Source organism: Dama dama, chromosome 1 (genome assembly GCF_033118175.1).
Source record: "Dama dama isolate Ldn47 chromosome 1, ASM3311817v1, whole genome shotgun sequence".
Taxonomy (NCBI): Eukaryota; Metazoa; Chordata; class Mammalia; order Artiodactyla; family Cervidae; genus Dama; species Dama dama.
The window spans coordinates 17,692,672-18,225,690 of NC_083681.1; the positions used below are offsets into that span (position 1 = coordinate 17,692,672).

Consider the following 533,019-nt stretch of genomic DNA (forward strand, 5'->3'; position numbering starts at 1 on the left):
CACTCAGCTTTCTTAATGGTGCATCTCTCATATTCATACATGACTACTGGAAAAACCATAGGTTTGATTATACAGACCTTTATCGGTAAAGTAATGTTTCTGCTTTTTAATATGCTGTCTAAGTTTTTCATAGCTTTTCTTCCAAAGAGCAAGTGTCTTTTAATTTCATGGCTGCAGTCGCCATCTGCAGTGATTTTGGAGCCCAAAACAATAAAGTTTCTCACTGTTTCCATTGTTTCCCCATCTATTTGCCACGAAGTGATGGGACCAGATGTCATGATCTTAGTTTTTTGAATGCTGAGTTTTAAGCCAACTTTTCCACTCTCCTCTTTCACTTTCATCAAGAGGCTCTTTGGTTCCACTTTGCTGCCTCTTTGCTTTCTGCCATAAGGGTGGTATCATCTGCATATATGAGGTTGTTGATATTTCTCTTGGCAATCTTGATTCCAGCTTGTGCTTCATCTAGTCTGGCATTTCACATGATGTACTCTGAATATAAGTTAAATAAGTAAGGTGACAACATACAGCATTGCCATACTCCTTTCCCAATTTGGAACCAATCCATTGTTCCATGTCCAGTTCTAACTGTTGCCTCTTGATCTGCATACAGATTTCTCAGGAGGCAGGTAACGTGGTCTGGAATACCAATCTCTTTAAGAATTTTCCACATTTTTTTTGTGATCCACACAGTCAAAGGCTTTAGCATAGTCAATGAAGCAGAAGTAGATATTTTTCTGGAATTCTCTTGCTTTTTGGTGATCCAACAGATATTGGCAATTTGATCTCTGGTTCCTCTGCGTTTTCTAAATCCAGCTTGAACATCTGGAAATTCTTGGTTCGTGTACTATTGAAGAACTAGCTTGGAGAATTTTGAGCACTACTTTGCTATCATGTGAGGTGAGTGCAATTGTGCAGTAGTTTGAACAGAAATTCCCAAAGGTCAGGAGAAATTACACTACCCTAAGAAAAGTTTTTGGTTTGTTATTGGCTTTTGGTTGATAGAAAATAATTGACTATATTAATATTAGTGTTAGTTGCTCAGCTGTGTCTGACTCTTTGTGACCCAATGAACTGTAACCCATCAAGCTCCTTTGTCCTTGGGGTTCTCCAGGCGAGAATACTGGAGTGGGTTGCCATTTCCTCTTCCAGGGGATCTTCCCAACCCAGGGATCAGACCTGTGTTTCTTGAGTCTCTTGCATCACCAGGCAGGTTCTTTACCACTTGGGCCATCTGGAAAGCCCTAACTGACTATATATCACACTATAATATTGAGACCTTAAGTGCCAATCATGTGGTGGTGCCAAGTTTGTCTGGTACAAAGTACCAGACAGTGGTACGAAGTACCATTGGGTACCATCCTTGTACCACAGGATTGGGCAAGTCGAAGTGTCCATCATAATAAAATGGAAATGGTATATTCAGGGCTGAACCAAACCTGGACCACATGGAGTCACTGCCTTACCTGAAAAGGTTTCTGAAATTCCAATAGAAGGCTTTGAGCAAGAGGCTATGATTAGGCCTAAGATAACTGAGTCACCTGTAAAATGGAGAAAGCCCTTTGACTCTTAAACCACACAAGAAAAACAGCATGCATGGTTCACTGATGGGTCAGCTAAATATATAGAATCCACTCGCTATTGGAAAATGGTGGCATATTGTTGCAGTCCTTTAATGGACCGGAACCTGGTGGTCTGGAGTCGATGATAAGGAAGTGAGAGAGCTGTAGGGAGAGAGAGAGAAAGAAAGAAAGAAAGACAGACACGGGGACCCAAGCTCTGATGGAGCAAGGGTATTTTATTAGCAGAAATGCAGGCTTATATATCTTTAGTAAGATGATTACTCAGCTATTACACAGGATGAAATTTTATCAATAGTCACAATATGGATAGTCTAATACATACAAGGTCGCTGATGCTGAAAAGAGTCACTGAAGGGGATTCATACATGTCTCATCCTATAATCTTAATCCTGGGAACAGCATGCTGTTTCACTTGTTCCCGGAATAAGAACTGATAAGGAACAGAGAATCCTTGAGAAATGGCAACATAATGGATTTCTTAAAGTCAAACGTCCCCTGAGAGAATATAATTCAGTCACTACTAAATTGCTAACAACTACTGGGGAAAGTAAAAACTAGCCAGTTTTCTAAGTTATATGGTGTTCATAGGTACTAAAGCAAGAAAATTTAACTGAATGTCATAAATACACAGATTCATGGTCACTAGCCAATTGATTGGCCACTTGGTTCCCCCTATGGGTAAAAAATAATGGAAAATTCACTCCAAAGGGCTATGGGAAAAGGAATTTTGGTCTGATATTTGGGAAACTGTTCAAACTACTAAAGTTTCATTGTTTCATGTATATGCTCACAGTGTTCCAAATTCTACAGAACCCTGGTATAACTCTATTACAGATGAACAAACCTAAATCCAAGCTGTAGAAGTTGATCCAGACTCCAATAACTTAAAAGGCTTGACTTTGTGAGCATACCAAAAATGTGGCCATCTGGGAGAAAAAGCAACATGCAGGTGGGCTCAGGATTGAGGTATTTCTTTAACTATGAGTCTAATTAACTCTGTTATTTTACAATGCCCATTTTGTCAATATGTTAAGCATAGCAGCTTGCCAGAGCTTGTCAAAGGACAGTTGGTATGTGGCAAGTTGCCTAGGCAAATATGGTGAATTGATTACATTGGCCCAGTAATTCAAGATAAAGGATGCCAATAAGTGTGGACACGTATTCTTGATATTTGAGAACACCTATTTTGGATGTTTGGTGGCCATTCCCTTTGGGAAAGCCAATCAGACTAATACTATTAAAACTTTGGAGACAATTAATTTATATTATGTGTTCCACTTAAAATTCAAAGTGAAAATTGGTCACATTTTAAATGTAAGCTAATATAAAACTTTGTCCAAGAACATAACATACAGTGGAATTTTTATATTCCTAATTATCCTCAAGCTGTTGATTTGAGTGAAATGAAGGGTTTGCTTAAACAGCAATTAATTAAACTTGGAGAGGGCTTGTATAAAAATTGCAAGACCTGAATTCTGCCCTCAATATTTTAAATAATGAACCTATAAGAAAATCAGAAATTCTTTTGATGAAAGTGACTCTTCCAAATGTACAGATTCATAAAATAGACTTCCATTCTGAAACAATTAAGAAATTAGCCCTTTCCAAGCTACTCCTGAGGCCACCAGACTGGATTTTTACTCTATATCTGAACATAAGCTTACTGAAAGATTGATATGTGCTATTTCAACTAGTATTGGAATCAAATGCCTCCTGGACACTTTGAATTCATCAAAGAATGCTACAGTTTAGTGTTAAAAAGGATGTGTCCATGGGAGTTATGGACCCAGAATACCGAGGAGAAATCAGAGTAACTCTACAAAATGAGGGAAAGGATGCTCTATCTATTAATAAACTTGATCAAATTGCCCAACTGCTGATTCTTCCATGTGTAATTGGCAAAGTACAAAAAAGGAGAACCTCTCACCTTACTAACATTTAGAAGCGAGAGAGTGTCTGGATCCACAAATGAAATAACTGCAATTGGAACTAAACTCTGGGTGAAGCAGCCTAACAGTACTCCTATAGCCGCTGATGTGACTGTGCATGGGAAAGACAATATCATGTCAGTAACGATCCCCAGACAGGAAAAATGTGCCATTAACCCACTGTTATTCTCATGAATTGATTATTCTTGGAAGCCTGACTGTAATATGTATTGTCATTTATGCCTCCATCTTTGATGCTGCAAATAAGAAGAAAAGACATAGGAGACCACTATAGTATTTTCTGCTGGAGAAATGCAAGCCAGGTTCAAACTCAAGATAATTTCACCTTCCTGGGAAAGCAGCACTGTCCACTCCTAATGGTAACTTACTATGGACAAAATTTATCTGTCTAGTCAGGGATAAATCCTGACAGCATATGTGACTGAGTCACTGTATGATCTCCACACACCTCCTTTTTGGTAGCTGAATTAACTCCTTGTGCATTAATAATGTGCTGTAATGTCTTAAAAATTCCTTCTGATGATCCTGCTGCTCACCATATGCACAGAAGTATAAATTCCTATAAAAACATTACTGCTTTGCAGCTATACAATGGCGATACTGCACAAAATGTATCTGTAACACAGGCTTTTCTGTCTTTGTATGATTGAATAATTCACAAATTTGTGGAAGAAGTCTCTGAGCAATCTCATTATCATCGTAATGATATTACGATGCCCATCCCCCTAAAGTTATGCCCCACTTATTAGTCAAGATTCCTCACCATGTACTCAAGTAGCTCAACATTATCAAAAGTTTGCATTATATTTGTAACATTTTTAAAAATTATGAATGTATGATAACACATTTATAGGAGATTTGGAAAATAATGGAACAAGTTTACATATAGTTCCACTATATATTCAGAGAAGACAATGGCAACCCACTCCAGTACTCCTTACTCCAGTACTCCTTAGGGTAAGGACTGGACCTGAATTCCCTGAGGACAATCTGAAGGAACTAATGTGACATAGCAACCCAAACCACGGGATCTCCAGAGAGACAAAAAGAAAAAAAAAGACCTTTCCTTGAAAGACTAATGCCACAAGGAGAATACCAAAGGAGAGCAAGCTGGCCGCCATTTAGGGCCCTCCCTCCTCCTCCAGGAGGTATCATCTCATGCCAGTCTACAAACAGTAAATGCTGGAGAGGGTGTGGAGAAAATGGGACCCTCTTACACTGTTAGTGGGAATGAAAACTGGTATAGCCACTGTGGAGAACAGTGTGGAGATTCCTTAAAAAACTGCAAATAGAACTGCCAAGTGACCCAGCAATCCCACTGCTTGGCATACACACCGAGAATGAAAGAGACCCATGTACCCCAATGTTCACTGCAGCACTATTTACAATAGCTCGGACATGGAAGCAACCTAGATGTCCTTCGGCAGATGAATGGATAAGGAAGTTGTGGTACATATACACAATGGGATATTACTCAGATATAAGAAAGAGTGAAGTAAGTCAGAAAGAGAAACACCAATACAGAATATTAACACATATATATGGAATTTAGAAAGACGGTAGTGACAGTCCTATAAGTAAGGCAGCAAAAGAGACACAAATGTAAAGAACAGATTATTGGACCCTGTGGGAGAAGGTGAGGGTGGGTGATGTGAGAGAATAGCATTGAAACATGTATATTACCATATGTAAAATAGATGACCAGTGCAAGTTCAATGCATGAAGCAGGGTACTCAAAGGCAGTGCTCTGGACAACCCAGACGGGTGGGATGGGGACAGAGGTGGGAGGGGGGTTCAGGACGGAAGGGTACATGTACACCCGTGGCTGATTCATGTCAATGTATGGCCAAAACCACCACAATATTGTAAAGTAATTATCCTCCAATTAAAAGAAGTAAATCGATTAAAAAAAAGAACCTTGACTGGACCTTTAGAGAAAAATAACAATACTTGGGCATTTGTATTTTCCAAAAAATTCCAAAATGATTCTCTTATGCCTCTGGATTTTAAAAAGCAATTCCAAATTTTTCTAGCCAGGACATGGAAGCAACCCAGATGTCCATCGGCAGATGAATGGATAAGAAAGCTGTGGTACATATACACAATTGAATATTACTCAACCATTAAAATTACACATTTGAATCAGTTCTAATGAGGTGGATGAAACTGGAGCCTATTATACCGAGTGAAGTAAGCCAGAAAGAAAAACACCAATACAGTATACTAACGCATATATATGGAATTTAGAAAGATGGTAACGATAACCCTGTATGCGAGACAGCAAAAGAGACACAGATGCATAGAACAGTCTTTTGGACTCAGTGGGAGAGGGCAAGGGTGGGATGATTTGGAAGAATGGCATTGAAATATGTATATTATCATATGTGAAACGAATCACCAGGTTTGATGCATGAGACAGGGTGCTCGGGGCTGGTGCACTGGGATGACCCAGAGGGATGGGATGGGGAGGGAGGTGGGAGAGGGGGTCAGGATGGGGAACACATGTACACCCATGGCGGATTCATGTCAATGTATGGCAAAACCACTACAATATTGTAAAGTAATTAGCCTCCAATTAAAATAAATAAATTTATATTTAAAATTTTTTTAAAAAGCAATTACAAATTTTTCTTTTAGATGGTAGTTTTAGTGACACAGGATTCTATTATTTTCTGTTGACCAATCATGATACAATGGTATTAAGTGAATAATAGTTACATAATCACAATAGTGAAAGAAAATGAGAACTAAGAAAATAATAGTTACATAATTGCAATAATAAAATAAAATATCAGTTTTCACAATCAATAGCCAGACCAAAAAAGATAATTACAATTGCAAGCCATAATGGAAATGTAATTAACCAAACAATATGAAAAATTACATACAATATGAGGGGTTAAGTAGAGTGATGTGGTAAGTGGAAGTGCATATACACTCAATGTTCTCATTCCCTGATAGCTCAGTTGGTAAAGAACCCACCTGCAATGCAGGAGACCCTGGTTTGATTCCTAGGTCAGGAAGATACACTAGAGAAGAGATAGGCTGCCCACTCCAGTATTCTGGCCTGGAGAACTCCATGGGCTGTATAGTCCATGGGGTCACAAAGAGTCAGACACGACTGAGTGACTTTCCCTGTCTTTCACTCATTCTCCCAGCCAGTCTATGTCTTTTGGTTGATTCATTTAATCCATTTACAGATAAGGTAATTATAGAAAGCAAAGAGGATCTAAAGAGCCTCTTGATGAAGGTGAAAGAGGAGAGTGAAAAAGCCGGCTAAAAACTCAACATTCAAAAGACTAAGATCATGGCATCCAGTCCCATCACTTCATGACAAATAGTTGGAGAAACAATGGAAACAGTGAGAGACTTTATTTTCTTGGGCTCCAGATGGTGACTGCAGCCATGAAATTAAAAGATGCTTGCTCCTTGGAAGAAAAGCTTTGACCAACCTAGACAGCATATTAAAAAGCAGAGACATTACTTTGCCAACAAAATTCTGTATCATCACAGGTATGGTTTTTCTAGTTGTGTATGGATGTGAGAGTTGGACCATATGGTAGGCTGAGCACCAAAGAATTGATGCTTTTGAACTGTGGTGTTGGAGAAGACTTGAGAGTCCCTTGGACTGCAAGGAAATCAAGCTAGTCAATCCTAAAGGAAATCAACACTAAATATTCTTTGGAAGTACCTATGCTGAAGCTGAGGCTCCAATACCTTGCCCACTTGATGTGAAGAGCTGACTTATTAGAAAAGACCTTGATGCTGGGAAAGATTGAAGGCAGGAGAAGGGGATGACAGAGGATGAAAAGGTTGGATGGGATCACCTACTCAATGTACATGAGTTTGAGCAAGCTCTGGTAGATAATGAAGGACAAGGAAGCCTGGTATGCTGCAGTCCATGGGGTCGCAAAGAGTTGGATATGACTGAGCGACTGAACAACAATAATAAAATAAACCATTTTCTTAATTGTTTTGGATTTGTTTTGTATAGGTCTTTTCTTTCACTTGTGTGTCTGCCTAAAGAAGTTCCTTTAGTATTTGCTGTAAAATTGGTTTTGTGATGCTTAATTCTCTTAATTTTTGCTTGTCTGGAAAGCTTTTTATTTCTCCAATAAATCTGAATGAGTCTTGCTGGGTAGAGTCGTCTCTGTTGTAGGATCTTCCCTTTCATCATTTTAAATAATCATGCCACTCCTTTCTGATTTGTAGAGTTTCTGTTGAGAAATCAGCTGATAACCCTATAAGGATGCTCTAGTATGCTGTTTGTCATATTTCCCTTGCTTTTAATATTTTATTTTTATCTTTAATTTTCATCATTTTGGTTACTATGTGTCTCGATGTGATCCCCTTTGGGTTTATCATAACTGCTTAGAACTCTCTGCGCTTTCTGAACTTGGTTGAATACATTCTTTACCATGTTGTGGGAAATTTTTGGCTATTATTTCTTCAAATATTTTCTTGGGTCTTTTTCTCCCATTTCTTCTTTTGAGACCTTATAAAGCAAATGTCGGTGGTTTACAGTTGTCCCAGAGGCCTCTTAGGCTGTCTTTATTTTTTTCATTCTTTTTTCTATTTTCTGTTCTGCAACAGTGATTACCACCATTCTGTCCTCCAGGTTACTTTTCCATTTTTCCACATCAGATATTTTGCTATTGATTCCTTCTAGTGTATTGTTCATCTCTGTTTTTCTTTAGTTGGTCTAAGTTTTCGGTAAACTTTTTTTGTATCTTCTCAATCTTTGCCTCCATTATTTTTTCTGAGTTCCTGGATCATTATTCTGAATTCTTTTTCTAGAAGGCTGCCTATCTCCACTTCATTTGGTTGTTTTTCTGAGATTATGTCTTGTCCCTTCATCTGGGACAAAGCCCTCGGCTTTTTCATTCTGGTTAACTTTTTGTGATGTGATTTTGGTTCTAGCTGTGTGGGATTGTGGTTCTTCTTGCTTCTTCTGTCTATCCTCTGGTGAATGAGACTGAGAGGCTTGTTAAAGTTTCCTGATGGGAGGGACTGATGGTGGGGGAAATTGGGTCTTGCTCTGGTAGATGGGGCTGTGCTCAATAAAACTTGAATACAATTGTCTGCTGATAGGTGCGGCTGCTCTCCCTCTCTGTTATCTTTTTGGCCTGAGGCAATCCAGCCCTGAAGTCTATGGGCTCTGCGGTAGGGTTAATGGTGACCTCCAAGAGGACTTAAGCCAAGGGACCCCTCCAGAATGGTTGCTACCAGTGCTCCCATCCCCACAGTGAGCCACTGCTGACCCACACCTCCACAAGAGACCCTCCAACACTCACAGGCAGGTCTGGTTCAGTCTTCTGTGGACTCACTGCTCCTTTCCCCAGGTCTTGGCATGCACAAGATTTTATTTGAGCCCTTTCCAAAAACTGAATCTCTGTTTCCCCCAGTCCTGTGAAAGTCCTTAATCAAATCTCACTGGTCTTCAAAGTCAGATTCCCTGGGATTCCCAGTCCCTTTGCCAGATCCCTAGACTAGGAAGCCTGACATGAGGCTCAGAACCTTCAAAAAAGTGGGAGAACTTCCTTGGTATTATTGTTCTCCAGATTGTAGGTCACCCACATGGTGGGTATGGGATTTGATTTTTATTGTGCTTGCATTCCTCCTACCATCTGGTTGTAGCTTCTTCTTTGTCTTTGGACGTGGGGTATTTTTTTTTTTTTTTTTTTGATGGATTCCAGCATCCTCCTGTCGACAGTTGTTCAACAGCTAGCTGTGATTTTGTGCCCTTGCAGGAGATGAGTGCATGTCCTTCTACTCCACCATCTTGAACAGGACTGTATCATATTTTAATGTTAGTTTTCCTGCCTGCCCTGAATGTAGGCCAAACAAGCATGGTATGACATTCTGTTAGGACTGGTTGGTACTGGTAAGGGTATGAATGGTGCTGTCAACAGAGAAACCTTGGCCACTAGATTACATATTGCTGGCAAGGACATAGCCCAGGCCTTAACCCTTAATGCTAAATGGAAACATGCCACATTAAAGCCACATGAACTCAGCTTAAGGTATGATAAAGACTTTTTATAGTTGCTTAATGATTCAATAATAATTCAACTAAATCAAGCTAATCCTTAATTATATGTTTGATTGGACTGTTTGTTCTATACAGCTACTATATTACCTAGCTCAAAGAGATAAAGCCCGAGGGATTTTGGTGGCTACTACTGCCTATGCTTGGTCTTCCCTGGTGGTTCAGATGGTAAAGAATCCACCTGCATTTCAGGAGGCCTGAATTTTATCCCTGGGTTGGAAAGATCCCCTGGAGAAGGGAACAGCTACCCACTCCAGTATTCTGGCCTGGAGAATTCCATGGACAGAGGAGCCTGGCAAACTATAGTCCATGGGGTCACAAAGAGTTGGATATGACTGAGAAACTTTCACTTTCAATTCCTATGCATGAAAGGACTTATTTAAAGAATGGATTACTGACAATCATGGGGTTCTCATTCCTGAAACTGAAAATCATTCATTCTTGTCCAACTCTTTGTGACCCCAGGGAATTCTCCAGGCCAGAATACTGGAGTCAGTAGCCTTTCCATTCTCCAGGCTTCTTATTCCCAAAGGCATTACTAAGTGCACTGAACCATGTGCCAGGGAACCATTTATTATTATAATATAGCTAACACAAGCATCATGGGCCAATTTCATGCATTCCTTGTTATATTTAAGAAAGAATATTGGTTACATTAGGGCTTTCCCAGTAGCTCAGCTGATAAAGAACCCATCTGCAATGCAGGAGACCCTGGTTCAATTCCTGGGTGGGGAAGATCCTTTGGAGAAGGGATAAGCTGTCCACTCCAGTATTCTTGGGTTTCCCTGGTGGCTCCGACAGTAAAGAATCTGCCTGCAGTGGGGGAGATCTGGGTTCGATCCCTGGGTTGGAAAGATTCCCAGGTGAAGGGCATGGCAACCCACTCCAGTATTCCTGCCTGGAGAATCCCCATGGGCAGAGGAGCCTGGCGGGCTACAGTCTGTGGGTCGCAAAGAGCTGGGCATGACTAAGTGACTAAGCACACCACACAGCATTGGTTACAATTTACTGGGAATTATTTACAGTTTGATAATAACATGCACTTATGGACTGACTGTGATAAAACTACTGAAGGACTTCTATGTGGAGCAAATTTTCACACCTGGGAGACCTACTTATTGGAACATTCCATCAAGCATTGTGAATGGGCTGTTTTTCCTAAATCCTATGTTTTTTTTTTAAAATAGCTCCTCAATTAGTGTGTATTGTGACTGATAATCTAAACACAATTTCTGTCTATCACTTAGGATCTCATTTTTCCAGATGTCTAACACATATTGATCATTTATATTGGGAAAGGACCACTTACTACTTTCTCCCTATAAAAACTCAGGTCTTGTGGACCCAAATGTTATTCCTCTATGTTGTCTGTTTCTAATATTAGTTTCTCCTTAGAATCTTTATGCAGCATTTTGTAGGGAACTAAAGAGTTCACAGATAGATGTACTTGTACCTTGATAGAACATTCTATTATTACTATGACAGCCAATAAGTTAATGGATATAGGACTTAATGTTCAAAAACATACTTCTCATTGATGGTGGGACTTTTTATTCAACATGTTCCCTACTGTTCACATATGGTTTTATACTTTGTTTAACCCCTTACTTGTTTATTTGATTATGTTTCTTCTATTTGGAATTGTTATTTGACTTATGAAAACTGCTCATGTTATTTTGCCTTATTCTTATGCTCTTTAGCCTAAACAATCCTGAGGCCAACTGTTAAGTAAATTAAAATCAGATAGTCTTGTTCAGGCTTCAGGAACAGCACAGCAGACCTCTAACCTGGTTCTGACCTGCCTGAACACTGCCTGGGTGAGCACACTGTTGTTACCAGCAAGTCAACCAGCACTTCAGATAAGAGAAGGAATGGGTCCTGGAATTTTCTTAAGCCTCTGGAGGCCTGGCCAGCCCCCCAGGCTCTGGAAAATCTAGTGAGTCACATGAAGAAATAAACAGCTGTAAAAGAGTTAAAGTAAAACCAGAGCTGCATTTTTGTTCGGAAACTGATTATGATATTAATTTGTGGCCTGAGATTATAAGTTGGAGTCCCCCAAACTGCAATTTGAAGTTTCACCAATGGAATGAAAGCACACCCCGGGTCTGTTCCCCAGTTGGAGCTCCAAATTGCTGTGAACAAGGGACTTCCCAGTGAGTACTGTTTAAGTCTGGGTGTTTGTCGGCCTAGTTTGGTGATGTACGTGCTGTTACTTTTTTCTATTGTTTCTATTTCTCTTCTTTTAGTAACCATGTATTGAAATCAAGTCCAATAATCCTCTATTAAATATTGAACTTGTTTATTGTGTATGTGATGAGTGGTTTCTTTTGTTAATAAATCCTTTGAACCTAAAACAAAAGCAAAACTTTCCACAAAACACCACATTGACACAGTCCAAATAAAAGCCTTTCTGTGTGAATTACTAAGTATCTAATTCAATTGAGTTCAGTTATGTATCCAAGTAATTTTCATTTACATAATTATATATGAATAATCATGATATTCAGAATGATATTATGGTTAACTGTCTAAATTAGATAGAAATTATATTGTGAATTGCATAGAGTAAGTTTTATTTAGCACTGAAGGTCAGGCGACAGACATTTCTAAATGGCACTTCCAAAAACTGCAGTGCTTTTATTGCCAAAAGACAGATAAAAATTATATTTTTCACATAATTTTGAAGGGAATAAAATGGAAACAAAAGAAGTAAATTCCAGCTTCATCTTTTAGCTGAATGTCACTGATCTGTATGAATCTTTGCTAAAATATATTCCTTAATAGCTTTGTATATTATCTTTTGCTTCAAAATTATAATGACTATAGAGATGGTAGAACAGCATCATGCTGTCCTTTTTTGAATGGCTCTCAAAATGTCTTTTGAGGTTTTTGTTTTTTTGTTTTTTTTTGCTTCTGGTTTTCTGACCTAGTATTTACATGAAGATTTTCTTTATTTAGCACAGGTCTTCTATGAAAACAATTATATTGAAAGAAGTGGTTCTTTTTTTTTTCAAGCAATCCAGAATAGTTCACAAACACTTTTGAGTGTTTTATTGATATAACTAAGAAGTAGGAAACCATTGACTCACTGACCACTTATTTACCTTAGCCCAGTTTTGTTTGCCCTAACCATTACTAAGGATAGTATCATTTATGCTTAAAGTTTCAAAAACACAATGGGACAATGAGTGCTTTTATTTCCTTATTTTTAAATTTACTTTTTAAATGAATTTTTATTGGAGTATAGTTGCTTTACAATACTGTGTTAGTTTCCACTGTACACCAAGGTGAACCAGTTAAACACGTACATATATCCCATCTTTTCTCCTTCCCATTTAGGTCATCACAGAGCCCTGAGTAGACTTTCCTGAACTAGACAGTAAGTTCTCCCTATGTATTTTGTATATCGTATCAGTCGTGTATATACCAATCCCAACCACCTATTTATTGCTCCCTCCAGTTCCCCTCTTTAGTGTCCATGCATTTTCTCTCTATGTCTGTGCCTCTGTTTTTGTTTTGCAAGATCATTTATACCATTGTTTTATAGATTTCATATATATGTGTTAATATACAATATTCATTTTTTCTCTTTCTGACTTCACTCCATATGACAGGTTCTAGGTCCATCCACTTCTCTACAAATGATCCAATTTCATTCTTTTCTATGGCTGAGTAATGCTACATTATATATAGGTACATATATATATACCATACCTTCTTTATCCATTCCTCTCTTGATGGACATTTAGGTTGCTTCCATGTCCTAGCTATTGTAAATTACTGCTGCAGTGAATATTGGGGTGCATGTGTCTTTTTTGATACTGACAAACAGAAATCAAAGAGGCCACAAACAAATGGAGACATATACTGAATTCTTGGAGTAGAAGAATCAATATTGTGAAAATGACTACACTACTCAAAGCAATCTACAGATTCAAGCAATCCCTATCAAATTACTAATGGCATTTTTCACAGAACTAGAACAAAAATGTTTATAATTTGTATGGAAGCACCAAAGATCCCAAATAAACAATGCAATCTTGATAAAGACGAATGGAGCTGGAGGAATCAGACTCCTCGACTTCAGACTATACTATAAAACCACAGTAATCAAGATAGTATGATCCTGGCACAAAAACAGAAATATAGACCAATGGTACAGGATAGAAAGCCAAGAGATAAACCCATACACATATAGTCACCTAATCTATGACATAAAAGGCAAGAATATTCAATGGAGGAAAAACAGTCCCTTCAACCAATGGTGCTGGGAATACTGAACAGCTACATGTAAAAGAGTGAAGTTAGAACACTTCCTAACACCATACAAAAACTAAATTCAAAATGGATTAATGATATGAATATAAGTCCACACAGTATAAAATTCTTTGAGGAAAATGGAGGCATAACACTCTGACATAAATTACAGCAGGATCTTTTTTTACCCACCTCCTTAAATAGTGGAAAAAAAAATGGCAAATGGAACCTAATTAAACTTAAAAGCTTTTACACAGCAAAGGAAACCATATACAAGACAAAAAGACTACCCTCAGAATGGCATAAAATATTTGCAAACGAAGCACTGACAAAGGATTAATCTCCAAAATACAGGAACCATTTATGCAACTCAATATAGAAAGACCCAATCAAAATGTGTAAAAGACCTAAATAGACATTTATCCAAAGAAGACATACAGATGTACAGCAAATATATGAGAAATACTCAATAATACTAATTATTAAAGAATTGCAAATCAAAATACAGTGAGGTGTAACCTCACACCTGTCTGAATAAGTTCAGTTTCCAGTTCAGCCACTCAGTCGTGTCCTGCTCTTTGTGACCTCATGGACTGCAGCACTCCAGGCTTCCCTGTCCATCACCAACTCCTGGAGCTTGCTCAAACTCATGTCCATCGAGTCAGTGATGCCATCCAACCATCTTGTCCTCTGTCATCCCCTTCTCCTCCTGCCTTCAATCTTTCCCAGCATCAGGGTCTTTTCCAATGGCCACTTCTTCACATTAGGTGGCCAAAGTATTGGAGTTACAGCTTCAGCATCAGTCCTTCCAATGAATATTCAGGGCTGATTTCCTTTAGGATGGGCTAGTTGGATCTCCTTGCTGTCCAAGGGACTCTCAAGAGTCTTCTCCAACACCAAAGTTCAAAAGCATCAATTCTTCAGCGCTCAGCTTTCTTTACCGTCCAACTCTCACATTCATAGATGACTACTGGAAAAACCATAGCTTTGACTAGATGGACGTTTGTTGGCAAAGTAATGTCTTTGCTTTTTAATGTGCTATCTAGGTTGGTCATAGCTTTTCTTCCAAGGAGAAAGCGTCTTTTAGTTTCATGGCTGCAGTCACCATCCTGTCAGAATGGCTGTTATCAAAAAAGTTACAAACAATAAATGCTGGAGAGGGTGTAGAGAAAAGGGAATCTTCTCGCATTCTTGGCTGGAATGCAAACAGGTACAGTCACTATGGAGAACAGTATGGAGATTTATTTTAAAACTAGAAATAATGCTACCATAGGACCCAGCAATCCCACTGCTGGGCATATTCTCAGAGCAAACCATAATTCCAAAAGAAAATGAGAGTTTAGTCACAGTTTCCTAGACTACCACAAGATGGGGCTAAAGTGGACGGCTAACTCTTGCCTATCAGAGTAAGTAGTTACCTAATTTTATTTTTACTGTTGTTCCTGTTATGAGAGGGAAAATTAGCTTGTAGCAATATAAAATTTATAAACTTAGCTAGCAATTAAAGTGCTTATAAAATGACTGTGGAAGAAATTTTTATTTCCAGATAGTCTTTATTTTAATGGATGTATATGCTTTTTGCTTGCCAAATAGTGAATCTAAGTTTTTGCATTTACTATATAGGAAGAATTAATGCTTTTGAACTGTGGTGTTGGAGAAAACTCTTGAGAGTCCCTTGGACTGCAAAAAGATCAAACCAGTAAATCCTAAAAGGAAATCAATGCTGAATATTCATTGGAAGGACTGATGCTGAAGCTGAAGCTCCAATACTTTGGCTACCTGATGTGAAGAGCTGACTCATTACAAAAGACCCTAATTCTGGGAAAGATTGAAGGCAGGAGGAGGAGGGGATGACAGAAGACAAGATGGTTGGTTGGGATCACCAACTCAATGGACATGAATTTGAGCAAGCTCTGGAAGATGGTGATGGACAGGGAAGTCTGGCGTGCTACAATCCATGGGGTTGCAAAGAGTTTGACATAGCTGAGTGACTAATGACATACAGGTATTCTGAATTATTGTACTGTTTCACTATATATCTGTGTATATAACATACAATGATACTTTTAAAGAAATTTTTATAGCATTTCTTAGGATAAAATACCTCTTCCTAGTTTTTGTGTCTTTCTCTATCCCTTCTTTTCCTTCCCCCTCCTCCTTCTTTTTCTGTCTCCTTTTTTCCATATGTCTCCCATTTTAACCAGATGACTAACATGCTAAGTATGTTTTTACACTTCCTATACCTCTTCCCAACACTGTGAATGGCAAGGCTGGGCTAGAAATAAGATAGAACTAGTTTCAGATGGAACAAGAAATTTGCTGGGTTGAAGGAGTAATCCAGAGGATTTGGATTCTGATCTTATGCACCAGATATTGATGAAAATCAAAATATATGGGCAATGATTTATTAATTAATTGATTCTGGGCTAAGTATTATACTATATATTAAAATATTATTTAATAAGTATTAAGTATAAGTTGCTTAGTTTATACTTACCTACCTATAAATTGCAGGTATTAAGCCTATATACCAACACGGTGGAGTAGAAGGATGTGTGCTGATCTTCTCCTGTGGAAACACCAAAATTTCAACTAGATGCTGACCAAACATCAACAAGAGGATGTTGGAACTCACCAAAAAAGATACCCCACACCCGAGGACAAAGGAGAAGCTGCAACAAGATGGTAGGAGGGGTGCAATCACGTGTAAAATCAAACCTCATCCCCACCAGTGACACTTGGAGGGCACAAACAAAACCTTGTGGCATCAGGACCCAGGGAAAGGAGCAGTGACCACCCCCCAAGAGAATGAGCCAGCCCTCTCTGTGAGTGTTTGAGCTTTCAGCCAACTTTTTCACTCTCCTCTTTCACTTTCATCAAGAGGCTCTTTAGTTCTTCTTTGCTTTCTGCCATAAGGGTGGTGTCATCTGCATATCTGAGGTTATTGATATTTCTCCTGGCATTCTTGATTCCATCTTGTGTTTCATCCAGCCCAGCGTTTCTCATGATATACTCTGCCATGGAAGTTAAATAAGCGGGATGACAATATACAGCCTTAATATGCTCCTTTTCTGATTTGGAACCAATCTGTTGTTCCATGTCCAGTTCTAACAACTGTTGCTTCCTGACCTGCATACAGATCTCTCAAGAGGCAGATCAGGTGGTCTGGTATTCCAGTCTCTTTAAGAAGTGAGGAAACGGTTCATAGAGGAGACACCTTTCAAACGCTTCTCTCCAAACTCCATGCAGAGAAGCCCAGCAAGACGGTAGGCGCTGGAGTGGTGGCTGCGTGGCAGCTGTGCGGCGTGGGAACGGCCCTAAGGGGATGCCTCACGTCCAAGACAGAGAAGCCCCAACAAGATGGTAGGCTCTGGAACAGCGGCTGTGCTGCACTCGAGCGACTGTGAGGAGATACCCCACGTCCGAGAACAGAGGAGAAGCTGCAGCAAGATGGCAGGAGGGGCAAAATTGCGTTTAGAATTAAACCCCATACCCGCCTGTAATGTTCAGAGGGTTCAAACAAGTCTTGTGTACACCAGGACCCAGAGACCCCACAGAGACTGAGACAGAACTCTGTTTGAGTGTCTCCTGAGGAGGTACAGGTCAGCAGTGGCCTGCTGCAGGGGCAGGGGCTCTGGGGCAGCAGACCTGGGTATGGCATAAGCCCTCTTGGAGGAGGTCGCCATTAACCCCACCACAGAGCGGCCAGAACTTACAGAGGTCTTAGGAAACAGACTCTGGGAGGGCACAAACAGAACCTTGTGTGCACCAGGACCCAGGAGAGATGAGCAGTGACCCCACAAGAGACTGACCCAGACTTGCCTGTGAGTGTCCAGGAGTCTCCAGTGGAGGCGTGGGTCAGCAGTGGCCTGCTGCAGGGCTGGGAGCACTGAAGGTAACAGTGCATGCATGGGACTTTATGAAGGAGGTCTCTATTATCTTCATTACCTCCACAATAGTTTGGCCCCAGATAAATAACAGGGAGGGAACACAGCCCCACCCATCACCAGAAAATTGGATTAAATATTTACTGAGCATGGCCCTGCCCATCAGAACAAGACCCAATTTCCTGCTCAGTCAGTCTCTCCCATCAGGAAGCTTCCATAAGCCTCTTACCCTTCTCCATCAGAAGACAGACAGACTGAAAACCACAATCACAGGAAAGTAACCAATCTAATCGCATGGACCACAGCCTTGTCTAACTCAGTGAAACTATGAGCCATGCCATGTAGGGTCACCAAAGACGGACAGGTCATGGTGGAGATTTCTGACAAAATGTGGTCCACTGGAGAAGGAATGGCAAACCACTTCAGTATTCATGCCTTGAGAACCCCATGAACAGAATGAAAAGGCAAAAAGATAGGACACTGAAAGATGAACTCCCCAGGTTGGTAGGTGCCCAATATGCTACTGGAAATCAGTGGAGAAATAACTCCAGAAAGAATGAAGAGAGAAAACAAAAACAACACCCAGTTGTGGATGTGACTAGTGATAGAAGTAAAGTCCGATGCTGTAAAGAGCAATATTGCAGAGGAACCTGGAATATTAGGTCCATGAATCAAGGCAAATTGCAAGTGGTCAAACAGGAGATGTCAATACTGAAATCAGATTGATTATATTCTTTGCAGCCAAAGTGGAGAAGCTATACAATCAGCATAAACAAGACCAGGAGTTGACTGTGGCACAGACCATGAACTCCTTATTGCCAAATTCAGACTTAAAGTGAAGAAAGCAGGGAAAACCACTAGATCATTCAGGTATGACCTAAATAAAATCCCTTATGATTATACAGTGGAAGTAACAAATAGATTCAAGGGATTAGATCTGATAGTGTGCCTGAAGAACTATGGACAGAAGTTCGTGACATCGTATAGGAGGCACTGACCAAGACCATCCCCAAGGAAAAGAAATGCAAAAAAGCAAAATGGTTGTCTGAGGAGGCCTTACAAATAGCTGTGAATAGTAGAGAAGCAAAAGGAAAAGGAGAAAAGGAAAGATATTCCCGTTTGAATGTAGAGTTCCAAAGAATAGCAAGGAGAGATAAGAAAGCCTTCCTCAGTGATCAACGCAAAGAAATAGAGGAAAACAACAGAATAGTAAAGACTAGAGATCTCTTCAAGAAAATGAGAGATACCAAGGGAACATTTCATGCAAAGATGGGCTCAATAAAGGACAGAAATTCTATGGACCTAACAGAAGCAGAAGATATTAAGAAGTGGTGGCAAGAATACACAGAAGAACTGTACAAAAAAGATCTTCATGACCCAGATAATCACAATAGTGTGATCACCAACCTAGAGCCAGACATCCTGGAATGCGAAGTCAAGTGGGCCTTAGGAAGCATCACTATGAACAAAGCTAGTGGAGGTGATGGAATTCCAGTTGAGTTATTTCAAATCCTCAAAGATGATGTGAAAGTGCTGCACTCAATATGGCAGCAAATCTGGAAAATTCAGCAGTGACCACAGGACTGGAAAAGGTCAATTTTCATTCCAATCCCAAAGAAAGGCAATGCCAAATAATTCTCAAACTACCACATAATTGCAATCATCTCACACACTAGTAAAGTAATGCTCAAAATTCTCCAAGCCAGGCTTTAACAGCATATGAACCATGAACTTCCAGATGTTCAAGCTGGATTTAGAAAAGGCAGAGGAATCAGAGATCAAATTGCCAACATCTGTTGAATCATTGAAAAAGCAAGGGAGTTCCAGAAAAACATCTACTTCGGCTTTATTGACTATGCCAAAGCATTCGTGTGAACCACAACAAAGACTGTTCAAACTACCACACAATTGTGCTCATTTCACATGCTAGCAATGTAATGCTCAAAATCCTTCAAGCTAAACTTTAACTGTATATGAACCAGGAACTTCCATGTATACAACCTGGATTTAGAAAAGGCAGAAGAACCAGAGATCAAATTGCCAACATCCATTGGATCATAGAAAAAGCAAGGGAATTCCAAAAAAAATCTACTTCTGCTTCATTGACTATCTAAAGCCTTTAACTGTGTGGATCACAAAAAATAGTGGAAAATTCTTAAAGAGATTTTTATTCCAAACCACGTTACCTGCGTCCTGAGAAACCTGTATGCAGGTGATGAAGTAACAGTGAGAACTGGATATGGAACAATGGGCTGGCTCAAAATTGGGCAAGGAGTATGTCAAGGCTGTATATTTTTGCCCTGCTTATTTAACTTCTATGCAGAATACATCATGTGAAATGCCAGGGTAGATTAAGTCCAAGCTGAAATCAAGACTCCTGGGAGAAATATCAATAGCCTCTTATATGTAGATGACACCTCCTTAATGGCAGAAAGTTAAGAGAAAGTAAAGAGCCTATTGATGAATATGCAAGTGGAGAGTTGAAAAAGCTGGCTTAAAACTCAGCATTCAAAAAATGAAGATCATCTCATCCAGTCCCATCACTTCATGCAAATAGATGGGGAAACAATGGAAATAGTGACAGACTTTGCTTTCTTGCACTCCAAAATAACCGCAGACAGTGACTGCAGTCATGAAATTAAAAGACACTTGCTCCTTGGTAGAAAACTATGACAAACCTAGACTGCATATTAAAAAGCAGAGGCATCGCTTTGACAGCAAAGTCCATATAGTCAAAACAATGGTTTTTCCAATAGTCATGTACAGATGTGAGATTAGGACCATAAAGAAGGCAGAGTGCCAAAGAACTGATGCTTTTGAACTGTAGTGCAGAAAGCTCTTGAGAGTCCCTTAAGGAGATCAAACCTGTCAATCCTAAAGGAAATTAACCCTCATATTCTTTGGAAGGATTGATGCTGAAGCTGAGGCTCCAATACTTTAGCCACTTGGTGCAAAGAGCCAACTCATTGGAAAAGGCTCTGTTGCTGTGAAAGATTGAGTGCAGCAGGAGAAAGGGGTGACAGAGGATGGTTGGATGGCATCATCAACTGAATGGACATAAGTTTGGGAGATAGTGAAGGACATGGAATCCTGGTGGGCTGCAGTCCATAGCGTCACAAAGAGTGACATGACTCAGCAACTGAACAAAAGCAACAACAAGCATGTATTAATAAAACAGATGTGAGTTCTTTCCTAATCAGCTTTTGTAAATGCACAGATCTGTTTTTACTTTGACAAGTTTTGACAAAAATAATTAACTATGTATCTGATATCTAAGTCAAGATATGACATTTTAATCACTTTAGGGAGTCCTCTCATGCCTCTTTAGTTCAATTTCCCTGAGTACCCCCTGTCTCCATCAACCATTTTCATTTTTATCATTATAGATTAATTTGGCCTCTTCTTCAACTTTCTATAAATGGAATGTGCTTTTATCCATATCTTGTTTCACTCAGCATGCCATTTTTAAAAATTTATCCATGTTGTTGGATGTACTAATACTAATATTTTATTGTGAATAACATTTTATTATATAAGTATAACACAAATTGCTGATCCATTCTACTCTTGATGATCACTTCAGTTACTAACAATATTTTATTATCATGAATAGAGATGCTATGAACTTTCTTGTATACACTTTTTGTAGACATATGCCTTCATTTCTTTTGGATATATATCTAAAAATGAAATTGTTGAGTTCTAGTGTAGGTACATTTTTAACTTTACAAGAAGCTGCCAAATAGTTTTCCAAAGTAGTTATATCATTTTATAGTCTCAGCAATAATATAAGAAATTTCCAGCACTCCACATACTGGACAACATTTGGTATGACCAGCCTTAATTTAGCCATGCTACTGGATATAAATGCTAGTATTTCATTGTGAATATGTGCACCTAACTCAATTATTAACAATACTACAAAAACCTTAGAGAGTATGGTGGAAAATTTTGTGAGGTAAAGAGTAAAAAGAGAGATCTTGGAGAAGAAAAAAAATAAGTAGCATATACATGAGACTATATTGGGAGAATGAAAGTAACCAAGACCTTTCATTTTAAGTAGTTAAGAAAAAGGGGTAAGAGTCATTAAAAGTGCAATTAGAAGCAGGTATGTGGTGCATACTTTGCACTCTTTACCCAGAATCACTTATAAGATTTTGCCCTTTTTACCCAGAATCATTTATGAGATGAGATATTGAAGTCTGAAACCTCTTTTTTAAGTATAACTGGAAAAGGAGGCTTCCTTTGATCTTCTCATCATAGTATGGACAAAATGCCTACTATAAGGAGAACATATATTTTATTGTTACTACAGATCATCAAAACATTTCAGTGGACACACGCTGGTCATAGATATGATGGATATTTAGATCTTGGCATTTAAAAAATCGCTCATCACTGTGGTTGCATTTAATGATCTCAAATGCTAGATTCTGGATTTTAAAATTTGTCAACCAAGTTTATTAAAAATATTTTATTTTGGAATAATTTTAGATTTATAGAAAAGTTATGAAGATAATACAAGGATCCCATATACCCATCACCCAAATTCTCCTAATGTTAACAAGTTAATAATCATGATGTATTTGTTAAAACAGAAATTAACACTGGTATGTTACTACCAACTAAACTTCAGACTTTATTTTGCTTTTACCTGCTTCTCCACTAATATGCTTTGTCTTTTTCAGGAGTCAACCTAGGATACCACATTGAAGTTAATTGTCATGTATCCTTGGATTTCCCAGGTCTGTGTCAGTATATTAGTCTTTTTTAGCTTTTTATGGTCTTAATAGTTTTGAAGATCCTTGGTTACATATTTTGTATAACATGCCTCAATTTGGGTTATTTGATGCTTTTCAAATGATTAAACTGGAGTTACAGATTTGGGGAATAAAGATCACATGGGTGGAATATCCATCTCATCACATGATGTCAGAGATACATGATCCCTCCATGACTTATTACTAGTGATATTTGTATCTGTCAGATTTCTCTATTTTGAGGTTACTATTTTCCCCTTTTCACATTCCATTCTTTGAAAACGTGTCATTAAGTGCAGTCCATACTAAACACATGTCTGCCTGTGGTGAGGGTAAAGAAAGGATGGAGGTAAAGGATGGAGGAAGGAGTATCTACATATATTACTTGGAATTTTTTGTAAGAAAGATATATATCTTCTCTCCATTTGTTTGTTTATTCAGTAATTTAATTATATCAGTATGAACTGCTGCTGCTGCTGCTGTTAAGTCGCTTCAGTCGTGTCCGACTCTGTGTGATCCCATAGACGGCAGCCCACAGGCTCCACCGTCCCTGGGATTCTCCAGGCAAGAACACTGGATTGGGTTGCCATCTCCTTCTCCAATGCATGAAAGTGAAAAGTGAAAGTGAAGTCGCTCAGTCGTGTCTGACTCTTAGCGACCACATGGACTGCAGCCCACCAGGCTCCTCCGTCCACAGGATTTTCCAGGCAAGAGTACTGGAGTGGGGTGCCATTGCCTTCTCCAATCAGTATGAACTAGTGGATATTTATTTTATACTTTGGGTTATATCTAATAATACATTACTTAATCTTCAAATTCTTCCACCTTTGACCATTGGAAGCTCTTTTAGGCTGGCTCCAGTGTTCTTTTGACACACATACCTTTGACAAACATACATTTGTTTACTTTTCTTGTTAGCAGTTCTTTATTTTCTGGCACTAGAAGATGTATGTTTGACACACATACCTTACACAAGTGCTTCACTTTCTGGCACTAGAAGATCCTATAAGCTCATCTTGCATTTTTTCCCTAAACTAGTTCTAGAATCAGCCATTTCTCTAAAGATCCCTAGTTTCTTTATTGAAAACGTATATTTAGAGTATCAGGATCTGAGTACTGGGTGTGCTTATTGCTGCTGGGATGTCATTGCCTCTAGGCTTTCTCTGAGGACTGAGCTAAGGCATGTGCATATACACTAAAAATATATAAATATCTGTCTATCTATCTTTATCATGTCCATCTTTGCATGAATGCTCCCTTGGTATCTCTAATTTTTTTGAGAAAATCTCTAGTCTTTCCCATTCTATTGTTTTCCTCTATTTCATTGCATTGTTCATTACTAAGACTTTCTTGTCTCTCCTTGGTATTCTTGGAACTCTTCATTCATCAGGGTCTTTTCCAATGAGTCAGTTCTTCAAATCAGGGGGCCAAAGTACTGGAGCTTCAGCTTCAGCATCAGTCCTTCCAATAAATATTCAGCACTGATTTCCTTTAGGATGGACTGGTTTGATCTCCTTGCTGTCCAAGGGACTCTCAAGAGCCTTCTCCAACACCGCAGTTCAAAAGCATCAATTCATCACTCTCAATTTCCTTTATGGTCCAACTTTCACATCCATACATGACTACTGGAAAAACCATAGCTTTGACTATATGGACCTTTGTTGGTAAAGTGTTGCAGTCCTTTAATGGACCGGAATCTGGTGGTCCGGAGTCGATGATAAGAAAGTGAAAGAGAGAAAGAAGCTAATATTTCTTGGTTTATGCAGAGAACCAATAAAACCCTAGAACAGGGCTTGCACCACTCACAAAGGCACAGGGCGCCCTCTCAGGAGGTCTTGAAAGCCCAGGCAGAAGAGTGAGGTCAGTGGGTTTCTACACTCCAGAGAATTAGCCAGAGGGAGGGAGAGAGAGAGAGGGAGAGAGCGAGAGAAAGAAAGACACGGGGACCCAAGCCTCTGATGGAGCAAGGGTGCTTTAATGATCTTTTTGTGAGTTTATATAGGCTGTTGGACAAGGAATTTCTTTCGACAATGATAAAGACCAGAAAACCAAACGTACAGCAACCGTTACCAAGGGAACAAAGGATTAACAATGGTTATAAGGTCAGGAGACAATCCATATCTCAAGAAAGAGAATCTAGACTAAGCAGTTTTGTCCTAAGGAGAATGTTTACTGAAGGAGATTCATGCATGTGTTTCACCCTATGACCTCAGTCCTGGGAGTGGTGTGCCATTCCACTCGTTCCTGTTGCCAGGAACTGATAAGGAACAGAGGATTTATGAGAAACAGGACATAGGAATCCTGCTGTTAAACATTCCCTGACAGTAAAGTAATAGGTTGGTCATACCTTTTCTTCCAAGGAGCAAGCATCTTTTAATTTCATGGCTACAGTCACCATCTGCAGTGATTTTTTGAGCCCAAGAAAATAGTCTCTGTTTCCATTGTTTCCCCATCTATTTGTCATGAAGTGATAGGACCAGATGCCATGTTCTTCATTTTTTGAATGCTGAGTTTTAAACAGGCTTTTTCCACTCTCCTCTCTCACTTTAATCAAGAGGCTTTTTAGTTCCTCTTCACTTTCTGCCATAAGGGTGGTGTCATCTGCATATATGAGGTTATTGATATTTCTCCTGGCAACCTTGATTCTAGCTTGTGCTTCATCCAGCCTGGCATTTCATAAGATGTACTCTGCATATAAATGAAATAAGCAAGATGACAATACAGAGCCTTGACATACGCCTTTCCCAATTTGGAATCGCTCTGTTCTTCCATGTCTGGTTCTAACTGTTGCTTCTTGACCTGCATACAGAATTTTCAAGAGGCAAGTTAGGTGATCTGGTGTTCCCAACTCTTCAAGAATTTTCCAAAGTTTGTTGTGATCCACACAATCAAAGGCTTTGGTATAGTCAACAAAGCAGAAGTAGATGTTTTTTTCTGGAATTCTCTTTTACTATGATCCAGCACATGTTGGCAATTTGATCTTTGGTTCCTCTGCCATTTCTAAATTCAGCTTGAACATCTAGAAGACATATGCCTTATACGGTAGCATATAAATTTCAGGGATTCGGATGTGGAGATCTCTGGGTGGTTTTGTTCAGTCCCATTGTACTCTTCTTCATTTCCTTCATTCTTACGGTTTTGATGAATACCTAAATGCTAATGATGCTAAGAACTGACTCATTGGAAAAGACCCTGATGAGGGGAAAGATTGAAAGCTGGAGGAGAAGGGGACGACAGAGGATGAGATGGTTGGATGGCATCACCAAATCAATGGACATGAGTTTGAGCAAACTATGAGAGGTAGTAAAGGACAGGAAAGCCTGGTGTGCTGCAGTCCATGGGGTCACAAAGAGTCACATATGACTGAGCAATTGAAAAATAACAACAACAATGATTTCCACATCTTCATCTCCTACCTAGCTTTCTCTCTTGTATTCAACATCTATGTATCTAACTGCTTGCTAGATATTTTCATCTGGATCTATTTCAAATTCAATTATAAGAAATAAACCTTATCATTTTCACCATTTCCTCCTCCTCTGTTCTCAATATCAGTTGATAGTCTCCAAAACTGAAACATGGTGGCATTCTTAAATCTCATTCCTCTCTCAGTTCCTATATTAAATCCGTTACCATGTCCTGCTCAGTTAACTTCCATATACTTGTCTGAAATTGTCTGAACTCTAATCCTTATTTCAGCTATCAGTTTGCTCATTTGCAAAATGGGACGATAGTGTATAATTCTTGTAGCCCTTTTTACGCCAACTTTACAGATAAGAAATTGAAGCATAGTGGTATCAGGTTCTTGTGCAAAGTTACATAGAAGTGAGTTGGGATTTAAACACAGCATCGAGCTGCTTCTGCAGCTCTATTTAAATTCCTCATATCTTTTTTTAGTTTTGTCTCTTCAAGTGTATTCTTCACATAGTTACATGATTTTTCTAATATGCAAAATGACTCTTCCATGAGGTATCTCTGCAATCTGGGACCTGTCTTACATTATTCTGTTGAGCCTTAACTCCACACTGTAGCAATTCTGAACTCCTTGTGTTTTTTGGTGTACATCTGTTGTTTCTCAATTTTATGCTTTTTCTCTGCATGTCTGTATAACTTTTTATTTCTCCATCAACTTTAAATGAGATCTTTGCTGGATATAGTAATCTTAGTTGTAGATTTTTCTCTTTCAATACTTTAAATATATCCCGCCATTCCCTTCTGGCCTGCAGAATTTTTGCTGAAAGACCCCCTGTTAATAATATCGGTTTTTCCCTTGTATGTTACTTGTTGCTTTTCCCTTGCTGCTTTTAATATTTTTTCTTTGTGCTTAATCTCTGTTAACTTCATTAATATGTGTCTTGATGTGTTCTCCTTGGGTTTATCCAGTAAGGGACTCTCTGTGCTTCTTGAACTTGATTGACTATTTCTTTTCCCATGTTGGGGAAGTTTTCAACTATAATTTCTCCAAACGTTTTCTCAGTGCCTTTCTTTTTTTCTTCTTCATCTGGGACTCCTATAACTTGGATGTTGGTGTGTTTAATATTGTCCCAAAGGTCTTTGAGGCTATCCACGACTCTTCATTATTTTCCCTTTATTCTCCTCTTCTTCACCATTCTATCTTTCAGTGCACTTATCCGTTTCTCTGCCTCAGTTATTCTGCTATTGTTTCCTTCTAGAGTATTTTTAATTTCAGTAATTGTTTGCCTCTGAATGCTTATTCTTTAGTCTTAAAAAGACTCTTATAGGTCTTTTTAATTGCTTCTTGCATTTTCTCCATTTTGTTTTCAAGGTTCTTGATCATTTTTACTATCACTATTCTAAATTCTTTTTCAGGTAGTTTGCCTAATTTGCTCCACTTGAGGTCTCCATGTCCAAGGCTTTAGGGTTTTATTCCTTTCTCCTTTTGGTTTTTGCCCTTGAGGGAAAGGTTTGCTAAGTGGTTTGTGTTGATTTCTTGTTAGGCATGATGTGCCTGTGTTCTAACACAGGGAGGAGATCAAGCATATCAAGCAGGTAATTGCAGAAATAATGGGATATATACACATACGTCCACACATACAGTCATAACCAAAGTATTCTAAAGAAAAGAGTATAGGAGATTGACTTGGGGAACAAGGGAAATCAAAATTTATATTGACCAATTACAAGCAGAGCTAGCTAATGCCGAGTCTGGAACACTGAGCATGAGCAGAGTGCCAACTGGTGGATATAGCAAAGAGGGCACATCAATTTAACTCACTTGGTGACAAAGGAAAGAGCGCAGGAAAAAAGGGAGAAAGAAAACGAGAGGAAAAGAAGAGGAGGAGGCAGGGAAAAGTGAGAAGGAGGTGGTGGGGAAGATGGTTAGAAAAGGAGAGAGAAAAGAAATAATAGAAAACAAAGATAAATAGATGTATGCGAAATTTTTTTCTATATATTCAGAAATAGCTACAGACCATAAAGAACTATAGGATAAGCAGTTGAATATATTAAAAAAACAAAATAAAAAAACATTTAAAAAAGGGGTGAAAAATATTTTAAAAATCTTAAAATGAAAAAAAATTTTAACAAGAAAAGCAAAGAGGAAAACTCCACAGCATCACAAAAGGCTTAAGTTCAGGTGGGACTGTGTAGGGGAGAGAAACAGTGTGACTTATAAAGAAAAAAAGAAAAAGTATAGTTCTCAAGGTTATGGTTCTTCTTGATTGTGGGGTCTGCCCCCTTGGATGGTGCTGGGTTAGTGTCCCGTGAGGTTTTCCTGGTTGGGGGAGCTTGTGCCTGTGTTCTGGTTGATGGAGCTGGTTCTTCTCTCTCTGAAGAGCAGCGCAGTGTCCAGTAGTAGGTTTGGGGCTATCAAAGGGTTCAGTATGTCTTCGGGCAGCCCTTCTGGCTTTGGCAGTGTTAGACACGTCTGTCTCCACAGCTGCTTCAAAGTGGCTCTCTCAGCTTGTCTTACTGCCGCCAGCCCCCTACTGGTCCCTGGCATCATTGCGGATGCTTCTGTTCCCTTGTCCTATCCTGCCCTGGTGGCTGAAGCTTGCTGGGTAGGGGCGTGTGCGCAGATTTTCTCAGCTCCCTGGCCAAGCCCTCTGCATTGTGGTGTCTTGTGTGGGGCTTCCCTTTGCCCGCTGAGCCCTCCCTCTGCGTTGTGGGGTTTGCGTGCTCTTCTTTCAGCTCCCCGGGCCTGCCCTCTGCGCTGCAGAGCCGGTCTGCACTGGTTTTGGGTCCCTGGACCCTCTCTCTCTGTCTCAGGGCTTGCGTGTTCTCCATTTCACTCCCCAGGCCCACCCTCTGTGCAGCGAGAGTTTGGGGCCTCCAAAACTCTGTCTCTCTCTCTCTCTTTTTTTTTTTTTTTGGAAGCGTGGAGTCCTAACCCCTGGACCACCAGGAATTCTTCAGGGTTAGTTTTTAAAAGAAAAAAAAAAAATTTAAACTCTTTAAAAGTTTTGTGTGAGATAATAGTTTTTCTATGCTCTTGGCAAATACAACCCTTGGTAAAAAGATTATATGTATAAGAAATATCAAAAGCAAATATTTTATTGTCTTTTCAAATTGTTTTGTTTCTTATGTATTCAAAGCTTAACTGAAAGACGAGTAACGAGGGCACCGCCCGAGGTTTGTCCGCCTCCCATCTCGGCACCCTGGCCTGCCCTTGGCGCCACAAGGCTTGTGTGCGCTGGCGAGGTTTGTAGCCGCCACACTTGGCTACCCCGGCTTGCCCTCTGTGCTGCGGGGTTTCTTTGGGCTTCTCTCGGTTCCCTGAGCCCAACGTCTGGTTGGGGCCACAGTCCCCGAATTTTTCAAGGGCCGAGAAGTCAGGGGCTGAGAAGTGCAAGTTTTTCTGTTTTCTGCCGTCTAAGTCCCTGCTCTGCATGAACTGAACTGAAGTCCCTGCTCTGCCCGGGTTTTCTGAGACTCCACAGCTCCCCCTTGGACCTACCTGCGAGAGAGCTTCCCAGTGCACGGACACTTCTGCTCCAGGACTCCCTCCCTTCGTCAGGCACAAGCTCCTGTCCAGAAGTTCTCTGTCTTTTCCTATTTTTATGTCTCCATCCTCTCTCCTACCTCCTTTCAGGGAACTTAGCCCGGTGCCCTGGAGGCCTGAGGTCTTCAGCTGTCGTCTAGAGGTTGCTTTGTAGGAGTTGTTACCTATCTTGATGAGTTTTTTATGTATTTGTGGGAAGGTTGGTGATCTCCCTGTCTTACTCCTCTGCCATCCTCTTCCTGACCTCTTCAAAATTCTATTTATTTTTAAAACTCAGCTTAGACATCTTGACCTCCCAAGAAGACATTTTAAAACTTATCTAAGTTTGTATTTGTTGTCTTTCTGTATCCCATGTATATCTCCATTATTAAACTTACCATTTTAAAATCTATATCAGTTTGTGTTTGTTTCTCCAAAGTATTTCTTTTTTAACTCTATTACTGGATCTTCGAGGAAAATGACTGTTTTATGCTCCTTTCCTTCACAACACCTATTACAGTACCTGACACAAAATATTACTGAATAAATGCTTGTTGTTTGAAGGAATGAATTAATGTATATTTGTTGGTTTTATTGTTTTTCTCAGTAAAATCAGAAACACTTTTTGTGTTTTTGGTGTGAAGCCATTATTGCTAAGTCTTTAGATAATAATCATAGTAGAGGCAACTATCATACTGAAGAAAAGAAAACTGATTCCATCTGTGATATGGTTCCTTGTTTTAATAAGAAATTGCTTTACACAGAATAGCAAAAATAAGTCATTATATGGTGATTAATAGAAAGAAGAATTCTTATATTACCTCTAAGAAAAGGTTTTCTATTTTTTCCTATTCAATATAAATAAGTGAAGGGATAATGAAGATAAAGAATATTTATTTATGCAATTTAAACTCATAAATAATGATAAGCATGAAATCTTTCTTTGTTTGTATTTGTATTCATTCAAATATGAAAGTACCAATAACATTTCAAATTGTCAGTTTACTCAACAGAAATATGTCTATTTTTTTAATCTTAGGAACCAGGTATCAGTAACTTGGGGGAAAATATTCTTTTTCTTTGTGAAAAGAATGTATGTCTTTGCTTTAAAACACTGGGATTTGCCACAAGTTGGTAGAGTATCAATTTGGTATTGATTGCTGAATTTCAACAAATTTGAGTGACAGTCAAGTTTTGGCAATGCTCATGTTTATTTAATTCCCAAGTATATGAAAAAGATTATAAACTATTTTATGTATTGATAGTATTTTTCGTGATTAGTATCTGTTTTTAAAAAATCTGGTCAGACTGCCCAGAAATTATATTATACCACTTGAATAATAATAATAAGGAATTGATTTTCTTACTGATGGAAAACTACCAACAAAAGGCAAACAGCAAAAAGCAAAAGTGTTCATTTTATAAATATGACATCAAATAAACCAGGGAACAACGGAGAAAGGAATTCTGCTAAAGTAATTAGAAATCAAGAACACTGAGAATCCATGACTTCATCAGTCTGGGGACAATTAATTTTATTACAGTTTGTTAAATAACCTCCTGAAAATACAAGCGTCATTTAAACTAAGAGACACAGAGGAGCAATGAGAAGAGCAATAGGAAGCAAATTGAACATTTCTCTTGGTGACTTCTATGCTACTTTGATTTCAAAATACATTAGTTATCTTTTAAAAATATTAGAAGTATTTAATTGTGATGTTAAAATGAGGCATTTGCATTAACACTGTAATCAAGATATTCGAAGTAATTTTTGAATTTTTTGTACTTCAAAAGTACAAAGTTGAAAATGGAGGCCATTGCCTTATAAAAATGGAGAAAAAATATGGGAAATTTTGGAGATGACTTAATTTTGAAACCATTTTTCATCTGTTTTCTCATACACAATTAGTAATTACTCTCAGTTGTGCTATCTCTAAACAAAGACCTCATTCATCAAAATTTTCATTCTTCATCTTGTGTTCAGTTGGCAAACTTGCATGCTTCAGTATCGTTCCAATGTGTTCATTTCAAATATTGCATCCTCAGTTCTGTTGACCAGTTTGTTCTAGTGTTTTATTTATCATTAACCACATGATAGCACCCCTGAATATTCTATAGCTATCTCTCTATCCTTTTCTAATCTCCCCTCTGGCTCTATATCTCCTGGACCTGGTCGACAATGCTTTTAAAGTGTGTATTTGGTCTGGTCCATTAACTGACAAGAAATTGCTGAAAGCCAGTCTTCTCAGTTTGTATGGATGAACATTCTCTTTCAATTGTTGGAAACAAAGGTAGTAAATTGAAAATCTTTCTCTGATAGAGAAAGAAAATGTATTAGATTGAATTTAAGAGCACAATATATTTTGTATGAATCAAGGTGGGATGATTTTTCTTGATCAATCCATTTTAGACTCTTCTTCATTGAATCAACCAAGTGACGGTCTTAGGACATCAAATAAAGGATTTGGGGATTAAGTACAAGACACGCCACTAACCCAAACACAGAGGTAGTGCTTATTGGATATTTTGGGAGTTCAAATAAAACCTGTTTCTATAGAGAATATCTCTCCTACTATCGATTTAATTACTGATATGCTTTGAAAATTGGCCATTTTAGAAAATCATAAGTAGAAATAGGGAAGTGACATATTTATCTTACTGATTTGGATTATATTCTAGGACAGCATCATAAGCACATAATATGTAGCAAATATGCCTCAAGTTTGAAAGATACAGAAAATGACTCTGTGTATGTGTGTGTATGTGGAGAGCAAGAATCATGAAAAGGCCATATACCTTAGTTTTAATGGTATGGACAGATTTCTTGAACAAGTGAAGCAGTCTGCCTGCTGCTTTATGTTCTTGGGAATAATCAACTGTATGGAAGAATTTTATGTATATAGGTAGATTTTCTTGACCCATAAAACACTCTCTTTATGTCACTTGCCAGGTCAACAAGTTAATTTTTCACTGCCTACAAGAGAAAGTCCATAGTAAAGGCCTTGTCTAATCTGGTCTTTATTTTCTTATTCAGCTTCTCATGATTCCTTAGTATTTATTCTCTGATCCAGTTTGAATGCCATACACAGTATTTCCAAACACAACATTCTCTCTCTTCTCCATGTCCAATTCATTCATTTTCATCTATTCAAATTTTGCCCATTCTTCAAAGATCAATTCAAGTCCCATTCCCTTCAAAAGAAAATAGAGTTCACATTTCTTTTTCTTTTAAAATATTATAACTGATTTTCCATGTCACATCTAATCTGGTTCTATTTTGTATGGCCATTTGTTTTTGATGTTATATAACTTTTCCTTAGGTTTATTAGTGTAAATTTTCCCAAACTGGGGATGATATCTCTATAAACTCTACTGTGCTTGGTTTAATACTAAATTTTAGTTACTCAAATATGTGTTGAGATGAATGAATATGGATGAATTTACTTAGCCAATTGTTGTTGTTCAGTTGCTAAGTTGTGTCTGATTCTTTGTGACTCCATGGACTACAGCATGCCATGCTTCCCTGTCCCTCACTATCTTCTGGAGTTTGCTCAGATTTACGCCCATTGAGTTGGTGATGCTATACAACCATCTCATCCTCTATCTCCCCCTTCTCCTCCAAGGTGGTTATGTGTAATTGGTATTCTTACTATTTGAGAATACAACTCAAATGATATTCTTTACAAATAATGAACCAGACTTTTTCTTTTCCTTCTCAAGGGATAGTCATTGTTAGGTACAGTCTTCTACAACAGAAATATGGAATGAGATTTTGCCATGCTAAGAGCTCTGAAAGTGAAAGTCACTCAGTCGTGTCCGACTCTTTGTGATCTCATGGACTATACGGTCCATGGGATTCTCCAGGTCAGAATACTGAAGTGGGTAGCCATTCCCTTCTCCAGGGTATCTTCCCAATCCAGGGATCAAAATCAGATCTCCCGCATTGCAGGCGGATTCTTTACCAGCTGAGTCAGAGGGGAAGCCAGCTGAGAGCTCTACCTGGGATTAACTGTGTACCATTGGGCCATGGACAGGTCCCTCAGTCTTTGGATGTCTCTGTTTCTCTGTTAACAAAATGCAATGAAGGACCTTCTTTCCCTTTCTTGACAACAGAAGCTATAGGGAATAAAGAACCTTACCCTTGTCTTTCTTGTTCTTTTCAAACAAAGAATAGTCATCAACATTTCAGGGTCAGTTTTGTTTGTTTATATTTTTGTTTTCTTTGGCCATCCTGTGTGGCTTGTGGGATCTTAGTTCCCCCAGAGATCGAACTTGTGGCTCCTGTAATGGAAGCGTGGAGTCCTAACCACTGGACCACCAGGAATTCCTCAGGGTTGGTTTTTAAAAGTAAAAATAGTTTAAACTCTTTAAAAGTTTTGTGTGGGATAATATTGTTTTGCTATACTCTTGGCAAATACAACCCTTGGTAAAAAGATTATATGTATAAGAAATATCAAAAGCAAATATTTTATTGTCTTTTCAAATTATTTTGTTTCTTATTATGTATTCAAAGCTTAATTGACAGATGAGTAATAAGTTAAGACATAAAACAGATTTAAAGTACAGAATAATGCACTATACACAAGTTATACTTTAGGTAGTATCCTGTATACAAACTTATTATAACAGAAAATAACTTTAAAATGTATAATTTCCATTTTACATTTTCAAGCTCTTATTGTCTATTTACTCAGACTCTGTAATTAAGATAAAAGACTTGAGAACTTTGGAATGGCTGAACAACCAAAGTCACAGTTTCCAAACTGTACACTGAGAGGGCCTGGGATAATGTAATGAATACATAGGAGTGCAGAAGGATAAATTAAAATTTTGAGGGAAACACAATAAAATTTGACATCTGTTGAAAATTTAGAAAATATTAGCTTGAGATAATTTCTAGTTTAACAGCGAATTGTGCTACATTGTTTTGATCAATTCATACATTTGCAAGCTAGGTTTATTGAAGTGGCTGCCACAGGAAAAAGTGTGGAGCAGGAAATTAAGTGGCAATGTTCAACCTCATCTCAAGTTTTGAGAAACTGTGCAAGGCCCAGCTACAAAATAACTAACTAAATAACTACACTTGTTTAAGAATGAAATAAAAATTTCCACTTTATATATTTATATATATATATTTTTTTATACACTGTATTTTATAAAATTAATTTTTATTGAAGTATCAGTTCAGTTCAGTTCAGTATTTCTGTCATGTCCAACTCTTTGCGACCCCATGGACTGCAGCACGCCAGGCTTCCGTGTCCTTCACCAACACCCGGAGCTTGCTCAAACTCCTGTCCATCTAGTAGGTGATGCTATCCAAACATCTCATCCTCTGTCATCCCCTTCTCCTCTTGTCTTCAATCTTTCCCAGCATCAGGGTCTTTTCCAATGAGTCTGTTCTTCACATCAGGTGGCCTGAGTGTTGAAGCTTCAGCTTCAGCCTCAGTCCTTCCAATGAATATTCAGAAATGATGTCCTTTAGGATTGACTGGTTTGATCTCCTTGCAGTCCAAGGGACTCTCAAGAGTCTTCTCCAACACCACAGTTCAAAAGCATCAGTTCTTCAGCCTCAGCCTTCTTCATGTTCAAGCTCTCACATCCATACATGACTACTGGAAAAACCATAGCTTTGACTGGATAGACCTTTGTTGGCAAAGTAATATCTCTGCTTTTTAATATGCTAAGTTTGTCATAGCTTTTCTTCCAAGGAGCAAGTGTCTTTGAATTTCATGGCTGCAGTCACCATCTCCAGTGATTTTGGGGCCTAAAACAATAAAGTCTCTCACTGTTTCCATTGTTTCCCCATCAATTTGCCATGAAGTGATGGGACCAGATGCCATGATCTTAGTTTTCTGAATGCTGAGTTTTAAGCCAACTTTTCCACTCTCCTCTTTCACTGTCATCAAGAGGCTCTTTAGTTCTTCTTTGCTTTCTGCCATAAGGGTGGTGTCATCTGCATATCTGAAATTATTGGTATTTCTCCCAGCAATCTTGATTCCAGTTTGTGCTTCATCCAGCCCAGGGTTTCTCATGATGTACACTGCATATAAGTTAAATAAGCAGGGTGATAATATACAACCTTGACGTACTCCTTTCCAGTTTGGAATCAGTCTGTCGTTCCATGTCTTGTTCTAACTGTTGCTTCCTGACCTGCAGACAGGTTTCACAGGAGACAGGTAAGGTGGTCTGGTATTCTCATCTCTTGAAGAATTTTCCACAGTTAATTGTGATCCACACAGTCAAGGGCTTTGGCATAGTCAATAAAGCAGAAGTAGACATTTTTCTGGAACTCTCTTGCTTTTTCTATGATCCAATGGATGTTGGCAATTGGATCTCTGGTTCCTCTGCCTTTTCCAAATCCAGCTTGAACATCTGGAGGTTTATGCTTCACATACTGTTAAAGCCTGGCTTAGAGAATTTTGAGCATTACTTTGCTAGCATGTGAGATGAGTACAATTGTGTAGTAGTTTGGCCATTCCTTGGCATTGCCTTTCTTTGGGATTGGAATGAAACTGACCTTTTCCAGTCCTGTGGTCACTGCTGAGTTTTCCAAATTTGCTGGCATATTGAGTGCAGCACTTTCACAGCATCATCTTTTTGGATCTGAAATAGCTCAGCTGGAATCCCATCACCTCCCCTAGCTTTGTTCATAGTGATGCTTCCTGAGGTCCACCTGACTCTGCATTCCAGGATGTCTGGCTCTAGGTGAGTGATCACACCATCGTGATTATCTAGGTCATGAAGATCTTTTTTGTATAGTTCTTCTGTGTCTTCTTGCCACCACTTCTTAATATCTTCTGCTTCTGTTAGGTCCCTACTATTTCTGTCCTTTATTGTGCCCATCTTTGCATAACATGTTCCCTTGGTGTCTCTAATTTTCTTGAAGAGATCTCTAGTCTTTCCTGTTCTACTGTTTTCCTCTATTTCTTTGCATTGATCACTGAGGAAGGCTTTCTTATCTCTCCTTGCTCTTCTTTGGAACTCTGCATTGAGATGGGTATATCATTTCTTTTCTCCTTTGCCTTTAGCTTCTCCTTTCACTATTGAGGTATAGTTGCTTTGCAATGCTGGGTTAGTTTCTAGTATACAGAAAAATGGATCAGCTGTAATCCTTCCCATTAGTTCACCACAGAGCACTGAGCAGAGTTTCCTGAGCTATACAGTAGGTTCTCACTGGTTATCTGTTTTATAAATAGTATCAGTAGTACATATATATATATATATATATACATCAATTCCAGTCTCCTAACTCATCTAGCCCCTCTTTCCCCCCTTGATATCCATACACTTGTTCTCTACATCCATGTCTCTATTTCTATTCTGTAAATAAGATCATCTATATCATTAAAGTTTTTTTTTAATTTTTTAAACATTCTATTATTGGAGTATAATTGCTTTACAAAGTTGTGTTCATTTCTGCTGTAGAACAAAGTGAATCAGCTCTCCCCTCCCTCCTGAGCCTCCCTGACACTGACCCCTTGTCCCACCCTTCCAGGTCATCACAGAGCACAGAACTGAGCTTCCTGTGAGGTACAGCAGCTAGCTCTCTATTATGCATATGGTTTTGTATATGTTCCAGTGCCACTCTCTCAGTTCTTCCTACCCTCTCCTGCTCCTGCTGTGTCCACATGTCCATTCTGTCTGCCTCTGGATTCCGGTCCTGCAAATAGATTCATCTGTGCCCTGTTTCTAGATATGTGTTAATATATGACATTTGTTTTTCTCTTTCTGACTTACTCCCCTCTGTACGACATTCTCTGTATCTATCCATGTCTCTGCGAATGGCACTATTTCATTGCATTCAATGACTGTGTAAGATTACTGTGTAATATAATGTGTAATGTGTAATGTAATATAATGTATAATGTGTAATAACATTGTATATAGGTACCACATCTTATTCATCTGTTGATGTATAGTTAGGTTGCTTCCATGTCCTGCCTATTGTGAAGAGTGCTGCAATGAACATTGGGGTACATGTGTCTTTTTAAATTATGATTTTCTCTGGGTATATGCCTAGTAGTATGACAATTCTATTTTTAGATTTTTAAGGAAGCTCCATTTTGTTCTCCAAAGTGGATGTATCAATTTACATTCCCACCAACAGAGAAAATTTTACAGTTTGTATGGAAATACAAAAGACCCTAAATAGTCAAAGCAATCCTGAGAAAGAAAAATGGAGCTAGAGGAATCATGCTATCTTGTCTTCAGGCCATACTACACAGCTATAGCAATCAAGATAGTATATTTGCTATCTTGCATAGCAAAGATGGCAAAAATATAAAAAGTACTTATATTAAATGCTACTAAGTTGCTAGGACATAAATCCTAATAAAATTGTTTTGGTACAACTGCCTTATACACTGAATTGTTAAGTATTTCTTTTGGTTTAGGGTATATTAAAAATTATTTGAAAACCTAAAACCAAGAAAATTTGAGTCTTCTCTGAGAAAGAGGTGGAAAGACCTTATGGAACTGGGCAAAGATAGACTCAGCTTATGTCTACATAACCTGCAGGGAGACACAGAATCACTTCTGTGGTCTTGGTGCACAGGCTTTGGAATGACTATTAGTGCAATCACATGCTACTTATCTGGAAACAAGGATAACTCTACTTACGTGACCATAATAAGTCCCTGTATGAATTCGAGAAAAGAACACTTTAATTGTAGTTCACAGTGGTGGTATAAATGCTTGTCCATTTTAGTATGCCAATAGAGGAATTAACACTTACAGTGCTTATTAAAAGGAGAACTGTTAGAAATGAGTAAACATATGTTTTACTTTAAAATTTCATGTCTTTTGGTGGATAAAAAATTTAGAATTATTTTAACTAATATTTTTAGACTTGAACTGATCTATTAATTATTGAGATCAGTTATTTCAATATCACCCTGAAATGCTTTCCAAAGATTATCATGCAAATGAGTATAAATTGTGACTTTTTCCTTAATTTTAAACAAATATTTTTCTATTAATTACTTTAAGGAATCTAAGTACACTGCCATTTAATCAATATTAGTAACTCTTTACTAATGTTTATTTTATATCTAGTGACAACAGCATAATATTTCATTCTGAATGCTAAAACTTTTAAGGATTCTAGTATTTATATTAAAATTGGATTAAAAATAGATTATTAATTTAAAATAATGATTACATGGCAGAGTGCATCAGTTCAGTTCAGTTCAGTTGCTCGGTCACGTCTGACTCTTTGTGACCCCATGGACTCAGTGAATATGCACGACAAATTGAATATATTTAAGTAAATGTCTACTAACATTAACAAGGTTATATAAAGACACACATTGATAATTCATACTAATTCTTGTTAGCTGTCAAGCTTAATAAGTTGCAGACAGGAAAATATGATTCCTTTCTATAATATAATAAAGCAGACAGAAGAATTAAGTTATGAAAAGACAGAGAGATGGTGAACATCTAACCAAATACAATTGAGTTGAAATTTTTCCTTTTTTATCCATTTAATTCTGTGGACCATGTTCATAGCAGCTTCATTTAAGAAGCTCTCAGGCAATTAAAGAAGGGATTTGAGGAGAAATTGCATTCTCAGAAAGGATGTGATAGGGAGGAAAAAAAGGAACTGACCCTATAATACGTGAGGTGAAATTTTTCTAGGCACAAGACATACCTGGAAATAAAATTAATGACTCCACAAATAGAAAACAAGATTATTAAATCTTGGGGACTGATGATACTCTGAAGATTTTACTCAACCCTTTTAATTTATAGATGTGGGGTCTGTGACCCAGAGAGGTTAAGCAACTTGCTTTTGGGTCACACGGCCAGTCGTTAGCCGAGTGGTTACTGTTAAGTAAAGCTTCTGCACAGATCAGTGCTTTTTCATGACATTGTGTTCCAAGGAATAATTCCAATGTATAATATGTACTTGTAATGCAACAGACCACTCACATTGTGATTTTAATTCATCAGATTTTTCTTTGTATTTTTCAAACATTTGAGGTCAATTACAAAATGAAGGCACGAAACAGGTTTCAATAGAAATATATGGGCTTAGGAGTAGGACTGGAATTCTGACTAATACTTATCAGCTCCATGATCTTGAGGAAAGTATTTAAAACCTCTGTGCAAAATTTTCATATTTGTAAAACTGGGTAAATACATCCAATGGTGTCATTGTAAAGATTAAATGAAGCAAAAAGTAAAAACACCCTAGTGCATAGTAGATTCTCAACAAATGTTAATTCATCTTTACTTAGATTTAGAAGGCAAGCCTTTGGAAATAATTTGAAAGGCAAAAGGTTTGGGTACAATGTGGGAAGAAATATTTAGGGAAATGATTAAAGGCTATAGTGGACCACAGTTGAATCACTTAGTACAAAGTATTGCTCTTATTAGATATATAAGGACAAAACTGTGATTTATAAAAATATGTAAAAACACAATAATCTTCCAATATAATCTGTACTTAGTACATGAAAAAGAATCTCAAATAAAGGGTGTAGAGAGCTAATACTTCTGAAGACAAAAAGGCTGGAAATTGTAGGAGTCATTGACTTACAGATTCTCTCCTCAGAGGAGGATAGATTTTTGCAGTGCATAATTGAGAGTGCAAAGCCATTTACAGTCACTTGAGGAAGAGAGAGTTACCTGTCTGAGGCACCAAAAGACAATGATTACTTTTCCTCTTTCTTGCTTTCTTGGATATGGCAGCATAAAGAAAAGATGCAATTGTCCCACTTACAAGGGTCTTTTGGGTACAAATCTACCAAGTGTTGCATTGGCTTTATTTCTTCCCCTCCAACGTCCTTCTTATTTTGAGCAAGAAGTACTTCTTGAAGGTATTATGATAAAATTTGATCATAGAATGATTGTTTGCACTGTCTTCCAGGTATCCCTTTACATGTAAACAAAGCAGATAGTTGATCTCATTTTGATACTTAATGTTGTTGTTATTTAGTAGCTCAGTCCTGTCCGACACTTTGTGACCCCATGGACTGTAGCCTGCCAAGCTCCTCTGTCTATGAGATTTCCCAGGCAAGAATACTGGAGTGGGTTGCCATTTTCTTCTCCAGGGGATCGTCCTGACCCAGGGATCAAATCCACGTCTTCTGCGTCTCCTGAACTGGCAGGTGGATTCTTTAACACTGAGCCACCAGGGAAGTCCTTAGTTATAAACTTATGCATGAATATGAAGCATGATATCTTTGCTCTTATTTGTTCAGTCTTTCACTGAGAAAGTATGTTTTCCTTCTTATAAAAAGGATTATGAGAAAGTGGGAGAGGTAGACAGATCTCATTTAGGAAACGCGTACATAGGGTTAACCTGCAAATATGGAATATGTGTGTGTGTGTGTGTGTGGTAATTTTTCTGAGTCAGGGATACAGAAAAACTTGTCCTACTTAAGAATTCACCCGCTGCTATATTTCTTTGAAGAACTTGCTTTACTATTATATGCACAGTTCCTGTAAATTGCCAAATTTATGTAAAGATTGACTACAAGGAGTGATTTCCTCAGTCTTCTGATATCAAGCAAGAACTCTGTTTCACAGAACACATATGTAGTTAGATGTTGCAGGTTTTCTTTCTGAAGACTTGGATGGACAAAAAGAAATTAGGAAAGAGTCTGAAGTTCTGAATTGCAAAGAATTTGGAGACTGAGGACCGAGGTAAGTTGTTTTTTTTTTGTTTGTCTTTTGTTTTTAACTCGACAGAGGTAATTTTTCTTTACTTTTCTGGACAGAATGAAAATCAAATCAAATGAGGCAATGTAAGTGAAAGGACTTTATAAACAGCAATGTTGTACATGAAGGTAAGACATACACAACAATTTATTTCTATGTTTAAAGGGGAATTAGTCACCATTTTAATTAAGATGAGGAATCTACTCTCTTAAGGAATCCTTCCCAATGCTTGATCATTCTGAGTTGAGTCCTCAACTGCCCTCACTGACTTCACAAACAAACCAAGTACATTCCTGCATTTTCTTTTTCCAGTAGGATACTATACTTTGAGGAATTTATCGAAATACAATATATTTAGCAGGACTGAATTTGTGGGAATGAGTCTGCGCAAGTTTTCCTCCTAAAATCAGAGCACAAATCTTTCATTTTTCAGTGGACTACTCTTTCCTAAAATATATGGATTCCTTTTAATAGTTCTAAGGCTTTAAATTTTTGTTTTATGGAGAAGAGGTTATGCTACCTTTTAAAGATGTTAATTCAAGTATAGCACATGGCATTGTTCATACAGAGAAGTTTTGAACTCTCCTCCTGAGCAGAAATATGAAGGAAACCCTTGAAAGTAAAATAGATTGATATACTGTTTATATCTAGGCCTCCATTTATTTATAGTTTAAAAATCAGTGGGGAAATCGTGATCATCAATTCATACAGAAAACTGTAAGATCCACTTCTTCTGGCTAGATACTATGAAGAGTCTGATTCAAATGGTTCACACAAAGCAAAAATGTCCCATAGGTGCAGAATTCTTTCTGGCAACAAACCTTCAGTGTAAACAAGACTCTTGGGCTGCCTGTAAATTTTGGAAATGAATGATACTTATTGCCTTGACCTCAGGCATTTGACTTTGAGACAAGAGTATGAATGATTAGTAAAAGTTTTAAGTTCAATGTAAAGGTTATTTGCCATTACTAAAAAAGAACATTTGTGTGAGTGTGTGAGCCACAGTAGTTATTAAAAGAATATAAAAGGCATATGTTGTTTAGTATCCAGAATAGAAGATCTAAAATTATATGACTGTAAAGAACTTGACAGTTATATCATTATTACTGAAAAAGAGAACTAAAAATTCCAGCATTATGCTATGATTGATACTGCACAACGAGAATATTAAACAGCTTTCCCAATGTTGTAATAATGTAGTTTACTCCCCCAAAATAAGGAAGAAAGGCCAGTGAAAGTTTTCAGCAGAACTGATGAATAAACTTTATGATAAAAATTTAATGTGTATCTAATTTCCAGTGGAAACAAATGTATGTAGAATTAAGTGAAGTAGTAGGAAAATCAACAGTAGATACACCATAAAATCAAAATCTTAGTAATTACAAATAATAACTATTATTATCATTTTTAAAAAGAGGCCTGATTTCCTCTGCTAAGAGGAGAAACTATGCAGTTAGCAATTAGCAAACTGAGAAAGAATATATATATATATATATATACACACACATATACACATATAGGAGGACGACAGAGGATGCGATGGTGGGATGGCATCACCGACTCAATGGTCATGAGTTTGAGTAACCTCCACGAGCTGGTGATGGACAAGGAAGCCTGGCATGCTGCAGTCCGTGGGACTGCAAAGAGTTGGACACTACTGAGCACCCTTATGGCAGAAAGTGAAGAGGAACTAAAAAACCTTTTGATGAAAGTGAAGGAGGAGAGTGAAAAAGTTGGCTTAAACTCAACATTCAGAAAATTAAGATCATGGCATCTGGTCCCATCACTTCATGGGAAATAGATGGGGAAATAGTGGAAACAGTGTCAGACTTTATTTTTTTGGGCTCCAAAATCACTGCAGATGGTGATTGCAGCCATGAAATTAAAAAGACACTTACTCCTTGGAAGGAAATTTATGACCAACCTAGATAGTATATTAAAAAGCAGAGACATTACTTTGCCAACAAAGGTCAATCTAGTCAAGGCTATGGTTTTTCCAGTGGTCATGTATGGATGTGAGAGCTGGACTGTGAAGAAAGCTGAGTGCCGAAAAATTGATATTTTTGAACTGTGGTGTTGGAGAAGACTCTTGAGAGTCCCTTGGACTGCAAGGAGATCCAACCAGTCCATCCTGAAGGAGATCAGTCCTGGGAGTTCATTGGAAGGACTGATGATGAAGCTGAAACTCCAATACTTTGGCCACCTGATGTGAAGAGTTGACTCATTGGAAAAGACCCTGATGCTGGGAGGGATTGGGGGCAGGAGGAGAAGGGGGCAACAGAGGATGAGATGGCTGGATGGCATCACTGACTTGATGGATATGAGTTTGAGTAAACTCCGGGAGTTGGTGATGAACGGGGAGGCCTGGCATGCTGCGATTCATGGGGTCACAAAGAGTCGGACACGACTGAGCGACTGAACTGAACTGAGCAACTGAACTGAACCGAACTGATATATGTATATATATACATATATATGTATGTATGTATTTGAAGGGGAGTATGTGTGTGGTAATGTGCAAGTTCATATCTTTAACATCTATTTAAAACCTGATTAAGGCATATCTCTGAATCAACTTGAGGGCATTTTCCCCAAATGTAAAAGGAATCTTCAGACAGCATTTATATTTATTTGGGTTCTCATAAACAAACTGAAAGATTTAGAATTAAAAGCAAATTGAGGTTGTGTTGTAGCAAGGGGTTTTTGTTTTATCTGTTAGTTTTAAAATAGACACAATCCAGAAACCTATCTGCCTTTACCTTGGAAGAACCTTTGAAAGAAAAACTGCTTTTGCTTTTGTGTCTCTACAGAGCAAAAGCCAGAACCTGTCAACTTTTCTTTCCAGGGAAGGGGAATGGTGGGGAGCGTGCTCAGGTGCTTTGCTGCAGAAGGAAGCACAGCCAGGGACCCTTATTTGCCCATCTCAGTGTTAGAACAAGTCCCAGGCTTTCCTGGAGCTAAAGCAAGCACAATGGGGAGGCGCACTAAGCGCCACTGTTCTTTTGCCAAGAGGCAGGCTTTGGAATGGGGCTTCCCTGGTAGCTCAGTCGGTACAGAATCCCCCTGCAACGAGGGAAACCTCCGTTCGCCCCCTGGGTTGGGAAGATCCCCCGGAGGAGGGCATAGCAACCCACTCCAGTATTCTTGTCTGGAGAATCCCCATGGACAGAGGAGCCTGGCAGGCTACACAGTCCATGGGGTCGCAAAGAGTCGGACACGACCGAGAGACTAAGCATAGCGCAGCCCAAGCTTTGGAGTGAAGCAGCTCCACAGCAAACCTGGGAGGCTGTTCTTGGGCTTTGAAAAGTCTTTCTCTCACTCCCCTTGGCTTTCCCGAGCAGCATTTGCAGCCTAGCCCGAATAGATCGCATATTTGGAGCAAAGCGCCAGGAGAATGAAGGGTAGTGTCATTCCCCGGCTCCTAGGTGGTGGAGTCCGTGGAGGGACTGCGCCTGCAACCGCGGCTCCAGGTGGCCAGCGGAGCTGTCCAGCACCAGCACAGAGGCGGGGGGCCAGCGGCCCGGGCTCGCCCAGCCAGGTCGATGCTCGGCAACAGGGCTCTTGCCCAAGCAGACGCTGTCCTCATTCACTGCCTCTCGGCTCTGGGCTATCTACAAGCCCACGCAGCCTCGGCCGAGGAGGAGAACACCCGTCCTCACCAGCTGCTGCTCCAGCAGGGTGGGTGGGCCCTCCCCTTCCCTCGTAAGCGACTCCTTGGGCATGGGCGGGCTGGACCCCTCGGCTTTCCCCCTTGGCCTCAGGACTTCCCAAATGAACTCGGAGGGAAAGATCGATGATGGGCTCTAAATGATGGACCCCAGTTCCACGCCCTCAGGCTTCCCCGAGGCGGCTGCAGAGGCAGGTGTTCCGTCCCGGCCGGGTGCCCCCCTGTCTCAGGGCCTCCGGGGCCCCGTCTGCTGCTCAGCTGCCTCTTCCGCGAGGAGGTGGGGACGGCGGGAGCCGGGGTGGCGCTCAGAGGACGGCGCCGAAGTGTCCCCGTTGCTCCCGAAACGTGGCGACAGCACAGAGGCAGAGACTTCCAGTGGGTGCGAAGGCGACACGTGACGGCTGCGGAGAGACGGCGCGGAGGAGGGGGCGCGCGGAGGCAGGAGGCGGGCGGCGAGGCGAGGGGAGGCGGGAGGGAAGGCGGGCGGAGCGGGGGCACCAGGGGCGAGCTGGGCGCGCGGGCGGCGCGAGCCTCTGCCTCCGCGGCCGCGCGGCCGCCGCCTCCCCGCCCGGCCGCCCCCGGGCTCACAGCCTCCCCACGAGCCGGAGAGCGACCGCGGAGACGCGTCCAGGCGCGCGCCGAGGCGGCAGCGGCCGGCGAACGCGGGCCCAGAGCAGCGCGGCGCTGCAAGTTCCCGCCATGAGCAGTCGGCTCCCGAGGCTCCGCGGCTCCGGGGCCGCCCTCCCGGCCGAGCAGCCCTGCCCCGTCGCCCCGCGGCCGCAGCGCCCCTAACGCCGCCGGTGCAACCGCCGCCGCCGCCCGTATCCCCGCCGCCGCCGTCGCCGCCGCCGCCTCGGCCGCCGCAGCGCCGACAGCATGTCTCGGAGGAAGATTTCGTCCGAGTCCTTCAGCTCCCTGGGCTCCGACTATCTGGAGACCAGCCCCGAGGATGAGGTGGAGTGCCCGTTGTCCAGGCTCTGCTGGAACGGCGGCCGCAGCGCGCCCGGGCCGCTCGAGCCCAGCGCGGCGCTCGTCTCCGCCCGAGCCCCGGCGGCCGGCGCAGCAGCAGCCGCCGCAGTCAGCGCCGCCACGGCCGGGGCCAGGCGAGCGCAGCGCCGGAGGCGGGTCAACCTGGACTCGCTGGGCGAGAGCATCAGCCGTCTGACGGCGCCCTCGGTGAGTAGAGACGCGGGCAGGGCCGAGCCTCGGGAGGAAGGACGCGGACCGGGCGGGTGGGCGCCAGGCTGGTCCCGCCGCGTGCCAAGAGCCCCGCCGCCGGGGGGTGGAGGGGCCTAGCCCGGCCTAGTTCCCGATGACCCCCGGGAGAGACCTGGACTTCGGGCCCTGGTGGAAGGGGTCACTGGGATACGGGCATGGAATGAGACTTCACTCCTCCGGGGGAGCTCCTGATTCAAAGGTCTGTCTGCCCACCTCCAGCATTTGCAACCTCCTTCGTCGCAGTCACCCTGACGACTCGACGGCTCCTTCTCACCCACCTGTTTTCTTTCCCCCAAACTTTCCCAGTTACTGTGTCTCCTCTCTTCTCCAGCATCCCACAGGAACCCCTACTCTCAGGAAACTCTTCCCCTCTCCCTGCCCACCCCCCCGCCACTCTCTTGCTCTTAGCATGACCTTCTCTGACATCTTTGAATTCTGCAAGCTAACTGCCTTCATATATTGCATTCCTTTTCTCAGTCTTTAGGGACCGGTTGTCATATAATTTTTTGAGTTGCCTTTTGATGAAGAGCCCTCTCATCTCTTGTTTTCTCACCACCGAATGTGTTTTTTCTTGGTCACTGGTCATTTATTGGCTCTATCTTCTTCTGTGGGTAACCCGGGTATTTGGTTTTCTAAACTCTCTCTTCTGTTTCTCGCACCCCTACCTCATCCTTCACTCTCTGCCCCCTGGATTCTTTAGTGCATTCTCCCTCAGTTTTTCAGTTTCCTTATGTTAGGCCCCGAGCAACTATCTGTTGAATGAATAAATGCCTGCCTAGCTCTAACTTGTGCTCATTCGGGATGGCTGTGTCATCAGTTCCAGGTGTACTCCAGACTCCCTATGATTCTTGGCATCTTTCCAGAGCACTCCGCCTCCTTCCTGGTCAAGCATTTCAGCTTCTCTTGACTTTTAATCTTTGCAGTAATGCCAGAGTTCTGTTTCAGTCTTTCTCAGACTGTGTGAGCTCTGTTTTGAAGGAACTCCATTGCAGACAGAATGCTAAAGAGATGCACTGTTAAACCAAAGCTGCTTTTTATTTGCACCTTGACTGGTTACACGGATTTCAACTTCGGAAAGCACTTTTAGCTACCCGTCTCTGAGACTTTTACTTCTTTAAAGTTTCCAAAGTGAATCTGAACAGTGATTTTGTTTGCCTACTCTTGAGTCTCCCTCTTGAAAGTGCTCTTGCAGTTGATGGTAGGAGGGCCTTGAGAAAGAATCGGATCCAGAGAGACTGGGGACTTGTACCAGGCAGTCCTACAAATAGCCTGGGGCTGTTGCCTTGATGGAGTATGGCCTTTTCCTGTAGCAATGAGACTGCTGTTTCAGTCATCTTCCTTTTTTGTGCATTTTCCCTTCAAATACCTTTTTGCCACTTCTTCCATTGATAACCTAGGCACAAAACTCAAAATAGGTTAGCTACTGTTTGCTATTATTAATGCAGATATTTCCCAGGAAGCACACTTTTAGGAACTATTTGATGTTGCAAATTGTTGAACTTAAGCCTTTATAAAAGGAGTCCAGTAATCCTATGCATGTGTAGTTTTGTGTCAGTGCCCAAAGCAACATTTGTGCAGTATACTAATTCTTCATTGTAACAGATTCATATCTAATATGATAATTTTACTAAAGATAAGTATTAGATTTTTGTGGGAATTGTTTTTATAATTCTGGAAGGTTTTTTTTCTTCCCCTAAAAATCAAAATTTACAAATTTTTCAAAAGTTGTGGCAGTGCCTTTGGCAATGCCAGTTTAACATAAGACTACTCTCGGCGACTTATATTAGAAATAGATAAAAGAAATTGAATGCTACTATTTATTGCCAAAATAAGAGGGAAGAAACAGTCTCTGACTTTTACCTTTTATAAACGTAAAATTTGAATGACTTTGGCTCTTTGCCAGATTAAAAAAAAACATGTAATCAGGTGTTTAGATAAGAAATTTGAAAATAATTGTGATAATCAGAAATAAGCAACAGCTGTATGTACTTTCCATCCTGTAATTCTTTTCTATTTTGAAAAAGCTTTTTCACCTGTAATGCTGAAAACATATAGGTGAATATTGTGTAACAATTCCAACTTCCTAAGACATGTATAAATCAGTTCTCATTGACTCACCATATCAACAGTGGACTTGGTAACACAAAACAGTATATTTCAAAGCAGTGACTATTCTGTGTTCTCTACCCCCATTTTCTTTTGTTTGGCAAACTAGAACACTACTTCAAAAAATTACTGTAAATTTGTTCTCCTACGTTGTCAGCATTCTAAACTCCTCTGGAAACACTTATGTCCTATCCAGTGTCCTTTCATTAGAGCTGAACAACTTAAAAACGAATGAACAAGCAAAAGAACCCAAACCCAAAAAACTCTGAGAACAGCCATTATCAGAGCATTCTTAGATGGAAATTTCTAATTGTTTTGAGTTTTGCAAACCTTCTTGCATTGCTATGGAAGCTCTTGTCTTCATAGTGGTCTCATTGTGGAATGTTGTCTTGATCACTGGAGATTTCCTTCTTTTTTATGCAGAATAATTTGCAAGTAGGGAAATGGAAATACATTTAATAAATACTATGATATTGCCAAGTAATTCAGCTAGTAATTTGGTCAATGGAATATTCAAACTCAGGTTTTCGATATTTTAAGAGATACTAATAGCTGCATTGATGTTAGCTATACAGGTTATAATACTTCATAACATTTTAATAATAAAAGTAAATTGAACTGATGAAATTGAAAAAAAATCCAGAATTCAGGAGACCTGGTTCTCATTCACTGTGCCTTGGATAACTAAATACATGTATATCACTGTGTATATCACTTTTACTATCTAGGATCATTCTTTTCTGTAAATTATTACATTTAAAGCCTCTCCCTGTTCTGGCATTCTATGAAGACAGGTATCGTCATGCTATCAGTGTTGTTCACTCACTCAGTCAGTCACTCAGTCATGTCTGACACTTTGTAACCTCATGGACTGCAGCACACCAGGCTTCCCTGTCCTTCATTATCTCCCAGAGCTTGTCAAACTCATGTCCATTGAATCAGAGATGCCATCCAACAATTTCATCCTCTGTCGTCCCCTTCTCCTGCCTTCAATCTTTCCCAGCATCCAGGTCTTTACCAATGAGTTGGCTCTTTCCCATCAGGTGGCCAAAGTATTGGAGCTTCAGCTTCAGCATCAGTCCTTCCAATGAATATTCAGGGTTGATTTCCTTTAGGATTGACTGGTTTGATCTCCTTGCAGTTCAATGGACTCTCGAGAGTTTTCTCCAACACCAGTTAGAGAACATCAATTCTTTGGGGTTCAGCCCTCTTTATGGTCCAACTTTCACATCCATACATGACTCCAACCATAGCTTTGACTATATGGACCTTTGTTGGCAAAGTGATGTCTCTGCTTTTTTTAATATGCTGTCTACATTTTTCATAGCTTTTCTTAAGGAGTAAGGAGTAAGGAGTCTCCTTAGCTTTTTCATAGCTTTTCTTAAGGAGTAAGCAGTCTCCATCTGCAGTGATTTTGGAGCCCACGAAAATAAAGTCTGTCACTGTTTCCATTTTTTGCCCATCTATTAGCCATGAAGTGATGGGACTGGATGCCATGATCTTTGTTTTTTGAATGTTAAGTTTTAAGCCAGCTTTTTCACTCTCTTCTTTCACCTTCATCAAGAGGCCCTTTAGTTCCTCTTCACTCTCTGCCGTTAGGGTGGTGTCATCTGCATATCTGAGGTTATTGGTATTTCTCTTGGCAATCTTGATTCTAGCTTGAGTTTCATCTAGCCCAGCATTTTGGGTGTAAGTTAAATAAGTTTTAAGTTAAATAAGCATGTAAGTTAAATAAGTTTTCAATAAACTCTCACAGTGGCATATGAAATAAAAAGAAAGGACATATGAGTTTTAAAACTGAGGAAAATAGATTATTTTCTCAAATAGGGGCATCAAAGTACTATTTTTTTCCAATTAGTTGTTAAAAAATATTTGAGGGTCTGCCATGTGGCAAGTATTGTGCAAAGCATTGGTGATACAATTGCCAAATAAAGCTTTCCCATTCTTCAACCTCATGAAACTTTAATTATAGCTTTTATTCTAAGTAAACTGTATTGAGGGAAAATATAAGAACTCCAGTTGCTGTGGAGATATTTAGGGGACGTTTTATCCTCCACTTTGGTTGGTTTTGTTCACTGCAGATCTCTGGGGTGCAGCCATAAAGAGAAAAATAATCCTAAAGATCTGGTATAAATCACTTATTATGTTATTTATTTTGCAATAATTTACCTGGGAACACATACGAAGAAACAGCTGGGACTTTTTGCATCAAGGGTAAATTTGGGATCTCATTTTATTTTCATTTTATTTTTATGAATGATGATTGCTTAGACCCCTATCACTTTGACCTCAGTTTTGGGTTTGCTAATATCAGCCTATCAGTGAAGATACTCTCAGAAATCACCTGGGGGCAAGGCTTTCTTAGGTCTCTTGTCTGAGCACTACTAGCTGTTAAAACATTTGTTTGCATGCTCAGTTGCTCAGTCATGTCCAACTTTTTGTAACCCCAAGGACTGTAGCCCTCCAGGCACATTATAGGTGACTTTGAAGACTTCCGAAGCTATAGATAGCAGAATGACAGGAAGAAAAGTAACAGAATTGCACGGATGGCATTACTTACATAAGGATTAGTCCAAGAAGTAAAGAACAGCCAGGAAAGAAAAAGGAAGGGAAGCTTGAATTTAAGTAGCAAAAAAGCAAAATTGTTTTTGGAAAGGAAATTTTATTGATACATGCCAATGAAAAATTGAAAGAGCATAAAAAATACATATTTAGTCTCTCACTAAATAAAATGAACTCTGTGATATATAAGGCCTTAAATAAAACCTTAGAAATTGTAAGTGTAACTAACATGTAAATCATGAAAAGTATATAAAATATATTTGTGAGGTAAGATATTTGACACATTTATGTGTTTTAATTGGAATTTTAAGATTTTGAAGCTATGGGTTGTAAACTTCTGAGCAATAAATTCATTAAAATTAAAAATTAAACCAAATGTATTCTAGCAGTTTAATGATTTCACTTTTGTATAAATTAGACACTACAATCTGAAATCAGAATTTAATGGCCTTTTCTGTTTCTATAGAAATATTTCAATATTCTATTTTCTATTTCTATTACTTTTCTCTACTTCATCCCTAGTCATCAGAAATAACGTGGCAGAGTTGAAAGTACAAGCATATGTTTTTTGACAGACAATCTGAATAACTCCTTTCTGAGCCCTTTACTATATCTAAGACCCTGGGAGAGCCAACTCCTACCTTCTCAGAGCCTTAGTTTTCTATTTTGTGCAGTAGGAATCATGACTACCTTATAGCTGTGTTGTGAAAGAGGAGGAATATTTCTTGTAAAATTTCCTGAACTTGATAAATGATAGTTACAAGCTGCGATTCATTAACTTCAGTCAAATTTAAATGCCTCCAAGTGATCTATAATTGTTTGTTTTTTCTCAATAACTTACTTATGAGTGTATGAGTGCTATGGCTATAGCCTGTAAAGGCTCCTCTCTCCGTGGGATTCTCCAGGCAAGAATACTGGATTGGGTTGCCATGCTCTCCTCCAGGGGATCTTCCTGACATAGGGATTGAACCCACATCTCTTTTGCCTCCTGCATTGGCAGGCAGATTCTTCACTACTAGTGCTGCCTGGGAAGACCTTACTTATTAATAACCTTATTAAAAAAGGCTTCCCTGGTGGCTCAGTAGTAAGAAATGGCAAACCACTCCAGTATTCTTGTCTGAGAAATCCCATGATTTCTCAGAGGAGCCTGGCAGCCTGGGGTCCCAAAGTCAGACATGACTTAGTGACTAAACAACAATAACAACCTTATTTAAAGAGTTCATAGGTCAACTGATGACATGTACCTAAAAAAATTGATAAGGTGTAAATTTTATTGGCATTGCCCAGTCTATCCATTAAAAAATTAAAAGTGGAGCCCATTTTTGTCTATGACTCACGTGAGTACATAAAATGTGTCATCATTGCAGATTTAAAACTTTCTGTCAAACTGTTGAATGTTATGTGGCAGTATGAGTACCATTACTATAAATTCCATAAAAATACTACAACATATGTATTTGGTAGAATATGGGTATTTCAATGCAAATTATTTTTAACTTAGGAAAAATCATTAGCTGAAAGAAAAATGTTTATGTCACTTTCCTGAGAATTTCAAGAGTTCCCCATCCACTACATTCAAAATAATTTGTATGTTCAAAGGCTTAGGCTGTGAGATACAACAGTGACCCAACTAATAACTTTTATGTTTTGTGTAAGGCACTTTATTCTACCAGCTCAGTTGTTGGACCTTCATTTTAAAGATAAATTTTGACTATGGGAAATGACATCAGTGATTATTAGTTTGTGAGTAGAGGTAACGTAATTATATAATCATTTTTACTATATAGTTTATATAGTTTTTTTATAGTTTATATAGTTTATCTTGAAGTACTCTGAGGTGTGTGAGAGGGGTTGCTATTGTTGTTCAGTTGCTGAGCTGTGTCCAACTCTTTACAACTCCTGTGGAGTGCAGCTTGTCAGGCTTTCCTGTCCTTCTTTTTCACACTCATCAAGAGGCTCTTTAGTTCCTCTTCACTTTCTGCCATTAGGTGGTGTCATCTGCATATGTGAGGTTGTAGATATTCCTCCTGGCAATCTTGATTCCACTTGTGCTTCATATAGCCCAGCATTTTGCACGAGGTATTTTGCTTTTTCTATGATCCAATGGATGTTGGCAATTAGGTCTCTGGTTCTCTGCCTTTTCTAAATCCAGCTTGTACATCTGGAAGTTCTTTGTTCACATACCGTTGAAGGATTTTGAGCATTACCTTGCTAGCATGTGAAATGAGTGCAATTGTGTGGTAGTTTGAACATTCTTTGGCATTGCCCTTCTTTGGGATTGGAATGAAAACTGACTTTTTCCAGTACTCTGGCAATTGCTGAGTTTTTCAGATTTGCTGGCATATGAGTGTAACACTTTGAAGTAAAGTGAAGTGAAGTCGCTCAATCATGTCTGATTCTTTGCGACCCCATGGACTGTAGCCTACCATGCTCCTCCATCCATGGGATTTTCCAGGCAAGAGGACTGGAGTGGGGTGCCATTTCCTTCTCCAGAGGATCTTCCCAACGCAGGGATTGCATTGTGGGCAGACGCTTTACCATCTGAGCCACCAGGGCACTTTAACAGCATCATATTTTAGATTTATAAATAGCTTTATAAATAGATTTATAAATAGCTCAGCTGGAATTCCATCACCTCCACTAGCTTTGTTTTTAGTAATGCTTCCTAAGGCCTACTTGGCTTCACATTCCAGGATGTCAGGTAAGTGACCAAACCATTGTGATTATCTGAGTCATTAAGACCTTTTTTGTACAGTTCTTCTGTGTATTCTTGCCACTCATCTTAATCTCTTCTGCTTGTGTTAGATCCTTGCTGTTCCTGTCCTTTAGTGTGTCCTTCTTTGCATGATCTGTTCCTTTAGAATTGCTAATTTTCTTGAAGAGATCTCTAGTTTTTCCCATTCTATTGTATTCCTCTATTTCTTTGCGTTGTTCACCTAAGAAGGCTTTCTTATCTCTCCTTGCTGTTCTTTGGAACTCTGCATTCAATTGGGTATATCTTTCCCTTTCTCCTTTGCCTTTTGCTTCTCTTCTTTTCTAAGCTATTTGTAAGGCTTCCTTAGATAAGCATTTTGCCTTGTTTCATTTCTTTCTTGGGGATGGTTTTGGTCACCGCTTCCCGTACACTGCAGTGAACCTCTGTCCACAGTTCTTCAGACACTCTGTCTGTCAAATCTAATCTGTTGAATCTATTTGTCACTTCCACTGTATAATCATAAGGGATTGGATTTGGGTTGTAACTGAATGGCCCAGGGGTTTTACCTACTTTCTTCAACTTAAATCTGAATTTTGAAATGAGCTCATGATCTGAGTGGCAGTCAGCTCCAAATCTTGTGTTTGCTAACTATATAGAGTTTCTCCATCTTTGGTTGCAAAGAATGTAATCAGTCTGCTTTTGGTATTGACCATCTGTTGATGTCTATGTGTAGAGTCAACTCTTGTTGTTGGAAGAGGGTGTTTGCTATGCCCAGTGTATTCTCTTGGCCAAACTCTGTTAGCTTTTTCCTTGCTTCGTTTTGTACTCCAAGGTCAAACTTGCCTGTTACTCCAGGTATCTCTTAACTTTTTACTTTTGCATTCTAATCCTCTATGATGAAAATGGCATCTTGGGTGTTAGTTCTAGAAGATCTTATAGGTCTTCATACAACTGTTCAGCTTCAGCTACTTTGGCATCAGTGGTTGGGGCATAGACTTGGGTTGCTATGATATTGAATGGTTTGCCTTGGAATCGAACAGAGATCATTCTGTCATTTTTGAGACTGCAACCAACTACTCCATTTCGGACTCTTGTTGACTATGAGGGCTACTCCATTTCTTCTAAAGGATTCTTGCCCATGTTAGTAGGTAAGATGATAATGATATTCAGATGATAGTGGTCATCTGAATTAAATTTACCTATTCCAGTCCATTTTAGTTCACTGATGCCTAAAATGCCGATGTTTACTCTTGCCATCTGCTGTTTGACCACGTCCAATTTACCTTGATTCATGGACCTAGCATTCCAGGTTCCTGTGCAATATTGTTCTCTACAGCATCAGACTTTATTGTACCACCAGACACACCCACAACTGGGCAGAGTTAACTCTAGTTGCAGCTTCTTGTGGCAGTGGCAAAGCCCTCAGTAGTTGCAATGCATGGGCTCTAGAACGTGTAGGCTTTAGTAGTTGTTGAGTATGGACCTAATTGCCCGACAGTACATGTAATGTTCCTGGACTGGGGATCAAACCTATTTCCCTGCATTGACAGACAGATTCTCTACCACTGGACAACCAGGAAAGTCCTTTTTTTTTTAAGTCCATATGCCTCTGTCATATGGAGCTGAAGGTAAAATTTTTTTAAAAAAACCTACATGTTTTTTTTTAATATGGTAGTAAAATTAGTGGGTTATCTCTAGATATAAACACTGTTTACTGTGAATTTCACATACATCTAGGAAGAAAAAAATTATGTGGCATAAGTAGGGAAAATATTTACAAGAGCTGGCTAGGCCTTTAAGAACTACACCTTCTTTGCAGGCCTGTATTTGATGCTTAAACCAATGATTAGGTCAAAAGTCAAAGTTCTGCTATTTAAATTCTGACTCATTTCAATGCTCTTATTTTTATCTTGCATTTAGTATGGTATGTAATACTTAATGGATTTTCAATTAAATGTTCAGAATAAGTGAAAGATGTTCTTGTTTAAGAATTATTATTATATTAATAATTTATTAATATAATTGTTGTTTATCCAATTATTGTTATTTCTCTTTTGTTTAATTTTTTCCTGTGTTATGTTTGGTTCAATCAAACAAAATAGATTTCATACCTGGTCTCTGAGAGATACTTTCATGTATGCAAACCTGTTTGAATTTTACTTACTTTTGCCTTTTAAAGCGAAACTTCAGAATGAAGTTGTGCTAAAAAGAAAGAAAATGGAAAAGTATCCCTCTGCTGTAACTTCTTGAGAGGCCCATTTATATTTTAAGAAATTAGGTAAATGTAACAACTCTCCCAGTCTCCTGTAGAAGTCTGCTTATATTTTCTGTACAGCTCTCTTTCTGGTGGGGAATGTTTGTCAGTAAGTGGGCTGCTGTCACCAAAAATGCATTATTAGACAGAGTGAAAAACCCTTATTCCTTAAATATCACTTCAGGACAGGATCTGAAGATCTAGACTTATGTGCTGTAAGCTCGGAGCATCTCATAAAATTGAAAATTTCAGCGTACAGTGATTTAGGAAGTAGGGGAGCCGGAAATATCTTGGAAGACTGGAGATTTGTTATGGCTGTTTGGTGGAACTAAGAAAGAGTGAACATTCTTATAAATAGAACAGTGAGAAATAACTTCCTGCCTAGGCTTTATTTGGAGTTTATTAAACAGTTCTTCATTTGAGCTAGAGGTTATCAAACGTCAGTGAACAAAAGAAATACCTAAAAACAATGGTTGGAATGCAGATTACTGGGCTTCTTTCTCAGTGGGCCTGTTGTTTTTTTTCACCTGTTTTTTTTTGTTGTTGTTGTTGTTATCCAAATGTAGTTGATTTACAATCTTGTGCTGATTTTTGCTATACAGAAGAGTAATTCAGTTATATATACATGTCCTTTTTTCTATTCTTCCCCATTATGGTTTATCATAGGATATTGAATATAGTTCACTGTGCTATATACAGTAGGACCTTGTTTATCCATCCTGTATATACTAGTTTCCAATCCCAAAGAAAGGCAATGCCAAAGAATGTTCAAACTACCACACAATTGCACTCATTCACACACTAGCAGGGTAATGCTCAAAATTCTCCAAGCCAGGCTTCAACAGTGTGTGAACCGTGAATGTCCAGATGCTCAAGCTGGATTTAGAAAAGGCAGAGGAACCAGAGATCAAATTGCTAACATCTGCTGGACCATGGAAAAACAAGAAAGTTCCAGAAAAACATCTACTTCTGCTTTATTGACTATGCCAAAGCCTTTGACTGTGTGGATCACAACAAACTGTGGAAAATTCTTCAAGAGATGAGAATACCAGACCGCCTTAACTGCCTCCTGTGAAATCTGTATGCAAGTCAACAAGCAACAGTTAGCACAAGATATGGAACAACAGACTGGTTCCAAATTGTGAAAGGAGTATGTCAAGGTTGTATATTGTCACCCTGATTATTTAACTTAAATGCAGAGTACATCATGCAAAATGCTGGGCTGGATGAAGCACAAGCTGGAATCAAGACTGCTGGGAGAAATATAAATAACCTCAGATACGCAGATGACACCATCCTTCTGACAGAAAGTGGAGAGGAACTAAAGAGCCTCTTGATGAAAGTGAAAGAGGAGAATGAAAAAGCTGGCTTAAAACTCAACATTCAAAACGCTAAGATCATGGCATCCAGTCCCATCACTTCATGGCTAATAGATGGACAAAAAATGGAAACAGTGACAGACTTTATTTTCTTGGGCTCCAAAATCACTGCAGATGGTGACTACAGCCATGAAATTCAAAGATGCTTGCTCCTTGGAGAAAGTTATGAACAACCTAGACAGCATATTAAAAAGCAGAGACATTACTTTGCCAACAAAGGTCCGTCTAGTCAAAGCTATGGTTTTTCCAGTAGTCATGTATGGATGTGAGAGTTGGACTATAAAGAAAGTTGAGTGCCGAAGAACTGATGCTTTTGAACTGTGGTGTTGGAGAAGACTCTTGAGAGTCCCTTGGACTGTGAGGAGATTGAACCAGTCTATCCTAAAGAAAATCAGTCCTGAATATTCACTGGAAGGACAGATGCTGAAACTGAAATTCCAATACTTTGGCCACCTGATGTGAAGAACTGACTCACTAGAAAAGACCCTGATGCTGGGAAAGATTGAAGGTGGGAGGAGAAGGGGATGACAGAGGATGAGATGGTTGGATGGCATCACCAACTCGATGGACATGAGTTTGAGTAAATTCTGGGAGTTGGTGATGGACAGGGAAGCCTGGCGTGCTGCAGTCCATGGGGTTTCAAAGAGTCAGACACGACTGAGCAACTGAACTGAACTAAACTGGTGGACAGGGCTTTGCTTAGTAAAGCTTTAATTCAAATTTCTGCTGATGGGTGGGGTGCACTCCCTCCCTGGTAGTTGTTTGGCCTGAGGTGACCTGTGGTGAGCCCCTGGTGACCCTCACCTCTACAGGAGACCCTCCAACAGTAGCTGGTAGTTTTGGTTCAGTCCCCTGTGGGGTCCCTGCTCCTTTCCTCTGGATGTTGGTATGCACAAGATTTTGTTTGTGCCCTCCAAGACTGGAGTCTCTGTTTCCCCCAGTCCTGTGGAAGACCTATAATAAAATCATGCTGGCCTTCAAAGCCAGAGTCCCTGGAGTCAAAGGGACTGAACAAAGTCAGTTCCTTTGTCTGATACCCAGGCTGGGAAGCCTGATGTGGGGTTCAGAACCTTCATAGCAGTGGGAGAACTTCTTTGGTATTATTGTTCTCCAGTTTGTGGGTCACCCACCCAGCAGGTATGGGATTTGAGTTTATCATGATTGAGCCCCTCCTACCATCTTGCTGCAGCTTCTTCTTTGTCTTTGGACATGAAGTATGTTTTGTTGGTGGGTTCCCGGGTCCTCCTGTTGATGGTTGTTCAACAACTAGTTGCAATTTTGGTGTTCTTGAAGGAGGAGATGAATACACATCCTTCTACTCTGCCATCTTGAACTGGTGCTTGTATCTTTTTGAATTATAGTTTTTGTTTGGGTATGTGCCCTGGAGCGAGAATGTTGGATCATATGGCAACTCCAAATTTTAGTTTTCTGAGGAACCTCCATAGTGTTTTACATCCCCCCCCCCAAACAATGTAGGAGGATTCCATTTTCTCCACACCCTCTCTAGCATTTGTTTGTTTTAATGATGGCCATTCCCACTGCTTTGAGGTGGTATCTCACTGTAGTTTTTATTTGCATTTCCCTAATCATTGGGCTTCCCAGGTGGTGCTAGTGGAACCAACCTGCCAATGCAGGAGACATAAGAGACACAGGTTTGATCCCTGGGTTCAGGAAGATCTCCTGAAGAAGGGTGATGTTGAGCATTGTTTCATGTGCTAATTGGCCATCTGTATGTTATTTTTGGAGAGATGTCTGTAGGTCTTTTGCCCATTTTTTGACTGAGTTATTTGTTTTTTCAGTTGTTGAATTTTATGAGCTGTTTGTATATTTTGAAAATTAAGCCCTTGTCAGTAGCATCATAAATATTGTTTCTCATTCTGCAGGTTGTCTTTTTGCTTTGTTTATGGTTTCCTTTGCCGTGCGATCACTTGTATGTTTCATTAGGTGCCTCCCACCCCCTCCCTGCTTTTGGCTTTCATTTCTATTGCCTTGGGAGAGTGATCTAAGAAAACATTGATACTATTGATGTCAGAAAATGTTTTGCCTCTGTTTTCTTCTAGGAGTTGTATGGTGTCATGTCTTATATTTAAGTCTTTAAGCCATTTTGAGTCTATTTTTATGAATGGTGTGTGTGTGTTCTGACTTCATTTATTGATATGAAGGTGTCCAACTTTCCCAACACCACTTGCTAGAGAGACTGTCTTTTTTACATTGTATATTCTTGCCTCCTTTGTTGAAGATTAATTGACCATAAATGTGTTGGTTTATTTGGGGCTCTTTATTCCATTGTTCCATATGCCTGTTTTTGTGCAAATACCATGCTATTTTGACTCTTGTAGCTTTGTATTATTGTCTGAAGTCCGGGGAGGGCTATGCCTCCAGCTTTGGTTTTTCCTCACAATTGGTTTGGCAATGCTGGGTCTTTAATGGCTCCATATACATTTTAGGATTATTTGTTCCACTTATGCAAAAAATATCATGGGTAATGTGATAGGGACCATATTAACTCTGTAGATTGCTTTGGATAGTATGGCCATTTAAATAATATTAATTATTTCAATCCAAGAATATGAGATAGCTTTCTATTTCTTTCAATCATCCTCATTTTCCTTTGTTAATGTTTTATAGCTCTCAGCGAGTCTTTCACCTCCTTGGTCAGATTTATTCCTATGTATTTTATTTTTGGATTCAATTTTAAAAGTTTTTTGTTTTGTTTAAGATGGTGATAGAACAGAATTTAATTTCAAGTTTTTAAATTTAATTTCAAAAATTTTAATTTCAAGAATATTACATTTTAAAAATAATTCTGTAGCTCTTTTCTTAAGCTTAGGATAGCCAGAATGGCCTTTTATTTTTCATTCAGTTTTTTAAAAATTAAATTTGTTATTTTATTGAAGGATTACAGAATTTTGTTGTTTTCTGTCACACCTCAGTATGAACCAGCCATAGGTATACATATATCCCCTCCCTTTTGAACCTCCCTCCCGTCTCCCTCCCCATCCCCGCCTCTAGGTTGATACAGAGCCCCTGTTTGAGCTTCCTAAGCCATACAGCAAATTCCTGTTGGCTATCTATCTTACGTATGGTAATGTAAGTTTCCATGTTGCTCTTTCCATACATGTCACCCTCTCCTCCCCTCTCCCCATGTCCATAAGTCTATTCTCTGTCTGTTTCTTGATTGCTGCCCTGCAAAAACGTTCATCAGTAGCATTTTTCTAGATTCTGTATATATGCATTAGAATATGGTAATTTATCTTTCTCTTTCTGACTTACTTCACTCTGTATAATAGGTCCTAGGTTCATCCACCTCATCAGAACTGACTCAAATGCATTCCTTTTATGGCTAAATAATGTTCCACTGTGTATATGTACCAAAACTTATTTATCCATTCATCTCTTGATGGACATCTAGGTTGCTTCCATGTTCTAGCTACTCTAAACAGTGCTGCGATGAACAGTGGGATACATGTGTCTTTTTCAATTTTGGTTTCCTCAGGTATTTGCCTAGGAGTGTGATTGCTGGGTCATACGATGGTTTTTTCCCTAGTTTTTTAAGTAATCTCCATACCATCTTCCATAGTGGCTGTGTCAATTTACATTCCCACCAACAGTGCAAAAGTGTTCCCTTTTCTCCACACCCTCTCCATCATTTATTGTTTGTGTGGACTTTTTGATGATGGTCATTCTGACCTGTATGAGGTGATATCTCATTGTAGTTTTGAATGCATTTCTCTAATAATGAGTGATGTTGAGCATCTTTTCATATGTTTGTTAGCCATCTTTAGAGAAATGTCTGTTTAGGTCTTTTCCCCTCTTTTTGACTGGGTTCTTTGTTTTTCTGGTGTTCAGTTGTATGAGCTGCTTGTATATTTTAGACATTAATCCTTTGTCAGTTGTTTCATTTGCTATTATATTCTCCAATTTTAAGGTTGCTTATAGTTTCCTTTGCTGTGCAAAAGCTTTTAAGTTTAATCAGTTTTACTTTAGTAAAACTGTTTATTTTAGTTTTTATTTCCATTACTCTAGGAGGTGGGTCATAGAGGATTTTGCTTTGATTTATGTCATCGAGTGTTCTGCCTATGTGTTCCTCTAAGAGTTTTATAGTTTCTGGTCTTACATTTAGGTCTTTAATCCATTTTGAATTTATCTTTGTGTATGGCGTTAGGAAGTCTTGTGATTTCATTCTTTTACATGTATCGGTCTAACTTTTCCAAACACCATTTATTGAAGAGGCTGTCTTTGTCCCACTGTATATTCTTGCCTCCTTTGTCAAAAATAAGGAACCCATAGGTACATAGGTTTATTTCTGGGCCACTACCATACTCTCTTGATGACTGTAGCTTTGTAGTATTATCTGAAGTCAGGAAGGTTGATTCCTCCAGCTCCATTCTTCTTTCTCAAGACTGCTTTGGATATTTGGGGTCTTTTGTGTTTCCATATGAGTTGTGAAATTTTTTGTTCTAGTTCTGTGAAAACCACCAGGGCTTCCCTGGTGGCTCAGATGGTAAAGCTTCAGCCTACAATGTGGGAGACCTGAGTTCAATCCCTGGGACGGGAAGATCTCCTGGAGAAGGAAATGGGAACCCACTCCAGTATTCTTGCCTGGAAAATCCCATGGACAGAGGGGCCTGCTAGGCTACAGTCCATGGGGTTGCAAAGAGTCAGACACGACTGAGCTACTTCACTTCTGTGAAAAATGCCACTGGTAATTTGATAGGGATTGCTTTGAATCTGTTGGAGAAGGCAATGGCACCCCACTCCAGTACTCTTGCCTGGAAAATCCCATGGACGGAGGAGCCTGGTGGGCTGCAGTCCATGGGGTTGCTAAGTGTCAGACACGACTGAGCCTCTTCCCTTTCACTTTTCACTTTCCTTCATTGGAGAAGGAAATGGCAACCCACTCCAGTGTTCTTGCCTGGAGAATCCCAGGGATGGGGGAGCCTGGTGGGCTGCTGTCTATGGGGTCGCACAGAGTCGGACACGACTGAAGTGACTTAGCAGCAGCAGCAGCAGCTTTGAATCTGTAGATTGCATTTGGTAGTATAGTCATTTTCACAATATTGATTCTTCCTATTCAGGAACATGGAATATCTCTCCATCTGTTTATGTTGTCTTTGATTTCTTTCATCAGTGTCTTATAATTTTCTGTATACAGTTCTTTTGTCTCCTTAGGTAAGTTTATTCCTAGATATTTAATTCTTTTTGTTGCAATGGTGAATGGAATGAATCCCTTAATTTCTCTTTCTGATTTTTCATTGTTAGTGTATAGAAATGCAAGTGATTTCTATGTAGTGATTTTGTATCCTGCAACTTTGCTAAATTCACTGATTAGCTCTAGTAATTTTCTGATCCTATCTTTAGGATTTTCTATGTACAGTATCATGTCATTGCTACTTCTTCTTTTCCAGTCTGGATTCCTTGTATTTCTTTTTCTTCTCTGATTGCTGTAGCTAGGACTTCCAGAACTATGTTGAATTATAGCGGTGAAAGTGGACATCCTTGCCTTGTTCCTGATCTTAGGGGGAATGCTTTCAGTTTTTCACCTTGAGAATAATGTTTGCTGTAGGCTTGTCATATATGGCCTTTACTACGTTAACGAGGTAGGTTCCTTCTATGCCCATTTTTTGAAGAGTTTTAATCATAAATTGGTGCTGAATTTTGTCAAAGGCTTTTTCTGCATCCATTGATTTTATCATATGGTTTTTATCTTTCCATTTGTTAATATGGTGTATCACATTGATTGATTTGCATATATTGAAGTATCCTTACATTCCTGGAATAAACCCACTTGATCATGGTGTATGAGCTTTTTGACATGTTGCTGAGTCCTGTTTGCTAAACTTTGGTTGAAGATTTTTGCTCAGTGATATTGGCCTGGAGTTTTCTTTTTTTGTGTTGTCTTTGTCTGGTTTTGGCATCAGAGCGATGGTGGCCTCATAGAATGGGTTTGGAAGTGTTCCTTCCTCTGCAGTTTTTTGAAAGAGTTTTAGACGGATAGGCATTAGCTCTTCTGCAAATGTTTGACAGAATTCTCCGGTGAAGCCATGTGATCCTGGGCTTTTGATTTTTGGGAGATTTTTGATCACAGCTTCAATTTCAGTGCTTGTAATTGGGTTGTTCATAACTTCTATTTCTTCCTGGTTCAGTCTTGGAAGATTGAACTTTTTGAAGAATCTGTCCATTTCTTCCAGGTTATCCATTTTATTGCCATATAGTTGTTTGTAATAGTCTCTTATAATCCTTTGTATTTCTGCATTGTCTGTCGTAACCTCTCCTTTTTCATTTCTGATTTTGTTGATTTGATTCTTCTCTCTTTTATTCTTGATAAGTCTGGCTGAAGGTTTCTCAATTTTGCTTATCTTCTCAAAGAACTAGCTTTTAGTTTTATTAATCTGTACTATTATTTCTTTCATTTCTTTCTGCCTGGATCTTTATGATTTCCTTCCTTCTACTAATTTTTGGGGTTTTTTGTTCTTTTTTTCCCAATTGTTTTAGGTGTAAAGCTAGGTTGTCTATTTGATTATTTCCTTCTTTCTTCTGATTTTAGGTTTCAGTTCAGTTGCTCAGTCATGTCTGACTCTTTGAGACCCCATGGACTGCAGCATGCCAGGCTTCCCTGTCCATCTCCAACTCCTGGAGCTTGCTCAAACTCATGTCTGTTGAGTCAGTGATGCCATCCAAACATCTCATCTTCTGTCATCCCCTTCTACTCCTGCCTTCAATCTTTCCCACATCAGGGTCTTTCCCAGTGAGTCAATTCTTCTCATTAGATCACCAAAGTATTGGTGTTTCAACTTTAACTTCAGTCCTTCCAGTGAATATTCAGGACTGATTTCCTTTAGAATGGTCTAGTTTGGTCTCCTTGCAGTCCAAGGGACTCTCAAGAGTCTTCTCCAACACCACAGTTCAAAAGCATTACTTCTTCAGTGCTCAGCTTTCTTTATAGTCCAAGTCTCACATCCATGCATGATTACTGGGAAAACCATACCTTTGACTAGATGGACCTTTGTTAGTAAAGAATTGTCTCTGCTTTTAAATATGCTGTCTAGGTTGGTCATAGCTTTCCTTCCAAGGAGCAAGCGTCTTTGAATTTCATGGCTTCAGTCACCGTCTGCAATGATTTTGGAGCCCCCCAAAATAAGAACTCTCACTGCTTGCATTGTTTCCCCATCTATTTGCCATGAAGTGTTGAGACCAGATGCCATGATCTTAGTTTTGTTAAATGTTGAGTTTTAAGCCAACTTTTTCACTCTGCTCTTTCACTTTCATGAAGAGCTCTTTAGTTCTTCTTTGCTTTCTGCCATAAGGTTTAGTTTAGTTTGCCATAACAAACTAAACCTAAAGTCATATCTTTTTATAGTATGAAAAGGCAAAAAGATATGTCTTTAGGTTTAGTTTGTTGTTTTTTGAATTATTGTAGTTAGTGTGCTAGATTGTTTATTTGAGATTTTTCTTGTTTTTTGAGGAAGGCCTGTATTGCTATGAACTTTCCTCTAAGAATTTCTTTTGCTGTGTCCCATAGATTTCACATGGTTGTGTTCAGAGGATCTGGTTTAATAGCTCTAGGATGAGGCCTGAACTATGGATTTTTAACAAACTCCAGGTGATTACTAGGTCCAGCAAAGTTATGCTTAAAGGTTAATGAGTTACACACTTTCTGGGTCATTGGTATAGGCTCAGTGAGTTATGTAGATTCATTTATTTGGGAAAGAACAATCTGGGAAGTTGCTTCTTTGGAACAATGTATTCTAGGCAATTATTGCCCTAAGAGAGAGAGAATAGAGAAGGTGACTTTCAGCCTCATCCTATTCCCGTATCCTTCATGTTCAAAATAATTTTCTTGGCTCTTTGTTGGAAGCTATTTGAAGTTCAAGCATTTGTACTTTTTTTCACAGACTCTTCTCATTTTTCTTGAGGATTCTCCCCTAAAGTTTATATTTAATAGGTCACATGTCATTGGTGTACATGTCGTGTGGCCTCTTTATTCAAAATAAAGAAACAGCTATTCAGAAATATTAGGGCTGATAGAAAAGAAAGGACAAGGGTTGTTGTGATTGTCAATCTGATTTTATTATCAGTATCTGTGTTTTTTAAAGCAAGATCAACATAACATTTCACAAATGAGCCAACTGGATCATTTTGAAGTAATGTGGCACACAAGTTCACATGCCAATGAAAATTTCTTTTAAAGGTGAAGAGAGAAGAAACATCTAGATGAAAAAGATTTTTTTTTTGCCTAGAAAGGAAACAGTAGGAGGTTCAGATATCAGATTATAGAACCACCTCTAAAACTCTACCAAAATATGGCAGGTATAATGTGTGTCTTAGTTGCTCAGTCATGTCCGACTCTTTGTGACCCCACAGACTGTAGCCCACCAGGCTCCTCTGTCCATGGGATTCTCCAGGCAGGAATACTGGAATGGTTTGCCATTCTTTTCTCCAGGAGATCTTCCTGACCAAGGGATCAAACCTGGGTCTCCTGCATTTTGGGCAGATTCTTTACCATCTGAGTTACCAGAGAAGCTTCTGAATAATGGTCACTAAACTTTATATCCTTAGCTAATTAATCTTTCTTTCATTCAGTGGCTAAGGTGGGTAGGGGTCTAGTTGAAATCTCTAACTAAATCATGATCCAACATTTGCAGAGAAATCTGGAGCCAGCCTGTCATGGGAGGAGGCTGTCTGTGTGGAAGTCCTGATATCCCCTTGGTTGCAAGTCCTTGAAGTCCACTCGACTCCTTTACTATCCCGTTCTGTATCCATGATGTGCGGGTCTGTTGTGCCCAGCAGAGAAAATTAACATATGCTAACAAAGCAATTTTCTTTGCTGCTTTATACCTATGCTCCTTCATGCATGGCCCCTTCAATTTAATATTGGGACAGAATGTTTTTTCTGGTTAGTTTTGTGCCCACACATACCCATACACATCTATTTTGTTTTCTGTCACTGCATATCTTCCCTATAGAATACTAAGTTATTACTCAAATCTGTATAATAGGACTTATGGTATTGACTGGTGATTTTGGTTAATTCTGCCTTCTTAAGACAGAGAACTATGCATGGCCCATGCCTAGCAGAAAGTCTGGTTTACAAAGGCACTAAATAAATGTTAGGATGAATAAATAATTGCATCAATTCTTGTGTGGTGTGTGGTATATCTACTAATGCTCTGTAGGCTACAGTGATTTTGTGCTGTCATATTTTAGTTCATTATTTTAACTGCTGTGTTTGTAGTTTTTTTCAGCTACAAATAAGAGTTGAGATAGTTAAAGCATTTTTTAGAATGCTGTAAGATTTTTAAAAAACTCATTTATTTGGTATTTTATTGGAGCTTCAGGAGTCATTAGATTTTTTGCCAGTTATCTTTAACTTTGGTTAGTATGATTATCAGAAAATAGTAACTATTTGGGAGAGCATAATGTCTTGCTTCTGATAAATGTTCTTATACAATACAGAGACAATATCTCTATCATGCTCTTCTATTCATTATTATTTCAGTATAATAAGAAATCTTGTGTTATGAAACATTGTATTAAAAATCTCTACAAACCAGCACATCCACATATCTATCTCATAGATACCATTATAGACATAATAATGGTACCAGAGTGTTAGAGTCCTTGGGAAACATGGTAAGTCAGAAATCTTTGATTTAAAGAATGAGGCAGAAAACTGACCAAGAACAAGTTAATGTATTGTTGGGTATTTTTTGAAGACCCAACTGCAGGTGACAATAGTGGATTTGTAGTCTAAAGTGAGAGGATTAGTATGACTTGGAACTTATTATTGGGTATTTTTTGAGGGCACAGGTGAGGTTGGAAATGATGAATCTGTAGCCTACACTGAGAGGATGAGTATGACTTGGAGAAGTATAAAAAGGTGAAAGTATTTATTGTATATTAAAATTGTATAAGTCAGTTTGAAGTATTAAGGAGCAATTGGTAGAGGAAGGTTATATCTTGGAAATAGTGGGAGTGAATATCAAATGGGGCAGACCACAATGCTCAGAAGCATTTCTAGCCTTCTGGTATTGGACAGATACCTAACATTAAGCTTATTTAATATAAATCTAGGTCCTGTTCTTTCACTATTCATTCTCTTAGAACAGCTGCTTGGTTCCTCGGGTCTCCATCTACCAGACGGATGACTGCTAACTAGTTAGTCTTTGAGAAACTCAGTCCTAGCTTCCTGGTTACTATTTTCATTATGTTTTTTTTTTTTTTAAATATATTCATTATATTCATATGTATTTCATTATTTTTTTTGTTCAATTATAGTTGATTTACAATGTGTTAGTTTCTTCAGTCAGCAAAGTGACTCGGTATGTTTTGAAAGTTAGAACTAATACTTGGAAACTAAGGATTTTCTCTCTTAACAACTCATATGTAACATACAGAAGTGCTAATTATATTTAACCTGTTGTCCATTACATCCCTGCTGCTAAATCACTTCAGTCGTGTCCGACTCTGTGCAACCCCATAGACGGCAGCCCACCAGGCTCTCCCGTCCCTGGCATGAACACTGGAGTGGGTTGCCATTTCCTTCTCCAAATTACATCCCTAGTACTTGCTTTGTAACTCGAAGTTAGTTTGAACCTTTTGCCTATCTTTCTCCATCCCAACTCTCATAACTTGACTCTGGTAACCACAAATCTGATCTTTGTCTTTCAGAGTTTGTTTTTGAAATATAATTGATCCACAACACGGTTGGTTCCTTTTATACAATATAGTGATTTGATATTTCTATTACATTTAAAACTGAGCATCACAATAAGGCTAGTTACCATGTAAGTGGAATGTTTTAGATAACCAAATGCTTTGTAATATGAAATTTCCTCTACATAGAGGCACTAAAGAACTAGATGGTCCTGTGGTCTGAAAGAGTTAATATGCATGCGCAGTTTCTCCTCTTCCATCAGAGAGTCACAGGCAATGGGTGGCAAATTAGATGTGATTTGAAAATAGTTGGGGTTTTAAAAAAAATTTAGTGTTCTGTCTATATTTGGTTAATGTGCACGTCTTATTTTTCTTGAAAAATGCCTGTTAGTATATGTGTGTGTACATCATGGGTGGGGAGGTGGGATGCTGGTGGCAGAGGTTACAATGCAATTAATGCTGCATTCTGATTTTTGTTTTAATTTTACTCTGGGGAAATAACTTTTCTGTCTCTGTCTTACCTCTCTGAAATCATATATAATAATAATCTCACTCAAGGGTAAATATGTCATAAACTGTGAATAGTGAACTGAAGACAATGTGTTTAACTGTTAGTTCATCATGATGATATGCTGATTCCTTGAAGATGGCAGTGGTTCAGATTCCTTCATTCTCTACATTCAGGGAAAATAACAGGTTTGAGTCAGACATAATGCTTGTCATTATATTGTGCATTCTTGGATAAGCCTCTATAAAGCTTATTTTCTTATCTATAAGATGAAGATAATAATTTAAAATATTGCAAAGATTAAAAGTGTAGTGCCTATATAGTAATTGGAATACAGAAAATGATCAATTAATTTTGATGGCTTTCATTAATTGCTTCTTATCACCTGTTTTACTGATATGCATATTGTAAATCACATCTCCTGAGAACTTGAGTTACCTCCACTGTTGCTACTGCTGCTGCTGCTAAGTCGCTTCAGTCGAGTCCGACTCTGTGCGACCCCATAGACAGCAGCCCACTAGGCTCCCCTGTCGCTGGGATTCTCCAGGCAAGATCACTGGAGTGGGTTGCCATTTCCTTCTCCAGCCACATCTTTTCCAAAATCTGTAGAAATTTCTTCTTTATAGTTCTTGCTTAGATTTCCCTTGCTTTTTATAGGAAATATTTTTAACTATCTTGGGTACATAACATTTCAGAGTTATGAAATCTTCCGGAAATCTTAAAAATAAATGTGATCTTACTGGTCACTTGTTTATTCACTCATTCTCTGACCCCTCACATTCATTCTTTCAGACAGCATTTATTTAGCAAGTGAGCATTTATTGATTCATTTATCATGCAATCAATATGCATTAAATACACACGAGAAATGGGGCATTCAGACAGAATTAATAACAACTGCTGACTTATCTGTACTAAATGCTCTACACATTTTAATCTGTTTTCACACTCACAACAGTAATGTAGGAGTGATGCCTTACCATGGTCTACAAGATACCAAGAGACTACCTCTGACGTTACCTCATGAACTGTAATCCACACACATGGTTTGAACATTCCAGAAAAGTATTATCTTGCCTCAGAACTTTTCTTCTATATCCTCTATGTCAGAAATACCCCCTCACTCCAGTTCAGATTTTAGCTCAATGTCACCTCAACAGATGATAGCTCTCCCCCACCAAACATTCTCTTTAATGTCATTTATTTCCATCATAGCACTCACTATCAGAAGTTACCTTTTTATTTATTTGCTCCCTTATGCATTATTTGTCTTCCCTCATTGTAATTTAAGATGTTCAAGGGGAGGTACCTTGTCTGAGTTGCTCAGAGTGGTCTTTGTAGTGCCTCCAATAGCCCTGGCTAAAGGCAAGTTATCAGTACCTCTTTATTGACTGAATGAATATACATCATTTGAAGGAAGTCTTAATACCTGGAAGAGAAAGAGCATAGTTAAAAAAAACTTACAGCATAGAAGAAGGAGAATTAACATGTGTCAGGCAACTACTGTGGATCCAGCATTAAGTGTTTTTCATCATATGTATCATTGAATTTTCAAAATATTTTTATAAGAAATTGAGAGAATTTGAGTAGCTTGCCTGTGATCACAGTTAATTACTTAGTGATGGGGATAAGATTAGAATCTTGGTCTGTTTAGCTCAAAACTCTGTTTCTCCTGCCATGTTTATATACTTCACACTTCTGTGAGCATGGTAGGCATTGTGATGCACTGCCTACATACCCCTACTTGAGTAATGATGGACTTATGTCCCTAGATGCTAGGAGTGCTGCTAACAGTCACCCTCAACTATCAGTCTCTTATATGTATTGCTGGGACTGAAGAGAGGGCTTCCCAGGTGGTCCTTGGTAAAGAATCTTCCTGCCGCTGCTGAAGACATGGGTTCAATCCCTGGGTTGGGAAGATCCCTTAGAGAAGGAATTGTCAACCCACTTCAGTATTCTTGCCTGTGGAATCCCATGAACAGAGGAGCCTGGTGGGCTTCAGTCCTTGGGGTCAAGAAGAGTCAGACATGATTTAGGGACTGAGCACACACACAGGGACTGAAGAGAGATGCCTTGCCCAACGTACTTCCCCACTCCAGTGACTGATCAGCACATGGGTATGAAGACTTTCCCGCTTTGCCCCAGTTCAGCCAACTCTGAAGTTATAACTCCATGGCGGGTCAGCTGTGCCTCCATTGAGATGGCATGGCAGTCCAACTTCTTCTTTCTTGGATATTGATCCTTGGAGTATCCCTTAATAATCTTTCTGAATGTTAATCATCTCAGAGTCTGCTTTCCAGGGAACTCTGCCTGCAGTAGTGAGTTTGAGAATTGTGATGGCATTGATACAAGTGCAAAAGTAGTATGGGAAAGTGGTATTTGAAAGGAATATAATGATAACCTTGGATTTGTATTTTTTGAATTTATGTGGAAATGGTTGGCTCTGGACTGTGAGTTCTTTGTGAACTTGTTATTATTGGATCACCAGCCTCAAAGTAGTGCCTGTCACACTGTAGGCATTCAATAAACAGACCTTTAAAGACTTAGGATTGGAGTTTGGGTGACAGCTCATGGAGGTAATAGCAAATATCTTGAAAATTGAAATCTCTAATTGAAAGACAGGAAAAATAAGAATGATAGAGAATTGAGAAGCAGTATATAAAAGGGAATTCAAAAGATATAGGTGCTAGGATGCTTTTGCTTGTTTGTGTGGTGGGAGGTGGCTAGAGAGCAGGTGGGAGCAAGGATTGTAGTGGTTGATATTTGAAAAACAATGTGAATTTAAGAATGTACTTTCAAACCAAGTAGAATGAGGTTTCTGATTGTCTTCAGAAGTGATGTCAGTCCTGAAACTGAGATAGAACTCTGTTTAATAAGATGAGTAAACAAAGGATATGATGAGTGTACATTTGTCTTCCAAGACTTTTGGCAATGCAAGTAAAGTGAGGTAGTTGGCAAGGCCTGTGAGGCCAAATCAAACTTTATTAAAAGGAAATGGAAACACATGTTTTAAGGTAATAGAGTCATCAAAAAAAGCTATAGGTGAATGAGATACATAGGATTTGGGAAAGGGTGGAGTTGAGCAAGAGACATTTTGTGGCTCTTTTGCCAAAAATGAGGATGCTTGTTTCTCTTCTGTGCACCCAAGGGGGATGCAGTATTTAGTGCAAAGACAGCTATCAGATTTTGGTTTTATTTACACCTAATTTATTACAGCCTTATCTTGATTTTATCACTGTAACTCAGTGATCAGTCAGTAATCTTGTATATTTTATTGACTCTCAAATTTGAATTGCAGTTCTCTAGTTATACTTCTGTGAGTATGGTAGACATTGTGATGTACGCCCTAGGGGCTTCCCTGGTGGCTCAGATGGTAAAGAATCTGCCTGCAATGCGGGAGACCTGGGTTTGATCCCTGGGTTGGGAAGATCCCCTGGAGAAGGGAAAGGCCACCCACTCCAGTACTCTTGCCTGGAGAATCCCCATGGACAGAGGTGCCTGGGTTGCAAAGAGTCAGACAGGACTGAGTGACTAGGCGCAGCAACAGGCCTACCTTAGCTGTGGCAGCTACGCTGACCGTGGGATGTTAAATGAGGTCTGAAAGGTTAGTAATTCATTCTTTAGAAATTTTGCATTTAAACTGTGGAGTGTACCTTTTTGGGTATATTCCATTGTAGATCATTTTTTGAAAACTGCAGATTTTTTCTTATTCTTCTAAAGAGAAGTCTTTATAAATTGAACGTCATGTGGAGGAAATTTTTGATTTGTGCTCGTGCTAGCTTGTTCTTTTTTAGTTTTAAGGGTAATTTGATATGCACTTTATATATATAACCCATATTCCTACCATCTCTGTGTCTGATATGACTTTGTTTAGCACTAGAGGTTTTTTTGACATTGATGAAAAAGTCACTAAAGGAAGGAACTCCTGAGGTATTAGGAGCCGAGTGAATAGGAGTCTACTTTGTTGTTGTACTGAATATATTTCATGCAGTTGAAATATAGTGTGGAAGGCAAAATAAGGTCAAGCAAGATATACACAATTGACCGTAGCTTCTTGGCTTTCTCCTTTTTCATTTTTTGGGGTGATTTTGCTCAATATCAGCAACTATTTTTATCTGTTTTTATATACTGCCAAATCCCAAGTCTGCCAGTGCCTGACACATAGTAGCTAATCAGTAAGCATTTGTTAAATGATTAAATTTAGTTAACATAAAGATATTTATTCTAACAATACTATACAAATAAGAAGCAAGTAGGATAGTAAATACAAATGCATTTTAGAAAAATAAAATCACTATCAGTAACAAGAGCAAAATAGACAAAACATATTATAGAAATATAAATAATTATTATGTCCTATTATGCTTTATCATATATTTATCATTCACCTTCTATGCATGTTTGACTTTATTGTATCCTGAGCCAAAAACATAAGATCTATGGAACACAAAATGTCTGCATAACTCAGGGTTGAAAAATAAAATGTACTGGATTTTCCTTAAATACTGTTGTAATTTGCTACACTAGTCCACTTACTTATTAGAAAGAATAAATTTTTTCTACATAATCTAAATATATTAAGAAAAAAAATAACATTAGTTAGCAAGCAGATGGACTACCATGATGTCTCAGACGGTAGAGAATCCAACTGAAATGCAGGAGACATGGATTTGATCCCTGGGCCCAGAAGATCCCCTGGAGAAGGGAATGGCAACCTACTCCAGTATTCTTGCCTGGAGAAGCCTATGGACAGAGGAGCCTGGTGGGCTACAGTCCATTAGGTCACAAAGAGTCTGACACTACTGAGTGACCAAGCAGACACATACACACATTAAGCAAATATTTGTTGTTGGCCCTTTCTGTGTCAGGAGTTTGAGATATCTCATTTGTAGAAAATGCTTATAATCTACCCTCCCCACTGCTCCCCTCTCCCCTCCCCTTACCATTTTTTCTTGTAATTCTGTTGAAACATTTCAGGAATAATATTTCAGAAAGGTTTTATCTTTTTTTCAACCTCTTTATTATTATTATTATTTGTATAAAGTTTTTGCTTACCTTAACTTTTCCCAGGGAAGCAAGAACTTTTGAAAGAAAAATTCACATTAACTTAGCAGAAAATTTAGGGAGTACCTGTTGCTGCACTAGTAAGAAGCTTGTCATTGTTATTTAGTAAGTTTCTGTAGATCTCAGAAAAAGACAAATATATCTAGTTTCAATGCCTGTTGACCAGTTCTCTCAGTACAGGGTTACTCTGAGCCTGTCTTCCAATTTCATTTTTTCCCTCCTGTGATCAGTTTCATTTGCATATGGGAGATGACTTGATTTTTGAACACTGTCTTACAAATTTTTGCTTTCTAATCTAAGGAATTTATTTGTTTTCAGAAAGGAAAGAATACAGAGATTCTTACAAATTATATTTTTATCATATATTTGTGATGTAATTTTTGAAATCTATCATCAACCTATTATTGATTTTATAGGGAAAAGAAGAAATGACTCTGTTTGATTCTGAATTTAAAAATATAATTAAATAGAAATCTGAAGTAGAAAGCTTTTCTTTCATTTTGTCTTTTAAAGAATTTTCCACAGTAATGAAAATGTCTTTTACCACGTTAACAAAGAATCTGCCCTCCCAAGGCGTTTATTGTAAGCAGTGATAATGATGAGATTGTTTTGTAATGAAACAAAGACTGAGGAAAGAATACATTTGGCTACATATTATTGTAATCTGACTTGAAGCTTCAGACAGACATGAGGAAGTTTCTAGTGTGGATGCTGGAAGAAAGATTTGTTGTTTCCTCCTGACATAAAGGTCAGTAAACACTTGGTAGACAGGACAGCATTTAGAAGCTATAAATCCTCCCCCTTTTCCCCCTGTTGTGTTAACTCATTGCCATCATAAACACATTTCAAAGAAAACCAGTCTCTCCTTTTGTTCTGAATTATTTTTTCAAACGTGTGCTTGCAAAGTACAAAGCTAACTTTCCTGCCAAAGGAGAATGGGTGAAATACATCCACAGCTTGCCAGGGGCTACCTGTGAGAACTACGGTTTGTGAGACTGGTGCCTGCTGCTTCTTTAAGCACTTAGGCAGTTCTCTCCTTATTCAGCTGCAATCTTGGCATGGGAGCGGGGGACTGTGGAGGAAATCAAATAGTCCTTTAAGCTGTAATTTTTCACCATTAGCTTAGCAATCTTGACTATTGAGAAATATTTCAAACACATAGTTAACATAGATTCCCAATTATTTTGATTGTAGCAATGGGATATATCAGATTAATCAATGGCATTAATGATGACAAATGAAATTAACAATTCCATTGGATATATAGTTGGAAAAACATAGATACTCAATTATTTTGATTGGAAAAAGCATTTTACTACAAGTTATCATTGAAGAGGAACTAAAGAGCCTCTTGATGAAGGTGAAAGAGGACAGTGCAAATGCTGGCTTAAAACTCAACATTCAAAAAACTAGGATCATGGCATCTGGTCCCATCACATCATGGCAAATAGGTGGGAAAACAATGGAAACAGTGAGAGACTTTATTTTCTTGGACTCCAAAATCACTGCAGATGGTGAATGTAGCCATGAAGTTAAAAGATGCTTGCTCCTTGGAAGAAGAGCTATGACCAACCTAGACAGCATATTAAAAAGCAGAGACATCACCTTGCTGACAAAGGTCTGTATAGTCAAAACTATGGCTTTTCCTGTAGTCATGTATGGATGTGAGAGTTGGAGCATAAGAAAGCTGAGTGCTGAAGAACTGATGCTTTTGAACTGTTGTGCTGGACAAGAACCTTGAGAGCCCCTTGGACTGCAAGGAGATCCAACCAGTCCATCCTAAGGAGATCAGTCCTGGGTGTTCATTGGAAGGACTGATGCTGAAGCTGAAACTCCAATACTTTGGCCACCTGATGCGAATAACTGACTCACTGGAAAAAATCCTGATGCTGGGAAGGATTGAAGGCAGGAGGAGCAGGGGGCGACAGAAGATGAGATGGTTGGATGACATCACTGACTCAGTGGACATGAGTTTGAGCCAACTCCGGGAGATAGTGAAGGACAGGGAAGCCTGACTTGCTGGAGTCCATGGGGTCGCAAAGAATCAGACATGACTCAATGACCGAACAACAACAGCGATCCCAAGAGACATAATTTTTCAAAGGATACATATGAGTAAGTCACTTTCAAATGCAGGTCAATGAAATTGTTAAAATTATAAAACTATAAAATGTGAACCTATAAATATGAATCTAAAAATAAGATCAGACCAACAATTTTTGGCCATTAGTTATGGTATTCAGCCACTTTTTGTGATCTATAACTCATATCAAGATACGCCTGCCTAGTTATAGCTATTGTAAATAGTGCAGCAATGAACAATGGGATACATGTATCTCTTTCAATTTTGGTTCTCTCAGGGTTTATGCCTAGGAGTGGGATTGCTGGGTCATACGGTGGTTTTATTCCTAGCTTTTTAAGGAATCTCCATACTGTGTTCCATAGTGGCTGTGTCAGTTTCCATTCCCACGAGCAATCCAAGAGCATTCCCTTTTCTCCACACCCTCTCCAGCATGTATTGTCTGTAGACTTTTTGATGATGGCCATTCTGACTGCTGTGACGTGGTATCTCATTGTAGTTTTCATTTGCATTTCTCTAATAATGAGTGATGTTGAACATCTGTTCATATGCTTGGTTAGCCATCTGTATGTATTCTTTGGAGAAGTATCTTTTTAGATTTCTTCCCCACTTTTTGATTGCGTTGTTTGTTTTCCTGGTATTGAGTTGTATGAGCTGCTTATATATTTTGGAAATTAATCCTTTGTCAGTTGTTTCATTTGCTATTATTTTCTCCCATTCTGAGGGTTGTCTTTTCACCCTGTTTGTAGTTTCCTTTGTTGTGTAAAAAGTTTTAAGTTTAATTAGGTCCCACTTGTTTATTTTTGTTTTTATTTCTATTACTCTAGGAGGTGGGTCATAGAAGATCTTGCTTTGATTTATGGAACCAAGCGTCCTGCCTATGTTTTCCTCTAAGAGTTTTATAGTTTCTGGTCTTACATTTAGGTCTTTAATCCATTTTAAGCAACCTAAATGTTCATTGACAGATGATAAAGAAGCTATGGTACATATATACAAAGGAATACTGAAGTCTGAAGTGAAGTCGCTCAGTCATGTCCGACTCTTTGCGACCCTGTGGATTGTAGCCTACCAGGCTCCTCCTTCCATGGGATTCTCCAGGCAAAAATACTGGAGTGGGTTGCCATTTCCTTCTCCAGGGGATCTTCCCGACCCAGGGATCGAACCTGGGTCTCCCACATTGGAGGCAGACGCTTTAACCTCTGAGCCACCAGGGAAGTCCTTAGCCATAAAAAGGAATGTATCTGAGTCAGTTCTAATGAAGTGGACAAACCTAGAGCCTATTATACAGAGAGAAGTAAGTCAGAAAGAGAAATATAAATATCATATACTAATGCATATATGTGGAATCTGGAAGGATGGTATTGATCAATTTATTATCAGGGCAGCGACGGAGAAACAGACATAGAGAGCAGACCTATGGACATGGGCAAAGGGGAGGAGGGAGAGGGTGAGATGTATGGAGAGAGTAACACAGAAATTTACAATACCATGTGTAAAACAGATAGCCAACAGGAATTTGCTATGTGACTCAGGGAACTCAAACAGGGGCTCTGTGACAGGCTGAAGGGCGGGATGTGAAGGGAGATGGGAGGGAGGCTCAGAAGGGAGGGAACATGGGTGTACTTATGGCTGATTCTTGTTGATGAATGACAGAAAAATCACAAAATTCTGTAAAGCAGTTATCCTTCAATTAAAAAAAATTTTAAAAAGATATGCCTGCCTAGAAACTAAAAGCCTCAAATAACAAAGGTCATTATTGTGTTCTTCTAGAGCAGCTAATAGAAATGAAAGCAAAGTCATGTCAATATCAAGCATATTACAGTTTCTACCTTGGCATTTTATATTAGTGGAAACTCTGATATATTGTGGGTTAAGTTTGAGACAAAACTGCAAAGTAGAAGCATTTACTTTTGGTTATCCCTATCCTCAACCTCTCTCTCTCTTCCCCTTTTCCATCTCTATCTCTCGATTCCTACATCAAACTCTCATGCCACAAAAATCTGCTATGAGTCTCTCCACGAGACAATTTGGACTGCGTGCATTGTAATTATGCTAAATTATTAATTGAATTAAGTTGTCATTTTTACTCCTTTTTGCTAAATATTTTGTCAAGGATAATTATTGGATATTATTAAATATTTTAACTGCATTGAGATAATATGATAATGTTGTGAATTACATGGTCTTTTTTATATCAAACTAAACATGTTCTGATTATGTATAGATCATGAACTCCTTATTGAAAATGTAGACTTAAATTGAAGGAAGTAGGGAAAACCACTAGACCATGCAGCTATGACCTAAATCAAATCCCTTACCATTATACAGTGGAAGTGACAATAGATTCAAGGGATTAGAACTGATAGACTGCCTGAAGAACTATGGACAGAGGTTCGTGACACTGTACAGGAGGCAGTGATCAAGACCATCCCCAAGAAAAAGAAATGTAAAAAGGCAAATGGTTGTCAGAGGAGACCTTACAAATAGCTGAGAAAAGAAGAGAAGCCAAAGGCAAAGGGGAAAAGGAAAGATATACCCATTTGAATGCAGAGTTCCAAAGAATAGCAAGGAGAGATAAGAAAGCCTTCCTCAGTGATCAGTGCAAAGAGATAGAGGCAAACAATAGAATGGGAAAGACTAGTGATCTCTTTAGAAAAATTAGAGATACCAAGGGAACATTTCATGCAAAGATGGGCACAATAAAGGACAGAAACGGCATGGACCTAACAGAAGCAGAAGATATTAAGAAGTGGTGGCAAGAATACATAGAAGGACTATACAAAAAAGATCTTCATGACCCAGATAACCACAATGGTGTGATCACTCGCCTAGAGCCAGACATCCTGGAATGTGAAGTCAAGTGGGCCTTAGGAAGCATCACTATGAACAAAGCTAGTGTAGGTGATGGAATTCCAGTTAAGCTATTTTAAATCCTGAAAGATGATGCTGTGAAAGTGCTGCACTCAATATGCCAGCAAATTTGGAAAACTCAGCAGTGGCCACAGGATTGGAAAAGATCAGTTTTCATTCCAATCCCAAAGAAAGGCAAAGCCAAAGAATGTTCAAACTACCATACAATTGCACTCATCTCACACGCTAACAAAGTAATGCTAAAAATTCAACAAGCCAGGCTTCTACAGTATGTGAAGCATGAACTTCCAGATGTTCAAGCTGGATTTAGAAAAGGCAGAGGAACCAGAGATCCAATTGCAACATCCGTTGGATCATCGAAAAAGCAGGAGAGTTCCAGAAAAGCATCTGTTTCTGCTTTATTGACTATGCCAAAGCCTTTGACTGTGTGGATCACAACAAACTAGAAAATTCTTGAAGAGATGAGAATACCAGGCCACCCTACCTGCCTCCTGAGAAATCTGTATGCAGGTCAAGAAGCAACAGTTAGAACTGGACATGGAACAACAGACTGGTCCAAATAGGAAAAGGAGTACGTCAAGGCTGTATATTGTCACCCTGCTTATTTAACTTATATGCAGAGTACATCATGAGAGATGCTGGGCTGGAGGAAGCACAGGCTGGAATCAAGTTTGCTGGGAGAAATATCAATAACCTCAGATATGCAGATGACCCCACACTTATGGCAGAAAGCAAAGAAGAACTAAACGGTCTCTTGATGAAAGTGAAAGAAGAGAATGAAAAAGCTGGCTTAAAACTCAACATTCAGAAAACTAAGATTATGGCATCTGTTCCCATCACTTCATGGCAAATAGATGGGGGAATAATGGAAACAGTGAGAGACTTTATTTTTTGGGGCTCCAAAATCACTGCACATGGTGACTGCAGCCATGAAATTAAAAGACTCTTGCTCCTTGGTAGAAAAACTATGACAAACTTAGACAGCATACTAAAGAGCAGAGGCATTACTTTGCCAACAGAGTCCTTATAGTCAAAGCTATGGTTTTTCCAGTAGTCATGTATGGATGTGAGAGTTGGACTATAAAGAAAGCTGAGCACCAAAGAATTGATGCATTTGTACTGTGGTGTTGGAGAAGACTATTGAGAGTCCCTTGGATGGTAAGGAGATCCAACTAGTCAATCCTAAAGGAAATTGGTCCAGAATATTCATTGGAAAGACTGATGGTGAAGCTGAAACTCCTATACTTTGGTCACCTGATGTGAAGAACTGATTCCTTGAAAAAGACCCTGACTATGGGAAGGATTGAAGGTGGAAGGAGAAGGGGACTGACAGAGGATGAGATGGTTGGATGGCATCACTGACTTGATGGACATGAATTTTAGCAAGCTCTGGGAATTGGTGATGTACAGGGAAGCCTGGCATGCTGCAGTCCATGGGGTCTCACAGAGCCAGACACGACTGTGTGACTGAATTGAACTGTAGTAAATTCTTCTTTGTTAAAACGTAAAAAAATAATTATTAATTGAAAAGCACTTCTCTTTAAGTGCTTTTGCAGGAATGTAAAGTAAGTTTTGTGGGGCACATTGAGGGGCTGGTAAGAATGGAGATTTATCTCTTGGTGCTCCTAAAATTAAACTTGTTGCCTGGCTCCAAGGGTCTGACATATATCGATGATTAGATGACTATATGGAATTGTGCATGTCTGGGCAGTTCTTACACATCCATATAAAGATCTCTGTAGGCACAGTAATTTACTTAATATTCTTGGTCTGTGTGAATGATGTTGATATATTGCTGGATAAAACAAAGTAATAGTATATAGCACCTTTGATTTAGTGGCATTATACTTATGAATTTTATATCATAAACTATTTTCTGTTACTTTTAAGAAATGTTACTTCTGCTTCAGGATTCATTTAAAGCAAGGCCTGTAGGAATAAACAAGGCTGATGTTGTCCTTGTATTTTATAATGCCTGGAGATTCTGGAGATTTTGCTACTTAAAGGAATAACTTATGGATTAATATGTGTCAGTTAATTATATGTCAATTATGGAGGCACCTACATTAATTTGCCTTGAAAATTCCAATTAAAAGCCCTTATGCATACAAGAAAATTAAATTTTTTTTTTAAACTGAAAAAGTGAATAATATCACTTAGTACCTTATTCCTAAGTATCATATCATTAAACCTCTGTTGTTTAGTGTGAATGTGTGTACATGACTTGTATGGGTCAACATGTGATATTTGTAAAGCTGAATGCTTAAGCAAGATATTTAAAATTCTTATAGTCTACTAGAAAGAATTTGGAAAAAAATACTGTGCCAGAAATATCTTCCCTCTTCTGTAGCAACTGTTCTTACAGCCTCTTACTCTCATCCTTTTTTCCCAGTTACTAATTTTCTATTATGGTAATAAGACAAATGGGCTTCCTGGTTGACCCAGGAAGAAGAATCCACCTGCCAATGTAGGAAATGTGGGTTTGATCCCTGGGTTGGGAAGATTCCCTGGAGAAGGAAATGGCAACCCCCTCTAGCCGTCTTGCCTGGGAAATCCCATGGACAGAAGGAGCCTGTGGGCTACAGCCCATGGCATTGTAAAAAGAATCAGACGTGACTTAGTGACTAAACAACAACAAGACAAATAAATGTCTAACAAATACTGCATAGATAAAAATCTAGTTCTAATGTGAGCAAGTTTAATATTCTCTGCTGAGTCCTTCTACAGTGACCTCTATATCGTTTCACATCATCATACTCAATTTAGTGATACATGGCTTATTTTGATTATTAGGTTGGTGCAAATGTAACTGTAGTTTCAGACTCTCAGACCTAGGCTCAAACACATGTTTATTGATCAAAATAGAAACCTTTACAATCAACACATTTTTGCCAACAACAAACAAGTGAAAAGTTGCTGCTGCGAGCGGTGTGCTAAGGCAGGATTTGTGACCTCCGGAGGACAGGATTTCAATCTGGGGCCAGGGACCAGGCTCGGCCACTGGAACTTTTTGTGTAACAGAATTTTATTAAAGTATAAGAGAGAGAGAAAACTTCTGACAGAAACATCAGAAGGGTCCGAAAGAATGCTCCCTTGCTAGTTTTTAGCAAGGCATTTTATGTCTTTTAAGGAGCTTCTAATTAGATAAGAGAAAAAGCTCAAGGCTGAGGGACTTTCACCAGGCCCCTCTCCCACAATATGCATTTTTGAGATAGGATGGCAGAAAGGTGTGTCATCTCAAGCTGTAAAACAATTGAAATGAATAGTGGTTTGTTGAGCCCAAGGTTTGAGAAAAGAAAAAAAGGTTAATCTTAGGGGGAACCATTTTGAAGAAAGGCAGATTCCAAATCAGATACATAGTTTCATTAACATAGCTTAAGAAAAACATTTCCATAAGAAAAACGCATTGGTTAGCTTAAGGCAGAACCAGGTGTCTTTTAATTTTGTGTAGAGAAGGAAGAAAATATCTGCCACTTGCAGTTTTATTTCCTCCTGCCGCTTAGAGACCTCTGGCCTTCCTACCTGTTACCCTCTCATATGTTTGTTTATTCCTGTTGTGTAAAAATCCATGCTTTGGGAGTTGACAAACTCATGGGAAGCGTTTTCTGCATCTGGCTGGTTGTGGAAGCATTTTCCCTGCAAAAGTTGTCGAGATGTTTGAAGAAGTGGTCATCAGTTGGCGAGAGGTCAGGTGAATGTGGCAGGTGAGGCAAAACTCCGTAGCCCAATTCATTCAACATTTGATGCATTGGTTGTGCGATGTCTGGTTGGGTGTTTTCATGGAGAATTGGGCACTTTCTGTTGACCAATGCTAGCTGAAGGTGTTGCAGCTTTCAGTGCATCTCATTGATTTGCTGAGCATGCTTCTCAGAAGTAATGGTTTCACTGGATTCAGAAAGCTGTAGTGGATCAGACAGGCAGCAGGTCACCAAACATTGACCATAACCTTTTTTGTGCAAATCTGTGCTTTGGAGCTTCTTCTCAGTACAGTCCCTGAGCTGGTCATTATTGATTGTCACATAAAATCCACTTTTTGCTGCACGTCACAATCTAATCAAGAAATGCTTCATTGTTGTTATGTAGAATAAGAGAAGACACTTCAAAACAACAATTTCTTTAATGTTCGGTCAGATCGTGAGGCACCCACTTATTGAGTTTTTGCTTTCCTGTTTGCTTCAAATGCCAAATGACCATACGATGACTGACATTGAGTTCTTTGGCAACCTCTAATGTAGTGCTTTTGAACTGTGGTGTTGGAGAAGACTCTTGAGAGTCCCTTGGACTGCAAAGAGATCTAACCAGTCCATCCTGAAGGAGATCAGTCCTGGGTGTTCATTGGAAGGACTGATGCTGAAGCTGAAACTCCAATACTTTGGCCACTTCATGCGAAGAGTTGACTCATTGGAAAAGACCCTGATACTGGGAGGGATTGGGGGCAGGAGGAGAAGGGGACGACAGAGGATGAGATGGCTGGATGGCATCACCGACTCGATGGGCATGAGTTTGAGTAAACTCCGGGAGTTTGTCATGGACAGGGAGGCCTGGCGTGCTGCGATTCATGGGGTTGCAAAGAGTCGGACACGACTGAGCGACTGAACGAACTGAACTGAATGTAGTTGTAAGAGGATCAGCTTCTATGATCCTCTCAGCTGATTGTTATCAAGTTCCAATGGCCGGCCATTGCATTCTTCATCTTCAGGGATCTCACTCCTTGGCAAAACTTCTTGAACCACCACTGCACTGTACATTCATTAGCAGTTCCTGGGCCAAAGGCGTTGTTGATGTTGTGAGTTGTCTCCTCTGCTTTATGACCCATTTTGAACTCAAACAAGAAAATCACTCAAATTTGCTTTCTGTCTAACATCATTTCCCTAGTCTAAAATAAATTCAAAATGAACAGAAAATAATGTCATTAGCCAAAAAAAAAGTGAGAAATGCACATTAAAATGATGTATAGCATAACCACATTTATTTACAAATATATACCAGTATCAAGCAGAAAAATTCAACATTGTAAAACCTCAGTTACTTTTTGCACCAACCTAAATAGTTAACTTTTAGTGTAAGTTAAATTTTCCTGTTTCAGGTCCTAAGCCCTTTTCACCTTGATCTGTCTTGCAACATGTCCATGAATTATTCCATCTTCAATTTAGCAATATATAATATTGTTCAGAATAGACTCCTTATTTGCTATTTTATTCCCCTATTTTGTGACTTGTTAAGGAGTAGCTGATAGCAATTTCCTGTTGGTTTTCTTGAACCTTACCTCCTCTTACCAATTGTTTAGTTCCTGACTGTGCTATGAGCTCTTATAACATAGACTTACGTTAGAAATGACAACGGGTTCTTTCTTCGGCAGGGCTCTGCCTCTAGGCTGACCTAGTTTGCCTATCCACTGTCATGCTCCAGGCTCCCATGGGTGAGGCAGCTATGAACAGAGTGACAGAAGCCATCCTCACTGCCAGCAGCTTAACTTCTGCTGCAGAATCTGGGAACGGCGATTATATTACTTATCATTTGGTTTCTGAATATGAAGGAAGTCATGCTTATCATAGAAATGGTTATTCATAAGGGTATGTATTTTTCTTAATAGATTGTACATAATTATTCTGCAGAGAAGGAATGAGGAAGCAGTATAATAGACACTGTAAAATGGAGTGATACCTAGGTTAAAAAATGTGCTCAGATACTCAATGATATGTGATGACATAGAGAGATGGGATTGGAGGTGGGTAGGTGGGAAGCTCAAAAGGGAGGGGATAGATGTATACATACAGCTGATTCAATTTGTTGTATAGCAGGGGCTAACACAACACTGTAAAGCTATTTTCTTTCAGTAATAAAGAATAAAATGCTACAATAAAATAAAACCTGTACCACTAATGCCATAATCCAAGCCAGCCTTCACCTCTCCCCTTGAGAACTGCTTAGCTTCCTAACCCACTGGGTGTTTCCAATTTTCCCACCGCCAATCCCTGATAGTTGACCCCCCACAGCTGTCGATTGAATCTTCTAAAACTTAAACCTGATAGTGTTACTCCTTTACTCAATTTCCCGTTACTCCTAAAATAAAATACACATTTTGGATGATCTTACACATAAGGTGAGAGCATTCATTATTATTATTTTATTATATTTTAGCTTGCAGAGTGTTTAACTTGATAAATGTACGATAAAAATATATGTTCAAATACTTGATGTAGCAGAAATAACTTATGTTAAAAAATGTGCTTGGATCGATTTGAATAAAAATAAGACTTTTCATGTCATGAAGTATTAGTGTTCTTTGACTTGCGTATTTTTTTCCAGAAAGAAATGTGATTATTCTGTACCTCTAGTTAGAAATGTAGTTCATCATAAATACTGATGACATGGGAGTCACTATCTGCCAAGCATCTGCCTAATAAGCAGATTTTGTATCCATTTAGATAATCAGATTGTAGTAAATACTAGATCTGATTATCTTTATAACCTTGCTGAGTTTTATATTCCAAGAGAGACTGAAGCACTGGAGCTGAGCAAGACTGTCCCTGGGTAGTATTTTGATGGTTTCTGTATGTTTCAATGTCTGAAACTTTTAAACTCCAAGGACTTGGTCTGGTCAGAGTCCCGAAATAATCAGATTGTTAGCTACTGACTGGCTAAACAAAATGTCTCCAGCACTTTGGCTGGCGTCTGAATGACAGTTTACTAATTTACAGTAAGCAATAACTGTGAAATGAAGTTTATTACTCAAAGTCTGCATGGTCAGCACATTTCTTATCTGTTCGGGCTGCTTGAGGAACCAAGTCAGAACCTAAAGTTTGCTTTAGACCAGGTAGAGCCAAAGCAAAATGAATTTCATGCCAAATTCTTTAATCTAGTTTAGGGATCTATCTGGTTGTAAGGGACTCTTACAATGCCAATGGGATCTGATGCTCCATATTCATTCATAAGACTCTCATTTTAGTTAAGATGGTTGAAGAATTTTCCTTACCTTAGGAATAATTTTTCTCAATGTGATAGAGGACCAATATGCCCTTGAACAGTATTAGAGATAATGTTTCATAAACTATTCCCCCTCCATTCTCTTTCCTATGGATTGCTCTCTCTAATTTCACCTGCTTTCGTTACTCAGTGGCCCACTTTGCCTGGAGCTATACCTTGGCTGGTATTTGAAGGTAATTCTCAGCCACCCATTTACAAATTATTGCTTAAGCTGGTGCGTTTATGGTTGACAAAGCATTTCCCTGTTTTATGAGTTAATTTTATAACAACTGTCAGACAGAAATATCACTTCCCTTATTTCCAGGTCCTTTTTGGAAAACACCTCACTGTAACTCCCAAGTACTGAAAACAAGAGGGAATTCTTTGGAAATGCTCAGGTGGAGGCTACAAAGATGTTTTAAAAGCTAGAAATTGTTTTCTGACATGAAGACCATTGCTCTCCATGAGTTGAAGTGGCACTAATTAGCTTTGCAGCATATAATTGTAATCTTTGGGCTCTGAGGCATGCCTGGCAACAGTTCCAGGTGTTACACATGGTCAGTTTAGTTCAATTTAACAATTTTTTGACCAGCTTCTCATCAACAGATTTTTGCATGGAATTAACATATAACATTTGTGTGTATAGTAATTAATAGCTTTATTTCATTTTGCACTTACCAACCCTCAGAAACTGTTATGCTAGGAATTCCCCTATTTTATAGTAAAGGAAAAGGAGGTTCAGAAAAATAAATGCAGTATCCAAAATCATATAATCTAGCTAAGGCTTAATTACCCCTTTCAACTGTAACCTTTTCTACCTTGGTAAATATAGAACATTGTATTTCAGTTTAGAGGAGCAGATTAACAGTTTAACTTTTGGAGGTAGTCAGATATAGATCAGACATTAAATAGACAATACTAGCTACTACCTAAGTGACTTTGGGCACTTTTCTTATTTAATTTTTATGGGTTCAGTTTTCACATTTATATAATTGGGGAAAATTTTATTCCTCTCTTACAGAATTTTTGTGGGGATTAAATGAGTTGGGGCATGTAAATGTTGGGCCAAGTGTTTGACAGTTAGCATTCATCACATAGCATTTAACTGATATTATAGTGTTGAATCCAGAAGACTTACTCTTATTTCACTTGGGAGACTGAGTCAGCCCTGTGCCATCTGAGGGGTCTTGTCTGATTTAAGGGTTTAGGACTGAAATCATGTTTCTCCAAAGGTTTGCAGTAAAGCACTATCAATTTTCCTGAGATATCTAGAAGTGGTACCATTTTGTCTCAAAGTCAGAATTTTTATTCGGTTAGCCAAGATGGTAACCAGGAAAGCATGTTTTTCCTGAAGTTTCACTATTAATTAGTTAATGATCCCACCAGAACTTTTTAAATAACAATAACAACATTTACAAATTTGGGAAAACAGTTTTCAGCATTGTTTTCATGTCCATCACTAAAAGGAATAATAGGAAATGAGATTTTAGTTAGGTATGTGGAATAATTTACCAATGGTCAGTAAAGTGAGATAAATTAACAAAGCAGGCAGCAGCCTGTGGGAGAAAAAGCACAGGAGATCTAAGTTTTTGTCTAGTTAACATCTCTTTCCAGCATGTAACTTGAGCAAAACACCTTGATCTCTCTAAATCTCAGTATTTTCATCTGTAAAATGTGGATAGTTATATCTGAGACTTAAAAGGTTGTTGTGACTATATAATGACATGAAGGAAAAAAAAAAAGTGATTTGTAAACTGTGAAATGTTACACAAACTGAAGGTGGTGTTATTTTCTGTAGTTCACTGAAAACAGAAATTCTTAGATTACTTGAATGTGCTCTTCCTGAGTTGGAGGAGAACTAATAAATAGCCCTTTGGCTCTATTTTAGCTCAAGGAATATATGTTTTCAGATTAAATCAGTATTGATGGTGTTAGGTCTTGTCAAATTGAAATTCAGTGGCTCTTTTGGAAAGGCATTAAAAAAATAACAAAGGGGAAATTACTGGAAAACAAAGATATTTTGTATAGAAAGCCTTATCACATTGAGTATATGTTAGGTATTTTCAGTTTAAAGTCAGTAATTAAATGATGATGAACACTGTGCTTTGCTAATTAGAACATAATTCTAACAAGGCTGAGGTTATAAATTTGAACCCTTTTATGGGTCAATTAGCATAATGTCAGTCTCTACCGTAAGCGTCCATGAGGGCACTGAAATGTGCACCGTGTTCACAAGGAGAATAAAGTGGAGACTAGATGAAATCATGCAGAGTTTCAACCAGTATGTATAGAACTATATATTATAATGCATCTCCAGCTTTTATTTTTTCTTTTAGCATACTTACCATTTTTTATTTTTGTAATTGTCTGGTCTACCAATTTTTTATAGCAAACTACTGTTGTAGTTCGCAAATGGTATTCCAGGTTCCCTGAGAGGTGGTGTAATGACTGGTACATTCTGACCCTTTGTTTGCAAGTGCTTAATTTTACAGTTCTTTACTTCAGAATGACTGTGAGAACTATGAACTTCTTATATGTGTTTTTAGATGGGAAAAAGGCATTTTCCCCAAGTTTCCTTACTTCCAGATGAAGGGATTTTGGCCAATTTTATAAAAAAGGTCAGTAGCACAGCTGGGCTTGAAATACAGAGGTCTTGACTCAAAGTTTTATATTTAATTTGCAGTGGTTTTTTTTTTTTTTTTTTGGTTTATGCATAGCAAGCTTAGTAAGAAGCTAGGAAAATTCATATTATGCTGGGATCTTTAGCAAGACTGATGATTACCACAATTACATGCCTTTCAGAAGTACTTATACTGGTTATTTGAAATGACTTATAATTTTGGCTAGTTTTATTAAAAATACCAGTCATATATTTTGATCCATTGGTTTCCACAGACCAACCCATAAATGTAAGATATTATCATTTTGATCACTATAAGTGAAGGAATTTGACATATACAAATCCCTTATAAGCAAAGTGCTCTTTTGTTACAAAGAAAGTGATCTTTGGATTGTAATTTGGAAGGTGATGAAAAGATTCCTTGCTCTGCAATTTATCTCTCATTGACAAGCCTATTTACCACAATTCTACCTTCAGTAGTTCAGATCATCTTATATAAGGTAGGAGAGCTCATTTATACTATCATCTACCTTAGTAAGGATTGAGGATCAAGTTTTTCAAGATACTAAGGTAAGATTTCTCCTGAGTACCATCTGGGGTGAGAGTACTAAGGGGATTTCAAATTTTGATGAAGGAAGGAAAGAATATGCAATGATGATTTTTGGAGGCCTGTTTTAGGGAGTTTAGGTGATGATGGTGGGGATTTGTCCTATCAGAATGCAGCATATATAAACTGGACACTCAGAGGGTAGGGAAGAGGGTGAGGGAAAGCTAAGGAAGAGGAAGTGAAAGTGTACCACCGGGTTTCCCTAGTGGCTCAGTGGTAAAGAATCTACCTGCCAATGCAGGAGACACGGGCTTGATCCCTGGTCTGGGAAGATATCACATGCAGAGGAGCAACTAAGCCATGTTGAGCTTAGTTCACAGCTGTCGAGCCTGTGCTCTCGAGCCCAGGAACAGCAACAGTTGAGCCCCTGCCCCACAGCTGCTGAAGCCCATGCACCCCAGAGCCCCTGTCCCACAGCGAGAGAAGCTCCTGATCACTACAACTAGAGAAGGCCTTCTCGGAAGACTCAGCAAAGCCCAGAATAAAAAGGAGATGGCAAAAGTGAACATTGTTAGCATAGGAAACAGGAACTAAAATGGACAGGAATGAGTGAATCTACTTCAGATGACGAATATCTACTATGTGGGCAAGAATCATTTAGAAGAAATAGAGTAGCATTCATAGTCACAAAACAGTATGAAATGCAGTATTTGGGAACAATCTCAAAAACAGTAGAATGATCTTGGTTCGTTTCTAAGGCAGACCATTCAACATCACAGTAATCTAAGTTAAAGTCCTACACACAGTATGTCAGCAAATTTGGAAAACTCAGCAGTGGCCACAGGACTGGAAAGGGTTAGTTTTCATTCCAATCCCAAAGAAGGGCAATGCCACAGAATGTTCAAAGTACCATACAATTGTGCTCATTTCACATCCTGGCCAGGTAATGCTCAAAATCCTTCAGGCTAGGCTCCAATAATACATGAACTGAGAACTTCCAGATGTACAAGCTGGATTTAGAAAAGGGAGAGGAAATAGAGATCTAATTGCCAACATCCATTGGATCATAAAAAAAGAAGAGAATCCCGAAAAAACATCTACTTCTGCTTCATTGGCTATGCTAAAGCGTTTGACTATATGGATCGCAACAAACTTGGAAAATTCTTGAAGAGTTAGGAATACCAGACCACTTTACCTTCTTCCTGAGAAACTTGTATGCAGGTCAAGAAGCAACAGTTAGAATTGGACAAGGAACAACAGTCTGATTCCAAATTGGAAAAGGAGTACTACAAGGCTGTATATTATCATTTTGCCTATTTAATTTATATGCAGAGTGCGTGAGTGCGTGATAAGTCACTTAAGTCATGTCCCACTCTTTGCAACCCTAGAGACTGTAGCCCACCAGGCTCCTCTGTCCATGGGATTCTCCAGGCAACAATACTGAGGTGGGTTGCCATCTCCTCCTCCAGAGGATCTTCCCAACCCAGGGATCAAACCCAGGTCTCTCCTGCATTGAAGGAAGATTCTTTACCACCGAGTCTCCAGGGAAGCCATATGTGCAGGGTGTGAGTGGGTGATAGTTGCTCAGTCAAGTCTGACTCTTTTTGACCCCATGGACTGAAGCCTGCCAGGCTCCTCTATCCATGAGATTTCCCAGGCAAGATTAATGGAGAAGGTTGCCATTTCCTTCTCCAGGGGATCTTTCCGACCCAGGGATCGAACATGGGTCTCCTGTGTTGCAGGCGGATATGCAGAGTACATCGTGCAAAATGCTGGGCTGGATGAAGCACAAGCTGGAATCAAGATTGTCAGAAATCTTGAAATATCATCAACCTCAGATATGCAGATGATACCACTCTAATGGCAGAAATTGAAGAGGAACCAAAGAGCCTCTTGATGAGAGTGAAAGAGGAGAGTGAAAAAGTTGGCTTCAAACTCAGTGTTAAAAAAACTAAAGTCCTGGCATCTGGCTTCATCACTTCATGGTTAATAGAAGGAAGAAAAGTGGAAATATGACGAATTTTATTTTCTTGGGCTTCAAAAAAACTGTGGACAGTGACTGCAGCCATGAAATGGAAAGATGCTTGCTCCTTGGAAGGAACTCTATGACAAACCTAGGCAGCGTATTAAAAATCAGAGAGACATCATTTTGCCAACAAAGGTCAATATCGTCAAACTTATGGTTTTTCCAGTAGTCACGTACAGATGTGAGAGTTGGACCATAAAGGTTGAGCACTGAAGAATTGATGTTTTCTAACTGTGGTCCTGGAGAAGACTGTTGAGAGTACCTTGGACTGCAAGATCAAATCTGTCAGTCCTAAATTAATTAGTCACAAAATTAGTCACAACAACCCTGACTATTCATTGGAGGGACTGATGCTGAAGCTGACGTTCTAATAGGTTGGTCACCTGATGTGAAGAGCCTACTCATTGAAAAAGACCCTGTTCCTGGGAAAAACTGAAGGCAAAAAGAGAAGGGGATGACAGAGGGTGAGATGGTTAGCTAGCATCTCTGACTCAATGGACATGAATCTGATCAAACTCTGGGAGATAAAGGACAGGGAGGACTGGTGTTCTGCAGTCCATGGGGTCACAAAGAGTTGGACACGACTTAATGACTGAACAATCAGAAAAACAAAATTTAAAAAAATGCTTATATTAAAAAAAATAAAGTACATCTAAGATAAGACAGTCATGGTTTTTGTCTATGGTCTTCTTTGTGTACATAGATTTAAAGAACATTGTGTGTTGTCAAGAAGCAAACAATTAATTTGAATCTATATAAGTCTTCATTTTTATGTCAACTTTAAAATTTCTCTTTTTGTAAAGGAGGGCTTCTAATCTCTCTAGCTTTGATTCCTTTTTGGTCAAATGGTGATAATATCAGTCTATTTCCCTGGATTGGTACATTAAAAACATGAAATATAAAGTGCTCAATCAAATACAAGATGTTAAATATTATGTGACGTTCAGGTTGGAGATTAAGTGTTTGGATTCTGGAACAGACTCTCTGAGTTTCAACCCTGGCTTTGCCTGTTTTTACTTGTTTGACATAGGACAACATAAACTTTCTGTGTCTCAGATTTCTCATCTATAAAATAATAATCTCCCTCATAATGTTAATATGAAAATCAAATTATTTAATATTTGTAATGGGCTTAAAGCCCAGTGCCTTGCATAAATTAAGTGCAACAGTCAATAATACAATACAGTATTAGCTGTTGTTATGTGTATGCTGGCACAAAATCAAATGCTGACTTAAATCTGTGGGAGTTAGTTACTTGGAAAAATGTTCAAATCATATGTAAATGCTTCAAGCAATATAATTCTCTATGTTTACAAATCATATTAATTTTAAACTATTAGTGAAATTGTCTTGATTTAGCAGTTACATGTGAACATCTTTCAGAAGCTTGCTTCTTTTATATTTGAGAAATGAAACTACTGTCATTACTGCTGACTTAGGTAACTTTTATAGAGTATTGGTCTTGATCATCATGTTTTTATCTTAAATGTAAGATTTTCAACCCTGACTAACTTTAGAAGTAAATGGGTCCCCCTAGTTGTATTGGAAAATTTTGGGGTGGTACTCAGCATTGGTATTTTTTAAAAGCTCCCCAGGGGATTTTAATGTGTAGGCAAAGTTGAAAATTGTTGGCCTATTTCTTGTTGTTTAGTTGCTCAGTTGTGTCTAACTCTTTGTGACCCCAAGGACTGCAGCATGCCTGGCTTCCCTGTCCTTCACTAACTCCTGGAGTTTGCTCAAACTCATGCCCATTGAGTCGATGATGCCATCCAACCATCTCATCCTCTGTTGCCTCATTCTCCTCTTGCTCTCAATCTTTCCTAGTATCAGAGCCTTTTCCAGTGAAACAGCTCTTCGCATGTTGCCTTGGGCAATAGTAATTAAATATATATCCATATCATTTAGTTTCTGACATTAAAATATAATTTTTCTCATATTTAAGTAAATAAGATAACATGGCTATTTCTGGATATTTCTTTAAAGGAAGATCTATTGTTTCCATTAATTCTCTAGCTTGTGGATATGTATTATAAAGCAAAAATGAGAAGTTTATTTGCTTTTAAATTATCTGTGGTTTTTTGTTTTTGGCATGATAAATGCTATATATATTTAAACAATGTATATAGAATCACATAATATTAAAGGTGAGAGGGACATGCAAGGCATCTAGTAGAAAGATTGTACACTTTGAAGCAAATCCTGGCTTGCAGTGACTCATTCATTTTCAAGTTTTATGATCTTGGGGTACTTAATCGATTTGAGCCGTAACTTCATCTCTGTAGAGTTGAGATGAGTGTGGACTTTGTATGATGTTGACTCCTTTTCATGTGACACACACACTGTTCATTCCCTGCCTCCTGCCTGATCTGCATACTGTCTGGTGCGGATATGCAGAGCAGGGATTGTGTGGGAGCTTCTGCAGGGCTGTCTGAGCTTGCAGGGCCAGTTGCTGAGAACTTCTTTCTCCTGCTATTTGTGGATCATTTCTCTGGCTCTGTTTGGACTATTTCATGGCTGGCTGTTTGGATGCCATGACTTTTCCTGAGCATAACATTTAGTTTGTGGGGGTCTGTCACTGCTGACTGACTAGAGCGAAGCTGTTAATGAGACTGGAGATGAAGATGGCTTCCTGTTGCCACATGGCAGAAGCTTTTGTGTACTTCCTCTTTGAGCCCGACACAGTACGTGTGCCAGACACAGATGGCTGACTTCTCTTCCCAGCTATCTTCCCATGCAGTGTTTCTTTGTGTTGAGTAGGGACAGTAGGAAGTCGCTATCTCTATCTTAGTTTAGGGGAAGGAGAGAAAAATCACACACCTCTTTGATTTTCTTTTCTATGATAGGGACAGTGGATTTTGTCTCATTCCCAACCCTTGTCTCTCCAATCTTGTGGCATGCAGCTATAAACGTATTTAGACCATCTAACTCTCCTGTCATGCATTCTTTATGTCCTAGGAAGGAGGTTCATGGATTGCTTCTTATTCGTTATATACAGCATGATACGTGAGGTTCTGATCTTATCTGTGGTGCATCAGTGTCCTAAAGCCTACGCCTGGCTTTATGTCTATTTTCAATCTCACTTTTGAGAATTCTGCTTTTGTCACCATCTCTCTGCACTGATCTGAAGGTTTTGTTGGAAATATTTGTAAATTCAGCTTCCATTTTCCTATTTTGCTCTATTGTAGTAGGCACCATCTTCTCATTGTTAGTATCAGTGATAAATCTACTGCTTTTTTTGGTGATGAGGATCTTACATTATACTTGTGGGTGGGTGTTCTAAGATAAACTGTGTTCCTCCACTAGATTTTGAAACTCTGGAGGGTAGGAACCATGTTTTCAGCTGAACAGAGTCATAACTATCATTTATTTAGCACCTACTATGTACCCGAGACTTTGATTTATTTCAATTAATTACCATAAAAATAATATAAACATGAGAAACCATTTCAGACAGCCTAAGTAACTGTCCAAGGTCATCTAGTTTGTGAGTCAGAGTTGGATTTTTACTCAGTTTGATCTTAAATCCTCTTTTATAAAAATCATCTTTCCAAACTCCTTCTTAAAGGAAAGGAAAGTCACTCAGTTGTGTCCAACTCTTTGAGACCCCATGAACTATATAGTCCGTGGAATTCTCCAGGCCAGAATACCAGAGTGGGTAGCCGTTTCCTTGTCCAGGGGATCTTCCCAACCCAGAGATTGAACCCAGGTCTCCTGCATTGCATGCGGATTCTTTACCAGCTGAGCCACCCAGGAAGCCCGAAGGAAAGGATAGATACAGGCAACAGGAATGGGATTTTGGCCTGTAGATGGTTGATGAAACTGATGTGGAGCTGCATTCTTAAAGAAAAGGAAAGGTGATCCACACATCTTCAGAGCCCTTGCTTTTCTCACTAATCTCCACTGACTTGCATTACTGGCATACACGGACATGTAGCAAATGTCCTTCAACTTTCAAGGCAGGAGTCACCTCTCCCGTGTGCTTTTTATTCACGTCAGAGAGACTCAGATTATGTGTCTCTGAAGAAAATTGGAGTGAATCCATGCTTATAATCCATGGTGAGGAGTCAGGGCTGCTTTGAAGTCACCCTTGACTTACTGAAGATCCAAGGATCTTTGCTTGTAATTCAGACCACCAGAATGTGCCCACTGGATTTGGCAAGTGATAGAAAGTATATAAATCTTTATGAAGCTGAAGCTTTGTTGAATGTGCCCGGAGAACATTTTCCATTTAATGTATTTGGAAACTCTAAATAGAATTCCTTTTGGGGAGTAAAAGTAATTGCTTCAGAAAAGAAAAAAATAAAAAGTCAGTTCTTTAAAAGGCTTAACTCCTTTCATGAACATTTGCTTTTTAATGACTGGAAATTCCTGTATAGGAAAAAAGTTTCCTTTGGCAAAAATTAGGTCATTCTGGTCTTAACTGTCCCTATGCACTCTGGTTCTTGCTTTATGTTCCATGTTTTGTCACTAGAGGTTATTGGAAAGATAATCCCTCTGTGGATATTCACTGCTTTTAGAGCATGTTGCCAAAGTGAAAGTTATCTTAGCTCAGAAACTGCCAAACCAGTACAAGAGACTGAGATTACAGAAGTACTGAGCCAGTGACTGATAATGACTTGCTTTAGGTTGGCTATGAGTTGGATTTTTAAAACATACTTTTCATGTGCATTAGGATTGCCATGTCTGTTTCACTGTCTTCAGATTTTTCAAGAGCCTCATTGCTTGGGTCAGGAATAATATATCTTTTCTAGGTATGTTATTCTGCTTTGATTCTGTTCTGTTGAACAGAAACATCTATACGAGTTTGAGGCCTCGTGAACATCTTATCCCAGTATAAATGAAAAACAGATTGAGAGAAATCACCCTGTACCTCTTTCCCTGAACACTTGGAGGCTGATTCTTCCTCAAATTAATTTCTGAAATGGCTTGACTAAAGTGAAGAATGTGTCTGAACTCTTTTGTTTGCTCAATGAAGATGTTCTTCCAAATGGTAGTATGGAATAGTTCTCAGTGGTTGCTCTTGATTTAATTGAAACTCACTTTTCTCAAGCTTTTTAAAAAAAACTTCTCCATGTAACCTTATACAGGCTAAAATCCCATTCCTGTTTTCTGTATCTGTCCTTTCCTTTAAGAAGGAGCTTGGAAAGATGATTTTTATAAAAGAGGATTTAAGATCAAACTGAGTAAAAATCCAACTCTGACTCACAAACTAGATGACCTTGGACAGTTTACTTAGGATATCTGAAATGATTTCTCATGTATATATTATTTTTACAGTAATTAATTGAAATAAAGTCTCTGGAACATAGTAGGTGCTAAATAAATGATAGTTATGACTCTGTTCAGCTGAAAACATGGTTCCTACCCTCCAGAGTTTCAAAATCTAGTGGAGGAACACACAGTTTATCTTAGAACACCCACCCACAAGTATAATGTAAGATCCTCATCACCTAAAAAATTAGTAGACTTATCACTAATACTAATAATGAGAAGATGGTGCCTGTTACAATAGAGGAAAATAGGAAAGTGGAAGCTAAATTTACAAATATTTCCAACAAAACCTTCAGATCAGTGCAGAGAGATGGTGACAAAAGCAGAATACTCAAAAGTGAGATTGAAAATAGACATAAAGCCAGGCGTAGGCTTTAGGACACTGATGCACCACAGATAAGATCAGGACCTCAGGCAACATGCTGTATATAACAAATAAAAAGCAATCTATGAACCCCCTTCCTAGGACACAAAGAATGTGTGACAAGAGAGTTAGATGGTCTAAATACTTTTATATCTGCATGCCACAAGATTGGAGAGACAAGGGTTGGTAATGAGACAAAATCCACTGTCCCTATCATAGAAAAGAAAATCAAAGAGGTCTGTAAGTTCTTCTTTCCTTCCCCAAAACTAAGACAACCATTTTCTATAAAGGAGGTTATTGAAACTTTTGAGTATTAGGTAGGGAGATTCTTACATGTCTGCTGGACATTTTCATAGGGAGGTAGACATGGAAGAAGTTTCGGAAAACCCTGACAAAAAACTGTGTAGAGTCCTTTGAATCATAAATCCTTTATATCCTAAAGAAAATCAGTTTGAAGGATTAGGGATGGGAAATAAACTGATATTTATTAACTGTTTCTTAGTACCAGCATTGTGCTAGATCCTTCTGCAGATTACCTTTTTTAGATTTACCTTGGTTTGTGTAGTTAATTAGTGGCAGCCCACGAGATTACCAAACTACTATGCTGCCCTCATATCTTAAAGGATCTGGGTTAGAGTCATTTTGATGTGTTGTTCAGTCACTAAGTTGTGTCTGACTCTTTGCAACCCCATAGACTGCAGGATGCCGAGCTTCTGTGTCCTTCACTATCTCCCTGAGCTTGCTCAAACTCATGTCCATTGAGTCAGTGATGCCATCCAACCTTCTCATCCTCTGTCATTCCCTTCTCTTCCTGCCTTCAGTCTTTCCCAGCATCAGGGTCTTTTCCAGTGAGTCAGCTCTTCACATCAGGTGGCCAAAGTATTGGAGCTTCAGCTTCAGCATCAGCCCTTCCAATGAATATTAAGGGTTGATTTCCTTTAGGATTGACTGGTTTGATCTCCTTGCAGTTCAAGGGACTCTCAAGAGACTTCTCCAGGATCACAATTTAAAAACATCAATTCTTCAGTGCTTAGCCTTCTTTATAGTCCAACTCTCACATCCCTGCATGACTACTGGAAAAACCATAGCTTTGACTAGATTGACCTTTGTTGGCAAAGTGATGTCTCTGCTTTTTAATACACTGTCTAGGCTTGTCATAGCTTTTCTTCCAAGGAGCTAATTAGTGGCAGCCCATGAGATTACCAAACTATCATGCTGCCCTCATATCTTGAAGGATCTGTGTTAGAGTCATTTTGTTATGTTATTCAGTCACTGTTATTCAGTCTGACTCTTTGCAACCCCACGGACTGCAGGATGCAGAGCTTCCGTGTCCTTCACTATCTCCATTTTAATTTTCAATTCTTTTAAATTCTTTTAATTTCGTGGCTGCAGTCACCATCTGCCATGATTTTGGAGCCCAAGGAAATAAAATTCATCCATGGCTATAATGGCTCAGTGTTTTGATAAGCTTTTTTTCCTGCTTGATTGATTAGAGATTTTTATTATTTAAAAAATTCACTCTCTTGTCACTGAGAATTTGGTTCTAATAATTTGTTAATAAAATCTGTGCTTTAAGGTTTTTGTTTGACTCATGCCTCCCTAGCTCTGAGACTCCAAGTTGAGGCTTCATTGCCTAAATACATCTTGGAATAATTCTTAGTCTGAGTTTAGGAAACTGCGTTCAGCTGTTATGAAGAGGAGGGGATTATAAAATTCAGTTATGAGCTGCTTAGTTATTTTCTGCAGATCCTAGTTCTTGCCCCAAACACTGTGGCCCCCCCAGGAGGCTCTGGAACCATTGCTTGAGATCTCTTGAGAAAGTCAGGTTTGACCTGGGCATTACTCTTCTCTAGAATACCCTTCCTCCACTGCCCCCCTGACCAATGTCTAGGTTTATTGTAGGTAGTCAATGAGTATTTCTTTGAACTTATTAGCTGGTACAAAAGCTTTGGGGAAAATATGGCTAAGGAATGCTATCATACTTGAAATTGGGAAATTCGGAGTAATTACTGAGTGTCTCATATTCTTGTGGGGAAAATACATGGCAAAATTCACAATGAGTTGATATTGTAAAGCGAAAATTCTTATGAGATGACTCAGAAGCTACATATCTGCTTATGATACTCAGAATGGGAATGACACTGATTTGCTGATAATGTATTATTATTATTCTGTAGCCCCAGATGATACAGCAGACTCTCAAGAGGACACTGCAATATTATGAGCACCAAGTTACAGGGTAAGGAAAAATGGATTTTGGTTTTTATTGGGAACAAGTTAAAGATAATTCCTATGTAGAGAATAGAGTTGTGGTTGCTAAGGGAGAGAGGGTTGGGGGAGGGATGGAGTGGGTGGTTGGTGTTAGGAGATGTAAACTATTATATATAGAATGGATAAACAACAAGGTCCTAGTGTATTGAACAGGGAACTATATTTAATATCCTGTTATAAATCATGATCAAAATAATATATATATAAAGGATGTGTATATGTGTAACTGAATCACTTTTCTGTATAGTAGAAATTAACATAAATTACTATAATTAAATTAAAAAAGAACAATTACTCAAATGTAGTAGTGGAACATGTGGTTTTCTGCCACCCAAGTCAACCTTATTGCACAGTGGTTGTGCTTAGTGTGGAGTGGGGGCTCGTAGGGGCCCTGTGTTTATTGGAATTATTTCTGTCAAAGGATTATTTGTGTTAAATCCTTCTTAATAAAATCCCTTTTGCTATTGCTTTCCTTTTTTTTTCTTCTTATGCTCTTACCTTCTCATTCTCATTCATCGAATTTCATATTTTGTCTTCGTAATACGGTAAGGTTTTAAAGGAAATTTTAGGATCCTTCAGTCAAGTTTAATCAAAATCACTATAAACTTAATACAGTTGAGTTAGAAGTATTTGTTTTGTTTAGTTAGAGACCTGAGCTAGAGAGTTTCCTTTATTTATTCCCCTCTTTTTGAAGTGGTGTGGTCTGGTGTAAAGAAAGAAGACTTAAGGTCACGAGACAGGAATTCAAGGCCTCACTAGGACATAGAACTTAAAAGTAACTTTATCTGTTTTAAACAGTGATGATGATGGTTATAACTATATCAAGGATTATTTGCCATTATTAAATGAGGTAATTTTAATGTAAGTATTTTGTAAACAGAAACCTCCAAATAAGTGTAAGGTGTATCTTTGATTGGCTATGGCAGAAAGCATTTGGCAAATCCAAAAGCCTAAATTCACTTTCTGATGTAGTCTAGCTATTTAAATTAAATGTACAATATACCACAGCTATTTATCTTTGTAGGAGTTTAAGAACTTCTGAGGAGTCAAGATTCAAGTCCTGGTATCTCTTGAAAGGCTATAGGGAATCATATAACACTTATGGGTCATAGTCATTACCATAGCGATCAAGAATATATTTTTGGCTATTAGGATATACTGTAACTTTTTTTTTTCTACAAAATAGAAGGGAGGAAAGCATAGGAGAAAGATAATCTCAGTATCTAGTATAATACCATACACTCTAAGTGCTTGATTAGTATATTAAGTATCATTTCAAAGGAAATTGCCCTGAAACTTTGTCATATCAATCCTCAAGAGTACAGTACTAGGGAAAACATTACTTAAACTCATGAATGGCTTTTAATTTGAGGCTATCATCTAAATGCTTTATTTTAAGGGAGATAAAAAATGTAAATTAATCTCTTCCCATGTACTCTAAAATAAAGCAATCATTCTCCTTTGATTTGCTGCTTTCAAAGTGTGGTGTTTGGATTAAATTAGTCAATGTATTTAGAATAGTTTCTGGTACATGGTAAGCACCACATGCCTGTTTACTCTTTTATTTATTATCGTTATATTTTTAAGTATTTTAATGACAATATCAGCAGTGTAACTTGACATCTGGGATCTTAGTTTCCTGAACAGGGATTGAACTCATGCCACCTGCAGCAGAAATGCAGAGTCCTAACCACTGGAACACCAGGGACTTCCCCATATTTATTGTCATTAAAATTTTAATATGTTAATGACAATACACCAAAATGAATAACACCCCCAAAATGATGTCCTTTTCACCATAGGGAACTAGAATGCAAAAGTAGGGAGTCAAGGGATACCTAGAATAACAGGCATCTTTGGCCTTGGAGTACAAAATGAAGCAGGGCAACGGCTAACAGAGTTATGCCAAGAGAATGTGCTGGTCATAGCGAACACCCTCTTTGAACAGCACAAGAGATGACTCTGCACATGGACTTGGATGGTCAGTTCCAAAATCAGATTGATTATATTCTTTGCAGCTGAAGGTGAAGAACCTCTATGCAGCAAGCAAAAAAAAAAAAAAAAAAAAAAAGACCAGGAGCTGACTGTGGCTCAGATCATGAACTCCTTATTTCAAAATTCAGATTTAAATTGAAGAAAGTAGGGAAAACTACTAGGCTATTCAGGTATGACCTAAATCAAATTCCTTGGGATTATACAGTGGAAGTGACAAATAGATTCAAGGGATTAGATCTGATAGAGTGCCTGAAGAACTATGGACAGAGGTTTGTCACACCGTACAGAAGGTGATCAAAACCATTCCCAAGAAAAACAAATGCAACAAGGCAAAATGGTTGTGAGGTTGTGAGGAGACCTTACAAATAACAGAGAAAAGAAGAGAAGTGAGAGGCAAAGAAGAAAAGGAAAGATATACCCATCTGAATGCAGAGTTCCAAAGAATAGCAAGGAGAGATAAGAAAGTCTTCCTAGGTGAACAATGCCAAGAAATAGAGGAAAACAATAGAATGGGAAAGACTATAGATCTCTTCAAGAAAATTAGAGATACCAAGGGGACATTTCATGCAAATATGGGCACTGTAAAGGACGAAATGGTATGGACCTAATGGAAGCAGAAGATATTAAGAAGTGGCAAAAATACACAGAAGAAATATACAAAAAAGATCTTAATGACCCAGATAACCATGATGGTGTGGTAACATCCCTAAAGCCAGACATCTTGGAGTGCAAAGTGAAGTGGGCCTTAGGAAGCGTCACTACGAACAAAGCTAGTAGAGGTGATGGAATTCCAGCTGAGCTATTTCAAATCCTAAAAGGTGATGCTATTAAAGTCCTGTACTCGATGCCAGCAAATTTGGAAAACTCAGTAGTGGTCAAGGACTGGAAAAGGTCAGTTTTCATTCCAATCCCAAAGAACGGCAGTGTCAAAGAATGTTCAAGCTACTGCACAATTGCACTCATTTTGCATGTCAGCAAAATAATGCTCAAAATTTTCCAAGCCAGGCTTCCACAGTATGTGAACTGACTTCAGCAGTATGTGAACCAAGATCTCCCAGATGTTCAAACTGGATTTAGAAAAAGCAGAGGAACCAGAGATCAAATTTCCAACATGCATTGGATCATAGAATAAGCAAGAGAATTCTGGAAAAGTGTCTACTTCTGCTTCATTGACTATGAGAAAACTTTTGACTGTGTGGATCACAACAAACTGTAGAAAATTCTTCAGGAGATGGGAATACCAGACCACCTTACCTGCCTCCTGGGAAACTTGTATGCAGGTCAAGAAGCAACAGTTAGAACTGGACATGGAAGAACAAACTGGTTCCAAATTGGAAACTGGTTCCAATTTTGTTCAAGTGCAAAACATCAGGCTGGATGAAGCAGAAGGTGGAATCAAGACTGCCAGGAGAAATATCAGTAACTCAGATGTGCAGATGACATCACCCTTGTGGCAGATACAGAAAAGCCTCTTGAAGATGAAAGAGGAGAGTATAAAAGCTAGCTTAAAACTCAACATTCAAAAACTGAAGATTATGGCATCTAGTCCCATCTTTTGTTGGCAAATAGGAAAACAAGGGAACAGTGACAGACTGTTTTCTTGGGCTCCAAAATCACTGCAGATGGTGACTGCAGTCATGAAATTAAAAGTTGCTTGCTCCTTGGAAGAAAAGCTGTGACCAACCTAGACAGCATATTAAAAAGCAGAGACATTACTTTTCTGACAAAGGTCTGAATAGTCAAAGCTATGTTTTTTCCAGTAGTCATGTATGGATATGAGAGTTGGACCATAAAGAAGGTTGAGTGCGAAAGAACTGATGCTTTTGAACTGTGGTGTTAGAGAAGAATCTTGAGAGTCCCTTGGACAGCAAGGAGATCAAACCAGTCAGTCCCAAAGGAGATCAGTCCTGAATACTCATTGGAAGGGCTGATGCTGAAGTCGAAGCTCCAGTACTTTTTGGCTACCTGATGGGAAGAACTGACTCACTGGAAAAGACCCTGATGCTGCATGACTGCAAGAGGAGAAGGGGATGACAGAGTACAAGATGGTTGGATGGGATCACTGACCCAATGGGCATGAGTCTGAACAAACTCTGGGAGGTGGTGAAGGACAGGGAAGCCTGGCGTGCTGCAGTGCATGGGGTTCAAATAGTCGGACATGACTGAGCAACTGAACAACAGCAGCAGCAACCAGTAATGAAACGCGAGTTATGTTCTAAAATTATGACTGTCCTCTCCATTTTGAAATCAAATAATAACTGATGAAGTAGTCTTATTTGTGAACTAAACTATGTCTTTGTGGCAGGTTGGAGTGGGAATCCTAAGAATATGATCAAAATAAATAACTAAACTGTATTTCTATAATCAGCAAAAATATTTTTTCTGTTAGTAGGATGGAGTTCTCTTTTATCTAAATATCTCCCTCAACTCTCCCTTCAATCTGTGTATTGCCTAAATGGTCCTTCCCTAGTTCTGTTCCATGAAGCCACAGTATTTAAAAAACAGGCAGGGTATAGGACTTCCATATAAAGAGGTATATTAATGTCCTACTGGTTCTAAGACCTAGTAGCATATTTCTGCTTAAGCGTTGACTACCCTCTGAGAATTTGAAGTACCTTTACTCACTATCTGTTTTTTGTGCTCATGCTGCTGAAGACAAAAGGGTCATGATTTCCTTGTCTAGTACCCTCTTTGCCTTTTATTTATTTAATTTTTTTCTTTTATATTGGGTTATAGCTGAATAACAATATTGTGATAGTTTCAGGTGGATAGCAAAGGGACTCAGCCATAGATTTACACGTATCCATTCTCACCCAACTATCCCTCCTCCCATCCTGCCCCTGCTGGGAACCATACATTTGTTCTCAAAGTCTGTTTGTAAATAAGTTCATTTGTATTGTTTATTCTGAGGTTCCTCATACAAGAGATGTCATAGATATATTTCTCCTTCTCTATTTGACAGTCAGTATGATAATCAAGGTGCACCCATGTTGCGTTTATTTCATTCTTTTAATGGCTGAGTAATATTCCATTGTATACATGTACGACATCTTCTTTATCCATTCCTCTCTCAGTGGATTTCTAGGTTTTTTCCATGTAATCATTTGTCACCATTTGCTGACACCCTATTGTAAACAGTGCTGTGGTTAACATTGGAGTGTTTGTATCCTTTCAGACTGTGTTTATCCCAGGAGTGGGATTACAAGGTCATATGGTAGCTGTATTTTTAGTTTCTTAAGGAACCTCCATACTGTTCTCCATAGTGGCTGTACCAATTTACAGTCAGTGCGTAAGGGAGAGTTCCCTTCTTTCCGTACCCTCTCTGGCAATTATTGTTTGTAAATTTTTTTGATGACAGCCATTTTGACTGTGGAAAGGTGATATCTCATTGTAGTTTAATTAGTGATGTTGAGCATCTTTTCATGGGCCTCTTTGCCATCTGTATGTCTTCTTTGAGTTATGTCTCTTTAGGTCTTCCACCCATTTTTGATTGGATTTTTTTTGATATTGAGCTCCATCAGCTGTTTGTATATTTTGGAGATTAATCCTTTGTTGTTTCATTTGCAAATATTTTCTCCCATTCTAAGTGTTGTCTTTTTGTATTGTTCATGATTTTCTTTGCTGTGCCAAAGGTTTTAAGTTTAATTAGTTCCCAATTGTCTATTTTTGTTTTCATTTTCATTATTTCAGGAGGTGGATCAAAAAAAGATCTTGCTCTGGTTTATGTCAAAGAGTGTTTTCTCTGTGTTTACCTCTAAGAGTTTTATAGTGTCCAGTCTTAGTTTATGTCTTTAATCCATTTTGAGCTTATTTTTGTTCATGGTGTTAGGTAGTGTTCTAATTTCATCATTTTACATGCTGCTGTCCAGATTTCCCAGCACCACTTACTCCAGAGGCTGCCTTTTCTCCATTGTATATTCTTGTCACCTTTGTCGTAGATTAGCTGGCCATAGGTGAATGGGTTTATCTTTGGGCTTTCTATCCTGTACCTTTGGTTTATATTTCTGTTTCTGTGCCAGTATCATACAGCTTTGATTACTGTAGCTTTTCAGCATAGTTTGAAGACAGGGAGGCTGATGCGTTCAGCTCAATTTTTCTTTTTCAAGATACTTTGGCTATTCTGGGTCTTTTGTGTTTCCATATAAATTGTTAATTTTTTTGTTCTATTTCTGTGAAGAATGCCATTGGCAGTTTGATAGGAATTGCATTGATTCTGTAGATTGCTTTGGGTATTGTATTCATTCTTCCAATTCAGGAACACTGTATATTTTTCATCTGTTTGTGTTCTCTTTGGTTTCTTTCGTCTATGTTTTATAGTTCTCTGAGTATAGGTCTTTTGCTTCCTTTGGTAGATTTATCCCTGAAAGTGAAAAGTGAAGTGTTAGTACCTCAGTCATGTCCAACTCTTTGCAACCCCATGGACTGTGGTCTGCCAGGCTCCTTTCTCCATGAAATTCTCCAGGCAAGAATACTGGAGTGGATAGCCATTCCTTTTTTCAGGGGGTCTTCCTGACCTAGAGATCAAATCTGGGTCTCCTGCACTGACAGCAGATTCTTTATCATTTGAACCACCAGGGAAGCCCCAGCTTCATCCCATTGTAACAACAAAAAAGTAAGATTTATTCCTAGGTATTTGTTGTTGCTGTTGTTGTTGCAATGGGAAATAGATTTTTTTTTCTCTTTTGTTGTTAGTGTATAGGAATGCAAGAGATTTCTATGGATTAATTTTGTATAGTGCAACTTTATCAAATTCACTGGTTAGGGCCCATGGTTTTTTGGTAGAATCTTTGGGATTTTCTGTGTATAGTAATGTGTCATCTGCAAACTGGAGAAGGCAATGGCAACCCACTCCAGTACTCTTGTCTGGACAATCCCATGGACGGAGGAACCTGGTAGGCTGCAGTCCACAGGGTCACCAAGAGTTGGACACGACTGAGTGACTTCACTTTCACTTTTCACTTTCATGAATTGAAGAAGGAAATGGCAACCCAGTCCAGTGTTCTTGCCTGGAGAATCCCAGGGATGGCGGAGCCTGGTGGGCTGCCGTCTATGGGGTCACAAAGAGTCAGACACGACTGAAGTGGCTTAGCAGCAGCAGCAGCAGCATCTGCAAACAGTGATTGTTATACTTCTTCCTTTCGAATTTATATTCCTTTCATTTCTTTTACTACTCTGATTGCTGTGGTGAGGACTTCCAAAACTATATTGAATAAGAATAATAAGGTCCTTGTCTTCTTCCTAATCTTAGGGGAAATGATTTCTGTTTTCCACAATTGAGTATGATATTTACCGTGAGTTTGTTGTAGATGGCCTTTATTATGTTAAGGGATGTTCTCTCTATGCCCATTTTCTGGAGAGTTTTTATTATAAATGGGTGTTGAATTTTTTAAAGTTTTTTCTGCATCTATTGTGATTATCATATGATTTTTTTATTCTTTATTTGCTAATATGGTGCATCACATTGATTGATTTGTGTATATTGAAGAATTCTTGCATTCTGAGACAAATCCAACTTGACTGTAGTGTGTAATCCTTTTAATGTGTTGTTGGATTCTGTTTACTAGTATTTTGTTGAGGGTTTTTGGTCACCATTGATATTGGTCTATAATTTTCTTTTTTTCTAATATCCTCGTCTGATTTTGGTAACAGGGTGATGGTGGCCTTGTATAATGAATTTGGGAGTGTTCCTTCCTCTGCAATTTTCTGGAAAAGTTTTAGAAGGATCAGTGTTAACTCTCCTCTAAATGTTTGATAGAATTCACCTTTGAAGTCATCTGGTCCTGCACTTTTGTTTGTTGGAAGATTTTTTATTTACAGTTTCAATTTCATTACTTGTAATTAGTCTGCTTCCATTTTCTGATTCTTTCTGAGTCAGTCTTGGAAGGTTGTACTTTTCCAAGAATTTGTCTGTTTCTTTCAGGTTATCCATTTTATTGGCATATCATTGCTTATAGTAGTCTCTTATGAGCCTTTGTATTTCTACAGTGTCAGTTGTAATTTCTCCTTATTCATTTCTAATTTTATTAGTTTGTGTCCTCTCCCTTTTTTTTTTCTTGAGGATTCGGGCTAAAGTTCTATCATTTATCTTCTCAAAGAACCAACTTTTGCCTTTATTGGTCTCTGCTATTGTTTTCTTCTTTTCTATTTCATTTATTTCTGCTCTAATATTTATGCTTTAATTCTACTGACTTTGGATTTTCTTTGTTCTTTTTTCTCTAGTTGATAATTTAGGGGTAATGTTAGATTGTTTATTTCAGATTTTGTTTGTTTCTTGAAGTAACAATGAACGGCTATAAACTTTTCTCTTAGAATTGCTTTTGAGGCATCCAATAGGTTTTGATTCTTTGTGTTTTCATTACCATTTGTTTCTATATATTTACCATTTCTTTAATTTTTGTAGTGATCACTTGGTTATTTAGCAGCACACTTTTTAGTCTCCATGTGTTTCTTTTTAACAACCTTTTTTTCCAACCATAGCATTATGGTTGGAAAATATGCTTGATAAATTTCAATTTCCTTAATTTTTCCTAGGCTTGATATGTGACCCAAGATTTCTTCTATCCTGGAGCATGTTCCATGGGTACTTGAGAAGAAAGTGTATTTTGCCACTTTTGGGTGGAATATCTTATCAATTGAATCTATCTGGTCTATTGTGTCCTTCGATGCTTGTGTCTCCTTACTTATTTTCTGTCTGGATATCTGTTCATTGGTGTAAATGGGGTATTAAAGCCCTCCACTATTTTTGTGTTAAAGTTAATTTCTCCTTTGATGATTGTTACCACTTGCTTAAGTATTGAGGTGCTTTTATGTTAGTTGCATACATGCTTAGAATTGTTATATTCTTGAATTAATCCCTAGATTGTTGTGTAGTACCATTCTTTATCCATTGAAACTAATTTTTATTTTAAAGTATATTTTGGCTGGTATGAGCATTGCTACTCCAGTTTTCTTTTGATTTCCATTTTCATGGAATATCTTTCTCTATCACCTCACTTTCAGTCTGAATGTGTCCCTGGATCTTAAGTAGATCTCTAGTAGGCAGCATATCCCCTTCATGAATCTCAGCTTTGTTGCTATGCAGGGCTTTGTAGCTCAGTCAAATGAATCAAGGTAAATAGATGTGGTCAAGCAGGAGATGGTAAGATTGAACACAGACGTATTAGGAATCAGTGAACTAAAATGGATGGGAATGGTAGAATTTAAATCAGATGACCATTATATCTACTACTGCAGGCAGGAATCCCTTAGAAGAAACAGAGCAGCCTTCATCGTCAACAAAAGAGTCTGAAATACAGTACTTGTTTGTAATCTCAAAAATGAAATAGTAATCTTGGTTCAATTCCAAGGCAAATCATTCGACATGACAGTAATCCAAGTCTGTGCCCTAACTACTGATATCGAAGAAGCTGAAGTTGACCAGGTCTTTGAAGGCCGACAACACCTTCTAGAACTAATACCGAGAAACAGTGTCCTTTTCATCATAGGGCACTGGAATGCTAAAGTAGGAAGTCAAGAGATACTTGAAGTAACAGGCAAATTTGGCCTTGGAGTACAAAATTAAGCAGGACAAAGGCTAACAGAGTTTGGTCAAGAGAACATGCTGGTCATAGCAAATGTCTTTTCCAACAGCCCAACAGATGACTCTATACATGGACATCACCAGATGGTCAATACCAAAATCAGACTGATTATGTTCTTTGCAGACAAAGATGAAGAAGCTCTCTACAATCCGTAAAAACAAGACCCTGAGCTGACTAAGTCTTAGATCATGAGCTCCTTATTTCAAAATCCAGGCTTAAATTGAAGAATGTAGGAAAACCCACTAGGCCATTCAGGTATGACCTAAATCAAACCCCTTATGATTATACAGTGAAAGTGACAAATAGATTCAAGAGATTAGATCTGGTAGACAGAGTGCCTAAAGCACTGTGGGCAGAAGTTTATAACATTGTATAGGAAGCAGTGGCCAAAACCATCTGAAAGAAAAAAAAAAGTACAAGAAAGCAAAGTGGTTGTCTGAGGAGGTTTACAGATAGCTGAAGAAAGAAGAGAAGAGGAAGGCAAGGGAGAAAGGGAAAGATATATCCAGCTGAGTGCTGCGTTCCAGAGAATAGCAAGGGGAGATAAAAACACTTGCTTACATGAACAATGCAAAGAAATAGACAAAAACAATAGACTGGAAAATAACTAGAAATATTTTCAAGAAAATTGGAGAAGATACCAAGGGAATATTTCTTGCAAGGATGGGCATGATATAGGACAGAAACAGTAATGACCTAACAGAAGCAAAAGAGATTAAGACGAGGTGACAAGAATACACAGTAAAACTATACAAGGAAAGTCTTAATGTCCTGGATAACCACAATGATGTGGTCACTCACCTAGAGCCAGTCGTGCTGGATTGTGAAGTCAAGTGGGCCTTAGGAAGTGTTGCTATGAACAAAGCTAGTGGAGGTGATGGAATTCCAGCTAAGCTATTTAAAGTCCTAAAATATCATGTTATTAAAGTGCTGCACTCAGTATATCAGCAAGTTTGGAAAACTCAGCAGTGGCCTCAGAACTGGAGACAGTTTTCATTCCAGTCCCAAAGGAGGGCAGTGCCAAGAATGTTCAAACTGCCATACAGTTGCACTTATTTCACATGCTGGCAAGGTTATGCTCAAAATCCTTCAAGTTAAGCTTCAGCAGTACATGAACTGAGAACTTCCAGATGTACTAGCTGGATTTAGAAAAGGCAGAGGAACCAGAGATCAGATTGCCAACATTTGTTAGATCATGGGGAAAGCAAAGGAGTTCCAGAAAAACATCTACTGCTGTTTCATTGACTGTACACCAAAGTCTTTGTGTGGATCACAACAAATTGTGGAAAATTATTAAAGTGATGGGAATATCAGACCACCTTACCTCTCTCCCGAGAAACCTGTATGCAGTCAAGAAGCAACAGTTAAAACTGAACATAGAACAATTGACTGGCTCAACATTGGGAGAGGACTATGAAAAGGCCATGTATTGTCACCCTGCTTGTTTAACTTATATGCAGAGACCATCATGCAAAATTCTATGCTGGATGAATCGCAAGCTGGAATCAAGGTTGCTGGGAGAACAACCTCAGATATGCAGATGATACCACTCTAATGGCAGAAAATGAAGAGGAACTAAAGAGTCTCTTGATGAATGTGAAAGAGGAGAGTGAAAAGCTGCCTTGAAACTCAACATTAAAAATACTAAGATCATGGGCATCCAGTCCCATCACTTTATGGCAAATAGAAGGGGAAAAAGTGGAAGCAGTGAGAGATTTTATTTTGTTGGGCTCCAAAAGCACTGTTTATGGTGACTGCAGCCATGGAATTAAAAGATGCTTATTCCTTTGAAGGAAAGCTCTGACAAACCTAGACAGCATATTACAAAGCAGAGACATCACTTTGCCAACAAAGGTCTGTCTAGTCAAAGCTATGGTTTTTCTAGTAGTCATGTATGGATGTGAGAGTTGGACCTTAAAAAAGGTTGCATGCTGAAGGATTGATATGTTCAAATTGTGGTTCTGAGAAGACTCTTGAGAGTACCTTGGACTACAAGGAGATCAAACGAGTCAAAACTAAATTAAATCAACCCTGAATAGTCTTTGGAAGGGCTGATACTGAAGCTGAAGTTCCCAAACTTTTGCCACCTGATGCAAAGAGCAAACTAATTGGACAATACTGTGATGCTGGGAAAGACTAAAGGCAAAAGGAGAATGGGATGGCAAAGGATGAGAAGGTTAGTAAGCATCACTGACTCAATGCACATGGATTTGCACAAGTTCTGGGAGATATTGGAGGACAGGAAAGTCTGCTGTGCTGCTTTCCATGTGGTCACAAAGAGGTGGACATGACTTAATAATTGAACAAAACATCATTTTGCTGATGACTATTCATATAGTCACAGCTATGGTTTTTCTGATAGTCACATACAGTTGTGAGAACTGGTCCTTAAAGAAGGCTGAGTGCCAAAGAATTGATGCTTTCAAATTGTGGTGCTGGAAAAGACTCTTGAGAGTCACTTGGGGATACTGGCAAGCTACAGTCCATGGAATGGCAAAGAGCTGGACATGACTTAGCGGTTGAACAGCAACAAGAAGGCAGCATATACACGGGTCTTGCTTTTCTGTCTATTCAGCCAGTCTGGGTCTGTTGGTTGGGGCTTTTAATTCATTTACAGTTAAGGTAATTATGATGTGTATGTTCCTATTGCCATTTTCTTAATTGTTTGGGGTTTGTTTTTGTGGGCCTTTTGCTTCTGTTGTATTTCCTTCCTAGAGAAGTTTCTGTAGCATTTATTGTAAAGCTGGTTTGCTGCGCTGAATTCTCTTAACCTTTGCTTGTCTGTAAAGTTTTTTGATTTCTCCATCAAATCTGAATGAGATCATTGGTGGGTAGAACAATCTTGATTGTAGATTTTTCCCTCTTCTCACTTTAAATTTATCTTGCCACTCCCTTCTGGCCTACAGGGTTTTTTCTGAAAAGTCAGCTGATAGCCTTATGGGGATTCCCTTGTATTTGTTTTTTGCTTTTCCCTTGCTGCTTTTAATATTTTTCCTTTGTATTTGGTTTTTGTTAGTTTGATTAATATGTGTCTTGTTGTGTTTCTCCTAGTCTTTCTCCTGCATGGGACTCTATGTACTTCCTATTCTTTGGTGATATTTCCTTCCCCATATTAGTGAACTTTTTTTACTATAATCTCTTCAAATATTATCTCCAACCCTTTTTCTTCTTCTTCTGTACCTCTATAATTCAAATGTTTCTGTGTTTAGTATTGTTGCAGAATTCTCTGAGATTGTTCTCAACTCTTTACATTCTTTTTTCTTTTTCTTGCTCCTCGGCCATTATTCACATCATTGTATCTTCCAGCTCAGATATTGGTTCTTCTGCCTCAGTTATTCTGTCCTTGATTCCTTCTAGAGTGTTTTTAATTTCAGTAATTATGTTGTTTGTCGCTGTTAGTTTTTTCTTTAGTTCTTCTAAATCCTTGTTAAATGCTTCTTGCAGTTTATCCATTTTATTTTGAAGGTTTTTACCTGAACTTTATTTTGAACTTGTTTGCTATCATTACTCTAAATACTTTTTGAGATAGGTTGCCTATTTTCTATTCATTTATTTGGTATTGTAGGCTTTTACCTTGCTTTTCCATCTGTAACATTTTTTTGTTGCCTCTGTTTTTTGATGGGTGGGACTGTGTTCCCCAAGTGTTTGACATCAGGTTTCCAGCAATGGGATGTGCAGGCTGTTGGGTAGAGCTGGGTCTTGGTGTTGAGATATGGACCGATGGGATACTTCACTTTGATTCATATTTCCTGGGGCTTGACTTTATCTGTTACTCCAGTACTTCGGACTAATGTCTCCTGCAATAGGAGCTCAATCCTGATCTCTGGCCTGTGAGCTGGGATCCTGCTAGGTGCAGAGTGCAGCAACAATAACAACAACAAAAGAAACAGAACAATAATAAAGAAGAAAAAAATAAAATACATTTAGAAAACTAACAAATGTATTAGAAAAAATCAAGAAACTATATGAAACAAGCAGTGGAGGATAAAACTGAACTCCAATAGCAAAGAAGAAAGAGCATAATAGTATTTAAAAAATAAAAGGGAGCAGAACAATAACAAAGAATAAAAAATAAAATGCATTCAGAAAACTAGCAGGTAAATTAGAAAAAAGAAGACTACTTATGAAACAACCAGTGGAGGGCGAAAGTAAACTCCGCTAGCAGAAAACAAACCCCTCCCACCAAAAGAAAAGAAGGAAGGAAAAACCTTGTCTTTTGAGGGCTGGGGTTTAGGTGGGGAAGGGTTTAGGTGATGATTGGATTTAGGTGGTGTTAAGAGTCCTGGTTCTCATTCCATGCCCCAGAAAAGGCCCTGGGTGGAGATAGGTGGTGAACTCCTATCTAGGCTCAGCCTAGTCAGTGGGTCCTTCAGAATGCCTCTGGCTTCAGGGCATGGAGGGCCAGGCCTGGGGCCTCAGGAGGCTCCTCAGGGCCAAGTGGGTGGGGGAATACCACAAGGAGTTTCTCTGCTTCTTGAGCCCAGAGGGACCATCCCCCAGCTGACTTGGCTCCTCCACACGCTGACACCACGTAAACCTGGCCAGTTCCTCCACTCACACCCACAGGAGCTACATGGGTGGCGGGGGCCCTGAAGGATGGAGGGGGCCCAGGCGATCGAGAGGAGCCTGCGTGGCCGAGAGGGTCCTGGAGTGTGGAGGGGCCCTGGAAGGCCGAGGGGCCCTGTAGGGCAGGATCCCAGCCTGGAGCCTTAGGACGCTCCTTGGGATGAGTGGTGCCACAGAGGTCCCAAGGAGCCTCCTAAGGGTATTCTGGGGAGCCCTCCCCCAGCTGGTTTGGCTCTTTCTCCTTCCCTGCCCACTCTCATGCCCAGAAGACTTACTGGGGCAAAGAGTGCCCCAGAGGTTGGAGGACCAAGCTCGGGGCCTCAGAAGACTTCCCAGGGATGAGTGGGTGGGGGAATACCAAGAGTGTTCCCCCCAGTTCTCCTGCTCTGAGGGTCCCTCCTCCTCCCCACTGATCTGGAAGCAAGCATGCCTCTTCTGATGCTTGAACCACTGCCCCTGCTTCTTCAGCCTCCCCTCAGCTGTGCCAGGCCTGTTGAGCCTCCACTTCACCCCCTGCCCCTTGCTCCCCACTGCATCCTACCTGGTTGCTCAGGGGTCCCTCCCATCTGCCTGGTTGTTTGAGGTCCCCCACCAGAGTTTGCTGAGTATCCTAGATGTGAGGGGGCAGGAACTCCCTGTCTTCTGTCTCTGCCACCTTGGTTTTACCTCCAGGGGTTTTTAAATCTCAGTTTCAATTTCAGTTTTTGTGATTGGTCTGTTTATAGTTTCTATTTCTTCCTATTTCAGTTGGGAGACTACCTTTCTAAGAATTTGTCAGTTTCTTCCAGATTGTCCATTATATTGGCGTATAGTTGCTTGTAGTAGTCTCTTAGGATCCTTTGTATTTCTGTGGTATCAGTTGTAACTTTTTTTTTATTTTTAATTTCAGTGATTTGAATTCCTTTTCCTTTTGATAAGTCAGGCTGAAGGTTTATCAATTTTGCTTATGTTTTCAAGGGACCAGCTTTTAGTTTCATCCATCTTTGCTATTGTTTCCTTTATCTCTGTTTCACTTGCTTCTGTTCTGATCTTTATGTTTCCTTTCCTTCTATGAATTTTAGATTTTGTTTGTTCTTTCTCCAGTTGTTTTTGGGGTAAGTTTAGATTATTTACTTGAGATTTTCCTTGCTTCTTGAGGTAAGGTTTTATTGCTGTAAACTTCCCTTTAAAAGTGATTTTGCTGCATCCCATAGGCTTTGGAGTATTGTACTTTCATTTTTATTTATCTGTAGTAATTTTTTGATTTCCTGTTTGATTTCTTCAGTGATATATTGGTTATTTAGTAGCATATTTTCAGAGAAGGCAATGGCACCCCACTCCAGTACTCTTGCCTGGAAAATCCCATGGACGGAGGAGCCTGTCTCCCTTTGTGGTTATTAGTCTTTGTTTTATATATTGAGACTGAGGTGCTACTCTGATGGGTGCACAAGTATTCACAATTGTTATGTCTTCCTCCTGGATTAATCTTTTGATCATCATATAGTGTCCTTCCTTGCCTCTTGTTACATTCTTATTTTAAAGTCTATTTTGTCTAATATGAGAATTGCTACTCTAGTTTTCTTTTGATTTCCAGTTGCATGGAATATCCTTTTCCATCCCTCCACTTTCAGTCTGTATGTGTCCCTAAGTCTGAGGTGGGTCTTCTGACTAGAGGAATTCTTTTAACATTTGTTGTAAAGCTCATTTGGTGATGCTGAATTCTCTTAACTTTGCTTGTCTTTAAAGTTTTTGCTTTCTCCTCAAATCTGAATGACAGCCTCCCTGGGTAGATTATTTTTGGTTCTATGTTCTTTCCTTTCATCACTTTAAATATATTGTGCCATTTCCTTTCTGCCTTGTGGAGTTTCTGCTGAGAAATCAGCTGATAACCTTATGGGAATTTCCTTGTATGTTATCTATTGTTTTTCTTAATGTTTTATCTATTTTTACTCTTAATATTTTATGTGTAAATTTTGTCAGTTTGATTCTTGGCCTGTTCCTGCTTGTTTTTATTCTGCCTAGGACTCAGTGAGCTTCCTGGATTTTGTTGACTGTTTTTCCCCTGTGTTATGGACATTTTCACTATTATTTCCTGAAATATTATCTCAGGTCTTTTTCTCTTCTCCTTCTTGGACCCTTATAATTAGAAATTTGATGTGTTTAATGTCAGAGATCTCTAGGTTCTTTCCATTCTTTTTTTCTTTATTCTATATTGTGGCAGAGATTTACACCATTCTGTCTTCCAGGTCACTTGTCCATTCTTCTGCGTCATTAATTCTGCTATTGAATCCTTCTTGTTTATTTTTTTTTTTTCAGTTTGTATATTGTCCTTCCCTGTTTGTTTATAATTGTTCTAAATGCTTATTAAGCATTTCTTGCATTTTCTTTATCTTTCCCTCCATTGTTTTTCAGAGATGCTGGATCATCTTTACTGTCATTATTCTGAATTCTTTTTCTGGAAGGTTGCCTGTCTCCTCTTCATTTAGTTATTTTTCTGGTGTTTTACCTTATTCCTTCATCTGGGACATAATCTTTTGCCTTTTGATTTTGTTTAACTTTTCTTTTATTGTGGTTTTTGTTCTAGAGTCTGCAGGATTGTAGTTCTTATTGGTTCTTCTGTCTTACCTTTAGCGGATGAAATTATCTCAGAGGCTTGTGCAAGCTTCTTGATGAGAGGAACTGTCTCTTTGCCTTTTAGAGTCCATCTTTCTGCTTTCAAGTTCCTTTAGCCATATGAAAACGGAGAGCATCTGTGATCACTAACGCTTAAATTTAACATGTATTTACTCATATGTGTTCCTCTTTATGAAACATAGTTGTAACTCCATGAAAAGGAATGTGTTTCTTCCAGTTTAAGGGATATCAGGCAATTGAGAATAAATGCTGGCAAGTATATTTTACATGTTTCTTGGGAGGTGAAGGTGCTTTTCCTAATCTCTTTGTCCCAAGTTTTAAACTTTTATTTTGTATTGGGGTATAGCTGATTAACAATGTTGTGGTACTTTTAGGTGAACAGTGAAGGGACTCAATCATACACATACATGTATCCATTCTCCACCAAATGCCACTCCCATCCAGGCTGGCACATAACACTGAACAGAGTTCCATGTGCTATACATTAGGTCTCTGTTGGTTATCCATTTCAAAGATAGCAGTGTGTACTTGACCTTCCCAAAGCCCTTAACTATCCCTTTCCTCTGGCAACCATAAGTGTGTTTTCTAAGTCTATGAGTCTCTTTCTGTTTTGTAAGTTCATTTTGTATCATTTCTTTTAGATTCCACATATAAGGGATGTCATGTGATATTTCTCCTCTGTCTGACATACTTCACTCAGTGTTACACTGTAGGTACATCCATGTTGCTGCAAATGGAATTATTTCATTCTTTTTAATGACTGAGTAATATTCTGTCAAGTGTATATACCACTTCTTCTTTATCCATTACTCTGTTAGTGGACATTTAGGTTTATTCCATGTCTTCGATATTGTCAACAGTGGTGTAATGAACACTGGGGTGCATGTATCCTTTAGGATCGTGTTTTTCTCCAGATATACGCCCGGGAGTGGGATTGCAGGGTCATGTGTTTGTGCTACTTTTAGTTTTTTAAGGAACCTCCTTACTGTCCTCCATAGAGACTGTACCAATTTACATTCCCATCAACAGTGTAGGAGGGTTTCCTTCTCTGCACAGCCTATCCAGCATTTGTTTGTGAGTTTTTCTTTTTTTTTTGATGATAGCCATTCTAACTGGTGTGAGGTGATATCTCATTGTAGTTTTAATTTGCATTTCTCTAATAACTAGCGTGAAAACCACTCAGTTGCGTCTGACTCTTTGTGAACCTGTGGACTGTAGTCTGCCAGGGTCCCCTGTCCATGGAATTCTCCAGGCAAGTATACTGGAGTGGGTGGCCATTCAGTTCTATTGGTTGGGGATCTTCCCAACCCAGAAATTGAACCCAGGTCTCCCGCATTGCAGGCAGATTCTTTACCATCTGAGTCAACAGGGAAGCCCTAATAACAAATGATGTTGACTATCTTTTCGTGTGCCTATTGTCCATCTGTTTGTCCTCTGGAGAAATGTCTATTTAGGTCTTCTGCCCATTTTTTGAATGGGTTGTTTGCTTTGATGCTATTAAGCATCATAAGCTGTTTGTAAATTTTGGAGACCTATCCCTTATTGGTCAAATCATTTTCAAAGATTTTCTCCCAATCTGTGGGTTGTCTTTTTGCTTTGTTTATTGTTTCCTTTGCTGTGCAAGAGCTTTTGAGTTTAAGTAGGTCCCCTTTGTTTATTTTTGCTTTTATTTCCATTATTCTGGGAGGTGGATCGAAAAAGATAAAGTTGTGAGTTTTGTTAGGGAGTGTCCTACCTATGTTTTCCTCTAGGAGTTTTATAGTGTCTGGTCTCACATTTAGGTCTTTAATCCATTTTGGGCTTATTTTTGTGTATGGGGTTAAGGAATGATCTAATTTCATTTTTTTCACATGTGCTTGTCCAATTTTCCCAGCACCGTTTGCTGAAGAGACTGTCTTTGCAGCATTGTGTGGTCCTGCCTCCTTTGTCACGGTGTAATTGACCACGGGTGCCTGGCTTATTTCTGGGCTTTCTGTCCTGTCCCACTGATCTGTGTATCTATCTCTATGCTAGGGGCATACTGCTTTGATAACTGTAGTATAGTCTGAAGTCAGGGAACCTGATTCCTCCAGCTCTGTTTTTCTTTTTCAGGATTGCTTTGAATATTCTCGGTCTTTTGTGTCCCCATACAAATTTTGAGATTTTTTTGTTGTTGTTGTTCTGAAAGTGGAAGTGTTAGTTGCTAAGTTGTGTCTGACTCTTTGCGATCCCATAGACTGTAGCACACCAGGCTCCTCTGTCCATGAAATTCTCCAAGCAAGAATACTGGATGCTATTGGTAATTGGATCAGGATTGCACTGACTCTGTAGATTGCCTTGGGCAGTATAGGCATTTTGACAATATTGATTATTCCAATCCAAAAACATGGTATATCTTTCCATCTGTTTATGACTTCTTCAGTTTCTTTCATCAGCGTCTTATAGTTTTTGGAGTACAGGTCTTTTGTCTGATTAGGTCGATTTATTCCTAGGTATTTTATTCTTTTTGATGTAGTGGTAAATGGAATTGCTTATTGAATGCCTCTTTCTGATCTTTTGTTCTTAGTCTATAGAAATGCAACTGATTTCTGTGTGTTAATTTTGTAACCTACAGCTTTACCAAATTCATTGATGAGTTCTAGTAGTTTTCTGGTAGCATCTTTAGGGTCTTCTATGTATACTAAAATGTCATCTGCAAACAGTGACAGTTTAACTTCTTCTTTTCCAATTTGTATTCCCTTTACTTCTTTTTCTTCTCTCATTGCTGTAGCTAGGACTTCCAAATCTATGTTAAATAAAAGGGGTGAGATTGACATCCTTGTTCCTCATCTTAGAAGGATTGCTTTCACCTTTTCACCATTGAGTATGAATGGTGTAGGATAGCTGTAGGTTTGTCATATATAGCCTTTTTTGTGTTGAGGTTTATACCCTTAACCCAATTTCTGGAGAGTTTTCATAATGGGTGCTAAATTTCGTCAAAAGCTTTTTATGCATCTATTGAGATGATCATATGGTTTTTATTCTTCAGTTTGTTAATGGGTGTATTACATGGATTAACTTGTGGATGTTGAAATATTCTTGCATCCCTGGGTTGAATCCCACTTGATCTTGGTGTATGATCTTTTAAATGTACTGTTGAATATGAATTGCTAGTATTTTGTTGAGGATTTTTGCATCTATGTTCATCAGTGATATTGGCCTGTAAATTTTTTTGTGTGGTGTCTTTGTTTGGTTTTGGTATCAGCGTGATGGTGGCCTCATAAAATAAGTTGGCAAGCTTTCCTTCCTCTGTGCGTTTTTTGTATAACAATTTCAGAAGGGTCAGTGTTTCCTCTTATCTAAATTTTCAGTGTTCCCTATTATCTAAATACTTGATAAAATTTGCCTGTGAAGCTGTCAGATCCTGAAATTTTGTTTTGGGGGAGGTTTTTAATCACAGTTTCCATTTCAGTGCTTGTGATTGGTCTGTTCATATTTTCTATTTCTTCCTGGTTCAGTCTAGGGAGACTATACTTTCTAAGAATTGTCTATTTCTTCCAGATTGTCCATTTTATTGGCATACAGTTGTTCATAGTAGTTTCTGGTAATCTTTTGTATTGCTGTGGAGTCAATTGTAACCTCTCCTTTTTTCTTTCTAATTTTACTGATTTGTGTCCTCTCCCTTTTTTTCTTGATGAGTCTAACTAAAGGTTTATCAATTTTATTTTTTCGAAGAACCAGATTTTAGTTTCATTGATTTTGTTTTCTTTGTTTCTATTTCATTTATTTTCTCTGATCTTTATGATTTCCTTCCTTCTGCTGATTTTTAACTTTATTTTTGTTCTTCTTTTTCTAATTGTTTCAGATTTAAGGTTAGGTTGTTTATTTGAGATTTTTCTTGTTTCTTGCCATAAGATTGTATTTCTATAAATTTTCCTCTTAGTACTACTTTTGCTGCATCCTGTAAGTTTTCGACTGTTGGACTTTCATTTTCTTTTTTCTCTAGGGATTTTTAAATTCTTATTTGATTTCTTCAGTCATCCAATGGTTGTTTAGTAACATATTATTTAGCCAGCACATGTTTGTGTTTAATCTTAGAGTTTTTTTTTTTTCCTTTAGCTTATTTCTAATCTCATAGTATTGTGATCAGAAAAAATGCTTGATATGATTTCAGTTTTCTTAAAATTGCATAGGCTAGCCTTGTGGCCCAGCATGTGGTCAGCCCTGGAGAATGTTCCATGTGCACTTGAGAGGAATGTGTAGTCTGCTGCTTTTGGATGGAATGTTCTATACATATCAACTAAGTCCAACTTGTCTAAAGTGTCACTTAAGGCCTGTATTTCCTTATTGATTTCTGCCTGGATGATCTGTCCATTCATGAATGTGGGGGTATTAAAGTCATCCACTGGTACTGTGTTACTGTTGATTTCTACCTTTATGTTTGTATTTTCTTACATATTGAGGTGTTCCTATGTTGGGTGCATATATATTTATAATTGTTACATCTTCTTGAATTGAACCTTTGATTATTATGTAGTATCCTTCTTTGTCTCTTATAATAGTTTTGGTTTTAAAGTCTATTTTGTCTAATCTGAGTATTGCTACTTCAGCCTTCTTATGATTTCCATTTACATGAAATACCTTCTCCCATCCTGTTATTTTTAGTCTATAAGTGTGCATAGGTCTGAGGTGGGTCTCTTGTAGACAACATATATATGGGTCTTGTTTTTATATCCATCCAGCCAATCTATGTCTTTTGGTTGGTGCATTTAATCCATTTGTATTTAAGGAAATTATTGATATGTATAATCCTTTTAGAATTTTGTTAATTGTTTTGGGTTTACTTTTTGTAGAACCTTTTCTTCTTTTGTGTTTACTGCCTAGAGAAGTTCCTTTAGCATTTATTGTAAAACTGTTTTAGTGGTGCTGAATTAACTTTTGCATGTCTGCAAAGCTTTTATTTCTCCATCAAATCTTATTGAGAGTCTTGTTTGATAGAGTAGTCTTGGTTGTAGTTTCTTCCCTTTCATCACTTGGAGTATATCATGCCATTCCCTTCTGGCTTGTAGACTTTCCATTGAGAAATCAGCTTGAGATAACCTCCTGGGATTTCTCTTTTGTGTTATTTGTCTTTTTCTCTTGTTTTTTTTTTTTTAATATTCTAAATTTGTCTTTATTTAATTTTTGTCACTTTGATTACTATGTGTTTTGCTGTGTTCCTCGGATTTATCCTGCCTGGAACTCTCTGCCCTTCCTTGAATTGGTTAACTGTTTCTTCTCTTTTGGGGAAGTTTTAAACTATTATCTCTTCAATTATTTTCTCAGGTTCTTTCTCTCTATCTTCTCCTTCTGGGACCTTTATAATGTGAATGTTGGTGTGTTTAATGTCCCAGAATTCTCTTAGGCTGTCTTCATTTCTTTTCATTCTTTTTTCTATATTCTGTTTTGTAGCAGTGATTTCCACCATTCTCCAGGTCCATTATCCATTCTTCTGCTTCAGTTATTCTGCTTTTGATTCCTTCTAGTGTATTGTTTGGAGAAGGCAATGGCCACCCACTCCTGTACTCTTGCCTGGAAAATCCCATGGATGGAGGAGCCTGGTAGGCTGCAGTCCATGGGGTCGCGAAGAGTCGGACACAACTGAGTGACTTCCCTTTCACTTTTCACTTTCATGCATTGAAGAAGGAAATGGCAACCCACTCCAGTGTTCTTGCCTGGAGAATCCCAGGGACAGGGCAGCCTGGTGGGCTGCCGTCTATGGGGTTGCACAGAGTCGGACACGACTGAAGCGACTTTGCAGCAGCAGCAGCAGCAGTGTAATGTTTATCTGTTTCTTTGTTCTTTAGAAATGTTTGGTAAACATTTCTTGCATCTACTCCACTCTTTTCAGAGATCCTAGATCATCTTCACTATCATTAATCTAAATACTTTTTCTGGAAAGTTGCCTATCTCCACTTCATTTAGTTGTTTTTCTGGGGATTTATCTTTTTCCTTCATCTGGGACATATAATTCTATCATAATTCTATTTCTTTTCATTTTGGTTAGCTTTCTGTGATTGTGGCATTAGTTCCTTAGACTGTGGGTTTGTAGTTCTTCTTTTTTCTGTCTGCCCTCTGGTGGATGAGGATAAGAGGCTTGTGCAAGCTTCCTGATGGGAGGGTTGGCTGGGTGGAAGTCTGTGGGGGTCCTTCTCTGGTGGGCAGGACCTTGCTCAATAAAGCTTTAATCCTATTGTCTTCTGATAGGTGGGGCTGCACTCCCTCCCTGTTAGTTGTTTGACCTGAGGCCACCCAGTTCTGGATTCTGGAGGCTTTATGGTAGGGCTCATGGCAACCTCGGTGAGGACTTACGCCAGGATGCATCTCCCAGGGCTGCTGCTGCCAGTGCGCCTGTCCCCGTGGCAGGCCACTTCCGGCCCATGCCTCTGCCGGAGGTCCTCAGACACTCTCAGGTTGGTCTGGCTCAGTCTCCTGTTGTGTTCCTTTCCCCTGGGTCCTAGTGCACACAAGGTTTTGTTCGTGCCCTCCAAGAGTGGAGTCTCTATTTCCCCCAGCCCTTTGGAAGTCCTGTAATCAAATCCCACTTGTCTTCAAAGTCAAATTCCCTGAGGATTCCCAGTCTGTTTGCCAGATATCCCAGGCTGGGAATCCTGACAGGAGGCACAGAACCTTCACACCAGTGGGAGAACTTCCTCGGTATTATTGTTCTTGAGATTGTTGATCGCCTACTTGGCAAATATAGGGCTTGATTTTATTGTGTTTGCATTCCTCCTACCATCTGGTTGTAGCTTCTTCTTTGCTTTTGGATATGGAATATCTTTTTTGTGTGTGGGTTCCAGCATTCTCCTGTCAATGGTTGTTAAACAGCCATTTTGGTGCTCTTGCAGGAGAAGATGAGCACATGTCCTTCTATTCCATCGTCTTGAACCAATCTCCCTCCCTAATTTCTGAAATTGTGCTTTGCCTAAAGCTAGTCTAGGCAGCTGAAGTAATTCAGTTTTTAGGTGCCTTGGATTGGGATGAGGAATCACAGTGGATAACAGAGAGTAGGAGCTAACCATCTTCTTTTTAACGTTTAGTTCAGCCTCTAATTGCTAACCTTCCTAGCCTTCTGTTTCTCTGTTTTGGTATTCTGCCTTTGGATCTGTGCCATTTATCAGAGCTCTAGGATTGTATAATCTTGCTCCTTAACGAATTTTTAAAATACCAGTAGCCCATAGGAACTCTCTAAGGCTTTTTTAGCCTGTGAGACCTAGGCTTGAATGCAGTGAGCAGCTGTTCAAAGGATCAGACAGATGGAGGATTGGGAGGGAGTAGCTGATGGAGGCTCTTGTTAGGAAGTAAAATAACCTCTCAGTACTTCAGTGACTTTATCGTTAAACATTTATTCTATGCCTTAACTTATTCATTCATTTGTTCATTTATTTATTCATAGACATCATTCAAGTTGGGAGAATAAGTGCTTAAATAATTTATTCATGCAGTGTAATAAATCTTCACCTCTTGATCTACACTGTCACCATCATCTCTGAGAGAGAGGTTCCACTCTGTTAATAGTTTTCTGATTTCTACTCCTCTAGTTTCTGATTAAGCATGTCTGAAAGTGAAAATGTTAGTCAATCAGTCGTGTCTGTCTCCTTGTGACTTCATGGACTGCAGCCCGCCAGGGTCCCCTGTCCATGGAATTCTCCAAGTAAGAGTACTGGAGTGGGTTGCCATTTCCTTTTCTAGGGGATCTTTCTGATTCAGGGATCGAATCCAGTGTTCCCACATTGCCCTGGGGCTCAAGAATTGATATTTCTAAGGAGTTCCCAGATACTGCTGATGCAACTGGTTCAGGGATCATGTTTGAAATCCATTAAAAACCATACAGTAATGTACTGTGATAGAATAAAATCTGAGCTCTTCCTGTGATCTGGGCCTCTGCTTACCTCTGATTTCATAGTACTCTACTTCCCACGTTTCCATCTACTCCAGCCATTTCCAGCCTGCTGTTTGTTTCTCTATTATGCCAAGTTTGCTTAGCCTCAAGGCTTTTGCACATACAATTTCATATTCCTGGAATGCTCTATCCTCAAATGTTTGCATGGATTATTCTTTATACAGGTAAGTCTGTGTTTAAATCTCATATCCTGAGGAAGATATGACAATCAATCTGAAGTAGTCCTCAATCCCCTACCTCAATCTCTACCCCAAGGATTTTCTACTACATTATTCTGTATTAACTCTTTTTATAGTGCTTATCATTGACTTATATAATTATTTATTTATTTTGTTATTTATCTTGTTTATTTCTATTATATGTAATTGTATCTTTGTAAATGCTTGGTATGTAGGAAGAACTAACAGTTTTTGTTGGGGTCTGGGAGTGGAGAAGTGTGAATAAATTAATATGTTGTACCTTAATGGTATGTACACAGAGGTATGTATATAGTGGATTGTTTTTTTTCAGTCACTCATCATGTCTGACTCTTTATGACCCCAGGGACTGCAGCACACCAGACTTCCCTGTCCTCCACTATCTCCTGGAGTTTGCTCAAACTCATGTCCATTGAGTTGATGCTATCCAACCATCTCATCCTCTCTTGCCCCCTTTTCCTACCCTCAATCTTTCTCAGAATCAGGGTCTTTTCTAATGAGTCAACTCTTCTCTTCCCTTGAATAAAGATTAAGCTACAGTGATTTCTGTAGAATATTAGAAGTGAAAGTAAGGGTGAGTTAACCCTGATTATTTTGTTTAACAAACTTCAGTGATATTACTTAATATTATATCAATACCATAAGTTTGTCATGGTCAGATTTTGTGGCTGTAAATTATTTTATCTAAAAAGTCATCTAGCTTCTTTTTGATGTATTTACATAGACAATGTATCTTACTGAATAAAAACAATAAGTTAAATAAAAGATAATATTTATTGATTGCTGTCTGTTTTTGGAGTAACATACGGAGTGCTTTATTGGCTTCCCAGGTGGCTCAGTGGTAACAAATCCACCTGCCAATGCAGGAGGCATAGGTTCAATCCCCGGGTTGGGAAGATCCCTGGAGAAGGAAATGGCAACCCACTCCAGTATTCTTGCCTGGAAAATCCCATGGGCTAAGGAACCTGGTGGGCTACAGTCCATAGGATCACAAAGAGTTGGACATGACTAAGCACACACAAATGGGTGCTTTGTATTTTGTATTTTATTTAATACTAACAATCTAATTCATAGGATCATTGTATTAGGTTCATATATATATTTTTTTCCAGATGAGGAAATTGAGATTGTGAGAATAAATATTTTGTTTAAAGTCACTCATTAAAATGGTGGAGTTTGATTTAAAAATCAACCTGTTTTTGTCTGTACTTAATGACTATGCTCCCCATTCCACCTTTTAGTGAGTAATTCCTGCATTCTAGAAACTGTAGTAAGCATTTTGCTTAACTGGTTTTTTGGAGTCTAATCTTAGTGAGGTGTACAAACATTAAGCCCTTTTATCTTTTTCTCTCCAGTCATTTCAAACATGCTAGAATAAGCCCTCTTTGATACTAAATTGGGAGAAGATTGCTCTGTTTTCCAAGTAATTTCAGGGAATATAAAGTCCACTCCAGACCAAATCAAGTCTTCAGTCTCATATCCTATCTAATTCTCTGTCCCCCTCTGCCTGGGTCAGGCCTTGGCCTGAGAAACTTGGAATCCAATGTAGAGGTGATGTCATGTATTTTTGAATCCTCTGCTTTAGGCCAATCCTTTCTGATTCCTTTTCTCTTCTGATGTCTTATATCGTACTTAGTCACTCAGTCATGCCCGACTCTTTGTGTTTCTATGGACTGTAGCCTGCCAGGTTCCTTTGTCCATGGGATTTTCCAGGCAAGAATACTGGAGTGGGTTGCCAGATCCCCTCTAGGGGATCGTCCATATCCAGGGATCAAACATGTGTCTCCTGTATTCTTTACCACTGAGCCACCTGGAGAGGCATGAATAAAATGGAATATAGTAGAATCTTTGTTTATTTCACTGGTGGTTTTAATAATCCTCTCTTGGCTGTGATGCCCTCAGCGAGATACGTATACAGGCTCTGCCTTTACTGCTTCAGATTCCCTGGCTCTTGGCTCTGTGGATTTCATTCCACAGTCTTGCTAGTGGTATCCCTGCCCCTAGCTGCAGCTTCTAGATTGGGAAAGCAAAAGGATGGGACACCCCCAGCAAACCTCTCTCTAGTGGTATTTCCCTAACCCATGAGAAACTCATGTGTTTTTACCTTATCAAATGGTAGGACTGTAGGCCAATCCCAGTTTGGCCCTATTTTCCCTGCATAAGTCTCTTTGGAATCTCCTTCTTCTATTCAGATATAACAGGATGTTCAGAAATTCCACTACCTCAGCAGATATATAATGAGGTATGAGATACTTAACCCTCAGTCTCTATCAGAGTGGATCCCTCTTTCACCAACTGGGTTTCTGCAGGGAACATTCTCCTTCTCTCTTTTACTTGTGTTTGTATGGGGGTGTGATGGGGAGAATAGCTGTACTCTCCTAATTATTATAACTCACTCTTCTGATTATTTTCTTTCAAATTGTTCTATTCCTTTGCTTTTGTATGCTGGTGGTGAGGTAATAGTGACATTTAGTCACTTCTTAATTTCTGAAGGCGATGTCTGGTCTTGGCTACTCTTTTGGAACATTAGGGCATTTGACCCTGACCACTATTTTCTCCAGCTTTGGTGCCTTAGCTTTAATTGAAAGGAAATTGGAAAAGTTTCAGTCAATGCAGGCATTTTGTCTTTCAGTCCTCATAAGAAATCTAGGAGTTACCTCCCATTTTATAAGGAGGAAAGTTAGACTAACAGAGATTAGATAAATTGCCCAAAGTCTCACAGATAAAGGTAAGACTGTGATTCAAATTCTGTCAGATACCAAACACTTTGTTTGCTTGTTATCCATGCACCATACTTCTATCTTCTTGACTGTGATAGAAGTTAAGATGTGTTTACTTTCAATACAGTTATGCCAATGCAAATTATCATGGTTAGTTATTCTTTTTCCAGGAAAATTCATTGTAGAAACAAATTGCCAGTGGCTGCGGAGAACTCAATTAAAGAAACATTAGCTGTACAATCTGATATATTTTCTGGTTCTCACTATTTTTTTTACACGTTTGTTTTCTTATTAATAATTGCTTCCAGTTCCAGGTCCACATTCCTTATGCTGATATTAATGGTGAGTTATGTCAGTAATTATGTTTTAAAGCTTCAGTGATTTCCAAATATCATCAAGCCAAGAGTATAAACTACATATGCTTGTGTGTATGTATACGAATGCATTTTCAGAGGCTTTAAAAAATTTCTCCATATGCTAATTTTGTTTTCTTCTTAGTTATAGGGATACAGAAAAGAATTTCTACAATATCTCTAACAGATGCTCCTATGCAGACCATTCCAACAAAGAGGACATTGAAGAGGTCTCAGGAATTCTTCAGTGTACTGCTAATGTACTCGGTATAGTAACTATATATTTATAAGATTGAGAGAGAATGAGTGAGGGGAGAAGAGGAAAGGAAAAGAGTGTTTCAGTTTCACTAAAGGGAGGTTTGAAGACTATCGTGAACTGAGACCAGGACCTTGTCTTTAAGTGATTTAATTTCAATACTTCTGATGATGTTTAAATGAAAACTACCTGCATGCCATTTACTTGGAGATTGAAAAACATTATTTTAAAAACACATTCCAGGTAAACTTTTCTAGATACTCATATGTTAGTATTATTAGCCTCCTGTAATCCATATTTCTCTGGCTCTAGCTCAGTTGAAACTGGAGATCTTCCTCTTTTCTCAAAGCCTTTGCTTTATTATTATTATTATTTCATTATTTCTGGAAAGCCTGCTTGGTGCTGGAGGGTGGATCACATGTACTCATAGTAGGTTCTGCAACTCCAAGGCAGTGAAGCAGGCCATCCATGGAAGTCTCTGTGTCCTGCTTGTTGAGGAGTGTCTATCTTGAAAATACTAATATTTATGATAGAGGCCTGTTTTTAGATGCTCCCACCATGATAAGGATTACTCATACTGCACTGATTCATGAGGCCATAAGGTACCATAAGTGAGATGTACTATCTTGTGATCTGCAGTTCTTGGTGTGTGGGAGCTACATATTGTTATATGCAAAGTAGATAACATAGCAGGAGTACCTTTTGCTCTAATATCTTACAGAGTTTTTTTGGGGGGAAATATACCTCTTTCGATGTTTTTTGCATCTTCTTTTTGCCTTATGACTCAGACAGAAATCCTTGGCGTGGTGGGGAGTGGTAGTGGGGGACAGCAAATCTTAGTGACTGACTCCATACAAAACTCAGAATCACCTCTCTTTCAGAATCAGATTTTGTAGACTAGGGAAAACTTGCTTCCCTTTCTTTCCCTTTAGGGTAAATGCTTTCCCTGGAGACATCTGAGTCCCTCCTACAAACAGATTTCAGGTGACCTCAGCTCATGAGTTTACCAGAGTTTTCTAAACATGTGTGACTTCCAGAGGCACACCTAGCTTTAACAGGCAAATTGGGACTACAGCTACACATTGACTACATTTTCTTCCTAGGTAACTTTCTTAAACATAAAATATTATCATAAGAATATGAAAGTTTTGTGAGGGGAGCATATAGTTCTAAGTGGCTTGTCCAAGACAGTATTGGGCAGTGGAAAGGAAGGCCAAAGATTTACTTACGTCAATCTTAGTGCAACTACATGGGTGAAATGCTACCCAGACAAACATTATTATTGAAGATAAAGGTTGAGAGTGGGATGGGATTGGGTATCACCCAAGAACTATTTATAGTTTCCCGATTCTGTATTTCCCAGGACTCTCTCATAAGCAATATGAATTGCTTTTGATGCATTGTGATTTTTGAATGAACGGGGTGAGATGGTGTCCCACTATGAGGAATGCATCAGAATCTTGGCCAAGTGAAGTTTATTGTTTGAAAAAATGGTCTTTACTTGCCAGTTCTAAATGATTGACTGAACCTCACATCTCCTTTCCTTTCCTTATGCTCCCCACTTTGACAATTGATATTAGAGGGAGTAAAAGGTGTACAAGGTGAAGAATATGTAAGAATTACTAAAGACTCTTTCTAACTATAACTTGCATATAAGTGTGCATAATTCCTACAAGAAATTTTAGTTAGATAATTTGTTGCAATAACCACCAGTGTCACCGACACTGTTGGGGCTTCCTAGATGGCACTAGTGGTAAAGAATCTGCCCGCCAGTGCAGGAGGCATAAGAGATGCAGGCTTGATCCCTGGCCTGGAAGATCCCCTGGAGGAGGGCATGGCAACCCTCTCCAGTATTCTTGCCTGGAGAATCCCATGGACAGAAGAGCCTGGCGGGCTACAGTCCATAGCGTTGCAAAAAGCCAGACATGACTGAAGCGACTGAGTGCAACACACACAGGTGATACTGGAGGCCTGGCTCAGTTTAGTTGCCTTTCAGAATTTGCCATGAGGTAGATCAAGTTAGTGAGTGAAAACAGCATAGGCAGTATGCTGCCTGATGACATTAGGGAAGGGGTAGTTTTTAAATAAGTAAGTATAATTTAGAAGGGGACTGTGTAACAGGGTTTAGATTTTCATTACCATTAGATTTTTCTAAAACAGAGATATTAAATCTGATTTTTTTCCCTGTAAGCAATGATGGGTAGTTCTCAAAATGTATAAAACACAATCTTGTAAATGACTGTGACCTGTTCACTAGATGCTGGCATGTGCCTAAGCTGTAGCTGTTCTCTTGAATAATGTCCTTTCATAATTCTTGAAATAAAGACTAAAGACAAAGATAGCAGCTTTACTAGTTGTATTCAATGAAAGCTTTATTTTTAACAAGTCACTGAAGTATGGATTAATCTTGGTTTGCTTAGATCTTACCTTTTTAAGAAATTACATTTAAAATCTCTTGTGTGATGATTATGCAAAGGTAAGAACTGATTAACTCGTTGGAAAGAAAAGCACCATAAAGAAAAGGAACCTGTTTTGAGTTGAGGGTTTAGCATGGAGAAATAGAGTTTCAACTAAAGAAAAATGTTGTTTCCTGGTACTGTTCTCTGTGGATGCCAGAGGACAGTTTTACAAATCTATGATTTATATTTACCAGCTTTGGGTAGTCTGCTTAGAGTATTGGTGGGTTGAAATTGGGGAATATATATTTCTCTCACTGTCTTAACATGTTAGAGAGTATAGTAGAGACTGGGTCTTACTTTGTGACTCAAATGGTAAAGAATCTGCTTGCTAATTCAGGAGACCCAGGTTTGATCCCTGGGTCAGGAAGATCCCCTGGAGAAAGGCATGGCAACCCACTCCTGTATTCTTGCCTGGAGAATTCCATGGACAGCGGAGCCTGGCAGGCTGCAGTCCATGGGGTTGCAAAGAGTCAGACAAGACTGGGCAGCTAGTACACACACACGGTAGAGACTAGAATTGTTTGTTCACTCATATGAATGTGCTTATAGTTCACCTGTCATAAAAAACTTTTAAAGTCATAGGTCAGAAAATATGATCAGAGTAGCAATTTTTTTGTCCTTTCAAAATGACCATCTCTATTGCCTTGGTATAAACTCTAGTTTGACCATTTACTGGCTCTTCGGGTTAAAGTTTGAGACTGATGACTGGCATGGTATAAAAAGAGAAACCTGAAGAGACGGAGAAAGATTGTTGCAGAGGACCAGTTATGCCTCTGTCATCCATTTTTCCATTGCTTCTTCCCTAGGACTCCCTGGAAATGTGCGCATTCCAGAGTGGTTTATACCCTCAGTAATGGGAAAGAACTATTTGTAGACATCAACATTTTTGCTATTGATTTTCCTTTGTTGACTTAGAAGCTAGTTGTTGTTATATTGTCTCATTATTTATAAATTAGGGACAGACCCAAAGGGATGGGGAACACATGTAAATCCATGGCTGATTCATGTCAATGTATGGCAAAAACCACTACAATATTGTAAAGTAATTATTCTCCAACTAATAAAAATAAATGAAAAAAAAAAAAAAAGGTTGTCAATACCAAAGTAATATAGGAAAAAGTATGCTAAAAAAAAAGTACAGACTAGTCCTTATTTTGATACTCAGGAATTCACTGTGATATAGTAAAGTCATCTAAAGATGCTTTAAACTCTGTAAAAAGGATATTTAAAGAGAGATAGTTGTGAACAATGCCCTCCCTACTGGAGGCTTTTAGAAGTCTTAAATGTATGCTTTATTTAGTAAATAATTTGCATGCCAAGGTGTATGATTTTATTTACTTTTTACTAAATTTATTTTTGATTGAAGGATGCTTGCTTTATATTATTGTCTTGGTTTCTGCCACACATCAACGTGAATCAGCCATAGGCATACATGTTTTCTCCCTCTTCAGCCTCCCTCCCACCTCTCACGCCATGCCACCTCTCTAGGTTGTCAGAGACCCCAGTTTGAGTTCCTGAGTTGAAGAGCAAATTACCACTGGGTATCTATTTTACGTATGGTAGTGTATTTCCATGCTACTCTCCCCATCTGTCCCACCCTCTCCTTTCCCCCTACCCTGTCCACAAGTCTGTTTTCTATGTCTGTGTCTCCACTGCTGTCCTGCAAATAGATTCATCAGTACCATCTATCTAGATTTCATATATATGCATTAATATATGATGTTTGTTTTTCTGACTTAGTTCACTCTGTGTAATAGGTTCTGAGTTCGTCCACCTCACTAGAATGGACTCAAATGCATTCCTTTTTATGGCTGAGTAATATTCCATTGTGTTTATGTACTATAGCTTCTATATCCTTTCATCTGTCAGTGGACATCTAGGTTGCCTCCATGTCCTAGCTATTGTAAATAGTGCTGCAATGAACGTTGGGGTACATGTGTCTTTTTTGATTCTGCTTTTCTCAGGGTATATGCCCAGTAGTGGGATTGCTGGGTCATATGATAGTTTCTTTTTTTTTTTTTTTTCATATGATAGCTTTATTCCTAGTTTTTTAAGGAATCTCTGCACTGTCTTCCATAGTGGCTGTGCCAATTTACATTCCCACTAACAATGCAGGAGGGTTGCCTTCTCTTCATACCCTCTCCAGCATTTATTGTTTGTAGATTTTTTGATGATGGCCATTCTGACAGGTGTGAGGTGATATCTCATTATAGTTTTTATTTGAATTTCTCCAATAATGAACAATGTTGAGCATCTTTTGATGTGTTTATTAGCCATCTGTGTGTCTTCTTTGAAGAAATGTCTGTTTAGGTCTTCTGTGCCCTTTTTGATCGGGTTGTTTGTTTGTCTGGTATTGAGTTGTATGAGCTACTTGTATATTTTGGAGATTAATCCTTTGTCAGTTATTTCATTTGCTATTATTTTCTACCATTCTCATTGCCTTTTGCCTTTCTCCAATTGTCTTTTCACCTTGTTCATAGTTTCCATGGCTCTGCCAAAGCTTTTAAGTTTAATTAGGCCCCACATATTTATTTTTGTTTTTATTTCCATTACTGTAGGAGATGGGTCATACAGAATCTTGCCATGATTTATATCATAGAGTATTTTGCCCATATTTTCCTCTAAGAGTTTTTTTTAGTTTCCAGTCTTACATTTAGGTCTTTAATCCATTTTGAGTTTATTTTTCTGCTTGGTATTAAAAAGTGTTCTAATTTCATTCTTTTACCACATAGCTGTTCAGTTTTCCCAGCACCACTTATTGAAGAGACAATCTTTTCTTCATTGTATATTATTGCTTCTTTTGTTAAAGATAAGTTTCCCATAGGTGTGTGGATTTATCTGTAGGTTTTCTATCTGGTTTCATTGGTCTATATTTCTGTTTTTGTGCCAGTATCGTACTGTCTTGATGACTGTAGCTTTGTAGTATAGTCTGAAGTCAAAGAATTCCTCCATTTCCATCCTTCTTTCTCAAGATTGCTTTGGCTATTCATGGTCTTTTGTTTTTCCATACAAATTGTGAAATGTTTTGTTCTAATTCTGTGAAAAATGCCATTTGTAATTTGATAGGGATTGCATTGAATTTGTAGGTTGCATTGGGTAGTATCATCATTTTCATAATATTACTTCTTCCAACCCAGGAACATGGAATATCTTTCCATCTGTTTATGTCATCTTTGATTTCTTTCATCAGTGTCATAGTTTTCTGTGTACAGCTTTTGTCTCCTTAGGTAGGTTTATTCCTAGATATTTTATTCTTTTTGCACAATAGTAAATAGGATTGATTCCTTAATTTCTCTTTCTGATTTTTGTTGTTAGTGTATAGGAATGTAGGTGATTTCTGTGTGTTGATTTTGTATCCTGAGACTTTACTAAATTCACTGATTAGTGAAATGAGTAAAGTTGCTCAGTCGTGTCTGACTCTGCGACCATAGCCTACCACGCTCTTCTGTCTGTGGAATTCTCTAGGCAAGAACACTGGAGTAGGTAGTCATTCCCTTCTCCAGGGGATCTTCCCAAACCACGGATCGAATCCAGGTCTCCCACCTTGCAGGTAGATTCTTTACCGTCTGAGCCATCAGAGAAGCCCAAGAATACTGGAGTGGGGGGGGTGGGAATCTTCCCAACTGAGGGATCAAACTGGGGTCTCCTGCATTGCAGGTGAACTCTTCACCAGCTGAGCTACCAGGGAAGCCCCAAAATTAGCTCTAGTAATTTTCTGATAGTATCTTCACAGTTTTCTCTATATAGTATCATGTAGTCTGTAAGCAGTGAGACTTTTTCTCCTTTTCCAATTTGGATTCCTTTTATTTCTTTTTCTTCTCTGATTGCCATAGCTTGTAGTTCCAAAAATATGTTCAATAATAGTGGTGACCATAGGCACACTTGTCTTGTTCCTGATCTTAAAGGAAATGCTTTCAGGTTTTCACCATTGAGAATAACGTTTGCTGTGGATTTATCATATATGGCCTTTATTGTGTTGAGATAGTTTCCTTCTATGCCCAGTTTTCTTTGAGGAGTTTTTGTAATAAATAGGTGCTGAATTTTGTCAGAAGTGATTTCTGCATTTATTGAGATGATCATGTGTTTTTATCTTTTAATTTGTTAATATGATGTATCACAGTGATTCATTTGCATATGTTGAAGAATCCTTGCATTCCTGGGATAAACCCAACTTGATAATAGTGTAAGGTCTTTTTAAGGTGTTGTTGAGTTCTGTTTGCTGAGAGCTGTTTGTTGAGAGCTTTTGCATCTCTGTTCATCAGTAATATTGACCTTTAATTTTGTGTGTGTGTGTGTGTGTGTGTGTGTGTGTGTGTGTGAGATGTCTTTGTCTGTTTTTGGTATCAGGCTGATGGTGTCTTCATGGAATGAGTTTGGAAGTGTTCCTTTCTCTCCAATTCTCAGAAGAGTTTCAGAAGCATAGGCATTAACTCTTCTCAAAGTGTTTGATAGAATTTACATGTGAAGCCATCTGGGCTTTTTTTTTTTTTTTTTTTTGGTGGGAGGCAGATTTTTCATTATAGTTTTGACTTTAGTGCTTGTGACTGGCCTGTTCATAGTTTCTATTTCTTCCTGGTTCAATCTTGGAAGGTTGAACTTTTCTAAGAATCTGTCCATTTCTTCCAGATTGTCCATTTTGTTGGCATATAGTTGCTCGTAAGAGTCTTTTGATCCTTTATATTTCTGCATTTTCTGTTGTAACCTCACCTCTTTCATCTAATTTTGTTGATTTGTCTCCTCTCCCTTTTTTCTTGATGTCTGGCTAATGGTTTGTCAATTTTATTTATCTTCTTAAAGAGCCAGCTTTTAGTTTTATTAATCTTGTTTCCTTCATTGCTTTTTCATTTATTTCAGCTCTGATCTTTATGATTTATTTCCTTCTACTAACTTTGGGGATTTTTTGTTCTTCTTTTTCCAGTTGTTTTAGGTGTAAAGTTAGGTTCTCTATTTGATGTTTTTCTTATTTCCTGAGGTAAAATTGTATTTCCATAAGTTTCCCTCTTAGAACTTTTTTTTTTTTTGCATCCCATAGGTTTTGAGTCATCATGTTTTCTTTGTCATTTGTTTCTAATAATTTTTTTTTATTTTCCTTTTTATTTCTTCAGTAACCTGTTATTATTTTGAAGCATATTGTTTAATCTCCATGTGTTTTTGTTTTTTACAGTTTTTTTCTCCTGTAATTGATATCTAGTCTCATAATATTGTGGCCAGAATAGATGCTTGTAATGGTTTCAATTTTCTTAAATTGAATGAGGCTTGATTTGTGACCCAAGAAGTGGTCTATCCTGGAGAATGTTCCATTTTCACTTGATAAGAAAGTGTATTCTGCATTTGGATGGAATGTCCTGAAGTATCAATGAGGTCCATCTGTTATAGTGTGACGTTTAAGGCTTGTATGTCATTATTTTCTGTTTTGATGATCTGTCCATTGGTGCAAGTGGGGTGTTAAAGTCCCCTGCTATTGTTGTGTTACTGTCAGTTTCTCTTTTTGTGTCTGTTAGTGTTTGCCTTATATATTAAGGTGCTCCTATATTAAGTGTGTAAATATTTGCAATTGTTATATCTTTTTGGGTTCATCCCTTGATCAGTATGTAGTGTTCTTCCTTATCTTTTATAATATTCTTTACTTTAAGGTCTATTTTGTCCAATATGAGAATTACTACTCCAGCTTTCTTTTGATTTCCATTTGCATGGAGTATCTCTTTCCATCATCTCACCTTCAGTCTGTATGTGTCCCTAGGTCTGAAGTGAGTCTCTTTAGACAGCATATATATGGGTCTTGTTTTTGTATCAATTCAGCCTATCTGTGTCTTTTCATTGGAGTGTTTAATCAATTTGTTGTTACTGTTGTTCAGTCATGTCTAACTCTTTGCAACCCCATGTACTGTGGCATGCCAGGCCTCCCTGTCCCTCACCATCTCCTGGAGTTTGCCCAAGTTCATGTTCATTGCATTGGTGATGCTGTCAAGCCATCTAATCCTTTGATGCCCTCCTCTCCTTCTGCCCTCAATCTTTCCCTGCATCAGGGACTTTTCCAATGAGTCAGCTGTTCACATCAGGTGACCAAAATACCAGAGCTACAGCTTTAGCAGCAGTCCTTCCAGCAAATATCCAGGGTTGATCTCCCTTAAGATTGATTGGTTTGATCTCCTTCTATCCAAGGGACTTTCAGGAGTCTTCTCCAGCACTCGTTAGAAGACATCAATTCTTTGGTGATCTGCCTTCTTTGTGGTCCAGCTCTTAAAACCACATGTGACCACTGGGAAGACCATAGCCTTGACTATATGGACCTTTTTTGGCAGACTAATGTCTCTGCTTTTCAACACACTGTCTGGGTTTGTCATCGCTTTCCTTCAAAGAAGCAGTCGTCTTCTAATTTCGTGGCTGCAGTCACTGTCCACAGTGATTTTGGAGCCCAAGAAGAGGAAATCTGACACTACTTCCACCTTTTCCCTTCTATTTGCCATGCAGGAGTGGGACTTTATGCCATGATCTTAGTTTTTTTAATATTTAGTTTTAAGCTGGCTCTTTCACTCTCCTCCTTCACCCTCATCAAGATGCTCTTTCGTTCCTCTTCACTTTCTGCCATTACAGTAGTATCATCCACATATCTGAGGTTGTTGATGTTTCTTCCACCTATCTTGGTTCCAGCTTGTAGCTCATCCAGCCCAGCATTTCTTCTGATGTGCTCAGCGTATAGGTTAAACAAACAGGGTGACAGAAGACAGCTCTTTTGAACTCTTTTCTCAATCCTGAACCAGTCAGTTGTTCCATACAGGGTTCTGACTGTTGGTTCTTGACCCACATACAGGTCTCTTAGGAGACAAGTAAGATGGCCTGGTATTCCCATCTTGCTAAGAGCTTTCCACAGTTTGTCATGATCCACACAAAGGCTTTAGTGTAGTCAGTGAAACAGAGATATATGTTTTTCTGAAATTCCTTTGCTTTCTCTATAATCCAGTGAATGTTGGCAATTTGATCTCTAGTTCCTCTTCCTTTTCTAAACCAGTTTGGACATCTGGAAGTTCTTGGTTCACATTTGCTGAAGCCTAACATGCGAGATTTTAAGCATGACCTTACTAGCATGGGAGATGAGTGCAGTTGTCCAATGATTAGCACATTCTTTGGTACTACCCTTCTTGGGAACTGGGATAAGAATTGACCTTTTTCAATCCTATGGCCGCTGCTGGGTCTTTCAGATTTGCTGACATAATGATTGCAAAACTTTGATGGCATCATCTTTTAGGGATTTGAATAGTTTTGCTTGAATTTTATAGCGTACACTAGCTTTATTAACAGCAGTGCTTCTTAAGGCCGTCTTGAGTTTGCACTTCAGAATGTCTAGCTCTGGGTGACTAAATTAATCAATTTACATTTTAAGAAATTATAGATATATATGCCTCTGTTGGCATGTTCTTAGTAGTTTTGGGTTTATTTTTGTAGATCTTTTCCTTCTCTTGTGTTTCTTGACTATAGAATTCCTTTTAACATTTATTGTAAAGCTGGTTTGGTGGTGCTAAATTCTTTTAATATTTGCTTGTCTGTAAAGCTTTTGATTTCTCCATCAGTTTTGAATGGGATCCTTGCCAGTTAGAGTAATCTTGGCTGCAGATTTTTCCTTTTCAGTACTTTAAATATATCCTGCCATTCCCTTCTGGCCTTCAGAGTTTCTGCTGAAAGGTTAGCTGTTAATCACATGGACTTCCCCTTGTTTGTTGCTTTTCTCGTTGCTTTTAGTATTCTTTCTTTGTGTTTAATCTTAGTTTGGTTAGTATGTGCCTTGGCGTGTTTCTTTTTGGGTTTATCCTGTGTGGTACTCTCTGTGGTTCTTGGACTTGACTACTTCCTTTCCCGTGTTAGGGAAGTTTTTGACTATAATCTCTTCAAAAAAATTTTCATACCCTTTCTTTTTCTCTTCTTCTGAGACCCCTATAATTTGAATGCAGTTCAGTTTAATATTGTTCCAGAGGTTTCTGAGACTATCCTCTTTTCATTTTCTTTCATTTATTTTGCTCTTCAGCAGTTCTAGCCACCATTTTGTCTTCCAGTTCACTTTTTCTCTCTTCTGCCTCAGTTATTCTGCTATCGATTCCTTCTAGAGTATTTTTGATTTTAGTAATTTGGTTGTTCATGTGTTTATTCTTGATTTCTTTTCCTTTCTTGTTAAGTGTTAATTGATTCTTGCATTTTCTCCATTCTATTTTCAAAGTTTTGGATCATCTTTACTATCTCTGGGCTTCCCTGGTGGCTCAGAGGTTAAAGTGTCTGCCTGCAATGTGGGAGACCCGGGTTCGATCCCTGGGTCGGGAAGATCCCTGGAGAAGGAAATGGCAACCCACTCCAGTATTCTTGCCTGGAGAATCCCATGGACGGAGGAGCCTTGTAGGCTACAGTCCACGGGGTGGCAAAGAGTCAGACACGACTGAGTGACTTCACTTTCACTTTCTTTCACTTTGCTATCTTTACTCTGAATTCTTTATTGGATAGTTTGCCTTTTTCCTCTTTGTTTATTTGATCTTGTGAGTTTTTACCTTGTTCTTTCTTTTGCAAAATATTTCTCTGTCTTTTCATTTTTCTAAGTTACTGTGTTTGAGGTCTCCTTTTTCCAGTCTTTAGGGCCGCATTCCTTATTACTTTTGGTTTCCGCCTTCAATGGGTGAGGTTCGTCCAGTGGTTTGAGTAGATTTCGTGTTGGGAGAGTCTTGTGCCTGTGTTCTGGTGGGAGAAGTTGAGGTGGCCTTTTTTTTTGCGCCCCCCCGATGGTCAGGGGTGTGTGAGTCCCATGTTTTGATGTGTCTTTGGGAAGCCTTTCTGAGGATGATTGGCTTTGTGTTTTTGTGTTGTCTGTTGTTTGGGTGAAGGTCCTGCATTGCGTGTTGCCAGCAGGGGAGTGATCCTTGGTCTTGGATACATGTGGAGGCCTTTGTGGTAGTTCTCACTAATTAATACTCCCTGGGGTCAAGAGTTCTCTGGCAGTCTAGTGTCCTGGACTAAGCACTCCTACTCCTAAGGTTCAGGCATGTTATCTGATATCTTCCCAACAGCTATACAAGATGCAGATTAAATCCACATGATGAATTAGGCAGATTCTGTGTCTATGGAATATATAAAAGGACAATGAGAGTTCCCACAAAAGAAAACACACTAACTCTGGCAGCTGTGGACATTGGAGGCAAAAACATGCAGGAGTAGGGCCAGATTAGAGTCTGAGCTGTCTCTACAATAGGTCAAGAGACTAGGCCCATATTGGAAGACATCCTAGGGAGGCAGAGGTGGACTGTGACTCATAGTGAGGGAAAGGACGCTGACAGCTGAGATATGAGAAAAACATGTATTATTATTATAAATGCCATTTGTTATGGCATTAAAAGGAATTAAAACAAATATATAAAAAACAGAAAACAAAGCAAGAAACAAATGCAAACCAGGGCAAATAGGAAACGCAAAATCAGACAAATAAGAACAGAAACAAGGAGCATAAACACACACCCATACACATACACGAGCAAAACCAAAGCAGTTCAAAGAAAAGAATGTACATGACAGTAACCTGGTGAGCAAAGGAAACAAATGATGATATTGCCCAATTAAAAACAAAACTAACTAAAAAACAAACCATAAAATGAAACTAATGCAGAGAGCCAACTAGGGAATAAAGCAGAGAAAACAAAATAAGCTAACAAACATGGTGGGGAAAAAAAAAGAAAATCAAGAATAGAAAAATAATAGAAAAGCAAAGTTAAATAGAAGTACATAAAGAAGATTTATGTGTGTTAAAGAATAGCTTCAACAAGAAAAGAACAGTAAGAAAAACAGAAAACCAAAACCAACCAAAGACAGAACTGCTCCCCCCCAACAGGCCCTCAAAAAGACACACAGCAGTAAAAATATGTAAGGACATAAAAACTGTAATTAAAAAAGCTTTCAAAATTTTAAGTAGAGTTAATAGTAGTAATAAAATCAACAAGCACAGCATCAGAGAAAAAAAATTTCAGAACAAATCAAAATATAAGCATAATAACAAACGTTTTTCTCGTATCTCAGCTGTCAGCGTCCTTTCCCTCACTATGAGTCACAGTCCACCTCCGCCTCTCTAGGATGTCCTCCAACATGGACCTAGTCTCTTGACCTATTCTGGGGACAGCTTAGACTCTAATCTGGCCCCACTCTTGCATGTTTTTGCCTCCAGTGTCCACTGCTGCCAGAGTTAGTGTGTTTTCTTTTGTGGGAACTCTCATTGTCCTTTTGTATATTCCATAGACATGCTGCCTAAATTAATCATGTGGATTCAATCAACATCTTGTATAGGTTTTGGGAAGATTTTCAGCCCTCCTCCTCAGCCACACTGCTCCTGGGTTTCAGTTGTGGTTTTATCCCCACCTTGCATGTGGGTCATCCACAGGAGTTTGCTCCTGAGGCTTCCCTGGAGGACTTGGGTCTGCCCTAGTGAGGGCTGGGTGTGGAGGTGGGGCAGCTGCTTGGATCACAGAGACTCTGGCAGCGCCAGGTATGCAGGGGAGCCAGTGGCCAAGGGAGCATGAGATATGGTACTCTTAGGGTTTTTTCTAGCCTCTGGCAGCTCTGTCCCACTGAAGACTGAGTGTGGAGTTGTATTGCCACTTGGGTTGCAGGACGGACTCTGGCAGCGTCAGTGTGCAGGTATGCTGGCTGCCTCAGGTGCAGAAGTTATGGGACTGCTAGAATCTTTTTCTAGCTTCTGGCAGCTTGTGTTCAAATGACCTCTCTGGTGGGGGTCCTTCTCTATTGCTCAGTGCATCAGGCATTTAAAGGGCTACCCTCTCTGATGTCTTTCTCTCTTGGTCAGCTGCCAGTTCTGGAGTTACCTGGGGAGAGAGAGGCTACAGTGCTGGCTCCACCCCCTTGTGTGACTCAGCAGCATCACCTTGCCCCCATGGCTGCTTGGTTTTCCTCCAAAGGCATTCCCCCGCGCAGTCTCCTCCCTCATGTCCCTTTGGGCCATCTCTCCGCAGGCAACAGTAGACTTCGCCCTGGGATTGCTCTCCAATCCATATACTCCAGCTCCTAGCCATGTGCATTCCAGGGGCCTTGTGTTCCTGTCCAGAGTATGTAGGGCTGCACCAAGGATAGACTGTGTGGTTCTCCATTCTGACTGTCACAGATCAGCTGCTTTACTTTCCAGCAGCCTCAAATGCTTCTCCTCTGTCCCAAACAGTTGCCCCGATGTGGGAATCTGACCCCTGCTTCAGTTCCCTCACCCTCCGGGTGCGGGTCCAGTCCTGCTCACTCTCCTCTTTTTCCCTGCCTTCCTTTGTCCTTCTACATTTTGCACTGATCTGTATATTCCTAACCTGTGTTCAGGGACTCCTGCCCACTCTCGGTGGTGTTTTGAGAGATCTTCTGCATCTTAAGGTGTATTCCTGGTTGCATTTATGGAAAGAGATGTACTCCACATCCACCTACTCCTCTGCCATTCCCTGTCTTCTAATTTTAGTTGTCTGAAAAATGTAAACCTTTCCAGCCATAATGTGCGTTTTTTAGCTCAAATTAAGTATAAAATGTGCTTATAGTATTATGAGGTACAGCACTGAGTATTTTCTTGAAAATTGTAACAGTTGATTGGTATAATGAAGTGTCTGTGATGAAGCATTAAAGGATCTGTACTGTACTTTATGCTGAAATGTTGCCGCCTGGTCCTATATCTTGGATTTGGGTAATGTTGAGGAAAGGAAGGCAGAATTGAGTAGGGAGACTAAAGGGAGAAGGATGATTTAGCTCCCTTTGTGTAGTACAATTTAAAATAAATGAGGATTATGAGAATTTCAGAGAGGGAAATGGCAACCCACTCCAGTATTCTGGCTTGAAGAATCCATGGACAGAGGAACCTGGTGGGCTACAGTCCGTGGGGTCACAAAGAATTGTATAAAACTTGGAGATGAAGCAATAGCAACAACAACATGAAGTTTTTGTTTTTTTCAACATGAGGTTTTGATACTCAGTTTTAAAAGGTTTTGATACTATTATAAGGGTTCTGGGTGTTTCATTGTAGAATGTCAAGAGCCATAAAATATAGATGTTTAGATGGAGTAGGATAGCCATTCCTCAGTAGGATAGACATCAAATAGAAATGAGAGATCTAAGGTAATTTAATAAGCTTATTAAAATAGTAAAAGTTTGGCTTTATTCTGCCTTTGCTAAGTGTATTTTCTCTCAAAATAATTAATGAAGAACATGAATTGTGAAAGAATATTCATTGAATTTTTTTTTTTCTATTTCTATTTTCTGTTAGAGTGGGGATTTATTGTCTCTAAAACTTGGTGCCATTTAAAGTCAGTATTTGAGTAATGTTTTCTTGGGATTTCTTGGGAAAATGCTAATGAAGAGGATACAGAGGATGACTTTTGGTACATGTGCCTCACAATATTTTCATGGTATCAGGGACTCTGAAATACTCTGAAACCTGATTCCCTATAACGTGCCGCTGATTCCAGAGTCACTAGCTGACATGAAACTTTTTTTTCACTTGTTTTTATATAAGCAATAGTTTATTGCTTGTATGTTAACTTATATACACTTTTTTTTGGTTTTAATGTGATTGGACTGTGCAGTTAGCAGCCTTTTAGTTGGTCATAATACTTTAATGAGTTACTTAGCATTACTTTAGGATTAAGATTACCTGAGGGTTTTCTTAAAATAACTCTAAAATATATAGTTATTTAGTGAATTAGAATATAATTAACACATTTAGCAATTTGGAGAACTAGTTGATGTAATAAACACATATCTTTTTATTGATGAATTAAAATTGATAGCAATACATAACTTCTTCCAATATAGTTCTTTGGGGGGAGGCAATGTTGTTTTATTTAATTTATTTTTTATTGTAGGATAATTGATTTACAGTCTGGTGTTAATTCTGCTGTACAGCAGAGTGGTTCAGATTCTTTTTTATATTGTTTTATATGTATTTTTATGTGCTTTGTCATAGGATGTTGAATATAGTTCAGTATCGTTCTTATTACTGTAACTTGAACTGATCAGTTTTCTCTTTCATTAAAAGTAAATTAGAAGTAAATAGTGTCAGTATTTCAATGAGATCTGTTTTATTAACTGATTTAATAATGATATTATTATGTAGTAATTTTGAGCAAAGATTCGAGTCAGACTACATAGTTATGAAAACATACTCGTTGTGTGAACTGGAGTAAGTTCCTCAATTTTTTCATACTAAATATTTCTCATTTGTACAATGGGGATAATATAATTACATACCTCCAAGAATTGTTAGGAAGATTAAGTAAGTTAATTTATATGAAATACTTATAGCTACCTGATAAATAACAAATGCTAAAGTGTTTGCACTTAGTATTGAATATTCACAAAATAATGTTTGTATCAGAACTAGGAGATAAATATTATTCCCTTTTGTAGATAAGGGAACATATTTTGAGAGATTAACTTGTTATTAAGTTCCTTTGTCAATGCTGACAAGCCAGAAAAGCAGAATTTAAACCTAGGTCAGTCTGATTCCATAACTTTCCCTGCTTCATGCTGCCTTCAAGGGTCATTGGACTGAGACCATTTTACATCACACCTCCAATGCCAATTACATGGATTTTCTAGTTCTCTGAATTATGAAAATTGTCATGTTTTTTCATTTGCTTAGTTCATTACTAAGTAAAAAAAAATTTTTTTTCATAGTTCATGTGATGACAGTACAAATTAAGAGTGACGGTCTTTGGCTTATGACACAAATGTGGTTTCACAGTTATGCTGTAGCAAACCCTGTGCCAGTCCTGTAGGCCACAAGTTCAAAATCAAGCTGATCTTGGGAGGTTTAGTTTAATGTTAGACATAATTGGCCCAACTCAAAGGTTGAAAAAGGCTATATTTACAATGCTTTTGGTTTTTTTTAATGGTTAAGTTTAGTGATGTTCTTACTGTATCTCAAATAGTAATTCTTTTTTTTTTTATTGAAGCATAATTGCTTTAGAGAATTTTGTTGTTTTCTGTCAAACCTCAAAATGAATCAGCCATAGGTATGCATATATCCCCTCCCTTTTGAACCTCCCTCCCATCTCCCTCCCCACCCCACCCCTCTAGATTGATCCAGAGCCCCTGTTTGAGTTTCCTGAGCCATACAGCAAATTCCCTTTGGCTATCTATTTTACATATGCTAATGTAGGTTTCCATATTACTGTTTCCACACATCTCACCCTCTCCTCGCCTCTCCCCATGTCCATAAATCTATTCTCTATGTCTGTTTCTCCATCGCTGACCTGAAAATAGATCCTTCAGTACCATTTTCCTAGATTCCATATATATGTGTTACAATAAGATATTTATCTTTCTCTTTCTGACTTACTTCACTCTGTATAATAGGTTCTTGGTTCATCCACCTCATCAGAACTGACTTAAATGCATTCCTTTTTATGACTGAATAATATTCCATTGTGTATATGTACCACAACTTCTTTATCCATTCATCTGTCGATGGATATCTAGGTTGCTTCCATGTTCTAGCTATTGTAAATAGTGCTGCAATGAACAGTGGGATACATGTGTCTTTTTTAATATTTGTTTACTCAGAGCATATGCCTAGGAGTGAGATTGCTGGATCATATGGTGGTTTTATTCCTAGTTTTTAAAGAAATCTCTATACCGTCTTCCATAGTGGCTCTATCAATTTACATTCCCACCAACAGTGCAAGAGCATTCCCTTTTCACCACACCCTCCAGTATTTATTGTTTGTAGACTTCTTGATGATGCCCATTCTGACCAGTGTGAAGTGATATCTCATTGTGGTTTTGATTTGCATTTCTCTAATAATGAGCAATGTTGAGCATCTTTTCATGTGTTTGTTAGCCATCTTTAGTCTTCTTTATAGAAATGTCTGTTTAGGTCTTTTCCACAGTTCTTGATTGGGTTGTTTGTTTTTCTGGCAATAGTTGTATGAGCTGCTTGTATATTTTGGAAATTAATCCTTTGTCAGTTATTTCAGTTGTTATTATTTTCTCCCATTCTGAGGGTTGTCTTTTTGCCTTGCTTATAGTTTCCTTTGCTGTGCAAAAGCTTTTAAGTTTAATCAGGTTCCACTTGTTTACTTTGGCTTTTATTTACATTACTCTAGGAGGTGGGTCATAGAGGATCTTGCTTTGATTTATGTCAAGTGTTCTGCCTGTGTTTTCCTCTAAGAGATTTATAATTTCTGGTCTTACATTTAGGTCTTTAAACCATTTTGAGTTTACCTTTGTGTAAGGTGTTAGGAAGTGTTCTAATTTCATTCTTTAACATGCAGCTGTCCAGTTTTTCCAGCACCATTAATTGAAGAGGCTGTCTTTGCCTCATTGTATATTCTTGCCTCCTTTGTCACAAAAAAGGTACCCATAGGTGCATGGGCTTATTTCTGGACCTTCTATCTTGTTCCATTGGTCTACGTTTCTGTTTGTATGCCAGGTACTGTCTTGATGACTGTAGCTTTGTAGTATAGTCTGAAGTCAGGAAGGTTGATTCTTCCAGCTCCATTCTTCTTTCTCAAGACTGCTTTGCAGTCTATAGATTCAATGCAACCCCTATCAAGCTACCAATGGTATTTTTCACAGAACTAGACCAAATAATTTCACAATTTATATGGAAATACAAAAAACCTCGAATAGCTAAAGTAATCTTGAGAAAGAAGAATGGAACTGGAGGAATCAACCTGCCTGACTTCAGACTCTACTACAAAGCCACAGTCATCAAGACAGTATGGTACTGGCACAAAGACAGAAATATAGATCAATGGAACAGAATAGAAAGCCCAGAGATAAATCCACGAACCTATGGACACCTTATCTTTGACAAAGGAGGCAAGGATATACAATGGAAAAAAGACAACCTCTTTAACAAGTGGTGCTGGGAAAACTGGTCAACCACTTGTAAAAGAATGAAACTAGAACACTTTCTAACACCATACACAAAAATAAACTCAAAATGGATTAAAGATCTAAATGTAAGACCAGAAATTATAAAACTCCTAGAGGAGAACATAGGCAAAACACTCTCCGACATAAATCAAAGCAAGATCCTCTATGACCCACCTCCCAGAATATTGGAAATAAAAGCAAAACTAAACAACTGGGACCTAATGAAACTTAAAAGCTTTTGCACTACAAAGGAAACTATAAGTAAGGTGAAAAGACAGCCCTCAGATTGGGAGAAAATAATAGCAAATGAAGAAACAGACAAAGGATTAATCTCAAAAATATACAAGCAACTCCTGCAGCTCAATTCCAGAAAAATAAATGACCCAATCAAAAAATGGGCCAAAGAACTAAACAGACATTTCTCCAAAGAAGACATACAGATGGCTAACAAACACATGAAAAGATGCTCAACATCACTCATTATCAGAGAAATGCAAATCAAAACCACAATGAGGTACCATTACACGCCAGTCAGGATGGCTGCTATCCAAAAGTCTACAAGCAATAAATGCTGGAGAGGGTGTGGAGAAAAGGGAACCCTCTTACACTGTTGGTGGGAATGCAAACTAGTACAGCCGCTATGGAAAACAGTGTGGAGATTTCTTAAAAAACTGGAAATAGAACTGCCATATGACCCAGCAATCCCACTTCTGGGCATACACACTGAGGAAACCAGACCTGAAAGAGACACATGCACCCCAATGTTCATCGCAGCACTGTTTATAATAGCCAGGACATGGAAGCAACCTAGATGCCCATCAGCAGATGAATGGATAAGGAAGCTGTGGTACATATACACCATGGAATATTACTCAGCCATTAAAAAGAATTCATTTGAACCAGTCCTAATGAGATGGATGAAGCTGGAGCCCCTTATACAGAGTGAAGTAAGCCAGAAAGATAAAGAACATTACAGCATACTAACACATATATATGGAATTTAGAAAGATGGTAACGATAACCCTATATGCAAAACAGAAAAAGAGACACAGAAATACAGGACAGACTTTTGAACTCTGTGGGAGAAGGCAAGGGTGGGATGTTTCGAGAGAAATCGGGTGGAGAGGGAGGTGGGAGCGGGGATTGGGATGGGGAAGACGTGTAAATCCATGGCTGATTCATATCAATGTATGACAAAACCCACTGAAATGTTGTGAAGTAATTAGCCTCCAACTAATAAAAAAATTAAAAAAAAAAAAAAAAAGACTGCTTTGGCTACTCCGGGTCTTTTGTGTTTCCGTATGAATTGTGAAATTTTTTGTTCTAGTTCTGTGAAAAATGTCTTTGGTAATTTGATAGGGGTCACACTGAATCTGTAGATTGCCTTTGGTATTATAGTCATTTTCACAATATTGATTCTTCTTACCCAGGAACATGGACTATCTCTTCATCTGTTTATGTCATCTTTGATTTCTTTCACCAGTGTCTTATAATTTTCTGTGTACAGTTCTTTTGTCTCCTCAGGTAAGTTTATCCCTAGATATTTAATTCTTTTTGTTGCAATGGTGAGTGGGATTGATTCCTTAATTTCTCTTTCAGATATTTCATTGTTAGTATATAGAAATGCAAGTGTTTTCTCTGTCTTGATTTTGTATCCTGCAACTTTGCTAAATTCACTGATTAGCTCTAGTAATTTTCTGGTTCTATCTTTAGGGTCTTCTATGTACGGTATCATGTCATCTGCAAACAGTGAGAGCTTTACTTCTTTTCTCATCTGGATCCCTTTTATTTCTTTTTCATCTCTGATTTCTGTAGCTAGGACTTCCAGAACTATGTTGAATAATAGTGGTGAAAGTGTACACCCTTGTCTTGTTCCTGATCTTAGGGGGCATGCTTATAGGTTTTCACCATTGAGAATAATATTTGTTGTAGGCTTATCGTATACGGCCTTTACTATGTTGAGGAAGGTTCCTTCTGTGTTCCTAGTTTGTTCCTTCATTTGTGTAGTATTCTCTGCCTTTTCATTATTTTTTTTTTTTTTTAAACTTACTGTGTTTGAGGCCTCCTTTTCCCAGGCTTCAAGGTTGAATTTTTTCTTCCTTTTGGTTTCTGCCCTCCTAATGTTGGTTCAGTGGTTTCTGTAAGCTTCATATAAGGTGAGATTTTAGGGTTTTGTTTGTTTGCTTTTCCTCTGATGGGCAGGGCTGAGTGAGGTGGTAATCCTGTCTGCTGATGATTGGGTTTGCATTTTTGTTTTGTTTGTTGTTTAGATGAGGCATCCTGCACAGGGTGCTACTGGTGGTTGGGTGATGCTGGGTCTTGTATTCAAGTGGTTTCCTTTGTGTGAGTTCTCACTTTTTGATACTCCCTAGGGTTAGTTCTCTGGTAGTCTAGGGTTTTGGAGTCAGTGCTCCCACTCTAAAGGCTCAGGGATTGATCTCTTCTCAGATCGTATCCTGCCACTGATGCCTCCCTCTCAGATCTTTAATCTATCATACCCCCGGGACTCTTCAGAAACCCCTCCACTTCTGACCCTCTTGACCTGCCCAAGACCACCACCCTCAATTAATAATTATTAATAGAAATTTGAGTAGTGATTCTCTGTATATTAGCAATAACTTCTGTTTTCTGCTCTCTGCTTGCATACTTTTTTCTGAAATGAGACGCAGTAGGTAGGCCTGAAAAAGAATGAGACCACTGAATGTGAACATTTCCTCCAATATGTGTAAAATTATAGGACATTTTAATAAAAATTGATCCTTAAATTATACAGGCCAGTTTTAGAAGATATAAATGAGATGAAATGTAGATAGCTTTCTTTACTCCCCTAGATAATATTTTTTCTCTTGGGAGCATTTTCTTCTGAATCTTTTGATGAACCTTTTCCCATTTATCCTTCTAAATTTCCCACACTAAGCTTCCATTCCTTACTGGAAAAATATGACAGTCACCTTTCTTTTTTATTTGTTTATTTATTTTTTTACTCTTCTTTATCTCTAATGCATTATTTCCCTATCACTAGCAGCTTTCTATCCTGGACCTCTTCTTTGTATGGGAGGGCAACCACACACATCCTTAATTCTTCAGACCATCTCTTGCTCTTTTCAGAATATTTTTTGTAAGTAAATTTTTACTTTCTTTTCCCTTTATGTTTTTAAAAATTATAAACTTTTAATTTTAGTACAGATTCAAATTTACAGGAAAGGTATGACCAAAGTTTTCATACATTTGGCACCAATTTCCGCTATTATTGAGATCTTTCATGAATGTGATGCTTTGGTCCCAATTAATGAACCAGTATTGATACATTATTATTAAATAAATTTCATGCTTTATTTAGATATCCTTAGTTGTTACCCATATATGTGTATATATATATATATATTTTTTTTTTTTTTTCTTTTCCACCATCCCACTCAGGATATACTACATTTAGTTGTTAGGTCTCCTTAGTCATCTCTTGGCTGTGACAGTTTTTCAGACTTTCCTTGTTTTTGATGGTGTTGATGGTTTTAAAGAATACTAGTAAAAAAAAAAAAAAAATACTAGTCTGCTTGCTTTCATTTGCCTGCTGTGGTACTTTGACATATGTCCATCGTTATTTTGTGTGTGTGTGTGTATTTTGAGGACTTCCAATCTTGTATTATAAGATGCTCCAAACTCATCTTGTATACTTTCTGCCTCCGTCATTTTGTCATTCTATAGCTTTATTTTTCCAGAATGTTATATAAATGGAATCAAATAGCATGTAGCCTTTTCACCTTCTTTTCTTTTTCTTTTGCTTAGCAGTGTGTGTTTAGGATTAGTACATGCCTTTGTGTGGCTTGATAGCTCATTCCTTTTTTTCTGTCTGAATAGTATATCATCGTAATAATATACTACAGTTTACTTATCCATTCACTGGTTGAAAGACAGCTGGTTGCTTCCATCTTTGGTGATTATGAATAAGCCTGCTATCAACATTCACCTGCAGGTTTTATGTAGACATATTTTTGAATCAGTTAGGTAAGTACCTAAGAATGTGACTGTGGCACTTTGTTTAGCTATGTAAGAAACTACCAAAGTGTCTTCCAAAATGATTGTATCACTTGCTCCTTATCCTCTCCAGAAACTGGTATTGTCAGATTTCTTTGCTAATTTAGTCATTCTACTACATGTATACCCACTATCTCCTTATAATTTAAACATATACAAACTATAGATGAGAATTTTGTTTTTCTCTTTTTAATATGAGTGCTTTTCTGAGATTATATGAATGAATTTAGAATGAATTAAACTGTTTTAAAAATTATTGAAAATCATAGTATGATTAAAAGTCATACCAGAAATTATCCGTAGTTCTAATAGGCAGAATATTTCCCTCTGATTTGGTAAAAATAAGCCCTGGGAATGGAGTCAGCCACTCTTATATAGTGGAAAATGATTATTGAGGGATTTAGGTGGAACTTCAAAGTGATATGACTTGTAATACTATTTATTGAAGATGTTAAAAATATAAGATATTCATAAACAGTCTTTATAATTATGCTTATGCTCCCCTCATCCTCAGATTGCTACAGTTTGAATTCCTTTCAACACTATCAGTGGCTAGTGACTCGCACTCACTTAATGGAAACTTCTTTTACTCATTTCATTCTCATAAGCAGGTTTTGCAAGCCTCTTAAACAATCTCCTGTTGTTCTTTCCTCAGGAAATAGTATCACTTCCATTTAATATTGGAAAATTCCTAACCTAGAAAAAAATGATCTGTAACTTAGAATAAGTGGAAGCAGAGTTAAGTCAGGCTTTTTGCGTGGGCATGTGAAGAAGGTAGGAAGTCTGTGAGGCTGTCATGTAAGAGTGTGCTGCATCTCTTATTGACCTCTTTACTGCTTCTATTGTGAAAGAACAATTTTTGGTTTTTCTCTGAGTTAGAAAGAAGTTTATTCTTTTCTTAGTATGATGAAAGATGTGGGCCCATCTTTCAGATGGGTTGTGGGCCCATACCACTTCCTATGTCAAACTCATAGGTCATTTTTATTACCATCTGATGGAAAAAAATCACATTGATTTGGCACATTTACTTTTTAAATTTAAATAACATGTTTGTGTTCATTCCTTCTGAATATTTTAGTTCAAATGAACATACAGCCTTTTCTTCACCCCTTTTTTCCCCCCTTTTTATTTTATGTCTTTTATTCATTAAATTTTTACTTAGGTCTACCTTTTTTTTTTGTCCCCTTACGTTCTCTGTTCTTATTATTCCTTACTATAGATCTCTAACTTGGACTATACATTTTATTAATTTGTTACTTAAGTATTCTGAAAATTAATGAAAATTTTAAGTAAGATTAAATTCAAATACCCTACGTTCTATGCTAAGTTTTCATTCTTATTAACCTTGAGTTTAGATGTTCAGTCAATTTTAAGTGTTTTTGACAGCATTTCTATCACCATTTATTTAAATTAATTTGATGAATAGAATTTTATGAGTCAGAATAAAGATGTTACTCAAATTGAGGCTTGTTGTATATGGTGTATCCACCTTACTATCTCACTTCAGTCTTATCTTTCAAAAATAAAATATTAATCTTTTTCTTTGTTTTTTTAATGAGCCTGTTCAGTTAAAATTCTCATATGTTTATTTTCCATGTGGGGAGCTATGATTATGTATTGTGGATGATTTTTATAGGTGTTTTGGAGTTCTCTTTCCCTATTTCTGTTACCTGTAATGGTGGGTAGTTGAAGTGAAATGAGATTCCTTTCAAATGTAGTATGATGGAGCCCAAACTTCCAATTCCTTGCCTATCATGCTTTTCCACCAAGTCTGATCTTAACTTTATTATCAGTTCAGTTCAGTTGCTTAGTCGTGTCTGACTGTTTGTGACCCTGTGAACTGCAGCACACCAGGCTTCCCTGTCCATCACCAACTTGCAGAACTTGCTCAAACTCATGTCCATCAGTTGGTGATGCCATCCAACCATCTCATCCTCTGTTGACCCTTTCTACCCCTGCCTTCAATATTTCCCAGCATCGGGGTCTTTTCCAATGAGTCACTTCTTCGCATTAGGTAGCCAACGTATTGGAGTTTCAGCTTCAGCATCAGTCCTTCCAATGATAGTCAGGACTGAGTTCCTTTAGGATTGACTGGTTTAATCTCCTTGCAGTCCAAGGAACTCTCAAGGGTATTCTCCAACACCACAGTTCAAAAGCATCACTTCTTTAGCTCTCAGCTTTCTTTATAGTCCAACCCTTACAACCATACATGACTACTGGAAAAACCATAGCTTGACTAGATGGATCTTTGTTGGCAAAGTAATGTCTCTGCTTTTTAATATGCTGTCTAGGTTGGTCATAGCTTTTCTTCCAAGGAACAAGCATCTTTTAATTTTATGACTGCAGTCACTATCTGCAATGATTTTGGAGCCCGAAAAAATAAAGTCTGTCACTGTTTCCACTGTTTCCCCATCTATTTGCCATGACATGATGGGACCTGATGTCATGATCTTAGTTTTCTGAATGTAGAGCTTTAAGCCAACTTTTTCACTCTCCTCTTTCACTTTCATCAAGAGACTTTTTAGTTCTTCTTCACTTTCTGCCATAAGTGTCATCTGCATATCTGAGGTTATTGATATTTCTCCCAGAAATCTTGATTCCAGCTTGTGCTTCATCCAAACTGGCATTTTGCATGATATACTCTGCATATAAGTTAAATAAGCAGGATGACAGTATACAGCTTTAACATACTCCTTTCCCAATTTGGAACCAGCCCAGCATTCCATGTCCAGTTCTAGCTGTTGCTTCTTTACCTGCACACAGATATCTCAGGAGGCAGGTAAGGTGGTCTGGCATTCCTATTTCTTTTTTTTTCTCTGAGGGGAAGGTGAGATTAAGGGTGTTGCCTTTCCATTCAAGTTTGCATTAGCAAGTGACCCAGGGTAGCCAACATTAATATGTATGAGAGGAACTTACACATGTTAGAGGTGGGTAACTAAAGAAACAAGTGAAAGTGAAGTTACTCAGTCGTGTCCTTCGTGACCCCATGGATTGAGCCTCTCAGGTTCCTCCGTCCATGGGATTTTCCAGGCAAGAGTACTGGAGTGGGTTGCCATTGCCTTCTCCCACATTCCTGTTTCTTGAAGAATTTTCCACAGTTTATTGTGATCTACACAATTAAAGGCTTTGGCATAATCAATAAAGCAAATTATAGAAGCAAAAAAGTAGATGTTTTCCTGGAATTCTCCTATGAATTCTAGAATTCTCGTGTTTTTTTCTATGATCCAACAGATGTTGGCAATTTGATCTCTGGTTCCTCTGCCTTTTCTAAATCAATAAATAACTTTGTGACAAGAAATGGCAATTTTCCTGTGTGAAGAAAGATGATGTAGATGTGGAAATACTAGCTAGAATTTTTCCCTGTGATACATGTGAATTTTAATGTAGTGCTTGTGGGCAGCTTCTACACTCTTATTCCCCACTGTTGTTCTTGAGACTTAGTTGGAGTAGATTGTTGGGAGTTAGAGAATGGTTGGAGATAGGAAGAATTGGCTTCCCTTCCCGTGTAGAAAAAAGGAGTCAGAATAACTAGCTGTGAGTTCCCACAGGAGAGAAGAATCATTGGTGATATGAGATGGAATGTTTGATGTAAGCAGAGTACTGTTGGTAGATTTGAAAAGAAATCAATGAAGCATGTATATCAGCCAGTTGAAGGAAGCAAAGAAGTGTGATATTCATAAGCAAGAATGCTGACATAATTACTGGCTCATACATATTGGTCAGGACTGAACATTTTCCAGAGCTAGATGAAGAAAAAGAGAAGAAAAGCCAACTTTGAATATATGTATATTTATTTTAACATTTATGAATTTATGCTTTTGTCCTCCTGAGAGAGACTTTTTTTTTTTGGTATTATTGCTTTGAATTCTAATCCCAGAAGTAATTATCTCTATTCTAGACTCTAGAAGAGTAGATTCTTCTAGTGAATTGAAAAAAATATCATCTGGAAAAAAAGAGACTTGTACATACTATATCTAGATATTCTGATTCACTATATCTAAAACAGGGACTGCAGATTTGTATGCTCCTGAGCTCTCCTTCTCCCAAAGGCACACCAAAGTTACAGCTATTTACTGAACAACTGTTAATTAGAAAGACCAGAAGGCTAGCAAAAATGATCTTCTATAATTAAAGATAATGAAGGAACCATAACATGATGAGTAGGAGGGGCTGAGGTGCAGTGTAGACAAGACCCATACTTGTCGGTGACCCACAAGTGAAAGAATAATTATAGTTGTAAAAATTCTTCCCAAAAAGTGAGGAGTCCAAGCCCTGTATTGGACTCCCCATTCTTGTCCTTACCAGGAGGACAAGCCTCAGTATGTTTGTCTTTGAAGGCCAGCGGGGATTACTTTCAGGAAGCCCACAGGGCTGTGGGAAATAGAGACTCCACCCTTAAATGGTACACACAAAATCTCATACCTTCTAGGACCCAGGGCAGAAGCAGTTATTTGAAAGGAACCTGGGTCAGACACACCTGCTGATCTTGGAGACACTCCTGAAAAGGCAGGAGGAAATTGAAGCTTACCCTGGGAATATATTGTTGTCAGTCATTTTGGGGAGCTTATTCTACCATGAGGATGCTGGTGCTGTCATGTGGGATCCGTCCTCTGGATTATTAGCACTGGGAACTGGCCTCGCCTGCTAGGCTCTCAGTGCCAGTACTACCCTCAGACTAAGTAGCTACCTTGGCAGGAACACACCCCCACCCGCCAGCAGGCCAGCTGCCCTGAGGCCTCCTGAGCTCACTGCCACCCCAGGACCCAGCTCTGCCCACTAGACGGCCTAGGACCTGGCCCCGCACAGTAGTGCACTGGCCTGAACCCTAATCAGTAACAGTAGGCTGACCCCAGTTTAGGACCCTGTGAATCCCACGGTCAGCTGTGTCCGGTATCAGCCCCAGCCATCAGCAGACTGACACTATGTCTGGGAACCCTGTCCCTACAACCACCCATGCGAGATGTTGCTCAGCACAGGCACTGACCAATACCAGCCCTGGATCCACCAGGGACTCTGCGGCCAGTCGCCTGTGACTCAGCCCCACCCACCAGGGGCCAGCGCCTCTGTACAAGGCATGGCAAGAAACCCAACTGGGATCCAACCACGCCTGCCAGATTGCCCGTAGTAGTCAGCCTGCACCAACAGAAAGACCTACGCAGCCCACACAGGGGTACCTTAGAACCTACAACTCTGGTGACCAGGAAGGAGTGCTTCCTGCTGGAAACCACAAGACTTCCCCTACAAAAGGTCATTCTCCAAGGTCAGGAAATGTAACAACCTACCGAATACATAGAAGTCAGAACAACAAGTTAGGCAAAATGAGGCAGCAGGGGAATATGTTCCAAATGAAAGAACCAGATGAAGAATGAGGTGAAGTGAAGATAAGCAATCTACTTGATAAAGATTTCAAGGTAGTGACTGTAAAGTTATTTGAAGAATCCTGGAGAAGATTGGATAAATAGGGTGAAAAGTTAGAAATTTACAATAAAGAGTTAGAAAATATAAAGAACAAAACAGAGCTGCAGAATACAATAACTAAAACAAAAATTACACTAGGAGGAGTCAAGAGTAGATTAGATGATACAGAGGAACAGATCAGCAAGCTGGAAGACAGAGTAGTGGAAATCACTGAAGTTGAACAGAGAAAAGAAAAAAAAAAAGGAATAAAAAGTACTGAGAAAATTCAAGAGATTTCTACAACAACATCAATAGTACTAACATTTGCATTATAGGGGTCTGAGAAAGAGAAGAGACAGGTAAAGGATCAGGGAATGTATTTGAAGTCATAACTGCTGAAAACTTCCCTAACATGAGACAGGGTAGATCCAGGCCCAGGAAGCACAGAGCATCTCAAATATGATCAACTCAAAGAGGAAAATACCAAGACACGTTATAATTGAAATGGCAAAAATTGAAGATACAGAGAAAATATTAAAACTAGCAAGGGGAAAGCAACATTTTAGGTATAAGGGAACACTTGTAAGGCAATCAGGTGACTTTTCAACAGAAACTCTGAGTCAGAAAGGAGTGACTTGATATAGTCAAAGTGATGAAAGAGAAACACCTAAAACCAAGAATGCTTTATCTGGCAAGGTTTTCATTCAAATTCTATGGGAAGAACCAATGTTTTACAGACAAAAGCTAGAATAGTTCAGCACCATCAAATCAGCCTTATAAGAAATGTTATTGAGATTTCTCTACATAAAAAGAAAAGGCCAGGAGTAAACCTGCCTAAGGAGACAAAAGACCCGTATGCAGAGAACTATAAGCCACTGATGAAAGAAATCAAAGATGACACAAACATATGGAAAGATAGACCATGTTCTTGGACTGGAAGAATCAGTACTGAAAATGACTGTGCTACCCAAAGCAATCTACAGAGTCAATGCTATCCCTATCAAACTGCAAATAGAATTTCTCACATAACTTAGAGCAAAAAAAAAAAAAAAAAAAAAATCACAATAGGTATAGAAACACAAAAGATCCCAAATAACCAAAACAATCTTGAGAAAGGAAAACAGAGTTGGAGGAATCAGGCTTCTTGAATTCAGACTATACTGCAAAGCTACAGTCATCAAGATAGTGTGATACTGGCACAAAGACAGGAATATAGACCAATGGAACAAGATAGAAAGCCCAGAGATAAACCCACACACCTATGGCTACCTCATCTTTGACAAAGGAGGAAAGTATATACAGTGGAGAAAAATCTGCCTCTTCAATAGTGGTGCTGGGACAACTGAACAGCTACATATAAATAATGAAACCTCCTAACACCATACACAAAAATAAACTCAAAATAAGTTAAAGAATTAAATGCAACATCCAAAACTATAAAGCTCTTAGAGGAAAACATGGACAGCACATTCCTTGATATAAAACACAGCAATATCCTCTGTGACCCACCTCCTAGAATAATGGAAATAAAAACAAAAATAAACAAATGGGACCTAATTAAACTTGAAAGCTTTTTCACAGCAAAGGAAACTATAAGCAAGGTGAAAAGACAGCCCCCAGATTGATAAAAGATAGTGACAAATGAAACAACTGACAAAGGATTGCTGCTGCTTCTGCTAAGTCGATTCAGTCATGTCCAACTCTGTGCAACCCCATAGATGGCACCCCACCAGGCTCCTCCATCCCTGGGATTCTCCGGGCAAGAATACTGGAGTGGGTTGCCATTTCCTTCTCCAATGCATGCATGCATGCATGCTAAGTCGCTTCAGTCCTGTCCCTGTGACCCTGTGGACAGCAGCCCACCAGGCTCCTCTGTCCACGGGATTCTCTAGGCAAGAATACTAGAGTGTGTTGCCATTTCCTTCTCTGGACAAAGGATTAGTCTCCAAAATATACAAGCATCTCATGCAACTCAATATCAGATTAAAAAAAAAAATCCAATCAAAAGTGGGCAGAAAACCTAAACAGACATTTTTCTAAAGAAGACATACAAATGGCTAATAAGCACATGAAAAGATGCTCAATATCACTCATTATTAGAGAAATACAAATCAGAACCACAATGAAGTATCACCTTACACTGGTCAGAATGGCCATCTTCAAAAATTCTACAAGCAATGAATGCTGGAGAGGGTTTGGACAAAAGGGAACTCTCTTGCATTCTTGGTGGGAATGTAAATTGATACAGCCACTATGGAGAACTGTATGGAGAGTCCTTAAAAAACTAGGAATAAAACTACCATTATTATGATTTAGTCACTCCGTCATGCCTGACTCTTTGCGACCTCTTAGACTGCAGCATGCCAGGCTTCCCTGTCCTTCACTGTCTCCCAAAGTTTGCTCAAACTCATGTACATTGAGTTGATAATGCCATCCAACCATCTCATCCTCTGTCGTCCCCTTCCCCTCTTGCCCTCACTCTTTCCCAGCATCAGTGTCTTTTCCAATAAGTAGGTTTTTCACATCAGGTGGCCGAAATATTGGAGCTTCATCTTTAGCATCAGTCTTTATAATGAATATTCAGGGTTGATAAACCTTCTAGAAGAAATTATAGGCAGTATGTGCTTTGACATCAGTCTTAGTAATTTTTTTTTAGATATATCTACTCAGGGAGGGGAAACAAAATATACATAAATACATGAAGCTACGTCAAACTAAAAAGTATTTTCACAGTGAAGGAAACTATCAGAAAAACAAAAAGGCCACTTAATGAAATGGAAAGATCTTTGCAGATGATATATCTGATAAGGGGTTAATATCCAAAACATACAAAGAACACTTACAATTCAACAGCAAACAAACAAACAACTGATTAGAAAAATGTGCACAGGATCTGTTTAGACATTTTTCCAAAGAAGATATATAGATAGCCAACTGGAACATAATGTTCAGCATCACTATCACAGGTGAATGCAAATCAAAAGAGCATTGACATATTACCTCCCACCTGTCAGAATGGCTATTCTCAAATAGACAATAAGCAATTATTGTTGATGAGGATATGGAGGAAAGGGAACCTTCATTCTCTGTTGAAACTGTTTTGGCCACTATGGAAAACAGTATGGTGAGTACTCAAAAAAAATAAAAAATACAACCATATATGATCCAGCAATTCCACTCCTGGGTATTTATCCAAAGAAAACAATACCACTAGTTAAAAAATATATATGCACCCTTATGTTTATTGAATAGGTTCAAGAGATTAAATCTGGAAGACAGACTGCCTGAAGAACTAGGGATGGGCAGAACTTTGTAACATTGTATAGGAGGCAGTGACCAAACCCATTACGAAGAAAAGGAAACACAAGAAAGCAAAGTGGTTGTGTGAGGAGGCTTTACACATAGCTATGGAAAGAAGAGAAACAAAAAGCAAGGGAGAAAGGGAAAGACATACCCAACTAAATGCAGAGTTCCAGAGAATAGCAAGGAGAAATAAGAAGGCCTTCTTACATGAACAGTGGAAAGAAATAGAAGAAAACAACAGGATGGGAAAGACTAGAGACTCTTCAAGAAAATTGGAGATATGGAGGATGGGCACAACAAAGGACAGAAATGGTAAGGACCTAAAATAAGCAGAAGAAATTAAGAAGAGGTGACAGGAATACAAAGAGTAACTATGCAAGAAAAGTCTCAATGAACCAGATAACCATGATGTTGTGTTCATTCACTTAGAGCCAGACATTCTGGAGTATGAGGTCAAGTGGGCCTTGGGAAGCATTACTTCAAACAAAGCTAGTGGAAGTGATAGAATTCCAGCTGAGCTATTTCAAATCCTAAAAGATGATGCTGTGAAGTGCTGCACTCAATATGTCAGCAAATATGGAAAACTTAGCAGTGGTCACATGACTGGAAAAGGTCAGTTTTCATTCTCATCCCAAAAAAGGGCAGCGCCAACAAATGTTCAAACTACTGTACAACTGTGCTCATTTCATATGCGAGCAAGGTTATGCTCAAAATCCTTTAAGCTAGGCATCAGTTCATGAACTGAGAACTCCAGATGAACAAGTTGGATTTTGAAGAAGTAGAAGAACCTAAGATCAAATTCCCAGCATTCATTGGATCATGAAGAAAGCAAGGAAATTCCAGATAAAATATCTAATTCTGTTTCACTGACTACACTAAAACCTTTTACTGTGTGGATCCCAACAAACTGGAAAATTCTTAAAGAGATGGGAATACCAGACCTCCTTCCTTGTTTCCTGAGAAACCAATATGCACATCATGAAGCCACAGTTAAAACTGGACGTGGAACAATGAACTGGTTTAAAATTGGGAAAGGAGTGTGATAAAGCTATATATTGTCACCTGTTTATTTATTTTATATGCCGAGTACATCATGTGAAATTCCCAGTTGGATGAATCACAAGCTGGAATCAAGATTACCAGGGGAAATATCAACAGTTGCCCATGTGCAGATGATACCATTCTAATGGCAGGAAATGAGAGAAACTGAGGAATCTCTTGATGAGGGTAAAAGAGGAGATTAAGAAAAAACTGGCTTCAAGCTCAACATTAAAAAAAAACAACAACAACAACCCTAAGATGATGGCATCCATTCTCATCACTTTATGGCAAGTAGAAGAGGAAAAAGTGGAAGCAGTGAGAGATTTTATTTTCTTGGGCTCCAAAATAACTGTGATGGTTACTGCAGCCATGAAATTAAAAGACACTTTCTCTTTGGAAGGATAGCTATGACAAACCTAGACAGTGTACTAAAAAGCAGAGACATCACTTTGAACATCACATAGTTAAAGCTATGGTTTGTCCAGTGGTTATTTATGAATGTGAGAGTTGAACCGTAGAGAAGGCTGAGCTGAAGAATTGATGCTTTAGCGTAGTGGTGCTTCTAATAGAAGACTTAGAGTCCCTTGGACTGCAAGAGGATCAAACAAGTCAATACTAAAGGAAATTAACCCTGAACATTTATTGGAAGGACTGATGCTGAAGCTGAAGCTCAAAACTTTGGCCACCTGATGGGATAAGCCAACTTATTGGAAAAGACTTTATGCTGGGAAGGATTGAAGGCAAAAGGAGAATGGGTTGGCAGAGGATCAGATGGTTAGATAGCATCACTGCCTCAATTGACATGAATTTGAGAAAAGTCTGGGAGATGTTGGAGAACAGAGGAGCCTGGCATACTAGAATCCATGTTGTCACAAAGAGTAGGACACAACGTAGCTACTGAACAAGAACAAATTTTTATTGAGGTATTCTCTACAATGGTCAAGATGTGGAAGCAATCTTAGTATCCATCAATAAATGAATAGATTAAAATGTGAGACCCACAGACACATGCACACACAGGGGAATATCCCCTAGCCATTTAAAGAAGAGTGAAATCTTGCCACTTCCATCAGCATGGATGAACCTATAGTTATTTTGCTAAGTGAAATTAGTACAACAGAGAAAGACAAATAACGTATGATATCACTTTTATGTGGCATCTAAAAAGCAAAATAAACAAGCGTAAAATAAAAACAGAGTTGTAGATTCAGAGAACTAAGAGATATTTATCAGAGAGGGTGTGGGGAGGAAAGAAATAAATGAGAGATATTTAGAGGTACAAACTTCGTGTCATGAAATAGACATGTCACAAGTATGAAATATACAGTGTGGGCAGTATAGTTAATAACTACATAATACCTATATATGGTGACATATTTTAACTAGATTTATTATTGTGATCATTTGATATGTATAAAAAGATTAAATCAGTATCTTGTATAACAGGAACTAACATAGTATTGTAGGTCAATTATACTTCTAAAACAAACAGAAACTCGTAGGATGAAAGATCAGATTTGGTATGGCTTATTCCCTTTGCTGTCCCCCTGAAACTGTCACAACATTGTTAGTTGGCTATGTTGCTTTGTTGTTCAGTCCCCCAGATGTGTTCCACTCTTTGTGACCCCATGGACTGCAGCACGCCAGGCCTCTCTATCCCTCACCAGCTCCTGAAGTTTGCCCATGTTCATGTCCATTGCATCAGTGATGCCATCCAGTCATCTCATCCTCTGATGCTCTCTTCTCCTTCTGCCCTCAATCTTTCCCAGCATCAGGCACTTTTCCAATGAGTCCACTGTCCGCATCAGGTGACCAAAATACTGGAGTTTCAGCTTCAGCATCAGTCCTTCCAGTGAGTATTCAGGGTTGTTTTCCCCTAAGATGACTGGTTTGATCTCCTTGCTGTCCAAGGGGCCCTGAGTTGGCTATACTACAGTACAAAACACAAAGTTTAATTTAAAAAAGCTCATATTTGTGTATCAGACCAGAAGTTGCAGTTTGTGAGAGAGTGAGTTGGAGAAAGATGATCAAAAAATACAATTTTCCAGTTATGAGGTAAATAAATACTAGGGATGTAATGTACAACAGGATCAGTATAATTAACACTAATGCTTTAATTATATTCATATGATATGAAAGAATTCTCATCACAATGAAAAATTTCTTTTATCTTTAATTTTGTATCTATGTGAGATGGAGGTTCATTGAACTTAGTGATACTCATTTCATGATGTAGGTAAGTGACACTATTATGCTGCACATCTTAAGCTTATACAGTGCTCTGTGTTAATTATATCTCAAGAAAACTGGAAGAAAAAAAGCTCCCCTGATAGTTCTTGCATGCATCCATAACAACACCTGAACTCCAAAGCTAACCTTCTTCTTTGGCAAGGATGCCTTGTAAGCTTCAGTTTAATTCTTAGAGAATTTGGTACCAAGTTATACTTTCTGAAACTAGGGGTTCTAGAATCTAAGTTTCTGTCTCTGTCTTATTTATGATAGTGGGTTATTTCTTTGTACATCATTCAGTTCTTTTCACTTCTCTTTAAGACTTTTAATTTTGCTTCTGAACTCTAAACCGGAACTGGAGCCCTGCTTCCATGCACTGCCTTTTGTCTTCTGGCTGTAGGTTTAATACCTCCTGCTAGATCCCCTGTCTCTAGGCATGCTTTCTCCCTACCCTGGCCCTTTCTCTCTTTGCAAAGTTTCCTTAATGTTGAGGACTGCTGCCTTAGACTGTTATTATCTGTACCACACATTTATCTTTTTTTTTTTTTACCCCTCATTTGCTCCAGTGAGAAAAGTGAGCAAACTAGTTCTGGGTCATTCCCTTTGTTTCTTCATTCTGTGTCTTTAACTTTGCACAAATGTGTGGAAGGTTGTTGCTTAATGAGTATCAGAAAGACTGGGTCACTCATAGTTTTAGTAGAATGCTGGCTTTAATAACATTTTTCTCTCCACCACTACTCAGACCAGAAATCCTATTAATGACTAGAGGGCAGATTTAGCCTAGAAGAGGAATTCGAGTGGGCCATAGAGTGAGTTTGCAGCTACTGTGGGAAAGGGAAGTTTTTATTTGTCTGTGAGCTTTCATAAAGCAAAGTCATTTTAGGTTTTTTCAAAGGAGAGATCAAGAGGGATTTCAGCCAGAGAGCAAGCATAGCAGTGACAAATGATCCCAATTTGTGTGAGTTAATCTATTGAGTAATTAATGCACAGAAGATTTTTGACTGAAAATACCTGATTGCCATCATTTTTCTACTTTTTGTTCTGCTTTTCCTGTTTCTTTGTACTTCCTACAAAATTTGACACCTTACACCTCTTCATTCACATCTAGTATTTAGGACTGTTTTTCATTTATCTCTGTTTTTGTCTGTTTTCATGCTCTTTCTTTTTTCATTATTCATATACTCAATCCTTCATGTTAATAAAAAGGAAAATGCAAATCTGCCAAGCATTTAAAAATTTGCTTCCTATAATTTGTCATTACTTTTTTGCTTTCATGCCATATTTAAGCTTAAATTTTTAGATGGCAAAATTAGTAATCAAGAGACTCTTACTTGTTGCAAATCTATAAGATTTCCTCAGTTTAAGGTTATAAATGATATCCAGGGCTTAAGCTGAAAATTTATTATTAACTACAGGAAAAGATTTATTTTATTAATCCAGTGATATGTGTATATAATGTTATAGAAAATGTTTTGCTTATTAAAGAAACAACTTTCAAGTATTTTGCTCCATCGGCCCAAATATTTATTGAGTATCTACTTTTTCAGTTACTTTTGTAGGTACTTGTGACTAGCAGAGAGAAAAACAGAAAGTGGAGAGGTAGATAACAACAACAAAAAAACCCCACAAATAACACAAATGATTACATCAGAGTGATGCACTACGAAGAAAAATAAGACAATGGAATGTAAGAGAGTGAAGAAGGGCTTATGATTAATATGATAATGATAATCATTTTTAATTCATTTAAGCAGTTCTAATAGGATTTATACATGACTATAGTGTTTATGTTGATTCAAAGATCATTGGAAAGAATGGACTTTTTCTTTTTAAGCATCATTTATCTAATATGGAGGAGGTTGATGAAAGTTCTAGTTTCTTCACCATTGTCTGAGTAGGAACAAGCTCTAGAAGGAGCCAGTGATGCTGTGTCATAGTATTTTGAGCTGGGAGAAGTCCCAACTGGAGTCTGCCATTCCATAGATGTCATCTTCTGATTACCCAAGACTGTGCTGGTCCTCGAGATTTGACAGTGAGTAAGGCACAGAGGACTCAAACGAACCTTGTGTGCACCAGGACCCAGAGACCCACAGAGGCTGAGCCAGAACTGTGTTTGAGTGTTTCCTGCGGAGGTACAGGTCAGCAGTGGCCTGCTGCAGGGGCAGGGGCTCTGGGTGCAGCAGACCTGGGTATGACATAAGCTGACCTATGACTTATGTCACCTATGACATAAGGTGCTTTGGAGGAGGTCACCATTAACCCCACCACAGAGCCGCCAGAACTTATACAGGTCTGGGGAAACAGACTCTGGGAGGGCACAAACAGAACCTTGTGTGCACCAGGACCCAGGATAGAGGAGCAGGGACCCCACAAGAGACTGACCCAGACTTGCCGCGAGTGTCCAGGAGTCTCTGACGGAGGCGTGGGGTGGTGCTGGCCTGCTGTGGGACCAGAGGCCCGGAGCGTGGCAGCGCAGTGCACAGGACCTTTTGAGGAGGCCCCTGTGATCCTCACTACCTCCACCACAGCGTGGCCTCTGGCCAGACAACAGGGCGGGAACGCAGCCCCGCCCATCAACAGAAAATTGGACTAAAGATGTACTGAGCCACTCATCAGAACAAGACCATTTCCCCTCAGTCAGTCTCTCCCATTAGGAGGGTTCCATAAGCCTCTTATCCTTATCCATCAGAGGGCAGGCAAGAATGAAAACCACAATCACAGAAAACTGACTAAACTGATCACATGGACCACAGCCTTGTCTATGAGGAACTCAATGAAACTATGAGCCATGCTGTGTAAGGCCACACAAGCAATACGGGTCGTAGTGGAGAGTCCTGACAAAATGTGGTCCACTTGAGAAGGGAATAACAAACCACTTCAGGATTCTTGCCTTGACAACCCCACGAGCAGTATGAAAAGGCAAAAAGATAGGACACTGAAAGATGAACTCCCCAGGTTGGTAGGTGCCCAATATGCTACTGGAGATCAGTGGAGAAATAACTCCAGACAGAATGAAGAGACACAGCCAAAGCGAAAACAACACCCAGTGTGGATGTGACTGGTGATGGAAATAACAATGCTGTAAAGAGCAATATTGCATAGGAACCTGGAATGTTAGGTGCATGAATCAAGGCAAATTGGAAGTGGTCAAAAGGAGATGGCAAGAGTATACATTGAAATTTTAGGAATCAGTGAACTAAAATGAACTGGAATGGGTGAATTTAACTCAGATGACCATTATGTCTACTACTATAGGCAAGAATCCCTTAGAAGAAATGGAGTAGCCATTATAGTCAACGAAAGAGTCCAAAAATGCAGTACTTGGATGCAATCTCAAAAACAACAGAATGATCTCTGTTTGTTTCCAAGACAAACCATTCGATATCACAGTAATCCAAGTCTATGCCCTGACCAGTAATACTGAAGAAGCTGAAGTTGAATGGTTCTATGAAGACCTACAAGACATTCTAGAACTAACATCCCAAATAATGTCCTTTACATTACGGGGAACTGGAACACAAAAGTAGGAAATCAAGAGATACCTGAAGTAACAGGAAAATTTGGCCTTGGAGTACAAAATGAAGCAGGACAAAGGCTAACAGAGTTTTGCCAAGAGAAGGCACTGGTCATAGCAAACACCCTCTCCCAACAACACAAGAGATGACTCTACACGTGGACATCACCAGATGGTCAATACAGAAATCAGATTGATTATATTCTTTGCAGCCAAAGATGGAGAAGCTCTTTACAGTCAGCAAAAACAAGACCAGGAGTTGATTATGGCTCAGACCATGAACTGCTTATTGCCAAATTCAGACTTAAATTGAAGAAAGTAGGCAAAACCACAAGAGCACTCAGGTACGACTGAAATCAAATCCCTTACGATTATATAGTGGAAGTTACAAATAGATTCAAGGGATGAGATCTGATAGACAGAGTGCCTGAAGAACTATGGATGGAGGTTTGTAACATTGTACAGGAGACAGGGAGCAAGACCATCCCCAAGAAAAAGAAATATAAAAAGGCAACATGGTAATCTGAGGAGGCCTTACAAATAACTGAGAAAAGAAGAGAAGTGAAAGGCAAAGGAGAAAAAGGAAAGATATACCCATTTGAATGCAGAGTTCCAAAGAATAGCAAGGAGAGATAAGAAAGCCTTCCTCAGTGATCACTGCAAAGAAATAGAGGAAAACAATAGAATGGGAAAAACTAGAGATCTCTTCAAGAAAATTAGAGAAACCAATGGCACATTTCATGCAAAGATGGGCACAATAAAGGACAGAAATGGTATGGACCTAACAGAAGCAGAAGATATTAAGAAGGGGTGGCAAGAATACACAGAAGAACTATGTAAAAAAGATCTTCATGACCCAGATAACCAGGATGGTATGATCACTCACCTAGAGCCAGACATCCTGGAATGCAAAGTCAAGTGGGCCTTAGGAAGCATCACTACAAACAAAGCTAGTGTAGGTGTTGGAATTCCAGTTGAGCTATTTCAAATCCTGAAAGATGATGCTGTGGAAATGCTGCACTCAATACCCAGCAAATTCGGAAAACCAAGCACTGGCCACAGGACTGGAAAAGGTCAGTTATCATTCCAATCCCAAAGAAAGGCAATACCCAAAAATGTTCAAACACCACACAATTGCGCTCATCTCACTCACTAGCAAAATAATGCTCAAAATTCTCCAAGCTAGGCTTCAACAGTATGTGAATTGTGAACTTCAGATGTTCAACTGTGTTTAGAAAAGGTAGAGGAACCAGAGATCAGATTGCCAACACCTGTTGTATCATCAAAAGCAAGAGAGTTCCAGAAAAACATCTACTTCTGCTTCATTGACTCTGCTAAAGCCTTTGACTGTGTGGATCACAACAAACTGGAAAATTCTTAAAGAGATGGGAATACCAGACCACCTGACCTGCTTCCTGAGAAATCTGTATGCAGGTCAAGAAGGAACAGTTAGAACTGGACATGAAACAGTGGATTGGTTCCAAGTCAGGAAAGGAACATGTCAAGGCTGCATATTGTCACCCTGCTTATTTAACTTCTATGTAGAGTACATCATGCGAAATGCTGGACTGGATGAAGCACAAGCTGGAATCAAGATTGCCAGGAGAAAAATCTATAGCCTCAGATATGCAGATGACACCACCCTCATGGTAGAAAGTGAAGAAGTACTAAAGAGCTTCTTGATACAAGTGAAAGAGGAGAGTGAAAAAGTTTGCATAAAAGTCAGCATTCAGAAAACTAAGATCATGGCATCTGGTCTCATCACTTCATGGCAAATAGATTGGGAAACAATGGAAACAGTGTCAGAGTTTATTTTGGGGGGCTCCTAAATCACTGCAGATGGTGACTGCAGCCCTGAAATTAAAAGATGCTTGCTCCTTGGAAGGAAAGCTATGATCATTTCAGACAGCATATTCAAAAACAGAGACATACTTTGCCAAGAAAGATTCGTCTAGTCAAAGCCATGGTTTTCCAGTAGTCAGGTATGGATTTAAGAGTTGGAGTATAAAGAGAGCTGAGTGCCAAAGAATTGATGCTTTTAAACTGTGGTGTTGGAGAAGACTCTTGAGAGTCCCTTGGATTTCCAAGGAGATCCAACCAATCCATCCTATGGGAGATCAGTCCAGGGTGTTCATTGGTAGGACTGATGCTGAAGCTGAAGCTCCAGTACTTTGGCTACCTGATGCGAAGAACTGACTCACTAGCAAAGACCCTGATGCTGGGAAAGATTGAAGTCAGGAGGAGAAGGGGACGCCAAAGGATGAGATGGTTGGATGGCATCAAAGACTCAATGGACTTAAGTTTGAGTAAACTCCAGGAGTTGGTGATGGACAGGGAGGCCTGGCGTGCTGCAGTCCGTGGGGTCACAAAGTGTCAGACACGACTGAGCAACTGAACTGACTGAAGGCAGACATGATCTCTGCGCTTCTAGCACTGTCAGTTTAGAAGATCATGGAAAGGTCACATGACAGATGGAATAGAGCTTGTATACTTAGTGGACAGAATGAAATGATGCTTGTATGTGGCCACTGGAAGACAGTCATCCAAGAGAACTGGGAGCCCCACCTCCACATTAACTGAGAAAATTTGAGATTCAGTACTCTTCTATGTTGTGAGAATTTTTTCCTCTGTCAGGAAACTCAGAGCTCAAGATAAAAAACAAAAAAATTCTTATATGACTATGACAAAAGAAGATTAAAAGAAAAAAGTTTGTCTGTTTCTCCTCCTTGAGGGCCCCAGCCCCCTTTATCTTCTGTGAGGGCCCCAGACTCCTTATCAACCTTCCTAAGAATTAGCTCTGTTATTTCCACCCTCTCCCCTTTTTTTTTAGGAGAATATGACTCCCAGGGAAAGAGGCAGCACTCTCCTTATGTAGCTGCTTCCTGCTGGCCAGGTGAGCTTCCTAAATTGTTGAGGCAGCATAGTCTCCTTGCTCTCACATTGAGGGTCTCTGAGCCAGGGGCCCCAAGTAATAGTTGGAGGAGGTTGTGGCACCCCTAGGAGCTTGAACAACCATGTGTAACTTAAAAGCCTTCAGAGGGCTGAAACAAAACCAACTACAGGATTACAGATGTAGGGCAAAAAGGCAAAAAGAAAAAACATAATTACAATTAAATGTCACATTATGTCCATAGTTAAGGTACAAAGTGTTACACTGGTCTATTTTAGGATTCTTAGTTGTCATCAGATCAAGAAGCATCACATGTGATGTTGTTGGCAAAGGGAGTGGAAGACTTGGATAAAGTCCTTTCCCTGAAGTGGTGACACCCACCATGGGAGGCCTTCAACTTTCGAAGGGGAGCAGTCCGCAAACCCAGGAATTGGACCAGTTGTCGAATGCAGCTAGGAATAAGCCCCAGACAGGAGGGCATTTTCTTGAGGGTCAAAGGTCAGACTCAGGATTTTAGGAGTCAGCAGAAGCAAGCCCACATAGGTTATCAGGCCCACCTGAAAAGTAAAAAGTAAAAAAGCATAGAGAATAAAGACAAAAAAAGTGACATTACTTAGTTTGTGTCAGGGTGTCACCTTTTAACTCAAGTGCGATATACGAGAGTCAATTCCTGGCACCTTGATGGCTGTTGGAGAAGAAAGGATTACTTGGTAAGGGCCTTCCCAGAGCGGTTAGAGGGATTGCCTCCCAGATCCCAAAGTCTTTATCAGGTCCTTGGTTCCTGGCTAAAACAGTGACTTGTTTGGCTCAGAGGCTGGGTCAGGAGTCAGCTCCCAGAGTTCCTGTAATGTCTGTTGAAAAGCTGAAAGTTGAGTCACATAGTTAGTTAATTATAAGGCTTTAGGATCTATGACAATATCTGTGCATAAAAGCAGTCTGCCATAGGGACATTCAAAAGGAGACAGTCCCTTCTTTTTAGGGGCAGTCTGATCCCTCCTTAAAGCTATGGGTAAGCCTTTTAACCAACTGTCTTGTTTCCTGTGTTAGCTTGCACAGAGGTCTCTTAATGTCATTAGCGTTTTGAACCTTTCCTGAAGATTGGGGTCTCCAGGAATACTCAGAGTGATATTGTGTTCCTGGAGCTTTTGGCGCCCCTTGAGTTACAGCAACTTTAAAGGCGGAGCCATTGTCACTCTGGAGTCTCCACTGAAGCCCAAACCTGGGAATAATTTCATGGATTAAAACCCTTATAACCTCCTTAGCCTGTTCAGTACGGCAGGAAAAAGCCCCAATCCATCCAGTAAAGGTGTCTACCCAAACCTGTAAGCAAGAAAATCCATTTGCTTTTGGCATATGAGTAAAATCAATTTCCCGGTCCTCTCCAAGATATTTTCCACTTTGTTGTAACCCAGGTTTCGCTAGCTTTTCAGTCTTTGGGTTGTTTTTCTGACAAACCTCACATCTCTTGATAATGTTCTTTAAGGTTTTCATTACATTTTTTCCTTCAAATAAGAGAGAAGCTATCTGATAAGTATTCTCAATACCTAAGTGAAAACTCTGATGTGACCTTTAGAAATTTTCCATTGAGCATTTTCAGGAATCACCCATCATCCATCCTTGGACTATAGCCATCCTTTATCAGTAATCCTTGCCCCTCTTTTTTTCATACCTTTTTAATTCTTTGGTTTGATAAGCTACAAGTTTTTGATGAGGTCCTTGGGGTTGTGTCCTCGCTCTCAAGGCCATATCTTTCCTTTCAGTAACAAACATTAAACTCTGACCTTGTGGGCAGGCTTAAAGCAGGAGCCTGCAGGAGAACAGTTTGAAGAGTCTTAAAAACCTTTTGAGTCTCTGGAGACCAAACTAGCTTGTTGGTTGGGGCCTATTGAGTTTCACTTACAAGTTTATATAAAGGCTGGGCAAATTCCCGGTAACTTGGAATCCAAATGTGGCAATAGCCTGTAGCCGAAAAATTCTCTCAATTGTCTTAAAGTCATAGGTAGGGGGGAAATATTTGGCTAGTTCAGGAATTTTAGACAATAAAGTATAATGATTAGGCACCACAGAGTGTAAAGGAACCACAGCCTCATTTATTATTCATAAATCTTGAACCAGTCTCCATTTATCATTTGACTTTTTTTACTCCCCAAATAGGAGTGTTGTGTGGACTGTTACAGAGAATTAATAGCTCTTGTTCCTTTAAATGTTTAATGATGTGTTTTAACTTCAGCGTTAGTCGATACTGCTTTTGATGTGGAGTAGGTGAGGGTCTTTGAGCTTGATAATGACAGGAACAGCATTCTTGCTTGACCACAGTTTTTCCATCAGCCCACACTCTAGGATTTACATTTTGTTTGATTAATAGGAGAGAAGAAGAGGGCTCCATATTCAGGAAAACAGAGGCATGGACCTTGCTCAGTATACCGCTCTTCAAAAGGGGTGAGGGAGACTCTGGCATGATCAGAAACTCATGTGAAAACAGCACAGAGTCCCAGTTTTAGCTTAGAGGACAATTAGATAATACAATTTGGCTCATCCAGACAGTTGCATTATGGAATTGGATTGGGGAGAAAGTGGGCCAGGGGCTTTAGTAAGCACAGAGCATGTTGCCTGAGTGTCTAAAAGGAAATCGACTGTTTGGCCCCCCAGTTATTAATAACCAGGTTTCCTCAGGTGTGATTAGGATGGGAGCTTGTATGGAGACCACTGGATACTTTCAGTCCTGATTGTCTTGAGAGCATGACCCCTGGGGCCTATGCCTCTGAGGGTAGTCTCTTCTCCATTGTGGTCCTTTGCAGACCAGACATGGAGCCAGGGGTGGCTTAGACACCCAAGGGCAATCCTACTTGAGATGCTCCTCCTTAATAACAAGCCCATCCCTTTTTTACCTGCACCCCTCTGGGTGTTTTTCTCCAGGCTATTTCAGAGCCATCTGAAATATTTCTGACAGCCATCACTAAGGCTTCAGTCTTTCCCTAGTCTTTTTTGTTTTTGCTTTTCTTCCTATTCTCTGCCATAATAAACTGTCTGAACCAGTTGTAAAAGCTTATCTAAAGACTGATTTGGTCCATAAGCCTATTTTAGTAGCTTACAGAGAATATCTGAGTGAGAAATCTATCTTTTAAGATCACTCCTCCCTCTGAATGTTAGGGAATCAATCTTGGTGAATGTACAAAGGGCTTCTTGTAGTCCATCCAGGAATTTACCAGGAACTTCCTTCTCTCCCTGTTCTATGTCAGCCAACATAGCATAGTTTAAAGTCTTAGCATGCACCTGCTTGAGTCTTTCAAGAATAAATGTGGCAAAGTGGCTCTGATCCCACCTTCCTTTTACCCTGTTATCGTCCCAGTCTGGCTCTGTTGTGGGGATGGCCTGATTCCCAGTAGGAAGGGGCGCCTATCTCATCTTCCCTCTTTTTTGTTGATTTATTACCAAGCCACTCATCTCTATAGGCAACAACTTTCCCCCAAAACTGAAGTTTTTGTCCCAGGATATACCCAAGTAAGGTTAAGCTTTGGGTATCAAACTTATCCCAGTTTTTAAAGTACATTTCAAAGGGAGTTCTGGAACTGCTAGCTCCCATCTATAAGAGAGAAAAAAGTGATGTCCAGCACCCTTGTTTTTTTCCACTGGGGTGTCCCTCCCTGTTCTAGATGGGGGAGGTGGAGACAGACTTTCCACAGAAGCTTTCCTTCCCTGGTCAGACTCAGTCTGATCTTACCCGTGCAGGTGCTTTGCTCGTTCCCCTCAGCTCTCCTCATTCTGCCATTGAGGCGGGGCAGCGGTGGACCTGACACATCCCAAATCGGTTTCCAGTTCCTTACCATCAAGACCTCTGTTTGATTTGCCCTTTTTCCTCTGATGCCACCCGGAGTGTAACAGAGTAGTTTTCTGGAATGTTTCCCAAGCTAAGACCCCTAGGGGAAGCATCCATCTTCTGGGCATAGTCCTGACCGCAGTACAAGTGGTGAGTCATGAAGGGATGGACAACAAAAGCAACAACAAAGAACCAAGATGTCTCTTCTGAGTGTTGCCACACCAGTACATGTGATAGCAAAAGAGGTGGTGGATGATTGGCCAGTGAGGAAAAGGAGATTTGTACTTGTTTTTTTATGCCTCAGGCTCTGTATCAGTCACACACACAGGCATACCATATAGCTAGTAAAGTAAAGCAGAAAATGTGTATACTGAGAAAGCAGAGAGGCTAGAGCTCCGAGTGTCCTTGCCTTGTCTTGAAGATCCTGGGTGATCACCTAAGATGATAACATGGTAGATGGTGTTGGATTCATGATCTCCAAAGGAGGGAATTTCACTTCAGGACCAAAGACACAGCTTCAGTCACTCAGAGCTTTGTGTGGCAAAAGTTTTATTACAGAGAAAAAAGGAAAAAAGAAAGCTTCTGACATATAGAATAAAACACTTACTCTTTTCTCCTCCTTGAGGACCCCGGACTCCTTATCAACCTGCCTAAGAAGTAGCTCTCTCAAATGAATATGAGCTTGAGCAAACTCTGGGAGATAGTAAAGCACAGGGAAGCCTGGCCTGCTTCAGTTCATGGTGTTTCAAAGAGTTGGACAGGACTTAGCCACTGAACAACAGCAATGTTGAATTTGTTCATCTTTGTGATTTTACTGAGTTTATGTAAGGGAACATCCTTGTTCTAAGAAAACACACTTTGAAGTATTTAGTGGCATTAGGGGCATAATGTCTGCTACTTACTCTCAAATGCTGTGTGTCTTCATGTGTTTGAGAGGGAGTATAATAAAGCAAATGGGATAAATTTTTAACAAATCAGTAAATCTTGGTAAAAGAATATGAAAGCTCTTGTACTAATCTTGCAATTTTCCTCTAAATTTAAAATTGATCAAAATAAAAGATTTCTAAAAGCTATGTATAAAATTATGCTTAAAATAGATCACTGGTCCAAAGGGACCTTCTTGGGACTGGTCCAAAGGGACCAGTCTTAAAATAGATCACTGATCCAAAGGGACCTATTTCTACTTGGTTGTAACCCCAATTAAAAAAAAATCTGAAATTAAAATAACAAAAATTAATGAGTTTACAAGCTTTTGTAGTCTATTTTTATACTTGAGTATATTTTGCTATTCCTAATGTCATCTATGAAAGCATCAATTTTATTAATATGTAATCAATGTCCAAATTGATATCCAACTATAGATTTTATTTTCCTCAAGTTTTGTGGCCTTATGACCTGACTTAATGATAAAACTACTGACTACTTCTACTGCTCAAGTTACATATTTTTGGATACTACAGTGAGTGGCATCTATACTAGGACCTGTTCCTTTCTTCTTATAATCCTCTTACTATTACATTATGACATTTTTGTCATAACAGTGATGTTATGACTTCATTGACATAATCTTTTCTTTAGATTCTGATTTTTTATTGCTTCCCTGACATTTTAAATATCAAAGATATATATTTGTTCATGAGTCTGTCATGAGTCATTAGGTAATATTGCAGTGTGTTATAGAAGTGTTTCTATATTTAATAACAGTGCTTTCTGCATCTCTACATGGTAGTTTGTACAAAGTTAGCTAAGTAGAATCTTCATCTGAAGCAAGATATCACACTAAAGTAACTGTTTAGTTTTTTTTTAAATTGAGCTAATAGAAGTTAAAAGCAAACTATTTAGGAGATGATGGAAAGCCCAGTGACTATAGCTGTATATGGTTAAAATAATTACCACAGCTCATACTTTAAAATTAATATCAGGTCAGAGCATCCAGCATATACTATATATTCATTTCTTTTCTTGTTGTAATGGACAAAGTATTTTATGAAATGGTTTTATTTTAGATACATATATATATTTAATTCTTTAAAACTTTAATTAGGATTTAAGTGAATTATACTCAAATTTCAAACTTATTATGACCTTAAGCAAACATATGAGGCAGATGGATATCATCTCAGGTCTTACTTATGTCTAATGTCCCCTTAACTTTCTTCCCCCTCCCCTCAAGCACTACACTCAAATTTATGCTTTCATGCTGTCATGAATCACAATCTTGATTTTTGGGGGGACAAAAGTTTTAATTAAATGATGGGATGAATCTAATTGCTAATGGGGGGCAAACATCCAAGTAGCAGTACCATTCACAAACCAATGTCCCTGCTTTCACCTTAGTGTAAATGTTAAGCAAATAGGAGTGATTTGTGACATAGAGCAAATCTTGGTATTACCACATGGGAACTTGGCTTCGTGTGTCTTCAATTTTGGCTCATTTATATAAGTCTTTGTTTAGTTCTGATTTCTGAAACAGAGATGTTAGTAGTAAGTGTTACTGTAGTATAGATTTTGCAGACAGTAGAATTCACATTTGGCTCATTGATTAAAAAGAAGACTGCCTACTTCATGAGATTTGCACTTAGAGCAACGTTCACATGGTCACAAGGCTAAAAACATCTCAAATATCTATTTTCCTTCTAGCCCACCTGGCCAATCATTTCACTGTTAGTTGGACAGATGAACTGTATTGACCTTTGATATTCTTCTGGAAGTTAGAAAGGAAATAGCAGAAATATTCTGGCAAGGTGTGGGAATGGACTGAGAAAAGTCAGCACGTGTTTTGATGTTTAAGTATGACTCTCTTCTGCAGTGTAGTAAAGAAGTGCTTTGAAAAGAATAGGGCATTTTTCACTGTATGTGAATTCAATATCTTATTGCTTTGTACTGTATTTTTCCTGTCAAGTGCTGAATGTGGTTGTCCTTTTGGATAATGCTGTTTTTGTTTGCTTTGAGATATTATAAAAGATCTCCTATATAACCTTTTGGTTTCTTTAGGACTTAAAGAGGGTTGGAGAAGTGACAGAAGTTTGTGGGAAAAAGAAAAGACCCAAATTCAGACATTTTTGTTTTATATCTCTTCTAGGTAAGGCTCCAGGATTAGCTATTAGCAACTCTATTAGAATAAACTAAAAGCCTTTGGTACAGTTTACTTTCTCCTGCTTCTGTGTTTCCTATTGTCAGCCTCCTAGAAGATGTACTGTTTTCTCCCTCTCCTCCATGAGAAGTGGATTCCTCTCCTCTTTGTCCCCTTGTTTAAGCCTGTGCAGTGGGGGTGGCTCTCTTTTGAGGATACCAGGAGAGGCGCTGTGAGTGACAGGACAAATGTTGCAATGAGCAAGATGTGCTCATGAGTCATCGAAGAGACAGCCTGGTTTGAGAAATGATTCTTGTTGAGGCATTTTAAGAGAGAAAGGGGATAAATCTTGTGTTGTGTCTATAGTACTGCCAGTGCATCTCACTAGATATGCCAGACCCTCATTCCTCATCTACCCCAAGTTTAAAATTTGAATATTCATTAATATCTTTTAGTCTCTGAGATTTCTCTCTATGAGTTTGTGACATATGTCCTGGTGCAATAATAAACTTTACTTACTGTTTTCTTGGTTGACTCTGTGTGCTTTTATTAGTTACAACTTTATTTTATTCCTCTTTAACTCTTCCATCTTAGTCCCTCTACTGTCTTCTACATACCCACTTGTATTATTACTGCTACCACAACCATCAGTTTTGCTTGTGAATGGGAACAATTTAAGAACTTAAAGCTAAGTGCTTCTCAGTATGTAGTCCATATTTTCTACATTACCTACATTTTCTACATTTTTACATTAATGAGCTTTCCTGAATTTAAATTAAAATTTAAAGCAACCTGAATATTTATTTTTCATTCATACATACTTGTATTCAACAAATATTTACTATATACTGGGTGCTAGTCCTGTGTAAATTCTGATTTCTTCAGCCAAGTTTACAGGAGAATTAGTCGCAGAAGTTGATTATAGACCATTCTATCCACTGTTTCTCTTTGGACTTTTCAAGCATCCTATTCTGAGTCTTAGATTAAAGACACAATATATATAAAATAATATGTTTGAGTTCCTTAGAATTCTGGTGGTTTATCTTTCTATTGGATTTATGTTTGGAATGCTGTGATTTATAAATCCTGGAATATCAATGGGCTTCCCTTGTGTCTCAGCTGGTAAAGAATCCGCCTGTAATGCCGGAGACCTGGTTTTGATCCCTGGGTTGGGAAGATCCCCTGGAGAAGGGAAAGGCTACCCACTCCAGTATTCTGGCCTGGAGAATTCCGTGAACTGTATAGTCCATGGGGTCACAAAGAGTCATACATGACTGAGCGATTTTCACTTTAGTTTACTTCACTTTTCATATCAATAGAAAACCTTTTTATCATTATCTTAATAATGGCCCACACTTGACTTTTTAAAGAAATAGTTTAAAATAACAAGTTGTTATTCAGTCACTAAGTCATGTCTGACTCTTTGTGACTGTAGCATGCCAGGCTTCCCTGTCCTTCACCATCTCCTGGAGTTTGCTCAAACTCATGTCCATTGAGTCAACGATGCCATCCACCTATTTCATCCTCTGTTGCCCCCGTCTCCTTTTGTTTTCAATTTTTCCCAGCATCAGGGTCTTTTCGAGTGAGTTGGCTCTTAGCATCAGGTGGCTGAAGTATTGGAGCTTGAGCTTCAGCATCAGTCCTTCCAGTGAATATTCAGGGTTGATTTCCTTTAGGATTGACTGATTTGATCTTGCTGTCCGAGATAGTGAACATCAAAAATGTCTTGATCCTCTTCAGTTAATGCTATTTATTTCTGACAAAATATTGGCAACAACTAACCATCAAGCATTAAGGAAATGGTCAATTAAAATAAGATAAATGGCTTATAAGAGCATTAAACAACTGTTTCATTGAGAACTGTGTGGCAAGATTATTCTTCAGCATAGGAAAATGTTTATAATGTTATCATAGGTCTGTTTCCCTAGTAAACAGGCTCTGTGATGGAGACCTATGCTCAGAAAGGCTATTGGGTAGTGCTCTCAGGATCAATGACCCAACAAGACAAACCAAAGTAGGTTTCAATACCTGAGAATAGTCCTTTATGGTTCATAATGCTACCCTTTAGTCATCCTTTTTTAATGCAAGAAAGCATGTCTTTGCAGCTTAGCAGTTTTATGACTATTTCCCTGTGAAGAAAGTAGAATGGGGGAAGAGGGAAGTTAAACTGCTTTGCAAAGGCACAATCACAACAAATGTCTCAGCTAATCTCTTCAGAATTGTCCCCCACTGAGGCAAGGATGTCTTGCCTTTGTATTACACCTTGCCACCTCCCAAACTAACTTCTGGATTCAGGCTGACCTGGGGAAAGGATGGACATTGGGCCAGGCAGTTCTCTTCAGTTGAAAGCGGTTCCCAGACTCAAGACTCAGCCTGGAGCTGATAGCTTCATATGCTCCCAGCATCTACTACAGATGAAATATGACACAAAAGGAAAAAAACACACAAATGTTTCATGTACATTATTATATTATGAATTCCACTGTAATATATGTATGAGTGAGTGAGTGAGTGAAAGTCACTCAGTCGTGTCTGACTCTTTGCGACCCATGGACTGTAGCCCACCAGGCTCTCCTCTGTCCATGGGATTCTTCAGGCAAGAATACTGGAGTGGGTTGCCATTCCCTTCTCCAGGGACTAAATGTATGAGTACGTACAATAATTGGGAGAGGACACAGAAAAATGAACACAGCAGTATTACAAAACTGAAGTAGGTGATCCAGTAATTAGGACTCTGCATTTCCCCTGCAACAGGGCTCAGGTTGACCTCTGGTTGCGTGTTAGGCAGTGTGGCCAAAAACAAAAAAAAAAGTGAGAGAATTCCTAAGAACATACCTTTTTGTCAAATAAGCCATTAAGTGAAAAATAGTGTAGTTTCCATTACAGTATTAGAAGAACTCAGGTGTATGTTGTCTCCTTATCTCCCAATTTTAAAAGATTACCATTTTATTAATTATTGAATGTCTCAGGCTTTCTTCTGTGCTCTATTTGTGGAATATCTTCAGGTGTGGTATGACAAACATAGCTCAGTGTTCCTGTCAGATTCACTTTAAGATAGTAACACATATGAACAGTTGCTCTGCTTTGGCCAGTTTCAGCCATTCCTACCTAGGGTGGCCTCACCTATGAGGCAAAAGAGGCAATGGTTATGGGTTCAGTCCCTACGTTATTCCATTGATACTTTTCTCACAGCCTTAAATTACTTTCATACAGGCATAACATCTTACATGTATGTGATCAAAAGGAAATTAGGAATGAAAAATGTGAATGGAACAGGGTAAATAAATCAAATATGATACTGAAAAACAGTTTGAAATTGTAAAAAATTCAGATTTTTGTTAATTTTATTTATTTTCAACAACACAACTTTTATTCCAAAAGTTAATCCTCAAAAAAAAGAAAAAGAAAACAAAAAAAGTTAATCCTCTCTGCACAAATTGAATAGAAGCATAGCTCCTAAGACTGTTGGAGCAGTTGAGGAGGGTGAATCACAATTTAGTGTTTGTAAAAAGCCTAGTAAAAAGTCATTAACAGTGATGAACAGCTCTGAGTAAGCCCTCTTAGGATACATCCTTGTGAAAATTATGCTCTTCTGGGCTTTCCTGGTGACTCAGTGGTAAAGAATCCACCTATAATGCAGGAGACCTGAGTTTGATCCTTGGGTTGGGAAGATCTCCTTGAGAAGGCAATGGCTACCCATTCCAGTATTCTCGCCTAGAGAATTCCATGGACAGAGGAGCCTGGTGGGTTACAGACCATAGGGCCACAAAGAGTCTAAGACGACTGAGCATCTTAGCACACAGTCATGCATTCTGTCCTCCAATTTGAACTGGGCCAGTTTTCATTAGCAGAAATCATAATCCATGCATTTGCATGATAATTCTCTTCCTTAAATTCTTAGCCCCCAAGTAAAAGACTGGTGAAAAGTGCAGGCATGAGAAATGCCAAGAGTACATCTCTGGGGGAGATCTGAAAGCCTGTGAGACATTGACATACTTTCACAGTGTGGCTGGTGCATTTCAGAAGCAGGGAGCAGGTGTGGGTACCAGGCTGAGGCAGATGCTTCTGCCGCTCCTTTTAATGAGCTCATCTCTGGGCGTTCTCTGACTGTACCACACTGCTGTGTGGCTGTTGGCTTAGTGTCTCACACACAACGTGCCGGGCTGCTGAGGAAGGGACACTGCGAAGTGTGCTGACAGGTGGGCAGCTTCTGATGGTAGGCATAGCAGAGAGCCCCGATAAGGCCACGTGATCGTAGACGTGCTGCCCCGAGTCTGTCCATTTCTTCGTTCTCACATGTGACTGTTTGACAAAGGGACAAGAATTTGTCAAATGAGAAGCATTCACACCTATTAAATTAGTCATTTAGTATAACTTGCCCACACTTATGTAAAAACACCTGCCAGTGAACATTGGAGGCCATGAAAAATAGCAATGAAAAACTATGTGTATGCCCATGCACCCATACAAGCAGCTATATTCATTACAGATATTACATAATGTATATCTTATGTGATATGTATGTGTTATATAGAGAGATGTGGTCAGTCACACACAGCCATATTTGTTTATTTGTTTAAGTGACTGATACGTTCATCTATTCATTCAAAAAAGTTACTAGAAACAGGGGCTGCGCCAGGGATTAGGACCACCTTGTGGTCTTTGTTTAGTTTCTCCAAAGTGTCATCTTAGTTTTTCTTCCAAGATGCCTGTGTACATGCTCCTTTGGTCTGGAATGGCTTTTCTTTCCTCCTCCTTGGCTGCCTCATTGACTTTTATGTATCTTTCAGGTGTGTCCCCTTTTAAAGGATGTTTTCTTTGACCCAGTGATTATATTAGGTCCCAGTTATATGCTCTCATAGCATTCTGTACCTTATCATCCTAACACTTAACATAATGTGATTTCTACGTACAGTTGTTGGATTATGTGTATAATTACTGGGATATACTATCTTTCACATAGCTCAATAAGGATGAGATCCACATCTATTCTGAACACCATCATTTCTTCAGTGCTCACTGAGACTGATACAGAGCAGGTGTTATAAGTTTTTTTAAATAAATTAATGAATAGTCAAAAGGACATAATGTTTATTTTCAAAGAGATTCTCTGGTTGAGGGTGTGGACCTGCTAGTAGCTGTTGTGTGATAAATATTAGGAAGTGCTCTGGAAATTGAAGAATTGGAGGCATCCATCTCAGCTTACGAGTGTCAAAGAAAGTTTTCTGGAGGAATTCTGGAGGGTGTAAGTATTTGCAAGATCAGTTCAGTTCAGTTCACTCAGTCATGTCCAACTCTTTGTGACCTTATGGACTGCAGCATGCCAGGCTTCCCTGTCCATCATCAACTCCCGGAGCTTACTCAAACTCATGTCCATCGAGTCAGTGATGCCATCCAACCATCTCATCTTCTGTTGTCCCCTTCTCCTCCTGCCTTCATTTTTCCCAGCAACAGGGTCTTTTCCAATGAGTCAGTTCTTCCCATCAGGTGGCCAAAGCATAGGAGTTTCAGATTTAGCATCAGTCCTTACAGCAAATATTCAGGACTGATTTCCTTTAGGATTGACTGGCTTGATCTCCTTGCAGTCCAAGGGACACTCAAGAGTCTTCTCCAACACCACAGTTCAAAAGCATCAATTTTTTGGTGCTCGGCTTTCTTTACAGTCCAACTGTTACATCCATACATGACTACTGGAAAAACCATAGCTTTGACTAGACAGACCTTTGTTGGTAAAGTAATGTCTCTGCTTTTTAATATGCTGTCTTGGTTGGTCATAGCTTTTCTTCCAAAGAGCAAGCGTCTTTGAATTTCACGGCTGCAGTTGCCAACTGCAGTAATTTTGGAGCCCCAAAGAATAAAGTCTGTCACTGTTTCCATTGTTTCCCCATCTATTTGCCATGAACTGATGGGACTGGATGCCATGATCTTCGTTTTCTAAACGTTGACTTTTAAGCCAACTTTTTCACTCTTTCACTTTCATCAGGAGGCTTTTCAGTTCTTTTTCACTTTCTGCTGTAAGGGTGGTGTCATCTGCGTATCTGAGGTTATTGATATTTCTCCAGGCAATCTTGATTCCAGCCTGTGCTTCATCCAGCCTGGCATTTTGCATAATGTACTCTGCATGGAAGTTAAATAAGCAGGGTGACAATATACAGCCCTGACATACTCCTTTCCCAATTTGGAACCAGTCTGTTGTTCCATGTCCATTTCTAACTGTTGCTCTGTTGCTTCTTGACCTGCATACATATTTCTCAGGAGGCAGGTAAGGTGGTCTGGTATTCCCATCTCTTTAAGAATTTTCCACAGTTTGTTGTGATCTACACAGTCAAAGGCTTTGGAATAGTCAATAAAGCAGAGATAGATTTTTTTTTTGGGGGGGGGGGGACTCTCTTGCTCGTTCACATGAAACAACGAAGTGGTTCAAAATTTGGAAAGGAGTATGTCCAAAATCACTGCAGATGGTGACTGCAGCTCTGAAATTAAAAGACCCTTGCTCCTTTGAAGAAAAGCTATGACAAACCTGGGCAGCATATTAAAAAGCAGAGACGTTGTGTTACCAAAAAAGCTCCATATTGTCAAAGATATGGTGTTTTCAGTAGTCAAGTATGGACTTGAGAGTTGGACCATAAGAAATCTGAGTGCTAAAGTATTGATGCTTTTGAACTGTGGTGTTGGAGAAGACTCTTAAGTGTTCCTTGGACTGCCAGAAGATCAAACCAGTTAACCATAAAGGAAATTAATCCTGAATATTCATTGGAAGGATTGATGCTAAAGCTGAAGCTCCAATACTTTGGCCACCTGATGCAACGTTTTGACTCATTGGAAAAGACCCTGATTCCGGAAATGATTGAAGGCAGGAGGAGAAGGAGACAGATGTTGGATGGCATCACTGACTCCATGGACATGAGTCTGATCAAACTCAGGAGATGGTGAAGGACAGGGAAGACTGGTGTGCTGCAGTCCATGGAGTCGCAAAGGGTCAGACATGACTTGAGTGTCTGAACAACAACATGGAACTCAATATCAAAAAACAAACATCCCAATCCAAAAATGGTTTGAAGACCTAAAGTGGCAACTCTCCAAAGAATACAAACAGATAGCCAATACACACATGCAAAGATGCTCGACATCAGTAATTATTAGAGAAATTCAAGTCAAAACTACTGCACCTCTCAGAATGGTCATCATCAAAAAAAATCTGTAGAGAATAGTTGCTTGAGAGGGTCTGGAGAAAAGCGAACCCTCTTCCATTGTTAGTGGGAATGTAAATTGATACAGATACCATGTAGAGTAGCATGGAGGTTTCTCAAGAACTAAAAGTACAACTACTCTTTGATCCAGCAATCCCACTACCGGGCATATACCCTAAAATAACAATATTTCAGCATGACGCATGTACCCCACTCGTCATTGCAGCACTGCTTACAATAATAGACCGGACATGGAAACAACCCAAGTTGTTGCCAACAGATTAATGGATAAAGAAGAAGTGATACAAATATGCAATGGAATATTACTGAGCCATAAAAAGAATGAAGTTGGGCAATTAGTAGAGATGTGGATAGACTTAGCGTCTGTTATACATAGTAAAATATGTCAGAAATAGAAAAAATATCATATTTTAACTCATGTGTGGAAACTAGAGAAGCTGTACGGTTGAATCTATTTCTAAGATAGGAATAGAGATGCAGATATACAGAACAGACATATGGACACACGGTGGTAAGGGGATGGTGGGACAAATTAGGAGTGTAGGGTTGACATATATGCACTATAATGTGTAAAACAGATATCTAGTGGGACATGGCTCTAGAGAACAGAGAACTCAGCTGCATGCTTTTGTGGTGACCTGGATGGGTGGGATGAGGGTGTAGGAAGAAGGTCGAAAAGGGAGGGCATACATGTATACATATAGCTGATTCACTTCCTTGTACCACAGAAATTAATGCAGTGTTGTAAACCAATCATACTCCAACAACAACAATAAAAGAATGTCAGGGGAGAGACACCATACGTGCACACACTCATACACCCACACACACACAAGCACGTGCACACACATTTATATTTTTACTAAAATAAAATTGTGTTCTATACAGTATTCTGACAGTTTTAACAACTTTTTATCATGAAAAATCACATATATCTTTAGGGTCTTTTTTTGCCAGTATATGTATATACTTTGTGTATGTGTATGTATATATTTGCCAGTTTTGGTTAGGGCATATGTATTTCTTCCTAGATTTTCCTCTAAAATATTTATTGTCATTTAAAAAAAATTAGACTTTTAATTAGTCTCAAAATTTTATCTTTTTCAGTGTTGTGTGATGGTATTTAATTTTTAAAGTTTTTTAGAAGGCTAATGCCATTTAGTAAATTGACCATTCTTTCTCCATTGATTTAAAATACTAGTTTGTGATATATTAAAAATTACATACACAGATTTGCTTTTGAATTCTTCCTTTTGACCTAATAATCTTCATTTCTATAGAAATAAAAATTTTTATTATAGTCCATTTTATTTATTCCAATATCTGATTCTTCCTTGGTAGTCCTGTTCATGAATTTTTGGCTACTATAGGTATTTATTCTTTTATACAAATCAGTAATTTTAAGATTTACTGTATAAATAAGAAAACATGTTGAGACTATAATTAGAAATGCATTAAACTCATATATTTATTTTGAGAGGATTGATAATTTTGTAATGTTGAATCTTTGTATTATGAAATGTGGAATTTTTTTTATTTGTTCAGTTTCTGTTTTCTGTTAAGTTTTTTTTTTTAATCTTACAAAGTTATTTTTATTTTTTTTTATTAGTTGGAGGCTAATTACTTCACAGCATTTCAGTGGGTTTTGTCATACATTGACATGAATCAGCCATGGAGTTACATGTATTCCCCATCCCGATCCCCCCTCCCACCTCCCTCTCCACCCGATTCCTCTGGGTCTTCCCAGTGTCTGTTAAGTTTTAATAATTTTTGTAGGGTAACTTCTATGCCTTTCTTATTAAGTGTATTCTTATGATTTCTACAGCTTTCATTGCTACTTTGAATAGGCTGTTTCCACATTTCTACTTCTTGGTCTTTACTGCTAATATAAAAAAAGCTGTTGATTCTTTCTCTATTTATTTTATATTCAGTTACTTACAGTGTTTACTTAGTTCTAGTAGGTGTTTTTTCTTATAAAATTCTATTGTGTATTTTTGGACAAAAATGCAAGAAAGAGCATTGAAATTAAAAGACTTTCTAGGTTTTCTAAGTGTACATTCTTTGTTAGCAAAACCAGATTATTTTGTTTCTTCTATCTCATAGCATCTGCTAGAATCTCCAAGATGATATTGAAGAACACTTGTGGTAACAAGCTTATTTGCCCATTTCTGGTTTTATTTGGAATGTTCTTCTGATTTTTGAATAGCAACATTTATTATATTTGAGTGGTTTCTTTATATCCCTGTTTTGCTTAAAATTTTTATTAGAACTGTTCAGTTTCAGACTTTTCAGAATCTACTAATAAAACAGTATTATTTTCTCAGTTTTAAAGATACCATAGTTTATGCTTATTTACTATTAAACTACTTTTTCATTTGTGATATGAGTACTACTTGGTAATAATGTATCATTCTTTTATAGATTGTTAGACTGTATTTGCTACTATTTTATTAATAGCAAATATTCATAAGAGAATATGAACACTGTATAGTATACTGTATATGTATACTGAATAGTATACTATATCAAGTTTTAGCATTAAGGCTATGTGGGCTAAATAAAAAAGTATTGAGTAGTTTTAATTGTTTCCTATGGCCTGAAAATATTTAACTTTGGAATTATACATTTTTAAAGGCTATCCAAAATTCCGGTTGCCCATTTCTTCTTGGGTCAATTTTTGTCATTTATGTGCTCCTAGAAAATTATCCATTTATATTACATTTAAACATTTGTTGGCAGAACATTGTATAGTTCTTTTGTGATTCCTCTATTTGTCCCTGATAAGAACTATATCTTCTTTCTCACTCCTAATTTAGTTTTAATCTACTAATTTCAGTTTTTATCTTTTAATTTTTTTTGAATAACTAAATTTATTTATTTTTTCCTTTATTTTTTATTAGTTGGGAGAAGTATCTTTTAATTTTAAGCTAAATATTAGTTTTCTTAATTGAAAGTTTTAATTTACTTATTTTGTTGCTGAAAATATTTATGACACATATTTTTATTTGAGTACAGTGATTATTTTGCCTCATAGAATTTTGAATGAATTAGTTTCCTTTTCATTGATTTCTAGAAATTATAATTTCAGTTTTTTCTTTTAATTCGAGAAAGGGTGGTGTTTCACTTCTAAATAGATTTTTTATTACCTTTTTAATGTGTTTATTATTGTTATTGATATTATTATTAGCAATTGTGATCTGCAAATTGTACTTAAAATTATGTTATTGAAATTTTGTGGCTAAGTACTTCAGCAATTTTTGTAATTTCTTCAAACATTATAAATATGCATACCTGTGTACATAAATATACATATGTGTACATGTATTGGCTTTGTTACTAAATTTGATTTATGTTAATGTCATTTTTCTAATACTTTTTACAATTTTATAGTTCTTGATATTTATTTATCTATGACTGTTTTTTAATCTTTGATCCTTTTAGTTCTGTAAAAGGCTTGTTACAGTTTATTAATGACATTTGATTTTTATTAAATTTTTATTTTATTGAATATTTTGTTGTATTTATTTTTATTTAATTTCTCTATGATTTTGCTCTTTTTTTCTGAGATCAATTTCATTCTGAGAGTGATATATTAAAGTTTCTCACTGTAACCCAACTCAAATTTCCTCTATAGTTTTATAGATTTTTTCATTAGATTAAATTTAAATTTTAAAATGTATTGCACCTATATTGAAATATCATTCACATATAATAAAATTCACTCATTTAAAGTGGATTTTTAGATAAATGTGCAGCTGATATCACAATCAAGTTTAGAATCTTTTATTACTTCATAAATCCCATACTCATTAGCAATCAATTCCTAATTGCTAATGCTTAATATATTTAGCTATGATTTTCCAGGTTTATGTTTCTTAGGTCTTATTTGTAAATTGTGATTTTTGTTGTCTAATGGCTCTCTCCTGATTAGCACTTTTAATGTTAATTCCAGCTTGCTTGATATTAATACTACTTCTCTCTTGCTTTTTTTCTTCTTTTAGCTCTTTGAAATTTTTGTCTAACATCTATCTTCAATCTTTTTTTAAAATCATCTTATTTTCTCTAATTTAAAAGTTATTTTTTATATATGTAATTCTTTTTTTTATATATGTAATTCTTATATAATGGATTGAAAATTTCTACCACTTGATTGGCATATTCATTTTTTTTTACAGTTAATGAAATGCATAAATAATGGCTTCCTTTTTCAATCTTTATTTATGATAATCATTTATTAATGTTTTACTTTTTAAATTTTCCTTACTTTTGTGTTTTGATCATGTTGAATATATATTTTTTTCACCTTTGTAGTTTGAAAGTTCTGTCTGTTTTCCCATTTCATTACTAGTTAACTTTCCTTTCTTGTTACTAAAGTTAGACCTGTGTGTTTTCTTCATCTTTTAAAAACAAAATATCACTAATTTCCCTACTAAAAATGTATTATTTTTCCTAGTTGCCAGATCCCATTAAAAGAGGCCTTTAGCATTTTGTTAGTACTTTTTCTTTTTTCCCCTTCCCCATTGTTTCTTCCAGGCTTCCCTCATAGCTCAGTTGGTAAAGAATCTGCCTTCAGTGTGGGAGACCTGGGTTCGATCTCTGGGATGGGAAGATCCCCTGGAGAAGGGAAAGGCTACCCACTCCAGTATTCTGGCCTGGAGAATTCCATGGACTGTATAGTCCATGGAGTTGCAAAGAGTTGGACATAACTGAGCAACTTTTACTTTTGTTTCTTTGCGACCTCCCAAATCTTGGGTGTTGCTGAGGTTGTTTAGTTCCAGATTATCAATAAAATTTACCTTGTAGTTGTCAGTTGTTTCACTTTCTCCCTATTTCTGTAATCTATATTTACATTTTACATTACAAATTTGCAACAACGAAAAAAGCTGTCATTGACAGATTGTGTGTTGCAGGGTTCATTACTCCTTGATGTTTTTACTTTTTCCATCTTCTTTTACCAGAATACCTCTTCTGTATTTGTTGTTTGGTTAAAGTGTTTTCTCAATTATTTCTGAATCTCTGTCAGATATCTTGGATGTGTAATGAATCATTAGATTTAAATTCTGTCAGTATTCCACATATATTATTTCACTATCATCTAGCTTCAGGAATTGCAAATGAGAATAAAAACTGCTTGTTCTTTCCTGCAACTTAAAAGATTTTCTTATCTCTGTATTTCAGGAATTTAAGTAGATGTACAGTAAAATTTAGTTTAGTTTAGCTACACTTAAATATATGACATATGCTGTGTTCTTTGGAGAGGGAAAGAGATGCCACACATGCAATAAGGAAGAAATTCTCGTAAACTAATAGAAACTTTCTATTTAACTAACCCTTCATAACCTTATATTAACCCTTCATTGATAAGAATCTTTCTTTTTTACTATTATCCCAACAGTTTTACTTATTTAATATTAAGTACTCAAGCTAAAAGTTTTTATCCCATCTCACCAAGGTGCAAATGAGACTATATTGATAGCTCAGATTCTAAACAATTTTCTTTAAAATTGCACTTTAGGCAGTGAGATTTATTTTGTCTTTCTTTGTTATTTTTAGACATATATAGTCAGTTCAGTTCAGTTTAGTTGCTCAGTCGGGTCTGACTCTTTGAGACATCATGGACTGCAGCACACCAGGCTACCCTCTCCATCACCACTCCCAGAGCTTGCTCAAACTCATGTCCATCAAATCAGTGATGCCATCCAACCATCTCATCCTCTGTTGACCCCTTCTCCTCCTGCCTTCAGTCTGTCCCAGCATCAGGGTCTTTCCAATGAGTCAGTTCTTTGCATCTGATGGCCAAAGTATTGAAGTTTCAGCTTCAGCATCAGTCCTCACAGTGAATATTAAGGACCAATTTCCTTTAGGATTGACTGGTTTGATCTCCTTGCAGTCCAAGGGACTCACAAGAGTCTTCTCCAGCACCACAGTTCAAAAGCATCAATTCTTCAGTGCTCAGCTTTCTTTATAGTCCAACTCTCACAACCATACATGACCAGTGGAAAAACCATAGCTTTGACTAGATGGACCTTTGTTGCAAAGTAATGTCTCTGCTTTTTAATATGCTATTGAGATTTGTCATAGCTTTTCTTCCAAGGAGCAAGCATCAAGCGTCTTTAATTATAGGGCTTCCCTGGTGGCTCAGATAGTAAAGAATCTGCATGCAATACGGGAGACCTGGGTTTGATCTCTGGGCTCGGAAGATCCCCTGGAGAAGGGAAAGGCTACCCACTCCAGTATTCTTGTCTGGAGAATTCCGTGGACCGTATAGTCCATGGGGTTGCAAAGAGTTGGCCATGTCTGGGACATATATGATATTTCCTTTTAAACTCTGGGATGTAGAGACTTATTTATTTGTATATTGTCATGGCAATAGAATTATATTCTTAAAAAAGTGTCATCTGGGTCTCAAACATAGTTGACAAATGTCTTATCATCTTGCTAGGTAAAATGATTTTTCTTGATGAATACTATAAGCTGTCACTTATATGTGGAATCTAAAAAAGCCAAACTCATATAGACAGTAGAATGGTGGTTACTGGGGAACTAGGGGAAATGGGGAGCTATTCTAAGTCCCAGTTAGAAGATGACTAAGTTTTGGAGATCTAACGCATTGCATTTTGATTATAGTTAACAATTTTTCCTTATACATTGAAAGTTTAGAGCAGATTTTAAATATTCTCACCACAAAAAGAAGAAATTGTAGTTATATGAAATGACAAAGGTGCAAACTAATGGTACAGTGCTAATCATTTTGCAGTATTTAAGTGTATCAAATCAACACCTTGTAGACCTTAAACTTGCACCATGTTATATATCTAAGTAAAGCTGGAAAAATTGTTTAAGAAGATAGTTATTTCCTTAAAGTGTTGAAATCTCTTGGACTTGAAATACAGTTGTGGTATCATCTTCATAATGGCAGAAAGCAGAGAGGAACTAAAGAGCCTCTTGATGAGGGGTAAGAGAAGAGTGAAAAATCTGGCTTAAAAAAACTAAGATCATGGCATCCAGTCCATTGCTTCATGGCAAATAGATGTGGAAAAAGCAGAAACAGTGGCAGATATTATTTTCTTGGGCCCCAAAAATCATTTTGAGGCTTCCCGGGTGGCACTTGTGGTCAGAACCTGCCTGCCAATGCAGGAGACATAAAAGACATGGGTTTGATCCCTGGGTTGGGAAGATCCCCTGAAGGAAATGGCAAACCACTCCAGTATTCTTGCCTGGAGAAGCCCGTGGACAGAGGAGCCTGGTAGGCTATAGTCCATACGGTCACAAAGAGGCAGACACAACTGAGGTGACTGTTAAGTTGGATATGACTAAAATGACATACGCACATACACAGATCACTATGGATGGTGACTGCAGCCATGAAATTAAAAGATGCTTGCTCCTTGGAAGAAAAAGTATGACAAACCTAGACAGTGTATGAAAAAAACAGAGATGCTACTTTGCCAACAAAAGTCCATATAGTCACAGCTGTGGTTTTTCCAGTAGTTATGTATGGATGTGAGCGTTGGACCATAAATAAGGCTGAGCACTGAAGAATTGATGCTTTCAAATTGTGGTTCTGGAGAAGACTCTTGAGAGTCCCTTAGACTGCAAGAAGGTAAAATCAGTCAATCCTAAAGGAGGTCAACCCTGAATATTATTTGGAAGGACTGATGCTAATGCTGAAGCTCCAGTAATTTGGCTACCTGATGTGAAGAGCCAGCTCATTGGAAAAGACCTTGATGCTGAGAAAGGCTGAGGGCAGGAGGAGAAGCAGGTGACAGAGGATGAGATGGTTGGATGGCATCACTGACTTGATGGACATAAGTTTGAGCAAGCTCTGGGAGATGTTGAAGGACAGGGAAGCCTGGTGTGCTCCAATCCATGGGTTTGCAAAGAGTTGGACCCAACTTCGCGATTGAACAATAACAACAGAAGTCAGACAGAATGCTAGGCATTGATGATATATCAATGAGCAAGACCTGCATTTTTTTTCTTCCATGCAAATGTTTTACTCATTTAATACTGTGTACAACATCACAGTATATTATACATCATCTAGTATTAGACAGACTTCACTTTGAGACCTGGGTCTGTTACCTACAATTGTATGCACTTGGTCAAGTTTCTTAGCATTCCTCACTTTTAAAATGGGAGTCGTGTGGCTGATTCATATCAATGTATGACAAAACCCACTGAAATGTTCTGAAGTAATTAGCCTCCAACTAATAAAAAAAAATAAAATGGGAGTCATTAAAAATATCCACTTGATGGGAGTTTTTAAAAGTATTAACCTATAAAAATATTTGGCATGCCACTTGGCACTAATTTCTCCATTCTTACTGGAACTATCTAATTCAATGAATATAATCTTTTAAAGACTTTGCAGCATTTCTTTGGTATCTTTGACTCTGCTGTTTTCACTCTGAAGTCTAACTTCTACATTGCTAATTAATTAGCAACTCATTCCACTACCCCTTTCCCCGACCATTTCGCACTTACTACTTGCCCTCCCCTGACTATGTTGGACTCTTCCACCTACCTGTTTCATTCATATTTCATTACCGTCTGTCTTTTAGACTTCTTGTTCCCTCCTCGTTGGCCTTCTGAACACCTACTTTTTCTACAAATTGCCTGTCAAACTTTATCTACTTGAGGAGAAAGTCAGATGTTCATTTTTTCCATATTTCCATAGCAAAAAGAAATGCAAAAAAGCAAAATGGCTGTCTTAGGAGGCCTTACAAATAGCTGTGAAAAGAAGGGAAGCAAAAAGCAAAGGAGAAAAGGAAAGATATATGCATTTGAATGCAGAGTGAAAAGACAGCCTTCAGAATGGGAGAAAATAATAGCAAATGAAGAAACAGACAAAGGATTAATCTCAAAAATATACAAGCAACTCCTGCAGCTCAGTTCCAGAAAAATAAATGACCCAAACAAAAAATGGGCCAAAGATATAAAAGACATTTCTCCAAAGAAGACATACAGATGGCTGACAAACACATGAAAATATGCTCAACATCACTCATTATCAGAGAAATGCAAATTAAAACCTCAATGAGGTACCATTACACGCCAGTCAGAATGGCTGCTATCCTAAAGTCTACAAGCAATAAATGCTGGAGAGGGTGTGGAGAAAAGGGAACCCTCTTACACTGTTGGTGGGAATGCAAACTAGTACAGCCGCTATGGAGAACAGTGTGGAGATTCCTTAAAAACCTGGAAATAGAACTGCCATATGACCCAGCAATCCCACTTCTGGGCATAGACACCAAGGAAACCAGATCTGGAAGAGACACGTGCACCCCAATGTTCATCGCAGCACCGTTTATAATAGCCAGGACATGGAAGCAACGTAGATGCCCATCAGCAAATGAATGGATAAGGAAGCTGTGATACATATACACCATGGAATATTACTCAGCCATTAAAAAGAATTCATTTGAATCAGTTCTAATGAGATGGATGAAACTGGAGCCCATCATACAGAGTGAAGTAAGCCAGAAAGATAAACACCAATACAGTATACTAACACACGTATATAGAATTTAGAAAGATGGTAACTATAACACTATATGCAAAACAGAAAAAGAGACACAGATGTACAGAACAGACTTTTGGACTCCATGGGAGAAGGCGAGGGTGGGATGATCTGAGAGAACAGCATCGAAATATGTATATTATCAAGTGTGAAACAGATCGCCATTCCAGGTTGGATGCATGAGACAAGTGCTTGGGGCTGGTGTACTGGGATGACCCAGAGGGATGGGATGGGGAGGGAGGTGGGAGCGGGGTTCAGGATGGGGAACACATGTAAATCCATGGCTGATTCATGTCAATGTATGGCAAAAACCACTACAATATTGTAAAGTAATTAGCCTCCAACTAATAAAAAATAACTGGGAAAAGAAAAAATAAAAAGCAAATTATTAAAGCCAGTTAAAAACACTTTGCAATAAAAAATATATACAACAACAACAACAAAAAAAAAATGAATGCAGAGTTCCAAAGACTAGCAAGGAGAGATAAGAAAGCCTTCCTCAGCAATCAATGCAAAGAAATAGAAGAAAACAATAGAATGGGAAAGACTAGAGATCTCTTCAAGAAAACTGAGCAACCAAGGGAACATTTCATGCAAAGATGGGCTCAATAAAGGACAGAAATGGTATGGACCTAATGGAAGCAGTAGATATTAAGAAGAGGTGCAAGAATACACAGAAGAACTGTACAAAAGAGATCTTCATGACCCAGATAATCATGATGATGTGATCACTCACTTAGAGCCTGACATCCTGGAATGTGGAGTCAAGTGGTCCTTAGGAAGCATCACTACGAACAAAGCTAGTGGAGGTGATGGAATTCCAGTTGAGCTATTTCAAATCCTGAAAGATGATGCTGTGAAAGTGCTGTACTCAATATGCCAGCAAATTTGGAAAACTCAGCAGTGGCCATAGGACTGGAGTAAAGGTCAGTTTTCATTCGAATCCCAAGAAAGGCAGTGCCAAAGAATGCTCAAACTACCATACAATTGCACTCATCTCACATACTAGTAAAGTAATGCTCAAAATTCTCCAAGCCAGGCTTCAGCAATATGTGAACCGTGAACTTCCAGATGTTCAAGCTGGTTTTAGAAAAGGCAGAGGAACCAGAAATCAAATTGCCAACATCCCCTGGATCATCAAAAAAGCAAGAGAATTCCAGAAAAACATCTATTTCTGCTTATTGACTATGCCAAAGCTGTTGACTATGTGGATCACAATAAACTGTGGAAAATTCTGAAAGAGATGGGAATACCAGACCACCTGACCTGCCTCTTGAGAAACCTGTATGCAGGTGAGGAAGCAACAGTTAGAACTGGACATGGAACAACAGACTGGTTCCAAATAGGAGAAGGAGTATGTCAAGGCTGTATATTGTCACCCTGCTTATTTAACTTTTTATTTGCAGAGTCCATCATGAGAAATGCTTGCCTGGATGAAGCCGAAGCCAGAATCAAGATTGCCAGGAGAACGTATCAATAACCTCAGATATGCAGATGACACCAATGTTATGGCAGAAAGTGAAGAACTAAAGAGCCTCTTGATGAAAGTGAAAGAGGAGACTGAAAAAGTTGGCTTAAAGCTCAACATTCAGAAAACTAAGATCATGGCATCCAGTCCCATCACTTCTTGCCAAATAGATGGGGAAACAGTGGAAACAGTGGCTGACTGTTATTCTGGGCTCCAAAATCATTTCAGATGGTGATTGCAGCCATGAAATTAAAAGATGTTTACCCCTTGGAAGGAAAGTTATGACCAACCTCGACAGCATATTAAAAAGCAGAGACATTACTTTGTCAACAAAGGTCCATCTAGTCAAGGCTATGGTTTTTCCAGTGGTCACGTATGGATGTGAGAGTTGGACTATAAAGATAGCTGAGCACCAAAGAATTGCTGCTTTTGAACTGTGGTGTTGGAGAAGGCTCTTGGGAGTCCCTTGAACTGCAAGGAGATCCAGCCAGTCCATCGTAAAGGAGATCAGTCCTGGGTGTTCATTTGGAAGGACTCATGTTGAGGCTGAAATGCCAGTACTTTGGCCACCTGATTCGAAGAGTTGACTCATTTGAAAAGACCCTGATTCTGGGAAAGATTGAGGGCAGGAGGAGAAGGGGACGACAGAGGATGAGATGGTTTGATGGCATCACCGACTCGATAGACATGGGTTTGGGTGGACTCTGGGAGTTGGTGATGAACAGGGAGGCCTGGTGTGCTGCAGTTCACAGGGTCGCAAAGAGTCATACATGACTGAGCAACTGAGCTGAACTGAACTGATAGGTCCTGTCTGCCTCCGTTACAGTTCAATCATTTGTAACTTAATTATCTGTGGGGGCCCATGAGATAAAAGGCTATGTTTTGTTGTCTTCGTATCCTTTGATGTGGCACAACTGTAGCTTGATTCTAGATGAATGTTTAGTTTCTATGAATGAATGCTTAGTCTCCCTCTGTTTGGCATTATACTAGTGATAGTATGCAGTTATGTATGCCCCAAGAGGTACACAATGTGAAATTGGATGAGGAACAGAAAATTCATGCCATGAATGAACATACTATTTCATTTACTGTTAAAGGATGTCAGATTTAGCCTATTCATTGTTTCGAAGAAATGAGTTAACAGTAATTTAACATTCTTGGAACTTCCCTGATGGTCCAGTGGTTAAAAATCTGCCTTGCAATGCAGGGGGATGCGTGTTTGATCTCACATGCCATGGGGTAGGTAGCTAAACCCGCTGCAACTTCTGAGCCCACATGCTGCAATGAAAGCTCCTGTGTGCTGCAACTATGACCTGACACGGCCAAATAAATAAAATTTAAAAATATTCTTTCAACTTAGTTAGTGAAAACAGTTTCATTGAAGTTTTGCCTGTGTACTTTTATATAGCCAAATTTCAAACTGTTCTAGCTTCTTGTGATAGGAGTAGATGAGCATTATCTCTATGTTTCAAGTGATTTACTATAATTAGAGGGTTTGCATCAATCATGAGTGGAATCTTGCATGTGACACTGAGCTAAACTACTTGCTCTCTGCTTTCTAAATTTTGAGATGTTTAATGTGGACGTCTTGGGCATTGGATCATAGCATATTTGCAAAAGCTGAAGTGATCATTCCTTAGTTTTAATTCTTCAAATTGTAAGAATTTTTTTCTTATCTAAGCTTGCACAGTTCAACAAGTGTGAAACCACAAATATTTATTAGTTTATTTAATTTGGTGGTCTGTATAGAATTGCTATGTATAGATAGTATTTGCATATAGTATTCAAAATAATTTAATTTTTCTTTACTTATACAAGTCGCTTTAGCACAATGGTAGGTCTTAACATTATGATTTGAGTCTTAACCATTGTATCTTAGTTCAGAAGAGCTTTTTAGAGCAACAAGAATTTTAAGTTCATAGACTGCTGTACTTACAAAGTAGTTTTTTTTTTTTTTTTTTTTTTTAAACATGGAACGCTTCACGAATTTGCATGTCATCCTTGCGCAGAGGCCATGCTAATCTTCTCTGTATCGTTCCAATTTTAGTATATGTGCTGCCGAAGCGAGCACACAAAGTAGTTTTTTAATTTGTTGCCTCTGGTGAATTATACTTACTTGTTATTTTCTGGATGATTTTGGGTGACTATGGTGTTGGAAATAGGACATAAGCTTACTGTATTTTATCTGTGTTCTTAACAATTGTGAGAGTATTTTTAATATTATGAAAGATGCAAGTTAGAAGAAATTCTCATTTTCTCACCTGTGCATGAAGACCCTAAGTCCTTTTAAGATACAAATCTTCAAAATATAGAAGAAATCCTTCGGGTATTTTCAGTGGTGCATGGAGTTTTGTTGTTCAGCAATGTAGTCAGATTATAAGAATTTTATTTACTCTGAATTTCATATTTAATAAGAATTAAATACTAAATTAAGAAGATCAAACCAGTCAATCCTAAAGGAAATCAACCCTAAATACTCATTGGAAGGACTGATGCTGAAACTGAAGCTCCAGTACTTTGACCACCTAGTGAGAAGAGTTGACTTGCTAGAAAACATCCTGATGTTGGGAAAGATTGAAGGCGAGAGAAGGGGACGACAGAGGATGAGATGGTTTGATGGCATCGCCAACTCAATGGACATGAGTTTGAGCAAGCTCTGGGAGATGGTGAAGGACAGGGAAGCCTGGCGTGCTGCAGTCCATGGGGCTGCAAAGCGTCGGACACGACTGAGTGACTGAACAACAGGAAGAAATTAATAATTTAAAAAAATAATAGCAACACTGAATATTGTCATTGAAGGAACATAAGTTTAATTTGTGTTAGAATTTTTTAGTTACAGTATAGTGGTGATGATGTAAGGATTTTATATAGGAAGAAGTTTTAGGGAAGGGCGTTTCAGACAGCTAGTAACCAAACCAGGAGATAATGGCTTATAATCCAAGAGAGAAGAGAGATTTAGGAGGAAGAGAAGATGAACACTGTCAAACTAAAGGGGAAAAAAATCAACCAAAGTTGAGTAAGATAAGGACAAAATATGATATACTGGATTAACTAATTACAAAAGCAGTTTCAATGGAGCAGTTGGAGAAGGAGCCAAATTGCAGTGAATATCATCTATCTTGTTTTCTTTCTTTCACACTTGAGAACTAGACAGAAAATTGGTATTATTATCAATTCTGACTGGCATTATTGTTAGTGAATGCAGCATATGTTGAAGTTCAGTCTTGTAACATGACAGTATGAGATGAGTGGTGATGTTTTTATCCTAGTAGGTGACTTTCCCAGCTTCTGTCAAATCTATTAAACTAAAATATATGTGAAATACTAATATGCTGTTTTTAGCTTAAACTTTCTACTTCTCATTTTACATTGATTTTAAGAACTTCTTTGTCAAACCAACCTCCTAACTTGGCTCCCACAATATTTAGACTCTATAGTAAGCTCTCAAAAATATATAATGTATTTGGACTATGTTTTATAATGATATTACTGACTCTGTTTTATTCCCTCACTTCTGGATGGGGAGAACTTACAGGGAATAGCAAACTAAGCCATAGACAGCATAGACTGGTTTGCATTCTAAAGGACACTGGCAAAGGGACCTGTTTTTTCCTGTCAGATTTTTGGGCCCTCCTTATAAGATGAGATAGATAAGAAACAAAACATGAGTATATGTAAACAACACATAACTGATTTCAGCCAAAGTCAAAGGAGAAGCAAAAGGGTAACTCTACATAGAAGGTTTATTTATGACACAAACTCAGCTCCCATCTGTGCAGTGTTCTTCCTCAGTGTGGATCTTACTATTGATAGATCACGTATGATCCTACTTGAAATTACTGTATAATGCATTGTGTGTATTTATTTATCATTGTAATTCCATTATTAAAGGTAGATTTCCTTTTGCCATGGCATCTGGGAATGAGTATGAACTGAGAAAACTTAGCAAAGACTTTTAGCTCTATCTGGTCAGATTCCTATTCCAGTTTTGTCTGCTTTCATTTTTGTGAATGAAAGAATGAATGAAGATCATTCCACAGTTTTAATTCCTTGTTTTTTCTCTTCCTTCCTGGGGTCTAGCTGATCTGTTTGATTTTCTTTGAGATTACTATTGTAACTTAAGCAATTCTGTTTGTGCAAGATAACCTGATGCTTGTCTCTGCTTGTGTACCATAGATTCCCTCTCTGGTTATATTTCCCATTTAACAAATGAATTGTGATAATTAATAATAATTAAATAATAATATTAAATGGACATAACAGCCTCTTAAAAATTCTTCAATGGTGAGGGAAATTGCTAAGTAAAAGATAATATTCATGGAAATAACAGCAAATGGGGTATAATATCAAAAAGGAAAGTGAAAAGCTAGATTAGCAGCTTTAAAAAGATCATGCTCCAGGAATTGAGGGGACCCAGGAATGAATAGGTGGAGCACAACGGATTTTAGGGCAGCAAAACTACTCTGCATGATACTAAAATGGTGGGCACATATTATTACGCATTTGTCAAAACTCAAGGACAAATAACATTAAGAGTGAATCCTAATGTAAACTATGAACTTTGGATGATAATGTTATATAAATATAGGTTCATTGATTGTAACAAATGTACCACTGTAGTGTACAATATCAAGTTTCCAGGGGAGGAGGTTGTGTGTGGGAAGTGAACAGGGGGTACATGGACAATATGTTTATTTTCAGCTAAGTTTTCCTATGTATCTAAAACTACTCTAAAAATAGTATATTTAAAATCAAACAACAACAAAATGTTTATGCTCTTTAACATCTTAGAAGCATCCAGAAGATGAACAGAAATTTACTTTCTCTAAATCAAAATGAATGACATAACCTATTTGGGAAATTTGTGTACCCAAGGGGACTGCTTCTCTTGCTTTGGTCACTAGCTACCTCTTCTGATAAACATTTAAAAAGCTATAAATTCAATTACTTGTATTATATCTTATTAACATTTGCTTCCATTTACCTCTAGGTTTGAAGTTTGAGGAAATCCAAGAAAGATTTGGTGAGGAATTCTTTAATATATGCTTTGATGACAATGAGAGAGTCCTTCGAGCTGTAGGTGGCACATTGCAGGACTTTTTTAATGGCTTTGATGCTTTGTTGGAACATATTAGAACTTCTTTTGGAAAACAGGCCACTCTAGAGTCACCATCATTCCTATGCAAAGAACTCCCCGAAGGTACTCTTATACTCCACTACTTCCACCCTCACCACATTGTGGGGTTTGCAATGCTTGGAATGATTAAGGCTGCAGGAAAGAAGATCTATCGGCTGGATGTGGAAGTGAACCAGGTTGCTGAGAAGCTGTGCTCTGATGGTTCAAACCCAGGCAACTGTAATGGCCTTGCTTTCCTTATCAGACAATGTGAAAATGCTAATATCACGAAGAACCTTCCACAGGGAACATCCCAAGTTCCTGCGGACCTCAGAATTAGCATCAACACCTTCTGCAGAGCCTTCCCTTTTCACTTGATGTTTGACCCCCACATGTCAGTCCTTCAGCTGGGGGAAGGCCTAAGGAAGCAGCTCCGATGTGACACTCACAAAGTGCTCAAGTTTGAGGACTGCTTTGAGATCATTTCTCCGAAGGTTAATGCCACCTTCGAAAGGGTTCTGCTGCGCCTGTCCACCCCGTTTGTGATCAGGACCAAGCCTGAGGCTTCTGGCACTGAGAATAAAGACAAGGTAAGTAGCCATGGACTTGATATGGGTGATAGGAACTGGCAGATTTCATAATTCTTTTAGTATATTACGTGCAGGTGGTACTTATAATTATTTAGGCAAGAGAACCTAGAGTGCCATTTAGAAAATTACTGGTTTCTGGATATATGTAGAGAGACTTGACCCTATTCCCAGCTGTTTTGCATACTGTCTGCTTATTTCATTAATCTATTTCACCATATAAAAAGCTGACATTTATTATTACTAGCCATAGTAATTACAAAAATGATAGGATTTACTAAAGACCTGATACTATAAATCCACGAATATTTCCACTGATTGAGTGAAGCTCTGAGAGGAATAGTAAGACTCACTTCAACATTGTGGGAATTGCTTGCCTTATCCTTAAATAAATACAAGTAAAAGCTAGCTACACTTTGAATATGTTATGCTCTAAATTTCACAACCTAGGAACTCTGGTTTACATCCAATTTTTCTTAATATGCAGAATAATATATTAAGTGACTATCAAAATTTTTAATTAAATTTTAGTGTTGAAAAAGAGGCATTTCTTTAGAACATTTTCACTCCTTGAGAGAATACACTGGAGTTATTCTATTTTTTAAGTTTAGGGAATATTAAAGCTGCGGTTTTGTTTTCTAGAAGTACAATATTTGGCTAGGAGGGTTTGAAGTATTTTGGGCCTTAAAATTGAAGTTAATATTATTGAAAATGTGCTTGAAGTAAAATATATTATTGTCAATGTTGATTGCTTTATATATTTTATAGATTTTAGAACAGTCAATTCAATTAAAGTTACCACTTCAAGTCCCCCCCCCCCATATTTAATCTGGCTTGTATGTCTATTTAATTTGTATATCACAGTAAGAAATAGACACAATGAGATGATGACTCAAATGTCAAGGCCCCCTGCAAGTTCCAATAATAAGAAACTGCTCATTAAGAAGATCCAATTATAATTTAAATATGTTAGAGGCTGTTTAAAAATAAAGCAGCAATAGACAGTATTTTTGTTTAAAATAGGGATAGCAGTCCTCTTATTCTGTTTACATTTCTACTTATCCACCTGGGTTTGCTAGAATGAGACATTCAGGAGGCTACAGTTAGCCCAAACAAAATTATAGTCAATAAAGTTATGACATGGAATCTTAACCAGATGAGTAATATTTTTCAGTTATTTTAGTGCCAAAATTATAGTTTTCTAAAACATAAAAAGAAGAATATCAGAATTAAAAATTATGATCCTATTGATAAATTTGGCCTTGATTCATGATTTTTTCCATAATTGCTGGCCTCATTAATAGTTGTCTGAAGTTTCCAGTTTTATATTGGACTTTTATAAGAAAGTGCTATTTTTCAACAGTGTAAGATATTTATTCTTTAGTCTACAGTGAAGGCTTTCATTGGAATGTAGCTGTTTTGGCTATGCACATACTATCAGTTAGCTACCACCCCTCTCCATCAAAAAGAAAAGCAACGAAAAACAAGAGCTAATCATACAGCTGAATGATGGTAAATCATTTTCAGAGTGAACTGTGTTGCTTTCGCTAAACCATGATCTTTGTCATTTTGTGTTGTCAGTTAGGGTTAACTATTTAGCTAGAGGTAGAATACTCCTGTGAGCAATTTGGTGAGGTAGTCATCATCTTAGTTTCAGAGAATTTATATCTTTATTCTGCAGTAATAAGGTCTAAAGACATGTGTTGATTACCAGAAGCAAGAATGTCGCTGAGAGGGATCTAATAGTTTTCCAAAGAGAGGCAAAGGGGAATCTGATTTTCAACCAGGAAAAGCTCAATCTGTAATTAAGACTAAGTTAAATAATTCTCTGACAACTTAGGCTGCCTATCTTAGAGAGTTATTTGAAAAGATTAAGTGATATAATCCATGTAAAATTCTTATAGCCTTGGCTTCAGGGTTAAGTGTCGATTAAATGCTCATTATTATTAATTCTACCACTGTTATAATTATTGTTCCTTTCCTCTTTTAACATTCTTCCTATCCATTCTCCTCTCTTCTTGCCTTATGGAAGTAAGTACTGGAGATCAGTAGGTTGAATAATTTTGGAGAAGTACCAAGTCTGCCTAACAGCATCATGAAATATGATTTGGGTTTATTGTCTTAATAATGACTAGAAGACTGTCGCAAATTCTATAGGATTGTTGTTTGAATCTGCTTTTTTATTTACAGACTATCATTATTTTAAGTCCCTAGGTTTCTTTTTTTTTTAATTTATTTTTTTATTGAAGGATAATTGCTTCACAGAATTTTGTTTTCTGTCAAACCTCAACATGAATCAGCTATGGGTATACATATATCCCTCCCTTTTGAACCTCCTTCCCATTTTACTCCCCATCCCACCCCTGTAGGTTGATACAGACCCCCTGTTTGAGTTTCCTGAGCCAGACAGCAAATTCTTGTTGGCTATTTTACATATGGTAATGTAAGATTCCATGTTACTCTTTCCATACATCTCACCCTCTCCTCCCCTTTCCCCATGTCCATAAGTCTGTTATCTATGTCTCTTTCACCATTGCTGCCCTGTAAATAAATTCTTCAGTACCATTTTTCTAGATTCTGTATATATGCATTAGAATACAATATTTATCTTTCTCTTTCTGACTCACTTCACTTTGTATAATAGGTTCTAGGTTCATCCACTTCATTAGAACTGACTCATATGCATTCCTTTTTATGGCTGAGTAATATTCCATTGTGTTTATGTACCACAGTGTCTTTATCCATTCATGTCAATGGCCATCTAGGATACTTCCATGTTCTAGGTATTGTAAACAGTGCTGCAGTGAACAATGGGATACACATGTCTTTTTCAATTTTGGTTTCCTCAGAGTATTTGCCTAGGAGTGGGATTGCTGTGTCATATGGTGGTTTTATTCCTAGCTTTTTAAGGAATCTCCATACCATCTTCTGGGCTTCCCTCATAGCTCAGCTGGTAAAGAATCTACCTGCAATGCAGGAGACCTGGGTTTGATTCCTGGGTCAGGAAAATCCATGTTCTCCCATGGAAATGGCAACCCACTCCAGTATTCTTGCCTGGAAAATTCCATGGACAAAGGAGCCTGGCAGGCTACAGTCCATGCGGTCACAAGAGTTGGACCCGACTTAGCGACTAAACCACCACCACCATACCATCTTCCATAGTGGCTGTGTCAATTTACATTCCCGCCAGCAGTGCAAGAGTGTTCTCTTTTCTCCGCACCCTCTCCAGCATTTATTGTTTGTAGACTTTTTGAGATGGCCATTCTGACTGGTATGAGGTGATATCTCATTGTAGTTTTGATTTGCTTTCCTCTAGTAATGAGTGATGTTGAGCATCTTTTCATGAGTTTGTTAGCCATCTGTGTGTTTTCCTTGGTGAAATGTCTGTTTAGGTCTTCTGCTCCCTTTTTGATTGGGTTGTTTGTGTTTCTGGTATTGAGTTGTATGAGTTGCTTGTATATTTTGGACATTAATCCTTCGCCAGTTGTTTCAGTTGCTTTTATTTTCTCCCATTCTCAGGGTTGTCTTTTCATCTTGCTTATAGTTTCCTTTGCTGTGCAAAAGATTTTAAGTTTAATTGGGTCTCACTTGGTCTTTATTTATTTCCATTACTTTGGTCTTTGTTTTCATTACTCAAGGAGGTGGGTCATAGAGGATCTTGCTTTGATTTATGTCATCAAGTGTTCTGCCTATGTTTTCCTCTAAGAGTTTTATAGTCTCTGGTCTTACATTTAGGTCTTTAATTCATTTCATCTATGTGTTTGGTGTTAGGAAGTGTTCTAATTTCATTCTTTTGCATATAGTTGTTCAGTTTTCCCGGCACCATTAATTGAAGAGGTTGTCTTTGCCCTATTGTTTATTCTTGCCTCCTTTGTCAAAAATAAGGTACCCATAGGTGCATGGGTTTATTTTTGGACTTTCCATCTTGTTCCATTGGTCTATGTTTCTGTTTGTATGCCAGTACCATACTGTCTTAATGACTGTAGCTTTGTAGTATAGTCTGAAGTCAGGAAGGTTGATTCCTCCAGCTCCATTCTTCTTTCTCAAGACTGCTTTGGCTACTCCGGGTCTCTTCTGTTTCCATATGAATTGTGAAATTTTTTGTTCTTGTTCTGTGAAAAATGTCATTGGTAATTAGATAGGGGTTGCATTGAATCTGTAGATTGCCTTTGGTAGTATAGACATTTTCACAATATTGATTCTTCCTACCCAGGAACATGGAATATCTCTTCATCTGTTTATGTCGTCTTTGATTTCTTTCATCAGTGTCTTATAATTTTCTGTGCACAGTTCTTCTGTCTCCTTACATAAATTTATGCCTATATATTTAATTCTTTTTGTTGCAATGGTGAATGGGATTGATTCCCTAATTTCTCTTTCGGATTTTTCATTGTTAGTATATAGAAATGCAAGTGTTTTCTCTGTTTTGATTTTGTATCCTGAAACTTTGCTAAATTCACTGATTAGCTCTATAATTTTCTGATTCTATCTTTAGGGCCTTGTATGTACAGTATCATGTCATCTGCAAACAGTGAGAGCTTTACTTCTTTTCTGATCTGGATTTCTTTTATTTCCTTTTCTTCTCTGATTGCTGTAACTAGGACATCCAGAACTATGTTGAATAATAATGGTAAAAGTGGACACCCTTGTCTTGCTCCTGATCTTAGGGACAATGCTTTCAGCTTTTCACCATTGAGAATAATATTTGCTATAGGCTTATCATATATGGCCTTTACTATGTTGAGGAAGGTTCCTTCTATGTCCATTTTTTGAAGTTTTAATCACAAGTTGGTACTTAATAATGTCAAAGGCTTTTTCTGCATCTATTGAGATTATCATATAGTTTTTATCTTTCAATTTGTTAATATGGTGTATCACATTGATTGATTTACATATAATGAAGAATCTTTGCATTCCTGGAATAAATCCAACCTGATCATGGTATATGAGCTTTTTGATGTGTTGCTAAATTCTGTTTGCTAAAATTTTGTTGAGGATTTTTGCATCTATGTTCATCAGTGATATTGGCATGTAGGTTTCTTTTTTTGTGTTGTCTCTGAATTGGTTTTGGTATCAGGGTGATTGTGTTGTTGTAGAATGAGTTTGGAAGTGTTCCTTCCTCTGCAATTTTTTGAAAGAGTTTTAGAAGGATAGACATTAGCTCTTCTCTAAATGTTTGATAGAATTTTTCATAATAGTCTCTTACAATCCTTTGTGTTTCTACATTTTCTGTTATAACCTCTCCTTTTTCATTTCTGAGTTTGTTGATTTGTTATAACCTCTCTTTTTTTCTTGCTGAGTCTGGCTAAAGGTTTATCAATTTTTTTTTTTTTTATCTTCTCAAAGAATCAGTTTTTAGTCTTACTAATCTTTACTATTCTTTCATTTGTTTTTCATTTATTTCTGCTCTGATCTTTATGATTTCTTTCCTTATACTAATTTTGAGGGTTTTTTGGTTCTTTTTCCAGTTGTTTTAGGTGTAAAATTGGGTTTTTATTCAATGTTTTTCTTGTTTCTTGAGGTAGGATTGTATTGCTATAAACTTCCCTCTTAGGACTTCTTTTGCTGCATCCCATAGGATTTGAGTTCTCATATTTTCATTGTCATTTGTTTTTAGAATTTTTTTTATTTCCCTTTTGATTCTTTAGTAACCTGTTGGTTATTTACAAACGTGTTGTTTAATCTCCATCTGTTTCTGTTTCTTGCAGTTTTTTTCTTGTAATTGATATCTAGTCTTATAGCATTGTGGTTGGAGAAGATGCTTGATATGATTAAAATTTTCTTAAATTTACCAAGTATTGGTTTGTGATGCAAGATATTGTCTATCCTGGAGAATGTTCCATGTGCACTTGAGAAGAAGCTGTGTTCTGCATTTGAATGAAATGTCCTGAAGATATCAGTAAGATCCATCTCATCTAATGTATCATTGAAGACATGTGTTTCCTTATTAATTTTCTGTTTTGATGATCTGTCCATTGGTGTGAGTGGGGTGTTAAAGTCTCCTATTATTAATTTGTTACTGTCAGTTTCTCCTTTTATGTCTGTTAGTGTTTGTCTTATGTATTGAGGTGTCCCTGTGTTGGGTGCATAGATATTTACAATTGTTATGTCTTCCTCTTGGATTGATCCCTTGATCATTATGTAGTGTCCTTCCTTATCTCTTGAAATTTTCTTTATTTTAAGGTCTGTTTTGTCTTATATGAGGATTGCTACTCCAGCTTTCTTTTGCTTCCCATTTGCCTGGAATATATGTTTCTATCCTCTCATTTTCAGTCTATATGTGTCTTTAGGTCCAAAGTGAGTTTCTTATAGACAGCATATATATAGTCCTTATGATCTGTAAAATTTCTGTAGAGAAATTAGCTGGAAGCCTTATGAGGGTTTCATTTATATCTTTCATATAAATATATATATATTTATTTTAATATATATATTTCCTATGTATCTTTATTTTTATCTTGCTGTCTTTGGAATTCTCTCCTTAACTTTTGCCATTTCAATTATAATATATCTTGGTGCAGGTCTGTTTGGGTTCATCATGTTTGGAACTCTGTGATTCCTGTGCCTGAATATCTATTTCCTTCTATAGGTTTGGGAAGTTTTCGGTCATAATTTCTCCAAATACATTTTCAATCCCCTTCCCTCTCTTTTTCCTTTCTGGACACCTGTAGTGCAAATTTTGGAATGCTTAACATTGTTTTAAAAATCTCTTAATTTCTTCTTCTGAGATTTATTTTTCTCTCTGCTCTTCTGATTGGGTGATTTCCATCATTCCGTTTTCCATATCATCCAACCATCTCATCCTCTGTCATCCCCTTTTCCTCTTGCCTTCAATCGTTCCCAGCCTCAGGGACTTTTCTAATGAGTCAGTTCTTCACATCAGGTGGCCAAAGTATTGGAGCTTCAGTTTCAGCATCAGTCCTTCCAATGAATATTTAGGACTGATTTCCTTTAGGATGGACTGGTTGGATATCATTGCATTCCAAGGGCCTCTCAAGAGTCTTCAACACCACAGTTCAAAAGCATCAATTTTTCAGTGTGCAGCTTTCTTTATGTATCCCTTAGTCTGCTTTTAATTCCTTGTAGTATGTTTTTTATTTCAGCTATTGTATTCATTCATGATTGGGCCTTTTTATATTTTCTAGTTCCTTGTTGAAATGATCAGTGTTTAGATCATTTCTTCTCCCTAATGCAGTTAACATTTTTATTACCAATGTTTTAGATTCTTTGTCTTAATTGTTTGTTTCATTATTTTTTTCCAATGGTTTACTCTGGCCCTTTCAATTAAGAGTAGTTCCTCAGCCTTATAACTTTAATTGCCTTTCTCTACTTCTATGAATTTAGTTAAAACAGTTACCTATTGCAGTTTTGAAGGTATTTTCTTATATGGAAACATATCTCTGCAAAGTGTGCACCTTTGACTGGAGGACTGAACTTGACATGGATAACAATCACATCTTTCCTAGATGTGTGCTGGTGTCTATCACCTTGTTATTAATAACTGGTGGGGATCCAGATAGAATGGCTAGAGGCAGCACTGTGTGTGAGTGGGACTTCCTCTCTGCTCAGTGGCCATCACTGCCCTGCCAGAGGTAGAAGTTTTGTCTCAAGTTCCAGGAGCAGAAGCCTTGAGGGTTGGCCTTGTTGTGGCTCTGTTAGGTACGTATTTTCCCCTCTCTCTGCCCAGAGACTTTTGCATCAGAGGAGTTGCATAGTGCCCAGAGGTCTGATGCACTGCATGTGTAGGTGTCTTTAGCCTCTGGTGCAAGTCTCCTTTGTTACTCACAGAAAATCATTACCCTCTGCTTCCACCATCCCCACTCTCTTGTGAAGCTTCTTTCCTGGGCTGGTGGGGTCCTAGGTGGATTCTTGGTTTGTGTTGCATTTAGCTGTGGTCTAGTGCTCACCATCAGATATCTGGGCTGCTTCTGAGGTACTGCTTGAGTAAGCACCAACTTGCTTCTTGGGACTGGGTTGCCTCCGTGTCCCATGGTCAAACCTTTTCTCTGGTCCTTCTCACCCTAGATTCAGTGCCATGCTGTGACATGGAATAAGCAAGTGTAGGGTGTTCACTTTGCTCATTTTGGGGCATGTTGAGAGTCAGTTGCAGGATCCCCAGCAGAGCAGACCTATCTCTGTCCTGCCTCAAGGACTAGCTAGCATGTGTGCACACTTCAGGAACAGAGTCCAGTCTTTTCCCTAACTTTCTGTTTGTTGCAGTGGACCTCCACCTAGACTCAGGGGTGTATCTTCTCCATATAGGTCCAGGACTGGGATGCCCAGCCTGTGACTTCACATGCTTACTCCACAGGGTTTTCACCTGAGTGTTGGCTCATGTAATTGCCCTTTTTATCCGAGTCCCTGCCCTGGACACAAATCCCAACTCAATTGCTTCCCTTCCTGCTCAATTGCATATTTATTTTCCTTACACTTTTGTTTGAACAGAAGTCCTTCTGCTAGTCTAGAGTTAGTTTTCAGTGAGAATTTGTCAACATAAATATTTATTTTTGATGTGTTTTTTGGGGAAAGATGAATGCCACATCCACTTACTCTGTCGCCTTGATATTACTACTTCCAAATTGAAATTCTGTTGCAGATATTACTGAGGCTTATCCTGGTATTTTTTCTTGATTCAATGCCAGTAATGTTAAAATTACTATATAGTAGATGTTATATTACTATATAGTTACTTATTCTGTATGTTATATTACTGTATAGTTACTTATTCTGTTTATTTAAAGAACAAGGTAGGCGATTGCATGGTGAATAATATATTCCTTATAGTAATCCTCATGCTTAATATATGCATTTTGCTGTGTTTTTATTTTTGTTGGCAAGAAAGTCTACATGTTTGAACTTACAAAAGAAAGTGCTCTTACTTTCAGATATTATTTAGTTCTAGTGTAGGTTCTGATGAGTGGGAAATTAGCCCCTTTAGTTAAAAATTGTTCAGAATTTTTCTTTAATTGTTCCTTTTGTTTTTAACAGTATTATTTTATTTACCTGGTAGATTTCAGATTCAGTAAATTAAAATTTGAGCAGATGTTTTGAGTGTGTTGTCTACTTCCTGATTTTTAATGGTGCTCTCTAATCACACTAACACTATAAGTATATGGTACAATTATTTTTGGTAAATGTATTTAATTGTGTAACTATGATAAAGACTCCATTTTAGAGTACTTTATCACACCAAAAATCCTGTGCCCATTTGCAGTCAATCCCTGCTCTAACTCCCAACTCCAGGCAACTACTGGTCTACTTTCATCTCTAGAGATGCCTTTTCTACACATTTCTTATAAATGTTATCATAAAATGTAGTCTTTTTTTTTTTTTTTTTTGGTCTGGCATAATGTTTTTGAAGTTTATTCATGTTGTACCATATATGAGCAATTTTTTCCTTTTTAGGACTGAACAGTATTCCATTGTATGGATATACCACAGTTTGTTTAAGAGTTGATGGACACTGGATTGTTTTCACATTTTGACTACTATTACTAATGTTGCAATGAACATTTGAATACAAGAGTTTTGTTGTATATATTTCTATTCTCTTAGTTCAATTCCTAGGAGAGGAATTGCTATGTGATATGGTAAGTATATGTTTTAGTTTTTAAAGAAATCGCCACACTGTTTACCCAAGAGACCATGGCATTTCACATTTCACCAGTAATGTATGCAGATTTAAGTTTTCTTTATATTCTCACTGGATCTTGATATTATCACTCTTTTTGATCATAATCATCCTAGTGCGTTCTGAGTGATAGGAGATATAATGTACACTTCCCTGATGACTAATGATGTTCAGTCATTCCCCTGATGACTAATGATGTTAAACATCTTTTCTTGTGCTTGTTAGCTAGTGGTATATTTTTTCTGTTAAATGTATAATCAATATTTTTTCTATATTTAATTGTGTTTTTTATCTCCCTATTATTGAGTTATAGTTTCTTAAAAATAATATACATTCTGAGTATTGTGTTGACTTCAAACAGTGCTGTCTTTGAAATATAAAAGCTTAAATTTTGATGGTAACATTATTTCCTTTTATGGATCATGCTTTTAGTATGCTACCTAATAAAACTTTTGTATAACTCAGGATCAAAGATATTTTCTCCATCTAAATGTTTTACAATCTTAGCTCTTACATTTAGATTTTAGATCCATTTTGAGGTATATTTTGTGTATGTCATCAGTGCCCAAATTTTTGTTGTTTGTTTTTTTTTACACATAGACATCAAATTGTTTCACCAGTCTTTGAGAAAATTATCGTTTCATCAATGAATTGCCTCTGTAACTTTGTCAAAATTAATTGACTAAAATATTTCTAGGTTTCCTATTTTCTATTTTAAAATATCTGACTTCATGCTCACAGCAAGGTGTGTTGATTACTGTATCAAAATAAGTTTTGTAACTGGATATTTTAAGTCTTCCAAATTTATTCCTTTTTGAAATTGTTTTGACTATTCTAGATCCCTTGTGTTTCCACATAATTTTATGATCTGCCTTTAAATTCATAAAATACTTTCGGAATTTTGATAGGGATTGTACTGAATTTATAGATCAATTTGGAAAGTGTAGTTATCTTAACAATGTTGCCTTCCATTCCATGAGAATATTTCTCAACTCCTTTAGAGCTTTCACTTTGTCAAGAAATGTTTTATGGTTTTCAGTGTACAGTTCTTGCATGTTTTTGTTTATTTTTATTCTTTATCTTATCATGAATGGGATGTTTTGAAATTTTATTTTTCTTATAATAATGGAATATATATTATATTTGTATATTGATCTTAAGTCTTATGACCTTCCTAAACTCAGAATAGTTTGATATTGAATTGGATGGGTTGATTCATTAGGACTTTTTACATAGAGGGTAATATAATCCAAGAATTCAAATATTTTCTTTATTCATTTTCAGTCTATTTTTGAGTCTTTTTCTTCCCTCCAGTCTTTACTTCTTCTTGTGATGTCTATGGACTCAAAAAGTTAGTTAAGAAGTATTTGTTTTTAAAACCCTTTTTATAAAATACATTGGGTTAATACCATTTCTTCTTTTCAAATTTGATGTACAGTTAACGTATGGTTTGTCTTCTTCTGCCCCTTTGCTTTGGACCTCTATTTTTTAATCTAAAGTGTATCACCTCTTATTGACTCCTATAGTTGACTTTCACTTTTTTATACAGTCTGATAATCTCTGCCTTTTGATTGGATTGTAGCATATTCACATTTAATGTAATTGTTGATTTGGTTGGATTTTATCTAACATATTGCAATTTGTTTTCTTTATGTCTCATATCTTCTTTTTCCTATATTCCTTCTTTAATACCTTTTTGGATTAAACATTTTTAGAATGCCATTTTAGTTTCTTACTGTTTTTTTTTTTTTTTATTAGTGGTTGCTTTACAGATTACAGTATATAATATCTCACGTGTTCATGCATGCTAAATCACTTCAGTTGTGTCCAACTCTATGCAATCCTGTGGAATATAGCCTGCCAGGCCCCTCTGTCCATGGGATTCTCCAGGCAGGAATACTGGAGTAGGTTGCCATGCATTCCTCCAGGGCATCTTCTCAACACGGGAATCAAACCCTGGTCTCTTATGTCTCCTGCATTGGCTGCTGGGTTCTTTACCACTGGTGCCACCTGGAAAGCCCATATAATATCACATAGGTATCTATGCATGTGTGCTCGGTTGTGTCTGACTCTTTGCGACCCCATGGACTGTAGTCCACTGGGTTCCTCTGTTCATGGGATTCTCCAGGCAAGAATACTGGAATGGGTTGCCATTTCTTCCTATAGGGGATCTTCCTGACTCAGGGATCAAACCCACAGCTCCTGTGTCTCCTGTATTGGCAAGTGAATTCTTTATTCACTGAGCCATTGAGGAAGCCCATATAATATTGCAGTACCCTTCAAATTTGTGCTGACCTAGCACTTGTGGACTGTAAGTTTTAATCTTATGTTGTTCCCTACTGCCCCTCCCTCCACTTTGTCCTCTTTGTAGTAGTATTCTGCATGTTATAAATCCAATTACTTATAATAATTGATGTGACTGTTATATATAATATAATAATTATGTATATAATGATCATAATTACATATTATGTATATCAGTTCAGTCGCTCAGTCATGTCCAACTCTTTGCGACCACATGAACCGCAGCACACCAGGCCTCCCTGTCCATCACCAACTGCCAGAGTCTACCCAAACCCATGTCCATTGAGTTGGTGATGCCATCCAATCATCTCATCCTCTGTTGTCCCCTTCTCCTTCTGCCCTCAATCTTTCCCAGCACCAGGGTCTCTTCAAATGAGTCAGCTCTTCGCATGAGGTGGCCAAAGTATTGGAGTTTCAGCTTCAACATCAGTCCTTCCAATGAACACCTAGGACTGATCTCCTTTAGGATGGACTGGTTGGATCCCTTGCAATGTATGTACCTTAATTTATATTTAATTGGAGGATAAGCTTTACAGTGTTGTGCTGGTTTCTGCCATACATCAGCTTTACTCCACAATAGGTATGCGTGTCTCCCCACTTTGAACCTCCCTCCTACCTCCCACATAATCCAACACCTCTAGATTGTCACAGAGCACCAGGTCTGAGATTCATGGATCATACAGGGATGTCAGTTTCCCATTGGTTATCTTTTTATATACGGCAGTGTACATATTTCAATGCTGTTCTCTCAGTTTGTCTCACCCTCTCCCTCCCCCACTGTGTCTCCATTTCAGCTCTGCAAATAGTTCATCAGTACCATCTTTCTAGATTCCATATAGATGCATTAATATATGATATCTGTTTTTCTCTTTCAGTCTTACTTCACTCTGTGTGATAGACTCTAGGTTCATCCACCTCATTAGAACTGACTCAGATGTGTTCCTTTTTATGGCTGAGTAACATTCCATTGTACATATGTATCGCAGCATCTAAATCCACTTATCTGTCAGTGGACATCTAGGTTGCATCCATGTCTGAGCTATAATGGTGCTGCAATTAACCTTTGTGTGCATATGTCTTTTTCAGTCATGATTTCCTTGGGGTATATGCCCAGTAGTGGAGTTGTTGAATCATATGGTAGTTTTAGTTCTTGTTTTCTAAGGAAAACTGTGCTTCCTAGTGGTTGTATCAATTTACATTCCTACCAGCAATGCAAAAGAGTTCCATTTTTCTCCACACACTCTCCAGCATTTATTGTTTTGTAGATTTTTTTGATGGTGGGCATTCTGACTGGTATAAGGTCATACTTCAGTTAATTTTTATTTTCATTTCCCTAATAATTAGTGATATTGAGCATCTTTTCATGTGCTTTTGCCCATCTCTATGTCTTTTTTGGAGAATTATCTGTTTGGGGCTTTTGCCCTTTTTTCATTGGGCAGTTTGTTTTCCAAGTTGAGCCATATGACCTGCATATATATTCTGCAGATCAATCCTTTGTCAGTTTTATTTGCAATTGTTTACTCCCATCCTGAGGGTTATCTTTTAATCTTTTTATTGTTTCCTTTGTTGTGAAAAAGCTTTAAGTTTAATTTGGTCCTATATGTTTATTTTTATTTCCATTACCCTAGCAGATGGGTCATAGAGGATCATGTAGTCAAAAAGTATACTGCCTATGTTTTCCTTTAAGATCTTTATAGTTTCTGGGCTTTCACTTAAGTCTTTAATCCATTTTGAATTTATTTTCATGTATGGTGTTAGGAAGTGTTCTAGTTTCATTCTTTTACATATAGTTGTCCTATTTTTCCAGTAACATTGATGAAGAGGCTATCTTTCCACCATTTCATATTTTTGACTGCTTTGTCAAGATAAGGTGCCCATAGGTGCATGAGTTTATTTCTGGCCTTTGTTATCTTGTTCCATTGATCTATATTTCTGTTTTTGTGCCAGTACCATACTGTTTGATGAATATAGCTTTGTAGTAAATTCTGAAGTCCAGAAGGTTGATCCTCCCAGCTCCATTTTTCTTTCTCAAGATTGTTTTGGCTATTAGGGGTTTTGTGTTTTGTTTCCATACAAATTGTGAATTTTTTTGTTCAAATTCTCTGAACAGTACCACTAGCAATTTGATTCAGATTTTGTTGAGTCTATGGATTGCTTTGGGTAGTGTAGCTATATTGATTCTTCCAATTCAAGAACATCGTTTATATCTCCATCTGTTTGTGTTGTCTTTGATTTCTTTCATAAATGTCTTGTAGTTTTCTTAATACAGGGCTTCTGTCTCTTTAGATAGGTTTAGTCCTAGGTATTTTATTCTTTTTGTTGCAGTGCAGAATAGAATTGTTTCCTTCTCTTTTTCAGTTTTTATTGTTAGTGTATAAGAATGTAAGTGATTTTTTTTGTATTGCTTTTATATCATGCAACATTACTATATTAATTGATTTACTACAGTAATTTTCTGGTGGATTCTTTAGGTTTTCTATGTATAGTATCATGCCATCTGTAAACAGGGAGAGTTTTACTTCTTTTTCAGTCTGGGTTCTTTTATTTCTTTTTCTTCTTTGATTGCCATGACTAGGTCTTCCAAAATTATGTTGAATAATAATGGCGAGAATGGACACCCTCGTCTTTTTCCTGATCTTAGAGGAAATGCTTTCAGTTTTTCACCATAGAGAATATGTTTGCTATGGATTTGTTGGATATGGCCTTTATTATGTTGAGGTATATTCCTTCTGTGCCTACCTTCTGGAGAGTTTTTATTATAAATGAGTGTTGAATTTTGTCAAAAGATTTATCTGCATCTATTGAGATGATCATATTGTTTTCATCTTTCAGTTTGTTAATATGCTGTATCACAGTGATTGATTTACATATATTGAAGAATCATTGCATCCCTGGGATAAATCCCAGTTGATTATGGTATATGATGCATTTTATATGTAGTTGGATTATAGGATTTTGTTGAGGGTTTTTGTATCCATGTTCATCAGTGGTAATGGCCTATAATTTTCTTTTGGTGGTATCTTTGCCTTGTTTTGGTATCACAGTGATGGTGGCCTTTTAGAGTGAGTTTGGGAGTTTTCTTTCTTCTGCAAGCTTTCTTGAAAAGTTTGAGCTGGATAGGTGTTAGTTCTCTAAACTTTTGGTAGAATTCACCTGTGAAGGTATGCGGCCCTGAGCTCCTGTTTGATGGAAGATTTTTTTTTTTTTTATCATAGTTTTGGTGCATGTGAATGGTTGTTGATGTTTGCTATTTCTTCCTGGTTCAGTTTTGGAATGTTGTACTTTTCTAAGAACTTATCAATTTCTTTCAAGTTGTCCATTTTTTTGGCCTGTAGGAGCTCATAGTCTCTTATGATCCTTTGTATTTCTCCATTGCTTTTGTAATTTCTTCTTTTCATCTCTAATTTTACTAATTTGAATCTTCCTTTTTTTTTTTTTTTTTTTTCTTGTTGAGTCTGGCTAACGGTTTGTTTATTTTGTTTGTCTTCTAAAAGAACCAGCTTTTAGTTTTATTGATCTTTGCTGTTGTTTCCTTCATTTCATTTTTATTTATTGCTGCTCTGAGCTTTACAATTTCTTTTCTTCTACTAACTTTGGTATTTTTGTTTTTCTTTTTCTAGTTGCTTTAGGTGTAAAGTCAAGGTGTTTATTTGGCGTTTTTCTCATTTCCTGAGGTAGTTTTGTATTGCTGTAAGTGTCCCTCTTGTTGCATCTCATAGTTTTTGGGTCATCATATTTTTGTTTTCATTTGTTTCTAGGTAATTTTTGTTTATTTCCTTTTTTATAAATTCCATGCTCTTTGGTTTCTTAGAAATATATTGTTTAGCCTCCATGTGTTGTGGGGTTTTCTTTATATATATATTTTTCCTGTCATTGGTATCTAGTCTCAGAGTGTTGTGCTTAGAGAAGATGCTTTATATGATTTCAGGTTTTTATGATTTTACTAAGGCTTGATTTGTGACCCCAGATGTGATCTATCCTAGAAAATATTTCTTGTGCATTTGAGGAAAAAGTGTATTCCTCTGTTTTGGGATGGAATGTCCTGAAGATATCAATTAGGGCCATCTAGTCTAATGTGTGATTTACAGTTTCTGTTTCCTTATTAATTTTCTGTCCAGATGATCTATTCATTGGTGTATATGGGATGTTAAAGTCCCCTACTATTGTTGTATTACTCTTGATTTCCCCTTTTATGGTTGTTACCATTTGCTTTATGTGTTGAGGTACTCCTATGTTGGGTACATAAATACTGATAATTGTTATATCTTCTTCTTGGATTAACTCCCTGATTATTAAGTGGTACCCTCCTTATTTCTTGTAACAGTTTCTATTTTAAAATCTACTTTGTCTGAACATTGCTATTCCCAATATCTTTTGACTTCTGTTTGCATGGAGTATTTTTTTATCCATCCCCTGACTTTCAGTCTCTATGTGGCCATAGATCTGAAGTAGGTCTCTTGTAGGCAGCATGTGCATGGGTCTTGTTTCTGTATCCATTCAGTCAATCCGTGTCTTTTTGTTGAAGTATTTAAGACATTTGCATTTAAGACAGTTATCTATATGTATGTTCCTGTCACTGTTTTCTTAATTGTTTAGGGTTTTGTTTTTGTTTTTGTGGAGGAGGACTTTTTATTCTCTTGTGTTTCCTGCTAGAGGAGTTCCCTTTAACATTTCTTTTAAGACTGATTTGGTGGAGCCTAGCATTTTCTTGTCTGTAAAGCTACTGATTTCACCTTCAAATCTGAATGAGTTCCTTACTGGGTGAAGTAATCTTGGTTGTAGATTTTTCTCTTTTATCTCTTTAAGTATATCCTAATACTTCTGCTGAAAAATCAGCTGTTAGTCTTTTGGGGATTCCTTTTTATGTTATTTTTTGCTTTTCTCTTGCTGCCTTTAATATTTTTCTTTTTGTTTAATTTTTGTTAGTTTGATTAATATGTATCTTGGTGTATTTCTCTTTGGATTTATCCTGTATGAAACTCTCTGTGCTTCCTGCACATGGGCAGTTATTTACTTTCCCATGTTAAGCAACATATAATCTCCTCAAATATTTTCTCATACCCTTTCTTTTTCTCTTCTTCTTTTAGGACCCCTGTAAGTTGAATGTTGATGTACTCAGTACTGTCCAAGAGGTCTCTAAATCTGTCCTCAATTCATTTCATTCTTTTTTCTTTCTTCTCCTACTCAACAATTATTTCTATCATTTTATCTTTGAGTTCACTTATCCATTCTTCTGCCTGAGATATTCTACTTTTAATTATTTCTAGAGTATTTTTAATTTAAGTGATTGTGTTGTTCATCACTGTTTTTTCTTTATTTCTTCTAGATCTTTGTTAAATGTGTTAAATGCGTCTTGCATTTTCTCCAATCTATTTTAAATGTTTTGAAACTTCTTTAATATCATGACTCTAAATTCTTTTTCAGATAGGTTGCCTATTTTCTCTTCATTTCTTTGATCCTATAGTTTTTTTTATCTTACTCTTTCATCTGTAACGTGTTTTTTTCTTTTTCTGACAAGTGGGACTGTGCTCCTGCCTTACTAGTTTTTGGCCTGAGTTTTCCTGCAGTGGAGTTTTTGGGCAGTTGGCTACAATCAGGTAGTGCTGAGATGTGGACCTCACTTTGATTAATATTCTCTGGGAATATTACTCAGTCACTCTATCTGTTTGGACTTAGCACTCCTGCCTTGGGGTCTCAGGACTGATCTCTGACCCATGAATCAGGATCCCAAAAGCTGTGGGGCATGTGGAAAACAAATGAGACAGCGAAAAAGAGAAAACAGGAAAAAAAAAAAAAAAAAAGAATAAAAACAAAGGATAAAAAAATAACAACCCCCAAAGGATAATGCTGTATTCCAATAGCAAAGGTAGAGAAAAAAAGAGAAAAAATATATAAAGAAAAAAAGAAAAATTAGAGAAAGCAGAATAATAAAGAAGATTGACAAATAATAAAATAAGTTCAGAAAACAAGCAGAAGTAGTGGAAAAAATAAGAATATGCATGAAACCACCACTGGAGTGTAGTACAGAACTCCACTGGCAAAACAAAACAAAAAGGCAGAAGAAACGTTGGCTGTGAAGTCCAGGGCATAGGTGAGCAAGGGCTTAGGAGGTGGCAGTGTTTAGGTGGAGGTGGGATTTAGGCAGGAGTGGTTTCCTCATCAGGACCCAGGCCTTCAGAAAAGGTCTTGGGTGGGGTAACAGGTGTCCCAGGCTCTACCCAGCAGAAGGGGCCTGGGTCATGCCTCCACCTTTGGGTTGTACAGGATAAGGCCGGGAACCCCAGGAGGTTCCCCAGGTCAGAGTGGGTGAGGCAAGACTAGATGGATTCTTGTCTCCTCCACCACCAGAAGTAACCTCCCCCAGCTGACCATGGTCTGTCTCCCCTCCCTCCTGGTAGAGTGTGCTCTGGAGGGCAGAGGTAGCCCCAGAGCTCTGGGGCCCCAGAAGGCTCCCTGGGGCCAAATGAAATAGGAACCACAAGGCTTCCCCAATGGGTCCTCTGATCCCCTCAGGGATCACACCCTATCCCAGCCAAGCAGGCACACTGCTCCCAGTGCCCAAAGCACTCTCAGCGCTAAACCGTCTCTGGCACCTAAAGCACCCCACCTCGCCCAGCAGCCCCTCATTTGCTTGCCCCCCAGCCTCATCCTCTCCCCATTCTCCTGGCCCAATAGTTGGTTGCCTTGGGGGCTCCTCCTGTCAGCTTGTCCTCTGGAGGGCCCCCAGTGCTTGGTGAGTATCCTAAGAGTGGGGAGACACAGACTCCCTGTCTTTCCTCACTGCCATCTTGGCCCCGCCCCCATATTACATAGGAAAAGATAGAAAAACAGTGAATTGCATATTCAAATTGCTGGGGGGGAATATTATCAGCCCCCGTGTGGTCCATCCACTTCAAGCACTCCTCACACACAGCCACAGCATTTGTTTGCAGTGTCCCTCTCTGTTCACAGCATAGCTGAGCAAGTCAGCCAGAAAAAGCGGCTACTTTCAGCCCCTCGTGTCAGGGCAGAGATCAGATGCTGAAGGGAGACCTGCAAGCAGACGAGGCCAACCTAAGCGAAGAAAAGAAGGGGCAAGTGCCCAAGAAGCGGCAGGTGCAAGAGATTAAACTCCTGCAGTTACACTGAGACTGCATTTGAGGGGGCAACTGTAGGTTTTTAAGGATAATTACAAGCCCGAACAAGGGAATATCTGACTTTGAAATAACTTCACACTGTCCATAACAGCTCCAGAGACATTCCCAGATATATTGGAGGACTTTCTAAGTAGGCAACTCGACAGGAGTAGGAAAATGTAGGAATCACAGGAATATTCATCTCATACAACTGTATATATTCTCATGCCTCCTATTAAAAAAGAAAAATAATTTTTCTTATTATTGTTTGATTTTTAAAAATTATATTACTTTTAAATTTTCTTTTAATTTTTATTCTTAATTTTTCTCTTATTTTCCTTTCTTCTCCTCCTCTTTTTGTTTCTTCTCTTATACTGTCCTAATATGAGTCTTTATTACTCTTTTAATTTTATTTTTTATATCCTATTTTTACCTTTCTAAAACAAAAAACCTTAATTTTTAAATTCATAATTTTTATCTTCTGTGTTCTATTTTTTAATATTGTAATTTTGAGAGTCTAACTTTAATTCTAAGCTTTTAATTTTGGTTTTTTATCTTTTGCTATTAATTTTAAATCTTTAAAAATCTAATTTTTAGTATCCATTTTCAATTAGATATTTTATTGCTGGCTTGATTGCTCTCTTCCCTTTTGACTCTCCCTTTTCACTCCTGACCACCTCCTTTTCCTTCCTCCCTCTTCTCTTCTCTATATAACTCTGTGAATCTCTTTGGCTGTTCTTGGCTGAGGAGAGTTATTTCACCAATAACCTAACCTAGGTGTTTTATCTTCTGGGCTGTATGGACAGAGAAGTCTTGATGCTACTGTAAGAGATTGGTACTGAAACCCAGAAGCAGGAGGCTCAACTCCAATAGTTGCAACATCATAGAACTCGTGACCCCAAGGAATGTTAATAGACAAGATCCCACACAAAAGCCTCCATACCTACATGAGACCAAACTCCACCCAAGACCCTTCAAACTCCAGTGCAAAATACCCCCACTTTAATCCTATAGCCAAAGAGGAACACAACCCTGAACATTAGAGACAGGCTGTCCAAAGCCATCAAAACCCGTAAAAACCCCAAAACTCACTACCGGATATTGTACTGCCCTCTAGAGGAGAGACCCAGCTCCATCCACCTGAATACAGGCACAAGTCCCCTCAATGAGGAAACCCTCATAAGCCACTGGTCCAACCCCACCTACAGGGAGCAAACTCCTCAATTAAGAAACTACAAGCCTCTAGCCTGCAGAAAGGAGACCCCAAAGGCAGCAAACTAAACAAAATGAAAAAGGAGAGAAATATCCAGCTGGAGAAGCAGCATGATAAAAACCCACCAAACCAAACGAAAGAGGAGGAGGTAGGGAGTCTACCTGAAAAATAATTGAGAATTATGATAGGGTAGATGATCCAAAATCTTGAAAACAAACTGGAGATACAGTTAAGTAGACTAGAGATATGGATTGAGAAGATCTAAGAAATGCTTAACAAGGACTTAGAAGAAATAAAGAATAGTCAATCAGTAATGAACAATGCAATAACTAAAATTAAAAACACTCTGGAGGGAACCAACAGTAACTGAGGGAGAAGAAAGGAAAAGTGAGCTGGAAAATAGAACAGTGGAAATAAATGAAGCAGAGTGGAAAAGAAAAAAAAGAAAGAAATGAGAGCAGCCTCAGAGACCTTTGGAACAATGTTGAACACCCCAATATTTGGATCATAGGCATCCCCAGAAGAAAACAATAGGAAAGAATGTAAGAAAATATTTGAGGGGATAATAGTTGAAAATTTCCCTAAAATGGGGGAAGGAAAGAGCCACCCAGGTTCAAGAAACCCAGAGAGTCCCATATAGGATAAACACAAGGAGAAATATGCCAAGACACCCTTTAATCAAACTAACACAACTTAAACACAAAGAACAAACATTAAAAGCAGCAAGGGAAAAGCAGCAAGTAACATATAAGGGGATCCCCACAAGGATAATAGCTATCTTTCCACAGAAGCTCTTCAGGCCAGAAGGGAATGGCAGGATATACTTAAAGTGTTGAAAGGAAAAAACCTACAAACATGATTACTGTAGCCAGCAAGAATCTCATTCACACTTGAAGAAGAAATCAAAAGCTTTACAGATAAGCAAAAGTTAAGAGAATTCAGCAACACCAAACCATTCTTGAACAAATGTTAAAGGATCTTCTCTAGACAAGAAACAGAGAAAAGGTTTATAAAAATGAACCCAAACAATAAAGTAAATGGTAACCAGATCATATATATCAATAATTAAACATAAATAGGCTAAATGCTCCAAGCAAAAGACAAAGACTGGATGAATGGATAGAAAAACAAGACCCTTATATAGGCTATTTACAAGAGACCCACCTCAAACCCAGGGGAAAGAGAAAAAAGAATAAAAAGGAATGATAACAACATCAGAGGCCTCTGAGACAGTGTTGAACACCCCAACATTCAAATCATAGGCATCCTCAGAAGAAGATGAAAGAACATAAGAAAATATTTGAGGAGGTAATAGTTGAAAATTTCCCTAAAATGGGGGAGAAAAGAGACATATACAGACTGAAAGTGAGGAGCTGGAAAAAGATATGTCGTCCAGATGGAGACCAAAAGAAAGTGGGAGTAGCAGTGCCTATGGGGCTTCCCAGGTGGCGCTAGTGGTAAAGAACCTGCCTGCCAGAGCAGGAGAACTGAGAGATGATGGTTCAATCCCTGGGTTGGGAAGATTCCCTGGAGGAGGAAATGCCAACCCATTCCAGTATTCTTGCCTGGAAAACCCCATGGACATCGAAGCCTGGCAGGCTATAGTCCATGGGGTCACAAAGAGTTGGACACGACTAAAGTGACTTAGCACAGCACTGCAATACTTACATCAGATAAAATAAAGACCATCATAAGAGACAAAGGACACTACATAATGATCAAAGGATCAATCCAAGAAGAAGACATAAGAATTATAAATATATATATGCATCTAACATAGGAGCAACTCAATACATAAGGCAAATGCTAACTCCTATTGAAGGAAATTTGACAGTACCACTATAATAGTGGGGGAATTTAATACCCGACTCACTCCAATGAGTGAGTCATCTCCAATGGACAGATCATCCAAACAGAAAATCAACAAGGAAACAAAAGCTTTAAATAATACATTGGACCACTTGGACCTAATTGATATCTACAGGGCATTTCACCCCCAAATAATGCATTTCACCTTTTATTCAAGTGCACATGGAACATTCTCCTGGATAGATCACATCCTGGGCCATAAATCAAGCCTTGGTAAGTTTTTAAAAAATTGAGATCTTTTCAAGCATCTTTTCTAATCACAGTGCTGCAATATTAAATGTTAGGTATAAAGAAAAAAAACTATAAAAAGCAAACATAGGGAGGCTAAAAAACACACTTCTGAATAACCAATAGACCACTGAGGAAGTAAAAGAGAAAATCAAAATAATCATGGAAACAAGTGATAATGAGAAAAAAAAAAGGAAATGCAAAGCCTGTGGGATTCAGTAAAAGCAGTGTTAAAAGGAGGGAAGTTCATTGCAATACATGCCTGCCTCAGGAAACAAGAGAAACATCAAATAAGCAACCTAACCGTACACCTAAAGCATCTGGGAAAAGAAGAATTAAAAAAACCTCCAAAGTTAGTAGAACAACAACAAAAAAAAAAATCATAAAAATCAGAGCAGAAATAAGTGAAAAAGAAAATGAAGGAGACTGTAGCAAAGATCAGTAAAACTAAAAACTTGTTCTTTGAGAGGATAAAATAGACAAATCGTTACGCAGACTCATCAAGAATAAAAGGGAGAATGCTCAGTAAAGATAGAAATGAAAATGGAAAAACTGCAAAAGACAATACAGAAGTATTTCTTGGGGAAGGTCTTGATCACTGCCTCCTGTACAATGAATGAACTACATGCCAATTAAATGGAGAACCTGGAAGAAATGGACAAATTCATAAGAAAGTTAACTTTCCAAACTGAATCAGGAAGAAATAGAAAATTTGAACAGATCAGTCGCACACATTGATCCTGAGGAAGGCTTTCTTATCTCTCCCTGTTACTCTTTGGAACTCTTGCATTCAAATGGGTATATCTTTCCTTTCTCCTTTGCCTTTTGCTTCTCTTCTTTTCTCAATTATTTGTGAGACCTCCTCAGACAACGATTTTGCCCTTTTCCATTTTTATTTCTTGGGGATGGTCTTGATCACTGCCTCCTGTACAATGTCACGGACCTCCATCCATGGTTCTTCAGGCACTCTCTCTATCAGATCTAATCTATTGAATCTATTTGTCACTTCCACTGTATAATTGTAAGGGATTTTATTTCAGTCATAATTGAATGGTCTAGTGGTTTTCCCGACTTTCTTCAATTTAAGACTGAATTTTGCAATAAGGAGTTAATGATCTCAGTCACAATCAGGTCCCAGTCTTGTTTTTGCTGGCTGTATAGAGTTTCTCTGTCTTTGGCTACAAAGAATATAATCAATCTGATTTCTGTATTGACCGTCTGGTGATGTCCATGTGTAGAATCTTCTCTTGTACTGCTGGAAGAGTGTGTTTGCTATGACCAGTGCGTTCTCTTGGCACTCTGTTAGCCTTTACCCTGCTTCGTTCTGTACTCCGAGGCCTAATTTGCCTGTTACTCCAGGTGTTTCTTGACATCCTACTTTTGCATTCCAGTCCCTTATAATGAAAAGGACATCTTTTTTGGATGTTAGTTCTAGAAGGTCTTGTAGGTTTTCATAGAACTGTTCAACTTCAGCTTCTTCAGGATTACTGGTTGGGGCATAGACTTGGATTACTGTGATACTGAATGGTTTGCCTTCAAAACAGAGCATTCTGTTGTTTTTGAGATTGCTTCCAAGTACTGCATTTCAGATTCTTTTCTTGGCTATGATGGCTACTGCATTTCTTTTGAGGGATTCTTTCCCACAGTAGTAGATATAATGATCATCTGAGTTAAATTCACCCATTCCAGTCCATTTTAGTTTGCTGATTGCTAAAATGTTGATGTTCACTCTTGCTATCTCCTGTTGAACCATGTCCAATTTACCTTGATTCATGGACCTAATATTCCAGGTTCCTATGCAATATTTCTCTTTACAGCATTGGACTTTACTTCCATCACCAGTCATATCCACAAGTGGGTGGTGTTTTTGCTTTGGCTTCGTCTCTTTGTTCTTTCTGGAGTTATTTCTCCACTGATCTCCAGTAGCATATTGGGCACCTACCGTCCTGGGGAGTTCATCTTTCAATGTCCTATCTTTTTGCCTTTTCATACTGTTCATGGGGTTCCAAGGCATGAATATGGAAGTTGTTTGACATTCCAGTGGACCACATTTTGTCAGAAATAGAGGAAAACAATAAAATAGAGGAAACAAAAGAAATAGTGGAAAAAAATAGAATGGGAAAAACTAGAGATCTCTTTAAGAAAATGAGAGATACCAAGGGAACATTTCATGCAAAGATGGGGACAATAAAGGACAGAAATGGTATGAAACTAACAGAAGCAGAAGATATTAAAAAGAGGTGGCAAGAATACACTGAAGTACTATACAAAAAAGATTCATGTCAATGTATGACAAAAACTACTACAATATTGTAAAGTAATTAGCCTCCAACTAATAAAAATAAATGGAAATTAAAAAAAAAAAAGATCTTCACAAACCAGGTAACCACGATGGTATGATCACTCACCTAGAACCAGACATCCTGGAATGTGAAGTCAAGTGGTCCTTAGGAAACATCTCTGCAAACAAAGGTAGTGGAGGTGATGGAATTACAGTTGAGCTATTTCAAATCCTGAAAGATGATGCTGGGAAAGTGCTGCACTCAATATCCCAGCAAATTTGAAAAACTCAGCTCTGGTTATGGGACTGGAAAACGTCCATTTTCATTCCAATCCCAAGGAAAGGCAATGCAAAAGAATGCTCAAACTACCACGTAGTTACACTCATCTCACATTCTAGCAAGGTAATGCTCTTCTCCAGGTCAGGCTTTAACAGTAGGTGAACTGAGAACTTCCACATGTTGAAACTGGATTCAGAAAAGGCAGAGGAACCAGAGATCAATTTGCCAACATCCGTTGGATCATTGAAAAAGCAAGAGAGTTCCAGAAAAACATGTACTTCTGCTTTATTGACTATGCCAAAGCCTTTTACTATGTCAATCACAACAAATTGTGGAAAATTCTGAAAGATATGGGAATACCAGACCACCTGACCTACCTCCCAAGAAATCTGTGTGCAGGTCAAGAAGCAACAATTAGAAGCAGACATGGAACAACAGATTGGTTCCAAATCAGGAAAGGAGTATGTCAAGGCTGTATATTGTCACCCTGCTCATTTAACTTATGTGCACAGTACATCATGAGGAATGCTGTACTGGATGAAGCACAAGTTGGAATCATGATTGCAGAGAGAAATGCCAATAACCTGAGTTATGCAGATGACACCACACTCATGGCAGTAAGTGAAGAACTAACGAGCCTCTTGATGAAAGTGAAAGAGGAGAGTGAGAAAGTTTGCTTCAAGTTCAGCATTCAGAAAACTATGATCATGGCATCTGGTCCCACCAGTTCATGCCAAATAGATGGGGAAACAATGGAAACAATGAGAGACTTTCTTTTTTGGAGTCTCCAAAATCACTGCAGATGGTGACTACAGCTGTGAAATTAAAAGACGCTTGCTCCTTGGAAGAAAAATTATGACCCTCCTAGACAGCATGTTAAAAAGCAGAGACATTACTTTGTTAACAAAGGTCCATCTAGGCAAGACTATGGTTTTTCCAGTAGTCATGTATGGATGTGAGAGTTGGACTATAAAGAATGTTGAGCACCAAAGAATTGATGCTTTTGAACTCTGGTGTTGGGGAAGACTCTTGAGAATCCCTTGCACAGCAAGGAGATCCAACCAGTCCATCCTAAAGGAAATCAGTCCTGAATATTCATTGGAAAGACTGAACCTGAAGCTGAAACTCCAATACTTTGGCCACCTGATGTGAAGAGCTGACTCATTTGAAAAGACCCTGATGCTGGGAAAGATTAAAGGTGGGAGGAGAAGGGGATGACAGAGGATGAGATGGTTGGATGGCATCACTGACTCAATGGATATGAATCTGAGTTAGCTCCGGGATTTTTTGATGGACAGGGAAGGGTGGCGTGCTGCAGTCCATGGGGTCACAAGGAGTCAGACATGACTGAGCGACTGAACTGAACTGAACTGAATCACAAGAATGGAAATTGAAACTGTAATAAAAATCTTTCAACAAACCAACCAGATAGCTTCACAGGTCAATTCTACCAAAAATTTAGAGAAGAACTAACACCCATACTACTCAAACTGTTTCAGAAAATTGCAGAGAAAAGAAACTCCCAAACTCATTTTATAAGCCACCATAACCCTGATACCAAAACTAGACAAAAATAAAACAAAAAAAGAACACTATTGGCTGATATGACTGATGAACCTAGATGCAAAAATCCTCAACAATATTCTATCAAACAGAATCCAATGACATATTAAAAATATAATACATCATGATCAATCAGGCTTTATTCCAGATTTGCAAGGATTCTTCAATATTTGCAAATCAATACAATACACTGTATTAACAAATTGAAAGATAAAAAATACGATTATTTCAATAGATGTAGAGAAGCCTTTGACAAAATTCAGCACCTACTTATGACAAAAAAATCTCTAGAAAGTAAGAACAGAAGGAACACATCTCAGCAAATGAAATTCATATTTTTCCAAATCACAGGAAAAATTATCCTTAATGGGAAAATATTGAAAGTGTTCCTCTAAAATCAGGAACAAGACAAGGATGCCCGCTCTCACCACTAGTGTTCTACATAGTTGGAAGTTGTAGCCAGAGCAATCAGAGAAGAAAAAGAAATAAAAGGAATGCAGAGACATTACTTTGCCAACAAAGATCCATATGGTCAAAGCTATGCTTTTCCAGTAGTCTTGTATGGATGTGAGAGTTGGACCATAAAGAAGACTGAGCACTGAAGAATTGATTCTTTTGAACTGTGGTGTTATTGAAGACTTGAGAGTCCCTTGGACTGCAAGGAGATCACTCCAGTCAGTCATGGAGGAAATTAATCATGAATATTCATTGGAAGGACTGATGATGAAGCTCAAAGTCCAATACTTTGGCCATGTGATGTGAAGAGTTGACTCATTGGAAGAGACCCTGATTCTGGGAAAGATTGAAGGCAGGAGGAGAAGGGGATGACAGAGGCTGAGATAGTTGGATGGCATCATCGACTCAATGGAGATGAGTTTGAGCGAGCTCTGAAAGATGGTGAAGGACAGGGATGCCTGACATGCTGTAATCCATGGGGTGGCAAAGAATTGGACACAACTGAGTGACTGAGCTACAACAACAGCAACAACATAAATGGTGAAGTAAGTCAGTGAGAATGACAAATACTGTATATTAACACATATACATGGAATTTAGGATGATGATACTGATGATCCTACATGCAGGGCAGCAAATAAGACACAAATGTAAAGAACAGACTTTTGAACTCAGTGAGAGAAGAAAAGGGTGGAATGATTTAAGAGAATAGCATTGAAACATAAATATTGCCATATGTAAAACAATGACCAGTGTGAGATTGACGCATGAAGCATGGCATCCAAAGCTGCTGCTGTGGGACATCATTGAGAGATATGTTCGGGATGGAGGTGGGGGGGGGGCGGTTCAGGGTATGGAGGACACATGTATACCTATGGCCAGTTCATCTTTATGTATAGGAATAACCATCACAATATTTTAATTATCCTGTAATTAAAATAAATTAATTTAAATGATAAAAATTAATACATTAATACATTGGGAGAAAATATTCCCAATTTCAAATGCTGTCTCTGTCATTAATAAATGAATAGCTTCAAGCAGCTTGACTTTTAAAAATTTGCTCTTCATGCCAACTTCACTTTCTAATTACAACTATCACATACTTTTGACTTTCTCAAGTGCATTTACTATTTGTTTCATTTTTTACTACCAAACTTATTTAATTATTTTTGGTTGTTATCCTTATTTTTCATTCTTACTAGTTATTAACCCCTACTGCCTTTGTTACATTTAGTTATCATTGATTCTTAATGTTATTTAATGTTTTAAAAGAATGTACATCTATCTATCTATCTATGTATAATATACAGATAGATTTTTTTCATGCAAGGTACTTAGGGCAGTGCATGGAATATTAAAAAATATTAAGTCCTGTCATGAAAATATTCTTAAGAAGTGGAAACTCCTTTCACATATTTGAATTGCTACAAAACAGAAGAGGAATATTACTTATTCTATTTTGTTTCAGAAAAACCAGGATCAGGGAGTAGATTTATAAGGAAGTAAATTTGGTTTAGAATTTATTTTTAAATAATTTACTTTAATTGGAGGATAATTACATTATGTCAAATGCAGGGCTGGATGAAGTAGAAGTTGGAATGCAGATTGCAGAAATAAATATTAATAATATCAGATATGTAGATGACACCACCCTTATGGCAGAAAGTGAAGAGTAACTAAAGAGCCTCTTGAGGAAGGTGAAAGAGGAGAGTGAAAAAAGCTGGCTTTAAACTCAGTGTTCAAAAAATTCAGATCATGGTATCCAGTCTCATCACCTCATGGCAAATAGATGGGAAAACAAGGGAAACAGTGACAGGTTTTATTTTCTTGGGCTCAAATTCACTGCAGATGATGACTGAAGTCACAAAATTAAAAGATGCTTACTCCTTGGAAGAAAAGCTATAACAAACCTAGATAGTCTATTAAAAAGCAGAGACACTACTTTGCCAGAAAGGTCCATCTAGTCAAAAGTATGGTTTTTCCAGTCATAATGAATGAATGTGAGAGCTGGACCATAAGGAAGACTGAGCACTGAAGAGTTGATGCTTTTGAACTGTGGTGTTGGAGAAGATTCTTGAGAGTCCATTGGACTGCAAGGAAATCAAACCAGTCAATTCTAAAGGAAATCAGTCCTGAATATTCATCAGAAAGACTGATGCTGAAGCTGACACTCCAGTCCTTTGACCAGCTGGTGCGAAGAGCTGACTCATTAGAGAAGATCCTGATGCTTGGAAAGATTGAAGGCAGGAGGAGAAGGTTGGATGGCATCACTGACTCGATGGACGTAAGTTTGACCAAGCTCCAGGAGATGGTGAAGGACAAGGAAGCCTGCCATGTTGCAGTCCATGCGTTGCAAATAGTCAGATAGGACTAAGCAACTGAACAACAAAAACAATAACAACAGTATTACGATGGTTTATACCATACATCAACATGAACCAGCCACGAGTATACATATGTCCCCCCATCCTGATCCCCCTTCCAACTCCCTCCCCATTCTATCCCTCTAGGTTGTTTCAGAGCACTGGCTTTGGGTGCCTGCTTCATGCATCGAACTTGCACTGGTCATCTATTTTACATATGGTAATATACATTTTTCAATGCTATTTTCTCCAATCATCCCACCCTCACCTTCTCCCACAGAGTCCAAAAGTCTGTTCTTTACATGTGTGTCTCTTTTGCTGCCCTGCATGTAGGATTGTGGTAGCCATCTTTCTCAATTCCATATATATGCATTAATATACATTAATTCACTTTATGACTTACTTCACTCCATAAAGTAGGCTCCAGTTTCATCTGCCTCATAAGAACTAACCCAAATGTGTTCCTTTTTAAAGCTGAGTAATATTCCATTGTGTATAGGTACCACAACTTCCTTATCCATTCATCTGCCAATGGACATCTAGGTTGCCTACATGCCATAGCTATTGTAAATAATGCTGCAATGAAAATTGGGGTACAGGTGTGTCTTCCAGTGCTGGTTTCTTGGGGTGCATACCCGGCAGTGGGATTTCTTGGTCATATGGCAGTTCTATTCCCAGTTTTTTAAAGGAATCTCCACATTGTTCTCCATAGTGGCTGTACCAGTTTGCATTCCCACCAAACAGTGTAAGAGGATTCCTTTTTCTCCACACCCTCTCCAGCATTTATTGTTTCTAGAATTTTTGATGATGGCCATTCTGACCAGCATGAGATGGTACCTTATTATAGTTTTTATTGCAATTTTCTATTAATGAATGATGCTGACCATCTTTCATGTCTTTATTAGCCATCCATATGTCTTCTTTGGAGAAATGTCTATTTAGTTCTTTAGCCCACTTTGATTGGGTTGTTTGTTTTTCTGATATTGAGCTGCATGAGCTGCTTGTATGTTTTGGAGATTAATTCTTTGTCATTGCTTCATTTGCTATTTTCTCCCATTCTGAAGGCTGTCTTTTCACCTTATTTATAGTTTCCTTCATTGTGCAAAAGATTTTAAGTTTAATTAGGTCCCATTTGTTTAGTTATTTATTTATATTCCCCCAATACTCTGGGAGGTGGGTCATAAAGGAGCTTGCTGTGATTTATGTTGAAGAGTGTTCTACCTACCTTTTCCTCTTAAGAGTTTTATAGTTTCTGGTCTTACATCTAGATATTTAAGCCATTTTCAGTTTATCTTTGTGTATGGTGTTATAAAGTATTCTAGTTTCATTCTTTTACACATGGTTGACCAGTTTTTCCAGCACCACTTAGTTGAAGAGACTGTTTTTTCTCCATTGTATATTGTGCCTCCTTTGTCAAAGATAAGGTGTTTATAGGTGTGTGAATTTATCTCTGGACTTTCTACTATGTTCATTGATCTGTATTTCTGTCTATGTGTCAGTACCATACTGTCTTGATGACTAGTATAATCTGAAGTCAGGAAGGGTGTTTCCTCTAGTTCCACTCTTCTTTCTCAAGATTGCTTTGGCTATTCGAGGTTTATTGTGTTTCCATACAAATGGTGAAATTATTTGTTTTTGTTCTGTGAAAAATACTCTTGGTAGTTTGATGGGGATTGCACTATATCTATAGATTGCTTTGGGTAGTATACTCATTTTCACTATGTTTGTTTTTCCAATTCATGAACATGGTATATTTCTCCATCTATTCATGTCATCCTTGATTTCTTTCATCAGTGTTTTATAGTTTTCTATATACAGGCCTTTTTTTTTCCTTTAGGTAAATTTATTCCTAAGTATTTTATTCTTTTCATTGCAATGGTGAATGAGATTGTTTCCTTAGTCTCTCTTTCTGATTTTTCATTATTAGTAGATAGAAGTGCAAGGGATTTCTGTGTATTAATTTTATATCTTGTAACTTTACTGTATTCATTGATTAACTCTAGTAATTTTCTCGTGGCATCCGCTATTACTGTGTTACTGTTAATTTCCTCTTTCGTACTTGTTAGCATTTGCCTTATATGTAGTTTAGAATTAAGAGGAAATTTATGAAAATTAGTGATATTAAGAACAGAGTGAACTGCTTTGTGAGATAGTGAGCTATACAATACTTGGAAGTTCAAAATGATATTGAATATTTTATTGAAGATTCTTAAAGGAAACCTAGAAATCTTAAAATGTAAATAACATGATCACCTTGTTTTTATAATGCTATTTTCAGGTAGTAAGAATAGTACTTACTTTATAGACTTTCTGTGCTACAGTGTCAAAAATATTTCTGTATCTTTTTATTTTCATAGTAGATAAAGTTTAATCTGAAAAAAACTAAAAAAGACTTTATGTGATAGATTGTAAAAGCTGAAGTGCTATTCAGCAACCCCTGTTCTTTCATATACTTAATATGGTGCCATTCAAAATTCTACTCAATAGAGTATCTTTGAAATGCCACTTATATTTGGGTTTTGTGTTTTAAAATGTTCCATTTCTCAAAATGAAAAGAAAATTTGGTGTTTGTGACCAGTTGTGAATACTTAAATATTGTAAAGGCTGTTTTAGAAATATCTTCACCTTATAGGAGTGCTTTTTAAGAAAGCTATTTATTTATGCTTTTTAGCATCTATGAAATTGGACCTTTAGGGAATTTCTGAGATAGTAAACAAGTCTTTTTAGGAGATGAATCTTTGATGAGTTTACTTCAGGCTTATTGGAAAATATGAAGTCAGTTTTGACATTTCTAGTAGTTAAAGACTAATTTCCTATTAGATAGACCTGTTTCTATCATACTTGAAAATATAATCCAGAACCCTTGAGAACATTTAAGATAATTTCCTTATTTTGTAAGAGAATGAGGAGAGTTTGCACATTTTCTTCAGAGAAGAATCAGGGTATTTATGTTTGAATCACATGACAGTCTCTGTTTGTTTTCATTTTCCCCTCAAGACAGTGTGTGTGTGTGTGTGTGTGTGTGTGTGTTTCATGAAGATTCAGTGTAGTCAAAATAAAAAATCTGGTCTTATTGCAGGAAATAAGCAGAAGAAGAAAGTTGATCCCCAGACTATTTTCTTTTAAAGGAGAGGTCAAGAACTACATTTCTTGTGAAGACAGACTTATCTGTGATGTTAGCATTAAGAATGCTTATGATATTGTGTATAGCTCCATAAAGAGCTTGCCTGGTGGCTCAGATGGTAAAGAATCTGCCTGCAGTGCAGGAGACCTGGGATTGATCCCTGGGTTGGTAAGATCCCTTGGAGGAGGGCATGGCAACCCACTTCAGTATTCTCGCCTGGAGAATCCCCATGGACAGAGGAGCCTGGTGGTCTATAGTCTATGAGGTTGCAAAGAGTCAGACATGACTGAGCGACTAAGCTCAGCACAGCTCCATAAAAGGATTGAGATTTCAAGTCCATATGTCTCAAAATTATGAATGAATGAATATGAATGAATATTTTGATATTGTGAATATTATGGATATTATGAATTATGAATATTATGAATTCAATATTATGAATATGAATGAATAATTGTCTGTTGATCATTCAATGTCAGCTTCAGAAATCTTTCCCTTTTAGGAAAGGTGTGAGAAAATCTCTCTATCTCCATGAAAAAAAAAATATATATATATATATATATATAATTTTCAATTATGTTGTTAGAAATGTAATAAGTGTAGCTCTAATGTTAGAATTTTGGTAAACGAGGCCTATAAAGAAATTCTTACAGCATTTTACTTTAAAAAGTTTCTGTGCATTGCCAAAATAGCTTTTGATTTTTTCTAATCATAAGATCTTTAAGAGCAAATTGTGACAATTATTTTCAATGGTTTTGTTATGATTGGACTCTGTTTTGTGTCTTTAGAGACCAATTCCCTATCATGAATTTATTATTCTGTGAAATAATATACATGCTATTTTATACATATTTACATTCTTGTTGTTCAGTCGCTGAGTCGCGTCCGACTCTTTGTGACCCCATGGACTGCAGTACGCCAGGCTTCCCTGTCCTTCACTATCTCCCGGAGCTTGTTCTATTGAGTTGATGATGCCATCCAATCATTTTATCTTCTGTCACCCCCTTCTCCTACTGTCCTCGATCTTTCCCAGCATCAGGGTCTTTTCTAGTAAGTCAGCTCTTCACATCAGGTGGCCAAAGTATTGGAGCCTTAGCTACAGCATCAGTCTTCTAAATGAATATTCAGGGTTGACTTTCTTTAGGATTGACTGGTTTGATCTCCTTGCAGTCCAAGGGATTCCCAAGAGTCTTCTCCAGCACCACAGTTTGAAAGCATCAATTCTTTGGTGCTCAGCCTTTATGATCCAACTTTCATACCCATAAATGACTACTGGAAAAAAAAACATAGCTATTAATATATGAACCTTTGTTGGCAAAGTAATGTCTCTACTTTTTAATATGCTGTCTAGGTTTGTCATAGAGTTTCCTCCAAGGAGCAAGTGTCTTTTAATTTCATGGCTGCTGTCACCATTTGCAGTGATTTTGGAGCCTAAGCAAAGTCTGTCACTGTTTCCATTGTTTTTCCGCATGTATTTGCCATGAAATGATGGAACTGGATGCCACGATCTTAACTTTTGAATGTTGAGTTTTAAGCCAGCTTATTTACTCTACTCGTCCACGTTCATGAAGAGGCTCTTTAGTTCCTCTTTGCTTTCTGCCATCAGGGTGGTGTCATCCACATATCTGAGGTTATTGATATTTCTCCCAGCAATCTTGATTTTAGCTTGTGCTTCATCCAGCCCAGCATTTTGCCTGATGTACTCTGCATATACATTAAATAAGAAGGGTGACAGTATACAGCCTTGACGTGTGACTTTCCCAAGGTGTACTGATTCACTTTCGGAACCAATGCATTGTTCCATGTAATGTTCTAACTCTTGCTTCTTGACCTACATACAGGTGTCTTAGTAGGCAGGTAAAGTGGCCTGGTATCCCCATCTCTTTAAGAATTTTCCACAGTTTGTTGTGATCCATGCATTCAAAGGCTTTAGCAGTCAGTGAAAGAGAAGTAGACATTTTTCTGGAATTTCCTTGCTTTTTCTGTGATCCAACAGGTTTTCGCAACTCGATCTCTGGTTCCTCTGCCTTTTCTAAATCCAGCTTGTACATCTGGAAGTTCTCGGTGCATGTACTGCTGAAGCCTAGTTTAAAGGATTTTGAGCATTACCTTGTTAGCATGTGAAATGAGTTCAATTGTAGGTACTTTGAACATTCTTTGGCATTGTTTTTCTTTGAGATTAGAATGAAAACTGACTTTTTCCAGTCCTGTGACCACTGCTGAGTTTTCCAAATTTGCTGGCATATTGAGTGTGGCACTTTAACAGCATCATCTTTAAGATTTGAACTAGCTCAGCAGGAATTCTATCACCTCCAATAGCTTTGTTTATAGTAGTGCTTCCTAAGGCCCAAAGCTTCTGGAAGTGATGCTTCCTAAAGCCCACTTCTGGAAACACAAGACAAACTACAAGGATATATTGTAATGCACATATAATATAACAAATACTATATAATAGTTATAAATGGAATATAATGTATAAAATATTTTGAATCATTGTTTTATACATCTGAAACTAATATGGCATAGTAAATGAAGTATACCTCAATTAAAAAAAATGCATTCTATATCTTATCTACTTGTTCTTCTTAGGCACCCCATTCATTGGCTGGCATAAAATAGGCATTCAATCATTGATTAAATGAACAAACTGATGAAGATTTTTATCTTTTATTGCAAGGGCACATATAAATTCAAATTCTTTCACTATCACCTTTTAAAGAAGGAGAGCAGATATTTTATAGTTGAGGAAACAGGGAAGCAAACGACAGAGATGATTCACTATACACTGTGTTAGGTGGCGCTAGAGGTGAAGAATCTGCCTGCCAATGCAGAAGATGCAAAAGATACTGGTTTGATCCCTAGGTTGGGAAGATCCCCTGAAGGAGGAAATGGCAACCCACTCCAGTGTTCTTGCTTGGAAAATCCCATGGACAGTCTGAAGGGCTACAGTCCATAGGGTCATGAATAGTCAGATATGACTGAAGCAACTTAGCACACTTGAAGCCTGCAAGCAGCCTGTCTGCTGACAGCTGCCCCATATCATGTTTATGAGAAAGCAACCTATGCAAAAAGCTAATTGTAGGAATGTTAAGGGTTAATTTTTCAACTTTTATGGAATAAATGCTGCTGCTTCTTTTTTTTTTTTTTTTAGGGTTTAGTCAGTGTGTACCTGATGACAAGCTCCTACCTGGAATTGGAAACAACAATTTTCTTGTTAAATTCAATAGCTTCATTAATTCTTAAGAGTCTATTTTGTACTAGTGACTGTGTGGTGGTGGATGTTAAGGACTCAATAATAAATGAGTCATCTGTTGTTAGTGAGCTCCCACACTGGTGAAGGAGAACAAATTAATTGTGGTAAATATCTAATACATTGTAGCAACTGCTTAAATAGGTTTGTTTTTTACTTGTTAACTTAGTTACTGTTTATCAAGTGCTTACTATGATCAAGGTCTTAGACTAAACACTTTATATGCAAAGTCTCATTTAATAATTATATCAGTCCTATAAGGTCAAATTGCTATTCTCATTTTAGAAATGAAAAGCTAGAAATAAGACTATTGTGTCATGAGAGTATCTGATTGGTTCTTTATAGAAGAATCGGAGAAGGAATTTAGGAATAGAATGAACTGATCATATTGGTCAAGGAAGAGCCCTAACATATTTAAAGACTATTCTTAATAAAAGAGTGAGTGAATATTCTCAATAAAAACAGAATTTTTGTCTTCCAATCATCTTTGAAGCTTTTTTGGATCACATTTTGTCATGAAAATTTTATGTCTGGCATGGGTCCTTGGATATATGAGGAGAGGATATCAGGATGCTCCTCGTGGTTGGAAGTGTGGAAACATCTTCCAGATTTTTTGGTCAGGTCCAATAAGAGAAGAAATCATGATACAATTTCTAGTCTGGGAATATTTCAGGATAAAAGAAGTTGAGTTTACTGCACATGGACTGAATAAAGCAGACTGTATAACAATAGACCTCATAATCTAATACCTTTCACTGCATTTTGTTGTTAAGTAGCTCAATCATGTGCAACTCTTGGTGACCCCATGAACTGCAGCACACCCGGCTTCCCTTTCCTTCACTGTCTACTGGAGCTTGCTCAAACTAATGTCTGTTGAATCGGTGGTGACATCCAACCATCTCAGCCTCTGTCATCCCCTTCTCCTCCTGTCTTCAATCTTTCCCAGCATCAGGGTCTCTTCCAATGAGTCAGTTCTTCACATCAGGTGCCCAAAATATTGGAGCTTCACCTTCAGCATCAGTCCTTCCAGTGAATATGCAGGGTTGATTTCCTTTAGGATTGATTGAAGTGATCTCCTTGCAGTCCAAGGGACTCTCAAGAGTCTCCTCCAACACCACAGGTCAAAAGCATCAATTCTTTGGTGCTCAGCTTTTTTTATGGCCCAACTCTCACATCCATACATGACTACTGGTAAAACCATAGCTTTGACTAGATGGATCTTTGTCGGCAAAGTAATGTCTCTGCTCTTTAACATGCTGTCTAGGTTTATCATAGCTTTTCTTCCAAGAAGCAACTGTCTTTTAACTGTGTGGCTGCAGTCACCATCTGTAGTGATGTTAGAGCGCCACCCGCCCCCCCCCAAAATTCTGTCACTATTTCCATTGTTTCCCCATCTATTTGCCATGAAGTGATGGGATCAGATGATATGATCTTAGTATCTTGAATGATAAGTTTTAAACCAGCTTTTTTTCTCTCCTCTTTCACATTCATCAAAAGGCTCTTTAGTTCCTCTTAGCTTCCTGGCATAAGGGTGGTGTCATCTGCATTTCTGAGGTCATTAATATTTCTCCTGGCAATCTCAATTCCAGCTTGTACTTCATCCAGCCCAGCATTTTGCATGATGTACTCTGCATATGAATTAAATAATCAGGATGACAATATACCTTGGCATAGTCCCTTCCCAAACTGTAACCAATCCATTGTTTCATTTATGGCTTTCTTACTTCTTGACCTGCATATAGGTTTCTCAGGAGGCAGCTAAGGTGGTCTGGTTTTCCCATCTCTTTAAGAATTTTCCTCAGTTTGTTGTGATCCACACAGTTAAAGGCTTTAGTGTAGTCAATGAAGCAGAAGTAGATGTTTTTCTGAGGTTCTCTTCCTTTTTCTATGATCCAACCAGTGTTGGCAATTTGATCTCTGGTTCCTCTGCCTTTTCTAAATTCAGCTTGTACATCTGGAAGTTCTTGGTTCACATATTGTTGAAGCCTAGCTTGGAGGATTTTTGGCATTACCTTGCCAGTATGTGAAATGAGTACAATTGTGTGGTAGTTTGACATTTCTTGGCATTGCCCTTCTTTGTGACTGGAATGAAAACTGACCATTTCCAGTCCTGTGGCCACTGCTGAGTTTTCCAAATTTGCTGGCACATTGAGTGAACCACTTTAACAGCATCATCTTTTAAGATCTGAAATAGCTCAGCTGGAATTCCATCATCTCCAGTTAGTTTGTTCATCGTGGTGCTTCCTAAGGCCCATTTCACTGACTTTAGCAAGTGTTATGTTTATGACTTGATCATAAAATTTGAAAAGAAAAATTAAAATGAGGCTCATCATAGAATTCTGAATATGATAAAAATTATCCAAGAAAGCAGAGGCTCCTTTTGTTTTCATTATGATGATGTCATTGCTTTCAATGTTTCATAGTTATTGAAGCACTTAAGTACCATTTGCATGCATGCATACTAAGTCATTTCAGTTATGTCTGATTCTGATCAACCCTATGGGCTGCAGCCCTCCAGGCTTCTCTGCTCATGGGATTCTCCTGGCAAGAATACTGGAGTCAGTTGCCATGCTCTCCTCCTTAGTATCTTCCCAACCCAGATATCGAACCCACATCTCTTATGTCTTCTGTGTTGGCAGGGAGGTTCTTTACCATAAGCATCACCTGGGAAACCCTGAAGTACCATTATTTGAGAGTGAAAATAGTAAGGACTGTTTGAATAAGTGAAACTCATAAAATGCAGATTAAAAAAAGAATACTGCTTTATCAATATTGTGAAAGAGATCAATAATGTAATGTTCTACTCTTCACTTGCATTGCTAACAAACTGTTAACGAAAGCAATTTACCAGGCTTTGCTCAAATTGGTATATGAGTCATATGTAATTATGTGGTATAAATAGCAAACAGTTGGAAATATTTGAGCCATTAAATGTGGTACAGTTTCTTTTAATAGATTAAAATTGCTGTGAAATACAATCTTATTTATACTTTCAGTAAAATTTAATTAATTTATACTACTTCATCCACATTGATTTATTAAAATTTTTGAAGTTGTGAGATGTGATTTCATGATTTATTCATTTATTTCCAAAGGTAAAAGTAAAGTAATTATTCCACATTTCTACAAGCTGATTAGTTTAGTTCTAGACAAGTTCTGGGTCAGTCTGTCTGTCTTAAATTTCTCTGTGTATATGAATTAAACCTAGGTAACTGTGGACAGTCTGATCTATTCTTAAGTTATCTGTTGAAAGATCATGAAAGCAGCTGTTTATAACTCTAAAGCCTTTCTTTCTGAAAAGACTTGTTAGTTTCTAAAGCTCCTGCCCATGTGATATGTTTTTCCAAGATTGCTTCTTCCAGTTTGCCCTCTAACAGGTTTTCATTTGTCATTACATCATTAATCAAATACCATAATCTAGATATGATCTGGCCAAAAAGGATTGAGAGTGACTGATGTGGAAACCGGAATTCTGTTAATGTGACTGGTGAGCTTTTTTTTCTTCAGGAGCATATGCTTTCGGTTCATGTTGAATTAGTAGTCAATTACCATGCCTCGATCATTCTGAAGTCACTCAGTTGTGTCCGACTCTTTGCGACCCCATGGACTGCAGCACACCAGGCTTCCCTGTCCAGCATCAACTCGCGGAGCTTGCTTAAACTCATGTCCATTGAGTCGGTGATGCCATCCAACCATGTCATCCTCTGTGGTCCCCTTCTCCTCCTGCCTTCAGTCTTTCTGAGCATCAGGGGCTTTCTAATAAGTAAGTTCTTTGCATCAAGGGGCCAAAGTATCAGCTTTGCATCAGTCCTTCCAGTGTATATGCAGGGTTGATTTTCTTTAGGATTGACTGTTTGATCTCCTTGCAGTCCAAGGAACTCAAGAGTCTCCTCCAACACCACAGTTCAAAAGCATCAATTCTTTGGTGCTCACCTTTCTTTATAGTCCAACTCTCACATCCATACACGACTACCAGAAAAAAAATAGCTTTGCCTAGACGGACCTTTGTTGGCAAAGTAATGTCTCTGCTTTGTAATATGCTGCCTAGGTTTATCATAGCTTTTCTTCCAAGGAGCAAGTATCTTTTAATTTTATGACTGCAATCACCATCTGCAGTGATTTTGGAGCCTGAGAAAATAAAACCTGCCACTGTTTCCATTGTTTCCCCATCTATTTGCCATGAAGTGATGGAACTGGATGCCATGATCTTCATTTTTTGAATGTTGTTTTAAGCCAGCTCTTTCACTCTTCTCTTTCACTTTCATCAAGAGGCTCTTAAGTTCCTCTTAGCTTTCTGCCATAAGGGTGGTGTTATTTGCATATCTGAGGTTATTGATATTTCTCCCAGAAATGTTAATCCCAGCTTGTGCTTCATCCAGCCCAGCATTCTGCATGATGTACTCTGCCTAGAAGTTAAATAAGCAGAATAACAATATACAGCCTTGATGTACTCCTCTCCCAAATTGGAACCAGCCCATTGACCATGTCCGGTACTAACTGTTCCTTCTTGACCTGCGTACAGATTTCTCAGGAAGCATGTAAGGTGGTCTGGTATTCCAGTCTCTTTAAGAATTTTCCAGTTAGTGGTGATCCACACAATCAAAGGCTTTAGTGTAGTCAATGAAGCAGATGTAGATGTTTTTTCTGGAATTCTCTTCATTTTAAAGTAAGCTATTTCAAAACATTTCTTCCGCCTTTGAATTTCATCTTTGTAAATTATCACTGTTAAATCTTATCTCCTTAGTTTTAGCATATTGCTATAGTTATTAAAATATGTTTGAAGATTTATTCTGTTATTGTTGCATTATATATTCCTCTGGAATATGGATTTTAGGACATGTTTAGGAATATAAGGGAAATGGAGGAAATATAATAGGGAAATACTATGACAAACACATTATAAGAATACCTCAAAATGATGGAATAGAAGGATATAGATCTCATCTTCCCCAACAAATTCAAAAAATACATCTGTATGTGGAACAGTTCTCACAGATAAATAACTAAAAACTGGCAGAAGAATGTCTTTACAACTGAGACTCCAAGAAAGACCTCCATGTAACCGGATATGGTAGAATAAAAAGCATCATGTTCAGACCAGCACCCCTAAGAGGGATCTGTAGTAAAGAGAAGGTCTGTCCAGGCAGACCTTTGCCCTTAGGAGTAAGCAGGTAAAGTCACAGTCCACATCTCAGTCATGAGATCCTGAATGGAGAAAAGAAGCACCTTTGCCTGCTGGAAGACCCACTGAGATGGACAAAAGGGCTAAAGAAGCCTAGACTCTATTTGTGAGGGGTGCATTACTGCCTTGCCAATAGTCACTGTAGACAGTGCCATGCGTTGGCAGCTTCCACGCTGCTGATTCTCCAAACCAAATGGATGAATACTTTGGCCCAGCTCACTCCCCACACCAGCCTGTCACAAAACGTGAGCAGAATTGATCAAGCTACACAGAGACAGACTGTGGTGCCTGGGGTGTGGGGTGAATGGAGCCGCAAATGCCATTGGCAGTGTGCACATGGGGTGGCAGGCGAGGCTAGCAGCAGCCAATGTCAGTGCACACGTGGGCAGTGCCAGAAAAGCACACAGCACCCAAGAGCTGAATTCTGGGGAGAGGCCCTGGGAGATGACTCATCTGACTATGAAGAAACAGCCCAGATATCCTGGGTTTGGGTACAGGTGGGGCAGTGATGGCCATGTCAACGTGCTCAGGAGACTCCCACTGAGAGACTTTGCTCCACATCACAGCATAGTGCTAGATCTGGGGCAGACGGGTCCTGGGAGAAGACTATCACAAAAGCAAACCAGATCTCAATGGCAGCTGCAGCCTCAAAGCCCCAAACCTGAGGCCTAGCCTATCTACTTGGCAACCTTGCACTAGACCTGGGAGGAACACAACAGAGAGAAGGATGTGACCTCAGGCTCCTTCTGAGACGAATCACATAAGAAATGCCTGCACAGGTGATGTATTCCATGATCACATGGGACACACTTGCTTCAGCAATCATCTTCTTTGAACCAGGGAACACACTCCAGGGAAATGGAACTTGATCAAACCTTATTATCCTCAGGGCTTCTAATCCAACAACTAGGGAGTGCCAGTGCAGTGACAGCCAGGGAGCAAAGAGAAAGTACCACTTCACATCCTGCACAGGCTCTAGATTCTCCAGCATCAACCACATTCCCTTTCAAAGGAATAATGGCCAGCATACCCTGAGGGAAGATATGATTGGTGTCCACGTCAAAAGTAGCCATCATGCCAAAATCAGTGAACACTCACAGTCTACCCAGGGGCACTCTGATATAAAATATCATATTAGAACCACAACGGATAACTGGTTTTTCTAAATTCATATGGAGAGATAACATTAAGTAAAATGAAAATGCAGAGGAGCTACTTCCACTTAAAAAAGCAAAGAATATCCTCTGAAAGGACAGAAAATTAAACAACTCACCAGCCTACCAGAACCCAACTTCCAAAAGGTGGTAAGAAAAGTGCTAATTGAATTAAGATTATATAACCATGGAAATGTAAATCACTGTAACAGCAGAGTAGAAACTAAGAAGATAATTAAATTTCTGAGAATGAAAGGAATCTAGAAGCAATGAGTAGCAGATAAATGACACAGAAAAATGAACAGGTGATCTGGAAGATAGAGTGATGGAAATCACCCAATCAAAACAGCAGCCAGAAAGGCAAATGAAAAAAGAAGAAGAAGAAAGCAATGTATGACATCTATGAGATAAGATAAAACATGCCGAACATTCATAATACAGAAAGAAAACAGAGAGAGAAGGCAATCTAAACTGTATTTGAAAGAATTATGAGTGAAAACCTCCCAAACCTAAAAAAGGAAGCAGATTCCAGGTACTGGAAGCACAGAAGGTCCCAAACAAGACGAACCAAAGAGACCCACACCAAGACATAATGAAAATGGTAAAAGTTAAACAGAGAATTATAAAGGCAGCAAGAGAAAAACCAGTAGATGGTTACAAGGGAAGCCTCATAAGAATACCAGCAGATTTATCTGCAGAAACTTCACAATCTAGAAGGGATCGTCATGATATATTTAAAGTATTGAAAGGGAAAATCTTGTAAGCAAGGATTCTCTACCCAGCAAAATTAACATTTAGAATATAAGGAGAGAGAAAGAATTTCACAGACAAGCAAAAATTAAAAGAATTCAGCAATAATAAACCTACCTTCAAAGCAGTAGTGAAGGGTTCTTTCTATATAAAAAAGTGCTAGAATAAATAGGAAAAGGAAAATCACTATAGGAAAGAAAAACATATAAAATAATTGAAGGTCACTTAAATAAGCCAATACATAAATTAAAAAGCTATCAAATATTTTAAAAAACAATTATAACTACAATACAGAGTAAAAAAAGAATATATGAACATTTAAAACAATACATGAAAAAATAACAAAATGGGGAGGGGAGTATAAAAATGTATATCTTCTAGAATGTGTTTGAACTTGAATGACTATCAGCTTAAAGAAGCTATATAATATTGGGTGAAATTATTTGAACTTCATATTAACAACAAATGAAAAATATACAATGTATGCACAAAGACAGAACTCAAGAAAATTGGAAAAGAAAATCATTAAACAACAAAAGGAAAAAGAAAAAGAAGAAATGAACAAAGTAGTGCAAAAACAACTGGAAAACAAGGAATAAAATAGCAATATGTACATCCTATCAATAATTATTTAAATTTCAATGGAGTAGATGCTCAGATCAAAAGACATAGAGTGGCAGAGTGAATGAAAAGCAAGAACCTAAGTATGTTGCCTACAAGTGAGTCACTCGATGGCAATAACACACGTGGACTGAAGGAGATGGAGAAAGATATTTTATGAAAATGGAAATGATAAGAAATTAATGGTCACAATACTCATATCAGGTAAACTAGACTTTTAAGCAAAGGCCATAAAGAAAGACAAAGAAGGGCATTATATAAAGGATCAATACAAGAAGGGAAGGTTACATTCATTACCATGCAGGGACCCAGTATAGGAGCACCTAAATATATAAAACAAATATTAAAAATCATAAAGGGAGAAATTAACAATAAGAGTAAATAATAGTAAGAAGCTTAAATACCTCACTGACATTAATGGTCAGATTATTCATATAGAAAATCAGATCAGTATGGCAACAAAGGTATTTTTTTCTAATCACAACTATTTGAAACTAGCAATAAACCACTGGGGTGGGGAGAAGGAGAAAGAACAAATACATGAAAACCTACATGTTATTAAAAAATGGGCAAATAATGAAATAAAAATAAAAATTCAGTAAATATCTCAAAACAGAGGAAAATGAGAATGAAAACACAATCTTGCAAAAATCTATGGGTTGCAACAAAAGTAGTTTTAAGAAGGAAGTTCATAGTGATACACACCTTCCACAAAAAGGAAATTCCAAAAAAAATTGAAGAGAGGAGTACACTCTCAAATTTGTTCTATGAAGCCATAATCACACTGATATTAAAGCCAGACAGAGACAACAATAAAGAAAATGACAAAGCAATATCTTTGATGAATATAGATATAAAAATCCTTAAGGAAATAGTAACAAACTGAATCCAACAATATATGATAAAGATTATACACCATGATCAAGTTGGTCGTGAGACTGGTTTGACATATAGAAATCAATCAGTGTAATACACCAAATTAGCAAACAAAAGACATACCACATGATCATCTCAACAGACAGAAAAACATCTGATAAAATTCAATATGCATTCATGAAAAATCTCTTACTAAAGTGGGCATTGGGGGAACATATCTTAACATAGTAAAAGTCATTTATGACAAACCTACAGCCAATATTATACTCAATGCTAAAAAGCTGAATGCCTTCCTGCTAAATTCAGGAACAAGATAAGGATGCCCATTCTCACTGCTTCTATTCAACCTAGTATTGGAAACCTTAACCACAGCAATCTGACAAGGAAAAGGGATAAAATGTTTCCAAATTTGAAGGGAAGGTGTGAGACTTTATTTACAGCTGACATGATACTCCATATAAAGAATCCTAAAGACTCCACCTGAAGTCTATTTGAACTAACAGTGGATTCAGTGAGGTTTCAGGATACAATAAACCTAAATCAGTTGCATTTTTTACGCCAGTCTATTTCTGATAAGGAAATATCAGAAAGAGAAAAAAAAATCCCATTTAAAATTGCATCAACAAAATAAAATACCTAGTAGTAAACTTAACCAAGGACGTGAGAGACCTTTATGCTAAAAACTATAGAACATTGTTAATTAAAACAGGATGATTTAAAAAGATGGAAAGAAATCTCATAAATTAAAAGAATTAATATTGTTAAATGGCCATAGCAGGTAAAGCAATCTACAGATTTCATGCAATTTCTATACCCAGGACAAAACAAAACAAATAAAAGTCACAGAATTGCCAAAGATTAATGTAGGAAAGAAGAAAGCTGGATGTATTACCCTTCTAGACTTCAGACTATATTACAAACCTACAGTAATCAAAACAGTGGCATACTGATACAAACAATGGAACACAAAAGAGAGCCCAGAAATTAACCTACATTCCTATAATCAATCTATAAGGAAGGAACTAAGAATATTCATTGGAGAAATGCATTCTCTTTAATAAGTGGTATTGGGAAAACTGGACAGTTACATGTAAATCAGTGAAATTATAACACCCTCTTATACCATATACAAAAATAAATTCAGAATGGTTTAAAGATCTAAATATAAGGCATGGAACCATGAAACTCCATGAAACTTCATGGAACCATGAAACTATGCTAGAAGGTAGCATAGGCTAAACATTCTCTGACACAACATAGCAATAGTTGACTCAAGTGGAAAGAATCTCCTTGCCAATGGAGGAGTGTAGAAGATGCAGGTTCCATCCCTGGCTTTGGAGGATCCCGTGGAGAGGAAATAACAATCTATTCAGTATTTTTTGCCTGGAAAATCTCATGGGCAGTGGAGCAAAGTGGGCTACAGTCCATGTGGTCACAAAGACTTGGACATGACAGCATGCACGGATCAAGCCTCAAGATGCACCCATGGCAAAAGAAATGAAAACAAACAAACAAAATAAACCCTACATGGGACCTATTAAAACTTACAAGTTTTTGAACTGCAAAGACAACAATCAGCAAAATAAGACAGCCTGCAGAATGGGAGAAAATATTTGCAAATGATTTTGATAACAAGTAGTTAATACCCAAATAATTCATACAAACAGCTCATACAATTTAATATCAAAAAGCAAACAATTCAATCAAAAAATGGGCAGAAGACCTAAGTATTGTTCTTTAGTTGCTCAGCCATGTCCGAATGTTTGCAGCCCAATGGACTGAAGCACACCAGGCTTCCCTGTCCTTCTCCATCTCTCAGAGTTTGCTCAAACTCATGTCCATTGAGCCAGTGATGCCATCCAATCATCTCATCCTCTGTCATGACCTTCTCTAGCCCTCAATCTTTCCCAACATCAGGGACTTTTCCAATGAGTCCACTCTTCATGCCAGGTGGCCAAAGTATTGGAGCTTCACCGTCAGCATCAGTCCTTCCAGTGAATATGCAGGGTTGATTTCCTTTAGGATTGATTGGTTTGATCCTTGCAGTCCAAGGGACTCTCAAGAGTCTTCTCCAATACCATATTTTGAAAAGATCAATTCTTCAGTGCTAAGCCTTCTTTACAGAGAAGGCAATGGCACCCCACTCCAGTATTCTTGCCCGGAGAATCCCAGGGATGGAGGAGCCTGGTTGGCTGCAGTCCATGGGGTCGCTAGGAGTCGGACATGACTGAGTGAATTCACTTTTACTTTTCACTTTCATGCATTGGAGAAGGAAATGGCAACCCACTCCTGGTAGGCTGCCATCTATGGGGTCGCACAGAGTCGGACATGACTGAAGTGACTTAGCAGCAGCAACAGCAAGCCTTCTTTATGGTCCAAATCTCACATCCATATATGGCTAATGGAAAAACCATAGCTTTGATTATATAGACCTTTGTTGACAAAGTGATGTCTCTGCTTTTTAAATATGCTATCTAGGTTTGTCATAGCTTTTATTACAAGAAACAAGCATCTTTTAATTTTATGGCTGTAGTCACCATCCAGAGTGATTTTGGAGCCCAAGAAAATATATTCTGTCACTGTTTCCATTGTTTCCCCATCTATTTGCCATGAAGTGATGAGACTGGTTGCTATGATTTTTGTTTTTTGAATGAGTTTTTTTTTTTTTCATTTATCTTTATTAGTTGGAGGCTAATTACTTTACAATATTGTAGTGGGTTTTGTCATACATTGACATGAATCAGCCATGGATTTACATGTATTCCCCATCCCGATCCCCCCTCCCACCTCCCTCTCTACCCAATCCCTCTGGGTCTTCCCAGTGCACCAGCCCTGAGCACTTGTCTCATGCATCCAACCTGGGCTGGTGATCTGTTTCACCCTTGATAATATACATGTTTCAATGCTGTTCTCTCAACATATCCAATCCTCGCCTTCTCCCACAGAGTCCAAAAGTCTGTTCTGTACATCTGTGTCTCTTTTTCTGTTTTGCATATAGGGTTATCGTTACCATCTTTCTAAATTCCATATATATGCAACCATGGAATATTACTCAGCCATTAAAAAGAATTCATTTGAATCAGTTCTAATGAGATGGATGAAACTGGAGCCCATTATACAGAGTGAAGTAAGCCAGAAAGATAAAGACCAATACAGAATTTTTGAGTTTTAAGCTAGATTTTTCACTCTCCTCTTTCACCTTCATCAAGAGGCTCTTTAGTTCCTTTACACTTTTTGCCACAAGGGTGGTGTCATCTGCATATCTGATTTTATTGATATTTCTCCCAGTAATCTTGATTTCAGGTTGAGCTTCATCCAGCCTGGCATTTCACATGATAAGTTAAATAAGCAGGGTGACAATATACAGCCTTGACATACTCCTTTCCCAATTTTGAACCAGTCCGTTGTTCTATGTAAGGTTCTAACTCTTGCTTCTTGACCTGCATACAGGTTTCTCAGGAGGCAGGTAAAGTGCTTTGGTATTCCCATTTCTTAAAGAATTTTCCACAGTTTGTTGTGATCCACATGGGCTTCCCTCATAGCTCAGTCAGTGAAGAATCTGCCTGCAGTGCAGGAGACCCAGGTTCAATTCTTGGGTTGGGAAGATCCCCTGGAGAAGGAGATGGCAGTCTACTCCAGTATTCTTCCCTGGAAAATCCCATGGACAGAGGAGTCTGGTGGGCTACAGTCCATGGGGTCGCAAGAGTTGGACAGGGCTTAGTGACTAAACCACCACCACCACCACACAAAGACTTTAGCATAGTCAATAAAGCAGAAGTAGATGTTTTTCTGTAATTCCCTTGCATTTTCTATGATCCAACGTATGTTGGCAATTTGATCTCTGATTCCTCTGCGTTTTCAAAATTCACCTTGTACATCTTGAAGTTCTCAGTTCATGTACTGTTGAAGCCTAGCTTGAAGGATTTTGAGATCCAGATACCCACAATGATGTGATCACGCACCTAGAGCCAGACATCCTGGAGTGTGAAGTCAAGTGGGCCTTAGGAAGCATTACTACGAGCAAAGCTAGTGGAGTTGATGGGATTCCAGCTGAGCTATTTCAAATCTTAAAATATGATGCTATTAAAGTGCTGCACTCAAAAGTCTGTTCTGTACATCTGTTTCTCTTTTTCTGTTTTGCATATAGGGTTATAGTTACCATCTTTTTAAATTCCATGTATATGCATTAGTATACTGTATGGTGTTTATCTTTCTGGCTTACTTCGCTCTGTATAATGGGCTCCAGTTTCATCCATCTCATTAGAACTGATTCAGATGAATTCTTTTCTGAGAGAATAGCATTGAAACAAGTATACTATCAAGGGTGAAACAGATCACCAGCCCAGGTTGGATGCATGAGACAAGTGCTCAGGGCTGGTGCACTGGGAAGATGCAGAGGGATGGGATGGGGAGGGAGGTGAGACGGGGGATTGGGATGGGGAACACATATAAAATCCATGGCTGATTCATGTCAGTGTGTGGCAAAAATCACTACAATATTGTAAAGTAATTAGCCTCCAACTAATAAAAATAAATAAAAAATAATAATAAACAAATTTAAAAAACAAATAAATAAAGTGCTGCACTCAGTAAGCCAGCAAATTTGAAAAACTCAGCAGTGGCCACAGGAATGGAAAAGGTTAGTTTTCATTCCAATACAAGACAAGGACAGTGCCAAAGAATGTTCCAACTGCCACATAATTGCACTAATTTCTCATGCTAACAAGGGAATTCTCAAAATCCTTCCAGCTAGAGCTAAATGTACTTTTCTCCAAATAAGATATATTGATGGCCAACAGTCATGTGAAAGATGATCAACATTTTTAATTATTAGAGGAAGGCAAGTCAAAAGTATAATGAGGTATCACTTCACACCTATCAGAATGGCTACCATCAGGATGTTTACAAATAAATGCTGGAGAGGGTGTGGAGAAAGGGGGGAACCCTTCTGTACTGTTGGTGATAATATAAATTGGTGCAGCCACAATGGAGAACAATATAGTGGTTCCTTAAAAACAGACTAGAAATATAGCTTCCATGTGAATCAGCAATCCTATTTCTGGGTACATATCCAGAAAAAATAAAAACCATAATTCAAAAAAAAACCATAATTCAAAAGTATTCATGTACTCCAATGTACTTGTATGTGATGTCTAAATAATAAAATGAATGAATAATAAAGCAGATAGACTCATGTATATAGAGAACAAACTAGTGGTCACCAGCACAGAGAAGAAAGGGGGAGGAGATAGGCTAAGGGATTAAGAGATACAAACTACTGTGTAAAGTAAATAAGCACCAAGGAAAGTATAGCCATTATTTTATAATGATTTTAAATGGAGTATAACATATAAAAATACTGAATAACTATGTCATATATCTGAAACTAATGTTATATTGAGAATCAGCTATACTTCAATTTAAAAAAGATAAATGGCAACTTTTATTTATTTATTTATTTTTTGAACATTGCCATTAGCAATTTATTTTTTTTGCTTGCAACACTGGCTTCTTCTTTTTAAAAATGTGAATGCCATTGCAAGCTGTAACATAATTGGTACCCATGTCTTTTGAACAAATATATGTACCATTGATCCAGCAATTAGCTAGGACAGAGAGGCAGGTACACAGGCGAGGAAGTGAGACTTAAGTTTGGTTTCTAGGTCTAATTTCTAGGCTTGGGCAGTCATTTCACCTCTCTACATTGTACTTGTTCCGTTTGTAAAACGGGCATTAGAATATACAAATTGGTTGTAAAGGTTAAATATGTGGTATAAAGTGCTTGGAGTAGTAGCAGGAATGTGGTAAATATTCAATAAATTTAGCTAATTTTTGCCTTCAAAGACTCTCCATCGGAGGTGTGGTAGTACATTCCATCAAACCCCATGCCAGAGCCTAGAATACTATGTATCATCTGACTCTACCCACACTGTTTTCTATCTTCCCTCTTTGCTCTCTGTACTTCAGCCATGTCCAGCTTCCTTCCATCTCTGGATGTACCCAGTTGGTTCCTATCTCAGGACCTTTGCTGTCACTATTTCTTCTGTGTGGGAATTTAGGAGTCAACAGGGCAGGAGCCTAGCCAGTTGCCAGGACAGAGTGATGAATAACTTCGTGAGTGACTTTCTGAGAGATACATTTGCCTAAATAGGTTATACTTCTACTTGGTTAGGAGAAATGATTGCGGAGATGTAGCAGAATTTAGCATATGGGAGCTGTGGCCTTGATTTAAAGCTGGTGTTTGCAGAAGTTCAGCATTCTTGTGGTAAACAGGTGCAGCAAACAGACAGTTTTCAGGGAGCCACCTGACTGAATTCAGCCAAGGCACTGTGGGGATGGTCACTAAGGGAGGTTTCTGAGTGACCAAAGTGTAAGCCATTACTTCCTACACAAGACAGTTACCAGCCATGTGTTTGAATCAACTTTGTAACAAAAGTTAGGTAAGTGGAAGAATGTGGTATAAATTAAAAGGAGAGGGATGGAGGGAATGAGATCATTAAAGGATGGCCCCCTGCCAGGCCCTTAGTTCATTCAACATATACTGAGTATACCCTATGGGCCAGGAAATGGTAGCTACAGAAATTGTGACTAATTTAATTCTTGCCACATAAAACCGCAATGTTATGTGGTTTGAAATATTGTTTTTTTTTTTTCCTTGACAAATGTTGAAACTGGAGCTCAGTGAACTAATTTTCCCAGATAACCTGTAATATCATGTTTTTGGCCCTAATACTGGCTGCCCTCAGTTACAGAATTACAGAAGGCTATATGAGTACTAACATTTGTAAGATATCATTTTCCCAACTCTGGAAGGAAGAGGTACTAATAATGGTGTGTGGTTTCTTTCTGAGAGCCACGAGGCACTGAAATATAGCTTTGGCTTGGAATAGTACACAGTCCTAAGATTCATTGACTCTACTGATACTGATCATTTCTAATAATTCAAGGGAGTCAGATCATAGTTATAGAGGAAAAGACTGTAAATATGTTAAAATCTATTTTCATTCTTGCACCAGTCACGTGTCAGTGCCTGTAAAAGGAAAAGGAAGCGTTGTGAGAAGAGTCAGGTGTAAACAAAGGTGCTGAGGACCAGGACTGCGTTTTATACACTGCAGCTCCTGACATATGGAACTCTGCTTTAGAAAGAAATAGAGTACAGCTCACAGAGACTACAAGGATTGTGTTTAGTAGGCTATTCAGTGATCTAATCGTGAGGTCTTTTAAATGAAATTCAAGGTAGCAGTTAAAGTGAAGCTTCAGCAAGTTTGGACAACTAAATATCAAAAGACATAGAAAGAAAATGCCTTTGTACAGTAACTGACAGTAAAAAGCAGCAGGAAAGCATCGTCAAGAACAATTGCTGTGGTCTGTGATAGATATACATTGATACATATTTTATTAGTAATAAATTGAAATAAGAAGCTTAATACATTACAGTCCTGTGAATACTATCACTAATACTTAGCAGCATTGTGATGCAATGGAAGAGTAAACTATTTTCTTAGAAAATAGATGTAAGAGAAATAAAAGATTAGTTATGGAGATTTCTATGTAAACCAATCAATCAAAACATGAAAGCATTACAGGTAGAGTTTAAAAGATAGGTAGTTTTATGTCAACAAGTGTTTTTCTTATGTTTTCCTCTAAGAGTTTTATGAGGTAACACCTCACACTGGTCAGAATGGCCATCATCAAAAAATCTAAAATGATAAATGCTAGAGAGGGTATGGAGAAAAGGGAACCCTCGTGTACTGTTGGTGGGAATACAAACTGGTACAGACACTATGGAGAACAATATGGAGGTTCCTTAAAGAACTAAAAATAGAACTACCATATGACCCAGTGATTTCACTCCTGGGCATACACCCTGAGAGAAACCATACTTCAAAAAAACACATGTACTGCAATGCTCATTGCAGTGCTATTTACAATACCCAGGACATCAAAACAACCTAAGTTGTCAGCAGATGACTGTATAAAGAAGATGTGGTATATACATGCAATGGAATAATACTTTGCTCAGACATAAAAGGAATGGAATAGGGTCCTGTGTCGAGATGTGGATGGACGTACAGTCTGTCATACAGAGTGAAGTAAATCAGAAGTGAAAGTTAGTCATGTCCCACTCTTTGTGACCCCATGGACTATATAGTCCATGGAATTCTCCAGGCCAGAATTCCAGAGTGGGTAGCTGTTCCCTTCTCCAGAGGATCTTCCCAAACCAGGGATTGAACCCAGGTCTCCTGCACTGCAGGCAGATTCTTTACCAGCTGAACCATCAGGGAAGCCCAAGAATACTGGAGTCGGGTAGCCTATGCTTTCTTCAGCGGATCTTCCCAACCCAGGAATCAAACTGGGGTCTCCTGCATTGCAGGCAGATTCTTTACCTGCTGAGCTACTAGTGAAGGCCCAAGGGAAAAACAAATATTGTATATTAGCGCATTTATGAAGAATCTAGAGAAAATGATACAGATGAACCTATGTCCAGGGCAGGAATAGAAATGCAGTTGTAGAACATGGATGTGTAAACACATGGAGGAAGAGGCAGGTGGGTTGAACTGGGAGATTAGGTTTGACATAAATACACTACCATGTGTAAAATAGCTAGCTAGTTGGAACCTGCAGTATAGCACAGAGAACTCAGATCTGTGCTTTGTTCTGACTTAGATGGGTGAGATAGAGGGGTTGCAGTGGGAGGGAGGTCCTAGAATAAAGGGATATATGTATACATATAGCTGACTCACTTGGATGTACAGCAGAAACTAACATTGTAAATCAATTATACTCCAATAAAAATTTTTAAAAATGAAAGGTAAGACCAACCTAGACAGCATATTAAAAAGCAGAGACATTACTTTGCCAGCAAAGGTCCCTCTAGTCAAAGCTATTGGTTTCCCAGTAGTCATGTATGGATGTGAGAGTCGGACTATAAAGAATGCTGAGCACCAAAGAATGGATGCTTTTGAACTGTGGTGTTGGAGAAGACTCTTGAGAGTCCCTCGGACTGCAAGGAGATTGAACCAGTCCATCCTAAAGGAAATCAGTCCTGAATATTCACTGGAAGGACTGATGCTGAAGCTGAAACTCCAATATTTTGGCCACCTGATGCGAAGAACTGACTCATTTGAAAAGACCCTGATGCTGGGAAAGATTGAGGGCAGGAGGAGAAGGGGACAACAGAGGGTGAGATGGTTAGATGGCATCACCAACTCGATGGACATGGGAATGGGTGAACTCTGGGAGTTGGTGATGGACAGGGAGGCCTGGCCTGCTGTGGTCCATGGGGTCGCAAAGAGTTGGACACGACTGAGCAACTGAACTGAACTGAACTTCCTAACAGAAATTGTTAAATTAGCACAAAATGAAGATACATGTAGCATCTTAGTTTCCCAGATGTCAGTTGACAGTCTCTTGGCATTTTGCTGAGAGCAGAGGACTTGATATAATGTTTTTACTTGCTTTGATGACAATTCCATCTTCTAGAACACATCTAAAAAATTACGGAAATTGATTAATTCTCTGAATATATTTCTTTCTAGCAAGGATGGTTGGTTGTGAAAATGGAAATGATAGAAATCTCAGGAGAACATGATCACCTCATCCTACAGTTCATAATAGCCAAGAAAAGAAACAATGGGTAGAGTTAGACAAGCACCCTGAGCTTTAGAAAAGTAGAAACCAGAAGTTCTTGAAAAGATTAAAGTTTAATTTCATGAAATAAAATTCTAAAATACTACTAAATGGAAGACAGTATCTCTACACACACACACACACACACACACACACACACACACAGAGGGTTTTCACTCTCCATATATTTTTGCAGTAACAGTGATGTTAACCATGATATATAAAAATGTGCTCGGTATAGAAGCTCCTGTATTTTGGGTTAGGTTCCAAAAGTTTTTTTTTTTTTTCTTTTTCATTGTTAATAAGTCCAAAGTGTCTTAAGGGAATTCAGCTTGCAATGCCCAATTGAGTTTCCAACAAATAAATGTGAGATTTTAAATATACAATTAGTGTGGAATCTTAAATCAGGCATAACCCTTTTTCACTTGATTTACCTGGTTCATCTATATCAAAATTGGGTTGAAACAAGAAACCTCTTCTTTCAATGATCTCCAGAAATGACTTAGAAATGCTTCAGTAGCTACTGAATCTGGAGCAAGGCAGTCACTATGTTCACTTCATGTTCTTAAATAAGCATTTACCTTACCTAGGATTAAGACCAAGCCCACAGATATGCAGTGTTCTAGCCACACATTCAAAGGTTTTCTTTTTCCTCTCATTGACAAATTGTCAAGTGCATAAACATGGCACTTTTCACATGTGTTGTAAATTAACCTTAGTGGTTACCATAGATTTTGCAATATATAGTTACAACTAATTGGAGTCCACTTTCAAAGGACATACCACACTGCTTCATGACTGGTATAAAATATTATAATATATATGTAGTCTATAGCATAGTGAACACGGGCTTCCCAGGTGGCTCTAGTGGGAACAAGCCCACCTGCCAGTGCAGAAGACATGAGGCACGGGTTTGATCTCTGGGCCAGGAAGGAGACCATGGTAACCCACTCTAGTATTCTTGTTTGGAGAATCCCATGGACAGAGGATCCTGGTGGGTTACAGTCAATAGGGATGCAAAGATTAGGACACAACTGAAGTGACTTAGCATGCATACGTAGTGTATAAATATAATGTATATATGCATACATATATATAATAGTGTATATATATATATGTATCAGTGTATTATAAATAGTGTATATATATAAAATAGTATGTATGTGTATATATATATGTATATATTTAATAGTATTATAGCTGAATATGCCCCATTCTTCCCTCCTTCTTCCTTGTACCATTGCTGTCATTCACTTCTCTTATTTATGTGCTATTATCACACAAGACATTTCTATTATTACTTTGTCGAATAAAGATACCTAGTAGAAGAGATAAGGATAAGAAAAATAATGGATTTTATTTTATCTTTATTCTTTCCCCAGTGCTCTTCCTTCATATAGATGCAAGTTTATGACCTATGTCATTTTCTTTCTTCCAGAAGAACTTCTTCTAAGTTTTGTATAAGATTAAAGTTAAAAGCTTTTAATTTTCCTGAAGGGCAGATTTGCTGGTAGTGAATTCTCTGAGTTTTTGTTTGTCTGAGAAAGTTTATATTTCTTCTTTATTTTTCAAGTATTGCAACATAGAATTCTAGGTTGATTTTTAAAATATGTCAACACCAGTTTTTCATTCTGCTCTTCTTGTTTGCATAATTTGATCCAAGATTAGTTCAGGTCAGTTGCTCACTTGTGTCCAACTCCTTGTGACTGCAGCACACCAGGCCTCCCTGTCCATCGCCAACCCCCAGAGCTTACTCAAACTCATGTCCATTGAGTTGGTGATGCCATCCAACCATCTCACCCTCTGTTGTCCCCTTCTCCTCCTGCCTTCAGTCTTTCCCAGCATCAGGGTCTTTTCCAATGAGTCAGTTCTTCGCATCAGGTGGCCAAAGTATTGGAGTTTCAGTTCAACATCAGTCCTTCCAGTGAATATTCAGGACTGATTTCCTTTAGGATGGACTGGTTCAATCTCCTTGCAGTCCAAGGGACTCTCAAAAGTCTTCAACACCACAGTTCAAAAGCATCCGTTCTTTGGTGCTCAGCGTTCTTTATAGTCCAACTCCCACATCCGTACATGGCTACTGGAAAAACTATACCTTTGACTAGATGGAACTTTGTTGGCAAAGTAATGTGTCTGCTTTTTAATATGCTATCTAGTTTGGTCATAACTTTTCTTCCAAGGAGCAAGCATCTTTTAATTTCGTAGCTGCAGTCACCGTCTGCAGTGATTTTGGAGCCCTCAAAAATAAAGCCTGTCACTATTTCCACTGTTTTCCCATCTATTTTTCATGAAGTGATGGGACCAGATGCTATGATCTTAGTTTTCTGAATGTTGAGTTTTAAGCCAACTTTTTCACTCTCCTCTTTGGCTTTCATCAAGAGGCTCTTTAGTTCCTCTTCATTTTCTGCCATAAATGTGGTGTTATCTGCATATCTGAGGTTATTGATATTTCTCCCAGCAATCTTGATTCCAGTTTGTGCTTCTTCCAGCCCAGCATTTCTCGTGATGTGCTCTGCATAGAAGTTAAATAAGCAGGGTGACAATATACAGCCTTGACGTACTCCTTTTCCTATTTGGAACCAGTCTGTTGTTCCATGTCCAGTTCTAACTGTTGCTTCCTGACCTGCATACAGGTTTCTCAAGAGGCAGGTCAGGTGGTCTGGTATTCCCATCTCTTTCAGAATTTTCCACAGTTTATTGTGATCCACACAATCAAAGGCTTTGGCATAGTCAATAAAGCAGAAGTAGATGTTTTTCTGGAACTCTCTTGCTTTTTCAATGATGCCGCGGATGTTTGCAATTTGATCTCTGGTTCCTTTGCCTTTTCTACATCCAGCTTGAACATCTGGAAGTTCACGGTTCACATACTGTTGAAGCCTGGCTTGGAGAATTTTGAGCATTACTTTACTAGTGTGTGAGATGAGTACAATTGTGAGGTAGTTTGAACAATTGATTCAATCAGTTGAGCAATTGATCCGAGATAAGCCGTTGAGTTTCAGTTTGTCTAGCATTTTTCTTTCTGGAAGATGAAGCAGCAACTTCCAGACTCTACATTCAATGCTGAAACTGGAGGTCCCCATGTTGTTACTGAATCAAACTTGTTTCCACTAGCCTGCATGAAGTAAATCTGATGTATTGACACCAGGTTCTGATGAAGTAAAGTGAATCATTTCGTGCAAGGCACCAAGCAAGGAGTGTGGCCAGCTTTTCCTCAAAAGACTCAAACTTTCTGATGGATCTCAGGGAAAGGTTTTTAAAGACAGGGATGAGGGAGAGAGTTATGGGGTATGTGATCAGCTCAGGAGTACTCTTCTGATTGGTTGGTGGTGAGTCAGTATCATCAGTCTTCTGATTCTAACTGGTCTAGGTGCTGGTGGTCATGAACATGCAGTTAACTTCTTCCACTTGTTGGAGTGGGTTCAGTATCTGCTAAGTAGTTCAAGGGTATGGCTCAGAATATTATCTATATTATCTTTAATTCCTTAAGGATGAACTAAAGATCTCTTACTTAGACTGTTTTCCATTGTTTCTGCATTTTCTCACTTTGACTAAATTTATTCTTTGGAACATGGAAGGCTTAGGAGGCTGAAGTTTTCTATAAGCAACAGGCAAGTGGAGAACATGTGGGTCTGTCCTGGGAAGACCCTATAGGGTCCTGCTTATGTACATTGACTTATTCTTTGTCCTTCAAAATACAGTTGGAAAATTCCAAACACCTATACAACATTCTTAGTTTTATTAGATTTTTCATTTTTAAAATATTATTATCTTTCATTTCACTTGTACCTATAGTTCCCTACCCGAGGTTTGGCAAACATTTTCAGAGTGTGTCAGCCAAATGCAAATAGATTGTATCTTTATAATGTAAAAATATTTGTCTTTTATAACAAATTCAGTGGTATAAGTCGGTGTAAGTTGTTTGGAGGCAAGTAGATCAAACTGTTAGTTAATTTGAGTAACTGCTTAGCTGGTTATTCTAATGCTGTATAGATATAACTTTAGTCAAACAGAGAAACAGCAGTATCATTAAAGGACAGAGTCAGCAATTTCTTTTTCAGTAATGCTGTTTCTCTTCATAGTATGATATTTCATCTATGTTATAGCTGAGAAACGAAAAGAAAAGGGAAAAGAGAAAAGTAAAGATATCCCCATCTGAATGCAGAGTTCCAAAGAATAGCAAGGAGAGATAAGAAAGCCTTCCTAAGTGATCAACGAAAAGAAATAGAGGAAGGCAATAGAATGGAAAAGACTAGAGATCTCTTCAAGAAAGTTAGAGATACCAAGGGGACATTTCATGCAAAGATGGGCACAATAAAGGACAAAAATGGTATGGACCTAAAAGAAGCAGAAGATATTAAGAAGAGGTGGCAAGAATACACAGAACTATACAAAATATATCTTACTGACACACATAACCACAATGGTGTGATCACTCACATAGAGCCAGATACCCTGGAGTTGGATCATAGAAAAAGCAAGAGAATTCCAAAAGAACATCTACTTCTGCTTCATTGACTACGCCAAAGCCTTTGACTGTGTGGATCTCAACAAACTGTGAAAAATTCTTAAAGGATGGGACTACCAGACTACCTTGCCTGTCTCCTGAGAAATCTGTTTGCAGGTCAACAAGCAAGAGTTAGAGCCTTACATGGAACAATGGACTGGTTCCAACTGGGGAAAGAGTATGTCAAGGCTGTATATTGCTTGTTTATTTAACTTATATGCAGAGTACATCATGCGAAATGCCAGGCTGGATGGAGCAGTAGCTGGAATCAAGATTTCTGGGAGAAATATCAATAACTTCAAATAAGCAGATGACACCACCCTTATGGCAGAAAGTGAAGGGGAACTAAAGAGACTCTTGATGAAAATGAAAGAGGAGAGTGAAAATGTTGGCTTAAAACTCAACATTCAAAAACAAAGATAATGGCAACTGGTCCCATCACTTCATGGCAAATAGATGGGGAAACAATGGAAACAGTGGCAGAATTTATTTTCTTGAGCTTCAAAATCACTGCAGATGGTGACTGTTGCCATTCAGTTAAAAGACGCTTGCTCCTTGGATGAAAAGCTATTGCAAATCTAGACAGCAGAGACATTTTTTACTGACAAAGATTCATATAGTCAAAGGTATGGTTTTCTTTCAGTAATCATGTATGGATGTGAGAATTGGACCATAAAAAGTGCTGAGTGCCAAAGAATTGATACTTCTGAACTGTGGTGTTGGTGAAGAGTCTTGAGAGTCCATTGGACTGCAAGGAGGTCATTGATTTCCTGAAGGAAATCAGTCCTGAATATTCCTTGGAAGGACTGCTGCTAAAGCTGAAGTTAATGCTTTGGCCACCTAATGTGAAAAACCGACTCATTTGAAAAGACCCTGACTCTGGGAAAGATTGAAGGCAGGAGGAGAAAGAGACAACAGAGGATGAGATGCTTGGATGGAATCACTAACCTGATGGACATGAGTGTGAGTAAGCTTTGGGTGTTGGTGATGGACAGGGAAGCCTGGTGTGCTGCAGTCCATGGGGTTGCAGAGTCAGACACGACTGAGCATCTGAACTGAACTGAAGTGTTTTAGGGCCTAGAGAAATCATTTAATATATTACATTGAAAGATTTTACTGAGGTACATCCAAGCCTGCATTATGATTGAACATAAAGAATCACAGAATTAAGAACATAAAGATTCACCCCATTGCAGATATCTCAAATTTAAGAAGAAAACTTACTTTATGACTGGCTGTAGGTGGAGAAACATCCTAGAATAGAGGTTTACATTGCCCACTATCCTTTGTAGCTATTTATGTGGTTTAAAGGAGAAGGCAATGGCAACCCACTTCCAGTACTCTTGCCTGGAAAATCCCATGGACAGAGGAGCCTGGTGAGCTGCAGTCCACGGGGTTGCTAAGAGTCGGACACGACTGAGCAAATTCACTTTCATGCATTGGAGAAGGAAATGGCAACCCACTCCAGTGTTCTTGCCTGGAGCATCCCAGGGATGGGGAAGCCTGGTGGGCTGCTGTCTATGGGGTTGCACAGAGTCGGACACGACTGACACTACTTAGCAGCAGCATGTGGTTTAACAGAAAATATTTTTAAATACAGAGACTATCTGGGTCAGAGGGAAAGACTTGAGTTTAAATGGAATTTTGGCCTTCTCCCCACAGATGTAATTTCAGAATGGTTGGAAGGTTAGTGAACCAGTGTATGGCTCAAGTATTTTAAAATATTTTTTTAAGTAGGAGGCAGTATTCTAAGCTTGATGAGAACTGTTTTTGAGAAAATTAAATCAGTCTTTTTCAGGGTGGATTTACACTGAGAGCTGAATTTTTAAAAATGGATGTTGATGTGGAATTTAGGTATGAATTAATAAGAACCTATGAGTTAATATGAGGTATATGCTATGACTTGTATTCATTTTTATTTTTTTCAACAGCTAGCTTGCTGGAGCTTAAAGAGACAAGAATAGGCAGTGACTTTGGAAAACAAATTTCCTGCAGTTTTGGATTTCTGTTTAGGCTAATTCTTATCAGTAAACATATCAGTTCTTCTAAATACTCTATATGGATTTAAGAGTAACCAATTTGATGCAAATGATTAACTGAAGTACCAGAAATATTAGAATATTTGGTTATTTTGTCATCCAAAATATAATCTAAATGATTATATAGTGTAACAAAGTTTTATTTTAGAAACTTCTAAATTCTCAAGATGATTTTATGTATTATGTATGACTTTTCATACTTTGCTTTAAAGTGAACATTTAAAAATATTTTTGAAACAGTTCTTATTTGTACAAAAAAATAAGGTCTTTTCTTCTTGATGGTAAACAAATAGATTCTTGCAATTTGTTATCATTTTGTGAAACCCTTAAGCCTTATAACCCTTGGAATTTTCAAATTGTAATTTACATGCCAAACCAATGTTTGGGCATTGAAGGGATGATTATCAAATAGGAGGATTATCTAAATCCCATGCTTCAATTTCTGCTGCTTCTGTTTATCGTTTATTTCATTTTTAACTAGTGTCTTCGTAGAGGAGCAAAAGAGACAAATAAAAGGTACTTTTATGGTAGATGTTTGGAGAAAGAGTTTTTAAAAAGTGGATAAAATAGGGTTTAAGATGATCTCTGGCTGTCAGATAGCTTATGTTCCTCATTTTTCTGGATAATCAAGAATTTGTTTTTGCTTTGGGCTTAGTTTCCTGGTAGTCTTTAGTAGAAGTGGCCATTTCAAGACATAAAACATTTTGTAATGCATTTTTATCTCATGTAGAGGTTAGCTCTGGGTAAACACATTATTTAATTGCGCAGTTTGCATGCAGTACCATATTCACTTTCCCTGAGAGTTCTTTTTCTCCCTTTATTTCCTCTCTCCCTTCATTCCTTGCCCCTTCCCTCCCTCTGTTTATTTAAAAATACTTATCTTTGTGCCAGGGATATATGCCTTAACAGTGGGATGCCTTGGAAGAAGTTTTATTTTTTATGGCTAGCCAAGGGAATAATCAAATAATTTTGTTGGTATTAATACTTATATACTCAGATGACTGGCATTGTTGCAGTTGTTGTTCAGTTGTGTCTGTCTTTTTGTGATCCCATAGACTGCAGCATGCCAGGTTTCCCTGTCCTTCACCATCTCCCAGAGTTTGTTCAAACTCATGTCCATTGAGTCAATGATGCCATCCAACAATCTCTTCCTCTGTTGTCCACTTCTCCTTCTGTCTTCAATCTTTCCCAGCATTAGGATCTTTTCCAGTGAGTCAGTTCTTCAAAACAGGTGGCCAAATTATTGGAGCTTCAGCTTTAGCATCAGTTCTTCCAATGAATATTCAAGGTTGATTTCCTTTAGGATTGACTGATTTGAACTCCAAGGGACTCTCAAGAGTCTTCTCCAACACCACAGTTCAAAGGCATCCTTTCTTTGGTGCTCAGCCTTTTTAATTGTCCATCTCTCACGTCCATATATGACTACTGGAAAACCCATAGCTTTTGACTATGCAGACCACTGTCAGCAAAATAATATCTCTGCTTTTTAATATGCTGTCTAGATTTGTCATAGCTTTTCATCCAAGGAGGAAGTGTCTTTTATTTTCATGGCTGCTGTCACTGGCCGCAGTGATTTTTGAACCCAAGAAAATAATCTGTCACTGTTTCCATTGTTTCTCCATCTATTTGCCATGAAGTGATGGGAGCGGATGCCATTGTCTTCATTTTTTGGGTGTTCAGTTTTAAACCAGCTTTTTCACTCTCCTCTTTTACCTTCATCAAGGGACTCTTTAATTCCTCTTTGCTTTCTGCCATAAGGGTGGTGTCATCTGCATATCTGAAGTTATTGATATTTCTCTGGGTAGTCTTAATTCCAGCTTGTGATTCATCCAGTCCAGCATTTCGCATGATGTACTCTGTATATAAATTATGCAGGTATAAGTTATGCTGACTTTGGTGTAGATAAAATGTTCTTCCCTCAGAGTTATAATAGCTAGGGTAGTCTACATTGTATGGCCATCATGCAATAGCTCAAGCAAAGCAGAAGTCTTTCTCAAGGAACAATTTCTGGTAATAAATGTTGCAAATTAAGAGGATGGGTCCCTTCTCTACATAGTTTGTAAGGGACTCAATCTAATGTCTGGATTCTTGGGTCTTTGCCATTTCAGCCCATGTGAGGGGGAGAAAGCATGGAGTGTTGTGCAGGACAGGTTTATGAACCAGGACTGGGAACAGTACGTTTAAGTTCCATTCACATTTTGCAGTCACATATTTGTGCTAATTGAAAGGAAAACTGAGAAATGGAATCTAGTCCTGTGAGTGGAAAGAAGTGGGGAATAGATTTGATATACAATTAACGTTTATGGATCCATAGCCATGGGTGAACATCTTGAGCCAAAACTAACCAGTAGCTTTCACACAGATACATTCCATTATAACTAGTTTTCAATTTTAAAAACAAAAATAAGTTCTAGCAGGGAACACTTTTTCTAAACAGGAATAAATGTGCAGATGACCCAATATTTGCACCCTTGACTATTATCCCAGATAAACGAGGACTTATGTTCATACAAACACCTATACAGGAATTGTCATAAAAACTTTATTCATAGTGGCTAAAAGCTGGAAATAAGCCAGGTGTTCTTTAATGGGCAAAGGATTAAATTTTGGTCCACCTCAATTAAACTGACTCAAAGCCATTCCTTTTTAAGGCTAGGTAATATTCCCTTGTGCATGTGTACTACAACTTCTTTATCCATTCATCTGTCCATGGATATCTAGGCTGCTTCCATGTCTTGGCTTTTGTAAATAGTGTTGCTATGAACACTGGGGTACATGTGTCTTTTTGAATTATCCATATATCTCAGGATATATGCCTAGGAGTGGAGTTGCTGGGTCATGTGGTACTTCTGTTTTAAGTTTTTTAAGGAACCTCCATACTGTTATACTTAATGGCTGTACCAATTTACATTTCCACCAACAGTGAAAGAGGTTTCCTTTTTCTCCACATTGTCTCCAGCATTTATTGTTTGTAGATTTTTTGATGATGGCTCTTCTAACCAGTGTGAGGTAATACTTCATTGTAGCTTTGATTTGCATTTCTCTAATAATAAGTAATATAGAGCATCTTTTCATGTGTTTGTTGGCCTTCTGTATGTCTTCTTTGGAGAAATGTATGTTTAGGTCTCTTGCCCATTTCTTGAATGAGTTGTTATTTTTCTAGTATTGAGCTTCATGAGCTGCTTGTATATTAGGCAGCAATCCCACTACTGAGCTTAAAAAGGACACATGTACTCCAGTGTTCAAAGCAGCACTATTTACAATTGCCAGGACATGGAAGCAATCTAGATATCCATCAACAGATGAGTGAATAAAGAAATTGTGGTACACATAGATAATGGAATATTACTCAGCCATAAAAAAGGAAAAAATTAAGTCAGTTATAATGAGGTAGATGAACATAGAGCTCGTTATACATAGTGAAATAAGTCAAAAGAGAAAAACAAATATTATATATTAATGCATATATATGGAATCTGAAAGAATGGTACTGATGAATCTATCTGAAGGGCAAAAATAGAGACCCAGACATAGGGACTTGTGGACAAAACTGGAGAGGGAGATGGTGGGATGCACTGAGAGAGTAGCTTTGAAACATATGTATTATCATATGTAAAATAGATAGCTAGTGGAAAGTTGTTGTATAACACAGGGAACTCAACCCAGGTCTCTGTGACAGCCTATAGGGCTGTGTTTGGTAAAGTAGAACGGAAGTTCAAGAGGGAGGGGATATATGTATGTTGTTGTTGTTGTTGTTTAGTTGTTAAATTGTGTCCAACTGTTTGTGATCCCATGGGCTGTAGCTTGCCAAGTTCCTCTGTACATGGGATTTCCAAGCCAGAATGCTGGAATGGGTTGCCATTTTCTTCTCCAGGGGATCTTCCCAACCCAGGAATCAAACCTGCATCTCCTGCACTGGCATAAGGATATATTAATATGTATACTTTTTTGTCTGGTTCATTTTGTTGTACAGCAGAAACCAACAGAACATTGTAAGGCAATTACACTCCAATTTAAAAAAGTTCTCATCACAAGAAAAATAAAGTATAACTACCTGTGGTGATGAATGTTAACTAGATTTACTGTGATCATTTCAAAATATATACATATATCAAATCATTATGTTGTACAGCTAATATAATGAAACCAAGGTAATATATGTCAGTTATATGTCAATTTTAAAAAAGATACAGAGGAAATGGAAAAAAGAAACAACCTGTGGTCTATCTATATCACAGGATGAAAATATTGATAAGTGCAAAACTTGGATGAATCTCCAGAGAATTATGCTGAGTGAAAAAAACAACCCCCAAAATAAAATGCTGCATGATTCCATTTATATGAATTTTTGAAGTGAGAAAAAAAAGATAAATAGTTTAGTACTTGCCATGGATTAAGGATAAGGGATGTGCAGGGAGGGCCAAACGTTGGTATAAAGGGGCAACTCAAGGAATTCTTGTGAGGTTGGAACTATTCTGCATCCTGAGTGGTGGTAGATACATACATAGCTACGTACATACATACATACATGTATATATATATGATAGAATTGCATAGAACTAAATACACAAATAACTGAGTGCAAATGGGAAGAGTGTGAGTGGAAGACTGGTGGTGGATTTTGTCAATGTGGTACTGTACTTTTGCAAGATGTTATCATTGGGGAAGCTGTGTAAATGTTGTATGAGATCTCTATTATTTTTAACAAATGTATATTAACCTACAGTTACCTCAAGATACAACATTTTGTTAAGAGCAATACTGTATGAAACTTGCCATGTAGCTTTAGTACTTTCCATATAATAAACGTTCTGTTCTTTGATGACTTCTCTGTAATGTTATTAGGAAATTGTCCCTTTCTTTCTTTCTACTGTTCCTAGCAAACAGTTATATATTCAGCAAACAGTTGATAACTTTCCTTGTTTCCATGCCCTCATTTTCTGCTTTTCAGTTCAGTTCAGTTCAGTCACTCAGTCATGTCCGACCCTTTGAGACCCCATGGACTGCAGCATGCCAGGCCTCCCTATCTATTGCCAACTCCTGGAGTTTACCCAAACTCATGTCCATTGAGTTGGTGGTGCCATTGAGCCATCTCATCCTCTGTCATCCACTTCTTCTCCTGCCGTCAATCTTTCCCAGCATCAGGGTCTTTACTAATGACTCAGTTCTTCGCATCAGATAGCCAAAGTATTGGAGATTCAGCTTCAGCATCAGTCCTTCCAGTGAAAATTCAGGACTGGTTTCCTTTAGGATAGACTGGTTTGATCTCCTTGCAGTCCAAGGGACTCTCAAGAGTCATCTCCCACACCATATTTCAAAAGCATCAATTCTTTGGTGCACACCTTTCTTTATAGTCCAACTCTCATATCCATACATGACTACTGGAAAAACCACAGCTTTGATTAGACGGACGTTTTTTGGCAAAGTACTGTCTCTGCTTTTTAATATGCTGTCGAGGTTGGTCATAACTTTTCTTCCAAGGAGCAAGCATCGTTTAATTTCCTGGCTGCAGTCACCATCTGCAGTGACTTTGGAGCCCCCCAAAATAAAGTCTGTTACCGTTTCCACTATTTCCCCATCTATTTGCCATAAAGGGATGAAACCAAATGTCATGACCTTAATTTTCTGAATGTTGAGTTTTAAGCCAATTTTTTCACTCTCTTCTTTCACTTTCATCAAGAGGCTCTTTAGTTCTTTGCTTTCTGCCATTAGTGTCATGTTATTTGCATATCTGAGGTTGTTGATATTTCTCCGAACAATCTTGATTCTAACTTGTGCTTCATCCAGCCCAGCATTTCTCATGATGTACACTGCATATAAGTTAAATAAGCAGGGTGACAATATAGAGCCTTGATGTACTCCTTTCCCGATTTAGAACCAGTCTGTTGTTCCACGTCCAGTTCTAACTATTGCTTTATGAACTGCATAAAAATTTCTCAAGAGGCAGGTCAGGTGGTCTGGTATTCCCATCTCTTTCAGAATTTTCCAGAGTTTGCTTTGGTCCATGCAGTCAAAGGCTTTGGCATAGTCAGTAAAGCCAAAGTAGATTTTTTTCTGGAACTCTCTTGCTTTTTCGATGATCCAACAGGTGTTGGCAATTTGATCTCTGGTTCCTCTGCCTTTTCTAAAACCAGCTTGAACATCTGGAAGCTCATGGTTCATGTGCTGTTGAAGCCTAGCTTGAAGAATTTTGAGCATTGCTTTACTAGCTTGTGAGATGAGTGCAATTGTGTGGTCATTTGAGCATTCTTTGGCATTGCCTTTCTTTGGATTTGGAATGAAAACTGACCTTTTCCAGTCCTGTGGCCACTGTTGAGTTTTCCAAATTTGCTGGCATATTGAGTGCAACACTTTCATAGCATCATCTTTTAGGATTTGAAATAGCTCAACTGGAATTCCATCAGCTCCACTAGCTTTGTTCGTAGTGATGCTTCCTAAGGCCCACTTGACTTTGCATTCTAGGATGTCTGGCTCTAGGTTGGTGATCATATCATCGTGATTATCTGTTTCATGAAGATCTTTTTTGTATAGTTCTTCTGTGTATTCTTGCCACCTCTTCTTAAGATCTTTTGCTTCTGTTCGGTCTATACCTTTTTGTCCTTTATTGTGCCCATCTTTGCATGAAATGTTCCCGTGGTATCTCTAATTTTCTTGAAGAGGTCTCTAGACTTTCCAATTCTTTTGTTTTCCTCTATTTCTTTGCATTGATCACTGAGGAAGGCTTTCTTATCTCTCCTTGCTATTCTTTGGAACTCTGCATTCAAATGGGTATATCTTTCCTTTTCTCCTTTGCCTTTCACTTCTCTTCTATTCAAAGCTATTTTTGAGGCCTCCTCAGACTACCGTTTTGCCTTTTTGCATTTCTTTTCCTTGGGAATGGCCTTAATCCCTACCTCTTGTACAATGTCACAAACCTCTGTCTATATTTCTTCTGGCACTCTGTCTATAAGATCTAATCCCTTGAATCTATTTGTCACTTCCACTATATATTTGTAAGGTATTTGATTTAGCTTATACCTGAATGGTCTAGTGGTTTTCCCTACTTTCTTCAGTTTAAGTCTGAATTTGGCAATAGGGAGTTCATGGTCTGTTTCACAGTCAGCTCATGGTCTTATTTTTGCTCTCTGTATAGAACTTCTCCATCTTTGGCTGCAAAGAATATAATCAATCTGATTTCAGTATTGACCATCTGGAGATGTCCACATATAGAGTCTTCTCTTGTGCTGTTTGAAGAGGGCGTTTGCTATGACCAGTGCATTCTCTTTTACCTTTTAGTAATTTTTACAGCATAACATATATATAGCAATTGTGAAGAATATTTGTTTACCCTCTAACTTTTTTGTTTGGGTATATGATCACACATCTTTCACTGCTATATCTCGAGGGTAGCTCTTCAGTTCAGTTCAGTTCAGTCGCTCAGTCGTGTCTGACTCTTTGCTACCCCATGAGGGTAGCATGCCAGGCCTCCCTGTCCATCACCAACTCTGGGAGTTTACTCAGACTCATGCCCATCGAGTCGGTGATGCCATCCAGCCATCTCATCCTCTGTTGTCCTCTTCCCCTCCTGCCCCCAATCCCTCCCAGCATCAGGGTCTTTTCCAATGAGTCAACTCTTCGCATGAAGTAGCCAAAGTATTGGAGTTTCAGCTTCAGCATCAGTCCTTCCAATGAAAACCCACTTATCTAAGCCTAATTTTTAAATTTTTGTTTTCTCTAAATATAGTATAATTGCCAAAGGACTTCTGCTACTGCACTGATTGTCTTAATGCATAATGAATTGATTTATATGCTGGAAGTGTATAAAGTAATGCTGTTTAAACTGTCCTTTTATTTTATTCAAAAAGATACTGATTTTTTCTACTTTTTGTTTTGAAAAATTATGCTAGAGAATTGAGTTAATGACATTCCTTGCATCCTATGTTTGTAACACTTAAACATCATCACTCTGTGCCAGGATCTTCTTTTTATTCTTTTTTCACTTGGTTCTTTATCCCTGGCTCATATTCCCCTACTCTACATTCCATGCTTTGTTTCATGTTTTTATATATGGGTGTATCCTTGTGAAATGTGTAGCATTTGGGTGTTTCACATTTTCATAAATATCATTGTGCTATTTATGTCATATCTGTTTAAATAAAATAATCTGTGAATCCCTATCAACCCATATAAGTTTGAGTTTATAACATTTTTAAAAATACTTAGCTCAAATTTTGGTTAGAAGTACACTGAATTTTTAGATGAATTTGACAAAAAATTGAGCTCCTCACTGTTTAGTGCATGCCTTGTAAAAAAAGGTCCAAGTGATAGAGAATATTCTTGAGAGCATGTATTTCTTTCCTCTCCTGAGACTTTAACAAGGGAGCCCTGGTGTTGAAACGTGAATCCGAGTTCTTGTACGTAGAGCTGAAGAATGAACTTCATGAACATGGGATGTATAGCGGTTTATATCCTTACCAGTATTAATCTGTACATTTTTGGTTGGCTCCTGTCCTTAAAAATACATCATTCTTAACCAATCAATTGAAAGGTCAAAATGTTTAACTTAACATCTTTATGTCATCTCTTTATCCTCGGGTTAAGTTACTACCCTTTTTCATGCCCCCTGGGCCATTTTACAACCAGATATATGGGCTAAAGATTACTTTTCATCAGATGTTTTTCCCTCAGGTATATGGAACAGGAGTTAATTACTGCCCTTCCCTGGATCTGAGTGTTGATAACTTATCAGACTAAGGACACATTCCAGAAATTCTGGACAAGGGGTACAGTTTTAGGTTAATGGAGTGAGACGTTTATCAAAAACAAGACCGAGGTCTCAATCCTACACTGACTGCCTAGCAATTTCTACCTCAGTGTCATTTTATGTTCTTAGTATTCATACTTCATTTTTTTTTTTTTGTATTTTTGATGCATACTACTGTACATGAACTATGATACTAACACATAGGTTTCTCTTTTAATGCTTGTAAATGTTCCCTTATTATTGTAATTTTCAATTATAGAAATCTATCAGAAATGTTTTGAAACCCAATTTACACTTTCTTGAAATTGTGTGGATAAGCTTATTTGCATAAAGATAATTATTGGTGTGTCTTAGGTGTAGCTAGAACAGTCCCCAACAGATAGGTCTTGTCTTAGTGTGGACTTCGTATTGCAGTGATATGTGCTTGATTTCAGTTCTCCAAGTGCTATGAGCTGAATTGTGTCCCATCCCCTGAATTAATAGACTGAAGACCTAACCCCCCATATGACTGCATTGGAGATTGGAACTTTAAGGAGGTGATTAAAGTTTAATAAAGTCATGAGAGTGTTCAGTTCAGTTCACTTCATTCACTCAGTCGTGTCCGACTCTTTGCGACCCCATGAACCCCAGCACGCCAGGCCTCCCTGTCCATCACCAACTCCCGGAGTCCACCCAGACCCATGTGCATCGAGTCGATGATGCCATCCAACCATCTCATCCTCTGTCGTCCCCTTCTCCTCCTACCTTTAATCTTTCCCAGCATCAGGGTCTTTTCCAATGAGTCAGCTCTTCTCATCAGGTGGCCAAAGTATTGGAGTTTCAGTTCAACATCAGTCCTTCCAGTGAACACCCAGGACTGATTCCCTTTAGGATGGACTGGTTGGATCTCCTTGCAGTCCAAGGGACTCTCAAGAGTCTTCTCCAACACCACAGTCCAAAAGCATCAATTCTTTGGTGCTCAGCTTGCTTTATAGTCCAACTCTCACATACGTACATGACCACTGGAAAAACCATAGCCTTGACTAGACGGACCTTTTTTGGCAAAGTAATGTCTCTGCTTTTTAATATGCTATCTAGGTTGGTCATAACTTTCCTTCCAAGGAGTAAACGTCTTAATTTCATGGCTGCAATCACCACCTGCAGTGATTTTTGAGCCCAGAAAAGTAAAGTCAGCCACTGTTTCCATTGTTTCCCCATCTATCTGCCATGAAGTGATGGGGCTGGATGCCATGATCTTAATTTTCTGAATGTTGAGCTTTAAGCCACCTTTTTCAGTCTCCTCTTTCATTTTCATCAAGAGGCTCTTTAGTTTTTCTTCACTGTCTGCCATAAGGGTGGTGGCATCTGCATATCTGAGTTTATTGATATTTCTCCCAGCAATCTTGATTCCAGCTTATGCTTCTTCCAGCCCAGTGTTTCTCATGATGTACTCTGCATATAAGTTAAATAAGCATGAGAGTATAGTTTGGTTATATAACTAGTACACTTAAAGGAACTTACATAGTGAAAACAAAATTGTTCTGGCCTGCAGGCAGCAGACACCAGGGCTCTCTCTGCGATGTGAGTCAGATGGCAAGAATGCAGCTGTCTGCAAGAAAGAAAGAGCAGTTTAACCAACAGGTAGAAAATAAATTTCTATTATTTAAGTCATCTAGTCTAAGGTATTTTGTTATGGCAGCTTGAGCTGAGTAAGATGGCCTTATTAATTAATGCCCTGCTGGAGAGAGTTATGAGTCAGCTCTCCATTAGAAATCATTTTTCTTGTAGGATGTTTTGACATTATAGTAAATGAGCCATTGGGCATATGTTTCTGTGTTTTCTGACTCCTAATTGAAAGGTTGCTGCTGAGCTGTGAACAGCACTGGGATTCTTGGCCTCCAGAGGAGACGAATTCAATCTGGGGCCAGTGATGAGGCTTGATCGCTCAGAGCTTTTGTGTAATAAAGTTTTATTAAAGTATAAAAGAGATAGAGAAAGCTTCTGACATAGACATCAGAAGAGGGCAGAAAGAGTGCCCCCTTGCTAGTTTTTAGCAAGAAGTTATACACCTATTAGCAAGCTGCTAATTAGAGAAAGGAAATGTCTCAGAACTCAGAGAGTGGCACCTGGTCCCTCATCCACAACAGGCATTTTGAGGTAGTATTGGCACAACGTGAGTCATCCCATGCCATAAAACAACTGACATGAATCTTGAAGAAAGGCAGATTCTAAGGTAAATTCATAGTTCATTAACATAGCTTAAGAAAAACATTCCCATAGGAAAAATGCATTGGTTAGCTCAAGGTTTGAGAAAAGTTAAGTTCGGGGGAACCAGGTGTCATCATGGCAACACAGAATTTTAAAAGAAACCTCCTTTTAATTTTGTATAGAGAAGGATAAAAAAAAGTCTGACATTTGCAGTGTGTTTCCTCCACTTGGGGACCCGTAGCCTTCCTGCCTGTTGCTGCTGCTGCTGCCAAGTTGCTTCAGTCATGTCCGACTCTGTACAACCCCATAGATGGCAGCCCACCAGGCTCCACCGTCCCTGGGATTCTCCAGGCAAGAACACTGGAGTGGGTTGCCATTTCCTTCTCCAATGCATGAAAGTGAAAAGTGAAGTGAAGTCGCTCAGTCGTGTCCGACTCTTCACGATTCCATGGACTGCAGCCTACCAGGCTCCTCCGTCCGTGGGATTTTTCAGGCAAGAGTACTGGAGTGGGGTGCCATTGCCTTCTCCATAACTCTATCATAATGAACAACTTTATGAAATAATGGCAACTCTTTTTCTAGCCATCTCAGTGTCTTATATCATTGATAGGCTTTATGTATCATTTCTTATCTTTTCTGACATTAGGATATAAAATTATTTCACTATCTGATTCAGTGAGGACACCTGAGTCACTTAATAAGCTGGGCTTCTGGAATCCAAAATAGTATTGCTTATACATCTTAATTTTTTTGTGTCAGAGGGGCCATTTAAGGAGTCAAAGTCATCTTGAAAATTAGATAATTGCACCAATTTTCCATATCAGTTGGCATCATATACACTTTTTACTCAAGGCAGTATGTCATAGTAATCTGATGTGTTCTCAAATCTCTATTTGAGACTTCATTCTTACATTGAATGTAGTAGATTTTGGGCTTATATAAAAGATAGCTTTGGTCATAAGTATAGAAAAAAAATTATCTTTATTTAACTTTAATGCCTACCTCAAGCTTGAAACATATTATAACAATAGATAGGTAGATATTTATTACATAATATAAAACAATTTTTCAAAACACTTCATATCAAAATTAATTTATGTAAGAATTTAAACCATCTGAAATTGATTTTAAGGTGCTTCTCAAATAATAATTAAGACAAACTTTTCCAAAGGAATTCAATGATCACTTCTGAGTTACCAGGTAGACATGTTTATTAACAAAATAATCCATGATTATACATTCTAAACATGTATTTAGTCAACATGATGGAATATTAAGAGAACATTATAGAAATGTAAATGCTGTCATTGCCATTGGAGGTAAAGAAAGCAGTGAAAACTTGTGATAAACACTTTCAGGCTATTACTCATATCCATTTTGGATGAGATACAGGTAAAGTCCTGCAGAGTTCCACTCTATATTGTGAAAAAGTTACCACTGTTTTCCTCTGAGGATGGTATAGATGAAATGGGGGATAGTTTGTTTAGTGTTTTTAAAGTAGTTCTGACTCTGTGTTCACTGTCAGTTAAATTTGATTGCTTGGAAATAGTCTTAGGTTAAACTATAATAGCTATGAGTAACTTGATAGTTTCCTTTTATATTTTTATTCTATAAAATTCTATAATATTTTCTTGAAGAAGAAAATAATTCTGGTTACTTCAGCTTCCATTATTTAGCTAGAGTTTGTAATATAAAGAGCCTAATGCTGAATTAGAAAAATGCTTTTTATTCTCTAAGGAAAAATTTCACATTAACTATGTCATCTTTTTATTATTATCTGAAAATTACAGTGTACTATGTTCTAAGTGTCCTTACAAAAATGCTTATAAGAAATTAAAGACAGTTTTACCCAATTGTCTATAATTGTCCAACTAGTGACCAGACTCTAGTTTTATGGTAATGTGGAATAGAGATAATACATTTCACCTAAATCCCTTTGTCATTTTCCAGCACCTTCTCTACCCTTGGCAATTTCTTTGTCTCTTTTGCTATTTAGATAAAATATATAATCAGAATCTTTTTTTTTTTTTTTTGAGGATGACCATTTTTAAAGGTTTTATTGAATTTGTTACAATATTGTTTCAGTTTTGTGTTTTGGTTTTTTGGCCACAAGGTATATAAGATTTAGCTCCTCAACCAGGAATCCAACTCTCACCCGCTGCATTGGAAAGTGAAGTCTTAACCACTGGACTTCCAGGAAGTACCAATAAAAACTTTTATTTAAAAAATTCTGTTCTTACCTATTGCTAGTGGAATGAAAAATGGTACTATCTCTTTGGAAGACACTTTGGTGGTTTGTTACATAAACTAAACATAATCTTGACACACAGTGATCCTGCAATCACATTCCTTGGTGTTTACCCAAAGAAGTTGAAAACGTATGTTCACACATAAGCCTGCACATGGATGTTTATAGCAGCCTCTTTCATAATTGGCAAAATGTAGAAGCAACGAAGATGTCCTTTCCAGGTGAATGGACAACACACTGTAGTATTTTAATTCAGACAATTGAGAGTTAATAACAAAAAGATATGAATGTAAAGTCATGACAAGACATGTAGAAACCTTAAAGGCTTATTACTAACTGAAGGATGTCTATCTGAAAAGGCTACCTACTGAACAATTCCAACTGCATGACATTCTGGAAAAAGCAAACCTATGGGGACAATAAAAAGAGTAATAGTTGCCAACACTTGGTGGTGGGAGGGGCAGGGAGTGATAACTAGGTAGAGCACAAAGAGTATTTAGAGTGTTTGTGTGATATGATAATCAGTGCCTATGTAAGTATGCATTTATCAAAACCTATAGAATGCAAAATGCTAAGAGTGAATGGTAGTGGAAACTATGGACTTGAGTTATTATGATGTGTCAATATAGGTTCATCAGTTATAACAAATATGCCACTATGGTAGCGGATGCTAATAACAGGGGATGCTATGCATCGATGGGGCAGGAGACATGAATAAAATCTTTGTATCTTCCACCCAGTTTAACAGCGAACCTAAAACAACTCTGAAAATAAATCTGAAAAGTCCCAAATCTTCGTTTGAGTGGTATATAGCAATTTCCTGGTGGGTTAGACAGTAAAGAATCCACCTGCAATGCAGGAGACCTGGGTTCAATCCCTGGGTCGGGAAGATCCCCTGGAGGAGGGCATGGCAACTCACTCCAGTATTCTTGACTGGGGAATCCCCATGGACAGAGGAGCCTGGCGGGCTACAGTCCGTGAGATCGCAGAGTTGGACATGACTGAGCAATTCAGCGCACAGCATGACAATTTCAATCTAGCTACTCTAGGAATAGAAACCTTTATTGCATTCGGAGTTAGTTACAATTTCCACCAGGGCCTGAAAAATATGCTAGTTTAAAATGAACCCTGTTGAAAGATTCATGGTTTTGTCTGTAATGGGATTTTGGTTCTGATTAAATCCAAACCAACTTTCAGAAATTTACAAGAGAAATACTTTGGTGTAAATAGAAATGTACTGGCCTCCAAGGGAAATCCTATAGGGTTACTGGTGGCCTTGCTTTTATGTTCTGGTGCAATATACTGCCATAATAGATCATGTAAGCTGAAATGTAATACAAAGAAATTCTGTATTGTTTCTCTAGAGACAGTTCACTAAGGATCAAAGTTAGATTGAATTGAAATAGGGAGGAAGTACAACTGAACCAAGACAACCGGATATTGTGGTTAAGAACATACTTGCCATTACAGGAGATGTAAGAAACATGCATTCTATCCCGGTGTCAGGAAGTTCCCCTAAAGAAGGAAATGACAACCCACTCCAGTATTTTTGCCTGGAGAATCCCATGGACAGAGGAACCTGGAGGGCTATAGTCCATGGAGTTGCAAAGAGTCAGACACAACTGAAGCAACTTAGCAAACAGAATTAGAGAATAAATTGACTCTGGCTGTGAAAAGCTTCAGAAATTAGTAATGGAAATTTTTTATAATTTCAATGAATGTTCTAATTATTTATTTAGTACTCTCCTGTGCTTGGGACTTCTGTCACATCTGTTTAATATTATGCAAAAATATTGGAATTAATTTTTCTCCTTTGGAAGTTTACACTCTAAAGAATGAAATCAGTGTTTTAGGACAGAATATCATTGGACACATGTTGGAAGTTGGATTAATTTTTATATTTGAACACTCTCTGCCAGGCATAGATTCATAAGAAAAATATACGTGAATACTCTCATGATTATAATGGAAAATTGTAGTCCTAGACATCTGGTAGAGTTTGGAGTCACTCCCTTGATACATGTTAAGGTACCAGCAGTTTTATTCAATGTTAACTCAGTGAAAAACACAATTAATTCTTGATATTATTTTTGAAAACAATTTTGATGTTATTGATTCCCTGGCATGATTTCTAAAACTCCTGGACGTTTGAGGACATGTTTTAAGTATGAACGTTTTAGGCCTAGTTTATCCAAGGAAAAAAGAGAGTGTACTTTTTTTTACTTTAACTGTTCCTTCTGTTTGATCTAAACTATACATTTCTTATTTAAAAAGTCCCTAAATTCCATAGCAATAGGAATATTTATTTATTTTCTTTAATGTTAAAATTTCCAGTTTTGTCTTTTAGAAGGATTACAATACCTATTTGGAAAAATATTACTTACACAGTGTTTTGATTAAGGGTAAGAATAAATAAGGATTTCTTTCAATGTTGATGAAAATAAACTTCATACATTTTCTTAAAATGTGCTGTGTGAAAATACAGGAAAAAACTGGAGCTGTATAAAATGTTTTCAGAAATTATCCAAAAAACAAATTTTTTCTTGAAACACCACAGTCCTTTTGATTTATGAGAAATATCATATTTTTATTTGAATATAGATATTTTATTATTACTTTCTTTGCTAAATTGAACCTTGCAATTATGGCTAAGAGATTAATAGCTGGTTATGCTTGGTTTTTTGTCAAAACATTATATCAGTTACCAGATACCATACATTAATTGACTACATTTATCATAGATTCCTTTTTTTTTTTTTTAACTATTCCACATTTATTACAAAAGTCTCAACAACCTCTCCAAGAGTTGTAATGGGACCCTGATTGAATTCATTCATACCACTTTTATGAGCCTTTACTTTTTAAATTTATTTTAATTGGAGGATAATTGCTTTATAATACTGTGATGGTTTTTGCCATGAATCAATATTAATTGGCCATAGATACACATGTGTCTCCTTCATCCTGAACCCTCCTCCCCCCTCCCTCCCCACCCTATCCCTCCAGGTTGTCACACAGCTCCAGCTTTGGGTGCCCTGCTTCATTCATCAAACTTCCATTGGTCATCTATTTTACATATGGTAAAGTATACGTTTCAGTCCTACACTCTCAAATCATCCCACCTTCTCCTCCCACTGAGTCCAAAACTCTGTTCTTTATGTGTGTGTCTCCTTTGCTGCCCTGTATGTAACATCATTGGTACCATCTTTCTAGATTCTTTGTCTTTCTTTTTCTGACTTACTTCACTCTGTATAATAGGCTCTGTGTTCATCCACCTCACTAGAACTGACTCACATGTGTTCCTTTTTATAACTGGATAATATTGCATTGCATATATGTACCACAACTTCCTTATCCATTCCTCTGGCTATGGACATCTAGGTTGCTTCGATGTGCTAGCTATTGTAATAGTGCTGCAATGGACATTGGGATACATGTGTTTTCTTCACATGGGTTTCCATGGCATATATGTCCAACAGTGGGATTGTTGGGCCTTATGGTAGTTTTATTACTAGTATTTTTTAAGGAATCTCCATAGTGGTCTCCATAGTGTTTGTATCAGTTTGCATTCCCTTTTCTCAACTCCCTCTCCATGATTTGTAAACTTTTTGATGATGGTCTTTCTGAATGGTGTGAGATGATACTTCCTTGTGGTTTTGATTTGCACTTCTCTAATAATGAGCAATGCTAAGCATCTTTTCATGTGTTTATTTGACATCTGTATGTCTTCTTTGAAGAAATGTCTGCTTAGGTCTTCTGCCCACTTTTTGATTGAGTTGTTCATTTTTCTGGTATTGAGCTGCATGAGCTGCTTGTATATTTTGGAGATTAATTCTTTGTCAGTTGTTTTGCTTGCTATTATTTTCTCCCATTCTAAGGGCTGTCTTTTTACCATGCTTATAGTTTCCTTCATTGTGCAAAAACTTAAGTTTAATTAGGTCCCATTTGTTTATTTTGTTTTTATTTCCATTTCTCTGGGAAGTGGGTCATAGAGGATTTTGTGTGATTTATGTCAGAGAGTGTTTTGCCTATGTTTTCCCCTAAGAGTTTTATAGTTTCTGCTCTTACATTTAGGTATTTAATCCATTTCAAGTTTATTTTTGTGTATGGTGTTAGATAGTATTCTAATTTTGTTCTTTTACATGTAGTTAACCAGTTTTCCCAGAACCACTTATTGAAGACTGTCTTTTATCCATTGTATATTTTTGCCTCATTTGGCAAAGATAAGATGTCTACAGGAGCATGTATTTATCTCTTGGCTTTCTAATTTGTTCCATTGATCTATATTTCTCTCTTTGTGCCAGTACCACACTGTCCTGCTGACTGTAGCTTTGTAGTGTAGTCTGAAGTTGGGAAGATTTATTCCTCTAGTCTCACTCTTCTTCCTCAAGATTGCTTTAGATATTCATAGTCTTTAGTGTTTCCATATAAACTGTGAAATTATTTGTTCTAGTTCTGTGAAAAACACCATTGAGAGTTTGATAAGGATTGCATTGAGTCAATAGATTGCTTTGGGTAGTATACTCATTTTGACTATGTTGATTCTTCCAATCGAAAAACATGGTATATCTCTCCATCTATCTGTGTCATCTTTGATTTCTTTCATCAGCATTTTATAGTTTTCTGTATATTGGTCTTTTGCCTCTTTAGGTACATTTGTTCCTAAGTATTTTATTTTTTTGTTGTTGTCACAAAAGTGAATGGGACTGTTTCCTTAATTTCTCTTTCTGGTTATTCATTGTTAGTGCTTAGGAATGCCGGGGTTTTTGTATATTAATTTTATAACATTGAATTTACTGTATTCATTGGGGTGTCTATGGGTTTGGTATGACTTTGGGCAGTTTGTCTATTAATATTCCCAGTTGTATTCCTGTTTTATTGGAGGATTAATGTATAGTGTCTTGCACTTGAGCTTGCTGGCTCTTATGGGGAGGTTGATCTTAGTATATGTATGAAGGCTTTTGGGTGATCTTTCATCTATTAATGTTCCCTGGGGTCAGGAGTTCTCTGATGGTCCAAAGTCTTGCAGTTGAGCCTTCTGCCTCTGGGTTTCAGTACCAGTCTCTTACAGTAGCATCAAGACTTCTCAGTCCACACATCACAGAAGAAAAAATCCCTAGGTTAGTGGTTAAACAACTCTCCACATCCAGGAACACACACAGAGATTAGCAGTGTTATATACAGAAGAGAAGATGGAGGAAGGACAGAGAGGTGACAAGGGAAGAGAGCAATCAGATCAATAATCAAATCCCTAAGTGAAAATGGATACTAAAAATTAGACTCTTAAAGATACAAAATTAATAAGAAAACATCAACAAGTGAAAATTTAAAACCTAGAAGGAAAATTAGACTCTCAAAAGTACATGCCCAGTTGCTTCAGTTGTATCTGACTTCTTGAGACCCTGTGGACCATAGCCCACCAGGCTCCTCTGTCCATGGGATTCTCCAGGCAAGAATACTGGAGTGGATTGCCATGCCCATCTCAAGGGATCTTCCAAACCCAGGAATTAAAGTCATGTCTCTTACATCTGTTGCATTGGCAGGCAGATTCTTTACCATTAGCACCACCTGGGAAGCCCCTAAAAGTACAATATAAAACCACAGAATCAAACACAGAAATAGAAAAATATGGAATTTATTTTTAAAATAATGTGTTTTTTAAGAAAGGTAAAAGTAGGCTATATTTTAAAAAGTAGGCTATAAAAAATATAAAGAACCATACTAGGACAGTATGCGGGGGAAAAAGAAAAAAGGGGGAAGAAAGGAAAATAAAATTCTTAAAAACTAATAGAAATAAAAATAATAATAATAAAGAAAAAATTTTGTAGGAGGTGGAGAGTATGTAATTATATATGGTGATTGTGAGATGAATGCTCCTTCTTTTTCCTCCTCCAATCTAGTTGACTCCTCAGAAGGTCCTCCAATATATCCAGGAAGGTCTTTGGAGCTGTTGTGGGCAGCGTGGAGTCAGATCAGTCTCAGATATTCCCTTCTCTGGGTTGTACTTGTTTTCGAAGTCTCCCCTTGCCCCTAAAGTGCACAGTCTCAGTTTAACTGCAGGATTTGAATCTGTTGCACCTTGCATTTATGGGGCAGTTCTCCCTTCTTATCTTTGCTCATGTTGGCCACCTCCGGTTGCAAGTCTCTCTTCAGTGTCTGACCCCTGCCCTGACACAAGGGAGCAAAAGCAGCCACTTCTTCGGGCCCACTTGCTCACTTGTGCTGTGGAGAGGTGGGAACACCGCAAATGCCGCTGGCACGTGTGGGGAGCACTTGCAGTGGCAGGACCACATGGGAGTTGCCACAGCCAAGGGGGGAGGGGGGGTGAGGGGGGGTGCACCTTCCAACCTTCCAGGTTCAAGCTGCTCAGTCTCCTGAGTGCTCCACGGAGCACAGTTGCAGGTGGGCCTTGTGTCTCCTCAGGGGAGCTGATCTCAGGCTGTGACACTTCTGGAAGATCTGAGCCATCCAGGATCCCAGGAAAACATGGGTAGCGACTGGCAGTCCACTCACAGCTTGCCTCCAGATGCTGTCTCTGGGGCTGAGATTGCAGCGACTCCTTGCCTCCTGCCTCCGGCTGTCACACACCTGCCTCTCTGTTTCAGGGGCCATAAATGGCAGCTGGATGATTCCCCTTCAGTATTCACTAGTGTGCGATCCTTTGTTCTGTGAGCAGGCCAGGAGTCAGAGTGTAGTGTTAGGGCCTTTCCATGGGAATGCTCCTTTGTTTCTCTGTCAAGTCCATGGTTTCCCCCATCTGTCTGTGCTAAGTCACATTAGCTCCCTCAGAGTGTCCTCACGGCATTCGACCCCAGTCCTTCCCCTGAGGACTGAAGATGCAGCCCACACCTCCACATCCAGCCCCAACTTGCTTCCGGTGGGCGTGGACATGTAAGCAGCTTCTCAGCTGGTAATTGCCATTCAGCGTGATTTCTGTGGTGAATTTTCTCAGTTATGCTTCCTCTTGAGGTTCCTTAAGTCCCCACTGACCTCACCTGTGAGAAGGTTTCCTATTGTGTAGAAACTTCTCCTCCTTCATGACTCCCTCCCCAGGAGAGATTTTCCATCCCCCAAATCCTTTGTCTCCCTTTTCATCTTTATCCTTTGCCCTTCCTCATTCTGAGGAGATTGTTTTGCCTTTCTGTGCATCTGGGATCCTATGCCAGTGATCAGACGTTGTTCTGTGGGAGTTGCTCCAGAGGCAGATGATCTTTTGATGAATTTGCGGGGGAGAAAGTGGTCTCTTTTCCTATTCCTCCACCATCTTGGGACCATTCCCAACATAGGTTCTTAATTTAGATGTATTTCAGGAGCTCCCCGAACCCCCTGAATTACTAATATAAAAAGTTTGATACATGATTATTTTTATGGGGTGAAGATCTATTAGATTATCTAAAAGTTTTCCTAAAAATACTCCTAGTTATTCTGTATTTATGGAATTGCCTGCAAATACAGTATTTGAATTCTATGGGGAGGAAAATATAGTTTTTAATATAAGAGATTAAACATCTGGTTACTTGTATTAACTATAACTGTTAATTTGACATTATGTAGACAAAGCACAAATCCTTTAATTGTCTGAGTTAATTTACAATAAATGAAATTCACTCATGCTTCTTCTATTTATTGCTCCATGGAAACAGCATGCTTTAGGCTGCTACTAAATTTTCCACATGTAGGACACTTCCTCTTTCATATTTAACAATATATTCTTCTATATTATTTTGTTTCATTCGAACTCTTTTTGGAAATGTATTAAAGTTTAATTGTATTGAAAAATACATTTTGAATGAGTCAGGATTCCATTGTATAGATTAATTTCCTTGTCATGTAGTCACATTTTTTGTTGCTTGTGTATTTTCTAATGATATTTCCTGGTATCCTCTTCAAAAAAAGCCTCATTTTGAGGGCTTCATTACAAAGTGTTTATTACATACATATTGCATGATACATTTAAATTTGTTAACGTATAACATATAAAAAAGTGCTGATAATGTTAAATGCATGACTTGACATATTTCCTTATTAACACATTATTTTTTCAGAACATTTTTAAATTCACAGCAAAACCAAGCGAAGGTACCTTGATTTGCCATATACTCCCTACCTCAACACTTGCATAGCCTTCCCCCATTATCAGCATCCCTCATCAAAGAGGTGCATTTGTTATAACTGATGAACCTACCTTGACACATCATTAGCCCACTTTCACAGATTTAATTAGGGCTCACTGGATGTTACATGTTCTGTAAGTTTTAACAAATTCATAACAACATGCATCCACAAGTATAGGATGATAGAAAGTAGTTTCACTGCACTAAATGTCCTCTATGCTCTACTTATTCATCCCTCCCTCCAAACTCCCCCAAACCCTGGCAACCACTTCTCTTTTTACTATCTCCATACTTTTGCTTTTTCCAGAATGTCATGCAGTTGGAATTGTTCTGTATGTAGCCTTTTCAGATAGACATCCTTCAGTTAGTAATAAGCCTTTAAGGTTTCTCCATGTCTTGTCATGACTTTATAATTCATATCTTTTTGGTACTAACTCTCAATTGTCTGAATTAAATACTACAGTTTATTGTCCATTCACCTGCAGAAAGACATCTTGGTTGTTTCTACATTTTGCCAATTATGAAAGAGGCTGCTATAAACATCTGTGTGCAGGCTTATGTGTGAACATATGTTTTCAACTTCTTTGGATAGATACGAAGCAATGTGACTGCAGGATCAGTGTGTGTCAAGATTATATTTATTTATGTAACAAACCACCAAAGTGTCTTCCAAAGAGATAGTACCATTTTGCATTCCCACCAGCAATAAGTGAGAGTTCCTGTCATGCAACATCCTCACCAGCATTTTTAGTGTCAGTGTTCTGGATTTAGGTTAGTTGCAAAAGAGTCAAACACGATTTAGTGAATAAAAAACAACAAATGGGTGTATGGTGATCTCATTGTATCAATAGTTTCAATTTGCATTCCCTTGATATATGGTGTGGATCATCTTTTCATATACTTAGTTGCTACTTGTACATCTTCATTAAAGAAATGTCTCTTAAGGGCTTGGCCAATTTTCATATGGGTTATTTGTAGCCTTATGGTTGACTTTTTTTTTAACCCTCATATTTCTATGATGCTTTATTTTCTTTTTTTTTTTTTTTTTGACTTTTAAGTTGTTTGTATGTTTTGGATAACAGCCCTTTATCAGATATGTCTTTCATTACTGTTTGCTTCCAGGCTTGACAGTATCTTTTGTGGAGTAGAAATTTTTAATTATAATGAAGTCCAGCTTATTAACTTTTTGTTTCATGGGCCATACCTTTGGTGTAGTATCTAAAAAGTCATTGTCAAATCCATAGTCACTAGACTTTTTTCTTATCTTCTAGGAGTTTGATAGTTTTTCATTTTACATTTAGCTTTATGATCCACTTTGCATGAATTTCTGTGAAGGCTCTAAGAACTGTGTCTAGGCGTTTTTTTTTTTTTTTGTCCAAGTGTTCCAGCACCATTTGTTGAAAAGGCTATCTTTTCCCTATTGTATCGCCTTTGCACCTTTGTCAAAGACCAGTGACCATATTTATGGAGGTCTATTTACTTATGAGTGGTCTATTCTGTTTCATTGACCTGACTTATTTGGGTTTTTGGTTTGTTTATTATTGTTTTTTTCTTTTATACCTTATTATCTTGATTACTGTAGCTTTATAGTAAGTCTTAAAGTTGGGTAGTGTCAATCCTCCAAGGTTTTTTGTCTCCTTCAGTATTGTATTGGCTATTCTGGGCCTTTGCCTTCTCCATACAAACTTTAGAATCATTTTGTTGGTATTCAGCAATAACTTCCTGGGATTTTGATTGGGAATGCATTGAATCTGTAGATCAAGTTAGGAGGAACTGACATCTTGGCAATATTGATTCATCCTACTCATAAACATGGAATATCTCTCCATTTATTTAGTTCTATTTTGATGTATTTTATCATCATTCTTTAGTTTTCCTCACAAATCTAACTACATATGTATATATATACTTTGCATGTATATTCTTGTGTGTTTTAAAAATATTTATACATAAGTATTTCATTTTTTAGGTGCCAGTGTAAGTATGGTGTTTTTAATTTCAAATTCCATTTGTTTATTAATGGTAAATAGGGAAGGGTTTGGCTTTTGGGAGATAACCTTGTATCCTGCCACTTTGCTATAGTTGCTTATTGGATTCCAGGAGTTTTTTGGTCAGTTCTTTTATATTTTCTCCATCGACAGTTTTCTTGTCCATGGAAAAAGATAGATTTATTTCATTTCTAATCCATATACTTTTTATTTTTCCTCTCCTGTTTCATATAGCGAGAACTTCCAGTACAGTCTTGAAACAGAGGGTGGTAGGGGCTGTCATCCCTTGTTCCTGGTCTCAGTAAGAGAGAATCTTTTTTGCACCAGTACGATGTTAGTTGTAGGATTTATAGATATTATTTGTCAAGTTGAGGAAATTCCTCTCCATTTCTCATTTACTGAGAGTTTTATCAGGAATGATATTGGGTTTTGTCAATTATTTTTTTTTTGCATCTATTGATACAAACATGTAACTTTTTTTCCCTTTGTATGTAGCCTTTTAATTGATTTTGAAATGTTGAACATGCCTTACATACCTGTTTTAAATTTTACTTGGTTGGGGTGTGTAATTCTTGCCCTACATTCTTGCATTTAATTTGCTAATATTTTGTTGAGGATTTTTGCATGTGTGGACATGACAGATATTGGTCTACAGTTTTCTGGTAATGTCTTTGTATAGTTCTGGTATTGAGGTGTTAGTGAACTGCAGCTTCACAGAATGAATTAGATGGTATTCTCTCTACTTCTGTCTCCTGAAAGAGTGTAGAGAATTGGTATAATTTTTTTTTCCTTGAAATGTTTGGTGGCTATGCCAGTTACTTATCTGGGCTTGATGCTTTCTGTTTTCAAAGATTACTCATTATATCTTTAATACACATAGTTTGCATATTTCTTCTCATTGAAGTTTAAGGAACTGATCCATTATGAAATGAACCAGTTATCAAATGTGCACATATAGCAATTTTCATAGTATTTCTGTATTATCCTTTCAATGTCCATGGAATCTGTGTGATGCTTCCACTTTCATTTCTGATATAAATAATGTGTATGCTCTTTTTTTTCTTAGTTAGCCTGGATAGAGCCTTGTCTATTTTTTGATCACTTCAAAGAACCAGATTTTGGTTTTGTTGATTGTTCTCTATTGATTTCCTTCTTGCAATTTCATTTTTATTATTTATTTAGAAATTTTCTCTAATATTTATTTTTTGGTACTTACTCTGGATTTAATAAGCTCCTCATTTCATGGATTCCTAAAGTAAAGGCTTAGATTATTAAATTTAGATCTTTCTTCCTTTCTAATATATATATTGTATTCAATACTATGTATTTACTCTATGCTCTGCTTTATTTACATCCCACAAATTTGGATAAGTTGCATTTTCATATTCATTTAGTTTGAATATTTTAAAATTTCTCTTGAGTTTTCATTTGTCTCATGTGTTATTTAGAAGTGTTTTGTTGAATCTTCAAGCATTTGGAGATTTCCAAGTTGATTTGATTTGGAAATTGATTTCTAGTTTAATTCCATAGAGGTCTGAGAGCTGACATCATATGGTTTTCATTATTTTAAATTTGTTAAGGTGTATCTTATGGCTCGGAATGTGAATGTTCCATGTGAGCTTAAGAAAAACATGTATTCTGTTATTGGATGAAGAAATCAATTGATATCAATTATGTCTAGTTGATTGATAGTGTTATTGAGTTCAACTATGTCCTACTAAACCTGCTTGCTGAATTAATCCATTTCTAATAGGGGAATTTGAGATCTCCAACTATGATAGCGGATTCATTTATTTCTCTTTACTGTTCTATTAATTTTTGCCTCACATATTTTTGATAGGTGCACGCTTATTAAATATTGTATGTCTTCTTAGGGAATTGATCCCTTAATCACAATGCAATGCCCCTCTTTATCTCTGATAATTTTACTTGCTATGAAATTTTCTGTCTGAAATTGATAGAGCTATTCCTACTGTCTTTTGAATAATGTTAACTCAGTATGTTTCTCCTTCATTTACTTCAGTATGTTTCTATTTAAAGTGAGTTTCTTGTAGACAACACACAGTTAGACTTAGTTTTTGATCTATTATGACAAAGTTTGTGTTTTAATTAGTGAACTGATGTTCAAAATTACTGTTGATATGGTTAGACTGGGGCTTCCCCAGTAGCCCAGCTAGTAAAGAATCCACCTGCAATGCAGAAGACCCCAGTTCGATCCCTGGATTGGGAAATTCCCTGGAGGAGGGCATGGCAACCCACTCCAGTATTCTTGCCTGGAGAATCCCCAGAGACAGAGGAGCCTGGCTGGCTAGAGTCCATGGGGTCCCAAAGAGTCAGACACAACTGAGTGACTAAGCACAGCATGGTTAGATTAATACTTACTATAGCTATTACTGTTATTTATTTGTTGCCCTTGTTCTTCATATTTTTTTTCCAGTCTCTTTCTGCATTTTGTTGTTTTAATAGGGCATTTTGGGTGGTTCCATTTTACTATCTCTCTTAGTATAGCAGTTATTTTTGTTTTAAGAAAATGTTAGTGGCTGCTTTAGAGTCTACAGTATGCTTTTACAACAAACCCAAGTTCACTTTCAAATAACACTATATTGCTTCAAGGGTAATATGAATACTTTATAATAACAAAATATTCCTCATTCTTTCCTCTCTTTCCTTGTGTCACTGCTATTATTTGTTTCGCCTATACATAGTGAAGTCGCTCAGTCATGTCTGACTCTTTGCAACCCCATGGACAGTGGCCTGCACCAGGCTCCTCCGTCCATGGGCTTTTCTAGGCAAGAGTACTAGAGTGGGTTGCCATTTCCTTCTCCAGGGAATCTTCCTGACCCAGGGATCGAACCAAGACCTCCCGCATTGTAGACAGATGCTTTACCGTCTGAGCCACCAAACATGTTGCTGTTATTATTTTCCTTTCTTTATGTAGACCCTAGTTTGTAACATATATTTGTTGCCTTCTATCTAAAGGATTTCTTTTAACAGGGATGATTTACTGGCCACAAGTTTCCCGTTTTTGTCTGAAAGAAAGTCTTTATTTTTCCTTCACTTCTAAAAGATAATACTGCAGGGCACAGAATCCTTGGTTAGTGGATTTTTTTTTTCTCTCAGTGCTTTAAATATTTTATTCCACTTTCTTCTTTCTTGTATGGTTCCTGAGAGAATGTGTGTATATTAGTCACTCAATCATATCCAACTCGTTGGAATCCCATGGACAATAGCCTGCCAGGTTCCTCTGTCCATGGAATTCTCCAGGTGAAAGTACTGGAGTGGGTTGTCATTCCCTTCTCTGACCTAGAAATTTACCTAGGGAATCTTCCTGACCTAGGAATTGAACCCAGATATCATCTAAGCCATCTAAGTCACCTGGGAAACCCTTTCTTCTTTCTTGTGTGGCTTCTGAGAGAAGTCAAATCTTATTCTTATCTTTTCTTCTTTATAGGTAAAACTTTTCCCCCCCTCTGGCTTCTTTCAGGATTTTTTCTTTAACCTTTGTTTTTCTGTAGTTTGATATGACTAAGTGTCTTTTTTTGCATTTATCCTTTTGGTGTTGTCTAAGCTTCCTGGGGTCGCAAAGAGTCGGACACGACTGAGCAACTGAACTGAGCTGAACTGAAGCTTCCTGGATCTGTGGCTTGATATAAATCCTCAGTTATTATTGTTTCAATATTTCTTCTGTCCCTTTTTCTGTTTCTTCCCTTTCTGGTATTCCAATTACATGTATTTTATACTGTTTGTAGCTGTATCTCAGCTCTTGGATAAAGCTGAACAAAGCTATTGGTAAATCCATCAAAGACATTCTTCATTTATGTCACAGTTCTGTTGATCTAGCACTTCTTTTTCATACTTTCTTGAAATTTCTGTCTCTCTGCTTACATTTATTTCCATCTGTAATGGCCTTGCATGACATCTACTTTATCCATTAGCACTCAGCATATTTATCATAGTTTTTTTTTAAATCCCTTGCCTAATGATTCCAAAATCTCTGCCATATCTGAGTTTAGTTGTGATTTCTGCTTTGCATCTTCAAACAATGGTTTCTTTGCCTTTTAGTATGCCTTGTAATTTTCTTTGATATTCAGATATCATATACTGAATAAAAGGAACCGCTGTAAGTAGACTTTTAGTAATGTGATGGAAATGTATGAGAGAGGAAGCATTCTATCTTCCTATGATTATGTCTCAGTCTTTTAGTGAACCTGTGTCTCTGAACTGTGAAATTCACAATTCTTAGTTTCTGTCTCCCTGACTTTACCCTTAGCAGGGACAGGATGATTCAAGTACACCGGAGTTAAACATTCTCTTTTTTCCACAAGGAAGGTTACAGCTGTCTAGAGTTGGGTATTCCCCTTCTCCCCAGGTCATTTAGGCTCTGATAAAACCTCTTTTGGCTAAGCTCAGGTAAAACATCTTATCCTGTGGGTCAACCTTGTTAAAAAGAACAGAATGTTCTGGTGTGTTTCAAAATGGTTCCTTTTCATCTTACCAATTAAAAGCATCAGGGGATGCTTTTCAGCTGTGAGAAACTAGTAAAGCTTCAGAAGGTAAAACTCACAAAATGTTTCCCTTGCCCATGATTGAGTTGCATACCCCACCCCCATAGTTTTTAATCAGTCAGACTTGAACAGATTGAGTCTCCAGCAGTTTGTCAAGTACAGTTCAAATGTTCCTACTTTGGCACTTGTTCTTGTGGAGGTTTCAATTTATGAGTTTCTTCTCTGGTTTGTTATGATTTTCTGTATTTACCTGTCTCTTGAATTTTGATAGCAGCAATTTGCCATATGATGTCATGCTTCACGGATCTAAGAAGAGCTGTTGATTTTTCAGTTTGTTCAGCTTTTTTCATGTTGTCAGGGAAAAGTGACAACTTCCAAACATCTTATATTCTGCACCAGAAACCTGAAGTCACCTTAAAGTGGATATCTCATGTTGTAATTTACAATTTTGTATTTCAGTAGATGCCACATTTAGCTTAGAGCTTAGAGATATTATGTGATACAAATAATAAAACAAAGAGAATTTATTGGAAACTTTTCTTCCAGATATTGAAGAAGTTTAAAAAAGTACGCTACTTTGTATTTTATTGTGTGAGAGTTTGAATATATTGAGTTTAACTGAATGCTATGAAGCCAATGTACTTATGTCATATGTGTAATGCTAGTTCCCAACTCTACAGAGAATATCAGGAATGGTCTTTTAAAATTATGTATTTGGTTTTGGCTTGTATACTCAAAATGTCAAAAAGGACAAATCACCTTAAATCACCTCTTAAATATTGTTCCTGGTCTTTTCTGGAAAGAAGCACTTGATAAGTGAATATTCTTGGGAAAGCTGACTTATCTCAAGAAAGAAAAAAAAAAAACAACCGTAATTTCAGTATTCAGTTGGCAAGTCTGAAAGCAAGAAATGATTATAAAAGTTAAATTTAATATATCTAGTATGATATCTGTAAATATATTAACAGCCCAGAGAGATAGAATTAATATTAGTCAAATATCCTTAAATTTTTAGTTAATATTTACTGTATCACCATGGACAAGTCTATGTTACCAGCAAACCATTGAAACATGAAAATAAATAACAATAAATGAATAGGTGCTAGTCTCCTCGCATTGATCTATAGTATCCCAAACAAAATCCAGTTACTTTTTGTAGAAGATGATTCTAAATTTTATATGAAAATACAGAATGCCTAGAATAGCCAAGAGCATCCTGAAGCAAAAGAACAAAGTTGGAGAATATGCCGGACTCAATACCTTATAAAGTGACTGTAGTTAGTAAAGTGTGTTACAGCAATTTCCACAGATAAATAGGTCAATGAAACAGAACTGAGACATCAGAAATAGGCCCAAACATATATTATATTTTTAATAATGGCAACAGAGCAATTTAATGAGTATAAGAACTTTAAATAAAATAGTATTGCTGTGATTGGCTATTTATGTGTGGAGAAAATGAATCTTGACATTCATCTCAAATAAAAAAAGTTAATTCAAGGTGGATCATAAGCATAAATATAAATGCTAAAATTATAAAATTTGTGTGGATGGGTAAGGTCGTGAATATTAGTTATAGAATAAATTAGAATCTTGAATTTCCTAAAGAGTAGAGAAGAGGCAGACATGACTGAAGCAAGTTAGCACACACAAAGAATAGAAGCTTTAAGTGGAAAGAGTAAAGAAGAGTTAACCAAAGAGCTAAAACCAACATTCTTGAAGAGTATCAGCAGGAAAAAAAAAAAATTGTATTCTAGGGTCTTCTTAGTATTGTTATTAAGTAGAAAGATTGAGAAGCATGATAAAGGAGAAGTTATTTTGTTTAGCTAGGATAGATTGCTAATTATCCATTCACAAGTCCATTTATGACTAATGAAACATAAAATGGGGAGGTGAATTGTTATGAGGTAGATTTGGGGGTCACTTCAGTTAGGTCACTCACTCATGTCCAACTCTTTGCGACCCATGGACTGCAGCACCACAGGCCTCCCTGTCCATCACCAACTCCCGGACCTTGCTCAAACTCATGTCCATTGAGTCGGTGATGCCATCCAACCATTCCGTCCTGTTCCCCTGCCTTCAATCTTTCCCAGCATCAGGGTCTTTTCAAATGATTCAGTTCTTCACATCAGTTGGCCAAAGTATTGGGGTTTCAGCTTCAGCATCGGTACTTCCAATGAATATTCAGGACTGATTTCCCTTAGGATGGACTGGTTGGATCTCCTTGCTGTCCAAGGAGTCCAAGAGTCCTCCAACACAGTTCAAAAGCATCAATTCTTCAAGCACTCTGTCTATCAGATCTAATCCCTTTATAGTCCAACTCTAATATCCATACATGACTACTGGAAAAACCATAACTTTGACTAGATGGAACTTTGTTGGAAAAACAATGTCTCTGCTTTTTAATAAGCAGTCTAGGTTGGTAATAGCTTTTCTTCCAAGGAGCAAGGATCTTTTAATTTCATGGCTGCAGTTACCATCTGCAGTGATTTTGGAGATCCAAAAAATAAAGTCTGTCACTATTTACACTGTTTCCCCATCTATTTGCCATAAAGTGATGAGACCAGATGCCATGATCTTAGTTTTCTGAATGTTGAGCATTAAGCCAACTTTTTCACTCTCCTCTTTCACTTTCATGAAGAGGCTCTTTAGTTCTTCACCTTCTGCCATAAGGGTGGTGTATCATCTGCATATCAGAGGTTGTTAATATTTCTCTGAGCAGTCTTGATTCCAGATTGTGCTTCATCCAGTCCAGCATTTCTCATGATGTACTCTGCATATAAGTTAAATAAGCAGGGTGACAACATACAGCCATGACGTACTCCTTTCCCAATTTGGAACCAGTCTGTTGTTCCATGTCCGGTTCTAACTGTTGCTTCTTGACCTGCATATAGGTTTCTTAGGAGGCATGTAGGTGGTCTGGTATTCCCATCTCTTTCAGAATTTTCTAGTTTGTCGTAATCCACACAGTCAATGGTTTTAGCATAGTCAATAAAGCAGAAGTAGATGTTTTTCTGGAACTCTCTTGCTTTTTCAATGATCCAGCAGATGTTAGCAATTTGATCTTTGGTTCCTCTGCCTTTTCTAAATCCAGCTTGAGCATCTGGAAGTTCATGCTTCACATACTGTTGAAGCCTGGCTTGGAGAATTTTGAGCATTACTTTACTAGCGTGAGAGATAAGGGCAATTGTGTGGTAGTATGAGCATTCTTTGACATTACCTTTCTTTGGGATTGGAATGAAAACTGACCTTTTCCAGTCCTGTGGCCACTGCTGAGTTTTCCAAGTTTGCTGGGACATTGAATGCAGCACCTTCACAGCATCATCTTTTATGATTTGAAAGAGCTCAACTGGAATTCCATCACCTCCACTAACGTTGTTCATGGTGATGCTTCCTAAGGCCCACTTGACTTCACATTCCAGGATGTCTGGCTTCAGGTGAGTGATCATGCCATCGTGATTATCTAGATCATGAAGATCTTTTTTGTATAGTTCTTCTGTGTATTCTTGCCACCTCTTCTTAATATCTTCTGCTTCTGTTAGGTCCATATCATTTCTGTCCTTTACTGAGCCCATCTTTGCATGAAATGTTCCCTTGGTATCTCTAATTTTCTTGAAGAGATCTCTAGTCCCTCCCATTCTGTTGTTTTCCTCTATTTCCTTGCATTGATCGCTGAGGAAGGCTTTCTTCCCTCTCCTTGTTATTCTTTGGAACTCTGCATTTAAATGGGTATATCTTCTCTTCTTTTCATAGCTGTATATAAGGCCTTCTCAGACAACCGTTTTGCCTTTTTGCATTTCTTTTTCTTTGGGATGGTTTTGATCACTGCCTCCTGTAGATGTCATGAATCTCCATCCGTTGTTCTTCAAGCACTCTGTCTATCAGATCTAATCCCTTGAATCTATTTGTCCTTTCCACTGTAGAGTTGTAAGGGATTTTATTTAGGTCATACCTGAATGGGTCTAGTGGTTTTCCCTACTTTCTTCAATTTAAGTCTGACTTTTGCAATAAGGAGTTTATGATCTCTTTCTGTATAGAGCTTCTCCATCTTTGGCTGCAAAGAATGTAATCAATCTGATTTCTGTATTGACCATCTGGTGATGTCCATGTGTAGAGTCTTCTCTTGTGTTTTTGGAAAAGGGTGTTTGCTTGACCAGTGTGTTCTCTTGGGAAAACTCTATTAGCCTTTGGCTTGCTTCATTCTGTACTCCAAGGCCAAATTTGCCTGTTACTCCAGGTGTTTCTTGACTTCCTACTTTTGCATTCCAGTCCCCTATAATGAAAAGGACATCTTTTGTTGGTGTTAGTTCTAGAAGTTCTTATAGGTCTTCATAGAACCGTTCAGCTTCAGCTTCTTCAGCATTATTGGTTGGGGCATAGACTTAGATTACTGTGATATTGAATGGTTTGCTTTGGAAATGAACAGAAATCTTTCTGTTGTTTTTTTGAGATTGCATACAAGTACTGCATTTCAGACTCTTTTGTTGACTATGATGGCTACTCCATTTCTTCTAAGGGATTCTTGCCCACAGTAGTAGATATAATGGTCATCTGAGTTAAATTCACCCATTCCAGTCCATTTTAGTTTACTGATTCCTAAAATGTCAATGTTCACTCTTGCCATCTCCTGTTTGACCACTTCCAGCTGCTTGATTCATGGACCTAACATTCCAGTTTCCTATGCAATATTGCTCTTTACAGCATCGGACTTTACTTCCATCACCGGTCACATCCACAGCTGGGTGTTGTTTTTGCCTTGGCTCCGCCTCCTCTTTCTTTCTGAAGTTAGTTCTCCACCGATCTCCAGTAGCGTATCGGGCACCTACCCACCTGGGTAGGTGGGTGTCCTATCTTTTTGCCTTTTCATACTGTTCATGTGGTTCTCAAGGCAAGAATACTGAAATGGTTTGCCATTCCCTCTCCAGTGGACCACATTTTCTCAGAACTGTCCACCATGACCTGTCTGTCTTGGGTGGCCCTACAGGACAAGGCTCAAAGTTTCATTGAGTTAGACAAGGCTGTGGTCCATGTGATCAGATAGGTTAGTTTTCTCTGTGGTTTTCCTTCTGTCTGCCCTCTGATGGATAAGGATAAGAGGCTTATGGAAGCTTCCTGATGGGAGAGACTGACTGAGGGGGAAATCGGGTCTTGTTCTGATAGGCAGGGCCATGCTCAGTAAGTCTTTAATCCCTCCCTGTTATTTGACATGAGACCAAACTATGGTGCAGGTAATGAAGACCTTCAAAGGTCCCATGCATGCACTGCTACACTCAGTGTCCCCAACCCTGCAGTGGGCCACCACCAACTCACGCCTCCACCAGAGACTCCTGGGCACTCATGGGCAAGTCTGGGCCAGTCTCCTGTGGAGTCCCTACTTCCCTCTCCTGGGTCCTGGTGCACACAAGGTTCTGTTTGTACCCTCCCAGAGTCTGTTTCCCAAGACCTGTGTAAGTTCTGGTGGCTCTCTGGTGGGGTCAATGGTGACCTCCTCCAAGAGGGCTTATGCCATACCCAGGTCTGCTGCACCCAGAGCCTCTGCCCCTGCAGCAGTCCACTGCTGACCTATCTCTCCTCAGGAGATACCCAAACACAGGTCTGTCTCAGTCTCTGTGGGATCTCTGGGTCCTGGTGCACACAAGGTATGTTTGATCCCTCTGAGCGTCTCTGGTGGATATAGGGTTTGATTCTAAATATGATTTTGCCTCTCCTACCATTTTGCTGGGGCTTCTCTGCCCTTGGATGTGGAGTGGCTCCTCACAGTTGCTCCAGTGCTGCGCAGCCGCTGCTCCATGGGGTCACAGATAATTAATTAATAGATTGTGTCCTTAAGGACAGGACAAAATAAACAGTGGTAGAGTTAATGGCAATGGAGATCAAGTGACAATTTATTTTTATGTAATTGGGATGATTACAAATAGAAGAGGTAGTATGGGGCAGGTAAAATTAATGAATTTGGTGAGAATATATAGAGTATATAATACAAGGTAAGCAATTGTGGCACACAGTTGAAGATGTTTCCAATAGCATTGAGGGTCTAAGGAATTAAGAGATTTTTATTTATGTGACATGTGCTTTTAGTATAAAAGTTTATGCAAGCTAGTTTATTTGGTAACTTTTTCTGTTGTAAATTATAAAATCCTCATTAAAAGTCCTCTGAAGATAATAAGTTACACAATGCTCAGAATTAATATGCTTTGTCACATTAAAGGAACTTTAATACAGGCTTCTGTTTCTTTTGACACTTTTCAGCAAATATGTAAAATCACAGGTATAAGGTATCAGTTACTGATACTGCAAAATGACCAAATTTTATTGGATAGCAGCCGTGAAGAAGTACAGTAGTTTTGTAGACATGTGAAGAGATTTCAATTTAAAAAAAATGTTAGCACTTGAAATAAAGTAAAATGATGTTTTATCTTTGCTCTAAAATTTCTTCAGGTTTCAAAGGTCCTATAATAAATGTGTTAGTACTGGATTTTTCCTTGTTACAGAAGTGGGCTATGAAACAGTAGAAACAGATTTTGAGAGAGCTTGCCACATAGGTTGGATTTACACAGTTTCAAGACTAGGAAGCCAAGATTCTATGTATACTTCTTCAGAAGGTTATGAGAATCTGTTATGACCAAGTGATTTACTTTCTGTCTATGACTTGCCGACTGATTTGGCCTTCTTTCTGAGCCTTTTGTCTTTCTGGATCTTTTTGAACACATGGAAGCTCATCCTAGAGAAAAAAATAAAAATACTAAAAATACTATGTCTAACCTTCCATGAAATGCAATTATCTTCTGAGAGGCAGGAGTTAAAGCACATTTTATCCAAGAATATTGTTAAATGACTTTAAATGATCAAAAAGAATAAGAGATAGAAAATGCAAGCCAAGAAGTATGACAATAAAGAGACATTCATGGAATACAGCTTTCACTTAATTTATATGTATTATGTGAAGAAGAGGCACACTGCATTGCACATAATTTCTTTTTATCTAATGGAAAGTTTTGAATATTTTTTAATGAAGAGTAGTGGGTTAAAGTATAACCTTGTAAGTTGTGCTTTTGAAGAGAACTTTTGTTGCCATTGTGAGTAATCATTTTGTACTATCTACAGCTTACCTGGTCTTTGGTAAATCTTACAAGAATAGGTTGTTTTTAAAGTAGGGAATGGGCCAAAGTAGGAGTATATATCATGATGCCAAATTGGAAAGGAAATCAATTGCTTTTCCAACAAGCAAAGAGAATATAACACCAAGGAAATGAGTTTTTCTAACTATTCTTTGAGGAGAAGCAAGTAATTGCTTTAACCATTCTATCCAGCAACCAGAAATGATTAATTAAATATTTACTAAATCATTATACTGACGGTGGTAGAAAGACCTGTCAGCTATAAAACAAAAGCACAGCCCTTTAAAAAAAAGCAGAAGACAAGGGAAATAAAAGCAACTGTGCTACTTTTCTGACAGCATGTGTTGGTGAATTTATATTCAAAGCCTGTACAGTAAAAGTAGATTTCTCATTCAGAATTAGCTTTAATTTTCAGCATCTTTAAAAGACATTTTTAGACAACTTATACTCAGGACACACTAGCAAGGCACAGGCGATTATTTATTTGTTCATTTATCCCTTCAAAGAGAGCCTCCTCAGGCAACTTTTAAAGTGATTTATATACAGAATCACTGTGGTAATAACCTTCAGAGCCTGATGAAAAACAAAGTAGGACTCTGGCCCTACTGGCAAAAGATAAAAATGACATTATGAATTGCAGTAGTTGAAAATCTCTAGTGGAATAATAACAATATAAGGCTGGAATTACTTCTGTCTTGAAGGGTCTAATTCTATGGCTTTTACTCAGTGTAACTATCCTAGAATATCTTAGAATGGAGAGATGTCTTTTGCCACTTAATCTAAAAGTCCACATCTCTGTCACAGGCTTCCTTTTCTTCTCCTAGTAGCACCCAGCATTGTAAACAAATAATTAACTTGAACTCGTTGCAATGATTGGGTAGATGTGATGCAACATAAAGATGAGATAAATTGGGACTAAATAGTGAAAATAAAAGGAATTGAAAAGATTGGTATGAGGTCCAAGCTGGATAATAAAGGAAAAGAAGCAAGTGAGAATTTGGTGTCTGGGGAAAAGCATGAATTCAAGGGACTGTACAATTAAGTGGAGGTTTTGTAGTTGAGAGACAGCTGGAGGAGTTTTATGGATAGCTTTCAGATTTTGAGATTAAAGATATCTTTGTCTCTGGATAATACTGTCTAAATTGATGCCATTTAAGTAGAGAGAGGAAGGTCAATGAAATAAATGAAGTCAAGGAACTATGACAACAGGGTGCTGGATGTGTCATCTAGTTGAACTGTAGGTAAAGCTGACTTCCAATAATGAATTGGTTAGTCAATTGCTTAATATCTACATAGTGTGTTAAGGCTGAAAGAAATGGGAAAATATACTATCTATTCTCTTTAGCACCATGAGCAACCGATTTTTAAGCATCAATTACAGTGTATATAATGATTATACTAAAGATATACAGTGCTGGTTACTCAGCAGACATTTGTTGAAAGAGTAAATATATGCACAATATCCTAAGAGAGCATGAAGGAACTAACTCAGCAAGAGCAATGGAAGAATGCATGTGGAAGAGTATCAAGGAGAGACACCCAAAAGATACAAGATGCAAGCTGACCTTGACTTTTCATGAGTTTATTAGCATCTGTATGTCTTCTTTGGAGAAATGTCTGTTCAGGTCTCCTGCCACTTTGTGAGTTGGTTGTTTCCTTTTCTGGTATTGAGCTGCATGAGCTGCTTATACAACTTGGAGATGATTTCTTTGTCAGTTGTTTAATTTGCTATTAAAAGCTATTAAGTTTAATTAGGTCCCATTTGCTTATTGTTGTTTTTATTTCCATTCCTCTTAAGAGGTAGGTCATAGAGGATTTATGTCACAGAGTGTTCTGCCTGTGTTTTCCTCTAATAATTTTATATTTTCTGATCTTACTCTTAGGTTTATAATCCATTTTTAGTTTGCTTTTGTGTATGGTATTAAGAAGTAGTCTAATTTCATTCTTTTACATGTAGCTGCCCAGTTTTCCCAGCACTGTTTATTGGAGATACTGTCTTTTCTCCATTGTGTATTTTTACCTCCTTTTTAAAAGATAAGATCCTGATGGGTGTGTGAATGTATCCCTGTGCTTTCTATCTTATCCCTGTAATCCATATTTCTGGTTTTGTGACAGTATCATACTGTCTTAATGATTGTAGCTTTGTAGTATAGTCTGAAGTCAGGAAAGTTGATTCCTCCAGCTCCATCCCTCTTTCTCAAGATTGTTTGGCTTTTTTGGGGGTCTTTTGTGTTTCCATACAAATTGTGAAATTATATTTCTAGTTCTGTGAAAAACACCATTGATAGTTTCATAGGGATTGTATTGAATCTATAGATTGCTTCTTTTTTCTTTTTTTAAATTCATTTATTTTTTAATTGAAGGATAATTGCTTTAAGAATTTTGTTTTTTCCCTGTCAAACATCAACATGAATCAGCTGTATGCTTTGGGTAGTATAGTCATTATCACAATATTGATTCTTCCAATCCAAGAACATGGTATATCTCTCCATCTGTTTCTGTCATCTTTAATTTCTTTCATCAGCATCTTTTGGTTTTCTTGCATATAGGACTTTTGTCTCTTTAGATAAGTTTATTCCAAAGTATTTGATTCTTTCTGTGGCAGTGGTGAATGTGAGTGTTTCCTTAATTTCTCTTTCTGATTTTTCATTGTTAGTGTATAGGACAGCAAGGGATATCTGTGTATTAATTTTGTACCCTGTGACTTTATTATATTCATTGATTAGCACTAGTAATTTTCTGTGGTATCTTTAGGATTTTCTATGTAAATAATCATGTCATTTGCAAATAGAGAGAGATTTATTTCTTCTTCTCCAATCTAGATTCCTTTTATTTCTTTTTCTACTTTGATTGCTGTGGCTAGGACTTCTAAAACTGTTGAATAATACAGGCAAGAATCACCCATGTCTTGTTCCTGATTTTAGTGAAAATGCTTTCAGATTTTCACCATTGAGAATAATATTTGCTGTAGGTTTGTTATATATGGCTTTTATTATGTTGAGGTATGTTTCTTTTATGCCTACTTTCTGAAGTGTGTGCTGGTTTAAGTCACTCCAGTCATGTCTGGCTCTGTGATGCTATAGACTGTAGCCTACCAGGCTCCTCTCTCCATGGGATTTTCCAGGCAAGAATACTTTCTGGAGAATTTTTATCAAAAATTGGTGTTGAATATTTTTCTAAAACTTTCTCTGCATCTATTGAGATGATCATACTATTTTTATATTTCAATTTGTTAATATGGTGTATCACAGTGATTTATTTGTGTATATTGGCTATATCCCTGGGATAAAGCCCACTTGATTATTATGTATGATCTTTTTAATTTATTTATTTATTTTCCCATTTATTTTTATTAGTTGGAGGCTAATTACTTTACAATATTGTAGTGGTTTTTGCCAGACAGTGACATGTGTTGTTGGATTCTGTTTGCTAGAATTTTGTTGAGGATTTTGCCTCTATATTCATCAGTGATACTAGCCTATAGTTTTCTTTTTTGGTGTTATGTTTGTCTGGTTTTGTTACCAGGTTGATGGTAGCCTCTTAAAATGAATTTGGGAGTTTTCCCTCCTCTGAAATTTTCTGAAAGAGTTTAAGCTGGATAGGTATTAGCTCTTCTCTAAGTTTTTGGTAGAATTCACCTGTGAAGTCAACTGGCCTTGGGCTTTTGTTTATTGCAAGATTTTTGGTGACAGTTTCAATTTCCATCTTTGTGATTGTTTGTTCATATTTCCTATTTCTTCCTTGTACAGTTTTGGAAATTAACACTTTTCTAAGAATTTGTTCATTTCTTTCAGGTTGTCCATTTTATTGTGATATGGTTGCTCATAGTAGTCTCTTATGATCTTTTATAGTTCTGTGTTTTCTGTTGTAATTTAAACTTTTTCATTTCTAATTCTATTGATTTGAATTTTCTTTATGAGTCTGGCTAATGGTTTTTCTGTTTTATCTTCTCAAAGAAACAACTTTTAGTTTTATTGCTCTTTTCTATAGTCTCCTTCATTTATTTTTTATTTCTGCTCTAATCTTTATGATTTCTTTCCTTCTACTAACATTTTTTTTGTACTTCTTTTTCTAGTTGTTTTAGGTCTAAGTTTAGGTTGTTTGATGTGTCTCTTGTTTCTTGAGGTAGGCTTCTATTGCTGTAAACTTCCTTCTTAGCACTGCTTTTACTGTATCCCAACATTTTGAGTTGTGATTTCATTGTCATTTGTTTCTAGGTATATATTGATTTGCTTTTTGATTTCTTCAGTAGCATGTTGGTTAGGGTTAGCAGAAATGATTGCTCAGGTGACCAGATACTCACTGCTGACCCAGGTGGGCCCTGAGTCTTGTGCACTTCCCCGGCCCAAGCGGCTCAGTCTCCCGTGTGCCACAAGGGCATTGTCCCAGGTGGGCCCTGAGTCTTCTCAGGGGAGCTGGCCTCAGGCTGTGACACTCCTGGCCAATGGGAACTGTCCAGGATCCTGCGAAGACATGGTTAACGACTGGCAGTCTGCTCACAGCTTGGCGGGAGAGGCAGCCCCTTGCCTTCCACCTCTGGCTGTCACACCTGCCTCTTTGGCTCCATGTCTGGAGGTCTTAAAAGGCAGCAGGCTTACTTTCCTTTGGTATTCGATATGGTGTGATCCTTTGTTCTGTGAGGGTGCTGGGGGTCACTGTGGGGTGTTAGAGCCTTCCCGCAGGAAAGGTCCTTTGTTTTTCTTTGTTTCTCTGGTGTTTCAGTGGTTTGGGTTCCTATGTCACATGAGCCCCCTCAGATTGTCCTGAGGGCATTCAAGCCTGGTCCTTACACGGAGGACCGTGTATGTAGCCCATGCCTCCGTGCCCAGCCCCCACTTACAGCTGGTGGCCATGAGCATCTGAGCTGCTTCTCTGCTGGTAACTGCAGTTTGCACGAATTCTGTGGTAATTTTTTTTGTCTTTTGGTAATGTTGCCCTCTGAGATTTCCAAAGTTCCCCACTGACCCAACTTATGAGAGGATTTCCTATTGTGTGGACATTTCTCCTCCTTCATGACTCCCTCCCCAGGATGGGTCTCTGTCCGTAAATCCTTTATCTCTCCTCCTGTCTTTTATCTTTTGTCCTGCATCCTTTCAAAGGGACTGGGTTGCCTTTCTGGGTGTCTGGTGTCCTCTGCCAACATTCAGAAGTTGATTTGCAGAAGCTGCTCCACATTCAAATGATCTTTTGATGTTTTAGTGGGGGAGAAAGTGGTTTCCCCATCCTATTCCTCCACCATCTTCCCTCCAGTATATTTTTAATCTCAGTTATTGCATTGTTCATCAGTGTTTATTCTTTAATTCTTCTAGGTGCTTGTTAAACATTTCTTGCATCTTCTCAATCTGTGCCTCCAGTCTGTTTATCCATGCCTCCATTTTATCTTCAATATTTTGGGTAATCTTTATTGTCATTACTCTGGATTCTTTTTCAGTTAGACTGCTTATTTCCTCTTCATTTGTTTAATCTTTTTTTTTTTTTTTTTTTTTTTTACCATGTTCCTTTATCTGCTGCATACTTCTCTGTATTTTCATTTTGTTTAATTTACTGTGTTTGGAGTCTCCTTTCTTCATGCTGGAAGATAGTAGTTCCTCTTAATTGTGGAGTCTGCCTCTCATGGGTGGGGTTGAGCCAGTGCCTTGTGAAGGCTTCCTGGATGGGGGACTTGTTCCTGCATTCCGATGGATGGGCCTGGGTCTTGTCTTTCTGGAGGGCAGTGCCACATCCAGTGGTGTTTTGTGGGGTATCCATTGGCTTGGTATGGCTTTGAGCCGACTGTCTGCTAATCTGCAGAGTTGTGTCCCTGTTTGAAGGATTGATGTGGGGCTCTTGGCACTGGAACTTGCTGGCTATTGGGTGGATCTTGGTCTTAGTGTTGAGATGGAGGCCTTTGGGAGGGCCTTAGACTATTAATGTTCCATGGAGTTGGGAGTTCTCTGGTGGTCCAAAGTCCTTGGGTCACGTCTCCTGACTCTGGGGTTCAGGCCTGACCCCTTAACTGTACCATCAAGACTTTACAGACCACACAGCATAGGAGAGAAAACCCATAGACTAATTGTGAAACAATTCTCAACAGTCAGGAACACCCATAGAGATTCACACCCTTAGATAGGGGGAAAAAAGAGGGAAAGAAGACAAAAAGTGGGGAAAAGGATAAGAAGGGGAGTCAATAGGGAAAAGAGCAGTCAAGCCAATAATCAAACTCTCAAAAATACAAAATCAAAATCAAAACATCAAAAACAAAAATATAAAACATGGATTTTATTTTAAAATAGTTTTTTAAAGGAAAATATAGGTTATAAAATAATTGAAAGAGCAATAAAGAACCACATTAGGACAGTGAAATGGGGGAATAAAGAAGGGATATATATATATATATATATATATATATATATAGACTGGTAGAGAGGGGAATGCCAAAATTAATTTTCCATTTTCCTGCTCCAGTAGATGTACCTACTCAGAAAGTCCTCCAGTATATCCAAGAAGGTCTCTAAACCTGTTGTAGGCGGTGTGGGTTGGATCAGACTTAGATCTTCCCTTGCTCCAGCTTGTACTTGTTCTCAAAGTCTACAGTTTCCCCTGAATCACACAGTCTCAGGCTAACGGCAAGAAATTAAAGCTTTGCACCTGCTACTTCCTTGGCCATTCCCCCTTCTTTCGTTTGCTTACGCAGCCCCTGGAATTTCACTCTGGTTTTGGGCCTGCCTCTATTCATAAGTCTCTACAGTGTTCTGTTCTCTACCCAGACACAAGAGTGCAAAAGTGGCCGCTTCCTAGGGCTATCTTGCTCAGTTCTGCTGGGAAGGGGAGCAGTACAGCAGATGCCACAGGGTATGAGGGGAGTACTCACCACAGCTAGTTTCTGTGGGAGGTCGCCCCCAGACTGAGGTGAGTCCTGCACTTCCGCAGGAGAGCTGGTCCGGGTTGTGACACCCTTGGCAGAGCTGAGACACTCAGGACGCCAGGAAGACGTGAGTGGTGATCTGCAGGCACTCCCAGCTTGGCAGTAGTTGCGATCACTGGGACTGGGACCATAGCAGTCCCCTTCCTTTCACCTCTGGCCTTCACACCTGTTTCTCTGCCTTTGGGTCCATAGACTGCAGAAAGTTTGCCCCCTTTCAGCATTCATTAGGGCGGGGTCCTTTGTTCTGTGAGCATGTGAATTAGAGCAGAGCATTAGAGCCTTCCTGTGGGAATGATCTTTTTCTTCTCTGGAGCCCCCAGGGTTTTCCTTGGGCTGCTTCTGTAGTGTCACATTATCCCGCTCAGAGTACCTTCACGGTAGTCAGTTTTGGTCCTTTCCCTGAGGACTGACCCCAGAAGCCTTAGCCTCTGCAGCCAGCCCCATCTCGCTGTGGGTGGACATGAGCGTGTGAGCCTCTTCTTGGTTGGGAAGTGCTGTTTGGTGTGATCTCTGTGGTGAGTTTTCTCCATTTTGCTTTCAGAACATCTGTCTCACTGTGCTCCCCTCTGAGTTTCTGAAGCACTTCCACGGGCCCCACCTGTGAGGTTTTTCTAGTGTGCAGAAAGTATTCCTTCTTCAGGACTCCCTCGCCCCGGACGAGGGCCCGGTCCTGAGCTCCTTTGTCTTCCATTTTGTCTTTATCTTTTGCACTGCCTCATTGCAAGGAGGTTGGTTTGCCTTTCTGGAAATCTGGGATCCTTTGCCAGCATTCAGAAGATGTTCTGTGGGAATTGTACCCCATGCAGATGATTTTTATGATATATTTGTGGGGGAGAAGGCAGTCTCCCCATTCTATTCTTCTATCATCTTAAAGGTCTCCCCTGAAAATTAACTTTAAATGCATATTAACTGGAGGTTTTTATTGCTACTACTACTTTTACCTGGAAACAGTAAATAGTTAATTGGATAAGGAGTTAAAATTTCTGTGATTTTGGGGGAGTTGTGTCAAGGCTATAGAATTCTATTTTTTTTTTTGTTTATTCATGTATTTATTTATATTGATGTTAAGTTGATTTACAGTGTTTCAGATGTACAGCAAATTCATATATATATAAATTTTTGTGTATATATATATATATATATTTATAAAATTTGGATCTCCGTCACTTTGCCTATATCTGTGCAGTGTATGGTTATTCCAGAGTGAAGAGGAGGGTGAAAAAACTGGCTTAAAACTCAACATTAAAAAAACTAAGATCATAGTATCTGGTCCCATCACTTCACAGCAAATAGAAGAGGGAAAAGTGGAAGCAGTGACAGATTTTCTTTTATTGAACTCTAAAATCACTGTGGTTGGTGACTGCAGCCATAAAATTAGAAGTCACTTGCTTCTTTTGGGTCCATAGACTGGCAAACCTAGACAGCATATTAAAAAGCAGAGACATCACTTTGCCAACAAAGGTCCATATACACAAAGCTGTGGTTTGACAGTTGGACCATAAAGGAGGCTGGGTGCTGGAGGAGACTCTTGAGAGTCCCCTGGACTGCAAGGAAATCAAACCAGTCAGTCCTAAAGGAAATCAACCCTGAATATTCATTGGAAGGACTGATGCTAAAGCTGAAGCTACAGTATTTTGGCCACATGCTGCATAGAGCCAAATCATTGGAGAAGATCCTGATTCTGGGAAGTATTGAAGGCAACAGGAAAACAGAGCAGCAGAGGATGAGATGGTCAGATAGCATCACTGACTCAATAGACATGAACTTGAGTAAATGCCAGGAGACGGTGGTTTATAGGCAAGTCTGACATGCTGTAGTCCATGGGATCACAGAGTCAGACACAACTCAGGGACTCAACAACAACAACATGCAGTATATGACTACTCAAAACTACCCTGCTTTGAAGTATTTGACAATAATAGGGATAAGCAAAAGAAAGGAAGATTCAAACATTGTATTTTTTGATAAATAGACCACTTTTAAGTTAACATCAGGTATCTGAATGCATACTAATGTTATTCCTCAACACTTATACCTACTATTTCTGTATTAATAAATTCCTAGACTATTTGATTTCTGTATTCAATCCTACTGTATATGCAAAAGCTACATTCTACTGGATTTTAAAGATCACCTAAAGATTTTCAAACACAACATTCTATTCAGTAGGGGAATGCACTTGACACAATTTATTCAGCATATGTTTTTCACCTATTAATTAGCAAGCATTGTGTTGGACATCAGTGATAGATAAAATCAAGACATCTTTTCCCCATCAAAGCCCACAATCTAGTAGGAAAGAAGAATAAAGTGAACAGACTACTACAATACCCTGTAATAAAGAATAAAATAGATGTATATATTCAAGCTATAATAACACTGGAGTAGGATACTTGACACATGTGGTGAAAGCTGGAAAATTCATTCTGAGGAATAACATTTGAGACATGCCTTGAACAATAACAGTGAAGAGCATGCCAAGTAAAGTAGGTAATATTCAAAGACAGACAAGAAGAGAACACAGAAAATTTAAAGAATTATGAGTAGATTGACATGATATGAAATGATAAAGACTAAACTGCAAAAGGCTATTTTTATCTCTGCATGTGCCATTCTGAGGAGCTGAGACTTAAACATGTCATCCAGATACCATGATCACATCCAGAGTTCACAAAACAGCAATTATACTTTTGAATAGTGCTTATTGCCAGATATTTCTACCTATATATTTTGCTAAGATCTGCCTCTGATATTTATACACTGGTAATATTTTCAACTGCATTACTTTAACTTTAGTCTTACTCCTCATTTTGTATATCCATTTTCCAGATATTTAAAGGTGACTCTTCCTTACCTTTTAATTCTCCAAACTTAAAATTCCAGTCATTTTACCTATTAATCATGTTATTCTAGGAACATTTCAAGCTTAAGCTTTGGCTAATGCAACTAATATGCTGCCTAACTTGGGTGTAGCATGTTCTGACCTTTTTCTGGATTCTGTAAATAGGTCTATTAGTGCCACTCATGATTTTATTGTTGTTGTTGTTCAGTCACTAAGTTATGTTGGACATTTTACCACCCCCCTGGACTGGAGCATGCCAGGCTCCCTTGTCCTTCACTTTCTCCTGAAGTTTGCTCAAATCTGTGTCCAGTGAATTGGTGAGCCTATCTAACCATCTCATCCTCTACTGTCCCCATACCTTTTGCCTTCAATCTTTCCCAGAACCAAGGTCTTTTCCAATGATTCAGCTCTTTGCATGAGGTACCAAAGTATTCAAACTTCAGATTCAACATCAGGCCTTCCAATAAATATTCAGGATTTCTTTCATTTAGGAATGATGGGTTTGATCCCCTTGCTGTATAAAAGATTCTTCTCCAGCACAACAATTTGAAAGCATAAATTCTTCAGTGCGCAGCCTTCTTTATGGTCCAGTTCTCACATCTGTACATGACTACTGAAAAAACCATAGCTTTGACTATACGAACCTTTGTGGCAAAGTGATGTCTCTGCTTTTTCATATGCTGTCTAGGTTTGTCATAGCTTTTCTTCCAAGAAGCAAGCATCTTTTTATTTCATAACTGTAGTCACCATCCGCAGTGATTTTGGAGCTCAAGTAAATGCTGTCACTGATTCCACTTTTTCCCCATCTATTTGTCATGAAATGATGGGACCAGATGCCATGATCTTCATTTTTTGAATGTTGAATTTTAAGTCAGCTTTTTTACTCTCTGCTTTGACCCTCATCAAGAGGCTCTTTAGTTCCTCTTCACTTTCTGTCATTAGAGTGTTATCATCTGCATATCTGAAGTTGTTGATATTTCTCCCAGCAATCCTGATTCTAGCTTGTGATTCATCTAGACCAGCATTTTGCATGATGTGCTCTGCATATGAGTTAAATAAGCAGGGTGACAATGTATTTTCTTCCCAGTATTGAACCAGTCCATTGTTCCATGTCTGATTGTAACTGTTGCTTCTTGACCTGCTTACAAGTTTCTCAGGAGACAACTAAGGTGGTTTGATGTTCTCATCTCTTTAAGAATTTTCCACAGTTTATTGTAATCCACATCATCAAAGGCTTTAGCATACTTAATAAAGTAGAAGTATTTTCTGGAATTCTCTTGTTTTTCTCTATGATCCAACAAATGTAGGCAATTTGATCCCGGGTTCCTCTGCCTTATCCAGATTGAACATCTGCAAGTTCCTGATTCAAGTACTGCTGAAGTCTACCTTGAAGGTTTTAGAGCATAACCTTACTAGCACATGAATTGCACACAATTTTACTGTAATTGAACATTCTTTGGCATTGCCTTTCTTTGAGACTGGAATGAAAACTCACCTTTTCCAATCCCGTGGCCACTGCTGAGTTTTCTAAATTTGCTGACATATTGTGTGCAGCACTCTCGTGGCATTATCTTACAGTAATTTAAATTGTTTAGCAGGAATTCCATCACCTCCACTAATTTTGATCATAGTAATACTTCTTAAGGCCCACTTGACTTCACATCCCTGGATGTCTGACTCTAGGTGAGTCACAACACCACTGTATTTATCCTGGTTGTTAAGACATTAATTGTATAGTTCTTCTGTGTATTCATGCCACCTCTTCTTAATCTCTTCTGCTTCTGTTAGATCCTTTCCATTTCTGTCCTTGATCATGCCCATCCCTGCAAAAAATACTCTCTTGATACCTCCAATTTCCTTTAAGAGATCTCTAGTCTTTCCCATTTTATTGTTGTCCTCTGTTTCTTTGGATTGTTCATTTCTTAATTTTTGCTAGTTTTAATTACTTTGTATTACTGGTATATATGGGCCTCCTTGGTGGCTCAGGCAGTAAAGAATCTGCCTGCAATGTAGGAGACCTGGGTTCGATCCCTGGGTTGGGAAGATCCCCTGGAGGAGGGCATGGCAACCCACTCCAGTATTCTTGCCTGGAGAATCCCCATGGACAGAGGAGCCTAGCAGGCTACAGGCACGACTGAATGACTAAGCACAGCACACTGGTATAATATAAACTTTAGTTTGTCATGGAAAAAAAAAATAATTCAACAAGGTCCTTGTTGATTATCCATTTTAAATGTAGCAACATGTACATGTCCATCCCAGATTCCCTAACTATCCCTTCCCCCTATCCTTACCCTTGGCAACCATAAGTTCATTCTCTAAATCTGTGAGTCCCTTTATATTTTGTAAGTAAGTTTGTTTGTAACATTTCTTTTTTTGATTCCACATTTAGGGATGTCATAAAATATTTCTCCTCACTTTGAGTTACTTTCCTCTGTATGACATTCTCTAGACCCATCCATGTTGCTGCAAATGACGTTATTTCATTCTTTTGAATGGCTGAATAGTATTCCATCATATATATGTACCACATCTTCTTTACCCATTCTTCTGTTGATGAAAGTTTAGGTTGATTCCATGTCTTGGCTTTTACAAACAGTGCTGCAATGAATATTTGGGTGCATGTATCCTTTAGCATCATGTATTTCTCCAGATAAATGCCCAGGAGTGAGATTGCAGGGCAATATGTTAACTCTATTTTTAGATTTTTAAGGAACCTCCATACTGTTCTCCATAGTGTCTATACTAATTTACATTGTCATCAACAGTGTAGAATTCACCCTCTCCAGCATTTATGATTTGTGGATTTATTGTTGATAGCCATTCTGGGTGGTGTGAGGTGATATTTCTTTGTAGTTTTGATTTGCATTTCTCTAATACTTAGTGATGAAGAACATCTTTTAGTGTGCCTATTGGCCATCTGTATGTCTTCTTTGGAAAAATGTGTGTTTAGGTCTTCTGTCCATTTTTGAGTGGACTGGTTGCAGCCTACAGATATAATGCAATCCCTATCAAATTACCAATGGCATTTTTCACAGAACTAGAAAAAAAATCTCAAAATCTGTATGGAGACACAAAGTGAAAGTGTTACAGTCACTCAGTCATGTGCAACTCTTTGCAACCAACCCCATGGGCTGTAGCCCACCAGGCTTCTCTGTATATGAGTATATGAGCCAAGAACTTTCAGATGTACAAACTGGATTTAGAAAAGGCAGAGGAACCAGGGATCAAATTAACAATATCCACTGTGGAAAATTCTGAAAGATATGGGAATACCAGACCACCTGACCTGCCTCTTGAGAAACCTGTATGCAGGTGAGCAACAGTCAGAACTGGACATGGAACAACAGACTGGTTCCAAATAGGAAAAGGAGTACGTCAAGGCTGTATATTGTCACCCTGCTTATTTAACTTATATGCAGAGTACATCATGAGAAACGCTGGGCTGGAGGAAGCACAAGCTGGACTCAAGATTGCTGGGAGAAATATCAATAACCTCAGATATGCAGACGACACCACCTTTATGGCAGAAAGTGAAGAAAACCTAAAAAGCCTCTTGATGAAAGTGAAGGAGGAGAGTGAAAAAGTTGGCTTAAAGCTCAACATTTAGGAAATTAAGATCAGGTATCCCATCCCATCACTTCATGGCAAATAGATGGGGAAATAGTGGCTGACTTTATTTTTCTGGGCTCCAAAATCATTGCAGATGGTGACTGCAGCCATGAATTTAAAAGATGCCTACTCCTTGGAAGGAAAGTTATGACCAACCTAAACAGTGTATTAAAAAGCAGAGACATTACTTTGTCCACAAATGTCTGTCTATTCAAGGCTATGGTTTTTCCAGTGGTCATGTATGGATGTGAGAGTTGGATCATAAAGAAGGCTGAGCGCTGAAGAACTGATGCTTTTGAACTGTTGTGTTGGAGAAGACTCTTGAGACTCCCTTGGTCAGCAAGGAGGTCAAACCAGTCAACCCTAAGGTGACTCAGCCCTCAATATGCATTGGAAGTGCTTTTGCTGATGCTGAAGCTCCAGTACTTTGGAAGTTAAGAGCCGACTCATTAGAAAAGACCCTGATGTTGGGAAAGATAGATGGCAGAAGGAGAAGGAGATGACAAGAGAAGGTGGTTGAATGGCATCACCGACTCAATAGACATGAGTTTAAGCAAGCTCCTGTAGATGGGGAAGAACAGGGAAGCCTGGCGTTCTGCAATCCATGGGGTCACAAAGAGTCAGACATGACTGAGAGAGTGAACAACAACTTTGGTGTTGGCTTTCCCAGAGACCAGCGTTAGCCTCACCCTACAAGACTATAGGTTCTAGTGCTGGGATGCCTCAAGCCAAGCAACCAACAGTATGGGAACACAGTCCCACTCTTTAGCAGACAAGCAGCTAAAAGTCTTCCTGAGCTCAGCACTGCCAACCAGAGGGACAAGACCCAGCTTCACCCAACAGTAGGCAGGAACCAGTACCTTCCAGAGTACTGCACAAGCCTCTACGATAGCCTCTTTCACCAGAGAGTAGACCGAAGAAGAAGAACTACAGTTACAGTCCTGCAACCTGCAGAATATAAACTGCAATCACAGAAAGTCAAACAAAATGGGATCGCTCAGGAATATATCCCAGATGAATGAACAAGATGAAACCCCAGAAAAACCAAGAAGTGAAATAGAGATAGGCAACCCATAGAAAAAAAGAATTACTTTGCCAAAAAAATGTCCATCTAGTCAAAGCTATGGTTTTTCCGGTAGTCATGTATAGATGTGAGAGTTGGACTATAAAGCAAGTTGAGCACTGAAGAATTGATGCTTTTGAACTGTGGTGTTGGAGAAGACTCTTGAGAGTCCCTTGGACAGCAAGGAGATCCAACCAGTCAAATCCTAAAGGAAATCAGTTCTGAATATTCATTGGAAGGACTGACGCTAAAGCTGAAACTCCAATACTTTGGCTACCTGATGCAAAGAACTAACTCATTTGAAAAGACCTTGATGCTGGGAAAGATTGAAGGCGGGAAGAGAAAGGGACGATAGAGGATGAGATGGTTGGATAGTATCACCAACTCAATGGGCATGAGTTTGAGTAAACTTCAGAAGCTGGTGATGGACAGGAAGGCCTGGAGTGCTGCAGGCCTTATTTCAACCTCCATGAGGTCACAAAGAATCGGACATGACTGAGCAACTGAACTGAAGATGATTGAAGATCTCAGAAAGAGAATTTTGGCAAGAACTGAGAAGATACTAGGAATGTTTAACATAGACTTACAAGAACTAATGAACAGAGTTGAGCAATAAAATAACTGAAGTTAAAAGTACACTAGGAGGAATTAAATAGCAAAATAACTGAGGCAGATGGATAAGTGACGTGGAAGACAGAATGGTGGAAACCATGCTATGGAACAGAATAAAAAGAATATACTGAAGAGAAATAAAGACAGCTAAAAGACCATTGGGATAAATACTGAATACATCAACATTTGCATTATAGGTCTCCCAGAAGGAGAAGAGAGAGAGAAGAGACCTGAGAAAATATTCAAAGAGATAACATCTGAAAACTCCCCTAACATATAAAAGGAAACAGTCACTCAAGTCTAGGAAGCATAGAGAAACCCAGGCAGGATAAACTCAGTGAGGAACATGCCAGAACGATAATCAAAAAAAATTTTTTTAAAGATATTAAAAGCAACAAGGGAAATGCAACAAATAGCATACAGAAAGGAATTCCTCTAAGGTTATTAGCTGATTTCTCAGCAGGATCTCTGCAAACCAGAAGGGAATGAAATGATATATTTAAAGTGATGAAACAGAAGAACCTACATCCATGCCTCTTTAAACAAGCAAGGCACTCATTCAGACTTGATGGAGAAATCAAAGACTTTACCAACAAGCAAAAACTAAGAGACTTCAGGAACACCCAAACAGCTCTAGAGCAAATGCTAAAGGAACTTCTCTAAGCAGAAAAGATAAGGCCACAATTAAAAACAGAAAAAATTGCAAATGGAAAAGTGCATCAGTAAAAGAAAACATACAGTCAGGTAAGAAATCATCTACACACAAATACAATATCAAAACCAGCAACTGTAAGAGATACAAATGCTTGAAAATCAACACAGATACACACACAAAAAAGACAAAAGAATTCAGTTACAGCACTAAAGTTATTCATCAATTAACAGGAATAGAGAACAAAAGAGGAAGGGAAGAAACAGCCCTACAAAAGCAATTCCAAAACAATTAATGGTGATAAAAACATACATATCAATAATTAACTTAAACATAAACATATTAATGTTCCAACCAGCATACATAGACTGGCTGGTTGGGTACAAAAACAAAGTTTGTGTGTATTGTGTATAAAAGATATGTGTATAAAAAATATACACATATGATATGTGTATAAAAGACACAGATTAGATCTAGGAACAAATCCAGACTGAAAGTGAGGGGCTGAAAAGTGTATTTCTAGTTTCATTCTTTTACAAGTGGTTGACCTGATTCATGTCAATGTATGGCAAAAACCACTACAATATTGTAAAGTAATTAGCCTCCAACTAATAAAAATAAATGGAAAAGAAAAGGAAAGAAAAGTGTATTTAATGCAAATGGAAATCAAAAGAAAGCTAGATTAGCAACATTCATATCAGAAAGAATAGGCTTTAAAATAAAACCTATTATAAGAGACTAGGAAGGACAGAAGTCATCAAACCAAAAAGATTATATAACAATTGTAAATATATATTCAACCAAAATAGGAGCAGCTCAGTATAAAAGACAAATAATAAAAGCCATAAAGGAAAAACTCAACAGTAACACAGTAATACTGGGGAACTTTAATACTCCACTTCATCAATGGACAGGTCATCCAGACAGAATATCAACAGGGAAACAAAGGCCTTCAATGCCACATTAGACCAGATGAACTTTATTTGATATTTATAAGACATTCTATCCAAAAGCAGCAGCAGAATACACATTCTTCTGAAGTGTACATGAACCATTCTCCAGGACTGACTGCATGCTGGGCTACAAAGCAAGCCTCAATAAATTTGAGAAAATTGAAATCATATTAAGCATCTTTTCCAACCACAAAGCTATGAGCTTAGAAATGAACTACAAGAAAAAATAAAAAACAAACACATGTAGGCTAAACAATATGCTACTAAACAACACTGAAGAAATAAAAAATATAGAGAGACATATGACAATGAAAGCATGATGATCCAAAACCTGTGCAACACACCAAAAACAGATCTAAGAGAGAAGTTTATAGCAACACAGTCTTACATCAGGAAACAAGAAAAAGAAAAAATGCACCACCTAACCTCATACCTAAAGCAACTAGAGAAAGAATAAACAGAACTTAAAGTTAGCAGAAGGAACAAACTCATAAAGATCAAAGTAGAAATAAATGAAGTAGATGTGAAGAAAATAATAGAAAATTCAGTGAAACTAAAAGCTGGGGTTTTTTTGAAAAGATAAACAAAATTGATAAACCTTTATCCAGACTCATTAAGAAAAGAGGGGAGAGTGCTCAAATCAATAAAATTAGAAGTACAAAAGGGGAAATTAGTACTGACACCAGAGAAATACAAAGGATCATAAAAGACTGCTAAAGGTACCTGTATGCCAATAAAATGAACAACCTGGAAGAAATGGACAAGCCCTTAGAAAGGCACAATCTCCCAAAACTGAACCAGGAAGAAACAGAAAATATGAACAGACCAATAACAAATACTGAAATTGAAACTGATTTAAAAGTTTCCTTCCCAACAAGCAAAAGTCCAGGAACTGATGGCTTCACATGAGAATTCTATCAAACATTTAGAGAAGACTGTCCTTCTCAAGCTTTTCTAAAAACTTGCATTAAAAGGAATAATCCCAGACTTATTCTATGAGCTAACCATCACCCTGATACCAAAACCAGACAATGATACCCTGGGGAAAGAAAATTATAGACCAATAATAATGATGAACATAGACTCAAAAATCCTCAACAAAATACTAGCAATATAAATCCAACAATACATTAAAAGGATCATACATCATGACCAAGTGGGATTTATCCCCGTGATGGAAGGATTTATGATATTCACAAATAAATCAGTTTCATACACCAAATTGACAAATTGAAGAGTTGAAAGCCATATGATCATTTCAACATGATCATGTCAACAGTTTGCAGAACAAACTGTTGACAAAACTCAATGCCCTTTTATGACTAAAAACTCCAGAAAATGAGCATTCAGGAAACCTCCCTCAACATAATAAATGCTATACAAAGCCTACTTTCAGCTAACAGCATATTCAATGGTGAAAAGCTGAGAGCATTTCCTCTAAGATCAAGAAGAAGAAAAGTATATCCACTCTTGCCACTTTTATTCAACATAGTTTTGGAAGTCCTAGCCACAACAATCATAGAAGCAAAGACATAAAAGGAATCCAAATTGCAAAAGAAGTAAAACTGTTATTGTTTACAGGTGATATGATACAAGATTCTACCAGAAAACCAGAGCTCATCAATGAATTCAGTAAAGTTGCAAGATACAAAATTAATACACAGAAATCCTTTGCATTTCTATACACTAACAACAAAAGACGAGAAAGAGAAATTAAAGAAGTTAATCTCATTAACATTGCATTAAAATGAATAAAATATCTAGGAATGTAGCTCCCTAAGGGAACGAAAGACCTGTACTCTAAAACCCATAAAATGCTAATGAAAGGAATCAAAGGTGACACAAACAGATGGAAAGATATGCCATATTCTTGGATTGAAAGCTACCCAAGGCAGTATACAGATTCAAAATAATGGCATTTTTTGCGAGACGAGAAGAAAAAAAATCTTAAAATTTGTATGGAGACACAGAAGACCCAAATAGCCAAAGCAATCTTTAGAGAGAAAAATGGAGGTGCGGGAATCAGGCTCCTTGACTTCAGATTATACTGTGAAGCTACAGTGGTGGTCCAATGGTTGGGAGTCCACTTTGCAATGCAAGGGATGTGTGTTCAGTCCCTGGTGGAGGAACTGGAATCTCATGCTCCAAAGAGTAATTGTGCCTGTGCGCTGCAACTCCTGAGCCCACACACTGCAGCTAAAGATGCCACATGACCCAATCCCTCATGCTGTGACTGGGACCTGTCACAACCAAAGAATATAAATCTATGAATAAATGAATTTTTAAAAAATAAAAGCTACAGTCATCAAACAGTATTGTACTGGCACAGAAAGAGAAATGTAGATCAACGGGACAGGATCAATGGCCCACAAATAAACCCAGGCACCTATGATCAGTTAATCTATGACAAAGGAGAGGAGACTTAGAGATGGAGGAAAGATAGTCTCTTGAATAAATAGTGCTTGGAAAACTGGACAGCTGCATGTAAAAAAATTAAATTATAATGTTCCTTAATACCCCACACAAAAAAGACTCAACATGGATTAATGATGTAAATGTAAAACCAGATACTATCTCTTAAAGGAAAATATAGGCAGAACATTCTTTGACATAAATTACAGCAGTATCCATTTTGATCTGTCTCCGCAAATAATGGAAATAAAAACAAAACAAATGGGACCTAATTGAACTTGAAAGTTTTACACAGCAAAGGAAATCATAAGCAAAATGAAAAGACAATTCACAGAATTGGAGTAAATATTTGCCAATGATGCGACCAACAAAAAATTAGTCTCCATAATTTACAGATTGCTCATTTTGCTCTGTATCAAGAGAAACAAACCACACAATAAAAAATGAACAGAAGATTGAAAGAGACATTTCTTGAAAATAAGAAGACCTACAGATGGCCAAGAGACAAATGAAAAAATGCTCAGCACTGCTAATTATTAGAGGAATGTAAATCAAAACTATAAGATAATCACCCTATACCAGTCATCATGCCTACTATAAAAAAGTCTTCCAACAATAAATGCTGGGGAGTGTGTAGAGAAATGGGAATTCTTCTCCAGTGTTTGTAGGAATGAAAATCAATGCACCCACTATGGAAAACAGTATGGGGTTTCCTTTAAAGAAAAACTAAAAGATATACCATATGATCCATCGATCCTACTTTTGGACATGTATCCAGAGAAAACCATAATTAAAAAGATACATGCACCCCAGTGTTCACTGAAACACTGTTTACAATAGCCCAGACATGGAAATAGCATTAATGTCCATCCACAGATGAATGGATAAAAGTGTTTTCCATATAAACAATGGAATATTATTCATCTATTATAAAGAAAATAATGTTATTTGCAAAAACATAGGTGGAACAGATGAATGGATAAAGAAGGTGTGGTCTTTATATACAATGGAATATTATTTAGCCACTAAAAAGAATGGAATAATGCCATGTGCAGCAACATGGATGGAACTGCAGATTATCATACTAAGTGAAGTAGTTTAGACATAGAATAATATCATCATATTTGGAATCTAAAAACAGAAAAATAAAGATACAAATGAACTTATTTACTTATTTATTCCAGATGTGGATGCTTGGAGTGGGGCAAATCTAGGAACACTAATAAACACTAAGATGTATCAAGGGCTGACTTTGTTCCAGAAGGTCCCGTTTGGCCCTTATGGCAGTCTGTGTGGACTCACAGGCAAGTCTTAGGGCTTTGTCTGTTTGGAGATGGCCATAGGGATTGGGGGCTTCCCTGGTGGCTCAGTGGTAAGGAATCTGCCTGCCCTGCAGGACTCAGGTTCTACCCCTGGATTGGGAAGATGCCCTGGAGAAGGAAATGGCTACCCACTCCAGTTTTCTTGCCTGGGAAATCCCATGGACAGAAGAGCCTGGTGGGCTACAGGTCACAAAGAGTTGCAAATGACTTAGCAACTAAACAACAAATATTACAATAAGGTGGAATTTTCAGTAAAGGACCAAGCATTCAAATAAGCATCTTTCTTAGGAATTTCCTTGGCAGACGACACATTTTTTTTCCCCTAATGGTGCTATTATGAAAGCATTTCATAAGTTAGGAAAATTTTCAGCTATTATGTCTTCAAATATATTCTCTTCCCCTTTCTCTCTTCTTCTGGGACCCTTATAATGTTAGTACATTTGGCATTGTCTTAGAGATTTCTTAAACTGTCCTCATTTTTTAAATTCTATTTTTATTCTTTTCTATTTAACTTCAGTGATTTCCATTACTCTGTTTTCTAACTCACTGAGCTATTTCTCTTCTATTTATTTTTTTTTTATTTCAATTACTGTATTTTTCATCTTTGGTTTTTCCTTTATTTTCTAACTTTCTATTAAAAGTTTTCTCATTTTATTCAATCTTCTCCTGAGTTCTTTGAACATCTTGACGTTTATTACCTTAGACTCTTTATAGGGTAGATCACTATCTTCACTTCAGTTAGTTCGTCTTCTGGGGTTTTATCTTGTTCCTTCATTGGGAACCTATTTACCTGTTACCTTATTTTGACTAATTTGCTGTTTTATATTATATATTTGCTACATTGGTTATGTTTCTTACAACATCACTTCCTTGGAGATTGGGATGGGGAACACATGTAAATCCACAGCTGATTCATGTCAATGTATGGCAAAAACCACTACAATGTTGTAAAGTAACTAGCTTCCAATGAATAAAAATAAATGGGAAAAAAAAGTGGCTTGTTGCAGATTTTCTGTGCATCTTAGCAGCACGCTCTTCTCTGGTCATGAGGGCTGCATGCTTTAGGAGCACCCTATGGTTCCCATGTAGCCCATACGAGTCCTGCCACTGTGTGGGGCTCACCACCGTGGGTGGGAGGGTAGGTGTTGCTGATCTCTGCCCTGGTAGATTGCCAGCTCCTGCCTCGTGTGTAGCGAGCTGGACAGTGGTAGGAGGGGCAGCTCATAAGGTGGATGGCAGCATCTTCCTGAATGGTCCTGGGACTAGGGCTGGCCACTGCCGACTGGATCAATTCTGAGGTGGATGGTTGTGGCGCCTGGAGTCCTGGATCTACTGTCAGGCTGCTGGTGGGAATTTTGGCTCTTGACACAGATTGCTACAGTTTCTGGGTTGTCCCAAAGCTCGTGTCAGGTCACTGGTGAGTGGTGCTGAATCTTGGGGCCATTGGCTGAAAGGTCCAAGGTGTCTCAGATCTGGTATTGGCCTGCTGATGGGTTGGGCCATGGCCTGGAATGGGAGTCATATTCTAGGGCTGTTGTTGGCCTGGTTGTGATCAGGGATAAGTCCCAAGGGATCTTGGGCATAGTGCTGTATCACTGGTTTGTAGATCCATATCACTTGGTTTCTGTCTACAGGGCCCTGGAAGTTGCAGAGCTGATGTCAGCTCTCTTATATGTGGGGCTGGTTCCTGACACAGCTGGCTGTGGGTTCTGTGGTTTCCTGAAGTTTGTGCCAGTCCACTGGCATGTAAGACTGGATCCCTGTGTGGCTGCCTGAGGTTCTTTAGATGTCCCAGACTTGGTATTGATCTATTTGGTGGGGTCATAGCCCAAGTGGTCTCAAGGCTGGTGCCAGCCCACTGGTGGATGAGGCCATGTTCTTAGGCTAGTCCTGGCTCTCTGTTGCAGGTAACTAGGTCCTGGGGACCTCTGGTTGCAGGCCTCTGGGCATTCTGGAGTTGGTGTGTTGGACTGCTGCTGGGCAAGACCAGGGCCATTAGGGCTCTTGGGCTGGTGCCTACAGATGGGTGTGTGGAGTCTCTGCCTGCAGGGCCCTGGGGTCCTCAACCTATTCCTCGTGGCCTGGTGTGCAGGACTGTATCCTGGGCCCTCTGGGGAACAAGGCTGTGTCTCAAGGAAGCTGGAGGCTCAGGGGTCTTCACGTAGCTGACCTGCTATTGAGCAGTGCTGTTTCCCCATCAGCCAGCTGCTTGATCTGCAGTGTCCCAGTTACCAGGGCAGACACGTTGATGGGTAGGGGTAGGCTCCAGGGATAATAAGCTAGCGGGATGCTTACAAAATGATGGTTTCCAGCACCAGTGACTTTACGGTAAACAAGATCCCAAAACTAGCTGCCCCCAATGTCTATGTCCTTAGGGTATAAGGTACAGTCACCTCCTGACTCTCTGAGACACTCTCCAAGATCAGCAGGTGGATATGATCCTGGCTGTCATTAAATTACTGCTTCTACCCTAGGTCCCAGAGTGTGTGAGATTTTGTGTGTGTCCTTTAAGAGTGGAGCGTCTGTTTTCCATAGTCCTCTGGTGCTCCTGAAAGTAACTGACACTCACCTTCAAAGCCAAACTTGCTCAGGGCTCATCTTTCCAGTGTGAGACTCCTGGTCTGGGACTCAGAAACCTTGCTCCTTGGGGAGAACCTCTGCATTTGTAATTATTCTCCCATTTGTGGATTGCCTACCTCCCATTTGTGGGCCAGGAAGAAGTCAAGGATGCCCATTCTTGGCACTTCTATTTAACATATTTTTGGAATTCCTAGCCACAGCAATCAGACAGGAAGACAAAATATAAGGTATCCAAATGGAAAGGGAAGAGATAAAATTGTCACTATTCCAGATAATACAATACTTTACATGAAAGCCCTAAAATCTCCATCTCAAAATTATTAGAACTGATAAGTGAATTCTGCAAAGTTGCAGGATACAAGATTCTATACAGGAATCTGTTGCATTTCTATATACTAATAATGATCAGTCAGACAGAAAATAAAAAAAGAAATCCTGTTTAAAATCACATAAAGAAATTAACTTGACTAAGGAAGTGAAAGACCTATACTCTGAAAACTATGAAACACTGATGACAGAAACTGAAGATGATACACCAGATTGGAAAGTGGAGTGTTATAGCCCCCTACTATTGTCATGTTTCTCTCAGTTTTTTCTTTCTTGTCTGGTAATGTTTGCCTTATATATTTAGGTTCTGTATTTGGGTGCCTTTATATTGACAATTGTTATATCTTCTTCATGGATTGATTCCTGGATTGTTAGATAGTGTCCTTCATTGTCTCTTGTAATAGTCTTTATTTTAAAGTTTATTTTGTCTGGTATACATATTGCTGTCTTGGCTTTCATAGGTTTCCATTTGCATGGAATACCTTTCTCCATCCATCCCCTCACTTTCAGTTTGTATGTGCCTCTAAATCTGAAGTGACTCTCTTCAAGGCAGCATATATGTGGGTCATTTTTTTAATCCATTCAGCCATTCTCTGTCTTTTGGAGACATGGTTGGAGCATTTAGTTGGCTTACCTTTAAAGTAACTATCAATATGTATGTTCTTATTGTCATTTTATTAATAGTTTTGGATTTGTTTTTGTAGGTTTTTTTCCCCTTTTCTTCTTTTGTTCTGTTCTCTTCTGATTTGTTGACTATCTATACTGTCAGGTTTGGATTTTTTTTTTTTTTGAAGGTGTATCTATTATACAGTTTTGGTTTGCAGCTGAAATGAGGTCTCTGTATAACAATCTATATATAAACATGATTAAGTTACTGTTCTGTTAATTTCAAATGCATTTTAAAAACCTTGCATTAATGTTGTCCTCTCCTTACAATTGCTGTTTTTGATGACTTTGATAGTTTAGACAATTTAAAATTATATTTTGCACACAATTGTTTTGAATATGCCTTAACTACTTATTGTGGCTATAAATGATTTTACACTTTTGTCTTTTTTCATTTTCTACTCACTTTGTGTGTGGATGACTTCCTGTCTTTACTGTATGTTTTCCTTTACCAGTGAGCTTTTTCATCTCACATTTTCTTGTCTCTATTTACAGACTTTTTCATCTGGAAATTTTTGTTTTTAGTTTGTTATAAAGCTTGTTTGCTGGTGCTGAACTCTGGGACCCCTATAATGTGAATGTGGGTTAGATGTTGTCCTGCAGGTCTCTTAAACTGCTCTCCTTTCTTTTCATACTCTTTTTTCCTTTTTCTTTTCAGCAGCAGTGATTGTCACTACTTTTCTTCCACTCACTGTTCTGTTCCTCTGTATCATTTAGTCTAATTTTGATTCCTTCTTGTATTTTTCATTTTAGTTTCATCTGTTGTTTTTTTTTTTTTTCCTAACTCTGTTAAATCTAACTTCTCACTGTGTGCATCCATTCTTCTCCCAAGTTCTTTGATCATCTTTATGATCATTACTCTGAACACTTGCTCAGATAGGTTGTCTCTCTTGACTTCACTTACTTTTTCTCCTGGGGCTTGATCTTGTTCCTTCATCTGATACTCTCTCTTCTGCTTCTTTTTTGTTGTTGTTAATAAGTTGCCATTTGTATATTTATGTATGTGGTACATTGGTACCTTTCCCAACCTTGCAAACACAGCCTTCAGTAGGAGACGTCCTGTATTTCCCAACAGTGTACCCCCTTCTTGTCACCAAGTTATATGCTCTAGGGATTCCCCTTGAGAGGACTGTGTGTCCTTCTGTTGTGGCAGGCTGAATATTTGGAGTCTAGTAGTCTTCGGGCTCCTAGCCCAGTGAGTTGCCAGGTCCTGCCTTGTGTGGACGCTGCTGGACGTTGTTTAACGGGGCCTTGCCATGAGGTGCCTGGCTGTAGAACCCTGTGGAGCCCCAAGGCTGGTGCTAACTCCCTGTTGAGCTGAGTCAGGGTCTTGAAGATTCTGTGGTTGTTGCTCATCCACTGTCAGGCGAAACCAGGTCCTGGAACTAGTGTTGGACTACTGGCAGGCAGAACTGGTCTCTGGAGTCAGGGATCACAGAGCTCATTTTAGATTGGTGGTGGTGGTGAGTGATGGTTCCTGACAATTTGGTATTTGCTCCATGGTGTTCTGAAGTTTTCACTGGCCTGCTAGTGCACTGGGCCCTTGTCTAGCTGGTCCCAGGGTTGGGTCTGTCCTGCTGTGAGTGGGCTGGTTTCTCAGGTTGTGAGATCATAGTTTTGTTGCATCTTACATCTGCTCTTTGGTTAGTGAGACTGGTCTAGTGGCTAATACAAGATTCTAGGAGGGAAGTGCCAGTGCCTGCCGACTGGTGGGTGGGACTTGGTCTTGATCCTCTGGTGGTCAGGGTCATATCTAGGGGCATGTCTGTAGGTAGTTATAGGGTCAGGAAATCTTTAGGAACCTTTCTGCTGATGAGTGGGACTGTGTCCCTGACCAATTAGTTGTTTGACCTAAGGCATCCCAGCAGTTGCCTACAGGGCAGCTGGGTTTTCAGCATGGCCAGGTCGGGGCACTAATGAGTCACAATGGCAGCTACCGGTAGTAGTGTTCATATGGTAGAATGTTCACAAATATGTTTTCTACCAGTGTCTAATGTCCCCTGGATGAGCCACAGCCTCCCCCACCATTTCTCTGGGAGACATTCCAAGTCCAGAAGCTCTATCTGGTCCAAGTTCCTATTAAATTATTGCTTTTGCCCAAAGTCCCAGTGTGCATGAGATTTTGTATATATCTTTTAAGAGTGAAGTCTCTATTTCTCTCAGTCCTTTGGGACTCTCAAAATTAAGCTGCACTGAAATTCAAAGCCAAATGCTCTGGGAATCATCCCCCTGGTGCAGGACACATTGTCCAAGGGTGTCTAATGTGGGGCTCAGAATTTTCATTCATGTGAGAAAACCTGTGCAATATAATCATTCTCCAACTTGTGTGTCGCCCACCTTGGGGTATGGCCTTTGATTATATCTCAAGTCCACCCCTCCTATTCATCTCATTGTGGTTCTTTCTTTATGTCTTTAGTTTTAAAAGATTTTTTCTCACAGCTTCCAATCATTTTGACTGATGATTGTTTTGAAGATAATAGTGATTTTGGTGTGTTCATGAGAGGAGATGAACCAGGGTCTTTCTACTCTACCACCTTGGCCACTTTCTGACTAATGTCCTCATAAAATGTGAACATTTGTTCACAGAGACAGACATGTACATAGAGAGAGCACCATGTGAATGTTATGCTAATGCTGCCACAGCCAAAAGTTAGGAGAGGTAAGGCCCCGGCCCCACCAACTCTTTGATCTTGGGCTTCTAGTTTCCAGAACTAAGACAATAAACCTCTGTTGTTCAAACCACTCATTCTGTGTTAATTTATTACGTTAGCCCTAGAAAACTAATACAGTCTGTATTCATTGTCATTAAAGCTTAAATTTTCTGTAGGGCAATAGTAGATGATGAGTTATAGAGTTCTAAAACTACTTATAGCAACTGAAAGCCAGGCAATTTTAATTAAACTTATACTTGTTTATTATATATTGTTGACTGTTCTGAGTACTTTGTAAATGTTTATCAATGTGTATTTTAATAACAATATTATTAGGTAGATTTAATTACTATTTCCATTTTAAAAGTGTGGAGTCAGTTTGGTCATGCCATTTATTTCTGAAAGCACGAAAACATTTACGCAAACATTATATAACAGTGCAGAGATTCTTAGGTCTGATATAGAAGAATTTCCTGAAGGTTTCCCATAACACATGTACTCATTACAATTTTTAGAAGTCCCTTTTATGGTGAGAGTGAAATATGCAGGAAAATATGTAGGGTATACATACCTAAGGTGAGAACACCCATGTTATAGTCCCATCTCTATGTTTCCTTAGCTATAGACCTTGGACACATCACTTAACTTTTTTTCAATTTCCATTCTTACACTTAAACAAGCTGGGTTACTATATAATTAAATCAGGTATATTTAAATTTAAAAATAAACATCAAAAAGGAATAAATAACTTACACTGAAGATTTTCAGTTTTGGGAGGAATATCTCCTTAATATCTCCCCCTAAATAAATGTATTAACTTCTACAGTGTTTGTGAACATTTGTATCTAAGAAGCCGTTTAAATAATTTATAGTATACTTAAAAATGACTTATACTTTTTAAGTTTTGACATCATGTTACTGTAATATAAAATGTGCATGTAATTTTGCTTCAATAGGATAAAAAAACATATGAAGTTACAATTCATGCTGATTCAAGTTGGATAAGCATAAAACCAACCAGTCCTTTAAGCAAAGATTTGGATTCATACTTAAAAGATTCAACTATGTGTTGATCTCAGGACCAATCCTTAATTCACTGGTCTCATAGAATTGTAAATGGGAATGATGGTGACTGTAATTGGGTTGAATGGGAAAGAATCATGGTGGATTCTTTTCACCAAGATCCTAGCATGAAGTAGGTGTAAGCCTAGACCACATGGCAAATGTGTGACGGAGATGGCTGAAACTGATCTTTTACCAGGACCTGGTATATTAGTCAAGATTAATAATGCTAACTGCTATAAGAATCTTCAAATCCAAGTCCATTAACTATGTAAAAATTTATTTCTTACTCACATCATAGATCTGGGGCAGGTTAGGTGTCTTCTGAGCAGTCTTGCTGCAAAAGAGACTTTGGAACCCAGGGTCCTTCTTCCGCTTCCCCCATCTTTGACATGTGGCTCTCATGGTAATAGAGGAAAGAGTAGAGAGGACTGGAGAATTATAAGGAGTAGGTTCACATTCCAGTTATCACAATTCAGATGCATGGCCTTGACCTCACTAGACCCTGGTCATCCCCACTTTGCTCTCTTTTGTAATCATACTGGTCCTTCATAAATGCCCCAAATATGCTATGCTTTTCTTTCTCTCTGGGAATTTGAATTTTCCTTTACTCATCTTGGAATACTTCCCTTGTCATATTCCAAAAGCTATTACATTTTCCACTATTATAGGCAGCTTCCAGGGCATGTTTCTTCAGCTAAATGCTATTGTCTTGACAAGGAATGCACATTGTTCATGTGCATGGGGAAGTTTACAAGACAAATTCTGATAATGCATGTCTGAGACATTTTGTCAGTTCAAAGTCAACCTTCATTGTGTTATTTTAATTACTGTAGCATTATGTATGGTTTGTGAAACTTTTTTCTTACCTGACAGATCATAAACCATTTCAGTAGAAATGCATTTATAAGCATGAAAGTTGCTTATAGCTTTTCACTGTTACTGAAAATAATTTGAAAACCATGCCTATGTAATATAGCTTCATAAATTATAACTATGATTTCTCTAACATAATTGCATTATTATTATTTCCTATTTGTAATATCTCTCTGGCACCAACCAAATCATCATTATCTTATTTCATAATGATTAATAACAGTAACAATAATAACTGAGAGAAATTGAATGAATGCTTATGTGAGTATTAGGCTAATATTTTATATATATTATTTCATTTAAACTTTATCCTAATGCTGTTCTATAAAATTGCCTTTATTCCATCATTACATTCCATCATTGCAGATGATGTTACTAGATCTCTGAGAAGCCATGTGATCCACCTATGGTGACTCAGCCAGCGAGTGGTGAAACTAGGCTTTAAACTCTGAACATTTTTAGTTTCAAAAGCTCTCACTGCTTTCAGCTCTTTACACTGTGTATGAAAAGAACACTGGGTCAGGCAGTTCAAGGCTCTCTAACTTAACTGTGTGATCTCTGGCCACTCACTCAACCTTCCCTGGTCTTAGCTACTTCAATTATAGCAACTATGTGTGCAGCATACACTGTCAAGAAGACAAAATGCAGCAATGTCTATGGAAGCATTTTGAAAATGCTATGTGTTATAAAACTAAGGGACAATTAAGAGATATTATTGGGTTCCAAATAGGATTTGTCAAGCAGACCTTTGGCAAACATTTATGGGAGACTCAAATACCCAAATTGTATAACAAAATTACATAATTCCTCTCATAAAATGTAGTACCATGCCAATGAAAAAATGTAATTGATCCTTTTACATCTTTTTTTTTTTATCCCTTTTACATCTTAAATGTGTCCACAGATATGAAGGAAAGTGATTTATAAATTTGTTAAAACAAAACTGTCTATAACATTTGTTGAAACAGTTTTGTGATTTACCTTTGATTAATATATTCATAGGGAATTTGGTGGTCTTGTTCCTGTCCAAGCTTTAAGTCATCTCTGAACTTCGTATTTCACTCTTTGTTTTATCCAAAACATTCTTTCTGACAGTCTACACTGTGGCTGTGTATATCAAGAGGTCTGGTTCAAGTCCTTACCCTTTACCAACTTGGCTTGTTATTCCATACAATCTGTCTCTTATTTCCATCCCTTATTTTCTTTATTTATACTTCATTTACAATTAGATTGTGTAAGATGACATTTGAGACAATAATTCCTGTCTAGTGAAATTTCAGGATCATATGTACTTATTTTCAAAAAAAATCAGTTTCTGAGTTCAACAACAAGGGGTTCTGGTTTAGGAGGCTTGAGGTAGTTTCAAAATCCACCGTAAGGTCACCTAATACTTGTCAAAGGCTCATTTGTGCCAGATATCATACTCAACATGGTAAACAGGCCTGTATGTAATTATTTCATTACAATTATTTGAGGTAAATACTACTATCATTTACATTATGACCTGTTCTAAGTTTTTAACTGCCTACTCCTTGCTTACAGTCTCTTGGTGCTAATCTTTCTATGTTCAGTTCAGTCATTCAGTAGTGTCCAACTCTGCAGCCCCATGGACTACAGCTTGCCAGGCTTCCCAATCTATCGCCAACTCCCAGAGCTTGCTCAAACTCATGTGTATCCAGTCAGTGATGCCATTCAACCAGCTCATCTTCTGTTGCCCCCTTCTCCTCCTGCCTTCAATCTTTCTCAGCATCAGAGTCTTTTCTAATGAGTCAGCTCTTTACATCAGCTGGCCTAAGTATTGGAGCTTCAGCATCAGTCCTTCCAATGAATATTCAGGGCTGATTTCCTTTAGAATTGAGTGGTTTGATATCTTTCTTGTCCAAGGGACTCTCAGGAATCTTCTCAGCACCGCAGATTCAAAAGCATCAATTCTTTGGCACTCAGCCTTCTTTATGGTCCAACTCTCACATCCATACATGACTACTGGAAAAACCATAGCTTTGACTATATGGACCTTTCTCAACAAAGTAATGTCTCTGCTTTTTAATATGTTGTCTAGGTTTGTCATAGCTTTGCTTTTAATTTAAAAGGAGCAAGTGTCTTTTAATTTCATGGCTGCAGTCACAATCTGCAGTGATTTTGGAGTCCAGGAAAATAAAGTCTGTCACTGTTTCCATGGTTTCCCCATCTATTTGCCATGAAGTGATGGGACCAGATGCCATGATCTTTGTTTTTTGAATGTTGAGTTTTAAGTCAACTTTTTCACTCTCCTCTTTGGCTTTCATCAAGAGGCTCTTTAGTTCCTCTTCACTTTCTGCCATAACAGTGGTGTCATCTGCATATCTGAAGTTATTGATATTTCTCCCAGCAATCTTGATTTCAGCTTGTGCTTCACCAGCCCGGCATTTTGCATGATGTACTCCGCATAAGTTAAATAAGCAGGGTGACAATATACAGCCTTGATGTACTCCTTTCCCAATTTGGAATCAGTCCATTGTTCCATGACCAGTTCTAACTGTTGTCTCCTGCCCTGCATACAGATTTCTCAGGAGGCAGATAAGGTGGTCTGGTAGTACTATCTCTTGAAGAATTTTCCACAATTTGTTGTGATCCACACAGTCAAAGGCTTTAGCATAGTCAATAAAGCAGAAATAGATGTTCTTCTGGAACTCTCTTGCTTTTTTGATGATCCAACAGATGTTGGCAGTTGGATCTCTGGTTCCGCTGCCTCTTCTAAATCCAGTTTGAACATCTGGAAGTTCACAGTTCATGTACTGTTGAAGCCTGGCTTGGAGAATTTTGAGCATTATTTTACTAGCATGTGAGATGAGTGCAATTGTGCAGTAGTTTGAGCATTCTTTGGGATTGGAATGAAAACTGACCTTTTCCAATCCTGTGGCCACTGCTGAGTTTTCCAAATTTGCTGGTATATTTAGCGCAGCACTTTCACAGCATCATCTTTTATGATTTGAAATAGCTCACCTGGAATTCCGTCACCTCCGTCACCTCCACTACACCTTTGTTTGTATTGATGCTTCCGCAGGCCCACTTGACTTTGCATTCCAGGATGTCTGGCTCTAGGTGAGTGATCACACCATTGTTGTTATCTGGGTCATTAAGAATTTTTTGGATAGTTCTTCTGTGTATTCTTGCCACCTCTTCTTAATATCTTCTGCTTCTGTTAGGTCCATGCCATTTCTGCCCTTTGTCTTTCTCTGTAATTGTGTCTTTACTTGTAAATAAATAGCTGCTGTATATTCTGAAGCTGACATTCCTGTCACTCAGTTTTTTGTCATCTAAATCTTGTGTTCATTATTTGCTTTTGTTCATCACTTGAGCTTAATCATATCAAGAGTCTTGAGAGCCTAAGATGGGGAAATTTTAGGTGCCAGTTGACTGAAGACCTCTCTAATTCTCTCTGAGGATGGATCTTCAAGTCAAGAATCTCTGACTAGGCTCTCTAATCTTACAAATGTTCCAAGTCTCAGAATTCCAATAAAAGTGTCCTTTCCACATGACTCTCAGGACAACCTGGTTTCTCTCTGCTCCTGTTGGGGGTTCAAATCAAGGTTTTACTTTTTGTTTGTTTGCCTTGTTTTAATTTGTTTGTTCCTTTTGCTAGTGTGTATATATGGGATGTACTTGGAAACCTCTGCCTCTTAAGAAATGACTCATAAGTATTTTTTAAAATAAGTATCTAATTGTTCTACAGCAAGAGGGTCCCACAGCCCTCCATAACGTGTTATTTCTTTTTTTTTTAACATATATATATAATATATATATCTTCCCCTTTTTAATATATATATTATATATCTTATATATATACATATTATAATATATATACATCTTCCCCTTTGTTATATATATCTTCCCCTTTTATATATATATATATATTATATAATATATATATATATTTATCTCTTCCCCCCCTTTTTTTTTTTGAAAGATAAAATTTTATTCTTCATATATTGTGCTATCATCCAGCAGATGACAAGAAGACATAAAGCTTAAATTTATTCCACAACTGAGGGCTTTCCCCCTTAAAATCCATAACCCTCTCTTATTTTTTATTTATTTTTTCTTTTCATTTTCATTTCTTTTTTTTTTTTTTTTTCTTTTTTTTTATTAGTTGGAGGCTAATTACTTCACAACATTTCAGTGGGTTTTGTCATACATTGATATGAATCAGCCATGGATTTACACGTATTCCCCATCCCGATCCCCGCTCCCACCTCCCTCTCCACCCGATTCCTCTGGGTCTTCCCAGTGCACCAGGCCCGAGCACTTGTCTCATGCATCCCACCTGGGCTGGTGATCTGTTTCACCATAGATAATATACATGCTATTCTTTTGAAATATCCCACCCTCACATTCTCCCACAGGGTTCAAAAGTCTGTTCTGTATTTCTGTGTCTCTTTTTCTGTTTTGCATATAGGGTTATCGTTACCATCTTTCTAAATTCCATATACATGTGTTAGTATGCTGTAATGTTCTTTATCTTTCTGGCTTACTTCACTCTGTATAAGGGGCTCCAGCTTCATCCATCTCATTAGGACTGGTTCAAATGAATTCTTTTTAATGGCTGAGTAATATTCCATGGTGTATATGTACCACAGCTTCTATATCCATTCATCTGCTGATGGGCATCTAGGTTGCTTCCATGTCCTGGCTATTATAAACAGTGCTGCAATGAACATTGGGGTGCACGTGTCTCTTTCAGGTCTGGTTTCCTCAGTGTGTATGCCCAGAAGTGGGATTGCTGGGTCATATGGCAGTTCTATTTCCAGTTTTTTAAGAAATCTCCACACTGTTTTCCATAGCGGCTGTACTAGTTTGTATTCCCACCAACAGTGTAAGAGGGTTCCCTTTTCTCCACACCCTCTCCAGCATTTATTGCTTGTAGACTTTTGGATAGCAGCCATCCTGACTGGCATGTAATGGTACCTCATTGTGGTTTTGATTTGCATTTCTCTAATAATGAGTGATGTTGAGCATCTTTTCATGTGTTTGTTAGCCATCTGTATGTCTTCTTTGGAGAAATGTCTGTTTAGTTCTTTGGCCCATTTTTTGATTGGGTCATTTATTTTTCTGAAATTGAGCTGCAGGAGTTGCTTGTATATTTTTGAGATTAATCCTTTGTCTGTTTCTTCATTTGCTATTATTTTCTCCCAATCTGAGGGCTGTCTTTTCACCTTACTTATAGTTTCCTTTGTAGTGCAAAAGCTTTTAAGTTTCATTGGGTCCCATTTGTTTATTTTAGCTTTTATTTCCAATATTCTGGGAGGTGGGTCATAGAGGATCTTGCTGTGATTTATGTCGGAGAGTGTTTTGCCTATGTTCTCCTCTAGGAGTTTTATAGTTTCTGGTCTTACATTTAGATCTTTAATCCATTTTGAGTTTATTTTTGTGTATGGTGTTAGAAAGTGTTCTAGTTTCATTCTTTTACAAGTGGTTGACCAGTTTTCCCAGCACCACTTGTTAAAGAGGTTGTCTTTTTTCCATTGTATATCCTTGCCTCCTTTGTCAAAGATAAGGTGTCCATAGGTTCGTGGATTTATCTCTGGGCTTTCTATTCTGTTCCATTGATCTAGATTTCTGTCTTTGTGCCAGTACCATACTGTCTTGATGACTGTGGCTTTGTAGTAGAGTCTGAAGTCAGGCAGGTTGATTCCTCCAGTTCCATTCTTCTTTCTCAAGATTACTTTGGCTATTCGAGGTTTTTTGTATTTCCATACAAATTGTGAAATTCTTTGGTCTAGTTCTGTGAAAAATACCGTTGGTAGCTTGATAGGGATTGCATTGAATCTATAGACTGCTTTGGGTAGAATAGCCATTTTGACAATATTGATTCTTCCAATCCATGAACACGGTATGTTTCTCCATCTGTTTGTGTCCTCTTTGATTTCTTTCATCAGTGTTTTATAGTTTTCTATGTATAGGTCTTTTGTTTCTTTAGGTAGATATACTCCTAAGTATTTTATTCTTTTTGTTGCAATGGTGAATGGTATTGTTTCCTTAATTTCTCTGTCTGTTTTTTCATTATTAGTATATAGGAATGCAAGGGATTTCTGTGTGTTAATTTTATATCCTGCAACTTTACTATATTCATTGATTAGCTCTAGTAATTTTCTGGTAGAGTCTTTAGGGTTTTCTATGTAGAGGATCATGTCATCTGCAAACAGTGAGAGTTTCACTTCTTCTTTTCCTATCTGGATTCCTTTTACTTCTTTTTCTGCTCTGATTGCTGTGGCCAAAACTTCCAACACTACGTTGAATAGTAGTGGTGAGAGTGGGCACCCTTGTCTTGTTCCTGATTTCAGGGGAAATGCTTTCAATTTTTCACCATTGAGGGTGATGCTTGCTGTGGGTTTGTCATACATAATCTCTTCCCCTTTGTTAGAATATATGCTCCAAGAGGGCAGAGACCATAACTGTCTTAACCTCAACTCCATCTTTAGAACTGAGTAAAGTTCTTATACTTAATATTTTCTTAAACTTTCTATGGCATTGTTAAAAGAAAAAAACATGTGATCCAAGTATTAAATAGCTTCTTGCTCACAAACAAATGAGAGATAATACTTTTACCAAATGATGAATCAAATATTGGAGTCACAAATTTTATTTCAGAGCTATGCTGTTTAGTCCATTAGCCAGGTGTGGCTATAGGTATTTTAATTTAAATTAATGAAAATCAAATACAATTTAAAATGTCATTCTTTAATCCCACTAACCATATTTTCCATTGTTACAGATATATCTATTGGGAACAATCCTCTGTGTAAAATTTTCAATCCTCTATATAAAAACTAGATTCTGCAGCTCTTCATAGAAAGTTCCTTCTCTACTCTAATCTCCTTAATTCTGCTTATTCAACTGCCAGGATTCACAGCATTGAATAGGGTTTTACCAGCTTTACCATCCAAGCCACCAGTGAAGTCCTAATATATTTTTAAAACCATCATAATATTATAAAGTAATTATACTTCAATTAAAATAAATTAATTAATTTTAAAAAGAAATTATTTTATTCTGTCAGAAATTTCAAAAAAATGAATTATGCCATATAAATATCAGGAATATATTTATGGGTTTTTTGAGATGGAATATAACATATCCCATTTAGCTTCTTTGTAAGTTAAAGAAAAAAATATTTTTTACATATGGCAAATAATATATAATATTATTTATGCCTATATACATATACTGATTTATATTTTAAACAAAAAGAGGTGGAAGCAAAAGCAGAAAAGAAAAAGGTCAATTTATAATAGGAAATGTAAAGGTTAATACATAGGGAAAAAAAGAAACAAAAATGAAGAACCAACAAGGAAATGAAGTGACCAGTGATGACAAGGAAAGCCAGGCAAGCAGGAGAGATAAAGAGTAAATGAAGATAGGATGTTGAAAAAGAAAACAAAAGAGTAAGTCCAAAGAACAAAGGAAAGAGGGAGAAAAAAGCAAGATGTAGAAGAAAAAGAATTAGAAAGAAATGTGAGGAGAAAGAGACCAGATGGAGGTCTAACTATATGAGCATCAGAGGTTTGCTTTTACCTTAAATCTTAAGAAAAAAAAATGATTGTACTAATTTTCAAGCTATGAGGTTGTACATTTCATTTATCTTCTTTATTGGACTTCTATTAGTATAACAAATATGTATCATTAACAACCCCCCCCCCAAAAAGCATACCCAGCATATATGAAATAATCTGGAAATACTTTTCAGGACAATTGCTTTCCTTGTATTCAAACAATAGCCTGAAGTCTTTTGATAGCCCATCTTAAATAGGAAATTGAAGTGTTTCTTCATTTTATTCTATGGGCTATATTGTTGTGTCTCTCATTTCCATAGTGTGATATCTTTTAAAAGGGGAACCTTGTAATATCCTTTTATGGTTATCAGCCAGGGCAGTGCTGATAAATAGAAAACACTCAATAAACACTTCAATGAATAAATTATGTATAAAATGATGAAATACTAAACATTAGCAGACTTTGTATATAAAATGAACATTTTGTTTCATAAAATTTATGATATGAAGCAAGGATTCATTTTTTCCTTAGATAGACTCGATCTTGGTAAATGGTGCAGGGGGGAAAAAAGTAAAGTATTTTCAGGCTTAGAAGTCAAAATCTCTGTAGTTTTACCCCATGTTTGTTCTATGCCTCCAATTTCATCAACTAACCTAACTACTTCATGCTATGAAGATAAAAAAATAAATAAATTTATTGAGCACATTCCGTGTAGTTGTAGAAAGTGACATAAATAAAACTGATACACAATCTCAGTTGGTCAATTTGCAGGCAGTCTTCTTCAGGGCTTCCCAGGTGGCACTTGTGGTAAAGAACCTACCTGCCAGTGCAGGAGACATGAGACATCAGTTTGATCCCTGGGTCTGGAAGATCCCCTGGAGGAGGAAGTGGCAACCCACTCCAGGACAGAGGACAGAGGACAGAGGAGCCTGGCAGGCTACAGTCCATGGGGTCGCAAAGAGTCAGACAAGGACTGAAGCAATTTAGCACTTAGCACTCTCTTCAGGTAATTACAACTAGCTTCCTCTTGAGATGTGCTGAAATATCCTATCTTAACCCAAGTAAGTATATTTGGACAAATATAGCCTAAGGCCACCTTCCTTTCCTGCTGGCATTCATCTGCTCTGAGTGTTCCTCAGGGCGTTAAGCTAAGATAGCATGAGCCAGTGTTCATGAAGTTTTTCATTAAACATCAATTCTCCAAATTCTCCAAAAAGCACAGAAGGGAGGGATAGATTTAAATTACTATATATTCAAATTTTTTATCTTACTAACTGGGTTTCTTTAATACTATCCTGACTTGGGGGAGGGGGCTACTTTTAGCTTATATTGAATATGCTAGTTAATTGGTAGTCATTTTCTGCTAATACTTATTAATGAAATCTAGCTTAAATTTTTATTTTCAAGACCAAATGAATTGTCAACTAATCTAGTCAGTGCAAGAACCAATATACTTTAATAGGACTACAACAGTTGAAAAAAATGACTTATATAAGACTAAATTATTATTTGGATTCATCTAGTCTCTTGGACTTATTTTGAGTTTTATTTTAATGACAATTAAATCTAGTATTTTGACAGGTGGAATTATCCATTTTCTAATATTACTAAGCAGGTTGAAAGTTTTTGAACTGGTTGGTGAACCAGTTTTGTGATGCACCTGGGTACAGTTTCATTTTAAATGAAAACAGTCTTCTGTTTCAATTCTCATTGATCTCTTTTTCCATTTGATCATTGTCTTAAGAAAGTGGCCAAGTGGGAAACAATAACAAATATTTCTATTTAGAATCATAACTTACATTGGCTCCAAATCACATTTAGATTTGCCTTCATGGAGAAAGTCTGTAAGGCTGATTTTTTATTCTTCTTCTCCATCAGATAATAGATTAATTTTTGTGAACCTACTATGTGAAGCGTGCTGACTAAAATCCCATGTTAATTTTGCAGGTGATGGAAGTTAAAGGACAAATGATCCATGTCTCGGAATCAAATTCCATTTTGTTCTTGGGTTCTCCATGTGTGGACAAGTTGGATGAACTCATGGGACGAGGGCTACATCTCTCGGACATCCCCATCCATGATGCTACTCGAGATGTCATCTTGGTTGGCGAGCAGGCAAAGGCCCAGGATGGGCTGAAGAAGAGGATGGATAAACTAAAAGCAACTTTGGAAAGAACTCACCAGGCCCTGGAAGAAGAGAAAAAGAAAACAGTGGATCTTCTGTATTCCATTTTCCCTGGTGATGTAGCCCAGCAATTGTGGCAAGGGCAGCAAGTGCAGGCCAGAAAGTTTGATGATGTCACCATGCTGTTTTCAGACATCGTTGGCTTCACGGCCATATGTGCCCAGTGTACCCCCATGCAGGTCATCAGCATGCTGAATGAACTATACACAAGATTCGACCACCAGTGTGGATTTTTGGATATTTATAAGGTAATGGGGTTTGGTTATTTATATAAAATAATTTTTAGTGGTAAATTATGATCTTAATTAAATTACAAGCATACAATATTTTTTTCTATTTAAACAAGAATAAGTGATGGATAATTTTCATTTAGAAATATTCAGAATAGAAGTATTTCTGATCTTTGAGTGAATTTTTGCTATGAGTTGATTTATATATTTGTCAGAAAGGAAAAATTCTATGAAACTAGTCTTCTAAATTCATTATTATCAAAAAGATAAAATAAACTTGCCAAAATATAGGCAACTTTTAACCACATAATTCGTTTTCCTTAAAGAGTAGGATTACAATATAAACTAAAAATTTTATATTGGTAGTTAAAATGAAACAGCAATTTATGTTAAAACATGCATTGCATTATCATTATCAGTGCATTATCATTGCATTATCATTATTATTAACGAAATCAGTTAATCATTATTTTCTACTTCATTGAGAATTAATTGAGATCCTTTTCATTCTGAAAAAATGCATGTAAATGTTCTAGTTATTGTCCAAATAACCAATGATTTTTAGTAGAAACACCTTAATTTTCCAAGTTACTTGATGAAAGAGTTTTGAAAATGTGTACAGGTCACCGTCTGTTAGCCTGATTTGGTGAACTATTCATTAATTTCTTTTTCTTTATTTTTAAATGGTAGATAATTGCTCTACAATGTTATGTTGATTTCTGCCATATACCAGCATGAATCAGCCATAGTATGCATATGTTCCCTCCCTCTTTGGATCTCCCTCCCACTTCCCATTCCATCCCACCCCTCTAGGTTGTCCCAGAGCACTAGCTTCAGCTCCCTGTGTTAACAGCAACTTCTCACTAGCTCTCTATTTTTTATATAATGCAGGTATTTCAGTGCTGCTCTCTCAATGTGCCCCACCCTCTCCTTCCCGCTCTGTGTCCATGTGTTTGTTCTCTATGTTTATAGAGTCTCTATTTCTGCCCTGCAAATAGGTTCATCAGTACCATTTTTCTAGATTCCATATATATGTGTTAATATATGATATTTGTTTTTATTTTTCTGACTTACTTCACTCTGTATAAAAGGCTCTGGTTTCATCCACCTCACTAGAATTGACTCAAATTTGTTTCTTTTTATGACTAATATTCCATTGTGTGTGTGTGTGTGTATATATATATATATATATACATACTACAACTCCTTTTCCATTCATCTGTGGATGGACATCTAGGTTGCTCCCATGTTCTGGCTATTGTAAAGAGTGCTGCAGTGAACATTGGGTCATGTGTCATAATTTAAAACAATTATGGTTTTAATTTCTTATTAAAATTATAGCAGTATTTTGAGTGATTCAGCTTCTCATCCATCTAATGTATAACTGTGACTTTACATTGTGCATAGATTGCATAATGTATGATTTTTTTTTTAATATGGAGGACAGCCATTACTTTTAGTAAAAACAAACTAGTTGAACTAGTGATTTTATTTTCTTTTTTACATCAGCTAAACTTCTCTTCATAGTTTGATCTTCACATAAGCAGATTCAAAAAGAACTTGTTTTACATTTTAGTTTCATATTATGGTCTAGAGGGTGTTTTCATTAAGGTATATCTCCTTCAGGGAAAGATATTCACTAGTTTCATTAAACCTTTCTTCAAGAGGTCTTCCCAACCCACGGATTGAACCCTGATCTCCTGCATTGCAGGCAGATTCTTTACCACTTGAGCCACTAGAGGTGACTTATGCATGATACATAGCCAATGTTAAATATTTTAGAAAGCCTCTTCTGAGTAGTGAACATTCAGTGTAATGTATGTATGAGGGATTTGCTTTGTTATATACAATAAGAGTTTTTATAAATTATCTTTACTTTTCTTATATTTTATTTTTATGTACTTTATGGTAGAGGTAGCCAAATGTCTGATGCTAAATAGAGACATAATGAATCTATCACTGTCAATGCCAGAAAAGAAAACAGGTTGTCCTGAATTTCCAGCACTATTCCCCAACCAGGGATTGAACTTGTGAAGCAGTAGTAGCACACAGTATTAATCACTGGGTAGCCAGCGAATTCCCAGAATTGTGCATTACTGCACCAAGCACTGCAACCACAATCTCTCCCTTCTAAATCATTGACTTGCCATGCTAGTTTCCTTCAGCTGGAGAATTCCATGGACTGTATAGCCCATGGGGTCACAAAAGAGTCGGATGTGATGGAGCAACTTTCACTCACTTTCATTTTTCCTTCAGCTAAAGTAGTTATCTTTGTTGTGGCCCTAAGTCTGTAAAACTAAATGAGTGTGAAAAATATAGATATATTGTCTTATGGTAAAAAATAGAAATCTGTGATTTAAATATACATATAAGTTTGGTTTTGAGATAAGAAATGTGATAACTGCTGAGGGTACCAAAATAAATGAATAAATATAAAAGTAAAAAAAAAAAAGACAAACAATTTTGGTTCACAAATTATCTTAAACTGAACTTTCTTAAGAAATTTTAGTGATAAATTTTAAGGTAAAATGATATCAGAGCCAGTTTAAATTTTAAATTTTTTAAAAAATTGGATGTAAGATTCTTTAAATTCTATAGTGCTTTACAATTTTTCAAAATTTTCATACACATGATTTTATATAATACACGTGATTTTATATAATACCACAGGAAACCCTTTTTTACCCTCAACCCTATTTTGCCCCCTCCCCTTCACTCTTCCTATTGATAAACCACTAGTTCACTAGTTTATTCTTTATATCTATGAAAAGTCTCCTTTTTTTTGTTTTATTCACACATTTGTTGTATTTTTAAGATTCAGTATGTGATATCATACAGTATTTTTCTATTCTGCTTGACTTATTTCACTAGGAATAATGCCTGCTAAGCCCATTCATGTTATTACAAATGGGAAATTTTGATTGTTTTATGACTGAGTAGTCTTCTATTGTCTACATAAAACACATCTTTATCCATTCATCTGTTGTTGGACACTTAGGTTGCTTCCATTCCTTGGCAATTATAAATAATAAATAATGCTCCTAGGAACTTGGGGTTTAATGAATCTTTCTGTATTAGTCTTTTTGTTTCTTTCTGATATATACCCAGGAGTGAAATTCCTAGGTCATATGGTAATTCTATATTTAGTCTTTTGAAAAACCTCAAAATTGGCTACTGCTGTACCAATTTACCTGCAGAGTGGCTGCACCAATTTATCAATATTTTCCCACTAACAGTGTAGGAGGGATCCCTTTTCCCTGCATCCTCACCAACTTTTATATTTTGTTTTCTTTTTAATGATAGCTATTCTGACCTCTGTGAGGTGATATCTTCTTGTGGTTTTGACTTGCATTTCCCTATTGATTAGCAATACTGAGCATCTTTTCATGTGCTTGTTGATCATCCATTTTTATCAAGTTGCTAATATTTTTGATTGTTGAGCTTTATGAGATGTTTATATATGTTGGATATTAACCCTTTATTGGTCATATCACCTGAAAATATCTCTCCCTGTTCAGTATATTAGCAAGGAGGGGACATGCCTCAATATGATAAACGCCACATACGAAAACCCGAGATCTAACATCATACATCATCCTCAATGGTGAAAATATGGAAATATTTCCTTTAAGGTCAAGATAAGACAAAGATGTCCACTCTCACCACTTTTACATTTTTGGAAGTTCTGGCCACAACAGTCATATAAGAAAAAGAAATAAAAGGAATCCAAATTGAAAAAGAAGTAAAATTTTCACTGTCTGCAGATGATATGATATTATACATAGAAAATTCTAAAGAGGCCACTAGAAAACTACTAGAGTTCATCAATGAATTTTATAAAGTTATACAAAGTTAATATACATAAATCTGCTACATTTCTCTACACTAACAGTTAAATATCAGAAAGAGAAATTAAAGAAGTAATCATATTTATGATTGCATCAAAAAGAATAAAATACCTAGGAATAAATCTTCCTGAGGAGGTAAAAGGCCCACACTCAGAAAACTGATGAAAAACACTGATGAAAGAAACTGAAATAGAAAAATATATCATGTTCTTGAGTTGGGAGAATCAATATTGTCAAAATGGCTGTACTATGCCAGGCAATCTACAGATTTAAAGCTATCCCTGTCGAAATGCCAATGACATTTTTTACAAAACTGGAGCAAATGATTTTAAAATTCATGTCAAGAGATACAAAAGACTTCAGTGTGCCAAAATAATCTTGAGAAAGAAAAACAGAGCTGGGGGAATTGAGCTCCCTAACATCAGACTATACTCCAAAGCTACAGTCATCAAAAGAGTATGATAACTGGCACAGAAACAGACAGTCACTCAGTGGGACAGAATAGAGAGCCCATTTTCCAACAGTTTTGGTCAATGAATCTATGATAAGGGAGGCAAGGATATATGACAGAGAAAATGCAGTCTCTTTAATAAGTGGTGCTGGGAAAGCTGGACGGCTACTAGTAAGAGAATAAAATTAGAACATTCTCTAACACCATACACAAAAGTTAACTCAAAATGGATTAAGTTCTTAAATGTAAGGCAGGATACTCTAAACCTCCTACAGAAAAGCATCGAACACTGTTTGACATAAATTTCAGCAATATGTTTTTTTGAGATCCAGCAACTAGAGTAATGGAAACAACAGCAAAAAATAAGCAAATGATTAAACTTAAAATAGTTTGCACAGCAAAGGAATGTATCAACCAAGCCAGGTGTTTTTAGTTTATCTCTGATACTAGCATGTATCGGAGAAGGCAATGGCAACCCACTCCAGTACTCTTGCCTAGAAAATCCCATGCATGGAGGAGCCTGATGGGCTGCAGGCCATATGGTCGCGAAGAGTCGGACACAACTGAGCGACTTCCCTTTCACTTTTCACTTTCATGCATTGGAGAAGGAAATGGCAACCCACTCCAATGTTCTTGCCTTGAGAATCCCAGGGACGGGGGAGCCTGGTGGGCTGCCATCTATGGGGTCACACAGAGTCAGACACTACTGAAGCAACTTAGCAGCAGCAGCAGCAGCAGTATGTATATGTATGTGAGTCAATTTATGTTTTGTAAATAAGTTCATTTCTATTATTATTTTAGATTCCACATATAAGTGATATCATATATTATTTGTCTTTGACTCAACTCACTCAGTAAGACAATCTGTAGTTCCATCCATGTTGCTACAAATGGTAGTATTAATACTTCATTCTTTTGATGGCTGATAATATTCCATTGTGTATATAAGCCAAATTTTCTTTATCCACTCCTCTGTTGGTGGACAGTTGGGTAGCTTTCATTTCTTGAGTATTGGAGTCCATTGCTTTTTGAATTAGAGTTCTTATCTCTTCCAGATATATGTCCAGGAGTGAGATTGCTGAATCATATGGTAACTCTATTTTTAGTTTTTGAAGGAACCTCCAGACTGTTTTCCATAGTGGCTGCACTAATTTACATTCCCATCAGCAGTGTAGCAGGGTTTTCTTTTTTCTGCTCTCTCTCCAGCTGTTACTATTTGTATGATGATGTCCATTTTTACAGGTAAAGAAAAGGTGATAAAACCTCATTTTAGTTTTGATTTCATTTCTCTAATAAGTGTTTGCATTTCTCTAAGAAGTAGCAATGTTGAGGTTATCTGTATGTCTTCTTTGGAGAAATCAATTTAGGTCTTCCATGCGTTTATTGACTGGTTTGTTTATATGTGTATATATAGATATACTGCATGTATATTATATATATACAATATATATGTATTTAGTTCTATGAGCTATATATCTATTTGGAAATAAAGACCTTGTCAATCACATTGTTTGCAAATATTTTCTCCGAATCTGTAGACTCTCTTTTTGTTTTGTTTATGGTTTCCTCTATTATAAAAAACCTTTTAAGTTTGATTAGGCCTCATTTGTTTATTTTGTTTCTATTTATTTTGTCTTGGAAAAATGATCTAAGAAAATATTGCTATGATTTATCTCGAAGAGCATTTTTCCTATGTTCATTTCTAGGAGTTTTATGGTATCATGTCATATATACAATTTGAAACCGTTTTGAATTTATTTTTTATACAGTATGAGAGAATGTTCTAACCTCACTGATTTACATGTAGCTGCCCAGTTTTCTCAACACCACATGTTGAAGAGACTGTCTTTTCTCCATTGTATTTTCTAACCTCTGTTGAAGACTAATTGAGTGGGTTTATTTCTAGGTTCTCTAGCCTGTTCCATTGATCCATCTGTTTTTGTACCTATATTACATTGTTTTGATTACTGTGACTTTGTAGTATTGTCTGGAGTCTGGAAGGATTTTCATCCAGGTTTGTTCTTTTTCCTCAGTATTGTTTTGGCAATCTTGGTTCTTTTATGGTTGCATATACATTTTAGGATTATTTGATCTAGTTTTGTGAAAGTTTCATGGGTAATTTGATAAGGTTCACTTTAAATCTATAGATTTCTTTGGGTAGTATGCCATTTTAATAATCTTAAACCTTCCAATCCAGGAGTATTGGATATCTCTCCATTTCTTTGAGTCACCTTCAGTTCCCTTTGTATATGTTTTATAGTTCTCAGCATATCAGTTTCTCACCTCCTTGGCCAGGTTTACTCCCAGATATTCTATTTTATTTTTTATCTTATTTTAAGAATTTTTAAAAATTTTCTCTTTCTGATGTTCTTGTGAAAGTGAAAGCCGCCCAGTCATGTCTGAATCTTTGCGACCCCATGGACTATACAGTCCATGGAATTCTCCACACCAGAATGCTGCAGTGGGTAGCTGTTCCCTTCTCCAGGGGATCTTCCCAACCCAGGGATCGAACCCGTGTCTCTCACATTGCAGGCAGAGTCTTTACCAGCTGAGCCAACAGGGAAGCCCAAGAATACCGGAGTGGCTAGCCTATCCCTTCTCCAGCATATCTTCCCAAGGCAGGAATCCAAATGGGATCTTCTACATTTCAGGTGGATTCTTTACCAACCGAGCTATCAGAGAAGCCCAATATTTCATTGTAGTGCAAAGAAGTGCAAAATATTTCTGTATATTAACTTTTTATAATGCTACATTGATTATTTATCAGTTCTAATAAATTCTGTGTGGAGTCTTTCAGGTTTTCTATATAGAGTATCATGTCATCTACATATAATGACAATTTTACCTCTTCCCTTCACATTTGGTTATCTTTTATTTCTTTTCCCTGTCTGATTGCTCTGGCTAAGACATCCACCACTACATTGAATAGAAGTGGTGGGAATGGCATCCTCGTTTTGTTCCAGAATATAGCAGGAAGTCTTCTAGTTTTTCAATGTTGAGTATTATTTTGGTTGTGGGTTTGTCATAAATGACTTTTATTATGCTGAGATATGTTCCCTCATTACCCACTTTGGTGACAATTTTTGTCATGAATGGATACTGAATTTTATCAAATGCTTTTTCTGTATCTATTGAGATGATCTTGTGGTTTTTGTCTTTTCTTAATGCAATATACTACATTTATTGATTTTCATATGTTTAGCCATCCTTGTGATCTGAAGTGAATTGAGTTTGATCATGGTGTAAAATCTTTTTTGTGTGTTATTGTATTCGGTTTGCTAATGTTGTGTTGAGGATTTTTTTCATCTATATTCAAATGTTGAGCTATATTTTATTTTTTAGTAGTATGTTTGTCTGGTTTTGGTATATAGGTGATGGCCAACTTAGGGTCATTTTTTTTTTTTTTAACAGCTCAGCTTTTTATTGAATGTGTTACTAAAGAGGTTTAGTCAAAAAGACCAAAGCCCATGTCATCATCAGACTCTTCAGATTCTTCTTTCTTTGCTTCTACTTTCTTCTCCTCAGCTGGGCAGCAGTGGTGGCTGGGGCAGGACCTCCTGCTGGTGCAGCACCAGCTGCTGGGGCAGGTCCACCAGCCCCCACATTGCAGATGAGGCTCCGGAAGTTGACATTGGCCAAAGCCTTTGCAAACAAACCTGGCCAAAAAGGCTCAACATTTACACCGGCTGCTTTAATGAGGGCATTGATCTTATCCTCCGAGACCATCACCTCATTGTCGTGCAGAATGAAGGCAGAGTAGATGCAAGCGAGCTCCGAGACGGAGGCCATGATGCGGGCGAGTGCTAGGTCGGGGCTGCCAGGTGCGGTGCTAGTCGCCGGATGAAGTGAGGGCCTCACCCCAAAACGGCCTTAGCTTCCTCGGAAGAACCGAGCAACTTAGCGGCAGTGGAGGAAAGAGGGGTCATTTTTTGATTCCATTTTCTTTTTCTTTTTTCTGGGATTCCTACTAGGTGTAGATTCCATGCTTTATATTATCCCATAGGTCTCATGTGCTGCTTTCATTTTTTAAACTTTCTCTCTGCTTTCTGATTGGGTGATTTCTGTTATTCTATATATTTTTTAATTGATTTTTTGTGCTTTTTTCCCCCATTTTATTTGTTTCCTCACTGAACTTTATTATTTCTGCTGAATTAACATTGTTTGTTATTTTCCTAATCCTTTGGATTGTAGGTTAGGTTGTTTTTTGAGGAAGTCCTGTATTGCTATGAATTTGCCTCTTAGGACTGCTTTTGCTGAAGTCCATAGATTTTGTACAGTTGTGTTTTCATTGTCGTTTGTCTTGAAGTATTTTCTGACCTCCTCTTTGACCTCATTGTCGGCCCACTGATATTTTGTTTAGTTTCCATGCATATCCCACTGTATATTCCTCCCTAGGAGCTGTCCACTGGTACTGTTACATCACCTACATATGAATCTTCAAATTGTGAATTTTCAAAGATGGGAATTTGTGTTCACATGTCCAGTCATGTAAGTTAGTCCATGTGTCTGGCATACATTGTACCAGCATGTGCCTCTACAAGTGGTTGTGTTTTTGTGTACTGTATTGGACAGTAGTATATAGAGTACAGTAGGATAGTATCTTTACTTCAAGCCCAAGGTATCTGGAAGTGTAAAAGCAAATGTAGTAGCAGTGGTGATATAGCTGGTACTGCTAAGGAGAACCAAGCAATAGCAATGGAAACACAAGTGAAATAATTGAGTGAAGTGAGGCAAAAAGATGGTAGACATCACTCATTCTTATAACATGAATTGTTGAACCATTGGCATGATACTAAAGAACAAGATCATGGAACATGTGAAGGCTGCTGTGCCAGTGATGTTGGAAATGATGGAGCAGATGGAGAAAATTCTCAGTGCAGAGAAAATTCTCAGATGCAGAATAAGCATCGGCAATGAGTCCCACTCAGCTTAATGCTGATTCAAAAGAAAGCTAATAGTATTTATGAAGACTTGAAGAATAAACATGGCAAAGAATCAGAGGGAACATTTTTTAATGCCAGCAATGACTGGCTTTATTGGTTTAAGGCTTGAACCAAACTTCACAAATTAAAAGTAAGTAGCAAAGAAGAAAGTGCAGATATGGTGACTGCTCAGGAATTCCTGAAATGCTTTGAGAAATTATTGATTAAGGTGTGTATTTACCCAAGCAGGTTTTTAATGTGGATAAGACAAGATTGTACTGGAAGAAAATGCCAGACTAAAGTTATACCAGCATGGAGGAAAAATTAATGCCAGTCCAGAAAGCAGCAAAGGATATGCTGACTCTGTTGTTTGATGGCAATGCTTCTGTTGATATGAAGCTGAAGTCTCTTTTAGATTATTATTCAGAAAACCCCAAAGCCCTTAAACTCATAGCCAAGGGGTCTCTTCCTCTTGTGCGGAAGAGTAAGCCCAAAACCTGGGTTACAGATGTCATTGTCCAGGACTGATCTTTAAACCACATTATCCCAGAGATAAATATTGCTTGGAGAAGGGCATTCCATTCTGCATTCTTTTGTTGCTAAACAGTGTTCCTGGTCACCCACCATTCATGGACAAGTTTCATTTCACCATCAAAGTAGTGCATATGTCACTCAGTATTGCTTCACGTATCCAGCCAATGGACTATGTAGTTGTATAGTGACTTTAGAAATACCATTTATGTCACATTTTTTGCCAGACAGTAAGTGAATGATAAAACAATCTTGTGATAATTTTAGATGGACTATTACATCTTGTTGTTGGTGTTCAGTCAATGAATCGTGTGTGAATCTTTGTGACCCCATGGACTGCAGCACACCAGGCTCTTCTGTCCTGGAATTTTGCATGTCCACTGAGTTGATGATGCTATCTAAATATCTCATCCTCTGCTGCAGCCTTCTCCTTTTGCCTTCAGTCTTTTCCAGCATCAGGGTCTTTCCCAATGAGTCAATGCTTCACATGAGGTGGACAAAATATTGGAGCTTCGGCTTCAGTATCAGTCCTTATAATGAATATTCAAAGTTTATTTCCTTTAGGATTGGCTTGAAATCCTAGCTTTCCAAGGGACTCTCCAGAGTCTTCTCCAACACTACACTTCGAAAGCATCTATTATTTGTTGCTCAACCTTCCCTATTGTGCAACTCTCACATTTGTACATGATTGCTAGAAAAACCATAGTTGTGACCTTTGTCAACAAGTGATGTATCTGATTTTTAACATGCTGTCTAGGTTTATCATAGTTTTCTTTCCAAGGAGCAAGCTTCTTTTCATGGCTAAAGTTACTGTCCACAGTGATTTTGGAGACTAAGAAAATAATATCTGTCATTGCTTCCACTTTCTCCCCTTCGGTTTGCAATGAAGTGATGGGAATGGATGCCATGATCTTAGTTTTTTGAATGTTGAGTTTTAAGCCAGCTGTTTCACTCTCCTTTTTCACCTTCAGCAAGAGGCTCTTTAGCTCCTCCTCACTTTCTCCATTAGGATAATGTCATTTGCATATCTGAGGTTATTGATATTTCCTCAAGCAATCTTGACTCCAGCTTGAGCTTCATCCAGCCTGGCATTTCACATAATGTTCTCTGTATATAAGTTAAATAAGCAGGGTGACAATACACAGCTTTGATGTACTCCTTTCCCAATTTGGAACCAGTCTGTTGCTCCATGTCCAATTCTAACTGTTGCATCTTGACCTGCATACAGATCTCAGGAGGTAGATAAAGTAGTCTGGTATTCCCATCTCTTTAAGAGTTTTCCACAGTTTTTTTTGATCCACACAGTCAAAGACTTTCATTTACTCAGTGAAACAGGAGATTATTTTCTGAAATTCCCTTGCTTTTTCTGTGATCCAGTGGATCTTGGCAATTTGAGCTCTGGTTCCTTTGCTTTTTCTAAATCCAGCTTGTACATCTGGAAGTTCAATTCACATTCTGTTGATGCCCACCTTGAAGGATTTTGAGCATGACCTTGCTAGCATCTGAAATGAGTGCAGTTGTGCAGTAGCTTGAACATTCTTTGGTATTGCCCTTCTTCAGAATTGGGATGAAAAATGACCTTTTCCAGTCCTGTAGCCACTGCTGGATTTTCCAAATTTGCTTGGACATATTGATTGCAGCACCTTGACACCATCATCTTTTAGTATTTTAAATAGCTCAGCTGGAATTCCATCACTTCCACTGTCTTTATTGGTGGTAATGTTTCCGCAGGCCCACTTGATTTCACACTCCAGGATGTCTGGCTCTAGGTGAATGATCACACGATTGTGGCTATCTGGGTGATTAAGACCATTTTGTATAGTTCTTCTGTGTATTCTTGCCACCTCTTTTTAATCTCTCTGCTTCTGTTAGGCCCATACTGTTTTCTGTCATTTATTGAGCCCATCTTTTCAGGAAATGTTCCCTTGATCTCTACTTCTCTGCAGATATCTCTAGTCTTTCCCATTCTATTGTTTTCTTCTATTTCTTTGCATTGTTCACTTAAGAATGTTTTCTTACCTCTCCTTGCCATTGTTTGGAACTCTGCATTTAGATGGGTATTTGTTTCCTTTCTCCTTCTCTTCTCTTTTCACTTCTCTTCTTTTCTTGCTGCTATTTGTAAGATCTCCTCAGACAACCCTTTGCCTTGTTGCATTTCTTTTTCTTGGGGATGGTTTTGGTCACCATTTCCTGTACAATGTTACAAATCTCCGTCCATTGTTCTTCAGACACTCTGTCTATAAGATCTAATCCCTTGAATCTATTTGTCACTTGTACTGTATAATCATAAGGGAATTAATTTAGGTCATACCTGAATGGCCTAGTGGTTTTCCCCACTTTCTTTAGTTTAAGCCTGAATTTTGCCAAAAGGAGATGATGATCTGAGCCTCAGTCAGTTCCAGGTCTTGTTTTTGCTGACAGTAAAGAGTATCTTCAACTTGGCTGCAAAGAATATAATCAGTCTGATTTTGCTAGTGACCATCTGGTGATGTCCATGTGTAGAATCATCGCTTGTGTTGTTGGAAGAAGGTGCTTGCTATGACCAGTGTGTTCTCTTGGCAAAATTCTGTTAGCCTTTGTCTGCTTCATTAGTATTCCAAGTCCAAACTTGCCCCCTACTTTTGCATTCCAATCCTCTATGATGAAAAGGACTTTTTTTTTTTTTTTTTTTTTTTTTTTTGGTGTTAGTTCTAGAAAGTCCTAGTGGCTCAGTTGGTAAAGTATCTGTCTGCAGTGCAGGAGACCTGGCTTGGTTCCCTTTGTCAGGACGATCCCCTGGAGAAGAAAAGAAGAAAATGGTAACCCACTCCAGCCTGGAAAATCCAATGGACAGAAGAGCCTGGTGGGCTATAGTCCATAGAGTCACAAGAGTCAGACACGACTTGGTGACTAAACCACCACCACCACTAGAAGGTCTTGTAGGTCTCATAGAACAGGTTAAATTTAGCTTCTTCAGCATCACTTGTTGCTACATAGACTGGATTACTGTAATGTTGAATGATTTCCCTTAGAAATGAACTGAGATCATTCTGTCATTTTTAAGACTGCACCAAAATACTGGATTCAGACTCTTCTGTTGTCTGTGAGGGCTCCTCCATCTCTTCTAAGGGATTCTTGCCCATAGTAATAGATATATAATGGTCGTCTGAATTAAATTTGCCCCTTCCCATCCATTTTAGTCAGTGATTCCTAGGATCTGATGTTCACTCTTGCCGTTTTCTGCTTGATCACATTCATGGACCTAACATTCCAGGTTCCTATGCAGTATTGTTCTTTACAGCATCAGATTTTACTTTCACCACCAGACACATTGACAACTGAGCATCATTTCCACTTTGGTCCACCACTTCATTCTTTCTGGGGCTATTAGTAGTTGCATCTGCTCTTCCCCAGTAGAGTATTGGACACGTTCAAACCTGGAGGCTCATCTGTTGATGTCTTTTTTTATCTTTTTGTGTCTTTTATATCTTTGTATCTGCTGTATCTTTTTTATTTTTTGTACCATTCATGGGTTTCTGGTGGCAAGAATACTGGAGTGGCTTGCCATTTCCTCCTCCAGTGAACCACATTTTGTCAGAATTCTCCACTTGACCTGTCTGCCTTGGGTGGCCTTGCATGGCATTGCTCATAGCGTCATTGAGTTAAGAAAGTCCCTTCACTGTGAAAAGGCAGTGTTCCATGAAAAAGAGAGAACAGTAAGACAAGCTAAATGTATAGAAGTAGGTAGGAGGTAGGATGTATAGGTATCAGCTATTTCAGTGTCTATGTTCTTAGTCATAAAAGCAAGGTGAAGACATCGAAGAATTTTTAATACAAGAGTGACCCAAGTAGATTTGCTTTAAAAGAAATCATTTCAACAGTAGTATGGGAGGGGTGGGTGGGAAACAGTTGAACGTAAGGATAATGTCATAATTCAGTTGAAGGATGGTGATAGCATTACCTGGACTGATTAGACATGTACAAGAGTCAGTGCTGGAACCCTGAAGTAAGTGGTCAGTTTTGTCTACTTAATATTGGAAGTATTTCTCTTTCATCATTCATGCAAGTCACCTGGTCACCTCAATATATTCTTGTTTTGGAATTATGTAGGCCTTAACTGTACTGACTGAATGTTTTAGAGCCATGTAGCAATGACTATGATTTGTAAAGGTAATTCGCACATTGTCTATATTGACCTAGCTCTTCCTATAAGCATTTATAATGCAATTTGACTCAATCATAATTCTCTACATGTCTATGTTAGCAAGGTGCTAGGCCCTATTGGACTTAAAATGTAACTAATCTAGAAAAATGGTACAAATGAACTTATTTGCAAGGCAGGAATAGAGACACAGATATAGAGAACAGACATGTGAACACAGAGAGGGTTTGAAGGGTGGTGGGGCAATTTGGGAGATTGGGATGGACATATATATAGCACCATTCATAAAATAGCTAGCTAGTGAGAAGCTGCTGAGGGGGAAGCTGGGTCTTGTTCTGATGGACGGGGCCATGCTCAGTAAATCTTTAATCCAATTTTCTGTTGATGGGTGGAGCTACAGGAGACAAAGATCAAGACCATCCCCAAGAAAAAGAAATGCAAAAATGCAAAATGGCTATCTGAGGAGGCCTTACAAATAGCTGTGAAAAGAAGAGCAGTGAAAAGCAAAGAAGAAAAGGAAAGATATCAAATTCAGACTTAAATTGAAGAAAGTGGGGAAAATCACTAAGCCATTCAGATATGACCTAAATCAAATCCCTTGAAATTATACAGTGGAAGTGAGAAATAGATTTCAGGGACTAGATCTAATAGAGTGCCTGGTGAACTGTAGACAGAGGTTCCTGACATTTTACAGGTGACAGGGATCAAGACCATCCCAAAGCAAAAGAAATGAAAAAAAGCAAAATGGCTGTCTGAGGAGGCCTTACAAAAAGCTGTGAAAAGAAGGGAAGTGAAAAGGAAAGATATACTCATTTGAATGCAGAGTTCCAGAGAATAACAAGGAGAGATAAGAAAGCCTTCCTCAGTGATCGGTGCAAACAAACAGGAAAACAATAGAATGAGAAAGACTAGAGATCTCTTCAAGAAAATTAGAGATACCAAGAGAACATTTCATGCAAAGATGGGCTCAATAAAGGACAGAAATGGTATGGACCTAACAGAAGGAGAAGATATTAAGAGGTAGCAAGAATACACAGAAGAACTATGCAAAAAAGATCTTAATGGCCCAGATAATCACTATGGTGTGATCATTCACCTAGAGCCAGACATCCTGGAATGTGAAGTCAAGTGGGATTTAGGAAACATCACTAAGAACAAAACTAGTGGAGGTGATGAAATTCCAGTTGAGCTATTTCAAATCCTAAAAGATGATGCTGTGAAAGTGCTGCATTCAGTATGCCAGCAAATCTGGAAAACTCAGCAGTGGCCACAGGACTGGAAAAGGTCAGTTTTCATTCCAATCCCAAAGAAAGACAATGCCAAAGAATGCTCAAACTACCACACAGTTGCACTCATCTCACACGCTACTGAAGTAATGCTCAAAATTCTACAAGCCGGGCTTCAGCAATATGTGAACTGTTATCTTCCGGATCATCAAGCTGGTTTTAGAAAAGACAGAGGAACCAGAGCCCAAATTGCCAACATTCGCTGAATTGTGGAAAAACCAAGAGAGTTCCAGTAAAACATCTATTTCTGTTTTGTTGACTATTCCAAAGCCTTTGATTGTGTGGATCACCACAAACTGTGGAAAATTCTTCATGAGATGAGAATATCAGACCACCTGACCTGCCTCTTGAGAAATCTGTATGCAGGTTAGGAAGCAACAGTTACAACTGGACATGGAACAAGAGACTGGTTCCAAATGGGAAAAGGAGCACGTCAAAGCTGTATATTGTCATTCTGCTTATTTAACTTGTATGCAGAGTACATCATGAGAAACGCTGAGCTGGATGAAGCACAAGCTGGAATCAAGATTGTCGGGAGAAAAATCAATAACCTCAGATATGCAGATGATACCACCCTTATGGCAGAAAGTGAAGAAGAACTAAAGAGCCTCTTGATGAAAGTGAAAGAGGAGAGTGAAAAGTTGGCTTAAATCTCAACATTCAGAAAACTAAGATCAAGGCATTCAGTTCCATCACTTCCTGACAAATAGATTGGGAAACAGTAGAAACAGTGGCAGATTTTATTTTGGGGGGCTTCAAAATCACTGCAGATTGTGACTGCAGCCATGAGATTAAAAGACACTTACTCCTCGGACGGAAAGTTATGACCAACCTAGACAGCATATTAAAAAGCAGAGACGTTAACTTTGCCAACAAAAGTCCATCTAATCAAGGCTATGGTTTTTCCAGTAGTCATGTATGGATGTGAGAGTTGGACTATAAAGAAAGCTGAGCACTGAAGAATTGATGCTTTTGAACTGTGGTGTTGGAGAAGACTCTTGAGAGTCCTTTGGACTGCAAGAAGATCCAACCAGTCCATCTGAAAGGAGATCAGTCCTGAATATTCATTGGAAAGACTGATGTTGAAGCTGAAACTCAAAGACTTTGGCCACCTGATGTGAAGACCTGACTCATTTGAAAAGACCCTGATGCTGGGAAAGATTGAGGGCAGGAGGAGAAGGGGATGACTGAGAATGAGATGGTTGGATGGCCTCACCAACTCAATGGACATGAGTTTGAGTAAACTCCAGGAGTTAATGTAAACAGGGAGGCCTGGTGTGCTGCAGTCCATGGGGTCACGAAGAGTTGGACACGACTGAGCAACTGAGCTGAACTGAACTGGACTGACTGGGAAGCTGCTGTGTAGCATAGGGAGCCCAGCTCGTTGCCCTGTGAAGACCTAGAGGGGTGGTGTGGGCTGGACGGAGATTCAAGAAGAAGGGGACATGTGTATACATATGGCTGATTCACCCGTCGTACAGCAGAAACTAATACAACATTGTAAAGCAATTATGCTTCAATAAAAATAATGGTCTAAACAAGAAAACAGGGGTCTTGATAGTAAAAAATAAAATTAAAAAATATTTTAAAAATGAAAAGATAACTAAAGCATTGTTTCTGCCTTCAAAATTAGGCTTAACAGTCTAGACAGGATGATATTAGAGAAAGTATGAACACAAATGACCGCAGAGTAAGAGATGGAGAAACCAAGCTTTATTGGGGTTCTAAAAGAAGCAATGATGGCATCCTATTGAAAGATTGCAAATACTTTCAGAAAAAATATGGCATGAAAATGGATTTTAAAGACAGTGACAAGTTTGACTCATGAAAAATAGGTTGGGAAAAATCTATTTTTTAAAACCGTATTTAATTTGAGGGGATAAAAGCTAGGCTTTACATTGATAATCTGAGGATGGTAGGATTTACAAAAGTTTGATTATCTTTTAAAAAATCAAATTCTTAGTGGAGTATTTCCATTTGATTTGCTAATTTGTCTACACTAATCACTTAAAAAAAGGTTTTATTTTTTAGGGTAGTTTTAGCTTTACAGAGACTTCCCATTATACCTCTACCTTTACACATGCATAGCCTTCTACACTATCAACATTACTCACTAGAATGATGAGTGACCAAGGATGAACCCATTGACATGTCATAATCACCAAGTCGGGTATGGATTTGGGCAAATATATAATGATGTATATTCATCATTATAGTATTGTATAGAATCCTCTGTGCTTCATATATTCATCTCTCAACCTCCAGAAACCAAATTTTATTGTCTTCATAATTCTATTTTTCACAGAATGTTGTATAACTGAAATCATATAATGTGTAGACCTTTCAGATTGACTTGTTTCACTTAGTAGCATATATCTAAGATTCCTCTGTCTTGTCATGATTCAATAACATTTCTTTAATAATATTCCATGGTCTGAATGTACCAGTTTGTTTATTTATTCACCTACTGAAGGATATCTCACTTGCTTCCATGTGTAAATTTTTGCACAGATATGTATTTTCAACTCCTTTGGGTAAACACTGATTGCTGAAAAGATTGTGTCATAAGAATTTGTATAGTTGTGTAAGAACTGAACTGTCTTCCAAAGAGGCTGTTATTGTTGCTCAGTCACTCAGTCATGTCAGACTTTTTGCAGCCACATGGACTGCAGCACTCCAGACTTCCTGTCCTTCACCATCTCCCAGATTAGCTCAAACTCATGTCCATTGAGTCAGTGATGACATCCAACCATCTTGTTCTCTGTCATCCCCTTCTCCTCGTGCCTTCAATCTTTTCCAGTATCAGGGTCTTTTCCAATGAGTCAACTCTTTGCATCAGGTGGCCAAAGTATTGGAGCTTCAGCTTTAGCATCAGTCCTTCCAATGAATATTCAGGGTTGATTTCCTCCAGGATTGACTAGTTTGATCTCCTTGCAGTCCAAGAGTCTTCTCCAACACCATAGTTCAAAAGCACCAATTCTTCAGCGCTCAGGTCCCCTTTATGGTCCAACTCTCACATCTGTACATGACTACTGGAAAAATCATAGCTTTGACTAGACAGACTTTTATTGGCAAAGTAATGTCTCTGCTTTTTAATACACTGTCTAGGTTTGTCATAGCTTTTCTTCCAAGGAGCAAGTGTCTTTTAATTGCATGGCTGCAGTCACCGTCCACAGAGACTTTGGAGCCCAAGAAAATAAAATCTGTCACTGTTTCCATTATTATCCCATCTATTTGCCATGAAGTGATGGGACTGGATGTCATGATCTTAAGTTTTCTGAATGTTGAGTTTTAAGCCAGCTTTTTCCCTCTCCTCTTTCACCTTCATCAAAAGGCTGTTTAGTTCCTTTTCACTTTCTGCAATAAGGGTGCTGTCATCTGCATATCTGAGGTTATTGATATTTCTCCCAATGGAAAGAAGCTGTCCCGTTTTTTTTTTCGTTTTTGTTTTTTAGAATAACAAAAAATATTTTACTAAAACATACTGTTTTTAATTCTACTAGCAATGACTGAGTTCCTGTTGCTCCATATCCTTACCAGCAACACAGTCAGTGTTCGGGATTTTCATCATTCAAATAAGTTTATAGTGGTATCTCACTGTGTTTGAATTTGCATTTCCCTGATGATATATCCCTGGGTTGGGAAGATCTCCTGGAGAAAATAATGGCAACCCACTCCAGTATTCTTGCCTGGAAAATCCCATGGACAGTGGAGCCTGGCAGGCTACAGTTGATAGAGTTGTAAAGAGTTGGAATGACTGAGTGACTTCACTTTCACTTTGATGATATATAATATGGACCATCTTTTAATATGTTTATTTGCAATCTATATATCTTCTCTGTGAAGTGTGTATTACAGTCTTAGACTAATTTTTACACTGGATTTTTTTTCTTTATTGTTGAGCTATTTAAATATTTTAGATAATAATCCTTTATCAGATATGTTTTCCCAAATATTTTCTCCCTGTGATGTGTCTTCTAATTCTTTTGACATTATCTTTCTCAGGACAGAAATTTTTAGTTTTAATATAGTCCAGTTTATCAGTTCTTTCTTTCATAGATTGTATATTTTGTGGTGTTATCAAAAAAAAAAAGCATCACCATAGCCAAGGTCATCTAGTTTTTCTCTTATGTTATCTTCTAGGAGTTGCATAGCTTTTTATTTTGCATTTAGATCTACCCTCCACTGTGAGTTACTTTTTTTGATAGGTGTCTAGATTAATATTTTTGTTTGTGGATGTCCAGTTGTTAGAGCAAAATTTGTTAAAGACACTCTCTTTGCTCCATTGTGTTTCCTCTGCCCCTTTGTCAGAGTCAGTGGACTATATTTATGGGGTCTGCTTCTGGACTCTATTCTGTTCCACCTATCTATTTATGTATTCTTTTGCTGGTACCACATAGTCCAAATTACTGTACCTTTGTAGTGAGTCTTTTTTTTTTTTTTTCATTTATTTTTATTAGTTGGAGGCTAATTACTTTACAATATTGTAGTGGGTTTTGCCATACATTGACATGAATCAGCCATGTAGTAAGTCTTGAAGCTATTCACTTTTGTGACGTCAACTAACATGATTTAGCACTAATTATGTATTTACTGAAAATACGGCAGACATTCACTATTCTCTGGGGACACATTTAAAGTTCTGATAAATCAGGAATCTCTGGAAAACTTTTTCTAAAAAATCGTAGGCTCAATAATTATTTTATAAACAGTGAACGTGTGAATTCCAGGGAGAGAAATAACTGGGTGTAAATATAGGTGGTGGGAGTACAGAAAGTTTGCAAAGAACATTGAGTTATTCATATCAATTGAAGCTTGGAATAAATTAGGATGACAGTGATGGATAAGGGTAGGATATTAGAGCCATATTATTGAAGGTCTTACAGGAGAGTCTACTATGTAGCAGAAAGAAATTTTCAGTTGCCACATCTAACTTGATTTACAACAAAATTTTGACCAGAATAAAAGATTGTCAATCTATCTGTCTATCATCAATATCTATCATAGTTATTTAGTTGCTAAGTCATGGCTGACACTTTAGCAACCTCATAATCTATAGGCTGCCAGGCTTTTTCTCTGTCCATGGAATTTCCCAGGCAAGAATACTGGAGTGGGTTGCCATTTCCTTCTCCAAGGGATCTTCCCAACCCAGGGACCGAATCCATGTCTCCTGCATTGTAGGCAGATTCTTTATCACTGAGCCATCAGGGAAGCCCATCTATATCTATATATAATATCCTAGCATATCTTGATATTTAATAACCCTTGTGATAAATGGTCTAAGGCTTGGCAATAGTTTTCCACATGATTGTCATTCTTAGGCAGTAACTGGAATTTGCATTAATAGGTCTACTAAGAGTTTTATCAGAAGAGCTTTCTTTGTTAGGTAGGCATTTGGAACCCATTTCCCCTCATTTGGGAGTAGTTTCCAGGCTAAATCACTGTTCTATTTATGTCCATGACCTCTTTTTCAATGTGCTGTATCACTTGAGCACTATAGAGGCATTCTTGAAAGAAGTAGTATTTGGGTCACAAATACCAATCAAAATGAGTGTAATTAGATTTTTTAACAAATGAGGAGTTTTTTGAAGTAGTTTTATCAGTAAGTCCTTAGTTTAACTTGTCTTCATTTGAACTGTTAAACCATTATGCACAATGAATATACTTGGATGTATTTAATAACAAACTTTGGGTCATTGGATAGCTACTATGCCACATGACTTGAAGCATTTGGTGTGTGTGTGTGTAGGGTTGGGGAGAGGTCAACTGGGGTTTTAATCTAAAGTTCTGAAAAATAAGGAAATAGCTGGAGAAGATTTTATCCCCATGATTAGGGTGAAAGTCAGAGGAGGGTTATATGGGAATGGCTGGAGTTCAGAATAGAAATGCTTTCCTCCGTTCTGAAGGCTTATTGACACTTAAAAAAAAATCTGGGCAGATTTTGTCTATTTTTAACTCACATGACACATCAGAACTCTTCAGCATTGAGAATCATAAAATTTACCTGCTACCCCGTGAGAATGCAGAAGTTGTTGTTCAGTCACTCAGTCATGTCCGACTCTTTGTGAAACCATGAACTGAAGCGTGCCAGGCTTTGCTGTCCTTCACCATCTCCTGGAGCTTTCTAAAATTCATGTCCACTGAGTCAGTGATGCCATCCAATCTTCTCATCCTCTTTCATCCCCTTCTCCTACTGCCTTCAATCTCTCAGCATCGGGGTCTTTTCCAGTGAGTCAGCTCTTCACATCAGGTGGCCAAAGTATTGGACTTTCAGCTTTAGCATCAGTGCTTCCATTGAATATTCATGATTGATTTCCTCCAGGATTGACTGGTTTGATCTCCTTGCAGTCCAAGGGACTCTCAAGAGTCTTCTCCAGCACCATAGTTTAAAAGCATCAACTCTTTGTTGCTCAGCCGTTTTTATTGTCCAGCTCTCACACCCATATGTGACCACTGAAAAAACCATAGCTTTGGCTATACAGACCTTTGTAGGCAATGTAATGTCTCTGCTTTTTAATACGCTGTCTAGGTTTGCCATAGCTTTTCTTGCAGCTTGTGCTTCCTCCAACCCAGCATTTTGCATGATGTGCTCTGCATGTAAGTTAAATAAGCAGAGTGACAATATACAGCCTTGACTTACTCCTTTCCAAATTTGGAACCAGTCCATTGTGCCATGTCCGATTCTAACTGTTGCTTCTTGACCTGAATATAGGGTTCACAGGAGGCAGGTAAGGTGGTCTGGTATTTTCATCTCTTTAAGAATTTTCCAGTTTATTGTGATCTACACAGTCAAAGGCTTTAGCATAATCAATGAAGCAGAAGTAGATGTTTTTCTGGAACTCTCTTGCTTTTTCTATGATCCAGGAGATGTTGGCAATTTAATCTCTGGTCCTTCTGCCTTTTCTAAATCCAGCTTGTACATCTGGAAGTTCTTGGTTCACTGTTGAAGCCTAGCTTGAAGAATTTTGAGCATTGCTTTACTATGCAGATAGCTTCATCTTATACCTAGATTTTAACAGACCTAGATGGGGTCTAGAGATCTAATTTTTAATAAGTACTATTTAGGTGATTCTTATTCTGCTGATTCTGAAATTTTGTATTTGAAAGACTTGCTTAATGGACAGTTTCAACCTCAATGAAAAAAATGGATGAATTTAGGGCTTCAGCTAAGACATCCCTGTTGAAGATGGTAGAGTAGAAGGACATTCACTCATCTCCCCCTATAAGAGCACTGACATCACAGCTAGCTGTTGAAAGACCGTCAACAGGAGGACATGGAACCCCCCAAAAAGTGATACCCCATACCCAAAGACAAAAGAGAAGCTGCAGAAAGATGGTAGGGGGGTGCAATCATTATAAAATCAAACCACATACCCACTGGGGGCAGGGAGGACAAGCCACAAGCTAGACAGCAACAATACCAAAGAAGTTTTCTTAATATTGTGAAGCTTCTGAGCCCAATGTCAGGCTTCCCAGTGAGAGAATCTGGCAAAAAGACTAGGAATCTACAGAGAACCTGAAGATCAGGGCAGTTTGATTGCAGGACTTCCACAGGACTGGTGGAGAGACTCCACTCTTGTAGGACACAAGCAAAACATTGTGCATGCCAGGACCCAGAGGAAAGGAGCAGTGACCCTACAGGAGACTGTACCTGCTAGTGTTGGAGGATCTTCTGTGGAGGTGTCGGTTGGCAGTGGCTCTCCATGGGGATGGAGACCTTGAAAGCAGCAGTCCTGGGTGGTGCCCCTTGGATGAGCCCTCTTCCCTATGGACTCCAGGCCTGGGTTGCCTCAGGACAAGCAAATGACAAGGAGGGAGAGCAGTCCCATCTATCAGCAGACAATTGTATTAAAGTCTTATTGAGCATTACCCTGCCCACCAGAGCAGCACCCAGTTTTTGCCACTGCCAGTCCCACCCATCAGTAAGCTTGCACAAGCCTCTTAGCCTCATCCACCAGAGGGCAGACAGAAGAAGCAAGAAGAACTACAATCCCACAGCTTCCTGATGAAAACTACAATCACAGAAAGTTAATAAAATGAAAATGCAGAGGATTTCTCTCAGATTAAAGAACAAGGTAAAACCCCAGAAAAACAACTAAGTGAAGTGGAAATATATGACCTTCCAAAAAAAGAATTCAGAATAATGATAGTGAAGATGATCCATTATCTCAGAAAAAGAATGGCTAAAGTGCAGGAAAAGTTTACCAAAGACCTAGAAGAACTAAATAAGAAACAAACAGATGAACGAATAATAGAAGCGATCAATAGCAGAATTACTAGGCATAAGAACAGATTAGTGATCTGGAAGACAGAATGGTGGAAATTATTGCCACAAATCTGAATACAGAAAAAATAATGTAAAAAAGACAGCCTAAGAGACCTCTGAGACAACATTAAATACATCAGCATACACATTAAAGGGTTCCTAGAAGAAGAGAGAAAGGACCCAAGAAAATATTTGAAGAAATAATAGCTGAAAACTTTCCTAACATGGAAAAGGAGATAGTCAATTAAGTTCATGAAGTGCAGAGAGTCCCTGACACGATAAACCCAAGGAGGAAGATGCTAAAAACATAGTAATCAAGCTTGGGAGTTTCTTAGATTTTTTAATTTTGGGGGGAAAAAAGATAAAGGCAAAATATAATATTAAAAGCAAAAAGGAATAAATGGCAAATAACATACAGTGGGGTTCCCATACTGTTATCAGCACATTTCTCAACAGAAACTCTATAAACCAGAAGGTAATGGCACAATATATCTAAAGGGATGAAAGATAAGAACCTACACCAAGAATACTCTACCAAACAATCTTGTTCAGATATGATGGATAAATCAAAAGCATAACAGACAAGCAAAAATTAAGAGAATTCAGCACCACTAAACAAGCTTTACAACAAATACTAAAGGAAACAAAAGAGAAGGGAAAGACCTACAAAAAATAAACCCAACACAATTAAGAAATAATAATAGGATCATGCATATTGATGATTACCTTAAAGTACCTTAAAGGTAAATGGATTTCCTTAAATACAAATGGATTATATGCACCAACCAAAAGACATAGACTGGCTGGGTAGATACAGAAGCAAGATGTGTATATATGCTGTCTGCAAGAGACCCACCTCAGACGGAGGGACACTTGGATACTGAGAATAATGTAATGGGAGAAAGTATTTCATGCAAATGGAAATCAAAACAAAGCTGCAGTAGCAATACTCATATCAGACAAAATAGACTTTCACATAAAGATGGTTATACGAGACAAAGAAGGACACTACATAATGATCAAGGGTTCAATCCAAGCAGAAGATATAACAATAATAAATATATATATGTACCCAACCTAAGGGTACCTCAGTGTCTAACGCAAAGACTAAAAACTATAAAAGGAGAAATCAAAAGTAACACAATAATAGTAGGAGATCTTAACAACCCACTTTCATCAATGGACAGATCATCCAGAGGGAAAATTAATGAGGAAACACAGGCCTTAAATGACACTTTAGAACAATTGGACTTAATTGAAATTTTTAAAGTATTCCAATCAAAAACAACTGACTACATATTCTTCTCAAGTGCACATGGAACATTTTCCAGGACTGAACACATGCTGGGCCAAAAGGAAAGCCTTAACCAATTTAAAAAAATTGAAATCATATCAAGTATCTTTTCTAATCACAATGCTATGAAATTAGAAATAAACTAGAAGGAAAAAACTATAAAAAACAGAAACATATGATGGCTAAACCATATGCTACTAAACAACCAGTGAATCACTGAAGCAATCACAGAGGAAATAAAAAAAATACCTAGAGACAAATGAAAATGAGAACACAAAAGTCCAAATCCTATGGAATGCAGCAAAAGAAGTTTTAAGAGGGAAGTTTATAGCAATATGATCTTACCTCTGGAAACAAGAAAAATCTCAAATAGGTGACCTAAACTTATACCTAAAACAAATAGAGAAGAAAAAAAACAGAACTTAAAGTTAGTAAAAGGAAAGAAATCATAATGATCAGAGCAGAAATAAATGAAATAGAGACAGAGAAAGCAATCCCAAAGGTCAGTGAAACTAAAAGCTGGTTCTTTGGAAAGGTAAATACATTTTATAAACCTTTAGGCTGACTCATCAAGAACAAAGGGAAAGGACTCAAATAAATAAAATTAGAAATGAAAAAGAAGTTACAAGTGACTCCACATAAATACAAAGGATCATAAGAGACTACTAAGAGCAACTGTATACCAATAAAATGGACAAATGGAAGAAATGGAAAAATTTTTAGAAAGGTACAATCTCTGAAGACTGAACCATGAAAAAATAGAAAATATGAACAGACCAATCACAAGCACTGAAACTGTGATTTAAAAACTCCCAACAAACAAAAGTCCAGGACCTGATGGCTTCACAGGCAAATTCTATCAAACATTTAGAGAAGAGTTAATAACTATCCTTCTGAAATTGTTCCAAAAAATTCAGAGGAAAGAAAACTTCCAAATTCATTCTGTAGGGCCACCATCACCCTTATCCTAAAGCCAGACAATGATACTATATATATATTATATGTATATATATATATATATATATGGAAATCAAAACATGCATGCTGAGTTGCTTTAGTCGTGTCCGACTCTGTGTGACCCCATGGACTGTAGCCTGCCAGGATTCTCCAGGCATGAATGCTGGAGTGGGTTAGAGGGAACATAAGAAAATCTCCATATAAAACAGGCCTACAGCTAACATTATACTCAATGGTGAAAAGCTGAAAGCATCCCCTCTAGGTAAGAAGACAAGAATGTCCACTCTCACCACTGTCACTCAACATAGCTTTCAAAGTCCAAACTTCAGTAGTCAGAGAAGAAAAGAAGTAAAGGGAATCCAAATTGAAAAGAAGTAAACTGTTACTGTTTGCAGTTGATATACTATACATAAAAGATCTTAAAAATGCCACCAGGAATTTACTTGAACTCATCACTTATTTTGGTGAAGTTGAAGGCTGCACAATTAATACACAGAAATCTACTGCATTTATGTATGCAAATAATGAAAGATAAGAAAGAAAATTCAAGAAAAATCCCATTTATCATAACATAAAAAAGAATAAAATAGGAATAAACCTACCTGGGGCTTCTCCAGTGACTCAACAGTGAAGAATTTGCTGCAATGCAGTAGCCACAGGAGCCGTGGGTTCTATATCTGGGTCAGGAAGAACCCCTGGAGGAGGGCATGGAAACCCAGTATTCTTGCCTGGAGAGTCCCATGGACAGAGAAGCCTGGAAGGCTAAAGTCCACAGGGCCGCAAAGAGTCAGACATGACTGAAGTGACTTAGCACAGCACAGCAGAAATCTACCTGAGGGTATAAAGACCTGTACTCTGATAATTATAAGATGCTGATGAAGGAAAACACACAGATAGAAAGATACACCATGTTCATGGATTGGTAGAATCAATATTGTCAAAGTTACTATACTGCACAAGGCAATCTTCAGATTCAGTGCAATCCCTATCAAATTACCAATGACATTTTCTCCTCCCCACTGTGCCCAAATTTCCATGAAATTTCCCAGATATTACTTGAACATTCTCGGGGATGATATTCTAAAAGAAAGTCTAAAGAAATTATTTTAAATAATTAATCTAAAGCTAAAATAATGTAATATATTATCTAAAAAGTTTATTTATATCATCTTTATTTTTGGAATAATGTGGGGACTTTGATTATAAAGTGTTGAGAAGATATACTGAGATAGATGAATTTAAAGTTTGATAAAAGCAAATTTAATAATGTGTGGGAGAGCAGTTGTTATATAATATTTTTAGTATTTAAGCCTTCTCTTATGTTGAGAGAAGGATGTAAGATTTTTCTGACATTTGCATAAGTGCTATCTTTTCCATCTCCAAACTTAGTTTAGTCATCTTTATTTTTATTTAATGTCATTTAAGAACAGGTTAGGGATACTGAAAGTAAATGAGATGCACTATTTTAGATGTGTCTATTAAAGACTGGGATAATTATAAAGGAATACAGATCATAGTCATCTATTTGGACAGATTTTTGTTGTTGCTGCTATGATATGTTTATAATGTTTACTTGTTTAACTTTAACTCAAGAAAAGAGCCTAAAGTTAATTGGTATGTAATTCTTTCACTTTCCCTGCTCCTTGTGAAAGCAAACTTGACATTGTTTTGAAGAGAATCCACTAAAATTTTCACAAGTATCCAGTTCTGCTGAGCCTGTATGGATCTGACTAATGTGAAGGAAGAGGAGAAAGAATTGAGCTTTAATGGAAAGCTGCATTACTAAGGTGTTTCACTCAAGATTTTCAGGTGAAAATGTGAAACATATCTTCAAGGAAAGATATGTATGGTTTTTTCAAGGAAAGAAAAACATCACAAGGATGTATTACTTGCACTTTACATACATCTATTTATTTGAAAACTTTTGAAAGATTACATATTCATTCATTCTCTCATTAATACTAGTTACCAAGTATTCCTGACCCTTCTCCGGGCACAAGGTTGGTTGATTTCCCCATCTTCTTTGTGTTAAAAATGGTCATCATGTAACTTACTGTTGCAAGTTATTCATGAGAAAAGCTATATTTGTCACATTTGGGATGAAACTTTAAGAGCTAGTGTACAGTCAGAACCTCTTTTCTTCAGCCATGGCAACCAACTTCAGATGAAGAGGTTCTGTTAGCATTATCCCTGGAGAGAAGAAATGTGGCCCCAGATTTCTCTCCTCTACCCCAATTCTTTAACCCACATGAATATGTAACATCAATCAGAAGTAAACCTTTGTTATTTTAGTGCATTATGATTTGAAGGTTGTATTGACACTGAAGCATAATCTAGGTTGGCGTGATGAAAAAAACATCATTTAGATTTTTTTTTTCTTTATGATGGGTGTCTAAGAATGATTGTGGGACTTCCCTGGTGAATAAGAATCCACCTGCTAATGCAAAGGACATGAGTTTGAGCCCTGCTCCAGGAAGATCCCACATGAAACTAAGCCTGTGGACAGCAACTACTGAAGCCCCCACACATAGAGCCTGTGCTCCACAACAAGAGAAACCATTGCAGTGAGAAGCCTGAGTACCACAATGAAGCATAAACCCTACTTGTCAGAACTGGAGAAAGCCCATGCGCAGCAGTGAAGACCCAGCAAGGCCATAAATAAATAAATAATCTTTTTAGAGTAATTTTGAGAATTTCATATCTGAATGTATGGGTTTTTATGTCTATCTTAACCAAGTTCTTAATCCTATTATTTCTGATAGCCAGTGTGACTTTAAATATTTGGAAACTAAATATTATGAAATCTTACATGATCACATGTTGACTTTGATTTGAATTTCTTATGTTTATGTTGTGCACTTCATTGGATTTATTTATTATATCATTCGATAACATATTACTCTATCTCCTCCATACTATTACAAGATATATACCTCAGAAGAAAGTACAACATACACCTAACTAATCTTTATATATTCCTGTGTTACAAATTCTAGAAATACATATTTAGATGCTGATAAGTTTGCTGATGATAGAGACTCCAAGAAGAGATCACACTCCAGGAACATGCATGTTCAGAATGACTGGAGAGCATTTCAATTTATACAAATAATTTACTGCCTATATGTTCTAATATTAGAAAATCAGAAGTAAGTTTCTAATTATATAACTAACAGCATTCTAGGTTTTTTAATTGTATAGAAATACAAAGGTATGAGATAAAAGTAGTGGTTAGCAAAAGACATTGAGTTTTTAAGGGAAAATGGTAAATGGCCACTCTTCCCCAGTGAGAGTTCTTTGGTGGAAATATATTTTAGTGTTTAGGATAAAACTTTTGCTGACTCACACTGCATCATCTCTTTGTTCTTATCATACAGTCTTAATGTCCATTTTCTAGCATCAGAATATGGATCTTGAAGTGAAGATTCAGAAATTCATGATAGGCCCAAGGATATCTGAATCATTTTTTGATGCACATTTCCTGAATGACTCTGAAAATCAAGTGATAATTTTGCTATCCCTATTTCATGAGATTCATAAGTGTTTTCTTCATGTTCTTTTAAATGTAATAGAATTTAATGCAATAAAGCTTTTTAATGTTAAAGTGTTAGGATGCATTCATATGGAATCTATTTATTCCTAATAAGGGTCAAGAAGATTCCCTGGAGAAGGAAATGGCAACCCATTCCAATATTATTGCCTGGGAAATCCCATGAACAGAGGAGCCTGGCAGCTACAGTCTATGGGGTCACAAAGAATAGGACACAGTTAGTGACTAAACAATGGTAACAGCAAAATTAAATCTTACCCAATAGAACATATTGTAATTCTTCTTATAATAGAAGCATCTCCAATAATTTAGAGGTATTTTTTATCATACCCAGATCTCCATTGCACACAAGACTACATGGTATTTATAAAATAAATGAGGCAAATGAGCAAATGATTGGAATAACTTATTTTAATTATATTTTGTTTTTAAAATTTATAATTATAATTTTAAAATTATATTATGCATTATAGTTTATCATTTATAATTATGTGTTATTTTAATTATATTTAATAGTTCAGTATTCTTCCCTTGAGAACTCCATGAACAGTATGAAAAGGCAAAAAGATACAATACTGAAAGATGAACTCCCCAGAATTGTAAGTGCCCAATATGGTACTGGAGTGGTGAAATAGCTCCAGAAAGAATGAAGAGGCTGAACCAAAGCAAAAAAAATGCCCAGTTGTGGAAGTGACTGGTGATGGAAGTAAAGTACGATGCTGTAAAGAAAAACATTGCATAGGAAAGTGGAACATTAGGTCAATGAATCAAGGTAAATTGAAAGTGGTCAAACAGGAGATGGTAAGAGTGAACATTGACATTTAAGAATCAGTGAACTAGAATGGACTGAAATTAGTTCACTTCAGTTGCTTAATCATGTCCAACTCATTGCGACCCCATGAACTGCAGCGCGCCAGGCCTCCCTTCCATCACCAACCCCCAAAGCCTACGAAAAGTGATGTCCATTGAGTCAGTGATGCCATCCAACCATCTCATCCTCTGTCATCCCCTTCTCCTCCTGCCCTCAATCTTTCCCAGCATCAGGGTCTTTTCAAATGAGTCAGCTCTTCGCATGAGGTGGCCAAAGTATTGGAGTTTCAGCTTCAACATCAGTCCTTCCAGTGAACACCCAGGACTGATCTCCTTTAGGATGGACTGGTTGGATCTCCTTGCAGTCCAACAGACTCTCAAGAGTCTTCTCCAACACCACAGTTCAAAAGCATCAATTCTTTGGTGCTCAGGTTTCTTTATAGTCCACTCTCACATCCACACATGACTACTGGAAAAACCATAGCCTTGACGAGTCAGACCTTAGTTGGCAAAGTAATGTCTCTGCTTTTTAATATGCTGTCTAGGTTGGTCATAACTTTCCTTCCAAGGAGTAACCCTCTTTTAATTTCATGGCTGCAGTCACCATCTGCAGTGATTTTGGAGCCCCCCAAAATAAAGCCAGCCACTGTTTCCACTGTTTCCCCATCTACTTGACATGAAGTGATGGGACCAGATGCCAAGATCTTAGTTTTCTAAATGCTGAGCTTTAAGCCAACTTTTTCATTTTCCTCTTTCACTTTCATCAAGAAGCTCTTTAGTTCTTCTTCACTTTCTGGCATAAGGGCAGTGTCAACTGCATATCTGAGGTTATGGATATTTTTCCCTGCAACCTTGATTCCAGCTTGTGCTTCATCCAGCTCAGCATTTCTCATAATGTACTCTGCATATAAGTTGAATAATCAGGGTGACAGTATACAGCCTTGACGTACTCCTTTTCCTATTTGGAACCACTCTGTTGTTCCATGTCCAGTTCTAACTGTTGCTTCCTGACCTGCATACAGGTTTCTCAAGAGGCAGGTCAGGTGGTCTGGTATTCCCATCTCTTTCAGAATTTTCCAAGTTTATTGTGATCCACACAGTCAAAGGCTTTGGCATAGTCAATAAAGCAGAAGTAGATGTTTTTCTGGAACTCTCTTGCTTTTTTCATGATTCAGCGGATGTTGGCAATTTGGACTCTGTTTCCTCTGCCTTTTCTAAAACCAGCTTGAACATCTGGACATTCACAGTTCACGTATCACTGAAGCCTGGCTTGGAGAATTTTGAGCATTACTTTAGTAGCGTGTGAGATGAGTGCAATTGTGCAGTAGTCTGAGCATTCTTTGGGATTGCCTTTCTTTGGGATTGGAATGAAAACTCACCTTTTCCAGTCCCGTGGCCACTGCTGAGTTTTCCAAATTTGCTGGCATATTGAGTGCAGCACTGTCAGAACATCATCTTTTAGGATTTGAAATAGCTCAACTGGAATACCATCACCTCCACTAGGTTTCTTCATAGTGATGCTTTCTAAGGCCCACTTGACTTCGCATTCCAGGATGTCTGGCTCTAGGTGAGTGAACACACCATCATGATTAACTGGATTGTGAAGATCTTTTTTGTATAGTTCTTCTGTGTATTCTTGCCACCTCTTCTTAATATCTTCTGCTTCTATCAGGTCCATACAATTTCTGTCCTTTATTGAGCCCATCTTTGCATGAAATGTTCCCTTGGTATCTCTAATTTTCTTGAAGAGATCTCTAGTCTTTCCCATTCTATTGTTTTCCTCCATTTGTTTGCATTGATCGCTGAGGAAGGCTTTCTTATCTCTCCTTGCTCTTCTTTGAAACTCTGCATTCAGATGGGTATATCTTTCCTTTTCTCCTTTGCTTTTCACTTCTCTTCTTTTCACAGCTATTTGTAAGCCCTCCTCAGACAGCCATTTTGCTTTTTTGCATTTCTTTTTCTTGGGGATGGTCTTGTTCCCTGTCTCCTGTATGATGTCATGAACCTCTGTCCATAGTTCATCAGGCTCTCTTTCTGTCAGATCTAGTCCCTTAAATCTATTTCTCACTTCCACTGTATAATCATAAGGGATTTGATTTAGATCATGCCTGAATGGTTTAGTGGATTTCCCCCACTTTCTTCAGTTTAAGTCTACATTTGGCAGTATGGAGTTCATGATCTGAGCCACAGTCAGCTCCTGGTCTTGTTTTTGCTGACTGTTTAGTGCTTCTCTATCTTTGGCTGCAAAGAATATAATCAATCTGATTTCGGTGTTGACTATCTGGTGATGTCCATGTGTAGAGTCTTCTCTTGTGTTGTTGGAAAAGGGTCTTTGCTATGACCAGTGCATTCTTTTGACCAATCTCTATTAGCCTTTGCCCTGCTTCACTCTGTACTCCAAGGCCTAATTTGCCTGTTACTCCAGGTATTTCTTGACTTCCTACTTTTGCATTCCAGTTCCCTATAATGAAAAGGGCATCTTTTTTGGGTGTTAGTTTTATAAGGTCTTGTAGACCTTCAAATTCAGCTTCTTCAGCGTTACTGGTCGGGGCATAGGGTTGGATTATCATAATATTGAATGGTTTGCCTTGGACACGAACAGAGATCATTCTGTCGTTTTTGAGATTGCATCCAAGTACTGCATTTTGGACTCTTTTGTTGACTATTTGGGCTACTCCATTTCTTCTAAGGGATTCCTACCCACAGTAGTAGATATAATGGTCATCTGAGTTGAATTCACCCATTCCAGTCCATTTTAGTTCGCCAATTCCTAGAATGTCAACATTCACTCTTTCCATCTCCTGTTTGACCACATCCAGTTTACCTTGATTCATGGACCTAACATTCCTGGTTCCTATGCTATATTGCTCTTTTCAGCATCGGACCTTGCTTCTATCAATAGTCACATCCACAACTGGGTGTTTTTTTGTTTTTGCTTTTTTTGCTTTGGCTCCATCCCTTCATTCTTCCTGAAGTTATTTCTCCACTGATCTCCAGTTGCATATTGGGCACCTACTGACCTGGGGAGTTCATCTTTCAGTGTCCTATCTTTTTGCCTTTTCATACTGTTCATGGGGTTCTCAAGGCAAGAATACTGAAGTGGTTTGCCATTCCCTTCTCCAGTGGACCACATTCTGTCAGACCTCTCCACCATGACCTGTCTGTCTTGGGTGGCCCCATGTGGCATGGCCTAGTTTCATTGAGTTAAAGAAGGCTGTGTTCCATGTGATCAGATTGGCTAGTTTTCTGTGATTGGGGTTTCAGTCTGGCTGAGTCTGGCTGCCCACTGATGCCCTCTGTCAGCACCTACCATCTTACTTGGATTTCTCTTACCTTGGACGTGGGGTATCTCTTCACGTCTGCTTCAGAAAAGTGCAGCTGCTGCTCCTGACCTTGGACGTGACCTCTCTGCCACTCGCTGCTCCTGCACTGCCGATCCGCCCTAGCCAGTCCTGGACCACAGCTGCCGCTTGCCGGAATAGGAATGGAATAGGCAAATTTAATTCAGGTGACCATTATATTTACTACTATGGGAAAGAATCCCTCAGAAGAAATGGTGTAGCTCTCATAGTCAATAAAAGAGTCCTAAATGCAGTACTTCAGTGTAATCTCAAAAGCAACCAAATGATCTCTGTTCATTTCCAAGGCAAACCATTCAATATCACAGTAATCCTAGTCTATGCCCCCAACCACTAATGCTGAAGAAGCTGAAGTTGAACAGTTCTGTGAAGACCTACAAGACCTTCTAGAGCTAACACCAAAAAAAAAAAAAAAAGATGTCATTTTCATCATAGGGGACTGGTATGCAAATGAAGGAAGTCAAGGGATACCTGGAGTCACAGGCAAGTTTGGTCCTGGAGTACAAAATGAAGCAGGGCAAAAGCTAACAGAGTTTTGCCAAGACAATGCACTAGTGATAGTAAACACCCTTTTCCAACAACACAAGAGATGACTCTACACATAGACATCACTAGATGATCAATGCGGAAATCAGAATGATGATATTCTTTGTAGCTGAGGACAGAGAAGCTCGATACAGTCAGTAAACACAAGACCAGGAGCTGGGTGTGGCTCAGGTCATGAACTCCTTATTGGAAAATTCAGACTTAAATTGAAGAAAGTAGGGAAAACCATTAGACCATTCAGGTATGACCTAAATCAAATCCCTTGAGATTATACAGTGAGAGTGACAAATAGATTCAAGGGATTAGATCTCATAGTGTGCCTGAAGAACTATGGATGGAGGTTTATAACATTGTACAGGAGGCATCGATCAAAACCATGCCCAAGAAAAAGAAATGCAAAAACGCAAAATGGTTGTCTGAGGAGGTCTTACAAATAGCTGAGAAAAGAAGAGAAGTGAAAGGCAAAGGAGAAAGCTTTGCCATATGAATGCAGAGTTCAAAGAAATAGCAAGGAGAGATAAGAAAGCATTTCTTAGTGATCAATGCAGAGATATAGAGGAAAACAATAGAATGGGAAAGACTAGAGATCTCTTCAAGAAAATTTTAGCTACCAAGAGAACATTTCATTCAAAGATGGGCACAATAATGGACAGAAAGAGCATGGACCCAAAAGAAGCAGAAGATATTAAGAAGAGGTGGCAAGAATACACAGAGAACTATACAAAAAAGGTCTTAATGACCCAGGTAAGCATGATTGTGTGACCACTCACCTCGAGCCAGACATCCTGGAGTGTGGGAAGCATCACTACAAACAAAGTCAGTGGAGGTAATGGGATTCCAGCTGAGCTAGTTCAAATCCTAAAAGATGATGCTGTGAAAGTGCTGTACTCAATATGCCAGCAAATTTGGAAAACTCAGCAGTGGCCACAGGACTGGAAAATGTCAGTTGTCATCCCAATCTCAATGAAAGGCAATGTCAAAGAATGCTCAAATGACTGCACAATTTCACTCATCTCACACACTAGCAAAGTAATGCTCAAAATTCTCCAAGCTAGGTTTCAACAATATGTGAACTGAGAAATTCCAAATATTCAAGCTGCATTTAGAAAAGGCAGAGGAACCAGATATCAAATTGCCAACATCCACTGGATCATAGAAAAAGCAAGAGTCCCCCCAAAAAAGAGGCGGTCCCAAGATGATGGAGGAATAGACCACTTTGTCTCCCACAAATTCATCAAAAGATCAGTTGAATACTGAGCCCCTTCCACAAAATGACTTCTGAATGGTGGCAGAGAATACCCAGCACCCAGAAAGGCAGCCTGATCTCTTCAAAAGGAGGTAGGACAAAATATAAAAGACAAAAACAGAGACAAAAGATTTAGGGATGGAGACTCATCCTGGTGAGGGAGTTTGAAGGAGGAGTAAGTTTCCACACAGTAGGAAACCCTCTCACAGGCATGTCTGTGGGGAGCTTTGGAATCTCAGAGAGCAACAAAACCGGGGGGAAAAAAAAACCCACAGAACATGCACCTAACCTTAACTACTTGCATAAAAGTGGCTTAGATGCTTGCATCTGCCAACGGCAAGTGGGGTCTGAACAGGGAAGTGTGGGCTGCATCATTGATCCTTAGCATAAGGACCACCTTTGAATACCCTGAGGATAATCTGTAGGACTCCTGTGCCATAGCAACCCAAACCGTGGGATTGCCAGAGACACACACAAAAAAAGGACCTTTCCTGTGGAAGACTCTAACACAGCATGGTTACTCCTGGTGCATCCACAGGATAAAGGATTGTGCATGCCCTAGTGAATACCAAGGGAGAGCAAGCCAGCTGCCATTTAGGGCCCTCCTTCCCCAGAGGCAGAGAGGCAGATGCACAACAGCCAGAGACAGAAGGCAAGGGGCTCCTGCAAACTCAGCCCCAGAGACCGCATCTTCCACCAAACTATGAGCAGGCTGCGAGTTGATAATGACGTCTTCCTGGGATGGGATCCTCGATGGATCACATCTGCCAGGAGTGTCACAGCCTGAGATTAGCTCCCCAGAGGAGACACATGGGACACCTGGGACTGTGCCCTCATGGCGCACCCAGGAAACTGAGCCTCCAGGATCGGGGAAGTGCACAAGATGCAAGGCCCACCTGGGACAGTGCGCTTGCCAAGCACCTGGTTGCCTGAGCAGTTTGGACCTGGGAAGGGCACAAAACCCACAGCCCATCTGGGCCCGTGCCCTTGCAGAACACCCGAGAACCTGAGCAGCTTAGACCTGGGAAGTACATGAAACACAGGGTCCACATGGGACAGTGCCATTGCAGAGCACCCTGGGGCCTGAGCAGTGTGGACCCAGGAAATTCATGCTGCCTTGGGCAGTGGCAAACCCCGTGTGGTCCATCCAATGTGAGCACTCCCCACACATGCCAGTGGAATTTGTTTGTAGTGTACATCTCTCTCCACAGCACAACTGAACAAGTGAGCCTAAATGAGTGGCCACCTTCACCTCCTCGTGTCAGGGCAGAAATTAGACACTGAAGAGATTTGCAAACAGAAAAAGCCAAAATAAACAAAGAAGGGTGAACTTCTCTGTAAGTGACAGGTACAACAGATTAAAACTGCAGTTAATGTTGAGACTATGCATTTGAGGGGCAACTATAGACCTTGAGAACAAGTACAAGACTGAACAAGGGATTGATACTGAACTGAGACCACACAGCATATCCAAAGAAATTCCTAGATATATTTTTACTATCATAACTTTTCAATTTTTAAAAAATTTTAGTTCTTAGTACTCCTTTAACTTTCATTTTTATAGCCTACTATTTATTACCTTTCAAAAAAAAACCTATTTTTAAAAAAACAATTCCATATATATTTTTTAATTTGGGGGATCGATTTTGTTTTATATTTTCTTATATTGTATTTTTGAAACTCTAATGTCTATTCTAGGTTTTTAATCTCTGCTTTTTTATATTTGTTATCAATTTTGTACCTTTAAGAATCTAGTCTTCAGTATCAATTTTCAGTTAGGGATTTGATTACTCTCAAAGATCCAACAAGTCAAAGCTATGGTTTTTCCAGTAGTCATGTATGGATGTGCAAGTGGGACTATAAAGAAAGCTGAGTGCTGAAGAATTGATGCTTTTGAACTGTGGTGTTGGAGAAGACCCTTGAGGGTCCCTGCAAGGAGATCCAACCAGTCAAGCCTAAAGGAAATCAGTCCTGAATATTCACTGGAAGGACTGATATTGAAGCTGAAACTCTTAAGACTTTGGCCACCTGATGCGAAGAACTGACTCACTGGAAAAGACCCTGATACTGGGAAAGATTGAAGGCAGGAGGAGAAGGGGACAACAGAGGATGAGATGGCTGGATGGCATCACCAACTCGATGGACATGAGTTTGGGTAAACTCTGGGAGTTGGTGATGAACAGGGAGGCCTGACATGCTGCAGTACATAGGGTTGCAAAGAGTTGGACACGACTGAGTGACTGAACTGAGCTGAACTATTTTAATTATATTGATAGCTAGATATAATAAATTTATGTATTCATTTGTTATATATTTACTAAATAGTTATATTTAAGACACATTGATGATCACTATGAGTACAGACATTAAAAATACATGATCCTTTTCTTAAGGACCTTATGTTTAGGTCCTTAATCCATTTTGAGTTTATTTTGTAGCTGGGGATACATATTGATTATGCATTGATGCATGTTGATTAAAACTTATAATGAAAGCTCTAGTATAGAAGTGTGGAAAGTGTTGTTGAAAGTAAAAGAAAGGATTAATTTTGCTACTAAGAACTAATGGAAGAGCCATGGAGTGATTCACAGAAAAGTTGATATTGGAATTGGACATTTAATACAATATTTCATCACTTTGCTGTAATTAAAATATTAGATTTTTTTAGGATTTAGTCACCATATTTACCTTGATTATTAGAAAACTTTCCTCTAGAAATGAGTTATTCCTAATTTTTATACCATATTCTATTCTTTGAAATTTGGGGAGTTTTAACCATGAGTAAATACTTACAACATTTAAGAATCACAAAGGATGCTGAAATCAGAATTAAGCACACCAGTCAGAATGGCCATCATCAAATAATCTACCAACAATCATTGCTGGAGAGGAAGTGGAGAAAAGGGAACTTTTCTGCATTGTTTGTCAGAATGTAAACTGATAGAGTCATTATGGAGATTCCTTTAAAAACTGGGAATAATTATACCGTATGACCCAGCAATCCCACTACTGAACTTATACCCTGAAAGTCACAATTCTAAAAGACATATGTACCCCAATGTTCACTGCATCACTAGTTACAATAGCTAGGACATGGAAGCAACCCAGATGTCCATTGACAGATGAATGGATAGAGAAATTGTGGTATATGTATACAATGGAATATTACTAAGCCATAAAAATGAATAAATTTGTTATATGGAAACACAAAAGACCCTGAATAGCCAAAACAATCTTGAGAATGAAGAATGGAGCTTGAGGAATCAATTTTCCTGTCCTCAGACTGTACTACAAAGTTACAGTCATCAAGATGGTATGGTACTGACAAAAAAAAAAAAAAATAGAAATATATACCAATGGAACAAGGTAGAAAGCCCAAAGATAAACCTACACACATATGAGCACGTTGGCTTTGACAAAGGAGGCAAGAATATCCCATGGAGAAAAGACAGTCTCCTCCATAAATTGTGTTGGGAAAACTGGATAGCTATACATAAAAAAATAAAAGACAAAAACCACTACAATATTGTAAAGTAATTAGCCTCCAACTAATAAAAATAAATGGAAAAAAATAAAATAAAATTTAAAAAAAAGAAAAGAAAAGAAATTAGAACACTTCCTAACACAATACACAAAAATAAATTCACAATGGATTAGAAACCTAAATGTGATGCCATAAACTATAAAACTCTAGAGGAAAACTTAGACAGAACACTCTTTGACACAAGCCATAGAAAGATCTTCTTTGACCTACCTCCTGCTGCTGCTGCTGCTGCTGCCGCCTAGAGTAATGGAAATAAAAACAAAACTAAACAAACGGATCATGATTAAACTTAAATGCTTTTGCACAGCAAAGGAAACCATAAAGAAGATGAAAGATAATCCTCAGATTGGGAGAAAATAATTGTAAATGAGATAGCTGACAAAAATTTAATCTCTAAAATATACAAGAAGCTCATGCAACTCAATATCAGAAAAACAATCCGATCAAAAAGTGGGCAGAAGACTAAAACAGACATTTCTCCAAAGAAGACATACAGATGACTAATAAACACATGAAAAGATGCTCAACATCACTTATTATTAGAGAAATGCAAATCAAAGCTACACAAGGTATCACCTCACACCAGTCAGAATGACCATCATCGAAATATCTACAAACAATAAATGCTGGGAAGGATGTGGAGAAAAGAGAATCTCAACACACTGTTGAGAATGTAAATTAATACAGTCACCATGGAGAACAGTATGGAATTTTCTTTAAAAACTAGGAAAAAAGCTACCATATGACACAGTAATCCCACTATTGGGTACATACTTTGACAAACCATAACTGGAAAAGTCACATGTACTCTAGTGTTCATTGCAGTACTGTTTACGGTAGCCAGGACATGGAAGCAACCTAGATATACATTGACAAATGAATGGTAAAGAAGTTGTGATACATATATACAATGGAGCGTTATTCATCTATAAAAAAGGAACAAATTTGAGTCACTTTTAGTGAGGTGGATAAACCTAGAACCTATTATGCAGAGTGAAGTAAGTCAGAAAGAGAAAAATAAATATTGTATATTAATGCATATATACAGAATCTAGAAAACTGATACTGATGAACCTATTCCTAGGTCAGCAATAGAGAGGCAAACATAGAGAACACACTTGTGGACACAGAATGGGAAAAAGAGGGTGGGACAAATTGAGACAGTCGCATTGAAACATATACATTACCATATGTAAAATAGATAGCCAGTGGGAATTTGCTATATGATGCAGGGAGCTCAAACCGTTGCTCTATGACAACCAAGAGGGATGGAATGAGGTGGAAGATGGAAGGGAGAATCAAGAGGGAAGTGACATATGTATAGTACTAATAATGTTAGTCACTTAGTCATGCCCAACTCTTTGCAACCCTGTAGATTGTAACCCATCAGGCTTCTCTGTCCGTGGGATTCTTCAGGCAAGAATATTGGAGTGGGTTGCCATTTCCTTCTCCAGGGGATCGTCCCAACCCAGGGGTTGAATCCAGGTCTCCTGCCTTGCAGGCAAATTCTTTACCACCTGAGCTACAGGAAAGCCCATGTGTATACCTATGGCTGATTCCTATTGACGTATGACAGAAACCAATACAACATGACACAGCAAATTTCCTCCAATTAAAAAATAAATTTAAAAAAGAATTGCAACAGGATCTGGAAAGACTCTTGACAGTGTCTGCTAACTCTTTAATTGTAAGATTACGGAGGGGTTTCTGTGCATCAATTTGTAATCTCTCAAATATAAACAGTACTAATTCTTCCACTTAGGATATTTGTGAGGATTAAATGAAATAATGTGTGTTAAGCAGTTGATGGTAGAGAGTATGAATTCAAGAAGTGTGCAGTGTTAGAATTATTAAGAGTTAAGAATAGGCTAGACAATGAATTATAGATATATCAAACATAGTTATGCCTGAAATTAAGACAACATTGTAAATCAACTATACGTCAATTAAAAAAAATTTAATACTAAAATAGTGTGGAGTACTTTGGAAAAACTTCAGAGAATTACTTTCCAGTGAAGGTCTTCTTGAAGGTTTGAGGAAATAAGAATGTCTTTGTAAAATGTCATTATTTGGAAATTTTCCAGACAAAATAGTGACAATCCTACTTTTGTGGGGGATAATTATTTTATATTCTAGTTGTTTCTGGTTTTAATGATCATCTATGGTGATAATGTTGATGAACAAACATCTCTGGATGTTAGTATTTGACTCTGCTATGATTACACTCAAGTTTTCTAATTGTTTAATTATTGGTGCTTTGCTGATATATTTTCCAGCAACACTTGTGATCACAGATAATTAAATATTTCTATTTTGCATCATTATCATATATTTGCATTTACTTTGTCTGATTGCTGCAGGTGGAAACAATAGGTGATGCATACTGTGTTGCTGCAGGGCTCCACAGAAAAAGCCTTTGCCATGCTAAACCCATTGCTCTGATGGCCCTGAAGATGATGGAACTTTCAGAAGAGGTGTTGACACCTGATGGAAGACCAATTCAGGTAAGCCTCTCAACAATTTTGTTTGAATAGTAATGCACCTGTAACTGAAGAAGGCAAGAATTTCTTTCTGAATTATACTTACTATAGTTTACAGATCTAGATAAGACAGTTGCTTAAGGAGAAGGGATTACTAGTGATAACTTATAAATCCAGGAAAGGAACAAATTAAATATCACCTGCCCAGAATAGGAAAAAGTATGAGGAAGACAAATTACCATGGGGAAAAAAGTTAAATGATTAAACCAAGGAAGGAACCTGCTGTCAGTGACCAGTTCACCCCCACCAAGGAAGGGTGACGATAAAAATTGGTCCTGAGAGATAATCCATAGAGCAAGAAATAAGAAGCAAGAAGTTGGAGGACCTGGACAACTTGCTGTGGGTAGTGTACAGGTATTCTTATGAAGCTCAGGGCTCAGGGTTACTTTTGAATTGCTTTTTGTTTTAGAGCTTGAACATTGGAACCTGCAGACTTAAAAAAAAAATGCACAACGTGAAAGTTGTGAGTTTAGTTTTATTTGAGGCAAAATGAGGACTGCAGACTGGGATATAGCACCTCAAATAGATCTGAGGAACTGCTCTAAATAGGCAGGGGCAAAGGTCAGTATATATGTGATTTTGGTGAAGGGGGAATACATGCAATCAAGCACACATTTTTTGGCAGATGATTTCTGCTAGTCACAAGGAGCAATCATCACCATGAAGGAATTTAGTGCTTTTTTAGATATGAGGAGATACAAGAATTGGGATAATAAAATCAGCTCCTGAAAATATATAGCTATCTGAAGATCTGCCAGTCAGTTTTTTCCTGAGCACAGAGTGCTTCATTTCTCCTCTCCACCCTGAACTATTCAGGGAGTGTTGAAAATCAGCAGCTGCAGCAGCACATATTTCAATCCTCATAGAGGTAGATGGCAAGTGCCAATGGCAAGTGCAAATGTGTGCTTGACAAGCCCAAGATTGAAAATGTAGTTTCCAATGTATTGTACTCTTTTTGATGTTGATAGCTGTCGGCAATTTGGGATTTACATCTGAGAATGGATGAAGTCACCCAGCCATATTTCTGTAAGCACCTGATAGGTCCCAGAAATACTTTTACTATGAATATGTATAAACCAAAATTTGTATTTGGCAAAGTAACCTTGAATTCAAGGCATCTCTTTAATAACAGTTCATCAATGATGGGTTTAAAAATACAGAAAATGCCTCAGAATATGAATATATTTCTAGTTTGGCGCTATGGCAAAGTAAATATTCTGAGTGACCCTTCTGAATAAAATTATTAAAATGTAGTGTTAAATAGTTTACAAATAGTAGCTTTTTGGAAACTACTAAGCATATTACTGAACACAGATATATAGATATAGATAGTTATTTATATGTATATATAAACAAAATTTAAGTGGTGAATTAAAGTGCTCTATCATTAGAAGTGATAAAAGGATACTAGAAAACACTATCCCTCCATGAGGAAAATCAACCTCAATTCCCTCTTCAAAGAATTTCCATAGATAAAGTTCTCTAAAAAATGAGTGCCTAATATTAAATACAAAGAAAAATAAAACAAAGGGGAAAAAACACACACTCACATAGGAAAGCAAAGTACTAAGAGAAAGAACCAATAGAAACAGGAGATGAGAAAAACAGACCTGGACTGTTGTCAGATATCAAAATTATTGTACATAATCTAAATGACATTCCTTAGTATAATTAAAGAAATAAAGAGAAGCTTAAAAATCCAAGGCTGGAAAAGCTAGGTTTGAAAATGAACCAGAGAATTTCTAAGCAATCAACACTACACCCAAACAAACAAAAATAAAAAATCAAGCAAACCAAAACAAAATACTCTCAGTAGATGAGTTTAGAAGCAGATTGCTGCTGCTGCTAAGTCGCTTCAGTAGTGTCCGACTCTGTGCGACCCCATAGACGGCAGCCCACCAGGCTCCCCCATCCCTGGGATTCTCAAGGCAAGAACACTGGAGTGGGCTGCCATTTCCTTCTCCATAGAAGCAGATTAGATACAGCTAAAGAAAATATCCATAAATTTGTCCAGAGAATTAAAAATAAGGAAATATGAATAAAAGAATGTAAAATATGTAGGAGACATTATAAGTTCAGTTGGAATTACCTACACATGAAGATAATAGAGAAAATATTAAAAAAATTTTCTGGAATTATTGAAAGACACAAATCAGGTCTCAGACACAGTAATCTTAAAGAATTCTACAAAAGAGAAATCATAGGAATTCAAAACTATATCTTTTTTTTTACATTAATGTGTTATTTTTACATTTTAAATAAAATGTATTTTAGTTTACTTTTAATGTTTTACTTCATTTGTACTTAATTTCATGATACATCTGCAATGTGTATGATGGGATATATATATATATATTTTTTTTTTTTGAGATATAGTTGATTTGCAATATTTTATTACTTCAGGTGTATGACATGGTGATTCAAAATTTTTACAGAGTATACTCCACTTATAGTTATTATAAGATATTGGCTATATACCCTGTGCTGTACAATATATCCTTGCATGCTTGTGCATGCTAAGTTGCTTCAGCCGTGTCAGATTCTTTGCAGCCCTATTGACCACAGCCCTCCAGGCTCTTCTGTCTATGGGATTCTCCAGGCAAGAATACTGGAGTGGATTGCCACGCCTTCCTCCAGGGATCTTCCTGACCCAGGGTTGGAACCCACTTCTCTACATCTCCTGCGTTCGCAGGCAGGTTCTTTACCACTAGCACCATCTGGAAAGCCCACTTTATATTCTTACAGCTTATTTATTTAATACATAGTAATGTGTACTTCGTACTCCCCTATCCCTATTTTTCCCCTCCCTTCTTCCTTCTCCCCACAGGTAATTAGTAGTTTTTTGTTTTTTTTGTTTTTCTATATCTGTGAGTCTACTTCTTTTTTGTTATATTCACTAATTTGTTTTAATTTTTAGATTTCACATACAAGTGATAACATATGGTATCTGTCTGACTTATTTCACTAAGCATAATATCCTCTGGGTCCATCCATTTTGTAGCAAATGGCAAAATTTTATTCATTTTTTTATGTCTGAGTAGTATTCTGTAATATATATATATACCACAATCTGTTGATTAACCCTTAGAATATTCCCATATCTTCATAAGTGTAAATAATGCTGCCATGAACATTGAGGTGCACATATCCTTTCAAATAAGTATTTTGGTTTCCTTTAGCTATTCATACCCAGGAGTTGAAATGGTGGGTCATATGATACTTCTATAATTTTTTGAGGAAGTTCCAAACTGTCTTACACAGTTGCTACACAAATTCACATTTCCATCAACAGTGTACAAGAGCCCCTTTTCTCAACATCCTCACCATTTGTTATTGTGGTCTTTTTGATCAGAGCCATTCTGACAGGTATGAAGTGGTATTTTCTTGTGGTTCTAACTTGCATTTTTCTGATGACTAGGGATGTTGAGCATTTTTTTTCATGTGCCTGATGGAAGTATATCTGTTCAAGTTTTCTGCCCATTTTTAATTGAATTGTTTATTTTTTGACATTGAGTTGTATGAGCTGTTTATATATTTTGTTTATATATTTTATATATTAACTGCTTATCAGTCATATTATATGCAAATATTTTCTTTCATTCAGTAGATTGTCTTTTCATTTTGTCCAAGGTTTCCTTTGCTATGCAAAACCTTTTAACAAAACTAGACATATCTTAGTGAGACTGTTTGCTCCTTGGAAGAAAATCTATGAAAACCTAGACAGAGTATTAAAAGGCAGAGACATCACTTTGTTGACAAAGGTCAGTGTAATCAAAGCTATGGTTTTTCCATTAGTTATGTAGGGATGTGAGAGTTGGACCATAAAGAAGGCTGAGCACTGAATTGATGCTTTCAAACTGTGGTGCTGGAGAAGACTCTTGAGAGTACCTCAGACAGCAAGGAGATCAAGTCAGTCAATCCTAAAAGAGATCAACCCTGAATATCCATTGGAAGGACAGATGCTGAAACTGAAGCTCCAATACTTTGGCCACCTGATGCAAAGAGCCAACTCATCTGAAAAGACCCTGATGCTCAAAAAGACTGAGGGCAAGAGGAGAAGCAGGTGACAGAAGATGAGATGGTTGGATGGCATCACTGACTCAATGGACATGAGTTTGAGCAAACTCTGGGAGACGGTGAAGGACAGGAAAGCCCAGCGTGCTGTAGTTCATGGGGTCACAAAGAGTTGGACACAGCTGAGTGACTGAGCAACAATGAGACTGCAGTGCAAGAGAGAAAAAGAGGACATGATAAAAGACAATAGTGACATTCATCAGTAGGGAAAAGATGGGCTATTCAATAAATGTTTGGGGGCCAATTGGCTATCCATGTTTAATAAATATGTAATTGCATCCCTACTTCATGTGTCTGCACATAAATCAATTACAGGTGGATTAAATATTATAGACTGTAGTATACAATTATTAATTTATAATTAGGAATTTATAAACTCAGTGATTTATTTATTAAAGTATAACATACAGCATGTCAGTTACAGGTGTACTACATAATGATTTGACATTTGCATACAATATGATATAATCAGAAATTTGAATGAGAGTAGAGAACTTTTTGGAGACTAGGCAGTCCAAAACTTTCAAACCATAAAAGAAAATATGGATAAATTTTTCTATGTTAAAAGTAAAACCTTTCTGTTTGTCAGAGAACACCTAAAGAGAATGAAAAGTTAACCACAGCTAGGATATTTTGCAATACATATAAGCAATAAAATATCATTGGTTAACCTCATCAGCATTCACATTAGATATATTAATAACACTATAATGTAGCTTTCCTACATATGAGTTTGGCACAACTTTGAAGGTCTGACAGTGACTTAATTGCTGAGGAATTGAAGTAGCAGGAAGTCTCATACAGAGCTGGTGGGAGTATAAATGGTACAATTCGCTTGGCATTAACTAGTAAAATTTAACTTGTGCCTTTCTTACAACCCAGTAATCCCTCTCTCAAATGTTTGCTCCAAGAAAGTTGGTGTGCATATGCAGCAGAAGTCACACACAAGATTATTCACAGTGATAGTTTCATAAAGGCCCCAAAGTGTCTCGAGATAACTCAAATATCCATTTAAAAATAGAATGGATAAACTATGATATATTTATACCTAAGTGTACTATTACAGCAAGGAAAAAGAATGACTTCAGCTACTGAACATCAACATGGATGGATGTCAGAAACATAATATTGTTCAAAGGAAGTGACTAATGGAAGAATCGTCATTGTTCAGTCACTCTGTTGTGTCCGACTCTTTGCGACCTCATTGATTGCAGCACTCCAGGCTTCCCTGTCCTTCACCATCCCCCAGAGTTTGCTCAAACTCATGTCCATTGAGTCAGTGATGCCGTCCAACCTTCTCAGCCTCTGTCATCCCCTTCTTCTCCTGCCTTCAATCTTTCCCAGCATCAGGGTCTTTTCCAATGAGTCAATTCTTCGCATCAGGTGGCCAAAGTACTGGAGCTTCAGCTTTAGCATTAGTCCTTCCAATGAATATTCAGGGTTGATTTCCTCCAGGACTGACTGGTTTTGATCCCCTTGCTGGCCAAGGAATTCTGAAGAGTTTTCTCTAACACTACAGTTTAAAAGCATCAATTCTTTGGCACTCAGCTTTTTTGATCATCCAGCTCTCACATCCCTACATGACTACTGGGAAAATCATAGCTTTGACTATACAGATCTTTGTCAGCAAAGCAATGTCTGTTTTTTACTACACTGTCTAGGTTTGGCATAGCTTTTCTTCCAAGGAGCAACCATCTTTTTATTTCATGGCTGTAGTCACTGTCCACAGTGATTTTGGGGCCCAAGAAAATAAAGTCTCTCACTATTTCCATTGTTTCCCCATCTATTTGCCATGAAGTGATGGGATCTGATTCCATGATCTTCATTTTTTGAATGTTGAGTTTTTAACCAGCTTTTTCACTCTCACCTTCAAGAGACTGTTTAATTCCTCTTTGCTTTCTGCCATAAGGGTGGTGTCACCTTCGTATCTGAGGTTATTGATATTTCTCCCCACAATCTCGTGGCTTAGACGGTTGCAAGAATGCCCTGCAATATGGGAGACTTGGGTTCGATCCCTGGGTTGGGAAGATCCCCTGGAGGAGAGCATGGCAACCCATTCCGGTATTCTTGTCTTGAGAATCCCCATGAACAGAGGAGTCCATGGGGTTGCAAAGAGTCAGAAATGACTGAGCGACTAAGCACAGCACACAGCAATCTTGATTCCAGCTTATACTTCATCCAGCCCAACATTTCTCATGATGTACTCTACATAGAGGAGAAGGGGACAACAGAGGATGAGGTGGTTGGATGGCATCACCGACTCAATGAACATGAGTTTGAGTAAACTCCAGAAGTTGGTGATGGACAGGGATGCCTGACGTGCTGCAGTCCATGGGGTCGCAAGGAGTTGGACACGACTGAGTGACTGAACTGAACTGAACTGAACTGGTCTTACATTTAAGTCTTTAATCTATTTTGAATTTATCCTTGTGTTTGGTGTTAGGTAGTGATCTAATTTCATTCTTTTGCATGTAGCTGTCCAGTTTTCCTAGCACCATTTGTTGAAGACACTGTCTTTGCCCCACTGTATATTCTTGCCTCCTTTTTCAAAAATAAGGTACCCATTTCTGCGTGTGTTTATCTCTAGGTTCTCTAAAATTTTCCATTGGTCTATATTTTTGTTTTTGTGCCAATACAATACTGTCTTGATGACTGTAGCTTTGTAGTATAGTCTGAAGTCAGGAACGTTGATTCCTCCAGCTCCATTCTTCTTTATCAAGACTGCTTTGGCTATTCAGGGTCTTTCATGATTCCATATGAATTGTGAAATTTTTTGTTCTAGTTCTGTGAAAAATGCACTTGGTAATTTGATAGGGATCTCACTGAATCTGTAGATTGCATTTGGTAGAATAGTCATTTTCACAATATTGATTCTTCCTACCCAGGAACATGGAATATCTCTCCATCTGTTTACATCATCTTGGATTTCTTTCATCAGTGTCTTATAGCTTTCTGTATACAGGTCTTTTGTTTCCTTCAGTACAATTCAATTCAGCTGCTCAGTATGTCCGACTCTTTGTGACCCCATGAATCGCAGCACGCCAGGCCTCCCTGTCCATCACCATCTCCTGGAGTTTACTCAAACTCATGTCCATCGAGTCAGTGATGCCATCCAGCCATCTCCTCCTCTGTCGTCCCCTTCTCCTCCTGCCCCCAATCCCTCCCAGAATTTTAGGTAAGTTTATTCCTAGATATTTTATTCTTTTTGTTGCAATGGTGAATGATATTGATTCCTTAATTTCTCTTTCTGATTTTTCATTGTTAGTATATAGGAGTGCAAGTGATTTTTGGGTATTGACCTTGTATCCTGTGACTTTCCTGAATTCACTGATTAGCTCTAGTAACTTTCTGATAGTTTCTTCTGGGTTTTCTATGTATAGTGTCATGTCATCTGCAGTGAGGGTTTTACTTCTTGTTTTCTGATATGGATTTATTTCTTTTTCTTCTTTAATTGCTGTAGCTAGGACTTCCAAAACTATGTTTAATAGTGGTGAGAGTGGAGACCCTTGTCTCGTTCCTGATCCTAGGGGGAATGCTTTCAGTTTTTCACCATTGAGAATAATGTTTGCTGTAGGTTTATCATATATGGCCTTTACTATATTGAGGTAGGTTGCTTCTATGCCTGTTTTTTGAAGCACTTTTATCATAAATGGATGCTGAATTTTGTCAAAGGCCTTTTCTGCATCTGTTGAGATGATCATATGGTTTTTATCTTTCAATTTGTTTAAAGCAATCACATTGATTGCTTTGTATATATTGAAGAATCCTTGCATCCCTGGAATAAACCTGACTTGATCATGGTGTGTCAGTTTTTTAATGTGTTGAATTCTGTTTGCTAGAATTTTGTTAAGGATTTTTGCATTTATGTTCATCAGTGATATTGGCATGTAATGTTGTTTTTGCATATTGTCTTTTCCTGATTTTGGTATAAGGGTGATTGTGGCCTCGTAGAATGATTTTGGAAGTGTTTCTTCCTCTGCAATTTTTTGGAACAGTTTCAGAAAAATAGGCATTAGCTCTTCTCTAAATGTCTGATAGAATTCCCCTGTGAAGACATCGGGCCCTGGGCTTTTATTTGGGGGGAAAGTTTTTTTTTTTTTTTAATAATTTATTTATTTTAATTGGATGCTAATTACTTTATAATATTGTAGTGATTTTTGCCATACATTGACATGAATCAGCCATAGGTGTACATGTGTCCCCCATCCTGAAACCCCTCCCACCTCCCTCCCCATCCCATCCCTCTGGGTTGTCCCAGTGCACTGGCTTTGAGTGCCCTATTTCATGCATCAAACTTGAGCTGATCATCTATTTCATATAGGGTAATATACACGTTTCAATGCTATTCTCTCAAATCATCCCACTCTCACCTTCTCCCACAGAGTCCAAAAGTCTGTTCTTTATATCTATATCTCTTTTGCTGTTTCGCATATATGGTCATTGTAACCATTTTTCTAAATTCCATATATATGCGTTAATATACTATATTGGTGTTTTTCTTTCTGACTTACTTCACTCTGTAAAATAGGCTGCAGTTTCATCCGTCTCATCAGAACTGATTCAAATGCACTCTTTTTAATATCTGAGTAATATTAAATTGTGTATATGTACCACAGCTTTCTTATCCGTTCGTCTGCCGATGGACATCTAGGTTGCTTCCATGTCCTGGCTGTTATAAACAGTGCTGTGATGAATGTTGGGGTGCACATGTCTCTTTCAATTCTGGTTTCCTTGGTGTTTATGCCCAGCAGTGGGATTGCTGGGTTGTACGGCAGTTCTATTTCCAGTTTTTTAAGGAATCTCCACACTGTTCTCCATAATGGCTGTACTAGTTGGCATTCCCACCAACAGTGTAAGAGGATTCCTTTTTCTCTGCACAGTCTCCAGCACTTATTGTTCATAGACTTTTTGATAGCAGCCATTCTGACCAGTGTGAGATTGTACTTCATTGTGGTTTGCATATGCATTTCTCTGATAATGAGTGATGTTGAGCATCTTTTCATGTGTTTTTAGCCATCTTTATGTCTTCTCTGGAGAAATGTCTGTTTAGTTCTTTGACCCATTTTTTTTATTGGGTTTTTTATTTTTCTGGTATTGAGCTGCATGAGCTACTTGTATATTTTTGAGATGAATTCTTTGTCAGTTGTGTTGCTTGCTATTATTTTCTCCCATTCTGAAGGCTGTCTTTTCACCTTGCTTATAGTTTCCTTCATTGTGCAAAAGCTTTTAAGTTTAATTAGTCCCATTTGTTTATTTTTGCTTTTATTTCTATTACTCTGGGAGGCAGATCATAGAGGATCCTGCTGTGATTTATGTCAGAGGGTGTTTTGCCTATGTTTTCCTCTAGGAGTTTTATAGTTTCCGGTCTTACATTTAGATCTTTAATCCATTTTGAGATTTTTTGTGTATGGTGTTAGAAAGTATTCTAGTTTCATTCTTTTACAAGTGGTTGACCAGTTTTCCCAGCACTACTTGATAAAGAGATCATCTTTTCTACATTGTATATTCTTGAATCCTTTGTCAAAGATAAGGTGTCCATAGGTGTGTGGATTTATCTCTGGACTTTCTATTTTGTTCCATTGATCTATATTTCTGTCTTTGTGCCAATACCATACTGTCTTGATGACTGTAGCTTTGTAGTATATCTGAAGTCAGGAAGGTTGATTCCTGCAGTTCCGTTCTTCTTTCTCAAGATTACTTTGTCTATTCGAGGTTTTTTTGTATTTCCATACAACTTGTGAAATTCTTTGGTCTAGTTCTGTGAAAAATACCATTGGTAGCGTGAAAGGGATTGTGTTTAATCTATATATTGCTTTAGGTAGTATACTCATTTTCACTTTATTGATTCTTCTAATCCATGAACATGGTATATTTCTCCATCTTTTTGTGTCATCTTTGATTTCTTTCATCAGTGTTTTATAGTTTTCTATGTGTAGGTCTTTTGTTTCTTTAGGTAGATTTATTCCTGAGTGTTTTATTCTTTTCGTCACAAAGGTGAATGAAATTGTTTCCTTAATTTCTCTTTCTGTTATTTCATTGTTAGTGTATAGGAATGCAAGGTATTTCTGTGTGTTAATTTTATATCCTACAACTTTACTATATTCATTAATTAGCTCTAGTAATGTTCTGGTTGTGTCTTTTGGGTTTTCTGTGTAGAGGATCATGTCATCTGCAAACAGTGAGTGTTTTGTTTCTTCTTTTCCAATCTGGATTCCTTTTATTTCTTTTTCTTCTATGATTGTTGTGGCTAAAACTTCCAAAACTATGTTTTATAGTAGTAGTGAGAGTGGGCACCCTTGTCTTCTTCCTGACTTTAGGGGTGATGATTTCAGTTTTTCTCCATTGAGGATAATGTTTCCTGTGGGTTTATAATATATAGCTTTTATTATGTTGAGGTATGTTGCTTTTGAGCCTGCTTTCTGGAGGGTTTTTTTTTTATCATAAATGGGTGTTGAATTTTGCCAAAGACTTTTTTTGCATCTATTGAGATAATCATATGGTTTTGATATTTCAGTTTGTTAATGTGATATATCACATTGATTGATTGTTAGACCAAGACCCACTTGGTAATGATGTGTGATTACTTTAACATGTTGTTGGATTCTATTTGCTAGAATTTTGTTGAGAATTTTTGCATGTATATTTATCTATTTGTGTCATATTCATACAGTGATATTGGCCTGTAGTTTTTTCTTTTTTGTGGCATCTTTATATGGTTTCAGTATTAGAGTGATGGTGGCCTTATATAATGAGTATGGCAGTTTACCTTCCTCTGCAATTTTCTGGAAGACTTTGAGTAGGATAGGTGTTAGCTCTCTAAATTTTTGGTAGAATTCACCTGTGAAGCCATCTGGTCTTGGGCTTTTTTTTTTGTTGTTGGGAGATTTTTTTATTACAGTTTCAATTTCCGTGCTTGTGATGGGTCTGTTAAGATTTTTTATTTCTTCCTGGTTCAGTTTTGTAAGGTTATACTTTTCTAAGAATTCATCCATTTCTTCCAAGTTATCTATTTTATTGTCATATAGTTGCTGATAGTAGTCTTTTATGATCCTTTGTGTTTCTGTGCTGTCGTGATTTCTCCATTTTCATTTCTAATTTTGTTTATTTGACTCTTTTCCCTTTTTCTTATGATTCTGGCTAATGGTTTGTCTATTTTATTTGTCTTCCCAAAAAACTAGCTTTTAGTTTTATTGGTTTTTGCGATAGTCTCCTTTATTTCTTTTTCATTTATTTCTGCCCTAATTTTTATGATTTGTTTCCTTTTACTAACCCTGGGTTTCTTCATTTCTTCTTTTTCTAGTTGCTTTAGGTGTAAAGTTAGGTTATTTATGTGATTTTTCTCTTGTTTCTTGAGGTAAGCTTATATTGCTATGAACCTTCCCCTTAGCACTGCTTTTACTGAATCACATGGGTTTTTGGTTGTTTTGTTTTCATTTTCATTTGTTTCTATGCATATTTTGATTTCTTTTTTTTATTTCCTCTATGATTTTTTGTATATTCAGAAACGTGTTGGTTAGCCTCCATGTGTTTGTATTTTTAATAGTTTTTTCCCCTGTGTAGTTGATATCTAATCTTATTGCATTCTGAACAGAAAAGATGCTTGAAATAATTACAATTTTTTTGAATTTACCAAGGCTAGATTTATGGCCCAGGATGTGATCTATCCTGGAGAATGTTCCATGTGCACTTGAGAAAAAGGTGAAATTCATTGTTTTGGGGTAAAATGTCCTATAGATATCAATTAGGTCTAACTGGTCCATTGTATCATTTAAAGTTTGTATTTCCTTGCTAATTTTCTGTTTGGTTGATCTATCCATAGGTGTGAGTGGGGTATTAAAGTCTTTTGGGGAGATTTTTGATCAGTGTTTTGATTTCATTGTTTGTAATTGGGTTGTTCATAATTTCTATTTCTTCCTGGTTCAGTGTTGGGAGGTTGACCTTTTCTAACCACGTCGGTCATAACTGACCATTGGATGACCCCTCTTTCTAACTTTTAATTAGAACCCAGTCTCTTAGATTGATGTTAACAGTGTTTTAATGAATCTCTTTCTTATCTGACAATATACTTTCCTATTTTTTTTTAGAGCCCATTGTACTTGTTCTAGATTAATAGCATAATCTCTAAGTACAGTTGCTTTTTCATCTAACACAAAATCATTTGTTAAGAAAGTTCTCCCATACATTAACTCATGGGAACTGACCTTTAGTTATTCCTTGGGGGCTGCTCTTATTCTCATTAGAGAAACTGGTAATACTTGGACCATTTTTCTCCAGTCTCTTGGCATAATTCAACTATAGCTCACTTCAAGGTATCATTCATCTTTTCTACTTTCCCTGAGGATCGGGATCTCCATGCTGCTTGAAAGAAATACCTTACTTCCAAAGTTTTATATACTTGTTGAGTAATTTTAGAGATGAATACGGGCCCTTTGGGCTTCCCTGGTGGCTCAGTGGTAAAGAATTCACCTGCAACACAGGAGGCACAGGAGGCGCAGATTCGATCCCTGGGTCAGGAAGATCCCCTGGAGGACAGCATAGCGATCCACTCCAGTATTCTTGCCTAGAGAATCCTGTGGAAAGAGGAGCCTGGGGGTCTACAGTCCATAGGTTGCAAAGAGTCAGACATGACTGAAATGACTTCGTATCTAGGCACTCATGTGGGCTCATTATCACTTTGTATAGATTGAGGTAAACCAAACCAAGGGATTATTTCCTTAAATAAATTTTTTGTTACTTTTGAAGTGCACTCGGTTCGTGTAGGGAATGCCTCTGTGCAACTTGTAAATGTGTCTACCATCAATAAAAAATATTTATATCCTTGGGACATGGGCATTTGAATAGGCTCAGTCTGCCAATTCTCCCCTGGATAGCTTCATCTGTGTTGAACAGTTTTAACTAATGCAGGGGGAAGTGGCAATGTTTTAGGGTTATTTTGTAAGTAGGTGTCACATGATTTGGTAATCTGGGCCACCACAGTCTTCATTTCCCTTCCCATAAACAAATATATTAACAAATTCCAAAGAACTTCATATCCATAATGGGAGGTTTTGTGTAAAGCCTTAATTAGTTTTTACTGTTGGACTGTGGAATCATAATCCTTTTATTTAGCATGTCTCATCCTCTTTGATTTATTATTCCTCTTCTTTTAGACCAGTCCTCCTCTTCCTTGATATAGCAAGTTTGTAGCGTTTCTTCTACTAGGCTTGGGAAATTTAAAACTGCTTGAATGTTATCTTTTAATTTACAAGCTGCTCTTTTTGTTTCTCATCAGCTCAATGATTTCCCTTTCCATTTTCTAACCCAGAAGCTAGAGGTTGATGTCCCTTACAGTGCACCACAGCTATTTCTTTAGGATCCTCTACTGCCTTTAATAATTTAAGGATTTCTTTTTCATACTTAAGAGGGGACTTCTTAGCATTCGGCATATGCCTTTCCCTCCAAATAGTGACATGAGCATGGAGAATCAAAAAGCAATACTTAGAGTCTGTATGCTACTAGGAAAGACTGGAGAAATAGTTCCAGAAAGAATGAAGAGCCTGGGCCGAAATGCAAGTGACTCTTAGTTGTGGACCTATCTGGCGGTAAAAGTAAAGTCCGATACTGTAAAGAACAATATTGCGTAGGAACATGCAATCTTAGGTCCTATGTATGAATCAAGGTGACCTGACATGGTCAAGCAGGAGATGACAAGAGTAAACATTGACATTTTAGGAATCAGTGAACTAAAATGGAGGGGAATGGGAGAATTTAATTCATATTACCATTATATCTACTACTGTGGGAAAGAATCCCTTAAAAAATATGGAGTACCCTCATGGCGAAGAAAGTGAGAAATACAATACTTGGGTGCAATCTCAAAAATGACAGAATGATCTCTGTTCATTTCCAAGGCAAACCATTGACCATCACAGTAATCCTAGTCTGTGCCCCAACCCCTAATGCTGAAGAAGCTAAAGTTAAATGGTTATATGAAGACCTACAAGATCTTCTAGAACTAACTCCAAAAAAAGTTGTCCTTTTCATCATAGAGGATTGGAATGCAAAAGTAGGAAGTCAAGAAATAACTGGACTAACAGGCAAGTTTGACCTTGGAGTACAAAGTGAAGTAGGGTAAAGGCTAACAGAGTTTCCAAATAGCCACTTCTAACAACAGAAGAGATGATTCTACACATGGACATCACCAAATGGTCAACATTGAAATAAGATTGATTATATTATTTGCAATTGAGGATGGAGAAGCTCTATATGGTCAGCAAAAGCAAGAACTGGAGCTGACTGTGGCTCAGATCACGAGCTCCTAATTTGAAAATTAAGGCTTAAGTTGAAGAAAGTAGGGAAAGAAATTAAGCCATTCAAGTATGACCCAAATCAAATCTCTTATGATTATGCAGTGGAGGTGATAAATAGATTCAAGAGATTAAATCTGGTAGACAGACTGCTTGAAGAACTATGGGTTGAGATTCATAACATTGTATAGAAGGTGATGACCAAAACCATCCAAAAGAAAAAGAAATGCAAAAGGGCAAAGTGGTTGTCTGAGGAGGCCTTACAAATACTTGAGAAAAGAAGAGAAGCAAAAATCAAGGGAGAGAGGGAAAGATGTACCCTACTGAATGCAGAGTTCCAGAGAATAGCAAGGAGAGAAAAGAAAACCTTAAGTGAACAATGCAAATAAATAGAGGGAAAAAATAGACTGGAAAAGACTAGATAGAGGTCTTCTCAATAAAATTGGAGATTCCAAGGGAATATTTCATGCAAAGATGAGTACAATACTGGACAGAAATGGCAAGGACCAAACAAAAACAGAAGAGACTGAAGGTGGCAAGAATACACAGAAGAACTATACATAAAAAAGCCTTAACTAAGATAGCCATAATGATGTGGTCACTCACCTAGAGCCAGACATCATGGAATGTGAAGTTGAGTGGGCCCTAGGAAGCATTACTACAAACAAAGCTAGCGGAGGTTATGGAATTCCAGCTGAGCTATTTCAAACCCTAAAAGATGATGCTGTTATAGTGCTGAACTCTATATGTCAGCAAATTTGGAAAACTCAGTAGTCACAAAAGGACTGGAAAAGGTCAGTTTTCACTCCCATCTCAAAGAAATGCAATGCCAAAGAATGGTCAAACTACCATACAATTGTGCTCATTTCACATGCTGGCAAGGTAATGCTCAAAATCCTTCAAGCTAGGCTTCAACAGTCAGGGAACTGAGAAATTCCAGATATGCAAGCTGGATTTAAAAAAGACAAAGGACCAGAGATCCAATTGCCAACATTCGTTGGATCATAGAAAAAGCAAGGGAATTCCAAAAAAATACACTTCATTGACTATACTAAAGCCTTTCATTGACCAACTATTTGAGACCCCATGAATCACAGCATGCCAGGCCACCTTGTCCATGACCAACTCCAAGAGTTCTCCCAAATCCATGTCCATTGAGTCAGTGATGCCATCCAACCATCTAATCCTCGGTCGTCCCCTTCTCCTTCTGCCCTCAATCTTTCCCAGCATCAGGGTCTTTTCAAATGAGTCAGCTCTTTTCATCAGGTGGCCAAAGTATTGGAGTTTCAGCTTCAACATCAGTCCTTCCAATGAATACCCAGGACTGAACTCCTTTCGGATGGGCTGGTTGGATCTCCTTGCAGTCCAAGGGACTCTCAAGAGTCTTCTCCAACACCACAGTTCAAAAGCATCAATTCTTTGGCACTCAGCTTTCTTTATAGTCCAACTCTCACATCCTTACATGACTACTGGAAAACCCATAGCTTTTACTAGATGGACCTTTGTTGACAAAGTAATGTCTCTGCTTTTTAATATGCTATCTAGGTTGGTCATAACTTTCCTTCCAAGAAGTAAGCGTCTTTGAATTTCATGGCTGTGATCACCATCTGCAGTGATTTTGGAGCCCAGAAAAATAAACTCTGCCACTGTTTCCACTGTTTGCCCATCTATTTCCCATGAAGCAATGCGACCAGATGCCATGATCTTAGTTTTCTGAATGTTAAGCTTTAAGCCAACTTTTTCACTCTCCTCTTTCACTTCATCAAGAGGCTGTTTAGTTTTTCTTCACTTTCTGCCATATGCGTGGTGTAATCTGCATCTCTGAGGTTATTGATATTTCTCCCGGCAATCTTGATTCTAGCTTGTGCTTCTTCCAGCCCAACATTTCTCATGATGTACTCTGCATATAATTTAAATAAGCAGGGTGACAATATACAGCCTTGACATACTCCTTCTCCTATTTGGAACCAGTCTGTTGTTCCATGTCCAATTCCAACTGTTGTTTCCTGACCTGCATAGTTTTCTCAAGAGGCAGGTCAGGTGGTCTGGTATTCCCATTTCTTTCAGAATTTTCCACAGTTTATTGTGATCCACACAGTCAAAGGCTTTGGCGTAGTCAATAAAGCAGAAATAGATGTTTTTCTGGAACTCTCTTGCTTTTTTTGATGATCCAACGGATGTTGGCAATTTGGTCTCTGGTTCCTCTGCCTTTTCTAAAATCAGCTTGAACACGTTTTGAATCATGGTTGAATCATGGTTGAACAGCTTGAATCACGGTTCACGTATTGCTGAAGCCTGACTTGGAGAATTTTGAGCATTACTTTGCTAGTGTGTGAGATGAGTGCAATTGTGCAGTAGTTTGGGCCTTCTTTGGCATTGTCTTTCTTTGGGATTGGAATGAAAACTGACCTTTTCCAGTCTTGTGGCCACTGTTGAGTTTTTCAAATTTGCTGGCATATTGAGTGCAGCACTTTCACAGCATCGTCTTTTATGATTTGAAAGAGCTCAACTGGAATTCCATCAGCTCCACTAGCTTTGTTCATAGTGATGCTTCCTAAGGCCCACTTGACTTCACATTCCAGGATGTCTGGCTCTAGGTGAGTGATCACACCAGCGTCATTATCTGGGTGTGAAGATCTTTTTTGTACAGTTCTTCTGTGTATTCTTGCCACCTCTTCTTTATATCTTCTGCTTCTGTTAGGTCCATACCATTTCTTTCCTTTATTGAGCCCATCTTTGCATGAAATGTTCCCTTAGTATCTCTAATTTTCTTGAAGAAACCTCTAGTCTTTCCCATTCTATTGTTTTCCTCTATTTGTTTGCATTGATCGCTGAGGAAGGCTTTCTTATCTCTCCTTGCCATTCTTTGGAACTCTGCACTCGGATGCTTATATCTTTCCTTTTCTCCTTTGCTTTTTGCATCTCTTCTTTTCACAGCTATTTGTAAGCCCTCCTCAGACAGCCATTTTGCTTTTTTGCATTTCTTTTTCTTGGGGATGGTCTTGCTCCCTGTCTTCTGTACAATGTCATGAACTTCTCTCCATAGTTCATCTGGCACTCTTTCAGATCTAGTCCTTTAAATCTATTTCTCACTTCCACTGTAGAATCATAAGGAATTTGATTTAGGTCATACCTGAATTGTCTAGTGGTTTTCCCCTCTTTCTTCAATTTAATTCTGAAATTGGCAATAAGGAGTTCATGATCTGAGCCCCAGTCAGCTTCTGGTCTTGTTTTTGCTGACTGTATAGAGCTTCTCCATCTTTGGCTGCAAAGAATATAATCAATCTGCTTTCACTGTTGGCCATCTAGTAATGTCCATGTGTAGAGTTGTTTCTTGTGTTATTGGAAGAGGGTGTTTGTTAAGAGCAGTGTGTTCTTGTGGCAAAACTCTGTTAGCCTATGCCCTGCTTCATTCCGTACTCCAAGGCCAAATTTGCCTAAATACTCCAGGTGTTTCTTGACTTCCTACTTTTGCATTCCAGTCCCCTATAATGAAAAGGACACCTTTTTTGGGTGTTAGTTCTAAAGGGTCTTGTAGGACTTCATAGAACCTTTCAACTTCAGCTTCTTCAGCATTATTGGTTGGGGCATAGACTTGTATTACCACGATATTGAATGGCTTGCCTCTTAAATGAACAGAGATGATTCTGTCGTTTTTGAGATTGCATCCAAGTACTGCATTTCAGACTCTTTTGTTGACTATGATGGCTACTCCATTTCTTCTAAGGGATTCCTGCCCACAGTAGTAGATATAATGGTCATAACGAACTGTCCAAATTCTTAAAGAGACGGGAGTACCACACCGCCTTACCTATGTCCTATATGCAGGACAAGAAACAACAGTTAATACTGGACATGGAACAATGGACTGATTCAAAGTTGGGAAAGGAATACGTCACCCTTCTTATGGAACTTATATGCAGAGTACATCATGCAAAATACCAAGCTGGCTGAATCACAAGCTGGAATCAAGATTACTGGAAGAAATATCAATAACCTCAGATATGTAGATGATACCACTCTAATGGCAGAAAACAGAAAGGAACTAAAGAGCCTCTTGATGAAAGTGAAGGACGACAGTAAAAAAACTGGCTTAAAGCTCAGCATTCAAGAAACTAAGATCATGGCATCTGTTCCTATCAATTCATGGCAAATAGATAGGAAAAAAGTGGAAAGAGGGGCAAATTTTATTTTCTTCAGTTCTGAATCTATGGGCTTCCTTGGTGGCTTAGTGGTAAAGAATCTGCCTGCAGTGCAGGAACCTAAGGAGATGTGTGTTCAATCTCTGGGTCAGGAAGATCCCCTGGAGAAGGGAGTGGCAACCCACTGTAGTATTCTTGCCTGGAGAATCCCATGGACAGAGGAGCTTGGTGGTCTACAGTCCATAGGGTCACAAAGAGTCAAACACGACTGAAGCAACTTAGCACACAAAATCAATGCAGATGGTGACTGCAGCCATGAAATTAAAAGACGCTTGCTCCGTGGAAGAAAACTATGACCAACCTAGACAGCATATTAAAAAACAAAGACTTCACTTGGCTGACAAATCTATGGTTTTTCTGATAGTCATGTATGGATGTGAGAGTTGGACCATAAAGAAGGGTGAGCACTGAAAAATTGATGCTTTTGAATTATGGTGCTGGATAAGACTCTTGAGAGTCCCTTGGACCATAAGAACATCAAGCCAGTCAATCCTAAAGGAAATCAACTTTGAATATGCATTAGAGTGACTGATGCTAAAGGTAAAGCTCCAACACTCTGGCCTCCTGATGTGAAGAGCTGACTCATTGGAAAAGACCTTGATGCTGGGCAAGATTGAGGGCAGGAGGAAAAGGGGGAACAGAAGATGAGATTTGTTGGGTGGCATCACCAACTCAGTGGACATGAAGTTTGAGTAAACTCTGGGATATAGTGAAGGACAGGGAAGTCTGGCATGCTGCAGCCCGTGGGGTTGCAAAGAGTTGGACATGGGTTAGCTACTGAACAACACTGTCTGTATAAATTGTGAATTTCTTCCTTTTGCCAGTTTAAGTGCCCTGATTAATGTTGTAAATTCAGCCCTCTGGGAAGAGGAAAGAAAATCACTTGGGAAGAAGAAGTCCAGATTTCACAGTGTCATAAACACTCATTACAGGATATACTGCCTTTCTCTTTCCTTCATCAATAAAACTGCATTCATCTGTATACCATTCAACATCCGGATTATCAACTGGAGCTTTTTTAAATTCAGGTCTACTAGAACAAATTTGTTTCATAGGCTATATACAGTCATGAAGCAAAGGTTTTTCTTTCTCATCTCCTTCTATGTGTAAATTGGGGAGGAAAGTCACTGGGTTTAAAATTGGCATACCTTTAGATCTACTTCTGGCGTGTCCAAGAGAAGGGCATGATCAACGGCTTATTGATGTGTCCTCCAGTCATCCAGTGGTTTCCTTTTGCTTGTAAAACTGAAACTACTCAATGGGGTGTGAATACTATCATCCTCTTCCCTGTGTCAGTTCAATAGCATCAGTTGCTGGTAAGACTGTAACTGTTACAGTTGCTGCAACCACCTGTAAGCAAGGTGACCATCCGGTTGTTGTTTGGTCCAGACTCTTAGATGGATATGCAACAGGTTGATATGTAGGGCCTAAATCCAGGGGAGCTGCAACCCCACCTTCAGTTACAAACAGAAAAAAAAAAACTTTTTTTTTCTAAATTAGGCAACCCCAGAGCTGGAGGATAGTAATTTTTCCTTTAGAGTGCGAAAGACCTGTTCTATTTTCCCCCGATTTAATGGACCAGTTTCTGTGCTTTGTTTTAGCAATGGTTTGACATCTAACCCATAGCCAGGAATCCAAATCCAACACTATTCAGTCATCCCCCCCACCCCTGCCGAAAAGACTGTTTCACTGTTTTTGGCTTCAACTTTTGAATTAATATTATTCTATCAGCAGCCACAGATTTCTTTTCCTGTGATAAACATGCATCCTAAATAATGTACTTTTGTTTAGGAATTTGTGCTTTAGATTTTGATATACAATAGCCCTTTTCCCACAAATGAATTAGGGCCTTAACAGTAGTTTAATCTGATGTTTTTTAGAAGAACTTGCTATGAAAAAAGAACTTGCTATTTAAAAATTCTACATATTATTGTAAAATGACTCCATCTATTAAATTTATTCCTTTCAAATCTTGTGCTAAGGCATTTCCAGAAATATGTGGGCTGTTCCTGAATCCTTGAGGAAATCAGGTCCAGGTGTATTGTCAGGTTGCTTTTTGTTTTGGAGTCTGCCTGCTGAAAGACAAAAAGGAATTGATATTCCTATGCCAAGGGGATGCAGAAAAAGACATCCTTTAAATCTAACACAATAAACCAGTTTGCTTCCCATGGGATCTGAGTCAAGATAGTATAAAGCTTAGGCACAATAGGATAAATTGGTTCCACAGCTTCATTAATAGCCCTTGGGTCTAGTAAATCAATATTCTTCAGTAGGTTTAAGAATGGGTAATATCAGAGTATTACATGGTGACTGACAGGGTACCAATAATCCATACAAAACATACGTCTTCACTACAGGAGAAATTTCTGTCTAGGGCTTCTAGCTTTAAAGCATATTGTTTTTTACATGGGTATTCTCATCCAGGTCTTATCCTGATAACTATTGGCTGAATGTCTTTGGCTAAGCCTGGAACCTCAGTGTTTTAAATTTCAGGATTTGCTAAGGTTTCTATCTCAATTGTAGACTCAGTCTATTACTTTTTATTCTCTGTTTAAATCATTTGATGATGAATAAGTTTTCCTTGTCCCTTGAGGAACAGAGTGGCCCCTAACTTGGTTAATAAATCTCTTCCTTTTAAAGGGATTAGGGCATTCAGGCACAAACAAAAAGGAATGTAAAAGTTGTTGTCATTAATGTTACACACAAGGGTTTCCAGGAAAGTGTGCTCCTGTCTTTTTCTTGATACATTCATAACTTATGCCTTATTACCACTAAGATTTCCAATCATTTGGGTTAAGACTGGTAAGGTGGTTTCAGTGTCTATAAGAATCACTGCCACTTCAGTGATTACCCAAGGCTTGGTGTTAGTTATGTAGAAGGAATCTCTAGGCAGGGCCACTTCTGACCTTGGGTCCTGTCAGTCTTCTGATTGTGAAATTTTAAGTGGCCAGAGGGCCGCCATTGCTTACTGGCATCTGGGGCATTCCCTCTGCCAATGCTTTAGCTGTTTGCAAAGGGTGTATTGACCACAGTCTTTCCTCCAATGTCCCTTTTTACACACAGGGCTCACTGATTGCCTGGATATCCGTGGGCCTTGTGGTCCACCATGACCAGATTGGCCCACAACGCCTGGCCTTTTGGTGGTCCCTGAGTGGACTGAGTGGACAAAATCCATTGCATTTATTTGAGCCTTTTGTTTATGTCTCTGCATGCATTCAGCCGTTTTGGTCATATCCCTGTTATTGAAAACTGAATAAACCAATTACAGCAAATCATTCATAAGGGTCTGGGACTAGAAGTCTCCTTTTGAATTTTGTGCCTGGTATCTGGGGCAGATTGGGCTATGAAATATATAGCCAAAGGGGCCTGTCCCTTGGGGGAGGATGGATCCACGTATGTATACTTTCTAAAAGTTTCCATTAATCTCCTTTCAAAAACTGCCAGATTTTCATCTGGTCCCTGTTGGATTTCTTTTACTTTCTCACAGTTAACAGACTTTACTGTAAGTTTCATCATGCCTTCTTTCAAATAGTTAGTCATATGGTTCCATCTGTGCCTATCAATAGAATTTATCTGGTAATCCCACTGTGGATCAGCCTCAGGGATGGCATAATTCCCCACCTGAAAGCCTGCATGTCCCTGTTGGGCTCTAGTTGCCATCTGGTCAGCATGAGCTCTGGCTGCTCATATTATATGCTGTTTTCATCTGGGATGCAGCAGTAGGATACTAAAATTTGTAAATCTCCCCAAGTGAGATCAAAGGATCTCATTAACCTGGTAAACTGCTTAGTGAAGTTCAGGGTCCTCAGAGAAACTTCCCAATTTATCCTCTGCCAGACTTAGATCAGACACTGAAAAGGGCACATGGACTCTTATTGTTCCTTGATTCCTGTCTGGAACTTCCCTCAGAGGCAAGAGTGTAGGGGCAGTTGGCTAGTAACTTAGGCCATGAAGGGTGTAGCTGGGCTGAGATGGGGTCCCTTGGGTAACTCAGGATACAGAGAAGGAGTTCTGGAATGTGGTGGTGGCCTTTCCTCACTGTTAGGTACAGTTTCCTCTGGGATTTTCGCTTCAACAGGAGTAGCAGCTCTCAAAGATGTGGGAGACTCCATTGGCAGAATAGCTTCTCCCGGAGGGTGGGGAATGGCTCCTGCCAGGATAGCAGCTGCTGCAAAAGCAGCAGCTTCTTCCTGTGGGGGACCTGGACTATGCATGGCCCCATACGCTGCATCAGCTAAAATGTTCTCTGATTCCTTCCTCAAATTAGCTTTCTGGGTTACACATATATTAGATTCCCTTCCAGTTACATTTTCCAAATGCAAGGTCATAAAAATTTGAACAAATGGTATTTCACTCCATTTTCATTCCCTTCTACAGTGTAAATCTAATTACAATACAGTAGTACAATTTAGCGGCCCATTCAGTGATCACTTTTCTTGGCTTTCTAACTTACATTGCAGCCAAACCTGGTTATATATCCTGAAAAGCTTTTTCTTTTTCATATCTTATTCAAGTTTTTTTCCAATCTTGGAGTACGTGTCCCAGAGGGGTGTCAAGTGGGATTGATTCGGTTTGACCCATCTTAGACCCAAAGCTGGGGAGATATCTGTGATTCCTGAGCTATCCAAAAGTTTTATTCATGTGTAATTTGATCAAGACTTGCACTTATGATTTTAGATAGTATCCCTTCCAAAGTAGTCTCCCAACCAGATGTTATTGCTCTAGAAATTGCTGCAAATGAATACAGAAGTTGTCCCTAGTGGTGCCGACAGTGATCTGAAATTGTTCTGGCTTCAAGTCAGATATAAAAGAGTTAACATGAGCAAGAGCCAGAGGAAGGAAAAGACTGACATCGGGGACTGGTAGGTCCTCCTCAATTGGGCATTCCTAGTAATTATGGAAAAATATTTTAAGTCTTATAAGCTGGTTCCGTGACAAACTAAGAAGAATGAATTGTTACACTCTGGTGATCATACAGGTCTTGGAAATAAAAGAAAAGAAATGGAACAGAAACAGATGTAGAACTTACTGTAGAAGGAAAACCTCAGAGTGAAAGAGATTATAGATTGCTAAATCCTGCAACATCATATAGTGACTGGCTTTATTCCGGGCTAGCTGTTTGATATGCACAGACACAGCTGTTCCACTGCCTTTTTATGTTTTTTTGTGGCCATGACTCGAACCTGGTCAAAGCATCCCAGACAGTGAAATTTCTTCCTTTTCATATGCCATTTCCCTTCTGTACCAGCACTAAGATACCTCCCATATTTCCATACCACTTGCCTTACAGACTGCCATCGTTCCTCCAATTCCATATCTTTAAACATCCATATCTTCATTCCCCTGGCCTGTACCTAGGAACCCAATCAGAGCCCCAAAGCATTTGGGGTTGACTGGCTTGAGTGAAATGGGCTGTCATCAGTGGAGCATCCTCCCTAGGACTCCTGGCGAGAGGTGTCCCATGGCCCTACTAGGACCAGACCTCAGACCTTCTTATCTTACCACAATCCTGCCACAGTCACTAGCTGAAGCTGTTAGGTGTCACTTTCAGAACTCCAAAGAGCTCCAGCACCACAGTCCTTTGTGTCTTAACACAGAAACAAATTCAGCTTCAGGCAAAGTGATAGATAAGAAGGGATTTATTAGAATAGAATGCTTGTAAGGTTTACTAGCAGGCAGCAAGTGTTGCACTTCCCCAAATACTCAATGGGTTACAATTTTATAATCAAAGGAAGAGAGGGGAGGGGGGGAGGAACTTCTTTGTCTTTCTTGACTAGATGTCACATTTGCAACATCAGTTCCTCCCTCAGGGAGGGCAGGGAAGCTTACTTGTCCCTATGTGGTCAGGCCAGGACTATCATAGCACTTTGGAAAAAATATTTTCAGGTCTTTCATTTTGGAAAACTCGCCTTTACATAAATGATTGTCTTTTTGTGTGTGCACAGAGCTTGTTTTGGGGGTCATTAGCTTGATGATACTACTGGGCAGATCATAGGCCTTATTTTCTAGTATCGTTTTATTGCTTGGGGGGCACTGTGCTAAGAATATATTTTAGGGGCCAAAGAGTATGTTTGGGGGGTTATAAATTCACTGAGCTCACTGGGCAGAATGTAGGCCCCATGCCACCATTATTCTATGCTTTGGGGACATGCCTCATGCTTCTGTTGCGTGGTTTTGTTGCTAAGCAAGTTAGCTTGATTTTATTGTTAAGCAAGCCAATCTGACTTTGGTTTTACTTGACTTGTTTTACTTTATGAATCAAGCAAGCCCACATTGTTTCAGAATTTTCCCATCTTTTTTGAGTGATCATTAGTCTGAATGTGGTCTCCCAAAGCCCCAGAGAGTCCCTCTCTATCTACAATTCCCTAATGGGGTTTCTAAGTTAATTATTTTGTCATCCTATTCTATCCATGTTAGTGTTGCCGGTCACAATCTTATCCAAAAGTGTGGAGGCTCTTACTAAGGCCTCCCACTTGGCAATATCGAACTCTAATTTTTGTCCCTGTTTTAAAAGCACTGTTTACTTTCTCAGCTTCCCAGTCACTTCTGAGGTCAGAAGAAGTCATAATGGAAAAGCACTCTCAAATTTAGTGCTCGCCCTTGCCCAGGTTCATCTTCTCCCATTTGTTGCTGTTGCTGTTGTTCCTCGCCTTGTGAACTGACCTACAGAGGGTTTTGTTCAGATTATCCAATCTGCTCTCACTATTAACAAAATCAAACAGGAACTTATGTAATCAAACAGGAGCCTATCGGACCTTCCTGGGGTAGACCCATCCCCCATATCCTCTGCTTTAGTTCCTCTCTGAAGTATCTAGATAACAGTATCTGATGCGCATTTACTGAGTAGTTGCAGAGACACTGAAACCCCCACTACCTGGAAGACATTAAATACTTGATGACCATAAACACATTAGCACCCAGGCCCTACTTGAGCTTAAAACTTAATCATTTAAACCCTGTGGCACCACCCTGTTTCCTCACAGTCGAAACGAAGAGTTGTGCATGAACTGATCACATACTTTACGACACCTTTCCCTCCTTACTGTTGTCATCCAGTCTTAAAGTCCTGTGCAGTTCTTTGCACCCTATGAACTGCTGCATACCAGGCTTCTTTTCGTTGGATCATCGAAAAAGCAAAAAGTTCCAGAAAAACAACTACTTCTGCTTTATTGACTATGCCAAAGCCTTTGACTGCATGGATCACAACAAACTGTGGAAAATTCTTCAAGAGATGAGAATACCAGACCACCTGACCTGCCTCCTGAGAAATCTGTATGCAGGTCAAGAAGCAACAGTCAGAACTGGACATGGAACAACAGACTGGTTCCAAATCAGGAAAGGAGTACATCAAGGCTATATATTGTCACCCTGTTTATTTAACTTATATGCAGAGTACATCATGAGAAATGCCAGGCTGGATGAAGCACAAACTGAAATCAAGATTGCCAGGAGAAATATCAATAATTTCAGATATGCAGATGACACCACCCTCATGGCAGAAAGTGAAGAGAAACTTAGAGCCTATTAATGAAAGTGAGAGAGCAGAGTAAAAAGGCTGGTTTAAAACAACATTCATAAAATGAAAATCATGGCATCCAGTCTATCACTTCTTGGCAAATAGATGGGGAAACAATGGAAACAGTGACAGACTTATTTTCTTGGGTTCCAAAATCACTACAGATGATGACTACAGCCATGAAATTAAAAGACCCTTCCTCCTTGGAAGAAAAGCTATGACCAACCTAGACAGCATATTGAAAAACAGAGACATTACTTTTCCAACAACCGTCCATCTAGTCAAACCTATGATTTTTCCAGTAGTCACATATGGATGTGAGAGTTGAACTCTAAAGAAAGCTGAAAGCTGAAGAATTGGTGCTTTTGAACTGTGGTGTTGGAGAACACTCTTGAGAGTCCCTTGAACTGCAAGGAAATCAAACCAGTCAATCCTAAAGGAAATCACTCCTGAATATTCATTGGAAGGACTGATACTGAAGCTGAAAGTCTAATACTTTGGTCACCTTATGTGAAGAACTGACTCATTTAAAAAGACCCTGATGCTGGGAAGGATTAAAGGCAGGAGAAGGGGACGACAGAGGATGAGATGGTTGGATGGCATCACCGACTCTATGGACATGAGTTTGAGTAAGCTCCGGGAGTTGGTGATGGACAGGGAAGCCTGACGTGCTGTAGTCCATGGGGTCGCAGAGTCGGACACAACTGAGCAACTAAGCTGAACTGTGAGAAAATGTCATAAAAGTGTGATTTTTACAGTTAGCTAAGTAACTCTAAGTAATTGTTAAAGGACATTTTAAGATATATGAGAGCATTATATGTGGTTCAATTGCTTATTTTTTTTCTTCTTAATCAAACTTAAAATTAATCCTTGGATTTTATAATTTGCAGTCTTTGATTCTATGAAATGCAGTATTTTTCAACCAATAGTAAAAGAGAATGAATAATCAAAGGACAAAAAACTTACACAGGTTTATAGGATATTCTTAGTATGTTCTAAAGTTGTAGCAGGCCACGGGCAAAGCTATGAGGTAACCAAAATGTACCTTTAATTTTTGTTTGTTTGCTCTTAAATGGAAAAGCAGGTTAATGCAATCAAAGTAAAAGATTTGGAGTGCAAAGACTCAGATTTTAGTTTTGCTGCAGTAATTGCTAGGTTTGTGAACTTGTGTGATTCGTAATAAATCTGATTTTTATCTGGGGGTAATAATATACTGACTTTACGTTCTTCAGAAAGTGGTTATTTAAAAAGCACATTAGAGAAACACTCTGCAATATTACTTCCTATTAACTGATATTGGTCTTTTTTTTCTGTTGTTTTACAGATAAAAAGGGAACTCTGGTATATTTGTCTAGAGGAAATAATATGGAGGGAGATTAATATATTGTTATCTATCATTCCTAAAATTATTCACTGTGGCTGTACAGTTATAATCTACAGACTACTTGTAGCCAAACATTTCAGTATCCAGAAGTTAGAATATTCAAGTTTGGGCATCACACTGCCAAAGTCTTCCTTCTCCTGGCCCTGTATCCTTACTCTTTCCTTCTGGCTCTTAAGGGCCATATTTCCTGTCCAAGCTCCTCCTCCTTTCCCAGTTAGTGCCCATTGCTAGGCCCCATCACTCAACTTACTGGCTCTCTCGTTAGGAAGACATGGTATGTATGCCCTGTATCTCTTATCCCCTCAAAGCCAGTCTTTCTGTGGCTTCATTCTACTATTAATAAAATAGCCACTATCATAACTAGACTTAAAATTCATCTTATTTTGATAAAAATTATTTCTTTAAAATGATCTGAAGCAGTCTTTTTTATAATCTTTAAGAAGTATCAATGGAAATGAGCAGATATTGCACAAAGGGTAGAGACTTACAGTTATAAAATTAACATATGGAGATCTAATATATAGCATGGTGACTTTAGCTAATAATACTATATCATATACTTAAATGTTCCAAGACAGTAAAGTTATTCCTGGATATCTGTAGGGGATTATTTCCAAGACCCACTTTGTATATAAAATCTGTGGATGTTCAATTCCCTTATTAAAATTATGTACTATTTGCATATAACCTATGTACATCCTCCCATATACTTTAAATCATTACTGAATTATTTATTTTATATTATCTTTTTAATTAAATTTTTTATTTTGTACTGGAGTATAGCTAATGAACAATTTTGTGAAAGTCTCAGGTGGATAACAAAGGGACTCAGCCATAATTATACATGTATCCATTTTCCTGTAAATTCCTCTTTCACCCAGGCTGCCACATAACATTGAGCAGAGTTTCCTGGGCTATACAGCAGGTTCTGTTGGTTATCCATTTAAAATAGAGCAATGTGTACATGTCCATGCCAAACTCCCTAACTGTCCCTTCCTCCATCCTCCCCTCCTGGCAACCATACAATGTAAATGCGTTTTAAATTTTTGGTGATACATAGCAAATTCAAGTTTCACCATTTGAAACTTTCTGAAATTAGATTTTTCCAAATATTTTTCACCCATGGTTGATTGATCCATGAATATTGAAGGCAAATTTTTAGATCTGAAATGTGCTGATCACAAAAGAGAAATAGTAACTATGTGATGGGATGTCAATGGTAGCTAAAACTATGGTGGTAATGATTTTGCATTTAAAGATGTAGCAAGTCAACACATTGTACACCTTAAACATAAACAATATGTCAATTATAGCTCCATAAAACTGAAAAACACAAGTACTGATGATGAGACTTTAAGGAAAGAGTGTGGTGCTTTGGCCACTATTTGAGGAGTTAAATTCCTGAGGAAATATTGCTTATATTCCTCAGTCAACATGTTATAAGCATTCATTTAGTTCATTTATACCTTGAGTTAATCTTACCTCAGGGAATTCAAATGTTTCCATTAAACATAGTCGAATTACTGAGGCTCTTATGATAGCTTCCAATTTTTTTACTACACCAAAAAAATCAAATGCAGTTGACACAGAGCACACATTTGTGTTTATTTGCATATATAAAATATACAAAATTAAAATAAAATATTAATAAAGCAATGCTAAATCTTACAACTCACTAAAAGATTATGACCAACAACTTATTTGTATTTTTGGAGGATAATTGCTTTACAGTGTTGCAGTGGTCTCTGCCATGCACCAATGAAAATCAGTTATATATATATATCCCCTTCCTCATGAGCCTTCCTCCCAGTCCCTGCTCCCAGACCAGCAGTTTAAGAAACACTGATTTAGAAAAGAAATCCTTTTGACAAGCTTGATCACAAATATGTTTGGTAGCCTATAAGTTACTTTGCTAAAAAGTAAATGTTTCAGAAAGCATTACAGTGCTAAGAGAAAGTGTAGCATATAATCTTAGACTGTAATTGTCTGATTTTTCCAAATCTGAATTTTCCATTTCTGTTATTTATCTTTCAGGAACCAACTTTCTACACATGATTTTGTAGCAAATGAGTGAGGAAGGGAAAGTAAGGATATTTTTATTATAAAATCTAGTCCATATTTTCTTCCTATCCATTTTCTACTGTCTTTTTATCTTATCTTGGACTTCCTTATCACTTAGGTTTAGTTAAAAATTATTTCTGTATCCACTTACCTTGTTCACAAATAAGCCAGTTGTTTGCCATTTCTTACTTTCTGTAGTAAGACAAGTTGTTCGTCCTAAATATAGAGCTTAAAGAATTTCCTGCTCCCAATATGGTTTTTTGCTGTCAAATCCCATTAAGTATTTTATTGTTAGGGATAACATATTTGTTTTCCTTCAAGGAAATACTTCATCATCATTATCATCATTGCCTAAATATGTTGCTGTCAGTATGGAAAGGCAACTATAATATTTGATATTAAAATATTTTATGATACACTAAAATGTATTAAATATTCTATTTCATCATACTGAACAAATTTGATAAAGATAGATAAGTGCCTTATGGAGTTAATTTTACCCACATAAAATTGAAGAATAGAAATATAAAAATATATCACCTTAATTAAGCAATGTTATTTAGCCATTTTAAAAGTGACTTTTTAAAAAAAAATCACTTTAGAATAATATGCTTGCTTATGCAAATATAGACAATAGACTATAATTATTTATTCCATTCACTGCAGAAAGATAACTTCTGGAGATTTATGATATACATGGACTCATGAAGATTACAATCGAGGAGGAACATTTATAAAATATAATTAAAATGCAGTGTATTCTTTGAATTAGTGGAACTGTCTATAAAGTACATTAGTAACTGAGGAAAGAGTAAATGTTTTGAGAAAAGGGTTCAGAAAAGGAGTTCACAAAAGATGGGTTCCCTTAGCTGGATCTTGAAGGACATGTAGAGGGGAAATTATTCCAAGTGAGAGGGTAATTGTGAGAAACTGACACGATATTTTTAATCTTCCTAGCCTTCCATAATTAATTGTGACAACTCTGTCAGGTATGACATTTTCTGAATTTATAAAAAGAGGTTTTTTGTCATTGAAGGAATCATTTTTTTTTTTCCCTTGCTGATTTTTCAGTAGTAGGCTGACACATGTCATTGCAGAAAATGGTTTCTGATTAGATTTTACTGACTTCTAAAGAGCAGTTTTCACTCTAGGGCTGTATATTTTTCCCTTCAGTTTTCTCAGTTAGGACATGGTCTCTATTATAAGACTAAGACCTTTTAAAATATACCTCTCATCAGTTTCCTGGCAAAGTTGCTCATTTGCAAAGTCATACCTCCAGTCCACATAAATGAAAAATTATTTTAGGTATTCATTTGGCAGTGCTTTTTATACAAGTTAAGAAAACTGCAAGGATTTGAAAAATCTTCAAATTCTGAAATTGCAGAGCTTTAAGACTGTATTGTGTAGTGGCAGCAGTAGAGAGCAGGACACACCAGTTCTTCCTTGCTAACTTCAGCCCCCATATCTAAATCATTACCAAATTTAAGGAAGAACAAAGAGGCATTTAAAATAATATAAATTTGTGGTAGTGTGGGATTTTTATTTATTTGCTTATTTTGTGCCTCCATAAGAATGAAAGCACCATAAAAGCAGAGTCTTCATCTACTGTGTATATTCCTCTATCCTCAATACATAGAGCAATGTGTAGCATATATTAAGAAATTGACAAATATTTGGTGAGTGAATGAATAAATAAGTGAAATAACTCACTATTGAATGAAGTAAATCTTTTCCTCTAGCTAGATTTTTAAAATAGAAAGATGTTACAATGTCATTCTCAAAAGCATGGAAGATAGGAATGAACATTTTGTGGTTGTTTACATAGTGTAACTGAATTTCAGGTATATGATTCATTCTTTTAATATTTATTGAAAATCTATTTCTAACAGAAAAAAGAATAGACATAGTCTCTCCCCTCATGGGATGTAGATTTATAGGAGGCAAGAAATGCATAAACAAGAAAGTGCTATAATATTGGCCCTTGGTATTTTGTAAAATTTGCACTCACAGTATCAACAATTCACAAGTGAGCTCAGAGCTATGATACAGACTAAAAAAGTTTTTGCCAAGAGATGCATTTAAATCACCCATGCTGCAATGTAAGGATCTAGTCAGTGATCTTAGATTACTGTTTACCATCTGCACATCCACATGGGTTGCATTATTTCATTCTTAGATAAGCATTTTGAGAAAAACTTTTTTGATGCTGTGGCATTGTGAATTCAGAGTTTTTCAAAGATTTGTTTGGATTTCCAAAGGTATTTCCTCTTCACTTCATCTCTTCAGTAGAATTTAGAGTCTATTATTGCATGCTAAAATAAAGAAATGTACAAGATATCAAGATAGCAGAGAATATGCTATCACTGTGGCAGATGAAGTGTGGAAAACCAAAAGGCAATGTGTTGGGGAAGTTTATTAAGAGGGAATATGAAGTGAATATTGAAAGTTAATAGATTAAGTAGGAATTTGTCAGGTGATTTAGATAAGGAAGACAGTACAAACAGAAGAAATAGCATGTGCAAAAGCCCAGAAATGGGAAATTATTCCATGAATTTAGAAAGGAACAGTCATCTGGTGTTTTAAGAGCAAAAATTTATAAAGCTGGAAGTGTCAGATGAAATGGGACATTGACTAAGAGCCAGGCCGTTAAGGATCATGAAGTGCTTACAAAGAGATCTGGATATTATGCAGTAGGAAATTAAGAATCATTGAGAGATTCTAATTGGGGAAAAGCTTATTGAGGTGAATGTATTAAAATATTTTAGGAAGTACCATCTGCAACTACATATTGGAAGCCTGAAGAAGAACTAGACTAGAGACAGATAGACAAGTCAGGAGATTAGTGTGATGGTCCAAGGAGAGAATGAGATCCCCCAGCTAAGGTTGAAACAGTAGGAACGGAGATGAGAAGTTATTTAGAAAGATAAACAGGAGATAGGATTGCCAGGATTCTTCCTAAGTGATTCCAGTGTTCAGTTTCTGAATATGAGTTGTTTCTATTTTATGGGTTTCTTCTTTGTGTTGAATTATGTTGAAATGACCTGGGCAATGTAATACTACAAAAAGGTGACCTTAATACTATGTTCAGTAGATTGAAATTTTTTCAAACCCTTCCGATATTAAGAATGTCTGTGGTTTCCATCCAGAATCAGGAAATTAAGGCCATCAAACTGAGAAGCTTACATCATCCATTGCATATTCTCACCTTGTGCTGGGCTGTGCTTAGTCACTCAGTCATGTCTGACTCTTTGCGACCCCATGGACTGCAGCCCGCCAGGCTCCTCTGTCCATGGGGATTCTCCAGGCAAGAATACTGGAGTGGGTTGCCATGCCCTCCTCCAGGGGATCTTCCCAACCCAGAGACTGAACCCGTATCTCCCAGGGATTGAACTCAGGTCTCCCACATTGCAGGCAGATTCTTTACCATCTGAGCCACCAGGAAAGACCAAGAATACTGGAGTGGGTAGCCTATCCCTCCTCCAGGGGATCTTCTGACCCAGGAATCAAACCAGGGTCTCTTGCATTGCAAGCAGATTCTTTACCAGCTGAGCTACCAGGGAAGCTCACCTTGTTGATATGGGAAAATGCCAGTAGCTAGATCATTTTTCTCCTGCCTGCAATGCAGGAGACCTGGGTTCTATTTCTGGGTTGGGAAGATCCCCTGGAGAAGGAAATGGCAACCCACTCCAGTATTCCTGCCTGGAGAATCCCATGGACAGGGAAGCCTGGCACATTACAGTCTGTGGGGTAGCAAGAGTCAGACATGACTGAGCAACTAAACACACGGATTATTTTTGCCAGACTCAATGAGTCTGATTCAGAGGACTCTGAGCGGAGAAGCTCGCAAGATGGACTGTTCCTCTCAGGCCGTCTCTTGAATTTGGTATCTCCTTATTGGGCCAGGCCCCTGACTTCACTCACCATAACATGCATGTCCTTCTACCTGCTTTCTTCTTTCCCCAGATCCTTAGGTTCTGCTGAGGGGCTGACTATTGTCCTAACAGGTTTAGTTTACTACTGAGGTCTCTTTTTTCATTGTCTCAAACTTCGTAACTTCTTTATGCATCTCCTGATTCCTGGTTTGTGTCCTCTATTTTGCTCTCACCTACAAACTCTACTGTCTGCTTTAAAATTTCAGACTCTACTTATCTTCAGATCCTTTGTTTCAGATTGATTGTGAATCTTTTAAATATTTCTTTTCTTCAAACTTATTCACCCATCTCTTTTTTTCCCCATATTATACACACTGGTAAATCTGACACAGCCACGGTTTCTAGAACCAATTCAAAGCTGCTATCTCCCAAATCAAATTTAACTCATATTTAACTCTCCCATCCAAAATCATTCCAGTCATCTTTTCTGACCACAGTGCAGTAAGATTAGATCTCAATTACAGGGAAAAAATTGTTAAAACTTCAAACATATGGAGGCTAAATAACACGCTTCTGAATAACCAACAAATCATAGAAGAAATCAAAAAAGAAATCAAAATATGTATAGAAATGAATGAAAATGAAAACACAACAACCCAAAACCTATGGGACACTGTAAAAGCAGTGCTAAGGGGAAGGTTCATAGCATTACAGGCTTACATCAAGAAACAGGAAAAAAACCAATTAAATAACCTAACTCTACACCTAAAGCAATTAGAGAAGGAAGAAATGAAGAACCCCAGAGTTAGCAGAAGGAAAGAAATCTTAAAAATCAGGGCAGAAATAAATGCAAAAGAAACTAAAGAGACCATAGCAAAAATCAACAAAGCTAAAAGCTGGTTTTTTGAAAAAATAAACAAAATTGACAAACCATTAGCAAGACTCATTAAGAAACAAAGAGAGAAGAACCAAATTAGCAAAATTAGAAATGAAAATGGAGAGATCACAACAGACAACACTGAAATACAAAGGATCATAAGAGACTACTACCAGCAGCTCTATGCCAATAAAATGGACAACTTGGATGAAATGGACAAATTCTTAGAAAAGTATAACTTTCCAAAACTGAACCAGGAAGAAATAGAAGATCTTAACAGACCCATCACAAGCAAGGAAATCGAAACTGTCATCAAAAATCTTCCAGCAAACAAAAGCCCAGGACCAGATGGCTTCACAGCTGAATTCTACCAAAACTTTAGAGAAGAGCTAACACCTATCTTACTCAAACTCTTCCAGAAAATTGCAGAAGAAGGTAAGCTTCCAAACTCATTCTATGAGGCCACCATCACCCTAATTCCAAAACCAGACAAAGATGCCACAAAAAAAGAAAACTACAGGCCAATATCACTGATGAACATAGATGCAAAAATCCTTAACAAAATTCTAGCAAACAGAATCCAACAACATATTAAAAAAATCATACACCATGACCAAGTGGGCTTTATCCCAGGAATGCAAGGATTCTTTAATATCCGCAAATCAATCAATGTAATACACCACATTAACAAATTGAAAGATAAAAACCATATGATTATCTCAATAGATGCAGAGAAAGCCTTTGACAAAATTCAACACTCATTTATGATTAAAACTCTCCAAAAAGCAGGAATAGAAGGAACATACCTCAACATAATAAAAGCTATATATGACAAACCCACAGCAAACATCACCCTCAATGGTGAAAAATTGAAGGCATTTCCCCTGAAATCAGGAACAAGACAAGGGTGCCCACTCTCACCACTACTATTCAACATAGTGTTGGAAGTTCTGGCCACAGCAATCAGAGCAGAAAAAGAAGTAAAAGGAATCCAGATAGGAAAAGAAGAAGTAAAACTCTCACTGTTTGCAGATGACATGATCCTCTACATAGAAAACCCTAAAGACTCTACCAGAAAATTACTAGAGCTAATCAATGAATATAGTATAGTTGCAGGATATAAAATTAACACACAGAAATCCCTTGCATTCCTATATACTAACAATGAAAAAACAGAAAGAGAAACCAAGGAAACAATACCATTCACCATTGCAACAAAAAGAATAAAATATTTAGGAGTATATCTACCTAAAGAAACAAAGGACCTATACATAGAAAACTATAAAACACTGATGAAAGAAATCAAAGAGGACACAAACAGATGGAGAAACATACCGTGTTCATGGATTGGAAGAATTAATATTGTCAAAATGGCTATTCTACCCAAAGCAGTCTATAGATTCAATGCAATCCCTATCAAGCTACCAACAGTATTTTTCACAGAACTAGACCTAAGAATTTCACAATTTGTATGGAAATACAAAAAACCTCAAATAGCCAAAGGAATCTTGAGAAAGAAGAATGGAGCTGGAGGAATCAACCTGCCTGACTTCAGACTCTACTACAAAGCCACAGTCATCAAGACAGTATGGTACTGGCACAAAGACAGAAATCTAGATCAATGGAACAGAATAGAAAGCCCAGAGATAAATCCACGAACCTATGGACACCTTATCTTTGACAAAGGAGGCAAGGATATACAATGGAAAAAAGACAACCTCTTTAACAAGTGGTGCTGGGAAAACTGGTCAACCACTTGTAAAAGAATGAAACTAGAACACTTTCTAACACCATACACAAAAATAAACTCAAAATGGATTAAAGATCTGAATGTAAGACCAGAAACTATAAAACTCCTAGAGGAGAACATAGGCAAAACACTCTCCGACATAAATCAAAGCAAGATCCCCTATGACCCACCTCCCAGAATATTGGAAATAAAAGCAAAACTAAACAACTGGGACCTAATGAAACTTAAAAGCTTTTGCACTACAAAGGAAACTATAAGTAAGGTGAAAAGACAGCCCTCAGATTGGGAGAAAATAATAGCAAATGAAGAAACAGACAAAGGATTAATCTCAAAAATATACAAGCAACTCCTGCAGCTCAATTCCAGAAAAATAAATGACCCAATCAAAAAATGGGCCAAAGAACTAAACAGACATTTCTCCAAAGAAGACATACAGATGGCTAACAAACACATGAAAAGATGCTCAACATCACTCATTATCAGAGAAATGCAAATCAAAACCACAATGAGGTACCATTACACACCAGTCAGGATGGCTGCTATCCAAAAGTCTACAAGCAATAAATGCTGGAGAGGGTGTGGAGAAAAGGGAACCCTCTTACACTGTTGGTGGGAATGCAAACTAGTACAGCCGCTATGGAAAACAGTGTGGAGATTTCTTAAAAAACTGGAAATAGAACTGCGATATGACCCAGCAATCCCACTTCTGGGCATACACACTGAGGAAACCAGATCTGAAAGAGACACGTGCACCCCAATGTTCATCGCAGCACTGTTTATAATAGCCAGGACATGGAAGCAACCTAGATGCCCATCAGCAGATGAATGGATAAGGAAGCTGTGGTATATATACACCATGGAATATTACTCAGCCATGAAAAAGAATTCATTTGAACCAGTCCTAATGAGATGGATGAAGCTGGAGCCCATTATACAGAGTGAAGTAAGCCAGAAAGATAAAGAACATTACAGCATACTGACACATGTATATGGAATTTAGAAAGGTGATAACGATAACCCTATATATAGAACAGAAAAAGAGACACAGAAATACAGAACAGACTTTTGAACTTTGTGGGAGAATGTGAGGGTGGGATATTTCAAAAGAACAGCATGTATACTATCTATGGTGAAACAGATCACCAGCCCAGGTGGGATGCACGAGACAAGTGCTCCGGCCTGGTGCACTGGGAAGACCCAGAGGAATCGGGTGGAGAGGGAGGTGGGAGGGGGGATCGGGATTGGGAATACATGTAAATCCATGGCTGATTCATATCAATGTATGACAAAACCCACTGGAAAAAAAAAACAAAAAAAATTAACTACCATCTTAGTCCCACCAAAAGAGAACTTATACTTTCTCTTTTACCCCTTATTTCAATTCATGAACACAGCACACTAATCCAGCATTTTAAGCATCCTTCCTTGTAAGTCTCTTTTTCATTTTTTTTGCATCCAGTCACTGAATCTTGTCAACTTGCCACCCACATATCTCTCTAACAAGTTCCCTCCTTTCCATCAGCATTACCACTCAACTTCCACTAAGAACTTGTTTAGTATATAGTCTTTCTGGTCAGTCATAACTCTAAAGTAATCCATAACATTCCAACACAGAAATATGGCATGCCAATGGGCCAATGTGAGTTTTACTTTGTTGTTGCTATTCAGTCGCTAAGTCGTGGCTGATTCTTTGCAGCTCCATGGACTGCAGCATGCCATTCTACTCTGTCCTTCACTATCTCCCAGAGTTTCCTAGTATTCATGTTCATTGAGTCAGTGATGCTATCTAACCATCTCATCCTCTGCTGCACCCTTCTCCTTTTGCCTTCAATGCTTCCCACCATCAGGGTCTTTTCCATTGAGTTGGCTCTTTGCATCAGGTGGCCAGAGTATCAGAGCTTCAGCTTCAGGATCAGTCTTTCCAATGAATATTCAGGGTTGATTTCCTTTAAGACTGACCAGTTTGATCTTCTTGTGCTCAAAGGGACTCTCAAGAGTCTTCTCCAGCACTACAATTCCAAAGCATCAACTCTTCAGGGCAGAGCCTTCCTTATGGTCCATCTCTTACATTTGTACATGACTATAGAAGAAACCATAGCTTTGAATATATGGACCTTTGTTGGCAAAGTGAAGTCTCCTTTTAAATATGCTGACTAGGTTTGTTTGTCTTAGCTTTCTTTTCAAGAAGCAAGTGCATTTTAACTTCATGGCAACCATCACAATCCACAGTGATTTTAGAGCCCAAGAAGAGAAAACCTGCCACTTTTTCCATTTTTATCCGCTTCTATTTGCAAGTGATAGGCCTGGTGCCATGATCTTAGTTTCTTGAATGTTGAGGTTTCAGAAAGCTTTTTCACTTTATTCCTTCACTCGCATCAAGAGGTTCTTTAATTCCTCTTCACTTTCTACCTTTGGAGTAGTTTTACTGCATGTCTGATATCACTGATAATTCTCCCAGTAATATTGATTCCAGCTTGAGCTTCACCCAGCTTGTCTATATACTCTGCATATAGACAGACTGCCTGATGACTATGGACGGAGATTCATGACATCATACAGTAGACAGGAAGCAAGACCATCCACAAGAAAAAGAAATGCAAAAAAGCAAAATGGCCATCTGAGGAGGCCTTACATATAGCTGTGAAAAGAAGAGAAGCAAAAAGCAAAGGAGGAAAGGAAAGATATACACATTTGAATGCAGAGTTCCAAAGAATAGCCAGGAAAGATAAGAAGCCTTTTTCAGTGATCAATGCAAAGAAATAGAGGAAAACAATAGAATGGGAAAGACTAGAGGTCTCTTCAAGAAAATTAGAGATACCAAGGGAACATTTCATGCAAAGATGGGCTCAAAAAAGGACAGAAATGGTATGGACATAACAGAAGCAGAAGATATTAAGAAGAGGTACAAGAATACACAGAAGAACTGTACAAAAAAGATCTTCACACCCAGATAATCACGATGGTGTGATCACTCACCTAGAGCCAGACATCCTGGAATGTGAAGTCAAGTGGGCCTTATGAAACATCACTATGAACAAAGCTAGTGGAGCTGATGGAATTCCAGTTGAGCTATTTCAAATCCTGAAAGATGATGCTGTCAAAGTGCTGCACTCAATATGCCAGCAAATTTGGAAGATGCAGCAGTGGCCACAGGACTGGAAAAGGTCAGTTTTCATTCCAATCCCAAAGAAAGGCAATGCCAAAGAACACTCAGACTACCACACAATTGCAGTCATTTTACACGCTAGTAAAGTAATGCTCAAAATTCTCCAAGCCAGGATTCAGCAATACGTGAACTGTGAACTTCCAGATGTTCAAGCTGGTTTTAGAAAAGGCAGAGGAACCAGAGATCAAATTGCCAACATCTGCTGGATCATCGAAAAAGCAAGAGAGTTCCAGAAAAACATCTATTTCTGCTTTATTGACTATGCCAAAGCCTTTGACTGTGTGGATCACAATAAACTGTGGAAAATGCTGAAAGAGATAGGAATAGCAGACCACCTGACCTTCCTCTTGAGAAACCTGTATGCACGTCAGGAAGCAACAGTTAGAACTGGACATGGAACAGCAAACTGGTTCCAAATAGGAAAAGGAGTACATCAAGGCTGTATATTGTCACCCTGCTTATTTAACTTATATGCAGAGTACATCATGAGAAACGCTGGGCTGGAGGAAGCACAAGCTAGAATCAAGATTGCTGGGAGAAATATCAATTACCTCAGATGTGCAGATGACACCACCCTTATGGCAGAAAGTGAAGAAGAACTAAAGAGCCTCTTAATGAAAGTGAAAGAGGAGAGTGAAAAAGTTGGCCTAAAGCTCAACATTCAGAAAACTAAGATCATGGCATCCGGTCCCATCACTTCATGACAAATAGATGGGGAAACAGTGGAAACAGTGGCTGACTTTAATTTTTTTGGCTCTAAAATCACTGCAGATGGTGATTACAGCCATGAAATTAAAAGACGCTTACTCTTTGGAAGGAAAGTTATGACCAACCTAGACAGCATATTAAAAAACAGAGACATTACTTTGCCAACTAAGGTCCCTCTAGTCAAGGCTATGGTTTTTCCAGTGGTCATGTATGGATGTGAGAGTTGGACAATAAAGAAAGCTGATCACAGAAGAATTGATGCTTTTGAACTGTGGTGTTGGAGAAGACTCTTGAGAGTCCCTTGGACTGCAAGGAGACCCAATCAGTCCATCCTAAAGGAGATTAGTCCTGGGTGTTCATTGGAAGGACTGATGCTGAAGCTGAAACTCCAGTGCTTTGGCCACCTGATGTGAAGAGCTGACTCATTGGAAAAGACTCTGATGCTGGGAAAAATTGAGGGCAGGAAGAGAAGGGGATGACAGAGGATGAGATGGTTGGATGGCATCACTGACTCAATGGACATGAGTTTGGGTCAACTCCGAGCGTTGGTGATGGACAGGGAGGCCTGGCATGCTGCAGTTCATGGGGTCACAGAGTCAGACATGACTGAGCGACTGAACTGAATAATCAGAAATTCATCTTTCATTAAAGAGGTTTGTTTGGTTAAACTAAGACTTCTTGTTCTGAATTTCATGTGTCAGAGAGAATGTAGTCAAAACAAAACAAATAGTACACACTTGACTATTCTAGGTCATGTGTGAAGAGATTCCTTAAAATTGACCTTGTGTGCACAGGCAACATATACAGAATTAGTCTTTGATGCCTACTTTGTGTGGATTCTTTATTTACCAAGTTCACTTTTTGAAGGGGCAAATTTTCTGATCTCTCTTTTTTTGTTGCCTTGGATGAGATCAATGGTATACTAATTACAAATAAGTAATACAGAACTTTTCATTTCAAACTTCAACTTTTTTCTCAAAGTCCAGGTTAAAAGTAGAGCTAATTCAGATGACTTAGTCTATTCCATGGATTCATTGATTAGTGAGAATCTATTACTTTTTTTTTTGTACTAAAAGATACCATCAAAACAAAAAGTGGACAGATGGACTACAGCAGCACTAAAAAAAGTCTCGAGTTTTGAGTGATTTTAGCTAAAATCAGTTGCTAAACTTTTTATTTTATTCTTTCAGCATGTGAGACGATATGAAATGGTATAGATGAGACTGGGTTTCTACTCATCCAAAAACAGATGTGCTGAAATTTCAAGAAGTATTCACAATTCTATCATATTTCCTAATATTTTAGTTATACATTTAATTTTAAAAATGTCTTTAAGAAGGATCTAGGAATACTGTGTTTTCTGGGAACAGGGTGGAATACTGTGTTTCATTTCCCAAATTGTAAAGCAGTATATATCTGTGTATACATTGTGGAGGAATTTACACAGTGTTGGCTAAAACTATTTGCTAGGAAAGGGTAGAGCTATGTCAGCTACTTCGCTCCTGCAGTTGTGATAGTTTGTAAAAATATCTGTGAAACATACAAAAATGTTTCTAATGCTTGTGGTTCTCAACTTTGGGTGTGCATTAGAAACCCTAGAGAGGGTTACCAATGTCAAGCCTTATTCCAGACTTGTTAAATCAAAATCTCTTGAAGGGAGATCCAAAAAGCAATTTTATAGTTCCCCAGTTCATTAAACAGAAAAGGCAATGGCACCTCACTCCAGTACTCTCGCCTGGCAAATCCCATGGACTGAGGAGCCTGGTAGGCTGCAGTCCATGGGGTCGCTAAGAGTCGGACACCACTGAGTGACTTCCCTTTCACTTTTCACTTTTATGCATTGGAGAAGGAAATGGCAACCCACTCCAGTGTTCTTGCCTAGAGAACCCAGGGACAGGGGAGCCTGGTGGGCTGACATCTATGGGGTCGCACAGAGTCGGACATGACTGAAGTGACTTAGCAGCAGCAGCAGCAGTTCATTAAAATATGTAGCTAAGAGTTCTACATTGTAACTCAAAAGTAATGTGTCTATGCTATAGTCTTATAATATTGGCCCAAAAAAGGTATGGCTTACAAAAGATGATAACAATTTTTAATGTTTAATAATCAAACTCAATTTTTAAAATCTTTTTTTATACTTCTATCAAATGCATTACTTTTTGTCTGAGATATAGAACTTTTGAGACCTCAAATGAACTAAATTTTCCTTGAAGAAATTCAGTTATCAACGGCAAGCATGGACATCGTTATAATATATGCCACTTTCTCATATGGTATAGTTTTTTTATTAAGTAGTGTCTAAGTGGAAAGTCATATATTTGAAGGTTTTATTTTTAATTTTTATAAAATTGTAAAATAGAAATTTTAATATCTGAAATTTTGGATATTTGTTGAACACATATACCTTTTTTCTTAAGGAATAAGCTTTTCATCTTATCATTTTAAGATTTCAAATTCTTTGAAGGAAGAGAATAGTCCTTTTTTCTTTTTATCATTCACAGTGCCTAGCAAGTGTCTGAGATTGCATTGCCCTGTAATAATCTTGGGAAGAGAGACGGGGATATGAAAGCGAAGGAAGCAAAGGGAAAGTGTGGGTGAAAGGTGGACAAGGCCCCATGTTTTATGGTTCACATTTCCTTCATGGGATGACAGAGCAGAGATTATTTTACGTTCTTTAAATCTGTGCATCTCTCAGGTTACTACTAAAAATGACTCAAATAAGGGGTATTTTTTTTTTTAAGGAAAGTTATTCTGTTCGTTGAATGTAGTCCTTGGTCTTGAGAATAAAATTCAAATAAATGAATGAATGAATACATACATACATATATGTATGTTTGATAGCTTAGATGGTTTAGCTTATAATTGATAAATGCACACTTCATAATAATGGAGTGTACATAAGGAATCCATAATAATGGATTCTTTCTGAATCCCTTTATTCATTTCAAAGGATTATATTTCTACATATTTGAGCTTTTTAAATCATTTTTCTGAGTTCACAATATTGTACAATTTCTTTTGTACTGGAAATTTGTTCCAGATTGCTTATTACTAAGGTCTGCATTTTGACAAAAAAGAATTTCTGTCAATTAAAGGAGAAAATTAGGAAGTCAGTAGCAATATTTACTAGTGGTAGTTTCAAAATAGAAACTTCTAAGAGCTTTGAAGTTTTATCAGTTAACAGACTTTGTTTAAAATTAACAAAGGGATGCCTTTGTGAAATTAGTAAGAAATATATTTCAACTGTACAATTAAATAATGATGAAGTGTTTAATAGACTAAAAGATCATAGAATATTTTGATTAATATTTTAGATAAGATTAGTAGAATAAACATTTCCTTAGCATCACTGGTTAGATAATCAAAGACTGGTTGTCAGAAAAGGGTTTTTAATTCCCTTTTACATATCAGAATAAAAGTAAAATGCTGATAGAAAATAGTGTCAGTGACTTTCTTAAATTTCTTTAATATCTTTATCATCTTTTAATTTTGCTGGTAGTCTTTATTATAAAAAGCATTTCCATATGTGTTTAAAGTATGACACCATGTTGTTAGATGATCTATCAATGGTTGGTATTTCTAGCACAAAATAGTATGTTCTGTGAAATGATATACTAGTAATTTCTAAATACTTACATAATTAACTTAAGTATCTCAATTAGTTTGTCAGTTTCATACTTTGAAAAACATTTCCTTAAGCATTTTTTATACATGAAGAAAATTTCAGATTTAGCTTATTGGCCTTAATAAAAATACTCTTAAAAGTTGGGGCAAATTTAAATCTTTTATCAGGTATCACATGTACTTAAATAACCACATATGCATTATTTAATGTCTTGTAAGAAGGCAGTGATGAAGTTGAGCCATATTGCTGTATCCCGCAGCAGTCTCTTATATTGTTTTCAGTTCCATCCACCATAAATTCTAAGAATGCCCTCCTAGTCATTTTTCACATGGTAATATCCCCCCCCTATTAAAAATATAGAAATTGTATGTTGCCATAGCAGTGATAAGAATCACTTTTTGGTCAAGTACTTCCTATAAAGTGAAATTTATCTATGATTGGCACTTCTGTAATAATCAAAATGAACCCAGTAAGACATTTTGCCCTAAGTACTGTTTGTTGATACCACTAGACTGGAGACTGAGGCCACTGACAAAAGAAAAATTGTCACAAGGGAATATTTCTCCATTTTCTTGCACATAAGAGAAAAAGAGGAAATTGTGAAAGCTGCATAGATTATTCGAGTTGATAGCATTGTTCCTAAGAATTCTGAGCTTTTGAAATTAGAACTTAAAACATTAATTGATTGTTTCTTGTCAGAAATATACTCTTATGACTAACAGAGTAAGATAAAACTATGTAAAAGGAAGTTTTATCAATCTAATTTATTGGTAAAGGAAAATTTTATGATAAAACTTTATAATACATAAATGTTAAGCAAGTCTGGTATAAGGATGAAGTACTTGTTTTCCTCAATCTTGCCTAAAAATGTGAATAATCATTTTAATCTCCTTACTATTATAACAATTAAAAACTTTTCAATAGCTTGAAATCTTTTTTCCAAGTTTATTTGATATATAATTGACATACAACACTGATAAGTGTAAAGGATACAGCATAAGTCAAATCATTATGCTGTAATGATTTATTGAACATGTGAGTTTAGTGAACGTCTCATATACATATAAATATATATAAATTTTTAAAGCAGAGAAAAAAATCCTTGTGATGGGAACACTTAGAATTTAGTCTCTTAACAGCTTTTGTAACATAGAGCAATAGTAACAATATTGATCATATATTGATCATGCTGTACATTACACCTTCTAGTAGTTATTTGTCTTACAACTAGAAGTTTGTACTTTTTGGTTCTCTTCATCCAGTTCTCACTACTCCAATTCCTACCACTGGTAACCACAAAAAATTATCTGCTTCTGAGGGTTTTTGGTTTTTTTTAAAACTATAATTGACCTTCAACAGTATGCAAATTCCTGTCACACAACACAGTAATTTTGGCTGTTCAGAACCTTTGGTGTTTCCACAAATGCCATTGGTGTTTTGATAAGAATTGCATTGATCTGTATTTTCCAATTGCCTTGGATAATATGATCATTTTGACAATATTCAATCCTCCAATCCATGAATATGGTATATCTTTCCATCTGTTTGTGTCTTCCTCAGTTTCTTTGATCGGTGTCTCATACTTTCTGAGTACTTGATTAGGTTTGTTCCTAGGTATTTTATTCTTGACAGAAAAGCCTGGCTTTCTGCAGTCCATGGTGTTGCAAAGAGTCGGACATGACTGAGCGACTGAACTGAACTGAATGCAATTATATATAGGATTGTTTTCTTAATTTCACTGATACTGTGATTTAGAACATAGAAATGCAACAGGTTTTCATATATTAATTTTATCTTCTGTTACTTTTCTGAATTCATTGATGAGTGCTATAGAGGTTTTGGTGGCATCTTTAGAATTTTCTATGTAGAATATCATATCATCTGCAAACAATAATAGTTTCACATCTTCCTTTCCAATTTGGAATCCTTTTATTTCTTTATCTTAATGATTGTTATGGCTAGAACTTCTAATAGTATGTTGAATAAAAGTGGCAAGAATAGGCATCCTTGTCTTATTCCTAATCTTAGAGGCAATACTTTCTTCTTTTCACTGTTGAGTATAATGTTGGCTATGGGTTCGTCATGTGTGTACGCTCAGTCACTTCAGTAGTGTCTGACTCTTTGCAACCCTGTGAATTATAGCCTGCCAGGCTCAGTTCATCAGGTTCTCCAGGCAAGAATACTGGAATGGGTTGCCATACCCTCTTCCTGGGGATCTTCCCGACCCAGGGATCAAACCTGTGTCTCTTACATCTCCTGCATTGTCAGGAGGGTTCTTTACCACTAGTACCACCTGGGAAGCCCATGGGTTTGTCATATATGACCTTTATTATATTGAGGTATGGTCCCTCAATAACCACTCTTTTGAAAATTTTTATCATCATAAATGAATGTTGAATTATGTCAAAAAAATTTTCTGCAGCTACTGAGATGATTACATGATTTTATTCTTCAATTTGTTAATATGGTGTATCATATTGATTTATTTGCAGATATTGAGCCATCCATGCATCCCTGGGATAAATCCCACTTGATTTTGGTGTGTCATCTTCTTGAATTCTGTATGCTAACATTTTTTAATTTTTTTTATTTTTGCATCTATGATCATCAGTGATATTGGTCAGTAGATCCCTTTTTTATAAGGTAGATTGCATATCCAGCTTCTCTTAGTTCTAGGACTTTATCTTGTGCCTCTGTTTGGATCATAATCCTCTGCTGTCTCATTTTGCCTAATTGTTGTTTTTATTTCCATGTGTTAATATTGAGTAGGTTGATAACATTTTCCCACCTTGGGGAAGTGGCCTTGGTAGGAGACTTTCTATGTGTCTCAGCAGTGCACTCCCCTCTGGTCACCAGATCTCTGCACTCTAGGGGTGCCCCCTTTGTGGGCCATGTAGATTCTTCTCTTGTGACTGGCTGACTACTGCATGTGGTCCGGTAGGCATGATTGGCCTTGTTCTGCTCAGTTGCCAGACTCTGCTTTTGCAGTGGCTACCAGCCCATGGCAGGCAGGGTCAGGTCACAAAGTGGCTAGTGACAGGGTCCTGGGGGGCCCCAGGGTTAGTTCTGGCCCACTGGAGGGTGGAGCTTGGTTCCAAGATTGGTAGTTATGGAACTGGAAGTTCCGGATCTCGTGTCAGCCTGGTGTTGGGCAGGACCAATTCCTCACACAGCTGGCTTCAGCATAGGTGCCCCAAAGCTGGTGTAAGTCTGCTAATGGGTAGGGCTGGATCCTAGGGATTGTGGGGCCCAAGGTTGTCCCAGAGCTGGTTTTCTCCTGCTGGTGAATGAGACTGGGGCCCAAGGGGTCCTTGGGCTGATTCAGACTGCTAGTGGATCGGCTAGGTCCTGACACAGCAAGTTGTGCAATTGTGGTAGTCCTGATGCTGGTGTCTGTCCACTGGTGGGAAGAGGTATGGCTTGGTCCCAGGAGAATTTTGAGGCTGGTGTTAGCCCACCAGTGGGAAGAGCTTGGTCTAAGAGTCTCTAGGTGCAGGATCCTGGTGGTCTTGGAGTAGTTGTCTGCCAGCTGGTGGCGGGACTGGGTCCCACAATGGCTGGGGGCCAGGGGGTCTTAAGGCAGTGCCCTGCTGGTGGGAGGGCCTCTGCCCCTGGCCAGCTAGCTGCTTGTCCTGTGGTATCCGAGTCTTAGTGCAGACATGCTAGGGGCAGAGCTGGGTCCTAATGCTAAGAAGCTAGAGGGAGGGTCCCAAAATTGCGGTTACCAGCACCATCATTTTCCTCATAGAGAGAATCCCCCCAAATTGCTGCCACAGTGCTTGTTTATGTCCCTAAGGTGAGACCCAGTTGCCTCGTGCCTCTCTCCATAATCAGTAGGTGGATCTGAACCCGTCATTTTTCAAATTACTGATCCTGTTCTGGGTCCCAGGGTGTGCGAGATTTTGTGTGTGCCCTTTAAGAGTAGCATTTACATTTTCCATAGCCCTCTGGCTTTTGCAAAAGTAAGCCCTTTCCACCTTTGAAGCCACGTATTTTGGTGGCTTGTCATCCTGGTCTAAGACCCCCAGACTGGGGAGCCTGGAATGAGGCTCACACTTCTCACTCTTTGGGGAGAACCTGTGCCATGTAACAACCCTCTCATGTGTGGGTTGCCCACCTGGGGTATTGATCTTGACTATTCTGTGTGTCTGATCTTCCTACCTGTCTTGTTGTGGCTCCTTCTTGATACTTTAGTTGTACACGATCTTTTCCATTAATGGTCTTTCTCATCAATGGATAAGTCGCTCTGTAATTTTGGTGTGCCCATGAGAAAATGTGACCTCAGAGTCTTCCTACTCCACCATCTTGGCCACTCTTCAAAGCTTAAAATCTTAATCACATTAATCAAAGGACCATACTTAAATGCATACATCAGTAAACAGTTAACTGGCAATTTTCTGCTAGAAATTTTCCTTCTTTTTCTACTGCATATTTTCTATTTTGATTTGAGTATTTCATCTTGCTCAAATAGGACTATTTCAGGAGCATAATGTTAATCATGATTTTAATTTCACTTGGACGTTCCAGAATTAGTAAATCTATTTGTTGTTGAGTCGCTCAGTCATGTCCAACTCTTTGCGACCCCATGGACTGCAGCACACCAGGCTTCCCTGTCCTTCACATCTCCCAGAGTTTACCCAAATTCCTGTCCATTGATTCTGTGATGCCATCAACCATGTCGTCCTCTTCTCCACCTGCCTTCAATCTTTCCCAGCATTGATAGCTTCTGGTGAATGGTGCCGATATTCATGGTCTCCAAAGGAGAGGAATTCACTGAGATGCTGTCTCAGTCACTCAGAGCTTCGTGTAACAGTTTCATTAAGGAGAAAAAGGATAGAGCAGTCTTCCAGTAGAAGGCATAGGAAGGGGGTAGGAGAGGACCCACCTCACTAGTTTAAGCAGGGCATCATATAATTTTCCACTGGCTGCTGAGAATAGATACAAAGAAAGTCTCAAGGTCATAAAAGTTCCACCAGACCCTTTCCCAAGGCATACATCCTGAGACAACTTTAGTACAAGATTAACCAGAAGGAATGAGTTCTGGACAACATGTTTCTGGATGAGATATATTGTTGCTGAGAAACAGCTTCCCAGGCAAGATTTGTTACCATTATAATCATTAACACAGAGACTGAGTAAAGCATAATGAGGTGTAAGAAAAGCATTTTCCATGAGTAAAATGTTTGACTGCTGTGTATTCATTAGCTTCAGATCTAAAGAAAAGCCAGTTCTCTCAGGCAAGACACATTGTTGCATAAGACCTAGGGAAAGCCTGAGGGAGAATCTTCACCTCCTCCTTAAAGGACCCTGGACTGCCTGTCAACCTGCCTATGTTAGCTCTCTCAGCACCAGGGTCTTTTCCAACAAGTTGGCTCTTCGCATCAGGTGGCCGAAGTATTGGAGCTTCAGCTTCAGCATCCGTTCTTCCAGTGGATATTCAGGTTTGACTGGTCTCAAGAGTCTTCTCCACTACTATCTATTTACTAAATTATAAATAAGCATGTGACTTCATCCTTCACACCATAAGCATTGCAATGCCTACCATCAAGTGTGGAAAGGAAAAAATTTTTTTTCAGTGCCTACTGTTGTCCTATAGTTTACCCCATTTGATTTTGCCAGCAGCCCCTCTGAAAAGATACTATGATTATTATTTTACACATAACTTTTGATAGGCTAGTTAACTTGACTAAAACCTCATAGCTAGTGAACAGAAAGACTCGAGTCCTTGTTTTGCAAATGACAGAATAAAAAAGATGACACAAACAATGAAGGAATGCATTGACTCATAACTGAAAAGCTAAGAGGTAGGACTAACTTCACCTGAGGCTAGAGACAACTAAAAATTTGAGGTTACTATGACTTCAATTTCTCTTTTGTTGCCTTTGGTTTGCCTACTCAATGTTGACTTCCTCCTCAGGCTCCATAAGGTGGTCCCCTGAAGCTCCAAGCCTCGACATCATAGTTCCAAAATGGGACACCGTGTTTTGTTTAAAATGTGTAACACACTATCTTGGGGAAAACAGGTCTCTTCTTGGAGCTCTCACATAAATTTTTTCATGCTTCTCCACACTAAATCTTTCTGGCTGGCCTACTCACCACATACTCAAATTGCCTAGTATATCCATGTCTCTGTGTTTTTACTCATGTTAATAACCTCGCTTACAATGCCACTTTAAATTTTTAAATTAATTATTTAAATTAGTTAGATTATTTAAGTTAATTACTAACACTGGAAGGCTGACACACACTTGCCAGTTAGGGCCTACTCCCGGACCTGGAGTAGCAGAAAGAAAATGGCCCAAAGAAAATCATAGTGCTATTGGCTTGAGAATGCTTTCCACTATTAAGTAGATAATGAAAATGGGGATGCTAATAAAGTCTATACCTTTTAGGTTATTCAACAAAACTACCCAAACATAATCTCTGCTTTCAATCTACAGCTAGCGTTTAATGAATAGAGGCCAGGGACACTTAGCGTCCTACAATGTAGGACACAACTTCTCCCCTAAAGGAATTATCTGACACAAAATATCAATAGAACTAAGACTGAGAAATCTTATTCTGTATGATCTGCCAGGCATACTCCCTCAACTTTATTGCCTGTCTCTCTCTCTTACTTTTTCTTTAAGCAGGAGCCACATTGAATTGCCTTCCTTCAGTGCTGAAATGTACCAAAGCTCTTCAGGTGTTAGGATCTTTGCCTGTTATTTTCATTCTACCTGCCACTCCTCTAACTACAACTGTGCCACCCCTCTCCACCTAGCCAAAATCATTCCTTCTTCAGCACTAAGCTCAAAGATTATTTAAGGGCAATTTCATGTCCCTGACTTGGTCAACCCTACCCCTCTACTTCCTATATAATGCCTTCTTTTGAAAAAAAAAAAAAAAAACAACTTTTTTTTTTAAAGTGCTTTTAAAAAACACTTCAGTTGTTTAGCATTTACTATAATTTCAATTAGCTATCCTTTTACTTCAAATGAAAACTCCCAGAAGAAAGGGTACATACATTTTTGGTTCTTCTTTATACCCTAAGTATCTAGTAAGGCGTCTGGATGGCATTTCAGGTGAGGCTATTAACATGAGTAAAAACTCAGAGGAATGGGTACACTAGACATTTTGGGGATATGGTGAGTAGGCATAGATTTAGAAAGATTAGATTTAGATTTAGTTAGAAGATTTAGTTTAGATTTAGTTAGAAAGATTTAGTGTGGAGAAGCCAGGTGGCACTAGTGGTAAAGAACCCACCTGCAAATGCAGGAGACATGAGAGATGCAGGTTGATATTGGGTCAGAAAGATCCCCTGGAGGACGGCATGGCAACCCACTCCAGTATTCTTGACTGGAGAATTCCTATGGGTAGAGAAGCCTGGCAGGATACCGTCCATAGGGTCGCAAAGAGTCAGACATGACTGAAGTGACTGAGCACACACCCAAGCATGAACAAGGATGGAAGAGGGATGGAAGTCCTCTGATCCTGGACTTAATGAGTGTATAGCTTTTTTTTTTTAATTTCGATTGTAAAGTGCTAGCCCCTCTGTGTATATAAAGTAGGCAAACCAGTTTAAATTTTTTTTTTTTTTTTTACTGTATTCTTTGGTCTGATAGGCCTTGTAAAAACAGCCCAAGAAGATATATATATATATATATATATATATTTTTTTTTTTTAGTTTGGGTGTTTTTTATAGTGCACTAAACCCAGAGTCAACTAACCTGTGGTCCATAGCTAGCTCTAACACTAATTTGTTCTTTTCATTGTGCTTCTTTTGACTTTAGTTTATTTGTAAACTGAGGGAGCTAGACCAATGGATCTGTGCTGCCCTCCCAATCCAAACATTCCTACTTAACTAAATCAGAACAGTTTTGACTAGCTGAGGTTGAACTATGTAAGTCTTCTCTTTTTAAGAGTTTTCAAAGAAATATTATCTTAAAATGCAGTTGTTTATGTTCCTCGGCAAATAATCAGTAGAGTATAATGAAAATAGCTGGACCTTTTGATTATTGGAAATTTTGATATACCACTAAGTTTTGCATTATTTCATACATTTCATATAAGTATGGAAGATTGAGTAATAGATATCCTAACTTCAAGATAGATCTTAAAGTTATTGTGTTTTTCAATAAATCCCTAGGACAAGCACAATTTTTTTTACATAAACTTTCTCTAAAAAGTGACGTCTAATGTTATTCACCAAAGCATTGATCTTATTGAAGCATGTATTGTATATCTGTCTAATGCAGGGTTTCTCAACCTCAGCACTATTGCTATTTTGGACTGGAAAATTCTTTCACGTGAGGAAGGTATCTAAGGAATCTCTATGAATGTGAAAGTTGCTCAGTCATGTCTGATTCTTTTCTACCCCATGGACTACACAGTTCATGGAATTCTCCAGGCCCTAATACTTGACTGAGTAGCCTTTCCTTTTTCCAGGAGATCTTCCCAACCTAGGGATCAAACCCAGGTCTCCTACATGGCAGGCAATTCTTTACCAGCTGAGCCACAAGGGAAGCCCTAGCTCCACAGAAAAGATGCCAGTAGTAGTTCTCCATCCCAGTTGTGGGGAAAAAAAAAAAGACTCCAGACATTGTCAGATGTCTGCTGAGGGGCACAGACGGCCCCAGGTGACAACTGCTGCTTTAGCGCAGAGCAGTCCTCTTTAACTAGGGCGCACTGACCAGAGGGATGCACGTGTTACCCATGGTTAACCAATTAAAGTTTAATCTTGCCGAAGTGAATCTAAATCCCTCACTGACAGCTAAAAGTAGATCTCTCCTTTGCCTACCTGCTACATGCTTTTGGCAGATTCTGAATGTGGCGATCAGTGACTTCTTCATAAGGTGACAATTACTAGGAAATCTCAAAAAGTTGTTTAAAAAAAAAAGTAAAAATAAAATAATAAATAGAGTCTTATGATCAAGCTTGTAAGTTCTTAATGTATCTCATTACATCCAAGAGTAAATAATTTTCTGAGTCCTGTTCCATTATACAATAATGACAGAAACAGTGAATCTGGCAATTTTTTTGTTTGTTGATATTCTTGTGCATATTTTATAGTAGTCTTCTAAGAGATAAATGAGATGGCTGGATGGCATCACCGACTTGATGGACATGGGTTTGGCTAGACTCCGGGAGTTGGTGATGGACAGGGAGGCCTGGAGTGCTGCGATTCATGGGGTCACAAAGAGTCGGACACGACTGAGCGACTGAACTGAACTGAACTGACTGAAGAGATAAGGGTTTTCCAAAATGACCATTTCTCCATCAACCTTTCTTAAGAATACCAGGGTTTTTATCTTCAGTATTTTTTGTTGTTGTTATAATAATTATCATTATGATAATTTGGTTTTAAAACAAGAAACAGCCTCAGGTCTTTTGAAAGGAGGCAGAGGTGGTACCATATAACCCTTCAATATAGTCGGGTGTGAGGTACGGAGTCTTCTTCTGAGACTAAAAACACAGAATATAGAGGCTGTACAATGTATCTGTTTGATAATTTCTGCTGTCTTTCCACTTAAAAAGATCATAGGTCCCACCTGACATCTTTATTTGTCAGCCTTTAATTATCAATAACTTGACAATATTTAAGGTCTGGGTGTTTTTAGGCAGTCCTAAATCTAATATGATAAACCCTCTGAAAGCAAATAGAAGCCCAAAAATATATAATAATATTTTGTCAAAATGCTTTGCTAATTTTAGAAAACAGTGCTTTATGCTTGTTTATAAGGAGTACTACCTTTCATTATATAATAACTGAGCAGGACCCTATGGAGCTTTCCTGGGACAGGCCTTCCTGCATGTCCTCTCTGAGGTACCTAGATAATAATGTTTGATATGCATTTCCTGAGTTTTACAATTATGAACCCCTGCCCCTCACCAAATGGAAGTTGTTAACTACTTCATGACCATGAACACATAGCCCTGTGCCTCCTAGTGCCTAAGGACTGATAATGTTAACTGTTGCAACACCACCCTATTTCCTCACCATCAGCCAATCAGAGAACTGTGCATGAACTGATCAAATACATATAACTGGAAATGCCCCCCTTCACCTGACTTTTAAAAATACTTTGCTGAAATACTTTGTTGACCTTGAAGATTTTTTGGAGCATGAGCTACCTGTCTCCTTGCGTCACTCAGCAACAAAACTTTCTTTGCTCCAAACTCCAACATTTTGGTTTGTTTGGCCTCACTTTGTGTCAGGCATAGGAGCTTATGCTAAAAATTACCTTTTTTAACTCTTAAATCCAAATAAACAATCTCTCATCAGAAATAGGCCTAAATTTTTAAGGTAACTTGCATTCCTAAAATAAAATATGTCTCATCTCTGCATCCACCAAATGTGGAAAAACAGAGGCTGCATTTATACTCCCACCATCAACAGTTAAAAATATGAACAAAATATACAAAAAAACTAGTTTCAGGATGTTGGACATTAGGCAATGGAAGGCAGTGATGCCTGAGAGTCAAGAGAACAAGAGGAAATATACGATTTCCCTGGCATATTTTGGGGGGATATGTTCAAGTTGTTCAGGGAAAGACAAACCAGGAGGAACTTAACAAACTCCCCAAGTTGAAGAGTTGAAACTGAGAGTCTGTGAAGACCAAGAAAGCTAGAATGCATGGACAGAGTACCACTAAGAAGGAAGTTGCCGAGAGACTACCAGAGATCTTCCAACGGGCCTCCTGTATGTTCCTTAAATTACTGCTAATTGTTTGTATGTGACAAAACTACCTTAGCCCAGTGGGGGAAAAACACCTGAAAAGATTAGGAAAAAAATTCCCAGAACTCACACAGAACTTGGAAAAAATGTCTAATCCCACCAGGAAGACTGAAAAACCTCATAAATCATAGGCATTTGGTATAATACTCAGAAGGTTCTTCCCTCAGTAGTGGCGAATAATTAGTCCCACATGAAACACAGCTCATGACTTGCCTAACAAATTTTAAAAACCAAGATTTGGAAGAAAAAAGAAAAACTGTTTCCAAGTACCTTGACCCCATCCAAGGTCAAAGCTCAAGGATATATATAAGAATATAAAAATATCCAGCACTCAACAAAGTCAATTCATGATATCTAACCAAAAATTACTAAGCTGAAAAATATAACCCATAATAATGAGAAAAATTGGTCAATCAAAATTGACACAGAACTGGAGCCTATGTTAGAATTAGTAGGCAAAAGTATTAAAACAGTTATTTTACTAGTATTCTGTATGTTCATAAATTAATTTGATACCTGAAAGATTTTTTTAAATGTTCAAATTGAATGTTGAGAAATGAAAATCACAATATCTAAAAAGAAAAAGGCATTGGATGTGATTAGCAAAAGATAAGGTTTTACAAAGAGAAGATTAGTAAACTTAGAAATAGAAATATAAAATAGAGAGGAAAATATTTTAAATGAACAGATAAAAAGAAATATAAACATTTAATTTACAATTGTGTTTAATGCTATGAAGGAAAAAGGAAGGTTTTATGTGACAATAACTGGAGGGAGAACATTTAGAGCATATTAGGTACAAATAAAGCCTGATTTAACATAAAAGACAACTGGATTCATGTAGAAAATTAAATGTAGTGTTTTTTCTTATAATAAATCCATTCATTCATTTTTTTCCACAACATCTGTATTCACTGATAGTATGATAGTCCAGATATGGCTGATAAAAATGACAAAGACCCCCAGTTCCTGTCTTTGAGAAGCTAGGGGTTAAATAGTTCAGCAGTACCTAGACAAGTGTATTATAAAGCAGAGACACTACTTTGCTGACAAAGGTCTGCATGGTCAAAGCTATGGCTTTTCCAGTATTCATATATGGATGTGAGAGTTGGACCATAAAGAAGGCTGAGCACCAAAGAATTGATGCTTTCAAGTTGCAGTGCTTGTGAGCACTCTTGAGAGTCCCTTGGACAGGGAGGTCAAACCAGTCAACCCTAAAAGAAATCAGCCGTTTCAGATTCACTGGAAGGACTGGTGCTGAAGCTGAAGCTGAAGTTCTAATACTTTGGTCACCTGATGCAAAGGGTCAACTCACTGGAAAAGACCCTGATTCTGGGAAAGATTGAGGGGAAGGAGGAGGGGGTGAGATGGTTGGATGGCACCACTGACTCAATGGACATGAGTTTGAGCAAACTCTGGGAGATGTTGAAGGGCAGGAAAGACTGGCATGCTATAGTCCATGGGGTCACAAAGAGCTGGACAGGACATAGTGACTGAACAACAGTAACAACAACCTCTCATTAAAATAACTGCATACGAAATGAAAATATAAACATATCCGTTTTCTTTTTCCTTTTTAGATGAGGATAGGCATTCACTCAGGCTCTGTGCTGGCTGGAGTTGTTGGGGTAAGAATGCCACGATATTGCCTGTTTGGAAATAATGTCACTCTGGCAAGCAAATTTGAATCAGGAAGTCACCCGAGACGCATCAATGTCAGCCCAACCACTTACCAGTAAGTGTTCTTTGCCATTGCCTAATGCTAACAGCCTGTCACTTGTGACACTCTGTCTTTTCTTGATCCTGTTATTCTCTAAGATAATAATGAGTAGATCCATCCAGTCTGAAAGATAGCAATTATGACACAAAATTTAAATTGCACCCTCAGAAAGGACACAGAAAACTTGACTTGATTGAGAGATAAATCAGGTTTGTCATTTCCCACAGTCTCTGTCCTTCTTAGGTATTCCTGTTTAAAATACAGGAGAGAAAATATTAAGAGTCTGCATCACACTGGAAATTCTAATACTTTCAAAATGTTTCTCCATGTTTATAAAAGTCATTTGACTTTGGATAGCAAAGATATTTGTCTCTTTTTAAAATTTTTCTGGGTAATGAATATAAATAGGGACTTTCTAAATATATACTGGGTACAGAGTAAAACTTCAAACTTTATCTATCTTAAAGGTCATATCTGACAACTCCACACATTTTGACAACTGAAATCAACTTTATTTTGTGCCTGGTAGATGTCATCTCACCCACTAGATATTAAGCTCCATATGGGCAGAGACCAAGTCTCTTCATCATTATATCTCCAAAACTTACAAAAAATGTTTAGCACATAGTAAGCCCTCTATAAATATTTATCAAATTAGTGAATAAATGCATTGGTAAGATAAGCATCTCTATACTAAGAAAATGATATGAATATCTCCTGATTGCTTTTGGCTAAATGTTAAGTAATGTGTGTGTGTGTGTTTAAGTCACTCAGTCATGTCTGACTCTTTGCGACCCCGTGGACTATACAGTGCCAGAATACTGGAGTGGGTAGGCTTTTCCTTCTCCAGGGGATCTTCCCAACCCAGGGATCGAACCCAGGGCTCCCACATTGCAGGCGAATTCTTTACTAGCTGAGCCACAAGGGAGGACCAATGTTAAGTAAGCTTTGGTGTAAAAGCTATTTCACTGGTTCCATGATTTAAATGACTCAGATATCACATTCTTAAAACTGTAAAGTAGAAATAACGCCATTGATATTTTTTATTAACATGGCTACCACATTTACTCAGGCTAACAAAAACAACAGCAAAAACCCCAGGAGCAGAAAGTTTAAATATATAGATAATAAATGTTGATTTATAATAAGAAACAAAATGGTGATATTTTGAAGCTTTTGGTACCACATCTACATAAAAGAAAATTAAGTTTTTTTAGATGAAAGATAAATATTTCCTGATTCCTGAGGAGCACATGAGAAAGGGAAGAAATTATAAATATAAAAGCAAGAAAATGTTTCCTAAGAACTACATGTCATTTTAGGGTATTTATATAAGGGTATTGCCTCTTTTCAATTTCTCCCAATTTTTCTGACACAATTTTGGGCATAATGTAGATGATGTCACAAAGATTTCCATATTAAATCTCTTCAAAAGTTTCAACACTGATCTGAAGCTTCTCTAGTTAAGTGCACTTTGTGCTCTAGACCACAGGGTAAGGAAAATTCCTGAGGATCAATCCCCAAACATATATCCTTTTACCATGATTTTTCCCATCATGGAGCTAATGTTTATGTTTCCTGTTTGTATAAGTCAGTATAGATTTACAGAAAGTCCATTATTTAAAAAATGATGTGTTGAGAATGGATCAACCATGCAAGGAGCTCATCCCCTGAGCTTAACTGTCATTGCTGTAGCTGGCTTTGTTTACATGTAACCAATAAAGGAAACCCCACAAGTCACACAGAGTCTGAGCATTTTGGTGCTGTCTTTAAATTTTCATAATCTTTATCACATTGGTGGAAGTGTGTAATGATACTTGGTAATCTATAATATCTAAAAAGTTGAATCATTTCAAATATAGCAAGCATTGAAACATTTTGTTCTATTATGATCTGCCCCACCTCCAACCACTTCCTGCTGATAAAAACATAAATGGGGTATAGATGAACACATTGAGCTGCCATCTGTGTAGACTGTAAAAGATACTTTCTCCTACTGGTCCCAAATCTTGTAATTTCTACTAATGCTTTATAAAAATAGTTTTATGTTTATCCTCAAAATAACCCTTTTCCTCTTATCTTTTTGTATGTTCCTCCCTCCTTCCTTTTTTTCTTGTCTAGTACCTACTATATTCCAAGCACTATGATAGGCACTAATGTTACAATAAACAGCATAAATATGACTTCCAGGTTCATGGAGGAGACCACAAACCAAAAGTAAACACTTTATTACAATAGACTAGTCCTGAGGTCAAGAAACCCTGAACACAGTTTTAGAGTAAGAGAAGTAGACTAAAATCAGGATGAAGAGACAGACTGAAATCAGACCAACTGAAGCTATGTTACATGTTAAGAGGTTTCCACTTAACCCTAAGAGCAAAGAAAGACATTGAAGAGTTATAAGCATAGGAGTGACTTGGCCAGATTTGTACTTTGAAAAGATTTCCAAGGTTGTAGAAAAGAGAACAGATTATGAAGGGCACCAAGCCAGTGATTGAAAGGAAATAGTCATTCCCATTTCCTTGATGGGAACGGAGCTAACTCCTGAGATCCTAGAATCCAAACTATTTGATGTTTCAATTTGTCTTCCCATGTTTTAGAAGAGCAGCTGGACTCAATGACTGTTGACATCCATTTTTATCTGCCTGCTGCGTGCTAAGTCACTTCAGTCGTGTCTGACTCTTTGCGACCCTATAGACTGTAGCCTACCAGGCTCCTCTGTCCATGGGATTCTCCAGGCAAGAAGACTGGAGTGGGTCGTCATGCCCTCCTCCAGGGGATCTTCCCGACCCAGGGATCAAACTCATGTCTTTTACATCTCCTGCATTGGAAGATGGGTTCTTTACCACTAGGGCCACCTGAGAAGCCCATTTTCATCTGAAAGTGAAAGTGAAAGTCGTTCAGTCATGTCCGACTCATTGCAACCCCATGGACTATAGAGTCCATTCAATTCTTCAGGCCAGAATACTGGAGTGGGTAGCCTTTCCCTTCTCAGGGGATCTTCCCAACCCAGGGATTGAACCCCGGTCTCCCACATTGCAGACGGATTCCTTACCAGCTGAGCCTCACGGGAAGTCCAAGAATACTGGAGTGGGTAGCCTATCCCTTCAGCGGATCTTCCCAACCCAGGAATCGATCAGGGTCTCCTGCATTGCAGGCAGATTCTTTACTAACTGAACTATCAGGGAAGCCTTTTTTTTTTTTTTTTCTTTCCCTTGGGTACCATCAAAAATAATTTACTTTGGTTCTAGAACACTAAATTTAAGTATATGATCTCAGCTGACTGGGTTTTCAGATTATAGATGTATTTGTGACTAAGTGCTTTGTGTTGGTTTTATACATACCAATGTATACACTTTAGCTGTGTATAATTGTTCTATTTCACACAGTATAGGTGGTTTATGAATCCACAAGTATAGAGTATACTTCCCTTTCCATTTTACTCACAGTGAAATGCCTGATGGACTTTTCAGGGACATTCCCTATGAGGAAATATAAACATAAAACTGAAGTTAAAGCAAATAGGAATTTGTGAACTAAAACTAAGTACTAAGCTCCTAAGAGCTGGAAATTTCCAGATGTACTTCCTGAATTAAATGCTGTAAAGTGTCCAATATTGACTGGTTATTTTGAAATTTTCAGACAAGTTTTTTTAAAAAATTTTTAACATTTTAATTTTATTGGAGTATACTTGATTTACAGTGTTGTGCTAGTTTCAGATGTGCAGCAAAGTGATTCAGTTATATTTATAAATATATTCATTTTTTAGATTCTTTCTTATATAGGTTATCACAGAATATTGGATAGTTTCCTGTGTCTTGCTGGTTATCTATCTTATATATAGTAGAGTGTATGTGTTCATCCCAAGTTCCTGATTTATTCCCCCATGCCGCAGGTTTCCATTTGATAACTGTAAGTTTGTTTTCAGTGTCTTTAAGCCTGCTTCTGTTTTGTAAATAAGTTAATTTATATCTTTTTAGGAACTAGATTCCACATGTAAGTATACCATATGTACCACATTTTTATTCATTCCTCTGTTGATGAACTTTAGCTTGCTTCAGTGACATGGCTGTTTGTAAATATTGCTGCAGTGAACATTGGGGTACATGTATACTTTTGGATTATGATTTTCTGTGGATATTTTCCAAAGAATGGGATTGATGGGTCCATATGGTAGTTCTATTTTTAGCTTTTTAAGGAACCTCCATACTGTTCTCCATAGTGGTTGTACCAATTTACATTCTCACCAACAGTATAGGAAGGTTCCCTTTTTCCACACCCTCTCCAGCATTATTTGTATATTTTTTTGACAAATTCTTTTAATTGGAGTATAGTTGCTTTACAACACTGTGTTAGTTTCTGCTGTACAACAGAGTAAATGAGCTATAGGTATATATACCCCCTCCCTCTTGGACCCCCTGCCCACTCCCTCCCCATCCTACCCGTCTAGGTCATCACAGATCACCAAGCTAAGCACCCCCTGCCACAGAGCAGGTTCCCACTAGCTCTCTATTTTACACGTGATAAAGCACATGTGTCTCTTTTAATCTCCCAATTTATCTCACCATCTCCTTCTCCACCTATATCCACATGTCTGTTTTCTACATCTGCACCTCTATTCCTGCCCTGCAAATAGGTTCATCTGTACTAGTTTTCTAGATTCCAAATATATGCATTAATGTATGATATTTTTTCTCTCTGACTTATTTCTTCTGTATGACAGTTTCTAGGTATATCCACATCTCTGAAAATGGCACTATTTTGCTCCTTTGAACGGCTGAGTAATATTCCATTGTATATGTGTAACAAATCTTCTTTATCCAGTCTTCTGTTGATGGCCATTTAGGCTGCCACCATGTCCTAGCTGTTATAAATAGTGCTGCAACGAACATTGTTATCCACGTGTCTTTTTGCATTGTGGTTTTCTCAGGATATATGCCCAAGAATTGGATTTCTGGGTCATATGGGAGTTTTATTTTTAGTTTCCTGAGGAACTTCCATCTGTTCTCTGTAGTGGGTACATTAGTTTACATTTTCACTAAGAAGGCAAGAGGGTTCCCTTTTTCCCACACCTTCTCCAACATTTACTGTTTGTAGTTTTTTTTTTTCTTTTTTCTTTTAAACTAAGAGATTCCCTTCCAGAATATCTGAAAAATAATTTATTTTCAGCTGTGCTAGGCCTTAGCTGCTGTGCATGGACTTTCTCTAGTTGCGGTGTGTGGACTTCTCATTGAGGGGGCTTCTCTTGCTGTGGAGCAAGAGAAGGATGCACGGGCCCTCGGAAGTTGTGACACGTGGGCTTAGTAGTTGTGGCTCCTGAGCTGTAGGTCACAGACACAGTCATGTGGTACGTGGGCTTAGTTGCATGTGGGATCTTCCCATAACAGGGATCAAACCATGTCTCCTGCACTGGCAGGCGAATTCTTTACCACTGAACCACCAGGGAAGCACTACTGTTTGTAGATTTTTGGTGATGACTGTTCTAAATGGTGTGAGATAATACTTCCTTAGTTTTGATTTGCATTTCTCTAATAATTAGTGATATCGAACATCTTTTCACATGCTTCTGACCACCTGTATTTCATCTTTGTAGAAATGTCTACTTATGTCTTCTGTCCATTTTTTTGATTGGGTTTTCTGTTGTTTTGATATTGAGCTGCATGAGCTGTTTGTATATTTTGGAAATTAATCCTTTGTCAGTTATTTTGTTTGCAAAATAACTAAACTCTATCTTTTTATCTTATTTATGGTTTTCTTTGGTATGTAGAAGCTTTTAAGTTTAATTAGGTCCAATTTGTTTATTTTTGCATTTTTTTCCTTCATTACTCCAAGAGGTGGTCAAAAAGATCTTGCTGTGATTTATGTGAAAATTGTTTTTCCTTTCTTTACCTCTAGAGTTTGATAGTGTCCAGTCTTACATTTAGGTCTTTAACTTATTTTGAGTTTTTATTTGGGTATGGTGTTAGGGAGTGTTCCAATTTCATTCTTACTTGTTCAATTTTCTCAGCACTACTTATTGAAAAGACTGTCTTTTCTCCATTCTATAGTCTTGCCTCCTTTGTCATACATTAAGTGAGCATATGTATGTGGGTTTATTTCTGAGTTTTCTATCCTGTACCATTGATCTCTATTTCTGTTTTGTGACATACTGTACAATCTTGATTACTGTAACTTTGTAGTATAGTCTGAAGTCATGGAGCCTGATTCCTCCAGCTCCATTTTCTTTCTCAAGATTGCTTTGGCTATTTGGGGTCTCATGTTTCCATTCACATTACGAAATTTTTTGTTCTAATTCTGTGAAAAAAAAATGCCATTGGTAGTTTGATAGAGATTGCACTAAAATCTGTATACTGCTTTGAGTAGTAATATTTCTTTTAACAATGTTGATTCTTTCAGTCCAAGAGCATAGTTATCTCTTCATCTCTTTGTGTTGTCTTTGATTTCTTTCATCAGTGTCTTATAGTTTTCTCAGTAAAGGTCTTTTGACTCCTCTCATAGGTTTATTCCTCAGTATTTTATTTTTTTTGATGCAATAGTAAATAAGGTTGTTTCCTTAATTTCTTTTTCTAATCTTTTGTTGCTAATGTATAGCCATGCAAGAGATTTCTGTGCATTAATATTGTATCCTGCAACTTTAGCCAATTCACCAATTAGCTTTAGTAGTTTTCTGGTGGCATCTTTAGGATTTTCTGTGTATAGTTTCATGTCATCTGCAAACAAAACCAGTTTTACTTCTTTTACAATTTGCAATCTTTTTATTTCTTTTTTCTCCTCTGATTGCTGTGGCTAGGACTTCCAAAATTATGTCGAATACAAGTGGTAAGAGTGAACATCTTTCTCTTGTTCCTGATCTTAGAGGAAGTGCTTTCAGTTGTTCAACATTGAGCATGATGTTTGCTGTAGTTATCATATATGGCCTTTATTATGTTGAAGTAGGTTCCTTCTATTCCTGATTTCTGGAGAGTTTTTATCATAAACGTGTGTTGAATTTTGCCCAAAGCTTTTTTTGCATCTATTGAGATGACCAGATTGTCTTATTCTATAATTTATTAATGTGGTGTATCACATTATTGATTTTTATATATTAAAGAATCCCTGAATCACTGGATAAATCCCATTTGATCATGGTGTATGATGCTTTTAACGTGTTGTTGGATTCTATTTGCTAGGATTTTGTTGAGGATTTTTGTGTCTATGTTCATCAGTGTTATTGATCTGTAGTTTTCTCTTTTTTGTTATGTCTTTGTCTGACTTTCCTATCAGGATGATCATGGCCTCATAGAATGAGTTTGGGGGTGCTCCTTCCTCTGCAATTTTTTAGATGAGTTTGAGGATAGGTGATATCTCTTATCTAAATAGTTGATAGATTTTGCCTGTGAAGACATCTGGTCTTGGACTTTAGTTTGTTGGAAGACTCTTAATTAGAGTTTCAATCTCATTACTTGTGATTGGTCTATTTATATTTTCTATTTCTTCCTGGTTCAGTCTTAGAAGTTTGTACCTTCTAAGTTTGTACCTTTCTAAGAATTTTTCCATTTCTTCAAGTTTGTCCATTTTATTGGCTTGTATTAGCCAATAAATACAAATATAGGATATTTTTATTTCTGTGGTATCGGTTGTAACTTCTTTTTCATTTATAATTTAACTGACTTGAGTCTTCATTTTTCTTGACAAATTTGTCTACTGTTTGTCAATTTTCTTAATCTTCTTGAAAACCAACTTTTAGATATATTTAATTTACTATTTTAGGTCTTTGTTATCCTTTTATTCATTTCTATTTCATTTATTTCTACTCTGATCTTTATGATTTATTTATTTCTGCTAACTTTGGGGGTTGTTTTGCTTTTATTGTTATTGTTGATGCTGTTTTTGTTCTTTGTTTCTCTAGTTGCTTTAGTTGTAGAGTTAGGTTGTTAATTTGATATTTTTCTTTTTTTTTTTTTTTTTTTTTTTTGAGGTAGGATTGAATTGCTATAAATGTTCCTTTTAAAATTGCTTTTGCTTTGCCTCAAAAGTTTTGGGTCATCATGTTTTATTTGCCACTTTATTCTATTTTATTAATTTCTTCTTTGATATCCTCAGTGAATTTTTGGTTACTTAGTAACTTTTTTTTTTTTAGTAACATATTTTTTAGCCTCCATATATTTCTGTTTTTTAATAGTTTTGTTTCTTGTAATTGATTTCTAATCTCATAGTATTGTGGTCAGAAAATATGTTTGATATGGTCAAAATTTTATTAAATTTACCAACACTTGATTTTTGACCAAAGATGTGATATATCCTGGAGAATGTTCTTTGCACACCTAAGAAGAATGTGTATTCTGCCACTTTTGGGTGGATTGCCCTGTAAACATCCATTAAGTTTATTTGATCTATTGTATTATTTAAGGCTTGTGTTTCCTTATTTATTTTCTGTCTGAATGATCTGTCCATTGGTGTAAGTAGGATATGAAGCCCCCCACTATTATTGTGTTACTCTTGATTTCTCCTTTTATGGCTGTTAGTATGTTCCTTATGTATTGATATACTCCTCTGTTGTGTGTATAAATATTTGTAATTGTTATATCTTCTTCTTTGACTCTTATAGCAGCACTCTTTTCATAATCTATTTTGTCTGGTATGAGTATTGATATTCCAGCTTTCTTTTGATTTCCACTTGCATGGAATGCCTTCTTCCATCTCTTCACTTGCAGTCTGTTTGTGTCCCTAGATCTGAACTGGGTCTCATGTAGACAGCATATATACTGGTCTTATTTTTATGTTCATTTGGCCAGTGTATCTTTCAGTTAGAGCATTTAAACCATTTACATTCAAGCTAATTATCCATATGTATGTTTTTATTAACATTTTCTTAATTGTTTTAGATTTGTTTTGGGGGGTCTTGTGTTTCCTACCTAGAGAAGTTCCTTTAGCATTTGTTGTAAAGCTGATTTGATGGTGCTGAATTCTTTTAGATTTTGCTTGCCTATAAAACTTTTGCTTTCTCCATTGAATCTGAATGAGATCCTAGATGGATGGAGTAATCTTGGTTGTAGATTTTTCTTTTTCACCAATTTAGATATATCATGCTACTCCCTTCTGACCTGCAGAGTTGCTATAGAGAAATTGCTAACCTTTTGGAGATTCACTTTTATGTTGTTTGTTGCTTTCCCCTTGATGCTTTTAATATTATTTCTTTGAGCTTAATTTTTTATCAATTTGATTAATATATTTATTTGGTTATTTCTCCTTGGGTTCTGTGTGGGACTCTGCACTTACTGGACTTGGGTGAGGTTTTGCTTTCCCATCTTAGGGATGCTTTCATCTATAATCTCTTCAAATGTTTTCTCAGACCCAGTCTCTTCGTTCTCTTCTTCTGGGACCTCTGTAATTCAAACACTGGTGCATTTTGTGTTGTCCCAGTGGTCTCTGAGACTGTCCTCATTTCTTTTCATTCTTTTATCTGCTTAACTGCTCTGTGGCAGTTATTTCTGCCAGTTTATTTTCCAGCTCACTTATTTGTTCTTCTGCTTCAGTTAATCTTGTAGTTTATTTTTCATTTCAGTTACTGTATTATTCCTTACTGTTTGTTCTTTAGTTCTTCTAGGTTCTTATTAAATATTTCTTATATTTTCTCAATCTCCATTCTATTTCCAAGATTTAGGATCATCTTTACTATCATTACTCTGAATTATTTTTCAGGCAGGTTGCCTATTTCCTCTTCATTTATTTGGTCTTGTAAGTTTTTACTTTCTCCATTGTCTGTACCATATATATATTTAATTCAGTCCTTTTGATGACTGGGGCTATGTTCCTGTCTTGCTGGTGTTTTTCCTAAGACTTTCAACACTTTAGTTTGTAGGCAATTGTGTAGAGTCAGTCCCCGCACTGAGGTGAGGTCTTCAGGGAGTGCTCACACTAATTAATATTCCCTAGGATCTGAGGTTTTTTGTTAGTCCAGCCATTTGGACTCAGCACTCCCAGTACAGGAGCTCAGGCTCAACCCCCAGACTGGGAACCAAGATCCCACAAGCCACTCAATGTGACTAAAAAGAAAAGGAAACAAACAAAAAGGAGCAGAACTACAACAATGAAAAATAAAATAAAATTATAGAAATGGAAAAAATATTATAAAAAATAAAAAGGAAACAACACCAAAGCAAAACAGAAGTACAACAGCAATAAATAAATAAATAAATAAAAGCCAAAAAGAGCTTGGCAGTGAAGAGAGGTGAGGCTCAGACCTGGGGTCCTCTCAGCTGGAAGAGGCCCTGGGGGAGCAAATCTTAAGCTCAGGACCCACATGGCCATAAGGGGCCCCAGAAGGTAGAGATTCAGGCCCAGGTCCCTAGCAGACTCACTGGGGCCAAGTGGGCAGTGGAGACACTGGCCATGTTCCCCTCTAATCTCTGATCCCCTGAAGGGCTCTCACCATCCCCACTGATTCCCACTCTGTAGGGTGGCTCCTCTAACTGTGGGAAACACTCTCAGTCCCCTGCTGCCCTTCAGGGGTTCTGGGTCCTCTCCTGCCTCCATTTTTCCAGCTCCAAATCATTCCCAAGCCCCCAGGACCTGTATGGACAGAGGGCTGATATTCACACCCAGGACCCCAGTAGGGTTCCTGGGACCTGACCAGGCAGGGGAGACACTGACTGTGTTCCTCTCTGATTCCTCAGTCTTCTGAAGGTCTCTCCCTTTCCCTGTTGATCCCAGCACTGTGGGTGGACACCTCCCAGCGTGGCAAACCCTCACTGCCCCCATCCGCCCCTCAAGAGTGTTGGAACTTTCACATCTCAAATATTCATCCTCCTCATGTCATACCAGGTCAGGCAGAGATTCCTCCCATCCCCTTAGATATCTGAGGTCACCCACAGGTGACTTGTAGGTGCTTTAATTGTGAGGAGATATAAACTTCTCATCCTGCTACTCTACCAACTTGATTCTGCCCTTTATAGACTTTTTGATGATGGCCACTCTGACAGGTGTGAGATGACAACTCATTATAATTTTGATTTGTGTTCCTCTGATAATTAGGGGTGTTGAGCATCTCTTCATGTGCCCTTTTGTCATCTCTATGTCTTCTTCCAAAAGCTTTTTAGATTTTCTGCCTATTTTTCGTTTGGGTTGTTTGTTTTATTGACATAGAGTTGCATGAGCTGTTTGCATATTTTGGAGATTAATCCCTTCTTGGTCATATCATTTGCAAATATTTCCCCCTACTTTGTAGGTTGTATTTTTGTTTTGTTGACAGTTTCCTTTATGGTGCAAAAGCTTTTAAGCTCAATGAGGTACCGTTTATTTATTTATTTATTTTTCATTATTTTCATTACTCTCACAGTGAAAATCACTCAACAGTGTCCAACTTTTTCCAACCCGGTGGACTGTAGCCCCCTCAGGCTCCTCTGTCCATGGTATTCTCCACGAAAAACTACTGGAATGGATTGCCTTTCCCTTCTCCAGGGGATCTTCCCAACCCGGGAATCGAACCTGGGTTTCCCACACTGCAGGCAGATCCTTTACCATCTGAGCCACCAGGAAAGCCCATTGCTGTCAGAGATTAATCAGAAAAGATCTTGCTGCATTTTATGTCAAAGAGTCAAAGAGTGTTCCATCTATGTTTTTTCCTAAGAGTTTTATAGTATCTGCCTTTACATTTAAATTTTTAACCCATTTTAAGTATATTTTTCTGTACAGTATCAAGTGATACTCTAATTTCATACTTTTCTATGTTTTCAAAGACCCATTTACTGAAAGATTGTCTTATCCATTGTATATCCTAGCCTCCCTTGTTGTAGATTAACTACTATAGGTTTATGAGCTTATTTCTGGGATGTCTATCCTATTTCATCCATCCATATTTCCATTTTTGTGCTGTATCATACTGTTTTGATTTTTGTATCTTTGTAGTATAGTTTGAATTCAAGAAGTCTGATTCCTGCAACTTTGTTTTTCTTTTTCAGGGTTGATTTGACAATTTAGGGTCTCTTTTTCAACATTTTTTTAAAAATTCCTCTAGTTCTGGGAAAAACGACATTGGAGTTTGGGTAAGGATTTCATTAAGTTTATAGATTGCATCAGGTGCTATAGTCATTTTGAAAATATTGATTCTTCCAATCCAAGAAAATCTGCTTATGTCATCTCTGATTTATTTTATCAGCATCTTATACTTTTCAGAGTAGTGATTTTTGTTTGCTAACATAGCTTTATTCCTAGGTATCTTATTCTTTTTGAAGCAATGGTAAATGGGGTTATTTCCTTAATCTCTCTTTCTGATCTTTTGCTGATTCATGTCTGCAGTCACCCAATCCTATCTGATTCTTTGCAGCCCCATGGACTGTAGCCTGTCAGGCTCCTCTGCCCATGTGATTCTCCAGGCAAGAACACTGGAGGGGGTTGCCATTTCCTCTACCAGGGAATCCTTCTGACCCAGGGCTCAAGCACACGTCTCCTGCAGCTTCTGCACTGGCAGGCAGATTCTTTACCTCAGAGCCTCCTCGGGAGCCTAATCTTTTGTTGGTGTGCAGAAATGACAAAAATGTCTGTGTTTTAACTTTTTATCCTGCAACTTTACCAAATTCATTGATAAGCACTAGTAGTTTTCTGGTAACATCTTTAGATTTTTCTATATATAGTGTCATGTACAGGAGGCAGTGACCAAAACCATCCCTAAGAAAAATAAATGCAAAACTGGTTGTCTGAAGAGACCTAACAAATAGCAGAGAAAAGAAGAGAAGTGGAAGACAAAGGAGGAAAGGAAAAACAGACCCATCTGAATGCAGAGTTCCAAAGAAGAGCAAGGTGAGATAAGAAAGCCTTCCTAAGTGAACAACGTGAAGAAATAAAGGAAAACAATAGAATGGGAAGGACCAGGGATGTCTTCTCTATGCCAGAAGTGAAGAGGAACTAAAGAACCTCTTGATGAAGGTGAAAGAGGAGAGTGGAAAAATGGCTTAAAACTCAACTCAAAACATGAAGATCATGGCATCCAGTCCCATCAATTCATGGCAAATAGATGGGGGATAATGGTAACAGTGACTGACTTTATTTTATTGGACTTCAAAGCCACTGTGGATGGAGACTGCAGCCATGAAATTAGAAGAGGCTTTTGCCTGGGAAGAAAAGCAATGACAAACCTAGACAGCATATTAAAAGCAGAGGCATTACTTTGCCTACAAAGGTCCATATAGTCAAGCTGTGGTTTTTCTAGTACTTATGTACGGATGTGAGAGATGGACAATAAGAAAGGCTGAGCACTGAAGAACTGATGCCTTCAAACTGTGGTGCTGGAGAAGACTCTTGAGAGTCTCTTGGACAGCAAGGGGATCAAACCAGTCACTCCTAAAGGAAATCAACCCTGAACATTAATTGGAAGGAATGATGTGGAAGCTGAAGGTCCAATACTTTAGCCACCTGATGTGAAGAGCCGACTTATTGAAAGAGACTCTGATGCTGGGAAAGATTGAAGGCAGGAGGAGAAGGAGACAGCAGAGAGTCAGATGGTTGAATAGCATCACTGACTCCATGGACATAAGTTTGAACCAACTCCAGGAAATGGTGAAGGACAGGGAGGCCTGGCATGCAGCCATTCATGGGTCGCAAAGAGTCATACACGACTGATTAACTGAACAATAACAAGAGAGGTATTCAAGAAAATTAGAGATACCAAGGGAACATTTCATGCAAAGATGGACACAATAAAGGACAGAAATGGTATGAACCTTAACAAGCAGAAGATATTAAGAAATGGTGGCAAGAATACACAGAAGAACTATACAAAAAGACCTTACTGATCTAGATACCTTGATGGTGTGATCACCCATTTAGAGCCAGATTTAAAGTGGGCCTCAGGAAGCATCACTGCAAAGAAAACTAGTGGAGGTGATGGTATTCCAGGTGAACTCTTTCAATCCTAATAGGTGATACTGTTAAAGCACTGCTCTCAGTATGCCAGCAAATTTGGAAAACTCAACAGTGGCCATGGGACTAGAAAAGGTCAGTTTTCATTCCAATCCCAAAGAAGAGCAATGCCAAAGAATGCTCAACCTACCACCCAATTACCCTCATTTCACATGCTAGCAAGGTCATGCTTAAAATCCTTCAAATTAGGCTTCAACAATGTGTGAACCCCTGAGAACTTACAGATGTACAAACTAGATTTAGAAAAGACGAGGAACCAGAGATCCAATTGCCAACATACATTGGAACATAGAAAAAACAACAGAATTCCAGGAAATCATCAATTTCTGCTTCATCAACTATGTATGCTAAAGCCTTTTACTGTGTGGATCACAACAAACTGTGGGAAATTCTTAAAGAGATAGGAACACCAAACCACCTTACCTGCCTTGAGAAAACTATATGCAAGTCAAGAAGCAACAGCTAGTCAAGGAACAATAGACTAGCTCCAAATTGGGAAAGGAATATGTCGGGACCATATATATTGTCACCCTACTTATTTAACTTACATGCAGAGCACAGCATGTGAAGTGCTGGGCTGGATGAATCACAAACTGAAATCAAAACTGCCAAGGGAACTATCAATAATGTCAGATACGCAGATGGCACCACCCTTGTGGCAGAAATCAAAGAGGAACTAAAGGGTCTCTTGATGAAAGTGAAAGAGGAGAGTGAAAAAGCTGGCTTAAAACTCAGCATTCAAAAAAACGATGATTATGGCATGCAGTCTCATCAATTCATGGTAAACAGATAGGGAAACAGTGGAAACCATGACAGGTTTTATTTTCTTGGACTTCTAAATCACTGAGGACAGTGACTGCAGCCATGAAATTTTAAAACGCCTGCTCCTTGTAAGAAAAACTATGGCAAACCAAGACACCATATTAAAAAGCAGAGACTTACTTTGCTGACTAAGTTCCATATAGTCAAACCTATGGCTTTCCAACAGTCATGACGGATGTGAGAGCTGGGCCATAAAGAAGGCTGAGCACCAAAGAATTGCTGCTTTTGAACTGTGGTGAAGACTCTTGAGAATTCCTTGTACTGCAAGATCAAACCAGTCAATCCTAAAGGAAATCAACCCTTTGAAATTCACTGAAGGACTGATGCTAAAGCTGAATTTCCAATACTTTGCCCACCTGATGGGAAGAGCCAACTCATTGGAAAAGACCCTGATGCTGGGAAAGATTGAAGGCAGGCGGAGACAGGGACAACAGAGGATGAGATGGTTGGCTGGCATCACTGACTCGATGGACATGAGTTTAAGCAATCTCTGGGAGATGGTGAAGGACACAGAGGCCTGGCGTGCTGCAGTCCATGGTGTTGCCAAGAGTCCTGCACAACTAAGTGACTCAACAACAAAAATCTGCAAACTGTGACAGTTTTATGTCTTCTTTTTCAATTTGAATTTCTACTATTTCTTTTTCTTTTCTGATTGCTGTGTCTAAGACTTTCAAAACTATGTTAAATAAAAATCATGAAAATAGACATACTTGCCATGTTTTTAATCTTAGAGGGAATGCTTTCAGGATTTCACGATTGAGAAGGATGTTAGCAGTGGGCCTGTCTCAGTTCAGTCGCTCAGTTGTGTCTGACTCTTTGCAACCCCATGGACTGCAGCATGCCAGGCTTCCCTGTCCATCACCAACTCCCAGAGCTTGCTCAAACTCACGTCCATCGAGTCAGTGATGCCATCCAACCACCTTGTCCTCTGTAATCCGTTTCTCCTCCTACCTTCAATCTTTCCCAGCATCAGCATCTTTTCCAATGAGTCAGTTCTTCACATAGGTGCCAAAGTATTGGAGCTTCAGCTTCAGCATCAGTCCTTCCAATGAATATTCAGGACTGATTTCCTTTAGGATTGACTGGGTTTGATTTCCTTGCAGTCCAAGGGACTCTCAAGAGTCTTCTCCAACACCACAGTTCAAAAACATCAGTTCGGCGTTCAGCTGTCTTTATAGTCCAACTCTCACATCCATACATGACTACTGGAAAACAATAGTTTTGACTATACAGACCTTTGTTGACCAAGTAGTGTCTCTGCTTTTTAATATGCTGTCTAGGTTGGTAATAGCTCTTCGTCCAAGGAACAAGCATCTTTTGATTTCATGACTGCAGTCAGCATCTGTAGTGATTTTGGAGCCCAGAAATATAGTCTGTCACTGTATCCATTGTTTTCCCATCTATTTGCCATGAAGTGATGGGGCTAGATGCCATGATCTTCATTATTTGAACATTGAGTTTTAAGCCAACTTTTTGACTCTTCTCTTTCACTTTCATCAAGGAGCTCTTTAGTTCTTCTTTGCTTTCTGCCATAAGGGTGCGGTTATCTGCGTATCTGAGGTTATTGATATTTCTCCCAGCAATCTTGATTCCAGTTTGTGCTTCATTCAGCCCAGCATGTCACATGATGCACTCTGCATATAAGTTAAATAAGCAGGGTGACAATATACAGCCTTGACGTACTCCTTTCCCAGTTTGGAACCAGTCTGTTGGTCCATGTCCAGTTCTAACTGTTGCTTCTTGACCTGCATACAGATTTCCCAGGAGGCAGGTTAGGTGGTCTGGTATTTCCATCTCTTGTCTCATATGGCCTCTATTATGTTAAGTTCCCTTTATTCCCTCTATCTGGTGAACTTTTCCTTAAATAGTTGTAAAATATCTCGATAGCTTTTCTGCATCTATTGAGATGATAATATGTTTTTATTCTTGTTTGTTAATTTGGTGTATCACAGTGATTGATTTTTGAATATTGAAGATGTCTGAATCCCTGGGATAAGTCACACTTGGTCATTGTATATGATTCTTTTAATGCATTTTTGGATTCTGTTTGCTAGTATTTTGTTGAGGATTTTTGCATCTATGTTTATCATTGATACTGGCCTGTAACTTTCTTTTTTATGGCATCACTGGCTTTGGTATCAGGGTGGTGGTGGCCTGCTAGAATGAACCTGGGTGTGTTTCTCCCTCTGCAATTTTTTGGAAGAGTTTCATAAGGATGGATGTTAACTTTTCTCCAAATATTTGATAGAATTGACCTGAGATGCCTCTGGTCCTAGACTTATTTTTGGAAGATTTTTAATCATAATTTCAATTAATACGTTTGATCTGTTCTTATTTTCTCTTTCTTCTTGGCTCAGTGTTGGAAGGTTGTATCTTTCTAAAAATTTGTCCATTGTTTCTAGGTTGTCCATTTTATTGGTCTATTGTTGTTTGCCTTATTCTCTTATGATCCTATGTATGCCTGTGGTGTCAGTTGTAATTTCTCCTTTTTCATTTCTAATTTCATTGATTTGAATCTTCTCCCTCTTTTTCCTGATGAGTCTGAAATGTTGTGACTGTGAGCCATGTGCTATGCCAAGATTCGCGACCTCTGGAGGAGAGGATTTCGATCTGGGGCCAGAGACAAGACTTGACTGCTTGGAGCTTTTTGTGTAGCAAAGTTTTATTAAAGTATAATAGAGATAGGAAACCTGATAGACATCAGAAGGGGCAGAAATAGTGCCCTCTTGCAAGTTTTTAGCAAGGCATTTTATGTCTGTTATGAAGCTGCTAATCAGATAATAGAGACACCTCAAGACTGAGAGGAGTTTCACCAGGCCCCTCTCCCACAATATGCATTTTTGAGATAGGATGGCACAGGATCTGTCATCCCTGGCCATAAAATAATTGACATGAATACTGGTTCATTGAGCCATTATCAGCCCAAGGTTTAAGAAAAGAAAAAAAAAGGTAATCTTAGGCAGAACTGATTTGAAGAAAGACAGATTCCAAAGCAAATACATAGTTTCATTAACACAGTTTAAGAAAAACATTTCCATAAGAATAGCACATTGGTTAGCTCAAGGTTTGAGAAAACTTCAGTTCAGGTGGAACCAGGTGTTGTAAACAAAGAAGGGGAAAACATCTGCCACTTGCAGTTTATTTCCTCCTTCCCTTGGGTACCTCTGGCCTCCCTACTGAGACTGTTAACAGTCTCAAGTTTGGTGAAACTTTGATCAATTGTGTATATTTTCTCATATTATTAGCTTTTATTCTCATTGATCTTTGCTATCATTTTCTTCATGTCTGTTTCATTTATTTCTGCTCTGATCTTTATGATTTCTTTCCTTCTCCTACCTTTGGGTTTTGTTTGTTTCCTTTCTCTAGTTGCTCTCAATGTAAGCTTAGTTTCTTTACTTGCAATATTTCTTATTTCCTGAAGTAAGATTTTATTGCAGCAAGTTCCCTTTTAGAGCTGATTTGCTGTATCCCACACATTTTACTTTATTATGTTTTTGTTGTCATTTGTCTTGAAGTATGTTTTTTTTTTTTTCATTTTTCTTTTATTCCTTCAGAGATCCATTGGTTGTATGGTTTAGTTTTCTTAAATTTACCAAAGCTTGATTTATGGTCCCAGAGGTGATCTGTCTTGGATAATGTTCCAGTTTGCACTTGAGAAGAAAGCGTATTCAGCTACGTCCATATTGAATGTTCCGTAACATCTATTAAGTCTATCTGCTCTTATGTGTCATTTAAGTCCTGTGTTTCCTTATTGATTTTCTTTCTTGATGATCTGTCCCATGGTGTAAGTCGGGTATTAAAGCCCCCCACTATTACATTATTACTATTGATTTCTTCTTCTATGTCTGTTAGTATTTGCCTTATATATTGAGGTGTTCCTGTTTTGGGTGCATATATATTTACAATTCTTATATCTTCTTCCTAGATTCATCCCTGGATCATTATGAAGTATCCTTATTTTTCTTGTATAACATTCTTTATCTTAAAGTCTATTTTGTCTTATATGAATATTGCTACTCCAGCTTTCTTTTGATTTATATGTTCATGGAATACCCTTTCCATCTTCTCACTTTCAGTCTGTATGTGTCCCTAAGATCTGAAGTGTGTCTCTTTTAGATAGAATATACATGGTTCTTGTTTTTTGACCCATTCAGCCAGTCTGTCAATTGGTTGAAACATTTGATCCATTTATATATAATTGTCAATATGAATTTTCTTATTGCTATTTTGCTACTTATTTTGAATTGGTTTTCAAAGGCCTTTTTTCTTTTCCTTTTTTATTTTCTTGTGATTTAATGCCTAGCATTAGTGATGTGTTTGGATTGCTTTTTTTTCTTTTGTGTATGTTTGTCTATTATACATTGTTAGTCTGCAATTCCCATGAACTTTAGATACGGCAGTCTATATACACACACACACACACACCAGATTGTTTTAACTTACTAGTCTCTTAGTTTACACTGCATTTCCTGCATTTATACTCCCCTTCTCATTACTGCTGTTTTTGATATTATATTTGTCTATGAATGAATTCCTACCTATACTTTATGTTTGTCTTTCCCAAAAAGTTTCCCCATGCATAATTTTCTTAGTTCTATTTGTGGTTTTTTCTTTTCTGGCTAGAGAAATTCCTTTAGGATTTCTTGCAATGCTGGTTTGGTGGTGCTGAATTCTGATAGCTTTTATCTGAAGAAGTTTTGATTTCTCCTTTGAATCTGAATGAGAGCCTTACTCATGGTACCATGGTACTCTTACTTACCGGAGCCTTATTCTCTTATGATCCTATGTATGTCTGTGGCGTACTTATGGTACTCATGGTAGAGTATTCTTGAATATAGGCTTTCTTCTTTACAACTATATATATATATATATATATATAAAATGTCACTCTCTTCTGGCCTGCAGAGTTTCTGCTAAAAAATTCTGATTTTTTAGGCTTCCCTTGTATGTTTTTTTTTAATTCTCTTCACTTTCATGGGCATTTTTTATGGTGGGAAATTACACATAAAAATTACCATCTTAACAATTAAGTATACATTCCAGTGGTATTAAATACGTTCAAAATGTTGGGCAACCATTACCACCATCTGTCTCCAAGACTCTTTTCATTTTGTAAAACTGTATATCCATTAAACCAAAATGCCATTTTGCCCTCCACCTAGCCCCAGGCAACCACCATCTTTCTTTCTGTTGTTATGATTTTGATGATTATAAGTACTTTGTATAAGTGGAATTATTAAGTTTTTCTCTTTTTTGTGGCAGCCTTATTTTACTTAGCATGATGTCCTCAAGGTTTATCCATGTTGTAGCATCTTGCAGAATTTCCTTCTTTAAAGCTGAATAATAGTTCACTTTACACATATACCATATTTTGCTTATTCATTCACCTGTCAGTGGTATCTCTTCTAGACCCTACTTTTGATTCTTTTGGGCATATATCCAGAAGTTCAATTGATGGATCATATGGTAACTCTATTTTTAAATTTTTAGGAATCACTATACTGTCTTCCAGTGACTGTGCCACTTTAATTTCCCATCAATAGTGCACAAGGTTTCTAATTGCTCCACATTCTCACCAACACGTGTTTTCTGTTTTATTTTTTTTAATGTATTTATTTTAATTGGAGGCTAATTACTTTACAATATTGTGGTGGCTTTTGCCATGAATCAGCCACGGGTGTACATGTGTCCCCCTCATCCCAAACCCCCCTCTCACCTCCCTCCCCATCCTATCCCCCTGGATCATCCCAGTGCAACAGCTTTGAGTGCCATGTTGCATGCATCAAACTTGGACTGGTCATCTATTTCACATATGGTAATATACATGTTTCAATGCTATTCTCTCAAATCATCCCACCCTCGCCTTCTCCCACAGAGTCCAAAAGTTTGTCCTTTATATCTGTGTCATTTTGCTGTCTAGCACATAGAGTCATCGTTACCATCTTTCTAAATTCCATATGTATGTGTTAATATATTATATAGATGTTTTGCTTTCTGACTTACTTCACTCTATGTAATAGGCTCCGGTTTCATCCACCTCATTAGCACTAACTCAAATGCGTTCTTTTTAATAGCTGAGTAATATCCCATTGTGTATATGTACCACAGCTTTCTTATCCATTCATCTGCCAATAGACATCAACATTGCTTCCATGCCCTAGCCATTGTAAACAGTGCTGCAGTGAATATTGGGGTACACGTGTCTCTTTTAATTCTGGTTTCCTCAGTGTGTATGCCCAGCAGTGTGATTGCTGGGTCATATGGCAGGTCTATTTCCAGTTTTTAAAGGATTCTCCACACTGTCTCCATAGCCGCTGTACTAGTTTGCATTCCCACCAACAGTGTAAGAGGGTTCCCTTTTCTTCACACCCTCTCCAACACTTATTGTTTGTAGGCTTTTTGATGGCAACCATTCTGACCAGTGTGAGATAGTACCTCATTGTAGTTTTGATTTGAATTTCCCTGATAATGAGTGATGTTGAGCCTCGTTTCGTGTGTTTGTTAGCCATATGTATGTCTTCTTTGGAGAAATGTCTGTTTAGTTCTTTGACCCATTTTTTGATTGGGTCTCTTATTTATCCAGAATTGAGCTGCAGGAGTTGCTTATATACTTTTGAGATTAACTCTTTGTCAGTTGCTTCATTTGCTATTATTTTATCCCATTCTGAAGGCTGTCCTTTCACCTTGGTTGTAGTTTCCTTCGTTGTGCAAAAGCTTTTAAGTTTAATTAGGTCCCATTTGTTTATTTTTGCTTTTATTTCCAATATCTGGGAGGTGGGTCATAGAGGATCCTGCTATGATTTACATCAAGAGTGTTTTGCCTATGTTCTCCTCTAGGAGTTTTATAGTTTCTGGCCTTACATTTATATCTTTAATCCATTTTAAGTTTATTTTTGTGTATGGTGTTAGAAAGTGTTCTAGTTTCATTCTTTTACAAGTGGTTGACCAGTTTTCCCAGGACCACTTGTTAAAGAGATTGTCTTTTCTCCATTGTATATCCTTGCCTCCTTTGTCAAAGATAAGGTGTCCATAGGAGTGTGGGTTTATCTCTGGGCTTTCTATTCTGTTCCATTGATCCATGCTTCTGTCTTTATGCCAGTACCATACTGTCTTGATGACTGTAGCTTTGTAGTATAGCCCAAAGTCAGGCAGGTTGATTCCTCCAGTTCCATTCTTCTTTCTCAAGATTGCTTTGGCTATTCAGGGGTTCTTGTGTTTCCATACAAATTGTTAAATTATTTGTTCTAGTTCTGTGAAAAATACCGTCGGTAGCTTGATAGGGATTACATTGAATCTATAGATTCCTTTAGGTAGTATACTCATTTTCACTATATTGATCCTTCCAATCCATAAATATGGTATATTTCTCCATCTATTCGTGTCATCTTTGATTTCTTTCATCAGTGTTTTATAGCTTTCTATATATAGGTCTTTTGTTTCTTTAGGTAAATTTATTTCTAAGTATTTTGTTATTTTCACTGCAATGGTGAATTGGATTGTTTCCTTAATTTCTCTCTGTTTTCTCATCATTGGTATATTAGAATGCAATGGATTTCTGTGTATTAATTTTGTATCTTGAAATATTCATTGATTAGCTCTAATAATTTTCTGGTGGTGTCTTTAGGGTTTTCTATATAGAGGATCATGTCATCTGCAAACAGTAAGGGTTTTACTTCTTCTTTTCCAATCTGAATTCCTTTTATTTCTTTTTCTTCTCTGATTATTGTGACTAAAACTTCCAAAACTATGTTGAATAGTAGTGGTGAGATTGGACATCCTTGTCTTGTTCCTGACTTTAGAGGAAATGCTTTCAATTTTTCACCACTGAAGATAATACTTGCTGTGGGTTTATCATATATGGCTTTTATTATGTTGAGGTATGTTCCTTTTGTGCCTACTTTCTCAAGGGCTTTTATCATAAGTGGGTGTTGAATTTTGTCAAAGGCTTTCTCTGCATCTATTGAGATAATCATATGGTTTTTATCTTTCAATTTGTTAATCTGGTGTATCACATTGACTGACTTGTGAATATTGAAGAATCCTTGCATCCCTGGGATAAAGCCCACTTGGTCATGATGTATGATCTTTTTAATATGTTGCTGGATTCTGTTTGCTAGAATTTTGTTGAGGATTTTTGCATCTATGTTCATCAGTGTTATTGGCCTATAGTTTTCCTTTTTTGTGGCATCTTTGTCTGGTTTTGGTATTAAGGTGATGGTGGCCTCATAGAATGAGTTTGGCAATTTACCTTCCTCTGCAATTTTCTGGAAGAGTTTGAGTAGGATAGGTGTTAGCTCTTCTCCAAATTTTTGGTAGAATTCACCTGTGAAGCTATCTGGTCCTGGGGTTTATTTTGTTGGAAGATTTTTGACTACTCTTTCGATTTCCATGCTTGTGATGGGTCTGTTAAGATTTTCTATTTCTTCCTGGTTCAATTTTGGAAGGTTATAATTTTTTAAGAATTTATCCATTCTTTTCAAGTTATCCATTTTATTGGCATATAGTTCTGGGTTTGTTTGATAGTAGCCATCCTAATGTGTGTGGAATGTTATCTCATAGTTTTATTTTGCACTTCTCTCATGATTATTGATGTTGAGCATCTTTTTATGTGCTTATTGGCAATTTGTCTGTCTTCTTTGGAGAAATGTCTATTCAAGTTCTTTGCACATTTTTGAAGTGTTTTTTGTTGTTTTACTTTGTTGTCAACTTATCAGTGTTCTCTCTATTATCTGGATATTAATCCTTTATCAGATACATGGTTTGCAAATATTTTATCCCATTCTGTGGGTTGCCCTTTTATTTTGTTGATAGTGTCCTTTGATAGAAAAATTTTGAAAATTTTCATAAAGTTCACTGTGTATATATGTACACATATATATATTCAGATTATTTTCCATTAGGTTATTACAAGATATTGAATATAGTTCCCTATGCTGTATAGTATGTCCTTGTTTATCTATTTTATGTATAGTAGTTTGTATCTGCTAATCCCACACTCCTAATTTAGTCCTTCCTACCCTTTCTCCTTTGGCAGCCATAAGTTTTTTTTGCTATGTCTGTGATTTTATTTGTTTTGTATATAGATACATTTGTGTTATTTTTAGAATTCCACATATAAGTGATATATAATATTTGTCTTTCTCTGCATGACTTACTTCACCAAATATAATATTCTCTAGGTCCATCCATGTTGCTACAAATGGCAATATTTCATTCTTTTTCTGACTGAGTTCTCTTCCATCATATATATATATTCCATAAAATCTTAAGCCATTTATCTTTCAATGGATACAACTTAGGTTGTATCCATGTCTTCACTATTGTAAACAGTGCTGCTTGCTGAAAGATTTTTGACTACTGATTTAGTGTCCTTACTTGTTACAGGTCTATTCAAATTTTCTATTAGCTTGAGATTTCGTCTTACCAGGTTTGGTGTTTCTAAGAATTTATTCACTGCATCTAGATTATCCAGTTTTTTTGGTGTACAGTTTTTTACAGTACTGTCTTATCTGCTTTTCATTTCTGTGGAATATGCAGTAGTTCTTATTTTATTTCATTTTATTATTTTTTGCCACCCCCATAGTCTATAGGATCCTAGTTCCCCATCCAGGGATCAAACCTGTGCCCCCTGCAGTGAAAGCACAAAGTCCTAACCATTGGACTGGAGGGAACTCCCTCATTTCTGATTTTAGTAATTTGAGTCCTCTCTTTTTCTCTTAGTTCACCTAATTAAAGTTTTGTCAATATTCTTGGTCTTTTCTAAGAACCAACTTTTGGTTTCAATGATTTTCTCTATCATTTTCCTGTTATCTATTTTGTTTATCTTTGCCATAATCTGTATTATTTACTTCCTTCTGCTAGCTTTGGGTTTAGTTTGTTCTTTTTCTAGTTCCTGAAGTTGTAAAGGTAAGTTGTTGATTTGAAATTTTTTTAATGTATTAATAATCTGCTGTAACATTTTCTCTTAGTACTGCATTCACTGCATCCATAACATTTTGGTATGTTGTGTTTTCATTTGCACTTGTCTCTAGGTATTCTATAATCTCCCTTGTGGTTTCTTCTCTAATCTATTAGTTGTTTAAAAATGTGTTGTTCAATTTCTATAATATGGTGAATTTTATAATTTTCCTTTTGTTATTACTTTCTGACTTTATTCCATGGATCAGGAAAGATACTTCATATGATATCTATAGTTTTAAATCTATTTAGAGACTTATCTTGCAGTCCTGTGGTCAAGATGCCATGTTTCCACTGTAGTGGGAAAGGACCCAACTTCTGATCAGGGGACCAAGATCCCACATGGACAGCTGTAAAGTAAAAAAAAAAAAAATTATTGAGATTTAATGTTATGCCTAACATATAGTCCATCCTGGAAAATGATACATATATAGTTGAGAAGAATGTATATGCTGTTGTTGTAGGGTGGTGTTCCATATATGTCTGTTAACTCTAGCTGGTTTATTGTGTTGTTTCCTTATTTACCTTTTGTCTTGTTCTATCTTATTGTGAGTGGAGTATTGACATCTCCAGTTATGATTTTAGAACTGTTTATTTCTCCCTTTAATCCTGTCAGTGTTTGTTTTATACATATTAATAGTCTGTCATTAGGTACATGTATGTTATAATTATTATATCTTCTTGCTAAACCAAACTTTTTATTAATATTTAATGTCCTTTGTCTCTTGTAACCTTTTATGATTTAAAGTCTATTTTGTCTTATATTAGTGCAGTAACTCCTGATTTCTTTTGGTTACTTTCAACCTGGTTAGGGATTTCCCTGATGGCTCACAAAGTAAAGAAACTTTCTGCAATGAGAAGACATAGTTTCAGTCTCTGGGTTGGGAAGATCCCCTGGAGAAGGGAATGGCAACCCACTCCATTGTTCTTGCCTGCAACATTCCATGGACAGATGAGCATGGCAGGCTATATTCCAAGGGATCACAAAGAGTCATTATGTCTTTGGATTTCAAGTGGGTCTCTTGTAGACAGCTTATGGTGGGGTCATGTGTTTCTTTGTTTTCTTGTGTGTTTCTTGGGAGGATGGGTGGTTGTCATGTCAGCAGGATCCTAGCTTCCTGACCAGGGACCAAACCCACACCCTTGGCAGTGAAAGTGCAGAGTCCCAACCACTGAACTGGCAGGGAATTCTTTGTTTTTCTCCTGCTGTTTTTAAAGACTCTCCCTTTGCCTCTGCCTTTTGAAAACTTGATTATAATGTGTCTCAGTGTGGATCTCTTTGAGTTTATCTTACTTGGAATTCATTGAGATTCTTGAATGTGTATATTCGTGTCTTGACACCAAATTTGGAAAGCTTTCAGTCATTATTACTTCAGTCATATCCTCTCTGCCCCTTCTCCATCTCTTGGCCTTCAGGAACTCTTGTGATGTGTGTATTGGTCCTCTTACTAATTTCCTACAAGTCCTTTAGGCTCTGTTTGCTTTTCTTCAATCCTTTTTTTCTTGTTCTTCAAATTTGAAATTTTCCATTGCCCTATCTTCAAGTTCACTGACTCTCTTTGCCTGCTTAAATCTGTGCTTGAATCCCTCTAGTGAATTTTTCCTTTCAGTTATTGTAATTTTCAGTTCCAGAATTTCTTTTAAGTTATCTTTAGGTTTTCTCTTTTTTCATATTTCCACTTTGTTTATACATTGTTCTCTTGACTTTCTCCACATCTTTCCTATATTTCTTTGAGTATTTTTAAGACAGTTGTTTTATAGTCTTTGTCTAGTAGAGCTGCCATTAGGTCTTTTTCAGGGACAAAATTGATCTATTGTTGATTTATTTTTTCTTTAAATGGGCCGTACTTTTCTGTAACTTTGTGTGTGTTGTAATTTGTTGTTAATCACTAGATATTTGAGTCTCATAATACGTTAAACCTGGAAATCAGATTCTTAAACTTCCCCAAGGTTTTCTTTTTTCTCTTATTGTTTGTTGTTGTTGTTTTTTGGTTGTTGTAGAATCTCTGTGCTGAGAATCAGCTGAAGCATAAGCTTAAATCTCCTCAGGTCTTTCCTGAGCCATTCTCTGGGCATACATTGTCACTTTCTAATCTTCCCATATATGCAGCTGTTTTTTAATGTCCTAGACTTTCATGTCTGGCTCTGTGATTTATGTATATGGGGGGTTTGCTTTTTCTCTCATGCACACACACAAAAAAAGCCCAGAAGTAGGTGCTCACTGTTCAATGTGCACTGTTTAAGGTGCTCAGCTATTCAATGACACTTCACAAACCAGGTTTTTTTCTTCCAGAACTTCCATCCTCAGAGAATTGGCTTTTTGTTTCTGTGGCCTTTCATCATGATAGAAAGATGGCTGATAGAGCTCAGGCATCATGTCCTCACACAAACATCCCCCAAACAAGAAAGGACAAGGAAAGCCAAAAGCTCTCCTAATGATGCTTTTTATCCTGAGACAGAAAACATCCCTGTACCTGTCATTGGCCAGAAGGGATTCCATGCTTATCCCAAACTAATTCCCAGTTCCCAGCAAAAGGAAATAGGTTTGCTGGTCCCTAAAATTGGGGAAGGGCTTCCCTTCCTGATATCAAGGAATTCCTGCCCTAGTACAGAAGTAGGTTCTGTTCCTAGGAAAGGTGGAGTATTCTGTTGGGTGGGTAGCAGGAAAGGTCCACTCAGCTATCACTGTGAACCACTCCATGTTTTGAAAAGAGAAATTGTTACTTACCCGAGTATCAAAAAGCTCCACCTCTCCTACTGCAGTGCCCTATGCTTATTCCACATACCTCCCAAAGAACTGCAGCCATGGCCTTGCACTAGCGTCCTATACCCACAGTGACATTGACAGGACTCAGTTTTGGCTTTCTCCTCCATGTGGTATAGGAGTGCAGGTCTCTTAAATCATGCAAAGTGGCTGTGGCTGCTACTGTGGAGGTTGTGGAAGGCCTGAAGTAGGGGTGGGGGGGTCCCACAAAATCCTGGATGGGATCTGGGCTAGAAGCAATGGCACTCTGGGTGCTTCTTGGTCCCCTCCATGGCCATGCAGGTGCAGATCAGGGCAATTCACACTCCCATAACCTGCTCTACCACCCAGACAATGACCCAGGGAGTACTGAGGCTCCTGGAGCGCTTCATGCCTTCTCTGTGTGTTATCTGTCACTCTGGTTGTTTTTATTTATTATTGTTATTTTTTGTGTGTGTCTCCAGTTTTTACCAGTTTGATTAACATGTGTCTTGGCATGTTCCTCCTTGGATTTTCCTTGTATGGGATTCTCTGTACTTCTTGGACTTGAGTGATTTTTTTCCTTTTCCATATTAGGGAGGTTTTCAATTATAATCTCTTCAAATATTTTCTCTGATCCTTTATCACTTCTCCTTCTGAGAGCCTTATAATGTGAATATTGGTGTGTTTAATGTTGTCCTAGAGATCTCTGACACTGTCCTCATTTCTTTTCATTCTGTTTTCTTGACTCTGCTCCATGGCAGTGATTTCAACCATTCTGTCTTCCAGCTCACTGATTCATTTTTCTGCCTCAGTTATTCTAGTGTATTTAGTGTATTCTAGTGATTTCTTCTAGTGTATTTTTCATTTCAGTATTATATTGTTCATCTGTTTGTTTGTCCTTTAATCTTCTATCCTTTGTTAATTATCCCTTGTAATTTTTCAGTCTGTGCCTCAATTCATTTTCTAAGATCTTAGACCATTTTTGCTATCATTAGCCAAAATTCTTTCCCAGTAGATTTCCTATTTCCTCTTCATCTAGTTCTTAATGGGTTTTCATCTTGTCCCTTTGTCTGCAAATTATTTCTTTTCTATCTCATTTTCTCTAACCTTTTTTGTATTCTCCTTTTTCCTGGCTGGAGGGTCATAGTTCCTCTTGCTTCTGGTATCTGCCCTCTGGTGGGTGAGTTTGGTTCTGAGACTTGTTTTGACTTCATGTTGGTAGAGACTGGTGCCTGTTCACTCACTGGTTGATCTAGTGGGCAGGGTCACGTTAATGGACATGTTTAAAGGCTGCTGTGAACTCCATATGGCTTCAGGCACCCTGTCTGCTGATTAGGTCTATATTCCTATCCTGCTGGTTGTTTGCCCTGAGGTGTTCTAGTACTGGAGCCTGCAGGTTGTGGCTAGAGCTGGGTCTTGGTGCTAGCACAGTGATCACTATTCTCTGAGACTTCCTTCACTAGTGTCTTTGTCCCCTCATGCCCCCCACCCCCAGTTAGCCACAGCCAACCCCCACCTCTCCAGGATACCCTCCAATTTTCATATGAAGATATAGCCCTGGCCCCTATGGAGTTATTTTTTTTTTTTTTGCTGGATTCCAGTGTATGTGAAACTTTGTTTTTGCCCTCCAAGTGTTTCTCCAAGTCCTGTGGAGCTCCTGTCCTCTACTTCTACTGGCCTTCAAAGCCAAATGCTTTGGAGATTATTCCTCCTGCTGCCACACTCTGGGGAGCCTGATGTGGGGCTCAGAACTCTCATTTTTGTGGGAGAACCTCTGTGATATTTTTTTCCAGTTCATGGGTCACTCACCCAGTGCATATGAGATTTGATCATGTCATGAAAGTGTCCCTTTCATCTCATTGTGGCCTCTTAGTTTTTTAATGTAAAATATCTTTTTTGTTAGTTCCAGTTATTTTTATTGATGGCTATTCAGAAGTTTTGATCTTGGCATTTTTCTGAGAGGAGATGAGCTCAGATCCTTCTACTCTGTCCTCTTTTCCAGAGTCAAGGGGCTGCTGTTAGTTTGGCTGCTTGCCGCCTCTTTCCTCAGCATGTGCTGGCCACTATCCCCTTGATATTCAGTGTGCAGGTACAGCAACCCTTCCCTAGACAGTGGGGGCAAGTCCTGGCTCCTGCCCATGGATTTCCTAGTGGCAAGCACAATCTACATAATCCTGGGACTATGGGAGGAAGCTCTGATGCCTGTTTACAGATTTTTTTAGTTGCAGAAACTATCCATACCATCGACGGACAGCTGAGATAGGTCCTGACACCTGCACATGGATTTTCTAGTGGCAGAAGCTATGGACTGTCCTGGGACAATGAGGGCAGGACATGGCATCTACTCACAAGTCTGATAGAGGCAGCCAGTGCCTGTCTCTGGAGCCTAAGATGGCAGCAGTGACTTACACCTGCCCCTAGAGCTCCTATAGGTGGTGCTTTGTTGCCTGGGAGTGCTCACAGGGAAAACACTTGCAGTGGTCCTGCCAGTCTCTTCGTGAGCCTTTTTTTTTTTTTAAATAATGGTGACCCTGCCTGTCTCTTTGTGAGCCTTTTTTTAAATAATGGTGGCTTGCCCCTCTGGCAGGCCCAGGCTCCTTCAGACCATACCCTCAGTTTCCACAACCTGACCTCTTCAGACTGTTTCTGCACATCTAACCCTAGTCCTTCCCCTGGATCTGACCTCCAGATCCTCAGCTTCAGCATTTGGTCCCCACCTGTACTGACAGAGGCATGTCTCAGGTTGGGAACTGAAGGGCAGAAGTGCTGAATCTCTGTGCAGGGTACTCTCCATTTTACCTTCCATAATCCTGTTGCTGCTCTCTCCTGTTAGGCTGTGAAGCTCCCCCCTCCATTTGGCTGATATCCCTATTAGTGGGAAGACTTCCCAGGGTGTAGGGATCTTTCCTCCTTCACAGCCCCATCCTTGGGGCGCAGGCTCTGTTCTGATTCCTTTTGTCCTACCCAGTTGTGTGGAGGTATTCTTGTTTTCCTGGATGTGTGAAGTCTTCTGCTGACTATCAGTAGCTGTTCTGTGTGAATTATTCCACTATGGATGTATTTTCAATGTGTCTGAGAGAGAAGATGAACTCTATGTCTTACTCTTGAGTAAGACAAGATCAAGACTACCATCTTGATCCCCTTCCCTCGTTCAGAGAAGTTTATATTCATTTATTTTTAGAAAGATTACATACTTATCATAGACTTTGATAGGGTGTATAGTTTGCATATTATGATAAATGGAAATAATTTTCTGAGTAATTCACTCCAAATACATTTTGCCTGAAATGTCTAAATACTTGATGAAAATAACCCTTTTATAAATATTTTTAAAGTATTAAGTTTAAAATAAATAACATAATGCCATGATTTCACCACTGGTTTGAGACTTTATATTTGCTTCAAATCTTGTTTAATAAAAATAAAGACATTTCCTTTGAAATTTTTCCTTCCTTTCTTTGTGACAAATACCCTAATGAATTTGGTGTCTTTCAAAGTCTAGTGTTTTATACATTGACTTTCTCATGTGTATCCATAAACAACATAATTTTATTTATTTTAATTTGCATAAATGCTATGTCTGTATAAACCTTTATTTGACCTTTAAAAAATGTCATGTTTTAGCATCCATACTTGCTGAGACATGCATAGCTCTAGTTCATCATTTTAATCATGCTTCAACTTTCCTGGGTCTGACTGTGCTGTTTCAATTTTCAGTCATCTATTCCTATACTGATGAACACTTAGGTTCTTTTTAATTATTACAAAGTATGTTCCTATGAACATGACATGATCACTATGATCATTACATAAGTTTAAGCTATTTACATTTCATGATATAAGTAATTGAGTTTCCTCTAGGTTACTAGAATTGGAATGATTAGATGTTGTTTACTTCAATATTCATTTTGACGTAGGAATAAAGATTTTGAAATCAAGACTGTAACTTTTATATCATAGTATTTATTTTTTTAGACTTAGTGTGAGTCATCTTGTTGCCTGCATAATGCTCAAGGATAATTTCTTTTTCATCTAGAGCACTTTATTGCTAGTTTCATTTTTAGACAAAAAGAAATTTTTATTGAATTTTTCATGCTTGATGTTTTCATTTCTCTCTGAATGATGCTATGTTTGCCCTCATCTTTGTTCCCATTGATTCAAATTTTTAAACAATCCACATTTTGCAAGCAATTGCTCTTGAATCTGAAATAATTGCTTATATTAATGACATTTTCAGCAAATTTTTAAATGGCATGCATAGTCAAATTATTTGCCTGAGCAGAATCAATTGTATTTCCTTGCTAAGTGCAAACTAACAATGTAGAAAGACTGTTTAATTACTTATGTAAAATTTCCTTAACTTTTAAGCATTTTTCTTTTCTCATATTTTACAATTGATCTACTTATAGACTTTTCAAAATGCCTATTTTCAGTGACTGTAAGAGACCCCTTCTTCAGCTCAAACCAAATTACCTTCTAACCAGTGATGTATAAATAGCTCATCATATCAGGAGATGTACAATGGAGCAGGATACAGTAGTGGCATTATACAGAGTGAAGTAAGCCAGAAAGATAAACACCAATACAGTATACTAACGCATATATATGGAATTTAGAAAGATGGTAATGATAACCCTATATGCAAGACAGAAAAAGAGACACAGATGTATAAAACAGACTTTTGGACTCTGTGGGAGAAGGCAAGTGTGGGATGACCTGAGAGAATAGCATCGAAACATGTGTATTATCAAGTGTGAAACAGATCGCCAGTCCAGGTTGGATGCATGAGACAAGTGCTCGGGGCTGGTGCACTGGGATGACCCAGAGGGATGGGATGGGAGGGGGGTGGGAGGGGGGTTCAGGATGGGGAACACATGTAAATCCATGGCTGATTCATGTTAATGTATGGCAAAAAACCACTACAATATTGCAAAGTAATTAGCCTCCAACTAATAAAAATTTTAAAAAAAATTTTAAAAGGATACAGTAGTGGCTAAGTGAACCAGAATTAGAATGCCTTGGCCTTCATGTTAAACAGAAAACTATCTTTTGTGTTTGTAATGCTAAAACACTGTGTATTTAATGCATATAACAAAAATCACAGTGAATATAGGCATATATTCAGAATTTTACTTTACAATTTAGAGGAATGCATGTTTCTAGTATATTGAAATATGCATGGAAAAACTGAAGAAAGATTAACCTACTTGGTATATTTTTCTTTGCATGTGAAAGTTAATAATTACTCTGTGTGTGTGTGTGTGTGTGTACACTCAGTCTTGTCTGACTCTTTGGAACCTCATGGGCTGTAACCCTCCAGGCTACTCTGTCCATGGAATTTTCCAGGCAAGAATACTGGAGTTGTTTGCACCACTACACAGAAAATCTGCTTCCATTCCTTGTCAATATTATTATTACATAAGCATGAGATATTACATTGTAAATACTTATGTTTCTTAGTATGGATACTTAATAAGGGGGAAAACATTCAAAGGGCTTCAGAAAATTCTGTCTAGTATATATAGATTGTGGTTTTTAAAAAATCAAAATGCTCATCTACACTAGTGACTATTTTTGTGTGTGTGTGACTATTTTTTTTTTTTTAATATTTGGGCTGGTATTTTCTTGTCCTGTAAATCTTTTAAGTGACTTTATTGATCATCTTATTCTTCAAAGAAGCACCAAAGATAGTAAACACTGTATTTTACAAAATAAAAAATAATTAGTAAATACAAATGGCAATACTGTTTCCAAAATGACAAATTAAGCTGTGACTCAAGAATTATATTTCTGGATGGGGTTGGGGGGAGGTGGGGGCGTTCAGGACGGGGTGACACATATGCACCCATGGCTGATTCATGTTGGTGTATGCAAAAACTGCCACAGTATTGTAATTAGCTTCCAATTATAATTAATTAGTTAATTTATAAAGAAATAATTATATTTCTGGCTTACTTCACTCTGTATAATGGGCTCCAGTTTTATCCATCTCATTAGAACTGATTCAAATGTATTCTTTTTAATGGCTAAGTAATATTCCATTGTGTATATGTACCACAGCTTTCTTATCCATTCGTCTGCTGATGCTCGAGGCTGGTACACCGGGATGACCCAGAGGGATGGGATGGGGAGGAAGGTGGGAGGGGGGTTCTGGTTGGGGAACACATGTAAATCCATGGCTGATTCATGTCAATGTATGGCAAAAACCACTACAATAGTGTAAAGTAATTAGCCTCCAACTAATAAAAATAAATGGAAAAAAAAAAGAAAGAATTATATTTCTATTTTTTCAATTACAAAGACTAATATTGACATTATCTTTTTAAAAGTGTCAATAAAATCACATAGAGCAAAATTGATTGGGATATTCTACTTAAAGACATTTTTATTTTGCTCTGAGGATAAAAATATAATGTTATAGTTATTTGTATAGTAACAGTTGTATATATTTACCTATTCACTTCTGTAACTCTAATTGCTTACGGTTGTCAGAATCAATACAAAAATATATAAGTAAATATTATGTAATAATGGCTAACTAGTGCTTCCCTGGGGACTCAGTGGTAAAGAATCTGCCTGCAGTGCAGGATGCATGAGTTCAATTCCTGGATATGGAACATCTCCTGGAGAAGGAAATGGCAATCCACTCCAGTATTCTTCCCTGGGAAATCCCATGGACAGAGAAGCTTGGTGAGCTATAGTCCATTGGGTCGCAAAAGAGTAGGACACAACTTAGCAACTAAACAACAATTTTTTATAGATAGGAAATGAAAAGTGGGACTGGCAATTTTGACATTCTTATTATAGTTTGACTGACTGGCATAGGTTTGGTCTATATCATAAGGCTCTAGATTGAATGCAGAAATATTGCTATATTAGGACACATTCTTTACTCTGTATGAAGGGTGTTTCTCTTTTCCCATGACAGTAATGCTACAAAGTTAATTACCTAGTTAAGGGTGCAGAATTTAAAGACATGAGTCTGTTTTATGTCAATAGTTCTAATTTGGCAGATATCTATTAATTTCACACAAAAGAGGAATTTCAATGAAGTACAAAAAATAGCTATTTTATTGGCCATAAATATCTTTACAAATAATACCAAGATTAACTAAATTCTTCATATTATCTAGATCACTATGCAGTGAAAATTAGTTACTAAAATAATTGAGCATAATTCCCTCTAAAGCAAGAGGGAAATCAAATACACATCTTTCTCTTCTTCACTAAAAATGGCACCATTATAGGTGACTGGGTGGCAAATGTTTATTTTCAAATTAATAATGAATAAAGAACACTTTCTTTATTTAGAATTTTTTAGAAGTTCACATTTAAGCTAAAAAGTCTAAGCTAAATTTTTTTTTCCATCTATTTTTATTAGTTGGAGGCTAATTACTCTACAATATTGTTGTGGTTTTTGTCATACATTGACATGAATCAGCCATGGATTTACATGTATTCCCCATCCCGATCCCCCCTCCCACCTCCCTCTCCACCCGATTCCTCTGGGTCTTCCCAGTGCACCAGGCCGAGCACTTGTCTCATGTATCCAGCCTGGGCTGGTGATTAAACATTTGTTGACTATGAAGCCAATTAAGTGAAATTTGATTTAAATATCTAAAATTAGAACATAGATAAATACAGTATTGTTAAGGTATTGAACGATGGTATACTATTTAGGTAAATATTAAAGTTAGCATGTTTAGGAGTTCCCTGACATATTTTCTAAGCATACTTGTGGGGAAATTATCAGGATGGTGCCAGTCAGGCTCTCTCGCCCCATGCTCTCATGCCCTCTTGCCCCATGTTCTGTAACAATGACTTTGCATGGTTGTGTAACAGCTGAGATCCCTTATAACACTGCCCATGCATGTCATGTACTCACTTGGTCATGGGCTACTTTCTGTGGTATGCTTGTATGAGCTTCACCATGAAAGCCCTGGCTGTTGCTGCATTGGGACTACACTGCAGCAGCATCATGCGTATGGTTACATGAGGTTATGTTGCGGCTGCTGCTACGGCTGCTGGGTCAACCAGGAGAGAGGCTGTGTTATGGCTGCCAAGCCAGCCCTGAGAGGATAAAATGTATGCAGTTTCTATAGCTCCTCAAGTCTTCTTCCAGCCTCTCAGCTCACACCTTGCCAACCCTGCATTCGGTTAACAGTACACACAGTGAGATGCAAAAAGACAATCAGCGTCACGAACACAATCAGTGATACACACTATTGTGTGTACTTTTCTGGAAAAAAGTTTTTTTCTTATACATTAGATTTCCAAAGTGACCCATAGTTTGGAAGATTCCTTAATGATTTCTGACTGTTTAAATAAATGAATGGGTAAATTAAAAAATATCAATATCAGGAAATTCAAATTCACCTTAGTTTTCTGCCTCTAATTAGTTTATGACCCTAGGTAAGACATGTGAATAATCTTATCTTCTGTTTCCTCATGAGTTAGAAAAAAATCAGTAGCTCTATATTATTTCCAAAAATTGTGCACTAAATCATGGAAAAGAAAAAGGATATTAGTGGAAGAGCAGTGAAATCTAAATAAAGCCTTCAGTTTAGTTAATATTAACAGCCTACTATAATTGATTTCTTAGATGACATATAAATACCAGATTTATGTAGAATGTTAACACTAGGAAAACAGAGTAAATAGTATATGGGAACTCATTATACTATCCTTTCAATATTTCTCTAAATCTAAAATTAGTCCAATATAAAGTATATCTAGTGAGGCTGAGAATTTATTTTATTTTCAACTTATATATATGCTATTAGAGACCCATTGCATACTTTTGAGTCTGCAAGCAACATGATGAAAGAAAAATTTATTTAGAGCTAATGTTTCACATGGAGGGAATAGGGAAAACTAGAGGAAATATAACTATTAGAAGACAATATTACGGTTCCAGGCTTGAGCTAAGACTGAGGTTGTGGGAACAGAAGGAAATTTCTAACATATGAATATCTTTAAAGAAATAAGGAACAGAGCTAACCAGGCAAAATCACATAGCCATTCTATATATTGTAATGTCATTTTTACTAAAGTTTAAAAATAATAATGCCATGTGAACTTATTTTTTTCTTTCAAAATTCAAGATTTGGCAGGTAATAAAACTTTTCTAAGTCAATTTCTGTTTATCACTTTTTCTCATTTATCACATTGCTCTTTAAAGGAATTAGGAAAATTTTATATCGCAATATTAATATACTGGATTGCTATATTAAGTAAATAAGTATGTTTCAACTCCTCACAAAACAAAGAAGTTTAATTTCAAAAAAAGACCATAATTTTTATTATGAGAATACATTTTAAAAGGTAAGAAAATAGAATATATTGGGAGAGTCATCTTTAAACTTTGTTTTTGTTCAGTCACTAAGTCATATCTGACACTTTTTGACTCTGTGGACTCCAGCATGCAAGGGTTCCCTGTCCTTCTTTATATCCTGGACTTGGCTCAAATGCATTTCCATTGTCAGTGCTATCTAACCATCTCTTTCTCCATTGTCTCTTTTTTCCTTTTTCCTTCAATCTTTCCCAGCATCATGATCTTTTCCAATGAGTCAGCTGTTCACATCAGGAGGCCAAAGTATTGGAGCTTCAGGTTCAGCATCAGTCCTTCCAAAGAATATTCAGGGTTGATAGATGAATGGATAAAGAAGATATGATATATGCATACAATGGAATATTACTCAGCTATAAAAAAATAATGAAATTCTGTCATTTGGGACAACATGGATGGCTCTAGAAAGTATCATGTTATGTGAAATAAGTCAGATAGGAAAAGGAAAATACTGCATGATTTCACTTTTATGTGGAATCTAAAAAACAAAACAAGTGGCCAAACATAAACAAAAACATCATTATGGATACCATGAATAAACAGATAGCTACCAGAGAGGAAGATGTGGGGGCAGGAGAAATAGTTGAAGAAGATTAAGAGACCCAAAGTTCTCATTACACAATAAATGAGTTATGATTATCAAATGTACAGTGTGGGCAATATTTCAATAATTATGTAATATATTTATATGATGACATATGGTAACTAGGCTTATCATGGTGATTATTTTGAAATGTGTATAGAATATCAAATCACTACTGTGCATAGCAGAAGCCAAAATAGTATATTGTAGGTCTACTATACTTCAAAACTAGACAAACACCAGTCATCTTTTCTGACCACAGTGCAGTAAGATTAGATCTCAATTACAGGGAAAAAATTGTTAAAACTTCAAACATATGGAGGCTAAATAACACGCTTCTGAATAACCAACAAATCATAGAAGAAATCAAAAAAGAAATCAAAATATGTATAGAAATGAATGAAAATGAAAACACAACAACCCAAAACCTATGGGACACTGTAAAAGCAGTGCTAAGGGGAAGGTTCATAGCATTACAGGCTTACATCAAGAAACAGGAAAAAAACCAATTAAATAACCTAACTCTACACCTAAAGCAATTAGAGAAGGAAGAAATGAAGAACCCCAGAGTTAGCAGAAGGAAAGAAATCTTAAAAATCAGGGCAGAAATAAATGCAAAAGAAACTAAAGAGACCATAGCAAAAATCAACAAAGCTAAAAGCTGGTTTTTTGAAAAAATAAACAAAATTGACAAACCATTAACAAGACTCATTAAGAAACAAAGGGAGATGAACCAAATTAACAAAATTAGAAATGAAAATGGAGAGATCACAACAGACAACACTGAAATACAAAGGATCATAAGAGACTACTACCAGCAGCTCTATGCCAATAAAATGGACAACTTGGATGAAATGGACAAATTCTTAGAAAAGTATAACTTTCCAAAACTGAACCAGGAAGAAATAGAAGATCTTAACAGACCCATCACAAGCAAGGAAATCGAAACTGTCATCAAAAATCTTCCAGCAAACAAAAGCCCAGGACCAGATGGCTTCACAGCTGAATTCTACCAAAACTTTAGAGAAGAGCTAACACCTATCTTACTCAAACTCTTCCAGAAAATTGCAGAAGAAGGTAAGCTTCCAAACTCATTCTATGAGGCCACCATCACCCTAATTCCAAAACCAGACAAAGATGCCACAAAAAAAGAAAACTACAGGCCAATATCACTGATGAACATAGATGCAAAAATCCTTAACAAAATTCTAGCAAACAGAATCCAACAACATATTAAAAAAATCATACACCATGACCAAGTGGGCTTTATCCCAGGAATGCAAGGATTCTTTAATATCCGCAAATCAATCAATGTAATACACCACATTAACAAATTGAAAGATAAAAACCATATGATTATCTCAATAGATGCAGAGAAAGCCTTTGACAAAATTCAACACTCATTTATGATTAAAACTCTCCAAAAAGCAGGAATAGAAGGAACATACCTCAACATAATAAAAGCTATATATGACAAACCCACAGCAAGCATCACCCTCAATGGTGAAAAATTGAAGGCATTTCCCCTGAAATCAGGAACAAGACAAGGGTGCCCACTCTCACCACTACTATTCAACATAGTGTTGGAAGTTCTGGCCACAGCAATCAGAGCAGAAAAAGAAGTAAAAGGAATCCAGATAGGAAAAGAAGAAGTAAAACTCTCACTGTTTGCAGATGACATGATCCTCTACATAGAAAACCCTAAAGACTCTACCAGAAAATTACTAGAGCTAATCAATGAATATAGTATAGTTGCAGGATATAAAATTAACACACAGAAATCCCTTGCATTCCTATATACTAACAATGAAAAAACAGACAGAGAAATTAAGGAAACAATACCATTCACCATTGCAACAAAAAGAATAAAATACTTAGGAGTATATCTACCTAAAGAAACAAAGGACCTATACATAGAAAACTATAAAACACTGATGAAAGAAATCAAAGAGGACACAAACAGATGGAGAAACATACCGTGTTCATGGATTGGAAGAATTAATATTGTCAAAATGGCTATTCTACCCAAAGCAGTCTATAGATTCAATGCAATCCCTATCAAGCTACCAACGGTATTTTTCACAGAACTAGACCAAAGAATTTCACAATTTGTATGGAAATACAAAAAACCTCGAATAGCCAAAGGAATCTTGAGAAAGAAGAATGGAGCTGGAGGAATCAACCTGCCTGACTTCAGACTCTACTACAAAGCCACAGTCATCAAGACAGTATGGTACTGGCACAAAGACAGAAATCTAGATCAATGGAACAGAATAGAAAGCCCAGAGATAAATCCACGAACCTATGGACACCTTATCTTTGACAAAGGAGGCAAGGATATACAATGGAAAAAAGACAACCTCTTTAACAAGTGGTGCTGGGAAAACTGGTCAACCACTTGTAAAAGAATGAAACTAGAACACTTTCTAACACCATACACAAAAATAAACTCAAAATGGATTAAAGATCTAAATGTAAGACCAGAAATTATAAAACTCCTAGAGGAGAACATAGGCAAAACACTCTCCGACATAAATCAAAGCAAGATCCTCTATGACCCACCTCCCAGAATATTGGAAATAAAAGCAAAACTAAACAAATGGGACCTAATGAAACTTAAAAGCTTTTGCACTACAAAGGAAACTATAAGCAAGGTGAAAAGACAGCCCTCAGATTGGGAGAAAATAATAGCAAATGAAGAAACAGACAAAGGATTAATCTCAAAAATATACAAGCAACTCCTGCAGCTCAATTCCAGAAAAATAAATGACCCAATCAAAAAATGGGCCAAAGAACTAAACAGACATTTCTCCAAAGAAGACATACAGATGGCTAACAAACACATGAAAAGATGCTCAACATCACTCATTATCAGAGAAATGCAAATCAAAACCACAATGAGGTACCATTACACGCCAGTCAGGATGGCTGCTATCCAAAAGTCTACAAGCAATAAATGCTGGAGAGGGTGTGGAGAAAAGGGAACCCTCTTACACTGTTGGTGGGAATGCAAACTAGTACAGCCGCTATGGAAAACAGTGTGGAGATTTCTTAAAAAACTGGAAATAGAACTGCCATATGACCCAGCAATCCCACTTCTGGGCATACACACTGAGGAAACCAGATCTGAAAGAGACACGTGCACCCCAATGTTCATCGCAGCACTGTTTATAATAGCCAGGACATGGAAGCAACCTAGATGCCCATCAGCAGACGAATGGATAAGGAAGCTGTGGTACATATACACCATGGAATATTACTCAGCCATGAAAAAGAATTCATTTGAACCAGTCCTAATGAGATGGATGAAGCTGGAGCCCATTATACAGAGTGAAGTAAGCCAGAAAGATAAAGAACATTACAGCATACTGACACATGTATATGGAATTTAGAAAGGTGATAACGATAACCCTATATATAGAACAGAAAAAGAGACACAGAAATACAGAACAGACTTTTGAACTTTGTGGGAGAATGTGAGGGTGGGATATTTCAAAAGAACAGCATGTATACTATCTATGGTGAAACAGATCACCAGCCCAGGTGGGATGCACGAGACAAGTGCTCCAGCCTGGTGCACTGGGAAGACCCAGAGGAATCGGGTGGAGAGGGAGGTGGGAGGGGGGATCGGGATTGGGAATACATGTAAATCCATGGCTGATTCATATCAATGTATGACAAAACCCACTGGGAAAAAAAAAAATAATAATAATAATAAAAAACCTTGCTTATTTTACCCATCAGGTAAATGGCTAAAAGAGCATAATATATAAAAATTTAAATAAAAGTAAAATATTGATATATTAAAAAAAAAAAACTAGACAAACATAAAAAAAGAGGTCAGATTTGTGGTTACCAGAAGGGGTTGGAGGGAGCAGGAATGGGATGAATGTAGTCAAAATGTATAAACTAAGAGTTATAAGAAAAATAAGTACTGAGGATGTAAGATGCAATACAAAAAAAATTGTAATTAACAGGGCTGTATGTTATATTTGAAAGTTGTTAAGAGTAAACCCTCAGTTCTCATCAAAGGGATTTCTTTTTTTTCTTTAATTTTGTATGTTTATGATATGTTCACTGGACTTCCCCGGTGGCTCATGATAAAGAATCTTCTTGCAATGCAGGAGCTGCAGGTTTGATCCCTGGGTCCAGAAGATCCCCTGGAGGAGGGCAGGGGATTACTGTAGTATTCTTGCCTGGAGAATCCCATGGACAGAGAAGCCTGGTGGGCTACAATCCATAGGGCTACAAAGAGTCAGACACAACTGAAGCGACTGAGCATGTATGCATAAGATGTTCACTAAACTTAGATGGTCACTAAACTGTGGTAGCTATTTTATGCTGTAAGTAAGTTCAGCTGTTCACCTTAAAATTATACAGTGCTGTATGTCAGTTATACCTCAATAAGAAATCTAGGAAAACAATAGAATGGGAAAGACTAGAGTTCTCATCAAGAAAATTAGAGAGACCATGGGAACATTTCATGCAAAGATGGGCTCAATAAAGGACAGAAATGGTAGGGACCTAACAGAAGCAGAAGATATTAAGAAGAGGTGGCAAGAATACACAAAAGAACTGTACAAAAAAGATCTTCACAACCCAGATAATCACGATGGTGTGATCACTCACCTAGAGCCAGACATCCTAGAATGTGAAGTCAAGTGGGCCTTAGGAAGCATCACTACAAACAAAGTTAGTGGAAGTGATGGAATTCTTACTGAGCTATTTCAAATCCTAAAAGATGATGCTGTGAAAGTGCTGCACTCAATATGCCAGCAAATTGGGAAAACTCAGCAGTGGCCACAGGACTGGGAAAGGTCAGTTTTCATTCCAATCCCAAAGAAAGGCAATCCCAAAGAATGCTCAAACTACCTCACAGTTGCACTCATCTCACACGCTAGTAAAGTAATGCTTAAAATTCTCCAAGCCAGGCTCCAGCAATACGTGAACCATGAACTTCCAGATGTTCAAGCTGGTTTTAGAAAAGACAGAGGAACCAGAAATCAAATTGCCAACATCCACTGGATCATCAAAAAAGCAAGAGAGTTCTAAAAAACCACCTATGTCTGCTTTATTGACTATGCCAAAGCCTTTGACTGTGTGGATCACAATAAACTGGAAAATTCTTAAAGAGATGGGGATACCAGACCACCTGACCTGCCTCTTGAGAAATCTGTATACAGGTCAGGAAGCAACAGTTAGAACTGGACATGGAACAACAGACTGGTTCCAAATAGGAAAAGGAGTACAGTCAAGGCTGTATATTGTCACCCTGCTTATTTAACTTATATGCAGAGTACATCATGAGAAATGGTAGGCTGGAGGAAGCACAAGCTGGAATCAAGATTGCTGGGAGAAATATCAATAACCTCAGATATGCAGATGACACCACCCTTATGGCAGAAAGTGAAGAAGAACTAAAGAGCCTCTTGATGAAAGTGAAAGAGGAGAGTGAAAAAGTTGGCTTAAAGGTCAACATTCAGAAAACTAAGATCATGGCATCTGGTCCCATTACCTCATGGGAAATAGATGGGGAAACAGTGGCTGACTTTATTTTTCTGGGCTCCAAAATCACTGCAGATGGTGGTTGCAGCCATGAAATTAAAAGACGCTTACTTTTTGGAAGGAAAGTTATGACCAACCTAGACAGCATATTAAAAAGCAGACACATTACTTTTCCAACAAAGGTCCGTCTAGTCAAGGCTATGGTTTTTCCAGTAGTCATGTATGGATGTGAGAGTTGGACTATAAAGAAAGCTGAGTGCAGAAGAATTGATGCTTTTGAACTGTGGTGTTGGAGAAGACTCTTGAGAGTCCCTTGGACTGCAAGGAGATCCAACCAGTCCATCCTAAAGGAGATCAGTCCTGGGTGTTCATTGGAAGGACTGATGCTAAAGCTGAAACTCCAATACTTTGGCCACCTGATGCAAAGAGTTGACTCCTTTGAAAAGACCCTGATACTGGGAAAGATTGAGGGCAGGAGGAGAAGGGGATGACAGAAGATTGAGATGGTTGGATGTCATCACTGACTAGATGGACATGGGTTTGGGTGGACTTTGGGAGTTGGTGATGGACAGGGAGGGGTGTGCTGCTGTTTATGGGGTCGCAAAGAGTCGGACACGACTGAGTGACTGAACTGAACTGAAGCTTGATTAGGAATTAACAGGTCTGGATTCTACTTCCAGTGCCAACACTGCCTTACTTCTGGACATATATTTGGAGAAAACCATAATTCAAAAGATACAAGCACCACAATGTACACTGCAGCATGGTTTACAATAGCCATAACATGGAAACAACCTAAATATCCATTGACAGATGAATAGATAAAGAAAATGTGGTAAATATATGCAATGCAATGTTACTGAGCCATACAAAAGAATGAAATACTGCTAATTGATGCAAGAAGGGTGAACCTAGAGATGACCACAAAACGAAGTTGGCAGAGAAAGACAAATATCATATGCTATCACTTCTATGTGGACTCTAAAAAGATACAAATGAATTTATCTACAAAACAGAAACAGAATCAGAGACTTCAAAAACAATCTTACAGTTACCAAAGGAGAATAATGAGACAGAATGGTAAATTAGGAGTTTAAGATTAACATATATACACCACTTATATAAAATAGATAATCAACAAGGACCAACTTATAGCACAGGGAATTTTACTGAATAGTCTATGGTAACCTATGTGGGAAAAGAATCTGAAAAAGAGCCACTTTGTTATACACCTAAAATTAATGTATCATTGTAAATCAACTATACCCAATATGAAATAAAAATCAAATTAAATAAATAAATTGAACAAATAAGAATAAAATGTTTTAAAAATAACTTTTACAAGACAAAATATTTCAACTGCCATTCATAAAAGTGAATATAGATTGCTCACATTTTAAGAATTCTTAATACTGCCTACTATTATTTTCAAATAATATTTTTATCCATTAAGAATATTTGAGAAGACATGTTTTTTCCCTCTTTAATGTAAAGGTGATTATTATTGTTGTGTAATGATCTTACATTTTTCAAACATTGCTTGCACTAACTGCTTTTTTGACTTTGCCTTCTCTCTGTCACTTACCCTGCATAACTTCAATCTCCTGTTAACATTTACCTGTCTTAGGAAAATGAGTTGTTTCTAGGGAAAAGGTGATAGGTGTAGCTCTAGTGTGCCTCCAAATAGAGTCTAAAGTTTTAGTTTCAGACTTCAAAGTTTGTCTTAACCTACTGCTTCAGCTTTAACTCTCACTCTTATGTCATTCTAAAATAAAATCCAATGATTAGAACATGTTGATCCTGATCATAATTTTCTTGTATCTAAATTTTTGATTATGTTGCTCCCTACATTCATTTGTTGAAGTTCTGCCCATCTTTAAATACCATTTCATTCATGAAAGTTTAATAGCCCTCCCACTGTAAACGCTCTCTGAACTTCCACACCTTTGTGGATTCACCTTTTTTATGGCATCTAGCCTTTTGGTCATTTTTAGCTAATTAATTGATGTGTGTGTGTGTGTGTTAGTCACTCATTCATGTCTGACTCTTTATGACACCATGGACTGTAACCCACCAGCCTCCTCTGTCCATGGAATTCTCCAGGCAAGGATACTGGAGTGGGTAGCCATTCGCTTTTCCAGGTGCTCTTCCCAACCCAGGGATTGAACCAGAGTCTCCTGCACTGCAGGTAGATTCTTTACCACCCAAGCTACAAGGGAAGCCCATATGTGTGTGTATGTGTGTGTGTGTATATATATTATATATTTGTAGGCTGTGTTGAGTCTTAGCTGAGACACTCAGGATCTCCATGACATGCAGGCTCTTCATTGCAGCACATGGGCCTCTCTCTCACTGTGGTATGGGCTTCAGAGTCATGGGCTCAGCATTTGCAGTGAGCAGGCTCTCTACTTGAGGCATACAGGCTCAGAAGTTGTGGCGTGCAGGTTTAGTTTCCCCACGGCATGCAGAATCTTAGTTTCCCAAGCAGGGATCAAACCTGTGTCTTCTGCATTGGAAGTTGTATCTTTAACCACTGAACTATTGTGTTTTGTGTTATATCACTTTTATATTACTGTGACTTTTCTTTGCTTATTCAGTTTTTTACTTTCTGTTTCTTTTTTCTCTGTGTCTGTGTCTGTTGACAAAACTTTAAGCTTCTTAGATTGTTGTGTTCTGCCTATCAATATATTCACAACAGTATCTAGGATACTTTTCTAGGGCAATAATTAGCAACCTATAAGAGTTGTTCATCTCAGCACTGTTTATAATAGCCAGGACATGGAAGCAACCTAGATGCCCATCAGCAGACAAATGGATAAGGAAGCTGTGGTACATATACACCATGGAATACTACTCAGCCATTAAAAAGAATTCATTTGAATCAGTTCTAATGAGATGGATGAAACTGGAGCCCATTATACAGAGTGAAGTAAGCCAGAAAGATAAAGACCAATACAGTATACTAACACATATATATGAAATGTAAAAAGATGGTAATGATAACCCTTTATGCAAAACAGAAAAAAAGACACAGATGTACAGAACAGACTTTTGGACTCTGTGGGAGAAGGCGAGGGTGGGATGTTTCGAGAGAACAGCATCGAAACATGTATATTGTCTAGGGTGAAACAGATCACCAGCCCAGGTGGGATGCATGAGACAAGTGCTCAGGCCTGGTGCACTGGGAAGACCCAGAGGAATCGGATGGAGAGGGAGGTGGGAGGGGGGATCGGGATGGGGAATACGTGTAAATCCATGGCTGATTCATGTTAATGTATGGCAAAAACCACTACAATATTGTAATTAGCCTCCAACTAATAAAAATAAATGGGGGTAAAAAAAAGAGTTGTTGAATTAAATTGAATTGCTGGGGACTTCCCTGGTGGTCCAGTTGTTATGAATCTGCCTATGATGCAGGAGATGTAGATTTGATCCCTTGTTGAGGAACTAAGATCCCACATGCCCTGAAGCAAATGAGCCTGTGAGCTGCAACTATTGGGCCCATTTCCTTTGGAGTTCGAATGTCACAACTAGAGAGTCCACATACCACAAGGAAATATCCTGCATGACGCAGTGAAGATCCTGTGTGCTGCAACCAAGACCCACTAAATGCAACCAAATAAATAAATAAATAGTTTTAAAAATTGAAATGCTAGGACACTTTTCTATGTATGGTTATTAAACTGAACCTTTCCTAGAACTGGACAAGAATAAATCTCCAATATTAGTATACTAGAAAATTGTCTTTATGACTGGAAGAGTAAATCTGTTTGACAAATAAATGTAATAAGTTTACAAAATATGTATTGATAGAAAATAGTAACCAGATAGCACACATATATTGAGTTATGACTGTTCTACAAAGCTAAAAACTTAATTTATGTGAATGACACAGGATTTAAAGCTTACTCAGAGTCTATAAAACATTGAAGGAATGTTCCAGAATTTAGGCAGATTTTTAAAACAGAAGGGTAAATCTTGCATGTTTGCATAAAAACGTGTATTATGCAGTTTCTTTAGCCTTTTGTTTAGAAAAAAAATCAAATCAACTTTGAACAAATATTTTCAAGTAGTACCAGGAGCAACTTTGCTTTTTTAATTTATTACTATTGAGCTTCCCAGGTGGCTCAGTAGTACAGAATCTGCCTGCCAATGCAGGAGACACAGGTTCAATCCCTGGGTTGGGAAGACACCCTGGAGGAGGAAATGGCAACCCACTCCAGTATTCTTGCCTGGAAAATCCCATGGACAGAAGAGCCCGGGGGACTACAGTCCATGCAATCACAAAGAGTTAGACATTATTGAGCACACATGCACGCACAGTCTTTTATAGGCTTCCTGATTCTGTAAAGTTTGTGTCCATTTTTTCCCATCTCTTCTGCCTATATGATTCACATTATATATTTTCTTCTTAGATTATTAAAACGAGAAGAAAGTTTCACATTCATTCCTCGGTCCCGTGAAGAGCTTCCAGACAACTTTCCAAAAGAAATCCCTGGGATCTGCTATTTCCTGGAGGTAAGAACTGGTCCTAAGCAGCCAAAGCCTTCTCTTTCTTCATCGAAAATAAAAAAGGTTTCCTACAACATTGGCACTATGTTCCTCCGGGAGACAAGCCTCTGAGACCTGCTGCAGATCAAAGACTCCTCCAAAAGCACAAGCCCAGAACATGGGTCATGACAGGAGAATGAAGAGAGAGATTTCTCTTTCACTGCTTTGTTGAGAACAAACAGTGGAATTTCTGTTATGTCAGGCAATAATCCTGGAAAAAGATGGGTGATGACTGTCAATAAAAAACCTGGAGAGCAAGGGGGCAATGTATTTGTTCTTATGAGTGATTTTGGTCATATATATATTATATATGTATAATACATATATATGTATTTTAATTAATTATAAATGTGGGGCCCATTCAAAACTAATCAACAGTCCATGTTTTCTTGTTTGTCACACATATAGGTATCTTTATATATTTGTATTGCTTTTGAAAGCCAGTTTTGATTATATATTCCTACATTTAGTGAGTTGGTATGAGAGGAATATTTTCTAATTTTGTTTTTCTGAGCAAACATTTCATACATATATCTTGGCAGTGTGGTAAACTTCCCAGCAGGAAAAACTGTAACTGCAAAATATTTTAGGGATATTACCTATTTTTATACATACCTCTATATAATTTCATGCAGCACTATTAGATTTTTCAGAATATGCTATTGTATAGTTGATACATTATATAATTCTAACTTATAAGTTAAATATAGTTTCACTTAGACTTAGATATAACCTAGTATTTCAGATGCTGAGAAAGCATTGTATATCTACTTAGTAATTATATCTTTTAGATTTGATTAATGTAGCACAGAATCCAAAGGAAATGGAATTTCCTAATAGCAAACGTATGTATCTGTAACCAAGATTAAAGATCTTTTTCCTATTTTCTAAGAAATATCAGTGAAAATAAAATGCTTTGCTACACTGGACCCTTTCAACTTAGCACTTCTAAATATACATAGTTTTTACAATATATTAAATTATAATAAATAGCATCCTACTAAATGACATGTAAGTCTTTCCCCCTTGCCCTGTCACCTTCTTCAATGTATGCTTCCTAAAGGCTAACTGCCACACTTGGGGATAAATTACTAAACACTGGCATTAGTGAGAAAGAAGTGTAGGTTATTTTGCCAAGGATGTTGTTTATTCTTGCATAATAAAAACAAGGGAAAATGTGCTTTATGAATTTGAGATTTTTTAATGTTCTTGTGTACTTTATTTGATGTGACTTTTTAATTCCGTGAATCACCTTCATTAACACTGAAGTATGCCTAACCTTCATACTAAGTAGTCACAGTAGTTACAGATAGGCTTCCATTGCATGTTCTGATTAACAATGCATGAAGATATTATTACAGACTCACCCTGAAATTAGGAGCACAATGTATCCAGAATTTTCCTAATTTGGTTCATATATAAAAACTAAGTTTCTCTTCAGTCTAATTAGTTGGAAAGTATTGTTTCCTTGAAACCTTGTGGTGGCCAATTTCTTACTCCAGTGGGTATATTCACTGGTAGCTTCTGTCTACTGAATAAAACACATTTTTCTGTTTAGGTTTTGACTGCATTATGATTTGGTTCTTGCATAACTCAGTTAAGGAATATATTAACTAGTGTCCAATGTAGTTTGTGAGGATTAATTAGTGTTTTCAAGTTCCCTAAGTATACAGCTAGAAAATACTTTAAGATATGCAAAATATTTGTTATAATGCTTATCATTTTTATAATTATTGAACTCTGTCTCTCCTTGGAGCATAAGAGGACACTAGTGTAACACTTTTCATGTGGAGATAGGACCTAGATCCTGAGCTCTCTGAATCCATGCCTGTCCCTCCATTCCTTGGATCTAGATCTCTGTTTTTAACCACATCTGAGCAAGAAGGCCAGGGTGTTTATAGGAGCCTGTGGAGGCAGAGGGCAAGGTGCTCTCACACGAATAATTACTCAAAAGAATTTCTTTAGTGGGCTTGAAGATTAACTCACTTCTTCCATAGGGAATAGAGGGCAAGTTTACAGTCAGTGTGGAAAGAATAGGCTCTGGGAGCACTTTAATCCTCCTGCTGAGACTAGGAAATGCCTTAGCTATGCCAATGGTCTTCTTATAGCGCAGGAGCATGGGGAAGAACCAAACTCACTGAAGTCATTTATGCTTATTCTGCACAGTCACTTAAAGCATATTGTGAAATAGTAAATTTTAAGTATTTTAATCATAACCAATGTGTTTTGTGACCATAAGGCTGAAAGGGACTTCCAGGAATCATCCAATCTATTTCTCTGCTTTTTGTAAAGATTTGTCTAAGCAACTATTCTAAACATATGGTTATTTTCTCTATACTTAAAACTATCTGTGGGAAGCATATTTTAAAAGCATCCTTGACAACTATCATTATCTAGTAGTTGCTGATAGGGCTTGGGATAAGAATTGTATATATATTCAATTTGTCAGAAGAATAACAAGCCCTTTCTTAGTTTATATGATTTTACTTAGAGAAAAGTAGCTATTTACATTGTCACAAATGTCACAATGAAGAATATTCCAGAGATCGAATCAATATCACAAACAGGATGTAAACTACATTTTTCATACAATATGTATCTTTGAAGATATAGTCTGAGGCAATATTCTGATCTATTACCATTTTTCCAACCTAGTACAGCTGACTTATTATAGCTACACTCTTCCTATATGTATTTGCAAAATATGGTATAAAATAGCAATTCATTCTAGCTGCAATCATAGAATTTAGAGGCTGTGAAAAAGCATTATATTTTTATTTGTCCTATAGAGTACAATACATGTATCCTCCATTAGCAATTGTGATTGTAATAATGGGTGGCATTTGTTATTTCATTTGACAAATATCTATACAGTATTTGCATGGACAAACTATTACATCCATCACGTGTTTTAGTGTGGCAGATTGGAAGGGATTTAAATGAATATCCCTCTAGAAATCAAGTGGATTAAATTGGGGAAATGGCTTTACCCACTCTAAAGGGGATACCTTAAGGGAAAAAATGTCACTTATAGTCCTCTGTTTCAGTATTCTTTCAAGCAACTGATTTGAAGACGTTACTTTATGACTAGCCATCAGTACCAAACCTTCATGTTGGCATCAATATGATTTTAATGGCGAGAATGTCATTGTTTACAAATGAATGAGTTATATAACAAAGCTGGAAACCCCCCATAGGTACCCAAAACATACTGCACATTATGTGCTCTGTGAACCTTAATAAATAAGTAACAGCCATAATGAAAAGAATAATACTCAATGCCTGAAGAACACATATAGTTGGGACTCTTGACTGTGTAGTGTTGAGTAGAGATGGGAAGGAAGAAACAACTTCTAGATGACAGTTTAGTCCAACTGTCTAAAATCGGCCTTGAAATATTTTTTGATTTCCCTTTTAATGCCTGATTATGTGTGAAATCCAGCGGTCATACACTCTGAGATAGGCACTGATGGCCTAAGGCTTGAGAGGGGGTTTATGGGGGATCCAGTGCTTCAAGTATGTACTCTCAAGATCTCACACTTTTCTTATCTAGTAACAATAGTAGCAGGAGCATAGCGTTTTATTGTCAAAGTGCAAAGTTGTGTGTCTCTCCAGGAGCCAAATAGAACAACAACTTAAGCAAAATCTCATTCACAAGTCTTAATTTGGCAAATTTCTCCAAAGAGTTATAGCAATAAAGCAAAATTACATTGATGGATAGAGAACGCAAAATCACAGAGAATTTGGAAAGCCGCCAGGCTGTCTTTTTCTACAGAATCACACTGATATCAGCTGAAATGGCATATTTGATATCATGAGGTATAAAGAGGGAGCTCAAGATTATGAACATCCTTAAATATATTTATTGAAGATTCCTTGTATTCCTAACTCACTCAAGGCAAGTTTGTGGATTATTAGAGAAGACAGTAAAACTTCTATTTTTAGGTTTCTGTTTGTCTGCATTTTCAGAACAACTTAACCCATGCCCAGATCCTCTCTTACTTACTCCATGCTGTCATTGGAAACCATCGTACCAAGTCAAGTTTGGCTCCATCAAATCTCATTTTCTCTGTACCACTGAACCTAACATGGCCATAGAAAGAGTTGCAGATGCCTATTTTAGGCAGATTGGAAGATACACAAAACTCCAGGCCCAAGTAACAAAGTGCATCTCAAGTGAACTAACCATTCTTAGTTGAGCTGGAGCATTGCTTATACCTGTAGCTTCTTTCTCTGCTCTCTTCAAAATACAATCTGGCTCTAAGCACTTTGTGCAATTTCAATAAATGTTCCTGCAGAATGAATTACACATGGCTCTGAATAGGCTCTGGGTGGCATCAGATGTCTTTCAGCCAACAATACCTATAAATTCAAGTCTAAGACCTAAGCCCTATATTATAGTCTGGGTATTTCTCTTAGATTATACCCTGATGCTGGGAAAGATTGAGGACAAGAAGAGAAGGGGCAAGAGAGGATGAGATGGTTGGATGCATCACTAACTCAACAGACATGAGTTTGAGCAAACCCAGGGAGATAATGAAGGACAGGAAAGCCTGGCATGCCACAGTTCACGGGGGTAACAGAGAGTCGGACACAACTTGGTGACTGAAAAACAATAGCAAATATTCAGCGACAAAATTTATGTCATTTCAGAGGCTTCTATGAGCATATCTTATTAGATGTAACCTGAAGAACACAATGCGTGAGAGGCTTAATTATTAAAGTTTAACATACTACATTCTGGATGATGATTCTTTTAAGGGTTGCTCTTGATATGAATACACTTAATTTACAACCAGCTGACTTAACATGTACATAAATTGTGTTAACATGATTGAACAAATTTATTGTTAAATGGATAAACTGACTGCAGCTGTGGACTCAATTTCACACTCCTCATGGTATTGAATGAAGAACAGACACTGATATTATATACTGAATAACATAAATTTTGTCAGAGCATTTTGAGACAGTGTGCAAAATTCCTTACACTTGATTCAAAAAGTTGAAGCCTGAGTATTATGTTACCTTTTTGTTTACTTCCTTCTTTTGTTCCTTTTTTCCTTTCATGAAAGTTCCTTTTTCTTTTCATAAAAGTCATTGCTCTTTCTTTTCTTTCTTCTTCCTTTCATTAAAAAGTCATTGGTACATTTCTAAGCAGGAAGAATCACAGCTAATCTTATGTTATAGAATAGTTTTAGTTTTATACAGTAATAAACAATGTGCATTTGTGTGCCCTAAATGTAGATATTACTTGATTAAAAGGAATGGCATCTGGAAGGACTTGGGATGTAGAGAAGTAAAGTTTGTGTCTTTATTTCTATTGGTCTGTGACTCACAGACCACAGCTTTAGCCATGTTCCTCGTTGCCAGTTCCATCCTTATTAAGAAATGATCCTGTTCAATGTTTCAACTCATCAGCTTGGCAGTCTCTGACTGACTTAGGAAGCTTTTTAGCAGTAGTAGTAGTTTGGTCACTAAGTCATGTCCGACTCTTGTGACCCCATAGACTGTAGTCTGCCAGGCTCCTCTGTCCTTGGGATTCTCCAAGCAAGAATACTAGAGTGGGCTGCCATTTCCTTCTCCAGGGGATCTTCCCCACCCAGGAATCGAACCCAGGTCTCCTGCATTGTGGGCAGATTCTGTACCAACTGAGCGATGAAGGAAGACCTGAGGAAATTTTAGGGACACAAATTACTGGGCTTTACCTTTAAGATTTGGGTTCAGTAGGTTTCAGGTGAAGGCCTAGGAATCTGTATTTAGAAAATCACTCTAGGTTATGCTAATATACAGCCAGATTTGGGGATCATTGAAGAATATTCAAATAATCCCAATTACTAGGAATAAATACAAGCTGACTGAGATAGAAATATATTATTTTATTTGTAGTTATTTTGAAAAGCAAATGCTTCAGGCTTCATAGCATTATTTCTTTCACAAGTTTTAATTTTTCAGCTTTGGTTTCAAATTTATCATCCACTTTTTGAGCATAAGTCTTCAAATTTATTATAGACTTAAGTCAGTACTGATAAGCATGAGGGACGAATATTGCTCACTATTAGGCATTCTAGACACAGTAAGGTTTTCTTAGAAACTGCCAGAGCTGTGCAGAAAACATCACAATATTTGCTGACCCTTACCACCAAGATATGAACTATGAATGTTTGGACAGAGAAGTAAATGTCAAAGTAACAGCCTTACTTCTGAGTGCTTTGATTTTTATGTTTATCACCAACTTGATGCTTAGTCTCACTCTGCACTTTTCACATTGAATCATACATTCATCTAAAAGTTATTTCCTAGCAATATTTTATAACAACAACCTTTAAGCAATAATCTAAGCCATTATGATGATGATGTATGAAACTTGCACTCCTATGCAAGTTTAGGGAAATAGAGACATGTCTTACATAAGCAATAATATAAGTGGTGTGGACTTTTAAATGATATTCACCATTCTACTACAGCAAAATGAGCAGCAAGGGATAGATAAAAAATTATCTGAGCAGGTAACATGCTTAATCTCTCTCATAAGTCCTTCATTTGCACACATGTTATGAAGTAATTGAAATATTCTGATCAGATTATTTCTGATGTATAATTATTGATACCTATCATAATATGATTTCTATTCCTCTGAAAGCATTGTGAATGTTTTGTTGCCCAGATTTTCAGATCTTGGTAGTATATATTAAAGAGAAGTATTTAAGTATAAATAAATGAGCAAAAGTATAGAATGGGTTGGATGAATTGAGAGCGTAGGCTTGGCAAAAATATAGATACACCTTGGGATAAGCTAATTAATTCAACTGTTTGTTTTATAAGGTCTGTCTGATAAGATGAAAGATTAAAGAGTCATTTTCACTGTTTTCTGTGATACTGAATGTTTAGTAGGTACAATATTTTGGCTTTCAGAATGTGATTGATTGAAATTCATCTGTAGTATAATTTTTAAATATCTGAAAATTATTGTGTAATTATATTTAAAATATCCTCTGCTTTGCATTTGACGATTACACTAAAGCTCACAGGCTTCAAAATGATTAATTCATATTTCTATTTTCTTAAAATATAATTTTAATCAGATATAGCATGGTTAATAATAATCAGTCCTTTAGTAGTTAACTTGCTCCTCCCTCATTTAGAATCATGTATCAGGATTACAACTAAAAATAACAGGTAAATTTATGGTACACCGAGGTACTTCTAATCATCTGATTATTATTTAGCAAAATCATATAAGGTCAGAATCCATGTCTAAGCCTCTAAATAAGATTGTTGTTTAGTCGCTAAGTCATGTCTGACGCTTTATGACCCCATGGACTGTAGCCTGCCAGGCTCCTCTGTCCATGAGATTACAGCTTCTATTTTTGTCTAGATGGATAAACTCCCTTATAATCTTGAATTTGAACACAATTGGAATCATGAGTGAACTTGCTAGTATTTTACCTTTCAACTACCAACATCAAAGCTCAAATTAACATCCTCCTACACACAGTTTATAAAATTCCCCTATAAAAATTAAACAGGGTATGTTGAGTCACTGAGAAAGTTGTTTCTTTTTTCTTTTTTTTTCTTTTTTTCTACTAAGAAAGCATTTGATGATCATCTTTTTGTATATCATTGGAAGCTTACACCTTAATAAGCAAGCTTTTGATAATAAATAATAAAAATATTTGAGTCCACTAAAAATTACAGTGAATTTATTTCCTCAGTTAATTCATGTAGTTGCTGATCAGACCACTCTTAATGTTAGACTTAAGTACTATTGCTAATTATTTGAAAGCAGAAGAGACAAGAAAAACTAAATGATGAGCTTAAGTAGCAGCTTGTTTCTAATTCTTTTGATATACATTTTTTAAATAAAGGAATTGGTTTATATTTAATCTTCCTCTGTGGCCTTTTGGCTAGTTGGAGATAAAGAAGGGATTCTACTAAATGAATTTTTACTGTGGGCTATTAAGTGTAATTAATAAGTAGAACAGTAATGTATTAATTGGGATAAAATCAGAATTCTGCAAAATTGTTTCCTCACACCTCCTTGCTTTTTAAAGACAGTTCTTCCCATTTTGCTGCCTGGCATCAGACTCAGGACACGAGGACAGATGGAAGGGTGGGATGAGCAGGAGCTTTAGATGAGGTTGGTTAGAGATTGAACTTCTTTCTTTATGAAGGTGTACATACTCCTAAAGGGAGGCAGTTTTCATAATAGACACATGTGTTTTAGTGAAAGCCAAATGATTTGCTCATTTTTATTTTAAAAAGAAAATAGAAAAATATCCGTCATGAGCTATTTTCAGTTTTCTTCGGAGGTAGTGACAACCTCTTAGCAGGGGCACACATCTGTGAAGCTGGAATTAGAAACTCACAAAGCTATATATAGAGACTCTGAAGGTGGTAGATGGAGCTAGTTTTGGTTACAATGATTGAGATCAATGAAGTGTCAGAATGTCTGAATTTAAGGAGCACAGAACAAATACCAGATCAGATGTATATCACAGAAAGCCTGTGAAAATTAGCACAAAAGACTATCTGTGTTCAAGTAATACTAAAACAAAACATTTTTTTCCCTTTTATAACAAGCCTGGCTGAGCTAATAGTCAGAAATAAGAATACAATTTGATTTTGTACTTCATTTTTTTTTTTTTGTTTTTCTGACGTTATAGAGGGTATATCATTCCCTAGCTGGAAAATCTAATCACAAAGATTAGGAAATATTTATTCTGTGTAGTAATATCTATAAAATGGCTTGGGGGATCTATACTATATTCCATATTCTTCTTCACATTGCTTCTAAATTGGGCTTTAGCTGCAAGCAAAACAGGTGTTCAACTTTAGAGGAAATAAAAGACTTTATGACACCAGGCCTTTCCATCTTATTCTGGGATGCTCCAGAGACCTGGAACTGAGGAGACAATTACCTACAGCATTTGATGATGTTCTGAAGGAGAGATGAAGATGTACTCTGTCTTTTAAAATTAAATGGGTTAGATAGTCTATAAACATCATTCAAAGATGTTTCAATTTATATGTGGGTAGTTAATTCAAGCAGAGTTTCTTTAGAACTGAAATTTTAAAAGTAAGAAGCAAACCTGACCAATTTTTAATCAGAATTATTAGACTGTTTTTTAAATTTATGTTTAAGTGAAGAAAAATTATTTTACAATATTGTGTTGGTTTCTGCTGAACAACAACACAAATCAGCCATAAGTTCACATATATTCTCTCCTTTTTGAATCTCCCTCCCACCAAGCCCCCACCGCACCCCTCTAGGTTGTCACAGAGCACCAGGTTGAACTCCCTCTGTTAGAAAAATAATTTAGGACGAAAAGTTGCTGTCTTGAAAGCCAAGTTACTTATAGCAAAATTTCAGAATGCTAAAGATTTTTGAAAGCTTTCTAAAGGTATCAAGTGATTCAGCACTGAGAAAGAAAAAGAAAACAAAGAATTATAAATTACATTTCGATATTTTTCTCTATGTTTTCCATTTGTTGCAACAAAGATGTAGAAGATATAATAAATAAGACAAAGTTATTAATTTTGGCAATGAGCTATGGTTTGCAAATTTGGCAACATTATTTTACTTAAAATAATAAGCTGTTTTTAATAATATGAGGGTTGAGGATAACATTCAAGTATACTGTATTCCCATTCATCTATATATGGATCTAGAACAAAGTATCTCAACTTCTCAGGATAAAATCTAAATGAAAACTAATTTATGTTAAAAATTTTTGAACAATAAATATATTATTCTATATGTCTTCTGACTAACAAGAAGGTGTGCATTTCTATACTTAATAAAATCTCAATTCCTAGAACAATTCTGTTTTTGTTGACTCCCAAGAAGCTTTCCTTTATGGTCAATATCACTATCGTTTAAGGCTGGCCAGAGAGTATGGGATGATACATAATACCTGAGACTAGGATGATCTGCACCAATTATTTCTGTAAAATAATTTAAAATCTGCCCCCCCCCCAACTTTTTAAGCTTTTTTTTAGTTCAAATCTCCATAGTTAAATAAAATTCCATGTTGGAGTGGCCAGATGTTATCAACATGAAACCCCTCCCTCCAAATTTTATTGATATAAATTACCTGGTTAAAATGAGAGCCTAACCTGGACTTGAAGTCTCAGATAAATTGTTTTTGTATTATTTGACTAGAAAGTATTATCAAGAATAAGAAATTTGTTATTATGTTAGATCTCATTCTAGCAAAGCAGGTATAGATAAACTGGATGAGTATAATTATCTACAATAATTCAAGGAATTTTTTAAAAATTATTTTTGCTCTTTTTGTACAATGATAATTACTAGTGAATGGTGGCCAAAATTATTATCCTTATCCTTTTAATTTGTTTCAAGTATGTTACCAGACAATTATAAAATCCATCCCTTTCATTTGTTATGCAATTCAGTGACCTGAAATAGTTGGTACTCATTGCTTTTTCTTTTAATCCTTAAAATACTTTTTTTTCCTGTCTAAAGAAAAATTCTCCTACTAAAATGCAAATGAATATCTGACTATAGGAAGTATCCCATTTTACCTCAACTGGACTGCAACCAAAAAAAAAAGAGACACCTACACAGAAGATTACAAGAGACAAAAATCACTTTGCCTACATTAAATTGTCTAAATAGCTCAACCCTCTTAACTTAGAAGAAAGTTGAAAATAGATGGTAAGGCTAACTGATTGTAGTTTATTTTTAGCACACTATTAATACATAACAGAATATCATAAAATTCAGCATGTCAAAGTTTTGATCAAGAAACAGGAAATATGCTAAATGGAATAAAAAGACTTAAAGGAGCAAAAAATCTTGTTTTATATGTGCCCATCAGTGCAGAATTTGGGAATATTTGGTACTATGTCTTTAATCAATACTTGCATTATGATCTAATTTAATATTAGCATAGTCTTTATGTTAATAAGAAACCATGCAAGAGTCCAAATATCAAGTGTGGCTATAACTTGAATAAACAATAGAGTTTGATGTTACTTCTGAATAAGATTATTGGTGAGTGTAAAATGAATAGGCTACATCTATAGGTATTATGTGCAGAAAATATTTAGGCTCTTAGGTTTGTCAGCATCCTCAGCATCTCTTTTCTATCTCTCCCTCCCTCCTTTGCTCCCTTTTATCTCTCCCTCTCCCTCTCACCCCTTCCTTCCTTCCTTTTTTTCTTTTTCTTATAAAGTACGAGAAAAATAGTATTTTATTACTATGGTTGAGATTGCTTTTTCACTTTCACACAATTGAACACTTTGTGAATTCATGAGGTAGGGAAGAAAAGGTGACTATTCAGATATAGATCACTTAGGTATAGAAATGATTGAGACAAATGAGACCTTGGCTTCTATAGACATTTCATCAGTTAAGAGAAACATGAGTTTTTGTTTTCTTTTTAAAATGCTCTTCTTTTACTGAATTTAAACACGATTTCAAGAAATATCAGGGTCACCCTTTTTGGACAATCTCCTCCTACAAACATCTTAATTTGAAAATCCTCTTGTTTTCAAATGGTAAATCTTTCCTTGGGTACCACACTGCTAAAGATAAAAATAGAAAAGAAGCTTCTTCTATCTATAGGGAAATTTTTTTTTCAAAAACTAGTTCCCAGGTACTACTTGATTTTATTGGCTCTTTGTCTAGAGATGACTGATATACTCTGTTGCTCCCTGTATACCCTTCTGTAACTCACTTTGACATAGTGGTGTTTGGGTTCTTTTTTGAGGGTTTGAAAATGTTTGCTATCAATTTCATGTCTACTGTATTGAAAAAGTAACATAATATGTATTGCAAATTTCTTAGCTCTATTCCTTTAAATTTTGGCATATATTCAGATAGTTGTTTATAATCATAGTTTTGAGTTATTCACTAGAATTAACAAATTACCATAATCTTAGGTACAAAAACACAGGTTGGATCATTTTATGGTAGCTATATTGAGGGATCGATCGTTTACAAATCCCAATCTAAAACCACTTTTTCCCAGGGGAAATTCAATAATTTCTAGCAGATAATATGATTCATAAAGGAAAAGAAGTGAAATGTCTCATTTAAAGGAATAATGAGAAAGACAGAAGAGTATGCGCTTCTCTTTTAGATATCCCTAATACCACAATAATTTGAACAAGTCTTGAACAAGATTTAAAGAATATTTAATCTCTAAAACTGAACATTTTATTAATTTTTTGTTGTGTATTAATGTTACATTCAAGCTCTTTAATGAGTTTTTTATGTGACATACATTTGTTTGTGTTCATTAACAGCAAACTATGTAGAAATGATATAGCTATGTTTTCTCTCTGGAAAGATTTGCTTCAGTAAGTCAAATACCTTTGAATTTTGGTACTTATTTCACATTTGAACTTTGTTGAACACCTCAGGGATCTTCTACTATAACAAATCAGGTAGTCTGTCAAAGGAAAGGATATGAAAAATTCAGAAAATTTAAAACTTCAAAGGGAAGAATTTCTATGTCAATCAATTTTTATTTATTCCACATTGATATTCATTTGAAATTGTGAAAAAATAGGCAGCTTCCATATAAATTGACATCTATGAAAATGCCAAGTTCTTTCTTCCTATATTTTTCAGTGTTAAGAAAACCTTTGTCTTGAAATGATAGACCTTAATACTTACTTTTTTTTTCTTTTAAGAAATATGACCTTCAGTATCTTTGTCATTTTTATTTGTTGAGAGAAATGTTTTCAGTAATAAATGTAAAAATGGAAGAAATATGATTGAGGAAAACAGATGAAATATAAGATGACATTTGAACAGCTGTGAGCTGTTCATTTTCTCCCTCTATTTTGTTGCCTCCTACTAAATTTATATTGAAGGCCCAGACTGGCAAAAATAACAGCTACTAGTCATTGTCTCCTTTTATTATTTAGAGATAAGCAAAAATTATTCCAACTATGTGGAAATTGATTCACATAATAGTGGTAGCTTATTACTACTAGGAAAGTCAGGTTAAGTTCAAATAGAAAAACAGTTCATGGGCAAAACAACTTTCTGATTTTCTTAGAGTTGAATTAGCAGCTTTTTTTCTTTAAAAAAAAAAAAAAAAATTCCCGAAAAGTTTTTCTTGGACAAACTGTAATTTTATAACTGCCTTTAATCACATTATAATTTTGGTAGTCAAGTGACAAAACTGTCTCATTAAACTTTTAAAATTTAGCAATTAAGTGCATTTCAGAAGAGATTGGGCATGTTCAGGGTGGTATGGCCATAGACAATTAAGAGTATTTCAGAAATAATACATATCATTCTTCATTTTGCAATCAATCTACCTGAATTCTGACACTTCAACTGTGAATTCCCATTTTACCAAGCCAAAGGTTTTCATTTCCCTAACAGTATTTAGATAAAAACAAAAACAAACAAAAATCTGCCTGCTCATTTTAATGTGTAAGTAGCCAATGCATTTCTATCAAACATTCAAATGCTATATAAATATAAACAGGTTTCCCCAACCCACTTAATAAAATCACATGAGTATACTGTGCTAGGCCTTCATTCAGTTCCTTTGCATGGGGTAGGTTTTACTTAACCAGATAACAGAATTATTTTAATGTTTTGTCCAATTCATTTGCTATAATTTCATGTGTCTAAATTTTTGCTTTGACCTGTAATGTAAATAGTATTTTCCATTTGCTTTTTTTTATTATCAAATTATAATTTGTAAATCATTACTTTTAAAAATCTAGTTATCACAAACTTAAATTACAATGTCATAAAATAATACTAAGATATATACTAATATATTCATAGGGCATGGTTAAATTACATGTGTTTTGAAATGTCAAGCTATTTTTGATTTTTAAAGATGATTGCATCCCTTAAACATGTAGCATTAATTTTAAAAGTTTGTTTGGTGTTTCATATTATATTTTAAGATATTTTTCTTTACTCAATAGTATAAGTTTAGAGAAGCTTTCTGATTGAGAAGATAAAATATGTCTCATTTCATAGAAGTTTAAGAATACTAATGTGTGTAAAAGTATGTAAGCACTTATAGGATTATAAACGTCTTTGCTTTTGATGTAACACCACTTTTTATTCATTTGATTGTGCTCATTTATTGTTATTCTAAATTGTGCATGATGTAAATAGTATATTTCATTATGTAAAATGTCTTTGTATTTACAGACCGAAAAATAAGATAAATTTGTATATGAAAAATCAGTGATTAAAAACTTGGGATTCTTATAAAACAAAGTAGAATTAACAGTTGTGTGTTATATTTACATAATTCATTGCAAAACTCTGTTTAAACCAAACATTTATTTACCTTATAAGTCAAAACTGTCGCTTATAAAATATTTAAATCAATAAACAATACCAAAACAGACAAGTCTATAGATCATTCTTAGTGTATTTTTTCATACCATGACTGACAATGACTTAGAATATGAGTGAATAATAAATGAAAGAATGGGGAACCAGTAAATGAGTGAATGGAGTGTTCACAATGTGTTATCATTATGACTAAAGATGATGCTACTGACACAACATCAGGCAAGACCAATTTTTAATTATTTTATTTTATAATATGAAAACTCTCCTTAATTATTAAATATCTTCCAGAACTTCAATGTCCACAGTACTGGAGAGAAGGCTTGGGAGGGAAGGCTTGAGAGGGAAGGCAATACTCTTAATTTGATCTTTGCCACAGGACTTTGTAAACTGAGGAGTTTTATGGGTCTCCAATGCTTGTTTCAGTCTTGTCTTTTTCTTACTCTTTTCCAGTCTGTCTCCTTTTTTCTTTTTTCTATTTTTCTTTTCTTTTCTTTTTTTTTTTTTTTTTTTTGTTTTTGAGTGCAGAAGTCATTAGCCTCTCCAAATTTTGTGTGCAAACCACACAGTTCTGTCCTAAACTTGACTTCTTCTCTTGGTACTTTATTAAATGCAAGAAGAAGCCAATACACAGTATTCTGGCTCTCCACATTACCAAATTCTTATTTGGCTGCTTGCCACTCAAAATCCAATAATTCAAGGAGCAAGTGTCAGTAGAAAGGAAAGATGCTTTAATCAGAAAAGTCTGCAACTTGGGGAGATGGTGAACTCATTTCCAGAAATCAACTCCAAGGATTCTGCTCAACCATGACAGTCTTTAAAGAAAAAAAATGATGGAAGTGAAGAAGCTCAGTGATTCATTGAGGCAAGGTTTTGGGTTCTTTAGTATATAGAGAAGTAGAGACATCACTTTGCTGACAAAGGTTCCTATAGTCAAAGCTATGGTTTTTCCAGTAATCAAGTACAGATGTGAGAGTTGGTCCATAAAAAAGACTGAGTGCCAAAGAATTGACACTTTTGAATTGTGGTGCTGCAGAAGACTCTTGAGAGTCCCTAGGATTGCAAAGAGATAGAAGTAGTCCATCCTAAAGGAAATCAACCCTGAATATTCACTGGAAGGACTAATGCTGAAGCTGAAGCTCCGGTACTTTGGCCACTTAATGTGAAGAGCTGACTCACTGGAAAAAAAACCCTGATGCTGGGAAAGATTGAAGGCAAAATGAGAAGGGAGTGGCAGGGGATGAGATGGCTATATAGTATCAGTGACACAATGGACATTAATTTGAGCAAAGCCCTCTTGCTAGTTTTTAGCAGGGTGTTTTATGTCTGTTAGAAAGCTATTAATCAGATAAAAGAGGCACCTCAAGGCTGAGGAAGTTTCACTAGGCCCCCCTCCCACAATATGCATTTTTGAGATAGGATGGCAACAAGGTGTGTCGTTCCAGGCCATAAAACAATTGACCTGAACACTGGTTTGTTGAGCCATTATCAGCCCAAGGTTTGAGAAAAGAAAAAAGAAAAAAAAACTGTTAATTTTAGGCAGAACCGGTTTCATCAACAGAGAAGGAAAAAAAAAGTCTTCAAAAAACAAAAAAAGTCTTCCGCTTGCAGTTTACTTCCTCCTACTCCTTGGGGACCTCTGGCCTTCCTACCTGTTACCCTCTCATTCCACCCTTTTCTTTTACGAGAATTATGTTGCCTAGGGAAAGGGGCAGCTTTCTCATTCCATAACTGCCTCTGAGCTGGCAAGTGGTGTCATTCCTAAATTGGTGAGGCAACATATTCTCCTAACCCTCATATTGAGGGTCTCTGATCCAGAGGTCTTAATTAGTAGTTGGAAGAACTGTGTTGTTTGTTGGAGTTTGGACAACTTAAAAGCCTTCATGCAGATGGAAACAAACCCAGCTACACAGTTACAGATGCAGGGAGCAAACAGCAAAAACAGAAACATCAGAATTATTGCAATTAAGATAGTTTTCCACCATGTGGAACTAAAGTCTCCCAAAGTGAAGCAGCTGAGGCTTCAGGATCATCCGTGGCCTAAATCATTGTGTTAATGTGTTTAGTAAAGTGAGTAATGTTAGTGCTGCTATCTGGTATATATGTACAACATTGGGTATGAATAATGGCACAAGTTCCTCCTTGTGTGGCTGTTAGAATATCTAAGGCCAATCTGTTTTGTAAAACCACCTTTCTAATTTGTATTTGTTCAGCATTAAGGGCTGAAATAGCTTTTTGAGACTCTTGTACGGCTTGTTGAGTAGTTAGAGCATCAACTTAAATGTCTGTAGTTCCCAGGGAGGGAACAAATATTGCAGGCAAATAACTATACCAGTGAAATACAGACCTTATCCAATGAGATCTAAGGTGTGGCAAATTAGCAGGCTTCTCCGGAGGCTCTGAAAATGTGAAGCCATGAGTAAAAGCTAGACCTAGGGTGCATCTTCTATCCAGCCAGTGAGAAGCCACGCCCTTAGGTAAGAGCCCCACATATCCAGTAGGTCCCTTTTGGAGCAAGCCAATGTGACTGAAGGATCCAGTCCCAATCAGTGCCTGGCCAGGCAAAAAGAGGACCTGAACTGGGGTTAGAAAACACAGAAATGATTACATTGCATATTTCTTGAGGCAAAAACCCCAATTGTTTCCAGTCATTATAATTGAGTTGTCAGCTAACTTCTGAGGATGACTCTATTTGTTCCCAGCATGTGGCGTAGACATTAGGCGTCCCTTTTCAGGAGTTAGCCATATGACCTCATCCGATATTTGATAAACATCATGTAAAAAAACCATAGCTCTAGATCCATCTGTCTACTTATGTGTAGCAAAATAGTCATTAAACCAAGACAAAGTATAATCAAAGTTAAAAGTCGCATTATGTCCGTCGTTAAGGTAAAAACTGTGACACCAGTCCATTTTAGGATTGTTATATGTCATTCGATTAAGAAGAGGCATCACATATAATTGTTGGTGAAGGTAGTTGCAGACATGGAGAAAGTCCTGTCCCTGAAGTGGAAACGACCACGATGGGAAGCCTCCAACCAATAAGGAAGGGTGTGCTCCACAGACCCAGCAATTAGACTGATTATGGAATGCAGTGGAGGAATGAGCCCAGGACAGGAAGGCCTTAAGGATCAAACTCAAATGGCAGACTCAGGAATTTCGGAGACAAGAGAAGCAGGCCCATATAGACTATCAGGCCCCAGGCCCATCAATAACCTTAAGAGCTTACAGTACTAGTAAAGCAATAGCAAAAAATACTCTTAGATAGTGTGGCTAGCCATATACCACTAAGTCTAATTCTCTACTCAGGTATCCTATAGGTTGTTGGTGAGACCCTCAGGGTTGTGCCATAACTCCCCAGACCATAACTTTTCTTTCAGTGAAAAACAAACTCTGACCTTATGGGCAAGCCCAAAGTGGGAGCTTACAGAACAGTTTGAAGAGCCTTAAAAGCCTTTTGAGTATCTAGAGACCAAACCAGTTTGTTGGCCTGGGCTTGTTGAGTTTCAGTTGTAAGTTTATATGAAGGCTGGGCAAATTCCCCATAACCTGGAATCTGAATACAACAATAGCTTGTGATGCCCCCAAATCCTCTCAATTGTCTTAAAGTCATAGGTAGGGGATGTTTTAGTTTAGGCTTAATTCTCTCGAGGCCCGCACCCCTTCGAATGTGATTCAGTTCAGTTCAGTCACTCAGTAGTGTCTGACTCTCTGTGATCCCATGGACTGCAGCACACCACGCCTCCATGTCCATCAACTCTCAGAGCTTGCTCAAACTCATGTCCATTGAGTCAGTGATGCCAGCCAATCATCTCATCCTCTGTCATCCCCTTCTCCCCCCATCTTCAATCTTTCCCAGCATCAGGGTCTTTTCAAATGAGTCAGCTCTTCGCATCAGGTGGCCAAAGTATTGGAGTTTCAGCTTCAACATCAGTCCTTCCAAAGAACACTCAGGAATGATCTCCTTTAGGATGGACTGGTTGAATTTCCTTGCAGGCCAAGGGCTCTCAAGAGTCTTCTCTAACACCACAGTTCAAAAACATCAATTCTTCAGCTTTCAGCTTTCTTTATAGTCCAACTCTCACATCCATACATGACCACTGGAAAAACCATAGCCTTGACTAGATGGACTTTTGTTGGCAAAGTAATGTCTCTGCTTTTTAATATGCTGTCTAGGTTGGTCATAACTTTTCTTCCAAGGAGTAAGCATCTTTTAATTTCATGGCTGCAATCAACATATGCAGTCATTTTGGAGCCAAAAAAAAATAAAGAGTCACTGTTTTCACTGCTTCCCCATCTATTTGTTATGAAGTGATGGGACTGGATGCCGTGATCTTAGTTTTCTGAATGTTGAGCTTTAAGCCAATTTTTTCACTCTCCTCTTTCACTTTCATCAAGAGGCTCTTTAGTTCCTCTTCACTTTTTGCCATAAAGGTGGTATCATCTGCATATCTGAGGTTATTGATATTTCTCCCGGAAATCTTGGTTCCAGCTTGTGCTTCCTCCAGCCCAGCGTTTCTCATGATGTACTCTGCATATAAGTTAAATAAGCAGGGTGACAACATACAGCGTTGACGTACTCCTTTTCTTATTTGGAACCACTCTGTTGTTCCATGTCCAGTTCTAACTGTTGCTTCCTGACGTGCATACAGATTTCTCAAGATTCCCATTTCTTTCAGAATTTTCCACAGTTTATTGTGATCCACACAGTCAAAGTCTTTGGCATAGCCAATACGGCAGAAATAGATGTTTTTCTGGAACTCTCTAGCTTTTTTGATGATCCATTGGATGTTGGCAATTTGAGCTCTGGTTCCTCTGCCTTTTCTAAAACCAGCTTGAACATCTGGAAGTTCACAGTTCACATATTGCTGAAGCCTGGCTTGGTGAATTTTGAGTATTACTTTACTAGCGTGTGAGATGAGTGCAATTGTGTGGTAGTTTGAGCATTCTTTGGCATTGCCTTTCTTTGAGATTGGAACGAAAACTGACATTTTCCAGTCCTGTGGCCACTGCTGAGTTTTCCAAATTTGCTGGCATATTGAGTGCAGCACTTTCATAGCATTATCTTTTAGGATTTGAAATAGCTCAACTGGAATTCCATCACCTCTACTAGCTTTGTTCGTAGTGATGCTTCCTAAGGCCCACTTGACTTCGCATTCCAGGATGTCTGGCTAGGTGAGTGATCACACCATCATGATTATCTCATTGTGAAGATCTTTTTTGTATAGTTATTCTGTGTATTCTTGCCACCTCTTCTTAATTATCTTCTGCTTCTGTTAGGTCCATACCATTTCTGTCCTTTATTGAGCCCATCTTTGCATGAAATGTTCCTTTGGTATCTCTAATTTTCTTGAAGAGATCTCTATTCCTTCCCAGTCTATTGTTTTCCTCTATTTCTTTGCACTGAGCGCTGAGGAAGGCTTTCTTCTCTCTCCTTGCTATTCTTTGGAACTCTGCATTCAAATAGGTATATCTTTCCTTTTGTCCTTTGCTTTTCACTTCTCTTCTTTTCACAGCTATTTGTAAGCCCTCCTCACAGAGAATTAATAGCCCCTGTTACTTTGAAGTTTCAATGATAGGTTTTAACCCTTCCTTAACCTCAGGTTTTAGAAGATACTGCTTTTTATGTGGAAATATGTGTGGGTTTTTGAGCTTGACAACAACAGGAATAGCATTTTGTGCTCAACCCACAGTTTTTCCATCAACCCACACTCTAGGATTTACATTTTGTTCAATTCATGGGAGAGAAAGAGGAGCCTCTATATCATGAAAACAGAGGCAATGACTTGCTCAGTATATCCCTCCCTAAAAGGGGTGAGGGACACTCTGTCATGATCAGAAACTCATGTGAAAACAGCACAGAGTCCAGCTGCAGCTTACAGGACAACTGAAATGCTAACGTCTGGCTCATCCCCTTACAGTAGTGGATCTGTGAGAAAGTATACCAGGGGCTTCCCTAATCACAGAGTAAGTAGCACCAGTGTCCAAAAGGAAATCGACTGATTGGCCTCCCACAGTTATTAATACCTGGGGTTCCTCATGTATAATTAGGAACAGAAGCTTGTGTGGGGACCCCCAGGCACCTTCAGTCCTGATTGTCCTGAGAGTCCAATCCCTGGGGCCTACACCTCTAGGGGCAGTCTCTCCCTCAGTGTGGTCTTTGCAGACCAGACATGAACCCAGGGGTGGCTTAGAAGCCTGAGCATAATCCCACTTGAGGTGCCCCTCCTTTCAACAGTTATAGCAAATTCATCCCTTTCCACCTGGGTCCCTCTGGGCACTTTTCTCAGACTGTCTTAGAACAGTTCTGACCACCATTATTAGGATTTCAGTCTGTTCCTTGGTCTTCCTCTGCCTTTCCTTCCTCTCCTCATATTTCCTGCCATAATAAACTGAGCTAGTTGCAACAGACTATCTGAAGACTGATTTGGTTCATATACCTGTTTTAGTACCTTACAGCGGATATCTGGAGCTGGCTGAGTGAGAAATCTTATCCTTTAAGATCATTTTTCCCTCTTCACTTTGGGGATCAACCTCAGTGAATCTGTGAAGGGCTTCTCAAAGTCTATCTAGGAATTTACCAGGTGCTTCCCTCTCTTCCTGCTCTATGTTTGCCAATTTGGCATAGTGTAAAGTTTTAGCACATGCTTGCCTGAATCCTTCAAGAGTACATCTGACAAAAATGACTCATCCCATCTTCCTTTATGTTATGTCCTGGGACCTATGTGTTATGGTCCCAGTCTGGGCCATTGCACTTCCAATCTGACCAGATCCTGGGACTCCCAACCTGTGTCCTCAAAAACCTCATGGTCACCAGCAGTGCTCCTATCCACATAGATCAGAGGCACAGCCATGATAAAGACATATTCAGGTCACTAGCCCCTGAGGCAGGCAGCCAGGAGAGGAACTTCTAGCCTGAGAGATGTTCTTGGAGCTAGAGCTCCACATAACTACCTAACATGCTCTTGTCTGTAATGCATGATAAAACAACAGCATGGATCACAAGTCCCTTGAAAGTCTGTGATCCGACAGGTTTGGTTAGTAGTTCTAATTCCTCAGGCAGTTATGAAGTGGTCAATGAGACCAGGAAGAGGCGACTGAGAAAAGGAAATTTGGTCCACACACTTTGCCCATTTCTGGCCACTCCCCTTGCAGAGATATTGAGTACCTCTTGGCATTGGCAGGTCGGTCTAAACCCCTGACAAGTCTCCCCTTGGGGCTGCTTTCAGTCATTATGCTGCTGTTTCTGCTGCTGCTAAGTCACTTCAGTCATGTCCGACCCTGTGTGACCCCATAGATAGCAGCCCACCAGGCTCCGCCGTCCCTGGGATTCTCCAGGCAAGAACTCTGGAGTGGGTTGCCATTTCCTTCTCCAATGCATGAAAGTGAAATGTGAAAGTGTAGTCACTCCATCGTGTCGGACTCTTAGAGACCCCATGGACTGCAGCCTACCAGGCTCCTCCATCCATGGGATTTTCCAGGCAAGAGTACCGGAGGGTTGCCATTGCCTTCTCCATCAGTCATTATGAGGCACCACAAAACTGCAAAGCAGGGCTCAGTGCTCACTTCCTGGCCAATTCCATGTCTCGTTCATGCTGCATTTACACAGACAGGCACACTGTAGAGTTAGTAAAGTCCAACAGGAAACGTGTTTACTGGGAGAGCAAAGAACTAGAGCTTCAAGCGTCCTAACCTTGTGTTGAAGATCCCAGACGAGACCCCAAGATGAAAGGTCGCTGCTGCAAGCTGTGTGTTATGCCAGGATCCGTGACCTCTGGAGGAGAGGATTTCCATCTGAGGTCACAGACTAGGCTTGACTACTTGGAGCCTTTTGTGCAGCAAGGTTTTATTAAAGTATAATAGAGATAGGAAAAGCGTCTAACAGAGACATCAGAAGGGAACAGAAAGAGTGCCCCTTGCTAGTTTTTGGCAGGGTGTTTTATGTCTGTTAGAAGGTTATTGATCAGATAAGGGAGACACCTCAAGGCCCAGGGAGTTTCACCAGGCCCCTCTCCCACAACATGGGTTTTTGAGATAGGATGGCATGAGGTGTGTCATCCCCAGCAATAAAATAATTGACATGAATACTGGTTTGTTGAGCCATTATCAGCCCACGGTTGATCAGCATAATTGTGTATTGCATATATCAGTGTGAAGAGGTTCTAGGTCATAGTAAATCTGCTTCTTGCTGTTATTCAGGGACCCAGGTTGATGGTCGCTTTGCCTGGTAGGATTTTATAGGCTAGCCATTGTAACAGCATACATGACTTTCATTTACATTCCTGCCTATGAATTCAATTACACAGTTACACCTAACAGCAAGATAGGATGGGGAATGCACTCCAATTTGTATCTACAAATTTTGATGAGCAGTTATCTATTTCTGCCACAATAATTTTTTTAGATTGACATTGCTTATTACTTTATTTTGGGGAAAACTTAATCATCTCCAGGTTAAGACTGTGTTTCTCTATCTAAAACAGCTGAAATATTTTAGAAATCATGCTTTTGATATTAACTATGGGGTTGTCTTATTTCTCTAATTCACATAGAAAGAGATACTCTAAACAAATTAATGATTAATATCTTCAAGCAAACCCCCCAGTGACATCAACTGACCAGATCACAGATTCCCATAAGGCTCCCAGATTTCGGTTAAGTGGACTCTGATAATCAAGAAAGGATCCACTGCAAAATGTCATCATTTCTGTGATCTAATAAAAAGACAAAAATGACATAAATACCTCAGAAGGAATGCATATGTGCCAGGCATGTAAAAAGGGACTAATGATCTAGTTGAAAGGAAAACCTAGAATATGCAAAGTGCCAAAAGGGGGCTCCTACATTATTTTAAATAGAATTACAATGACAGGAAGAACAAGGGAGGTAAGAAATCCCTAATCTTCTCAGTACTGTTCAAGTTATACACACTTTTGTATTTTTAGTTTTGGACTTCAAGCTAAGCCCAGGACATTTTCCATTATGAAAAGACAATGCCCATAAGATTTCAATTTTCAAAATAGAGAAGTTATATAGAAGCACTTTACTAAATTTAGATCTAAATTTAAGCCTTTTATGTGAAGTTTATTATAGAAACATAACAGCTTTATTATTATTATTATTATTAATTATTATTATCACAGAAACGCTGGCTTCCCAGGTGGCCCTGAAGAGGGAATCTGAGTTCTTGTTCATGAAGCTGAAGAATGAACTTCATGAACATGCAAATACTCACAGTAGGAAGTGAATAGGATTTATTTTAGAGAAAAGAGAAGTACAGAGCTCTCAACCTACAGCAGTATGGACAGAGAAGTGTGGTGGGCTACAGTCCATGGGCTAACAGAGTCAGATATGACCGAGCAACTAAGCAAGGCACAGCACATACACTTACTAGTATTGATCTGTACATTTTTGGTTGACTCCTATCTTTAAAATATGTTATTTCTAACCAATCAGTTTAAAGGTCGCAGCGTTTAGCTTAACACCTTTATGGCTTCTCTTGATCCTCGGATTAAGTTGCTACCCTTTCATGCCCCTTGGCCATTTTACAATGGACCAGACTAAAGATTAATGCTCATAGTTGTTTTTCCACCAGGCATATGGAACAGAAGTTAATTACTGCCCTTTCTTGGATCTAAGTGCTGATAATTTATCAGACCAAGGACACATTCCAGGAATTTGGGACAAAGGATATAGTTTTAGGTTAATGGAGTGAGATGTTTTATTGAAAACAATATAGAAGTCTCAGAGTCCTACACTGACTACCTACAAATTTCTACCTCAGCACTTGTGGTAAAGAACCCATCTGCCAATGCAGGAGGCATAAGACATGGGTTGGAAGATACCCTGGAAGAGGGCATGGCAACCAACTCCAGTATTCTTGCCTGGCGAATCCGATGGACAGAGGAGACTGGCGGACTACAGTCCCTGGGATCACAAAGAGTTGGACACTACTGAAGTAAAACATATATGCAAAGAAGTAAGCACAAGTTATTTTTAGTATGTGATACTTGGAATTATGCCTGTTGCAGAAAGGAAACCAATTCTGACTCCATGTTGGAAACTGTTTTTTTGACTTGCTTTTCATTGCTTTTGTTATTATAATCATACTTAATAAATTGCCTCTTCCCCTCTGTCTGACTGTAAACTAAAGTGCCTTTTTCAGCTCATAGGGAGATAATCTGACGCGGTCCACCTTTGAAAAGAAGAGATTAGCACACCTCTTCCAAAGGCTGGCCATTCCCTTGGTTATATTTTGTAAGACTGAAGACCCTTTCAATTTACTTCCCCACTGTCTCTCTCTCTCTCTCTATTCTGCCTTTTGACTTTAGTTCCTCATTGCTTCTTTCCCTCTAACTCTACAAAAGAAGCTGGCATCCAGACCCTGACAGGATGGTTATTTTGAGGTGCCAACCTGCCATCTTCTCAGTCAGCTAGCTCCCCAAATAAAGTCCCTTCCTTGTCTTAAACCCTCATGTGGTGAGCAGAGCAAGTTTGGACTTGTTAACATACAGACCTGGGACCAATCCCAGCTGTGTGATTAGTGGAAACACTAAGAAAACATTCCTATTCAGTTTGACAATTTTGCTTCTCTCAGCCTAGATTTCCACTAAAGGAAAGAAAACTTTTTTCCCCATCCTTCTTGCTAAATCCCAACATGAGAAGAACAGTATGTCTCTTTGTTATAACAAGAAAAATCTGTTTTAGAAGTTACAAATTTCCTTATCTTAGCATGTAATTTATCTGATGTTTTCACCTTAAAGGAGGTATGGCTTACATTTCAAATGTTCTTTCAAAATGGGATTCTGGCTTCTTGTTTATGGAGCCAAAGAATGAACTTTATGAACACACAAACACTCACAGTAGCAAGAAAATAGGATTTATAAAGAAAAGTACAAAGTTCTCAGCATAGACACTGAGAGGGGGTAAAGTGCCCCCAAAAGGTGGAACTTATAGCAGTTTACATCCTTACTAGTATTGACCTGTACATTTTTGTTTGGCTCCTGTCCTTAACATATGTCATTTCTAACCTATCAGTTTAAAATGCTTAATTTGCCTTTTTATGGCTTCTTTTGACCCCCCGTTTCTAAGTCTCCTCAGGCTTTGAATCCCCATACCATGATCCTATCTTATTCAGATAGAAAATCATTAGGTAATCCATGTAGGGGTTAAAGCCTGGGTTTCTCCTCCTAAAAATTCAATTCCAATATCCACCTATTTTTTCATGCAAGTGTCTCACTCCAGTGCTCCAGTAAACTATAGCAGTGCTTACTGTTCCTCTTCCTTGACATTCAGAGGGATGCCTCCTTGGCCTGGAGGCCATAAAACACTTGAACCCATGACAGGACAATCAGTAACTGGTATCCAACTCATCAAGGGGAAAAACACCAGGTGGGCCATTAACTTTAAAAATATACATCTGGTTCTTGAACAGTGGCCTGAGATCATGAGAAAAGGTCAGGTGCTGGAAACTCAAAGTCTTAGGGAAATCCAAGGACTGGAAAATCAAAGAAAGCCACAAAATTTAAAAGCTGGACATGCTGATTTTTAAGCTCATTGGTCAGGGACTCCTGAGCCAACCCACAATGAATTGGTCAATATTGGTGAAGATATAAACTGTTGTGATTCCTGTGATTTCAGGACACTTTTCCTTCCTCTCAGTGTCTATGCTGGGAGCACTGTACTATTCTCTGAAGTCAGACTGTGCCTGTGTGAGTGTCTCCATGTTTGTGGAGTTCATTTTTCAGCTTCATGGATGGAGCTCATATTCCCATTTCATTATGACCCCTTTCACAAATGACCAGATATGGGACAAAAGTTGATGGTCTAACCATTGTTTTTCTTATAGATTAGAGGGCCTGGAGTTAATGGTTTCCAGTCCTGGATCTGAGCATTTTGTGACCTACCAGACCAGGGATACATTCCTCTGAAGGTCAGGAAACTGGAACAAAGGGTGTATCTTTAGGTTACTAGAATGAGATGTTTATTGAGCTAAAGACTGAGGTCTCAGAGTCCTACACTGACTGCCTAACAATTTCCACCTCACTCTGATGATATATTTATGATTAATAAGCCTTTGAGTCTCAAAGTAGCATTCTTGAGGGGCAATTTAAAATCACATGTTTTTAAATTACAAATGAATGCAAAGGACTCTGATGATTTTAAGTGAATTATGTGCAAATATCTTTTGAGAACAACAGAAATTCAGGTGATCACCATCTCAGGATTCCTCATGAAACTTATAGTTGATGTGAAAAGAGTGAACTATGCAGGACTAGACCAATTACATCTCCTTTCAAAGGCTTAGTTTACAATACTGGCTGTCTGTAAATTATAATCTCTAAGATTTATTCATATGATATATAACTAAATAAATGTTGGTTAGTAGTAAATAACTGGCAGTATATTCATCAGGATATAGGTGCAGCTCAGTCATCATCTCACTATAGTCTTGGTTCTAATATATTAATGCATTTCTGCTGTATAAATGTCTAGTACCCCAATTAGAGTAAATAGGCCACAGATTATTCCATATAAGCTTAAGAAGTCATTGTATAAATGAACCTATTTGCAAGAGTTGACTTATATGAAGAAATTTATTTATATACTAAAAATGGGTAAAGATATACTACATATACTAAAAATATACACTGTACATGAGTTCTGGCAACTAAAAAAATACACACAACCTGAAAGTAGAGAGTTATTTTATTGGTGGAAATGTTTAGGACTCTTGAGTCCAGGAGACAGTATCCCAGTAGCTCTGAGAAAACTGCTCCTAGGAGGCCAGAGTGGAAGTCAGGCTACATACAGATATGCAACCAAGGGAACCGACAATCTGAATATCAAAGGTCAGGTATCAAGTTAAGGAATTAACATTCTCTGTATGGAAAGATGCAAGCCTCTGGGCTCACTGAATTCATTCTTTTCATAAGGACCTCAGCTATCTGGGGCCAATCCTGTTTCTTTTTACACCTTAAAAAGTGGCAGATGGCTGCTTCCTGCATTCCCCAGCTTGTCATCAATCACCATGGGGGGCGGCAGCACCTGCTGGATCAGTTTGGGGAACCCTCATTCACATTTGGAGACCAGAAATCACTGATGGCTGTTAATAATTTTTTGTTTATTGACATGGCAAGAGATACTTTCACAGTTCTAAGAGAAAAGATTGATGAAAACTAGAAACTGAGAAAACAATGTGGTTTGTCCTCCCCAATCTGGCTCCAGAGCATAAGTATGAGCTCTTATAGGAAGAAATGCAAAAGGCCAAAGCTGAAAGAGCTGTTCTACTGAAGACCCATGTGATAGCTGGTCCTCCAAATCTTAGTTGATGAATTTTACACCCAATTGCAGGAAGGGATGCCCTCCCCCATTTTACCTATAAAGCCCTGTTAAAACTCTAGAAAGAGGACTTGAATTTTTTAAATGTTGCTCAGTTTGTAGAGATGAGGTTACATAAGATAAAATCAGTAACATAATTCAATATAACATATAACATGTGTTTTCTACTACCAAATCCTAAAGTAACTGGTTTAGATATTTCTTCAACCTCACCAAAAGTATCTTAGTTCTTGCCCTTATTGATATTGCCTGTGTAATTATCTCTTATGTAGACAAATGCTTCATAAACACTGGTCCTGGTATAACTCTTGTCTGTAAAAACTTTGTTCATAAAACATTTTAGAAAAAGAAAAGTTTTTCATGTATCTAAGTCAACTGTTTGAAAAACTTTTTAATTTGGAGATTAACAGATAATTTAGTTTAGCTATATTGAGAGGTAATGTTGGCAAGAGTTTTTTCCTTTTCTTATACATTTTATTTTGAGGAATAAATTTTTTACTTATTTTAGGGGAGGATAACTAATTTACAGTATTGTGATGGTTTCAGCCATACATCAGCCTGAATCAACCATAGGTATACATGTGCCTCCCTCATCCTGAAGCCCTCTCCCACCTCCCTCCCCACCCTATCCTTTTGAGTTGTCCCAGAGAACCGGTTTGGGTGCCCTGCTTCATGCATTGAACTTGCATCAGTCATCTATTTTACATATGTTAGTGAATATGTTTAATTCTATTCTATCAAATCATCCCACCTTTTCCTTCTCCCACTGAGTCCAAAAGTCTGTTCTTTATGTCTATGTCTTCTTTGCTGCCCTGCATGTAGAATCATTGGTACCATGAAGGATAGTTGTCCCTTGCCCCAAATACATTATTCTTTCCTTAGAGTGACCTCTTGAATTGGTTCCTTTATGAAATTTTCCCTATCTACTCCCCAGCACCTTTTCTGCCACTGTGGAGTATGACTGAAATAACAGTAATAACAGAGCAGATTTAATTAACCAATAATTAAAAAGCAAGCCTTGTCTCTTTAGATGGGCATACTGGCAAATAGAAAATTCAACTTCAGTGAGCTTTAAATGTAAAGAAACCAGACTTCCCTGGTGGTCCAGTGATTGAGAATATATCAGCCAATGCAGAGGACATGGGTTCGATCCTTGGTCTGGGAAGATTCCACATACTACAAGGCAACTAAGCCCATAAACCACAACTACTGAAGCCTGTATCTCCAGAGCTGTGCTCTGCAATAAGAGAAAGCCCACACACCACAGCTAGAGAGTAGCTCCACCTGCCACACCTAGAGAAAGCATGTGTGTAGCAATAAAGACCCAGCACAACCAAAAATAAAATTAATTAATTAATATTAAAAATTGTAAAGAAAACATTGATTCATAAAATTAAAAATTTTGGCATCAGGTGTGGTAAACACAGACTGTATTTATATGTGACTTTACCCTTCTTTGTGCATTGACTTGGTCCTTAGAATGGCTTCCCTTGTGGAAACTGTTGAGGTCCTTTAATGGACCAGAATCTGGGGGTCCGGAGTCGATGATAAGAAAGTAACAGAGAGAGAGAAAGAGGCTGATATTCCTTGGTTTATGCAGAAAACCAATAAAGCTCTTGACACAGAGCTTGCACAGCTTCACGTAGGCACCTGGCGCCCTCTTGAGGGGGTGAGGGTACAATGCGCCTTCTCGAGAGGGTCTTAGAAGCCTGGGCAAGAAAGTGAGTTCAGTGGGTTTCCGCGCGCCAAAGAATTAGCCTGAGAGAGAAAGAGAGAGAGAGAGAAGGAAAGAAAGACACAGGGACCCAACCTCTGATGGAGCAAAGGTGTTTTATTCAACATATTGTGGGTATATATACTGTCTTACAAGGTAGCTATTTTCAGCAAAGATAAAAATCAAAAGTCCAGACTTACAAATTATCAAGAAAACATAGAGCAATCCATATCAAAGAGAGAAAGTTGTAAATAATCTCTTTTACTGTATGGTTCATAAAAGGGAAGAGGGTCATAAATAGTTACTTATCACCATGTGGAGAAATTAATGAAGGAAATGCATGCATTTCTCAGCATAGAGATTAACACTTCAGTATGAAGGGATAATTTCTGATGGCCTCTATATCATGTCATGCAGGTATCTTTCTGCTCTGTGTATGCTTAAAATCAGTTCTGTGAGCAGACAAAATGTAATGAAAGGTTTAATATCATTGCTAAATCATACCTCTTTTAAAATATTAACCACATTGAGGGCAATGCCTTTAGGGTAGAAACTACCGTGTAAAGAGATAATAAAATCTTAAAATCTCTTTTCCTTCCACTCCTCATCTTTCACAAGGAATGATGCATTCTCCTTCTGGAAGTAGGTTTATATTCAATGAGAATTCTGAACTTGTGGGAACAGCTGTCCGCCTATAGAGCCAGAAGGCTTTTTCTTTTTCAGTGTTGCAGGTGAAGCACTTCATTATCAACATGCTTCATTATGATAATTAACTCTGAGCTTATTAATGCTAATGTGAGAGAGTAAGAAGTAGTTTAAATACCTGATACTGACTGGGTAACACTTTTAAATATAGAATAATCTTTTCAGCCAGTTAAGGGAGAAAGAAATCTTCAAAGAACCTTTGCTGTTCTCACTGGTTGTATGCAACTGATTGAGTTTCATAGGTAGGAAAGATTTAAGTGGTCACCTAATCCACCCCCTCTACCATGAGACAGGATGACTCAAGCCCACATAATCTCAGTGACCCCATATGGAAGTGTCCAGCAGAAACATACAAATCACCTTCAATCTTGCTGTCTAATTCTTGCACATCTTTATACTCGGGGTGGGGGGGGGGGACTTCTAAAGGATAAGCCTATTAATTTTTTTGCATATGAGAAAATTCTATTTTAAAGTTTCCAGGTGGAAAAGGGCTATGGTTATTAGTGAATCTGAACTGTGTGCTAGGTCCCATTCAAATATTTGCTGAACATAAATGCTATGCCTGGATTTGTGGTAGTTTCTGGGACCATGATGAGGAAACAAAATATTTAATCAACTTAATGGATTATAGGGGACACAAAGATTGGTTAGAGTTGCACAATATATAAATAGAAATTGTAAATAATATGAAGTGGAAAGCTTACAATGTACTGTGATAGCGTGTGATAGGGATGAAAACATACATCACTGAGGATGTAACTTATGAGCTGAGATCTGAAGGGTAAGTAGGAATTCGACAAAAAAATATTGGGAGAAAAACCTATATCTCTAGCACTGTGATAGAGGAGAAAACCTGAAAACACCCTTCTAAAAAAGAGCTGGAAGTGAAGGGCAAAATTGATAATTTGGTGAAAAAGCAAAAGGATGAACTAGAAAATAAAAGAAACATTTGAGTTGATTCTGCTACCCAAAAGCTGGGTTCACCTCTTAGTCATTTGACCAACAGATATAACCGAGCCAAAGATTGGGAGAAGAAATGATTGATTGTTAATTACATCAACTAAGAAGAACACCAGGGATCTCTCCCAAAGCAGTCTTCCCAAACAGCCAAATTGGAGAAGTTTTAATGTAAGGGTACATGCATATTTATGAAGAGACTTGAGCAGAGGAGAATTCAGTATAGAACTAAGACAAAGGTTGACCAAGCCCAAGTCTTAGTTGGTTGACATTAGGAAGGTCATCATTATTTCATCATGCAGGTGGATGGGGGCCTTACTTCCTGTCAAACTTAAAGATATATTATTAGGTATATCCCTTGAGGAGGAACTAAATTCTGCTTTGCTGTTTAGTCACTCAGTCATGTCTTGCGACCCCATGGAGTGTAGCCTGTCAGGTTCCTCTGTCAGGTCCATGGGATACTCCAGCAAGAATACTGGAGACCCAGAATACTGGGTTACCATTTCCTTCTGCAGGGGATCTTCGCAATCCAGGGATTGAACCTGGGTCTCCTGCATTGCAGGAGGCTTCTTTACCAACTGAACCACCAGGGACTCTGCTTTACCATTGCGCTATTGTTTGACTGCTTTTTCTCTGTTCTTACATTCCTGTGTTCCCTTAAGATCATTAGTTACCAAAACCTGTTCAAGAGCAGGCATTTGTAGTCAGGCTTAGGGCTTCCCTGGTGGCCCAGATAGTAAAGAATCTGCCTGCAGTGTGGGAGACCTGGGTTTGATCCTGGGTCAGGAAGATCCCCTACAGAAGGAAGTAGCTACCCACTCCAGTATTCCTGCCTGGAGAATTCCGTGGACAGAGGACCTGGCAGGCTACAGTCCATGGAGTCACAGAGAGTTAGACAAGACTGAGCAACTAACACTTTTTTTCATTTAGGTCACAAAGGGTTTAGACCAAAATGGCTTATTTTACATCAAAAAAGATGTTATGTCTGACTCTCTTCCTCTGGAGACCCACTACCCTGTCTGCCTACAAGGGTGCAGAAAGCCTATGGTGGTATGAGGAGGGGGAACAAGATTAAGCAAAGAGGTTCTCATTAAACAAGGGACTTTAGCTGTTTAACACCCAACAGGCATATAAGGATAGGCCACAGGGAATTGGATACTCTAAGGATAAAGCCAGCAATCACATGGGATTGCACTGTCAGTAAAAAAGTGAATTAAAAAAAAAAAAAACAAAACTCCACCTTCTGCTTTAAAGTTGAATGTTGGAAGTTTTTCTGTCTCAGTATTGTTCACATGGGACAAAATTTCCTCCTAAGAACTGATAAATACAAATCACAAGATTTTTTTAATGAAACCACTATAAAAAATGTTCCTGTACTGCTGCACTGATGAGACCCCTTGTATGCCTATCAAAAGAAAATGCAAAACATCTCTGCAGTTCCTGCAACCCAGAATAAATTAATCCTTATCAATAAAGCATTGCCAAACCTAAAATTTTATAACATAGAGGAAGGGGGGAAATTGTCACCAAGAAAAAGCAAATAAACAATGGGGGGGGGGAGGAAAAGGTGGGCATTATTGATCTCAGTTAATAGAATGGAACAATCTTACACAAGAGCATAATTTAAAAGCAACCTAAGGAAAAATATTTCCTACAGTGGAAAAAAATTAGACAGATACCACATTTCTCTACAGTCATAACATAAGTCATAAAAAAGCATATTTAATGTGAAGAAGACTGTGACTTTAGAATTCAAGAATTAGGGCATATGAATGTATCAAAAGAGGGACTTCAAAATATAATGTTAAATGTGAATATAGTAAAGTTGCAGGATATAAAATTAACACACAGAAATCACTTGCATTCCTATACACTAACAATGAGAAAACAGAAAGAGAAATTAAGGAAACAATACCATTCATCATTGCAACAAAAAGAATAAAATACTTAGGAGTATATCTACCTAAAGAAACAAAAGACCTATACATAGAGAACTATAAAACACTGATGAAAGAAATCAAAGAGGACACAAACAGATGGAGAAATATACCCTGTTCATGGGTTGGAAGAATCAATATTGTCAAAATGACTATACTACCCAAAGCAATCTATAGATTCAATGCAATCTCTATCAAGCTACCAACGGTATTTTTCACAGAACTAGAACAAATAATTCCACAATTTGTATGGAAATACAAAAAAACCTCAAATAGCCAAAGTAATCTTGAGAAAGAAGAATGGAACTGGAGGAATCAACCTGCCTGACTTCAGAGTATACTACAAAGCCACAGTCATCAAGACAGTATGGTACTGGCACAAAGACAGAAATATAGATCAATGGAACAGAATAGAAAGCCCAGAGAAAAATCCACGAACCTATGGACACCTTATCTTTGACAAAGGACGCAAGAATATACAATGGATAAAAGGCAACTTCTTTAACAAGTGGTGCTGGAAAATTGGTCAACCACTTGTAAAAGAATGAAACTAGAACACCTTCTAACACCATACACAAAAATAAACTCAAAATGGATTAAAGATCTAAATGTAAGACCAGAAGCTATAAAACTCCTAGAGGAGAACATAGGCAAAACACTCTCCAACATAAATCACAGCAGGATCCTCTATGATTCACCTCCCAGAATATTGGAAATAAAAGCAAAAATAAACAAATGGGACCTAATGAAACTTAAAAGCTTTTGCACTACAAAGGAAACTATAAGCAAGGTGAAAAGACAGCCCTCAGATTAGGAGAAAATAACAGCAAATGAAGCAACAGACAAAGGATTAATCTCAAAAATATACAAGCAACTCCTGCAGCTCAATTCCAGAAAAATAAATGACCCAATCAAAAAATGGGCCAAAGAACTAAACAGACATTTCTCCAAAGAAGACATACAGATGGCTAACAAACACAAGAAAAGATGCTCAACATCACTCATTATCAGAGAAATTCAAATCAAAACCACAATGAGGTACCATTACACGCCAGTCAGGATGGCTGCTATCCAAAAGTCTACAAGCAATAAATGCTGGAGAGGGTGTGGAGAAAAGGAAACCCTCTTACACTGTTGGTGGGAATGCAAACTAGTACAGCCACTATGGAGAACAGTGTGGAGATTTCTTAAAAAACTGGAAATAGAACTGCCATATGACCCAGCAATCCCACTTCTGGGCATACACACCGAGGAAACCAGATCTGAAAGAGACACATGCACCCCAATGTTCATCGCAGCACTGTTTATAATAGCCAGGACATGGAAGCAACCTAGATGCCCATCAGCAGATGAATGGATAAGGAAGCTGTGGTACATATACACCATGGAATATTACTCAGCCGTTAAAAAGAATTCATTTGAATCAGTTCTAATGAGATGGATGAAACGAGCCCATTATACAGAATGAAGTAAGCCAGAAAGATAAAGACCAATGCAGTATACTAACACATATATATGGAATTTAGAAAGATGGTAATGATAACCCTATATGCAAAACAGAAAAAGAGACACAGATGTACAGAACAGAATTTTGGACTCTGTGGGAGAAGGCGAGGGTGGGATGTTTCAAGAGAACAACATCGAAACATGTGTATTATCTAGGGTGAAACAGATCACCAGCCCAGATTAGATGCATGAGACAAGTGCTCGGGCCTGGTGCACCAGGAAGACCCAGAGGAATTGGGTGAAGAGGGAGGTGGGAGGGGGGATCAGGATGGGGAATACATGTAAATCCATGACTGATTCATGTCAATGTATGGCAAAAACCACTACAATATTGTAAAGTAATTAGCCTCCAACTAATAAAAACAAATGGAAAAATATATATATATATAAATGTTAAATGAAAGGATTTCAGAAATACTTTCTGAGATATAAAAAGAATAAGGAGCAAAGATAAAAATATATATGTTGACAAATCCAGACAAATATTGGCTGTATAAGTAGATATGAATTATAATGCTAATTCAAGACTTTTGAAAAATCAAGGTGAAAGAATATAAGAAGTAATGACATAAGATGGGAGTAAATGATGTTATATTGTTTGAGAGGAAGATGTGTGTTGCTTGACACTAATGTCTGTTCAAATTTAAAGGTAAATTCAATAGCAATGAAAATAAGTTGGAAAACTATCAAATATAAAAAGTAAAAAATAAAAGAGAGAAGAAGGACTAAAGAAACATAGATCAAACAAAGAAATAGGACATGATAATAAAAAGGCATAGTATAAAAGTACAGTGTAAAATGTACATAAATCCAAATATTGAAGTGATTAATGACAATGATGGAAATCAATATTACCAGTTCAGATAAAGAGAACTTTTACCCTAGATACTAAAGAAAAATGACTTGTTCACCTTCTGGAAATATGGCAGTTTATGTACCTGGGCCTTCTCCTGAAAAACTAAAAAATAGTGTTGTTTTATTTGTACTATATTTATATATTTTATATATAACAATATTCATACATGCATATGAAATAAATTATATTCTGAAATAGAGCCAACTTTCCTATTGAACACTTTGCTATGCCCAGTGAAACTGAACATTGGTGAGTTGAAGATTTGTATAATTAGAGAGCTTAAAACTCAACATTCAAAAAATTAAGATCCAGTCCCATCACTTCATGGCAAATAGGATGGGAAAAACTAGAAGCAGTGACAGATTTTATTTTCTTGGGCTCTAAAATAACTGTAGATGGTGACTGCAGCCACAAAATTAAAAGACACTTGCTCCTTGAAAGGAAACCTATGACAAACCTAGACAGCATATTAAAAGCAAAGGCATGACTTTGCTGACCAAGATCTCTATAGTCAAAGTTTTTGTTTTTCCAATAGTCATGTAATGATATGAGAGATGGACAATAAAGAAGGCAGAACACCAAATAATTGATGCTTTTGAATTGTGCTGCTGGAGAAAACTCTGGAGAGTTGCTTAGACTGCAAAGAGATCAAACCAATCAATCTTAAGGGAAATCAACCCTGAATATTCATTGGAAGAACTGATACAGAAGCTGAAACTCCAATACTTTGGCCACCCAATGCAAAGAGCTGACTCACTGGGAAAGACCCAATTCTGGGAAAGATTGAAGGCAAAAGGAGAATAGGGTGGCAGAGGATGAGATGTTTTGATAGCATCACCGACTCTATGGACATGAATTTGAACAAACCCTGGGAGGTAGTGAAGGGCAGGTAAGCCTGGCATGCTTCAGTCCATGGGGTCAGAAAAAGTCAGACACAATTTAGTAACTGAACAACAACAAATCATTCAGTTCAGTTCAGTCTCAGTCAGGTCTGACTCTTTGCGACCCCATGGACTGAAGCATGCCAGGCTTCCTCATCCATCACCAACTCCCAGAGCTTGCTCAAACTCATGTCCCTCAAATTGGTGATGCCATTCAACCATCTCATCCTCTGTCTTCCCCTTCTCCTCCTGCCTTTAGTCTTTCCCAGCATCATGGTCTTTTCTAATGAGTCAGCTCCTTGCATCACGTGGCCAAAGTACTGAAGCTTCAGTTTCAGCATCAGTCCTTCCAATGAATATTCAGGATTGATTTCCTTTAGGATTGACTGGTTTCATCTCCTTGCAGTCCAAGGGACTCTCAAGAGTCTTCTCCAACATCACAGTTCAAAAGCATCAATTCTTTGATGCTCAGCCTTCTTTATCGTCCAACTCTCACATCCATACATAACTACTGGAAAAACCATAGCTTTGACTATATGGACATTTGAGAGCAAAGTGATGTCTCTGCTTTTTAATACACTGTCTAGGTTTGGCATTGCTTTTCTTCCAAGGAGCAAGCATCTTTTAATTTCATGGCTGCAATCACCATCTGCAGTGATTTTGGAGCCCCCCAAAATAAAATCTGTCACTGTTTCCAGTGTTTCTCCATCTATTTACCAGGGAGTGATAGGACTGGATGCCATAATCTTCATTAGAGAGCAGAATTTGAATCCTTGCCTTTGCTCCATGAACTCCAACTGCAAAGAGTTATATATACCTTTTAATGTAAGGATAAACTAAAATGTGGTTTCTTCCCCCTGCTGGATCTTACTACCCAGAAAATAACAAAACCATCTGTTTCATTCATTTGTATTGATTGCAAGAGGAAATAAAAACCTCCTTTGAGCAATTATAACTACATTATGGTTATAATGCAGGTGTGCAAGCCAAACTGACACTACATGGATTAAATGAATAACCTTAAACGAAGAATTCTTTTTGTGTTATCTCAGACTGGCTGCATCCCAAGCACCTGATAAGCAAACAGAAGGCCCTTCTAGGGGAACTTATCTTTGCGTTTGCCATATGTAGGAAAAGAGTAAATTAGTCAAGATGGTTTGGTCAGGCTTCTTGCCCCACAGCCTCTCACTCTTGCTTCACGTTTTGTAAATAATGATTATGTAACAGATGAGATCACTTATAGTACTGTGCATGTGCATCATGAGATACTTGCTTGGCCACAGGCTACTGCAGTTCTCTAAGCATATACAAGCTTCACCTGGAAAGCCAAGAGGTTAGACTGCTTTGGGGCTATGTTATGATTAGGTTATGTTGTGGTTGCTCTTACAGCTGTTGTGTTAGCCAGGAGAGAAGTTTGTGTTATGGCTGCATTATGTTATATTATGCTATGCTATGTTATATTATGAGATGTGATATGATGTGATGTGATATGATGTGACATGATGTGACGTGACGTGATGTGACGTGACGTGACGTGACGTGATGGCTGCTACATCAGCCAGAAAAGAATGCTGTCATGGCTGCTGTGCCATCCAGGAGACAATAAAGTGTCTTCAGTTCCTATGGCTCCCCACAATTTCTTCCAGCCTCTTAGTTCACACCTTGCCTACCCTGGGTTCAACAAACAGTGTGCACAGTGAGATACAGCAAGACACCACAAAAACATTTGATCAGATAAGTTTCAAGAAAAGTAAATATTTAACAGATAAGAATAATTAAATATGCAAGGAAATAAGAAATTATGAGATAGAAACAAGCAAAAAAGCTACAACCAATATTGTAAAACCTTTCAGATGTAGGAAGAAATGTAACACAGAATATAAAATGAGTATATTTAATACATTTCAAGAAATTAAAAGAGGCTTTTCAATAAGAATAGAGACCAAGCACAATTTAAAGGTAAGAAAATTTTATGCAAATTCCTAATAAAATGATGTAAAATAAAACAATCTTTAGGCCTAACAGCAGAGAAAATACAATTTGAAAAAGAATAGTGAAAGAAAAGATAGAATAAAGAAATTAAGGGAAATTATGTTGTAGAGACAGATGAAAATATAAAATAAAAATAAAAGGGCATGGAAGATGGAGTTAGAAGAGCTCACGGGATTCCTGTGCTGAATAAAAGTAGTAAAAGTAGGCACCCTAGTCTTTCTGATTTTAGAAGAAAAGCATTTCAGCATTTAACCATTGAGTATGTTAGCTGTGGGTTTGTCATGTATAGCCTTTACTGTATTGAGATTGTTTCCTTCTATATGCATTTTGAGATTTTTTTTGTCATAAATTGATGTTGAATTTTGTCATAAGCTTTTTCTGCATCTATTGAAATGATCATATAATTTTATCCTTTGCTTTCTTGATGAGGCATATCATGATTGATTTGTTGATGTTAAAACATCCTTTCATTTGTGGAATGAATCCCAGTTGATCATGTTGTATGATACTTTTAATACTAATATATTGCTGAATTCAATTTGCTAATATGTTATTGAGGATTTTTGTATCTATTTTCATCAGGAATATTGGCCATTAATATTTTTATGATGTCTTTGGTTTTAGTATCAGGGTGATGCTGGCCTTATAAAATGAGTTTGGAATTTTTTTTTCCTTTAATTTTTGGTAATAATTTGAGAAGGATAGATTTTTAATTCTTCTTTCAATATATGGTAGAATTCACCTACGAAGCCTTTGGACCTGCACTTTTGGGGGGGGGAGGATGGAAGTTTAACTGATTCAGTTTTGTTACTAGTAATTGGTTTATTCCAATTTTCCATTTTTTAATGAATTTATGAATTTCCTCAAGGTTGTCTAATTTGTTGGCATACAATTGTTGATGGTACTCTCTTATGATCCCTTGTATTTCTCTGCCATCAGTTGTAATTTCTCTTCTTCTGTTTATGATTTTTACTCTTTGGGCTTTCTTTTTTTTTTTTTCCTGATAAGTCTGGCTAAAAATTTATCGATTTTATTTATCTTTTCAAAGAACCAACTCTTTGTTTTATTGATATTTTCCATTGTTTTTTAGTCTCTGTTTTTGTTTGTTTTTACTCTGATTTTTATTCCTTTTGCTAACTTCAGGTTTAACATTTTCCTATTTCTCTAGTTTCTTTACATTTCTTTAAATGTTTAGATTGTGTTTTTGTGATTTTTCTTGTTTCATGAAGTTAACCTTTATTGCTATAAACTTCATCCTTAGGATTTTGCTGTGTCCCATAGATTTTGGAATGTTGTGTTTCTATATTCATTTATCTCAGGGTATTTTTTATATCCTCTTTGATTTATTCATTGACACATGGATTATTTAATTACTTGTTGTTTAGTCTCCATGTGTCTTTTTCCCAATTTTCTCCTAGTAGTTTATTTGTGCTTTCATATTGTGTGATCAGAGAAAATGTTTGATATGATTTCAATCTTCATAAATTTGTTGAGTCTTGTTTTGTGACATAACATGTGACTTGTCCTGGAAAGGTTTCTTTTATACTTGAAAAGTATATGTATTCTGTTATTTATGTGTGTTCTATATATTCTGTTTCTATTAACTACATCTAGGCTAATGTATTGTTTGATATCACTGTTTCCTTATTCATTTTTCTGTTTGGATTATCTATCCATTGATGTGATTGGGGTATTAAAGTCCACCACTTCTGAAGGAGATGGGAATACCAGACAACCTGACCTGGCTCTGGAGAAACCTGTATGCAGGTCAGGAAGCAACAGTTAGAACTGGACATGGAACAACAGGCTGGTTCCAAATAGGAAATGGAGTACATCAAGGCTGTATATTGTCACCCTGCTTATTTAACTTATATGCAGAGTACATCATGAGAAATGGTAGGCTGGAGGAAGCACAAGCTGGAATTAAGATTGCCGGGAGAAATATCAATAACCTCAGATATGCAGATGACACCACCCTTATGGCAGAAAGTGAAGAGGAACTAAAAACCCTCTTGATGAAAGTGAAAGAGGAGAGTGAAAAAGTGGGCTTACAGCTCAACATTCAGAAAACTAAGATCATAGCATCTGGTCCCATCACCTCATGGGAAATAGATGGGGAGACAGTGGAAACAGTGTCAGACTTTATTTTTGGGGGCTCCAGAATCACTGCACATTGTGACTGCAGCCATGAAATTAAAAGATGCTTACTCCTTGGAAGGAAAGTTATGACCAACCTAGACAGCATATTATAAAGCAGAGACATTACGTTGCCAACAAAGGTCCATCTGGTCAAGGCTATGGCTTTTCCAGTGGTCATGTATGGATGTGAGAGTTGGACTGTGAAGAAAGCTGAGTGCCGAAAAATTGATGCTTTTGAACTGTGGTATTGGAGAAGACTCTTGAGAGTCCCTTGGACTGCAAGGAGTTCCAACCAGTCCATCCTGAAGGAGATCATTCCTGAGTGTTCATTGGAAGGACTGATGCTAAAGCTAAAACTCCAGTACTTTGGCCACCTCATGCAAAGAGTTGACTCATTGGAAAAGACCCTGATGCTGGGAGGGGTTGGGGGCAGGAGGAGAAGGGAACGACAGAGGATGAGATGGCTGGATGGCATCACCGACTCGATAGACATGGATTTGGGTGGACTCCGGGAGTTGGTGATGGATAGGGAGGCCTGGCATGCTGCGATTCATGGGGTTGCAAAGAGTCAGACATGACTGAGCGAGCGACTGAACTGAACTGAACTGAACACCCAGTGTTTGGCGCAAAGCAGATACCCAACAAACAATTGCTGCCGAAGTTGAAATTAATGAGGCTCTATTTCTGGATAATATAATGAAAAAAAAAAGAACTTTAAGACTGAGTTCACCTTAAGATCCTAGACCCATTTTCAAGTACGTAGAAAAATGGATTAATTTCTCTGGATTTATTTTTCAATTAGGAAATTTAATTAGTATATCAAAACTTACAGGTCATTTGATAAATTATACAAACATTTCATTCATTGGATGACATAGCTGTACATAGAACAAAGTACATTCTGATCTATAAAATGTCTTCAACTATCCTAAAGTGTTTTCACCAAAAATGTTTAAACATAGTGCCACTTAGTAATATATGTAGAGCCTAATATGAGTAACATGGTAAAGTAAAGGAGATGGCTTACTATTAAAGCTGAAGAATGTTAAAGGTCAAAGTTCCAGGAAGAAGTATAATGGAAACTGAGTGATGTGGTACTACCTGGTTTGTTATGAGTGATAAGAGTTGTTGCCTGTGTTCTACTGGTTGTTAAATATTTTAGCTACCACTGTTGTATTCACATCACATGATTTAATCAAACATTTTAGTTTACAATAAATTCCTATACACACCACTCAAAAATAGCCAGATTATATACAGGTCATATACAATATGCGTGAGTGCTTGGTTGCTTCAGTCATGTCAGACACTGGGCAACTCTATGGACTGCAGCCAGCCTGGCTCTTCTATCCACGGGATTCTCCAAAACAAGAACACTGGAGTGGGTTGCCATACCCCCCTGACAACCTGACATTCCTCCCAGGAATCTTCCTGACCCAGGGATTGAACCCACAATGTCTGCTGTATCTTCTGCATCATAGGCAGATTCTTTACTGCTGAGCCACCCAGGAAGCCCTCAATACAACATATTCAGTCCTAAAATGTTATCAAAATTAAAGCAGATTTTATTTTTAAAATTTTTTTGTGATTCCAATTATTTTTTCATTTCTTGAAGTGCTTCAAGGCTGTTTAACAAAGTTCATATAGCACAGTATAGTGATAGAACAGAAAGGTATGCTGACAGAATCTCAGTTAATCATAAGATTGTTGGATATATTTACATTTTTATTATCTAAAGCTTATCCTTTATGTATATGTAAACAAATGGAAATATTAATAAAATTTAACACACTAGTTTTGCTTGAACTCATAAATTTTTTTTCATAATTTTTTAATTAATATTTTCACAGCTTCTTGGTAAGTACATGTATTGATATGTGAAGGAAGGACAAAAGATCAGCTCTTCAATTATAGAAATTTGAGAAACTGAAGTGTAAGCTTTCCTCTGAAATCTAGAAAAATAATGAGATGTTAGTTTGAAACAAGAATCTGATATCCTAAAACCAGATTAAACTGTAGGGCTTCAAAGAGAACCAGAAGGATAAAGTGTTTCTAGAAACATACTAAAAGAAGAAGCTGGAAATGTCAAAAGTTTTGTATACAGAAGACTAGGAACATGTCTGCTAAGAGGTGTTTGGAAAATACTTTGTGACAAAAGGATCTCTGAGATTTTTTTGCTGTTCAAAGCAAATGTTCTGCACACTGGTATAAGTGACTCTCTTATAAATCCACATTTTAACACCCTGTCACCAGAACACTGTGTACAAAAAGAAATATGTTTCTAGAAAGCCTGGGTACAGTCTGTGATCATCATTTAAGCACAGAATTCTCTAGACTTTACTGACTTCAGTAAAATGCTGATATCAAAAGCAACAACTGGAATATATTTAATAACTTCTGTTGGCCAGAAAGAATGATTTCCTTTCACCACTTCCCTAATCCAGTGCTGGAATTGTTTGCATTTGAGTGGTGGTGTTTTATCTTCCATAGCATCTCTGGAACCTATATAGGAGAGGTTAGCATTCACAATCTGTAGGAAGGAATGACTAAGGAATTTGTTTTGAAGCAACATGTGTATGCAAGCACATTGCTTTTATGCATTCCTTTCTTATAGGTAAACACCTACATCTTAATCTTTTAACATTATTATCTTCATTATTACTATCAATATCATTATTTGAGGGAAACATGGGGCTGGTAAGTACAAAACATCTACTAACTTTACCATGATCAGATAATTTTAAAAGTTGAATCTAAGAGCTTAGTATGCTCAGAAAACATGTGAAGGAAAGTTAATTTTTCAGTAATTTAAATACAGGTTTTCCAGTTTCTCAGTGAAAATGAGGAATAACATGACATTTCATTTTGAAATCTTGATCCATAAGTGTTTCATAAATATATGAGATAGAAAGAGGTAGCACGAGATAAGGTATTTATGTACTTATACTGGCCAAAATTTTTTAAAGTATAGTTGATTTACAATATTGTGCCAACCACTGCTCTACAGCAAAGTGACTATGTTTACACATATATACATTCTTATTATAGATATTCTTTTCCACTATGGTTTATCTCAGAAGATTGGATAGTATTGCCATTTTAACAATTTTAAGCCTTCCAATTCAAATTCAAGAGCAAGGAATATCTTCCCATTTATTTGAATCCTCTTCGATTTTTTCACTAATGTTTCATAGTTCTCAGTGTATGTAAGTCTTTCACTTCCTTGGACAGGTTTATTCATAGGTATTATTTATTTTTGGTGCAATTTTAAAGGATTTTTTGCATCCTATTTCTGGTATCTAATTGGTAGTATAAATAAATTCAACTGATTTCTGAATGCTAATCTTATATCCTACTACACTGATGAATTTATTTATTAAATCTTGTAGTCTTGTGTGGAGTTCTTAAGGTTTTCTATATGTAGTATTATGTCATCAGCATGTAGTGACAATGTTGTTTCTTCCCTTCCAATTTGGATACCTCTTATTCCTTTTTCTTGTCTAATTGCTGTGACTAAGACTTCTAATACTACATTGAAGAGGTAAGAGTGGCATCCTTGTCTTGTTCCAGCTTTTAGAGATAATGTTTTCAGCTGAGTTTAGTATTATATTGGCTGTGGGTTTGTTATCAATAGCCTTCATTATGTTGAGGCATGTTCCTTGTATACTCTGTTAAGAGTTTATCATGAATGGATGTTGAATTTTGTCGAATGCTTTTTCTGCATCTATTGAAATGATCACGTGGGTTTTGTCTTTTGTTTATGTGGTGTATCACATTGACTGATTGGCATATGTTGAAACATCCTTATGATCTTGGGATAAATCTCACTTCATCATGATGTATAGTCTTTTTATGTGCTGTTGGATTCATATTTCTAATATGTTGTTGAGGATTTTTGCATCTATATTGACAAAGATATTGACCTCTTTTTTTTTTTTTTTTTTTTTTCTGGTGGTGGTCTTTGTCTGATTTTGGTATCAGGGTAATTGTGGCTACATAGAATGTCTTTGAGAGCGTTCCCTCCCCTTAACACTTTTTGAACAATTTGTTAAGGGTTGGCATGAGTTCTTTCTATGTTTGGTAGAATTTGCCTGTGATACTAAACACTCATTTTTAGGGAATGCTTTGTTTTCACAGTTCTATTTCACTTCTAGTGATCAGTAGTTCAAATTGTCTAATTCTTCTTGATTCAGTTTTGGTGGAATATATGTCCCTAGAAATTTTCCATTTTTTTCTAGGTTCTCAGATTTTTTGTTGTATAATGATAGTATTACCTCATCATTTTTTGCATTTCTGCAGTATCTGCTTTATGTCTCCTTTTTCATTTCTTATTTCATTTATTTGGGTTCTCTCACTTTTATTCTTGGTTATCCTGGCAGAAGTTTGTCAATTTTGTTCACCCTTTCAAAAAAACCTTGAAATTTCAAAAAAAAATCTTGGCTTTATTGATTGTTTTCCTACTGCATTTTAATCTCTATTTTATTTATTTCCTCTCTGATCTTTATTGCTTCCTTCCTTGTGCTGAATTTAGATATTTTTTTTTCCTAATTTTTCTAAGTGGTAGGTTATTCTTGCCTGGAGAGTCCCATGGAGCCTGGCAGGCTATGGTCCATAGGGTTGCAAAGAGTCAGACACAACTGAAGCAAACTTAGCACCACACAGATTATTTGAGACTTTCCTTGTTTTTTGAGGAAGATTTGTATTGCTGCGAACTTCCCTCTAAGAACTGCTTTTGCTGCATCCCATAGATTTTGTATGGCTGTGCCTTCATTGTTATTTGTCTCAAGGGATTTTTTTTTTTTTTTTTTACTGGCATCAATTTTAACATTTTTTATTTGTACTGAGATGTAACATTTAGTAAGTCCACAAATCTTAATATTTAAAGTTTTATCAATGTTTACATACATTTATACTTGTAAAACTTTCAAGAGGATCAAGATATAGAACACTGCCAGCACCCCAGAGGGCTCCTTGTGCCCCTTCCCAGGCAATACTCACCCTAAGATAAACACTTCTCTGACCACTATCACTGCACGTTAATTTAACCTGTTCTTAACCTTCATATAAATGAAATCAAATGATAGGAACACTGTTTGTGGCACCCTGTCTGCCTCTCATCTAGTCCTCCAGTCAGAAGACCACTTCTTCAGTTTTTTAGTAGAAATACCCTCAATATTTAAGTCAATTTTTAAAATATTCAAACCAAGAGACTGATGCCCAGAAAAACACAGGAGCTTCTTTCCTGAGGTTCCCCATCTTCTCTCTGGATGACTGGCAGAGAACATTTACCTCCTTGTAGCAGATTCTCACTTTTCCCCCAACTCCACATGACAACCATATCAGAATGCGGCAAAGTAAATTCAGCCTTAGCATACTTGAAGGATTGTTTCATTACAAGGACTTTAGAAAGCGTTTATTGATGCCCATTCAGTTTAGGGATGAGAAAACACTCGTTCAACATTACTCATGAATGGAGTAGGTCACAGCATGTAGAATTATCCATGAGGCTTTTGTTCTGAATATCATGGCAAGGCAGGATGCCTAAGAAGAAAGGATTCTTGTGATAACAGGATAGCAACATAGATAAGTTTGTTTTGAATATATAATTCTATGCAGCTTAATTTTACCCCTAAGGCAGGTGAAGTAGGATTGTACTTAGAATCCCAGTAGGTGCCCAGTAAAAATCAATTACTTAGACATACCACCTCTACAAAACGTTATATGTTGATGCTCTCACTCAGAAGAGCTACAACTGAGAAGGTCCTTTCAATTCTAACTACCATTTAACCTACTACAACTGGGGTGGAAAAAATTAAAGCTCAGAAACTGAAGGTTTTCACTCTAATAATATAATTTTTTTAAAGTGAAGATAGAGATTTTAAAAATATTTTCTCTAGGTGTATGGTCTTCCTTTGTGTTTTTTAAAAAGTGGCTTTCATTCCTTCAAAGTAGCAGGAATGTACATTGATTTATGAAGTATGTGCCTCTATCCCTGACCTGTGCACTGAGTAGATGATGAAAAGACTTATCTTGAAGCAAATTAAGATAAAGTAAAAAATTCCCCTGTGATATAGTCAAATTTTAAAAAATTACTATAATGGTACACTATGAATGAAATCACCTGGATCTTTGCTGCCCATTCTCTGCTGTTCCTCCCTCTCTTACCTGGTTTTATCATTCTTCTAAAAAGGGACTTAACACTTCTTTATTTTTTGTTTTATTCTTCATTCTTTTTATAAATTCCAAGTTCTTTCAATTTGCTATTTTTGCTAATATTTAAAATATGTAAAATTGAAGTATTTGAATCTTTCAAAAAATATAATTAACTTATTTTAATTGGAGGAGTATTGTGATGGCTTTTGCCATACATCAACATGAATCAGCCACAGGTATACATGTGTCCCCCCCAACCTGAATCCCCCTCACACCTCTCTCCCCACCCTATTCCTCTGGGTTGTTCCAGAGGACCGGCTTTGAATGCTCTGCTTCATGTGCTGAACTTGCACTGGTCATCTATTTTACATATGGTAATATAAATCTTTCAATGCTATTCTCTCAAATCACCCCACATTCACCTCCCACATAGTCCAAATGGCTGTTCTTTACACTGTGTCTCTTTTTCTGCCTTGCATATAAGATCATCGTTACTGTCTTTCTAAATTCCATTTATATGCATTAATATACAGTATTGGTGTTCCTCTTTCTGACTTTTGTATCACTTTGTATAATACAAAGTGATTTCTGTTCTTTACACTGTGTCTCTTTTTCTGCCTTGCATATAAGATCATCATTACTGTCTTTCTAAATTCCATTTATATGCATTAATATACAGTATTGGTGTTTCTCTTTCTGACTTTTGTTTCACTTTGTATAATACAGTTTCATCCACCTCATTAGAACTGACTCAAATGCATTCCTTTTTATAGCTGAGTAATATTCCATTGTGGATACGTACTTCCTTATCCCTTCAACTGCCGATGGACATCTCGGTTGCTTCCATGTCCTAGCTATTGTAAAGAGTGTTGTAATTAACATTGGTGTACATGTGTCTCTTTCATTTCTGGTTTCCTCAGTGTATATGCCCAGCAGTGGGATTGCTGGATCATATGGCAGTTCTCTTCCCAGTATTTTAAGGAACAGACACTGTTCTCCATAATGACTGTACCAGTTTGCATTCCCACTAACAGTATAAGAGGGTTCCCTTTTCCCAACACCTTCTCCAGCATTTATTGTTTGTAGACTTTTTGATGGTGGCCATTCTGACTGGCGTGAGGTGATTCCTCATTGTGGTTTTGATTTGCATTTCTCTAGTAACAAGTGATGTTGAGCATATTTTCATGTGTTTATTAGCCATCTGTTGTCTTCTTTGGAGAAATGTCTTTTAGTTCTTCACTCACTTTGATAGGTTGTTCATTTTTCTGGTATTGAGCTGCATGAGCTGCTTGTATGTTTTGGAGATTAATTCTTTGTCAGTTGTTTCATTTGCTATTAGTTTCTCCCATTCTGAAGGCTGCCTTCTTACCTTGCTTATAGTTTCCTTCGTTGTGCAAAAGCTTCTAAGTTTAATTAGGCCCCATTTGCTTATTTTGGTTTTTATTTCCCTTATTCTGGAAGGCATGTCATAGAGGATCTTGCTCTGATTGATGTCAGAGAGTGTTCTGCCTGTGTTTTCCTCTCAGAGTTTTATAGTTTCTGGTCTTACATTTAGATCTTTAATCCATTTTGAGTTTATTTTTGTGTACGGTGTTAGAAAGTGTTCTAGTTTCTTTTACACGTGGTTGACCAGTTTTCCCAGCACCACTTGTTAAAGAGACTGTCTTTTCTCCATTGTATATTTTTGCTTCCTTTGTCAAAAAGAAGGTGTCCATAGCTGCATGGATTTATCTCTGGGCTTTCTATTTTGTTCCATTGATCTGTATTTCTGTCTTTGGTCAGTACTATAGTGTTGATGACTGTAGCTTTGTAGTATATTCTGAAGTCAGGAAGATTGGTTCCTCCAGTTCCATTCTTCTTTTTCAAGACTGCTTTGGCTATTCAAGGGTTTTTGTGTTTCCATACAAATAATGAAATTATTTGTTCTAGTTCTTTGAAAAATAGCATTGGTAGTTTGATAGGGATTGCTTTGAATCTATAGATTGCTTTGGATAGTGTACTCATTTTCACTATATTGATTGTTCCAATCCACAAACATGGTACATTTCTCCATCTATTTCTGTCATCTTTGATTTCTCTCATCAGTATTTTATAGTTTTCAATATACAGATCTTTTGTTCCTTTAGGCAAATTTATTCCTAAGTATTTTATTCTTTTCATTGCAATGGAGAATAGGATTATTTCCTTGATTACTCTGTTTTTTCATTGCTAGTGTATAGGAATTGAAGTGATTTCTGCATATTAATTTTATGTCCTGAAACTTTACTATATTCATTGATTAGCTCTAGCAATTTTCTGATGGTATCTTTGAGGTTTCTTTTTTTTTTTTTTCTTTTTTTTTTTTTAAATATGGAACGCTTCACGAATTTGCGTGTCATCCTTGCGCAGGGGCCATGCTAATCTTCTCTGTATCGTTCCAATTCTAGTATATGTGCTGCCGAAGCGAGCACTAAGGTTTCTATAAAGAGGATCATGTCATCTTCAAACAGTGAGAGTTTTACTTCTTTTCTAATCTGGATTCCTTTTAGTTCTTTTTCTTCTTTGAGTGCTGTGGCTAGGACTTCCAAATCTATGTTGAATAGTAGTGGTGAGAGTGGGCATCCTTGCCTTGTTCCTGATTTTGGAGGAAATGTTTTCAATTTTTTGCCATTGAGGATAATGTTTGCTCTGGGTTTGTCATATATGGTTTTTATTATGATGAGCTGTGTTCCTTCCATGCCTGCTTTCTTGCAAGGTTTTATCATAAATAGGTGTTGAATTTTGTCAAAGACTTTCTTTACATCTATTGAGATAATATGGTTATCTTTCAATTTGTTAATATGGTGTATCACATTGATTGATTTGTGAATATTGAAGAATTCTTGGATCTGAAGAATAAAGTCCACTTGGTCATGATGTATGATCTTTTTAATATGTTGCTGGATTATGTTTGCTAGGATTTTGTTAAGGATTTTTGCATCTACATTCATCAGTGATACTGGCCTAGTTTTCTTTTTCTGTGGCATCTTTGTCTGGTTTTGGTATCAGGGTGATGGTGGCCTCCTAGAATGAGTTTGGGAGTTTGCCTTCCTCTGCAATATTCTGGAAGAGTTTGAGTAGGATAGGTGTTAGCTCTTCTCTAAATTTTTGGTAGAAATCACCTGTGAAGCCAAAACTTCCTTCATGAAAAAGTTCAGTTTGTCCCAAGTGTGCATTTTTCAGACACTGCTGAAAAATATGCTGGGTGTGAACCTTCCAGTTGTGGTCTGCTGGCAAAAGCAGTGTTCTCACCCTGTGAAAGCTAGATTGTTTCACTTTCCATTCCACCTAAGAAAACTCTTTGGGTGCTGATTCTCTGTTCATTACAATCAATTATTGGTGCAAGCAAGTTTTCTGAAGCAAATACAGTGCTTGGATCTCCATACTAGCAGCTCATGTACTAAAATACCTGGGTTTATAATGTGTTGTATGGGTATGCCTCTAACAACCCAGAGAAACACCAGTTCACACAACTTCTTTTTTGGAAGGTTTAGTTATCCCAAGTGTGCATTTATAGTGCTGGAAAATATGCTGGGTATGAACAAGCCAATTGGTGTCTGTTGGCAAAACAGTGATCTCACCTTGTGAAAGTAGAATGTTTCACACTCAACCCCACTTAGGAAAACACTTTGGGTGCTGATTCTTCTTCACTACAATCAATTCTTGGTGCAAGCAAGCGAGTTTTCTGAAGGAAACACAGTTCTTGGATCTCCTTACTAGCTCATGTAATAGAACACCTAGGTTTATAATGTGTTGTATGGGCATGCCTCTAATGACCCAGAGAATCATCAGTTCACACAACCACCTTTATGGAAGGTTCAGTTATCCCAAGTGTGCATTTTCAGTGCTGGGATGCTGCAGGGAAATATGCTGGCTGTGAATCTGCCAATTTCAGCCCACTGGCACAAACAGTATTCTCACCCTATAAGTGCCAATATGTTTCACTCTCAAAATCACCCAAGAAAACACTATGTGTGCTGATTTGCTTTTCACTAAAGTTAATTCTTTTCAAAGCAAGTGACTTTTCTGAAAGAAAATATATGTTTTGATCTCCATGTTAGGAGCTCATCTAATACAACACCTAGGCTCATAACGCACTGTATGGATGTGCCACTTACCACCCAGAAAACAACCAATTCATACAACTTCCTTCACGGAAAGGTTTAGTTTGTCCCAACTGTGCTTTTTCAGTTCTGGGACAGTCCTGGAGAATATGCTGGGTGTGAACCTGCCAGTTGGGGTCTGTTGGCACAAACAGTGACCTCATCCTGGGAAACCTAGACTGTTTCACCTTCAGACCCACCAAGGAAAACACTGTGGGTGCTGACTCTCTCTTCACAACAGTCAATTCTTGGTGCAATCAAGTGACATTTCTGAAATAAACACTGTGCTTGAATCTCCTTATTATGAGCTCATCTAATCCAACACCTAGGTTTATAATGTGTTGTATGGATATGCCACTAATTACACAGAGAACTGGTGAAGGAAATGGCAATCCTCTCCAGCACTCTTGCCTGGAAAATCCCATGGACAGAGGAGCCTGGTAGGCTACAGTCCATGGTGTTGCAAAGAGTCAGATACAACTGAGCAACTTCACTTTCACACAGAGAACAACCAATGCACACAACTTCCTTCACAGAAAGGTTCAGTTTGTCCCAAGTGTGTATATTCAGTGCTGGGTACTGCAGAGAAATATGCCTGATGTGAACTGGGGTCAGCTGGCAAAAACAGTGTTCTCATCCTTTAGGTTTCCCTGGTGGGTCAGACGATAAAGAGTCTGCCTGCAGTGTGGGAGACCTAGGTTCAATCCCTGGGTTGGGAAGATACCCTGGAGAAGAAAATGGCAACCCACTCCAGGATCCATGCCTGGAAAATTCCATGAGCCAAGGAGCCTGGCAGGCTACAGTCCATGGGGTCGCAAAAAGTCAGACACAACTGAGTGACTTAATTTTCTTTCTTTCATTCTTTAAAGCTAGAGTGTTTCACTCTCAAACTCACCTAGGAAAATTCTTTGGGTGTTGTTTCTCTCTTCACTGCAGTCAGTTCTTGGTGCAACCAGCTGCCTTTTCAGACAGAAATACTGTGCTTGGATCTCCTTACTAGGAGCTCATCTAAAGAACATCTAGGTTCATAATGTATTGTATAGGTATGCCTCTCAAGACACAGAAAACAACCAGTTCACACAATTTCCTGCTTGGAAAGGTTCAGTTTATCTCGAGTGTGCATTTTGAGTCCTCAGACACTGCAGGGAAACATGCTGCATATGAACCTGCCAATTGGGGTCTTCTGGCAAGAACAGTGTTCTCACCTTTAAAAGCTAGACTGTTTCACTCTCAAACCCACCTAGGAAAACACTTTGTGTGCTGATTCTGTCTTCACTACAGTCAATCCTTGGCACAACCAGGTGACTTTTATGAAGAAAACAAATACTGTGCTTAGATCCCCTTTCTAGGATCTAATTTAATAGAACACCTAGGTTCATAATGCATTATGGGTATGCCACTCACCGCGCAGAGAACAACCAGTTCACACTATTTCCTTAATGGACAGTTTCAGTTTGTCCTGAGTCTGCATTTTCAGTGTTGAGACATTTCAGGGTAATATGCTGGTGTGAATCTGCCAACTGGGGTCTTTGCAAAAACACTGTTCTCACCCTGTGAAAGCTAGAATGTTTCACTCTCAAACCCACCTAGGAAAACACTTTGGTTGTTGATTCTCTCTTCACTACACTCAATTCTAGCTGGAAGCAAGTGACTTTTCCAATGGAAACACTGTGCCTGGATCTCCTTACTAGGAGCTCATCTAATAGAACACCTAGGTCCAAAATGCATTGTACAGGTATGCCACTCACAACACAGAGAACAACTAGTTCACACAACTTCCTTTGTGGAAAGTTTCTGTTTGTCTCAAATGTGTATTTTCAGTGTTGGGACACTGTAAGGAAATATACTGAATGTGAACCTGGTAACTTGGTGTCTGCTGTCAAAAGCTAGAATGTTTCACTGTCATACCAATCTAGGAAAACTCTTTGGGTGCTGATTCCCTCTTCACTATAGTCAATTCTTGGCACAAACAAGTGAGTTTTCTGAAAGAAACACTGTGCTGTGATCTCCTGACTAGGAGCTCTTTTAATAGAACACTTAGGTTTGAAATGCATAGAATGGGTATCTACTCAACACAAGCAGAACAACCTGTGAACACCACTTATTTCAGGGAACAATTCAGTGTGTATACACCACTTGTATTTTGACCTTGCACAGAAACTGCAGGGAAACATCTTGTGTGTGAACCCAGGTATAGTGTTTTGCAGTTAACTATTGTCCCTTGTGAAGCTTGAGAGTTGACCCTTAATAGCTACTTGTAAAACACTATGCTTGCTTATCTTCTCTTCACTGCAATAAATTCTTTGCTCCAAGTATGTTTTCTGAAATGAACAGTGTGCTTGCCACTTCTTGCTAGGATCTCATTTCACAGAATCTCCAGGCCAAAGCAGCCTAGGATGGGTATCCCATCACTACCCACAGAACAACTTGCAAGCACAAGTTACTTCATGGACATGTTTATTGTGTCCCAGCCGTGTCCTTGGTCAAATAAGTGAGCTCTCTGAAGGAAACACTCTGTCAGGATCTCTTTTCTTGGTGCTTATTTAAAGGTATTACAGAGTATGTTTTCCTGTTGTTTTTTGAGTTGTGAAATGACACAATAGTGACACACTCAACCCTTCAGTGGATAAACTTGTTCATGCTACTTCTTTCTCTCAGAAAACTGACTTTTTAAAACAAAAGGCATTCATGCAATGACTAGGAAACAAGCAACCAGAGTGTTTTTCAGGCAGCTTCAAAACTGCGATTACCTAGCTATCACAAGTAGAAAATACTGCAGTTGACTGCAGTCCCAATTTCCAAGTTGACACACAGCATGTTTCCTTGTTCTTTCCCTGTTGTAAGAGAAGACAGTATACTCCGAACCCATCCATGAAGAAACGTGTGCCCAGGGTGATCTCTGTGTGGTGATTGGAATACCCAATTTACTACTCTGATTAAGACTAGGAGTTCTGTTAGTTGTGCTCTTAGAAAGGAGTTGCAAGCAGTCTGGTCTTTTGTTTGTTTTTCTAGAACACTCCTTTGACCAAGGCATTTCTGCAGTGAATAGCAGACAAGCCACCAATGTAGCTTGAAGCCACAATGACATAGCTTTCACAGATGGAAAATACTGCTTTTGGCTGAAGATATCAAGCTTTAAGGTAACACATACCATGCTTCCCTTATGCATTTGACCTGTAAGAATACACAACTGGAACTCAATGAACTCCTCCATGAAGAAACTGGTGTGCATGAAATTCTCTGTGTTTGGTGAATGGAATACCCAAATTTCTGCACTGGTTAGGCAGAGTTCTTTGAGGTGTCTTCCAGCAAAGAGCTGCAAACATCTTGTGTTTTTTCCAGAAGCTCATCTGTTACAGCAGAGACATTGCTGCAGTGAATAAAGATGAAGAACCAGAGTTTTTCAGGCAGCTCTGGAGCTGCCACTACTTAACTTTCACAGGTGGAAAATATTGCTTTTTGCCTAGAAGTTGCAATTTCCAACATGACACATAGCAAGACCCTGTAGTCCAAACTGTGATAAGAAACATTTAGGACACACTGGGCCCTTCCATGAGGAAACTTTTGTGCATGGGGTTTTCTATGTGTGGTGTGTAGAATATTTGAGTTACTACTAGGAGTTAAGCCTAGGTGTTTTGTGAGGTGTGCTTTAGCAAGGAGCTGCAAACAATTTGTTCCTCTCAGAAAACTCACTTGTTCAACTGAGTCATTGCTGCAAGGAACAAAAGACAAGCAACTAGCATGTTTTTCGGGCAGCGTTGAATCCACAACTAGCTGGCTGTAGCAGGTAAAAAAGAGAAAATGTGACTGCAAGTCCAAAATTTCAAGTTTACAGAGTATACCTTGTGTATCTGAGTTGTGAAAGACACAACTGGGACACACTAAATGCTTCCATGAAGAAACTTATGTGCCTGGAGTGTTCTGTGTGTGGTGTCATACTTGAGTCACTACACTGATTATGCCCAGGAGTACTGTGAAGGGTGCCATGCAGGCAAGGAGTTTGCCAACCAACCTTTTTCTCTCAGAAAAGTTACTCATGTAACCAGAAACACTGCTGCAGTGAATATCAGACAAGCAACCAGAGTGTTTTTCAGGCAGCTTTGAGCCACAGTCACCTAGCTCTCACAGTGAAAAAGATTGCTCTTGCCTTCAAGCTGCAATTTACAAATCGACACACAGAGAGTTTCCCTGTCATTTTTGAGTTGTGACAAGAGACATTTAGGACCTGCTGGAACCTTCCATGAAGAAATTTTTGTGCGTGAGTCTTTCTGTGCGTGGTGGTTGGAAAACCCAAGTTACTACACTGGTTAGGCCCAGAAGTTCTGTGAGCTATTCCACTTGCAAGCAGTCACAAGCAACCTGTTTCTCTCAGAAAACTCAACTCGTTTGATCACGATATTGCTGCAATGAATAGAAGACAAGTAACTAGATTGTTTCTCACAGGAAGCTTTGAGGCCACAACCACAAAGTTTTCACAGGTGGAAAAGCCTGTTTTTCCTGAGAAACTTGTGTGCAGAAGCATGTCCTGTGTATGATGACTGGAATAATCAAGTTCCTACTCTGGGTAGGCCATGGATTTTCTTGAGGTGTACTACTAACCTCTAGCTGCACACACCGTCTCTCAGAAAACTCACTCATTTCACCAGACATATAGCTGCAAGGAATAGAAGACAAGCAAACAGAGTAATTTCCAGGAGCTTCTTGTCACATATAACTAGCTTTCAAAGGCGGAAAATACTTGTTCCACCAGCAGTCTTCAATTTTCATTTGATACAGCATGTTTACCTACAGTTTCCTATCAGTGAAAAGACACACCTGGAACACATTAAACCATTACATGAAGAAACTCATTTGTGTAGATATTCTGTGTGTAGTTAGGGGCATACTTGAGGTTCTACTATTTGTAATGTAATGTATTTGTAACATATGATGTATGTTCCTACCAAGGAATTGCAAGCACCTTGTTTCTTTAACAAAACACATGTTTAACCAGAGACATTGTTGCAATGAATAGAAGACAAGGAACCCTGGTGTTTTTCAGGCAACTTTGAGGGTGCAACTACTAGCTTTCACAGATGGAAAATACTGCTTTTGTGTGTAGCCATCAGTTTCCAAGATTACAAACGACATATTTGGTTTCAACATTGTGAAAAGACACAACTGAGGCACACTTATCCTTCCATGATGAAACGTGTGCAGGTTGTATTCTGTGTGTGGTGAGCGGCATTCCAGAATTACTACTCTAGTTAGCCCTAGAATTTCTGTTAGGTGTGCTCCTAGTGAATTGCAGGCACCCTGTATATTTCAGAAAGTTCACTTGTTTAACCAGAGACATTGTTGAAATGAATAGAAGACAAGAAGCCAGAGTGTTTTTCCGGGAGCTTTTAAGCCATGGCTACCTAGCTTTCACAGGTGGAAAATACAGCTTTTACCAGCAGACTCTAATTTCCAAACATATAGAAGGTTTCCCTGCCCTGCAGTTTCCAAACTGTGAAAAGACACACCTGCATCACATTAAACCTTCAATGAAGAAACGTGTGTCTGCAGCATTTTCAGTTTTTGGTGAGTTGAATACCCAAGTTACTACTCTAATAAGAACTAGTTCTATGAGGTGTGCTCGCAACAAGAAGTTGCCAAGACCCTGTTTCCTTAAGAAAATTCACGTTTAACCAGTGACATTGCTACACTGGATACAAGACAAGCAACCAGAGTGTTTTACAGGCAGGTTTGAGGACACAATTACCTAGCTTTCACAGGTAGAAAAAACTGATTTTTTCATGCAAACCCCGATTTCCTAGTTGACATACAGCATGTTGTTTTTCAGTCGCTAAGTCATGCCTAACTCTGCAACCTCATGGGCTGCAGCATGCCAGGCTTCCCTGCCCTTCACTGTCTCCCAGAGTTTGCTCTAACTCATTTCCATTGAGTCCTTCTAACTCATGTCCATCCAGCCATCTCATCCTCTGTTGCCCACTTCTCTTGCTCTCAATCTTTCCCAGCATCAGAGTCT

The 533,019-nt window shown here is 37.9% G+C and overlaps 1 protein-coding gene, 2 non-coding genes and 1 pseudogene across 3 annotated transcripts; 1 reads left to right on the forward strand and 3 right to left on the reverse strand.

Moving 5' to 3' along the window:
- Positions 1-45,632: 45,632 nt before the first annotated feature.
- On the forward strand, positions 45,633-476,647 carry GUCY1A2 (guanylate cyclase 1 soluble subunit alpha 2). The gene is made up of 8 exons (XM_061125587.1): positions 45,633-45,932; positions 98,121-98,182; positions 126,284-126,405; positions 197,230-197,945; positions 331,293-331,778; positions 372,872-373,015; positions 428,872-429,026; positions 476,264-476,647. The coding sequence occupies exons 1-8, from the start codon at positions 45,633-45,635 to the stop codon at positions 476,469-476,471; spliced, it is 2,193 nt and encodes a 730-aa protein (XP_060981570.1). The 3' UTR covers positions 476,472-476,647.
- Positions 194,204-194,310, reverse strand: LOC133065113 (U6 spliceosomal RNA). Its single transcript, XR_009694849.1, has one exon. It is a non-coding gene; the product is annotated as a U6 spliceosomal RNA (small nuclear RNA).
- LOC133043942 (large ribosomal subunit protein P1-like) lies at positions 339,480-339,863 on the reverse strand (annotated as a pseudogene).
- Positions 476,648-525,231: 48,584 nt separating the features above from the next.
- Positions 525,232-525,338, reverse strand: LOC133065088 (U6 spliceosomal RNA). The gene has a single exon (XR_009694832.1). It is a non-coding gene; the product is annotated as a U6 spliceosomal RNA (small nuclear RNA).
- Between the last annotated feature and the right edge of the window lie 7,681 nt (positions 525,339-533,019).

What these genes read in the sequence shown, in the direction of transcription:
- GUCY1A2 (XM_061125587.1), top strand. Translation starts at nt 45,633, where the DNA reads ATGTCTCGGAGGAAGATTTCGTCCGAGTCCTTCAGCTCCCTGGGCTCC. An exon ending in GTGTACTGCTAATGTACTCG is followed by an intron (nt 126,406 to 197,229) that starts GTATAGTAACTA and finishes ATTTACCTCTAG; the next exon opens with GTTTGAAGTTTGAGGAAATC. An exon ending in CTGATGGAAGACCAATTCAG is followed by an intron (nt 373,016 to 428,871) that starts GTAAGCCTCTCA and finishes TTTCCTTTTTAG; the next exon opens with ATGAGGATAGGCATTCACTC.